This window comes from Crinia signifera, chromosome 4 (assembly GCF_055691185.1).
Source record: "Crinia signifera chromosome 4, ASM5569118v1, whole genome shotgun sequence".
Classification (NCBI taxonomy): domain Eukaryota; kingdom Metazoa; phylum Chordata; class Amphibia; order Anura; family Myobatrachidae; genus Crinia; species Crinia signifera.
This window is the reverse complement of record NC_139220.1, coordinates 156,002,331-156,467,227: the sequence shown is the minus strand read 5'-3', so window position 1 is coordinate 156,467,227 and position 464,897 is coordinate 156,002,331. Positions and strand designations below refer to the sequence as shown.

The window sequence follows — 464,897 nt, the reverse complement described above, 5'->3', positions numbered from 1 at the left end:
ATCATGTCAAAATAAAACAGTCTGAATACATACCTAGTGTATGTACAGATGTCAACACAAAACAAAAACAATAGCAAACAAGGCCTATAGAGATTACATAATGAACCTGCAATGATCCACACTGGGATACATTTATTATACATTGACAATGACAGATCATCCCTCCCAAAATCCTTGCTAGGATGTATTTCTTTGCTTTAATTAGTTCGACGACTTATTTTAATGGCAATTTCATTTGTGACCTTTTATAGGTATATGATAGACCTTTTTATTACAAGGTTCCCCCTAGTGGCACAAATAAGTAGTGTCATGCATCAGTGACATCCATTCACGTTCAGCGAATTGAACTATTAATCCAAATGCATTCATCCTTAAATACAAGTGTGTTTCGTCTAATTTCTTTTAAGTATAGATATATTAGAAATAACTAATTAGAAATAACTTTAATAGCAACTAGACAGTGGGCGATGTAGGTGCTTTTTTGAGCCTTAACAGAAGAAATATACTAAACCAATATAAAGTCTGCCGGGTAGCAGAGTAATAGGGCAATAAGGCACTCTTAATGCAATTAACCCTAAAGCATGTACAAGCCTTGCATAGTATAATGTAGCTCTTTATATACATTTTTAATATTACAAGTCACTAGGTCTTTGTTTTACAGTAGTTCCGAGATCTCCAAGGTGATCTAAAGTTATCTTCCCTAATGTATTAAAAACTACAATATACTTTAAAGGGAGAGTATGCACTGTAATACTAATAAATATACAAAATCTGTCAAGAGGCTTTAAAATACATATTTCACTACAACAAACAAAATTGCACGATCAAACCATTATAGTCTTTCCTTTATTTTACAGTTGCCTGTATTTCTCCTGGGACCAGTCCCCGTTGCTGTCATAGCGAATTTAAACTTTTTGGGTTGGGTAAAGCTATGGACGCACACTTCGTTTTGCTTTAGATTTGATGTTAGATTTGATTTTCTATTAGATCTGGCATTAGATCTTCACATTCAATTTGGTATTAGATCTGTACTTTTGCATTAGATATCGATTTCGATATCGAATTCGATTTACATTCATGGTAAATTGTACACATTCGATTTACTGGATTGAATTCGATATTTCCTTGGCTGCACAGTAGATTTTTCTGTTCAATTTTGAGAAAACAGGAGTGCGCATCGAATCGAATGCAGATCGAAAGTGTCCTAAAAACCATTCAATGTGGATTCGATTTTGCTTCTATAAGCAAAATCGAATCAAAAAAAGCCAAAAATCGATGCATGTGTACACAGCTTCAGTAGTATTTTTATTGTGGATAATACACAGATATGTAAAAAGTCCATCGAATTTGCGGGTGAATGCAACATTTTTTTATTTTTGTATATTTCTTTCTTTATATTTTATTAAATGCATTTTGCAATGTACAGTGGCATTCCTAATTCAAGTGGCCCTCTAAATCTTTTATAATATACATAACCAAGGAGGAGAACTTAGTATTACACTTTCATTACAAGGTGCCATGGTGTAGAGCAGTGTTTTTCAACCACTGTGCCGTGGCACACTAGTGTGCCTTGAGCTGTTCTCAAGTGTGCCCCAAGATCTAGAGATGCCCAAACCAATATACAGCCACCACCAGTTCAACTGTTATTTACTGGTCTCTCTTTTCATGTAAAGGGACAATGTACTTTATTTGTGTTACCTGTGAGGACCAGTGTGATTGTTTTTTATATGGGGGGCAATAGGTTTGTTTTTTTCCTGTGGGGGCCAATGTGTTTTACCCTGTGGCGATCTCATGGTGTGCCTTGGCAATTTTAAAATCAGTTTTACTGTGCCGCAATGTAAAAAGGTTGAAAATCACTGGTGTAGAGGAATGCATTATTTAAAAACTACATTAAATGGAATTTAATGTATTTTGCTCTGTTCAAACACATTTAATAAGGTATACAAATGTGTATACTGTATTAAATGTGTATAAACAGAGCAAAATACATAAAATATGTTTTTAAATTTAGGAATCAGAATAGGTATTGGTAAGAACTCAATATTTTTTTTTAAATTAAGACAGAGTATAACTGTACTGTACTTATTTGTTTTAGTTTCTGTCAAAGGTAATATTTTTATTTTTTGTCGTTTAAGAAAAGTGATGTTTTCTAGCCACACCCATTAAACATCGCACATTTCTGCAATGTGGCTGCTGATTCAATTGGACAATTATATACAATTCATTGCAGTGTAACTATACCTATATAATACACACATAAGGACCCAAGAGCATGTCATCTGTGATAAAAGGACTAATTCAGCATGGATAGCTAATCAGCAAATTTGCCAATTGAGTGCTTATCATATCAGACAACTGGGCATGTGCAAGTAAAAATAGAGACAGAAAATGTGTATGGAACATAAACGCAGTCCCCTCACATAGGCAAACGCAGGGGGGGTTTCTGGTTGCCCGGAAACCCCCCTTCCTCTTGGCAAGTGCCTTAAATTATGACAACAATAGAACTGGTATATAATATTATCAGTAGAGCTGCCACCACATCATGCAGTGTAAGGGACAGGGCAGAGCTGCTGCACATGCCCAGTGTACCTGCTTCTTCTACCGCATTTACTGTACGTGTGTATACTGTATTCCATACTGTATCCAGTGTATAAAAAGACCAATTTTCTAGGCTGTTACCGCTCTCCCAGACTCCCGTACTTACTCCAGTGCGCTGCAGAGTGGGAGATTTTGGATTACATTTGGAAACCCCCCTCATAAAATCCTGCATTTGCCACTGCCTCACAATTTGACTGACAGGACACCATTGTAAGGGGTGGAAACCTGACATTTTCTGGGAGTGTCAGAAAAATCGCAGGCGTGTCCATGTGACTTCAGTGCTGACCACTTTCAGCCTGTCTCAGTTAGTGACTAATGTAATGCTGCCCATACACTTGTGAGATATTGCATGCAATCATTATATTTCGACTACATCTGGCCGATAAATCGAATGATTGTATGTATTTTATAGGGATGTTTTGATGTCGCGTCTATAGATCTTAATTGCTGCACATAATATCTTTCAAATCCCAGGAGCAATCACATCTGGTTTTTAACCACATGCGATGCTCGATTGCAATCCGCAGGTGGGGGGAATGCTTTCAGCTGTCGTGGGGTTTGGGGAGAGGGGGCCGGAGGGGCTGCCGGCGGCATGGAAGAGCGCAGCATTGTAGCGTAGTGCTAGAAGTAGCGCTAGCGGGCAGCAGAGGTCAGCGGTGGCAGCAGAATTGTTTAAAACACTGGGCAGCTCTCTGATTGGCTGAGCTATCTCAGCCAATCAGCCAATCAGAGAGCTGCTCAGTGTTTTAAACACTTCTGCTGCCACCGCTGACCCCGCCTCCCTCTAGCGCTACTTCTAGCGTTATTCTACAATGCCGCCCTCTTCCAGCACCCAATGTACCATCTCAAGATGACATGCGACATCGGGTGCTGTTAGGGGGCACTTTTTGCAACACAATATGCGATCAGGTTCGATGGACATCGCACTTCTATGTCACATCGAATCCGATCGCATAACTCTATGGGCAGCATAAGCCTCAGGTCTACTTAGATTTGCAAAAACGGCAATGTTTTGGGAATTGAATATAGATTTGCAAGTGGATAGCTGAATTAGCCCCAATATACGGCGCCAGCAGCTCATTAAAGTCTACGAGAGATGGATCATAAGAGTTTGTAAAGATCAATAATACAATTGTCCCAGCTAACTTTCTCAGGTCTGACTGGCTTGTTCCAAATGTATTGCAAATGTGCTGAATACCAGTAGATTTGGAAACTTTGCAGACTTTACCCCTTCACAATTGTTTCAGAGAAATAAAAATCTTATGATAAATTGCTGCTCGAATAAAACAACAGCTTTTACAGTATGTCACCGTTTCAGGCCTGTTTATTAAATAGTGGTCTATCTATAAACCAAATCAATCCATTTAAGCAACGGCTATAACAGTGAAAACATTTTATATTCATTAATTAAAGTGAAGCCCTTGCCAGTTATGCTGCAGCTGAGACGGTGTGACAACTTACCAACAGTGGTCTCATTCCAAGGGATCGGCAGATGCAGCCAAGCACCTCACAGGAAACGTCTAATCGTGTTTTATACAACACATGGGCATGAAAAAATGTTTACGTTTGTGTCTGACATGTTGTAAATGTTATAGGAATGTTTTAAATGTTGAATGTAAAGAATGTTCACAGACAACATGTTGACGTCCACATTGACAATGACGACATGCCTAAGGTCGACATGGATGTAAGTATATGCGAATCTAAGGGGTGGTCCGGGGGTGCGCCGGACCACCCATTAAACTGCCAGACCGTTCTATTACTGTACCTTTAAATGCATATTATGAACGCTGCCGCCCGTTTTATCCCCTATTCAAACCATAAAGATGGCCGCGGGAGGAGTGCACGCATGCGCGAGTGCACGCAGCTCCTCCTATGGTCCTTTGCGGAGTTTGAGCAACGGACGCCGGCTCCCTCCATCTGTCTGTTCTGTCCTCCTGCAGTGTACTTGAAGCACGGAGAGTGACGCAGGGCTGTGGCGCCAGCGGGTATTGAAAGCCTGGGCGGCTGGGCGGCTCCCCCTGGCTTAAAAATGTAAGTGTGCAACAACTAATGTCTGTGCAGTGCTGCCAGTTGCAGGGCAGGCAGCCTGTACCCCCTTGCCCTGCTGAAAATATGTGTGCCCCCCTGTCCTGGTTATATATATATATATATATATATATATACACACTATATATATATATATATATATATATATAAAATAAAATATATATATATATATATATTAGATAGATACTGTGTGTGTGTGTGTGTGTGTGTGTGTGCATATATATATATTTAAATAATTATAGTGGATAGAGTACTGGCTTGTGGCACACTAAAAGTGTAAGTGTGCCAGTTGCAGGCAGGCAGCATGCCCCCCCCCCCCCCCCCCCATCCTGCCCTGCCTTTACTTTTTAAAAAACTAAACATATATAAGTCAATGGCAGGCAAGCTGTCCCCCAGGCCCTGGGTATGCACACTTAGGGGGGAGTGACTTGCCCTGTTAAGCCACGCCCCTTTAAATGAGGCCATGCCCTTTTTTGGCACACAGATCCATTCTGTGTTATTGGTCTAATTTGGGACCACCCATTACCATATTTCTAAATTCACCTATGGATGTAAGGTCGACATAAGCATTAGGTCAACAGTCATTTTTTTTTAGCTGACATGTGACAACAGGCAGTATTTCATGCCCTACCATCCTCTAGGGCGTGGAGGGAGAATAGAATAGTGTGACGATCTTAGCAAGGCACTGTGCCCGAAGCATGGCGAGTGCAGCGGTGCAACAATACGGTGTCCATGTCGATGATGTTGACATATATTTTTTTATTCATGCATGGATAGACAATATAGAAGAGGATGGACAATATAGTGGTTGACAAGATTATGGGGATTTATTTATACTTTTAAATGGGGAAGATGTATACTGAATTTAGCAGGTTATCTGCCCAGAGCGGAGTTATAGAAAAAAGGAATAGAAAATAGAAATAGAAAAAAGGACTAGGCACTGGTATAGGTGGCTTCTGTTGAAATTACATTAATAGGGAGAAGGGTGGATGGGATGGGAGGGGGTTAAGCTGCTGCTTGGGTGAGAGATATAGTAGCAATGGAACAACAAATATAGGAGAAGCAGCGCTAGGGATAAGGGAAAATACACGTGCAATTGAGATAATCTATAAAAAGTTTACAATTTATTAAAACACACAATAGTAATGTGAAATGATTTTTAAAAAATGAATAAAAAATCGCAAAAAAGTTCCTTAGAACATGTTAGTGAGTATACCCTTAGGCAGATATACTGTAGTTCTGTGGCAATAATTTTTGTATTCCTTTCCAAAGGATGTCGGCAGTATTGATAAGGCAATTCCTGGGCGTGGGTCCTGGTGTCCTCACTAGGATGCGGCTGAGCTCTGATGGTAAATTGCCGCTGGAGGTAGATTTCAGGCCTTGTGGTACTTTCCCAATGGTGGTGGTCCTTTATTGGTGATTGATTTGAAATGCCAAATGTGTATCCTGCCAGTGAAGGTGATCAGGGAGTGCCACATATGGTTCTGCCGTGTGGGTGGGGGTGTAATGCTCCAACTCATTTCGCTGATGAATACTCAGCTTGTTCGAGGTGAAACGCGTTGGTGCATTGGAACCCCACCCACACAGCAGAACCATCCGTGGCACTCCCTGATCATTTCACATTACTATTGTTGTGTGTTTTAATAAATTGTAAACTTTTTATACATTATCTCAATTGCATGTGTATTTTCCCTTATCCCTAGCGCTGCTTCTCGTATATATTTGTTATCTGCCCCGAGCAACTTTACACTGATTGACCACAGTATCAGTACATGATACATTTAAATGCTCTCAGTATAAAATATCCCAGGTTATATGCATTAGAAAACATTTACTTCCATATATCAGCTGTTTCCAATCAGTGTGCTGCAGCACACTGGAGTGATACGAGGGCCGCCCAAGTGTTGTGCTGCAACCAGGGTTGTAAAGTTGACACGGGATGTTTTCCCCAGCCCACCTGTACTCTGGCTTTCATGTCATGCAGCTAATCTAATAGGCAGTCAAGTAAAGCTCCTGCTGGTCTTAGGGGTTGGAAGGGTCTGGGTCAAGGTCCGGTCCCTAAATTCTCCTCAGTGTCTCCTCAGTGTCTTTATGCTGTAAACGGTATTCAGGGCAACCAAGAGAAATGCCGGGCCCTAGTAAAATTCGGGGTGTGTGGCCCAATTGTGGGAGTGTGGGCATCTCCCGCACTTAGGCCACGCCCCCAAAATGTTTAGAGGAGGATGAAAGAAAACTGTAATCTATGCAGCAGCACACACCTACAGCATGTGCTGTGCTGACAGCAGGATCAGCATGACCTTTCACGCTGTCAATGAGACACTCATGCTGAGCCTGCTGTCATCACATCACATGCTGTAGAAGTGTGTCCTGCTGTTGCTACCCGGGAGGGATGGAGGGGTCATACCAGGGCCCCTGCAGGGCCCCTCCAGCAAGCCTGGGCCCAGGTAATTAGTACCCTCTCCCCCCCCCCCCCCTCTCGGCTGCCCTGACGGTATTAAATATATGTGAATGCTGTTCTGTGATGCCAGTGTGATCTTATTGGACTATCAGACAAGAACAACATTCTGGGTGAAATGTAATAGGATGAGAGATTCAGAAAGTGAGAGATTTTGTAAGAAATCTCCAGGTTTTTTTTCAAAGCGGTGATTATTTACACTACAAAACCAGTTTGATTTTGCAGTGTAAATGATTGCCGCTTTTAAAAAAAATTGAGATTTCTTACCAAATCTCTCAATTTCTGAATCTCTCATCCTATTACATATCATCCAAAATTTAGAAAACGCTCTAGTTGGCACTAGCTCTGGTGATTATTAAACCTCCCTTTACAACCCTCCCCCCCCAAAAAAATAAAATAAACAAAAACACACACAAAACAGGAAAAAAAAACCCCTAATGGCGTGTCTAGGCAATATTAGCAATTCTTGTTCAGTTCAGCCATAAATGAAACGGTAAAAATCGCTGCCATACATATCACTCACATGCAGAATGCTTCATATTCTTTATTGAAGGATAGTATTGTTGGGTAATGCATTGAAAAGAACAAGAACATCTTAAGCTGAAACTTGTCTGGAACATTTGACACTAGTTTATCTCACAGTCCTTCAGTTAATATCACAGCAAGTAGGTTAAGAGACAGATCTACATTTATTCTTTCAATAACAAATATGAAGGGTGTGCAACAAGTTTCCGGTAGCACAAAAAGTATTCTATTTACAAACAAAATGAACATTACATTATTTTTCAAAGTATTTAAGAGAGGAGTCTATTCACAGTTACATGCACTCAAAGCCCTTAGTGAAGCAGCGGGAGCAGTTTGAGGCAAGTACAGTATGTCTTCTTCATGTTTGATGAAGGTCTCCACCACAGCTTCTGGTGACTGAAAACAAGTCCCGTACATCCTACGCCTTGATTTGTGGGAACTTGAACAAGTCCTCGGAGGACAGGTCTGGGTTACACAACAGATAAAGAAGGACAAGGATGTGTTTATGGGCCAGAAAATCCACACACATACATTTTTATTCATTTTAATAAATACAAATAGTAATGTTTCATAAACTGCATACATATCTAATACAATACATATTACAAATAAGACCTTAGCAATTTACATACAGAAACATCCTAACAACAAATATATAGTCATTCATATTCCAGAAGTCAAAATTCTATGTTTCTTGCAGGGAAAATACATGTTTCTTACTATAGAGCAGAGGTGTCCAAACTTTTTGCGACGAGGGCCAGATTTGGTGTGGTGAAAATGTGTGGGGGCCGACCATTCAGCCTGACATTCTTTGAATCATTAATCACATCAGAATGGTCCCCCATTCACTTTATGTCCCCCAGTGTGCCCCCATTCACTTTATATCCCACAGCCTGCCCCTTCACTGTATAGTCCCCTGCCCTCCCCCTCCTCTATATATCCTCCAGCCTGCCCCCATTCACTGTATATCCTCCACTCTGCCCCCTTCACATTATATTCCCCTGCCTGACCATCCTTCTCTGTATGTCCCCCAGCCTGCCCCTCCTTCACCATATGCCCCCCATTCATTGTATGTTCCCCACTCTGCACCCATTCACTCTGTCCCGTAGCTTGCCCCCCCCCCCCCCCCTCTGTGAATGTCCAGTGGTTGGACGCTCACTGTCCCGAAAGCCACCAAACACATCTCACTGTGGCGGCCGGCACCTCCTCACTGCTGCAGACAGCAAGGTAAAGGCACGCTCGCGGGGACCCCACCTTTAGTGTCCTGTGCTGTGCATCCTGCATCTGATGCTCCACCCACTTCTGGCTGGAGGCTTCGGGCCACTTGAAATGACAGCATGGGCCGCAATTGGCCCCCTGGCCGGACTTTGGACATACCTGCTATAGAGCAATACTCTCTTCCCTACCCCTTATATAGAGGCTACTCAGATGCTCAATATGCATTTTCAAGTATACCATTCTTTAATTAGCTTATCCTTATCAGTCAGATCTACTTTCTCCATTTTATGAGCATCATTTATTTTATTCATTATTAATGATATAGATGATATTTGTTCTTGTTTTCATTATTGAGCAATAGCCGTTTTGGCCGCTATAAAGACATGATTTACCATATATACTCGAGTATAAGCCTACTTTTTCAGAACATTTTTTATGCTGAAAAAGCCCCCCTCGGCTTATACTCAAGTGAGGGTCCCACTTGAGTCAATACGTTTTATTAGTTTTTGTTGTAAAATTAGGTCCCTCGGCTTATATTCGGGTCCACTTATACTCGAGTATATACGGTAAAATATATTTAAAATCGGCTTAATCTCTTTCATATAAATATGCAGGAATACCATCTGAGGGGTCTCCTGCATCTTAGCTCTTGTTCCCAATTTATTTGGGGTTTCATTTGTGTTGGTGATTGTTGATTGATATTCTCCAATATGTTTGATTAGTTTTAACTTATCCTCTACTCAGATTGTCTTCATCCATCATCTTTCAAGTCTGTGACCCCTTTTCTTGAGTTTTCTAATGCTGCTGTAAAACTAAGGGGCTTGTCAGTGTGGTTTGTGGGGTTGTATATGCACTGGGGCACTAATATCCATTGCAGCTGTCACATCCCTGTTGACACTATGGGCCTGATTTTGGTTCACTTGCAAAAGCAAATTCTCTCTCTAATGGAAAAAAAATGTGTGCACTGCAGGTGGGACAAATGTAACATGTGCAGAGAGAGTTAGATTTGGGTGGGGTTTGTACTTCAAACTGCAATCTATATTGCAGTGTAAAAATAATGCAGCCAGTATTTACTAGAAACAAAATAACACCCATTAACACCCATATCTAACTCTATCTGCACATGTTACATCTGCCCCACCTGCAGTGCACATGGTTTTGTCCATTAAAGAGAGAATTTGCTTTTGCAAATGAACCAGATTTTTAACCCTATTTGTCAAACTCTTAAGGCAACCCATACACTAGGGTGATTCACATGCAATTTGGGCTCTATTCATTCAAATGCGGCAAGGCCAGATTAAGACTTTGGGGGTCCGGGTCACTTTAGACAGGTGGGCCCTCTCCCACTTGTCATTACTGGCCTCAAACTGCATGGGAGAATATTACACTGTCAAAACACAGAGTAAAGGCAGTATAACTTGGTCAATGAGTAACTGCAGGGGGCAGGATTAATATAAACATATATATATTTATAAAAATACTACATGAAAAGCCTGTGTCTGTCCTCCATGGGCCTGAGAAGCATATGATGAGCTCCACCAAGCAGAGCTCAGCACAAGCCGCTCAGCCTCTGACCTCTTGTGCAAAATCTAATGAGACTTAGGGCGGGATGTATTAAAATACATCGCCGCCCTTCGCCGCCCCCCCGCCGCGATGCTGCCGCATATGTACTAACATATGCGGCTGGCATCGTGGTGCGGTGACGTAGCCCCCCCCGCGATACCTGTACACTGGTGTGCGGGGGGTCTCCGTCACCTCCCTGCCGCCACGCTCTCCCCTCACGCCGGGGACAGCTATGCATGCTGTCTCCGGCGCTTCCTCCTCCCCCCTGCAGCCAGAAGGATGTCCGGCTGCTTCACTAGGGGGAGGCAGGGCTTACCTTCCGGGGTCCAGGAGGACCCTTCAGGAAGGTAAGCCAGAGGGGGGGTCGGCGAGGCGGCGGGTTTGCGTCGGCGGGCTGCGAAAAGAAGCCCATAGGCTTCTATAGGGTATCGCCACCCAAAAGTGGCGATACCCTACACTGCGGTATCATTTTTGATACATTGGAAAATGCGGTAAAACCGGGGTTTTACCGCATTTTCCATTTGATACATCTCGCCCTTAGTCAACTCCCAGTACTGCACTGCACACTTGTGCACTCAGTGTGCCTTGGCTCCCGATACTCAACACCAGTAATCATTTTCACATTGGCATATAGGTGAAGCTGCAGCACTACTCCACTCCCATACACAAAGCCTTTAGCTAAGAAAAAAAAAATATATATATAAAAAAAAAAACATGCCAACCACAGGGGGCCCTAGATAGAGGGGGGACCAGTGGTGTAACTACCGTGGGTGCAGGGGGTGCAGCTGCTATGGGGCCCAAGCTCTTTCCAGGGCCCGCAGCTCCCCCTGCATACACTGTAGTCTCCTCTCGGCTCCCGCAAGCAGCAGCCGCGGAGAACGTAGCGGCGGCGCCCTACCCCGGCCCCCACAAAGTTTTTTCACTAGCCTGTCACTGTCAGGTGGCAGGCCTCGCTTTGGGCTTCTGTCCGAGACGCAATTTGCGGACATTTAGGGGGCGGGGCTTAATGCCGGGAAGGCCCCGCCCCATCAGAGACCTCTCTGGCTGACTGTGCTCAGGGCTGCTGTTATAAGGTGACTTTTTCTCTCAACTCCCTACCTATTTCTTCCTTAACAGTATGTCTCTCTACACCTTTACTCAATTCATCTCTCTAAATCCAAATGAAGCAAGCAGTGGCAGAGGCGTAGTGAGCCCGGAGCCGGCGGAGCACACGCTCCGGGCGCAGGATGCTAGCCTGGCGCCGGAGCTGTGCCAGCACCGCCAGCTCGCTCGCCCGCCTCCGCCGTTGCCCTGCCCGCTCCCCCGCGAGAGACGTGCTGCTGCTGCTGCTATCACAACACGTCTCCCGCACGCTGGACCACTAGCCAATGGGCACTTGCGGGCCAGAAGCCAACTGGTGGCTGCTGGACCGTGAGCGCCAATTGGCTAGCGGTCCAGCGGGAGATATAAATTTTACATAGCAGCAGTGTCTCTCTCCCGGACACAGCGGGGAGCCAGGAGGAGGGGAGGGGTTCACGCGACGCAGCGCAGCGCAGCACAGCAGGGGGGGAGGCAGGGGTAGACGCAGCGCAGCACAGCACAGCAGGGGGAGGGGTGAGGTAAGGTGCACCCTCCCACCCTGCTGCATCCACCCTGCATCACCCGCGCACCCACCCACCCTGCTGCACAAACCCACCCACCCTGCTGCACAAACCCACCCACCCTGCTGCAAGCAGCCACCCACCCACCCTGCTGCACAAACCCACCCACCCTGCTGCAAGCAGCAACCCACCCACCCTGCTGCACAAACCCACCCACCCTGCTGCACAAACCCACCCTGCTGCACAAACCCACCCACTCTGCTGCACCCACCAACCATCCCACCCTGCTGCACCCACTCACCCTGCGGCACCAACCAACCCTCCCAGCCTGCTGCACCCACCCACCGACCCTACCACCCTGCTGCACCCATCCTCCCACCTTGCTGCACAGCGGCCGGGAGCGGGCCGCTGCACAGTTCTGCACCCCTGGGCAATGAGCAAATTCAGTCCCCCTTGGCATTGAGCATGAAGCCCCTTGGCATTGAGCATGAAGCCCCTGGCATTGAGCATTTAGGTAAGTTGCACTTATTTGTCAAATGTGTAAAGGGCATTATGGTGTGTTATATAGTATGTCATGGGTATTGTGGTGTGTTATATAGTATGTCATGGGCATTGCGGAGTGTTATATAGTATGTCATGGGCATTACAGTGTGTTATATAGTATGTCATGGGCATTACGGAGTGTTATATTGTATGTCATGGGCATTGCGGAGTGTTATCTAGTATGTCATGGGCATTGCAGAGTGTTATCTAGTATGTCATGGGCATTGCGGTGTGTTATATAGTATGTCATGGGCATTGCGTAGTGTTATATAGTATGTCATGGGCATTGCGGTGTGTTATATAGTATGTCATGGGCATTGCGGAGTGTTATACACTAGTTTGCAGGAATCTATGATCTGCAAACTCTCTTTGTTCTAGGGAATAGGATTGCCACCTAGCAACAGCTGGTGGGTTATGGTGTAAGCCTCCCGACATACGCTGGAATGGTATAGTGAAATAAAATTTTCACTTACCTTACCACAGCCAGGGGAGTAGGGAGCTTAGCTGCTGATGCATGACATGTGCACAGGCAGTGCACATATACTGCAGGTCATGCAGGTGCACTCTAGTCACATGCACCTGCTGTATATAAGGCTAAGCTCCGCCCCCTGAGGTCAGATTTTACAGAAGCTTACAGATGGCAATCCTAAAGTGGAACAAGAGAGAAATACCATTGTATGCAAAGACCATTGTATGCAAAAATAAATGTTAACTAGAACATTCATAACGAACATAGATCAGATCTGAGAAACTCTACTGGAAGGAGTAAGAATGAAACTGGGTTGGACTAGGAACCAATAACTGAAATAACTGCCATGCTGTATTGTAGCCAGGCATGTTATAAACTGAGGCAAACTTGTGAGTATAGCAGAGAAGAGGAAATAATTAATTTCTGATCTTTAGGTGACTGCACTTGTTGCTTCTTCTAGGCCTTTGGAGTGCCTTGAATCAAAGGATAAGTTAGGTATATAACCGAACCTTAGAGAGAACAAGCAGCAGACCTAGCAAGGTACTGGGTGGGAAGGGTGGGAGCTGTTGCTAGGTGGCAATCCTATTCCCTAGAACAAAGAGAGTATGCTGATCATAGATTCCTGCAAACTAGTGTTTGTTCGTCGGGAGGCTTGCCACCTAGCAACAGCTGGTGGGTAGACTACCACACACCTGGTGGTTGCTCTAAGGAACGCAATTCTTTGAGAACCAGAAGGCCTCCAGCAATGTCTAAAGAAAGTCCAAGCGGATGAACAATGTGCAGCTTGCAATACAGGCTGAAATGGTATGCCTCTAGCAGCCATTGAATTAACTGCGTCACAGTGAAGGGGATGGCCTCTGAAGTGGAGTGTCTATTCCAGAACTCTGTATGGTGGAAACTATACACTCCCTGGTCATAAAAAGGTCTGGCAGGATGAAAAATATTCTGGCATGTGAGAGAGAAGTTTGTTTGATGTCTCTCCTAACAGGTACTGTGAGGGGTAAGTAAGTGGATTGGCAATCAACTATACAAAGATCTGGATCTGACTGGTCTCTGACCAGATCACATTCCACCAGAGGTGTGTGCATGGAACTTGTTTTTGTGTGTCCCCGTAGAATAATAAGGAAACCCATTGGTGTAGGGGTCATCCAGGTTCAGATATGTGGTTTGACGAAAACTCAGCCCCTCTGGCTGCAAAGGCAGGGGCTAACAGTGAAGCTAACTTCTTTGAAAGGCCAAAGATATCTGCAGATGGTGGTATAGTGGCCAAGAAGTACAAAAAGGGATTAATGTCCCACCAGGTAGAATGCCATAGCATGGTGGGCTAGCTAGAAAGATTCCTTTAAGTATTCTTATTCTCTGAGGCCTGGGATAAGGAGAGCTAGAGTCAAGCCATATGAGCATATCTTGGCATAAGCCAAACCTGTTTCGAATGTGGTGGCAAGGAAGTCCAGAGTTATGCTAGGCTCGGAAAATGGGCCTGAAGAAGGAAGGTTAGAGGACTGTAAGGCTAGAAATTCAATTATGGATTGATATCTGGATCTTATTCTAGGCCTAAAACAGGCAAGGCGTGGAAAAGGCAGAGAGGTTGGGAATGGTCTGCAACCTAGTAATGTTGCAATCCACATACAATGTGGAAGATGTTTCAGTAGGTCTGTGCTGCCCTGGAAGCAGTCTGTAGATAAACCTAGAGGAAGCCCGGAACCTTGTGAAAAAGGTTGATAAAGGGAACAAAACTCTGGAGGGCCAAATTTCTGCATGCCCAAAGCGTCAGGAAAACTCCTCCTCCTAGCCCGTCAAGGAGAGGGTAGGCTAGGAGTGATTAAGTCCTCTCCATCAGCAACTGATTGTGTCCTTCCAGTTTCCCTACAAGTTGGTCAGCATTTCAAGACTGTCTCCGCACTTCTTGATTCCGGTGCCGCTGGCAACTTCGTTACTGCAGAATTGGTCCGCAAGTGGGGGTTACCCACTGAAAGTCTTTCCAAGACTGTCTTCCTTACTGCTGTGGATGGCAGTAGGATTCCTGATGCGACAGTCTCCCGCAGAACTTTGCCACTTACAGTAAAAGTGGGAGTCCTGCACACTGAACTTTTGTCCTTCCTGGTTTTACCCCGAGCCACTCATGCTCTGGTTCTGGGTTTACCCTGGCTCCGTCTTCACAATCCTCGTCTTGATTGGAAGACATCGGAAATCCTTTCCTGGGATCCTGCCTGCTCCGGTACCTGTCTCCAAAAGGTACTCCCAGCTCGTCATTCTTCAACCGATGCAGCAGACCTTCCGCCTCTTCCCTACCAAGAGTACTCAGATGTATTCAGCAAGTCTGGCGCTGATGTCCTACCTCCTCACAGACCGTGGGATTGCCCTATCGAACTTATCCCAGGCAAAGAACCACCCAGAGGTAGAACCTATCCTCTCTCTCTTCCAGAGACTCAAGCCATGACCAATTACATCAAGGAAAATCTGGCAAAGGGATTCATCCGTCCTTCGACTTCTCCTGCTGGCGCAGGATTCTTCTTCGTCAAGAAGAAGGATGGAGGCCTACGTCCCTGCATTGATTATCGCGGCCTCAATGACATTACAGTAAAGAACCGATATCCGTTGCCCCTCATCACCGAGCTATTTGACCGTGTCAGCGGTGCAACCATCTTTACGAAACTCGATCTGAGGGGTGCATACAATCTCATCCGCATACGAGAGGGCGACGAGTGGAAGACGGCGTTTAACACCAGAGACGGCCACTATGAGTACCTCGTCATGCCCTTCGGGCTCAGCAATGCCCCAGCCGTGTTCCAGCACTATGTCAATGAGATTTTTCGGGACATTCTGTATCGTCATGTAGTTGTATATCTCGATGACATTTTAATCTACGCCAATAACATCACAGAACATCGTTATTGGGTCAAAGAGGTTCTGTCCCGGCTGCGAGCTAATCATCTATACTGTAAACTGGAGAAGTGTGTCTTCGAGGTGAAGTCTATACCCTTCCTAGGGTACATTGTCTCCGGTTCCGGTCTTCAAATGGATCCAGGAAAACTGCAGGCCATCCAAGATTGGCCAATTCCCTCTTCGCTTAAAGGTATTCAACGTTTCCTGGGTTTTGCCAATTATTACAGAAAATTCATTCGTAATTTCTCGTCTATTGTGGCTCCCATCACTGCCTTAACGAAAAAGGGGTCTAATCCAGCGAAGTGGCCGGCAGAAGCCATCGAAGCCTTCCATCTGTTGAAACAGAGGTTCACTTCCGCTCCTGTCTTAAGACAACCTGATACCACCTTGCCCTTTATTCTCGAGGTTGATGCCTCCTCCGTGGGTGTTGGGGCAGTCCTCTCGCAGAAAGCGCCCGATGGTCGTCTTCATCCCTGTGGGTTCTACTCTCGTAAGTTCCTGCCTGCAGAGCGTAACTATGCCATCGGTGACCAAGAGCTCCTCGCCATCAAGTTGGCATTAGAAGAATGGAGATATCTTCTAGAGGGCGCTGTTCATGAGATCACAATTATCACAGACCATAAGACTCTTCTGTATCTCAAGTCTGCTCAATGTTTAAATCCCCGTCAAGCCAGATGGACACTTTTCTTTTCCAGGTTTCGCTTCAAGCTGTCGTTCTGTCCAGGGACACAAAACCGAAAAGCTTATGCCCTTTCCCGCTCATGGGAGCAAGAAAGTGAGTCTAAGTCCACACATCAACATTTCATTATTGATCCAGTGGCCTTCTCCGCAACGAGAGTTTCAAATCTCACGCCCCCTACAGGGAAAAGATATGTAAAACCAGCTCTAAGAAAGAAGTTGCTCTGTTGGGCGCATTCTTCAAAATTCGCTGGCCATGCAGGCATTCAGAAAACTTACGAGTTTATCACCAGGTCCTACTGGTGGCCGTCCCTCAAACAGGATGTACAGGACTTTGTTTCCTCTTGTGCTAAATGTGCTCAGCACAAGACCAGTCGTCAGTCTCCTCCTGGGCAATTGATGCCACTGTCAGTGCCACATCGTCCTTGGACGCATATTTCTATGGACTTTGTAACTGATCTTCCAGAGTCTGACAAATTCACCACCATCTGGGTGATAGTTGACCGGTTCACCAAGATGGCTCACTTCGTTCCCCTCACCGGTCTTCCGTCAGCTTCCAAGCTGTCCCAGCTCTTCATCAAAGAGATATTCAAGCTTCATGGACTGCCTCTTGAAATCATCTCCGATAGATGAGTCCAATTCGTAGCCAAATTCTGGCGAAGCCTGTGCTCCCTGCTTCAAATCAAGTTAAAGTTTTCCACAGCCTACCACCCTCAAACCAATGGCCAAACGGAGAGGGTGAATCAGGACCTTGAAGCATTTCTCCGCACATATGTCTCTTCTTCCCAAGATGACTGGGCTCAACTCCTTCCATGGGCAGAGTTCTGCCATAATAACCAATATCATTCTTCATCAAATGTCACTCCATTCCTTGCCAACTATGGGTTTCATCCTCGAGTTCCTGACTTCACTCTGCAACCTGTGTCCTCTGTTCCAGCGGTCGACACGACCATCCGGCAATTCGTCAAATCCTGGAAGCTCATTCGTTCTTCACTCCTGAAAGCTTCAAGCAGGTACAAAAAATTTGCCGTCAGGAAACGCAGAGCTGTGCCAGCCCTCCGTCCAGGAGATCGTGTCTGGTTGTCAACCAAGAATCTTCGATTGAGAGTGCCATCGATGAAGTTCGCTTCCCGATATATTGGTCCTTTCCCAGTTGAGCGAGTCGTCAATCCAGTAGCTTACAAGCTCAAGTTGCCGCCCTATTTGAAAGTGCCAGCTACATTCCACATTTCGCTGCTCAAGCCGCTGGTTCTGAATCGCTTTCATTCCAAGCTCCCCAAGGCTCCTAAGGTTTGCACCCAGCGTGGAACAGAATATGAGGTCAGTAAAATCTTGGACTCTCGCATCCGATATGGTCGTCTGCAATATCTGATCGATTGGAAGGGCTACGGCCCCGAAGAGCGATCATGGACCAATGCCATCGATGTCCATGCTCCCAGACTCATCCGGGCGTTCCACTCCAAGTTTCCCCGCAAGCCTAAAAGGTGTCCTGGGGCCACCCTTAAAGGGGGGGGTGCTGTCACGATCCGAGCTGTCAGACAGACTTTCTTACAGGCTAAGTGCCTCCGCAGGTTCAGCTTGCGGTCCAGACGTCATCCCTGCCGGCGCCATCACCGCTGCCATCCTCCAGTCCTCTCAGCGCTGCTGAGTCCGCGGCTGCGCGGCGCACCGCTCTCCTGTCTCCAAGTGACAGTCCCCAGTGCACGGCAATCCACCTGTCCGCCGCCATTGCTCCCAGTATCCAGCATGGCGTGCACAAACACACTTTCCAGCCATAGCAGACATGGGGGCTGCCATGCTCTTCCCAGTCACATGTCTGTACTGTCCAATCCCGTTGGTTCTGATCTCCCTGTCATACCTGCCCGGCCAATCCTGGCCACCCAGTGGGTATAAGTATGCAGGGAGCTCTCAGAACCATTGCTAGTGCTTCAGTTGTCTCCAGTGTATGGTCAGCTGTCCTTGTCTCCGTGCAAGTGTATTTCTCTGCTGGTGTTGTCTTCCATGCTGCAGTGTATTCCAGGTTATTCTATCTCCTGTGAAGTCCAGGTTATTCCATCGCCTGTGATCCTGCCTCTACAGCCCAGCGACCAAGCCTAGCTCCGGGACTCTGGTCCTCCGATGCACCAGCATCATCCACCATCGATGTTCCCACATCATCATCGTTAATCCGATATTCCGGATCTCCTGCTTCCGTCCGTCATTCCGGACCCACAGTCATCTTCCGTCCGTCACTCCGGACCCACAGTCATCTCCATATCCGATATCCGGATCCGATGTTCCACCATCGATACCATTCATCACATCTGTAAAGTATTGCAATCTGCATGAACTGTCATTACTCCTGCATACTTTACTGCCTGTACCGTTACAACCTTCTGCATAATAAATCTGGTTGTACTTTTACCTCTGACTGCTTATTGGCTCTGCGTGCACTGTCGCGCAGTCCATGCGCAAGGGTCCTCTCCAACCTCCCCAATTAAGGTACCGGTCCAGGTCCCCACCAGAGGTCTCAGTCTTGTCGACTAAACCCCCTGGTGTGACACTCATGAGCTGCACCACACTAATTACTGATCTCTTCAGTATTCTCAACAAGTTATAGCTCTCCTGAATTCAATAGCCTTGTTATATGTTCTTATCATAGTTCGGCTGAAAGCTTCACCTGTAAGTATCACCAGAGCCGGCCTTAGGCATAGGCAAACTAGGCATTTGGAATGCTTCTGCTGATTAAAATGATATGCAGCATGCCTATATTATCTGCATATGAAATAGTGTAGTCATGAAAATCATAGCATTCCGTATTCAGGTACAGCCACAGTCGCAAACAGAATATAGGCATGCCACATATCATTTTAATCATCGGAAGCTCCTTGTGTGTGGAGCTTGTGTGTGCTGGTCATAACAATGCAAATAAGACAAATTTTCAGCAAAAAAGGCACCCAACGTTAGCAGAACTGGCCAGGAGCTGCATGGCCTATTGAGGCAAGATGTATGAGGAAAACATCTGTATCCAAGCAGAGGCAGAGGTCACAGTGTTAGCGGCTGTGCGAGTGCTGTCTGCGGGTGGGTTGGTTGTGCAATAGTGTTCGGCATATGTGTAAGGGGCATTATGTGTGTCATGTATAAATGCATTAATAATGTGCGACATATGTGTAACAGCCATTATGTGTGTCATGTGTATAAGAGCATTAATAATGTGCAACATATGTGTAATGGGCATTATGTGTGTCATGTGTATAAGGGAATTAATAATGTGCGACATATGTGTAACAGGCATTATGTGTGTCATGTGTATAAGGGCATTAATAATGTGCAACATATGTGTAATGGGTATTATGTGTGTCATGTGTATAAGGGCATTAATAATGTGCAACATATGTGTAATGGGCATTATGTGTATCTTTATGTGTATGAAGGGTATTAATAAAGGTTGGCATAATGTGTAAGTGGCATTATGGTTATAAGGACATTACTAATGTGTGTTATGTGTAAGGGGCATTACTGTGTGGTATTATCAGGGGTTCCTAGAGAAAGGGGTAGAAGGTACAAATTACCCAGGCCAAAGTCTGATGGAAGGGCCCAGTGGGGGCCCCAGGCCCCCTCCCCTTAAGTGACAGCAGCAGCTGCAGCTCTTCTCCTCTGCCCAGCACACACTGCTTTGTGCTGGGTTGCAGTGTGGCCATGGAGGTGCTTAAAATACAATATTTTCTCAGGATTTTTTTCTAAGGGTATAATGTGAATAATGTGAGGAGTAATGTACATAAGGTAAAGTGGTACTACTGTGTGATGTAACGTGAATAAGGGACACCATCGCATTATTTAATGTGAATAAAGTTGCACTACTGTGTGGCATAATTTGAATTGGGGGTACTATTGGGTGGCCATGCCCCTTTCCAGCAAGAACACACCCGTTTGGGCTGCGCACCGAATGTGTGCACTGTTTCTATTTAAAATATTGCTGGTAGGAGCACCAAAATGATGACTGCTATGATGAGGGTTGATGGTGCTAGGAAAGGGGAGATGGGTCAGAGGTGCAACTAGTGGCGGTGCTAGGGGGCATCAGCCAAAATCTTGCCTAGGGCATTACTTAGGCTAGGGACGGCTCTGAGTATCACCTAATCTCTCTAGAGAGTTTTGCAATTAAAAAAAAATGTGTGTTTCAGCCCTGGAAGGAATTTATATGAAATCAATAAAAATTGGGGGAAGGGGAGGGTTGGTATGGGCAACCAATCAGATACTATTTATACTATTTATTTTCTTCTAGTTGGTGCAAAATAAGTAGATTCTGATTATTTGCCCATAGCAGCTTCCCATGTGGAATAGAGCTCCTATTTAAGTAAATTTCCATCTGAGCAAATTTTCATTTGAGGCCCTTGTCCTGATCCTCCAGCCAACCCTATGGTGAAGCTAGGGGAGGAGGAGGAGGAGAAGGGTGATGTGTGTGACATCTGAAAAATGGTGGAGGGCTGTGTACCTTGGCGGAAGACATGATTAGAGGTGGGCTAGACAGGTTGAAGCTAAAAGGGAAGGAGTCTGGAAGATCCAGTCTAGGATTTAGAACAGCAGAAGCAGTAGGGCTAGGGAGATCCAGTACAGGTTTTTTTTATAAATATGTGTTGTGAATCACGCTCTGCAGATTGACAGCACTTGTTACTTCCACTTATATGTTTTCCAGAGCAGGTGTCATGGCTCCTAACATCTAAAAGAGACTGGGTGATAGGCGGGGAATGTGAAGATTATGTTAGGTGTTCTCTATAGTGTAGCCTTACTGTGGAAAACCTGCTTTGCTGTAAATATGAAGAATTGCCGGTACTTGTTTTGTTTCAAGGCGACAGATCTACGCTATGCTGACAACGTAGCTTAGGCTACATTGTCAGTGTAGCAGGCGCCGCCGTGAAACTACACTGGGACCAAGGTGGTGGGTGGCAGAGGGAGCAGGGTGGGTTTTATGCTTACCGAACCCCGCGGGCGACGGTCACGGGCGACGGGGGGGCAGCTTTCACTCCCCCTCCTCTGGCAGTTACTCCCCTGCGCCAGCAATGTACGTAATTCAGCGCATTGCTGCTGGGGGAGCATCACATGGTTTCCCTGCTTCCCCAGTGGCGAGAGCAGAGAGCCACCGAGCCCGAAGCGTGGCGAAGGGACGGGTATTCGTGTCCCCATGCGGGGCTCGCTGCGCTCGCCACGCTTCGGGCTCGCCACACTTTATAAAATTGACTCCACGCCGACGTGGATAGTGGGGATATTAACCATTGTTTAGTTTCAGGGCTACAGAAGCAGTTACGTAGTTTATGTAGGCAGCATAGTGCTGTTTTGGTATTCTCAATACAGAACTACGTAACTGCCGCCGTGAAACTAAACAAGTACCTGTCACGATCCGAGCTGTCAGACAGACTTTCTTACCGGCTAAGTGCCTCCGCAGGTTCAGCTTGCGGTCCAGACGTCATCTCTGCTGGCCTCCTGTCTCCCAGTGACAGTCCCCAGTGCACGGCAATCCACCTGTTCGCCGCCATTGCTCCCAGTATCCAGCATGGTGTGCACAAACACACTTTCCCGCCATAGCAGACATGGGGGCTGCCATGTTCTTTCCAGTCACATGTCTGTGCTGTCCAATCCTGAAGGTTCTGATCTCCCAGTCATACCTGCCCGGCCAATCCTGGCCACTCAGTGGGTATAAGTATGCTGGGAGCTCTCAGAACCTTTGCTAGTGCTTCAGTTGTCTCCAGTGTATGGTCAGCTGTCCTTGTCTCTGTACAAGTGTATTCTCTGCTGGTGTTGTCTTCCATGCTGCAGTGTGTTCCAGGTTGTTCCATCTCCTGTGAAGTCCAGGTTATTCCACCGCCTGTGATCCTGCCTCTCAGCCCAGCGACCAAGCCTAGCTCCGGGACTCTGGTCCTTCCGATGCTCCAGCATCATCCACCATCGATGTGTCATCGCTAGTCCGATATTCCGGATCTCCTGCTTCCGTCCGTCATTCCGGACCCACAGTCTCATCTCCCGTCCGTCATTCCGGACCCACAGTCTCCTTCCATATCCGATACCCGAATCCGATGTTCCCACATCATCATCGATAGTCCGATATTCCGGATCTCCAAACCAAGCTTCCGTCCGTCATTCCGGACCCACAGTCAAGCTCAAGTCTTCCGTCCGTCATTCCGGACCCACAGTCTTCACATCCGATGTTCCACCATCGATCCCACATATCATCACATCTGTAAAGTATTGCAATTTGCATGAACTCTGTCATTTATCCTGCATGCTTTACTGTCTGTTATACTACAACCATCTGCAAATAAACTCCGGTTGTATTTTACCTCTGACTGCTTATTGGCTCTGGGTGCACTGTCGCGCACTCCATGCGCAAGGGTCCTCTCCAACCTTCCCGGTTCAGGTACCAGTCCAGGTCCCCACCAGAGGTCTCAGTCTTGTCGACTGATACCCCTGGTGTGACAGTAAGCACTAGCCAAATGGATCCAGCCGCAAACCAAGCATCTCCACCCAGCCCTGTACAGCAACTGGCTGTTCGCTTGGATCAGCAAGAGGCTGCGCAGAGCCAAGTGATTCATTGTCTGCAAGATCTGTCTTCCCGGCTGGATAAGCTACAGACCACTCTCAGTGGCCCTGAGCCTGTCGGAGAACTTCCAAGTCCAGTTCATTCTCCTGTAATGGCTGCTGCACCTCGCCTTCATCTGTCTGTCCCCACCAAGTATGATGGGAACCCCAAGACCTGTCGAGGTTTTCTCAATCAGTGTGAGATTCACTTCGAGCTGCAACCCAGCAACTTCCCTACTGAAAGGGTCAAGATCGCCTACATCATCTCCCTCCTGTGTGGAGCAGCGTTAGAATGGGCGTCTCCCTTATGGGAAAGATCTGATGCCATCCTGTCCAATTACAAGGACTTTGTGTCAACATTCCGGCGTATCTTCGATGAGCCTGGGCGATCAGCATCTGCCTCCACTGAACTCCTCCGTCTCAGACAGGGATCCCGCTCCGTCGGGCAATATCTGGTCCAGTTCCAGATTCTGTCGTCTGAACTCTCCTGGTGTGATGGGTCCTTATACGCAGCTTTCTGGCATGGCCTATCCGATCGTATTAAGGATGAACTCGCTACCAGAGACTTACCCTCAGGTCTAAATGACCTTATATCATTGTGTATCAAAGTAGACCTACGCTTCCGAGAAAGGGCTGTAGAACGTCACAAGAGCGCTCCAGTTAAAGTGCCAACTCCTCCACCTTCTTTACCCACTGCTCCCGCAGTCCATTCCAAAGAAGAACCAATGGAGATAAACCGCTTCCGTTTGTCTCCCGGAGAACGTCGACGTCGTCGGTTGGCACAGCTCTGCCTGTATTGTGCCGATCCTGCACATCAAATTTCTGCATGCCCAAAGCGTCAGGAAAACTCCTCCTCCTAGCCCGTCAAGGAGAGGGTAGGCTAGGAGTAATTAAGTCCTCTCCATCAGCAACTGATTGTGTCCTTCCAGTTTCCCTACAAGTTGGTCAGCATTTCAAGACTGTCTCCGCACTTCTTGATTCCGGTGCCGCTGGCAACTTTGTTACTGCAGAACTGGTCCGCAAGTGGGGGTTGCCCACTGAAAGTCTTTCCAAGACTGTCTTCCTTACTGCTGTGGATGGCAGTAGGATTCCTGATGCGACAGTCTCCCGCAGAACTTTGCCACTTACAGTAAAAGTGGGAGTCCTGCACACTGAACTTTTGTCCTTCCTGGTTTTACCCTGAGCCACTCATGCTCTGGTTCTGGGTTTACCCTGGCTCCGTCTTCACAATCCTCGTCTTGATTGGAAGACATCGGAAATCCTTTTCTGGGATCCTTCCTGCTCCGGTACCTGTCTCCAAAAGGTACTCCCAGCTCGTCATTCTTCAGCCGATGCAGCAGACCTTCCGCCTCTTCCCTACCAAGAGTACTCAGATGTATTCAGCAAGTCTGGCGCTGATGTCCTACCTCCTCACAGACCGTGGGATTGCCCTATCGAACTTATCCCAGGCAAAGAACCACCCAGAGGTAGAACCTATCCTCTCTCTCTTCCAGAGACTCAAGCCATGACCAATTACATCAAGGAAAATCTGGCAAAGGGATTCATCCGTCCTTCGACTTCTCCTGCTGGCGCAGGATTCTTCTTCGTCAAGAAGAAGGATGGAGGCCTACGTCCCTGCATTGATTATCGCGGCCTCAATGACATTACAGTAAAGAACCGATATCCGTTGCCCCTCATCACCGAGCTGTTTGACCGTGTCAGCGGTGCAACCAACTTCACGAAACTTGACCTGAGGGGTGCATATAATCTCATCCGCATACGAGAGGGCGACGAGTGGAAGACGGCGTTTAATACCAGAGACGGCCACTATGAGTACCTCGTCATGCCCTTCGGGCTCAGCAATGCCCCAGCCGTGTTCCAGCACTATGTCAATGAGATTTTTCGGGACATTCTGTATCGTCATGTAGTTGTATATCTCGATGACATTTTAATCTATGCCAATAACATCACAGAACATCGTTATTGGGTCAAAGAGGTTCTGTCCTGGCTGCGAGCTAATCATCTATACTGTAAACTGGAGAAGTGTGTCTTCGAGGTGAAGTCTATACCCTTCCTAGGGTACATTGTCTCCGGTTCTGGTCTTCAAATGGATCCAGGAAAACTGCAGGCCATCCAAGATTGGCCAATTCCCTCTTCGCTGAAAGGTATTCAACGTTTCCTGGGTTTTGCCAATTATTACAGAAAATTCATTCGTAATTTCTCATCTATTGTGGCTCCCATCACTGCCTTAACGAAAAAGGGGTCTAATCCAGCGAAGTGGCCGGCAGAAGCCATCAAAGCCTTCCATCTGTTGAAACAGAGGTTCACTTCCGCTCCTGTCTTAAGACAACCTGATACCACCTTGCCCTTTATTCTCGAGGTTGATGCCTCCTCCGTGGGTGTTGGGGCAGTCCTCTCGCAGAAAGCGCCCGATGGTCGTCTTCATCCCTGTGGGTTCTACTCCCGTAAGTTCCTGCCTGCAGAGCGTAACTATGCCATCGGTGACCAAGAGCTTCTCGCCATCAAGTTAGCATTAGAAGAATGGAGATATCTTCTAGAGGGCGCTGTTCATGAGATCACAATTATCACAGACCACAAGAATCTTCTGTATCTCAAGTCTGCTCAATGTTTAAATTCCCGTCAAGCCAGATGGACACTTTTCTTTTCCAGGTTCCGTTTCAAGCTGTCGTTCTGTCCAGGGACACAAAACCGAAAAGCTGATGCCCTTTCCCGCTCATGGGAGCAAGAAAGTGAGTCCAAGTCCACACATCAAAATTTCATTATTGATCCAGTGGCCTTCTCCGCAACGAGAGTTTCAAATCTCACGCCCCCTACAGGGAAAAGATATGTAAAGCCAGCTCTAAGAAAGAAGTTGCTCTGTTGGGCGCATTCTTCAAAATTCGCTGGCCATGCAGGCATTCAGAAAACTTACGAGTTTATCACCAGGTCCTACTGGTGGCCGTCCCTCAAACAGGATGTACAGGACTTTGTTTCCTCTTGTGCTAAATGTGCTCAGCACAAGACCAGTCGTCAGTCTCCTCCTGGGCAATTGATGCCACTGTCAGTGCCACATCGTCCTTGGACGCATATCTCTATGGACTTTGTACTGATCTTCCAGAGTCTGACAAGTTCACCACCATCTGGGTGATTGTTGACTGGTTCACCAAGATGGCTCACTTCGTTCCCCTCACCGGCCTTCCGTCAGCTTCCAAGCTGTCCCAGCTCTTCATCAAAGAGATATTCAAGCTTCATGGGCTGCCTCTTGAAATCATCTCCGATAGAGGAGTCCAATTCGTAGCCAAGTTCTGGCGAAGCCTGTGCTCCTTGCTTCAAATCAAGTTAAAGTTTTCCACAGCCTACCACCCTCAAACCAATGGCCAAACGGAGAGGGTGAATCAGGACCTTGAAGCATTTCTCCGCACATATGTCTCTTCTTCCCAAGATGACTGGGCTCAACTCCTTCCATGGGCAGAGTTCTGCCATAATAACCAATATCATTCTTCATCAAATGTCACTCCATTCCTTGCCAATTATGGGTTTCATCCTCGAGTTCCTGACTTCACTCTGCAACCTGTGTCCTCTGTTCCAGCGGTCGACACGACCATCCGGCAATTCGTCAAATCCTGGAAGCTCATTCGTTCTTCACTTCTGAAGGCTTCAAGCAGGTACAAAAAATTTGCCGACAGGAAACGCAGAGCTGTGCCAGCCCTCCGTCCAGGAGATCGTGTCTGGTTGTCAACCAAGAATCTTCGATTGAGAGTGCCATCGATGAAGTTCGCTCCCCGATATATTGGTCCTTTCCCAGTTGAGCGAGTCGTCAATCCAGTAGCTTACAAGCTCAAGTTGCCACCCTATTTGAAAGTGCCAGCTACATTCCACATTTCGCTGCTCAAGCCGCTGGTTCTGAATCGCTTTCATTCCAAGCTCCCCAAGGCTCCTAAGGTTTGCACCCAGCGTGGAACAGAATATGAGGTCAGTAAAATCTTGGACTCTCGCATCCGATATGGTCGTCTGCAATATCTGATCGATTGGAAGGGCTACGGCCCCGAAGAGCGATCATGGACCAATGCCATCGATGTCCATGCTCCCAGACTCATCCGGGCGTTCCACTCCAAGTTTCCCCGCAAGCCTAAAAGGTGTCCTGGGGCCACCCTTAAAGGGGGGGGTGCTGTCACGATCCGAGCTGTCAGACAGACTTTCTTACCGGCTAAGTGCCTCCGCAGGTTCAGCTTGCGGTCCAGACGTCATCTCTGCCGGCCTCCTGTCTCCCAGTGACAGTCCCCAGTGCACGGCAATCCACCTGTTCGCCGCCATTGCTCCCAGTATCCAGCATGGTGTGCACAAACACACTTTCCCGCCATAGCAGACATGGAGGCTGCCATGTTTTTTCCAGTCACATGTCTGTGCTGTCCAATCCTGAAGGTTCTGATCTCCCAGTCATACCTGCCCGGCCAATCCTGGCCACTCAGTGGGTATAAGTATGCTGGGAGCTCTCAGAACCTTTGCTAGTGCTTCAGTTGTCTCCAGTGTATGGTCAGCTGTCCTTGTCTCTGTACAAGTGTATTCTCTGCTGGTGTTGTCTTCCATGCTGCAGTGTGTTCCAGGTTGTTCCATCTCCTGTGAAGTCCAGGTTATTCCACCGCCTGTGATCCTGCCTCTCAGCCCAGCGACCAAGCCTAGCTCCGGGACTCTGGTCCTTCCGATGCTCCAGCATCATCCGCCATCGATGTTTCATCGCTAGTCCGATATACCGGATCTCCTGCTTCCGTCCGTCATTCCGGACCCACAGTCTCATCTCCCGTCCGTCATTCCGGACCCACAATCTCCTTCCATATCCGATACCCGAATCCGATGTTCCCACATCATCATCGATAGTCCGATATTCCGGATCTCCAAACCAAGCTTCCGTCCGTCATTCCGGACCCACAGTCAAGCTCAAGTCTTCCGTCCGTCATTCCGGACCCACAGTCTTCACATCCGATGTTCCACCATCGATCCCACATATCATCACATCTGTAAAGTATTGCAATCTGCATGAACTCTGTCATTTATCCTGCATGCTTTACTGTCTGTTATACTACAACCATCTGCAAATAAACTCCGGTTGTATTTTACCTCTGACTGCTTATTGGCTCTGGGTGCACTGTCGCGCACTCCATGCGCAAGGGTCCTCTCCAACCTTCCCGGTTCAGGTACCGGTCCAGGTCCCCACCAGAGGTCTCAGTCTTGTCGACTGAGTCCCCTGGTGTGACAGTACCGAATTGCCATTCTGTTACCATATATACTGCTCATAAAAATAAAGGGAACACTAACGTAATACATCCTATATCTGAATGAATGAAATATTAATACTTTGTTCTTTAAATATTTGAATGTGCTGACAACAAAATCACACAAAAATGATAAATGGAAATCAAATTTATTAACCCATGGAGGTCTGGATTTGGATTCATACTCAAAACACACTACAGGCTGATCCAACTTTGATGTAATGTCCTTAAAACAAGTCAAAATGAGTCTCAGTGGTGTGTGTGGCCTCCATGTGCTTGTATGACCTCCCTAAAATGCCTGGGCATGCTCCTGATGAGGTGGCGGATGGTCTCCTGAGGGATCTCCTCCCAGACCTGGACTAAAGCATCCGCCAACTCCTGGACAGTCTGTGGTGCAACGTGGCATTGCTGGATGGAGCAAGACATGATGTCCCAGATGTGCTCAAATGGATTCAGGTCTGGGGAACGGGCGGGCCAGTCCATAGCACCAATGCCTTCATCTTGCAGGAACTGCTGACACACTCCAGCCACATGAGGTCTAGCATTGTCTTGCATTAGGAGGAACCCAGGGCCAACCGCACCAGCATATGGTCTCACAAGGGGTCTGAAGTTCTCATCTCGGTACCTAATGGCAGTCAGTCTACCTCTGGCCAGCACATGGAGGGCTGTGCGCCCCCCCCCCCCAAAAAAAAAAATGGCACCCACACCATTACAGACCCAGTTGCCAAACCGGTCATGCTGGAGGATGTTGCAGGCAGCAGATTGTTCTCCTTGGCATCTCCAGACTTCTGTCACATGCTCAGTGTGAACCTGCTTTTATCTGTGAAGAGCACAGGGCGCCAGTGGCGAATTTGACAATCTTGGTGTTCTCTGGCAAATGCCAAACATTCTGCACGGTGTTGGGCTGTAAGCTCAACCCCTACCTGTGGACGTTGGGCCCTCATACCACCATCTTGGAGCCTGTTTCTGACTGTTTCAGTAGACACATGCACATTTGTGGCCTGCTGGAGGTCATTTTGCAGGGCTCTGGCAGTGCTTCTCCTGTTCCTCTTTGCACAAAGGCTGAGCTAGCGGTCCTGCTGCTGGGTTGTTGCCCTCCTACGGCCTCCTCCACATCTTCTGATGTACTGGCCTATCTCCTGGTAGCACCTCCGTGCTCTGGACACTACGCTCACAGACACAGCAAACCTTCTTGCCACACCTCGCATTGATGTACCGTCCTGGATGAGCTGCACTACCTGAACCACTTTTGTGGGTTGTAGACTCCGTCTCATGCTACCACTACAGTGAAAGCACTGCCAGCTTTCAAAAGTGACCAAAACATCAGCCCGAAAGCATAGGTGGTCATAGTGGTCTGTGGTCACCACCTGCAGAACAACTCCTTATTGAGGGTGTCTTGCTAACTGCTTATAATTTCCACCTGTTGTCTATTCCATTTGCACAACAGCATGTGAAATTGATTGTCAATCAGTGTTGCTTCCTAAGTGGACAGTTGGATTTCACAGAAGTGTGATTAACCTGGAGTTACATTGTGTTGTGTAAGTGTTCCCTTTATTTTTCTGAGCAGTGTGTATATATATATATATATATATATATATATATATATATATATATATATATCTATCACACACCACATCCAGTCTGGAGGAGGCATGTGAGATACTACAGTTCCACTGGTGACTCTCTGGCTAAAGCCCCTTCCACCTGAAAATTATATATCTGAAGCGAATGCTCACTATCCCCTGATGAAGTCGTCAGGACGAAATGCGTTGGGTTATCAAGCATCTATGACATTGGAAAAAACACATGTTTTTTTATCTTTTATCATTTTTATCAATTTTTTATTCTAATGCAAATAAAAAATGCAAATTTCCTCTATGTCTAAGAGGTTTTAACCTAAGAAGGTGGTGGTTTCATCAATTTCTATATTTTCTATATTAGTGCACTCTAATATTTATGTCTAATATTTGTTCAACCAGTGCCCCTTACTAACAGGGGACTCTTTAGAGTTGCTGCTGGAGCTATATAGTGCACTAAAAGGCACCTTGTGTTTTTATATATATATATATATATATATATATATATATCGAATAGCCACCACTCTCACTTTTGCTGGAATATTGCCGGGGTGCTCCACCAGAAGGGACAGGATACAGAAACGATTGTAGGGCTGGCACTCCACGGACTTGGTTTCAAAAAACGACACATGCTCCCGAAGTCCATGACGAAACGCGTTTGGGCGTGCCTCACCAGACGCTTACCTGCACATTGATCACTGTACGGGAGAGGGAGAGCTGCTGTGACCTGGAAAAAATCGTGGCAGCCAGCTACAGATCCAGCGCGTTGTGACCAGCTAAAGTTCCCCAGCCCCACATCATTGACGGTGACGTGTGTCGTTTGGAAATTCTGTATATATATCATGTGGTATTTAAGCCCACACTGATGTATTGTGTGGTACGAGTCTTTGTAATTCTTTTAAACTTTTACAAAGTGGCAGATTGCCTTTTAATAAAACGTTAATACACTAAAAAGCGCTTCCTTCTACATTTTTCTGCAGATTGTCCTAATCCCTACGGATCCAGGGATTCCCCCATTAGTTGGAAAGCAGCGGTCCTAAAGTGTGTAAGGATCTAGTGTGTCCCACGGAGCAGATACCTGAAAAGGACTGTGATTTTATCTTCACCCTAACACTCAGGTGTTACACTCACAAAAAACATTTACAAGCTAAAAAGACTAGCGCATCTCCAGCTGTATCGATATATATATATATATATATATATATATATATATATATATATATGTGTTCAATAAATGAGGATGCGGCGACTAATTGCTATTAAAACGTATAATATAAAATAGTGCAATCTGCACTTATTTAAATAGTGTGTGCTGGTGTTTAGAAAAAAAAAAGGGGGGGGGGACTGGAACCACTATATATGGTTGGATGTATTTGTAAACAGCATTGAAAAAATATATATAAAAAATATAAAAATATAAAAAAATTATGCCAGAAAATCACTATATAAAAATATAAATATTTATTCAAAAGGTAAAAGATAATAAATAAAAACAGACAATTAGAGTAACTCCTATCCTAAAAACAGAGATGAGGCTCTCTGAATAAAAGGATCAAATCAAGGTGCAAAAAAACAAGTAAAGTGCTTATCTTTTAGATGAGGCAGGAGGGCTAGAGTGTCCCAACGCGTTTCGTCCTTCTGACTTTATCAAGGGATGATATATACACACACACACACACACACACACACACACACACACATGATTTTATATATATATATATCTATTTAGCTATCTATCTATCTATAGATAGATATAGATAGATATCTATATAGATAGATATATATCTATATATATCTATATATAGATATATATCTATTTAGCTATCTATCTATCTATCTATAGATAGATATAGATATATATCTATATAGATATATATCTATATATAGATATATATCTATATATATATCTATATATAGATACATATCTATATATATATATATATATGTGTATATATATGTATATATATATAAAATCATGTAACACTCACTATACAAAAGGGCGTGAGTTATCCACTTAGTTTAAAATTAATGGCAAGTTACCGTATATACTCGAGTATAAGCCGAGTTTTTCAGCCCTTTTTATTTGCTGAAAAACCCCCACTCGGCTTATACTCGAGTCAGTGGCTTTAATACTGTAGCCGCGGCTTAGGGAAGATGGCCGCGGCTACAGAAACATGGCCGCCGGCCTCCTGCATTGAGGACATGTATGGTGCAGGAGGCCTGGCCATTACAGAGCAGAGGACGGCGACGGCATCAGCGCGACGAAGTCAGCGGCTGCCGCCGCGCACCCCCCTCCCCACGTGGAGCCTGTCAGCGGCACCCTCTACCTCCCTCTTGAGCACTGCGACCAGGGCAGCGGCAGCGGCGAGCAGGGCAGCGGCGGACACACCAGGAGGACAGCGGCGGCTGTGCACCCTCCTCCCCCCGCCTCTCTGTGGAGCCAGACAGCGCGGCAGCTGCAACCCCCCAGTACAGGGGATGGAGGTCAGTCACACTTTAAGTGAGGCTAAAAGGTCCCTATTGACATTAATGCCAGGTGGTTGCTGTCATGTAATGTGGGTTTGGAGCCAGTGCTTGGAGATGGGATCATCTCTCAGTGCTGGCTATGTCATTGGTGAGAATGGGCCCCGGGTTGCTGTGACCCGGGTCACCCATTTACACTGCACCGTGAGCTGGATTGAACAATGCCTGTGGTGTCCCATGCAGGGGGAGAAACCTGTGGTGTCCCATGCAGAGGGAGAAGCCTGAGGTGTCCTGTTATTATGTAGGGGGAGCAGCCTGTGGTGTCCTGTTATTATGTAGGGGGAGCAGCCTGTGGTGTCCTTGTATTATGTAGGGGGAGCAGCCTGTGGTGTCCTTGTATTATTATACAGGGGACTTTACCAGTAGCTTCTGCATTTTCCACCCTCGGCTTATACTTGGGTCACTAAGTTTTCCCAGTTTTTTTAGGTAAAATTAGGTGCCTCGGCTTATATTCGGGTCGGCTTATACTCGAGTATATACGGTACTTAAAAAAAAAAGCGATCAGTTGTGTATAAAATGGCAGTAAAAATCTATGAATATGTCTAAAACATGGACAATGCAGTAGACAGGGACTGGCTAGATATCTTGTTCCTGCTGAAAGAGTTGGGGGAGGCATTAAAAACCACACCAGCTGGTAATTTTTTTTTTACTGAGGATGTTATCTGCTTTTAATTCCATCTAAAATGTCATGGTTATACATAAGGAGGGTAAGGACCAAGCCCTATGTTCCAGTTATAGGCCTATTTCCCCTTGAACACCATACCTCCCAACTTTGTAGCTGCAGAAATAGGGACACTCGCGCGGCGAAGCGGTGCGAGCATCCAAAATGTAAATGAGGGGCGCAGCTTACGCAAATGAGCCGCGTCCCCGTTTTCGGCCGGGAATAGACGCTGTGCACATGCGCACAGCATCTATTCTGTTAAATTGGGGGGGCACCCAACTGCCCCCCCGCAGCGGGACACCTCCGGCCGCGGGTGGGACAGCGGAACAGGACCCGGTAATCGGGACTGTCCCGCTGAAATCGTGAGTGTTGGGAGGTATGGAACACTGATGTCAAATTATACGCTAAACTCATTGCCCTTCTCCCTGCATTAATACACCAGTTTGACAGGATAAATTCGTTGTTCATGAAGGGGGGACTGGGTCCTACTGCCTTTTTTAGGATCCTGTCATTATACACCACGCCTACAACCTGTACCATGATTAATGGTACCCTTTCAGACCCAGTTAAGATCTGTAATGGCACTCAACAGGGGTGTAACCTACAGTACCCCCCTCATATTTGTCCTATGTATGGAAGCATTGGCTAGGGCAATCCGACTGAATCCCGATCCGCAGGGATATGGGCGGGCAGCTGGCATCCCGCTATGTCATATGTCTGCCCCCCACACGTGTGTCATGGCTGCATTACCATACGTACGCCCAGCGTTTTCATGGGAACGCCCATGAAACGCAGGGCGTACACATATGGTAATGAGCCCAAACAGCCCTTTACTCCCCTCTCCACCCCCTATTTGGATTGTACAGAATTCAGGACGTATTCGGACGTGCGCGGCTTTTGCACATGCGCAGATACACCATTGCACATGCGCAAACACCAACCATCGTCCATTCGTCCGTACGCTTTCGGAGCCATCCAAACCAACCAGTTAAATGTATGTCTTGATAAAAGAGTGACAAAGGGCGAGATGTATCAAATGGAAAATGCGGTAAAACCCCGGTTTTACAGCATTTTCCTATGTATCAAAAATGATACCGCAGTGAAGGGTATCGCCACCTTTGGGTGGCGATACCCTATAGAAGCCTATGGGCTTCTTTTCGCCGCCAGCCGCCCGCCGCCGACGCACACCCGCCGCCTCGCCGACCCCCCCTCTGGCTTACCTTCCTGAAGGGTCCTCCTGGACCCTGGAAGGTAACCTCTCCTCCCCCTAGTGACGCAGCCGGACGTCCTTCTGGCTGCAGGGGGGAGGAGGAGGCGTGGGGGACAGCTTGCTTAGCTGTCCCCAGCGTGACGCCGCGTGAGGGATGCAGGAGCCGGCTGGGAGGTGACGGAGAACCCCAGCACACCACATTCCAGGTATCGCGGGGGGCCTCCGTCACCGCACCGCGATGGCAGCCGCATATGTTAGTACATATGCGGCGGCACCGCGGTGGGGGGGGGGGGGCGCGAAGGGCGACGATGTATTTTAATACATCCCGCCCTTAGAACGTAGACCACCCATTTTGTATTTGGAATGCCTTTATTGCCTTTAAGTCCATTGGAGTGCAATTATTTAGGCTCGTATATATATATATATATATCCTAATTTGGGTTGTGCACCGCTATATTAGCCAGTTCCAGACAGGGGGTAGGCAGTCCGACAGTGGAGGAGGAGCAGAGAAGAGCTGGGAAGCAGCGGCCACGCAAAAGAGCTGAAAAGGCTACTGCCCCGAGGTGAAGAACACAGATGAAGATGCTGAAGCCCTGGGAGGTGGCCATCATGCAAAAGAGCTTGGGAGGGCTGCCACCCCCAGGTGAAGACACTGCAGAAGCCCCCCGGGGGGGGGGGGGGGCTGGGCCCCCCTGGGTGAAGAAAGAGGAACCTGTTTAATAAAATTATTTTTAAACCAGTGTTTGTGTTTTTATTTTAATATTTCCTTTACAGGGGGCTATAGGTACCCGAGGGCCTTTAATGCCCCACATGCTGGTACCTGTGGCTCTCCCAAGTACCAGCATGTGGGGCAGGCTTGCTGGGACCTGTAGTCCTACTGTAAAGGAAAATATTACTGTTGAAACCAGATAAACCAATACAATTATACAACTTCTGCACTGGCTCAATTCTTTTCCCTTATCACTGCTTCATACATCTGCCCCTAAGAAGGAAAAAGTGTGGGAAAATTCTCTTGGGATTACTGTCATATCTATTGCCACCAGGGCCAGATTTAGGGCCACATGAGCCTGTGGCTTAAAATGATCCAGGGCCTAATGTGACAGTAAAGGAGCCGTGACCAATGGCATGTGGGCATGTACACTATCAGTCCCAGAGTCTCCCAAAAGTCGTAAAATCAGAAACATTGTATCATTTTGTAGATAAAAACAAAAAAAAGTTTAAAAATATGATTTTTTTTTAATAGCATGATTTCAGGCCAACCATGTGGTAAGCTGGACAGCTGGTCATCATTTTGCCATCATGACGATAAAAATCCTTGATGTGTCATTATGGGCCTGATTTAGAGTATTATGCAATTTTGAAGAAAAAAATATAGGTTTAAAATACAAGCGACTTTCTCCTGCATGTCCAGACTAGATCTGCCATTCAAGGCACAGGGAAAATGGCTTCTGGAGGAATGCAGCAAAGAAAAGACCCTATATATTAACGTACCGCAAGCGCAAGTTACATGTCAATTGAATTCTGATATTGGGAATTCTGATATTTGACCGAATGAATAAAATGTACTTTATCTTTCTCTTCAAAATACTTGTTATGCTATGCCAAGTGTGTACAGTGTATCCAATATGTGCTTATAGAGTTTATGAAAGTGTGGTAAGTCCACCCAACAGCACATCAAAATTTGCTACACCATATAAGAAAACAGCACATTTATTTTGTAGATATAAAACAAAGTGTGAGTGAGATAACAGCATGAACTCAATCATCTGTGCAACTGGTAACTTTGTTGAGCATAGTAGATAAGGCACACTTTTTCTTCAAACTAATTGGTTTTGACAGGTCCACGCCCCTTTTATACAGGTTGTCCACGCCCCCATTTATACAGGTTGATATCAAACTTGATATGATCGTATCACGTTTGATATCATAGTGGTATAAATAATATTAACCCCCGTATTAAAATATAATTGGTTTGATACTGTAACTTCATACACTGATATTGGTTATGTGAGATAACACATATATAAAGTACGCGATATCTTAATCAGCTGGAAGAATTTCTAAACATAATGCTAAAAAAGTTGTTAGAAAAATATGGTATACAACAGATATATAATTCGTAGAAATGTAGATCTTGTTTTATATCAAATTTGATTTGTGTAGGATGTCGCGCAACGCCGACCATCAAAACAGCCGGCTGAAAGCCAGTTATTATAACGTATTAAAGCCGGGGAGTTTTTGCGGTTTTGATAAATATTATAAAGCTTTGAAAAATAAATTTAAAAGATCCGATGTGAGAAAATGGTTACAAGAGCAAGACGCGTACACATTGCACAAACCGGCTAGAAAAAACTATAAAAGGAATATGATATGCGTATCGGATATAAATCAACAGTGGCAATGTGATTTGGTATCGCTCATAGATCTTTCACAGTGAATAATACAGGCAGATCATTACCAACTATAATAACACTTACCTTAGAACGAGCCAAAAGCGCTACAACGATGTGGCTGACCAACCGCGTATCAAAAATAAATAAAATAAAAATAAAAAGTTATATTCCACACGATAACTTCCACAGCATCTAAGGACCTTCTTGCTTTTAAAATAAATGAAATATCCGCGTACATAACAAAGAGGTCTGGGTATACATATGTTATGCATTTAAAGATACAGGAGCTAAAAAGTTATATTCCACACGATAACTTCCACAGCATCTAAGGAGCTTCTTGCTTTTAAAATAGATGAAATATCCGCGTACATAACAAAGAGGTCTGGGTATACATATGTTATGCATTTAAAGATACAGAGCCATTCAGTCTGGCCCTGACATGTTGTAGGCATTTAAATTTAAAGACACACAGCGTGAGAAGTATAGTGTTACTTTTAGAAAGACATCAGATATGACGGATGATTGTAATTTTCAAAAGTAATTTTAAACACCGGATTCCATAGTCTTTGAAGACGTTGACATTTACGTATGACGCAATTAGCGTAGACAGCACAGCAGGGCTGGTAACAATTATATTCATTAGAAAGCACATAACTCTGAAAAAAACATTTTCACACGGCTAACCGTTTAATTAGTTTAGACAGTACAAAGAAAGGCCATGAAATCTTTGCAACAGTGCATGAGTGGCATCTAGTGGTCATGTATTGCAGTTGCAAGCAAGTTCCAGACGGAGCTAGAGACTACAGAATTAACTTATATATATATACTGTATTATATTTAACTGAACATTATCAATGCTGATAAATAAAGGCTTTATATAAAGTATATATATATATATATATATATATATATATATATATATATATATAGCTATATACAGTATATATATATATATATATATATATATATATATATATACAGTATATATAAATATATATATGTGTAATGTGATGGTATCATTATATTATGTGATGAATAAAATATGGATAAAATGCTATATTATTTAAATCAGATATATATATATATATATATATATATATATCTCAATCAAATTACACAGGGGTGGTGGATAAGGTATATATTTTAAATTAAAAAGCATACACATGTATATATAGATCTTATGTAGTCTGTTGATGTTGAAACATATCTGTCATCTATTTAATAATAAGGATAAGTATTTTATACATCACATTTTTGGTTTTATTTTATCAAGCAATATATCCTGAAAACAGCTGTGTTTCGGGTAATATGCTATATATTTGTTATGCCAGTCTTTAACTTTGGAACACAACTCATGAATATTCAAATGAGACAAATGCAACACAGATGTGTTAACTGACTGAAACGTATAAATATGTTCTCCATGGGACCAGACAACTACCAGGCATCTGCCACACATTGAGGTTGAAGGTCTTCACACACACACACTATTCAAGACAGAGAACTTGAAGTTTTGACTTGAAGTTTTGTTCCTAGGCTGTATAGAGACTTACGCTGGTTTAGTATGTTGTGGAATTACAAACCCCGGCATGGCTGGCCTCAATTTTGTTATTAGGAGTTGTTAATACAATGGCAATGCATGCGGGTGTTTGTAGTTGATAACCGGCCATTTGTATGTGTAGTTCTGTGATTAGTGTGTTGTATATAGCGATTTAAAATGTATTATTTAGCGGCATGGTGGGAGTGTTTAGTACGCTTTTAAACAATCTTAAAATATAGTTTGGTGCTGTATGCTAGTTATTAAGGGCGGCCTAGGCTGTATAGAGACTTACGCTGGTTTAGTATGTTGTGGAATTACAAACCCCGGCATGACTGGCCTCAATTTTGCTATTAGGAGTTGTTAATACAATGGCAATGCATGCGGGTGTTTGTAGTTGATAACCGGCCATTTGTATGTGTAGTTCTGTGATTAGTGTGTTGTATATAGCGATTTAAAATGTATTATTTAGCGGCATGGTGGGAGTGTTTAGTACGCTTTTAAACAACCTTAAAATATAGTTTGGTGCTGTATGCTAGTTATTAAGGGGGGGGGGCCTAGTCTGTATAGAGACTTACGTTGGTTTAGTATGTTGTGGAATTACAAACCCCGGCATGGCGGGACTCAATTTTGCTATTAGGACTTGTTAATACAATGGCTATGCATGCGGTTGTTTGTAGTTGATAACCGGACATTTGTATGTGTAGTTCTGTGATTAGCGTGTTGTGTTGTGTTTGGTATACAGATTTTGTGCACACAAATTCTTTTATGATTGCTGAATGATGTATGTTGTTATCAACAGTGCCATCTAGTGGTTGTTGCAGAAAATACCTTTGAACTTAAGCCATCAACAAAACATCAACATGCAGGTGTGTATATGATATTTACAATAGTTTAACAGTATCTTATTGTATTGTTATTTCAACTTATTATTATTTATTACAGAGAAAGGAATACAAAACCATTAATGCAAATAAAATAAGTCTCAGAGATTTTCAAGATTTACCCAGCTTCCAACAGCCGTCAAATGAGCAGACAAATACGTGTAAGTTTACAGCTCAAAGACACATTATTATTACCAGGCTCAGTTGTGTTATTCACAGGGTCTGTTAAGACAAGCAACCTATTGGTATAAATGTTACACGTGTTGATTGTATTTTTCGTTCTACAAAATTGTTGTGTTAATTTTTATTTTATTTTTTATGTATATATTATTTTAAATCAGTTTCAGATGTCACAAATGACGCATCTGAAGTTGGATCATTTGGTTCGGATTTCACAGTCGGTCCGGATCTGACGACATTCGAAAACCCATACGCCGCATACTCTGATTTGTCCGAATCGCAAAAATGTAGGTGGTCATAAGCCGTCAAAAAATGTGATGTATGTTAAAAAATGTGATATATTATTATTTCCAAAAATATGTCTCTCTCTCTCTCCCTCTCACGCTATCTCGCGCGCACTCTCACGTTCTCACTCATATATATATATATATATATATATATATATATATATATATATATATATATCCTGTTATATTCATTTTTATACCGCCTGTGATATTAATGTGTTATTTGTTCTCTGTTAGTATCGCCGATTATGTCGAAATCTGATGCAGAACACATAATGGATGATCTCTGGAATTTACCATCGGCAAAACACTATAAACAGCTATACCAGACCCCGGCTATACAAGGTGAATTTTGACGATTGGCTAGCGGTGTTTTTATAATGTGTTTTTGTGTTAAATGTTGCATATCGTCGCAAAATCATGAATAGTGTCCACAGGAGTTGTTGTTATCATGACTTAAATGACAGTTTTTTTTTTTTTTTTTTTTTTTCAAGTCAGCGAATGTGTCGTTAATTGATAATATATGTATTACAGATGACATAGCTAGCCGGTATGAACCTACGGTACCTAGGGCCGATACGTGTGAAGCGGGACCATCCGGATACAGAGAACCGACATCGGGTGCTGAATCAAACGCCAAACAACACAACAGCGCTTTGGCTAAAGGCGCAAAAAGAGCCCAGATCAGCGATCAAGCTTTCTGGTCATTGTTTAAAGGAACCATGCCGGCGCAAACATTTGACAAATACCCGGGTATGTTTATTTATTTGGTTTCTTATATAGCACAACATTTACCATTGTTCTTTACAAATGGAAACCACAGGTATTAAACAGCCTGTGTAGACGTAAGCCGACAAGGAAGGTGGGGTGGGGGTGGGGGTGATCCTGAAGGTGTTATAAAGCGACTGTCTTTGTGGCCGCGTATGTGTAACTAAAACGGTGTGATTTTTATTACAGTAGGAACCACGCCGATGGAAAGATCTGGCAAATATTCAGGTGTGTAATGTAATGTTTATTTATTTAGTTTCTTATATAGGACCGCGTTCATCATTGCTCTTTACAAATGGAAACCATCGGTATTAAACAGACTGTGTAGATGCAAACCGACATGGAGGGGTGGGTGTTTTGGGAGGCGGGCCTGAAGGTGTTATAAAGCGTCCGCGAATGTGTAACTAAAACGTTGTTATTTTTTATTTACAGCGGATCCGCGACGATTCGCAAAAATGATAGCAGCGGCCGGGGTTGCTCAACCACTCAATGCTGAAATGGATGGGGGTGAATCAGCTAAAACGGCGATCGACCCACAACGCCAAGAAAATGTATCAAGGGCCGAGATCATGGCAACCGAGCGCGACGATTTCAAGCCAAGCAAGCGGAGAATTTCAAAAAGTCGATCCGCTCAAGAAAACAAGGCCGATTTATCAGACCTTAAAAGAAGATTGAAATATTCGGAAGGTAGACCCGTGAGAAAAAGAATTGCATTACAAACAGTGCCAACCGTGAGTAATGTGGATTACCCGCACGCATTTACAACACCTGCAACACCTACTGAATCCGACATTGACATTGCCGGTAATACAAAGACTGTGAAGACTCGTAAAACTTTACGACTGTCAAGAGAGAGATACACGCCGCTGACGGATGATGATGTCATCGTGATTTCAGACACGCAGGAACATCATACTGCAGAAACGCAAAGCGTGGTCAGTAACACACCTGCAGCTACATTATCCGCTAATGATGAGGACTTAAATGGGCAAACATTTTTTATCACCCCTAGTGAAGAGTCAGTCTCAGATACACCACAGAATGATGATGAGACTGTAACATCTGTAGCCGGAATCCCTGATAAAGTAATGGGTGATGATTACACAAAACTACCCAGTGTTTTTACCACGGTCGGCGAGGCATCCGCATCGGGCGGTGCGGATGCCCCGCCGACCGTGGTATCGACAGACATAGTTGATGGGGTTCAGAATGTGGAACAATTAGGACAAGATGCGGAAATACAATACTACGCGGTCATGGGGAGGATGCGTGAGCATATAGGGTACATGCGTAGAAATGTCAATACCATGTTGAACCGTATAAAAGATGAGCTTTATGGTTCAAAAAAGAAGCCAGAGATCATTAAAGAACTTGTAGAAATGTACATGAATGTAACATCAAATCATATATCAGAGACCGTGAGGACTAGGGATTTTATTAAAGCGAACATGTATCATTTTGCCGAGATAATTGAAACGGATCCGTGACTAGGCATGGTGGGTTATGGATTGAAACATAATTTACATGTGTGTAAAAAAGCCCCAAGAATTAAAGCAAATGTACCGTGCAAAATCTCACACTTATTTCGCCGTTCGAAAATAAAACAGGCTTTAAAATGCATATACAGGCTGAGAAAGCGTAAACAACACAGGGGGCGAGGCACACCCCCAACCCCGTGTGCACAGGCTGACAAATCACCGGACCAACCATTACCGGGTGACGCTGCGTCACCTGACAATGTTGAACACCCCGCAACGCCCATGCATAATGACATAGATGGGGGTTCGCCACCCGGTAATGGTGAAGGTCGGCGAGATGTGTACTTAGAAGCTGTTAACAGGTATGAGCGACACCATCCTAATTTCAGAGCTATTGAGTATCATAATCATTTTCAATTTGTTAATTTGGAAAGAGTTACATCATTTGCAGAGGGTGTTGAAGCCGTACACAACGCTATACAGGTTATGATTGATGAATTCATGGTTGGTGTTGACCCTAATGATCGTGTACAGTTAAGATTGGAGGGGGGTGGTTTACACAACGCCATCTACTCACACCGAAAGCCGCAAGAATCATTAGACGCTGTCAGTTTCTTGAATCAAATTACAAACACTCTTCAAAGTAACGCTGAATTCTTATTAGGCACGGGTTTAAGGTTTGTGATCACTGTTTTTAGAAATAGAGCGGGTGGGGCCCTAACTGGTCGCGGCCTTAGACGCATTCCATACAGCTTAATTATAGAAAGGCGCAGAAGACACCTGTACGATTTCAACAATACGCACAATTATTTGTGCTTTGCGGCATCGATCTGCAAACTTCTGGATAAAGGTAATGCCACAGACGCTGAAATACACGATCGGGCGCTTCAAATTCATAAGGATTTGAACCTACCGATCGATAAAGCAGTCAGCTTTACCGACGTTGTTGTTTTTGAAAAACACTTAAAAACAAAAATTACAATATTATATCATAATAATCGTTCTTGGCATTACTATTCTTCAGATACGCGCTACGGTGATACCCTGTATGTATTATATCACGATTCACACTATTATGGACTGATTAATATCTGCGCATTTCTCGGATCGAGATTTTTCTGTTCCTTATGTAATCGAACTTATGAGCGCAAAAATAGCCACGATTGTCTTTTCTTTTGTAAGGCTTGTCACAGACAAGCGTGCGCTGATGATGGGGCTTTCGCATTAAGATGTTCGGTTTGTAGGGTGTTTTGCAGATCGCGTGAATGTTTAGAGGAGCACAAATCCTTAGCTTTAGATCGCAAAATATCCTGTCTTGAACATGTTTATTGCGACAGGTGTTGTCTCTACCGTCGCAGGTCTCATGAGTGTCAGGGGCTAAAGTGCTCTACTTGCAAGGCATATGTTGATGGGTTTGCGGATCATTTGTGTTACATACAGCCCATCAAAGCGGAAGAACCCACCACCAAATACATCTTTTATGATTTCGAATGCATGCAGGAGACAGGTATACATATACCAAACTACTGTTACGCTCTCACATTAATGGGTGAGAAATCCTGGGAGTTTAAGGGCAAAGGTTGTATCGATGATTTTGTAAAGACGTTCATGAAACCAAAATTTGCGCATTACACATTCATAGCCCATAACGCTGGGCGGTATGATGCGTATTTTGTATTGAACAAGATCATCAAAGAACGGTATACTGTATCCCTCATCTCTAATGGCGGAAACATAATGTGTATCACAATAAAAGATCTGAAGATTAGGTTTATAGACTCTCTCAATTTTCTCCCCATGAAATTGAGCAGATTTCCAAAGGCCATGGGATTTGATGGCGTTAAAGGTCATTTCCCGCATTTTTTTAACACAGCCGATAACCAAAATTACATAGGGGGCATGCCCTCAATAGAATATTTTGGCCTACAACACATGATGCCTGAGGAGGCCGCTGATGTTACAGAGTGGTACGAAAAAAACAAACACAAGGTGTTTAATTTTCAAAAAGAATTAATACGATATTGTAAAGAGGATGTCAGAATATTGCAAAAAGGGTGCGCAGCTTTCAGATCAGCCGTTATAGCCATGACAGAACAGGAGTTTGTAATAGCGGCTGAGAAAAAAGATGTAGCCGTTAAACGTCACGTTGATCCATTCCAACTGACGACTTTAGCGTCGGTTTGTATGGCTATGTATCGTTGTAAATATTTACAGGCAAACACATTGGCTCTTGTACCGGGTGATAACTATCACAAGACCCAGAAGCGTTACTCAACACCAGCCATACAGTGGTTAATGTACATAGAACACAAAGAAGGTGTGAGTATAAGACACGCTTTACAAGGTGGTGAGAAGAAAGTCGGTAGATACAGTCTGGATGGTTACGCCGTGATTAACGGCGTGCCAACAGCTTTTGAATTCCAGGGGTGTTTTTATCACGGTTGTGACAACTGTTACAAAGACGATGATGAAAACAATCTGACTAAAACAACCTACGGTCAACTGCGGCACAAGACACAGTTAAGGATACAATTCCTTAAACGGTGTGGATTTCAGATAAGGGAGATGTGGGGGTGTGAGTGGAAGAAAATGAGGGAGACTGATGAGGAGCTTCAGGTTTTTCTGAAAGGTTTGGAAATCCCTGAACCCTTGGATCCTCGTGATGGTCTTTATGGCGGACGCACTAACGCCATAAAACTTTATCACAAGACAGAGTGCGATGAAAAAATACACTATTTTGACTTTACTAGCCTATACCCATTTGTCAACAAGACCAAAACATATCCTATACGTCACCCACGCATCATTTATAAGGACTTTGATGATGTCACAAAGTATTTCGGTTTTGTTAAATTAAAAATTAATCCTCCGCGAGGCCTTTTCTTTCCAGTTTTACCGGTTAAAATGAATGGTAAGTTAATGTTTCCGCTGTGCCGCACATGCGCCGAATCTGGACAGTGTGAGCCATGTGTTCATGACTCAGAAAACCGCGCCCTAACCGGTACATGGTGCACAGTGGAGATAAATCTTGCTATAGAAAAGGGGTACAAAGTGTGTAAAATCTATGAGGTGTGGCATTTTGATGAGAGATCTGATGATCTGTTTTCAGGTTACATTAAAACACACCTCAGAGATAAACAGGAGGCTTCTGGTTACCCTGATTGGTGTACAGACTCTGTGAAACAACAAGAGTACATAGACGCGTATCAAAAAAATGAGGGCATAGCTTTAAGACACGAACACATAAATGTCAACCCCGCCAAAAGACAAATTTCTAAATTGTTTTTAAACTCATTATGGGGTAAATTTGGTCAACGTAGCAACATGCCCAATACTTGTCTAGTGACAGATCCTGATAAGCTTTTTGAATATGCCTTTCAACCACACTATGAGGTGTCTGCTTTAGACTTCATAGACTCAGAAACTGTTATGGTCAACTGGAAATACGCCAAAGACCATTATACCAGATCTTCAACAACAAATATATTTATAGCAGCATTTACCACAGCGCACGCCCGCGTCGAGTTGTACAACCTATTGGATAGATTACAAGATAGATGTCTGTATCACGATACAGATTCTGTAATTTTTGTCAGCAGGCCCGGTGAGTGGAATCCGCCATTAGGCGATTATCTAGGGGAGTTGACCAGCGAACTACCATCTGGTACGCATATAACAGAGTTTGTTTCAGCCGGCCCCAAGTCATACGGCTATAGACTAAGCAACGGCAAGACGAGCCTCAAGGTCAAAGGTATAACGTTGAATGTTTGTAATGAGCAGCACGTTAACTTTGACAGTCTGAAAGAACTGGTCTTAGATTATCCTTTAAACCCCAAAGGCGAGGATCAGAAAAAAATTGTGACCAGGCAGCCCGGTATAGTACGTGTGAAAAAGTACTGGCAGATTGAAACCCGTATGCTGCAGAAAACGCAAAAGTGCGTTTACACTAAACGTAACCTCACGGATAATTTTACAACCCTACCATTTGGTTATTAAGATGGATATCCGTTTTCAACACCCCTTCTCCTGTATTTTAGCCGGACCCTCCAATTCGGGGAAAAGTTATTTTGTGAAAACGCTAATACAACACGCATCCACACATATGACGCATGTACCTGATAATATTGTTTGGTTTTACACCTGTTGGCAACCGATATACGACCAACTTCTGAGTGCTCACCCTGGTATGCGTTTTATAGAGGGGTTGCCCGAGTCATTTAGCGACGACCAGCTTTTTCCCCCTGATAAGATTAATTTAACGGTGATAGATGACTTGATGGATGCAGCGAGTAATAATTCTGAGGTTGAGAAAGCGTTCACAAAGTATGTGCACCATCGTAATCTCAGTGTCATGTACCTTGTGCAAAACATATTTTGTCAAGGTAGAAAGAGCAGGACTATACATTTAAACACAAAATACATGGTCCTGTTTAAAAACCCCAGGGATAAAATGCAGGTTAGCATTCTGGCTAGACAAATGTACCCATCAAAATATCGTTTTTTTCTTGAAGCCTATGAGTCCGCTACGGAGCCACCATACGGTTATTTACTGGTTGATTTAAGAAACAATGCCCTTGATGATTATCGTTTACGAAGCGGTTTATTTCCCCCCGACACACCAGTAGCTTATGTTGTTAAGAAGCGGGGTTCTAAATAGCTATAACCGCGCATCCTATAGTCATTCATTACCACTTCTAACAGCTGTGAACATGTCGACCAGGATAAGACGTAATTGGGCCCTTTTAAAAACCCTCATTAATGCCAAACCGGCCCAAAGAAACGCTATATTATCCAACGCTTCAAACGATTTGGTGACAGCCATATGTGAGATTGCTCTCAATACGCTTAAAGGTAAAATACCCCTGTCACAGCGCCAGTTGAACTACCTTAAAAAGAAGAGGAGCCTTATAAAATCGCTTTGTAATAAGAAATGCGCCATTGGGAAAAAGAAGAGGTTGGTGAAACAGTCGGGTGGGTTTATCGGATCGTTGCTAGGATTTGCCATTCCATTAATTACCGGACTACTGTCTAATCGTTGATGGAATACGCTGAGAAAATGTATCTGGTCCCCCAGCAACAGATAGACCGTTTAAACAACAAACCAACCGGCGATGATATACGCAAAACAGCCACGCAAAGCCTAGATGCTGAGATCATAAGTATACTACATAATAATGCTTTATCAGAGTATGAAAAGGCAAAACGCTACACAGCTGTGTTACAGAGATACCTGGTGTTGAGTAAACAAACTGATAGAGAAATGTCAACTTTAACGCTTTTATCACCCGGTGCAAATGCTGTTGAGGATACCGCTAACCCTACACAAGATGATGCTACCGACGCTGTTTACCACGATGTCTTGAACAGTGTTAATGCGCGGTATAAAAAGAACTGTGAAATACTAATGAGTAAAATGGTTCGCTCTAAAGACGTTGCGAATTGGGACCGCAAGGGTGTGTTTATGTATAAAGGCGTCACAGTGCCAGGATCCAATGTGTTAGACTTGATAAGGGGTATCACGCAAAATCACAGCGTGACGAGTCATAAAATGCCTAACGGCTGGATTGAATTTATGCGCGCTATGGCTGAGTTGAATATCCCGTCCACTGTAGTTGGTAATGCATCAAACAGATTACAGTTAGATCGCTTAAAAGCTGAAATCTACGATGATGAAATTGGCAATGTAAATATAGCCTCCCCAATACACAACATTAAAAAAAGTCGTATAAATGTTTTAAATTCCCCCGGGTTAACAACGCCACACGGCTACTTACTACCGAGGAAAAGATCCGTAAATCTGTTTCAGGATTCGCAGTGGTTGAACCTTTAACATATAACTAATTTATAATGTTTTTATACAATGTATTTTTGTGCGTTTAATTTGTACAATGACGTTTAATTTGTATTGTATCATGTATTTAGTGTATTGTTTTAACTGTAAAGTTTATCGTGTTATTCGTGATTAACTTGCTGTAAATACATTTTGTCTGTACCAATAAAATAAGATTATGATTTATAAAATGCTGTTTTGTTCTTTGATTCTAATCAGTTTGTCTGCAAAAATGTACAATCACACGGTATAAAGTTCAATAAGCAAGATTTTTTAATAGAAAGTAGCCATAAGCAATGTACATACAGCATTTCAATCACAACATTAGTTACAAGTTACACAAACAATTTTGTATTACACATCAAACACATGTTGGTTACTGGTGACACAGGACTGTATACAGTTACCCGTATATCGACTCAAACAATGACTTCTAGGGAGACGTCTTACAAAGTTTGATACATAGCGATCATTACGTTTTGTATCATAACTAAAACGGGCCAACACATCTGTATATTTGTAATTTTTACACATGAAAAATATAAAGTATATACAATATTGTCCACAAACGGTACTGTTAAAACCTTGCAACTGCTTATTTTGGTGGTAAATTCTTTTTGAATTTGAGTTTAAAAAATTTATTATGGCCTTTGGGAATAGGGGGTTGTCAGGTTCTAATCCGTAAGAGTCCAAAAAGTAACACTCGCTCTGGTTGTTAAAATAAACGGCCAACCAATGCTCCCCCGGTTGGGTGCGGGTATGTGTGTTGATTACAAACGCGCAGGGGTATTGCGATAGTTTACCGCTCGGTAGCATATCGCACGGGAAGGTCCCTTTAAAAAACAGCCGCGTCACCGGATTAGCGTACAGTATACAATTTATCTGTAATGTGTTCATATCGCTGCTTGGTGTGATGAATATTGGTAAATATACGATAAATATAAAAATTATTTATTTCATTTATAGATAATCATACAGCACATCGCGCCTCTGGTTGATCTCGATGATATTATCAAATAATGCGTATATTATTATGTTGACTGTCCGGTCTAGTGCTCCTGCAAACCGGAATTCAGCTCGTAGATTACCGGTTCTGATTAGAGACAGATGCTCCGCGCATTCCTGTTCAGGCGACAGATCAAAAGCAAATAGTGTGTAGCCGTTGAGGTACTCTTCACGGTCAATTAGTATACCCGAATCTGATTTCTGCTTATTTGTGATCTGAATGAGCGACATATACTCGCGAACCGCGTTACCGTGTTCAAAGTCTGGTTGAAATGGTTTGGCCGGATGCGGTGTTCCATCCAGGTATAGGGATGCGAAGTTTACATTTTTATGTTCAAACCGTAGAGGGTTTTTGTCATAGGCTCCTGAAAACGCTTCATTATCTACAAAAGCGGCTATAACGGTTTTTGGTACCTGGCCTAAAAACAGGTTTTCTAAATTAAATACGCGGCTCCCCGTCGGTATACTATAGATCTTCATGCCCACTCTATCGATCGCGTATTTGGCGTTGGTGGCCAGTAAGGCCTGGGCGTGTCCAATCCGGACTGCGGGTGAGACCTGAACTCTTTTCACAAACAGGGACGCTGCAACAATCTGAATTTTAAAGGCCTCCGCTTCAGCAGACATTAAGCAGAAAGCATCTTTGTTTCTGATGAGTTTTATCTTCAAGTCCACGGCGTTCAATATTAGTTTATGTTGATGAAAAAGGTCACAGTGTAGCGGCCCCAATAATTCAACCGTTCGACTTTGTGCCGTTGTTCTTGCCCTTTTTATAAACCCTGTGTTTACACCATCCAGGGTTCTTGTGTTGTGTTCTCCAGCCACATCTTTGTAGAATAATCCAGTTGTGTGTTTTGTGGATAACGCATCTGAGCTATAATTCAGTATGGTCTCTATGTAGGCCCTATAAGCGTAAAGATTATTGGACTGCGATATGAGCCTATCGCCCAAAGTGACATCAACCTGGCTAAATAAAGTTGCTATGGGGTAATTAATAAGAGCGACCTTGGCGTCTTGAGGTATAGCAGTGTTATCAGGCCGTACGATCTTGCAGGTCACGTACAGCAACGTGTTGTTCAGATCGTAGTAGTGTTCCCCGCTGGCCGCTATGTAGAATTCAAGCGGCGCGGTCTCGGATAATGCCGCCAAAGGTTGAACTTCGACGTAGAGGCTTTTCTCTACGCTGGTCTGCGTCGGTGGTACGTCAAAAAGGTCAAGTTCAGATTTTGCGCATTCCATGGATTCATTGTGTATGAAAGACATGCTTAAAAAATATCACCGACCCTTCGCTTCGGTTTCCTTTTTTTAATTAAGCCGCGTCTGCTCCGTTTTTTGTTTAAAAGGGGTCTGCACCATGTCGGAAGTCGTATTGCCCGCTTCCGTTTATTTTTAGCCGCCCCTTTCCTGGCATAGATTAAACCTGATCCATCTTGCTTCGCTTGATTTGCGTCGTGTATTTTGCTCACAACCGCCGCTGTGGCTTGTCCGATGACGTCTTTCGCGATGTTGCGTGCTGCATTCTTCACGTGGGGCTTTGCTATCGCCAGCCCTCTTCGGAAAAGCGGTACCGCTTTTCTGAACAGGCTTCGAAAAATTCCACCTAAACCGCACCCGTACATATACGCGCTGCCGTGAAAACCGGGTAATCCATTACCGGCCTGTGTTTTATAATATTGCGCGTAGAGCCCCGGGTCCCCATAATTTTTAACGGCCACCATTGTCTTTAATAAAATTCGGATTTGCGGCGTCTGAAATGTAGTTTCACGTTCGCTTTCCCAAACTTGAATGACATGTTTTCGTTCTGATCATTCTTTATCTCTATGGCTATAGTGTCAAAATGCGTCTTGCACAACGGAACATAATCGGGCTTCTCATACCGTATAGTGACCATCTCGTTGTTACGGCCCTTTATTTCAACGGTGCGCAACAACGGGACATAACTATCACCGACCCTCTGATGTTCGATAATATCTGTGTACACGAAGAGCGTATATTGCCCTCCGCTGATGTCGGCGCACGGTTTTAAAAACTTAGTTTTCGGGTATAACCCTAGTATTCTCGACAATTTAGGACCGGCTGTGATGTTGTACATCGCCTTGTTGTCGATGATTATCTCTCGTTCAAGCGGATCGTACAATAGTTTTAAACCATCCAGTTTATGTCGGTCAATTTCAGCGTTGAAAGAAAACAGTAACGCCCCGATGGTTTCATAAAACCCCGGTTTAACGCAAACCCTCGTTGATGTACCGCTCGACCCATCCCACTTTGTTATTTTCAACACACAATCACGCACATCGATTGTATTCCAGGTGTGTGGGTATTGTATTTCTGTAAGAGCTACTTCCCAATCTCCACTTAAGTCTATCGGCCTTGCTAACTTTGTGGTATAGTCAGAAATCTTATTTTGTGGAAATGTATCGGCTGAGGCGTTACTCGGCAATGTTATGTAGAAGGGTTTGTCATCCATCTTCCTCTTTGTTTATATATCTTTTATCTCCGATGCAGCGACCCAACTGTTAAATTTTGTGGGGTATCCACGCCACTTGACTAATACGTGTTTCCCCCCTCTAACCGTCTTATTTTTTAAAATCTTCTCCACTTTGTAAATCCTATTATAGTTTTTCGGTATACTTTGAAGTTCTTCGGGGTAAAAACTACCAGTTATAGCCTCCCCGTAGAGATCCTCCAACGTGTAAAGCGGCTTAAGTCCTTTAGTGTTCACGCCGCGTATTACAAATATTTCCTCAGAAAAACTCTGTTCGTAACCTTTCTGAAATATATCCTTATATTTTGAGATACGAACGTGGTCCCCGACCGCTAAACAAGCCTTTGTTTTCTTACTTCTAAAGTAATCGCCATATATCGTCTTGAAGACATCCAGCGCATTAGAGCCATCAACCTCATTCGGAGCTCGCTTAATCGTTCTATGGTATGTGTTATTATAACTGGTAATGAACGCTTGTAAAACGTCTATATATCGGTATGTATTATTCGCCGTGAAATATCGCCACATTCGTGTTTTTAAAGTCCTATTGAAGCGTTCTATAACGGCGGCTTTCACATCATTATTGGTTGTGAAATGTTGTATACCGTATTTTTCTAACAACTTTTTTAGGACTTTGTTTAGAAACTCTTTACCATTATCGGTTTGTAGTTTCCTCGGTACGTCCCCCTGTTGGAATAATTTTTCAAAAGCCTTAGCGACAGTCGTCGCGCTCTTAGCAGTCAGACTTTCAGCCCAGGCCCTCTTACTGAATATATCGATGACGGTTAGTATATATTTTACGCCGTCGTTGTGCTTTGCCAGATCTATGAGTGATACCAAATCACATTGCCACTGTTGATTTATATCCGATACGCATATCATATTCCTTTTATAGTTTTTTCTAGCCGGTTTGTGCAATGTGTACGCGTCTTGCTCTTGTAACCATTTTCTCACATCGGATCTTTTAAATTTATTTTTCAAAGCTTTATAATATTTATCAAAACCGCAAAAACTCCCCGGCTTTAATACGTTATAATAACTGGCTTTCAGCCGGCTGTTTTGATGGTCGGCGTTGCGCGACATCCTACACAAATCAAATTTGATATAAAACAAGATCTACATTTCTACGAATTATATATCTGTTGTATACCATATTTTTCTAACAACTTTTTTAGCATTATGTTTAGAAATTCTTCCAGCTGATTAAGATATCGCGTACTTTATATATGTGTTATCTCACATAACCAATATCAGTGTATGAAGTTACAGTATCAAACCAATTATATTTTAATACGGGGGTTAATATTATTTATACCACTATGATATCAAACGTGATACGATCATATCAAGTTTGATATCAACCTGTATAAATGGGGGCGTGGACAACCTGTATAAAAGGGGCGTGGACCTGTCAAAACCAATTAGTTTGAAGAAAAAGTGTGCCTTATCTACTGAGCATTACACCTGATGTATTATCACATCACATAGTTTACCTCTGACAGCAATGTCAAGACACGCTTTTTTTATTTTGAGCAATGATTTTTTTAGCTGGCATATGTGCTACAAGTGGTGATGCTAGGATAATAGGTTTCATACGGCTTGGTCCTGTTATTGCCCCCTACTGTCCCATCTCAGTTTTGCAGTCAAGAAAGATAAACTTATTTGCAGCATATACAGTCTGAGGTGTTTTAAGCTTCAGATGAACCCCTGAAATCCCTTCAAGTTCATTTTAATGGTATTGTAATAAAATAAACAAACAAATAAATACAAATACTAATGGTGTGTTCACATGGTCAGATGTGCCTTAAGATGCGATCCACGATCCGATCAGATCGGATCGGGATCGGATCGCAAGGCACATCCGATTTGCATACAATCTTGACTATATAGTGCAGATCTGCACTATATAGTCAAGGCAGCCATGATACGTGAACGCGCATTGGGATCAGATCGTGATCGCAAGGGTTAAAACCCTTGCGATCTGCATCCGATTCCGATCCGATGCCGATCCAATGTTGACTATATTGTCAACATCGGAAAGGAAATCAGACCGTGTGTACACACTTTAAGAAGTGTTTGTTTTTTTAGACAGACAGGGGTGAGTAAGGGGAAAAAACAGTACGCAAACCATTATTTGCATATAAATCACCATAAATAGGGTTCTGTTCAGTGGCATATTTATAATGGGTGCAATATGTGCGATGCACAGGGGCCACTGAGTCCCAGGGGGCACACACTGCAGGGGGCACACACTGCACCCATTTTTAATACATACACTCCGGAATCCTGCACTGAAGACAGCGCTGCCGGAATCGCCAAAGAATGGCCAAGACAGATGCGGCAGGAGGTACTGGCCGCACGTGGGGGTTTAACCCTATGGGGGGGGGGGAGGGTTGTTAACACTACTGTTTTTTTTTTTAACCGTATTGGGGGGGAGTGGTGGCGCTGGCAAAATTTTCGGCCGGGGGGCGCAAAATTAATAGTTACACCACTGTAAATAAGCACTGCTTTTTTGTGTATGACCCTTTAGAAAAGGCATACTATTGTTGGATACTGCTCTGTAAATATTGAAGGCAATGTACTTAGTCATATATATGGAACCAGTGGGTATGTTTAGTGGGTGAAATAAAGGAGCACTCACATTGTTACCATGCAGTGCTGTGTCAGTGCTTATCCTCCTCATCTTTTAATCATATACTTGGGTGTTAAAATAAAACTGTCTAACATTTGTGGGCTACACACAAATGCACAGTTTTTACCCTGCACAGAAAAATATAAATGTACAGATATATTTGCTCCCCTAAATGGTTCCAGACACAACTTCCTTGTTTTATTGATTTTCTCACAAATATGAATCAGGCCCAAAGTGCAGTTTATGTAATATAGTACGCCAGACACATGCAGGCTCAATGATCATGGTAATGACTAGATCAGCACTAATACACAGACACACACATAGCAGACTTGGTAGAAGAATCTGCTTCCGCTGAGCATGTCCAGCAATTCTATTATGTCCTTTATACCAGGGATGGACATCGACCATCGATGTTTCATAATCAATGGATTATAGTCAATGTAGAATATGTTTGCTATCAAAGGTGGAGAACAAGGTGGTTTCGTTTCACCAATGGCACAGCATAAACAAATATTTTTTTCCCCCCGAGGTGCCGAGATATGGAGCATGGTTCCACCCCTGACACAGTGAAGGCCCAGGTTTTTATTGCCCAATGGACCAGTTAGCAAAAAAATGGGATAACCATTGATGGCTATTCAATTCATGGTATGCTGCCATCAATGGCCACTTGTACCAATCCCATTAATAGTGACCATCGATGGCAACCAGAAAGATGGCCATCCCTACTTTATCCCTACATTATACTGCATGTAGTGGCTGCTGGAAGGTGAAATAGAAGGTGGTGCCCCTAGTGGTTTGGGCTTGCACACGTGCTGACATCCCAGCAACTTACCAGTGGAACATCTGGAAGACTAAAGATTCCTTATTGCAGCTAAGGAATCTGTCATGGCCGCTGCTAAGACGCGCCGCTAACCTGTTCATCTCCGGCGGCGGGGCCTGCGGGCCATCCATCCGGGTGCAGGACGGGGAGCGTGGCGTTTGGGTCTCCCGGCCGCGACCATCTTCCTGGGGCCTGTAGCGTGCACATCCACTATGATAACCAGCCAAAGTTGTTTGTCTCCAGTCTGGGCGCCGCCATCTTGTGGTAGCCAACCAATGGCCCGGATCCCCAGTTCAGCTCCTCCAATCAAGATCTGCCCTGGGGGATAAAGCAGAGCCCTCTGGGGCATACAATTGCCAGTGCTTTGTTGTCAATCCCTTGGGAGGAAGCTTCTGCCTGTGCTCCTGCCCTTGCTCTGTGAAATCCTTGATTCCAGTGTTCCCTGTCTGCAGTCCACACCTGTATCCTGTATTCATTATCTTCTAATCAGCACCTGTTACCTGGATCCCTGCATTTGCATTCTGCCTCCAGTCCTTACAGTTCAACACCTGTTTCCTGGACATCGCAATTGCATCCTGCTTCCGGCTCTCTCAGGTTTGCTCCAGTCGTCTCCACTCCTGCTGTCGACCAGCTGCACCTGCTGCCAGTCCTCCGTGCCTGTTGACACTTCTCCACTCCTGCTGTCGACCAGCTGCACCTGCTGCCAGCCCTCCGTGCCTGTTGACACTTCTCCACTCCTGCTGTCAACCAGCTGCACCTGCTGCCAGCCCTCTGTGCCTGTTGACACTTCTCCACTCCTGCTGTCGACCAGCTGCACCTGCTGCCAGTCATCCGTGCCTGCTGACGCCTCTCCATTCCAGCTGTCGGCCATCTGCACTTGCTGTTAGTCATCGGTGTCCGTCGACACTCAACCACCGCTGCTCTCTGCCGTCCGCACCCGTGGTCAGTCGTCAGTGTCCCTCTCGGCACTCTGACAGAGACTCTTGGACATTCCTTGTTATTGTGGACATTCCCTTGTTGCCCAAGTATCCACTGGGTTCTTTGTCCTGCCGTTTCCCTAAATGGTCTTACCTTCCAGTGTTGGTACTACAATAAAGTGTTATATTAAACCTGCTGTTCTCCAGTCTCCTTCAAGCCGTGAACCCCTGACCTCCAGGTCTCAGACAGATCCACAAGGTACCCCTAGCGTGACAGAATATATATTTTCAGATGCTGGCTGTAAATAACAAATAATCAAGCCTTGGAGGTTTTTTTTTTAATACAGTCCCTATACAATGAGTGGAGAGAGCTCTGTCCTAGTTCAGCAGGCCCCTTTTTTGAGACTCATTTCAGAGACTGAGCCTGATGGCCACTACTTCCAATATCTCTGGAAGTTACGCCATTGTCTGGTAGCAAATTGTCTACAGTGGTCATGCGTAAAATCCAACTACAGCTGCCTGATCTCCTCAAGTGATCCAGAAACGTTTTACAAATATGGCTTTGTTTGTGGTTGGGAGGGCAAGTTCTACTGGCAGTTCTGTTTGGTATTGTCTCTGCAGGCTCAACTTGAGATAGGCAGCTGAAAATAAATGACAAGGGCATGAAAACACAAGAGTATATATAAGTATTCAAAAACATCAATGAAAGCATGTACATCACAAAACAGTGGCACATACTCTGACCTTAGTATGTCCTTGATATTATTTGTCTGTTTATAAAAGCATTTGACTGTATTTATCTTACAAAAGTGCCCTTTTTTCATTTCTGATTGAAAAAAAAGTTTTTTCATTATTACAATTTGTAAAAAAGATTTATAAAAAAAATAAAATATAAGCCACTGACAAATGCAAACTTTTACGACATAAGTGTTACACTGCTGTTTACAATCCTCAAGTACTGCGGGATATTCTGAACATTACTAGAACTTTCTAAAATCTCTGCTTCTTCAAAACCATTATGGCACGTTTCATACAAATGTTTTCAATTTCTATGCTCTGACTGTATGTTCGCTTTTACTTTATATATGCTAAACTTTTGTAATGTTCTGGGGTATATGTTGCTAACATTACATACGTAGTAACAATTTTCATTTTACATTTTAGAACTGCACACCAGTATTTCCCCACCAATCTGTGAGGGTTGGTGCCATTTTTTTCTGGGTGCTGCAGCTGTGGAAAAACCAGATATAAATCTTATTTGTACTTTGAGGTGCAAACAATAATGGCTTACCTACAGCTGAATCACACTACCTTTATTATTATTATAAGCATTGTATTCGTAAATGATTTTAGTTACACTACAAAATACAAATCATCAATCTCTAGGATGCATAAAAAATGTATACTTTGCTATTGTTTACACTTGACACTTTTTGTTCCTAGTTTTTGCAAGAAAAAATATATATTCTGAAGCAATTTTTTAGGTCTACAGAAAAAATTTAAGTTTCACAATTTTATTTACCAGGTTGAGGCTGAGAGGGAGGCTGATGTGTATTTACCAGGCAGGTATTTCTGGTAGCTTGAGCAGCCCCAACTGTTCCTTTCCCACCAATTGCTCTTGATGTATGCTAGTCCTCCGCAGACTTCTCTTTGAGCTGCCTCAGTCGGCGGTGTACCTAAGCGTCCTGTATTACAACATGCATGTACCAATGCACATTTCTTCTCAAAACTGAACATCGATTCATGATGCACCCAGTTTGAGCTTTGATGACTTTCTCTGCCTCAGCCTCCTTTTCCACTTAATCTCCTCCCAATTCTGCTGAGTGGGTACTCTTACAACCACCTCTTTCTCACTAACTTGTCTCTGATTCCCCCTTTCACTCACCATGCTCCACCAAAAAATAAACACTTAACATTCCCAAAAAATAAATAAAGACAAAACAAACATTACAAAAAACAACTCACATGCTAAAAAAGAGAAGGCAAAATGTCAAAAGACAAGGACAAAAACTCCACACACAAAGTCACAAAAACAAATCTACAATATTCAAATGTAACCAAACAAAATACTCCAAAACATTAGTATGCTTTCTCCTGCACAAACTGCTTTCAGAGATAATTGGGTAAAATCTATGCTTACACAGGGTAAATCCGGCCAAACTCCCTCTACTTTGGGCAACCAGTACCTAAAATGGTTTTCAATGAAACATGCTCTATATTATGAAACTCACTGAGGATACAGCAGTTGCCAATTTAATAGGAGTTACCATTGCATTACATAGACACCTTCACTTCAAGATCAGATCCTTCGTCACAAAGCAGTATCACTGTGGAACTTTACTTTCAGCCCAAGTTGGATTTCAGTACATACTCCTGCATGGTGATGTCACAGCATATGGACCATATGTACAGTAAAGTAACTGATGAAATGTCTGTTCTGGGCAGTCAACATGTCTTCAAGCCCCAGGACCCTTTCTAATGGGTTGTAACCGAGGGTGATTGAAAACACAATATATCAGAAACATTGGGTAAAATGTAATAGGATGAGAGATTCAGAAAGTGAGAGATTTGGTAAGAAATCTCCAGTTTTTTTAACCCCTTCCCGACATTTGACGTACATGTACGTCATGGTCGGGAAGTACTTCCCGACATTTGACGTACATGTACGTCATGGCTTCTAACTGTCACTGCGTCTATAGACGCGGTGACAGTTAGGAGATGTCTGCTGTCCCTGACAGCAGACATCCCCCCTCGCCGCCCAGGGGGGGCAGGGGTGCCCCCCCCGGTCGGCGATCGCTGTGATTGGCTGTTCAAATCTGAACAGCCATTCACAGCGTTTCCTGTGTTACCGGCGGCTAAGCCGCTCGGTAACACAGGGATCGGTGGTGATCGGTGCTGTTAAGTACAACACCGATCACCACCGATGAGCAGCACCCCCCTCCCACCCACCCGGCACTCACCCGGCCCGGCAGCAGGCTCACCTGGCAGGCAGGAGCGCACGCACCCCCCTCCCCCCTCCCCCCCCCTGCCAGCCGCAGCAGCAGCATGAGCTGCATAAAAAGTAAAAAAAAAGAATGATAATGAACTGAATTATATATATATATATATGTGTGTGTGTATATATATATATATATATGTGTGTATATATATATATACACACACATATATATATATATATATATATATATATATGTGTGTGTATATATATATATATATATATATACATACACACATATATATATATATATATATATATATATATACACACACACATACATACATACATATATATATATATATATATATATATATATATATATATATAAAGATATTCCCGACATATGACGTATATATACGTCATGGTCGGGAGGTACTTCCCGACCGAAGACGTATATATACGTCATGGTTTTAAACTGTCACCGCGTCTATAGACACGGTGACAGTTTGGAGATGTCTGCTGTCCCTGACAGCAGACATCCCCCCTCGCGGCGATCGCTGCGATTGGCTGTTCAAATGTGAACAGCCAATTGCAGCGTTTTCTGTGTTACCGGCGGCTAAGCCGCTCGGTAACACAGTGATCGGTAGTGATCGGTGCTGTTAAGTACAGCACCGATCACCACCGATCGCCAGCCCCCCCCCCTCCCACCCGGCAGCCCCCCTCCCTCCCACCCACCCGGCTGCCGCAGCGCCAGCACCCCTCCCACCCCCCCACCAGCCGCAGCGCCAGCCCCCCTCCCAAAGCTGGTGACCAAAATGGGGTCACTTGTGGGGGGTTCCACTGTATTGGTGCTTCGGGGGTCTTGCTAATGCGACATAGCACCCACCATTCATTCCACCACCAAATATCACTCCTTCCCTTCTGAGTCCTGCCATGCACCCAACTGGTATTTTTTGGTCACATGTGAGGCATTGCCGTACTCGGGAGAAATTGGGGCACAGATTTTGGGGTGCTTTGTCTCCTTCATTCCTTGTGAAAATGAAAAATTTTGAGCCAGAACTGCATTTTTCTGTAAAAAATTACATTTTTTTACACAAAAATGCAGATCTGGCTCAAAATTTTTCATTTTCACAAGGAATGAAGGAGACAAAGCACCCCAAAATCTGTGCCCCAATTTCTCCCGAGTACGGCAATGCCTCACATGTGACCAAAAAATACCAGTTGGGTGCATGGCAGGACTCAGAAGGGAAGGAGTGATATTTGGATTTTGCAGCACAGATTCTGGTTTAATGACCCCCGAAACACCCATACAGTGGAACCCCCCCACAAGTGACCCCATTTTGCAAACTACACCCTTCAGGGAATTCATCAAGGGGTATAGTGTACATTTCAAACCCCCAGGGGTTTCACCAATTTTGATACAACTGAGCTGTGAAAATGAAAAATTAATTTTTTTCATTTTCACTGCCCAGTTGTACCACAATTGGTGAAACCCCTGGGGGTTTGAAATGTACACTATACCCCTAGATGAATTCCCTGAAGGGTGTAGTTTGCAAAATGGGGTCACTTGTGGGGGGGTTCCTAACTTTTAGCATCTTATGGTGCCTAGAAACCTACATGGTGCCTAAAAAATAATCTCATAAAAAGGAGGCTCCAAAATCAAGTAGGTGCTCCTTCTATTATGAAGCCTGTGGTTTGGTCACCGTGCACACTAGGGCCACATATAGGATATTTATGAAAACCAAAGAATTGGGGGAATCAATTTTTAGTCACATTTCTCTAGTAAAATCTGCTGTGTTCCTTAGAAAAATGTATTAAAATTGAAAATCTGCAAAAAAAATGAAATTTTGAAATTTCACCTACACTTTGTTTTAATTCCTGTGAAACACCTAAAGGGTTAACAAACTTCCAAAATGCTGTTTTGAATACTGTGAGGGGTTCAGTTTTTGAAATGGCATCATTTATGGGGGTATCTCACATACAAGTCCCTCAAAGTCACATCAGAACTGAACTGGTCCCTAAAAAAATCAGTGTTTGAAATTTTCTTGAAAATTTGAGAATTTGCTATTCATATTTTAAGCCTCCTAGTGTCCAAAAAAATGAAAATGAGGTTGAAATAATGATGGCAACATAAAGTATACATATGGTCTATGTTAGTTATTAACTATTTTGAGTGGTAAGATTATTTGTCTCACAAGCAGAAAATTTAACATTTTGCAAATCGCAAAATTTTCCATTTTTTTACGACATTTTGGTATTTTTCACAAAAAAACACAGACTGTATCGACCAAAATTTACCACTAACTTGAAGTACAATGTGTCACGAGAAAACAATCTCAAAATCACTGGGATAAGTAAAAGCAAAAAAAAGTTATACCCACTTAAGTGATACATGTCAGATTTGAAAAAAAGGGCTCTGTCAGGAACGCAAAAACTGGCTCTGTCAGGAAGGGGTTAAAGCGGCAATCATTTACATTGCAAAACCAGTTTCATTTTGCAGTGTAAATGATTGCCACTTTAAAAAACTGGAGATTTCTTACCAAATCTCTCACTTTCTGAATCTCTCATCCTATTACATTTTACCCATTATATACTTCAAAGTACATCCTGTTCGCAGGACTAAGGACTCTCAGATCCTACAGTTGTGTAGGTGGGGGTATGACTACATCTGCCTTTGACACATCTGGTCATGAAATAAACAAGGCCTTTATTAGAGATTATGAAAGTGGTTATGGAAATGTTCCATAGCCCATTACTCAACTTGTGCTATGGCTAACCCACCCCCCTACAGAAATCTGAAAATGGATGCCCAAGGGAGGTCAGACATCTCTAGTGCTGTAGTTACAGTGAGGATTATGTTTTGGACAGGTTCCAATAAACTGTCCTCAAACATATGAAAAATGTAGACAAGGGCACATTGATAAAGCAATTAGGGGAAGAGTGCCAAGTAGATGCAGATCGTGAGGTTACAGAATGTCAAGCTGACCGCAAACCTCAGAACACCAAGCAGAATGTGAGGCTACAGAACAGCAAGAAGAATGCCAGTACCAGCTAGAGATGGCTACAATCCATGCCCATTATGCAGCCAGAGATTCACAAGTAACTCACCCAGAGCATTTTCCTGTAATGGACTAATATGGAGACTGAGGGGTTTATTTATGAAGCGTTGGGTTGTAAACATTGACCCTTTTAAGCCTGTTTATGCCTTTACTAGATGTGTCCTACTTGGAAAAGCATTGCCATTTTTAAAATGAGGCATAAACATGCACTGACGTGTTTATGCCTGAAACATTTTTCAGGGGATTTAAAATGACTTGCCGACAATATGTACTGGCCCCTGGACAGGGGCGGATTGGGAACTAAAAATGGCCCTGGAAAAAATTGAAGTAATAGCCTCACGTGAGCAGCACCAAAGTAAATCAAGGTGGAGCCAACACATCATTACACCTGGGTGAAAGCTGTTGGTATTAATATGCTTGGCAGTTTAGTGACCCCCAGACTGTTAAAAGCTGTTGTGAAAAACCACAAACCTCAACATTTGAAATCATACTCCAACTCCCCCCACTGAGTCAGAAAACAGACTCCAATACCTCCATCAAGCAAAAAAACTATTACCATAATCCCCTGATAACCATCCCCAATTCTCCCCAGTGGAGCCCAGACACACCACAGAAACTGTTACACCACCAGATAGCACCCACTCCTGTCCCTTTAACAGATGGCACAATGGATATAGATGGGCGCCCGTCTTAGACCAGTATTTGCAGTATTGGGTGCTCTGCTCTGAGCACTGGCAAATGTGGTGTGTGTGGGATATAGAAGTGGGACATGGCCACTACTCTGGGCAGGGCCAAATCATAAAGATAAGTGACTGGCTTATAAGCAGGGCATAAAGTGGTCATGCAGAGGTGGTGGAACTTAATTCTCTATGTCACCTAATTATCCCCCCTCCCTTACCCCCATTAGGCAGAGACAGGGCCAGTGGTAGGGTTTTCGGCATCCCCCCTGCAGACTAGAATGCTTTTCTGTGAGAATTACTGTGCAGGGCCTATGTGGAGGCTAAAATGTTCCACCTCGCCATTAGAGGTGGTGGAACTCAGTTCCACCCTGTTCCCCCTCACTTTAACCCCTCCTTATAAGTGGCATCACAGGTGCATCGGCCTACCAGGAATCTTCCCTGTAAGGTGACTATGGCCAATCCACCCTGTCCCTGGACAATGATAGCCTAAAAGATCTAATTCTAATTCGGGAGCAATTCCTCTTGCTGTGCTCAGCTGCTGTGACAGAGTGGATGTTAGATACTATGACCAGGGATCAGGATGCAAAGAAAACATTTGGAATACCCAGGCCATTTGCTTGGAAAGATTACCAAAATGTCAACAGGGTTTGAATATTGACAGTCAGATGGGAAGTTGACATGTCAAAAAAAAAAAAATGTCGACATTATAAATGTCAATAGTTGGAATTGCAACCATGCGTTTTTGCAGGCAAAGCCAACCTAGTTTTGGCCAATTTTGGAGTAAAAGTGGGTACACACCTATCTGGTGGTAACAAAAATCTGGTAATGTATAAAAGCAAATGACCTTCATCTATTTTCTCCCAAATGCTGGAAAATGAACAAATGCGATTGTTTGGATAAATTTGTTAAAACAAACTATTTGAAACAATTTGACAGAATGACCATGGTCTATTTACCAGCATTTGGGAGCAAATGGTTGATTGTCATTTGTTGCCATATATTACCAGATTTTTGTCCAACCATAAAGAATGGACAGATAATTTGCCTAAAATTAGCTGTCAACATTTTGTTTATGTTGACAATACGAACGCTAACATTCTGAATACATTCCATTATCCTTTAAGAATGTTAAACTAAACTCCTTTTTATTGATGCAAAAAATATAACTATTTTTGTCCATTGTTAAAAAGCATTATTTCTAATAAGGAAAAAGTGGTGAAGGAGAACAGATGGATGTGGATATGTTTCTTGCTTTGTACTAATGTAATTACATTTACGAATGTTTGCTAGTCACTGCAAGTCAGCATGCTAATATTAAATTAGGTTAATACAGTATGTTTCTTATCTTAAAATATATTTGAACAAAATGTAGAAACCTGAAGCAAGGCTATTTTATTGGCTTGTATACAGATATATTTTATATTTTTATACTATATGTTGGAGAACTGCTAATGTTACTGTATATTCATTGCGTTTTTGGTTTTTATTTAAAGAAAAGTAAGACTTTTGGGGTGGCTTCTGAGGCCAAGGTGGCAGATGTTTTCTGCAAATGTTCAGCCAGCATCCACCACTATAACCACAGCAGTTACTACCTGCTGCCCCCTGTGCGGGCACCTGCCCTCTGATCTTCTAGTGACCCAACTGCATCCACAGCAATGGTTTCAGCTTGCTCCTTCCCCAGGACCATGTTGATGTCTGGTGCTCCAGCTTTCCTGGCAATGACTGTTGTCCACTGCCCTGGAGTCACCCGCTTGGGCCTAGTTACAGTTTTCTGGACAGTACATTACCAGTTCAGTAGCTGCAGGTTCACACCCCATACTTTCACACGACTGGTTCAGGAGTAGTAAGTAAGCTAACCACATTTATGTACATTATAGTCATTAAAGCAAGATTGAACTGCCACTACTCAAAATAAATGTTTGAAAATACAAAAACAAAGTTTAATCAGGTATTAAAACATTAATGAACTATACATTTAATAAAAAATAAAAAAAACATTAAAACATGGTAGCAGAAGAAATAATAAAACAATCTTGTATTACTTTAAGCCGGACACACACTGACATCCCCATCATTCCAGAACAGCTGCACGCTGGAGTAATGTTAATGAAAGAAAGGAACTATTACTGTTCCGTCCTGCATTAACATTCATGGTATCACTAGCAGCACAAGTGATATGACAGTCCAAACCGTCCTACCGGAAGACTTATTGCCCACCTTTATCACCTTGATAAAGCTTATAGCGAAACGCGTTGGTGAAGGGGAGCAGGGACACCCCTATCTACAGACACCCCTTTCATCTTCATCCTGAAACCGGACCAACCTCCAGAACTGTCTCCTTCCTTGAATCAAGCGGCAATACCATCAGGCCCACCAGGTTGAGCACCACCTACCATCAGGAGCTCCCTGGTTAGGAGATTAACATCACTCCCATCAAGGAACTCAAGTGGCAACAACATCAAGCCCACCGGGTAGAGCACCCCCCAACATCGGGAGCTCCCTGGTTTGGAGACCAACAGTTCTTCCTTATCCTCATTGCAATTGGCATTCTATAAGATAATTACCTGGAGGTATTATAGGAACGGACACAGGACATTACCTCCATTGGACTGTGGGTGAATATCCCTGCTCTTATTATTTTACTTGTGATACCCCCCAATCTTTTTATTGCATTTTATTGTATTTTTTTTATATTTACATGTACCCATTTTCAAAATAAATGTTTTAAGTACACCTGTTGCACACCTCTTCTAGCTAGCGCGGTCTCAAATCCCCTTTTCTTCCACGTCTTGCCCAGTGTGTACCTGGCTTTAGACTGCCTTTGGACCAAGTGCATATCTAATTTTCACCGGTACCACTGCCTAGAACCAATGTGAAAGAATTAGCTCAGTGTGCTGTATTTTGGTAATTAGGAGGACATCTAAATGCATATTTCAAAAATTCTTAATTTGGCTCCCAATACAGTTTCTCACAAAGGGGACGATTCAGACCCATTCATTATGGGCCCATCCCCAATGGTAGGGGTTTGTGCATGCACGAATAAGAGCTTCTCTCGATAGTGGGAGGAATGGAGGCGGACAGGGGGCGGAAGCAGGGGCACGCCCAGCATATTATAGGAGTGCCCATAAAAACACTGGATGTACTTCTGCATATACAGGCATCTATATGCCTGCTTGGAATGGGCATCTCAGATCACATGACATCAGCACCTGCCCCGAATTCGGCAATCTGTGGCTTTAATAAAAGTCAGTCTAGAACAGGTGAAAAATCATTTGATGGTGAGTGAATGTGTTAGCGTACACATCCCCTCGCATGTTAGAGAGGGGATTTGCGCAGCTTGGGGTGGATGTTCAGCAGGGAGGCAGGCGGCATTTACCTGTTGGCTAGTCTGCAAACATACACAGCCTAGTGAACAGGTCTGAATCAGGCCCAAAGTGTCTGGTTCAGTGTTTTTGGTCTTACAATGTCTACTGTGAAACAAATGGCATGCTATTATGTGACCAGCTACTTTTTTGGACAACCGGTTGTTTAAATGCATTTGTAGATAATCTAGAGTAGTTATTTGTCATCATCTACAGTAGTTATCATGCGTTCAAGATAGGTCCGGATTGAAATATGTAACACAACAGTCTCTTACTGTTTGCTCTATTAGTATCTACATAGGGCAGATGGCAGAGGCAGTAACATTCTGCTCTAAACACAGCATATTATACATCCTTCCTATCTACTAAAGAAAAGGTAGCAAAAATGTAATGCTATCCATGCTGCTTTCTCGTGGATGCAGATAAATGGAAGACAGAAGGAATATTAAGATATAATTGACTAAAAACAAACAACCAACAGACTTCTATGAAAATTACATCTGTAGCATTTGGCATTAGCACCCCCTTACACTAAAAGAGTGAGATAAAAATGGATGATTGCATGCTGGACAGTTATAGGATCAGATTGAACATCGAGCTTCTTTCAGACAAACAAACTGGTATCGTGGTGGGAATTTCTCTTCAGAAAATGTAAGCACAGTAGGGACTGCCAAGAGATGAATTCTTCTGCAGTCCTAGATTGCATTTTATAGATGCTCCAGAACAGGATGTTTAAAACAAACAATTCAAACCACACTAAAAGCAATAAGTAGCTGTTGAGAAACTGTAAAAACAAAGGCTTGTCCTGTCTACATTATAGAGAAGACAGTAGCCCCCCCGATGGGAGAACAACAATACCAAGTGTGTCTTTGTTTAAATTCAAAGAATCAACTTTTCCATTTGGAAAAGCAATTCCAGAAATGTGTTGCTAGAGAAAAGACATGTAGTAAGACTACGGCAGCAAGGTCACCTTTGGTTAAGTAAAAATAAAGTTAATATTCCTGTATATTTTACCTTTGAATATAAAGCTATTTTTTGTACAAAGTCAGTCATGCTCATCGCAGTAATCAAGGTTTGGCCTATCACACTCTCACTCCATAGAGGGCTTCCATAATTAAGGACATCACTGTTTATTAATAACTACACTATAAGCATATGTATGTTGTTTTTTTTTTTTTACTTTTATGGATAAATCAGGGTTGCCGACCCTCCCGGGATTTGCGTGAGTCTCCCGAAAATCGGGTCCTTCCTCCCGGCCCCCGGAAGGGTGGGCAACCCTCCCGGAATCAGGGGGACCCCCACTGAGCCCCCCGATCGCGGCATTTATATGCCGCAATCCGCGGGTCTCAGGGGAGGGGGCGGAGCTAAAACGGCACAATCGTCACTGTTAAGCCCCGCCCCCAAAACTCGTAATGCAAGATTCCTCTCCGGGCTTCTCCCAGAGAGGATTTTTTGAAAGTCGGCAACCCTGGGATAAATGCTTATCTATTCCAATATCCTCAATGTTTATTTATATCTATGTTTCTATGTAGTCATAGCTTATCTGTTAATCCAATGTATGTGATTTATATCGATGGTCTGGAGGCTGTGTGTAGACAAATCCATTATTTAATATTATTTATAATAATTTTATTTATATAGCATTTATGTTTCCAGCAAGACTCAAAGTCCATTTAAGACAGAAAATGCAAACACATTTTATAAAGAAATATGTATCCAACTACCCTGGTGCCCTCCGGATTAAGTATGTAGAAAGGGAAATAAGGCGGCACTCAGACGGGTTTTCTTTCAAAGCGTGTATTCAAAATTGGACCAACGTTTCGGGGTCTTTGTCACCCCTTTGTCAAGGTGCAAGTGTGCAACTTGACAAAGGGATGACAAAGACCCCGAAACGTTGGTCCGTTTTTGAATACACGCTTTGAAAGAAAACCCGTCTGAGTGCCGCCTTATTTACCTTTATATATATATATATATATATATATATATATATATATATATAAAGCTCTCCCTTTAGGCCGCCTCATCCGGGCATGTACCGGAGGAAAAGCACCGCCCGTACCAGACAAGGCGGACAGACGGGCAGGATCTTCAAAACCTCCATCCAACAAAAGCAAAAAGAATCAGTAATTTTTAATTTGTCTTCAGTTCCCTTGTCCCAAGACGAGGAGAAATTATTGAACCGGGGCTTAACGTTTGTGCCATCAAACCGACATCACGAATTCAATTGGCAGGTGGATCTGCATAAATTTGAAAGGTCACTCAGGGTGAAGGAATTTTTTCAACATTCTACTAAAGAGAATAAAGATATTCATGACACCTTCTTAAAGAGGCATGGACACTTCACCTTCGACCCGCCTTCACAGAATCCATCTGTGAAAGTAGTAGATGAGGCGGTGCAGCGATTCGATTCCAATTCCAAAAAACAACATTCAAACATCAGTCAGAAGGAGGTTCAGGCCCTTAAATCTTTGTCCAGCAATTCAAACATTACTATACGTCCAGCAGATAAGGGCGGAGGGATAGTCGTGCAAGACACCTCCGTATACATCCAAAACCTGGACAACCTCCTATCCGATGCCAGTACCTACAAGAAACTGCAGGGAGATCCGACTTCGATATATAAAAAGAAATTGGATGAAATACTCCAAACAGCATTTCAACAACAACTATTCAGCAAAAAGGTAGCCCACGCAGCCACCGCTCCCCCAAGCAGCAGCGGGGGCTGCCTTACACAAGCTACGCCACTGATACAGTGGGGTTTACAGGATGAACATATCAGAAAACAGTAAAACACAGTGGCATAAAAGTCAGTATTAAAATATGGGTAAATTAAATATAAAAGTAATAGAGTTAGATTTCACATTTTTCAGGGAGCATTATATATTTAGAACAGTAAGGGAGCAAGGTGGTCTAGGGGAGTGGAGGAAATACTGGAAGAACCAGTGGCACCAGCGGGGACCTGGGGGAAGCCGCTGGAAGGGGACGCACGCGCATCTCCTGCGCGCGCGTCCCCTTTCGCAGATACAGATGGTGGGTGGTGGGGGATGGCGGCTGGCATTGCCATCCCCTGCAAAGAAGAGACCCGCTCCATCTGTACATTGGATTACACTAACGAATAGCCTATACTGGGCTTACCAACATCATCATTTCTTTTAACGTACTAAAGCAAACGATTTACTCCTTCTAGTGAACCCCTATATTTTCACTTATACTACTAACTAAGGTGTACTATACCTAACCCTATATGGACTAATGGTACCGTTACCCAATTATTGTCCCGGAACCGAGTCTAGGACTCGGCCTGTGCACACGCATGAATGTACAATTTCCCAGTGGAATGTCTCTAATGGACCGTCCGGCCTTCCTATGGATCAGTAGCCTGGGTATCACCTTTGGCATTCCTTCCTATGGATCAATAGCCTGGGTTAACACCAAGTAGGCCTTCCTACGGATCAATAGCCTGAGTTAGTCGGCTGGGGCAGACCTGGGGAAAAGCTCTCCTTACGGGTAGTGGAACGCTGGGACCTAATCCGTCCCAGCTAAGTGATGGTAGTTATATTGTTAGGCAGAAGGGGCCCCTCTGAACAAGGGTCAATGGGAGGGTAGGTGCTCCCTCATCGCCGTAGGGCTGAGACAAGGAGTCACGGGGCCGACTTATTAGGGCCACGCTGAACTGGGCACAAGGGGATCCCTCTTCCAGGGACAGGGGGGGGCTCCTCAGTCTGAGGCGACGGCCACTGGACACCTCTCTCTGCCTGGCTGCCGGCATCTCTGCTTACAGCCTCCTGTCAATCACCACCGGGGTTACTGAAATCCCGGTGTGCGGTGTGATAGTCTGCGGCTCTGCTTCTCCCGGCTGGCGTTCTCTTCGTCTTCTGTCCGGGTCCCACGCCGGCTGCTCCCTAGCCGCCGGGCTCCCCTGTCTCCACGCTGCCGCAGAGCTCACTCTCCCTCCAGCTTCCAGCCTCCGTCCCCTCCAATCCCGCTTTGCTCCTCTCGCTGTCGATCACCTGGGTGAGTCCCGCTTCTTGGCTCTGGGCGCCCGCGGTGATGGGAAATTAACCCCCTCCCCCCTCTGCACTGCGGTCAATGCCACACAGTATTCAACTGACACATTCTCACACAGTATTCAACTGACCCCCTGCACTTCCAGCGAGGTGGAAACGGTGAGTGCGGCCATCGAAGGGGTGGGGGTAGCCGCTATATGTAGCTGGCTTGCTGCATTAGGGGCAAAACTTGCCATTCGGTGGAATAGGCGAGGATTCCCCGGAACATAGGGCAGTATTCAATGGGCGGTATTCAATGAGGCTGATTCGCCATGTTTTTATGGCGATTTTGTGCTGTAAGGCGAATTTTTTTACACAGACCAGCCAGCAGGGGGCCGGGAGCCGAGCCGCTCATTAGATATTCATATATTCACTGCATTACATATGCATGATCGGGTGTAGTGAATATACCCGGTCCCCTGCTGGCACCCCCGGGGGGCAGCCCATGCTGCCTGGCTCCCGGGGAGCCCACCTCCCCCCCACAAACGTTGTGGGGCAGGCAGGGAGACTTCCATCTCCCTGCCTGCCGCCGTCCTCAGGCTCCCTGCGGCATCGCCGCAGGAGTTAAAATTCGCCGGTCAGGGGCAGCGAGCCCCTGACTCGTTGAATACTGGAGCCGGCGAGGCTCCGGAACGCGGCGATCAGTGGCGAATGTGTCAGCTGACTATAATATAAAAGCTCTCCATATTTAGGACTAATAATAGCATTGGTCATAATAATAGCATTGGTCATAATAATTATTTTTAGGCTGTTTTTTTTTTAGATCAGATCAGATTTTTAGATGCAGATCTTCTTGCACTAACAACAAACTTAAAGATTCTTCACACGCAAAGTAACCAATAACATCACATTATACATCATATTGCCTTGAAAAATATCACATGATCAAAATGTGTAAGATTGACAATGCCCGATTGGACATCTGTGGAACTGAGGATGTTTTTGCGAGCCTGGACTTCAATATTTTCAGCCTCTGCTCTGCACAGAGGTGTCCTGATTATTGTATCAGACTATTTTTGTATTGTTTGAGCTTATAATGACCTCATAAAAGAAGGAGGAATCAGTAGATCACAAATAAACTCCTGATCACAAATATAAACAATGTAAAATAACTCTATTACATTTAAAATATAAATATTTTTTAGGATTAATGCAACAACATTGCTAATTGGTGTTTTAAAATGTTTTAATGAAGCAGAATAATTTATTATTTTAGTATTATGTGCACCATTTATATAGCCATGTAATAATAATTGCTTTCTATCATAATTAATAATGCCTATTACAAATACAAATTTGAAATAATATTGCTCTATTAATAAAGTTAAGTAGGCAATTCAGACCTAAATCGCTCAAGTCCGAATTCGCCCCTGGTCCCAATAGTGGGAGTTTGCACATTTGCGAACATGCGCATGTGCACGTCCCCGGAGCGAACGTTTGGGTGGGCAGGGGAGGTCGCTGGCTCACAGCGTTTAATGGGCAGGTCCACAAAAACCGTGGGTGCGCCCATAGAAACGCTAGGCAGGCCCATCAAAACGCAGGTGTGTCCTTGCGTGCTTGGGACGGATGGCTGATGTCAGCACCCACCCCCATCTTGGTGTGCGGGTGCGGATGTCATACTTTGAGTGAAACATGACAAACGAAGCAGGCATGCAAGGGTACACGCTACACTAATTGGGGTTCGCCGGGTGCGCGCTCCTGTTTTCATCCCCGTTCTAATCACTGGTCGCAGGAGCTTGCTCCTGCGACCAGCTGATTACCTCTGCCGCTAGGGTGACCAACTCATCCCTTTAATCAGGGACACATATTAATTACACAGGTTCTGTGGCTGGATTTCCCCTGGTTTTAAATTGCCACACCTCAAGACTCCATTTCACTGGTTTTAAACTGCCACAGAACCTGTGTAATTAATGTGTCCCGGATAAAAGAGATGAGTTGGTCACCCTATCTGCCGCTCCCCCAGCAGAGGTTTCCTTTCATCAGCGACCATCTCTAGTCACTGATGAAAAGTAGAAACTGAGCAATATATCTCCCCCGTGTGTACGGGGCTTTACATATGACGAGAAGCAGAAGTAGCTGGAACACATTTTTCTTTATCCTTCTTAATATTTACTTACAGTATCTGATGTAACACAGGTATATTGTTACACAAAGAGCATTGTTAATCAGTAATAAAGTGACTATTAGTAAAGGAAAACATGTAAATTCCTCAGGTCACTGAGACTTTATTACATTTTCCATACCACACCCTTTATCAATTAATTAGTCTGCTGTCATTTCCAACCAGAGGTCTCTCATCAGCTGTTTAATATCATATAGCAAACAACCGTGACAGCAGAAATAACATTGACTTATACCACTTTTACACTGCACTTTTAAAACGGTATATTGCAGTTTTTTTTTCCATTTTAAAACGTTTAAGGCTGCAGTGTGAAAGTGCCAGAGTTGATTTACCGGTTAAGGTGCGTACACACGGGCGATTTTGTATAATATTGCGGGAAATATGGTCGCTAAGCGACGATATTGCCCACGATGGGAGTGTGCACCGGCGATATATCGCCGGGTGCGCGCTCCCGTTTTTACCCCTGTGGTGATCGCTGGTCGCAGGAACATGCTCCTGCGACCAGCTGATTACCACTGCCAGGCTCCCTTGGCAGTTTCTTTTTCATCAGCGACCATCTCTGGTTGCTGATGAAAAGGAGAAACTGAGCAATATATTGCTCAGCCATATATGGCTGAGCAATATTTCTCCCCCGTGTGTACGGGGTCCTAAAGTTAACTGGTATTTCAACACGTTTAAAAAGCAGAGTCCTACACGTTTCAAAGCCGTTTTTTAGGCAGTGTGAATGGCTCTATTTCTATGGCTTGAAACGTGTCCCTTGGGGGTTAAACGGGTTGAATGTGTGAATGGTATTAAATGCTTTTTAAAACGGTTTTCACTTGCAATGTGAAAGGTCATAAGGTGCGTACACACGGGGCAATATGATCGCTGGCAATATATTGCTCAGCAATCATATTGCCCCGTGTCCCGTTTTCATCTGCGACCAGAGATGGTCGCAGATGAAAATTTAAACACTGCTGGGTGAAGAGGCAGGGGATGTCGCTGGTCGGGGGAGCATGCTCCTCCGACCAGCGACCATTCAGGGGCTGAAAACGAGAATGCGCACCCGGCGATTTATCGCTGGTGCACACTCCAATCACTGGCAATATGGTCGCTCAGCGACCATATTCCCAGCGATTTCGGCCCCTATCGCCCCCGTGTGTACACAGCACTAAGGTTCAGACCCGTTTTAAAGTCCCATTTAAGAATACAGGGTCAATACCCGTTTCTGCAATGTGAAAGCAGTATTATTAAGCTGGGTACAAAAATAAAGACTTAAGTCCCGTACACACGGGGGAGATATATTGCTCAGCAATATATTGCTAGCAATATATTCCTGAGTGATATATTGCTCAGTTTCTCCTTTTCATCAGCGACCAGAGATGGTCGCTGATGAAAGGGAACCTCAGCCGGCGGTGCCGCAGAGGTAATCAGCTGGTCGCAAAAAGGGCAGAAAACGGGAGCACGCACCCGGCGATTTATAGCCGGGGCACACTCCCATCACTGGCAATATGGTCGCATACACAGTGTGTACACAGCATTATCTGTCCAATTTTTCAGGTGAGAACAAAAATCTGGAAATGCATCGGATTAAGGGCCTAATTCAGACTGCTCGATAAGCAGCATTCTTTTGCTGCTTAGCGAGTGGGTAGACGGCACCCCCCGGGTAAGCGAAAGCTCATCCCCCACTGTTGTGCCTGCATGCGAATGGATGTGTACGCTTAGACATCCATTCGAATGCGGCCTAATGGGCAAAAAATTATTTGATGGTCTCACCTACCACAGGGTTCCCACTTCCCAGTAAGGCTGATACACACTGGCAGATACATTTGCAGCTCAACTGATCTGCAGATATATCTCTGGACGGATCGGGCAGCATGTCTCTCATACAAACTGCCCAATCTGCCCTTATTGACATCACAACTGGCTTCTGGTGCAGTTGGTCGTCGGATCATACGGATGCACCATTATATCTTTAGACATGATATTGACAGACATAGGGCCTGATTCTGGTTAACTCGCAAAAGCAAATTCTCTCTCTAATGGACAAAACCATGTGCACTGCAGGTGGGGCAGATGGGGCAGATGTAACGTGCAGAGAGAGTAAAGGTGAGAGAGAGACCATGCTCCTGTGACCAGCTGATTTCCACTGACCATCTCTGGTCGCTGATGAACAGGAGACCGAGAGCAATATATTGCTCAGCAATATATCTCCCCCGTGTGTACGGGGCTTTACATTTGGGTGTTATTTTGTTTATGCGCAGAGGAAATACTGGCTGCTTTATTTTTACACTGCAATATAGAGAGAGAATTTGGTTTTGTGAGTGAACCAGAATCAGGCCCATATCGCTGGTTCATACTGGTCCAGCGATATAGCAGCAATTTAACTAAACGGTTGATATATTAGCTGGTGTGTACTCAGCTTAGAAATAAAAGTGTGAACACTCCCTTCTCTATTTTGCTAATTATATCAATAAATTAAGAAGCTAAAGCAGAAATAGGGTGGGATGTTCTAACATCCGCCAGCTAATGTTACTAATGTTACTAAACATATGCGATTAGTAATGCAAGGGACAGGTCTTTCGATAAGAGCTGTCCCTTGCGATGCAGTGCCATCCCTGGACTTCCGGGTCTGCCCACAGGGCATGCTGGGAAGGATCCGTGATGAATCCCTCACACAGCTCTGCTGAGCGAAGCCCATAGCCTTCTACAGGGAATTGCCAGCTTTTGCTGATGATACACTTCACAGCGCTGACCCGGCAGAGGGGGTTAAGAGCATACAGAAATGCGGTATAAACCCGATAATGTATCCCGCCTATATTTATGTTATTTAAACTTTTATCATTGTAGGACAGCCACCATGCCTCAGTAATTCCAATAAATTCCAATATTTTGTTTTGGTGCATTTTAATAATGGTCTGTAACAATTATAGCTCTTGGCACATTATAGATATCTATTTGTGTATATTTCACTTTTTGGAACACTCTTGGTATTTAATTTGGGTTTGGCACAAAATGTCGACATTTAGAATGCTTATATGAAAAGGTCAAAATGGTCTGAATGTCAACATTAATACTGTACCTCCTTTGCTTTACTACATATTACTCTCTGTACTTTACTGCTAATTCCGTGTGAAGTTGCATTTAACAGGTGCCGGACAGGGTCCCGACAGCCGGGATCCCGACAGTCATTTACCCGATGTCGGGATCCCGACTGTTAAAACACAGACAGACGGCTTCCCGAGGGCCACCGGCTATTCTCCCTCATGGGGGTCCATGACCCCCATATAGGGAGAATAGAATAGGAGTGGGGCGATCGCAGTGAGCCCGCAAGGGGCTTTGTTGCGCTCGCCATGCAATCTGAGTCCGGCCAGTCGGGATCCCGACGTCGGACTAATGACTGTCGGGAACGCTATACCACACCCGCATTTAACTGCAAGAATGATCAACACAGTAACTGGATTTCTTCAGTACACTGTTATTTTGGTTTTTATATATCCGTCTATGTACTATTCATCTAACACATTGCCACTTAAAACTATTGATGGGTGCTGCACCATCTTAACTTTATTTTGACATGTGACATTGACAATTGGCATGTCGAACATATGATTTTAGTGTATTTGAACACTAACGCTACCCTAAGTGCAGTATAACCCTAACCTCTAATATAGACCGTTAACATTTTGTCTATACACCAAGAAAGCTGTAGGTGCACTATTCAATCGTTCCTAATTTTAATACATTTGGCACAATTACTGGCTTACCTATCATGTCCCAGTGACCTCTTATAGAGAAAGTCCCTTACTCCATAACATTCTGGTGGTTGCAAAACATACTCTAGCAAAGGATAGCAAGTCCAGTATTAAGGAGCCATTACATGTAGTTAGGGTGTGCAGTCTAGGCCACTTTCCCAAACATACTGTCCTTTATGACATAATGAGGGAAATGTACTAAGATTGGAGTTCTATTTCACATGAGATGTTGTTTTGGGCAACCAATCAGAATCCACTTCTTATTTATTAAGCACCTTCCAGAAGAAAATAGATAGTATCTGATTGGTTGCCCATAGCAACATCCCAACTGAAATAGAATCTTTGTAAATTTCCTCCAATGACTTTATACCATTAACTTATAGATGTTCCTTCAAACTTTATGTATCAGTTCTTACTATCATCCTTCAGTCTTTATTATATGTCATGAATCCATTCAATTAAAGGTCCATAGACAATGGGCGATTATGCCCAGTGTGTATGGTGCACAATGATGGGAAAAATAGCCCAGCCATTTTCCCTGGGGGTGGACGGCTTTCCATAGCAGGACGCTATGGAAAGCCATCCACTCTGTCACTCATCTGCTGGTAATACCAGCAGATGAGTGGCCGGGGCAGCGATGATGCAGGAGAATGCAGCCCCGCTCACCGCTCATCATTTCAGCATTAAAGTCGCCTAGTGTGTACGGGGCTTAAGTGATCTCCATATGGAAGTAAAATATTTTACATTTTATTATATTTTCTACAATGTTTAATATTTGGTCTTGTGTACCCACCCACAACAAAGAGTATATTTCCTTTGTCTACAAATGCAGTAGTATACCTAATATATCAGATACAGTTAAACATCTTTGATAAAGCTATTTCTTTGTGTATCAAACCAGCTGCTTTGCAATAAACAGTAATTTGTGAAACAGCTGTTACAAGGTATCCAAGTAACTAACAAGAAGGATCAGAAATATTAACATCCAAGACAGATTTCAGTACGAGGAATATAAAGCAAGAGCCTGTATTTTCTTTAGGAATTTAGTGTTTTTTTTTTTTTTTTAATCCGTGCCCCTTAAAATTCACAAACATACTGTATCATACAATGTTTTTTTTTCAGCAAACTTTTAAATTTTTTGATTATTCTCACCACAGACACAATTTGCATCATGCGTAACACTTTGGGCCTATTTATCATTGATTATTTTAGCTATTTACACTAAAATGTATACAGTGAAACCTTCTAATATTAATTCCCCAATATCTGCTGTGATGACGGACTCTTCCTTTTGAACAGCAGCCACAACCATCAGACCAGTTTGATGCCCTAGGCAAAATTTTGGCTGGTCCCCCTAGCACCGAAACTAGTACTACCTCTGGCAAAGCACCCCTCACTTCACTAGCACATCCCCTCGCATACAGCCGCTTGCAGGAGAAATAATTTGATGGTCGCCGAACATTGAATAATTTCTCCTGCCTTTGGAAATAAAAGTCAGTCTAAAGTGACTTATTTCCTACGCAGATCGGCGAGTAAAGGGCTCAGCGAGTGTGAAACTTGCCAAAGCAATTGCCTAGTATGCCTATGCCTAGGGCTGGCTCTGACAACCATTATACAGAGAGAGAGAGAGAGAGAGAGAGAGAGAGAGAGAAGGATTACGGGGGTTATTCTGGTTGACTTGCAAGTGTGCAAATTTTGCCAGTCGCTGCCCGCCACATGCACAGCCACCCCCCCTCGCTTGACGATATTACCTGCAGGCATGTAAATGGATGATTAGCATACTGGTCGCGTACCATCAAATGATTTTTCGGTACTTGTGTATTATAGCGGCGCCCATCGCATCGCATACCATAAGGCATACGATGGTATGCGATGCGATGCGATATCGCGCGATATTGTACAATGTCATACAATTTTAAAATTGTATGACATTGTGTATGGCATACAATGCCATACAATGCGATGTGATTAAAAATTGTATAAGCACCCTAATGGGTGGGTGCCAACCCCCCACTATAAACGTGAACCCGAAGCGTGGCGAGCGCAGCGAGCCTGCGAGGGGCGGCGGTACGCGTCCTCCGACCTTTTCATACCCCCACTATCCACGTCGGCGTGGAGTTGAGAATAGAAAGTGTGGCGAGCGGACGCGGATACCTGTGAAGCCCGCGAGGGGACGCTGATACCTGTGAAGGTATTCACGTCCCCTCGCGGGGCTCGCCACACTTTCTATTCTCAACTCCACGCCGACGTGGATAGTGGGGGTATGAAAAGGTCAGAGGACAGCCACCAACCCCCGTCCTGCCGCCCATGCAAACCCCCCCATCCCCCGCAGTCTTACCTACGTTCAGTACGCGCTGGTCCCGGCTCCCTTCTTCTGCTATGAGGACCACCACAAAATGTCCGCCCCCATACAGCAGACAGTTTCAGAGAACTGTCTGCTAAATGGGGGCGGACATTTTGTGGTGGTCCTCATAGCAGAAGAAGGGAGCCAGGACAAGCACGTACTGAAGACAGGTAAAGACTGCGGGGGTTGGCGGCGGGGTGTAACTATAGCACTGCAGCCCCCGGCGCCCGCACATGCACAGCGCCCCCCCCCCCACCCCCGCGGTCGCGGGGGGCTGCGGTGCTATAGTTACGCCACTGTTAGCACATCGTTCTGTGTGTACGGGCGATCCGTTGACCGCCTGTACAGCCGCTGCAGGAGCCACTGGTGATTGACAGCTCAATGGCTGGCGTATGCAAATGCACTCTCAGTCTTGATGTCGACCACGACAAATAGGCCATTGTGTATGCAGACCACCACGCTGTCTGATCCGTATCTGATCAATTTATCTTCAGATCTATTAGTGTGTACTCAGCTTTATCATTGGAACCTCTTTGTTATTATTCAAGAAGGACTTTCTTAAAGACATTGTTTGTGAATGATCCACAACTTTTTTAAATTTTGTACCAAAGACATTATTTGGGATTTTTCTCTTTTATGTTCTTGTAATCTATGCACAAAAGCAATATTTAACCAGTCCAATTCAACCCATTATCTTCTGCATCAGTGGTGGTTCTTACATCTAATGCAAACCCATTAAAATCTTTGAATCTGACAATAAAGGGATTTTTGTAAGAACTTACCGTTCAAATCCCTTTCTCTGATATGGTCCTGGTGACACAGCTCAACATTGGGATGTAGGAGGGTCCGTAGGAGCCAGGCACCTATCCTAAAGCTTTTGGAGGGTAGGCTCCTCCCTTCTGCATCCCAGACTCCTCAGTTCAATCTTTCAAAGCCACTGGAATACATTAACTCAGTACAAACGCCTGCACATATTATTTGCACAATTTCAAAAATAAATTTTCGACCATATATAACATGAAACATCATGAACACTGGCATACTTACTGAGCGTAAGGGAGGGATCGCTGTGTCACCAGGACCATATCAGAGAAAGGGATTCCAACGGTAAGTTCTTACAAAAATCCCTTTTTCTCTTTCAATGGTCCTGGTGACACAGCTTAACATTGGGACGTTCCAGAGCCGGTCCTTTGGGTGGGTACGCTCAGGTCTGCAGCTCTCATCACTGCTCGCCCGAATAATGCATCCTCCGATGCGAACTCATGGAACCTATAGAATTTGGCAAAAGTGTCAACAGATGATCAAGTGGCGGCCCTGCAAACCTGCTCAGCTGTGGCCCCATGTCGAACCGCCCAAGAGGTGGCGACCGACATGGTGGTATGCGCATTAATCCTGGCCGGCACAGGCCTACCAACCTTAATATATGTAATAGCAATAACAAAACGCAACCACCTAGCAATGGTCTGCTTAGAGGCAGGCCAACCAATCTTGTGCACATCATACAAGACTAGCTAAGTGTCAGTCTTCCTGACACCCTTCACCCTGTCCACATAAATGCGCAAGGTGCGCACAACATCAAAATCCCTGAATTTGTCCCTTTTTCTTGAACCCTCTGAGGGTTGAAACACAGGCAGAACTATCTCCTGATTTAGATGAAAAGCAGAGACTACTTTTGGCAAAAATTGGGGTACTGTTTGAAGAACAGCCCTGTCATCATGAAAAATAAGAAAAGGAGACTTGCATGACAACGCTCCCAACTCTGATACTCTCTTTGCTGACGCAACAGCCAACAAAAGTACAAGCTTCCATGTAAGGAACTTAAGGTCAGCCGACCTCAGCGGCTCAAAAGGCGCTTTTTGAAGACACTCCAGTACCAGCAATAAATCCCATGAAACCACTGGTTGCTTGTAGGGGGGGTTTCAATCGTGAAACCCGTTGCAGGAAAGTTTGCACCTCCGGTAGCAAAGCTATCCTTTTCTGGAAATCAATCGACAAGGCCGATATCTGTACCTTTAGTGACTGAAGGCTTAACCCAGATGAGAAGCCATCCTGCAAAAACTCCAGCAATTTAGAAAGTCGAAATCGCGATGTGTGCGACTTCTGCATTTCACACAACCTAATATAGGTCTTCCAGACCCTATAATAGTTAGCCGAAGACACTGACTTCCTAGCTTTAGCCATGGTGTTAACCACAGCCTCTGAGAACCCCTTATTCTTCAAGATGGCGGTCTCAATAGCAAAGCCGTCAAATTTAGTCGAGCTGAATCCAGGTGTAAGAACGGCCCTTGGCTTAACAGGTCTGACCTCAGAGGTAGACGCCACGAGTCCACAGACAATCTCTGAAGCCTCGAGTACCAGGACCTCCTTGGCCCATCTGGGGCCACTAAAATCACCGGAATTCCTTGGGACTGGACTCTTTTCAATACCCTCGCCAGCATTGGAAATGGCGGGAAGACATAAAGCAAATTCCCCTCCCAGGGGATAGTCAATGCATCCACTGCTTCGGCTCGTGGATCTCTCGTCCTGGCATAGAACCTGGGCACCTGATGATTGAACCTTGATGCCATCAGGTCCACATCCGGAGATCCCCACTTCAATGTAAGCTGAAGAAATACCTGTGGGTTCAGGCACCATTCCCCTTCCAGCAGCTCCTCCCTGCTCAGGAAATCGGCCTCGATATTCTCCACCCCTGGGATGAATATCGCTGACAACGCTGGAACATTCAGTTCCGCCCACAAGAAAATCCTGGAAACCTCCCGCATGGCCAGCTTGCTGCGTGTGCCTCCCTGGTGATTCAGGTATGCCACAGCCGTGGCGTTGTCGGTCTGAATCCTTAAAGGAAGGCCCTGCAATCTTTCTCCTGCCAGAGATATCAATTTCCACACAGCCCGCAGTTCCATGATGTTGATCGACAAAGCAGACTCCTCCAAGGTCCATAAGCCCTGAAGGCGTAGGTCCAAAACCACCGCCCCCCAGCTCCTGAGACTGGCGTCGGTAGTCACTACCAGCCAGTCCCAGGACTGCAGAGACCGACCCCACTGAAGGGAATCCACCTGCATCCACCATTGCAGAGAAGACCGTGTCTCTGGAGACAACACTATGTGCTCTGACTTCATGGTGTGAGTATTTCCTGACCAAGACGTCAGAATGTCCCACTGAAACACTCGAGAGTGGAACCTGGCAAACTGTAGCGTCTCGAAAGTCACCACCATTTTCCCCAACAGTTTGAGACACCTCCAAACCGATGGACTCTGAGGCCCCAGGATCTCCCGCACCAAGGTGGCTATGTCCCTGGCCTTTGTTTCTGGCAGAAATACCCGATGTAGATGGGTATCCAGGAAAACCCCCAGGAACTGGATTCTCTGTGACAACACAAGATGAGACTTTTGTAAGTTTAAAAGCCATCCGTGAGTCTGCAAAAAACTGATGGCCTCTGCCAAGTGACTCTGCAACTTCTCCGCTGACTCTGCTTTGAACAGCAGGTCGTCTAAATATCACCGTGATCCCTTTCAGGCGGAGAGCAGCCGCCATTACAGACATAATTTTGGTGAATACCCTTGGCGCTGTGGCCAGACCGAAGGGCAAATGCCAAATGCAGGTCTCCTATCGCAAACCTCAAGAGAGCCTGATGCTCCGGATGGATAGCGACGTGGAGATATGCGTCCTGAACATCCATGGACGCCAAAAATTCTCCCTGGTCCAAGCTTAGCAGCACAGACCGTAGAGATTCCATCTTGAAATGGTCTACCCACAGATGGAGATTATAGGACTTTAGATTTAAGATTGGTCTGAAAGACCCGTCTGGCTTGGGCACCAAAAACAGTGTGGAATAAAAGCCTTTTTTCCACTCCGCTCTAGGGACTGGGATCACCACACCCTTCTCTAAGAGAGATTGAGCCGCCCCCAAAAGAGCAGCCCGGAGCCGAGACTCCTTTGGTAGTGGTGTAGGAATGAATCTTCTCGGAGGAAGACCTTTGAAGGGAATTCTGTAACCCTGGGATATAATGTCCAACACCCAAGGATCCCGGCCCAACAATGCCCAAGTGTCCCTGAACCATCTCAGACGCCCCCCCACTCTGACCACCGTCGGGATAATTCCCGGGTAGGCATGCTGAGGGCTTGTCCTCACCTTTGGTGCTTGGTTTCTTATTAAAGGAACCAAACTTTGACTTAGGGGCCTTGCCCCTGGAGGACTGAAATTTTCCCCTAAAGGACTGTCCATGAAAGGACGCACCCCCTCTAGGGGAGGGCTGAAAGGACGACCTAAAAGCAGAAAACCTTGAGGCCTGTTTTGCTGCCGGAGCCGGCAGGAAGGTACTTTTGCCTCCCGTGGCCTGCTTAATAATCTCTTCCAGCTCTGAACCAAACAACAGCTTTCCTTTAAAAGCTAAAGCCTCTAAGGCCTTTTTAGATTCATTATCCGCTTCCCAGGCTTTAAGCCAAAGCACTCTCCTGGCATTGACGGACACTGTGGAAACTCTGGAAGCCATTTTGAAAGCTTCCTCCTCAGCCTCAAGCACATACTCCGCAGCTGCTTTAAGCTTCTCAGCAAGCAGAAACACACATGGATCAGCATGTAAAATTGTACACAGGTCATTGGCCCACACAATCATGGGCTTAGAGACCCAGGCTGATGCTATAAGCGGGCGTACAGTGAAGCCTACCCCCTCAAATATTGCCTTGAGGTTACCTTCCAGCTTTTTGTCTACGGGGTCCTTAAATGCTGCCCCCCCCCCGGACAGGAAGCACCGTGGCTTTAGAAAGCCGTGCCACAGAAGCATCCACCACCGGAACTTTTTCCCAGAGGTCTGCATGAACCTCAGGCATGGGGTATAGACTTAAGAATCTCTTAGGCATCTGCAGCCTTTTAACGGGCGTTTTCCAAGCCCCTTCCAATAGATCCTGTAAACCTTCATCCGCAGGGAAGGTAACAGTCTCCTTACGCTGCCGTTTAAAAACACCCTTTGCAGGAGTTTTATCCTCCACAGACAAATTCAAAGCCTGCTTAACAGCAGTAATCAAGTCCTCCGCCGCTGAGGCTGAGGACTCTTCAGAATCATCACCCTGATCCCAGGAGATGTCTGTGTACTCTCCCTCCTCATCAGCAACAAGCAATGGCACTGAATAAGACCTTTTAGGGGTCCCCACAGTGTCACCATCAAATTTGTCTAACAAATCATTAAACCTGCTGATCCCCTTAGCAGTATCCTGCATGACCTGTAAGAAGCCAGGATCTGCCTGGGTCAGAGGCCAGATGACTGCTGAGATGATGACATAGGTCTCGGGGAAGCTACCAACACATCACTCTGCCTGTCCAGCAAGTGCACTAAGGCATTAACAGACCTGCCCAGGGCACTGGCCCACGCAGGTTCCGATTGCTCTACCCTCTGGGGTTCACTCCCCATGGGTCTCACAGCAGCGCAAGTAATACACAAGCCCCCCTTGGCCATCTGCTCAGGGACAAAACTCAGTGTACAAACACTGCAAGCGCTCAATGGATTAAGGGCTCCCTCCCAAAAAGCCACAGACTGTTGCTCAGACATGATGTTCTACAAATAACACAGTCACAGTGCACACTGTACAGGCATTTTATACAGAGGCAATGTACTCAGTCACTTATCTGTCTGAAGCGTTCACAGTGGGGAAAACGATGCCCAGGAAATCCAATCACTCTGCCAGGATCTGTCAGCCAGCTCAGCTCTGCTGCAAGCGTTCCGAATGGCGCCAAAACAGAGTGAGGGAAGAGACCAAGTCCCTGCTGCTGCGGGGTCCGTGGCTTTTGGCGCCAACCACCCCCAGACAGCCACTCCCATTGCAGGATCTCCAAGTTCCAGTGTCTCCCCCTCTGCTGGGGACCACTTGGAACATGCCTGTAACACACTGCTGTCCTCTCATATAGGAGCTCAGTGTGTAAGCTCCGCAGAAAATGGCCGCCGCCATCATGGAGCGCCTGTCCCCCATGATCCCTACCTAGCGTGAAGCCGGTTTCAGAGTGCTCCGGAGCCCAGGCAGCTTCTTAATAGAAGCTGTAATTGCTGCACAGGGAGACCAGACAGCGTCTCCCCCGTGCACAGTGAGCTGACAGGACGCGCTTCTGTCAGCTCCTGCTGCGCTGTCAGTGTGAGGATTCAGTGAGAATCCTCACACTGTGCCTACCTAGCTAGTGTAAAAGTTAATAAAATAAAAAACTCCTAACTAACTCTAATCCTTCGGCTGCTCCAGCAGCCCTTTAGAATAGCACCCACTCCAGTGGGCACCTAACACGAACTGAGGAGTCTGGGATGCAGAAGGGAGGAGCCTACCCTCCAAAAGCTTTAGGATAGGTGCCTGGCTCCTACGGACCCTCCTACATCCCAATGTTGAGCTGTGTCACCAGGACCATTGAAAGAGAAACAGTATTGTGTAGAAGATACAATCATCCCAGAATTGTGTACAATAAGTAAATTTACCACAAAAGTATCAAATCTTTTAACCAATGCTGTTACACCCTTGTGTAAGTACAGCAACAAATATAAAATGACAAAACTGTGTACGTGTGAATGCTTTTACATCCATTTTCATGCCAAAATGCTTGTTGGTTTATACAAGTGGGTGCAAATGTATGTGACCACTCTGTGGTGGTTTCAATTGTAAAATTTCTTGATGGGTGTAAGAGGCACAGGGGTGTGGCCTGCGCCAACGCTCGCTGTGCGTACTCACCTCGCTGTCCTCTGTCTCTCACCTTCGGGCCGATGATGGTCCCGGTACTTCCCTCTTGCTCCACTGGCTTCAGATGCGACGCCATCTGTAGGGGAAATCGGCGGAACACGGTGGCTGTAACGCGGGTGGGGAAACGCTCTGGGAAGGTGAAGGATCACGGACAACACAACAACAGATACAACACAGGTTATACTCACCAGCCGCCTACCGGTCTTCCGACTCACTTAGAATGCTGGTACCGGAGCCTGAAAATGAACACATGTAACCTCCTGCTCTCTAGGGCAGGGCAATACGCCAACGCTCCTGCGGCTCAACGCCCACAAAACCTGCGGCCTGAAGCCGCCTTACGTAACCTGCAACCTAGCGCTGGATCCTTAGATGCCACAGCCTAGCATTGTGCAATCTGGCACCTAACGCCTGCGCAACCTGCAACCTAGCGCCGGATCCTCCGATGCCACAGCCTAACGTCGCGCAGCCTGGTGCCCAGGGCTGGATTTGTGCCTAGGCCCGTGAGGCACCGGCCTCAGGGCGGCACCAATTAAGTGGCGGCAGGCAGGCTGACATTCTGTTAAATGGCACAGCGGGTGGGCAGCGGCGAGTGACGAGCGCCGCAGACATGAATTATCATATGTCGGCGGCAGCGCCGCTCGTCACCCGCCACTGCCCAACCACTCTGCCATGCACATTACATCACCGCTTAGTGGCTGGGTCCGACAGTCCCCCTGCGCGTCCGGAAATGGCTCAGGCTCACTGCTGCCGGATCCCACCCATTGGCTACTCTACACATATACAGTCTATTGGCTGCTGTGTATCCAGCAGCTGAGCTGAGCGGCGCGCAGATCCTCCCTGCACTCAGTCATTCACAGTGTGTGACCCGGAGAGAGACTGACGGAGACACTGTGCTAATCACAGTACTAATAAGTGCCTCCCTCCAGGTCCTCCGTGCAGTGAGCAGTCCAGAGTGCTTAAAAAAATATTAAGGTGGGCTACAGTTAAATTTTTATGAAATATATAAATAACAATGTATATACATATATGATTACATTAAAATAGGGGGAGGGGGGCGCACAAAAATTTTGTGCCTAGGGGCGGCCTGACCCCTAAATTCGCCCCTGCTGGTGCCTAACGCCAGTGCAACCTAGCGCAGGATCCTCAGATGCCACGGCCTAGCGCCACACAACCTGCGACCTAGCGTCGCACAACCTGTAAAGAACACAACTGTGTGGACTCAAGTACAGCATACAATACACAGTGCCAAATAAAACAGTACAATGCAAACAAGACAACACTGCACCAGCACACTGAGGGCTTACCTCCCTCTGTCTGCTCCCAGCCATACCACAGTAGCCACTGTGGCGATACCTGAATCCACTGCCTGCTGCCGCCGGCCTATACTCACTACTAAGAGCCCTCAGCCTAGGAGGGCCTGGGCCTAGTGCACAAGGGCCTGCAGGCCTAACTCACTTGGGTGGGGGGGCCAGGAAGGCCCCAGCGGTCCTTGCCAACGGACCTAAAAGACCTGGCTGCCGCCTATTCAGGCCAAGGGGCCTGAACCTGGCACCCGGGCCTCATGCCCGACTATATGGGCCTAATACCCATCACAACAAACCTAAGGGCCTAATGCCTGGTCCAGCCACGTGGGTGGCCCTATCTTCGCCAGAGGTAAGACATCTCCCACCACCTCCGTGCTTCCTGCAGTCTTCACCGGGGAAGCGGGGGCCAGGGCAAGCGCTTTTGCCTCCTCGCCGACGGGGTCCGGCACTCTGTACTTCGCCTGGCGGGCGGCAGCGTGTAGCAGTACTGCGCACACGGCTGCCGCCTTCTGGGGCTTCCGCAGTCTTCTCCTCTGCTGCGGCAGCTCCCGCTGCTCTCGTCCCGGCCGCCGAACCCCCTTCCTGCTCCCTGCGCTAGTTAGTTCAAATCCCAGAAGATGCAGGCCCACTGCCATTGTCCACGTGAAGCAGCGGTGAAGATTCACCTCTGCCTCCACGCCCGCCGTCGCCTGAGGGCCTGCCTCCAGCTCCATGGGGTGGCGCCAGGCCACCCCAGGTAAGGAGGCAGGCGCCCACCAGCAGCAGGGCCAGTGACCGCACGAGTACACTGGCCCGAGTTGCAGGGGGCGGCACCACCCGACGGTGGCACCTCTCCTTTCCCTCCGGTGCAGGAGAAACCGTCCCTGCACCGGTGCGTATTCCTACATGGGCACTGCTTAACCCTTGTAAAACGGACCTGCCTCTGTAGGTTTCAGGTGTCAAATTTGTTGCCCAAGACTAAACTAAAGCTACTTATTCAAAAAAGTAAATAATAATATGGTGTATGTGCACACTTTGCCAGCATATTTCATGCCCAAACCAGTGTTTGGCACGGCAAAATACATGTGAGTCATTATGCCCTAGCTGTTGATTTCAGGTGTCAAATCTGTTGCCCAAGACTCGTTAACCCTTGTAACTTGTTACATGTTCTAAGAAGCTGGAGCTCGAATACGAAGTTAACTCCAGCCTTGTGGTATTAATGCTATAATGTTTATTTGTGTAAAGAAATGCATCCTCCCATGCTGCTTCTGCCCTGGGAAGGCGACGCCAGCTGCCGCGTAACGTCACACTGTAAGCAGGCTGCACATGTAGTGGGCGGGGCCATGGAGGGCAGACCAGGTGACCGAGATACACCTCACGCTGTCCTACTCAGTTCATTGGGGTGGGCGTTACCCAATGGCCAGCCCCTCACGTTATTGGTATAGACGGAAGGACGTGTCCAACTGTAAGCTCTGATTGGTGCAGACGTTACAGCCCTTGTTCTCCTTTAAAATTGTGAGTGTGTCGTCGCAGCAGCAGCTGTCTGCGTCTTCTTGGTCGTGTCGTGTAAGGGCAGCGACCAATATAACGTTGTCACTGGCTCCCAGCAGGTAGGTGTCTGGCGCCTCCTCTCTGCCTTGTTCCTATATTCCCTAAATCAGGGTTCCAGGCCTGCGGACGGTGTCTGTGTTCTGTGAGCGGCTTAGCATTGCTAAATCATTAGTTATGCTCGCCCTGCTCTGTGGTTCCAGAATCCAGAGCCATACGAGCAGCTAGTTGATAAAATTGAGCTACTGTTCTGCGGGATGTAGAGGCTATAAATCCTGTCTCCTATTTAGGCACTGCTCTGTGACTGATGCAGCTGCTGCTACTCTATGCAAAATACATTTAATTACCATGAAACTGTATGTAGGTGATTTCAAGCTATGACCTTGGCAATTATCTTTACGTGGTTTCAAGGGCCAGATGTATCGAACTTCAAAAAGGGATAAAGTGGAAAGTGATAAACAACCAGCCAATCAGCTCCTTCCTGTCATTTTTCAAACCCAGCATGTAACATGGCAGTTATGAGCTGATTGGCTGGTTGTTTATCACATCTGGCAAATGAGATTACATGGCCATCAATCTTGTAATTCAATTACAACACATTAAAAGAGTGTGAGTACTAGTGTTAGCATCACCTGTCTGTGATCACTTCAGACAGTTCCATAAACAAGACTGGAGGGGTGGAATTCCTAGACTATAAAATGTCCGGGAATAGGCGCCGATGTCCAGAGGGACGGTGTTCCCGCATTATACAGCATTCTGCCTATTCCGGGACACTGTATAGTCCAGGAACACCACCCTCGGGCAGATTTATTAAGATCAGTGAAGTGACTGTTTTTTTTCACCGGCCAATCAGCTCCTACCTGTCATTTTTCAAACAAAGCCCGTAACTTCACAGTTAGGAGCTGATTGGCCGGTGACTAAAAAAAAAAAAAAAAAAGCTCACTTCACCGAGCTTAATAAATTTGCCCCTCAGTCTTAATTACGGACTGTCCGGAGTAATCCCAGATGGATGGTAGCCATAATGAGTACGCTTACCTGACCCCTGTCGGGATTTCCTGGGCAAACTATCTAATGCATACACACCACATGATCTTGTTCAGTGAATTCTCCGTGCCCTCGGCCACAGCATTTAAGAAATTATGAAATAGTGTAAAATTGAGAAATACCATACATCCCTGATGTGGGATAGGCGCTTCCTCTTCTCCCTTACTTCCACCAGTATATGGTAGGTAGAATTGTAGGCTTGTTGTTTAAGTGTATACCAACTCACATCAAGGGTGACATACTATATATACTCCTATATATGGAAATAGTAGACCATGCAGTATATAGTGTAACACAGCATTATTGTGACAATTAGCATGTACATGCTAATTGTCTCATTAAACCCTTGATGTGAGTTGGTATACATGTGAAAAAACAAGCCTACAATTCTACTTACCATATACTGGGGTTAGTAACGGAGAAAAGGAGATGCCAATCCCACACCAGGGATGTATGGTATTTCTCCTTCCTGATATATGTGGTGAAGGGTCTACTTGTATACATGTGAATTTATCCTATTGGAATCTACACGCAACAAGGAATCCATGCATCTGAAAATTGATGTATATATGCATATAAATTAGTAGAATAAATGTGACGTTTAGAAAAAACCTCTTTTTCCTCGACACATTTTTTCAACTTAGTGAAATTTCTGTTCTACTTTTTGCTCATTGTTTCTTCCTCTTATCTGTGGGGACTTTTTCAAGTTACACTCAAAGGTAAAGTGCACCGCTCATCGCCCACCAATACTGAAAAGCAAGTGGGAGAAAGCAGCGTGCACATATACCCAAGAGTGCAACCAATCTGTTCTTAAATCTGCACACCTTCAGGGCAGAAACCTCATTGATGGAGGGTAGACCTCTCTGCAAGGGCATTGCCAACCAGGGAGTCACCCACTCTAACATTGAGATACTTCATACCCTTACTTTTTCACACCCAAATCTGCAACTGTCACACGGATAGACCCGCTCAATTGTAAGGACTGGTTGAGCCAGCCCGGTTAGATCAATCAGCAGCAGTCACCGTGGTAACAAACAAACTGCAGGGGTGTACTGACACTAGTTTGCCTTACACTTTTTTTCTCACAATATATATACTCACATTGGCCCTTATTCTGATCGGTGCGGCCCGATCAGAATATGCGGCCGCAACCGTGCAGGCGAATCCCCGCCTTCCATACGGATCGCCACCTGCCGTCCGTATGCGGATATGTGGCGATCCGCATGAAATTGGACGGGGATACGCCTCCTCCGTCTTGGGAGCAGCCCCTGCATTCGATGGTCGCCGAACATCGAATGCAGGGCCGCACGCTCCACCAGGTCCCGCAACACAAGACCACACGGACACTTGTCCGTGTGAAATCATGTATAGGGGCGGGCAGCTGACATCCGGCGATGTCAGATGCCCGCCCCGTACCCACGCGTCACGGCCTCATTACCATGCATACGCCCCGCGTTTGCATGGGAACGCCCATGAAACGCGGGGCGTATGCATAGGGTAATGAGGCTAAGTAGCCCCTCACGCCCCTCTACGCCCCCTGTGCGGCGTATAAAGAATCCGTGCGGCGAAATCGCCTGCACATGCGCAGAGTGACCTCTGCACATGCACAGACGATCAACATCGGCGGTCCGTCCGCATGCGGGAATTTCCGCACCGATCAGAATAAGGGCCTATGGGCTGTATAGAACAAACTCTCTCAAGAAAAACTGTTTGATTTTTGAATCCTATTTTAGTAGAAGGGACTCTCGCCTTTATCCTTTCCAAATAATAGCAAGAGAATAGGCCTGATAAAGCATCTACAAACCAACTATTATAGGTGTATTTTTAGTAAAAATATTCGCGGTCCACTTCATATACTGTGGTACCTCCTTTTTGTGTGATTGGCAGCTCCCAATCAGAACTCTTTTCTAGATTGGTAAATAAATTTTCTGACCAAGACCAATTCACAATTATCATAGAACTCTCATAAAATAGAGTTCTCAGTAATTTATATGTTTAATGTGTGTTCGTCCTGTCATGTCATTGAATTAACTTTCTTAATGAATTTATAATTAAACGTTAAGTTTTAAAATCAAAGCGTGCCCCCAAAAAAAGAGAGTACTTTTCTTTTCTTCTGTTTGCATCACATATAAAGGTGGCCATACACACGCATATTTATCTGCAGATCTGTCTGGTTGGAACAAAAACATGGTTATGGATGAGAGCAAATGACAGTTGACCATTTGCTTGGAAATGCTGGAAAACTGACAAACTGTCACTCATCCATAACCATGTTTTTGTTCCAACCGGCCAGATCTGAAGATAAATCTTACTAGTGTATGGGCACCTTTACTCTCAGGGGAGCACCTCCACAGCGTCTAATAGTGCAGAGGCACTTGATATATAAAAATAGTGGATCATCATATATATCATATTATTGTACTTCAAACTACATGTGGTACTGGTGCACAGGTTAACAATCCCAATACCCCCTTCCCCATACTGAAACGTTTTGATCTATCCCAACTCTATAAACGAAATGTTGAGGCGGAGAAGAGACGTTCATTGCATATCCGGGATGTACAGTTTATAGTTTATTTTGAGCGCCGCTGGCGAGGACACTACGTTTGTGTCCCTCCCCGCCCAGAACATGTAGTCATTAACACTATAGTCAAAATTTGAGAATATGTTAAGACAACAGAGGACATACTGGTAGTTAACACACATTGATAATCATATAGTGCATACACACTAGATATCGTATATGTGTACGCTCCTTTATAGTTGCAATTGTACGTTTGCTGACAGTATTTGCTTATAGAGACATTGAACTTCGAACATTGGAGTGTACTCAGAGGGATGATCTGCACCTGTAGTTATGGGAAAAATTTCAATGGTGCGACCATGGCAATGTTTAAAGAGCCACAAAGCATGATTGCAGTTTCTGGAAGTGGGCATCTCAGTCCTTACATATTTTGATGGACAGATGTAAACCAGGGAAGGGCATTGTAGAGGTGTTCGCATAAAGTTGCAGAAGATACAAGGAAGGCTGCAACTGCATGCAATTCAGAATTAAAACCCTGTGAGAATGGATCCTGTCTCCCATTAGTGCTGCTTGCAGTCATTTCATTTTCAGGACTGCCAAATCCACCCCTGATAATGACTAAGGGGGAGATTTTCTAAAGCAGAAATGCGGTAAAAACCCTGTTATGGTTTTTACCGCATTTCTGTATGCTCTGTCCCCCCTCCACAGTGTCACTGCTGCGGAGGGAATCGCCGGCAAAAGTTGGTGATTCCCTGCAGAAGCCTATGGGCTTTTTACCACAGCGCTGTGTGAGGGATCAGTGACGGATCCCTCCCAGCATGCCCTGCGGCCGGTGCCATGCTCTACACATGCGCAGATGGACTCCCGGGTCTCAGACCCGGAAGTCCAGCACCGGCACCGCATTGCAAGGGACATCTCATCGCAAGAGTTGTCCCTTGAATTAATGATCGCATATGCGATCATTAAGAATGCGGTGGCCGGAGAAGGGGAGCAATAGAGGGCTGCGGATGTTAGAACATCCCACCCTAACCCTAACTCCCCTCCTTCTCTTTGCTCCTAGCCTCTCACTCTCTCGCTTGCTCCCTCTCCACCTCCAGACTTTTATATAGGATATTGTGAAGACTCGTCCAGTGCTACAATAAGTGTCCACCAAATTAGAGTTTTGCTAGTATCGATCTTGGTGTTTTTTTACTTTTCTGGAACACCAGAACCCCCTCTCTTGTTCTCTCTCACTAACACTCTTTTGCTCCCCTCTTTCTCTGATTTGCACCCCTCCCTTTCTCTGATGCTCCTCCTCCTTTCTCTGACTTCCTCTCTTTCTTTTGTCTCTTTCCCCGACACCCTCTTTGTCTCACCCCCCTTACTTGTTTTTTTGTTCCACTAAGGGGCATTGTATCGACAATGGGTGGGGAGGGGACCCTTTTAAGATTTTGCTATATGGCGCAAAAAGTTCTAGTTACACTCTTGCTGAAGAGATTATTTATTTTGTTTTGGTGACCTGGGCAGAGCAACCAGACATACAAGATGGCATTTGAATGTTAAACCAGGTACACCAAGGAGCCATGTGTACCTGGCTGACCTAGCTAGTGACAGGACCCCGCATTGGCAAGTACATACACACTTGCAGGTGCATGGGGGCAATGGATCGGCAGGAGATGCCATTCTGTGTTTAGCATCATGGCATTGCTAGTGATGTCTTCTGATGGACTCTGCAGCAGGGCCGACTAAAAGACGCTGATGACTGTGGAGGAACATTCACACTTGACGAAATAGCCAATATATCGTTCTGCTTCATGTCGGAATGAGATATAGGACGATCTATTGCCAATGTGTATCCTGCTGGAGTCTCTGAAATGATTTATTTTCTTTCTGTAGTGAGACACTTCGGTGACGGTAGCATATAGAACGTCATAAAGTAGCACATATTTGTGTGGTTTAGTAACTGCTAAATTGTATGGGCTTGCTTTTGTTTATGACGTTTTCCCCCTATGTTGAGCACTGGATCTTTCAAACCAACAACAATAAATTCTAAAATAAATAACTCAAATATGAATTGCAAACATTAAAATATTTTTTAGATTTGTTTCCTTTGAATGTCTACATCCTTGTTTAGAAGCATGAGTGTACATGTGACCTAGTAATGCAAGGTCATGCATGCACAGAATGGATTCCAACTAGCCAGCATTGTTATGTCTCTGCTTACTGCTGCTAGATACCAGCCCAGTGAGAGGGTGACATGAGAGCACCTGTGCTGTGCCACTGGTACACAGAATACGGGGGATGCAGCACCTCTTACTACTTTGTGCAGAGGTGGTGCTGGGAGACACCAGTGGCAGAATCCACAGCAATCGGCACAAAAATAGTTGGTCTTGAGCCTGATGGACAGGATGCTGGCATAGGTGTGCCTCAGGATCTGGGCTGGTGGACAAGTGGCTTTGTGGCTCAGGGCACCGCTGCATTTCAGGGTCTAGGTCTCTGGTCTGCTGCCTGCTGTATCCACCTAGTCACCCTCACCATCTGCTGGTGCTCCCCATGGGTTCTGGAGCTGCTGCAGATGGCCCAGCTGCCTCTGCCGCTTTGTCTCCATTGCCGGTGCTGCCTGGCTAGTGCTCTTCTCCAATAGTTGGCTATGTGTGTATTTTTCCCCGTATATTCTTAGTTAAATAAGTCCACTTATTCCCCCCCCACCCGTCTTTATTCTCTCATACTCCTATATTTCTATTTTACAGGGAATAGCCACAGAAGGAAGCGGTACATCTGTCAGAACAGACTTAGGTCTACAGTCATTAGGTCGACTGTCCCCAAGGTCGACATGGCTCCAGGTCGACATGACTTAAGGTCGACAGGCGCCAAGGTCGACATGGTTTTAGGTCGACAGTCATTAGGTCAACATGAGTTGTTCACTGTTTTTTTGACCCGAATGTCGACACAGTCGACATGGACACAGTTGGAGTCGAACCGCAGCCCCTCGCATCGCTCGCAATGCTTCGGGCACACTATTTTATTCTCCCACCACGCCCCAGTGGATGGTAGGGCATGAAATGCCATCTGTCGGCACATGTCGGCTAAAAAAACAGTTAAAAACTCATGTCGACCTAATGACTGTCGACCTAATGACTGTCGACCTAATGACTGTCGACCTAATGACTGTCGACCTAATGACTGTCGACCTAAAACCATGTCGACCTTAAGTCATGTCGACCTTGAGCCATGTCGACCTTTAACCCTGTCGACCTTGGGGACAGTCGACCTTCCGGGGTCGACCTAATGACTGTCGACCTAAGTCTGGTCTGACAGATGACCGTTTCCCCCACAGAAGGATATGCATAATAGAAAAGGTGGTTGCTCAGTCAGGCATCTATTTTGTGGTGTTTAATTGCAAGTGGACAATGCGTTCTGAATAAAAATATCTTTTGGTACTTATGTAGAGCTTGCCATAAACACAAGATGTGAGCAGGTCAGCATAGGTAGAAGAGTTGACCACCACCTTCTTTTATATTTTTACTTTTGGCAGCTGTACATATAGATATTACCTATTTATTTTTTATTTTACAGGTGCCATAGCTGCTTTCAGTTCTAGAAGTGCCAGCATGTTTTGCAGTCATGGATCTGCTTGTGCCAGTGTACTCTAACACTTTGGACAGAATGGGATTTGATGGGAGCTTTAATTCAGCACAATAATGTATTGTATCAATTTAAAATTGTATACTATTGTATATGGCATACAATGCAATGCGATGCAATTTTAAATTGTAGAAGCACCCTAATGGGTTTTTTCAATGTTAAATGGTCCCCCTATATGATTTTTAATTGTATAAGCACCTTAATAGGTGCTTACAATGTTAAATGCACCCCCACGCCACCGCTACTATCAACGCCAACCTGAAGCATGGCGAGTACAGCGGTGCGCGTCCTCCGACCTTTTCATACCCCCACTATCCACGTCGGCGTGGAGTTGATTTTATATAGTGTGGCGAGCCACCGAGCCCGAAGCGTGGCGAGCGGACGCGCATTGCTTCACATGTATTCCGCGTCCCCTCGCGGGGCTCGCCACGCTTCAGGCTCAGTGGCTCGCTGCACTTGCCACACTATACAAAATCAACTCCACGCCGAGGTGGATAGTGGCGGTATGAAAAGGTCGGAGGATGCGTACTGCCGCCCCTCGCGGGCTTGCTGCGCTCGCCACGCTTCGGGTTTTAACATTGTAAGCACCTATTACGGTGCTTATACAATTATTTATCTTATAGGGGGCACATTTAACATTGAAAACCCATTAGAGTGCTTATAATTTAAAATCGTATACCATTGTATATGCCATACAATGGCATACAATTCGATGGTATACAATTTAAAATTGTATAACATCACATCACATTGCATACCATCGTATGCCTTATGGTATGCGATTCGATGGGCGCCGTGCTAGCAATGTTCCCTCTAATTTTACGAAGGCTGTGTGCGGCAAAAGATTTTGTTTGCAACTTTGGAAGGAAATTTTAATTTTTGTGCGTCACGTATATAACTGGAAAATGACGTTCAGCATTTGTGTTAACTTTACTTCAAAATGGTATTAAACATTTAAAACACAGCCCACAATGTAGTTAATGGGCGAAACACACATTAATTGAGTCCACAACTGCAAAAAGGACCCACTGCTGCTTTGTGCGCTCTGTTGTAATGTCTGTGCCCACGCTCGTCGAGTTGTGTGCGCGCACTGCTTAGAGGGAACACTGCGTGCTAGGAAACAAGTACCAAACTATTTTATCTTCAGGAAAGCGCCATCTTTGAAAAATATTTTGGTTAGAAGTGCCCTTCCTGAGAAGATTACAGGCAGCGAAAGAAATAAAGGGTTCCACAGGTGTGGAACATGCCTTGTGTGAAAGAACACAATCAATATGCCACATGAAAGAAAAACAACTAGTTTTGGGATAAATGGAAAAAGTATAAAATAAAAGCATTTATAAAAATGTGATATATTTATTGGAATGTAAATGTGGCATGCTCTATATAGCCTGAGGAAGGGGATACAGTTCCTGAAACGCGTTGTTTGGACATACTTCTTTGGATGCACGAGCACTTTGTGGAATTGGACCTTTCAAGCTACTGCAGTGGTGCCGAGCAATTCTGGCTCGGACCGCTTTGCTTTTTGAGCATAAACCCACAGCAGTTTACCAGCAGGGTGAGAAACCATCTTTACCTGAAAGTGTTTGATCCACTTGTGCAAAAGCATCACGTGTACTGTGTGTTTTTATATGATTTTATTATGTTTGCTTTTATTTTCATCATATGTCACTGTACCTGTTAATAACATTTTTTTTTTTACCCTATTAAAATAATCTGAACATTTTTGATGGGGCCAAATCAAGTGCATATCTTTTGCAATGTGTATTATTTTAAACAAAATTACAGGGGAAGCACTACATCCCCTGAGTGCACAGAAGGGCCAAAATGTACGATATTGGTAAAAAAATCAACCAGTGTGTATGCACCTTAATTCTGCATATGTTACATTTGTCCCACCTGCAGTGCAGCATGGTTTTTCCCATTTAGAGAAAAATTTTGTTCTGTGATCAGGTCTGAATTTGTCCCATTATTCTGGATTTTCTTAGTTTTATCTAGAAACAAACAAAATTTGTTGTAGCCAGGCGCAACTCTCTCAAAAAGACTTTGTATATACCACCATTAAATATACAGGGGTTTATTGGAATAAAAACATACAAAAATTATACAAACATAATATACTTCTGGACATCAAAATGGGATCGCCAATTTTTATATATTCGGGGGTCAATGCATTAAATTATCTCACCATAAATTGGTGCTGCGGTGGGCTATGCTTCAAGAGACGTTTCTGCGACACCACCGCAGAAGGCTTGGTTCTTGATGAGTCCCCCCAAATGAAGTGCAAGTAAATGACAGTGTGGTCCAAATAAAGTGTCCAGGTGCAGTGCAAACAGATGGATAATTGCACTGTGTAGAATCAATCAAAGTGTGTCCTTTGCAGGGTCAGCAACGCGTTTCGGAGACACACAGGTCTCCTTTTCCAAGCTGGGTATGACTCATACCCAGCTTGTGGTTTATGGTGAAATAATTTAATGCATTGACCCCCGAATATATGAAAATTGACGATCCCATTTTGAGGTCCAGAAGTATATTCTGTTTGTATAATATTTGTATGTTTTTTTTTTTTTATTCCAATAAACCCCTGTATATTTAATGGTTGTATATACAAAGTCTTTTTGAGAGAGTTGCGCCTGGCTACAACAAATTTAGTTTGTTTCTAGTGCCTCCAGGAGGTGGTGTACCTCCTTTGTGTTGTAGTAGGCAGCACCCTCTCAATTAATTGCGCTATTTTATTTCCACAAACCTGTGCATTTCTTAGTTTTATCTTGGCTTTAGAGATGTGCACTGGATCATTTTCACTGAATTTAGATTTTTAGATTTGGCTCTGATTCCTGGCCCTTTTTTTGCATTTGCATTTACCAAACTACCGTGACTGGATTTGTTTTTCCTTGGGGTGTTTCCGGCCACTTCCCGTCAATTACCAAATCTCAGTATTGTTTTCAACTTTTCACCAATATTGGTAAAAGCTGCAGTGAGCTGGCCTGAGACCTGTTTGCATAGGTCCAAATTTGTCCCCAAATCAACGGTGGGGGTCTACACATGTGCAGACCCCCGCAGCATTTTTTTTTCCGTCGGGTCGCTCGCTGCCTGAGTGGCAGGCAGGGGGGGCGTTTTGACAGGCCCACCCACCGTTTCACAGGTTTGCCCACAAAAAAGATGTGAGCACCATAGAAACACTGGGCAGGCCCGTCGGAAATTCGGGCATCACTGTGCAGGATAAAAGTAAGTATAAATTTGCTTTTATCTGCGATGGGAAGGGGAAATCATTCAATTGTGAGTGACCATTTAATGATTTTTATCTTTTTTTTTTTTTTTTCTCTGCGCGAGCGGATGTGTAATGGGGGGGAGTTTGTAGTACCAGTGGTGTCCTCAGGGCTGGCTCCACCACTAGGCAGGTCTAGGCATTTGCATTACCCATACCATAGAGAAACCAGGATGCGCCGTGGGGACTGGGAGCAGGTGAGAAAGGAAGCGTAGCTTCCCTCTTCTCTCCCCCCCCCCCCCACCCTGTGGTGCAGTATAGTCCGCAACCCCCCCCCCCGCCTGTCGTCCGCTGAAATTTCCCCTGCAACGGGGACTGGAAGCAGGTGAGAAAGGAAGCGTAGCTTCCCTCTCTCTCTCACCCCCCCCCCCCCTGGACACGGGGGTTGCGGGCGCACGCCCTAGTGTTGCTCGCACCCCCACCCTGTGGTGCAGTATCGTCTGCTGCCCGCTGAAATCTCCCCAGCAGCGGGCGGGGGATTTGCCTGGGGCGGGGGGGAGGCTTGCAACGGCCCAGGGTGTCCTTGGTGTGGGGATGCAGGCATAATCCATAGTGTGGGGGAGTCGGCAGTGTGGGCAGTGTTGTCTTCTTTGGAAGGGGGCACCATCTTCAACACGCAAGACATATAAGACTGTCCACCAGATCGGGTGAGGGAGAAATTGGATTTGTATACTTGGAAATAGGGATGTGCACCGGCCACTTTTTGGGTTTTGGGCTCTGATTACCTTCAGGTTTTGGGTTCTAATAGGTTTTGCCAAAACACCCCCTCAAGGTTTTGGGTTCTGATTTTTTTATTTTTTTAAAAAGCCTAAAAACCGCACAATTTTTTTTTTTTTGCTCCTACGCTAACTTCAATAACATTCATTTCCACTCATTTGCAGTCTATTCTGAACACCTCATACCTCACAATATTGTTTTTCGGCCAAAAGGTTGCACCAAGGTAGCTGGATGACTATGATAAGCCACACATGTGGGCGGGACAAACACTGCATTGATACGGCACACTTGGCATCATTCCTGGACTAATACGGCACACTTCACATCACCCATGAACTGATACGGCACACTTCCCATCACCCCTGGATTAATACAGCATACTTGGCAGCACCCCATGAATTATACGGTAGACTTAGCTCACCCCATAAATTATGCGGCAGACTTGGCTCACCCCAGGAATTATACGGCACAGATAGTGGCACCCCTGACCTTATACAGCACACATGGAATTATACGGCACAGATGGTGGAACCCCATGACTGATAAAGCACACATGGAATTATACGCCACACATGGTGACACTCCTGCAGTAAAAACAAAAACTTTTTTATTCTTTTAATATAAAAAGGGCAGCACCCCATGAGTTATACGGCACACTTGGCTCACCCCTGGAATGATACTGAACCCCTGGACTGCTCGGGGCAGATGGGGGCACCCCTGGACTGATACTGCACACTTAGCAGCACCCCATGAATTATACAGCATACATGAATTATATGACACACTTGGCTCACACCAGAAAATATGCGTCACACATGCGTGCACCCCTGTCCTGATACGGCACACATGGTGGCTGACATGGAATTATACGGCAGACATGGCAACATTCCTGCAGTAAAAAAAAAGAAAACCTTTTAATTAAAATAAAGGGCAGCACACCTGGAATTATGATATGGGACACATGCGGGCACCCCTGGACTGATATGGGACACATGCAGGCACCCCTGGACTGAGACGGGACACTGGGCAGCACAGCTGGACTGTAACCGGGCAGCACAGCTGGACTGTAACCGGGCAGCCCTGCAGTAAAATTAAAAAACTTTATTTTTTTTCAGAGAGCCCCTTATCCCCAACAGCAGTCCCATATAGAGAAGCTTCCCTAGTAGTGCTACAGAATAGTACATTTCCACAGTATTTCTCCCTGAGGAACTACTGAGCAGCCAGGGAATAGCTACTATCAACTTGTGGGAAAAGGGGAGGGGGATTATTATCCCCACAGGCTTAGTGCTACAGCACCGATTTTAGCCCCAGTCGAGACAGTGCAAATCTGTATTTCTCAGTGGGGGTGCAGCCAAAGACAAAAAATATACAAGCAAAAAGGGATAGAGAAGAATGTCTTTTTTTTCTGGTGCACAGAGATAAATTAAAGTATCATAAAGTTACAATGTTTTTTTATTAGGTATTCGTTAAACTCACATGTGTGAATTCTCTTTATTTTGTACATAAAGCAAACAATTGTGTGTTTTTTTTTTTTTTTTTTATGTCAACGGTGTCCTGGTGTTTTGTTAGTTATGATCTTATTGGAGTGTATTCACATGAATTGTTACAGTTGCCACCTTATTTGTTTTACTGTGATTTATATCCCTTTAATTTGTTACACAGTATATCTACAGTTTTTTTCACTTTCTGTGTGGCAGTAACTGAATCTTTCTATAGGTATTTATTTCCAAGATACTCCAAATAAGTTAGTATTATTTTAAGAAGTACCCCCTTATATCTTAAATATGCCTTGATATCTTTTTACTCAAGCAATACAAGCATATAATTATCTTCATATTGCCTATTTCTTATTCAGCTGATCCCAACCCGCTCATCTCTACTTGGAAATAATCCCTTATTAAAGCCATCTGGGAAACACTGCATTCCCTCTCGGGTGATAATTGTTCTGGGTTTGGTTTATTTCTGGATTACATAACTGTTTGTTATTTCTCCATATGGGTTGATTAGGGTAGGATAAGTTATATGGAGTGAAGGAAGGGTGGAGCTAACTTTTTAGATCCATCCTCCCACTTTTTTTTTTTGGTGCCATCTTTCTGTGCCAGCCCTCCAACGCATGCTCAAGACTAGTGTCCTGCATTTAATTCTGACAAAGGGATGTGTAATTTGAAATTCTTTTTGATAGATTGGCACCTGCAAATTGCACAACAATGCATTGTTCAGCATGCTTGTACCAGACCTTTTTACACTGGCTAGCATCTTCTACCCCTTTTACACCACACAAATAATCTGGGTCTCTGTGCAGTGTGAAAGCATCATTTTGAAAACCTGGGTCTAGCAACATGGCTTTTCGACCAGGGTTAGAAGGGTTTTATGCCAGTTGGACCCAGTTTGCTGGGCAGTGTAAATTAGTAACCTGGGATCTGTTAACACAATAGGGAGGAGGAGCTTCAGGTTCAAGCACTGCCTTCTCCCCTCACCCTCTATGATGCCCTGCCCCTGTCTGACGTCAGCAACCAGGCTTATTGCTGGGTCACTGAGGGGAGCTTTACCTTGCAAATTCCGGGTAGCTCCTGGGACGGATCTGTGTCCAAATCCTGAATATCTTTCTGCAACTTCATCTCCCCACTTCAAATGAAAATAAAGTAAATGGTAAAAAAAATAGTAATATTCTGAATACATACCTCTCAAACATTGAGCAGCCAGAACCAAGGACAAAAGTGCATCTGGAATTAGGGGGTGTTGCCTATGCATGCAGCGTCCCAGCGAGGCCATGCCCCGTCTTCACTGCTTTTGAGGGGCATAGCCAGTACTGTGAGAGCTGCTGGCCGAGCACCCTGTCCCTCTCTTGCACATAGTCTATTTCCTGCTGCCCGCTAAGCAGAGCAGAGGGTTGCAGAGTGGACTTCCAACTGCCGGCCCTGGGTACGAATGCGGGACAGTCCCAAAAAAAGGACGTGGGCTGTTATTTATATGTGGGTAAAATGGAAACCACTTTTCGTGAAATAATGGCTAACCACCGATTTTCTGTTAGGATGACCATACATGCAGGGACAAGTGACCAGCCAGTGGCATGACATTGCGCCCTAGGTGGCCATTCAGTAGCCAATCTACATACTAAACTAATTCTAAAATATTCTTTGTATGTGTTTGTGCGGCTGCACTAAACACCCTGGAAGCACCTTTTTCTCCTGTGATTAGGTGTCCAGTGATGTGCACACTTAACACAGGTGGAATCGACCTGACCCAGTTGAGGCAAGTGTTTTGTGTCCTATATATGTACGAGTTCATTGTTATGATGTTCCCTGAAGACGAGAAACATGTCGGAATAAACTATCCGTTTATGATTGCTAAGAAGTCTTGTGAGTGCCACTTCTTATACCTCTGCCACATTGAACGAAAGTTTGAAGAAGGAAATATATATATTAGTGTCTCTCTGTCTATATACTGTATCTATTTTATTTCATATCTATTTTCATTTCATAGCTTTGAGGTGCATTTCTCCAACAACCTGTATCAGCATTTAATAATGAATGGTAATCCAATCCAAGTGATCAGGGAAGTTCTGCATGTTGCAAAATCCCCAATTTGTCAATCCCCATCACTTAAAGCATATACGGTCAGACTACATATATACATTTATTCTGTGACCAGCTAAGACCATCCAATATATGTCATACGCTGCAAGATATTTCAGTGTATGTCCATGTAAACTGCATTCCTTCAGAGAAGGAAACCTTTTCCTGTTCCTACCCTGTGAAGGTATGTGTTTTTTTTAATTGCTAGCTGGCCACAGCAGCATGTACAGTGTCATATAATGGCTAAATGAATATAGGACATGTTGGCCACATTCCATTTATTAGTTGGTGTTATTAATACTCCATTTTATTTTGTATTTTTTCATGAACGGTTTTGTCATTTTTAGGTGTCGCCATGTGGAAAGTCGTGAAGTGCAGGAGATATAATGCTGGGTTTCACTGTTTGATACGACATCATCATAAGGCTGTATTGGCAATAAGAAGGGAGGACATCAATGCCTGGGAGAGAAGAGCTCCTCTTGCACCAAAACATGTCAAAGAACTTACCAACCTTGGTTACAAAGTCTTGGTGCAGGCATCAAATAGAAGAGCTATCCATGAGCAGGTATTGTTACATTTGGAGCATTCTGAAGCCTATTTTAAAGTGATTGTGCCCAGGGGTGTAGCAACAGTCCCTGCAGACCCCACGGTGGCTTGGAGGCGCTGAGGGTACTTTGGGGCAACTATCCTGTACCACCACACCACTGTCTGTGCAGAAGAGAGTACGCCTTGGGAGCAGGATCGTGGGAAAAGTGTTCCTCCCAAATTGGCCAGCACCACCTCAGATGAGATTAGTTATTAAGGATGCTTGAGGAGGTGGTCATTATGGGAGGGGCATTTTCATTTTTGGGGTGGGGGGTTTTCTGGGGAGAGGTAGATAGTTTTTACAATTATAGACCAATTGAAAATGTGGGAAAAGGCAATCTGAGCGCACACACAGGTAAAAGGCTCATTTCAGGCTATCTAATTCAGCAAAATTGCTCTGTGGAAGTTTCACTAAACCTGTGTGGTTTTGAAGTGAAATGGGTCTTTTAGCAATATTTTATTTTACAATTCACTAAAAGGCTATTCTCATTTTCCATATTGCAGAATGAAGGTCTACCCCTGTAAAATAAATCAGTATTTTTTTTTTTGCCATTTCCCACCAATGTTGGTTTATCTGATTGGATCACTCTAATAAAAAAAACATGAGTAAATATTTTGCACTCTTGTTTTTTGGTGGAAAGTGGCAAACAAATTGGAAATGATATGGAAAATGATAGCAGCCTTTTTGTGAATATTAAAAAATATATATTGATTGCCCTCCAGATCTCCACTAGCCTGGTCATGCCCAATTATTACACCTTATATTCTTGCAATAAGTGTGTGTGTGTGTATATGTGTATATATATATATATATATATATATATATATATATATATATATATATTGCGGCAGTGGTCCGGCACTCCTGCTTCAGGGTTTTGAATGCTCCGGTGCTTGCAGCGTAGTGACGGATAGTAGACAGGTGGGGTGTGCTGCAGCACAATAACGGAGACAACTCAGCAAGGTTAGTAGTAGAAAATTTTACTCAGTGACATCAAGCATCTCAGTGCCGACGTTTCGGGGTCCCGTGCGCCCCGTTTTCAAGGAGGAAAGAGATACAAAAGAACACCCTAAGGTGCTTACCTTAAATAGTGAATATGGAGAGAAATCCTCCACCCCTCGGCGGCTCCGATCGCCTTCCGGGAAGGGCGGGCTCAGGGAGGCTGCGTCAGCACAGCATCCGCCCTCCTCCCGTCGCCCTGCTCTGACTCGCCGCATCTCCATGGAGATAGGCGCGGCGTCCCCTGGGCGTCATCATTTGCCGGCCGAATACACCTACGTGATATAAGAAGAATGACATACAGTTAAAGGACATATTTTGAACACTCGTTCTAGCACACAGTCCAACATGTGTAGATACACGTCCGCAGTCTATGATGTTACGCTGTTGGAGAGCATGTTTAGTACATAGTTCCGTCCATTATTGTATAGATCGGATCTAGCAGCTTTGTGTCGGCATGTCGATTACATAATGATGGAGGTGGGCAAGTCTGTTACATGACTAGCTCACGGGGTGGGTGGATGTTGACACGCTTCTTGTGGATTGGCCGGGGGACTGTTTATCACATTCTATCTGTGTTTTTTATATTAAACCAATGTGTATGTGCTAGTGACTTGTGTAGTGACTACAGTGGGCGATGTGTGTATTGGGATGCGGAGGAACCTGGGTAGGGTCTGTGTGTGAATTAAGCCAAAACAAAACAAACGGTGGATCAACAAACTATGCGTCATAAGACAGCCTCTTCTCACTCTATGGCTGATGTAAGGGATAGGCCTATTGCCTGCTGTGTGGAACAGGACTGGGGGTTTGGGGTGTGTTTGGCCGAGGGGGGAAGGGGGGGGGGGAGGGGCGGGGGGAGAGGAAGAAGGAAAGTGGAGTACAGGATAGAGTGGGAAAGGGAGAGGGGGGGGGGAAGGGGGGCCAGAGGGGGAAGGGAGAATAGGTGGACGGGCTGGGTGAATTGGGTATAGAATGTGTGACTGTGAATGACAGTCCGTTGGTTGTCCTTTGTGTCTCCCTTGGCGGAGTGGTTGTCCGTGTCCTCTCAGAACACACTCCACGTGATTTTCTCGTTGAGGCCCAAGGGGCTCACTGTCTTGAGCTTGAACATCCACCTTGTTTCCATCTGTAGGAGTCGTCCTCCTCTGTCCCCTCCCCTTAGGTTGGGGGGAACATGATCTATAATCTGGTACTGTAGCTGCTCCAACGTATGGCCTGCCTCCTTGTAGTGCTTTGCCACCGGTTGGTCCAGGATCTTGCCTTTTGGTCTTGCCTTCAATATATATATATATATATATATATATATATATATATATATATATATATATATATATATATATATATATATATATATATATATATATATATATATATATATATATATATATATATATATATATATATATATAGCGGCAGTGGTCCGGCACTCCTGCTTTAGGGTTTTGAATGCTCCGGTGCTTGCAGCGTAGTGACGGATAGTAGACAGGTGGGGTGTGCTGCAGCACAATAACGGAGACAACTCAGCAAGGTTAGTAGTAGAAAATTTTACTCAGTGACATCAAGCATCTCAGTGCCGACGTTTCGGGGTCCCGTGCGCCCCGTTTTCAAGGAGGAAAGAGATACAAAAGAACACCCTAAGGTGCTTACCTTAAATAGTGAATATGGAGAGAAATCCTCCACCCCTCGGCGGCTCCGATCGCCTTCCGGGAAGGGCGGGCTCAGGGAGGCTGCGTCAGCACAGCATCCGCCCTCCTCCCGTCGCCCTGCTCTGACTCGCCGCATCTCCATGGAGATAGGCGCGGCGTCCCCTGGGCGTCATCATTTGCCGGCCGAATACACCTACGTGATATAAGAAGAATGACATACAGTTAAAGGACATATTTTGAACACTCGTTCTAGCACACAGTCCAACATGTGTAGATACACGTCCGCAGTCTATGATGTTACGCTGTTGGAGAGCATGTTTAGTACATAGTTCCGTCCATTATTGTATAGATCGGATCTAGCAGCTTTGTGTCGGCATGTCGATTACATAATGATGGAGGTGGGCAAGTCTGTTACATGACTAGCTCACGGGGTGGGTGGATGTTGACACGCTTCTTGTGGATTGGCCGGGGGACTGTTTATCACATTCTATCTGTGTTTTTTATATTAAACCAATGTGTATGTGCTAGTGACTTGTGTAGTGACTACAGTGGGCGATGTGTGTATTGGGATGCGGAGGAACCTGGGTAGGGTCTGTGTGTGAATTAAGCCAAAACAAAACAAACGGTGGATCAACAAACTATGCGTCATAAGACAGCCTCTTCTCACTCTATGGCTGATGTAAGGGATAGGCCTATTGCCTGCTGTGTGGAACAGGACTGGGGGTTTGGGGTGTGTTTGGCCGAGGGGGGAAGGGGGGGGGGGGAGGGGCGGGGGGAGAGGAAGAAGGAAAGTGGAGTACAGGATAGAGTGGGAAAGGGGGAGGGGGGGGGGGGAAGGGGGGCCAGAGGGGGAAGGGAGAATAGGTGGACGGGCTGGGTGAATTGGGTATAGAATGTGTGACTGTGAATGACAGTCCGTTGGTTGTCCTTTGTGTCTCCCTTGGCGGAGTGGTTGTCCGTGTCCTCTCAGAACACACTCCACGTGATTTTCTCGTTGAGGCCCAAGGGGCTCACTGTCTTGAGCTTGAACATCCACCTTGTTTCCATCTGTAGGAGTCGTCCTCCTCTGTCCCCTCCCCTTAGGTTGGGGGGAACATGATCTATAATCTGGTACTGTAGCTGCTCCAACGTATGGCCTGCCTCCTTGTAGTGCTTTGCCACCGGTTGGTCCAGGATCTTGCCTTTGGTCTTGCCTTCAATAGCCGACTTTATGGATGACCGATGCAATGCCATTCTGGTCCTGAGGGTATTGATTGTTTTCCCTATGTACAAATAGTTGCAGGGGCATTTTATCATGTATATGATGTGCGTAGTAGTGCACGTCAGTACATGTCTTATGCGGTATCTGATGTTCGTTGCTGGATTGGTGAAGTGTGTTCCTGTCATCAGGCTGTTGCACGTCGTGCAATGCAGGCACTTGTAGCATCCTGGGCTTTTCTCTAAGAAGTTTTTCTTGTTGGGCTCAGTGCCTCTCCCAGTAATGTCTGCGTGGACCACCCAGTCCTTTATGCTCTTGCCCCTCTTGTGACAGATCATGGGCCTAGTGTTCCTGAAGCATTGTAGTTTTTTATCAGTGCTTACAATGGGCCATAGGGCCCTGGATGGGGGGGGGGGGGGAAAGGGGGGAAGGGGGGCCAGAGGGGGAAGGGAGAATAGGTGGACGGGCTGGGTGAATTGGGTATAGAATGTGTGACTGTGAATGACAGTCCGTTGGTTGTCCTTTGTGTCTCCCTTGGCGGAGTGGTTGTCCGTGTCCTCTCAGAACACACTCCACGTGATTTTCTCGTTGAGGCCCAAGGGGCTCACTGTCTTGAGCTTGAACATCCACCTTGTTTCCATCTGTAGGAGTCGTCCTCCTCTGTCCCCTCCCCTTAGGTTGGGGGGAACATGATCTATAATCTGGTACTGTAGCTGCTCCAACGTATGGCCTGCCTCCTTGTAGTGCTTTGCCACCGGTTGGTCCAGGATCTTGCCTTTGGTCTTGCCTTCAATAGCCGCCTTTATGGATGACCGATGCAATGCCATTCTGGTCCTGAGGGTATTGATTGTTTTCCCTATGTACAAATAGTTGCAGGGGCATTTTATCATGTATATGATGTGCGTAGTAGTGCACGTCAGTACATGTCTTATGCGGTATCTGATGTTCGTCGCTGGATTGGTGAAGTGTGTTCCTGTCATCAGGCTGTTGCACGTCGTGCAATGCAGGCACTTGTAGCATCCTGGGCTTTTCTCTAAGAAGTTTTTCTTGTTGGGCTCAGTGCCTCTCCCAGTAATGTCTGCGTGGACCACCCAGTCCTTTATGCTCTTGCCCCTCTTGTGACAGATCATGGGCCTAGTGTTCCTGAAGCATTGTAGTTTTTTATCAGTGCTTACAATGGGCCATAGGGCCCTGGATGCTCTGGTCAGTACTGGGCTGGCTGTGGTGTGTTTATTGACCCACGGTATGGCACACTTTTCGCTCCTTTTTGTGGCAGTCAGGAGCGCTGTGCGGGGTATCGCCTCAACTTCGGACCTCTGTTGTTCTAATAGCCTGGCATCATATCCCCTCTCTATGAACTTCTCTGTCACCAGATCCAGTTCTTTCTCCAACGTAGCTGTATCGTTGGTGATCCGGGCTGCCCTAATATATTGGGATCTCGGGAGTCCTTCTTTAAGGGCTTTGGGGTGATGGCTGCTTGCTAATAGCAGGGTGTTTTTGTCCGTTGGCTTGTGGTGTACCCCCGTGTGTATTTTGCCGCCTTCTATGGTTATTAGTACGTCCAGGTAATTGATCTGTACTGGATCCAGGTTGTAAGTGATCTTGATTGGTGAGTCCCGCTGGTTGATAGTTGTCAAGTGTTGTTCCAGTGTATCCCGGCTTCCTGTCCATATTATGAACAGGTCGTCTATGTACCTGGAATACCGCAGGATGTGCTGCGCGATGTCTGGGTGGTTGAAGAACATGGCCTCCTCCTCATAGAACATAAAAATGTTAGCGAACGATGGGGAGACATTGCTCCCCATCGCACACCCACTGCGCTGTATATAGTGCTTACCATCAAATAGGAAATAATTCCTTTTGAGCGTCAGGGTGAGGAGTTGGATGAAGAGGTCAATGTCAATGAGTTCAAAGGCTTCTTCAATCAGGAAACGTCTCATAGCACCAATCCCCGCCTCGTGAGGTATGCTGGTGTATAAACTGCAAATGTCTATAGTACATAGGATGGCCCCAGAGGGGACTTCCCCCAGTCCTTCCAGTGTTTGCAGGAAACTTGTAGTATCCTTGATGAAGCGTGTGTTCTTTACTATCAGCGGTTGCAGCATTTGATCCAAGAAGATTGATGCGGGTTGGTATAAAGACCCCCTTGCCGATATTATCGGCCGGCCGGGGGGTTTTTGAAGTCTTTTGTGGATCTTGGGGACCAGGAAGAAGACCGGGGTGATGGGGTATCATCATAGACTGCGGACGTGTATCTACACATGTTGGACTGTGTGCTAGAACGAGTGTTCAAAATATGTCCTTTAACTGTATGTCATTCTTCTTATATCACGTAGGTGTATTCGGCCGGCAAATGATGACGCCCAGGGGACGCCGCGCCTATCTCCATGGAGATGCGGCGAGTCAGAGCAGGGCGACGGGAGGAGGGCGGATGCTGTGCTGACGCAGCCTCCCTGAGCCCGCCCTTCCCGGAAGGCGATCGGAGCCGCCGAGGGGTGGAGGATTTCTCTCCATATTCACTATTTAAGGTAAGCACCTTAGGGTGTTCTTTTGTATCTCTTTCCTCCTTGAAAACGGGGTGCACGGGACCCCGAAACGTCGGCACTGAGATGCTTGATGTCACTGAGTAAAATTTTCTACTACTAACCTTGCTGAGTAGTCTCCGTTATTGTGCTGCAGCACACCCCACCTGTCTACTATATATATATATAATTTTTTTTTTTATTATTATTTACAAATAAGATACCCCTGCTTCTCCTATTTATAACTTAACTCAATTGATAATATTACAGGATTGCTGCTGTCTGCACTGCTTAACCCTGCTGAACTCTGCTTCAGCCGCTGCCCCGCCTCCCACACACACATCACGCCACACACAGCTGGGTTGCCGGGGTCAGGCAGCGGCTGATATAGTGCTCAGACTGGCCCCGGGACATTCAGTGGTGGGGTGTGTGGGGACTCCCTTAAAAAAAATCCTTTTTAAAATGAGTGGGAGTGCTCTGATTGGTAAAAGGAAGCTGCAGTACTCTGTCTAATTAGACCACTCCCATTCACCCATTAGCGATTGTAGAAAGCAAACCTGCTAAATGCACAGACATATAGTGTCCAACTTTTTAATGTGGGTAACACATATAAATATAAAAATAGCATCCTAAAACCCCAACCTCCCCCTGCCCCCTAAATAAAGTGTGAGCTTGAAACAGCAGTAAAATGTAAAACTTCCTATTGCAATTGCATGTATTCAGGTGAGGGTGGTGGAGGGTTAGGGGGGTCATAGTAGTGACCTCTAGAATCCAGGGGTAACTGTGCTCAGGAACAGTATGGCCTTGGATAACTGTGTGCAAGTTGTTACCCAGAAAGCAAGGTTCCAAGTAGCTCTTGGTGTCCCATTTCTGGATTCTGAATGATTGCTGCAGCTCGCTTTCCGCCTCGATGAAACAGAGTTGCCGGGCATCCTCCTATCGCTGCATGTTGTTGTCCATATCGCGCAGTTCTTCACAGAGCACCCTGGTCATTTCCCGTGCTGCAAGCTCTACTTTTGTGCCTTTGTGCTTTCTCTGAGGAACTGTATATATTGCAAGGGGAGTAAAAGAAGGAGAAAAGGCAATGGTGCGATCGTATGTGTTTGTGGCCTCCTCCCACCTACACTTGATACACTCTGTGACACCAAACTTTGCGGCGGCCGGTTATGGTGGCGTATAATGCAGCATTACTGTGTATTGGTATGCCGGAACTTTGGACCTTAATTATGGGAAGCAAAGATAAATACTGTACTTACTATTGGTGCGCATCACAGGGGGATCTGCCTGGGGTGTTGCGGGCACATCCCTCTCCTGGACAGTCACAGCGTGTGCACTGGTACCGGGTATGCTGTCATCAACAGGTTTGGCGGAAGAGTCCAAATCGGAGCTGATAGTCATCTGCGAATAGTATCTGAGATGTTGTGCCACAATGGGTACTTTCAGTGGACTGATTCTCAACATCAACCGCAGGTGAGAGAGTGGATGAGCTTGAGGATGACAGGCTGATGGGGTCACTTAGGGCAGTATTCAACGTGAAAAATTCTCCGTGCATGGTGAGAGATTTTTTCTCTCGCCATGCACTCGCCCTGTTCCGGAGGGCTCGCTGCCTCTCCTGCTCCCACTATTCAATGTGGTTAAGACTCGCTGCCACTCGCGGCGAGTCTTAACCCCTGCAGCGGACGAGCGTCCGCGACGAGTGTCCGCGGCAGGGAGCCGGGGGACGGTGGCAGCCAGGGAGATTAAAGTCTCCCTGGCTGCCCCAGAACATATGTGGAGGGGAGGTGGGCTCCCCGGGACCCAGGCAGCACAAGCTGCCCCCCCCCCCCTATAGCCAGCGGGGGACCCAGTATTCACTGCACCCGATCGTGCATATGTAATGATCGGATGCAGTGAATATATGAATATCTAATGAGCGGCTCGAGAGCTCCGGCTCCCTGCTGGCTGCTCTGTGTAAAACAAAAACAAAAAAAATTTAATAATTTAAATAAAATATATATTAATGTGCTATAAGCACATGAATAAAAATAACATGCCCCTTCACAGAAAAAAAATCCTGATTTTTTTTTTTTTTTTTTTTTTTTTAACACCAAAATTAAAAAAAAAACTTTTAGTTTAAAAGTTCACATTCCAGTTCTCCATGAAAAGATGGAGAATTGCTACATGGAGAGACACGGCGAAAATCACTTAAAAAGACGGCGAAAATATCACATTGAATAGGGTGGTTCACTTTTGGAGAGCAAAATGCTCCTTCCAACGCGAAAAAAGCACAAACTCTCCAAGGCAAATGTTTCTCATTGAATACTGGCCTAAGTGCAGTGTTGCCAAAACATGCTGTGCACAGCTCATAGAAGATCCTATCGCGTCTTGCAGCCCCACTCTTGTTCTGATTGTGGTCGAGTACACGGTTGAACTGTTTCTTCAGCTCCTTGAGCTTGTTCCTCACTTTCTGCTGGCTGCGGACAAAGCCACGTGATGCCAGGATCTTCGCAATGTTGTGGTATATCTGGGCATCCTTGTCTGTGCCTGTAATCTGGCGCTGGATCTCGTCTTCCCCTCTAATGCTTAAAAGTTCCCTCACCTCATCATTTGTCCAAGACATTGTGCACATTGCACTCTGCAAGGGGTTAAAACGCTCTTCTGAGGTCTGTGGTGCCACATAACATGCACAGTGTCTCCCTGCATGTTGAATGCTGCCTCTGGGCGTGTCTGTGAGCATCCACCACAACAGGAAATTGCGCTGCCAGGAAATCAGCATTAGCTGACATCAGCAGAGGCAACACAGGAAGCAGGGACATGTCCTGCACCTTTAACACCAGCCAGTAGTCCGGGAAGGGCCCCGGAGCAACCCTGCTACCTAGCAGGGTTGAATTGCCGGCAAATGTACCCGGGAATTTCCTTAGATCTACAGATACAGATCCCTTAGATCTGCAGATACAGTTTTAAGGCCAAAAAAAACTTTTATATGTAGAGGTGAACAATTTTGTTTGTCTGTAAAGTGGGCTGAAAGGAAGTGACTCTCGACTCTTTTTAATAATTCGTATATGTTCCGCAATGCGGGTGTTTAGTAGCCGTGAAGTTCTAACTACAGTATGTACAATTTACCACAAGAGCATCTGATGGTATAAATTACATTTTGGCTATTACACGTGATAAAATTATTGATTTTGACCGTTTTGCCATTTATATTTAGTTCTTTAGATCTTACTTCTTTCGCTCTTGATTTGTCTACATGGTAGGCAAAGTCCGCACCTATAAAAACCAATGGACCTTAATACTTCCAGGGCATCCTTCCGGTTTTAACCTACTGGATGTAAGCTTGGTCTTTAAATTACCATATATACTTGAGTATAAGCCTACTTTTTCAGACCTTTTTTTTTTATGCTGAAAAAGTCATCCTCTGCTTATACTCGAGTGAGTGTCCCACTTGAGTCAATAAGTTTTTTCCCAGTTTTTTTGTTGTAAAATAAGGTGCCTCGGCTTATATTCAGGTCGATTTATACTCGAGTATATGCGGTAGGTGCTTTCTTATAAATACATACCGGCTTATCTGGAATTAAATCTTTGAGTACAGGATCCTTCTTTAAAAGTGACCAATGTTTTTTAATTGCCTTTTCTATCTCTATATTTGCAATTATACTCTGTAACAAAGGCAAACTCAAAGTTCTTCCCATCTTTCTTTATAGGTTTCATGCTTGGTTTTAAAAAGGCAATGCGATCGATTTTCCTTTAATTCCTTGTATGGTTGAATCTAAATGGTCTGCTTCATAGCCGCAGGCCCGAAATCTTTCCTGCATTTCGTTTGCCTGTATTTCAAAAATGTCTGGCTCTGTGCAGTTTCTCTTTAGTCTTTTTATTTGTCCAATAGGTATCCACTTCAACCAATTTTTATGTTGGCAACTAGTGGCTTGTATATATGTGCCTTTGTTATGATTTGTTAGCTTTCGTATAAATAAAGTTTCTCCTTTTTTAAAAAATTTTTATTTTATTTATTCTTTTATTCTTGACCGACTGATTTGTGGAATTAAACTTCAACAGTCGCCAATAGAACGTAACGAGACTGGTGAACCACTACAAACATAATGGCATGTATTCAATGCTTTTTGCGAGTCAGGCTCACTGTTCGCTCGTGCATGTCACCGTGACCTCACTGAAGCACTCACCACTTTTAATCATCTCCTCCTTTCTGTCTGTCTCCTTATTCAACGCTTCTGCAGCTCACCATCCCTTTTTGCGAACTCTGCATAATTATGCGAGGGGAAAAGGGTGAGCTGTAGCAGGAGAGATCAGGTTTCTCCTGCTCTCCACGTGAGGTGTGCAGACTCTACTTGTGTTTGAGCAGCGTGTTCGGGGGATCTGTGGATCTTGGCTTCTGAACAGGTTTAACCCCTTACCGACGCAGCCTGTTTTTGCCTTCCTGACAGAGCCCTTTTTTTCAAATCTGACATGTATCACTTAAGTGGGGATAACTTTTTTTGCTTTTACTTATCCCAGTGATTTTGAGATTGTTTTCTCGTGACACATTGTACTTCAAGTTAGTGGTAAATTTTGGTCGATACAGTCTGTGTTTTTTTGTGAAAAATACCAAAATGTCGTAAAAAAAATTGAAAATTTTGCAAAATGTTAAATTTTCTGCTTGTGAGACAAATAATCATACCACTCAAAATAGTTAATAACTAACAAAGACCATATGTCTACTTTATGTTGCCATCATTATTTCAACCTCTTTTTAATTTTTTTGGACACTAGGAGGCTTAAAATATGAATAGCAAATTCTAAAATTTTCAAGAAAATTTCAAACACTGATTTTTTTTTAGGGACCAGTTCAGTTCTGATGTGACTTTGAGGGACTTGTATGTGAGACACCCCCATAAATGATGCCATTTCAAAAACTGCACCCCTCACAGTATTCAAAACAGCATTTTGTTAACCCTTTAGGTGTTTCACAGGAATTAAAACAAAGTGTAGGTGAAATTTCAAAATTTCATTTTTTTAGCAGATTTTCAATTTTAATACATTTTTCTAAGGAACACAGTAGATTTTACTAGAGAAATGTGACTAAAAATTGATTCCCCCAATTCTTTTGTTTTCATAAATATCCTATATGTGGCCCTAGTGTGCACGTTGACCAAACCACAGGCTTCATAATAGAAGGAGCACCTACTTGATTTTGGAGCCTCCTTTATATGAGATTATTTTTTAGGCACCATGTAGGTTTCTAGGCACCATAAGATGCTAAAAGTTAGGAACCCTCCCACAAGTGACCCCATTTTGCAAACTACACCCCTCAGGGAATTCATCTGTGCCGCAATTTCTCCCGAGTACGGCAATGCCTCATATGTGACCAAAAAATACCATTTAGGTGCATGGCAGGACTCAGAAGGGAAGGAGTGATATTTGGATTTTGCAGCACACATTCTGGTGGAATGAATGGTGGGTGCTATGTCGCATTAGCAAGACCCCCGAAGCACCAATACAGTGGAACCCCCCCACAAGTGACCCTATTTTGCAAACTACACCCCTCAGGGAATTCATCTAGGGGTATAGTGTACATTTCAAACCCCCAAGGGTTTCACCAATTTTGGTACAACTGGGCTGTGAAAATGAAAAATTACATTTTTTACACAAAAATGCAGTTCAGGTTCAAAATTTTTCATTTTCACAAGGAATGAAGGAGACAAAGCACCCCAAAATCTGTGCCCCAATTTCTCCCGAGTACGGCAATGCCTCATATGTGACCAAAAAATACCATTTGGGTGCATGGCAGGACTCAGAAGGGAAGGAGTGATATTTGGACTTTGCAGCACACATTCTGGTGGAATGAATGGTGGGTGCTATGTCGCATTAGCAAGACCCCCGAAGCACGATGAAATGATGAACCTAATAATCCATAGATGTGTGGTATATTTTAAAGCACTCCTTCATACATAGGCCGGGTTTGTCGGGGCAAGTTTCACAGTGGAAAATAGTTTGCTTTCTTATTCCCTTTTTATAGCAAACTTTGCACCTTTTTTGTGTCCTGCCCTTTTTTCCAGTGGAGGGGATTTCGTTAGGAAAATGCTGCCCTGATACAATACGGGGGCCAGTACTAGAAGTACTGGGGCCAGTACTAGAAGTACTGGGGCCCTCTGCCTGCTGGTTCCCAAATATTAGGCCCTTTATGACTTCCTCTTGAAAGTGCATAAATGTCCCCGTCTGGCTGGTAGAACGGAATAGTACGTAAGCGTTATACAGTGCCATCTGGATGATATACACAGCCAGCTTCTTATACCATATTTTTGTTTTCCGCAGGGCACTGTACGGCTTCAATACCTGATCTGAAAGATCCACTCCGCCCATGTACTTATTGTAATCTAGGATACAAATAGGTTTTGAGGTGTGGGTACTGGTACCTCGTACAGGGACGGAGGTGGTACTGTCTCCGTGAATTGTTGTCAGTATAAGGACATCCCTCTTGTCCTTATATTTGACCAACAACATATTTTCGGTGCATATTCCCCTGCTTTCACCCTTTCTCAGTAATTGGGCAACGTGCGTTTTTGGGAGGCCTCTTTGGTTCTTGCGCACAGTACCGCAAGCTGCTGTACCTCTTGAACCAAGGGCCTTAAACAGGGGGATGCTGGTGTAAAAGTTATCCACATAGAGGTGATAACCCTTATCCAGGAAGGGGTGCACTAAATCCCAGACAATCTTTCCACTAACACCTACGAGGGAGGGGGGGCATTCTGGCGGTTCAATTCTTGGGTCCTTCCCTTCATATAGCCTAAACCTGTGGGTGTACCCTGAGGTACTTTCGCACAGCTTATAAATTTTTATGCCATACCTTGCCCTCTTGTTGGGAAGGTACTGGCGGAATTTAACCCTTCCTTTAAAATGTATAAGTGACTCGTCTACACAAATGAATTTTTGGGGATGTACATCTCAGCAAATTTGGCGCTGAAATGATAAATGACCGGCCTGACTTTGAATAGCCGGTCAAAGGTGGGATCATCTCTGGGTGGGCACTGTGCATTATCGTTGTAATGCAAAAATTTAAGGATCGTCTCAAAACGAGTCTGGGTCATGGCCATACGATGAAGTGGGGTGCTGTACAGAACATCTATACTCCAATATTGCCTAATTTCTGGCTTTTTAACTATGCCCATATGTAACACCAGACCCCAAAACGTCATCATCTCTACTGCATCTACAGGGGTCCACCTAGCAAATGATGACGTGGGGTTTTGGGCAATAAACTGCTGGGCATATAAATTACTTTGGTCCACCATTAAATTTATAAAATCATCAGAGAAAAAGACTTTGAAAAAGTCAATTTCTTTGAGGCCTGTAGTATCAAATTGGATTCCTGGGTTGGCCAAAAACTCAGGAACCTGGGGCTCAAAATTGTCTGGTGGTGGGGTCCATATGAGATCAATCATTGGGGGGGGGTCTCAGCTGCTCTACGGGGGCGTCTTTGAGGGGGTCCCTCATCACTAGAGGAGGAAGAGGAGCTTAAGACGAATGCAAATTCATCGCTTTCTTCACTGGCTATGTCAGTGTCAGAGGCAATAAGGGCATATGCCTCCTCCGCTGAAAACAGTCTTTGCGATGATTGGGACATTTTTATTATTTTTGTGTAGGCGGGTATAGTGTAGGGGGGGGGGGGTACAAACTTTATTTCAACACGGGGGGTATGTAGTGTGTATGTAGTGCTTTAACACGTGTAAGTTATAAAAAAAAAAAGCTCCTGCGCCAAAAATTGAGCACAGATGTTGGTCAGTAACGTCCGTCACTGATCAGCGCTCAGCGGGCACAGGACACTCACAAAAGCACCGTGGGTGTAAAAAAAATAAAAAAAAGACTCCACAGCACCCTCCAAAAAAAAATAATAAAAAAAAAATGCTGATGAGTCAAAGGCAACAGTAATTTGATAAAAAAAAAAAAAAAAATCAACCCTGTGCAAAAAATGCTGATCAGTGATGTACGTCACTGATCAGCGCTCTGCGGCCACAGGACACCCACAAAATCGCCGTGGGTGTAAAAAAAAAAACAAAAAAAAAAACCCCACAGCACCCTCAAAAAAAAAAAAAAATGCTGATCAGTGATGCAACACTGATTAACAGTGAGGGGCAGCAGGCACACAACTGTGGGTGCAACCTGACAGGGTATATATAAAAAAAAAAAACCCTGCACCCCAAAAAAGGTGCTGATCAGTTAGTTTATACTGATCAGCACAAAAGGGGGGCAGCAGATACAAAATTATATCACACAAATTAAATCTCTGACACAATGACGCTGCTGCAGCAGCAGCAGCAGCACCAACAGCACAAGCACCAGGAAGTCACAGCAGGAGCTGGCAGCACGGATGCCACCAACGCTGATCAGGTCAGTATAGGGCACAGATGGGCACGGAGACCGCTCTGCACGCTGTTCCTGACCGGAATGGCGGCTGCAGGGCTGTCTGCGTTATTTCATTTGAGGTGTAATGGCTGTGATTGGTCCGTCCGACGGACCAATCACAGCCTTTGGGGGCAGGTGGGGTGACACCCTTACACCCGGTGGTGATTGGTGCTGCAACAGCACCAATCACCACCGATCCCTGTGTCACCGGCGAACGTTATTCGCCGGTACACAGAAAACGCTGTAATTGGCTGTTCACATTGAACAGCCAATCACAGCGATCGCCGATGGGTGGGGGCATCGCTGCCCCCCCTGGGCAATGAGGGAAGATGTCTGCTGTCAGGGACAGCAGACATCGTCCCTCTGTCACCGCGTCTATAGACGCGGTGACAGTTTGAACTCATGACGTACATTTATGCCATGTGTCGGGAAGTACATCCCGACCATGACGTAAATGTACGTCAAATGTCGGGAAGGGGTTAAGGTTAGTGTTTTGTGCAGTGTTTTTATTACAACACATGGTTGTGTGACCATTTTAATTGGGTTTGTGGCTGCAGACTGGTGCTGTGTATTTTGTCCTCATTTATTCTTATTATTGTGTTGTGCTTTGGCCGTGGTTTCAGTGCCCTGGGTTTTTATTTTATTTATTTTGTAATTGTTAGCGTTTTTAAATGCCTTTTTGGGGGCTTTGGTTTGGTTTTTAGTTTTTTTTAATACACCCCTAAATTGTGGTTTTATGTTAGGGGGGGTCTAACTAGGAGCATTACTGATTTCTTATTGGATACCATTAAAATAACTTATTAAATTCCAAATAAATTAATATAGAAGTACAGCATTATGGCACTTGCAATAAATACGTTAGAGTACATTTTTTTTAATTTATAAACCATAAAAAACAAAAAAAATAACAACTTTAACAAAGATAGCCCTACAGTTCACCTAAATAAGATGCCGAGGGAAAAATGGAGAACTGCTGTAAAAAAAGAAACCAGCAGGACTCGCAATTTGTGCATTGAATACACTTTTGGAGAGAGACACTAAAATCCCCATTGAACAGAAATGGTGAGAAGTGCAGGGTGAACTGAGTTGGCTCCGCAAAATATTTTTGGAGAAGCAACAGAGCTGAATACAGGGAAGCACAAAATAGGAGAGAAAAGTTCACCACTCTCCAAAAAACATGCACACTCACCGTTATTTACAGCGACATAGGAGCATTGAATACATGCCAATGACTCTAACCCTTTTTCTGTTTTACAGTTCAGTATTTAATGAACAATAAGGATCACACTATTCATTTAAAGGTTACCCAAACTGAACAATACATTACATCTGAATGGGAGCCCTAGAATATGCAGTGTTTGATTTTCCAGTGTAATCTCGGAGCTCTGTGTTCAAATCTAGCTTTTATGGTTATAAAATGTCAGTTTCTGAGGACCATTACTCGGACTGAGCGCAGTCACTCATTCATTTGTTTAAGAGTACTATTAATGCCCCAGTGTTTAATTTTGTATTTAGGGCCACCTATCTCAGCATTTATGTGTTTATTGGGCACTGTTGTTTTAGAACATGTTATATTCACAATGTCAGTCTTTTGTTTATTGAATTCAAGGCCACCTTTTTGTTTTCTTGTATCTTGTTTTCATTGTAATGCCTTGAAAGGAAAAAATGAGACTGAGATTATTCTTTCCATTTCAACACTGATTAACCTCCCTTTTAAATTAAACTTTTGATACCAGCACTTAAAATCTGAATCTGCTTTATTGGCCAGGTATACTTGCGTATACTAGGAATTAGATTTGGATTGCGGAACGTATTTACTGAGCTGTACAGCACCTAGGTAGCCATTCAGGGGCGCCGCTTGGTGATTGCAACAGCCAGATAGTTAGACAGTAAACAGTACAGATATAGGACGCCCACAGATATGCACTAGGCATATCCTGATGATGGACACAGACATAGGGAACATATATATATTTACTGGGCTGCACAACGACCAGGCAGCTGTTCATCTGCACCACTTGGTGGTTGCACCAGCCAAATAGGTAGACAATTAGAAACTGTATAGATATCGAATACGTATAGATACTGTATTCACAAGATGTATCCTGATGAGGGACACGGACATGGTGAACATATATTTACTGGGCTGTACAGCACCCAGGCAGCCATTCAGTGGCGCAACTTGGTGATTGCAACAGCCAGATAGGTAGCAAGTAAAAAACAGTACAGATATAGAACACTGTAGGGGAGACATGGGGTACATATTTTGGCTAGCGGCACAGATCCTAGGCAGCCACCAGCAGTGCCATCTTAACATTGCTACTCACAGGCAGCAGTGGAGGGGCTCAACAGCCCATCTCCCCTTCAGCACCCACAGGAGTTAGCTTGGATGGATCTAAAGGCTGTCCTGCTGAGGGGCTTGGGGGGTGGAGAGTCAGTGAGGCTGTGGGAGAGCCCGTTGGGGCTGGTGTTGGGCCCTCTCTGGGCCAATAGATTAGCAGTACCTGCTCTCATGGGGGCCGCTCCCACTGGGTTTGTACAGAGCTGGAGCATCGGGTGGGGGGCAGGCAGGCTCCCGCAGTCTACTGGAGGACAGCAGCTGCGGTCTGCAGGCCAGAAATCCCTTGTTACAGCCAGGTGGCGCAGCCTTGTGACGCCAGTAGATCATCTGGGGAATGGGGGGAGAGTACCGTTCGGTGGTGATCGGGTCATTCCAGGGCCACTGCCTGTCCTGGCCTGGGAGGTTTTTGCATCCTGTGATGGGGGACACTTGGCAGTCCTCCTTGGCGCTTCCATCCTCATATCCTGTCTGCCTTCTCTATCCACCTCCTCCGCCACCATCTAGGCCATGCTTCTGCCTCCACCATCTCTGCCACACTTCTGCTATACGTGCATGCAACCACCTCCGCCCTCCCACCGGGTGTAAATGCTGTGTACCCTGAGTCTGTAGGTTTGAAAAAAATGTTTCAGGTGTAAACAAAACTGTGAATTTATCCCTTTCACACATGGAGGCCACTACAGTGAACAGATAGCTTTTAAGTCAATATTGCTTATAGAAATATTTTTTTCCTACTTCATGGCAGCCCTTACTGTGGATAAATATATTCCTTACATCTCCCCTCCCCCCCAACGTAGACCGTATGTTTTTATTAATGATCTGCCCACTCTGGGTATATGATTGTGCACCTCCCCTTCCTCGCTCATCCTTCTTCTCTTTTTTTTTTTTTCTTTCTTTCCTGTTTCCTAGCGCAGCCTGTGGATGGGGTGGTGCCCTTAGTGAAGGCGGTGTGCAGCAGCATGATACGCCTGTAGCAGTGGTGAGCAGGCACTCTGTGCCCTGTGCTCACTGCTGGAAGCAAGTACAGCAAGTTCTTGTATCAGCTTCCGGAAGCACGGTTTGGGCCCGCTCTGGAAATTCCGGTGACACATAATCCATCCCAGGGAGCATTTTGGGGATTATCTCTGTGCAGGCATCTGACTAGTTAAAAGGGCTTTACTTCTGGGGGGGATCTATATATATACTTAGGCATATCTTGATTTCAACTAAGGCAGCCATAGGCCAACATTGGAAATCTCCAGTTGTACCTTCAATCTTGCATATTGCTAATACTACTCATAAACATTTCTTATTTGAGACAGCTAACGTTAAATACTCATCCTCAGCCTCGTCGATCCATATCAAATGGCTCAAATGGAGCGAACACAGAGAAACACGAGGCCTATCACTCTCCTATACTGAACCCTTAGATTTATCAGCCCTCTCCTCACCTCCACATTCCTCGGCTGAATAGTTCCATAATGGGTGCATGACCCCTCCTGGGGGTCAACGCAGTGTCCTTAATTACACTACAGCACACATTGGGATCCACCCCCTACCTTCCCCCATCCCTCTTGGGCCCCTTCCTATTCCTTCTCTCCTTCTCACCTCTTCTTTAATAAATATTAGTCTTGCTTATTTGACTGAAATTTAGCCAATTTTTCCATAGTGTATACTTTGATGTTAAGAGTTCTCCTTTTATCTGATTACTCGTATTTGTACATTAAGTTTCTACGCAAAATGTTTTCCTTTATTTCGTACTTGTGCAGGACTTAATAAAAATGTATTATTGAAAAAAAAAAAGGGCTTTACAATGGAGCCATGCAGCAGCTTGGATGAGCCTTCTCCCCAAAAGCCTCATAGGGCTGGTTCCTTCTCTTCTTTTTCATATAATTTGGGCTCTTTGTTAGCTCTGTTTCTTATTGCAGTGTGTCTGCTTCTGGAATGAAGACCTACAAGAAGAATAATTTGTATTGAGTTTGCCCTGCATGTGTTAAGTCCATTTGCTGGTGGTTAGGATGACACCTGCTACTAACAATACTAACCAATTGTTGGAATTAATGGAGTGGATGAAAAAAAAAATGTTTCTAAAGAGTACATTTTATGCAAGATTTAAGAGCTCACAGACTAGCTTGGACTGTGAATATGAAATGGTGTCTCCAGGGTATGTGCCAAAAGTGGAACTTGCAGGTCTATCATATGTATTTTTTTTGGGGGGGGGGGGGGGGGGGGGGGTTCTTTCCAGTGCATAACATTATGAAAGATCACTAAGACTACTATGCCCATTAAGGATTGTTCTAAGAGATTCTATGGATAAGAAAATTGAGGGTGCCTTGAATAATTTACACCTTTGCTACTGTTTTACTTAAATCAGGTCTTGGAATTGCCTCGGTTTCCAGAGCACTGAAGCTGTGGAGTTCTAGTTTATACAATTTCTGGAGACTCCATCCTGCAAAAAATCTGTAAAGAAGCGCTCTGTAACTATTCAAAGTGCAGGTTTTATTTTTATTTTTAAATATGTGTTTGTGAGGTCTCTCTAGACGTATTTTTCATCCAAGTCAACAATGTCGGGTCCTAGACAGAAGGGTTGTCTAGTTACGTTCATTGGTGGCAGTTACGCATTCTAAAAGTAGGCTTGTTACTCTTTCTTAGAAAGGATCATTGCTGTTTGGTAATAAATTGTAATCTATTTACTAACGAAGGTGGTACTTCTATTTCAGATGGGATGTTGCTATGGGCAGCCAATAAGATTTTATCTTTTTTTTTTTTTTTTTTTAGAAGTTGCTAAAAAAGTAGATGCTGATTGGTTGCCTATAGCAACATCCCATCTGAAATAGAACTCCCATCTTCATAAATAAACCCCTATGATTAAGAATGACTGGTGGGAAATCGGTTAGATTACCTCAGGATAGGTGTGGCGGTTTCCAAGTTCCATTTACTAAACAACAATTCAGAACTGAATGTAGTGTTCAGAGGTTACCTCCTAAGGAAATTCCTTCAGTTGACGATACCACCTACAGTGTGTATATATAGGGGAATAACATTTGGCTTTGAAGGAGAGTCTAAGAAATTGAATCTGCTCTGGAGCAGTAGAAAAAATATTCCCTTTGAGAGAGAGGTTTTATTCCCACCTATTTCAGGTAGAAAGGCTTTAGGGGGAATTAAGACAATATTAGATTGAAATTGATTCTAATCGGAGTAAGAGAGGGGATTTTTCTGGCCGCCTAAAGGAAGCCTCTTTTCCTATCCTTATCAAAGGGGACAGAATATGTAAGGTTCAGTGTAGGGGGTGACCATTTTCAGTTCACCTGTCATTCTTTTGTTTGGACCCTGGGGGAGTGCCCCCCCCCCCCCTCCAATAAAGCCCCCACACCTCCAGGGCACCCATGCTCAGGCTGAATCCAGTGCCCCTGGGTGGTAGGCACAGAGATTATCGTTATTACTTTTTTTTTTCAACACCTGCTTTTACTCCGTCAGATTGCCGGTTTGCTGGACCCAGGGTATTAAAAATGGCCCTTTCACACCACGCGCTCACCAAGGTGGACTGGGCAAACCCACAGGGTCAACCTGGGAGTACAATGGCCCCATACAGCGGTGTTCTATCAATGGCATAGCCATTCGTAACATCCAAATTTGGCTTACCTGGTCATATATACTTATGGCAGACCAGCTGCATTCGACTGATTTTGTTGTTTCAAATTTGTTTTGACGCTATTATGGCTTGCGCATGTGCAGTCATTTCATAATTTAACAGATCTCAAATTCGCACATCTGGGGTATTGAAAATTCTTCCATTTTGGACCAAAATGTGGAAAAAGCAAAGCACTTTCCGGATGCACTGTACCTCTAGATTCTTATCTTGTTTCCCTTTCACACCAGCCTTAATTCCCGGTTTGGGCCTGGGAACAACCCGCGACTAGCGCTGGTTTGTAAGGTTACCGGGCCAAAATCCCAGGAAAATTTGTCAGGATTTCAACCCTGCTATTTAGAGGGTTGTTCCCTGGTTTAAACCTGTAGTCCTGGTCAGTGTGAAAGGGGTAGGGGTACTCACCTGGGTTGCCGGTCCTCGGTGTGTGCGGTCAGGCCAGGGATCCACACAGGTGGTGGGCACAGATGGTGGATGAAAATTACGCAGCTCTCAGTCTCCCTCACTGCTGCCGGAGAGCTGCTTCATCTGCACCTGCCACCTGTGTGGATCGCTGGCCTACACCGAGGACCAGAAACCGGGGTGAGTTCTGTTCACCGCCTCCGCTGCCATCCAAGCTCCTGGCCGCTTCCTGCCTGCCTCCTCCCCACACCAGAAAATGCAGGGACATTTCTGGTGTGAAAGGGGCCAACCCGGCAATGCCCCGGGATGATCCCAGGTAGGTCCCTGCATTTTCTGGTGTGAAAGGGGTATTCTGCAAATGTAGTGCATGCTCTGCCTGTGCACTGTTATATGTGTTTTCCATTTCTATTTGGAAAGCTATAAAATAAAATGTTTTTTGAGTGTCACAATCAATGCCTATTTGGACAAGAAATATTACAGTGTGACCCATACACGGTGTTCCCTACTTTTATTACACTCACTATCTGTTTTCTATGCACATACCTTTATTTTAAAAGTATCCTAATTTTCATACTGCAATATTTCCCATAATGCCCCTTTTTCCATGGTGATGTTATAATGGAGTACAGCATTTATGTGCATTGCTTGCACCTTGTTGTCTTCATCAAGCCACTGAATCATAGTACTCTGTGGATATGATACAGTAAGTCTTGGGGCAGTATTCAATGAGGCCAATTCGCCATGTTTTATGGCGAATTTGTGCTATTTTCGCGTTGGAAGGTGATTATTTTTTTTTTGTGTCAGAAAGTGAATCACCCTATTCAATGTGCACTTTTTGCCGTCTTTCTAAGTGATTTTCGCCGTGTAGCAAATCGCCATCTTTTCATGGTGAAGTGGAATGTGAACTTTTAAAATAAAATAAAGTTGGTTTTTTTACATTTGGTGTCAAAAAATCAGGAATTTTATTCTGTGAATGGGCATGTTATTTTTATTTATGCGCTTATAGCACATAAATATATTTAATAAAAAAAATTATTATTATTTTTTCTTTTTAAACTTAACAGCCAGCAGGGACCCGAGAGCCGCTCATTAGATATTCATATATTCACTGCTCCCGATCATTACATATGCACGATCAGGAGCAGTGAATACCCGGTCCCCTGCTGGCTCTCCTGAGGTGCAGCTTGTGCTGCCTGGGTCCCTTGTGCCCTCCCTTCCTCCACATACGTTCTGGGGCAGGCAGGGAGACTTCCATTTACCTGCCTGCCGCCGTCCCCTAGCTCCCTGCAGGACGCAGCAGGGGTTAAGATTCGCCGTCAGGGGCAGCGAGTCCCTGCGATGTTGAATATGGGGATAGCAGGGGGACAGCGAGGCTCCGGAACACGGCGACTGTGCAGCGAATCCTAAACAGGATTCGCTGCACGCCACGATAATGTTCATTGAATACTGCCCTTGGAGTGGACCTCCCCATGAATAATTATGTATTATAGGGTCAACAGTGTTAAGGTTGACATGGAAATGGTTAATACAAGCAAAAGATCACGTGAAAAGGGCAATATTAGTCAATGTCGACATGGACCCCAATTAGTGTATACGTACCCTCACACTTTACAGTTCCCAATTGTAGTGCACATGGGTTGTCAGGCTAATGCTGGCCATACATGCGCTCGGTGCTTAACTAGCACGGATCACATTGCATTGCCTGTGCATGCAATGCGATGCCATGTGATGAAAACTATGTGCAAGCACATACTTTTTGTACTGTGCGATGAGGTGCCGCGGGAGCGCGCACCTCAAAGCACATAACGCACAGCCCGCATCGCAGCGTGTATGGGCTTTTATAAGACTGATGTAGGGCATGCTAGGATGTGTGTTTCAACCCCTGAAGGGCCAAAGAATCCTTATCCCTGGTGTGAAGGATGGACTTACTGAATAGGTCTGAGCTGCCAGTTAGCTACGGGGTAACTCTGTGATTAAATGGATATGTCCTTTGTGCTGTAAATTCCTTTGGTGACCTGAATTATGTTTTTGTGACCAGTGTATATTTTTACTTTTAGGAATATATCAAAGCAGGTGGAATTATTCAGGAGGATATCTCAGATGCTTCACTTATTGTGGGTGTGAAGAGACCACCAGAGGAGAAACTCATTCCTGCAAAAACATACGCTTTCTTTTCACACACCATAAAAGCTCAAGAGGCAAATATGTCCTTGCTAGATGAAATTCTGAAACGTGTAAGTAACAACCTCCTTTCTTTGCCATTATAGTAAATAATGCACGTTTTGGGCCTTATTCAGATCTAATCCCTGTATAAATTTATTCTCAAAATGGGCAAAACCATGTGCACTGCAGGTGGGTTAAATGTAACCTGTATAGAGAGAGTTACATTTGGGTGGGGTGTGTTGAAACTGAAATCTAAATTGCAGTGTAAAAATAATGCAGCCAGTTTTTGCCCTGCACAGAAACAAAATAACTCGCCCAAATCTAACTATCTATATACATGTTTCATTTGCACCACCTGCAGTGCCCATGGTTTTGCCCATTTTGAGAACAAATTTGTACTGTGATCAGATCTGAATAAGGGCCTTTATGTATACATTTCCAATGGGTGTCTTACTATGGCTAGGGATAGGGGATCACGTGGCTATCTAAAGTTTCTATTTTCAGTATTAGTGCGTCCTTCAGTTATACAAAAGTTTTTATGGTGCTTCCTCATCTTCCACCGCTTAAGCTACAGATTTTATGGAGTGTATGGCGCACCACCCTGGGTCCATGCACCCTCCTATGTCCACACCACTGTCTATTAACTTTAGTAAAGTTGTGTCAAGCGAAGCGAGCCACCGAGCCTGAAGCGTGGTGAGTGAACATATTCTGAAAGTGGCTAACTTAACTGGCGTAAGTGGTGGCCGCAAAGATGAGGAAGTACCGTTTTTATATGTAATAAACTAGCTGGAGTACCCGGTGTTGCCCGGCATTTTAAGCATGTTTGTTTACAAAAATCATTGTAAATATTAAACACCATATAAATAACATTAGTAGTTTCATTCATTTAGGTTAAAGAGCAGCACATTATGCATCTCCTGATATACTCTGTGCTGCTGGTGGACCCTGCTACTGCCACTATATAACTCTGTGTGTGTGTTCATGCTATCTCCATTCCCCTCCTCACATCATGTCACTGTCCCTGTTACATGCAGCTCTATCATCCCTGACATATCATGCATGTCCTGATAGTCTGTGCTGCTGCCTCACCCTTAGGGGTGCTAGGGGTCTTACCCCCACAATGTTTGTTCACATATTGTGAGTCATATGTGTACCATGTTTTGTGTAAATTGGAGTTATGCTGTCTGCCAGCAGAGTTATTCCAGCAAAGTTATGCTGTCTGCTGGAATACTCTGTGCTGCTGCCCCACCCCTAAGGGTACTAGGGGTGTATTACCCCATATTATTTGTTCACAGATTGTAATTGTTGTGTGTGCCTTTGGTGTAAATTGCTCCAATAATTCCAGAGTTGCTGTCTGCTGAAATACTCTGCTGGTGCCTCTCACCCCTAGAGGTGCTAGGGGTGTCTTACCCCAACAGTGTTTGTTCTCATATTGTAAGTAGTATTTGTACCAAATTTGGTGTAAATTGCTGCAGTCATTCCAGAGTTATGCTGGAACATACATATTTCCAGATAAGTGTAACTTATTTCACTACACAGTGTTCCTCCACTGGTGCTCAAACAAAATACATACTATATATCCCCTTTAGAGGATGAACATCTCCTCTTCTCTGCCTCTCTAGTAAATATGGACGTGTGAGTAGTCAAGCATATATTTCCACGGACAATGAATCCAATATAGTCACCTGGATGTGATCCCTTTACCAGATATTCAGAGAGGGGCAATAGCGTACTTCCCTTGTTAGGGAGAGGTGTCCCCTCTTCTCCGCCTCTCTGATATCGAAATTCATAAATCTGGTCCTACACAGCTATTATACGCTGTGGTTGCTCCAGACCACTAATGGAATGTTCACATGTAAAAAGATTGAGCATAATTAAATGTAACTCTATTCAATATGATAGAAAAGCATACATGAACAAATATACAATATGCCTGGCTCCAGATAAGGGGAGGATTACCAGATTTGGTGGAGAACTTGACAAGACAATATTCTCAAAAGCGTTTGGTATAGGATGGTACACCTGGTTACTGGCATCGAATAAGAGCTAGATAGTCCTGGTAATGGTCTCCTCTAAATGGGTCTGGGTTAGGTACTTAGATGCATTTCAATCCTACTCCGGTCTTTCTCAAAGAGATTTCAGATGTGTGTGCATACAATGCATCAATAGGAGTCTTTATTTATAGGGCTTGTACCCAATCAATAGTCCGTGTTATGCACAAAATAGGATAACGGTCAATGCACTTGTTTTTATTTACGAAGCTGGAGATTGTGATCTGTACCAGCAATTCTGTACACTTTACATTTTATATTCTATGTTTCCATTAAATTGTATTGTACTTCACTATATGTGATCATTTCTTCCCCTATACATGGTATTGAAATTACGCCACCGTTGGGAGGAGCCATACAGCGCCTGTTGGTTATGTATTAATTTTCTTGTACACAGGGAATAGATAAAATGTCTGCTGGGAACATGGCAATTCCGACAAAAGGCCGCATATAATTAAATTGAGTTACACTATATTGTGCTCACTCTCTTTTTACATGTGAACATACCATTTTCGGTCTGGAGCAACCACAGCATATAATATCTGCGTAGGACCATATTTATGAATTTCGATATCCGAAAGTGGAGAGGAAACACCTCTCCTCCTTAACAAGGGAATTATGGTATTGCCCCTCTCTGAATATCTGGTGAAGGGATCACATCCAGCTGATTGTGTTCGATTGATTGTCCTTGAAAATATATGCTTGTCTACCCACACCTCCATGTTTACTAGAGAGGCAGAGAAGAGGGAACGTGCACACATTGTTCTATGCAAATTCAATCTCTAGGGTATCAAAAGAACTACTACAAGGCACAAGCTTTGTCAGCCACCAATATAATTAGCCATTGCTGACTGCCCTTTTTACCCATCAATTGTACATCTGGAAAAAGGCTCCACAGGCATCAGCTTAGTTGCATATTACTGTCATCACCTGAATATGATGTGAAAGTACAAGTGGTTACTCAACGTGGACATAAGTGGTCTCTGAACATCTTGGCCATGTTATTCTATTCTTCTTATACTCTCCCTTTTGAATGTATTGGTTACTACCATATGACAAGCATTGATGTGTTTTTATAGGAAATTCGGCTGATTGATTACGAGAAAATGGTGGATCATCGAGGAATGCGAGTAGTGGCCTTTGGACAATGGGCTGGTGTTGCAGGTAAATTTTATGATCGTTTACCAAATTGTTAACATGATACTGTATGCTACTATGCCCACATTATCCCTCCGCTGCATATTGCACTATTACAGTTAGACCTGATTCCACCCCCCTTTGAAGTCCTCCGGAAGCTTCCCTGGAGGGCTACATACGATTTGGCACTTGATGTGCCATTTTCTACATGTGCTAAATCAGACTAACTGACCTGGATCGATCGATCTATTTATTTATTTTGATTGTATTCGGTCAGTAGGAGATGTCAAAATTGTTGGATTTCCCTGACATCAGCAGAATGGTGGATTGGGGCAGATGTATAGGCCACATAAGGTCCAATACAGTGCTAAAGGAAAATGTAAGATAGTAGCTGCTGTGTAGGTGTCCCGTTTCCAAATAAGAAACAAAAACTATAAAATGTTAGTGTAAGGCAAATAATAGTCTCCAACTGATGCATATTTTTTACTGCCTCCATTCAGGAATAATAAACATGCTTCATGGTTTAGGCCTGAGATTTCTTGCACTGGGACATCACACCCCTTTCATGGTAAGTTTACATCTGACATTTCAAAGTATTTGTTGAACTGCAAACTATTTGCAAGATAAAGTACTTATAATTCAACTCATAGAAGGTTCTATGCAAATGAAAAAGTATCAGACGTGTGTGTGTGTTTACACAAAGGGTTTTTCTGGATTGACAGTGCGCTGGGTCGCTGCCTTAAGTAGTGTTGGAAAGTATGAATCACCTTACATACAAAGCACAAATCCAAACACGAGAAATACCAACACTGTCCTCTAGGCGCTGCTCAACAGGGGTTTTCTCCACAGGTTCATAGGACAAATACCCAAAAATACAAAAGAAACCAAAAACAACAATAGTGTGATATTGTTATGGTAGACTCTCCACAATCCTAGATCAGTATATTCCAATCCTTAATGGACATAGGGGGACTCGTACCCTTTCAGTTGGTCTACTTTTTAGGGTAGACTTAAATAGCTTGCATGGGGGCGGTCAAATCACTGTATGATTCCCACGTGGTCCACTCTTTCACTTGTAGCATATGAAATAAAAAAGCTGGTATAGTGTAATACCGCTTTATTCACATACAATTTAAAATACATACAGCAGTGATTTGAAACATAGGACTCTCACCGAGCAGTATTGTCCACACAGAAAATGTAGACAACAAAGGCAGAAGGTATAACACAGGTGTCCCTGCAGCCTCTTCTGATGTAAAGTCCAAAGTTCCTTGCCCTCCACGGCCAACGCGTTTCCTGACCACAATGGTCTCTTTGTCAAGGCACTTTGGACTTTACATCAGAAGAGGCTGCAGGGACGCCTGTGTTATACCTTCTGCCTTTGTTGTCTACATTTTCTGTGTGGACAATACTGCTCGGTGAGAGTCCTGTGTTTCAAATCCCTGCTGTATGTATTTTAAATTGTATGTGAATAAAGCGGTATTACACTATACCAGCTTTTTTTATTTCATATGCTACAAGTGAAAGAGTGGACCACGTGGGAATCATAAAGTGATTTGACCGCCCCCATGCAAGCTATTTAAGTCTACCCTAAAAAGTAGACCAACTGAAAGGGTACGAGTCCCCCTATGTCCATTAAGGATTGGAATATACTGATCTAGGATTGTGGAGAGTCTACCATAACAATATCACACTATTGTTGTTTTTTTTTTCTTTTGTATTTTTGGGTATTTGTCCTATGAACCTGTGGAGAAAACCCCTGTTCAGCAGCGCCTAGAGGACAGTGTCGGTATTTCTCTTGTTTGGATGTGTGTGTGTGTGTGTGTGTGTATATGTGTATATATATATATATATATATATATATATATATATATATAGTGTTATATTAATAACTATATCATAGTCACAAAGCAATGAGACAAAGGTGTCTCAAGAGACTGATTAATTATATATTCAACACTTCTATGTCTTTGTGTCAATGCAGCGGCCACAGCTTGTTTTGTTTTCACTGACAAATACCGTTGTTCTTTGTATACGGATTTCTTCTCCGTCAAATTAGTCCTACACCTAGCATCTATAAGGCATATGGTTGCACGTCACTGATGAGTGTATTTGTCACAGGTGTATTATTTATTGAAATAGGATGCATATTTTGAGTGCGAGATTCTCAGCATGGCATTTGGCGTGCAGAAAGTCAAAGTGGACACTGATTTTTTGTTAAATTCTTGTAATAATAATTAATTATGTTCTATGTCCTTCTCCCTAGTTTGATTGATCCATTAGCACCGTGTGCATTAATTTTGAGCATGATTTCTAAAATAATTACCCTTTTAATGCTCGATGTACCATTGCCCTTACTTACCATGGTCCCTCAGTCAATAGTGCAGACCTGCAGTTGGAGAGAGACCATGCCACTGTGTTGCATCTCCATACTGCCAGTCCCTTGGCGTTGGTGCTTGTAATGTGTCCTCTTTGGCGTGGTGCCCCATGTGGCTCTTTTGGTAAACGGCCCTTGAGTCCTAGATGCCTACATGAAATTTCTTGTTGAACAGAGAAGGGTCTTGTGTGGTGGCAGTAGTCTAAACATTTTCAATTTTGCATTTGTGTAAAATAATAAAATGTGACTGAAGATCTACTAGTCGTTAAATAGAATACCCTGACATGTTTAATTTCTTAAGGAATAATAGGGACACACAACTAGAGGACGAATGTAAAGGGTTTTAATAAAAATGTCTAATTCCACCAAAGTTCTCCTGTAAGTGTATGCTTTAGCCGCATTCTGATTATGCAATTCTTTTTATTTAGCACATTGGGATGGCCCATAACTACAGAAACAGCAGTCAGGCTGTGCAAGCCGTGAGGGATGCAGGATATGAAATATCTCTTGGTTTGATGCCGAAATCTATTGGGCCCGTGACCTTTGTGTTCACAGGCACTGGCAATGTTTCAAAGGTAAGACCATTAGAAAGGCCATTTATAAAGAGGCACAAGTGCTTAGAAGTATTCAGTTATCTGGTTTACAGTATAGACAACACACAATGAGTTGTCCAATGTTCATGAATCACATTGGCGTTTCATAGGACAATTTCATTATGGAAAATCTGAAAACCTTATTCCAGAAAGCTGGGAAAAAAGCTGTGTAACACACACACAAAAACCAATCCGACAATTGTTTAAAGGTGCCCATACACGGTACAATTATTGTATACAATACCGCATCTCATCGGATTGCATAGGTTTTGCAATAAGATGAGATCTATTACAAAATGTATGTGCTGCACATACTTTTTGTACTAGATCTCCTCTCCTCTCATTGCGATGAGATGCGATATTGTATACAATAATTGTACTGTGTATGGACACCTTTTAGCTTGCAAAGTGTAAGTGAAAAGTGCCAGTAAGTAGGTGATTGGCAGTGTTACAGTACCACATTTTACTGCCACGGTTTCCATGATTTGGGACTATATTGGTGGATATCCATTTATACTTGCCTACTCTCGCAGAATGGCATGGAGGCTCCCAGTTACCTGGAAGAGTGGAAATGTCTACTGGGTGCAGCCCTGACATGCCACCCAGCTGCCCACTTACTGAGCGAAGTGGGCAGGCATGGCTGCTGATGTAATTCGAGCTGAAACACATCATGGTAGTCATGCGCCCCCTGCTGCACAATGCCTGTAATATCTGCACTGTATAATGGTGCTGTTGCCACAACAATGTGTTCCCCATGTAGAGCCTTCAGTGATGAGTCACACACCCACCCTGCCCCCTATGTTATATTGCACTGCCCCCAATGCGCCAACCTGACTGCTGCCTCCCAGAGGTGCAGCCAGAATGTTGGTGATGGCAGCAAAGTATTTTTATTATAATGGCACCCGGCATCATTTAGTCACAATTACAAGCAGTCTTTTTTTCTTCTTTTTTTCCATTTTTATTCCACCTACTGTCACCTGTGTTAGGAAAATGGTGTATGTGCAAAGACTATAAGGGTTATTCCATTTAGATTTTATGCAGAATTAAAGGAAGAAAAGCTAAAAAAAAAATCATGACTTAAAATCCTCAATGTAATTCTCTGTGTGGTGCATTCGATGTAGCATGTTTTTAACATCTCCCAATATAAATTGGATGTCCCTTATAGACAGACAAGCTGTGGGCAATAATTTAGCTGTAACTCTGCAGTGTATTTTATCTTGTTAGGGAGCACAAGAAATGTTTAATGAACTTCCAACTGAGTTTGTTGAACCTCATGAACTGAAAGAAGTTTCCAAGACTGGAGGTACAGTACTGCAAATCTCTTGCCAGACTGTTTTTGTTGGACAGACGATAACTGTTTTAAAGAGCTCATTCTCTCAACTTCCTACTAGATCTCAGGAAAGTGTATGCAACAGTATTAAGCCGTCACCACCACCTTGTAAGGAAAACTGATGGAGTATATGACCCATTAGAGTATGAAAAGAATCCGGAGCTCTACACTTCCCGCTTTAACACTGATGTAAGACTAACTTCCGCTTTCAACATAACATGTTTATTTTGCGTTAAAATCTTCTTGAACATATGTCTGCAGCTCTGAGTTCAATTAGAAACTGTAAGTGTTGCCCAGTGTGCTAATTTCCGTTTACAGTCATTTAACTGCATCCAGCTTAATGTGGCTTATGTGTTGCCCAAAAAATATCACTCGGTGATCTTTCTAACACCCTACCATATTGTGTGGTCTGTTTGTTTTTTTTTTTTTTTTTTCTTAAAAAAGATTGCGCCTTACACAACATGTTTGATTAATGGAATATACTGGGATCCGCATACACCCCGTTTACTAAATAGACAAGATGCGCAGAGGCTGTTGGCTCCCGTGAAGTCGACTTCAATTGCCACAGAGGGATGCCCCCGACTTCCACACAAGTAGGCACTGCTGCTGTTACCTAATCTGATTTTATTTGTTCATTATGTGAGGATTTTGTAGTAGTTTAGCTGATGTTACTGTGAAGGGGTGTACACACACACACACACAGCAGGCAGGCAAAGCTATTTTGGCTAAGCCCATGTGAATTTTGACTAGGCCGATTTGGCCATAGACAAAATACACTGTGTGTGCAGCTTAGTCAAAATTGCCTTGCCTGCACAGTCTACTTGGCCAGGGCATAGCAATGCCGCAGGTCTGCGCATTACTATCACCTGCAGTGTACACATGGTGCGATTCGGTCATACCTTGCTAGGTAATTTTGATTTATCTAGTCAAAATTGCATAGCACATTGTGTAGGCTTAAGCACAAGGATTTATTAAGGGTCCTCTGTAAATGGGATTTGCATCTGTGTTTTTTATGTTGTAATTAGAAAGAGTATCTGACACATAGATTAAGACAGTGGTTCCCAAACATTTTTTTAATCCCAGCACCCAGAAGTATTCAAATTTTCTTTTTTTTTTTAATGGCACCCCTGAGCCAAATGTTTCTGAATGAGAAAGTTAGAAAATATCAAATTAAGTTAATTGTGTTTATTACAGTATGTCATCCTTAGGTTTAACTAAGGACAGGATTCACTTCACATAGTTTATGATATTGGTAGCTACTAGCTCTGGCTTTGCCTATTACAGTGACTATAAAAAATTAGCATTGGTCCTGGGCCACTAACCCAATGCAAACCTGCAAGTGTTCTGAGGCACCCCAGGGTGCTACATCTGCCCCACCTGCAGTGCACATGGTTCTGCCCATTATTAGAACAAATTTGTCTTGTGATCAGGTCTGAATTAGGCCCATATTTTTTAGATTGTCTAATATAGCTTGGATAAGCTTAACCTAGCCTCAGAGTATTTTATTGCTTCTGAGTGACATCCTTACTGGAGATTTGGATTTAATAAATTGGAGTGGCACCAGAGTGGGCTGTGTTGATTCAGTGTGGACTGCTAGACTGTGTGGAGAAATCATCCCAATGCATTTCGTCAACATAACTTCATCAGGGGCAAGATTCTAGAGCCATTTGTACAGTGGCTTACTTTACTGGAATGTGAGCCTTAATTTGAAAAGGTATACATACCCGTACAGTGTGAAGGGGATTGGAATTTTAATGATGAATGGGTCTCGTAATCGAAGCAATAAATGGGTCCCTATGGACTCCTTAATATTGTGAAAGTTCAAATGGTATCTGTAAATATTTCATCATAACTATATATAATACGCATGGAGGGGAGCATGTTTAATAAAAAACTACAATAATGGTAGTACATACCAGATGTTGTGCAAAAAAACAGCATCATTTGCACATTCAAGAAGGAAACTGCAAATATTAGCATTTTTCAAAACGGGGCCAGTCTAAGGAATAAACCAAAAATGATGAGTTGCTCATTAACATAGGTAATATATTATCTGGCAGACGTCAGTCACATGGTATATGACCACATGACCCGGTGTGTGTATATACTGTATGCCCGGTGTATTTATGACCAGATACAAATACAATTGTTAAAACCAGGATGTGAATATGGATTATTAGTAGTATTGGATAAAATAATATCAATAGTATACAAATATTACTACCATGTTATTCCAGCAATATATAAAACCAGCTGGGTACTTGTGTAGTTTCATGGCGCCGTGCTACTTCTGGGTTCTACGCTTACCACATACTATGTTAAAAAAAGTAACTTAACTCCATGCCAATATGGATAGTTTATACCCCCACTATCCATGTTGGCATGGAGTTGATTTTAAATAGCGTAGCGAGCCACCGAGCCCACAGCGTGGGCGAGCGAAGCGAGCCCCGCAAGGGGACTCAGACGCACGGCACCATACTGGCGCTGTGAAACTACACAAGTACCACCAGCTGTTGCATACAGCATATATCCCTCACAAGTCGCATATAAAGCACTTATACAGTTTAGACAGGGAACATCCAGCAGTATGACAATTAATTGAACTGTAAAAGCATCCAGGATCCAACCTACCAGAGCATGTAGATATACTGTAGATTAAATATATGGACAATTCCATTAATATCAGTGTCTGTGATGCATTCTTTCTACATACAAACAAATATAAGTGGAAACCATGCTATGCAGTACTAGCCTTTTTTTGTTGTCTGAACCAATCCTGGAGAGTACAGCCTGTCCGTTTGTCTAAATGTCATAATTTGTGATGACCGATATCTGAATATATTTCTGTGCATGTGTTTTCATCCTTTGAAGACTTTTAGCAATTGGTGACATCTCTGCAGACACTGGAGGATCTATTGAGTTTATGACGGAGTGTACAACAATTGATATGCCATTTTGCATGTATGATGCTGACCAGCATATCATTCATGACAGGTGAGCTATCGGGCTGAGTCTACCTATACTTTAGAATTGATCCTTTAAGTAATTCCTTGAATAAAGTTTGCAACTTTTTTTTTTTTTTTCTTTAGTGTTGAAGGTAATGGTATCCTTATGTGCTCCATCGATAATTTGCCAGCACAACTCCCAATCGAAGCCACAGAGTACTTTGGAGATCTGTTATATCCCTACCTTGGAGAGATGGTAAGACATTTAGAGTAAGGTGGTCACTTGAAGGGCTTATTTCTTGAAAAATAACCTTGTGTGGAATGTAGTTGAATTTTTAATGGATGCAATGCCGTCCATCAGACAGACACTGGAATCCTGACATCTGGGATACTAGGGTTAGCTTAGTTGCTCGTCTGTCAGGATTATTGCAACCGAGATGCCAGTGTCTATATTATGACCACCGGCATTCGACTTGCTGTTCTCCCATACTCATCCCTAAATTGTATAAAACTACAAAGATGTATAAAATTCATCAGTTACTTTTTAAAGGGAATGCAGTCGGCATCTTGGCGATTGGAATGATAGCAGTCAAAAAAGAGCTGCCAGAATCCTCATTTGCAGACATAGGAGACCAGCACCAGAATACAGATATTGCTGGAGATTAAGATGCTGGAATCCTGACTGCTGCCATCCCAATCGTAAGTGTGCTTGGGCAGTTTAGAGTTAATCTGCGGTTAGATTAAGGCAATAGGAGGTGGGTTATAGTGCAGGGAGCAGGGGTAGGTTAGGCTTGGGATTCAGGGAGAGTCAGGTTTAGGCACTAAGAAGGGGGGGGTTGTGGTTAGGCTGCAGTAAGTGAAGGTTATGGGGAGGTAGGGTAGAAAGGAAGTGAATTTACCCGACCCCTGATAGGGTTGTGGGACATGACCCCAATTATTTCTTTGATATGATTTGGTGCACGTTGCCACTTTTTATCAATGTTGGCAAGGAATTCCCTATATGTGTTTTCATTTATTCCACTCTCCCACACAGCTGACGTCAGATGCTAGAAAACCACTCGATCAACAGAATTTTTCTCCTGTTGTGCGCGATGTAAGTTATTGTGTTTTAGAAAAACGTGTTCTTTATAAACAGAGTTTTGATTTTTTTTTTTACGATGTGGTTGTATGTTTTTAATTTTTTTTGGGGTGGGGGGCGGGGGTTGATATAATTTCAGGCAGTGATCGCAAGCAATGGTTCATTAATGCCGAAGTACAAATACATACAGAAACTAAGAGAGAGCAGGTAAAGTAATTCAACTTTTGTTAATCTAATCGGCATTGTTGATTTTTGGAAGGAGAATTTTTATTACGTTAATGGCAATTTTTGACATTTTCATTGACCATAAATTGTAATGAGATTTTTCATATTTATTGTGTGACTAGCTGACCCGCCCGGTGTTGCACAGGAAATCCTTGGGTGTTTTTTAATTTCCAAAATTGCTGTAAAGTTTTGTGCCAAATGCCCAAGTTTTGTAATTTGTTAAAACCTCCACCATAATGTTAGAATGTGTTTGCATTGATACTCAATGACAGCAATGAAATTAGGTGTGGTGGTGTTTCAAACACACCACTCCTGATTTGATAGCTTGTGTGTGTTGATGAATTCCACACCACTTCTGAGATTTAGCACCTACAGACAGAGTGCCTGTCTTTGTTGTGGGTCCTGGTGATTCTCTCGCCAGCTGATGGAAGGGGGCGTGCGCGCACACAACGCTTGCACGCTCCGTTCCATCTGAGCTCCCCTTTTAGTGCCCGCAGCCCCCGCACCCCCTAACCCTGCCTGTCTCCCTGTATATCCCCAAGTATTCCTAATTGTTGAAAGCCTCCACCATAATGTTAGAATGTGTTTGCATTCATACTCAGTGAAATCACCACAACAGCCAGGCAGGCAACAATACAAGCAGAGACAGTACAGTTATTACAGAGGGAACATATACATCAATGAAGGCAATTTGAACCTTGGTATTTTTTTAAATTACTAAGTGAAATTTTAAAAAAATGGCTCCAATGTGCACACCACTGAGTCCAGGGGTACCTTGCCGAATTTCATGGCTCTGAGTGCCATGGTGTCTCTGCAATGCAACAGGAACTTACACACACTCTTCAAGTTATGATATAGATTGCAGTAGGTTATAAATCAATGTTTCTCCTATAGTTAAAATTTACTAGTTTGATTTTGTTTCTCTGCTTTTGAATAGTTTCTATAGTTACATTATACAAACCGTATAGATAGAGAATATGAGGCATTTTTTTGTGCTGGCTATGATCCTCAGATGCTACCATGGCATTACATTCAGTAACTAGGGGGCAGATTTATTGAGCTTGGAGCAGAGATAAACTGGAGAAAAAGTAAAAGGAGATAAAGCACCAGCCAATCAACTCCCAACTGTCTTTTTCAAACAGAGCTGATTGGCTGGTGCTTTATCTCCTTTTACCTTTTCTCCGCTTTATCTCCAGTTTATCTCTTCTCCAAGCTTAATAAATCTGCCCCTAGATCTCATTCCCTCAGAGTACTGGATGAATCATTTGTTATAGGTCATGATGTGTTTTGCAGAAAATTTAGGTAAGCTGCAAACTGTTGTGTATATACCGTACATACTCGAGTATAAGTCGACCCGAATATAAGCCGAGGCACCTAATTTTACAACAATAAAACTGGGAAAACATAGTGACTCAAGTGGGACCCTCACTCGAGTATAAGCCGAGGGGGGCTTTTTCAGTATGTTCTGAAAAAGTAGGCTTATAGTATAAGTATATATGGTATGTATACTGTATGTGTGTGTGTGTGACTGCTCTAGACGTAGCTACCTGCAGTTATAATTATACTCACTATACAGATATCTGAAAAATAAAGTTTATTTGTGTTTGAAATTGCAGTGGCAGCAGGCAGATGTTTTGCCTGTGGAAGTTAAAATATTGGGGAAATTCAGAAAGTGAGAGGTCTGGTAAGAAATCTTTTTTAGAGCGGCAATCATTTACACTGCAAAACCAGTTTGGTTTTGCAGTGCAAATGATTGCTGCTTTAAAAAAGCGTGGCGAGCGCAGCGAGCCCGCGAGGGGCTGCGGTACGCGTCCTCTGACCTTTTCATACCCCCACTATCCATGTCGGCGTGGAGTTGATTTTATATAGTGTGGCGAGCGCAGCAAACCACCGTGCCCGAAGCGTGGCGAGCGGACGCGCAATACATGTAAAGTAAAACGCGGCCCTGTGAAGGTATCCGCGTCCGCTTGCCACGCTTCGGGCTCGGTGGCTCGCCACACTATATAACATCGGTACTTGTGTATTTTGGCGGCGCCCGATTTCTGCATCGTACGATAAACGTATCGCATCGCATGCCATGTACCCGATGGCATGCGATGCAACGCGATTTTGACCCCCTATACGATGAAAAATCGTGTAAGCACCCTAAAGGGTGCTTTTGAGCACCCTAATGGGTGCTTACAATGTTAAACGCACCCCCACGCAACCCCCCCACTATAAACGTGAACCCGAAGCGTGGCGAGCGCAGCGGTACGCGTCCTACGACCTTTTCATACCCCCACTATCCACGTCGGCGTGAAGTTGAGAATAGATTAGTGTGGTGAGCGCAGCGAGCCACCGAGCCCGAAGCGTGGCGAGCGGACACGGATACCTTCACAGGTAAACGCGTCCCTTCGCGGGCTTCACAGGTATCCGCGTCCCCTCGCGGGGCTCGCCACGCTTCGGGCTCGCTGCGCTCGCCAAACTAATCTATTCTCAACTCCACACCGACGTGGATAGTGGGGGTATGAAAATGTGGTAGGACGCGTACCGCCGCCCCTCGCGGGCTCGCTGCGCTCGCCACGTTTCGGGTTCACGTTTATAGTGGGGGGGGTGGCGTGGAGGTGCATTTAACATTGTAAGCACCCATTAGGGTGCTTAACATTGTATAAGCACCCATTAGGGTGCTTATACAATGTTTAATCGCATCGTATGGCATTGTATGCCATGTACAATGGCATACAATTTCAAAATTGTATGCCATCGTACACTAACCACCGAAATCGCATCGCATGCGTTATGGTATGCGATGCGATGGGCGCCGCCAAAATACACAAGTACCTAACATCAACTCCACGCCGACATGGATAGTGGGGGTATGAAAAGGTCGGAGGACGCGTACTGCCGCCCCTCGCTGTGCTCGCCACGCTTCGGGTTGGCATTGATAGTGGGGGTGGCGTGGGGGTGCATTTAACATTGTAAGCACCCATTAGGGTGCTTATACAATTACACATCTTATAGGGGGGCCAATTAACATTGAAAGCACGCATATAAGTGTGCTTATACAATTTAAAATCGTATCTCATCTCATTGTATGCCATATACAATGGTATACAATTTTAAATTGTATAAGATGCCATAAGATGGAAATCGTGGGCACCGTGCGAGGAAACAAGTACCAAATTTGCTTTAGATGTCACCTGTAGATATCAAGTGTTAGTCTTGGTTTTGCTTTTTAATGGTCTATAAACCATTAGGTTTAAAACACAAACCAGTACCAATATGTTTTGTTTCAATTGCAGAGAGTATGCTCAGTCAATTTTAATGGGGACAAAGAAGCGAATTTTGGTGCTGGGATCTGGATATGTTTCTGAACCGGTCATAAGCTACCTTACAAGAGATCCTAACGTTGAAATAACTGCAGGTAATATGCATAACCAGGGGCGTAACTAGAACTTTGCAGTCTGCACATGAAGCAGCTTCACCTCCGTCCTCTCGCCTATTAAGTTACATACTGGTCTCACTATATTATAGAGGGTGCAGGGGATTGCCTTGGGCCCCCCCCCCCAACCCGCCGGGCCCCATAGCAACTGCATCCCCTGCACAATCTATAATGTGCGTAACCCTGGAAAAGTCTGGGAGAATACAGTTGTGCATGAATTGAAGGCAGGAAAGCTACTGACTACTTACACAGGGACAGTGGTGATGGGCAATTTGCTTTAATGGGCAGCTAAGCCAAAAGTTGATGTAAATATGCATCTGGTGCTGATCTGTACTTTAAGCTGTTTTCAGTCTTTAGTAGACTTACAAGTAACTTGTTCTTACATAGTAGATGTTACTATAAACCATTTTCATGTATTTAATTACATTAAAGCTTCAGATGTTTCTAATTGTTAATGCCCATACACACTGGGTGACTTTGAGCTGAAAGCTGCTCCAAACAGCAAGTTTGAGCGGCTTTCAGCTCAAAGCCGCCCAGTGTGTATGGCCTGGCGATGAGTGCTGCTGCGCGCTCCCGCACCATCGCCGGGATAGCCGTTCATCTGCTGGTAATACTAGCAGATGACCGGCTTTGAGGACCAGAGGCGTAGCTAGGGTGGAGCCGGCGGAGCACCAGCTCCGGGCGCAGACATGTCACCTGGCGCCGGAGCTCTGCCGCCGGCTCCCCTGCCCTGCTCGCCTGCTGTCCCCGGCATCAGTCAGTGAGAGAGAGACAGTGAGACTTCCGGCTTGCGTCTGCTGACCTCCGTAGCCTGGGAGACCAAAGAGCAGGAGCAGCGTGTACTCCAGAAGGATGCACAGACTGGCGAGAGCGAGACCAGCAGCCGGGAACATGATTTATGACAACTAGCATAAGTATTATCTTTTTAAAATCTCTATACATTTACACAGCGCTGTTTTGAAATGTCATGTATGGATGGTCAGTTACATCCAGCGTTTATTACTTGGAGAGAGCGTGGTGTGGGTGTTTGTAAGATTTTATGGCTGCAGGATCACATTTCAGAGACTATCTTCAAGGCTGATTTACTAACACACTGCTGCCTAATAATTAACCCATTCTCCACCAGCATAATTGTATTAAAACTTTAACCAAAAGTGCTTCTATTGCTGGAAAAGCACAAAGTTGCTGGGAAACTGAATGGATGTATTAACCCACTACTGACTGAATCTAATTTACTAACCAATATACTGTATGCTATCAGAATGGATTTCTAATTCAGCATTCTTTTCTTAGTTTTCTTTCATAACCATGCTACTGTACATGCCTGAGACTAATAGAGTTTGCGGTCCAGCAGCCAATCGGAAGCAGCATTGGCTGCTGGACTGCGAGCGCCTATTGGTTAGCAGTCCAGCGGGAGACTTGGGCTCAGGCGGGCACAGCGGGGAGCTTGGCAACGAGCAAGGTCAGTCCCCCTTGGCAACGAGCATGAAGCCCCTGGCATAGAGCTTGAAGTTCCTAGCAAGGAGCATTTAGGGAAGTGGCACTTACTGTATGTGACAAATGTGTAATGGGCATTACGGTTTGCTATATAGTATGTAATGGGCATCTGTGTGGCCTTATGTGTAATTGGCATTACGGCATGTGGCTTTATGTGTAATGGGTATTACAAAGTTTGCTAAAAAGTGCAATGGGCATTAGTGTGTGGTATAATGTCAGGCCGTGCCCCCTTTTTGCCGGGCAAGGGTCCCACCTACTACAAATCGGGGGGGGGGGGGGGGGGTGTGTGTGTATCATGACCTTGCTCCGGGCACCGTGGAACCTAGCTACACCACTGTTGAGGACGGCTTTGCATAGCACTGCGCTATGCAAATCCGTCCTCTCCCCTCCATCGGTGCCGGGCAGGGGGAAAGCCGCTCAGTGTGTATGCACTGAGCAGCTTTACCCCCAGCGATGATGGTCATCATCCCTGTCCATACATGATGGGCATAGTCGCCCAGTGTGTATGGACCTTTAGATGTTCCCAGACATTGGCACATTTTTTTTTTAGTTTTACGGAGTATATTGAGAGGAGTGGGTTAGCTTACTATACTTATTACTACTGTTCTTTAAAATAAAAACAAATAAAAAAACATCATTCTGTAAAGTTTTTTTGGGCTGTTTATAAGGTTGTAGATCACTGGTCAGATTATTAAATTACAGCAATACCATGCAATTGTGTGAAAAATAAATCTGTATTTTGGCACTGATGCTATGATGTATAATTGGACTGTTTTCATTTAAGTAAACATATGTTTTTTTTTTCTTCTCCAGTGTCTGTGATCAAAGATCAAGTTGATCATTTAGCTAAGAAATACAATCGCACAACGCCACTTGTGATGGATGTCTTGAAAAGTGAAGATAAATTATCTGCCTTGGTGAAGAAACATGACCTCGTTATTAGGTCTCTATGGGCATTTTATAATATAACATTATAAGGTTACGAGTTCTGGAAATATCCAGTCTATGCTATAAGTGAGCAGTAGCAGAGTGAAGAAATTGCAACCGATACCAAAGTAAATTTCTGTTTTAACCGCTATACTGATGAAGGCATAAAAACCTAATAGGAATACTCATGGGGCACAAAGATAAGTCAGTAAAGAAGGGCATGTATTATAGCTAATGCAATTACACATTGCTACTCCTGTTTCCTGCTATTTCATGTACTGTTTCAGAAAACACAACAAATACAAAGCAATAAATATGTAGGATTTTGTCAAGGGAGGAATTAAAGTGAATGAGAAGGGTTGCTACTTTGCATGGATGAGGACCCGGAGTCTGTGTTGTGCATGCTCACTGTTACATCTTAATGGGTCCTAGACACGTAGAGATTTTGACAGCGATCTGAGCAATGCTAGATCGCTCAGCACACAGCGGTGCACCAGAGATGTGTGCTGAGCGATCTGGCAGGGCCAGTGCTCTCCAGTGAAAACACTGCCAATCTGACTAGATTTACACTGTATGCAGCATCTACATATTCCGGCGATAGCGATGCGTGGTGCCAGTGGTGGAACTTGTGAGTGGTGGGCCCAGGTGCAAAAGTACAATTTGGGCCCCACAACAGTGGGTTACAGAGGTACAAGCTGCTGGTCTAGGCAGTAGTGGGCCCCTTAGTCCTCAGGGGCCCCGGTGCAATGCACCTGCTGCACCAATGGTAGTTCCGCCTCTGCGTGGTGCCGTGCATCACTATCGCTATGGGCCCCGCACACACACACACACAGCAATGTGTGCTTAATTTCTAAGTGATGTAGTCCTATCACTTAGAAAATAGCTCACAATTTCTCCATGATTATGCCCCATTATTAGTAACCAAAGATGCTTCTTGTAGTACAATTGGAGATCTTGCAGGGGACTCTAATTAGCAAACACATTATTGGTACACAAGTGCCCTTATCAGATGTAAAGATGTATGCAGTGGGTGGGCAGATTGAAATGTTCTTGTTGTTAACTCTTATTGTCTGTTTGGTTTCCTGTTATTCAGTTTGCTGCCGTACTCTGCACATCCTTTAGTGGCGCAGAAATGCATCAAAAACAAAGTGAACCTGGTGACAGCCAGTTATTTAACCCCCTCCATGAGAGAACTACAACAAAGGTATACAGTGTATTATAATATATATTATATGAAAGAGAGCACTAGAACTTGCTAAAGTCCGTCGCCACTTTATAGAGGTGTACCTAATATAAGACTGAGATGAGTCACCCTTTAACTCCGTAGCAGCCTTAATTCTTCTTTATGTTAACATTTAGAATCTCAACACAATATAACACATTATATACAATATATGTTACAATATGTTATGATAAGGCTGCAATTTAAGGTTATGCTTAGAGTTAGGCAGGGTGGACTGCTACTGCCCCGGTTGGGAAGATTCCCAGTAGGCTGCTGAACATTCAAGGGCCCCTGTCTGCTATTAGTAGTTCTTCTTTTTTTTTGGGGGGGGGGGGGGGTGGCCTCATCCCCTTCCCTTCCCATTTCTCACACAATCATCCGGTTTTCAGAGCAGAGTACTCAAGCTAGAATTTCTCATTTTGGTGCTGCTTCTACCTACATTTGATTTAGTGCCATCCATTTGAGACCATTTCTAGAAGATAACAATTCTAGGGCCACTTTTAGGTCCTAATCCACCCCTACAGTTAGGTGTAGCTCAAAAATTCATTGTTGACCTTCTGCCAATGTCAACATATAAGTGTCAACATTGTAAATACCTCACCCATTGACATTCTAGTATCAGATAGTTGCTGCAGTGGTTCCCAAACTGTGTGCCTAGGCACCCTGGAGTGCCTCAGGACACTTGCAGGGGTGCCTTGGGTTGGTGGACCAGGATCAACTCATATTATTTATGGTCAATGTACCAGGCAAAACCAGTGCTTGTGGCTGCCAATCATAATATATGTGCACAAACAGAGCAAATCCTGTCCCTCACCAGATAACTGTGACATATACACACAATGCACTTAATTTAATATTTTGTTAGTGAATTTCTTTATAAGAAGCATTTGGCCTAGGGGTACCTTGAAAATATTTTGATGCTCTAGGGCGCCGTGATTCAAAAAAGTTTGGGAACCCCTGCCATATGGTCTTCTGCTACTATGTCCTCTCCACTTGAAGGATCAACATGCTGAGAATGTAAATCTGCTCTCCTGCATTGCGGGGTTATAGAGCTTGCTTATTTCAGTTCATTTCACATTTCTACCCGCTTTAAACAGTCCTGCCATTCGTCCCTGAATTCTATTAAGGAATTTTCACTAACAGAACTGTCACTTATTGGATGGTTTTTTTTTATACTCTATATGCTGTAATGTCTAGAGTTTATTGTACATGAAAAACTGGAGTTGATCAGCTACTTCTTAGCTAGTTGAACCGCCTGGTCTGGCACTAACAATCATTCCAAAATCCGTGTCTCTTGATCCCATTTCTTCACCATTCTGATGTTTTCAGTTGAACCTCTTAACCATGTGTGATTGCTTTAATTCCCTGCTTCCTGCTATTTGTTAGTTCTGGCATAGTAAACTTAACTTAACCTTCATATATAACCTACTGCTTAATCACTTCCTACTTGTCCATAGAAGAATATGGGAGTATATGACAAGTAGTAATAGTTAACCCTACTAAAGGGAGTGAAAGTACAATAACTTTTTGTTGCTTTGATTAACAGTATTGCAAACACTTGGAGACCTTATAAATATTTGTTGTAACCAGACTACATGATTTTGAATACTCAATAGACTTTCAAAGTTGATCATGTATTTTAGCCTGACTATAAGAATATGACATGCGACTACTTGTTGGATACCCAGCAACATTCTTTGCAAACTCCATGAAATAGGCATTGCTTCGTTTCATTTGACTAGTAAAATATTTTGGTACTCTTTACCTAGCACGGCGCCCATCGCGGGCACATTTATGTCTGCCCGCGACGCGACAGACGCGATGACCGCGATTTCCCATTGAAACCCATGTTAAACATGGAAATCGCGTCGGTCGCGTCGCGGCCGGCCATAAATGTGCACACGATGGCCACGACGCGATGCCCACGATTTGCCATAGGAATATATGTTAAAAGGCCCGATGGACACGATTTTCATGGTAAATGGCTCAATGGACCCGATTTTACCATAGCAAACAATGTTAAATGGCCCTTAGAGCCCAAATACTTACCCTGAACTCTGAAATGGCCCCCCCAATTGTTTACGCCACCCCACGATCAACGTCAACCCGAAGCGTGGCGAGCGCAGCGAGCCCGCGAGGGGCGGCGGTACGCGTCCTCCGACCTTTTCATACCCCCACTATCCACGTCGGCGTGGAGTTGAGAATAGAATAGTGTGGCGAGCGCAGAGAGCCACCGAGCCCGAAGCGTGGCGAGCGCACGTGGATACCTTCACAGGTAAACGCGTCCCCTCGCGGGCTTCACAGGTGTCCGCGTCGCCACGGACACCTGTGAAGCCCGCGAGGGGACGCGTATAGCTGTGAAGGTATCCGCGTCCCCTCGCGGGGCTCGCCACGCTTCGGGCTCGGTGGCTCGCTACGCTCGCCACGCTATTCTATTCTCAACTCCACGCCGACGTGGATAGTGGGGGTATGAAAAGGTCGGAGGACGCGTACCGCCGCCCCTCGCGGGCTCGCTGCGCTCGCCACGCTTCGGGTTGACGTTGATCGTGGGGTGGCGTAAACAATTGGGGGGGCCATTTCATAGTTCAGGGTAAGTATTTGGGCTCTAAGGGCCATTTAACATTGTTTCCTATGGTAAAATCGGGTCCATTGAGCCATTTAACATTAAAATCGTGTCCATCGGGCCTTTTAACATTGATTCCTATGGCAAATCGTGGGCATCGCGTCGCGGCCATCGTGTGCACATTTATGGCCGGCCGCGACGCGACCGACACGATGTCCATGTTTAACATGGTTTTCAATGGGAAATCGTGGACATCGCGTCGCGTGCGGGCATCTTTTGCCCGCATACGACGCGACCGACACGATTTTTTACCTCACGATGCCCACGATCAAGATCGTGGGCGCCGTGCTAGGTAAAGAGTACCAATATTTTTATTTACTGTATGTTCGAGGGTCGTCCAATAATCACAGTAAGAAGGTTTCTCGTGTGTAATATTTTCTATTTCATTCTAATTTCCCACCAGAGCATGTAGACCACTGCTTCCTCTTAGACAGTCATACTGTCTACACATCAGCTGTGAGATAGCAGCTCTGGTGGAAACTTGGTCAAATATTGAGGTGCGTAGTGTGATTAGATTTCTGCACCTGAAATTCCTTACCAACTTGTTGATATATATTGTGATCACCTCATGTCACAAAAACCGGTTTGAGTTTGTTGAATTGATGGAACTGCTTAGCTGGCCGAATTGCTGCTTGATTGTCTGTCCTGTCCTGTCATTCAAAAATGTCAGTGCACCAATTCCAAATTAGTTTCTCTGACATGTTATTGCCATACATCTTGTAAAGTTGCCAGTGCATTTCAGCTGCTGGTGTGCTCTATAGATGCAGAGCTCTTCTCAAACTGCGCAACTCAATGTTTCTGCTGGCCCTGCCATCTTACAACTGATGTTGGGACAGAATAACTGAAGGGTGTGGTAAGGGGTTCCGACATACAGTATTCTGACTGCCAGTAAACCATCGGAATCTCGACTGCTGGTACTTAGACAGTGTGGGGAGCGCAACAAAGTCCTTTGTGGGCTTGCTGCGCTCCCCATGCTGCAGGATTGGTTGCTTCCTGCACTCTCTACAGTTTCTATTCTCCCTCCATGGGGGTCGTGGGCACCCATGCGGGAGGATAGCACCTGTAAGTCGTGATCCTGACTGTGAGACTTTTAACAGTTTGTATACTAACTGTCGGGAGGTCTTCCAGCACCCTAACTGATACGTATAAGTTCTAGTCTAATGGCCTTAAGAGGTCTTGATACCGTACTTATTAAATGACCCATGGCATGTTTGGCATGTAAAAAAAAGGCCACCAATATTTCTTTTTTCCAAACCTAGCATTCAGATTCAGAATATAGTGGAAGCTTGCTTCCCTAATTACACTGCATTTTACAGGGAGTTATAGAGTGTGTGTGTGTGTTACATTTTATATATTTCTGAGTATTAACAATACCTGGTTCATCTGTTTTTATGTGTAGTGACCATTTCGGCCAAATCTTTAGACCATGCAATCCAGTTTGATTACTAGAAATGGGCTGTGCATGAGGTCTAAGCTTCTAATATAAACCAAGAAGTATGGTTATCCCTTCAGACACAGATGTATTATAATTTAGTATGGTTATTCCTTTGTTTGTATGTTTACCCCCTTCATACACAAATGTATTATTATATTACTAAGTAGTATGGTTATTCCTTCATACGCCGGTGTGTTCTAACCGCCTTATATACAGTGCTTACTTGTCAACAGCAGATCCTGTGTTATATACAGTATATTGATGTATTGCCTGAATGTGTAATATAGTATGATGGTGCTTTATTGGTAATTTTAGTTTTTTAGGACTATATTAAACTACTTTAGTGAAATTAGCAGAAAATCATACAAATGAGTACACTTACATTGTTTGCAATGTTGCAGTGCAGAAAGTGCTGGAATTACAATTGTTAGTGAAATGGGTTTGGATCCCGGTCTTGACCACATGCTGGCCATGGAATGCTTTGATAAAGCTAAAGATGTGGAAGCTAAGGTGAGTATATATAAAGATGTAAGCCTGCCATTTGTAGCATTGTACAATACCACAGGTGACTATGGTGGAACTGAAACAACCAGTGTTTTCCATTATGTGAGGAAACTTTTCACTGATTTTCATTTCTTAATGACCCACTAACCGCATACAGTTCCATACATCAGTAGTATACTTGGAAAAATGTACTAATATGCTGCATTTAATGGGAGCTCATTCGGAGTTGGAGAGTATTCTAGTTTGTGGGTCCTCTCCATACCCTGATGCGAACCAAATGTCTATAGATCCGCCCATGTCATTTTTTTCATATCTGTGACTTGCAGATAGGGATGCCAATCCCAGGATTGAGCATTTTTCTGTCCCAAATCCCGGGATTGAAAAAATGCCACCGGATTGGCATCCCTAATAACTGGTATGTATACAATTTTAAAAGTGAATATGCTAATATTGCCAATCATGAATGATTGGCAAAAATTGGTAAAAACTTGGTGCTGTGGTGAAGCTGTTAAAGGGTGATTCCCTCTTAAACACAGTGGTTTGGAATTTTTTTACTAAACCGGACACAACAATAAGGTGGATGTGTCCTTCACTATCTATACTGTCAGGGTCGGGTTTGACAATGTTTTGTATCATAAGGTGGGAAGCACAAAATATTTGACTTTTTTTTTTTTTAATTATGGATGTATTTTTTCTGTTTTTCAAGGTGGAGTCCTACATTTCTTTTTGTGGTGGCCTTCCAGCCCCTGAGTACTCAGACAATCCACTAAGATATAAATTCAGCTGGAGTCCTCTGGGTGTCCTCTTTAATACTGTACAGCCTGCCACATATTTGAAGGATGGAGAGGTTAGTGAATAATTATTTTACAATTTGAAGCAGAAATCATTGACTAACATGAGGTTCTTCATATACATTTGCTAAGTGTTATCCCTATTCTTGCATTTAACTGACATAGTACTGCACAAACTTAACTCTTGAGAACTAAATTTACTAGCCTCTTTTTAGAAGTGGTTTGGAAACTGACTGGATTCCCCATGGATTGATTGCCGGTTATATAAATAAAAATAAAGTATTTTCCTTAGGTTAGTTCAGTTTCAAAGGAGAACCAACCAGCTATCCTGGTAGTACAAAATAAGTGGGTTCTCCCTTACTCTTCACTAACCGCCAATGGACTGAACCAGATAAGGCTGGTTTCACTAAAGCATGGAGATACACAGAATGAGGTTCCCCTGGCATAATGTCAAGCAACCATAAATTGGTTAGTCCAGAGCTGAAAACCCTAGAGAAGTGGGGCCCACAAATAATGGGATTTTGGCTCAGAGAGGGCTATGAATTTAAGGCAACTCCCTCGCTTATTTTTACATTGTTTGCCCTTGACTGAATGTGCAGACAGGAAAATTACAGAAAGTGACAAATATAACCCTTTGTCTCACTCACCTCTTGAATTTATGTTGTCCATTATAACAGGTTACAAATACATTTTTAAGTGGTGCCTAGATAGAATCCAATTACTATATCTAACATTTGATCACATATTTTCAAGACAAGCATTACGCTGCTTAACACCTGCTCCTTTTTATAGGAAAGTGACAGTATGCCCCATGCTTACTATTAGAACTCTTTACTGTGTAATAAAACTTGATGCGCCTATCAGAAAATGTGCATTATTTAAAGAACCAACCTTAAAGCCTAGGTTGCATGCAGATTCTGTGCTACATGATTACATACTGAATGATCCCACTGCTGGAATGCTTCACTCGTTAATGACTGCTGTCCAGTGTTTGATATTGGCTTAATCTGCCCATTTTCCTCTTAGGTTGTTAACATTGCAGCTGGTGGTTCCTTACTTGACTCTGTTACAAGCATGGACTGTTTTCCTGGACTTAATTTAGAAGGCTTCCCAAACAGGGATAGTACAAAATATGCTGAGCCCTATGGAATCCAATCAGCTCATACCCTAATGAGAGGAACTCTGAGATACAAGGTATATTCTAGCTGTTCTCTTCAACAGTAAGATTTAATCAGATGCAACCTACACAATAGCAGTTAATGATTTATTTGGTAATATACAGTTGCTATCTACAAGGCAAATATTAAATAAGTTTGGAAGTTTAAGGAAATATAAAAGATCCTTATGAAAGAGTCTTTAGTGGGTACAATTTTAACAAATTCTGCAACCACATGTAACTGTTGGGTTATACAGACAAATTGGAGAATAGTTTCAAAGTGGCCTGTGTGAAAATCCTTACAGGACCATGGAGAGCTGCAGACGTGTATCTTTACTGATTGCAGTCATGCTGAATGATGGTTGCAGAGGCCTTTGACCGAGTACATGGCAATGAAGTAACTTCTGTCCATCCACATACAGCAAGCAGCTACAGTAGTGTATATCTTTGTCATGATGGTTTTCATTTGGGGGAGGTGAACACTACCAGTATAGCATCACAAAACATTCAGTACCTTTTCAAACTTGGTTTTTGCATAATTTTACCCCTAATTAACTACCTTTTTGTTTTATCAATAACATTCAGATTTTTAGTGTTTTAATTCTGTGTTTCTACAGGGATTCTGTAAAGCAATGAGTGGATTTGTGAAATTAGGCTTAATAAATGCAGATCCCTGTCCCCTTCTTGCAATAGATGCTCCAGTAATTACATGGGTAAGTAAGCAGTCCTTACAGTGCACCTTTATTGCCCAGGAATGCATACAGACTGGGGTTATAACGAGGTGTATTTCTATTCTATTATGTCTATATGTATCTGTTTGATCCTTGAGAACCATTTTAGCACATCTATTCAACTGGGAATGGGGCAGGATGATTGGATCAAAAGGCGTGCACATAGAATATAGCCTGCTAGTAATCGTATTTATTAGGTTATTTTGTTTTACAATTGAGCTAAAGGGATCAGGGGCTGGAATATTGGAGGAAATTGGAGCACCCTGAATATACAAACGCCTTATAAAGCCTTGAGGCTACAAAAACTACATGAAGCTACAAAAAGCATAGAAGTGAGCCATGGCAACCAATCAGGTGCTATGTATATTTTTCAAAAATGCACTTTATAAATGTTACTTGAAAGCTGATTGGTTACCATGTGTATCTTCTCCATTAACCTACTTCTCCACTCTCTTCACTGCTTTATGAACAGGCCCCTTGGTCTGAATCAATGCATAAACTGTGAGGCAGCAATGCTAATGCTCGGACTGTCTCACATGATTAATGCTGCTGTTGACACTATTTTTATATTGGAATGTGATAGCGTTTTTGTTGCTAGGGATAATCCTTTTGCTCGGTACATTCTAGGATGACTGATCAGCCGATTAGCTGATCCGCTGAATCTGATGATTGGTAAATGTATACACACTTTCTAATCGTCGACCCGATATGTCCTGCCCGACTTTAGGGCATTTACTTGTTCCTGCACAGTTGAGGTGTCAGTCCGCTGTGGCCTCTACAGCAAGTGTACATGTACACATCACAGACTCTCAGGAAGATCCTGCTCTCTGTACCCTGCAACAGGTTAACCATACAATTTGGTTACACACCTAATTGGACTAAATCCAGTCAGGTCAGTAGATTTGTAATCTTTAAATGGGATGTAAACGGTATGTGGGCTATACCGGGACCATAAAAGCTGCTAGGTAAGTATAAATCTGCAGATAATTTGTAGGAAAAGATAACTGACAGGTGCATGTACTTGTTCCTCAGTAGTTTGCATTGTGTAGAACTGTATACATTTGCACTTATTTAACATGCGCTTGCCCACTTGTATGTAGAGAGAGCTCTTGTGTCATCTGCTGAAGGTTCCAGCCTCAACTAGTCTTGACCACATCAAAGAAGCCGTGTACAACAGGTTGGGGAAGGACGACAGTAATATGGATACTGTCCAGTGGTAAGTATTGCCTCATCATCCAAATCAAATATGCTCATTAGACAAAATCCTAGGCCCGTCTTTCTCCATTATAACCAGGAGCAATATACAATGCTCATAGGGTTAGAGACCAGGATTTGGTCAACAATTGTGCGGTTATTGCTTTAACATATACATGTTTCAATTGGTAATTGAATGCAAAATCTTCACCATCTTTGTGCACTTGTTACTAAACGTTTTGCAAACCATGCTTCTTATTACTGTATTATCACAAGCAGGTGCCCCTGTTCTGGTGATACGTGAGACACCTCACTTCTGCACTTATTCCTTTTACCCCTCATGATATCAGGCTAGTTCATTTTCTGAACCACAGTATTGCCCTAGTTAATATTATGCCCCATATTAGTGCCCTAGATTATATTTTGATCCACATAGATGTGGATGCCGATGCTGGAATCCCGAACAGAAGTATGACGGGCGGGTTAGCATTAGGAATGGGGGGGCTTAGGTTTCGACAAAAGGGAGGGGGGTTAAGGTTAGGCACTAAGAAGGGGGGGTAGGTTAATGCTGTCATGTAGGAAGTATAGGGTTAGTCACTAGCGGGGAGAGTTAAGCTGCGGGAATACCAACCACCGGTCATCCGTATGTATTCCGCCACACTATAGTGTCTCCATTTCATATTGTGCAACATTAAAGTTCCCTAGTTGTTGTTATTATTATGACATTTTAGCAGCCTACCAAGTAGTGCCGGGGAGGGATTACGCAGCACATGTATACATGCATGTAATATACGCGCTGGATCGATTGCATGGGAATCAGCATAAGCTATTAGTTTTAAGCCCGCCCCCTGGCCAATAGGAGTCCACGGGCGGGCATAGCACTACACTAGGGCATGCCGATTCAAAAAGAGCTGGTGATCCCTCGAGGATCGATCCAGCACATATTACATGCATGATAACATGGATGTATGTGCTGTGTGATCTCCCCCTGCACTACTTGGTAGGTGCTGCAGCTGCCTCTGCATTCTAGTGTCCTCCACATTACAATGAACAGACCAGACTGACGCATCACCTTGTCCTCCAGTTCATTTTGTGCAGCATTACAGTGCACCTTACCATTATAACACCCAGTACATTTGGGAAACTGGTATGCAACATTATAATCGGGGTCCAGGCTTCCCCGAGTCTCTAGCCATATAGCAATGGCAACCCATTGATGTTACACCATATCACAAAGCTTTTGTACATTTACTTTTGCTATGTTTGTGAATTCATCTTCGAACCACACTTGACACAACGCTCGCTACCTCATTGTGCTTACTATTAAGCTACATACATTTTCTCATTCATGCTCTGTACCCAATAGCTTTCTCTTTCTCCTAATTAGCATTATCTGTATTTACAACAGCCTTTCCTCTGCCCTGTACTCGCTGATTCGGCAGCACATTATATTTCCGTAATCTTCCCTCTGTCGCATGCCTTTTTTCTTGCCAACTCCTCAATACATATTTTCAACCTTTTTTTTTTCTTTCCCTTTACTAATTTATCTAATATAGCTAACATTACTTCCCTTTGTTATAGCTACAGTACAAGTTCTCTTCTACCTGTATCCTCCCCAGTGTCGAGCCAATATTAAATTAATCTTTCCTCTTGCCACCTCCTCCCTGCACCACACTATGGGGGTGATTCTAATTGACCCGCTAAGCAGCTAAAATTCACTTCTTCGTGAGCTATCTAACGCTAACCGCATTAATGCCCCCTCGCAACCATGGGTGGGGATGTGTTACGCAGACACATCCCCTCACATGCTGACCATCAAATGATTTATCCTGCCTTCACAAATATAAGTCAGTTGAGACTTATTTACGGCCGCCAGGATGAGGACAGGGCAGACAGCTGACGTCATGTGATGTCATCCGCCCTCCCACCTACCCATGGGAATGTCCATCATTGTCGTGGGGATGCCCATAAAATGCTGGGCATTCCCATGGCCCGGTACCACCACCGCCCCTGCCCTTCCCTACCCTCTATGAACTGCCCGGCGAGTGAGCAACTCGCCGCCGCCATTTGCAGTCGGGGTTTGCACGTGCGCAGAATTGCACATGCACAAACCCCGACCATCGGGGCAACTACGTGTGATCCAGAATCGTCCCCTATATCTCAACAACCATGAAACTTCACTGCTCATTAGCTGGACACCTTCTTCAAAGGTGTGATGGATCTTTCAAAGAAAACTGGTATCAATTATGTCACTTACCCACTACCTGTTGCTGAAGATGGGGGTTTCACATTCCTTACGAACACCTCTTTTCTATACCATTCCCCCCGACCCCTCACACTAGGTCTTACTTGCTCTTAGCTCACCTCTTAAACCTACTTCTCCAAAGGCTTCTTTCTTAAATCTTCAAACTCTCCTATCTTCATTAAATCCTCTATTAACTCTACCTTAATTCTCTCTCTCATCTCCCTTCCTTCCAAACTACCGAATGGCTTGTATGAAGTCATCTGATCCACTCAAGGTCTTATGCTTTTCTAGACTCTGCAATCTCCAGGTCATACAGTATACTTAAGATTTTTACTGCTGTCTGTAATCTGGAGGAAAAAAACCTTTCTCTCTCTCTGCATTTTCTGTACTGTTCTCTCCTCATTCACTTCCTACTTCATTTTCCCCTCATCCCCTTACTCTCTGCACCACTTTCTCAGTCTGTTAGGGTTCTTCAAGGCTCTGTTCTTTTTATATCACTTTTATTTATGAACTTATGTAGTGCTTAGGCTTCCACCATCCCCTGCAGATGACACCCAATTTCTGCCAATGTATGGTACAACGAATATGTATATAGGCAACTTATATATTGGGATTTAGTTAAATGCAAGAGTAATAAGTGTGCATCTTTCTGCAATTGAATATACACAACTGTTTGCTATTGCTATAGAATCGTCAGTGATGCAGCGTTATTTTGTCTGAACAGGTTTGGCCTCCTAAGTGAAGAACCGGTGCCTGTAGCAGAGTCTATTGTTGGTGCCCTTGCTAAACATCTGGAAATGATGCTTTCCTTCGGTAAACTATCTTTTACAGTGCACAGTATTTAGCACAATGAAAATGAGAAGTGTTTGTTTCAGTACTATTTACGGGAGGTGCCTCAAGCTATAGTCCCAAATACTATATACATTAAGCTGTATAGCTTGCTGCTGGTAAGGCTGGACCATGTCTCCCTTTCTTTCAGTAAGTACTTCTACAGTATACTAAAGACTAATGTGAGTACTGTAGAATGGGGAGGCACCAATGGTAGGCAGCACTCTGTGTTTAGCACTTCAGAGTAGCAAAAACAAAATCAATCTTGAGTTTGCCATAAGCTTTTTTCATTGTTATAACTTCCTGATGCACTGTAGCCACATGTCTTAAATGCTTATGAATTTCATGGTCTGCGCTATCTTACAGTTCCTGGAGAGCGAGACATGATCGTTATGAGAAATGACGTTGGCATCCGACATCCTTCTGGACATCTGGAATGCAAAAACATAAGCTTGGTTGTATATGGTGATGTTAATGGCTACTCTGCTATGTCGAAAACTGTGGGCTATCCAACAGCTATTGCTGCAAAAATGGTTTTAGATGGTAGGTATTCTGCTTCTTAATGTCATTTACCAACTAAATTTCATACCATAACCATTCCATGCTATTCCCAGATGTCTGCTTTAAGCAGAAATGTACATCTATTTATGTATCCGCAGGAGCTTCTCTTAAATCTGTTTTTGTGTCAACCTGGGTGATCAATGCTGTAGAGTCTTATTGATTAAGGACTTTGGCCCCTATTCTGGTTGATGCAGGCGGACCACGTTCGCATGGTCAGTCTGAGCAAATCCCGCATTCTCTCGGCAGAGCGTGAGTCCGCCCACAGTCCATCCGTGCACGGATGGAGTCAGCAACCGACAATGGGTAGTGGCGTTCATATGAGCGTATGCTCCCGTGCACGGACGGTCCGGTCCACAGCCTCATCGATTGGAGACAGAACGCAGCTCCGATCAGAGGCGGTGGCATACGCCCGAGCACGGGAGCATACGCGTCACTTGTCTGGACCAGCAATTGGTCTGCTAATGTGAAAATTGGTAGAATCCAGCTTCGAAGGGAAATAGAGCTGTGTAAATAATTTTTTTGAATTGTATGTTTGTGTTGCAGTGAAAAAGTTGACACATGTTGACTCCTATGAATTGTGTATCCTGTTTTCCTAACATTAAAAGCACACTTGCATTAAGGGTGTAGATGGTTAAAAAGTTACTAAATGGACACATTGAAACATTTGTATTTGGATTAATTCAACATAAAAATAAACATACCTTGAAATGGTGAGAAGTGTAAAAAGACAACCTTGCAATGTATTTCATGGCTGTGTATGACTTGCAGGTACTGAAATTAGGCATTTCACTAAATAGCCTGCAGCATTGCTTAATATTGCAGTCAGGTGTATGCAATTTACTTGTAATTGGCGTTAATTAGCAGACCAGGGCGTCCGTACTCAGGAGTGGTATTGAGCACTATTTGGCAAAAATACACGGTGCGCTCGCTGAGCGAGGCGGTTGTCCCTCCGTGCATTTTTAGTATACACCCACTCTTGCCCACTTTTCTGGCCTCTCCCCGAAAAACGCCCACTGTGACCTTGCGCTTGCGGATGGGATTTTTTGCTCGGGAAGGTCTGTTCGTGCGCGGTGTGCTGTCGCCGCACATGCGCATTGCGAATGGTACGCATGCACAGTTGAGAAAAGAAATCCATACCGTGCAAACACTGTCCCACCGAACCAACCAGAATAACCCCCATTGTTCTAATATTCAATTTTTACTTTGGTTGAACACACAAAGGTATCTGCAGCTTACCTAGGTGAGGCAGCTATCTATGCAATAATTATCTACTCCAGGATTTTAACCTCAACCATTACTGCACATTGAGCGCTCTGGTTACAAATGTGGTGGGCTTACGCAGGTTCCAAGCGACTCTTAGATGCTTTTGAGTATACAAGAGAGCTTCTGTTTGGCTCAAAAAAGGAGATCATGTTATTTGCCAGTATTAGGTCCATAATGAGGACTTCCTTGCTTTTGTTTCGGCTCCGGATAGACTTAAACCAAAGGAAATTGAGGTCAAACTTGCTTCTCCAGAGGTGAAAAGACCAAATAAAGACTATATTGGCCTTCCTGTCATCCAGATGCAAAGTCATGCTACCTGCCCATCTACTGGATCCTTTGGTAGGGCTGTGGTGGTTTCTATTTTGGTTAATGTGCTCTTAAATCAAGCATTGAATACTTTTAAGTCTAATCTCTCAGTCCGATACAGGAGAATTTTGGGATCACCCCTTTGGAGGTTCATTTCTACAGGCCTTCCTGCCTCTCCCCTAAAAGAGGCAGTAAAGAATTTATTTTGGTGTCTGTCATTTTACTGGTCCCAGCAGGCCAGAGATCAAAAGATTTTCACTCCAATCTCTTTATAGAACCAAAACTGTAAAGTTTGGTATGGCCTTTCCTAAAGCTTAAGGCCTTTGAATTCACTTAAATCTTCCCAAATTCAAGATGGAACTTCTTCAGTTAGTAATAGGTGGGCATAAAAGTAGAACTTTCTATGGACATTTGGGTTCAGTTCTATTTTTGGTCCATGAATCAGGATGCCCACTTCCATTGGATGGCTCTTCCTTTTGGCCTCTTCTCAGCTTGTCATGTTTTGCTTAAATAATGGCGTGATGTAAGCCCAAACTTTTTATTTTTTTTCTGAGCATTTTGATCGTTCCCTATGCTCCTCAAGACCCATCATGTCTAACTCGGGAAACTGTAGGCAGTCTCATTTGGCAGGTTCCACTCCAGGGATCTTGAATTGGAACTGCTCTCCAATTGGGACACCTCTCATCGCCACCTGTATTTTTTCTCAGGCGCTTGGGTGCAGTGATCATTCAGTCTCCATTTTTTAGGGTCTCTGGTCATTACAGAAAGCAAGGCTCCCTGTAAACCTCCTTACATATAGAGCTGTGCTCAGTGCTCTCGAGGTAGTTCAACACCTTCTGCAGGGTCTTCAAGTAAAGATCTAGTTGCAATGCTATGGTGAATGTGTACATTAACAGCCAGGGAGCATAAAACATCTGCCAGGCCATGCAAGAGAAAATTTTCCAGTTGGCAGAAAACCATATTGGATCATTTGTTACCCATATTACTGCTCTTTTATCTCCGGCCTTGTATTCTAAAACTTTTTTCTATCTGGCCTTTCTCTTTTACCACTTTGTCAAGCCTTTCATTGGCTCTTCATTAATTAGGGCAAAGAAATCTAGATCCTCACTCGAACTTACTACCAGCTTCTCTACATTGCTAATCTGCTTTTCCTCCTGGTTACCTCCTGCCCTACCTAATCTGCTGATGACTCCTAAACTCCCCTCCAATTTTCAATATCACGCTCTCACGTACAGCTTCTAATGGGCATCCCCATAGCTATGGAAACAATCCTGGTGTCCATTCAGACTATTAAACCGCCTCCAGGGTTCAAAATATCTTAAAATCTTATATGGTCATCAAAGCCTATTGGCCTTCCACCTAATTCCACTGCCACTGGCCCAGCCTTGCTACATCAAAATTCTTACCTTCCTTACAAATCTCCTCATCATTTCATTGTGAATGTTAATGAGCAGGATTCTCTTTCCTCTTATTTGTTTTTTTTTTCCCTCCTAATCCGCCTGTGCTTATTTATCTTACTTTTTGTCCATATAATGTACCTTTTTAAGGTATTTGGTCACACCTGTTAATTATTGAATGCAGGTGTTTCAATCAGACCCATTGCCACAGGTGTATAAAATCAAGCACTTAGCCATGCAGTCTCCATTTACAAACATTTGTGCTGCTGATTCCATAGCTGAAGAGTTCTAAAATTCCACTGGCATTAATGTAAGCACAAAAACTGTGTGGTGGGAGCTTTGATGGAATAACTTTTCATGGTGTGGAAGCCTCTCATCACCAGGTCCAAAGCCAGCTTTGGGTGGAGTGGAGTGGTGTAATGGACACCAACACTGGACTGAGGAGTAGTAGAAAATGAAGGTGAAAAATCACTCTTCTCTGTCTGGCAGTCAGATGGGATAGTCCTGGGTTTGGCAGATGCTGGCAGAATATTACCTGCCTGACTGCATTATGCTAACTGTGAAGGATAATGGTATGGGGCTGTTTGTAAGGTTTTGGGCCAAGCCCCTTTATCCCCAGTGAAGGGCAATATTGAACAATGCCATGCTTCCAACTTTGAGGAAACCGTTTGGAGAAGACCCTTTTCTATTCCAACATGACTGTGGGCCAGTACACAAAGAAATACATGAGTTGGAGTTCTGTTTGAAATAACTTAATTGGTCTGCATACATTTCAAACATGCTGCATTCATTCCTACTAGATTCTACAGGGTGACTGAAAAACATGAACTGTTGGTAGATTTTGAACAGGTTTTGCCACCCCTGCTCTACAGAATGAATGGGCACAAATTTCCACCAAAATACTCCAAACATATTTTGTAAAGACTTCCAAGAAGAGTTGAAGCTGTTGTAGTTGCAAAATGGGAGCCAACTTCATATTAAAGTATATGTATTTTCAATACAATTTAATTACAAGTACCGGTCGGTGTAATAGTCACGTGTCCAAACTTTTGTCCATATAGTGTATTTATGATACACCCATTTCCCAATTGTAAAGCGCAATGGAATATGCTGATGTTTTGTAAAATAAATGTTTCATAATATTAATGCAACAAGCTATTAATTGGCCTTCAAATTAATGACTTCTTTATTTTGCCTATTGGTTTGTTAATATGCTCTACTTCCAAACTGCAGATTCTGCGGTTGCTTATAAATAGATAATGATTGATAATTAGATACCGGGTGAATTAACCCTTTTAGGTCCAACGTCTTGTCCGGCTCAACAGCCCTAGCGCTAGAAGCAGAGCGAATGGTGAGACACTCTAAATTAAGAACATTATCATCGTTCAACATTCAATGTAGACCATTTATTAACCCCTTCAGTGGTGTGTTTTTTTTGGGGGGGGGAGTGCTCACCACTAGGCGAGTTTTTTATGGGGAGTGCTCCCTTTAAAAAAAAAAAAAACACCACTACCTCCCTGGGTCCGGGCAGTGCCGCTGCACTGTCAATCAGCGGCTGCCTGGACCTGCGCCCCCGCACTGTGTACCTGTCCCCAGCAGCCGGCTTGTCATAAGCCGGCGTTGGGGACTTCAATAAGAAACCCAGAGGGGCGGGAGGAGGAGGCGCCGCGGAGGGGAGGGAGCCGGGCAGCGTGAAGCAGCGCTGCCTGGCTGTAAACAGTGGCAATCCCGAGAATTTTCCGGGCTTGCCAGACTGGGCACTGAGGCACAGTTCGGAAAATTCTCGGGATTGCCACTGAAGGTGTTTATTAAAAAAAAATACAATTTAATTTAAACCAGACTGTTCCAATAAAAAAAAAAAAAGGATTTAGAGTTAATGTCGTTGACATGTTCATTATTAAATGTATAAGAAGGCATAAAAAGCTTTTCCTTTTTAGATATTTTTGGACAGGCTGATAAGTTCTAACAAACTGAAATATATAAATTTGTTTCTACTTGAAAAACAGTCTTAAAACGGTTGTTATTATTATTATTATTATTATTTCTTTCAGGTGAAATTGACAGTAAAGGGTTGGTAATTCCTTTGACTAAGAATATCTATGGACCAGTCTTGGAGAGAGTTAAAGATGAAGGAATTTTGTATAATACAAAAAGCACATTTTCCCTCTAACTGCTGCTGAGGAAGCATCTGCTTTATGCATTGAATTGCATCCATGTATTCATTGTGGATGTTGCATCAAATTGTAAAAGCTGCAATCCGCATTTCCCTGTACAAGGAAATCTATGGAACACAGCAAATATCTTCTTGTGGATGTATTATGAACTTGAAAAATCTTATGCCAGAATCACATTGCTGCCCACTGAAATACCAAAACATATTTTTATACCGTATGCCATACATTTTGAAAGTGACATTTTCTATTGAATGTAAAAAAACTGTTTAGTCTTAATATGATGCTCTCTTGGAAATAAAGTGTGTTGGAGTGTCTTCTCCTTCTCCTCAGAAGTTCATCAAATACAAAAACACCAAACAGTGTAGTGGTAATTTCTGTAACATAAGTTGAGGAGTGTAAGAATTAGAATTATTTCAGTTTGATTATGTAGCTTGAAGTATCTATATTTTTTTTTTTGTTTTTAAAGCTGTAGAAGCTGATTGGGTTAAGAGGATCAGGGGCCATGTTACCAACAAGCAGTCACAAGAACTTTCCAAGACAAACATCTCCATTGTGGAGAAAATGATTTACAAATAGATTACTGATCCCCGAAAATCTGCAATGTAACTAGTGGTAAGAGGAAGACGACTGAGCGCTTCACTACTGAGAATATTGGTAGCCACTCCTACATCTTGGGATCTTGGGTATAAGATAACACATGTCGGTACTTCTGTAGTTTCACGGCGCCAGCATGGCGCCGTGCTACTTCCGGGTTCTACGCTCGCCACAAAATATGTCAAAAAAAGTAACTTAACTCCATGCCAGCATGAATAGTTCATACCCCACTATCCATGTTGGCATGGAGTTGACTTTAAATAGCGTGGCGAGCGTAGCGAGCCACCGAGCCTGCAGCGTGGGCGAGCGGAGCGAGCCCCGCAAGGGGACTCAGACGCATGGCGCCATACAGGCGCCGTGAAACTACAGAAGTACCCACATGTCCACTACACCTACTTTTCTATTCAAAGAATTAAAGGAAACTGATACAGAAACTTTACAATAATTTTTCTAAGACTAAAAAAATTCATAACTAATGAATCTAAATTATGGTAGGACACAGAGAAACGACATTGGTACAAAACACATGGCATAGTATCAAAATGACTACATATAAATATAAGTAACATTCTAAAAAAAAACACAATACTGACAAAACCATTTATGGAAAAAAAGAGGGGGGGTGAACAATCGCACTGGCAGTGTTTATAATGTAACCCCTTGTTTCAATCAATATTCATAGACTTTATTATGTGGGGTGTGCTGTCACTTCAACAGTAATTTGAGCAATAACAAGGGAAGAGAAGAAAGACTGTTATGTACGTGACGCACTGTTAGGACAAGAAAAATTAATAAAATGTAACCTTTAATTGTTTATTTTAAGATTTGCGACATATAAAAACAATTGCCAAGGAGGCAAAGAGGAAGAAACAAAGTGTTTTTTTAAAAAAGGGGATATAGATCCTCTTAAATTGAACCCCAATGTCCTGTTCCCAGTGTAATTGCTAGATTAGGTGTGTGTTGCTGTATAACTTACAGTGTGTACCCACTCATGAAATAAACAAATCTGTTACAATTTTCACTTAATTAAGTTACTTTTGTTTAATATTAGTTTATAACAGATTGCTCCCAAGGACTGTGCAGATAAATTAGGACAGCAAAGTAAATATGTCAGTTTGGTCCTTTTAAACATCAAAAAAAGGGTGCCTGATGAAGCTGGTGGCGACACGCGAGTTGACCAGACACACTTAGTGTGTGAAATATCCCCATGTCCCGTTCCCCATGAAATGTATTTTGATTGATGTATAGGGCGTTACAGTATCCACTCACAGAGGCCGCATCTGATAGGAGCTATGGGGTCAGAACCTGACCACGGTCTCCCAAGACTCAGATGTGATTACAGCATGCCAGTGCTGATACAGCACCCGGCCGGTGCGTCCCTCTGTTAGGCGCAGTGTCAAGTGACTGAGCGCGACGTGGGTCTGCGAGTTGGAAAATCACAGCCTCACCACTAACTGTGATCTCCCCACAGACACCGACGCACTACCAGCACAGCCGGGAACAGAGGCATACGTACAAGCCACTTTCCCTGCGGAGAGGAACCAAACAAACGGCGGAGAACACTAACAGCCGATTTGTGTTCCCAATATCAGATCTAACGGGTACACTTTAGATGTGAAATACGGCACGTAGACTACCAGCCGGCCCCGTAGTCTGTTATTATTTAAGACTGTGCTACACACTGCGCAATATCTGTGCAGATACTAGGCGGCAACCCTTTTTTTGATGTTTAAAAGGACCAAACAGACATATTTACTTTGCTGTCCTAATTTATCTGCACAGTCCTTGGGAGCAATCTGTGTTATAAACTAATATTAAACAAAAGTAACTTAATTAAGTGAAAATTGTAACAGATTTGTTAATTTCATGAGTGGGTACACACTGTAAGATATACAGCAACACGCACCTAATCTAGCAATTACACTGGGAACAGGACATTGGGGTTCAATTTGAGAGGATCTATATCCCCTTTTTTAAAAACACTTTGTTTCTTCCTCTTTGCCTCCTTGGCAATTGTTTTTATATGTCGCAAATCTTAAAATAAACAATTAAAGGTTACATTTTATAAATTTTTCTTGTCCTAATAGTGCGTCACGTACATAACAGTCTTTCTTCTCTTCCCTTGTTAATGCAGCAAAATGATCTATGTACCACATGCAACTCATTGATACATAACAAGCTGAATTGATACAGAAATCACATTATTAAACACTGCACTGAACATGACCAATATTGAAACTATCAAGAATTCACAACACTAGAAACTATGATTCAAAAGAAATTGAAGACCAAAGATGAAATTATAGCTACTAAAAATAATTAGATCTATAATCCAGAAAGAGTAGAAAAGAAACGGATCAAAAGAAAGTAACATTACAAACAAACCAGGTAATAAAAAGAGACAAATGAAACCTACGGTCTACAGGGCACTCTAATTTGCCAATAAAATATAACGAAATTAAACTATACAAGTGTGAAACATTTACACAAAACAAAATACCTGATTGAGTTGACAACTCCTTTGAAATAGAATCAGACATCCTTTTCAACTTACATCAAATCTGAGACACTAGCTAAAACGTCGCTAAAAGGAATCGCCATCAAAATTAATATAGGAGACAAAAACCAGGACAATCCTGAAAGATTAATCATCACATGCTTGCAACCTCATCAGGATACAATGGGCTCCAAGCTGGAGTTAGGTGAATCTGTCTGTGGGCTTATCCATTGGCACACAATGCAGGGGTCTGTAGTGCATGGAGGCAGAGAGGCGCTCTCCCTGATCTGGACCCTGCTGCACCTGTCATACTGTCTGACAGGCATAAGCACGGTTACTCACACTTGAACCGTTTATGTAAGTATTGCTCGTCCCATGAACATAATGTGCGTAAACTGAGCTACTCATGCGGAAATTGACCCACTGAGGCCCAGCAAATGTAACACCAACATCGTGAGATTCAACATGTCTTCAAGAGATCAATTTACCGTATATACTTGAGTATAAGTCGACCCGAATATAAGCCGAGGCACCTAATTTTACCACAAAAAATTGGGAAAACGTATTGACCCGAGTATAAGCCTAGAGTGGGATATGCAGCAGCTACTGGTAGATTTCCCTGTATAATAATACAAGGACACCACAGGCTGCTCCCCTTGCATAATAGCAGGACACCACAGGCTGCTCCCCCTGCATAATAGGACACCACAGGCCGCCTGCATAATAGGTGGACACCACAGGCTGCTCCCCCTGCATAATAGCAGGACACCACAGGCGGCTCCCCCTGCATAATAGCAGGACACCACAGGCGGCTCCCCCTGCTTAATAGCAGGACACCACAGGCTGCTCCCCCTGCATAATAGCAGGACACCACAGGTGGCTCCCCATGCATAATAGCAGGACACCACAGGTGGCTCCCCCTGCAGAGGACACCACAGGCTGCTCCTCCTGCACAATACACCACAGGCTGCTCAGGCTGATCCCCCTGCAAGGGACACCACACATGGAGGGGGAGGGAGCAGCTGCCGCCGCTTACCTCCAGCGTCCGATCCCAGGGGGTTTGGGGTGCGCCGCAGGGGGGGGGGGGTACCCGGCCACTGCCCTGCCGTCCACTTCACTGCCCAGCTCCACTTTGAACAAAGGCGCGGCTACGGCAACATGGCCGCCGGCCTCCTGCACTGAGGACATGTATAGTGCAGGAGGCCGGTGGCCATGTTGCCGTAGCCACACCTATGTTCATATTGTAGCCGGGCAGCGAAGTGAATGACTCGAGTATAAGCCGAGTGGGGGCTTTTTCATCTAAAAAAAATGGCTGAAAAACTTGGCTTATACTCGAGTATATACGGTACTGTACTTGGAATCTCCAAGCCCTAGAGTAACCCTTTACTGACCCCAAATCCTACCTGCTAGTAACTATTTTCCTGAACAATTTAATTCCACCAATAATAAAAGGCAATGTTGAACATCATCTCAAAGAATTGAGTTATCTTCATAGAAATTTGGGGGTCAATCCATTTATTGGTGAAGGGTGCACATTACTATAGCAAGGGCATTGAATTTCCAGCAATGGTACCACCCTTCACAGCCTGAATTTGCACAATTTTGTACACCATCCTATACATGGAGTTGGAACTGTCACATGTGGGAAAATGTATCTTCTGCAATTGGATATACCCATGAAGGCAGGCATTCCCAACCACGGTCCTCAAGGCACACCAACAGTGCAGGTTTTAGTGATATCCAGGCTTGAGCACAGGTGACTTAATTAGTACCTGAGTGATTCTGATTAAACCATCTGTGCTGAAGCCTGGATATCACTGTTGGTGTGCCTTGAGGACCGTGGTTGGGAATGCCTGCCCTAAGGTAACTTTCAGGAGGCACCTGATGGACATAGGTCTATATAGTGACCTGGTGGGGTGTATGATGGAGGGTATCTGGACTGATCATAAGGTGTGTACAGATTTTCTGTCTGATCTATCTGGTGGGAACAAAAACCTGGAAATGTATGGGAGCAACTGACCAAAAAATTGTTCCCAAACGCTTGAAAACAGACAGTGATCAGTCAGACAAATTGTTTAATCGTTCTGATATAACAAATTTATCAAAGCATATATTTTTTTTTTCCTGCATTTGGGTGGAAATTTTTGATTGTCATATGCTACTATACATGTCCAGGTTTTTGTTCTCACCAGATAGATCAGACAGAAAATCTGCACCTATAGATTGACTTTAGGTTGACAGGGTTTAAAGATTGACAGGGTGAAAAGCTCGGCATGCAATTTTTTACTAATTTTGAGCCGACATGTGCCGACAGGCGGTATTTCATGCCCTACCATCCACTACAGCGTGGTGGGAGAATATAATAGTGTGCCGAGCGCACATACACCCAAAAAAATTAAAACCTCATGTCGACCTATTGTCTGTTGACCTTTAAACCCTGTTGACCATATGACTGTAGAGATTGTAGAGCTAATATACCATAACCATGAGGGAGTACTGTTGTTTTAGTCAGTACAGTATATTAAAATAAGTGCGGCTATAAACATGTAAGTATAATATATAGTTCTTGTAGACCTGCATTAAATGCAATACATTCTTTAGAATTGTAAACTGAGGTTAAGGATCTTAGGTGAATGATTTGGCAATGGGTTGGACTATAGTTGCTCACATATACATACACAAATATGGAAAACCATTTTATTTTCGTCACAAAGTGTTAAAATACCATGCAAAACCGTACTATTATTTTATAAGAATACACATGAATAATTCAAGACGTTTAGTTAACATAAAAACAAAAAGTATCATTGTTACAATGCAGATACTAGAAAATGGACTCTGTAATAAAATATAAAAAATCTACATTTATAAATATAAATTTGGTCCATGGAGTTACTAGAACAATATTTACAGTAATTATTAGATTATTACTTCCTTAGGTCGGCATGGGTTCTTATTTTTTTTTTTTCAATGAAGTTTTTTTTTCTAAGAAGAACACTATTTACAGTCCAATAATAAAACATCTACAAAGTGCTAGCCAAACACACTGAAAAAACATACAACTATAAATGAATAATTCAAAGTTTCGAAATTTGCTAGTGATAAACTAATACTGAGTAAATAAAACACAGCTCCATTCATAAAAACACTTGAATAATTGGTTAAGTTAATCATAAAGAATTACAAAATGTCCCAAAAGGCACACATTATTATTTGTGAATATTAGGCAATAGTCATTCAATACAAAAATAGTGCTGGAAGAATATTAAACAGATACATAATATTTGACAAGATCCTTCCACATTGTTAAAATTGTTGAACAATGATATGGTAGCGTTCTCTGAATTATACTAAGGATTCCAGACTTTCTAAAGTATTTCCATCTGGTAAGGTAGATCCATTACTCTCCATATATGCCACTGGGCATGCTTCTTGCCTTGTGCTTACAAGACTTAGAATAGCCTTATACAAGAACTGATACTGCTCCTAGAATTGCAAGAAAATATACAATATTATTATAAATTATTAACTAAAAGAGTTAACCATAACCCTGGGTTGCCTACCATCACGGAATGGCCGGAGGCTTCCTAAAATCGTGTCCTGCCTCCCGGCCCTCCAGAAAGGTGGGCAACCCTCCCGGCTTCTGCCGGACCCCCCACATCTCCCTAGTGGCAGTGTTAAATTACCGCGAGTGAAGGCTTTTTTTTTTTTGGGGGGGGGGGGGGGGCTAAATATGCAAATTGTGCCCTTTTAGCCCTGCCCCCCATTGAAGACCCGCAAATTGCGGGATTTACATTACTGGGGGTGGGGCTTCATGACGTCTACATCAGGCTCAGCTCTCAGAAGTGCTGCTGACAGTCTGCTTTGTTGTTATAAGGCAGGGATGGGGAACCTTCGCCCCTCCAGCTATTGTTGAACTATGCATCTCAACATGCTTTGCAACAGTTTTAGCATGGCCAAATAGCAAAAATGTAGCAGGGCAGTATGGGATCTATAGTTCAACAACAGCTGGAGGGCCAAACCTTCCCCATCCCTGTTATAAGGAGTGAGTGTGTATGTATGTATGTATGTATGTATGTATGTATATATATATATATATATATATATATATATATATATATATATATATATATTACATTACACACACATCGCTAATAGTGGCTCTAACAGAAAATTGGTGAACATTTTAGAATTCTCTGTTTGCTTGTAGTCATTTTATCATCTAAAATGTAACCTAATCATTTATCAGTATGCAAATAGTACACACAAAGAAATATATAAATACATCTGCATTAAAATGACTTACGATAACAAAAGTAGTATTTTGGAATTGCAGACACCATCAAGTACTGAATTAAAATACTAAGGCCTAACCTGAAGAGAAATTATATAGGACAGCTAAAAGAAAATGACCTTATTACAAACAGGGGAGAACTTAAATGCAAGGCCCCCCTGTCTCAATATTACTGCATATGTTGCAATCGCCCATCTGCCTCCCCCTCCCTTACATTCTAATGTGACGCTGCCCCTTTCAGTTGCTTGTTTTTTGTTTTGTTTGTGTGTTCTTTTGCATGCTAACAACCAGCTCTATCTCTCACTCTGGTCCCTAAGATATATCCCATGCTCATGCCTCTTACTGACATTCCTAAATGTTTGACTAGACTCTCCACCATAAATCAATCGTTGAAAACCAACATCTTCATTACAGCCTATCCTGCTTCCACAGTACTTCCTCTGGGGATGCGGTTAATTTCCCGGTGGTCGGGATCCCGGCGGTCGGAATCCCGACACTGGAATCCCGACCGCCGAAATCCCGAAACTTTCTCCCTCCTGGGGTGTCCACGACACCCATAGAGGGAGAATAAAATAGCGTGCCGAGCGTAGCGAGGCACCGGGCCCGCTGCGTGGCGAGCGCAGCGAGCCCGCAAGGGGGGGCGATCCATGTCCCCCCCTTGTCGGGATTTCGGCGATCGGAATTCCAGTGTCGGGATTCCGACCGCCGGGAAATCGTATCGGATCCCTTCCTCTGCACATTACCCGCTACCATCCCCAGCATTCTCTGGAGTGTTAGCTCTGACAAGCAGGGCACTCTCTGCCTTCGTTCTTATGTACAGTATGTGCCTTATGCATCAACTTCAGATGACCTTGTACTTTTTCTATGTAGAATTCATTTCTGGCATGATTTATTATACTGAATGTATGGCACAGAGGAGCTTTGTGGCTCATATATAAAGAGTGATGATTTAATTACTGAATGAAAAGGTTTACCTACTTCACTTAATTTAATTGTGTTCAATAAAAATGAAAAGTTCAGTTTGTGAGTTATTTGTAAATGACAGTATATTTAACTTTGATGAAGATCCGGTCACAGTTTACTTAAACAGGACACATTACATAAAGGCTAATTGTTTCTTATCTCTAAATGAAATGACCCCATTAATGTTGTGCTTACCTAACCAAATGATTGAATTCAATTAATTTGCTTTTGCACTTTACTTACTATATCTGTGAAAATCCCAGGTCGCATCAGATTAATCATCTTGGTAGTTTGATAAACATCAACAGAATTTTCTTTCTCCAGCTGGAGCATGAGGGTGGACAACGCACAGAATGTGCCAGCAGTCACCCCTCCATATCTGAAATCACAGATTCTATGAATTGAAGGTTGTGAATAATTTATATTTTCCCTGTCAACAATGACATCAGAGCAAATGGGTCTAAACTACAAGTCCAAAAGGAAAGCTGAAAGTTGCCATAACCTGACAGGTATTAAGGTGTTTGACGTTTTATTAAACATTGTTAGAAACCTCCCTCATGTCCTCGGGCACTGCCCCATCACCCTCCGCTACTTCAGTAAGGATGTGGGTGGATCATCTTCACCATCAGACTGGAAGTGTTGTTCTACACTATGACCGTATAGTTTAGATCTGCTCATAACCCATCACTGACATGAAAGAGTTGCAGCTGCTAGCTTTAGGCCGGTTTCACACACTCCGGCTCCTGCCGGACGGTGAAATCCTGCACGGCCAGGGAGCCGTGCCGCACACATTAGTTGTGAATGGACACTATTGTGTCCATTCACACGGTACGGCCACGGCCGGCCGTACGGTTGCAGCCGGATCCCGCCACTGGAAGGGATGGCTGCCGGGCTGTGGCCATCCCCTCCATGATAAACTATTGTGTGCGGCACGGCTCCCTGGCCGTGCGGGATTTCACCGTCCGGCAGGAGCCGGAGTGTGTGAAACCGGCCATACTGGTATGTAGCTGACTGCTGTCTTTCCATGAGAATGGTCGCACCTCTTTTCCACTAGCCTAAATATCCTGGGTTTTTGCACGGCAGCACGCAAAACCCGGGATTGAGTTGATATGGCTCTGGTCATATGACCCACATTTCAACCCGGGTAGCAAGCCTGGTTCGATTCGATCCTGTTCCCGTTCAATGCAATTCAATAGCCGGCAGTGGAAGATGCTATTATCTCCCAGTGCTGGCTCAGGACCAGCCTCCGGTGACGTCACCCACCCAGCATTATGCCGGGTGGGGATGCTAATGGAAAAGGGTTTACAAGCCCAGTTGGAACCGGATACAAAATCCCTGGTGCGACTTGGCTTGTAAGTGGAAAAGGGTAATCATTGTTTTAGGCTCCTCCAAAACCTTGGCAGCCAGCGGAAGAACTGGCTGTGACCTCATTCCAATCTATAGCTTCACCTGAGGCATCACTGGAAGACAATATATTCAGTGCCCAGTTGTCAGGGACAGAACCGCCTGAAGTACTGGGGCTTGCCTCCCAGCATCACTGTATGACAATTAGCAGGCTGCAGCATTATTTGTCTCCTGACTTCAAATTACAGGGAAGGTTTTCAGGCACCATTTACTATATGTGGGGCTGGAGGTTAATTGTAGTTGTTCAAAAGTAGACAGCCTTTTACCTTTGGTAATGCAAATACATCACAAGTATGGCCACAATGAAAGGTCTGATATCAAGATACTAAATAAAACACAATACTGATGCCATAAAATTCAATGACATGGGGACGGAGCGCCTTGTCTTCTTCCGACTTACTCATCATGTACAACGATTGGTCCATCTTTATTGGCTGCTTCCTCTTTGATCAGATTTATAAGTTCAAACGTCTTACTCATTCGACTGTCAGGGTTCGGCCACTTTGGACATTGGAAATGTTTCACTTCCAGAACATAATCATCCTATAAAAATCATAATATTCAGCATGGTTTAGGAAATGTCATCAATGGAAATTCTATAGATAGGCATTGTTTTAAATAAACTTATATCTATTAAGTATTGCTAACAGCCAGCTAGATGGTTTTGCATTTTTCATAGTAGATCATAGCGTATTACAGAGATAAAAATGTTGGTCTTTTATTAGGTTGGCTATGCTCACATAAAAAGGCCTAGCAAAGGGGTTGACCACTGTTCATCAACTTCTTGTCCATTGATTTTTTTTATGTGACAGTCTCTCCAGAGAAATCCCTGCTACAGTAACAATCGCACTAGGTCTTATTGGCTTGGTATAGATTTTGAAAGATACAGGGAACCTCTCCTTTATATTTATTTGGCATTGATTAATGCTCTTTTTGAGGGGGTGCAGCCCCAGACATTAATAGGGAATGGATATGAAAACAAGAATGTCTGTTTGTGGCGCAAAAAGTAAACAATTATATAAAATGTAACTTTTATTACGTTTTAAATAAAATACTTTATATACTTCAGCAAAGTATTAAAATGACAGAATGTGCAAAAAAAAAAGTGTGATTACATTTTTTTTTAAATTAGGCTGTGTGCCGCTCCCTTGTTGTGTGTGTTATTTTACATTTTAATTAGTTCATTTTCAGCTTGAAAACAGTTGATAAAACTGAAACGTTGCACTAACATTCGAGTGTAAAGTATTTCTTCCGACTGCCATACCACTGTCCTACTATTGTGTTTCTACTGTGAGGGCACCGGAGCTCATCATATTTTCTTTGTTGGGAGTGCCAGACCTGGGTTCTATATAAATATATATATATATATATATATATATATATATAAACATATGAAACAGAGGCTAAACTTCCAATGTAATTAGAACCAGGCCGCCTGACTTGCGGGTGGCAGCCAGGATGTAGTACTGTACTGCACAGGAAAACAGATATCTTCTCTTCCAAGCAGTAGGCTTGCTGCACGGCACAGGCTGGCTGGAATCCCACCTCCTGCTTTGCTTCCCTGCACAGCCAGCGTGCCCAGCCAGTCACTGAGCCGCAGACTGCTGCCTTCACACTATTGGACACAGAGCTTAGCTGCCCTGCACAACTACCAGGCTCTGGCTCAGCTGTCACTCAGCAGGCCATTGGGGAGACGGACACACAGCGCTGCAGATCGGATCCACAAGAGAGATCTGATCTGTGCCGGCAGGGGGGGCTTTCAGATAGGGGGACCCCCCCCTTGATTCTGGCTCTGGAAAGCACACACACCCCCTGCCCGCCCACTGGATCAGACACTGGCACTCTCCTGTGCAGACTGGCCACAGAGAGACTAATGGTGAAGCTATCTATCTATCTATCTATCTATCTGTCTGTCTACATATTTATGTTATATGTGTGATATGCATTTATTTTCAGTTGCATACATGGATTAATATTGTTATACAGCAATGTACTCACCTGTGTAGCTTCTAAAATAAAATCTTGGATTATCAGTCTTTCCTCATTAGAAAGACACACATGGTCTTCGCCTACCATAGATACTGTAAAATTTCCACAAGTAATAGGTTCATCTTTATTTGGCCAATAGACAAATTCATCTTCAGCCTGGTCAAGTATCAATTTTAAAAGCCAAAAAAAAAGACCAACAATCATTAACAAAATAGTTCTTGACAACAACATGTATTAAAAAACAAGCAAACAAATGACTCAACAAAGAACAATAGTAATATAAAATGGCTTCCAACGCTATCATCTTCAAACATAGTACGCATGTAATAAAACTTTACTTACAACTATAGATGTAATAAAAAAAAAGAGTTGTATTGGTACATACAACAGATACTTAAAAAAAAATACTTATACTGATTTCAGATCGCAAAATACAGGTTCGCACGGGACTTTGAAAAGGTTCAGACCTGGTGTAGCCCTGCCTTTTTCTTACTCTGCAGTATTGACGGTTCGCTGACGTCATGCGAGGGCACGTCAGAGCGTCTTCTGGGGCGGAGGCAGCGCTTAAAGCTGGCATTGCTCCAAACACTGCCTTCTCCATCTGTGTGAACAGGGACCGGGTTACTCGACCCGGTTAAGACATTCACACTGCAAAGCAACCTGACAATGAACTGTTAAGAACCCTGTTTTTTTACCAATTCTTAATGCCGGGCTGCTGGACCCGGTAAGCCCTTTCAGATTGCACCTATAAACGGCCCGAACTGGCAACAAATCAACATGAACATGGTATTTAGGTGCGAAAGGGATATTATAGGGACTGTTTATTAACTAAGGAGATAATTTTTCTTCTGGAATTTTTGTCTGTTTGTTCTAGCATCATGCAAAAACTACTGGATCAATTTGGATTACGCTTTCAATATTGCACAGTATATAGTTTTGCTTAGTAGGTTAGAAACAAAGGTATGTACAGTACTATTTCCATATGACATCAGGAAAGGGAGCAATAAAGGACAAACCAGATGTTTGACCACAAGTGCAAAATGACTATATGTGTACAATAAAAAATATACATCTCAATATTAAATAGCACTACTCTCTTTGTCAAATCAGTTCAGCTGAATAACAGACATCCATGCATGCAAAGCTTCGGACAAATGCTAGTAATAAAGCATCAGAAAGAGGAATATAAATCTTATACCAGTGGATTTACTTACAGTTCTAAACAAAAATGAAACCTTTATTAGATATGAGGTTTACTGACATATATACTGTATATTATGCAAAATGGTGACTACAAAGGGTCAAGTCATTCATGTCACAGTAACTCAAGTGAGTGCGGGATTTGCTTTTTTGATCTTTTCAGATTCAGTCCTCAAGAACCAACAAAAGGCCATGTTTTGTGGATATCTTTAATCATGCATTGGTGCCAGAGGCAGAACTCTGGGAGACAATGGAGTCATCTGCTGCTGGGCTCGTGCTCCCAAGGGGGCACCTCTCCTCCCCTGTGAGTTTGAATAAGTTAATTGAAAGCCATTGATATCACTTCTGTGGCTGACCTCCTCCTAGCAGGACCATAAATGTCACACTCTCGTTATTCTAAACATAATATCCATAACATACATACAGATATTTTTATAAGATGTATGTGTGTGTGTGTTGGGGGGCACCAATTCTTATCTTGCCTCCGGGCAACTGCGACGAACTTACGCCACTGAGTGGTGCTATTTTTTTGCCACTACATCGCATTACAGCCGCAATCATGGGTGAATTTAGTGGTCAGGCCTCCCATACGCACAACATTGTTAGTTGCCCCCTATCATATCAGTTTCCCCTTCACTGCCCTCATGTTGGACCCTTCATAATGTCTCAAAACTGCCAAAGCAGACCCAACCTCAATCCCCTGCACTACTTGCAACACAATTTACTGTCCTTGGTCTGACCCTACCCCCACCAGTTGCAATATAAACTAGGTTGTAATGGTGGTAAAAACTAAATAAAAAATAAAAAAAATCACCAGCCTTATCTGGCTGTGCCTCCCCTCAGAAGTTGCTGCCCCTAGGCACGTGCCTCAGGTGCCTAGTCGGAAATCCACTACTGACCGCAATGCACATGTGCGGCAATTGATTTGTGATAGTGGACACAGTGAGTGTTTACAAAGGGAGTGACAGGTAATGACCATTTGTGGAAGGTAATAGGAGAAAAACACAGACATGTCAGTACTGTTTTCTGGACGATGCCTACGTAGTCACATCACATCACTGGCGCATTAGCATGGGAACGCCCAGCAATTCGCCACACCCACTCGCACGCGTGTAGCTCTGAGTCAGGTCTGAGTTACCTTGTGTAAGGAGCTAAAAATTGTACTAATGGAGATGGAAATTAATATTTTAAAAACTGAACAATGTCTTTTATTCTCATGGTTCAATTCTATATATTTCAAACTTGATGTTTAGCTGTCCTAAAACAATTTATAAAGGGTCATGGGACAGGAACCTTACCATGTTCTGGTTATCAGGAAGCATTACAATTATCTGCGAATTGTGATCCCAGATCATCCTCCAGAAATCTTTAATGGTGTGCAGTAATGGATGCTGTGTAATTATAAATTCATTGCTTTCGTGGTAGCCCTGATAAGCAAGAATTGATTATTTAATTATAAACTCAAACACACAACATAAATTCAATAACATACAATTACAAACATATTGTATACAGACTTTAACTACTAAAGTGATGTAAACATTTAACATCTGTACATGAGTATAGCTTATTGAGCTTCACTAGCTCCTAAAGCTCAGGCATAGCTATCTCCACCCTAAGATGTAAAATGGACTAAAGGCACCTTGCCCACAAAGGTCTATATGGGGATGTGGTAATCGGGTTAAGGCTGATGGAATCACTCCAGCATAACCATGTGCACTGCAGGTGGGGCAGATGTTACTTGTGCAGAGAGAATTAGATTTGGGTGGGGTTTTACTTCAAAATGAGATCTATATTGCTGTGTAAAAATAAAGCATCCAGTATTTACCCTGCACAGAAACAAAATAACTCACCCAAATCTAATTTTCTCTGCACATTTTACATCTGCCCCACCTGCAGTGCACATGGTTTTGTCCATCTAAGAAGGATTTTGTCAGAAAGAGCGAACTAGAATAAAGCCCTATGACACAATCCCTGTATCCAAAAATGTTGGACTTTAGGGACCCCCCCAGTGCCCCAAGTTCCCTTAAAGCCTTAATCCAGCTCTGGGCTGCCTAGGAGGTTAAGGGCATAGTAAAGTAGAGATGCAGTTACTAGGAAGACGCTAAGCCTTCCCATGCACTTTCTGTAGATAATCTACTCACCATTTAAAAATAATATTTACAAGTAATTTGCTGCAATTAGTCCAGGGACCTTTCTGCCAGGACTTGTGCCTAGAAACTGAATAGAAGGAGCAAGAAGCCAGGCGCACTGCAAGTGACATACAGTAGAGCAGGCATCAGGGAAATAGAGACTATGGTGACACCCAGTTCCACCCAAGGTAGAGTTGTGGCCAGGATGGCACCCGTATGGGGCATCTGCTGGGGGGGGGGAGCCCACTGTCAGTGTTGTGGCTAGGGAATAGAATCACATAGTAGTGGGCATGGCAGGGCAGTGACTGATAGCATTATTGAGGAGTTAAAGGAAGCATTAAAGAGGAAAGTAGTGACACTGCGCTAATATGGGGTATCTTCACACCTCCAGTCCGTCCTAACCAGTACCAATCTGGTAAGCAAGTCCTAGTGTGTCTTCAGCCTGATGCTGGCTTTGGCCCCTTATGGCAGACCATCCTATCTGTGAGGTCCTGGACTTGGATCACCCTCCAGCAGCTATTTGCTTTAATGGTTACTATGCTATGCTTTTAAAAAACATCTTTACGTTGTGTTTAGTATAATAAAAACTTGTCTTTTATTCTTTATAAGGCATCATGATGTTTTTTTCTGTGTGAACTCATAATGGATTTCCAAGCCAAAGGGAAATAGGGGTTGATATCTTCTGCATGTTGATAACTAACCATTGAAGATTTTGCAAGCGCTTACAGATCTAAGACACCTCTCTGGTGTCTTAGATCTGCAGGTGCCTGTATGAGAGGCGGGTGGACAGCTGACATCAGCTGATGTAAGTTGCTCGCCCCACATCACTGGCGCATTAGCATGGGAACGCCCAGCAATTCGCCACACCCGCTCGCACCAAGCGGCTGCACATGTACATAAATGCTTATGCGCAGTCGCTAAATATCGCTCCCCTTCGCACTTTAGGGTGTTTGGTTTGTGTGAGGATTACTGAGGGTAGCGCTGTGATTGATGCGCATCTTTCTTGAATGAGAACATGATGCAAGCCTGAAGCAGTATGCATTTTTGCACTCTCTCTGCAATTTATATTGTCATGTTTAAACAAGCCAGCTTCTGCAGAGTGTGTATCTTGTAACAAATAACTCAGGGGCTAAAGTGGGGGGGAACTGGGTGGAACTGAGTTCCACCACCTGGTTTGGTAGGGGGAACTCAGTTCCACCTCCACCACAACCCTGCACAGTAATTCCAACAGAAAAGTCTGTCCCAGCCGTAACCTTGTCTGACACGGTGTATGTGATGTCATACCGTCACTGCCATTGTAGTGAAGAAAAGCCACTAAGAAAAGCAGGCTTTATGTGTGCTGAAGACTATATGTTCTCCTTATACATGAATGTGTGACATAATGTGTGACCTACATGTATAAGGAGTACTACTGTGTAACGTAACTTGAATAAGGGTCACCACATGTGGTCAATAAGATTGTGCTGTGTGGCACAAATTTGCAGTTTGTAGGGGGGGGTGCCGAAAACCACGGCACTGACCTGGTCTCAGTCTAATAGTTGGCAGGGGAAATGAGTTCCACCACCTCTCCAGGACCACTTTAAGCCCTGACATGTTCATATACTTCCGCTCATCTAGATGATATCATACTGCTTTGCTGCTAAGAATAACAATTTGTGACCTTCATTAAACACTACAGCAAGGTGGATGTGTTATTCATTTGCTGCAACACATATATCAATTCCTTCATAACAAGCAGTGACAGATTGAACAACAGATAAGTTGCTGCTTAGTATTAGAGAAAACAAATTTTATGATTTTATCGATATGTAGCAATATTTGTTAAAATTGGTGACTTGCTTTGTATCTCAAGTTTAATTAATCATGAAGAAATGTATTACTCACAAGTATGTATGAAGCATTAATATAATCTGTTCCTTCTCCATTCAGTGAGGATAGACCCACTCTTGATCTCTCCACTGTGACATATTAAGGAATAAATATTGGTTAAAAAGACATTTTTTTCATAGAGAGATTTAATTGAGGTCAATATAAAGTATGAATTCAATTTAAATATTTCTCTTTGCCAAACCTTAATATAAAACATTACTATATTCTAGGTACTGTACATTGATTAAAAAGCCTTTGGCTGCAATTTATGCACCCCATGTGCTCAGGTTGGCAACAGAAATCTTGGGGCCCGGTACACTGATATATCTGCCCCCCACACCTCCCCTTAACTACATCCCCTTGAGCAGAACATTTTTAGTATACTGTATATTAAATGTGTTTTTCGATTGTTACAAAAGAAACATAATTCATAATCATTAAAATTGGAGGGGGGTCCAGGTAAGTACCCTTACAGGAATCCAGGTGGGTACCTTTATAAACCATTGCTAGGCATTGCAATGCTTACAGCCCCTGAGCCACTCAAAACTTTGGGGCCCCTCAGAAGCTTGGGGCCCGGTACAGGTGTCCCCTTTGACCCCCCCTGTCGTCTGCCCTGCATGTGCTTACAGTATGTGCCTGTTACATGGGTCAGGGTTAAAGCATTGTGGGTGCAAAATTTGTATGGTTAGTGGTGGGTAGATTGGAAGCGCACCTTGTTGTGTAGTAGATTGCATCTAGTTCTAATTACCCACATAGAAAAACATTGCATTTAGGGGGGAAAGTCCATTTAGTTGGGGAATAATATGTTTTGCAGGGGTCAGTAAAGCAATTTATATGGTACAGCTCGGTTCTAGGTACAATATGACCTACTGTATTGGCAGAACCTCATCGCAGACACCTGTGGGTTATGGGCCCCATACATCAGCAATCACAATTTATGGATTTCCAGATACAGGGATTTTTTGGCCAGATAAATGGATTTTACAATCCATCTGACTTTGCCCACACATTACAGATTTATTTCAGTGATCGGCAGATTTTTCCATCTAAAGATTGCATCTTCATATCTGGAAATTGCCCAATCGATTGCTGTTCATAATGTAAATAGATGAAGAAGATGAATTGGGAATGCCCACACATATAAAAAAGATCTGCAGATAATACCAGATTATTAAACATGTTTAAAAACCTGATTAAGCAATCGATTGGCGATTTTGATTGGGATTGCCAAAAGGGGGAGCCCACACATCTAAAGTTAATTGTGGCAATCATCTCCATATCTGAAAATTGTCACAATTAATTGCTGATGTATGGGGCCCTTAAGGGCTAGTTCTGGGGGCTCTCCTGCGGATTAACTGACTCATAGTGAAAGTTTGTACATGGACACGGTGGAAAAGGCATCATGCTGTTTCTCTATCACTACAAGTAGTATGCGGCCTAGTACACAAAGACTTGCCATAGCTCCCAGGTGGGAACACTTCCATTGTCTCTGAGGGTTACGCTGCTGCAGTGATTGCAGTAAATACGGGGCATCATGGACGGTGTAATGGTTAATATTATTGCATCACAGCACTGATGTCATGGTTTTGATTCCCACAATAATCCTAACTGAGTGGTGTTTGTTTATTCACTCACTCAATGTTTGTGTAAGTTTCCTATGGGTACTCGGGTTTCCTCCCAGAATCCAACAAATGTACTGGTAGGTTGATGACTAAATGAACTCTAATGTGTACAGTATGCATGTGGTAGAAAATATACACTGTAACTCCACTGGGGAAGGGACTTATACTCTCTGTAAAGTGCTGCAGAATATATAGATGCTATAGAAATAACTGGTAATTAATACAATACAATAATTAATTAATACAATAAATAACAATCCCAATGCCCTCTTACTCGCACAGGAGGCTAAAATGAGCAGTATTTTAGGAAATGGTCTGACATTGTAGGCAAATTCAAGAAAAGATGGAATAAAGCAATGCTGTCAATTAAGCAAGAACTAACAATGTATTTTATTTAATAACGCCTTGCATATTTTTCTTAAATATTGAAAATTTCTAAATATTCCAAAGAAAATAGAACATCATTACAGTGGTGCTACATGTCTATAGCACCAGTCCCTGTGTTTAGCATTGAACTGAATAGTAGGCAGTAGGAAGAGCTGCCTTGGATGCAGGTGTGAGCCCAGCACTGGTGAAAATAATGACTTTGACGTGTCAGCAGGAGAATGGTGTCTTTAATGTGGTACTTCACCTTTTAGCCTAGTGGAATATACAGAAACATGAACTACCGTATAAACCCCAGAGTCCTGCTTAGTGTCAGCCATGCCATTACGCCATGTGTATGTGTAAAGATCTAGTGGGGTAGTTATGGTTCAGCACTGCTGTCACCACTGACCGCTTCCAACAGCTTTTGTCTCTTCTGATGGCTGGTCTAAGCTGTATGTCACACAAGTTTACTAATCTCACAATTGCTGATATTATAGAACTGTGCTCAATACTGTGAGCATACAGTATGCATGTAGAAGAACATGAGACAGGCTGCAGGGATCACTAGATGTTTCTTAAGGTCAATATTCTATACTAGTAAGCCCACTCAAAGCAAAAGCTTTGAAAGGTAGTCTGCTACCGTCTGTGTTTGTGCATGTGTGAGAATGAGATATAGTTTCACTCTTTGCCAACAGATGGCAGTGTTTTGGAGACTCACGGACACTAAACATATATATAGATGATATTAATTTTGCAAGTAGATTCTAAAAAGGCACTACACATATTAATAGATATAAAGCAGAGTCTTTCATTTAACTTTAATAATAATAATTTATATATAAATATAAACCTATAACTAGCAGTAAAGTATATAAACCAACACCTATAGAGCACATACCAGGAATGACGGAAGAGGTCCTATTTTTATCCCTGTTTTGTGCCTTTAATGCTGTAGAGTAGTCACATTGGAGGATATTGGACTCACTCAGCAACTGGAAGAACAAAAGGAAAAAATAAATGTTTTTGATTTAACTACATTGACAAATTTCTATTTTATAGTACAGTGACAGTAGCAAGATAAAATAATACATTCATGACAGATGTTTGCATTGTGCACAACTTTTCATAAATTAAAATATAAAGGCATGAGGTTATTAGGGTTCTCCTAATATGTTCTCCTGTAAACGTACGTTTTTTCTTTTACCTGCTTTTCTTTGTGAAAATTGTTTTATAAACTGTTGGATTCTGTCTCTTGCTCTTAAAATTGGTCACTCAAAGTACATTGTCTGCCTTTACAGGGTTACAACGTACAAGGCTGTTTACATAAAAATAAAAAATTAAATGTTGTTTTTCTTTCCGAACAAATTCCCCTAATAAAAAAAGAAGGAATGTGTTCAGGTTTTCCATTCAAACAGTAAGAATGGCTTCATTTTATGTCTAGTATGTCATTTTGTCAGAATCCTCTGTCAGTAAAATGATTATAGAATTTATAAGAATGTGCAATATTGTATTATAAGGCCTTTTCACAAGACTCAAGGTAAATGCTGTTCTAAAGCTGCAAAATTATATTAGAACATCTATAAATTACCCTAACGTCTCCATAAAATGGACTGTGAAAAAAATACCATTTAATCATACATAGATTATTGAATAGCATATGACTTACCTTGAACTGTGTCTCAAGTTTCGTTTTTCCAGATGGGCCCGCTGTTAGAAGAGCATTAACATAGGCATGAATGCGATTTTCTGGTACCTCCGTTTCTCTGCTTAGAATGGCCTCAACTAAAGCATCATGAATGAAGATGTACTGCTCCTAGATGGATTGATAATAAACATGAGATCTTTGACAAAAAATTGTAAAAACGTGCCCATTTGGCAGAGATAGCAAATGTCTGCAAAATTGTGGCACTTTACATTCTGTGGCTTTTTTATTAGGTACACATGCCTAATAATGCAAATATCTAACCAGCCAATCATGTGGTAGCAACCAAGTGCATAAAATCATACTGTACAGACATGGCCAAGATGTTCAGCTATTCAGACCAAACATCAGAATGGGGAAGAAACCGAAATTATTGGCTGCAGAATTCTTGTCAATGCCAGAAGGGGTTATTAAATATCTTGATATTTTCTTATTGAACATTTCCTACAGTTTACAAAAAAGTCATGAGCCAACATAAAAAAAAAAGAGATTGCTGTAGGTGAAAACCGCTTGTTAATGAGAGACATCAGGGGAGGATTGACAGGAAGGCAACAGTAGAGCAAATAACCATGCATTAAAACAATGGTATGCAGAGAACCATATCTGATTACACAGACCCTTAAATTGGATGAGGCATAGCAACAGAAGAACTCTTCTGGCAGCCATGAACAGGAAACAACAGTGGGCATAGGCTTACCAAAGTGGACACTCAGGGCCAAATGTAATAAGGTGTGAGAATCAAAAAGTGAGAGATTTTGGAAAATGTTCCCATTTTTTTAAAGTGCCAAACATTTACAACCCCCCCCCCCAAAAAAACACAGGTTGATTTTGCCGCGTAATTGATTGCCACTTTAAAAAAAATGGGAAAACTCTTCCAAAATATCACATTTTCTGATTCCCACACCCTATTACATTTGGCCCCCTAGTCTAATTAATCTTATTTATTTCTGCGACACACACATGGTAGGTTCAGAGTTTGTAATGTAGGTGACAGAATTAGTAAAGTAGGCTTCTGTCATTTGAAGGGCTATAAATGAGAGGCAGTAAATGAGTAGGTAATTATGTGGAATAAAAGCAACCCTGCTAGTGGGGTCAGTGGCTGATGTTGTGAGCCATGTGGGGATGAAAATCAATAAAGATTCAGGTTTACTACATCACGGAGTGTGTGGCCATATTAGTAGGATCGTGTTGTGTCCTTCCTTTGATTCTGCTGTCCTGGTGCTCAGTGGGGTGTGAAACTTATGCAACAGAATTCAATAAGTGGACCTCTGAATCCCCCGGTAAATCAAGGAATTCCTCTAATCAGATTGGAGTGAGAGAACGTCACCCCATTGTTTGGCAAAGCAGGGGGAAGCAATAGAAGAGAAGGAGCCCCCTGCAGCAGCACCTATAATGACATTAGTGAAATAAAACCTTCCAGTTCAGCAAGGAGAATCTACTGGAGTATAATAGGTGAAACTCTTGCTGAGGACAGGATAGCACAATGACAGGTCAGTACGAGTCGTCATGGGAGGAGAGAATAGCAGAAAATCCAAGAATGTGATGCTGTGTGCCTCCATGTAATGTGGTTAAGGATCTCAGTTTGACAGTTGCCTAGTATTCCAAAATGACGAGGAGTCATCAGAGATGGCATCATGGCTAGACATAAGTCTAGCAAAGATAGCCCAGAAGTGAGAACTATATCTAACAAAATGCTAGTTGGAAGGTCCCTGGAAATTGGTGTAAATGCATATCTTAGGCAACTCCAGAGACAGGTGCAGGTGTGATTTTAGGAAGGGTTATGGCACACTCATCTTTTTGTGTTTGATGCTAGAGGGCAGCAGAAAGATGTTATCCCAATTATTATGTGAATGGTGTCGACTAACTAATACCTGAACAAAAAAAGGTAGGTCATGCTTTTACCTCTGTTTGAACCAAATAATTTCTTTGAGTCCGAATGTGTTTTAGGAAGCCAAATATGTTTACAGTCCCTTCTTGATGAATTTGTTGCAGCATACTATCCAGGACAATATATGTTCCAGTTCTTCCCACACCAGCACTACCAAACAGAACACAGATAAATTAAGTTCTAAGACTGAAACAAAAAAAAAATAAGCATTTTTTTTTTAAAAGATGAAGTCCGAGGGCATGACTGAATTAGCTGCAAGTGGGACGAGTTGCCAACTGTCCTGCTTTTCCTGGGATTGTCCCTTTCTTTGTGACACTGTTACCACTCGCGGGTAACAGTGTCCAGCAGTAGAGAGGCAGTTTATCTATAAATATAATGTAACAAAATGAGCTCCAAGCACATGATTTTACCCATTTTAATCAATTAAAATAATTCCTAAAGCAAAACATTTCATAGGGGTTAGTAAAAACGGGTGTGGTATGACTGCCCAACAATCCGGATCCCAACAGGCAGTATATCAACATCGGAATCCTGACGATAGGGAGGCGAGTGCAAAGAAGCCCATTGTGTGCTCGTTGGCTCACCACAGGTTCTATTCTCCTTCTATGAGGGTTATGGACCCACACAAGGGAGAATAGCCCCTGTCAGTAGGGATCCCCCCTGTCGGAGCACTGGCAGTCGGGATTCCGATGTCGATATACTGTCGGGATCCCGACTGTTGGGCAGTCATCCGGCACCCAGCCAAAACCAAATGCTGCATACAGTAGATGCATTTATGAAACTTACACGCCAGGTAATTAGATTCCCCCAGCCAGAGACCACACTAAATGTAGCATACCTGCAGTGCACCACAACAGGTCCATTAACTTTACATTTTGCAGCTGAAGCCTTTCTTACAAACGTAAGGACTGGAAGAGAGTATTCAGGAACACCCATATCAGGCCATTGCGTATAATGGTACTGAGTCACTACACGCTCATTCGTTCTCCCTTTCTGGGAGCCCTAAGAAAAGGAAACACACAGTTGCATAATTCTGGTAGACCTATTGATTGTCTATCTCATTACTGTCGACCTCATCCCTTATCTATATGAAGTACATGATTCTGGTATTACTTGTACTTAATGATAACAGCATGTGGTAGTATCTTTGTCATCTGGAAAATATCCTTACAGCACCATGCTATAAAATATTCTGGGTACTTGTGTAGTTTCACGGTGGCAGTCTACACTATGTTTTCAGCATAGGCTAAGCTACATTGCCAGCATAGCCCAACGGCTGCTTAGCATAGTCAGCGTAGTGTCCCCGTGGCAGCTCTGCGTAATCAGCGTAGTCACCGGGAGCTACAGCTCTGTCCCCGGCATCCCTGCCAAGCCTAGTGAGCACCTCTCACACAGCAACGGAAACCGCCAGATCCCCTGCACTGGCGGAGAGGCGATCATGCGGGCGCTGGCGGAGAGGCGATCATGCGGGCGCTGGCAGAGAGGTGCTCCATCTGTCTGAGACACACGAGTGTCTCAGATGCTTGTGCGTCTCAGTAATTCTTGCGGCAGGTAGAGGCGTAGCTTGGGTGGCACCAGCGGAGCTTGTGCTCCGGGCACCAACGGTCTGCAGGGCGCCCCTCCAGTGGCGGGCTGGGCCGGGGGGCAGTGTGTCTGTTACCGAGTCTCTCAGTGTGTCCTGCAGTCCGGATATCTGCGTGCGCTTGCCAGGTCCCTTCTCCCCTAACAGCGGCGGGGAGCCAGTGCCGTAGTCTCTTTCTGCGGTGGCCACTTCAAAGATGGCCGCTGCCATGCATGAGACAGACACTAGAGGTTTGTATGCCCTCTAGTGTCTGTCAGAGCAGCGCAGTGCACCCAGCTCTTCCCAGCTGGAGCGCTGTTTAAAGGAACACGGCAGGGGAGTAGTCAATCTTCTCTCTCAGACTCGCACTATGGGGGAAGCGGCACCTCCTGCTGCTGCACTGTGCATGAAGCAGATCTGTTAATTTGAAGTCCTATTCCTGCGCATAGGGCCGGGTCTCATTTGTACATTTCCCAAGCTGGGCAGCGCTGTGGTCCCTGGATCCTCAAGCCTTTCTGTCACATGGCAGCTTCCCCTCACAGATTGGTGAGTTCCCAAGGATCGCTGTAACCACCAACCCCCTGTGTGTGTAACCCCCTTACTTTGTATATGACCCCCTCTACCCAACCTCATCCCCGGTGTTTGACCCCCTGTACTCCCTTCACCTGTGTGTGACACCTTGTCCCCCACTACCCCCTTCCTCTGTGCCTGTGACCCTGATCAACTCCCTATCCATGTGTACATGTGAGACACCATGCCCCCCTCCCTGCCCTTCTACCCCCTAACCCCCAGGGTGTAACCCCTGTACTCCTCCCTTAATGTCTGTGGCACCCTCTACCCCCAGGGGGGGAGTGGGGGGGGGAGGGAAGGGGCGCAAAACATGCCCTTGCTCCGGGCGCCGTGGCACCTAGCTACATCACTGGCGACAGGGTACGGCAACCCTGCCTGTGTCCGCTTCAGGGAGACGGACAGGGTTAGGAGTTCGGTAGCATGTGCATCTCCTGCACAAAGGGGGGCGGAGGGTACGGTGCGCAAGTGTGTCTCATGCACAATAAAGGACGCATTTGCCAGCAGTCCATGTTACATTCCTCGCGACTTGTCGACCTAAACCCATGTTGACCTAGACACCTGTCGACCTTCAACCATGTTGAACTAGAACCCTGTTGACCTAGTTTCATTTCGACCCAACGGTGTCGACCTAATGACTGTCGACCTAAGTGTGGTCGATAAATTGGTTTAGAATGTAAGAAGATTTGCTAAGCTTGGTTCTTTAGAAAACATGTGTAACTATAGTAGAGACAGACAACTCTCTCATGATGAAATAAAGTGACAATATCACAGACCTTCTTAATCTTGGTGTTCTGAAGTGTAAAGATGCGCACAGTGTAATAGGCTAAGACATGGGTGCTCTTCTGTGTAACCAAAAATGTGTCATATTCCTCACTGCCATCAGATGGCCAATACTGGTCACACTTCCTCTGTAAATCAGCAAAGAAATACAGTTATTAGATTTGTAACATTTGTGACATGAATGACACAATCATTCCAACAAAACCTTTATACATTACTGTATAATTATGTTTTGAACCTGTAAGGATATTAACTCTCACTTTAATTTTACACATATACCCCTTTTATACCTAAGCAATAACCGGGGTTGTTGCCGAGCAACCCAGGTCACTGTTTGGTGTATATGGGGTGAAAAAAATCTTGGGTCCTGTTACCCTGCAATTCAACCCCGGAAATTTTTCGGATAGAACACAGGAGAGACCCAGGTTCAGGGGCAGTGTAGATGGGTAACTCAGGTCATCTACCCGTTTCCACCAATGGGGGAGCCCATACCTCCTCACCGCAGCATCCTGTGGTGAGGTCACCTCTAAACCCCAGCTCAGGACCCACCTCCGCCAATGTCACCCCCGGGTATTATGCCGGTGAGACGCCAGAATAAGAGGGGTCAAATGCTGGGTTGCACCCGAGTTTTAGCGGTGTGACCCAGCGTTTTGGTGTAAAAGTTGTATAAGTCTTTACCATTATAAAATATATATATATATATATATATATATATTTATATATATCTATAGATATATATATCTATAGATATATCTATATATATAGGCTTGAGGATAGCAGGGCAGCACTCCACAAAATGCAATACGTATTCCGGTACCTGGTTCATAAAATACAAGATACAGTACACTTACCCAAGGGAAGGATTCCAGACCGGCACTTGATTGAAGAAAAAATGTAGTTTATTCCATAGGTGCAGATCGGTATAACAGCAGCTGTCCCGAGAGCTGTTTCAACTTGCTACAACCAGACGAAAACTGGTTGTAGCCAGTTGAAACAGCTGTCGGGACAGCTGCTCTTATACCTATCTGCACCTATGGAATAAACTACATTTTTTCTTCAATCGAGTGCGGGTCTGGATTCCTTCCCTTGGGGAGGGGGGGGGGGGGGGTAAGTGTACTGTATATACACACACATATATATATATATATATATATATATATATATATATATATATATATATATATCTCCACACAATAGTCTTATATGGCACCCTTACACAGATAACAAATGGTAATTCCTGTCTTTCCTCATATCATAAATCCATAAACAATAAAGATTCTCTTTATTGTTACAGCATTGAGGTCATGGGTTCGATCCCCACCATGGCCCTAACTGTTCGGAGTTTGTATATTCTCCCCATACTTGCGTGTTTTTTCTCCGGGTACTCTGGTTTCCTCCCACATTCCAAAAATATACTGGTAGGTTATTTGGCTCCTAACAAAATGACCCTAGAATGTCTGTGTGTGTATGTACAAGTGGTAGGGAATATAGATTGTAAGCTCCAATGGGGCAGGGACTGATGTGAATGTTCAAATATTCTCTGTAAAGCGCGGTGGAAGATGTATGCGCTATATAAGAAACTGTTAATAAATAATAAATATATGAGTTGAAGTTAACATAGTAACATAGTAATTAAAGTTGAAGAAAGACGATAATCCATCGAGTTCATCCTAATTGTCTTGTAATTACTTGACTTGAGTAAGTCATTTACAGGATTCCTTTAGTGGCCTAGAATTTATCAAGTTTTGATTTACATTCATTAACAGTAGTTGCCGTAACCACCCCCCATAGTAACTATTCAAAATAAAGAGTTTTGTAATCAAATCAATCAGTCCTCATACTAGATGGAACGGAGATGTCTATTAACTAAGCCTTGGAGATAGATAACGTGGACAGAGATTTTAGGGGTGTATGTACTAAAACCTGTGGACAGAGATAAAATACCAACCAGCTCCTAACTATCATTAGCATATAACATGGAAGTTAGGAGCTGATTGGCTTGTACTTTATCTCCGCCCACTTGATCTTTCTCCAAGGCTTAGTACATAGATGCTGAAATGTCTTACCACTTTATCTGTGTACGATGCTTAGTAAATAGTGAACATTTCACATTTTTTTGGGAGTGCTAACACATATAGCTAATGAGTATATTCAATCCATACATATGGGACCCATTAGCATACCAGTGGTCGGAAAGCTGGAAGTCAGGATCCTGCTCCTAAGTATGATATTTAGGGTAAGGGTTAGACTGCAAGGAGGTGGAGGCATGGGAAGAGCTGCAAGGGGTTAGGGTTAGCCATTAAAAAGAAATGGTTAGGCACTAAGGTGGGAGGGCTAGGGTTAGGCTCCAGGGAATGGCTAGGGTTAGCCTGCAGGTAGAGAGGGTTAGGGTTAGAGGGTTAGCATACATAACTTAAAGGTGTCAGGATCCTTAATATCGATTTGCCTCTGTTAGTCTTTTGACCAACAATATCCCAAGTACCAGGATCCCGATACATCCCAAACATTGATGGGCGCCGACCATCGGATGATTTTGCGAGTGCTCGCAGACCTAAGACACCACTGTGGTGTCTTAGATCTGCAGACGCCCTGTATGGGCAGCGGACGGGCAGCTTACATCCTCTGATGTCAGCTGACCGCCCTCTACATGTGCATCACAGACATTAGCATGGGAACACCCAACGTTTTCATGGGAACGACCATGAAATGCTGGGAGTTCCCATGTGCGCGTCCCTTCACCGCCACCCAATGCCCCCGTCCACACTGCTAGGTGTATACCGGATGGGGAACAAGCAGTTTTCCATGCCCACTTACACAAAGTGGCTGCACATGCACATAAATGTGTATGCGCATGAGCAGTTGCTCACCATCACGCCCCTGCACGAACACCAGAATAAGGTCCTAAAACTGAAATAGGCAGGAGATTATGGTATGGCTGAGACACGTATTATATTGTAGAGAGTGCCAATAGATGATGGTGGACATGCCTGATTGGCAGTGTTAGACACACCCAATGGGCGGTCTTAGACACACCCAATAGGTGGAGCTAGACACACCCCTTTGATGGTGTACCCCCTAATTAAATGTGCTGCACATGTCTATGATTAGCACACAATACTTACCCTTCCTTTCTCAACAAGGTTAGTTATCATGACAATAACTTCCACATTGTGCTCCCAGATCATTCTCCAGAAATCTTCTGCAGTTGACTTCAAGGGACCTTGAGCAGCAATATATGCTTTTGGCCTTTTGTAACCCTTTAAAAAGAACATTATGTGTAAGTTAGACCTTTTCTATCATCCTGCAATTTTAAGAACACATAACCAGCTTGGGTATGATCACATGGAAATAAACACTCCTTCACAGTATTAGTATTAGTTATTCATTATATTTTATTTTATTGCTGAGATATAACTTATTAAACATGTTGCATGCATCATGAGAACTGCAAATTAATGAAAATATGGAAGAGCTGTGTTACATTATAGCGTTGTCACAAGAGCATGGCTGGATTAAAGCTAGTGGGAGCCCCAGGGTAGCTAAGTCCCCCTACATTGACTCTTAATGTCCAATAACATTCTACCAGCTAAACAGTTACATTTTAAAACTCACCTGTCCTAGATGAGATCAAGGGTGGAAATACAGTAGACCAGGCATTCCCAACCACAGTCCTCAAGGCACACCAACAGTGCAGGTTTTCTAGATATCCAAGCTTGAGCACAGGAGACTTAATTAGAATCTCAGCGATTCTGATTAAACCATCTGTGCTGAAGCCTGGATATCACTAAAACCTGCATTGTTGGTGTGCCTTGAGGACCGTGGTTGTGAATGCCTGCAGTAGACAATAGAAGACTGACACACCCTGACCTCCCCCTGCTAAATGCACCCCAGAGAAGGAAAAGATAGGGAGCCTAGGGGATCTGTGCTGTGGTCCCCCCTCTCCCAGTTCCCCCACCCTGGAGTCCAGTCCAAGTCTAGAGAAAGAACTCTAGCAAGGAAACAGCACCAATGTATAGAAAAAGGGTGGGCAGTGGCTGAAGTGCATGGTCCATCCCTCCTCTGTTGGCTTTTCCCCATCACAAGCAGGACCTTCTGAGTCTGCTGTTGCTAGTATATCCATTTTGTAGTATTTTTTTTAAAACAGTATATTTGCAATTCAAACTACATTTATATTTAGGAGTATTTAATCTAAAAAGGTACAAATTTGAACCTGGACAAACTGTGATGCTATGGAATGGGGAGAAATAAGCTTTTATTCTATCATTCAAAGGGGTCAATCCTATTAATTGCAATGTGACAAGGTGCCGTTTAATAGCTGGCAATGGCACCCAATTTCGTACTCTTCACAGGCTAGTTTTAGCCCAAATCCACTCTAAATTGCTTGCTACCCTGTGGGGCAGGGAGTACTTTTATTGCGGAAAGTACAGCCGCTCTTGCGATGATTCACATTGGAAAATTATTTGCAAGTAATAGGATTGTCCAGTGGCGTAACAATAGCCCCGCAGACCCCGCGGTCGCGGGGAGGCGCTGTGTAAGTGCGGGCGCCGGGGGGTCTGCAAGGCTATTGTAACGCTGCCGCTGCTGCATAGTTGTCTGTGCTGTGGCTGGGACCCGCTTTGGAAGCGTCGGCAGCGCCCTCCCCCCAGCCGCCCATGCTCCCCCGTGCCTTACCCCTCCACTTAGCAGCAGGGTCCCGCAGATCTTCTCTGCGGTGCGGTCCCGGCTCCCCTCTTGGCTACTGCTGCTTTAGAAATGGACCATCATAAAATGTCAGCCCCCATACAGCAGACAGTTCTGTGAGGGGAGCCGGGACTGAACTGCAGAGAAGATCTGTGGGTCCCTGCTGAGTGGAGGGGTAAGGCGGCACGAGGGGGGCATGGGCGGCCGGGGGGAGGGTTGCTAACTTTACAGGGGGAGGGGGCGCATAAATTATAGTTACACCACTGGGATTGTCCCCAAATTCTGGGAAGCTTTATTGTTACTCTGTAAAGTGAGCACTGATGCAACCTCCCCAGCTCCCATTTTACATATTTCATCCACTGTAGCCCAACATGGCTATTCTAAAACTGCACACTAAATTTACTCCTAATTTATATTATGTTTAAATATTATCATATTCAAGTTTAAAATGTTAGCATCTTAATCACTTGGAATAATTTTTTTCTGATTACAATTAATCAAGCAAGCAAAAACATGTACTTACATCAACATAATTTGCATTAATATAATCAGTTGCCTTGCCATCCTTCTCTCCTAGTTGTGCAAGCTTAACTCTGCTGTGGTCATCTGTAAGCAAAGGATGGTAATGAAACACCAAGTTGTGGATACTGTCACAATAAAGTCATGCTAGGTCTTATGTTAGTAGCATAATAAGGTAAAGCAAATTATTATTATCATATTATCAACTATTTCTAAACTCTAGCCTTGTTTATTTAGAAGGTAAGCACACCACTTAGCAAAGCTAGTGCCAGCTTACGCTCACACAGGGGAAAAAGCAGCTCCTGGGATGGGCAGGTTTAGACAACATGTGTGCTACAGTATATCTGAATATAGTAACTTGCTGAGTCAGACCAGCCAACATGTAAAATATGGTTCCATAGTTCCATGGAAACTATTAATCAAGGTTGGGAGGCAGTGGAGTCATCTGCTGCCGGGCTCCTGCTCCCAATAGGGAAAGCCATCAATATCACTTCTGTGGCTGGCTCCCCCACCTGACATCATGTTTGCAAGTGGCACATCTTGTATTAGAACCCATGACCTGTCTTACTGGAGACAGACACCTTACTGATTGAGCTATTTGGATGGCACCAATATTTATCTTGTTTCCAGCTAACTGGAACAAACTGATTGATGGGGTGTGTTAAGGAAAGGAGTCATTGAGTCTTCTGTTTGTGGAAATGCTATATTTAATTCACATGAATTGATTCCCCTCCTCTTTCTATCTATCATAGGGTATCACGGGGCATTGTCAACATATGTGGTATATGTCTAGCACTGGGTTTCACACAAAATAGCATTCAGTGTACAATATGAGGCAGGTTTCCATCCCCAATTGCTGGCTTCCTCTATAAGCAATTTCATAGTACGCATGCCTAGTCATTTGATTATCGCTCAATTTGCAAATTCTCTCATTAGAGATCCATGCTGAATTAGACCCTGGCCAGATTGAGGAGGTGAGACAAGGGTCTAGCATAAGGTTCCCCATACACGCTGCGATTTTGCTGTGCGATGCGATGCAGGCTCCCGCAGGCATCCCATCACACAGTTCAAAAAGTATGTGCTGCCCATTCTTTTTGAACTAGGTCCCGATTGCATCGCATTGCATGCAAATCGCATTTGATGCGATATAGCCCAAAATGCATGCGATAATCGCAGCGGGTATGGGCACCTATACAGGATAACTAATCTCATCTGCTTCAGGAATATATAAGTAATGACAGATCACATTCTTCTCGTGTTAAATATTTACTGGATACTTACATGCAACAATGTTTATGTATCTGTTCTTATTTTTGTTTTCTGGGTGATTTGAACTATCACATGTTATGCCTAAATCAACGGTGCAGTTTTGGATCTCCTGCAAATAAATAAAAAAAGCAACACTTACTGTACATACAGTACATAGTGTGATTCACTAACGTGTTCTATGGGGTCTCACATACTGTAAAGGCCCATACAGACTGGGTGATTCTCAGCTGAAAGCCGCCCGGCGATGAGCGGTGATGCTTGCTCCCGCATCATTGCCCGGAAAGCTGTTCATCTGCTGGTAATACCAGCAGATGAGCGGCTTTGTGGACTGCTCTCTGCATATCACTGCGCTATGCAAAGCCGTGCGCCCCCTGCTGACAGCACCGGGCAGGGGGGAAAGCCACTCAGTGTGAATGCACTGAGCGGCTTCCCCCCCAGCAATGACAGTGGTCATCGCTGTCCATACACGCTGGGCATAGCCGCCCAGTGTGTATGGACCTTATATCTTTTCTCAAGATATAGCTATTCTAGTAAATTGCAATGAAACATTCTTACCTGGTAAAACTCTTTCAGTGTCTAATGAGGGAGTGAATAAAAAAAAACGATATAAATTTCACAATGTAAACACATGAGGGAATGTTAAACAAAACCAAAATGCAATTGATTAGTGATTTCACTTAATGTTTAATTTTTTGGGAGATGGCACGGGAGTGTTAGCGCCTTCCCATACAAATTAAGCACAGTTCATGACCATGTTAAAACATAAAAGAAAAAGAAAAAAACTTAAATATGTATATACTTAAAAATAATGTGCAAAATATAGTTGACAATGTTATAGTTATAGGTTTGATAAGTCCTGCACTGTACACTAAGGAAAACTTCTGTTTTCCATGTCCATAGTTGGCAATATGGGCTAATCATTTCCCAGCATGCATTGCGAGTACAGTGAAGTACACTGTAGTAATCAAACAAGCTGATAATGTACTTCTTACATTTTTAATACCCATCTTCAATACCAACATACATTATCACTGTAATACAATTAGACAATGAGATGTGTATCATGTATACAGAATAAATCCCCATACATATTTGACGATGCCCCCCACCACTGATATTGGTGGTGTTGGGGAACCTATGGTGGGGCAGGCATCCGAGGTGATCAACAGCGGGGAGGGAAACGACGGCCATGCTGCCGCTACAGTATGGCCATCATTAACGAGGGCCTAACACATCCGGACCTGCTGGACAAGGGAGGAGGTTGTTAACGGTACATGTGAGTGTGCATCATTAACGACAGGGAGAAAAAAGAGTGTGTCCCTAGGGGCACCTAGGAGCGCGGGGGGTACTGTGTCAGGTGATGTGTAACACAAATTTAAAGATAAGGCAAGGCTGCTGCTTCTTTATTAAAGAGGATGTGTGGCCTCTTAGAAGTGGAAAAAACAGACAGGGAGTGACTTAATCCCAGAATATGGGACGCTGTCACTTTAAGAAGCGCAGGTCTGCCCTATTTTTCAATATTAATATACACAATGGTTATAATAATAAATTTGTATTTATTAAAAAATATACATGTTAATATGAAGTGCACTTCAACATATCAATCAATATTACCAGGACTGGTAACTATACCAAGAATTACAGTAATATTGATTGATATGTTGAAGTGCACTTCATATTAACATGTATATTTTTTAATAAATACAAATTTATTATTATAACCATTGTGTATATTAATATTGAAAAATAGGGCAGACCTGCGCTTCTTAAAGTGACAGCGTCCCATATTCTGGGATTAAGTCACTCCCTGTCTGTTTTAACGACAGGGAGTGTACACACTAGGCGATATTATCCACAATATTGCTCAGATAGCCCTTTCTGAGCGATAATGTGAACAATATTGCCTAGTGTGTATGGTGCTTTTGATTGATAATACAGTGTATTTCATTGTATTGATATACAGTTGGAGCCCCTGTAAACTTTGTTCCTTAGGTTGTGGCTCACCATGGCTATCCTAATGTTTTCAGCAGCAATATAATACATAGAACAATACAGTAGGGGATTAGCCTAGTAATCCTATTACTCACTTAATTCGATTAACAGGCTAAATGAGGAGGGCTCTATCTGTAGATCTGGACAGTTGGCAAGTAATTCCTAATATTAATGGTGCAGCCCATGGATGCTTTTTTTTAAAATATTAAATTCTCTGTAGCCAGCATATTCCTTTACATTTCTCCACTGTAGATAATAACCAGATGCTGAACTAAAGGCCCCCATACACTAGTCCAATTTGGGCCGATTACACCCGATTCCAATGGGCAAAATCGGATGTGTTTGAAATCCCATCGGGTCCGATGCACGGTTCCGTGAGCATTGGACGAGAGTAGGAGGTTGGAACTGCATGCAGGTCTGACCTTAAACTCTGGCCCCCTTCCAGCAAGCGGGGAACGGGGTTGCATGAAAACATTGCATGTGAAAGGACCGCATTTGATGCATCGCATGCGATTCTGCTGACCGGGAGGGTCCTGGGTGGCTCAAGGCTACTGCAATGTCTCCTTGAGTTATTATTTAGTTTTTAAACAGATTGAGCATTCTTGTTAAATAAAACTGTTCAGTATAATACAAACCTTTATCAAAGACACAGCTGATGCTACTGTATTTCATTATAGAAATGTATGCTGTGTGTATACTCACTGAATCACAGGTAGTAAATACAAATGATACTTCTCACATCTCGCTGACATTGAAAAGTGTACCTCAAACTCTTCAGTAAATCCATTTCTTGCATGTAGTTCTGCCACATGTTTCGGAAACTGTTTCAAAGGTATTGCTCCAATATCATCTTAAGTGAAAATAAAAAATATATGTACAGTATGAACAGTGTCAACAAAATATTTTATCTTTTTTTATGTGAATCTTGAAAACAATTCAAAAGTAATAATAATATATATGTCTAGTGCCCATGTGGCTCCCAAACAATGACATCTGCGGACAGCAAGTGAAACTACATCTACTAGCTTTGGAAGAATTTGCTTTGAGCAGGCTTACACTGCCATCTGTTGACAGCAAGTGTAACTACATTTACTAGTTTTCTAAGCATTTGGTTCAAGTGGGTTTACTAGTCATCTATATATAGGTCTAGTGTCCATTTGTGTGTCTTCAAAACACTGCCATCTGTTGTCAGCAAGTGAACTACATCTCTTTCTCTCTCACACATGCACAAACACAGAGGCAATCACAAGGTAGCAGACTAGCTTTCGAAGCATTTGCTTTGAGCGGGCTTACTAGTAATATAATTTCTGGGAGCAGCTTTATTTGCTAACATTAACAGTTCCATAGCCTAGACATCGCATTTGCAACTGCATTTTCATACACACATGAATAGGTCCATATGTTTATCTATAGATATATTGGGCCAGATTCTAAGCCATGCGCAAAAAGTGCATGCAGCGCAAACATTGGTGGTTGTTCATGTGCGGCTTTATGCAAATGCAGCTACAAACTCCATACATTGTGTACATCCGTGTGGCCAAATGTGCAAGGACTGAAATGCTTAATTTCAGCACTACAGGACTAGCATTGACAAGTTCAGCGTCATGTAGGGTTACCAACTCATCCCTTTAATCCGGGACACAAATTAATTATACAGGGTCTGTGGCTGATTAAAACCAGGTGAAATGGAGGGTCTGTGGCTGATTAAAACCAGGTGAAATGGAGTCTTGAAGTCAGACAGCCACAGAACCTGTGTAATTAATATGTGTCCCAAATCAAAGGGATGAGTTGGTAACCCTAGCGTCATGGACCCTCCCAAGAAACGCAAATTTCCGGGACAGGGCATCTGAATTTTTGTAAGATAATTGGGCTATGCTCCATTGGAAACTGAAAAGGTTTTAGTGCTAGCAACTACCAGGTAACCTTGGCATTCACCAGGTAAATCCACTGTAGGAATCTGTAGGGAGCATGGTCTGTGATTAAAGAGAACTCTCTTCCCAGCAAATACTAACGAAGTGCATCTATGCCCACTTTATAGCCATTACAGCTTTCTCTACTGTAGCATACTTTTGTTTCCTGAGCAGTAACTTTCTGCTCATGCACAATGTAGGATGTTCTAGCTCCCTGATTTCCCGGTACATTGCTGCACCTAAGCCACAATAAGAAGCATCTGCCTGTAGGAAAAAGCTGTTGCAGCGGAGTGGTACAAAGGTCCAGCCGAAGATCTGCCCATGCTGTTGCAGCAAGACTGGTCCATTACAGACAATCGGGACAGCATTTACAAGTCTGCCAATGGAGCCCTTTTAGTCGCAGACTGGCTGATAATCTGCCTATAGTAACCTATCAAACTGAGTAAGGTTCTCAACTGTGACTTGGTCTTAGACTTTGACCAGTCTTAAATGGCCTCAACTTTTCCCATTTAGGGTTATGCCTAACCTTTTTTGTTGGTAAGCTGCTCAATCAGAGGTGTGTCACTCAGGTGCCAAAAGGGAGGGGCAATTCTGACTAGGAAAACACATTTGGTATCCCAATTGCACACTGAGTGAAACATAACTATGTACGTCAAGGCATCTCTGTCACTGGGGACCCCCAGTGACAGAGATGCCTTGACGTACCGCCTGGGGGCTTAGCCCTATATCTGCAGATATACGCAACCAAAATCTCTGTGTTATCTGATTAATATGTAGTTATGTTTCACTCAGTGTGCAATTGGGATACCAAATGTGTTTTCCTAGACAGAATTGCCCCTCCCTTTTGGCACCTGAGTGACACACCTCTGATTGAGCAGCTTACCAACAAAAGTGTTGTGCAGTTGAGAGTCATAGATGGGTCAGCATTAGGAGGGATTGCTGACACCTGAGTGCCATTGGAGAAGCCAGGGGTAGCTCCAGGTAAGATGGCTCTCAGATGTTATATTCCATTATCATGTGGCCTTATACTGGGCTATTAAGCCCAGACATATATGTTACTGCTAATGGGATGGGTTTGGGAGTGTGGTCCCCCTCATGTTGATATGGCTGGTCTGCTCCAGGTTAGCACACCCTAACACTTATTTTTTCCTATCACATTGTATATATTTTGTAATTTAATCACACCTTCACTTCCCTACATAGCACCTATGTGCTTTCTATTAACCCCTACTAATTTTCATTTGTGTGCTGCCCTGGAGTACTCAGCCTGTGTCGGCATGTTGGGGGCCCACACCCCAGACCCATACCCAGTATTAGGGACCCCCAGTGACAGAGATGCCTTGACATACGGCCTGGGGGCTTAGCCCTATATCTGCAGATATACACAACCAAAATCTCTGTGTTATCTGATTAATATGTAGTTATGTTTCACTCAGTGTGCAATTGGGATACCAAATGTGTTTTCTTATGCCTAACCTTCCCCACCTATGTAACCTAAATATTTGGCTTCTCTCAGGGCCACTGCAAATTTCTCATCCTTATATGTAAATCCTTTGGATCTTAATAAGGCCAATTCTGACTCAACCTTATAAAGATGTGATTCCCATTCCCAATATAAATGATAGACTTGTTTGTTTCTATTTGCTAAGTGGCTGGCTCTCCATGCAAATGGCAAATGGCAGGACCTTGTACTGGGTAAAAAAAAACTGTATTTTCCTTGGCTTCTGGTGTAAGTGGCTATAGCTATTACTGAGACCAAGGTGGTCAAAGACTTGCTGCCAGCCAAAGTTTCCACCAGTTCGTCCATCCATAGCATTTAGTAGGCATCACATTTAGACATGATGTTTACATTTTTAAAGTCATTGCAGAATCATAAGCTGCTTTGTAACCAGCATAATTGGGCTACACTGGTAGACTCCTCAGTTACCCCCAGTTGGACCATACTCTCCACTTCTTTCCTAACTGCACTTCGTATAACCACAGGGATTTGCTAGAGCTTTTTTTCACCACTACCCACAGGGATGTGATAAAATCATGTACAAACATAATTTTTCTGTTGTACAATCTCTTCTACCTTCCACTTTTGCTCAGCAGACAATGTAGGCTTTATGTTAACAAAGGAAATGTCCACTATTGTACTCAACAACAATGGTTTCAATAATTTTCCTTAATGTAGCTGCTGTGACTTCCTCCTGGCCTACCAGACCTTATAGTTGACAGGGCCAACCACCTTTACCACCTCATAGGTCCCTACCAATCAGCAAAGAGGTTGGGTTGGCATTGGAATCAAGATATTATACCCAGGACAGAAGGGCATGGTTATTGCAGCGTTGTCATAATTTCTCTTCTGTCGACTTTTGCTTCCTCAAAATGTTGGTACACCAACCTATCGTACATTTGAGAGACAAACTGTGTTGTCTAGGTCCCTGTTGTTCCCAAACTTCCTTTAACACATCCAAAATGCCCCTATACAGTAGCTCAAAATGGGCTAAACTCATTTGAGGCTTAGGGTACCTTTCCGGCAGCAAATAGAGGTTTGTCCCAATCCTTCTTTTCATTTACCTCTGCCTTTCTGATCATATGCTTTAAGGTCCAATGTAACCTCTATGCTAGCCTGTAAATTTGTGAATGGAAATATAGAGGTACGCCAAAGGCAGATACCTGTCCTAAACTAATAAAGATAGGAGACAACTGTCAAGTTTCTTGTCCAGTGGTTCCCAAAAGACACAGAGTCCTGATCCAGAAGTTTCATGTGCTTTGCAAACTGTACCATTAGACATCCATTTATTTGCCATCTTGATTTATTTCAGCTAACATGTGTTGTCGCGCATGCAATATTATGTAATATTTCAGGACTGAAGGTTCTGTATGAATGAAACTATTGAAACTGTTGTATGCATTCTTACATAAATAATTATCAAATATATGTATGACATACCTAGAACTAGAAGGGTATATCGTCAACCCTGACTCTTATTCACTAGTAATATATCGGCTGAATGTCACACCATTTTACACATATTACAAAGATGTTTGTTATGTGCTTTGGATGTTTGTCATGTTAGTTTTGAATTATTCTCAGCGGAGCACCTCCAAAAGCTTAGGAATATACTGTTTCACCTATAGGAGTTACTTGCCTACATTTTCCTCCTAACACCTAGTTACTGCATCTGTGCCTGGTCCCCCCATTCCCTTTTCCTTTGATAATTTTTAGGCCAATTGTCCTCAGACATGCTTTAATTTCTGTTGGGGTAAGCTGTATCTTGCCAAGTTATGGGACACCTCACAATGCATTGCACATCTGAACATATTGCTTAATAGTTAAGAATATTTCCGTATGTGTCCAGTTTATAAATATTATATATATATATATATATATATATATATATATATATATATATATATGCTCAGTTGCCCTCTGTACTGGTCTTGAGCCTGAAATGCACAGTCCTTATAATACACAGCGGCACTCTGAGACTTCAAACGGTGGAATACAAGTGAATCTTTACTGATCAACAGTTTCATATCCTAAGAAGTTTAACACATCTTGAAGTTGGATCTGTTGTCATTCACTTGAACAAAATTTTATCTGAATTTGTAATCTGTATCGAATTTTGTACAAACTCATTTTTTATTGATACTTTGTCAGTGTAAAGAAAATTAGAATAAACGCATATCTTATGTACCAATGTATGATTATTAATGTACAAAAGTGGTGAAATAGACAGAGCGCACATCTATCTCTCCTTCCTTCCATATATATATATATATATATATATATATATATATATATATATATATATATATATATACATATACATATATAGCAAGGAAGAAAGACTAGCACTCCTGGGTCTGGGTGAAATACTTGTATTCAAAAAGTGGAAAAAACCAACCAACGTTTCGGGGCAGCGCCCCTTTGTCAAGGTGTAGGTGAGAACCCTTTGTCAAGGTGTAGGTGAGAACCCTTTGTCAAGGTGTAGGTGAGAACTGCAAGTATGTAATAAATTGTTATCTTGGAGAAATGACGCATGGACTATCAATTGAGTAAAGGGCGCTGAACCACATTTGGGAAGTGTATGTTGTATGTAAGTTACCCGGCCCTCGGGTAACATTGTGGTATAGCAGCCTCAGTACATATTGTTAAAAGAAAGTTCTTCTGTTTGATATTGTTAAGCGCGTCGTGGAGTATTGTGTTATCTATTTGTGTGGAGGGTTACTCTATAACGCAGCTGAACACCATGCCCTTATTCAAGGACAGGACCAGTCGGTCTCAAAAGTATAAAATTATGGGGGGGCGTGGCTACGGCGGCGAGCGGGTAGGACGCGTTTGTACGGAGCTCCCTGGCTAACTATCCGTTATCCCATCCTGAGCCGTCGGAGACACCTGATTTCACCGCCAGCGGGTACTTGGAGATACAGCCCTACCCCGCACCAGCCGCCCGCCCGTCAGATCTGGTCCCGGCGTAGCAGCCAGCCCGCCGGACCGAGGAGAGAACTGCGGCCTACCCCCCTTGCCGTACAGCGTGCAGCACACAGCGCACGGCGCACTCACTCCCGCCCAGACGCCTGCCGCCGCTGAAGCTGAGATCGCGCTGGGAAGGTGATCCACGCGAGCGGCTTACCAGCTGACACCCCGCGCCCGCTGTGAGGGAAGCATCCATCATCTCCCTGCCTGGTTCTTGGTGAGTCCTGCGCTCCGGGCGCCATCTTGGGCACACACTTATACAAGCCCACAAGCCTGAACCGGCCCCCCCTGTAGGGCCTCACATCTCCTGTTAACTGCACCTACCCTGAAGGGTCCTCACAGGACCACTATTGCCCAGAACTACCAGCAGTAAGGGCAGCCTAGTGTAGCCTACATCACATTAATAGATCCAGCACTGCAACCTTATACTGAAAAGAGACTGACATAGTGAAGGAGGGGGTGTATCTTAACCCAGAGCCATTCATTATGGTGAAGCAGAATCAAAGCACCTCTGCAGCAAAGCTGGCCAAATTTGCAAGGGGACAGGAGGCACCAGGCCCGTCGGCACAGCCGGGGGACTCCGGGCAGGGCTCTGGGGATCCAGCTAGCCCTGATGCCCCCCCGGGCGACACTCTGCCTGCACCCCCATCTCTCCAACAAATCCTGGAGGCCATTGCTGGCACTGAGAAACGTTTATCTGATAAAATGGAGAAGGTGCAGTGCGATCTATCCCTCCTTAGACAGGATGTGCAGCGCATTAGGGAGCGTGTGGGGGAGGTGGAGACCCGGGTGTCGATTGTGGAGGACGTAATGGATCCTATGAAAACCACAGTCTCTACCCTGACACAGCAGGTCACAACCATTCAGAATAAATTAATGGATATGGAGGGCCGTTTGAGGAGAAACAATGTTCGCTTCGTCGGCCTGCCGGAAAAGGAGGAGGGCACGGCGCCAGAGGCTTTTTTGGAGGCCTGGCTGATCGAGACATTTGGCAGAGAATCCTTCACTCCTCAATTCGCTGTCGAGAGAGCTCACAGAATTCCTACCCGTCCACTCCCTCCGGGGGCCCCACCCAGAACTTTTATTGCCAAACTCCTACATTATAAGGACCGGGATACGATCCTGCGACTGAACCGCACCAAAGGCCCTATGGCCAGAAACGGCGTCACCGTCTCCACTTTTCCTGATTTCGCCATAGAGGTGCAGAAAGAGAGGGCCTCTTTCTTCCCTGTGAAACGCAGGTTGCGAGACTTGGGCCTTCCCTATTCCATGCTCTTCCCGGCCCGGTTGCGGGTGGTGGCGGAGGGAGAGACCAAATTCTTCAGTAGCCCGCGTGAGGCGGCGGCCTGGCTTGATAGATATGCGCCTGGAGCTCGTCAGTTGGCTCCGGCCTGATTCTCCATGATCGCGAGTCGAAGGACTTGATTTACATTTATATGGACATCTTACTCCACTCTCTTCTACATTCTCCAAGAGACCCCAAGACGCCTGAGTGGTATTGATGCTGTCTGATTAACGGGAATATTGCTAGAGATGTATTACAATAGATCTAAACCACTGTGCCTTAGCGGGAGGGGGGGGGAGGGGGGGTGGCGGGGGGGAATGCTACTTAATGTTGTGAACCCTTTGCATAGGTGTCGTGTTAGACAAATTAAGGCCAATATATAGCCAGGGGGCCCCGATGCTTGCATTGGTAGTTATTAACTGACTGCTCCCACAGTTCGCAGACATTGCTGACCTTTCTTGGTCTCTATAGTTGGTAGGTTAGGGTTACAAGTATGCCTAGGTTGGGGGAGGTATACAGGGAGGGGGTGTATTTTGTTGGGACTGTTATCTCTTTGTTTTCTTATCTTTCTTCTTTCTTCTTTTCTATTAGTCATGCAAGATATACTGATTTGATATGCACACAATTGGAGGGTATGATGTGTTTTGTAATAAGGATGGCGGTATACTCAGGTCTACAAGGCGGCAGCACTTATATGACACTCTTCTTTGGCCCCCGCCCTATAACTCAATATGACGCAACTTAACATTTTAACCTGGAATGTCCGGGGGATAAACGATAGAATTAAGCGCTCCCTAGTTCTTAAAATGGTTAGGCAATACGGTTCGGACATCACATGCCTACTTGAGACCCACTTAGAGGGAAATAGACTAATGTCCCTACGCAGGCCATGGGTGGGATGGGCATACCATAGCTCCCATACGACTCACTCTAGAGGGGTTTCTGTGTTAATTAACAAATCAGTACAATTTGTGCTGCTAGACGTTAAGACAGACCCACTGGGCAGATATGTCTTTCTCCAGTGTAAACTATACTCCCAGCCCTTTTTTATCCTGGCGATCTATGTCCCCCCTCCTTTCAACTACGATGTCTTAAAACAAGTGGCTGCTTATGTGGCCCAATCTCCTGACACACCAGTAATATGCCTCGGGGATTTCAATAAATTAATGAATCTGCGGCTGGACAGATGGTGGCCCCCTGGTTCCGTCCCTACGGACGACCGCCCCACGGGTTTTGCAAAATATGTGGAGTCAATTGGCTTGAGGGATGCCTGGCGACAAAAACACCCTGTGGTCGCTCAATACTCCTGCTTCTCTAAAACTCATAACTCCTTCTCGCGCATTGATCTGGCCCTTGTCTCCCCCCCGGTGCTGCCCAGACTCCGAAACATCTGCTACAGGGCGAGGGGTGTTTCGGACCACTCTCCTTTGATGCTGACGTTGGGGATGGAATGCCAGAGGGGACAGTCATTCTGGAAACTACACCCCTCTTGGTTACTACAAATTGGAGAGTCCTCGGACCTCCAGACTTTGTGGGATGGGTACTTTGACACCAATACAGGTACAGCCCCTGCCCCGGTAGTGTGGGAAGCATTCAAGGCATATCTGAGGGGCACCCTCATATCTAAAATTGTCTCCAATAAACGAACAAACAAAGCTAAGGGTATCGAATTGGAAGACGAATGTAGACTTACAGAGACCACACATTTGGAGGAGGGCTCGGAGGAGTCTAGGGCAAGATGGGAGGCAGCACAAACTACCTGGGTCTCCCATTTGGAGGAACGTAACGCCCGTAGCCTGTTATTTAAATCCCACAAGCTTTACATGAACGCGGACAAGACAGGCAGCCTTATGGCTCACCTGGTACACTTGGACCGCCCTGCTAACACTGTGGCCCAAATCTTTGGCTCCGACGGAACACTGAGGACATCCCCCCGGGAAATAGCGGACGTGTTTCATAATTTTTACCAGGAGCTATACAGCTCACGTCTAAGATGTTCGCGGGGGGAACTTACCGACTATGTAGACCGCATAGACCTACCCGCACTGCCTGAGGAGGCTAGATCCTCCCTTGAGGCACCGCTTACAATCATTGAAATAGAGGCTGCGATCCGATCCTTCCCCGGTGGGAAGGCTCCGGGCGTAGACGGGGTCCCGGTGGAGCTATACAGGTCGCATTTGGACCTATTCGCCCCTAGGCTGTTGAAGCTATTTAACGATCTCCTAGACCTGAACGCCATACCGGACTCTATGTCCGAGGCTGTTATAGTCGTCATACCCAAGCCGGGTAAGGACCCCGAATATCCCGACTCATACAGACCTATCTCCCTGATTACTACTGACATCAAAATATTGGCGAAGGTCCTGGCCATTCGATTAAATAGTGTGATACTGACCATTATTCATCCGGACCAAACTGGCTTCATGCCAGGTATGTCCACTAGTATAAATTTAAGACGACTGTATACACATATCCAGGCCACTCATGAGGAGGAAATGCACTCAGCCATTGTCTCGTTCGATGCCAATAAGGCCTTCGACTCAGTCGAGTGGCCTTATCTATGGCAGGTAATGAGACGCATGGGCTTTGGCCCACAATACTTAAAATGGGTCCAGTTGTTGTATCTTCACCCGATGGCCAGGGTCTCTGTTAATAGCCATGTCTCGCCCCCCTTCGCGCTGGGAAGGGGCACCAGACAGGGATGCCCCCTTTCTCCTGGTCTTTTTGCTTTGGCTATCGAACCACTTGCCTGCATCCTTAGGACACACCGAGGCATAGTCGGGCTCCAACTGGGCCAGAGGACGGACACGGTGGCACTCTATGCCGATGACTTACTTCTCTTCTTAAAAGACTATAGATTATCAGTACCGATTGCCCTGCAGTTGATGGAGGAGTTTGGCGGTTTCTCAGGCCTTACAGTGAACTGGTCTAAATCCTCTATGATGCCCTTAAGAGGCTCACCGCCGCTGACCCTGGGCACCCCTCTTCCACTCAGATGGGTCCCCCAATTCAAATATTTGGGGATTAACATCACCAACAACAGTCAGGATTTTATACCTAGGAACCTACACCCACTGCTGTCCGTCGTTAAAGATAAACTGTCGGTGTGGACCAAGTTGCCCCTAAATGTCATTGGCAGGGTCAACTTGGTTAAAATGATACTGCAACCCAAAATAACGTATGTCTTGAATCAATCCCCGGTTTACATACCCGCCTCCTTTTTCAGACACCTAAACAGCTTACTATCCTCACTGATATGGGCTAATAAGCGTCCCAGAATCAGCATCAGCACTCTCACTAGATCACGGACTGATGGGGGCTTGGCTCTACCACAATTCAGACTCTACTATTATGCTGGCCAGTTCTCGCACCTTAGGCACTGGACGCAGGACACTGACCAAAGCTCGCTCCCTACCACTTTTTTGCACCAAATATGTCCTGACATCACGCCCACGCAGCTATTGTTGGGTGGGAGGATACCTAGGGGGGCCCCTCCACTAGTGGTCCAGGCCATCAAGATATGGCAGGAGGCCCAATCCTTGATGGGGTACACGGCTATAGATCCTGGAACTCCCCTCTGGCATTCCACCAAATTGTCCGAACTCGCTTGCTTGTCGGGCAGGAGTCTGTGGTCGTCTGGGGGGGTGGTAACGATTGGACAAATATATGAGGCATCTCTGCTAAAAACCTTTCAGCAGCTAAGAGAGGAGTATGGGCTATCTCGGGTATTCTTCTTTAGATACCTGCAGTTGCGCCACGCCCTCAACACCCAGTTCAATAGCGGTCCTCCTGTGCTTCTATCCTCCCCGGCAAAAATATTCCTGGCCAACCTCGGACAGGTTAAAACCATCTCTCTAGCCTATTCATTCCTGCTATCCTTTCTACATAAAGACTCGCTGCCCGCCTTAAAGGCCAAGTGGGAGGTAGATGTGGGCGCTTTTGAAGAGGAGGAATGGGAGGAGGCTCTGGCATCACCTCGGTATGCCACGGTCTCAGCAAGATTCCAACAAGTCCAACTATTTATCATACACAGAACATACCTAACACCGTGCACTATGGTTAAATTTGGTGGACGGGCCTCCCCGGCCTGCCCAAAGTGTGGCTTTACACAGGGGAACCTGTGGCATCTCCTCTGGGAGTGTCCCCTGGTTAACTCTTTCTGGGGGGCGGTTAAATCAGCTACTATATCTACTGGCATATCTGGGCAAGCTCTGACGCCCAAAATGTGTATCTTGGGAAGCAAAGAAAGTACATCATTGAACAATGCAGAGGGGCAATATGTGACCAATTTGTGCTCTTTAGCTAAAGTTGTCATAGCCAGACATTGGATGGCTACCTCGGGACCCACGATGGCGGAATGGAAGGCTCTGGTTAACACCACGGTACAGCATGAAAAATATGTATACATGTCTCGGGGTACCTTGCCCAAATTTGATAAGATATGGGGCAGATGGCTGGAGTCTCCGCATTCAGCACATCCCCGATGATACAAAACTGGGCTGTGGTGTTGACTGTAGACGCGGATAACTATACCGCTCACATGCATATAAGAACTGACCGACCCAAGATTGTGTATTGACATATTACCCTAAATGGGATTGAACCCTCTAAGTATATACATTAATTATTGACTAACGCTCTCTCTCTTTCTCTTTCTCTTATCTCTTTTTCTTTCTATTGTTCTTCTTTAATATAAATAAATAAAATTGAGCTTTAGTTACTCAGTCAGAGTAGGACGGCAATACCATCCCTCTCTATCAATCGACTCTTTATTACATTTTCCAATATATGGCAGGGTGATGACAATGTATGTGAATACTATGTACATTTCAATGTTCAACGCTTGATTGTGATTGTCTGTTTCTCATGCACAATGCTTGATTTGCCGTTCTGATCTGTATCAATAACCTGTGAAATAAAAATACTTTATTTAAAAAAAAGTATAAAATTATTTTTAGTGAAGAGTCAGAACAAATGGAAGCTAGTGGTGGTGGTGAAGTAGACTATTATAATTTCTTGAATAATATGGAAAGACTAACTGTAAAGGAGTTGAAATGTTGGTACGACTTAGTGACACTCGAAAAATACATAGAGGTAGGCAGAGTACCTAGGGGATTAAGGTTGAGTAAAACACCTACCCTCATGTCCCAAAATGAAGACTTCCTATCAAATTGGAATAAGGTTTTGGAAGACTGTAGTCTTAAATTAATTAATCTAATTATTATTGAGAGGAAAAAAGAATTATCCGTACTAGAGGATCAGATCAATTCATTGGAAAAATCCTTGATCAAATTTGAAAATAACGATGAATATAGGAGAGATGTAGAAGATCTACAAAGTAAATTGGACAAACTAGAGGATGAAATTGTTATGAGGAAACAAAAGAAGTTTCTTCGGGACAAAATTGATTACCAGACAGGAAAGATCCATGATTGGACCTCTACCAACCCACAGAGGTTTGAACATAGGGAAAGGAAGTATTCATATCGCAAGGAAAGGAACATGAGAAGATATGATAATGACGTGTTCACTAGGGCACAGCAGCCAGTCTATAGAAATGAAAGGTATTATTCCCACTCAAGGAATTATCACCGCAAACAATCCCCCAATTACAGAGAAAGAAGAAATGTATCCAGTGGAAACTATTCCCCCCCCTATAATAGGGATTATCAACAACCTCGCCATAGGCAGTATAGGTCACCCTCACCTAATCAAGGACATCCTTCCTCTTCTTCTTTTTTAGGGGATCGAAGAAAAGTAGGCTTCAGGAGCATACAGGAGAAAGAACAATTACAAGTGAGATTAGATTCTCCTCAAGGTACAAAACGATTCCTAAGAGAAGAGGCTGCAGAGGAGGGAGAAAATTCTCCCAACAAGAAAAAAAGAAACAGCCAATCACAGAAAGAGAGAACGGAAGCAACTACATCAATATTTCCCAGAAGAACCTTTCTGAGCACGAAGCAGCACTACTGAATAAAGGATTAAAGTTCGCTCCAAATCAACATCTGGAAAAATTTGATTTATTCGTGGACCTCAACAAATATGTTAGAGGTTTAACACTAAAAAGACACTTCTTAAAAAACCCTCCTAACACCAATCAAGATAATTTGACTCTAAAGAAACCAATTGTAGCCCCTCCCTCTAAATATTATCCTATTGAGTCCAGAGGAAGCCACATAGAATTGTTCTATGAATCTGTACGCGATGACTTTAGGAAGATAAAACCTAAAAATTCATATAGATCAAACTTGGACCCCCAAGAACAAAACGCACTAAAACAACTAAAAAAGGACAACGAGGTGGTCATTAGGATGGCGGATAAAGGAGGCGCGGTTGTCATCCAAGATAAATCTAAATATTTGGAGGAAGCTTACAGGCTTATAGACGATGAAAGGACATACACTAAATTAGACTCAGATCCTACAGTACTGTATAATAACCAACTCCTGACCCTGTTGAAGGAAGCTAATGCCAGGAACATAATCTGTAAAGAAGAGTTTCTGTATATGTATACAGCAAAACCCAAAATTCCTGTGTTCTATCACCTCCCAAAGGTGCACAAGAAAAGAGAAAGTCCACCAGGGAGACCAATTGTTGCGGGAGTAAACTCCCTTTCTTCAAACCTATCACACTTTTTGGACTTAAAACTCCAAAAATATGTGAAATATCAAAGGTCACATCTAAAGGATTCGACACAATTGTTACGAGAAATAGAAGGAATGGGATGGAACCCCTCCTACAGATGGGTCACCATCGATGTCCAGTCGCTTTACACTTGTATACCACATGAGAAGGGTGTAAATGCAGCAGAAAAAGTCTTGGGAAAGGATGAAGACATCTCAGAAGATGAAAGTAAGTTCATCCTGGAAGGCATTAGGTTCATATTGAACAACAATTATTTTGAGTTCAATGACACCTTCTATGTACAACAGTGTGGAACCGCGATGGGGACTAAATTTGCCCCATCGTATGCAAACATTTACATGAACGATTGGGAGACACAACATCTGTACCAGGATATCGGCTACAAATTTCCAAATATAGTGTATTATAAACGGTACATAGATGATTTAATTATGATCTGGAATGGCGATGCGGAGAGTATAGAAAAGTTCATGGAGGAATTACAGAAGAATGAATACAACTTGAAGTTCACCTATAAACAAAATGAGGAAGAGATTGAATATTTGGACCTTATAGTAAGAGCAGAGAAGGAAGGGAATATTTCCTCCAGAACTTTCTTTAAGCCCACGGACGCCAATAGTTTCATTCCTATGAATAGCTGTCATCAGAAGAAGTGGAAAACAGCTGTCCCTTTCTCCCAATTCGTGCGCATACGGAAAAACTGTAATTCACTGGACAACTACTGGGAGCAATCCTCCCAATTGAAAGAAAAATTCCTGGAGAAGGGATATGAGAGTGTCCAGTTAGAACAAGATCAAGTTAGAGCAGCAGAACTACCAAGAGCACCACTGCTACAGGAAAAGATAAAGAAGGACAATTCCATCTTCCTCAACTCGAAACCCTTCATAACCAAGTTTAACCAGGAGCACCAAAGCATACGGAAGGTTTTGGATACCAATTGGCATTTGTTATTAAAAGATCCTATCCTAGGCCCCCATCTACCAAAAAAACCACCAGTAGTCTTTAGGAGGGCCAATACTTTGAAGAATATGCTGGCCCCGAGCAAATTAAAATCACAGAAGGAGAGAATTGTCCCCCCTACACAGCAACTCTTAGGGAAGCGATCAGGGTTATATCCATGCAACCATTGCATCTGTTGCAAACATGTAGAACGAAAAGATTATAAATGGCTAAACACCAACTTCGAAAAACTACCACAATGTAATGACATTCTGACCTGTGAGTCTACATATATAGTGTATATGTTGAAATGCACTTGTAATATGATCTATGTGGGAAGAACAAAAAGGAGCCTAAAAATGCGTATACAAGAACATCTACGTAACATAAAAAATAAGATACAAAATCACAGTGTCCCACGTCATTTTCAGAAGGAGCACAATTCCAATATCAAAGACTTAAACTTCTTAGCTCTGGAACATGTTAAAACAGACCCAAGAGGGGGAGATAGAGATCTAACTTTGGCCAGACGAGAGGCTTTTTGGATTTTTGCTTTAGACTGCCAGGTACCCAAAGGATTAAATGAAACGATAGAGATCACCCCCTTCCTATAAAGATTTTTTGGTTCAGTTTATATTTTATAATAATAAGGATAGGTGAGGTGACGTAGTGCATCATTAGGAGACTTTTTTAGTTATATTCTACATTTGGCCCAATAATGTATTCATACATATGAAATCTAATTATAAGATATAAGGGATAAATTATGTATATAGTATAAGTCAAGTGGTTAACCCTGTATGATTCCCACTTTTCATTGTAATAGCAAAAGATAAACATTGTTGCAATATTGATGTAAAGTCTTACGGCATCATTTTGGTGTATAAATTAATAGGTAATATTTGGCTGGTGATATTATTGTATAAATCAGTAGAATACTATATATATATATATATATATATATAGCCAGGAGGTATAGAAGTATACACAAACAGCGGCACTCAATGGGTTTTTTAAAGTTAATATAAGTTTAAATTACACTATATTCTTTTTACACTACATATTTATATATAATTTTTCAAATGTACTTATTTTTTATTTTTTATAAAAAAAAAAAAAAAAAAAAATGTATATAGAGTAAAACTTAACAGGGACAAGGTGGGTCTCGAACCTGTGACGCCCTGCTTCCCAGGCACAGGCATTAGCACTGTGCCACAGTGCCTGCCCAAACAACACTTTATTCTTAAACAGAGCAACTAGAGTTTTATAGCCCAGTAGCATTGACAGGAGAAAGGAAGAAAAAAAAAAAAAAAAATAGACCTATCAGGTCACACAAGGAAATGAGGTCACTCCTACTTCCCCTATATAAAGGGATCAGGCAATACATTCATTCATTCTACTATCCTTCCTTGCAAGAGATAGAGGTCCCTGAGAGAGGTGAGAATATACACTAAAATGATGTGTGTTAGACTAAATTATGATTTGTCTGTACAGTTTCTTATATGGACCAATGATTTGTATATGTTGTTTTTTATTTTTTATTTTTTTACCTTTTTAATTCTGCTTATTATGTACATAAATATGGGTATACTATACCATACTGTATTTTTTATTGTTTAGACTGTAACAGGCCGAGCTCTTTTCAGAACAAACTAATCTCTACCAGTGCAATTGGTAGGTTATTATTTTTTAATTGTTCCACCTCACTTGTAGCAGATAATTTTTGTCTCGATGTTAAATTATTTAACTAAATTGTTTTTGTGTATATTGTATTATCTATTGAGTGTTTTAGAATAGTTACTTCACTATAATAGATACATGCTCTTAAATTATTCCCACTTCATCTTAGAATATCACATTAAATAATTTCACTATAAATTCACCTTCACTTTCATAGGTTAGCCTCATAGGGCTTACAAGAGAAGGACAGGAGACATATCATATATTCTTTTTGGTGTAATAATTGTTCACCGACATCGCATCTCCTAGTCGTTTCAATAAGAAATTTAGGTACTTATGTAATATCTGGGCTCCCGTTTTTCTTATGAGACAGCGTCCCCTCGCGGGGCTCGCTGCGCTCGCCACGCTTCGGGCACGGTGGCTCGCTGCGATCGCCACACTATATAAAATCAACTCCATGCGTAGTTGGATTGTAGGGGTATGAAAAAATGGGGTGCATTTAACATGGGAGCCCAGATAATACATAAGTACCGAAATTTAATATTCGGGTATGTTATTTATCCTTTCAATCACTGAATATTCTTTTTAATTAAGGACAACCCACTATGGGCGAATTCATCTTCTTTGTTTCTTTCAAACCACCGTCACCACTTCTTCCCTTTTTTCAGTTTTTCTCTGTTTTCTCTTCTACAAGTATTTTTAATCATTAGATCACATATCCATATGTCATACTTATGTTTTAAAATATTGTTTATTGTAGACTGTATACAATCCCCTGATGAAGTCTTAGGACGAAACGCGTTGGGATTCTGTTGTACGGCCAGACGGTCAATCAAACTTTGAAGATTTTAATAAATTGTTATCTTGGAGAAATGACGTATGGACTATCAATTGAGTAAAGGGCGCTGAACCACATTTGGGAAGTGTATGTTGTATGTAAGTTACCCGGCCCTCGGGTAACATTGTGGTATAGCAGCCTCAGTACATATTGTTAAAAGAAAGTTCTTCTGTTTGATATTGTTAAGCGCGTCGTGGAGTATTGTGTTATATATATATATATATATATATATATATATGCTCAGTTGCCCTCTGTACTGGTCTTGAGCCTGAAATGCACAGTCCTTATAAAACACAGCGGCACTCTGAGACTTCAAACGGTGGAATACAAGTGAATCTTTACTGATCAACAGTTTCATATCCTAAGAAGTTTAACACATCTTGAAGTTGGATCTGTTGTCATTCACTTGAACAAAATGTTATCTGAATTTGTAATCTGTATCGAATTTTGTACAAACTCATTTTTTATTGATACTTTGTCATTGTAAAGAAAATTAGAATAAACGCATATCTTATGTACCAATGTATGATTATTAATGTACAAAAGTGGTGAAATAGACAGAGCGCACATCTATCTCTCCTTCCTTCCATATATATATATATATATATTTGGTGGGGTTGCGGCCTGGCACTCTCCTCACAATGGCAGCTGCCCCGGTGCCTTCACACAATATTGATAACAGAACAAAGTACAGGCGGCACTCGGAGGTCTTGACAAATAGTGTATTTGGGTGATCAAAAGCTGACGTTTCGGAGCAGCGCTCCTTCTTCAAAAGCTAGTAGGTGAGACCTACTAGCTTTTGAAGAAGGAGCGCTGCTCCGAAACGTCAGCTTTTGATCACCCAAATACACTATTTGTCAAGACCTCCGAGTGCCGCCTGTACTTTGTTCTGTTATATATATATATATATATATATATATATATATATATATATATACATATACATATATAGCAAGGAAGAAAGACTAGCACTCCTGGGTCTGGGTGAAATACTTGTATTCAAAAAGTGGAAAAAAACAACCAACGTTTCGGGGAAGCGCCCCTTTGTCAAGGTGTAGGTGAGAACCCTTTGTCAAGGTGTAGGTGAGAACCCTTTGTCAAGGTGTAGGTGAGAACCCTTTGTCAAGGTGTAGGTGAGAACTGCAAGTATGCAGTCATGAGTGCCGCCACCTCGACGACCTAACTTCAGTAGGTGTCACTGGACACCTTTTGGAGGGCACCAGGACCAGTATCTTTTGCACTGTGTGGAGTGCCGGCCTGGCTTGCCTTTATATATATATATATATATATATATATATATATATATATATATATATATATATATATATATATATATATAAAGAGTTTAGAAAATCAGTAGCTAGAATATCATGTCACAGTATGTGCAATAATAACAGATTTCTTTGACAAAGACACATCAGCGTATTGATGCAGAGCCGTTATTTACATCAACAGATGTTCACCATTTAGACCACCTAATAACTTCATCTTAAGATAACAAGAATTTGTTGATATGATATTAGCGCCCATCTGTTCTATTTCAAAGATGAGTGGAAATGAATACTAAAATTGAATTATCTTGAAAGCCTAAAAGAAAAAAACCACATATGTGTAAATGCACCTTCACACTTATGAGGCAGCATCTGGCAGCAGGTGTGTGTTTTATAATTAGTTTCAAATACAGTAACAAGCAATAACAGCTAACCGAAAGCATTGTTAGATACACTCAGAAATGTAGCTCAAATAAATAAATAGTATCCAGTAGTGGTTATTAAACCATAGTAGTGGTTATTAAATATATTTCAAGAATTTTAGGAATACATATTCCATGAAAATGCTCTCTGTGAAGTAAGTATAACACTTTCAAAATGCCAAACATTTCTATATAAAGTTACAGGTATTAAATCAGTTTAAAGTACTGCAACTGTAACATCTACTGCTGTTGCCTGAATATACACATGTAACAAATGCCATTTTGGAGATCATAGTTGTTTAGGTTATGAATATACTATACATACATACATACATACATACATACATACATACATACATCTATGTGTTGTCTGACTTCAACACTTGCTGAATTAGCAAAATAATATCAGCATATATCTATTCATTTGTGTCGTGATATATTTTTATATAATTATGTATTCTTTATACTTATGTGTGCGAAACCCCCTGTCTTTTAAATAAACTATTAAGAGTTAAGTATTTATTTAACTCATGGAGGGTACACATCCCTTCATCAAATAATCACAATTGGGGTCTCTGGATGTGTATAATGGTGCACACTAGAACTTATCCCAACATTGAAAAAATTAAAAAATTACTACTACAATTTATTAGAGTGCCCCGAGTTCTTTCTTCTGCCCCTTCTATTATTTAACACAGTAAAAAAAAATGCCAGTTCAAAATGTATCAACAATATGGGTATAACACCTCTATACTGTTGCCCCAAGTGTTTTCATTGAATTGCACTGCACGTCTCACACAGACTATGAAAAAGCAGTATAATAAACAATAGACGAGAAGGACACAGGATGAGATGAAGGTTTCTCACGTAGCAAAACAAATGGGTTTTATAGGAAGAGACTTTTAAAGCACAATTCTTTAAATCGTTTGAAATTTTAACCTTCCAGATCCTAACCATTAGATCATTAACATCATTCCAACATTCCTGTATATACAGTACTGTACTAAAATGAACAATGATATATATATTAAAAAGAAACAATGAAAGATAACATATAATTTAGCACATTTAGGAGTATATTTACTAAAGGTTGATTCTAAATTATTATTATTTATATATTATGGATTAAAAACTTCCTATATCTATGTTGTTTCTGGGGATAAAACACATATGAACTATCAAATAAAAATGAATATAAGAAATCACCTGTTAGGACATGTGCGTTTTAATAGCTACTATAACTCAATATAATTTTAAAATTGTATTTTCAATCATTTAAAATCATTTATTTTAAATTGATGAAAATTGACCTTTTGTAAATAAACCCCATTATTATCACACCATTCTACTAGAAACCGACTAGTAATACTACAACCCAAATTCAATAATCATTTATTTTCTGAAGGGTGATAAATGTAGCAAATGTACAAGTTCATTTTCTATTATGCTTATTGTTTTCCAGAGACAGAATATAGTGGCTAAATTGAGAATACTTAAAAAAAAAAAACCTCAGCTTTTTTTTCAACTTTAATCAAAAATTGTACTGTAAGCAAATCAATGCTGGGATGTCAATGTCCAATAATGTCATTACACCTTTGTTTCCCCAAATAAAATATTTTTCTAATGACCACTCAGGAAGTCTAGATAACAGCAAAAAGAGCCCGATTCTGGCCGGTTACAATTTTTTTTTTCTTTCTAAAATAACTCTCCTTTTTGCACTGTATACTAAAAAGAGGATGTGTAATCTTAAAATAGTCATTTTAAATGGAAGAGACACAGAAGGGACTTATGTTAATGTTATTTTCTGTAAAATAAATCAAGCAATTTTATGCACCTTACAGTATGTCTGCAATCCAACTTGGTCGACCTCTTAGATGATCTTCTCTAGGTATATAATACCCACCTTTTTTCATCCTCTCAGGATCTCTGACTATCAGCATTGGAGAGCGATACTGACTATCTTTCTGCTATTCCATCTTAAGTTTCATCTTAATACCACAGATTCAATCATTCAAAAATGAAATGAATAACTTTCTGCAAGTCAACAGAAGCTAGATACCCAACATATCTATCTCAATACAACTGAAAGAACCCCTACGTTGACCCTTGTGTTGACCAATTTACAGCAACTGTTTTAACCTCCAGTGTTCAAACTAATGGCTGCCATTTTTTCTTCCATACAGTATGTTTTTAAACTTAAAAATTCAACTGTAAATCTCTGTTTTCTGTTGAGTTGAAGACACCACAGGGCTGGCACAAAGTGTGAGATTGCAGACTTGCAAAATGTTACCAATTGGGAGGGGGCGAGCTAACATAGGATGAGTATCGTAAAAAGACGTGTTTATATGTATGCATCTCATGCAGACCTGAAGAGGCATTCCTTATCCACCTGCTGCAGGGCAGGTGCCGATGATGACTTGTTACAAGCCAAAGGCTGCTGCAATGGAGGTTTATGCATCTTAAGATGGATATCTGCTGAAAAATGCAATCTGTCTATGCACTTTTTTTTTTTTACAGTAAATTAGGCCCATTTTACCAGCAATTATGCATCAGTCTTTATGGGGAATATGCAATAGCATTCACTGGATGTGTGGGATGCTGGCCGAAAAATCAGCAATCATTTACAATCATTGTTCGAGTTTGGCCGGCATCCGGCACTTCTGGCAAACTCGGGTTCTTTTACATACGCCTCTTTATCTCTACACACCACTACCAATATAGACAGCTCATACTGCACCCAAATAAAAACACAAGCATAACAGAAAATAAAGTATATTCCTTACCTGAAACTGGAAACACTGGTGCTGGGGGGCTGGAAATAACCCTTGGGGATGTATTATCCTCTAAATAAAAGTGTGCAGTCTGAAAACATTTCCTGTAATAGCATAAGAAGCTTATATTAGTTATATTAGTTGTACAGATTCTGTTTTCAACCAAAACCCTAATCTATTAAACTAAATTACTAAAGTTTTTTTTTTTTGTCTTTTTAATGTGTGGAACTCTCGAGATAAACTACAACCAATTTGGCTAAAGAGTGTTAAAATATAAATTTTAATATTTTTCCCTTTTTGTTATATGCATTTTTGCTATTACAGTGTCCTTTAATAGATGTAAATGATCAATCTGACTCCCCATTTAGAGTTAAACTAAATGTTACAGAGGAAACCTGGTACAATTTTAAGAAAAATGTTTATATAAGATGCAACAAATCCTGGTTTTTAGCACATACATTTGATCATTTCATGCAGAGAGTGAATGGTTATTTTTTTACATTTATATTTTTAAATACATCCCCAGTAGTAGTATTTAGAATCAGTTGCCGTGCAGTGCAGCAGCTGGATTTACGTTGTAAGCACCCTGAACTGGAGGCTCCCTCAATAACTGAGATGCACATCGGCGGTACCAGTCAATGTTGGATTAACAAAAGGGAGGCAAAGGCAGTTGTAGAAAGAAGGGCCCCCATACACATAAGGGGGTATACATTAGGTACATAACCAGCATTGGGGCATGGAAGATTTGTGCATTGGGGGCAGTGGTACTGAGAGTATTTACACACTATACTTTTTAATACAATGCCTGCACATTATATTGAAAATTATGGATTAGCAGCAGCCCCCACAAGTTAGTTGCTCTGGCGCATTTCTGGAGGAACACCATTGCTGGAGGCCATTTGAAAAATGTATTATTTAGGAGCTGTTTTTTGAACCAAGTTTCTGGCCAGGCAGATGGGCACACTAACATTTCTGCATTCTTCACATTAGGGAACTGCAGCCTTTGCATGACCCCCAGATACAGGAATTCCACAGCATCTTCTTAGCTCTTCATCTGGTTGGCAGTGGCCTTTAAGCTCTTTTGCATGGTCACCGCCCATCCATGACTTCTACAGCATCTTCTAAGCTCTTTACCTGGTGGGCAGTGGCCTTTAAGGTCTTTGGCATGGCCGTCGCACATCCAGGACTTCCATGGGGTCTTCTATGTTCCAACTTGAGGACAGAGGTCTGTAAGCTCTTTTTCAAGTCCGCGCCCATCCAGGAGTCTTGTATCTTAAGGCGCTATATATCACTCCTCCTCTACCATCAAACTGCCTCCCTGGCCCTGCGCTGGCTAATATTACCACCGTGGCCATCTAGGATTTTCAAAAATGGTGCTGGAAAAAGTCAATCAAGGCTTGTCACATCATCACCCCACCTGCTTGCGGCCTCCTACCCTGCACGTTTATGGCACCATACAGTGTAAAGTTGGACAGAATGAGTTGACCATTTTCAAAATTACTGGTCAGTGCTTTCCAAACTTTCATGAATCATGGCACCCTAGAGTACCAGCATGGCCTATGATTACAACACTATTGAGAGCTGATGGCCATGCCCCCAGGCCCATCTGTCTTAGTGAATATATGCTGTGCACATGCGTGCAGCATCAATTTCTTGCTGCTCTGCTAATCAAAGCAGTGACAGGCATGGGGTACTCCCAATTGCCCCCTCCCCAACATGAGACACTGCCAGCTGTGGGTGGAGCATGAAAATTGGAAAAGTTGGGAGGTATACAAAATTCCATGCTTTCCTTTTAATTTATGATTGCCTTTCTTGTCAATTATATAGTACAACACAGGTGATGCCAATGAATTATTAAGAAGGAAGTCCAGATATAGAGCATTTTGACCCTCCTATTATGAGTCATGTTGGAAATTATGCACAATCTAATATACGTCCTCTCTTCCCCTGGGCTCCCCTGTTTAAAGTGTTGTAATTGTACAATGAGGCCAATAACTGGTGGTTTTAACTAACAAATTGGTAGATTTACTATTCAATGGTTTGGAAAGTGATTGTTAAACCACTAGCATTGTGCAATGGTTTCGAAATTGCAAAACCTGGAAAAAGACAATCAAGGCTTGTCACATCCTAGTGTATCAGAGTTTTTTCTATGGCACATCCTAGGTAAAAATGTTCTTGTTGTAAAATTATAAAGAAACATTGTTTGTATAACATCGTTACTCCCCAGATACATGGGACAATGCTGGCCTCCATGCTGCTAAGCACAGATAGTTTAGCACACATCGCGGCACACAAGACATGCACCCATGGTGTATGCTGAGCGATCTGTGCTGAGCGGGGTTTTGCCTATCGTTTATAGGCAAAACCACGTGATATAGCAAAATAGCATGCACTATCTCTGCAGGTGATAGCAATGCGCTGGACTGCACATCGTCATCACCCGAGGCTATACACATGGAGCGATCCATGATTAATTTCCAAGTGATCTAGTCAGATTGCTTAGAAATGGGGTTAAAATCCCCCTGTGTGTGAGTTCCTTTAGGTTCAGTTATGTGTTGATAGGTAGGATTTGCTTCTGCTTGTCCTCAAATTTTATGATGGGAAGTCATGAGATGGCAAGCATTAGTTTGCCTATTACATTGACCATAAATAATTTGAATTGATCCTGGACCACCAACCCAAGGCACTCCTGCATGTGTGTGCCTCAGCACCCAGTTTGGAAACCACTGGTCTAAATATCATCTATATATATATATATGTCTAGTGCCTGTGTAACTCCGAAACACTGCCATCTGTTGGCAGCAAGTGAAACTACATCTACAAGCTTTCAAAGCATTTGCTTCCAGCGAGCTTATTAGTATTATGCAATGTCCTTAGTAACAATGTAATTTCTTATCTAGAGTAGTATGCATTTTGTTCCTTGTATCAAGTTCTATGAATCAATTTTGTTATTCTGCATTAATAACATTGTGTTGCTGTAACAAAACAAATGTTTAGTATATTCTTACTATTATTAGCATTTTATTCTTTGTTAAAATACCTGAGGCTAAACACTAACATTTCACTGCTTCAATTAAATAATTCAAATGTTGAGATTAAGCAGTGTGCACATGCTTCCTTTAACAAACAGAAAGTTACAAAAAACAAAAATACATTATACATTGAACAAATATTAATGTACAACATCTGGTTCTGTAACTCCTTTAAGTAGATATTTCCATCTGTTTGATGTAAGAGGTGAACAACATCACGATGATGTGTTAAGTGTGAATGACTAATTGTCACTTGATAAAAAAGAAACAAGAGATGATTGACATGTTACCCACACATGTACAGTAGATCCCATCAATCAACAATACAGAAAAATTCTACAATAGAAAACTCTGATAACAGGTAAAAAAGCCAGCATTATAGATGCATATAAACATTCTAGTGTATCTAGCAAAACACAAAACCTTTATGTTTGCAAACGTACTGTAGATCAACTGAAGCATACGCCTCAACGTTTGTAATGACCAGAGTGGAACCCAGTAGTTTCTGTAAAGCCCTAACTTTCTAGCATAAAGCTGGGAACACGCTATACGATATTATGGGCAATTTATTTTTACGAAGTGATTTGTAATGAAAAATCGTTCACAGTGTATATAATGTGTATGTGCTATATATTTGCTTCGGCGGGTCGACCGAAGACATCCTCTATTGTCCATACATGCAGCTCAATCTGAGGATATGGTAAACAACATTATACTTCTGGATGTGGCCACTGAAGATATATAGGTGGGTATTAAATTCGGTCCTTTTTTTTCCCCCAAAAAAACCCCGGACTTTCCGATTTAATTGCGGATGGTTTTCAGTCATGTTTCGACAATGCAGTTTCAATTTTCTAAAATTCTAAACAGCATTGGCATAGCATGACTAAAAAAAAAAGGTGAAAAAAGCATGCAATTTTGACAAAAAAACTTGTGGATTGGCAATTAATTCCTCAATCCATGTTTTTTTTGACCGTGCCGGATTTTTCAATAGTTGAAAAATCGACACTTTAATCGAATAAATCGAAGGTCTGCAGATTTTGTATTGAAATCATTATGTAACATACAGATCTAGCTTCTTTCTTCTTAGCCTTTAATAGGATAAGGGCCTTATTCTGGTCGATGCGTAAATTTCCGAATTCTTTCGGATGGCGTTTTTTAGCCGTCTGCGCATGCGTTGGCAACGCTATGCGCATGTGCCACGCACGGTCTCCGTACGCGTTCTCACTAATACCGTACAGAAATGTGCACCGCATTCACTCGGGAAATATGGGCGTAATATGGGCGTCATTCGGACCTACACGGGGCGTAGTTTCAAAGTGAGCTAAACTGGGCATAAACATGGGCGTACACGAGGGAGTGCACTAATTCTGGTAGGCGTGCATTCGGACAGAACACAGACTGCAAAAGAACCAAAAGGCAGAAAATATGCGGTCTTCATAAGCAAGTATTGCTTTGCGGACACCACTCGGTCATGCGCTAGGCATTCGGAACTCCCAATTAGTACAGCCGCACCTGAACCAATGTCAGCTGAACACAATACAATCCACTCCTCTACTCATTACTAATTAATTACACTCTTGTCATCCCTTCAATTGGAACCATTGCAGCTTAAATGGTAGTAATGTGTTTAATGATCAATTCGAAAAATAATAGATGACCATTAAAAACAATCCCTTTTTATTGAGGTAGCCTAATTGCATAAGTGTGTCATGTGTGTGATGTATGAGTTCCGATGATAGTAGTATGTTTTGCGGAAAAACACTGCATCGGTGCGTATGGGCAGGTTCCCGTCCGTTCTGACACTGTAAGACCGTGCAGACACTGTAAGACCGTGCAGAATATGTGTGTGTCCACTGCACACGCCAGGTTTGGATGTCGTCTGTAAACACGCCCTCTTCTTAAAGAGTGAGTCCGTCCGAATGCGGAGGACCGGTGGGCGTTTCTTCGTACGATGTCTGCACAGCGTGACGTGCGGTCCGCTCCGAAAGAATTCGGAAATTTACGCACCAACCAGAATAACCTCCTAACTGAGAAAGATCAGTCACACTAATCCCCTGTTAATCACCTTGCTGTATTGTTCTCTCTATTGTATTGCAGCTGAGAACAATAAATGAAGGGAAGCATTTTCTGCACCTAGGTGCAGAAACTTAGTCAAGATGAGCCTGGCTCTATCTGTAACTATACTCAACTACAAACAACCTAGAACACATAAAATAAATAGTGCTGGGTCATAAGTTTGATTTATGGCCACAGTCATATCTGTGTTGATATTAATTTTGATATTTTGATTGATATTAAACATTTTCTGACACTTCAAAAGTATACTGGTATGGATTTTCTCATGCAAGTTCAGTATCATATACAGTATTTGCTTTTTAACATTCCCTGTTCAGGCCTGAAAACAGGTTTCAAAATCATTAATTTATTAGAAACCAAAATAGCTAAATAGTGTGTGCCTGCATTTTCTCAAACTATTGATACTTTCTTTACATCTACATTTTGGTCTGTTCTTCAAATTAAACTAGTTACTGCCTCTGAAAGGAGATTTCTTTTTTGATGTCTATTTACTACAGAAAATTGTTCGATTCAGCCAGGAAGTCAGACTCCCAGGTTCTCTACCAACTAACAACATGACATATATCCCTGTGGGAACCACCAGTTTCCATGATCAACAAGAGAATATCTAGGCTAGACCTACTTCAATTAGGCTTTTTACTATTAATGAATTGGGAAATTAAGAGTGCAAGCTGTAAATTAGGGTGTCTGGATGACTGACAGACAGGTTGACACCATTTTATCATATATGTAATATATGTGCTGGATGGTTCCCCAGGGATCGGCAGCACTCAGGTAATTAGCTTATTGCTTCATATACTCCTTATAAACCCACCCCCGGACTTCCATTGGCTAGTTTCACAAAAGTCTAGGGGCCGATGTATGCAGCATTGACGATCTCCAGGGAAGCCATCCAGTATGTATAGTACATACATGATTAAGCACATATATTAAATTCATAACATGCATGTTTATATGTGCTACGCAGTCAAACCCTACACTACATGGTTGGCTCTGCAGCCCGGGGGGGGGGGGGGGGGGGGGCGTACCTGCCTCACATGACTAAATGTTGAGGTCACTGGCCTCATTACCTATAGCAGCATGAGAAAATTTACATTTAAGTTGAAAGTTCAGCTGATTCCACAAATTATCTGTACTCCAAAAGCAGAGAGCGGGACATTTGAGGGAACTTACGTTAAACCAACTGATAGGTACTCGCTTTCATTTAATAACAATATTGTTTAACACAAAATACAAAAAACTACGTCTTTTAAAAAATATTAAATCATGAAACTTACCGCCAATATATAAGAATACCCACAAGTACCACCAGACAGATAAAGGTCAGTGATGAGACTACCACAAGTGGTATAATCGTCTTCTCCTGTGATTCCAGACCTTCTGCTAGGCCAACACGAGACTCGTGGCTACTATTACTTGCCTCTGTAGTCAGAGAAAATGCAAATCATCCATATTTATGTAGCAGCAGAAATATATCATACAACATTCTACATAGAAGTAGATTTATCAAGCAGTGGAAATGGCTGACTGATTATCCTTATCTCTGAATAAAATAAAGACTTATAGACTCACACACCTCAGTAAGGTTAGTAGTGTGGGCTATAGTAACTGTTATAATGTAAAAATGTTTACTTTGTATATCTTGTGGCCCTTTAAGGTCACTATTTCCCAAGTGCGTATATTAAGGCTACCAACGCATTCTACAGTAAGCCTAGCCCTTGTGTTTCCTTGGCTCACTTACCTTAATTTATCCACCAGGACCTTTATATCATATATTTGTAAAAGTAATACATGAATAACATATATAATAGTATGATTAGAATAACACTTTGGGTAACACTAGCTAGCAAAAATGATTAGTTAACGATGAGCACTGATGACACTTCTATATTAAAAAGTATAACACAACTATGCTATGTTATTTACAGATAATATTGATATAGGGTGGGGAAGATAACAATATATTATGAATCATGCAGTTTCCTGTAGGATTGTTAGGGTATGGAGAGACAAGAAACCTAAAATACAAGTTACATTAATGTGATATAATAGATCTTTTGTTGTTGGTTCTCTGTAATCCACCATTTCAGATTTAAAAAAAAGCTGTTGTCAGCTTTATCTAAGACATCTTCCTGTAAAGCTCCTGCCAATATTATATTACATACTTGCATTTTAGGTTTACTGGTCTAAAGGATGGAATGGGGGACACATATATTTACTGGGTCGTTACCATGAATAACTGTATCTAAAGATTTTTTTTTATAGATTAGGTGTTAGAAAGATGTTTATGTGTTATTGTGTTTTCATAAGTTGTAAGCACATTTATACAAAAAAGGTGCCATGATAATTGCCCAAAGATGAAGTGATCAGTCCTGCTCATATATCGGGGCCGTAGTGGTTTAGTCTTGCCCATATATCAGGACCGTAGTAGTTAGTCCTACCCATATATTGGTCATTCAGGAACTTGTTACCAAAGGGAAATACTTTATGCTGTAAATTTAGTTATTTAGCACCAATGCTGAATATCAAGCTTGCTAATGATCACAAATTGCCTAAGAACCGATGTAAAAATGCAGAAGCAAAAAGTATGTCTGTATATTACCAAGAACATCAACTGCAACTTATATTTATCAAGGCCTGTAAAGGCCCATACACACTGGGCGACTTTGAGCTGAAAGCCGCTCAAAACAGCCTGTTTGAGTGGCTTCAGCTCAAAGCCCCAGCAATGAGCGGTGAGCACTGCTGCGCGCTCCCGCAACATTGCTGGGAAAGCCACTCATCTGCTGTTAATACCAGCAGATGAGCGGCTTTGGGGACGGATTTGTATAGCTCTGCGCTATGCAAAGCCGTCCTCCCCCCTCCTTTGGCGCCGGGCAGGGGGAAAGCCGCTCAGTGTGTATGCACCGAGCGGCTTTCCCCGCAGCGGTAATTGTCATCATCGCTGTCCATACATGCTGGGCATAGTCGCCTAGTGTGTATGGACCTTTAGTCTAACTTATCTTCCCATGTATATTTGTGTAGAGCATTCTGTACAGAAAGTGATTATACAAACATACATATTCAGAAAAATGATACACATCTAATAACAATACTGTGAATATGTCAGTTATTTTATACTGAATAAAAAAAACAAATCTGACCTAATTTAGGGGTAGATTTATTAAGCTCGGTGAAGTGATAAAGTGTCTGTTTTTTATCTCCAGCCAATCAACTCCTACCTGTCCTTTTTTCAAACCAAACCTGTAACTTCACAGTTAGGAGCTGATTGGCCGGTGATAAAAAACAGACACTTTATCACTTCACCGAGCTTAATAAATCTGCCTCTCAGACACAGATCTCTGAAAATAGCAGATAACAATTTTCGGAGATTTGAGCATGTGCGCACATGAGCATGAACACTTAAACTGGGATCAGCTTGTGTTGGATGGGGGCCGGCGACTGACTGTATGTGTGTGTGTGAGGGGGTTTAATTTTTCTGGGAGGGGCCTGAAAAACATCTGGACCGCTCCGGGGGAGAGTCACAGCAGCTGCATGACATCACACGCAGCCTCTGCAACCGTAAACATGACCGACCTGTGCCTGACTTCGCAGCCAGGTAGCTGCCGGCAATGTGCAAGCACTTCACTGTGGAGCAAAGCACTTTAGCAGTGTGCCCGCAAGTTTTTGGTTGCACATTGGATAGCGGGGAGGCCATGCCCTGTACTGGGCGCCCCCCTTCAGACTACCGCCCCATTTGTACTTTTGTGAAGATACCTAGAGTAACGTTCTGCATTAATATTTACTTTATGTTTTAAGAAAACTACAGCAACATTATGTAGAGCAGATACATAACAAAGACTGTTTTAGAACATGCATGCAACGCAAGCTTCACTCTTGTGTATAAATATCATACTTATGTATGATATTTATTTATTAGTCCATGCAGCACATGCTTCTACCCCACCTCCAAGTTTATATATAAATATATATATATATATACATCGGTGGGGTGGCGCGGCACTCACAGCAGAAGAAGGACGCAGTACACTTGAATCGAGTGCAACGTTTCAATGTCCTTTATTGTCCTTTATTGTCCAATAAAGGACATTGAAACGTTGCACTCGATTCAAGTGTACTGCGTCCTTCTTCTGCTGTGAGTGCCGCGCCACCCCACCGATGTATCTACTCCTCCAGTGAGGGCACCCAGCCAAGTATTGTCACTACAAGCGCTACGGCGCACTCGTGAGTGCCGGTCTCCTACTACCTATATATATATATATATATATATATATATATATATACAGCATATACATACAGCTGAGAAAAATATAGAAAAAATGATTGCCTTTGTATGATTTTTATCACACTATTACTAGAAGTAAATCTTGCTTGGTTCTGTAATACATTTTTATTGTACACAGGTGCAATATATTATGTTACAGAAGCGATAACTTTTACTGGCAAATTCACCCAGAATGTAAATTGCCTATGTCACCGCATGCTGAGCTACATTGCTCACTGCTCAATTCACATGGAGAATACAGCCAGACCCCAGTGTGCAGCCTTTTGCTTATGACTCCATTAGTATAGTTGCCAACTGCGGCTAATTTCCAGGGACAGCCATAATTTTGTAAAAATGTCTCTGTCTTTAAAAATATCCATTTTTTCAGTATTGGCAGACTCTATCAGTTCCGTAATTCTGTATATTGATTTCAGTTTTTTGGTATTTATTCTGATTCTGTGGATAAATATTTATTAAAACAGAATATTTAAAACTGCAGTGCCATTTTTTTTTTGCTAACAGCTCATACCAGTAGGCAGCTGCCTATGGTGCTGGGATCTGGGGGGTGGGGGGCACCAAGTCTGCCTATCAAAAAAATCAATGGTTGTTGTCTGTTGTGGGTGGCAAAGGGGGCCTACAGGAGGGCAGGGGACATGCCCACCTTCCCGGGGGGGCTTGGAGGAGCATCCAATTTTGGGGAACCTCCCTGCCATTCCAGAATGTTATGCAAGTATATCTTAAGGGGTTGAAAAGTGGGCATTGGTGGCAGTATGGGGGGGGGGGGGAGCAGTAGGTTGAACTTTTGCCTAGGGTGCTGAGAAGCCTTGCACTGGCCCTGGGTCTTTACTTTCTTGTGCAAGGTGCTATTGGTGGTTTTACAATTTCTGTAAGTGTCATGTAACTGCCATGGCTACCAGTCATGTGACATGTGAGCAGAGGTGCTTTGAAATGTCTCTGTTCCCATCATGCTGCTCTTTTACAGCACAAGTCGCTGCACCCTAGAATTCTCCAGCTGCCATAAGGAGAGCTCTGACTCATAGATCAGGTGACCATCTCCTCGGTAATGAGCTTGAGTGATGAAACATATGTATTCCAGCTGAGAGAGACTAAGTTATAGCAATGATTTCTCTTGCTTAAAGGGGGCATGTCGGATTGCAGTTGTACTATTCAAAAAATTGTATTAGTTACATGATCAGTAAGCATATTATATTATGGATGGATACTGTACTACAAAGGCAAAATTACTTGTAGAAACACAGTATCTTTGGAAATGCATTTTGCATTTGCATGTTGGGAAGCATACAATAGGAGTTTAGGCATGTGACATTGCAGGTCAACAAGAATTCTCAGTTTATAATATGGAGGTTTTTTTTTGTAATCAATCATAATCAGAGCAGTATTTGAACTAGATGGAGAATAATAATAATAATAATATTATATTTGTGGTGACACAGTACTGTACATTCTGTAGACCAGTAAACAGCAGTAGCAGTTGGAAAGAGCAGCATCATGTGTTATTCTGTGTACAGCAAATCTTACAGAAGCCATCACAAGTGATACTGACATGCGTATGACATCTTAGCATGGAGCATACTATGCACCATTTACATGTGATGATTAGGACGCACCTTGGTTAAAAAACTCTTCATGCCATCAGAAATTAGGATGTGGGCCATGGGGCATTTGTGGGTTGGGAGAAAAAGGAGATCATAACTGTTCTTATTTTACAATGTAAGCTCTCATATCCCGCATGCAGCTTATCTTTGTACATCGTGATCAGCTGACCCATGCAGTGCAGCTTAAGTGACATCAAATAAAACAGCAGGGTAACACAGTTATACATCCCTAACTTTACACTGTACATTATAATCTTTGTCTGCCCCATCTTATTATAACAACTCTCTTTATAGTCAGTGGTGCAAGTAGAATTTTTTTTCTTGGTGGTACTGATAGCCTCCACCAAAAATGGGTATGGCCATGTGTCATGAGGGGGCGTGGTCACACAAAGCTAGAGGAGTGACTAAATGACAATAGTGGCGTGGCATCAGGAGACAGGGAATGAGAAACAGGGAATGACTGGGGGTGGGTTGGCTCTTGCTTGGGGGAGAGCCGGGCAGCTTGTGCTTACAATTGTGGAGCCTGCTCTTCATGCTGTCGGCGCCACTGATGCCTGTCAGTGTGACTATATCAGCAGTAGCCAGTAGCTGCATACAGCACCAATCATAACGCTGGGTGGGCGGGCTGTGCATACAGCACCAATCATAAGGCTCGGTGGGCGGGCTGCGGGTGATTATATTTAGACTTAAAATAAAAATAGAATTGACAGTGGGTAAGTGGTACTGCGTACCTGCAACATATTTCTTACAGGTACTCCGTACCACGCCGTACCCCCTTACTTGCAACACTGTTTATAGTTCAGATCTTCTCTGCACTGGGCTGTAGTGCTCTCATTAGAGCATGAGAAGTGCAAATCTTTTATAGGAAAGAATGTCTGTAATCATTAATTACCTATATTTGCCAGGATAACGTTTGGGGTAAATAACCAATGATTGAACCTCTATACCAGTGATGCCTAACCTTGACACCCCAGCTGTTGTTGAACTACACATCCCAGCATGCCCTGCTACAGTTTTACTAGTTGGTCATGCTAAAACTGATGCGGTGCATGCTGGGATGTGTAGTTCAACAACAGCTGGAGCGTCAAGGTTAGCCATCACTGCTCTATACATTGTTACATAGTGCAGTGAGGTGTAGCCTCCACTGTCATACTCCGGTATGTATACCCCAGAGTTTTGACTATAAAAAATACTAGAATAATACAAAGAAAATATCTATAACTTTTAAATATCATCTTTGTATAATTCTAATCATTTTTATAGTCAAGTGTCTTTAAATTTTTTGTGCTCCAATGAAACTACAGGGACAGTCAGGGAGAGACCGGAGGTGAGGCAGCTATTCCTAGTAAGTGCCTCCCCAGGCATTCACCTCACTGACATACAATAACGTAGAATTACATGTATAACTGTAAACCATGCACTTATTGTGCTCTGTGATAGAAAACTTTTTTTTTTTCTCCTTTATCGCGGTGGTGTCAGTGTTGCTCACAGGGAGGGTGGCGTAGACACATGCTGAAAATACATGCACATAAACTGAAACCCAATATAAAAATGTTGCTCTGCTAGTTCAGATAACAAATAGCCTGCTGTATAGAGAGACAGAGCACAGTATAGTTGACCTTACCACTCCCTACCCTATTTATGCAATGATGATAATCTTTGTAGGAAAGAGGTGACTGATAGATATGGGGTGATACCTGGAGAAAGAGATCTCTATCAGAGATGGGCCTGGTCAGGGGCAAACGCAGAATTTTCAGAAGGGGGTTTCGAGAGAGGGGCGGAGCAAAGCACAGAGATGGGCACTTAGGTGACCCAGTATATGCCAGGTCAGTTAAAGTATTATAGATAGACCAAATGTATATAAATAATATATATATATAACAGCAGTGTAGACCCCTGGGCATAGCAATGTATTGGGGCCCCTACCTATCCTCCTGTGGTAAGGGTGGGGGGTTCTATGAGCGGAAGCTTTGATGTCCCGCGGGTGGTAGGGGGTATTATATCAACCTCTCAGCATGTAGGGCCTGGATCAGTAATTATCACTAATTTCCCCTTTACTGGACAGATGGTGGGAGATGAGGTGGGAGAAGGGGGCATTGGGCTGAATGAAGGGCCCCTGATACATAACTTCCAGGGTGGTAGAGGATGTTTAATACGCAGAGGAGGGGTGTATAGTGGACTGGGCTTATTATTCATAATTTTCTGGTGGGAGGACAGCTTGCTTGACTGCAGATATCTCCAGTTCCCGGAACTAGATTTCTTAGCTTTTAATGGAATTAAAAACTAGAGAATCCCACCTACCAAATGGTATCGTGGAAATTACTGATCCAGGCCCTACATGCTGAGCGGTTGATATAATACCCCCTACCACCTGCCGGACATCAAAGATTCCCCCACCCCTACCGCTGGAGGATCGGTAGGGGCCCCAATACATTGCTATGCCCAGGGGTCTACACTGCTGTTATTTATATATATATATATATATATATATATATATATATATATATATATATATGTGTGTGTGTGTGTGTGTATGTATATAATTATTATTTTTATAACTTTGGTCTATCTATAACACTTTAACTGACCCGGCATATACTGGGTCACCTAACTGTGCATCACCGTGCTTTGCTCCGCCCCTCTGGAAACCCCCTTCTGAAAATCCTGAGTTTGCCCCTGCCCTTGGTAACTGTCCAGGGCACTGACCTAGAACCCTGAGTCAAGGTAATTATTTATTTTGTTATTAAGTATATTCTCCAGTATACAACAATTCTCTAGCACAGTGTACTGAAGTGTCCTAACACACATTTCTACAGGTTCTCGTAATATATATCAACAATATTAGAGTTGTTTCAAGTTGGCACTACAACCGGAAACATGAACTGCTAATTGTGATTCTTAAGCCCCGTACACACGGGGCGATTCGGGGCGATTCTAGCCTATATCGCCGGGGATATGGTCGCTAAGTGACCATATCCCTGTGTGGGTCGCTGGTCGGAGGAGCATGCTCCTGCAATCAGCTGTTTCCCCGGCAGAGAGTCTACTTTTTATCAGCGACCATCTCTGGTCGCTGATGAAAATGGGAAACTGAGCAATATATTGTTCAGCAATATATTGCTCCGTGTGTATGGAGCTATACTTTCTCACATCAAGTTTGATATAATATGTATTATAACAACATTAAAAGGCTGTTCAGTGATTGTGTTCCATTGTGCAAACTTGTGTAAACTATGCAACTTATATACTGATGTATTTTCTTATATTAAACAAAGTTTGCTTCAAATAAAAAGCATCAAAACATCTATACTGTACTTTCTGATACAGTCATTAGGCGATTCCTATGAACATATCGCCATCTGGTGGTTACATTTATTCATTGCACATATGTGCTTTTTTTTCACATTTTTTATATTGCAGAATTAACACATAGCAAAAATTAGCTTTTTTTCAAGAGCTGCAAATGTATTTTAAATACCAGTTCTAGAATCAGCTTTTTCTGGAGGTTTCTGTATGAGTATGTTCATATGCCCACTTAGTCCCCTGGCTAACCAATATTTTCTGTTACATATGAATAAGTGGATTTATCAGATGTTTTTTTGTAGCAAACAAAATGTTTCAAGTTTTCACATTTTTTAAATATATATTGTTAAAAAATTCCTCTAGTAAAATATAAAAGTCCCTGCTTTCTAAAGTAATAATATTTCATAGGAATAAAAAACTATTGTAGTACTAACTGGTTGCATTTAAATGTACGTATGTAATTTAAAACATAATATATTATATATATATATATATATATATATATATATGTGAGTTAGAATTACAAATATTTTCTACTGTAAACTTGTAATAGACACACACACACACACACACACACACACACACACACACACACACACACACTCTAAATAGTAAAAAGGGAGCTTATTTATGCTGCAGCTCAATACATAATACATAAATACAACCAAGAACTTGCTAAAACTTAATAAACTTATTTAGCCATTCACTTATATCACTTATATGTTCTTAATAAATGATTTTTATATATATATATATATATATATATATATATATATATACACATATATACATACACACACACACACATACACACATATATATGTGTGCAAAGTCACCGAAGAAGTTGCAAAATGGCCATGGGTTTCCCACGAATCCAGGCCTGTCTGAAGGTCACAATCACCTTTAGATATTCTGTGCAGTCATTGTATAGGCTGGATATATTCCTGCCTAAATAATCATAAATAATAATAATACATTTTTTTTAGAACTATTGTGATTGATCATGGTTTTCATAAATATTAATTTAAATCTTTGTCAGATGCTGTCAGAGACGGTGGATGACACCTTTAAGTTACAAAAAGGTTCTAAGTATCTTTAGAACATGTTGCAGACAATCCAGAATTGAATCAAAGCATGCTGCATGCATTCATATGTACTGTAACAATTGGTTGCATTGCTGTTACATTGTTTAACGCATTTATTTGATTAGAATCCAAAGCATAGGAAAGCAAAGCAGCAGAAGAACCCAGTTTCAAGAACACACAAAAGTTTTGCGAGCCAGAGTGATTAAAAGAAGCGCAAGCTATGTTAGGAATCATCATAGTTGCTCAGGTTTAATATTTCTGTTTATTTTAAGACGTCACTTACATTGCAAAAGTACTAACTATCTCAAAACAATACTGTATCTAAAATACTGCATTCATCAGAATAAAGAAAAACAGACTTACCATGGATATGTCTAGATTGCTGGCTTGAAAGGCCTAACTTTACTTAATTGAATGTTTCTAGAAACTTGGATGACATGAAATCTGCCACTTGTTCCTTTCACACTCTTTTTTCTCTAATTTCCATAACACTGTTTTCAAACTACATTATAGATAAGAATATTGCCGATGTTTCACAAAAACATAATAAATTTCAGAATGTACGAGACAATATTTTAGCCCTCTATTATCTCCACCACTAACCTGCCTCAGACACGTTGACTACTGTTGAACGGTCACTAGTTACAGATGGTGGTGATGTCATTTCAGATCCAGGAGTTAAATCTGCTTTACCTGGTTCAACTGCAACCTCAGAGTCTTTGTCTCTGTCATTAAGGTCAGAGAAGTTAAAATCTGTAGAAGTCTCATTATCACTAAGACTATCTGAGGTACTTTGACCAGAACCACTTTCTTCATCACCAGTCAGTACTGCCCATGAATTTGTCTCAGATGTAGTTTTCAAAGCAGTATTATCAGTCTGTAGGTATGTTTCCAGTACAGCCGTGTCACTGTGCTTCTTAAGTTCAGTGCTTGTGGATATGGTCTGGCTTCTCTCTTCTATACCAGGGCTTGTTTGACTCTCAAATGCAGGTGCTGATGGCGTGCTTCCATCTTCAGGTGGCCCGTTGGGTTCACTCATACTTAAATTACTGTTCTCCATCACTCTTTGTACATATCTACCAGTACCAGCTACTACATTCTCCTGGGTTTCTGTATGTGAAATGGAATCTGTTCTAGCTACAAGATAACCATCATCCACTACAGAAGCACCCGTTTTGGTATCAAAGCTGACAGTAGGCAACACATCAGTTGGTGTTTGAGATGTAGCTGTTAACATTGATAATGTGCTAGGACTCTCACTGTTTGGAGAATCAGCTGTAACAAAAACATATACATTTGGTAAAATATCAGGATGGTGAACAGATTCTCTAGCTTCAGTATCAAGTGCAGAGGTGGGTAACACACTGCCTTCAGTATATGGCAAAGACACAACAGGAATGCCATGCGTAGGAAAAGCATATGGCGGCGTTTGGTGATATACTGTAGATTCTTGCTGTGTTAACGTACTGACAGGCAACACTGGAGTAGAAACTGTATGAGAAAATGCAGACAAATAGGAAGGCACAATATCTAAAGGGGGAACAGTGATGCCATTACCATATGAAACTGATACAACTTCATTAGAATTTACATTAGTGATCAAATGAGGTGCAACAACATTTTCATGCAAGACTGACATTGTTTGCTCTTGATATGAAGCCTGAGCAGAACTTGGGGACAAAAAGCTCCCAACAGGTGGAACATATGAAGAATGCAGCAAGGACTTAGCATTAGCACCAACAGAAGAATGCAGCAGCAGAGAACCAGCGTTAGAGCCTATGTGATGGGAATTGGATGTTTTATTCAGCACTTCAACACTGAGCACAGCTGAAGCAATGCTAGTATTAGGCAACTGTGACATTGTTTCTGTAAATGCTTCATTAGTGGCTTTGTCTGGTGTCTCATACAAGAATTCCTGAGTTGGCAAAAGAAGCATATCTGGAGAAGCAGAAACAGTTTTTGAGGCTGCAGCAAGCTTAGCATTAACCAATATGTCACCAGAGGTTGTAGATACAGCATTCAGTGGCTGCACAGGTAGCAGATTTTCTGACATTGCATTAATGTCAGCCTCAAAATTCCTGGTAGTGGGAAGAATCGCTGGATGGATTTCAGGTGAAGACTGACTTTCCCTAAATACATCAGATGAAGATAGATTTTTTAAAATTTCATGTTCTGTATGTGAAGTTACTTCACTATAAGTAGAGGTAGTCTGCAGAACAGTATCAAAGTTGTCTATTTCATGACCTGTGGGCATTGGGTTACTTTGATTAAGCTTAGTGGTTGTATACTTAACTTCAACTACTGCAGAACCTGAGGCCTCCTTATGGGTTTTCAAATCCTTTATCACATCAATAAAATCCCCACTACCAGAGAATGTTCCTGAATAATCTCCATCACTAAGTGCGGAGTGTGTAGGCTGAAGTAAAACATCTTGTATCATTACAGTACTTGGGTTAAGATACAGTTCATTGTTAAGCATTGTAATTAAGGTACCCTGGTGAAATAAGCCAAGAGAATCATGCACAAAGGCCGAAGAGTCAGGAGAAACAGCAACAGTTTCTGTGGAAGCCAAATGATTAGACAAAGCAAAGGCAAGTTCAGACACCGCAGAAAGTGCATGCAGCTTTAAATCAGTGCTTGGAGTTTCAAGTTGAGAAATCAATTGAACATTATTAAAGGTGTCACCCTCATTAGCAAATGTTAACATCTCAGAAGCAGCATGAACAGTCTGATGCGGTTTCACATCAGAATAATGTGTTTGGCTTGGCTGATCTAATGCATTGATTTCAGGCAAGGCCAAAGAAACATGCACAGAAAGTGTATCAGTTGCAACAGTCTGAGTGACTTTTGAAAACGTTTCTGAAACTGCATGATGATAAAACATTTTACTAGCGGAAGAAGTGGAGGAAAATGTAAGCATGGAGACGTCATCATAGGCAGACAGGGAAGGTTCAAATGACAAATCAACACTGGGAAATACAGGTGTGGCATGCAGGATTGGACCAATATCTGAAGCGGCAGGGGTAGCTTTCAGGAACTGAGTGCCAGACAACAAGGAAGTAACGAGAGGAAAAGCTTCACTACTGTATGAGGGTTGAAGAGGTATCTCACCATTAGATATTGGCTGGGTTGTCTGAGAGAGTACCTCAGTCGCAGAAGAAGCAGAATCATGTTGTCCCAAGCCTGGAGAGACAGACTGAAATCTTTCAACAGGGGAAAAAGTAGAAGTTGAAAAGTATGCCTTCTCTAAATCAGGTATAAAAGCAGATGGTGCCAGCTCTGCATTGCTGGAAGATGAAGGCGGTGGTGGTATGGTTCCACTTGCATTAACCAGACTAATCACGCGCTTCATTTCTTCTGGAGAAATAGTAGGTCTTGAGGTAGACTTCAAAACATCAAACTTCTCATCAGACGTTGAGTTTAAAAATACTTCATCTGTGTCAGGGGATAAATCTTCAGTGATATGTGATGATGGAGACTGCAAGGAAATGTTACCTTCTTGAGATGTCTTTTCTGGAATAGTTGTACTAGTGAATGAGGTGTCATTGAAAACTTGGAGAGGTTTCTCAGTAGGATATAAAACCCTTCTTTTCCAGGATGTAGTAGTCATTGGAAGAGCATTAATAGCATCAGTCTGAGTATTGTTTTCAACAGATGATTTGGTAGTGTCTGAGATGTTTAGCACCCTCAACTCAATCTTACTTTTCAGCTCTTTACTCTTATGGTCTTGTGCTTCTTCATCATCTTCATTAACTCTCACTCCATCCTTATGTTGATTTGGACTTATCTCATCTTCAGTTTTGATTGTAGACTTTAAAGTAGCATACAACAAATTTTTAAGTCGGTCCTGTTGCACATGTGATTGCTCTGTCCAAGGTTCTAGTGTAGCTTTGGATGGCTGAGAACCCTGCTTTTGTGTGTACGGTGATGTTGTAGCTTGGTCTCCTTGTCCCTGAATTTGGTTTTTAGTACTTTTAGTACTCAAAGGTATTTCAGAGTTGCTTTCCTTTTCTTGTGTGTCTCCTTCACTGTCCTGTAGAAAAAAATAGCTATTACTAGAGATATTACATTCAGATAAATATACTATATGTAACAAAACTGGAGGACTTGCACTCCCTAAAAAAAATACAGATACATTAGGTATTGCTGGCACTTATACTGGACTGCTTACATATGCTATCACCCCTATGGGGTAATTAATCTGCAACTATGGGGAATCACACTTCCTGTGTTCTTCCACTGAGATAAGGATTGCTTTAGAATTGAAGCAATCCTCAATTAGACCTAATTTATCTATAGCATCTAATTTGGGGCCTGATTGTGATATGTACTATGCTGCACAGCTGGATGGAACTGATATTCTTATACTGCAGGGGGCATATGTAGGAAAAATGCCTCCTGCCGAAGATGTAGCATCAAATCACAAGCCCTCGGACGGTCTGAATAAGATGAAGCTTACTCAGACTGGTCATCCAAACTGGTCAGCCAAGTCCAGGAAGTCAGTCCAATGACAGAGACCCAACGCTTGGCATGTCTACTAAATGGGGGCCCCCATTTTGCAGAACAGTTATGGTTGCTGTCCCCTTCCGCTCCCTAGATTTTACAGCGTGTCAGTCATGTTGTGGCTAAGGGGCATTGAAAGTGCTTCCTTAGGGGCTTTCTTTTTGTACCACATACATTCCTCTTCGCAAATCTACCATTTCCACCGTTGCAAAATTTCTAGAATAAGTACCTTCCTCACCCGGAAAGCTAGTTAACGTCCCATGCATGTCTTCATTAATTCAAACTACAATTACTATAATCTGCGCCTCTCTGATGTTCCCAAATGATTTAAGTATCAGGGTTATATAAAACTCTTCCTATTCAGCACTTCCTGTATATTTATTTACAGTTTCTTATATAGCGCAGCATATTCCGTTGCTTGGAGACAACAGTGATTAAACAAACTGGGTAGATACAAACCGACATGGAGGTAGGAGGGCCCTGCTCGCAAACTTACAATCTATAGGATTTACAAAATAACCTATTGCAAAATATATCAAGTATATAGCCTGCAAAAGAATAATTAGCACTGCAGATGTGGACGGCAGTCTGGCCGCCATTTACCAAGTTCTGAAAAGTGGCTAAGCTGCTTTATGCCTATGGTGGAATTTTTGCAGGAGAAGGACCTTGCGTCCTCTTCAGTGCTTAGTTAAGAAAAATTTTAGTGCGCATGCAAGACAGTGACATCACTACCATGCCCATTTCACCAATGGCCATATCTGTGACCCTTTGATTTCTTCTACTGTAGATTGTATTTTCTTAAAATATGCTGCAGAAAGAGCATGATAATTGTAATTGTTTTATAGCTTAATATATAAATCTGTGAAACTTTAGACAAAGACAGTCCTGATATTCATTACTTTTATGTCTATCAGGATTGTTTTGTTTGATCCAGTGAAGAAACTGTATTGGTATTTTATCTAAAAAAGAAAAGAAAAACTAATTTGTATTATTACAAAACAAACAAACAAACAAACAAAAATATTTGGGGGTATTCAATTAGTTGCAGGGTTTACCCTGCGACTAATTGCCGGAATCAATTTCTGTACTTTTTCCCCAAACAGAGAAATCTGGATTTAAGTGCAGAACCCACTGATTGAGCCTAAATTGCACAATCAATGTTTTTTTTTTTGAGCTGCGAGATTGAGGGGGTGATTCTGGTTGACCCGCAAAGCTGTGAAATTCGCGGCTTTGCGGGTCATTTAAAGGTCGCCTGCAAAAACACCAGCATAAAATGTATTACTGAGTCTCAGGGGTATAATTCAGAATTATACATAATATGTTTCATACATCGGCACACACTTCCCATGCCTGCATTTTGACTTGAAATCATCTTACATTATGTGAATCATGTAAGCTAATGTATAGATGTGTTTGGAGCAGTATCTACAGTGGGCAACAAAGATACATGTATCCAAAAGTATGACGCATCTCAAAGGGATAATCATAACTTGACCCACATCTCAAAGCACAAGGATCTACAGTACAAATGCCTTCAGTGTTAAAGGTAAGCTATCAGTGAGAGATATTACCTCTATTTCCTCTTCTGTCTCTGTCACATCAATAAACAGGTCATTTCCTAAAGGAAAAGAAAGTAGTAGGTTAATCAATGCTAATTTAGATGAATCATAAATTATCAGATCAGGTGTTAAAAGATACTAAAAAGTATTATTGAATTGAATTATTTTAATACAATCCTGAGAATGTGCTTGCACCTGCAAATGACTTCAAGGAAAGACTATAATACTCCTTTCACATTGCAAATGCCAGGTCAAGCACGAGATGTGGACACAGATCCGTCCCGGGAGCAACCCAGCATTTGCGATTCTTAGCCCCCACAGCAATATGGCAATAAGTTGGGTCGCTGACGTCAGAAAGGGGGAGGGGCGGAGAGCCATTGGGTGGTGGAGGAGGAGGCAGCACTTGAAACTGCAGCTGCCTCATCCCTAGAATGTGTACAGGACCTGGGTAACTCGACCTGTTTACCCGTGTAAACAGTTACCCATTTACACTGCCCAGCAACCCGGGATCAACTCTTCTTTTAACCCAGGTCAGAATGCCGGATTCCACACCGCACAGTGACCAGGGTTGACCTGGCCACAAAGGGTCAGACCCAGGTTATTTGTGCAGTGTGAAAGGGGTATAAAGATGACCAGAGTAACCCCTATGCATAATAATTGTTAGCACTTTGATCATTTTATATTAATTTTGTATATTTAAAGAGGCAAGTAAATGTAGGTGTTATATTAATGTTAGGAGATAATGAGATATTTAAATATAAATCATTAGAACTTTTAGAAAATAAATAAGTAAATAGATAACCAACATTTAAAATAACATTATTACTGTGATTCTTTGGTCATCCATTCACCTCTTCATACAGTATATAATAATTCCAGGTTGAAAAGCTTTAACCCAGTAATTTGCTGATGGTGTGAATTGAGTTCAGAAAGCTTTTCAACCTGGAAATTTGCTGAAAAACCCAGGTTTTTATGTTGTGCAAAAGGGTCAACCCGGGTCATACATCCATGCACACCGACCCTGGTCAAGAGCAGGGTTAGCGATCTGGAATTTAAATCCGGGTTGACCCTTCCACACCAAAGAAAAACCCAGGTTTTTCAGCAACTTACCAGGTTAAAAAGCTTTACCCCGGTAATTTGCTTCTTGGTGTGCAAGGGGTATTATTTGCTGGAAAAGCAGGGGAAGGCTGATTTCCATGCAAATTACACCTCCCCCTGTGTTGACCTATGGGGTGGAGGGGAGAGTAAAGTCTTGGAAACTTACGTACTAAAGGTTTTGGTCAAATAGTGGGAAATAAATGAAAGCAAAATTCATACCGGTATTTACTTCATACTGTAGTGTTGCTTAACCAATAACAATTAATAAACTGAAGCACGCAGAACTGCACAGTGATTACATCATACAATGCTTATATGCTATACCTCCTGCATTAAAACTCCACAGTGTAGAGTTGGTACAGTATGGGGAAGGATGGAAGGGAAATAATGGTATAGAAGTGACACTAATCAGAAGCCCACTTTATTTGGCTTGTGTAGCAGTGCAGGATTTGGGGTGGTGGGGAAAGTCTGCTTCTATCATGTTCAGATGTTCAATACAAACCCTGTTTAATTTTGAAATCACAGTTTACGATAATAGTTTAATGGTTTTGAATAGGTGGTAGCGTTCTTCACTACCTACTAAAATATCTCCACAAGTACCCCCTTCTGTAGCTGGATCCGCTGGTGATTTCTCCCAGGACTCCCAACAGCCCCTCTGGGCGTTTTATTTAGTAGCATAGTAGGCTGGGGTTATTAGTGTTCTCTCACACATGCTCTACTTGTTGAGTATTTTGGTTAGGATGAAGTAAAATATTTTCCCAGGATATTACAGCTTTAGGGCCAGGTGCATCAAGCTTCAAAAAGTGATAAAGTGCAGAGTGATAAACAACCAGCCAATCAGCTCCTACCTGTTATTTTTCAAACCCAGCTTGTAACATGGCAGGTAGGAGCTGATTGACTGGCTGTTTATCACTCTCCATTATATCACTTTTGAAGCTTGATACATCTGGCCCTTAACATCTTAACCATGCTACTTACATTTTTGCAACATTATTTATATGAGATTATAACAGCATTATTGGATCATTGAAACGTCAGGACTACAATTGTCAATTTACTGCAATATACAGTATAGTTTGATGAGAGGATTTTATGCAGTGCTTTGATTATTATTTATGTGTATTGTGTATGCTAATATCCACAAATGAAGAGCCCTGACCCTTATGTTATACTTTATAGTACATTTTTATAATTACACAATAAAAAAAGGAAGAATTGTTCTTACCTTTTATATAACATGTAGAGGAGAGTTCCACAAATTCAGAATGATTTTTTTTTTTAATTTGTAGAATGTTTTTTTTTTTCTGCAAACATACATATCGCTGCATTTCTTGCACATCACTAAAGAATTGCTTGAGCCCAATGTAGTAACAACATAGGAAAATGTACAGCATTCAAGACCTTATTCTTTATGTGCATTTTATTAACTATGCCTACATTAAACTTTTTTGTACTATTTATGACAATAATCATAAAATTCATAAAAAAAGACAATAAACAGTAAACAACATGGATGAATAAAAAAAACACAAAAAAATGAACAAACACAATGCTCTGTATTATTCATTATTATTATCTTGATGATGATTATTATTATTATTATTATTATTAATAATAAGTTTGTAAATATTATTAAGTACAAGCATGTGGCTACATAGACAAGATACAATGATATCAATGCTACATGTTTAAATAAAAGGCACATTAAAAAAAAATATATAAGACAAAGTACACAAGTTTTGATTAAGACATTGTTTACATTTGTGGACATGATATATAAGTGCGCATGCAGTTTTGGTGAGAGATTAATTTTGAAGAAAAATCCTATGCAATAATTATGTACTGCAAGTGCTTTTAGATGACAGAAACTGCTCAATGTTTAATAGTGTATACAATATTTTCCACTATTTCATTCATTTTGATGTACCAATATTTGCAATGTACGTAAAATAAACAGGGAATTATAAATATCCCACATTAATTACATTTGTAAACCAGTATGCACCTGAAATTTATGAGCACATATATATTGCATAGTACTTTTTGCACTGCCAGAGTGATTTAGAAGAAGCCGAAAGGTGATAAAGGAAGTGCTGCAAATGAAATGATTCTCAAAGACTAAATGAGAAATGTATGCAACCAATTATGACATAACACAAATCCCTCAGACATATCCAAATGAATAATTTAGTAGGTCTCACAAAACTTTATTAAGATGACCAATGTAGCTTATTACTACTAGCGGTAGTATATTTATTAAATGCATGAAATGATTTAGTAATATGAAACACAAATATTATTACACTGAGTGGTGTATATGTGAAAAAAAGGTTTATAATTTTCATATATTTAATGTTTGTTTAATATATATTATTGTAATCCTCTGTGATTCAATTGCAGGTATGTATTAGTATATTAACATTTAAAATATATTATGTGAAATCTGTAAGTTAAGGATCTATCAGAACTACTGTAGTTTGCCTACCTAGCTATGCAAGTTAGCACTACCATATACCCTGAACTTATTCAGTATAATGTAGTCCAGAGGAGGCCAAAGCATCAATCTTGATCGACTGGTCTGCGATGGACACTTGACCAGTCGATCGTGGTGGATGTTCCGCAAAGGATGATTCTTATTGGCAAGCTGCCCCAAACCGAAGCCCCTATGGTTATCTGAAGCCACAACTGTCTCTGTAGGCTATCACTTTACAGCAATAATGAATCAAAATCAGGCAGATTCCTACTGGCTCCATTCCACTGGTGCTACAGCCAGAGAGTTGGGATAATGGTAGAAGGGCTGGCTAGGGTCACAGTACTGCTAATGCCTGTATCCTGAACCAATCAAGACTGGCAGGCATGGTGGCAAGTGCAGTTGTCTTCCATCCTGCCCACCTGCATAGTGCTTTTGGTGTCTGCACTAAGGCTGCTGCTGGACTGCCATGGCTGAGGGCAAGGAAGGACTTAGAGCTCATTTCTCTGACATGACATGTCACTCTTTATGTGGGGGCCAATAGATTGTTTTCCTTTTCTCTGGGGGACAATATATTTGGGTTATTCCTGAGGAGAAAATATGTGTCTTTTACTGTTGGAGCCAATGTATACATTTTTCCTGTAAAGGCAAATGTGTGATTTGGGCAAAACAGTCCCCACACTCTATACAGTGAGGTTACACCCCATTTTTGTTATGTCACAGGTTTCTGTAGAACACGCAAATGTGCCACCTTTGTAGATCACAATTGCTTTTCAGATTTCAGAGTAAAAAACACATTTCAAAAATACAAGCCACTCCTGCTGTATCCTGTATTTACCACCAAAGATCTTAAGGTGATAATGCTTTTTAACCTAAAACTCAGACTCTTAGATCAACAAAATTATTAATGATTATTTGTTTCATAGTTTTGCTGTTTGACATGTACTTATTAATAATCATACCTTAATTAAAAAAGGTGTAAAAATGGTATATAATTCTAATAGGATCAAAAGTAAACTACGTATCTGATCACCTATCAGGTAATAAGGTCTATCTACTAAAGAAATCCTACATGCTGAAGAAGTACATTACCATGTATGAAACTGGGGCCATGGCTGCTTGCCTCGGGACCCAAGGATATTGCGACATTGGTTTATAGTATAAGCCACTTCTGCCAATCTACTCGCTGTCTCAAAAAAACCCAGTGCTCACAATTGTGAAAAGAGTTACTACTCCAAAATACAAGTCCTTCATTAGAGAATTCATTTTTCTGAAATCAACTTCCAATATTGAATCATTGAATCAACTTCCAATATTAATTTATAATACAGAAATATTGAATTTCCATACACTTTTTTTCATATATTAAACTATTATATTTATATTTTTCTGTGACCGTGGAACATACAGTGTATTTAATATTTGTAGAGTAAGTATAATCATAAAACTAACAAGGTAAAGAAGTATTAGCAAACAAGCCATCCTTGAATATTCTTAACAAAATAGCTATTTATACTTTGTTTAAATGATTTATTTACCCAGTGCTTTAAAACAGGTCACAATGGCATTTTGTGTTAAGCACATATTGGTGGCATGTGACTGTCCCATTACATCACACTTACTGTACATGTCCTGCATTCATATTCCACATAGCAGCTGTTAAAGGCATTGGGTGGAAAAGCTTTTATGTCAAGCAGCCTTAAATAGTAAAATCATATATTGTATGTAAAAAATAAAAATCCCTCTGCTAATTAAATAAATAATTTAAGTAGGGAAATGTCCAATAATGGATAAAGTGAATCTGTGTAGTTTAGAAGAAACAGAAGATATTATAAAACCTTTTATTTTTGCCCATTAGTAATGTTCTATTCTGTAGTATCCTTTGGAATAGTAATGTATACTAATTTAGGAACATTTATATAATAACAAAAATAACTATAGAGAACAAATAACAGAAAACATAACATTCTGATGCTAATCCTGCTTTTCTGAAAATAAGAAGCTGGCAGTATCTATTATACACTGTTCACAATATCATACCTTGGTCATCCACTGTCAAGTCAAGAACTACTTGGTCACTGCGTTTTCCATAGAGACCGTTGCTGCACAATGCCACAACTTGAAGAACATAACTTGCATTGGGCACTAAGTTATACAAAATTGCACCCTAAAAATGAAAAATAAGTACAACAGCAAATTCACAAGCAATAATGTAAGCAAGTATACATCATCCTGAAGATTCTTATATATAAAATCCTATGCACTGAAAAAACTTTATTAAGTATCAAACATGTCCACCCCTTTGCACAATTATGAGCCATGGGTAGACATATATAACCATGTACAAAAACTTGATGCTGGACACCCCTTGTGCCTTTTCAAGCAGCCAAGCTGCTCATGGTACATGATAAATGCATAAACCAATGCCTTCTACATCAGCCTTCCTTTGTGGGAAGAGTCACCAGTCGCTCTGCTTTCAGTATTTAGTATTGGACCAAGGAGATCCCAGGTTAGACTGGAGAAGATCAGAAGCTGAGAACCACTTGCAGTATCTGGCAGTTATAAGTTGAGATTTCTCGGAATTACCTCAAGTGATGACTAGTTGTAGACATGTCTGGTGAATACACTGAATGTGAAAATATTTATTTGTGGAGATAACAGGTTAGGTAGGAGTGTGCAGGGAGCTATGGTCAGATAGTAGCATTCAAGGAGGACTGTGAGAGATGCTGAATGTGTGGTTTGAAGAAGAGGAAGGAATCAAGGATAACTTCAAGACAGCATACTTGAGGGCTAGAGGAGATAGTTGTGCTGTCAATAGATAGTGAAATTGTGGGAGGTTAGGTTATGCAGGAGATTTGGAAGATGATCCACTCAGTCTAAGACATGTTAAGTTTAAGAGAGCACTGGGATAACCAAGAACAAGTTAGAGATATGAGTGAGGAGAGAGGATAGATGATCATCAGCATAGACGTGAAACTGGAAGCTCACCTAAAGAGTATATATACACAGTGAGAAAAAGAGAAGTCCAAGAAATACTGGGCCTGGGGGACACCTACTCTTAGTGAAAGTGCAGGGACGGTGGAGTCATGAGAAGTGACAGGGAAGGAGTAGTCAGAGAAGTTGGAGGATAATCAGTAGAGGACAGTATCATGCAGACCAATGGAGTGAAGGATTTGCAGGAGAGGGTGGTACATGGTGTAAAAAGTAAGGTCAAGGAGAATAAGCAGGATAATAGGGTGTGACACTTAGATTTGGCAGCATGGAGGTCATTGCAGACTTTTCTGTTGGCAATTTCAGTGTGAATGAATAAAACAAGGAGGGGAGGAAAGTAAGGCAGTAAGGTGGTTCTAAACCAGGGTTGGCCATTACGTAGATTGCGGACCATCTGCCTGTAGATCGCGATCATTTTCTAAAGTATAGAGGCCAGTTTACGTGCTGAACGCTCTTCTGGCTTCAGTGGTCCCACCACGCACCCGCACACTGAAGTGAGGAGGACTTAGGACCTTGGTTTTTTTAAATATGTTTTTAATGGATTGGGAGGGGGGAGGGTCTGTTAGTTCATCACAATTGAATGGGATAGTTTTGTGTACCTCCCCCCCTTTAAACAATATATAATTAGGATGAACTAAAACTTGTAAAGAGACCCCTCCCACTGCATAACAGCATTGTTGCACGCCGCCGTCCGGGTATCCCTGCACCCGGACGGACGGCGAGTGCAGCGTCATCTGACGCTGCGGACGCAGCGTCATCTGACGCGGCGGGGGACGTTGCCGGGCAGCGTCCCAAGCCTCACTCTGAGGCTAAGCGTCGGGGCGTTGCTAGGCAACGTCCCCGAGCTTCCGCCCGGCGGCCAGGGACGCGCGCGCCTGACGTCAGTCAGGCGGCGCGAAATTTAAATAAATAGCCGGCGTCTGCTGGGCACAGACGCCGGTTATAGCTTTATGCACTTATTGCTATTGGCTTCTATTCTCCGGTCCCCTGGGTCCTTGGTCCCAGTTTTCCTGGCTGCAGATCTCCATTGCAGCCCGCCTGGTTTCCCAGCCTGTCAGCTGTGTTTGCCTGTGGATCCCTTGATACCAGTACTTCACCGGACTCCTCTGCTGTATTCCATCCTCAGCCTGTGAGCCTGCAGCGGACCCACTGTCTCCATCTTCCGTGGGTCACGTAAGTGCTCCAGTGGAGCTCTGGTCTTTTTCTTCTTTGGTTCTCTGGCCCTCCGTGGCTAAGCCCCTCCGTGGGACTATCCTTGGTAATCTTCTTTGGTATTCTTGTCCCCGTCTTTTTGTATGTGTTCCCTGGCCCCCGTCTGTCATTAGTGTTCTGTTTAGGCAGGAGTGTCACCGTTCTTCCATATCCTTGCTTTGGGAGTCACGGTCCCTTTGGAGTATTCTTGGGGACTCCCTTCTATCCGCTGGTGTCTGCGACTAGGTCGCACTCCCCGTCTTGGCCAGGTGCCGGCAGTTAGGGGCCAGTTTCCAGTTAGGTTCTTTAGTCAGCTTATCCTCTTGAGTGTTCCCCGTGGCGATCGCTTACCCCTTGTCACCACATAAGACCTGGCTGCATCGGGGTCGGAGCGGGCTTAACTCGCTCCTTCGAACGCGGCGGCCACAGGTGAAGCCTAGCTCCGCAGGGGTTTGCCATCTGCCTCGGGGACTCAACAGAGAGAGTGTAGGACTCGCTGTGGCTGTCCTAACCGGCGGTCCCGGCTGTGGGCTCACGCCTTATCAACTTGCCGTCTGGAACCCGTATTGTCCCTGGTGCCCAGGCCAGGGCAACGTAACAAGCATATTAAAAATATTATATATTATATGTGGTGGCAGGGGGGAAGGGGGTTTATTTACAAGTGTAAGTACATCCTAGTTGCTGGTTGTAATGGAGCTTTATATATAATATTTTTTATATGCTGTGATGTGGTGTGGTCACTCTCCCTGTCCCTGCTGTTACTCCCTATGTCCCTGAATTTTGTCTCATATTGTGTGGCATTATGTGAAATTTGTCTCATATTGTGTAGTATAATGTGAATTTTGTCTCATATTGTGTGGCATTATGTGAATTTTGTCTCATACTGCGTGGCATTATGTGAATTTTGTCTCATACTGTGTGGCATTATGTAAATTTTGTTAGGACACAAGCTTAAAGGAGAAATAGACTGTTTCTCCTTTAAGCTTGTGTCCTAACACCTAACCCTCAACACATCGCAGACACGCCAGGAACATCCCGACAGATGTTCAAATAGATTACTGAATGTAATCACAATTCAAGAGTGCCCCTAAAAAAGAGAGAGTCTTTCCTTCTTTGTGCTTCTACATACAATTTACTCTCCAGGGTGCACCTCCACGCCATTTATTCCGGGAGACTCTGTATAACAGACCTCCTACACCTCTATGTATTGTGGACTTCTCGAATTAATTTGTCAATACCTAAACTAATTGTTATCAACCTGTGCACTGATCTATGTCCCTCTTTCCCCTTTCCCCCAAAAACTAACATTATGTAAATTTTGTCTTATATTTTGTGGCATTATGTGAATTTTGACTCCTATTGTGTAGCATTATGTGCATTTTGTCTCATATTATGTGGCATAATGTGAATTTTGGCTAATTTTGGACCTTATTCCAGTCCACACACAATGCTACAAAGTTCGCAGCGTTGCGTTTGGACTAAATGCCGTCCGCCGCTCGCAGGTCTGGCTCATATTGTGTGGCATAGGGGGTTATTTTGGTTCACTCTTTCTGACAAAATCCTTTTTAGATAGACAAAACCATGTGCACTGTGGGTGGGGCAGATATAACATGGGGCACAACTGGGACAGGGTACTGACTAACACCAGGAGCAGAGGCGCAGAGTCTAACCCCACCGATGGTGTTCACCTGGGACCAGTGTCATATGAACTGCCAATAGGGAGTATGGACTTTGCTGCACCAGTGAGCAGGTCGAGGCCCTATGTCAGAGTCCCTCACCCACTGTGCCACTACTGAGGAATGCGTACTGAGAGATCAGCAATGGTTCAAGACACGATGGTGTGCAGTATCGGATGGTGTGCAGTATCGGACTGGGAACTGATGGTGTGCAGTATCAAACTGGGAACTGCCTGAGAGCTGAGGGTCTGGGTCATCCTGGATGCCGATGGGTTGTAGTAGTTTGAAAGCAGATAACTGTATCGGCCTGGGAGCCAGGTACTATGTCGGCCTGGGAGCCAGGGATTGTGTTGGCCTGGGGGTGGGTGACTGTGTTGGCCTGGGAGCCGGGTGACTGTGTTGGTGTCGACCTGAGAGTCAATGAAGGTGTCGACCTGGGAGTCAATGACGGTGTCGACCTAGGAGTCAATGACAGCATTGACCTAGGAGTCAATGACAGCGTCGACTTAGGAGTCAATGACAGCGTTGACCTGGGAGTCAATGACAGTGTTGACCTGGGAGTCAATGAGTCAATGACAGTGTCAACCTGGGAGTCCAGGAACAGAGCCTTGTGTTGATCTGGATAGGGTCATGTTAGGAGGTCAGTCAGAGAACCGATGGTCCTGTGCTGCTGACTATTCTCTGGATGCTGGAGATGATATAACAGCAGCTATCGGAGGTTGAGTCAACCAGGCAAGTAACAACAGCAGCAGGATGAGGTTCACTGTAGCAGGTAACCTGGAGCCTTAGAATTAGCATCTGGGGAATTCTCAGGAGAAGTAAAATTTGCTCAAGGCCCTGAACCATTCCAAAGTCACTCCTTATATCCCCCAAGGTAGCTGGGGATTGACTAGTGGCCGCAGCAGCAATTAAGTCAGAACCAGGAAGTAGAACTACCGGTACTTGTGTATTATCACGGCTCCCACGATGTTGGTCGTAGTGCATCGCATGCATCGCATCGCATGCAATATAGCGGCATGCAATGCAATGTGATTTTAATTGTACAAGCACCCTGATAGGTGCTTACAATATTAAATGCACCTCCATTGTCAACGCCACCCTCACTATCAACGTCAACCCGAAGCGTGGCGAGTGCGGCGGTACGCATCCTCCGACCTTTTCATACCCCCACTATGCACGTCGGCACAGAGTTGATTTTAGATAGTGTGGTGAGCACAGCTCGCCACCGAGCCTGAAGCGTGGCGAGCGCAGCGAGCCCCGCGAGGGGACGCGGATTACTTTACATGTATTCCGCATGCGCTCGCCACGCTTCGGGCTCGGTGGCGAGCTGCGCTCGCCACACTATCTAACATCAACTCCAAGCCGATGTGGATAGTGGGGGTATGAAAAGGTCGGAGGAAGCATACCGCCACCCCACGCGGGCTCGCTGCGCTCGCCACGCTTCGGGTTGCCGTTGAGAGTGGGGGTCGCGTTGACAATGGGGGAGAATTTCACATTATGGGGGCATTTAACATTGTAAGCACCCATCGCATGCGATCGCATGCCATTTGCTGGCATGCGATGCGATATTTAATTGTACATTTTGACATTTTCACGTGAAAATCGCATCACATCGCATACCATTGCATACTCTATTTAGTGTTATGCAATGCGATGGGCGCCGTGATAATACACAAGTACCGAACTACCTCGGTAAACCTAGATCATGTGACCTGTGCTGGAGTCAGAGGGTCAGGAATCCTCACAGGTGTTAATCAGCCAGAAATGCAAACTGCTGCAGCAGCATGGACACAAACAAGCCTGGAAACACTGGGAAACTAGAAAACAAACGTAAACCAAGTCAGGTTCGTGACACTAAGTCTCTTATTAATAATATATCAATATAGTTTCTTATATTATAATTAAAATAAAGGTACTTATATGTTAGTTGGGCACCCACTATAGTTAGTATGCTCATACCCCCACTATCCATGTCGGCATGGAGTTAATTTTATATAGTGTGGCGAGCGTAGCGAGCCACAAGCCTGAAGTGTGGCGAGCGGATGCGGAAAACTAAGCTTAGTGGGCGCCCAACTAACATATAAGTACCAAAATAACATATGCTGGAAAAGATATGAAAGTGTCCAAATGGATTAAAATATATATATGATTACCAAGTCCTGGTAGCCATCTGTCATATATTCATGTTTTGATTGGTCTTCGCCTTGAAGAAGTTGGTAATAAACGACATATCTCTCAATCACTGCATCATACACAACTCGAGGTCTCTTCCATGTAATTAGGAGGCTTGTGCTGTTCTGTGATTCAGCCTGGACATCATCTGGGTCTGAACTGCAAACTAGAAAAGAAGAAATAAATAATCATCTGTACTTGCACAATTATTATTATAAAAAAAAAAAGTAGATGGAAAAACACACACCGAGGGATATTAACCCCTTGAGTGGTGGGTTTAGCTGGGGCAGGACAAACCTACCAGGGCAGGTTTGTCCTGCCCCAGCAAAACCCACCACAGAACTTAGGGCCCCACCCCCTCACCGGCCCCTGCCGCTGCCCCAGCTGCCAGTCACAGCAGTGATGTGATCACAGACAGGAGGCTCAGGGATGTTCGTGGCGGCTCGGGAGGACTCGGGCGCCTGAACTCCTGAGCGCTCCCGAGCTGCACCGAACATCCCGAGTCTGCAGCCTTCGTCACTGCTGTGAAGTGAATGGCGGCTGGAGAAGCAGCAGGGGAGCTCCAGGGTACGATTGCCGGAGCAGAGGTGATGGCGGGGGGACGACAGAAGGGGGGGAGCGGTGGGGGAGGGGGGAGCCTAGAGGTGGTGCACCAGTGGTGCACAGCTGGAGGCACCACTGTCACGCACCTACTGCATAGTGGTATGCCCAGAAATTTTCCAAGATAGCCCGCTGCAGCTGCACAGCTTAGCCCGCAAGGTTTGCAGGCATGCCACCCAAACGGTTAACTAACATTGTTCAAGTACAAATTTGTACTAAGCCTAATGTAACCAAACAGCAACCAGATTTTATGTAGTGCACATTAACCATAGAACATGTTTGAGTGGTTGACATGGTTTAAGATGAACAGTTCACGTGATGATGGCAGGATCTAGAGGACATCCAGAGTGCTTTTAATCAACACAACAATGGCTGTAGTCTAGTTAATGCTTGAGAGACTATTTTGGAACTCTGTGTCTTAAGGTGCCATTGTATAGCCTATTTTTGTTGTGACAGTGTACTCTCTTTACTAGACTTTCTCTAAGCTTTGTTACAAAGTTTTACATGTACTGTACTAAGCCATTGTACAGTTTTATACAACCTCCACAGCCTCTCAGTCATTTACCATTCCCTAAAAATCCCCCTTATCCCTGTAACCTACTATCTATCCAATTGAAAGTTTAATTATCTGATCCCCACTGCTCTTCTTCTAAAGTTTCATACACACTGGGCAACTTTGAGCTGAAAGACGCTCAAAATAGCAAGTTTGATCGTCTTTCAGCTCAAAGCCACCCAGTGTGTATGCCCCAGTGATGATCGGTGATGCGCGCTCCCACATCATCACCGGGAAAGCCGATCATCTGCTGGTAATACCAGCAGATGAGAGGCTTTGAGGACGGCTTTGCATAGCGCTACGCTATGCAAAGCCATCCTCCCCCCGCTGACAGCACCAGGCAGGGGGAAAGTCGCTCAGTGTGTATGCACTGAGCGGATCCCCCCCCCAGCGATGATAGCGATCAACGCTGCCCATACACGCTGGGCATAATCGCCCAGTGTGTATGGACCTTTACTCTCTTTTAGTGTCTGCCCATTTCTCTGTAGAATGTAAGATCTTCTGTATTTGAGGTTTTCACCATGGAATTATGCATATCCCTGACAATGTGCTTATCAAATATTCTGCATGTTTTAGAAAATCAAGAAGTCTTGTCTGCCAACAGCTTACTCGTTCTTCGATACATTTTTGTACATATTGTATGTGCCGTTGTCCGTTGTCCAGCCTGTAGAGATCACTTTTGTGTTACTGATATATGTCTACTTTTTAGACACATGATGGCGCTATAAACCAAGAGATCAATTACTGCAATTTGTTCATGTGCTACAACACACAATGTTAAACATGCATTACACAATAACAGACATTAAGGGCCTGATTTCTGAGGCAGAGTCAAAAACGACAACATCTGCACATTTCTGTGGTCGTCTGTCTGCTACGTTATGCAAATACCTTTGTGTACATCCATGCATATGAAAGTGGATGTCGCCATCCTTGCACAGTCAGTGTCCCTACATACTGCACACACTGTAATTCTAATCGATGCATCCTTAAACAATTACATTGGAAGCATCATTAATATCTGCACAAGCCCTATGGCAGGTGCAGTTTCTCTGACTGAGTATGGCTTTCTATATGTGAGTCGAGTACCTGTGTATGCAGCCAGGGGCGGATCCAGGATAAAATGACAGGGGGGGCACCATGATAAAAGAGGGTTTGGGTGGGGGAGGGGCGGTGTTAGTGGTGCCAGTGTACATGCTAAGAGTGCGGCAGAGAGAGGGTGGGAATGGGATTAAAAATAGGCCCTGGCATTTAAAGTGCGCAGGCCCACCATGGCGACAAAAGTGAAGGACGTAGTTGTGTGCACGCCGAAGGCGCGCTCTGGAAAAGGGGTGTGGCCACTCAACAGGGGGAGTGTCCTTGAGTGTAGTGTACAACACCATATACAACTTCTACACATTATGCAACAAAATACTAGACCCCATTATACTTGCCCCTTACACATGATGCCAAATGGAATGAGACAAAATTCACATAATGCCACATGGATTGAGCCAAAATTCAAATAATGCCACATGGATTGAGCCAAAATTCAAATAATGCCACATGGATTGTGTCAAAATTCACATAATGCCACACCATAATGTCCATTACATGTTAAATTACACGCCATTATGTCCATTATGTATTATGCCAAACACCATAATGCCTATTAAAAATTATGCTACATAAGTGCTGCTTATCTACATGCTCATTGTCAAGGGTTCCATGCTCATTGCCAGAGGTTTCATGCTCGTTGCCATGTGGGATTACATGCTCATTGCCAAGGGGGAATACATGCTCGCGGTAAATGGGGGACAGCCGCCGCCAGGCAGAAGTGATAGCCACTTTTACAGTGGCAGAGCCTGGCTGTATGCAGGTCTCGGCTATTTGAAATAATACCCCTTTCACACCAGAAAATGCATTCCCAGGTTGGCCCCTTTTACACCAGCCTAGTCCCTGCATTTTCTGGTGTGAGGGGGAGAGAAAACCACCCCTACCCCCTTTAACCAGTTATCTCATTTAACCGGCTATATCTTCGGAACCAACTGACCCATTAATACCCCTTTCAGACAGAAAAATCCCAAAAACCCAGGTATTTCCCGGATACAAAAACCCGGGTAGAACTAGACAGCAAGGGGCTGACCCCCTTTCACACAGGAGCAAAAACCCGGGTATTTCCTGTGTCGACCCCTTTCACACAGAAGCCGGATTTTTCCTGCAAAACTCTGTGTGTCATAAGAAAAGGACAGTTTTAAAGGCACACAGAGATGAGATCATGAAAAGTGGGAGGTGTCTGCTCACTGCATTGCATTAAACATTAAACATTGCATTAAACGGATCTTCTCATCTTTCCAATGTGCCATAAAGGGGGTTTTTGCACTTGCGCTGCTAGGTCTAATGGGATAACCTGTGAACCATGCTGAACAAAAAAGTATCCAGACACATTTGAAGTTTCAGTATTAAATTTTATAAAGAATACACAATAAAAAATGAATTACATACAATTTAGACAACAGTTTAGTCTAAAAACAAGTATGATACAATATAAAAACAGGTAAGCAATTAAATTGATAATATTTGAGTATCTCACTCCAATGAGGTCGCAAGCTGAAAAGATATATTGTAACTGGATATATCCACAAAGCAGGTAAATGCAATAGTCAAGCAGCCAGTAATTGGTTAGTAGCAAAAAGCCAGTGGGTTAGCTTGTAAGGAGTCAGGGGGGGAAGAGGTAAATGGCGTAGGTCAAAGCAGGTAAGTTAGAGCAGTGGACAAGCTGTGTGAAGCCTGTTAGCGCATAAACGCAAGATGTTGTCAGTCAGGGAACACACTTGGTCCAGTTGTATAATGCTCACCCTCCTTGTAGAATTTGACCGGAGGGCACGGGGAGCCTAATGGTAGGAAGGGCTCAACCCAGTGGCACGCGGTGATGTAGTATCCGCAAACAGATATCCTGCTGTAGACGACCTGTATAGGCGGGGAGCCTCGATGTAATTACGGCTCAACCCGATTGGCTGGGAGATGCAGTGACCCCAAATGGGGCGTCTGGCTCGTGGCTGGCAATCCGGAGCAGCGTTTTGCGGTGGAAGCGCTGTAGGTAGCAAAAGGTAGCCTGTTGTAAGTGCCGGGCGCACGTTAGCTCCGGAACAATAATCGCGACCTCAGGGGTGAGAAGACTCAGGGCGGAAGTGCTTCGCTCAGGGCGGAAGTGCGTCAACGCGTTTCGTTCCCCAGGAAACCGGGAACTTTCCTGTCTTGAGAAAGTTCCCGGTTTCCTGGGGAACGAAACGCGTTGACGCACTTCCGCCCTGAGCGAAGCACTTCCGCCCTGAGTCTTCTCACCCCTGAGGTCGCGATTATTGTTCCGGAGCTAACATGCGCCCGGCACTTACAACAGGCTACCTTTTGCTACCTACAGCGCTTCCACCGCAAAACGCTGCTCCGGATTGCCAGCCACGAGCCAGACGCCCCATTTGGGGTCACTGCATCTCCCAGCCAATCGGGTTGAGCCGTAATTACATCGAGGCTCCCCGCCTATACAGGTCGTCTACAGCAGGATATCTGTTTGCGGATACTACATCACCGCGTGCCACTGGGTTGAGCCCTTCCTACCATTAGGCTCCCCGTGCCCTCCGGTCAAATTCTACAAGGAGGGTGAGCATTATACAACTGGACCAAGTGTGTTCCCTGACTGACAACATCTTGCGTTTATGCGCTAACAGGCTTCACACAGCTTGTCCACTGCTCTAACTTACCTGCTTTGACCTACGCCATTTACCTCTTCCCCCCCTGACTCCTTACAAGCTAACCCACTGGCTTTTTGCTACTAACCAATTACTGGCTGCTTGACTATTGCATTTACCTGCTTTGTGGATATATCCAGTTACAATATATCTTTTCAGCTTGCGACCTCATTGGAGTGAGATACTCAAATATTATCAATTTAATTGCTTACCTGTTTTTATATTGTATCATACTTGTTTTTAGACTAAACTGTTGTCTAAATTGTATGTAATTCATTTTTTATTGTGTATTCTTTATAAAATTTAATACTGAAACTTCAAATGTGTCTGGATACTTTTTTGTTCAGCATGGTTCACAGGTTATCCCATTAGACCCAGCAGCGCAAGTGCAAAAACCCCCTTTCTGTACTTCTGTGAGACGTAGCAGTCTCATCTGCATCTGCTGCAGTTGGCAATCTAAAAATTAAAACAAATTATTGGTATTCCACCAAATATATATAGAACTACCTTTATAGTTCATTTAGCGCCAGGATCTGTGAACAGGGGTGGACTCCTTTTGGAACCCTCCCCCATTCATAGTTTTTCCCTTTGTTCTTTTTCCAATGTGCCATGGCCATTTAGTGCTGCGCTGCACGCCACTGCCACTCCCGCTCAGCCAATCAGGGAAGCTGTAAAGATCAGCCAATCACGCAGCGCCATGCTGCACAGCCAATCTGCATGATTTTTCAATAGTCGGGAGAAAAACACGGGTCGGACCCTTTCACACAGCCGCAAACACGTGTCTGACACGGGAAAAACTCAGGTAAATACCTGGGTCGAAGTTCCGGAACTTTAGACGTGTTTCAGACAGAAGAAAAACCCGGGTCGACACGGCAAGAGCAGGGAAATTCCCGGGTCTTTTTTTCTGCCTTAAAGGGGTATTACATGAGACAAGTATCATATTGAAGAACTTTTGAGTGGGCTTTGAATGATTTTGGTCCAGTGAAACTGGAACATTTGGTCACAGAGTAATCTGCCCTCAAAGAACATGAACAGCCATGAAATTACATTTCAAAAATAAAAAAATTTGGTTTACACGCAATATCTCTGGAACCAAATGACCGATATGGACCAGCCTGGTATCATATTGAAGGCCCAGCGATTGACGGGTAGGAATTGACGGGTCCCATATTATCCTATGGGGAAAAAACATTACAGCTTTGCCAGGCGATATCTCTGGTTCCTGGGGGGTTAGAGACAAGGGGCTGGGCTCATTGGAAAGCCCTGGTCCTCAGCTAATGAATGAAATGATAGGGGGGGGGGCACGTGCCTGGGTGCCCCCCCCCGAATCCGCCACTGTATGCAGCCACTTTTACCGACATGCCTGTGGCACTCCCATAAGATGGACAATCTCCAGGCACTAAGACGCCTCCCTGTCACCACTCAGGAACACCCCCTACATTTTCAATAAACTTCTCCCTACGTACATCTGAATGACAACTGTGACTTTGCAGAGATACAATCTAGACGCATGTGTGAATTAATCCCCCATACATCTAAGGGCACGATTCCCCAATCCCGATACTGTCATTCAGCTGTCCACATATGCCTACTGGCGGTCAGTGATGATTGTCGATCCATCAGGGGTTACGGAAAATCAAGCATGCCAAATTCCCTGATCCCCACCAAGATTTTTAAACATGTTTAATATCTATGAGCCCCCGATTGGTCCAATACATTTCAGATAACCAAATAAATCTCTATTATATCCGACATCTGCAGTACACCCACCTCTGAATAGTGTCATTTGCAGTAGTGCTGTTTAAATTTACACCTCATGATTAATGTATTTGCATCTGCAATTGATGCTTTGTGCTTTCTCAGTCGTGTCTACTGAGCATGACATTTTCTATGTTATAATGCTCGTTTTGTAGGCTTAACGCATTTTGTGGAACATATAAAAAAATTTAATTTGGTTATACTGATACTTGTTTTGATTAACACACTGCAATGCTTACCCCACTATGGTATAACATTACTCATAGAAGAAAATATTATTTAGGTGGTTTTGTTTATGCTTTTGATGCTTGTTGTCTCATTGGTATATTAATATTATATACTGTACTAGCAGACTAGGCGGTACTTGTGTACTAGCACGGCTCCCACGATAATTAGTCGCCCTATTTTTTATCGCATCGCATGCCATACACCCGATGGCATGCGATGCGATTTTGACCCATATACGATATTAAATTGTATAAGCAATGGGTGCTTTTAAGCACCCTAATGGGTGCTTACAATGCTTAAATGCACCCCCACGCCACCCCCCAAGTATAAACGTGAAGCTTGTCGAGCGCAGCGAGCCCGCAAGGGGCGGCGGTACGCATCCTACGACCTTTTCATACCCCCACTATCCACGTCGGCGTGGAGTCGATTTTATAAAGTGTGGCGAGCGCAGCGAGCCACCGAGCCTGAAGGGTGGCAAGTGCAGCGAGCCCCGCGAGGGGACGCGGATACCTGTGAAGCCCACGAGGGGACGCGGATACCTGTGAAGGTATACGCGTTCCCTCACCACGCTTCGGGCTCGGTGGCTCACTGCGCTCGCCACACTTTATAAAATCAACTCCACGCCGACGTGGATAGTGGGGGTATGAAAAGGTCGTAGGACGCGTACCGCCGCCCCTCGCGGGCTCGCTGCACTCGCCACGCTTTGGGTTCACGTTTATACTTGGGGGGAGGGCGTGGGGGTGCATTTAAGCATTGTAAGCACCCATTAGGGTGCTTATACAATTTATAATCACATCCCATCACATTGTATGGCATTGTATGCCATATACAATGGCATACAATTTTTAAATTGTATGCCACTGTAGAACATCGGCCGATATCGCGTCGCATCGCATCGCATGTGATATGGTCTGCGATGCGATGGGCGCCGTAATAGTACACAAGTACTGACTAGGCTCATATAGACTTCAGAATTCCATGCATCAGTTATTACAGATACCATTTACATACAGTAGTAGAGATGTGTACAGACCCCTTTGTTTTTAGTTCTAACTCATCATCTTACTTTGGTTTTTGAAAACCATATCTACTCTTAAGGTGCCCAAACTCTATGTGACTTCTCACCTTGGGAGAAGTCCGATACAATCCCCAGCCTTACAAATTCCAGCCTGGGAACCAACCCGGGTGGCAGAATCCCATGTGATACATTATATGTGGCCCTTCTGCATGTGATGTGTCGCATGCAATCCCAGATCGCTGTTGGCAGGAAGGGGTCCGACACAGAGATTATGCATGCAGCACGTATGATCTAAGGGTCCGATCCAATGCAGATGGAACCACGCATCGGATCAGATATCAGACACATCCAATCTCTGTCCAATCTGTCGGAATCAGGGGAAATCGGGCCCAAATCAGACAAGCCCTGTCTCCTTAGCTCAGGAATGTACAGGAACATACAATGAGGGCAGTACGGATGTGAATGGATGTCTATGCAAAACAGTAATTCGCATGCATGCGGATGCATTCTGTGTGTGGGCGGCTAGCAGACCTTCATACTGGCAGCGGGTGGCATTTAGTTGTCTCACAAAGCTGCAGACCAGAAAGACCTCTTTAGGTCATGTCTACTGAGCAGGTCAGCGATGCGGAGGGAAACGCCATCTTTTAGCTTCTTACCGCAGCATTGCATGAGGGATCCATCACGAATCCCTCCCAGCATGCCCCGCGGCCACTGCATCGCAAAGTACACTGCAAGTACAGCTCTTGGCTGCTCATTGTCCTTTGCATTAATAATCGCATATTTTAGAGCATATAAGATTATTAAGAATGCGGTACCCAGTGGAGGAGGGTGATGTAGGGTGGCGGATGTTAGAACATCCCGCCCTCAGAGCGGTGTTTAGCAGCATCAGAGGGGACACTAGGCTAACTGTGTTATCCTAGGGGATCCAAAACTCCTAATCACGCCATGAATGAGTACACCCATGTAAAAGTGCTTTTTATCATGCATACTCAGGGGTATGATAAAGTGTCTGGTTTTCATCACCGGCCAATCAGCTCCTACCTGTCATTTTTCAAACCAAGCCTGTAAGTTCACAGTTAGGAGCTGATTGGCCGGTGATAAAAAACAGACACTTTATCACTTCATCGAGCTTAATAAATCTACCCCTAAGTATGAAGATCACCTTAACATATAGTACTATTTAATATGCTAACAGCATATAAAAAAGGTTTATAATAATAATTATAAAGTCTGAATAGGATTTTTAAAATAGAATAGCATAAAAAATACAAAAGCAAATCAATTGACTGATAAAATAGTGTAAGTGATATTTCCAATTATTAAAATATAATAGAAGCCAATGTCATGATCTGCTACAAACACAACTTTCTCCTGTTTAATCTAAAAAGCAGATTACTGCATTGTGGTGTATAACTTTCTATATAAAACCATTTAATCTCTTTATCTAGGATTATGGTTCTGAAAGACTCATAAATAATGTATGATTAGAACCAAGAAAGGACGAAAGCAGCATGTAAAAAAGTCTCTTCAAAACATTGTAATATATACCATTTGCGATTACAAGCCAATCACCAGAGCCGTAACTACCTCTGTGCCAGTGGTGCCTTGCCTACAGCGCACTTGCACTGTGGGCGTACCATCTGGCAGCACAGCTCTACAGCCACCCACCACTGCCCTGTACGTGGTGTGTGGCGGCATTATGTAAGGGGGTCCTGTCGTCTACACTAACCTAGCCGAAGCCAGATATGGCTGCTACTGGTAGCACTCCACAAACATCAGCTACCTGCTGCTAGGCTAGGGGCATCCCCACTTCAAGCAGGAGCCACAGGGGGGTGCTGGATGCCGGCACAGCACCCCCCCTCTCCCCCATGAACATATAGGAACACATCAAGCCTGAGTGCCACCGCTGGTACCCTGCTGGAGTATGAGGAGCAGTTTAAGGGCAAGGTGCGGGACCATGCCAAGCAAGGCTACAGAGGGAAGGGACACCCAATCTTCTGAGGGCCCCAACACAGATTGTAGCGGGTGTCTACCAACACACCCCTCTAGTGGCCTCATCCTCCAGACTGACCGCCAAACCCTCAGGGGGTAGAAGAGGGCATTACAGTGTGTGTCACATGTGTAAATGGCATTACGGTGTGTGTCATCATGTGGAATGGGCATTACTGCTTGGCATTATGTGTAATGGCCATTACGGTGTGAGGTATAATGTGAAACGAGCACTATGGTGTGTGGCCTTATGTGTAACAAGCATTATGATGTGTGGCATTATGTGTGAGGGGCATTACAGTGTATGGCATTCTGGCGGGCATTACGGTTAGGGAAGCCAATCCCAGAGCATTTTTTCAATCCCGGAATTCGGGATTGAAAAATGCCCAATCCCGGGATTCCCGGGATCCCGGGATTGGCTTCCCTAATTTAAAAAAACCCGCCCGCATATTTACTTACATGTGCAGTGCGGCCGGGCGGGTGTTCGGTGAAGCTGGGAGGGTGGGCGGTCCATTGCTGGAGCCGGGCGGGAGCCGGCCACTTCAGTTCCGGAGCCGGGCAGGGAGGTGTGCGGGCGGCCGGGCAGGCGGCCGGGCGATGACAGGACAGGACTGCGCAGCTTCTTGGCCTGCGCAGCGTGACCTCTGGCCTCGTCACGCTGCGCAGAGCCACAACGCCGGGACGGGAGTAGCCGGGCAGCGTCTGAGCACTTGCTCAGACGCTGCCGGCATTAGACTGCGCAGTCTAATCCCGAAATCCCGGGACTGAAATCCCGGCGTTTTAGGGGCCAAATCCCGGGATCCCGCCGATCCCGATCCCGGGATTGGCCACCCTAATTACGGTGTATGCATAATGTGTAAAAGGCATTATGATGTGTGGCATTATGTATAACGGGCATTACAATGTGTGGCATTATGTCTAATGGGCATTCTGATGTGTGGAATAATGTGCAAGGAGCACTACAGTGTGTGGCATAATGTGTAATTGACACCACAATGGGTACACTTTTAGTGAAGCAGGGCTGCCTGACACAGCTGAACTCCACATATATTTGGCTTAGGTTCTCTTCCAGGTATAAAATGTCCGGGGTGTGGCCACCATTTGCTCTCAATTGAGGCACTACTGTGGGGTGTAATGTGAATAACGGAAACTATTGTATGGTGTAATATGAACTGGTATGGTTATGTGGCCACAGCCATTCCCCATGAAGTCTTGCCCCTAACTGGAAGTTATTTAGTGACAGCAGCTAAATAATTCAAAAGTGCAGGACTCTTAGCTGACTGTAGCAATAAATAGTGAAGTGAGACTCCTGTAACCTTGAAGAGATTGAGTCTATTGGAATTCTGAGACTCCCAGGCAAAACATAAGGAAAATGACACAGATTGGCATTATCAATAAGGATTTTAGACAAGACACATAAGCACCTGTTTCATGTATTTCCTCTGTACCAGTATAGGATGAATACACTTGTCCAGAGAACTTGTTCTGCTGCTGCCTGAAGTTGTTCTGCAAATAATCCATCACCATAACGTAACCAGACTGCTGCATCGTAAGAATTTCACAGAAATATTCCAGCTGCCAGAAAAGAATTCAAAATACATTAAACACAAGAGTAATATAGTTGAACTAAACAGATTATATTATTACTAAGTAAAAGCCTGTAAAAATGACGGCTTCAATCTCTGTCTTTACAGCTCCCTCTCTCCATATACAGCAAGTTGGAAATAGATCATCTTGCTTTCAGTTTCTGTTAAGGAGTAATTTGGCCCGTCGAGTGGCTGCTCCTGGTCACTGGCAGTACTTCCCCTCAGAAGTGAGGAGTATACAGATATATATATAAACTGGACCCAGGAGTGCTGCTCCACATTCTAGTGCCAGACCATCGACATACTACTATATATATATATGGTACTCTTTACCTAGATGGGCGCCCGCGATTGAAATCGCGGGCGTCGGGGGTAAAAATCGCGGTCATCGCGGGTAAATCGCGGGTACATAAAAGTCTGCTACCCGCGATGACCGCGATTTTCCCATAGGGAACAATGTTAAAAAGGCTGATTGAGCGCGATTTTCATGTAAAATGCCTCAATGCCCGCGATTTGGCCATAGGAATCAATGTTAAATGGGCCACAGAGCCCAAATAGGCACAATTAACCCTTAAAATGTCCCCCCAAATTTTTAACGCCACCCCACGATCCACGCCAACCCGAAGCGTGGCGAGCGCAGCGAGCCCGCGAGGGGCAGCGGTACGCGTCCTCCGACCTTTTCATGCCCTACTATCCACTAGGGCGTGGAGTGAGAATAGAATAGTGTGGCGAGCGCAGCGAGCCACCGAGCCCGAAGCGTGGCGAGCGCAGCGAGCCCCGCGGATACCTTCACAGGTAAACGCGTCCCCTCGCGGGCTTCACAGGTGTCCGCGTCGCCACCAACACCTGTGAAGCCCGCGAGGGGACGCGTATAACTGTGAAGGTATCCGCGTCCGCTCGCCACGCTTCGGGCTCGGTGGCTCGCTGCGCTCGCCACACTATTCTATTCTCACTCCACGCCCTAGTGGATAGTAGGGCATGAAAAGGTCGGAGGACGCGTACCGCCGCCCCTCGCGGGCTCGCTGCGCTCGCCACGCTTCGGGTTGGCGTGGATCGTGGGGTGGCGTTAAAAATTTGGGGGGACATTTTAAGGGTTAATTGTGCCTATTTGGGCTCTGTGGCCCATTTAACATTGATTCCTATGGCCAAATCGGGTCCATTGAGGCATTGAACAGTAAAATCGTGTCCATCGGGCCTTTTAACATTGATTCCTATGGCAAATCGGGAGCATCGCGTCGCGGGCATCGCGCCTACATTTATGGCCAGCCGCGACGCGACCGACGCGATTTCCATGTTTAACATGGGTTTCAATGGGAAATCGCGGGCATCGCGTCGGTCGCGTCGCGGGCAGACATAAATGTACCCGCGATCACCACGACGGGCGCCCATCTAAGTAAAGAGTACCATATAGATATATATATATATATATATATATATATATATATATATACATACATACATACATACATACATACATACAGAGAGAGAGAGAGCGAGAGAGATCAATGTAAGGGATTCTGATGTAAGGGTGACAGCAGGGGCGAATTTAGGGGTCAGGTCGCCCCTAGGCACAACATGTTTGTCCCCCCCCCCCCTCCCTATTTAGCCCACCTCAATATTTTTTTAAGCACTCTGGACTGCTCACTGTACGGAGGATCCGGAGGGAGGGAGGCACTTATTAGTACAGTGATTAGCAGCACAGTGTCTCCATCAGTCTCTCTCACACTGGGCCTTATTCTGATCGGTGCGGCCCGATCAGAAATATGCGGTCATGTCCGTGCAGGCGAATCCCCGCCTTCCATACAGATCGCCACCTCCGTCCGTACGCGGATATGTGGCGATCCGCATGAAATTGGACGGGGATACGCCTCCTCCGTCTTGGGAGCAGCCCCTGCATTCGATGGTCGCCGAACATCGAATGCAGGGCCGCACGCTCCACCAGGTCCCACCACACAAGACCACACGGATACTTGTCCGTGTGAAATCATGTATGGGGGCGGGCAGCTGACATCCGGCGATGTCAGATGCCCGCCCCCTACACACGCGTCACGGCCTCATTACCATGCATACGCCCCGCGTTTGCATGGGAACGCCCATGAAACGCGGGGCGTATGCATAGGGTAATGAGGCTAAGTAGCCCCTCACGCCCCTCTACGCCCCCTGTGCGGCGTATAAAGAATACGTGCGGCGAAATCGCCTGCACATGCACAGAGTGATCTCTGCACATGCGCAGACAATCAACATCGGCGGGACGTCCGCATGCGGTAAAATCCGCACCGATCAGAATAAGGGCCACTGTGACTGACTGAGCGCAGGAAGAATCTGCGCACCGCTCAGCTGCTGGATACAAAGCTGCCAATAGACTGTGTGTGTGTGTGTAGAGTAGCCAGTGGGCGGGCGCCGGCAGAAGTGAGTCTGAGCCATTTCCGGACGCGCAGGGGGACCGTCGGACCCAGCCACTAAGCGGTGATGTATTTTGCATGGCACAGCGGGTGGGCAGTGGCGGGTGACGAGTGGCGCTGCCGCCTACACATGATAATTCATGTCTGCGGTGCTCGTCACTCGCCGCTGCCCACCCGCTGTGCCATGCTGCTATTTAACAGAATGTCAGCCTGCCTGCCGCCCTTAATTGGTGCCGCCCTGAGGCCGGTGCCTCACGGGCCTAGGCACAAATCCGGCCCTGGGTGACAGGCTGTGTTGTTATATCTCAAGAAGGATCACTTCACTTCTCTCTGTACACGCAGGTCATTCAAGATCATGGTATACGGATGGTTCACAGACAATGTCTATGTAGACAGTCATTCAGTCATTAGGTTGACACCAAAAGGTCAATATGCACAATAAATCGACATTTACAAAAGGTTGACATGAGCAACATTTCAACATGACACTGGTGGACACTTGGAAAGGTTGACATGAGTTTCCAATTTCTTTGGACTTTTCATACTTTACCATCCACGTGGCCTCCAACTGGGAACAGTAAATATGCCAAGTGCTGCAGTAGCAGAGCGAGGCACCTGGCCGGAGCATGTCTATCAAATCAACTCACATGAGCATTTGCTCTACACCAGGGGTAGCCAACTCCAGGCCTCGAGAGCTACCAACAGTTATTGTTTTCCAGATCTCCTCACAGAATCACAAGTGAAGTAATTAGCTCCACCTGTGGATCATTTATAATGTGTCAGTCACTAATGAGCAGCAGCTAGGTGATCTAGAAAACATGAACTGTTATTAGCTCTCAAGGACTGAAGTTGGCCACCCCTGCTCTAAACTAATTGGGGGTCCACGTGCTCAGATGTCAACATTGACACAAAGAAAGTCCTGACAAAGTCACATCCTTTTCATGTGTCAATCTTTTGTCACTGTCGACCTAGTGAATGTTGACCTTTTGTCCATATTGACCTAGTGTATGTCAACCTTTTGTCAATGTTGACCTATATACACATAGGGCCATCATTGCACTGGATCTGGTGGCTAGCGCACAAGAGTCTCCCACGCTCGTGCGTCCATTGCCGGGAATGAAGCTTGGGAGCATATTCTGTGGTGGGGGTGGCGCTTACCGTGCCAGGAACCCCTCTGATGAGAGCTTACCGTGCCAGGAGGTTAAATCAAACAATGCGTATTGGCATAGATTTATATATATATATATAATAAAACACAAAATGCTTAGCATGCCATGGTGGGGACTCAAATTCCCAATGCCCCAACACTGACGTCATGACAGTACATGGTTCTTCACAACAAGTAATGCTGAAATGCTGTAATTCCATTCTAATTTTTTATTTTGTTCCATAGATGAACAATTCTTTTTTTACCTGGCTCTCAGATATAGTTACTGTGTCCTTAAATACAATCCATTCTACGGTCTCTGAGCATGGAGGAGTTGATAGAGAGCCATTGTATGTATAAAATTTGTCTCTGTAGCTTGGCAGAAGATCCAACAAAACAAAAGGCTCTAATTCAGCCTTTTTTCCTGTACAAGAGAGATCAAACAGTTTTATATGTTAACCTTTCCAAAGACTGTGGTCTAGATGAATTATTTCTACATTTGGACATGTGATATGTGATCTGCAAGGGCTTTTCACATAAAATCAGGCAAAATAATGTAAGTGTACAGTATGTTAGCTTTCATCAGTCTGTGTTCTTTTGGGGTTATTCAGACCTGATCGCACGGCTGTGAATTTGCAGGCCAGGTCATAATTGATTGCACATGCGTACGGATCATAGCGCGCATGCGCAAGGCAGTCCTATCGATGGCTATATGCAAATTTAAAAAAACTGTTTAATGGTTTGGTCTGGGTGTCTTTCTGCTCGCAGTCCATGGCAAATTCTCTGATTAGCGATCCATGCTGAATTAGGCCCAACATGAGAAATGGGATCTTATCGGGATAGAGGTCTGCTGCATAAATATTCATGCTTATGCTATTAATAAAAGCCAATATGCATGCGATCAGTGTGTCCTTCAGTCCTGTTAGTAGAACCTACTAGGTTGGTTTTAGGATACAGAGTGGCAGCCAAACACCAATCATAGGTATGTGTAAAGTTCTAGCTTTTAGAACTGAAAGACACTAGGTAACCATAGAAATATAAAATGATAGTATTTCAGTGGCTGCACAGTCAGTGGCAGGGACCACATGGTGAATGCAGCCTGTGACTTTGTTTATTCCTAAGTCATGTTTTTTGCACGCCCATGTTGAATTTCCAGTGATTTTGATATAAGTTGCAAAATAATATATATATATATATATAAACTCCAGGAAATTCCTCACCTATCACAAACGAGTCACCACGGTGGTGCTCACTCCAAGGATAAAATATCCAATTAACAGAGAACAAAAAAGAGGGCACTCACCAATCGCTGAATAAATGTGAAGAGAAACGATTTATTGTTGCTTACATGACAGGGCTAACGTTTCGGTCTCAACAAAGACCTTTGTCAAAGCCAAGCAGTATCAAGAACAGGTCCTTCCACCATGAACAAGGGTGTTCATGGTGTTCTTGATACTGCTTGGCTTTGACAAAGGTCTTTGTTGAGACCGAAACGTTAGCCCTGACATGTAAGCAACAATAAATCGTTTCTCTTCACATTTATTCAGCGATTGGTGAGTGCCCTCTTTTTTGTTCTCTCTCTATATATATATACACATACAGAGTACCACAACACTCGCCATCCCTGCGAATGGGGTGCAAGCAGCACTCGCCATTCCCAGGTTAGGGTGAAGTGGCCTGTGACCACATGCTCTAATAAATACAAATACAGGGACTCAACACTCTCCATAATGAACTAACTCACCTTAGTATATAATTAATCAAATAAATAATGGGGTTTTAGTTCATGAATTGATCAATGCATTTAAGCTTGCAGCCCATCGCCAAGGGACCCCATTTCACTGCAAGTCCTACACTAAAAATTGTCTCTCAAGAGCCTGCCAACTGCTGACACATCATAGCTAAAGTGGACATGTGTTTTTTCCTGGTTTATATATATACATACAATCTGAATCGCCCCCCAAGTCGCCAAACATCTGGTTTGAACTATTAAAGTGCAAAAACTATTGCGCCACAAACCTTTTATTCCCCCAATTTTCCAATAGGTCTCTAAGAATAGCATACATAATAAACAATAAAGCTACAGCTGGCTGGAAGGCCCTATCGTTAGGAAAACACGCTTTATTTTTTTGTCTGTAAACTTCTCATTGATTTCTGTGGAGGGCCGAGAGGCAAATTTGAGTTTAATATACTTTTAACATAATACAGGATAGTTTGGTCTATGTACTAAGCATTGAAGAGGGATAAAGTGGACAGAGATAAAGTACCAACCAATCAGCCCCTAAATGTTATTTTTCAAGCACAGGGGGCTATGTACTAAAAGGAGGAAAGGGGGGGGGGGAGACAATAAAGGCAGAGAAAACCACAGTACATACAGCTTCTCAGTATGTAATAAAGGGTACTCTGCAGCCTGCCAGCGTTAATTGAAGGTTGCCATATGGCACAGCACCTGGGTCACTTAGCACTGCTATAGTCACCTATGGCAGCGCTCAGTGTCTTAGGTGTTACTAGGATGAGAGGTCACTTACTGACTATTGTCTCCTGCCGTGCTGATATCGCTTCCTGTAGCTGCAGGTATCAACTTCTCCTCATGGGAGTAACAGGAAGTGAGCTCTGTAACTTTGTCCCTGTGTCAGTAAAGTTTGATGAAAAAAAAAAAAAAAACCTCTCTGCTTCTTCTGCACATGACGGGGCTCAGGAGACCTGGGACGTTGAGTCCCTGCTTTTTGGCTACACTGCCGTGGGGGTGACTTAACGTTCACCCTTCTTGGAAGGACTGTTGATCATAAACAATTGCGATAGATGGCTCCTGCTTTGCAGCGGTATACCTTGAAGCAGGGGTTGCTTTTACACCACAATGCTGTAAGTTGCCCCTTAGTACAAGACCCTACCTACACCCTGTTAGGAGCTGGTTTGCTGGTACTTTATCTCCCTCCACTGTATCTCTCTCCAAGGCTTAGTACATAGACAACAGTTTCTCAACTTTCACTATAATAAATCAGAATTTAGCCAAAACTGAAGTAGCAAACACATAAACATTTAGGATTGCTGAAACAAAAGGGGTTACTTCCTCGTGCGGAAAACATGAACGGAATACAAACTCACCAAACCGATGAACTGTATCAACTCCATGGATAATTGCATCATAGTTCTTGTTTTCTTGACCAATCTGCAATAAAGCAATATTATTGTACATGCTGTTTTTCAGGGAGTCACAGATATTGGTGACAACACATTGAAATCACATGCTTTATATTGATGGACACCCCCCCCCCCCCCATTCATATACACGTGTCATCCAGAATAAGCTTAGAAATTGAAGAAAAAGTCATTAATTCTAGGTTTAATTGAAGTGTGTGGATTTATTGTATGTGGAACATGCTACAGTACTTATACATGATGTTGTTCCTTTGGAGAGCAGCTGTGCTTGGTATGAAGTGCTTGTAAAAACTCCACATGTTCTCTCAAATTCTGATATACAGTAACAATCCCCTGTCTGACTTGTCCAATGTTTGACAATGAGAACCCAGGGCTTTCATTCAGCAAGGAATTTGCATATCCAACATGTTACATACACTCCTAAGGGGATTGAATAAAGTCTGATAGCAGTGTATGTATGAATAGCAGTTGTATAAAAACAGCTGGAGCAGTACATTTGGCTGCTATCAGCACTGATGATATAGAGGCCCACTGGGATACAGGAGCAGTGGACTGTACAGTGTGGCATCACATGACAGCTCATTTCGCCTTTCCTTGTTGGCTCACAACTTCCCAAGGGATCTCATCAACCATGTTCTGACACCAATTGTATCGCCTGAGTGACAGTGACACTTTGAAATATTCAGTAATTATAGAACACTAGAACAAATATATAGTCAACACCATTACCCCCATTCCCACAATAAAATAAAAATAAAACAAATAAATCAGGAGAAAACATACTTATGCATTGAAAGGACCTGTGTATTACAAGGAGCGTGAAGCTGTGTATTATTAGGAGCTTGGAGGTGTCATTAACCCTGAAGTCAGCTATTTAGATATTAATGTTATTATGACACTGTTTAGTCATTGACATTGACAGTTCATAACACGGAATGTGTCCCTTACCTTAAATAACACAGATAAAGCTTTCAGTTTTCCATTTCCTTTTATTGCATCATCCAAACTGTCAAACTTCTTATCATCAAAGCAGAAGATTTGCATCTGTAACATATGTGAAATGAAACACGTCAATCATGGATGGTGTAATGGTTAGCATTACTGCCTCACAGTGCGGAGGTCATGGGTTCAGTCCCCACCATGGCCCTAACTGTGTGGAGTTTGTATATTCTCCCTGTATTTGCGTTGGGTTTACTCTGGGTACTCCGGTTTCCTCCCACATTCCAAAATATACTGGTAGGTAAATTGGTTCCAACAAAATTAACCCTAGAAGGTCTGTGTGTGCGTGTACAAGTGGTATGGAATATACAGAAGATTGTAAGCACCCCTGGGGCAGGGACTGACGTGAACTATACTTTGTTAAGTGCTGCAGAATATGTATGCGCTATATAAGAAACTGTAAATAAATAAATACATAGTACAGTAAACAAAGTAGCATGTTACAATAACAGCAGAGATCCTGTTTGCAATAGGCGTACTGCACAATCTTGTGCCTGCTAAGGTCATCTATTAACTTTTAATGTGTGGTTCTTGTAGCATTTATAAGGCATCTTATGCCCTACACTGGTGTGACTTGGTGGCATTCTAACGGCACATTAGGATGCAATCTGTCCACACACACTGTGACAGAAACAATTGCCAGTATTCAGACAAATACTGAATTAGTTGTAGCATTGTAACTTTCCCTGAGTGCCACCTATGCTCTTCCTCCCATTCATTGGATCCTTGGGCAAAGAAGAAAACTGCCATAATTAAAACTGACATTACTGAGATGTAATTATTATCTTTAACAATAAATTTGAAAAAATTAACGGGCTTGGAGGCGGGGCCTGGGGCATCACGCAGGGAAGTGTTATACACAAGGATCTGATGCACTGCACTGCATCAAGTCCTTGTACACTACAGTACTGTAACACACACAGCCGGACATGCTTATAAAATATATATATATATATAGATTCTATATGCAACTAAATTAAATTCCCGGGGGTAATGGATGGTCGCACTACTGAGACACAGCCAGGCATGTAAATAGATATGCATGCCCAGCTGTGTCTCGCCATCGCGATCATCCATTACCACCAGGAATTTCATTTTTACCCAATTTGGGGTAATTTACCCCTGTTCCCTGACCGCTGTGTTAGAGTTTATCAGTTAATAATCTGGAAAACAGCAAACAATCAGTAGAATGCTTGTGTTGTCAAATAATTTTTCAGAAATGTAAATTATACTGTAGGTTATTCCCATTATGTATTCTATAATTAATAATAATGCTTCCTCAGGGATTGGTCTTACAATTCCATCATTGGGGAAGGTTGTAATTGTTGAAGAACACAATAAAACATGCTGTGCGGACACCTGATATCTGGATGGCTAAAAGACAATGTTTAGGTCAACAGCCAATAGGCTAACACCGTATTTTCGACATACATGCGGTTGACATGGTTACAAGAAAGTATTTTTTGAACACTATAACACTTTACCATCCACGCGGACTCCAATGGGGACAGTAAAGTGGCTAAAGCATGGTAACGAAGCATTTCATGCCAGGAAACGTGCTGCATTATAGAGGGCCCATGTGCTCAGGTGTTGACACTGTCCCCAAAAAACGTGAAAAGCTTATAACAACCTTTTTCCACGTCTCCTTTTTTACAGTGTCGACCTTGTGCACATCGATCTTTGAGTTTGACCTAGACATTGTCGACCTAATATACAACACCCCCCTGACACCCATGGTTCCAGGAAGCTACAGCAGGGTGAGAGTCCAGCAAAGTTTCTTTGTTATACACTTGCGTGTCAGAATGTATAGTCTCATAGGAATGGTGGAAAGATGAAGCTCCTCCCCTTCTCCTATGCATAATGTCATAGCTAAAATTGAGGTAAGGGGTCAATTATTTTTAATAACAATGAAATTTACATTTTGCAAATGTTAACTAAATCAATGGTAAAAACAGCAATAGTTACCTCCAAAGGGAATTTCTGGCCTTCCAAACTGTGCTCCGAGCCATCTGAAGTAGAATTGCATTTTCCCCAGTGAAATGTTATCCTGCTAGCTTTGTGTGCTGCATCTAAGGCACCTCCACTCAGGTAATATTCTCCTGTCAAATTAATTTCCACTATAGAGACAACAAAAAGAAAGAAAGATGATTTAAACCAACTTGTGAATTATTAACATTTGCATTTCTGTAAGAATATAACATAAAACTACTATACAGTAAGTGCGGTGGTCTGTGGTAGTCAGAGGTGGTTGGGATCGTTTTGTCTACAGCATGTTGGTCAACAAGCATTAGGTCGACACCGTTAGGTCGACATGGTTCTATGTTGACATGGAACAAGGTCGACATGGGACAAGGTCGACATGGGTCTAGGTTGACAGGTCATTAGGTCGACACAAGCATCAGGTCGTTAGTGCCTAGGTCGACAGTCAAAAGGTCGACATGGGTTTAGGTTGACAGGTCATTAGGTCGACACAAGCATCAGGTCGTTAGTGCCTAGGTCGACAGTCAAAAGGTCAACATGGTTTTTTTTTTAGTTTTTTTTACCCAAATGTCAACACAGTCGACATGGACACCATTTCAAGCGCACCGCATTCCCTCACTTCACGGGCACGGTACCTCGCTGCGCTCAGCACACTATTTTATTCTCCCACCACACCCTAATGGATGGTAGGGCATAAAATACCACCTGTCAGCACATGTCGGCTCAAAAAACTGTGAAAAACCCCATGTCGTCCTTTTGACTGTCGACCTAGACACTCTCGACCTAATAACCTGTTGACCTAAACCCATGTCGACATTGTCCCATGTCGACTTAACAGTGTCGACCCAATGCTTGTCGACCATCATGCTGTAGACCAAATGACCGTATCCCTTCAGAGGTGTAAAAAATAAATGTAACTTTCATACCTTATTACGGTACTGAAAGCAATAATATATGATTAAGCTATAACATCTAAACCACCTATCTTTATATTGCAGAGGTCCCAAACAGCTCTGACACATTGAGGCATTGACACCACCCCTGAAGATATCCTTTGGTATCTGGCCCAATATGAAATTCAAGGTGGTGCTGCCATGGCACAGACTTGTTTTTCTAGTGCATTCCACTGATCGTATTGAGGTCTGGGGTATTTGGAGGCCAATTCAGCATCTGGAACTGTATGTGCTACTCAAACCATTCCTGAACAATGTTTGGTCCGTTACCCTGCTGATCGAGATCACTTCCATCATGGCATACTGTTAGAGTACTTGGTCTGCAACAATGTTTAGGTATATGATATGCATGTGGAATCACAGTAACATTCATATGAAGTTTCCCTGCAGAATATTGCCTCCACCGACTTGCCTTCTTCCCATAATGCAACCTTGTCTCATCTTTTCCCAAAGCAACCAGTCCATGCACTTGATTTAAAAGAAAATGTGATTTATCAGACAGGCCACTTTTTTCTATTGCTCCATGGTCCAGTTCTGACACTCACATGTCCATTAACACTTTTGTTGGTGAACAGTGGTCAGTATGGGTATTAGTCTGTGCCTGCATAGCCCCATACCCAGCAAGTTGTGATGAACATGTGTCCTCCTATCATAGCCAGCTTTAACTTTTTAAATAATTTGTGCTACAGTATCTCTTCTGTGGGATCGCATCAGATGGGCTAGCCTTCACTCCCCATGTGCATCAATGAGCCTTCGGTGCCCATGACCATGTCACTGGTTCATGTTTCCCTTCCTTGGATTACTTTTGGTATTTACTAACCAGTGGATACCAGAAACACCCCGGGCCCACATGACCTGCTGTTTCTGTCCATGTCAAAGTTGCTCAGATCCATACACTTTCCCATTATTCCCCGGTCGGCCTCATTTACCCCTGCTACTGCCCCCTGCACACCCCCGACACTCCTCTCCCCGCAGCGAATGGTTTGGTCATGCTGCTCATCTACTTCAGTTCTACAATGTTACATGCTCTCCTCCATGAACCATTATAGCACCAAAAAGCCAGGACCAACTAAAAATTTTGAACATGGTGCAAACCTGTGTCAGACCCTGTTTAATCTGCGGATTCAAACAGGGTTATTCCCCAGTCGGCCTCATTTACACTGCACATGGGTGCAGCATTAACTGTTCTGCTGGGGTTTGAGGGTAACATTTTCAAGGAGAACAAAAAGAAATAACCCTGCCCGATAGACAAGAAGGACTTGGTGAAAAACCTAGAATGAAGTCAGACACAGAAAATAAAATTTTCACTAAGAATAGCACAATAGCATATACAAACCAATATAACATTGCCTAAAGACAGAACCCCTTTTTAAGTTTTTTTTTATGTTAACATTTTGTTTCCTTTTACAAAAATATGTTCAATTAGTTAATCCTGCTATAATGCATGCTATGACCACACATCAAAATAATGTATGTATACAGTAGATGTCATACAAGACAGCTATTCATGCAAATTTTCTATAGAACGCACTAAAATCGGTCTTTGTAATCTTTCCAAACAATTTAAAAAAAATACATTATTATGTATTTATAAAAGGAAATCAGAAGCCTAGGAGAACCTTTAACCGTGTCACTCATCAATATCTTTCTGAAAATGTTTAACAGAAATAGTCCTACAAAAATAAATGTCATTTACTCATCATTTAGAAAAGAGCACCTTTCAATTAGTTATAATCCATCACAATGCAACAATAATATGTAACTAAAAATGTAAAACCAACATGCACAAATCCTCTTTAAAATGTTTAAAAATTCCCAAGAGAGGATTTTAAGGTCAGTCATTGTATTACAGTTAATTACAAATTGATCACTACATTGTTGTATTATTCTGTGAGATATCCAGACAACTAGGTTACAGGGAATCAATTACAACATTCCACTTAATATAGGATTGAATAACCTTCAATGTATTGTATATTTCACTATAGTTATTGAAAACTCCAATGGCATAACACAACTGATTTACAGATAAATTAAAGGTGTATCTGGACATATTGCACTCGTATCAAATGCTAATATAAATAAATATATATTTAAAAATTTCTGCAGCAATTTATCAACACTTTTTCTCAATGGAAGGTTTCTGCCTTCTCTTGACTCCTTTTAACCCTTTGAGTGCCAAATTAGGGATGCTAATCTCGTTGCATATTTTCAATCCCAGGAGTTGGGATTGAAAAATACTCAATCCCGGGATTCCCGGGATCTCAAGATTGGCTACCCTAATAAAAGTTGAACAGAAGAGGAAGTCCCTCACTTTGCTGGATGGACAGTCTGAGGGCAGGTGGTGCAGCCAGGAACGATGCGGTGTGGACAGGTAGTGCATGTGTGGTGCAGCCGGGAAACGCGACAGGCGATGCGGCCAGGCAGTGTGGCGTGCAGTGTGGCCAGGCAGTGTGGGGGTCAAGCAGCCGGGAGCTCAGACGCTGACCAGCATTAGACTGCGCATGAGCCGTCTAATCCCAAAACCCTGGAATTGGAAACTCCAATCCCAGGATTGAAAAATCCTGTAAATTTTGAGACCACCCTTGTACCAAGTGTCAAAAAAGTTGTGAAAATTGGCAAGCAAACATTTTATTCATCATAATGACCTGTAATGTTTAGCTTATATTGGAAATATAATCTTTTTTTACACATTTGTTATTTGAATTTACATAACAAATGTGAGTGACTCTGGCATTTTTAACAGATATTTTGAACATCTCTCAAAGATATGTTGGCACTCAAAGGGTTAAGGTGATGAATTTACTATGGTGAGTGTTGAGCACTGTTTTCTTTATTTATTTGAACATTGGGTCACAGGCCACTGCACCCCAACCTAGGAATGGTGAGTGCAGTTTGCACCCCATTCCTAGGAATGGTGTGTAAGGTGGAATCCTGTATGTGTGTATGTATGCATAGTGTACACACATACAGATTACTTCCATGCATAGCGGTAAAGTACGCACAGCGATGCTTAGCTCTGCTGAGTTGTTTGCATCACAGAAACAGCATAAGTAGGCACACCTGTAGTTGGTCTATATCAGTGGTTCTCAAACTAGGCCCTCAGGACCCCAAACAGCTCCCAGGTCACTCATCAGGTGCACAGGTGCACTCATTACTCACAAACACATTTTAAAAGATCCTCAGGTGGAGCTAATAATGGGGCAGATGTATTAAGCCTTAACAAGAGATAAATGTAAGGGTGATAAGGAGAGATAAATGTCCAGCCAATCAGCTCCTTACTGACTTTTTTCAAACACAGCCTGTAACATGGCAGTTGGCAGGTGATTGGCTGGATATTTATCTCTCTGTATCACCCTTGCATTTATCTCTTGTTAAGGCTTAATACATCTGCCCCAGTGTCACTAAGACCTGAAAACATGAACTGTTCAGGTCCTGAGAAATGAGTTTTAGAACCTATGGGGTGGGATGTAATAGCGTGATGCTGTCCGAACCTAGACTTTCTTTTAAAGGGGCATATGCCCCTTTAAAAGAAAGTCTGAGTTTGGATGGCATCCTGCATGGCTTCTGGTCTTGGATGCTATTACATCCTGCCGTTGGTCTATAGTATTTGTAAAATGATGATAAAACATTACTAGTATGTTTAACTTTTTGGGTCGGCCTGACTGTAATTTTGGAAAGGTTTGGAATACATTTGGGATCTGATGGTGGTCTGAAGGCATGAGGGGCATTTTGGAGTATGTGGTAGCAGTGGGGAGCAATCCCTATTACTGAACGGCACAATTACTGAAGGCAGCAGGGGCAAATGCAGGATTTTCAGAAGGGGGTTTCCAGAGGGGTGGAGCATAGCACGGAGATGGACACATAGGTGACCCAGTATATGCCGGGTCAGTTAAAGTATTATAGATAGACCAAATGTATATAAATAATAATAATAATAATTATTATTATTATTATTATTATTATTATTATTATTATTATTATTATTATTATTATTATTATATATATATATATATATATATATATATATATATATATATATATATATATATATATATAAACAACAGCTTGGAGGTGCGGCACTCCCCGCAAATTAACAGGACATGAAGCGGTTTAAAGGCGGTTTAAAGTCGCCTTTAAACCGCTTCATGTCCTGTTAATTTGCGGGGAGTGCCGCACCTCCAAGCTGTTGTTTATTCCATGATTCCAGTGGGGGCACCCAGCAAAGCAGAATCCTAGCGTCTGAGCCAGTGAGTGTGCCGGTCTGCTGCTCTTTCTATATATATATATATATATATATATATACATACATAACAGCAGTGTAGACCCAAAGGGGGAAAGTCCCAGCTTTTGGAATATACCCTCATAAAAACTCTAAGTCAGAAAGAAACTGAAATATCTGACTGGGGATAGCAATTAACAGGCTTGGATGGGGACCACTGCTTTGAAGTCATATATCTCCGGTTCCCCAGGGCCGATTTTTTAAATTCTTGTACCCATGGAAAGAGGGGACCCTCAGCTTTCTGGGGGGTGGGGGGGGGGTTCTGGGTACTCAGAAACCACCCCCTGCGTGCGCTACTGGGCAGTCCTGTTTAGTAGACACCAAGGTGGAGCTCTGCTGTGTATATTGGTTCTCTAGTAGAGTAGTAAACATAGGGCTAGCTCTATGTTTACCTGTCACTGCTTTGTTAATGAGCAGCACACAATTCTTCCTTTGCCATCCTTTTTTTTTGTCCTTATTATTTGAATGTACTACAGAACTAGTAAACTGCGGTACTTGTGGATAATCACGGCTCCCACGATGTGCATCGCATAGGAAAAAATCGCATTGCATCGCATGCGATCGTATTGCATGCGGTCGCATGCGATTTTTAACAGAAAAGCATCCAAATGCATTGAAATTACTATCAAACATGTTCAATGGCCCCGAACCCGAAGCGTGGCGAGCGCAGCAAGCCCGCGTGGGGCAGCGGTACGCGTCCTACGACCTTTTCATACCCCCACTATCCACGTCGGCGTGGAGTTGAGAATATAAAGTGTGGCGAGCGCAGCGAGCCACCGAGCCCGAAGCGCGGCGAGCGCAGCGAGCCCCGCAAGGGGACACGGATACCTTCACAGGTATACGCGTCCCCTCGCGGGCTTCACAGGTGTCCGCGTGCGCTCACCATGCTTCGGGCTCGGTGGCTCGCTGCGCTCGCCACACTTTCTATTCTCTACTCCACGCCGACGTGGATAGTGGGGGTATGAAAAGGTCGTAGGACGCATACAGCCGCCGCTCGCCACGCTTCGGGTTCGCGTGGTACAGCCTCAAAAATGACATTTGGGGGCCATTGAACATGTTTCATACTAATTTCAATGCATTTGGATGCTTTTCTGTTAAAAAAACGCATGCGATCGCATTCGATTTTGTAAAAAAAATGGCTAAAAACAGCAAAAATCATATCCAATCACATGCCATCGCATGCCACTATATATGGCATGCGATGGCATGCGATGGCATGCGATGGGAGCCGTGATAATCCATAAGTACCAAACCCTCCTTTATATTGTTCTTTTCAGACACAGAATCAGCAATGTGAAAAACACGCTAAAAGGATAGCTGCTTTGCAAAGGTCATTTCTTTCTGAGTTAACTCCATAAAAGGGCAATCTCTCCAAAGCACCTTAGGCCAAATAAAATAAATTATTATGTGAATTTACAACTGCAGACTGTTCACATTCCTTTGAGATAATAACTGTAATCTTCATAGTTCTTTACAATATAACAAAAAAAGACTCGATCTCACCTGTTTTTCCTGTATTGCGTATGAAAGTATGAGTAGACACTTGCTCCCATCCTTCAAATGTTAGTTTCTTCAGATTTATGTTCAGCTGTGTGAGATTCTCGTCAATGTTGATGGGAGACTGTTTGGCACCACTGCAAGCTGGATATTTTTTCACCCAATTTGTTTGGTTTAAGCTTTCTGTAGAAATATAATCAGAAGGTTTTATAGATTAAAGCTCATTTTTCTCATACTATTCAATGCAAAATTCCATATATATATATATATATATATATATATATATATATATATATATATATATATATATATATATATAAAAATATATATATATCTAAATAGATGTAAGCCATTATTAATCATGTATGAAGTTATAGCACACTTTCTAATGTTTTCTCAAAGTCCTAAGGGTCACCCCAGAGGGCAGGTGCAGTTGGCAGGTACATGTGTGTGGTGTTATGAATAGTACCTTCATGTCCCTGTTTCTTAATGTTCTATATTGTTGCATTGAGCATTAGGGGGCAGGTTCATAATGATGCAATTCACAGCAATAAAGCCCTTGACCACTCACTTCACTGGGGAAGGCAGCTCACTGATATACAGTTAAGCCGAGAATATAGCCTAAGTAAGGAAGGAAAAGCACATGAGGAAAGAGGTGTCATGCTCATGATATTTTACATTCTAATGGGGAGGGGCACACAAACAAGGCTGACCGAGAAGAGGCAGACAGTAAGCTTAGGATGAGAGGCAGCTAGATTTGATAAAGACAAGGGAGATGTTGTAGGGATTTGGAAAGTCAGAAGGGGAGAGGTAGAGAATTCCAGAGATTGGGAGCAGAACATGGAGGCAGAAATGGTTGCTTTCATCCTTGTATTGGATTGTTTTGGATGATGATGACATGGGCGGGTGATAAAAATTATACACAACGGTCGTCCCTATATGTTACAATAGATATGAAACCCTGTTTATGCTCCTAATCTTTTGTTGCTTCTGTTTTGTAATTTCTTTTAATAATTAAAACACAAACATTACTTCCCAAGCACACAAAGACTATTGAGCAGGGTTTCTGAACATGCATGGCCAGCAGCTCAATGAGCACTGGCCAGGCCCTCCTGATTTCAGGGGAATCCTCACTTCGCTGATTCTGACCAATCGCCGAGATACAGATTTCTAATATGCATTTTTTTTACTGATTCCCAGATGGATCACCGATCATTAAATGTCTATCAATAAGCATTTTGATTACTGATCAGTTTTTTCCTTTTCCTTTTCTAGGCCACTGAAACGAACTTGAACACATGTGGTATTTGCTGGTCTTGAAAGTCTTGAAAGTTTATCAGAAATAGATTCATTATTTATAGTTTCCAGTTGCTACACAGTTTAACATTCAGAAAAAAATGGGGGGTAAATATAAGGTGTGTGCAATGTGTCCATGTTCTGAGCTGGAATAAGTGTGAATATAAAAAGGTAACTAAATTATTGGTGAACAGTATAAATTTGTAAAAAGAGCAAAAAGGGTTATATACTTTTAGCGTTGGAGGAAATATTCAAACAACTAATCAGACAGGTCTCTGCTGCTCTCTAAATGAAATTAATGCTGATTGAAAAAAATAAAACATTATGAAAAATACAAGAAAAAACAACGCAGTCATGGATGATGGACAAATATTTAATATTTAGGGGCATATTCAATCTCCCGCCGCTATTCCTGACGGGGGAAATAGCAGCGGGGCCCTATTAAATGCTGTATTCCCCGACGGCTGGGAATTGACGAGCTCCCGGCTGCAGCTCGACAATTTCCGTCCGCTTCTCGCTGCCACGCCCCCTTCTCGGCGCTCGCCAGGCGAGACATTGAATCCCGCATGCCAAATCAGTGTCGAGCCGGCCCAGAAAGGGACAGGGTCACGGCTGTTGGGCCAGGCCAACAGTCGTGACCCTGCATAGAATATCCCCCTAAGAGTGATAATTAAAAATTAATAAGCAATTGGAATATGACCAAACCAAATAATGGTCAAGTTAAAACACAGTAACTCAGTATATAACAATAGATAAAAAAAATGATATATATATATATAAATATATGTGTATCTCTAGAGTATAAAATATATGTTGCATAGAAACTTCTGTTTAACGATTAAATAGTACAATATAACCGGCTTGCAACATGAATTAGTGTGTACCCAATGATTGAGAGATAACCGAGCATCCTCGGTTCTCTTGTTCGAATACCTGAATATTAGGCTGCAATCAATCCCCTTAGTCAATAAAGTGCAGTTGTCAGGCACCAATTTGAGTGCAATGGTTAAAATCACTGACTTATAGTTGTTAGGTGCTGTATGGTGAAAGTACTTGCACAAATTAAGCCAACATTAGGACAGCAAGTCACAGCTTCCCATTAAACACATGTGGTGGCTGCCAGCTAGCACAAGCCGACAAGTGGCATCTGGTTGCATACATCAGGCGGTTTTCTCCTCTGATGGTTCCTGGATAACTTGTCAATGGGTTGAGAATAACTTGAGAATATTAGGAAATGTTAATCTACTGTAGTTCCTTTAAACTGTCCTCTCGTTTTCTTAGTTTAAAGCAAAAAGCGAGTGAATTTGTGCAGCCTATGCTAAAATATCAATTTGCAAAACTAAAGGCATTGCAGAGCCATACACATTTCAAATGCATCTATTGTACACTCACAAAGAAGTGGAACTAGGATGTAATGTTCTCCTATAGGCAAGTTGTCAAAGATCAAATACTCATGTGGGCTAAGAAGACCGGGAAATAGTGAAAATAGGCCTGCTGGAACCAGTGGCGTAACTATAGTGCTGCAGACCCCGTGGTGCCTTGGGAGAGCCAGTGCTATCAGGGACTGCGGGGAACAAAAAAGAAGTGCTGCTGCAGGGACACCATATGCAGAGGAAGTGTCCCCCTCCCTAACTCCTCTCCCTACACCCAATGATTGCTTTCCCTTAAAGCTCCCTAGTGCAGCTCCCTCAGTGGTTGCTAAGGATAGCAGCTGCTATAGCAATCGGCCAATCTCCCCCTGCACAGGACCGACCCATTAGGCAAAGTACGTTTCTGCGTACCATACAGTGGCACACCAAGGGCCCAATCTTTCCGGACGAACCATCCTCAGTCACAACACACAGTGACTGTTTTTTGGGGGGGTTTGCATTATTTAACTACGCTTCAATTAAATGACTTTAGATCATTTGATGGCAATAACTAAAGTGATTCATATTCCACAATATGGCCCTGGCATGTTTTGCGGATATTTTGCACATCTCTCACAGCAACAATGGCACTCAAAAGGTTAATATAAGTTAGGAGAAACAGCAAAGTCTGATAATTGCTTTATGTGTTGTGTCAAGCATCAAAATGTTTCAGCAGAAATTCTCAGGCTTGTAGTGGTGGAAGCATATCCTTAGGGCTTTTCTCATGATCATTGCTGTTTACTTCAAAACTCTGTCACATTGGACTGTGAGTATAACAAAAATATATTAAAACAGAACAAGAACATACAATGTTGATGAAAATGGTACAGGTGGCAGGCAGAGGGTTGGGAGGCTCCTGCTCAGAGGTGCCAAGGTTAGACACTGGAGTGATTCATTGGACTTCCAAGTTGCACCGAGCATTGCTCCTCTGCCTGAATCACAGTAGGGGTTTGAGATGCACTACCGAGTAGTGTATTAAAAATAAAGTGTGCGTTGTATATACTGTCTGCTCCTGGGTGGTGAGAGGGAAGAGCTTTAGGGGGTGATTCTGGTTGGCTCGGTAAGCTGTGAGAAACGCAGCTTACCGAGCATCAGAGACACCGCCTGCTGCCTGTCCGAGCGCCCGCCGCCGATTTCCCTCTTTAACATGCGAGGGGATGTGTAACAATAACACATCCCCTCGCATGTCTCTGCAGCAGGAGAAATCATTTAATGGTCGCCGACCATCAAATGATTTCTCCTGCCTTCGCAAATATGTAAACTGACTTTAATTTACAGCCGCCATGATGAAGACGGGGTGGGAGGCTGACGTCATAGGAAGTCAGTCACACGCCCCCAGCAGGCATCAGCACGCCCGCATACCCATGGGAACGCCCAACATTTTTCCATAGACGACTCTGGTCCCTGCCGCTGTCCTCCCCCGAACCTTGCTTACGGCTCGGTGACTATGAAAGTTGCCGAAGCCGTTCGCAAAGGAGACCTGCACATCTATATATATACCATAATATACCATACGCAAAACCCCAAACATCAGAACAGGGATGAATGTGGCCCTTCTGAATGAATCAAAATCACCCCCTTACTGCATGCACTCATATCGGTGAAAGCAGCTGTGTACAGAGATGCTCTGTAGCTCACATAGGAGGCCATATTCAGATGGAGAAACTGGACTTATCTTAAGGATGGGGCAAGTTTCAAAAGTGTCCCTAGATATAAAGCACAGTAGCTAATTTCCTTAATTCATTGTATGGTTTGAGAACATAAATAATAGGGGGCAAGCGTGCACAAGTACAGGCAATGCAGTCATGCACACATCTCCACTTGTGTCGGAACTGGGCTATAGTGGGTTGTCCTCATCTAGGCAAAGTTTGGACAGAGCATTTTAAAGGAACTGCAAGCTGTTCAGAATTGGGCAGAAGCACAAACATGCCTATTTCCAGGGGTATCAGCAGCAATTATAAGCTGGTGTATGTTCACCATGATGTATACTTGCCTACCTGACCCTCTCCATGAGGGAGAAAATGCTCTGTTCCTGGACTTCCCTGGCAATGTATGATTGACATCAGCTGTAGGGAGCTAGTTAATTGATAAGAAAGCTGTTTCACCACAGGTGATGGCAATCATACATTACCAGGGAAGTCCAGGGACAGAGCATTTTCTCCCTCATGGAGAGGGTCAGGTAGGCAAGTACGCCATGATGTAAAAGGGGCTGCCACAGCTACATCTTTATGCTAATGCTGCTATAGACCCTTCACTGGTGTACATCCATGAGTCTGATATATGAAAGGACTGAAGTGCCCACTGCCAGAATTTGTAGCCGTTGACCTAACATTTACTGCAGCTATTGTATAGATGCATTACCGGTCACACCATGGACACTTGCGCCAGCCCTTTGTCATCTGCACTTTCTCCATGTGAGTGTGGCTTCCTCTGTGAGCGGGTCAGCGGGTATGTACAATACCACTGTCATTGACACACCTGCAAAACTCCCACAAGAAACAACATCTCTGCATCTTTTCAGCCACTCTGTCACCAGCAGGTCACCGCGCAAGAACAGCCTTTGCATTTCTGCTAGCCCACATCCAAATCTTTATTGCTACCTCTGTACACCAAAAATGGGACCCATGCTCAGACAAATAAACGTCACCCATTTAACCCTCAGAAGAAAGTCTGAATAAGACCCTAAATGTACATGCATGGATCATACTGCACACAGTGTATATTTACTGTGTACTTTTAGGGCCTGATTCTGGTTCACTTTCAAAAACAAATTCTCTCTCTAATGGATGAATCCATGCTGCACTGCCGGTGGGGGCAGATGTAATATGTGCAGAGAGAGTTACATTTGGGTGTTATTTTGTTTCTTTGCAGAGTAAATTCTGGCTGCTCAATTTTTAATATAGATATCAGTTTGAAGTACACACCCTACCCAAATCTAACTCTCTCTCTCTCTGCACATGTTACATCTGCCCCACCTGCAGTGCATATGGTTTTGTCCATTAAAGAGAGAATTTGCATTTGCAAGTGAACCAGAATCAGACCCTTAGTTCCATGCACGCAATACAGGGTTGGTTAAAACGGACTTGTGCGCAACTCTAAATCTCTAAATGAGGACCTTGACATTTTATGAGATAAAAATGATAGAACAATGTTTTTACTGATTGAGCGATTGTTTTAAGTAGCAGCATATGTGCCTAATTCAGCAGAGGATGCGGCTGTGACTATGTCTATTTGGTGTTCGCTCACTGCAAACTTATTCAAATGCCACCACAAAGCCATTCCCCGATGTACTTCCATGTACAGGGACTGAGATGCCTACAGTCAGTGTTTGTAGATTCTGTAATACTGCCTGGTTCATGTATAGGCCCCACCATCAGTTGCATCATCTAAACTTGTATTAGCCCTATGGCAGGTGCAGCTCTCCGAGTATGGACTCCACTGTGAATGACTGCTTGTATACAAACACTTTATAACACACCCATAGGATGGACCATTTCTCCACACTTTTCCAAAACATCCCTGAAACAGTGTCTCAAGAATTCATGTTGACTTTTTCATGCGTCAGCCATGATATTGTGTCGATCTTTCACTGGTGTTGATCTAATGCGTTTTCACCAGTAGTGGTTCACCTAATGACTGTCGATCTAATGCATGTTGACCCAAAGTCCAGAATCCCACACTACAGCCACTAGCTAGATTCTAGCCGCTTTCACCTATTCAGCAGCTTAACTTTTACACATAAGACCATATTCAGGTCCATTCGCAGCAGGGCTGCGTTTGCACAGGGACCGATGTCATTTTACTGTGCATGCGCATTTCTGCGCATGTGCATACGCAGGGTGTGTGCACCCACGGAGACAGCGGGCGGGGCGTGTAAAGGTGCGTGGGGCGGTGGGCAGCCCTATTAGCATATGGGAACGCTGGGCGTTCTCATGCTCATGAGGCCATGACGCGGGTGCCAGCTGCTCGCCCAGCGTGCAAATTGTACTTGAGAATGGGTGGCGGCAGCCAACCATTCACAAGGCGGGATTTGGTGGACTCGCAAGGCTGTGAATTTTCAGCCTTGTGATTCAACAACAACAGCCCCCTTACTGTATACACAGTATGATGTGTATACAGTTAAACACCTCACCACCACCTACAAGGCTCTGTCCTCCTCCACTGCTCCTTACCTCTCTTCACTGATCTCTATCCACACTACATCCCGTTGTCTTCTCTCTGCCACCGACTGACCTCTCACCTAATCACCTCCTCCCACTCCCGTGTCCAAGATTTCTCTCGCGCAGCCCCCCTGCACTGGAACAACCTCCCGCCACCCAGGCTTTCTGATTCCCTTACCTCCTTCAAGCGCTCCCTCGAAACCCACTTCTTCCGTTTAGCCTATCCCTCCTCCTAACCTCTTTTGCTCCTCCTATCCTGCCTACCTTACCCCTCCATCCATTCCTACTTATCCTATTGTTTTTCGTTCGTCCACCCACCTCCTTTTAGTCTGTTATCTCTTATGAGTAAGGCCCTCCTTCCTCACGTACTCACCCTACCTCTTTACCTCACCTGTGCTCCTGCCCTATTCTTCCCTTCCTCTACTTCATCTTCAGTCTCCTCGACAATTTCCACACCTACATCAGAACTGATGCTGATTTTAGTTCTGCCAGCTATACCCCTATTTATGTTGTATTTTATCAACACAACCCTTACGTTACCTTGTAATTTGTGTTTTTGTTTGCTATGTACGGCGCTGCGGACACTTTGTGGCGCCTTATAAATAAAAGTACTACTACTACTATGATCACCTCCTAAGTTAAAGAAAATGGTACATTGTGATTTTTATAACCAATTTGTTAAAAGTGTCATTGTGGATGAGAGTATCATAGAATTCATAACATAAGAGGAGGAGGTTGTCATTAACAGAGAATGAACTGGGCTTGCTGTATTCATGGCACATACAGTAGCTTATTGTGTGTCCCATAGAAAACTATCTCCTGTGCTATACAATAACTGTGTTTGAATGTGTTTTGAAACCATATTCAGGGTTACTGTAAATAGATACAGTCTGTGATATATATCTACCCTATACCTAAAAGAGAAATAAAGTAGCTCTGTAAGGCTGATCATCTTTACAGTAATGCCTACATTCAATCTCAGAAGCATCATTATGTGGTAATATTGATATGAACAATACATCAGGCTATATAAAGAAATATGATATCCTTCCTTCCGCTTGATCCCTCCTTACCACTTTTTGCAGCTCGACAGGGAGGTGATTGGCGTGGATCTATAGTAAGAACCTGTGGTTTCTATGATTAAGCTCCTTTTAATTAGTTTGAGATTTATTAAGGTCATTAGACGTCATAAGAAGTTGGAGATATTTTTCTACATATTTTTTCAGATTACATTTACTAATACAAGTTTTAGTTTATGTACAATAAAGAAAATTAAAAGTGAAACATTCTATTCATACTGCAGGTCGAAATGTATTCATTTTATTTTCTTTAAACTACATTTCCATTTATTAAGGGGACCTGCCTTTGCCTTGCTGTCCATATTCCCCAACAGATGTTAAATCCAGAATCAGCCATAATCTCAAATGATAGCACACTTAACATGTGTGATTTGGTTCTTTAGAAACTTAAATCCGTTCGTTTTGAATCTCCTAATTTCCATTTTGTATATTCCTACAGTTTGGAATTTGGAAGTTAAATCCACATTTCAGGCTTTGGATTTATAAAAACTACATGATTTGTGCTGTTTTACTGTATATTTGTTTTCATGAAATCCAAAACTCATGATTTTGATTTTAAATCAAAATTTCAAGAGTGGTTTCGCAAAACCGAAACTAATACACGACACTGAAATTATAACTAAAACCAAAACATGAGATTCTATGTTTAAAAGTCACATTGGGCCAGATGCACTAAGCTTCAAATGTGATAAAATGGAGAGTGATAACCAACCAATCAATCAATCAATCAGCTCCTGCCTTTTTCAAACACAGTCTGGGACATGGCAGGTAGGAGCTGATTGGTTGGCTGTTTATCACTCTCCATTTTATAACTTTTGAAGCTTAGTGCATCTGGCCCACTATGCTTATAGTCTTTGCTATTTGGTTGACTTCACCAAGTAATAAACTATCAACAGATCAGTGAGGCATTCATTTTCTCCAAGAACAGCTCTATTATCATGAATGAAGACTCTGTAGCCAGGAGAGGTGACTCATAGGTGACATTTTGCCTCAGGTATTGTTTAAGAACGTTCAGCTATCATTTCAGCATGTTGTATAGTGCATAAAGAAATAGGCAGCTGACATTTATAGGGGCCTTTTTTAATTTGGTAATAAAATGATTAAATTAAGGTATATTCCAAGATAATCTCATAAATGAACAGACTGGGTAGAGGGGCAAGTGAAAATCTCTCTTCCATGGCCAGCAACATAATGGGGTAAGTAAGCAGGCTTCCAGTGACCATTTATTTATGTTTTTACATGCTTCATATATACAGTATATATATATATATATATATATATATATATATATATATATATATATTTAGCCACACTATGCCTATTACTATACTGTATAGGAAGCATACAGTCAGTCTATTTACATAGATGGCACTGTCACTTCCTGTGAATAATGTGCAATCAGAACCACTGACCCAGTCGCGGTTCCTAGACAGCTTTTTTCCATCTGCTGCTCTTTCACATACTATATATACTTAATTGTTCTGCACCTTGCATCCATCCAGCTTTAGTACTGTCTGTTTTCTCTAACCATCCCTTTGTCTGTATCTGGCTCACCCGAGGACAAACATTTCCACCCAGATCATGATATAATTTAGTGCATAAATATTATATATATATCAATTCACTGCTGGGAATTATCGACCAGCCCAGGCAAAAATGTTATGTACAAAATGAGATGATTATATAACATACAGGTTCTATAATTTTACAGACCATTGCAAGTCACTCATGGTAATAATGCCTGACACTACTTGTATCCGTGTAGCAGAAGATTGTTTCATAAGACCTATTATAGCTAGCTACCAGTCTAGAGGGCAGGTTGCGTCTTGCAGTCCTCCTGGAACTACACATACTGTAGTTTTCCGCTAAATAAATCTTGTCTCCATTGATTCTAAAGATGTACAACACTTTCAGTTATGATGTCAAGTTATCACTCAGTATTGGAGAATGTGTAGTTTAACAATGACGCTAATGTATGATAACAAACAGTCCAAAATTATTAGGATTATTATCAGACAATTTTGCAAAAGAAGATTTATGCTATTGCCTTGTATTATTTTGTCTCCTGAATTTACATGCATGTCCTAGAGAAGTGAAAATAAATATGTCTTCTTGGCACAAGTGCCTATTGATTAGAACTCAATAATTCTGACAGCTAATTGTGTGTCCAAATGGGAGAGTTGTCTTATAAATCAGCATCAATCAATGGGGACATTTTTACTTTTAACTGGTCTATCTCTGTTCGTATATGTCTCAGGCCCCTTTCACACCACACAAACCTTATAACCTGGGTCGACCAACCTAGCAATTCTACCCAGGTTATAAGAAGAGTTAAACCCGAGTTGCCCTCTGTATAATGGTTAACCAGGGTTTAATGTGAATGCGCCAGACCCGAGTTTGCAATATAAAAGGGGTATCAGTGTCCTTTGAGACAAGTGGACACATCCAATGGTTTCATTATAGAACATTACTAAATTAGCAACAGGTAAGCAGAAAAAATGTACTGAGAGTGGGATGTGTTTATAAAGTTTTTATAGCAAATGTCATTCCCTGAGAGTTTATCCTCCATTTTTAACTTTCTTTATCTTTCGTTATCATTGTATTGTGTTTCATGCAATGTTTACTGCTTTTATAGCTATGTGACATTATTATACTTGTGAGACTTGGCATAAGTACTTGAGTGTTCAAGTTTATTCTTGTTTGTGCATTCCTTGGTTTCTCAAACCCTCAAGTAATCTTTTGCAGTGCAATTTCTTATTTTAGCATCGATCAAACAAAAGAAATCCAAAGTAGATTATATAAAAAAATTCAAAAAAGAATTTCCTGCAAAACATCTTGGATTGTATTCCTGCAGTTTTAGATGAGTGCATGTACTGTACTATAAAATTCCAAAACACTCAAACATTTCTATGAGTAGAATAACTGTGACAAGTGGACATACAATATTGGCACAAGTTAACATGTTCTAAATGCCAAAAAGACAATAAAAAACAGTGTTTTAGCGGCAATTTATTGTTGCCCTAAATACAACCAATTAAAGAAATTAAATATGTAGTATTTTTTTTAAATGTAAGATATGTACATACAAATGACAATCCAATTAACCAATAAATGGCTTTTTGTCCTGATAACTGTTTAATGTGTATGCAGAAGCATTACAACATTTTCAGCTTATAAATGATCCAGGTTGTTCCATCCTGATCTATTGATCCCACTGTAAAGATCACAAATTGGAATAAAAGAAAAATGAACTTTTCTGTGAGGCACATAATGGGGTGTATTCAATGCCGGTAGCGAGCTGTGACAGCGGGCAGGGTCAGTATTCAACTGATTCCCTGCATACGCCCATTCCCCCTCGCTCTGTTTTTGGAGCGAGGGGAATCGGCGTATACGGCCGCTAAAACAGCGAGACTCACGGCCAAATGCAGCAGTTTCCCTGCATTAGCCGCGAGCAGAGGCGTAACTAGATATTCGTAGGCCCCATAGCAAAAGTTTGTAAGGGCCCCCTATATAGCAACTGATGGTGATACATGTACTGTATGTAAAACATATTAGTTTGACAGCAAAGATGGGCCCCCTTCAGCTCTGGGCCCCATAGCAGCTGCACCCCTTGAACCTATGGTAGTTACGCCCCTGGCAGCAAAACCTTCCTGTTTGGGGGAATCCTCGCCGTCTTCTGACAGCGAGGATTCCCCCAGAACACTGAAAAGCGTGAGTGGCCAGCGCGGGGGTTAAACAGCAAGGATCTCTTGTTTTCGGCGATCCCTGCTGTTTAACCCCCCTTGCCGGCCGCATTGCATACGGGTCTATGCGGCAATGCAAAAAAACGTAAAAGATTTTTTAAATAAAGCTGGGTACACATTGAGCGATACCTGGCACCTCTGATATTGATAACTATATTGGAAGTGCCATGGGAGAATACACACTGACTAATATTGTTAATGTCAGTGACATTACCAGGACCTCGACCCTTACATGCAGTCACTGACGATATTGTCAGATTAAGCTGCATGTACAGGCGACAGGCAGGTCCGTGGGAGCACGCATCAGTAGCAATATTAAGAGTACACACTGACCGATGCTAGCGATATATTGTTAACAATATTGGTATTGTGCATATCATTAATGATATTTAATGGTATCCCGGCCAGTGTATACCCTGCTTAAGACTCACCTAAATATTACTTACATAAGAAATATATAGGCCAGTATTGGATAAATGGACTCCTCAATGTAAGTATAATTATACAGTATTTATTAATATAATACCTCAGTTGCGCAGTAGGTAAAAAAACTAAATAGTGAAAAAAGAAAGGAGAGAGATGATGGTGGAAGTAAGAAATGGCAGTGTAGGACTAATTACATACAATTATTACATAACTCCGATGTCAAAATTCCAGTAATTTAGGATAATTTCTACTAATGTATGTGATCCTGATATTAAGTATCCATTAGTAACACAAGGATCTGGTAGGTAGAAATAGCTATTCACACAAATAGGAAACAGCAGCAGCTTAACAAATAATTTAATGGTAAGAAATACTAATTTGCACATACACAATTTGGAAATCAATCAGGTACTGGGTGAGAGAAATATTACCCAGTCAAACTTTTTCTAGCTGGTTGTAATGTTTTGTAACAATTACAGTAAGTGATAATTAGAAAACAAAGTTGAAAATTGAACTGTATGAGGTTTTTGTAACAATGAGGCAGATGTATTAAGCCCGACACAGTGATAAAGTGGAAGATGATAATGCACCAGCCAATCAACTCCTAACTCTCAAACCTGCTGATGTATCACCTTCTACTTTACCACTTTACCAGGCATAAGACATCAGAATCGGTACATCTGTCAGACCAGACTTAGGTCTACAGTCATTAGGTCGACCCCGGAAGGTCGACTGGCCCCAAGGTCGACAGGGTTAAAGGTCGACATGTGTCAATGTCGACCTGACTTAAGGTCGACATGGGCCAATGTCGACGTGGGTTTAGGTCGACAGTCATTAGGTCGACATGCGGTTTTCACTGGTTTTTTTTACCCGAATGTCGACACAGTCGACATGGACACAGTTGGAGTTGAACCGCAGCCCCTCGCATTGCTCACTTCGCTCACGATGCTCGGCACACTATTTTATTCTCCCACCACGCCCTAGTGGATGGTAGGGCATGAAATACTGCCTGTCGGCACGTCGGCTCAAAAAAAAAAACGTCAAAAACTCATGTCGACCTAATGACTGTCGACCTAAACCCATGTCGACCTTAAGTCATGTCGACCTTGACCCATGTTGACCTTTAACCCTGTCGACCTTGGGGCCAGTGGACCTTCCAGGGTCGACCTAATGACTGTCGACCTAAGTGTAGTCTGACAGATGACCGTTTCCCAAGACATCTACCCCATTCTTAAGGTGTAGAAACTCTGTGTTTAGCAGAGGGCTGTATTTGCTGTTCGGTACGGGGTAATCAGTTGAAAGACAGAAAAAAAACCTTGTGGGCACACCTGATCAGTTGGTGTGCGGTTTGTGGGGTTCAACCTGAGACCAAACTTGTGTATTTCCAATGGGGCTTGTCCAGAGGAGACTTAAGAGAGGAGGAGGCTAGTGTGCAGCCTCCTCCATTCGGGCCCGCTCCTCTCTCCCAGCCGCCGGTGCAGCGTTGCACTAGTGCACAGCACAGTAGTCTGATCCCTAGAGGGCTCAGACTCTACTGCGCATGTGCAGAACTTTTCGTTGATTCAGGCAGAGCTTCTGCCTTCACTGTGGGACTGCAGAGGGATAATAATTAAAAAATGAGACTATGGGGCCCATGTGCACCGCGCAACTTATAAATACGCCACTGGGCTTGTCCAATGATGAAGCCCCATCACTGTAATAATGCAATGTAACAACTGTACTAATGCAGGATGGAAAAGGCTAAGCTAGACACAGGTCTTTCACAAGACAGTATGGATTTTTGCTAAACCTAAAAGAGTTCTTCAACTCAGTTAACTAACTACACCCTCCAGGTTACAGCACATGTATAATGACCATCATTTGTTTTTATTTATACTTGCACAACAGGCAATTCCAGTACAGAAATAAATGGACCACTGAAGCTGCAGTGCTCCCACTCACTGTGCCCTGTCCTTTTCTGTAAGGGCCGTCCGTCCAACTGTGGTGAGCAGCTATTTGAGTAAGATTTGAGTCACCTACTTCTCTTAGCGCCATGAATATAATTTAGGGCCTTATTTTGGTTCATTCTTCCTGACAAAATCCTTCTTAGATGGGCAAAACCATGTGCATTGCAGGTGGGGCAGATGTAACATGTGCAGAGATAACTAGATTTGGGTGGGGTTTTACTTCAAAGTGAGATCTATATTGCAGTGTAAAAATAAAGCAGTCAGTATTTTCCCTGCACAGAAACAAAATTACTCACCCAAATCTAATTCTCTCTGCACATGTTACATCTGCCCCCCTGCAGTGCACATGGTTTTGTCCATCTAAGAAGGATTTTGTCAGAAAGAATGAACCAAAATAAGGCCCTTAATTTCAGTACAGCACACATCTTGGCTAAATAGAGTTAATTGAGTTAACCAGATTTAATAGCTCTATCATACTATTTTGCATCAAAATGCATATGGGGACTAAATCGGATGTGGTTGCTATTTTTGCCATTTGCAGTTGGAATTATATGGTTATATGGGGAGAATTTAACCTGAGCATAGGGATGCCCACTGCTATTGCATCATTTCCATCTGACTGCTGATACATTGGCGCCATTGTCACAAATTGGGTCATGCTGGAGATACAGAGTGCCTCTGAGACATACAGGCTGAGCCAATATATATATATAACACAAAGAATGACCCTAAGTGTGCCCCAAAACGGTCAAGCACGTCTGATCATTCTAATCCAGATGAAAGTGGATAAGTTGATCTATGAGTTATCCTACTTCAGTGTAGATCATTGGATATTTTGAAAAAATCCGTCTTTGTGCATCATGTTTCTGATTCATTGCCCATATGCCTGAGCCCCTGATGAAGTCTTTTTAAAGACAAAATGCGTAGGGTTAGAACTTTCATCTGGATAAGAATAATCAGACGTGAATTACGAGTTTTTAAAGAAGAATTTTAATAAAATACAAATTGTATTGTACTCAGTTTATCTTTCTGCATATCAGGTGATGGATAACATCAGCACTCTCTATATATTATATATAATATATATTATACTATATAATATATATATATATATATATATATATATATATATATATATAAAATATATATGTATATTTGTTGTGCACTTGTTGCCAGAGGCAGAACTAGCGAGTTGTGGGCCCAGGTGCAAAAATATGCTTCAGGCCCCCCCACTGCAGAGCCAATTACACATTATGCTGTACACTGTAGGGGCCATTACACATTTTCCTGCATACCGTAATGTCCATTACACATTGCAGCACACTGTTATGCCAATTAAACATTGCTGCACACTGTATTGCATATTAACATTATGCCACACACCGTAATGCCCATTACATTATGCCACACACCATAATGTCCATTACACATTATGCGACACACGTAATTCCCATTACATATTATGCCCCCAGTAATGTTTACACATAATTCCCCCCAGTAGTGCCCTTTAAACATTGCTTATATTAGTGCCATATAAGATGGGAGGAGAGAGCTCATCTGTGTGGTGTGTGCTCAGCTCCTATTCAACTGGGCGGCTCATACAATCGCTGATGGTCATTTGAAATATGGCACAGCCAATTGGAGCTGGCGGTTCGGCAGAGGTCTGCTAACTGCGGCTTCTGGGCTGGTGGGCAGGAGCCATATTTTAAATGTCCGTCGGTGCTGGCTTGAGCACCCCACACAGAGCCATGGCAATGGGCAGTGAGTGTCAATGTGCTGCTCCCCCCCCCCCCCAGGACCCAGCGCTCTAGGCTGCAGCCTGCCTGATCATCGTAATGGTTTATCAAGATGCAGTTACAATCCCGGCGGTCGGAGTCCCGGCGTTCAAAATCCCGACTGCCGAAATCCTGACACTTTCTCCCTCTGTGCGTGTCCACGACACCCATAGAGGGAGAACAAATTAGTGTGGCGAGCGTAGCGAGGCAGCGGGCCCACTGCGTGGCGAGCGCAGCGAGCCCACAAAAGGGGGTGGGCGATCCACATCCCCCCCCTTGTCGGGATTTCGGCGGTCGGGATTTTGAACGCCGGTATTCCGACCACCGGGATTTAGAACCACTCCCGGTTTATCAGGCCCTGGCCCCCTCCCTGTAGTATAATTATTATATATCAGCCCCCTTCCTGTAGTTGTATTATTATTATTATTATTAACAGCCCCCTCCCCCATAGTATTATTATTAACAGCCCCCTGTCCTCTAATTAAATTGTCTGCCACCCCCCTTATATACTTTATAAGTTGCGATCCCGATAGTCATTACCCCAACATCTGGATCCCGACAGTCAAAACCCTGACACTCGGGGTCCCGACAGCCACCGGCTATTCTCCCTCATGGGGGTCCACGACACCCATAGAGGGAGAGCAGAATAGGTGGCGAGCGTAGTCCCCCAGTGTGGCGAGCCCGCAAGGGGCTTTGTTGCGCTTGCCCCACTGTCTCAGTCTGGCCAGTCAGGATCCCGATGTCGGGCTAATGACTGTCGGGATCCCGACTGTTGGGACCATATACCGAACCCCCTTCACACTGCAGCTGGCGCCTGCTGATGCTAGGAGATGAGCATCCCCCACCCTGTCAACGGGCTTGGTGCTGCGGATCGGATCCACAACAAAGATCCGATCCTTCACACCTCCCCTGCCCGCACAACATTGTATCCGTTTGCCGCCACATTTCCCCCTGTGGGCACCCACGCTGCTGAAAAAAAAGGAAATGACAGCATGCGGTGCAGGCGGCACGGGCCTCATGAACTCCTTGGGCCCCGGTGCACTGCACCGTCTGTACCGGCAGTAGTTCCGCCTCTGCTTGTTGCTATACTGGCTGTTGATCAAACTTTTACTGTTGAGGGAGTGAATTGAGTTCTACAGGTCCTCTTCCTCAGCACTGGGTCTCACCAGGTTTTTCACATATTGGGAGTATATATTATATCCTCATATTTTAATTGATATTAAGGAATCCAGTTACATTTATCGTTTAAAAACATCTGCCTGAGTGTTGAAAATGTCTCCAATTCTATGTAAATTTAAAGTTGTAGCGCACCAAAAGGTATTCACTTTTATATTGGGGGCTACAAAGTTCTGGCTATGCCCCTGAATGAAACAATGTATTACATTTTCTTAAATATTTTAAAGGACTACTATTGATAATCATAAAGCTTTTCTCGGTATTGCGGCTCGGCGATATATGACCAGCCTCCTAGGCATACATGGCCCGTTAGTCACCCCTGCCACATTGCCAGCCCACGGCTAGCATTGTCCTATCCCCACTGATGGGATAACGCTAGCCCTGCTGCTGGGTCCAAACTTAAGCATTTTTGAATATATATATATATGTATATATATATATATATATATATATATACACACATACAGAGTACCACAACACTCGTCATCCCTGCGAATGGGGTGCAAACAGCACTCGCCATTCCCAGGTTGGGGTGAAAGTGGCCTGTGACCACATGCTCTAATAAATACAAATACAGGGACTCAACACTCTCCATAATGAACTAACTCACCTTAGTAGACAATTAATCAAATAAATAATGGGGTTTTAGTTCATGAATTGATCAATGCATTTAAGCTTGCAGCCCATCGCCAAGGGACCCCATTTCACTGCAAGTCCTACACTAGCATTTGTTTCTCAAATGCTAGTGTAGGACTTGCAGTGAAATGGGGTCCCTTGGCGATGGGCTGCAAGCTTAAATGCATTGATCAATTCATGAACTAAAACCCCATTATTTATTTGATTAATTGTATACTAAGGTGAGTTAGTTCATTATGGAGAGTGTTGAGTCCCTGTATATATATATATATATATATATATATATATATATATATATATATATATATATATACACACACATATATATATATATATATATATATATATATATATATATATATATATATATATATATATATATATACACACACACATACTGTACATACACGTTTTTGTTTCATCTTCATTTTGGTTTACTTTACACCATAAATTCACAGATCCCCTAGCTTTGCTCTTGTCCAAAAGTGTAAATGCTGTTTTACACATCACACCTACTTTTTTGTACAAATGCAACCCTACTGTGTGACAAAACTAAATTTTTTCATGCCAAGATGGTGAACACTGTAGGGGTGCATACGTTTGCATTGTCTGACAGCAGGGTTTAGGGAAATTCTCCTTTTTGCAAGTGGGTCTACACAATGGTAGGTATTGCACTACTCGCGCCTGTAAAGTTAAGTCCCCTGGTGTGACATTTAGGGGGCGTAACAGTATGACTTTCCACTTCTCATCATGCTAAGGGCTTTCCCAGTACCTCTCCCCTTTCTACTATAACAGTGTGGCTGCTCAATGGCACCATCCATGTTATTTTGATGTCACCCCTCAGATGGTTTCACCTGGTGAGATCCGCACCCACCAAGTTATGCCATTGGGTCCACAGCCTTTTCTTCCCTCAATTTTCTGGCAGGCCTGAAATCCACCCTCTTTCCTGTACTTATAAAGGGAAGTTTTGCACCTTTCTACAAAGTATTGTAATCTGCAAACCTGTAAATGTACGTGCAACACCTTGTAGACTGGAAGATGTGGGTACAGTATGGAGGACTCATATACCTTTCACTGCAACTTACCACTGCATGACCTAACCCTCTTCTGTACTATTGTTTCACTGCAATATTTGTATGTATTAGTTGTCCTCTTAACTGTTGTGCATTGTACGACACTTATGCTGCAAATTTGCATATTCTCCCCTTGCTTGCATGGGTTTACTCCGGGTATTCCGTTTCCTCCCACAATCTAAAAATATACTGGTAGGTTAATTGGCTCCCAACAAAAATTAACCCTAGAAATAATGTGTCTGCGTGTACATGTGGTAGGGAATACAGATTGTAAGCTCCACTGGGGCAGGGACTGATGTGAGTGTTCAAATATTTTCTGTAAAGTGCTGCAGAATATGTGTGCGCTATATAAGATTCTGCTAATAAATAATAATAAATAAATATTATACTAATTGTTATGTTACCTCTTGAAAAGCACTGTGTACAATTGGTGGCGCCAAGTAAAACATACTAATTAAAATAGCATATCAAATTATAAAGGGATGCAGTTAAAATCCCGGCGGTCGGGATCCCGGCGTTCAGAATCCCGACGCCGGAATCACGACCGCCGAAATCCCGACACATTCTCCCTCCGTGGGTGTCCACGACACCCCTGGAGGGAGAATAAATTAGTGTGCCGAGCGTAGCGAGGCACCGGGCCCGCTGCGTGGCGAGCACAGCGAGCCCGCAAGGGGGGGCGATCCACGTCACCCCCTTGTCGGCATTTCGGCTGTCGGGATTCCGGCGTCGGGATTCTGAACGCCGGGATCCCGACCGCCGGGATTCAGTACTGAATCCATTATACAGTGTAGCATACTATTATGTTAAAACAAAAAATAAAGTAGCAATACCTGTATAGGACCAATCTATATCTTCAATTAATTTCCGCTGCTGTCTGTATCCAAAAATCAAACCTGTAAGAGAAAAACAAACACAAACTGAGAAGAGTATACATAGATCAATGATGATTCTATATTGTTTAAACCTCATTCATAAACCACAGATTAGATACATTTGTAGTCATAGGCGTGCTGTGCCCGCCCTTATAAGCACCTCCCTGCCGCTAGCAACCAGCAATACCTTCTACCAAAGACTTTTGCTTTTTAGAACTGTATTCTATTAAAAGAAGAGCCCATCATTCAATTATGTGTGTTTGCATTGTTACTGTACTAGACCATTGTCATATCACCACATACCTGTGTCATCCATTTATGTTTTTGACTTTATTTGCATGAACTGTTACACAGAGCAATAAGAAGATTAAAAACTGACTGAAATAGGCAGGAAATTATGTTGTGGCTGAGAGACTGTTATATTGTAGTGAGTGCCAATAGATGATGGTAGACACGTCTAATTGGTGGTGTTAGACGCACCCAATGGGTGTTGTTAGACATACACAATTGGTGGTGCACCCCCTAATAAAATGTGCTGCGCACGCCTATGTTTGTAGTATATTCTTTAACAAAAGGAAAGACAAGTAGTGATTAAAGACTACTGAAATAATTGTCTCTAAATATAGGAGGAACTGCTCAGGTCCACCTGCAAACTTTATGTTATTAAGAAATTTCGATTTATTAGAAATATTAATATGCTAATAGATATATTAGCTTATAAGGCTATAAATTATCGGATGGTAAGGTTAGAATACCCAAGTTTGATTACTTCCCACTTTCATACATTTACCCTGGTTTAGTGGCCTGGTTCTGCAACCCTAGTAATGGCCAGGGTTTATTTTCCTGTGCCTGAGTCAGGTGGTCTGTGATTTGAAAGGGTGTTTCTGTGATTTTTTTCAATGGAGCTCAATTAGCTTCTTTTGTTACCCCTTTCACAAGCCATGGATCCTTTTAAAACCCTGGTCATGATTAGAGGTTCCAGGTGTCCTAGGCTATTACCCATGTAGCTTGCCTTTTAATGCTGCAAAACACAAATATATGGGCGCTCTGGAACTCACCCTTCATACTGCCCATGTGAAGGAAACAACTGGCATGGAGGATCTAATGCTTGTGGCATGTGAAGGATACTTTGGCACAGTGGGGTAAGTTCGTCCCCGTTGCCCAGAGGCAAGATAAATATTGGTGCCCCTCCACACACACACATAGCACCATATATAAATATATGTATGAATGTACCATATATATGTATGTTATGTACATTATGTTTAAAATTAAAGAGAGTGTGACATCTATGGTCCTGCTAGGAGTGGGAGACAACCACAGAAGTGATATTAAAGGTTTTCAATGAACTGGTTCAAACTTGCAGAGGTGCCCCTTGGGAGCAGGAGCCCAGCCGCAGATTACTCCACTGCCTCCCAGAGTTACGCCTCTGCTTTGGCATTAGCCTGCACAGCTGGCATTATAGCACAATGTACATAAAACAGTTGTTCCATCAATAAGTTACACTGGCACATCCATCTGGCAGTCACCGTAATAACTTTACCCCCACAGTACATAATGATTGCTGATAGTTAAGATTCATGGAATAAATTAGGCTTTCATTTTGTCCCCCCCCTCCCCCTCCAGAGTTGGTGCCCTAGACTGCAGCCTAATCGGCTTATTTGTTAATCAGGCACTGATTCAAACCCGGGTGACATAACCAAGGTAGGTCTGATTCACACCGACACGCAACCCGGGTTTTTTCTGGGCCCTGGTGTGAAAGGGGGTAGCAATACAAATTTAAAGTGTATTCATTATCCTGGATCAGACTCAGGGATTTCTGTTTGAAAGGGGCATTAATGAGTGTTGCTATTCTCCACATTATCCTCAAGCAAAGGATGAAAAAGAAATGCATTATGTAAAGTAACCATAATCCTTTAATTGCCTTCAGAGACACACCAAAATAATGATAGGTTTAACATTTATGGTGCACATCCAGACCTATATATAAAATTTAAATATACATTTTATTTATAACATACATACAGTGCTGTTGCCAGGCACTGGAGCGCCCCACACGGTGGGAGGGGGGTCGCCCCGACACTCACCAGCTTCACGGGTGGGGGGGGAGGAATACGGCCGCTTCCGGGATTGGGGGGGGGGGGGGGGCGGAGCTCGGGTCTAGCTCAGGTCTAGCTCAGTGGGCAGGTGAGCTGGCTCAGCGGGTGGGAGTGAGAGCTGGAGGTCTGGCTTACCGGGCAGGAGGGAGGGCTCGCTGCACTGTGTGCAGTTCAGTCCCAGCGCAGTGTGACTGACTGACATCTTCCTCCCCCCATTGCCACGTACAGCCGCTCAGCCGGGCAGCGTCTGAGGGTGAGCCAAGTGCTCAGCGCTGCCCAGCATTAACATAGGGGGGTTTAGTGAACCTCCATCCGGGGGTCCCTGCTCCCAACTACAGCCCCCCAGTGGCCGGCGCACTAGGCAAATGCCTAGCACTGCCTAGTGGTGGCGCTGGCCCTATATATATAGGGAGAGAGATAATTTTGTGCAAACACACTGCAGAATCCCCTTCTGTGCAATTATGTCACTGTACCTGCCTTTTCCTCTGAAGATTTGCACACGCACAACAGTTTTATGTTTTTTGTTTTCATAAGCAAAAGTAAGACACATGTTTTTATAGTAAAAATGAAAACTTTTTCAGTCTGTAAATGTAGCACAGAAAACAATATAGAACACTTGTTGAATCACTCAGATAGAATGTAATTACTAGAACTTAAGGAACATGCAATGACTTATTTCAAAACACCTCTTTAAAGCTTTAGCAGTACGATGTAATCATCTATAAATGTTGTCACTAAATTATATACTCCCAGAATAGATTAGTAAAAGGAAAGTCACACAAGCCCAGAAATAGGGCTGTAGAATTGCTGAGGTGGCATTTTTTTTATCATTTTATATTACCTTGCCTGTTATTAAAAGTAGCAAAAAACATAATTTTTTGTTACTTGCAGAAGAAATGCTGTTAGTGAAAAAGTTGAAATAAAAACAGCATTTATTAGTCAAGTATAAAAAATTGGCAAATAATGCGTCTAGAAACGTATGTATAAATTGTATTAAATAAGTGACCTTAATCATTATTAATACTTATATATTGATTAATACCAATAAAAATTGACTGAACAATAAGAAATGTTATCATATAAGGATGTGGTTCTTCTAATCATTAAATCAAGTGTCTTGGAGCCACATTAGACATTAGACATAATGATGCACTGGTTTGATACATGAGGTTTGCAACTGTGCTTTATATTGTAGCATTCAAGTTAATATTTATGAGCCCAGATGACGAAAATGTACTTATTGAGCAGCGCAGCTGTCAGATTCTTGAAAACTCATTTTAACCTGCAAACTATTTTGTACTGTCAGAACTGTTAGAAAACATGATAGATGGTATATAGATGGTATGTCAGTATAGCTGTCCTAAGTCAAATCATTATGGAGCTTGAAGTTTATCAAAGATGCATTATTTCATTTATGAAGCCATATTATACTGCTTTCATATTGCCTAAACCAGTCATTCCCAACCACGGTCCCCAAGGCACACCAACAGTTCAGGTTTTAGTGATATCCAGGCTTCAGCACAGATGATTTAATCAGAATCCCTCAGATACTAATTAAGTCACCTGTGCTCAAGCCTGGATATCTACAAAACCTGCACTGTTGGTGTGTCTGGCCTAAACGTTTAAAACCCGGTATTTAGAAATGGTATTTAAAATGGGTCTGAGCCACTAAACCCCTTTCACATTGCAGGTGAAACCCGTTTTAAAAAGCGTTTAAGTACCATTCACATTCAACTCGTTTAACCCCCAAAGAACACGTTTCAAGCCATGGAAAATAGAGCCGGTCACACTGCATAAAAAATGGGTCTGAACCGTGTAGGACTCTGCTTTTTAAAACGCTTAGAAATACCGGTTATCTGTAACCGGTAAATCCAGACTGGCGCTTTCACACTACAGCTCTAACCGTTTTAAAAGGTTAAAAAATATACTGTTTTAGAGCTGCAGTGTGAAAGGGGTATTAGATTTATACATGAATTCATCAGAGGGGTTGCTTGATGATATGAGTATAACCTACATTTTATTTGATGACCACATATTACCACATAATACTATCACATATAACAAAATGATTATTGAATTTTAAAATTGTGACAAGGATCCCATAGACCGGCTTTAAGTTCAAACAGCACCTTTATTTCTCTGACAGCAGTTAGGACATTCACATGGATATCAGCAGTTGTAGGTTACAGCATTGCATTCCATTCCTTTTAACAGTCTATTGCCTGTCCAGCTAGTCCAGCATCGGGAGTATCTTACATGACTTCAGAAACCAATCCTGAAGGCAGCTAAAATGTACAAATACTAATCAACATGGTTGCAGTTGATTCCTGAGCTCAAACCAAAAGCTGCTGTTCTGTGCTTAAACAAGGAAATCCTATTAACCCTGTCACATTATATATTCTCAAGAATTAAAGGTCATTCTAAGTTTATGACCAGGATGCTCTCCTGACTTTTGCAAATGCTACAGTATCATAATTGTTCACTCTCAAGCAAGTTTGAAAGCTAAAAGCAAATTCCAGTAGGTCTCACTGATGAATTATTTAATATTGTTGTACACAAATTAGATTCATTATTTTGAGATCATTTTCAAGAAAGAGGTTTGGGCATGCGCATTTCTGCACATGTGCAAACCCCAGCACCGAACGGCGTTGACTAGTTTGCCGGGCTGTTCACTGCAGGGAGGGAGGCCTGCGGGTGGGCAAGGGAACTGCCAGTGTTTAATGGGCGTCCCCATGAAACACTGGGCGTTCCCCTGGGAGCACAGACGGGCCGATGCCAGCTGGGGGCGGGCGGCTGACTTCACATGATGTCAGCCCCCTCTTCGATGGATTCTGATGGAAATAAAAGTCAGTTTACAGTAGACTGACTTTTATTTCCGAAGGGGAAAGAAGTCATTCAATGGTCGATGACCATCAAATGGTTTCTTTCACCTTCAGCCGCATGCGATGGGATGTGTTCCTGTACATCCCCCCACATGTTACCGAGGGGATTCAGTGATGTTCGACTGGGCAGCATTAAGCCGCTCGCTATGCAGCAAATGACCGCTGCTAAGAGGGAGGTACTGTATTAGGCCATTCATTGGAATAATTACATTTAGAAACTCCACTTTATCTCTGTGCATTAATTGATACGAATGTTTGCTATTTTAAAAACATTAGATGAGTAAAATGTAATCCTGGTATGAAATTTGCATACAGGCTGTGTGTTCGACAGGTTTGGCAATCAAATTCGGCCATAATCATCATCATCTGCTTTCATCTTGCACTAGTGTTCCCCTGTTTGGTCACATTTCACTTTGACATGCCCATACTGCACTTTGGCTAGTTGTGCATACTGACCCCAACCACCATCATGGCCCCCTTGGCAAAGGAGTAGAGATTCAGAAAGTGAGAGATTTGGTAAGAAATCCAGTTTGACGTGTAAATGATTGCCGCTTTAAAAAAAACCTTGAGATTTCTTGCCAAATCTCTCACTTTCTGAATCTCTTCTTATCCTATTAAATTTCACCTTTCTGTTCTAATGTCAAATTAGCAGCTTTTATAGTTCAGCAATTTCTGAATGGTCTATTTACCTTGTTTTCACAAAGGACATAAGAATCTGAACCTATCATGCGTCATTACCTTGTTACATGCTATAATTTCCAACAAACATTATTGAGGTGTGGACAGTATGACTGTACAGGACACTGTAATCTCAGAGCGCATGTGTGTGTGTGTGTGTGGGGGGGGGGGGGGGGGGGGAACTTGGGTGAAATTACACCTATCTAGGTATTAGGAAACTATACAAATAATGAAGGAAACAATTCTTTTCAGATGACTAACTATGATACTTCTCTAATTATTATAGGGGAAAGTCATATCCTCCAATAACTTTACTGTGTGTCCTCACTGAATTAATATCTGTACCTGCCTTTGCTTCCAGGCACTTCATTGTCATGCTTTTTTGAGTACCTTGTAAAAGTTATTAACAGCCATGTGTGTACACAGTCTTTGTCTTGCATAGTCATGCCTGAAATAATTAATCCCGTTGGCTTAAAAAAGCAATGCCAATAGGTCCTCCACTCTGCCAGCAAACAAACATTACTTAACATCTAAGAACATCAGCAATGTATGTACTCAGAGCAAGCCCACACTCATTGGTACATGCATGTTATCACTGATTCATTCATCCATGTTTTTTGAAGATTCTCAAATAATGGAAACAGAAAATATTGTAATCAAATATAAAATAAGTGTTCAATCCAAGTTTAAATGTTGCCCTGTGTTTCAGCTGCAATGCAGGTACTTTATCCATACCAAAAAATGAGTGTGACAAAGTTATTACAAGCATATATCCATAATACAAGTTAGCTTGTAGTTAGAGTAACCATTTTAATTTAAACAACTTTAAATTTTTGAAGATTTAGTTTGCAAGTGCCATGCTATAAATGGCTGTATATAATATCCATTGAGAAGACATGCTCCTGATAGTGATGTTACTTTAGGTCTAAGCCATCACTAATAGCCTGGGGTTGTAACAAAGCTGGCAGATACCAAGTGAGAACCTTGGAGAACCGTTATGGAAACTAGTGCAGAGACTCATGAGTTGTTAACCTTCAGATTCTAAATTGTTCTACAGCTGATATGCACCCACTGGTGTATGTAACTTGAAATGTAAAGAGTTAATTAGAAGAACTACACATGAAAACTAATTGTAATGATACTACCTTGGTAGTGATCACCCAATGTACTCATTGATTTGCAAAGCTCCTAGGTTGGAGATCTGCATTTCCATGACTATTATATCAAACCAGTTAAAATCTTGTCACAATAACAGACACCAGGACTGGCGTATAGGAAGATGGGAGTAGTTGGTACTCACATAGGAGCTGACGGGTTTCAGGGAACTCCTGATGCTAGGAGCCTCACCAATTTCCAAACAGCTCCCGGCCAGTAGCCAACAGAATTTGGCTGGAGGGGTCTAGGCATGGATTGTACAGGGTATGGAAGGGGGGTACACAGGACCTTGCCCCCCCCCCCCCCCCCCACTGGCACACAGTATAAATAAAGCAGCTGACCCGGTTATCTACCTCCTCCTCATCTACAGCACTGACCCTTCATCCGCCCGGTTATTGCACTGCTCACCTAACACAGGGTCTCACCCCTTCCTACCGGACTGTTTCACCTTCTCCCCCACATGTGCCTGGTGCCTCCACTCTGTGCACCGTGGGACCTTGTGGTTGTTCCTGCATCTGTTTACTGGATATTGCATCTACTGGTTGCTGAGTCCCAGGATGGAAATTAACCTGGGGTTGCAATATAGTATATGGAGGAAGGGGTTCAGAATATGCAGTATATGGTGGGATCAGTATATGGAGGTGGGTACCCTGTATATAGGGTGCACTATGTGGAGGAGAATGTGGGTTAAGTGTGTACATATAGACAGTATATGGTGGGGGTGAAGAATATGGAAGAGGATGGGGGGACAGTGTACATAGGGGCGGTATATATTTGAAGTGCCGTATATATAGGGTTGGCGCATGATTGGAGATCTGTTGGGCACCCTCCAGGGGGCACTGGTGGCACCACAGAGGGGAGGAGCAGCGTTGGCCTTCTATATATATTGTTGTTGCCCAACTGGCTCTCCACTTTATCTCTCTCCGAGCTTTGATAAACCCAAAACATAATATGTCGCACACCTATTTTGAATGGTATTACCAGCAGATGTGCGATGGGGTAGATGGCTTTCCATAAAGTCCTGCTATGGAAAATCATCCACCCCTGGGAAAATTGCTCAGATGGGTTAAAATCGCTCAGTGTGTAAGCACTGAGTGATTTTCAGAGCAGCGAATTTCCCCATCATAGCTGTCCATACACGCTGGGTAAAATCGCCCAGTGTATATGGACGTTTACTTGCATGGAAATCTGCCAAACTGTGCCTCTAACGAAAGATGCACGAAAATAAGGGTATTTGTACACTAATCTCACTGAGAATCAGATAATCCCTCACACAGCGGCTGTCCCTTGCGGGAACAGGCAGCCGGAGACAGATGAGGCGAGCTGCTGGGGTGGTGCTGCGTTTCTGTGCATTTTGGGAAATCATTGGTACTCTTAGGGTGCATGTAACTGTGAATATTGCTGGGACTGTCAGATTAGTCTGTGTGGGGGCACCCTGTGAGTGGAGGCCTAGGTACGACCTACCCTGTTGCCCCTCCCTTAATCTGGCTCTTATCCCAGGTAGCGTGAAATAGGCCCTAAGTTTAGCAGATATTTTAATGGTGAAATTAGTCAGGTATTTTCAATCTAAGCAATGTCAATTAGGTGTGTTTCAAAGAATAGTGGTCACAATGCTCTGTTCCTGGACTTCTGTCTTAATATATGATTGCCATCACCTGTTTCACACATGTTTATCGATAAGAAAGGTGCTTCAACACAGGTGATGGCAATCATAAATTAAGGGAGAAGGCCAGGAAAAGTAATGTGTCCCTCCTGGAGAGAGTCATGTTGGGAGGTATGATTAAAGGCCCTTTTTCTGGTTCACTTGCAAAAGCAAATTCCTTTTCAAATGGACAAAATCATGTGCACTGCAGGGGGGCAGATGTAACATGTGCAGAGAGATTTAGGTGAGTTATTTTGTTTTATGTGCAGGGAAAATACTGACTGCTTTATTTTTACACTGCGATATAGATCTCACTTTTAAGTGAAACCCCACCCAAATCTAACTCTCTCTGCACAAGTTACATCTGCCCCACCTGCAATGCAAGTGGTTTTGTCCATTTGAGAAGGATTTTGCCTTTGCAAATGAACCAGAATAAGGGCCAAAGTCTGATGCTCACAACATGATTGTGTGAAGGTGCCCATACATGGTGCGATAAACTCCGTGCTTTTAGTACTTGCATTGTATCTAGTACAAAAAGCAAACAATGTGCTACAGCAGCATACTTTATGTACTAGATACCATCATAGGCGAATCTAGAATTATGGTAATGGGTGGTCCCAGATCTAGACACAATAGTAGAGGGACCTTTGCGCGGCGTAGCCGCGCGGCAAAAAGGGGGTGTGGCCTCATGGGAAGGAGGCGTGGCATCACAAAAAGGGGTGTGGTATTACACTTTAGACCATACACAGTAATGCCCATTACACATTTTAGCAAACTCCGTAATACCCATTACACATAAAGCCACACGCCGTAATGTCAATTACACATAAGGCCACACACCATAATGCCCATTACACATTGTGCCACATATCATGATGCCCATTACATACTATATAACAAACCGTAATGCCCATTACATATTTGCCACATAAGTGCTACTTACCTACGTGCTCATTGCTAGGGGGTTCTTGCTTGATGGCACCATAGTACCCATTACACATGATGCCGCACACCATAGTACCCATTACACATGATGCTGCACACCATAGTACCCATTAGACATGATGCCGCACACCATAGTACCCATTACACATGATGCCGTGCACCATAGTACCCATCACACATGATGCTGCACACATAATGTCCCTTACACATGATGCTGCACACATAATGTCCCTTACACATGATGCTGCACACATAATGCCGCTTACACATGATGCTGCACACCGTAATGCCCCTTTGAAATAATACCCCTTTCACAACAGAAAATGCTGGGATTTACCCAGGAATATGGTCCCAGGATCATGCAGGAACATTCCCAGGCTGACCCTTTATACACCAGCCTAGTCCCTGCATTTTCTGGTGTGAGGGGGAGAGACAACCACTCTCCTCTCCCTACCCCCCTTTAACAAACCAGCTATATCTTTGGAACCAACTGACCCATTTACATGAGACCAGTATCATATTGAAGAACTTTTGAGTTGACTTCAAATGATTTTGGTCCCGTGAAACTGGGCTGTTTGGTTCCAGAGAAATCTGCCCTCAAAGAACATAAACAGTCATGAAATTACATTTAAGAAATGAAAAAAAAAACGGTTTAACCTCAATATCCCTGGAACCAATTAATCCATATAGATCCAGCCTGGTATCAGATTGAAGACCCAGCGATTTGGGTTCGACTGAGATCAACCTTGAGCTTCAGTGATGCCGAAGGGGGAACTGGCAGCCGTTGAACTGGGTGGGGGTCCCATGTTATCCTATAGGGAAAACGTTCCAGCTTTGCCTGGCCGTATCTCCGGTTCCCAGAGGGCTAGAGACACAGGGCTGGGCTCGTTGGAAAGCCCCATCCCTCAGCTACAAAATGGGCTAATGGGTGGTCCTGTGCACCCCCGGACCACCCCCTAGATTCGCCTATGGATACCATGCAATCTAGTACTAAAAGTACAAGCTGCACAGACTTTCTGTGCTGTGCGATGTGATGTGCACAGGAGCACGCATCGCAATGCACCCAAAAATGCACTGTGTATGGGCACCTTAAGTGTATCGTGCCATGAACAAAGTAGATTTGTGAGGGGAAATTTTTATTGTAGTTACTTCAAATTGCATTGGTTTGAGCGCCTGCAGCCTTGTACCGAGCAAGGTGCTCACACACGGATCGCTCAGCACACATTGCTGCACACTGGACCTATTTCTAGTTCACGCGCAGTGCTGCGAATTTCGCTGCATGTGGATTTAACTCCGCTCACACAGCCGCCCCCCTCGCCATTCGAGTTCCCCGCAGGGCTGCGAATGGATGTTTTGCATAAACATCCATTCGCAGATTGGGGTGCGGGGGGACAAATCATTCGATGGTCACCGACCATCAAATGATTTGTAACGTACATGCAAAATTAAGACACTCTCTGGCGTCTTCGTATTGTGTGTTCCCTGTACGGGAACAGGGTGGGAAACTCACATCCGGTGATGCCTCGCTGCGGCCCCACGCCCGCACTGGTGGGTTCGAACGGAACGATGAACTAGCAGTTTGCCGTGCCTGCTCGCACCCAGCGTATGCACATGCGCATGTGCATTAGCAAAACATTGCTTCCTCCGTGCGAACGTGCAGTGGAGCGAGTGATACAGAATAAGGCCTACAGTGTGATGCACATGCAATGTGTGCTGAGCAGTGTCTTGCCTATGCCTATGGGTGAAATCCTGTGATCTAAGCAGAATAGACTGTGCATGCACAGCCTATTTCTGCGGGCAATGGCGATGTGCGGGAATGCTCATCGCCATCGCTAGGGGAGCATACAAATGGAGAAATCTGTGCTTTATTTCTAAGTGATCTAGTCAGATCACAGAGTGTGTATGCTCCATTAGGAGAAGAGTTTGCATAGGTGCTGAATTTATAACCCCCCCAAAAAATATTGCATTACTTTTGTACCACATTCACAATCCCCCTGACATTCTTTTTTAACTGTAGGAAAGTATGGTTAGTTTGCCATTTGATTTTCCTCCCCTCAAGATACTACTGTGACAAGAAACTTTATTTTTTTGTGCTAGAAGTTTTTTAAGTCTTAAATATACAGTGGAAACAGGATGTTGTGATTTCTGCACAGATGTATGCAGGCTCCTACTTGATTGAATGAAACACCTGTACATTTTCATGTCTATTCTTTCGAAAGACCCACAAATTACACTCATTTTCTCTGGATTGCATTGACGTAGAGTGTACTACTGTCAGGTGTTTAAATGATATTAATCTGAGTATACGCATTCACTCATTGTGTAAAGGTTATTGAATAACATATTTTACGTTAAAACAGGGCTGGGCAATTGCGGCCCTCCAGATGTTGGTGAACTACACATCCCAGCATGCCTTGCATCAGTTTCAGCATGGCCACATAGCAAAAATAATGCAAAGCATCCTGGGATGTGTAGTTCATCAACATCTGGAGGGCCGCAATTGCCCAGCCCTGCGTTAAAAGATAAATCCGTATTTTTTTGGGGGGGGGGGGTTTGGCTGTGGGTAATAAGGGTGTGATAAGATAAGTGATAAGATCAGATAAGTGCACTAATGCATTCGCAGCTGTGATCATGTACGCAGTGGATATGCCTACGGCAGCTTTTCAGATTCAAGCAACTGTACAAATATGCAGCAGCAGTCGCGGATCCTTGGAGCCTATGATCACTGTGTGGCGCACCTACAGGAACAACTTCTGCAGCTTGCTCAAAGAAACACGTAAGTTGTTCCTGTAGGTTGCCACATAGTTTTTTTTCCGGATCGCTGACCCATCTTTTCCACCTGAGGATTTCCTAACATTCAGAAATACCCTTATTGGAATCCCTATTGTTGCTGTTCCTCCACCACCAAGGACTCCATCCTTCCCAGTGCAGGCAAGAAACAAATTTGGCCCTGTTTTTGATGGTGGGGGTCTGAGCATGCGCAAATATGCACATGTGCAGATCCCCAGTGCGTATCACCCTCGCCAAGGCATTCGCACATGCAGGTGGCGGTAGCTGTGGAACACCCAGCCTTTTATGGTGTTCTCATGAAAAAGCTTGGCGTTCCCCTGGGAATGCAGGTGGATCCATGCCTGCTCGAGGCAGGCGGCTGACGTCACATAACTTCAGCGCCCGCCCCTTTTTTCGTCCATCTCCGTCCACGTCTGCCTTTGCGGTGCTGCTCCTCCCCACAATAAAAACATTTACCTCCCCCTGGGCAATGAGAATTTACTTCCCCTGGGCAATGAGCATTTACCTACCCCTGGGCAATGAGCATTTACCTCTCCCATGGCAACAAGCATTTAACTCCTCCTGGGCAACGAGCATGTAAACTCATTTTGGCAATGAGCATGGAACCCCTGGCAACAAGCATGTAATTTCCCCTGGCAATGAGCATGGAACCCCTATGGCAAGGAGCATGTAATTCCCCTTGGCAACAAGCATGTACTTCCCCTGGCAAAGAGCATGGAATCCCTGGCAACAAGCATGTAGGTAAGTGGCACCAACAATGCGATTAATCGCATAACAATGATGCTACTAGTCGCATTTAAAAATTGTATTTATTGCCCAGCAAGGGGCTTTTTTGTGATTGGCCCTCTGTCGGAGTACCGATGCTCTATTCTCTCTTGTTTATTTGATTCCAAATGTTCGGATTTCATCACTTTTTATTGCATGTTTAACCTGAAATACCTTTACATAAGCCAAGATGAAATGATTTAGCTGACTGAATTGTATGCCTTATGGTCAGGTTATGACTAGAACACTAGGCAGATGCTAGCACTACACTAATTACTCTGTACTCCATAGAAATGGCTAAAACAACATAGCTAGGATTTCTTATTTGAAAATGTCTGCTATAGTCTTGTGCTATTTAGGTTTTATATGTCAATCATTTTTTGTTTGATCTTCTAACTGTGTTATTGAAGTCCCAATACTTGGCATGTTGAGCAGAGCTTAGCAAGTAGAGACATGATGCTAGAGACAAACCTGACAAATACCGTACACTACAGAAAGGATTCTCTGCTCTGATGGTAATTGAATAAAAATCAAGGCCAGGCTATCACAGCCTATTGGACGTGTGTCTCAGATACATTGCAGGGCTGTCTCATTCTCTATGTACAGTAGCTCAAAATAGAAATCCACTGCATATGTAAGCAGTACAATATTTGCAAGTTACAATTATTTTAAATGAAGTAATCCTTATTAAAAGTCCAGGTTTATGTAAAATAAATAAATGTAAATGTATTTATTTATTACAGGTTCTTATATAGCGCAGCATATTTTGTTTACAATTTACAGTTTCAATTTACAATTGGAAACAACAGTGATAAAACAAAATGGGTAGTAACAAACCGACAGAGGTAGGAGGGCCTTGCTCGCAAGCTTACAATAGGGATAAATATGCTAGTTTTCATTTTTAACAGCTTCCCCTGATTGTTTTTCCTGCTGGAACCCAATAAGGAAGGGTATTGCAAGGTTTGAAACCTGACAGTTAAACGTCACTCTCAGTAAGCTCTCCTTGCTAGAATATTTACAGTATGTCTGCAGAAAAGCTGCAATGCTACAGTATACTGTATTTGTCATATACATCCAACCGGAGCCAGATTAAGGGAGGAGTGATAGGGGCATCTGTCCAGGGTCCCCCACACATTAGGGGCCCCCACATACTGTAGAGTCACAAAATCCAACCAGGTGGCAGGAGGGGGAGGAATGATGGAGGCAGTGCTGGACCGCAGCACCGCCAAAGCTGTATCTACTGCACCAGGAGCAGCAATGTACAAATGAGGACAGTAGCATTTCAAATATGTCACCGGCTGTGAGCCAATCCGGGCTCGTGGACTGGTCAGCCAATCAGGAGCTCTTATTGGCTCACGGATGGTGCCATATTTGAAATGCCACTCTCCTAGTCTTTACATGGCTGCTGTCCCTCTGCCACCAGAGGCGTCACTATGAGGTGCGGGGGGAGCCGACTGCACCCAGGTGTCACCCTCCGAGGGATTGACATCAAGTGATGCATTCAATTACTACCTTTCATGCACCCCCCATGACATACAGTCTCTGGTGGCTGAATCAGCATTGCAGCTAGCTTCCCTGCTAGGAATAATTTAATTTTCAAATGTGGCACTGGCCCCCAGCCAATTAGAGCTCACAGGCCAGCAGCCTTGGTCAGTGATTGGCTGCCAAGCTGTGAGATATAAAGAAGTGGGAGTAGCATGATCTGCACTCTCCTCACAGACAGAAGGACGGAGTGAGCAGCAGCAGCCCAGCAGAAGAACAAGAGGCAGAGACAGTGGGGGAAATTACTAAGATGTGTATTCTATTTCACATGTGATGTTGCTATGGGCAACCAATCAGATCCTGTCTACTATCTTCTAGAGGGTGCTAAATAAATAAGAAATAGATTCTAATTGGTTGCCCATAGCAAAATCCCGTGTGAAGTAGAATACACATCTTAGTAAATTTCCCCCAGTGAGTATTACCATTCTGTATATAGCACGGTACTTGTGTAGTTTCACGGCGCCAGCATGGCGCCGTGCGTCTGAGTCCCCTTGCGGGGCTCGCTTCGCTCGCCCACGCTGCGAACTCGGTGGCTCGCTACGCTCGCCATGCTATTTAAAGTCAACTCCATGCCAACATGGATAGTGGAGGCATGAACTATCCATGTTTGCATGGAGTTAAGTTACTTTATTTGACATATTTAGTGGCGAGCGTCACACCCGCCGTGAAACTATACAAGTACCTATAGCACTATAGGAGGGAGCATTATGTATATGGCACTATGGGAGGGCATTATGTATATAGAAGTATTGGGGGGCATTATATATGTGGCGCTACTGGGGGGACACTGTGCATATGGCACTACAGGGGGTAACATGTATGCGGCGCTATTGGGGGGGAATTATGTATATGACCGTTTTGGGGGGCAGCTGTATGTAGCACTCTGGGGCATTATGTATAGGGCACTATGTGGGGTTATTATGTATATGGTACGATGGGGGCATTATGTATATGGCACTATTGGGGGGCATTATGTATATTGCAGTATTGGGGGCATTTTGTATATGGCACTAGTGTGGGGCATTTTGTATATGGAATTATTGGGGGACATATTATATGTGGAGCTACTGGGGGGCACTATGTAAATGGCGCCAAGGGGGAATTATGTATCTGGCACTACAGGGGGTATTATGTATGTTGAGCTATGGGGGGCATAATATATATGGCGCTACGGTACTAACCAATTTTATATCACTTTTTTATTGATGGGGGCCCCCACAAGTTTTTTGTCCAGGACCCCCACAGACCTTAATCCGAACCTGCATCCAATTTAAAACTGTAGTATTTCAATATCGTGTGCACAAACATAATACATATACCCACATATAGCGTGCTGCAAGTAACAATGACTACAGTTAAGGTGCATGCACACAGTGAGATTTTGGCTATGCACACTATGCTGGTCAAAATCGGAAGCTCAAATTGCTCAGTGTGTATGCACCTTTAGAATGCATCATAAAATAATCCAGTTAGATAGCTTTGCAAGGTCATCTATAACTCATATTGAATTTTGGGATATAGTTAGTGTAGGACTGTCCAAAAATGTTGGATTCAGTTAAATATGTAAATATATTACAGAATACCAGAATAACAGAAAGGCAAAACCTAAGCTTACTGATCCCTCTGCCATCCACACACCAATACTGACTTTTCAGGACCTCAGGAAAACATGCGAAGGTGGCATCTTAGAAGTTTAACACCTGCATTTGCAATTAATTCAAAAAGGATGCCTCTCTCTGGGCCTTATTCTAGTTCACTCTTTCTGACAAAATCCTTCTTAGGTGGACAAAACCATGTGCACTGCAGGTGGGGCAGATGTAACTTGTGCAGAGAGAATTAGATTTCGGCAGGGTTCTACTTCAAAGTGAGTTCTATATTGCAGTGTAAAAAATAAAGCAGCCAGTATTTAGCCTGCACAGAAACAAAATAACTCACCCAAATCTACTTCTCTCTGCACATTTTACATCTGCCCCACCTGCAGTGCACATGGTTTTGTCGATCTAAGAAGGATTTTGTCAGAAAAAGTGAACTAGAATAAGGCCCTCTGTGTCATACTTCATTTTGTGATAGACTCACCAAGCACAATTATAAAATAAGTATAAAATGCACTCCCATTGATTGATTAATAGACTTTTGTAGTGACAGTCTTTTAACACATTAACTGAGCAAGCTGTAATGAAGAAACCTTCTATTACTGGACAGCATTAACTATAAGCCATTCATTTCTTTACCCATTTCATTTTAATGGAGTTTCTACATCTAGTAGACAACTCAGTTGAAATTAATGAGCTATAGGAATGAATGGACCAAACACATCAGTAAGAAAATGTAGTACACTGCTGGACTTTTCCAAATCCAGTGATATGCTTTGAGCAGACTGAAATGGAACAAGCACTGGTGAATAAATCACCATACCTCCCAACATGACCCTCTCCAGGAGGGACAGAATGTTCTGTTTCTGGACTTCCCTCTAAATTAATGATTGCCATCACCTGTTTTAAACAGGTTAATTGATAAGAAAGTTGTGTCACTACAGGTGATGGTAATCATACATTACCAGGAAAGTCCAGGAACAGAGCATTGTGTCCCTCCTGGAGAGGGTCATGGTGGGAGGTATGAATCACACAAGCAAGCTGCAAAGCAAACACATGTATTTATTTATTTATTTACAGGTTCTTATATAGCGCAGCATATTCCGTTGCACTTTACAATTGGAAACAACAGTGATTAAACAAACTGGGTAGATACAAACCGACATGGGGGTAGGAGGGCCCTGCTCACAAGTTTACAATCTATAGAGATAATAGGATCGAATTCTATGGCATGGCAGTCCCATCAGATTGCTAGACGGTCCCGGTGGGGTGCAATTAGATATGAATGCTACTGGAGGTTGTGTGGGGGTCCACATGTGCACATTAATAGGACTGGGATAGATTGGGTTTTGTCTGCATGTATTGCAATTGCTTTAAAATGCTATAGCCTTTACATGTTTTTTTTTATTTTTTTTATTTAACAATAGCCTTTGGGTATGAGCAAAATATATGCCCTTATTAATGTTATCTGGAGATGTAGAAAATGTAATCTGACCACATCACAAGAGAGCAAATGCATTTATGTGTACATCAAATGCAAATGCATTAGATGTACATTTATGCACATCTATTCCAGGGGTCTAAAATTGAAAAGTACTTTACCTAAATGTTACCAGATTATTTTTTTTATACAGTAAGACAAAGCACTATATAATATATATATATATATATATATATATATATATATATATATATATGGATGTGTTGTTTTATTAAAGAAGAATGGTTTTATTTTTTGTAAAAAAAAAAAGAAAGCCCATTAAAATGATGTATGATTCTTCGGAATAGCACTGACATTGAATTAATTTATTTTATTTTAGAAATAAGAGTCACGCAACCAAGAATTACCATGGAGACCAATTCAAAAAGTCTTTGAATCAAACACAGGAGCTGAGATTTATTTATCTGAAGTATGTAGAGGTTATTCGCCTATTCTATGTGACTTTTCAAAGGCACTGAGAAAATTCTGAAACCTTCTAGTATCCTGAAAAGAAAATCCATCCATAAGAAAAGAAAAATGCTTTTATTATTAAACTTAAATATATTTGACAAAAAATGCAGAAAAGATAGACTACGTCCCAAAACTTCAGCACAAGTGGCATAAGGGGAACTACCGTATTTGCTGGCGTATAACACGACTGGGCGAATTCAATAACCTGGAGAAAACACAAATTTTCACCAGAGAATAGATATGTTTAAACCTCCGTCCTTATTCTACTTTCCACTATTTAATCCCATACCCCCCAGACCTTTATAGGGGTGGTACATTTTCTTTCTTTATCTAGTGTTGAAAAGCTTTGCTCATGCTGGTGCATACTGTAGTTGCCAATTCCCAAATTCAGGGTGGCTGTTCCAGCCTCCCTATAGAGTTTTTCAGTATTCTGGTTCCCATTGAATTGCCATTAGTAGTAAGTATTTACAGTGCAGGTCCTATAAACTGAAGGGTCCCAATCGCTTTTTTTACTTGAACTCATTAAATTGTATCATATTGTAATACGAATAGCCGAACATCAGGCAGACATCAGTTCACATCGGCTCATCTGAAAAAGGAGTCCATACATTTTTGTGATGAATTTCATGAGATAACTTCCTCAGACTGTATTTTTTTTGCAACAAACTCTACCACTTGATAAGTTTCCCAAATGATAAGGCAAGAATCAACTCCTTCCCATTTCCAACCTAACCACACCCCCACCTTAAATATTTGCCTTTGAGCAGACGGGGAGTGTGTGTGTGTAGAGGGGGGGGGGTGCTCAAATGTAGCCCCTCCCTCAATGAAAAATGCCACAAAAGTATAAAATGAGGTGTGTGTGTGTGTGTGTGTGTGGGGGGGGGGGGTCATGATTATGAAAATGCAGTGCTATGCACCCCTTGCTTATTAGAGAGTGTTGACACCTCCTGGACTCTGCTAAAGAGTAAAGTATAGAAGATGCCTAGTATGGGATAGTGCTATATCCTCCAAACATGGGATCCAGCTTACCAGGGAGTCTTCACTGGACCTGTTACCAAGCTATGTGCATGGCTTGACTCGGTAGCTCAGAGCTTCTTTGTATGTGACTACTTCCTCTATAATGGGTCTTATTTGTAAAACAAATAAAATGATATGCAGCATGCCTATATTCTCTGGGAACCCAAGGCTGTATCTGCATACGAAAACTAGAAACCAAAAGACTCAAATGGTCTTCAACACCTAATAATGATACAATATGTGGGTTGGCTATATAAATAGCTTTAGAATTCTATTACTACAGTATCTACAAGGTATAGTAACGTTAAACTGAACTACTGCTGATAGTCACCCATATTTGAGTTTTTTTGTTACTAGCAATAAACATCTGTTATTGTAACATGTCACACGAGAACCTCATTACTTTTTAATGCTTCAAAACCTCAGTGACATATTGTGTTGTTTAAGATATCACATTTTACTTCTTGCTAAATATTTAATGAACTATTAAAGATCAATAACACAACCAAGTCTTTAAGCTTTCCTAAATAATCTCAATGTGTAAATTCCAAACTAGACCCATGGGACAGAACGTTTCTTAACCAGCAAAACTAGGTCTTCTTAGAAAAGAATGAACACTATACCCTGCATTGTGTGAGGTCTATTATCTGCAGTCACTGGGGAAAGCAAATCTTCTCCTACTAAGCCTGATATAGATTTCATCTCACTCTAGTACTGTACATGTAAAAACATCACTAACAATCATAATGGATGTCATAAATGTTAGCAGCACTTCCCAGACAGTTTTATAAGGAAATGAGGAAATAAAACATAAGGAATTAGGAATTACATTTAACAAAAATGGGTGTCTGCTGCTATTTCACTAAGCGGTGTGCTTTAACGAAAGCTTACTTAAACAATCCCAAATTAACCTAGAAAAATAATTACTTAGAACCTAGAGTCTGAAAATGAAGCAGGTATTTGACGCTTTAGCAGTATGTATAGTATAATGTTCAGCATTACTGCCTCACAGCACAGGTTATTCTGGGTACTCCAGTTTCCTCCCACAATCCAAAATTATACTGGTAGGTTAATTGGATCCCTATGAAACGTAACCCTAGTGTGTAAGTGTGGGTGACTAGATGGTTCTTAACAGCCATCAAATTCTATGTTCCTAGCCTCTGGACTACATATCATAAAACTTGGCCTCTGCACTGCAGTCAGTGTCAGACTGGAGCATGAAGGGCCCACCAGGGGAATGCAATGGTAGGGTATGATGGTAGGGTATGATTAGTGGCCAGTTTCCATAGAGGCTTGGCTAAGAACTACGGAGTGCATGGTCTGAGCCTCTTTAAAAATATATATTGTAAATACTGCCAGTCCATGCATGATCATTTACCAGATTAATAACAGCAATGCACAATAGTCTTGTGCAATATAATGTAGCAACTGTATAATGTATAACTTAATTGCATAGTCAATACACATAGGTCAATCCCGGTGGCAGAAAGGTGCAAATTAGCCAGCCCGGGGTACCTTACGGCTGCGTGCAGTCAGATGTCCATAGTGGAAAGGCACAGAACAGGCAAAGGTTGTAGACGGAGATCAAATAAATGAGCAGGTGAATGACAGTCTCCTGGTGAAGGTGGCAAGTTTGTCCAAAACTGGGTCCAATGGCACAAACACGTTTCGCTGTGCTACCTCACAGCTTTATCAAGACCTTTGGAAGTCCAGTGCCTTTCCACTATGGACATCTGACTGCACGCAGCAGTAAAGTACCCCGGGCTGGCTAATTTGCACCTTTATGCCACCAGGATTGACCTAAGTGACAGCCAAGACACTTCAAGTGGTATAAAAAGGACTCCCTCCATTTTTAGACTACAGCCTTGATCAGTGCAAGTTTAATCAGCTTCTCAGTGGTGACTATATTAATTACATGGGTCCAATGTCTATATTAAGTATTGATCTTATGTGATTTTTTAATGTGTATTTTATGTATTAAATAATAACCTATTTTATTGATGCAATTGGTTTTGCAATTTTTATTAGCGCTTTTTTTTCTCGCTATCTGTTGTTCACTAAGGGAGCAGACTACTCCCATAAGCAGCTGCTTTTAAGGGGACAGTAGATAACAGGTGCTCTCAATTAACCACGGTTAATTTTCTTCATTAATTTCTTGATATAAATGTAGATATTACAGTGTTTAGAACCAGTTAAAAATGTAATTCAGATTTTAGTTTACTTGTAAAATATGGCACAATGAACTTCATTTAGAGATGAGCATCACAGCTGCTATTTACTATGCAGCACCTGTGTGAAAATATGTATATGTTTATACAATATGTATATGTCACAGCTGCTGAGATCCGCATTGGGACACCCATGGTGGTGTCTCATATCTGCCATTTATGTACAAAGAAGCTAAAATCTGATGACACATCAATCAATAATCGACCCTTCGGAGTAATTCCATGGTTAAGCGGCATGGCCGTCGGAAGTCAGACGCCGAAGCCATCACAATTGCCATCAAAAGAACCATCACAATTGCTTCCATCTCTGAATCAGAGACTTACAATATGTAGCATTTTATAAATGGCAAACTGAGAAGGACAAATGCAACAACAGAATACACAAATTAAATACTTGTAACAAAGGTCTAAGAATCATAATACAACTTTGCAGAATAATTAATTAGCTATGACTCATTATTTAAAAATATTTAGGGCATAGTGAAATAGGCACTGTTTTTGTACTACACAGATCCTCTTCTGACCATTGTAGAGAGATAATTCCTATGTTAAGTAAATTCTCATCTCTACTTGACTAATGCTCACTAATCTCTGTTTGAAATGGTAGGCCATAAAATACCGGATTCAGCTTATGTCTTATACAAACAGATGTGTACTTAGAAATGTTACTTAAGTCTAAAAAGCGAATACACTTAAACAGCTCTAACACTTATACTACTACTGAATGCATTTTACTAGTGTATATTACGTAATCTATAATAGATAAAAGGTTTACAGGAATGAAGAAATAAATATGTTCAATTTCAATGTAAAATGGCCAAATATTTCTATTTATATCGTTTCTATTTATTTTAGCCCAGATATTCTATATAAAACTACAAAGTATATACAGAGTATAATAAGAATAATGAATTAGGAAATATGCTTCTCAGTTGAACTTCTGTTTGAGGAACACACTTCTTAGCATACAGGTAGTCTTCTACAGTGTAATAAAGCACCCATTCACTTATTCTCAATTTAGCGGGCTGGAATGTTTGGGCCTCATTTAGACCTTGTTTCAATGTATTGTACTGTGTACATACAATTTTCATAGTTGTACATATGTACAGATGTGTTCTCATACATCTGTGCAGTTGCGCCAGGTCTGTTAGACTCTCTAACAGTAGCAGAGTTGCATTTGACCTGTCAGTCACTCACACCAGGCATCTCCCTCTGCATGGCGTATTAAGGTTGGATGTATGAGGACACATCTGTATGTTGAGTTGTACCTTTGGTGTCAAATAAAAAAAAACAGCAGTATTTCAAGCACAGTAAAGGGCTCCCCCATCAAAGAATATGGTATGAGACACACCCCCTTTTTAGGGATGGAGCCCTCCTCCACCCAATTCCCTCAATGTGGCTGCTTCTCAATCAAGCAGCAGCAGAGGGGAACTACAGGTGTCCTTGAACAGTCTTTATGAGTCTCATGCAATGCCAGTGTGAGGTCAGATATTTCTAAATGAAGCTTATTTATTTTTGTTTTTGGTGAATTGTTTCGAGGGATTCTTCAGATTTTCTGAATTTGATAGGCTTGTCTCATAAGGTGAGCTGTCAAGGATGATAGGAACAAGTTCTGTGTCAGGGAAGGCATACCATAAAATGGATGCAGTCCAAAAATTGTCCTGTTACCATGAACTGGTAATGAGTGTGCATGAGACATGCAAATCCTACGTAGAACAAACAAGTTGAGTTAGTAGATATGTTGAGAGAGGTAAAGAGAAGTACTGTATGCCTATGCAGTCAGGAGAGAAGACAACTGGAAGTGTGAAGGGAAGATCAGCAAGGAGGGAATTGCAATAGCTAATGTGTGAGATACTGAGTGCATTAAAGTTTGTGTGCAATATGGACATACTGTACACTGGAAATGTTCTTAGATGTATCTAACATGAATTTTACACAGAATAGATGTATGGAACAAAGGACAATTCTGAACAATTATGAGGACATCTATGCAGGGATTTAGAAGGGTAGAGTTGTCATGCTGAAGTATCTTATGATGATTGAAAGGAAGATGAGCAGCTTTTTTGTTCTTTGAATTATTGAGTTTGAGTCAGTGATTGGACATGCAAGATGAAATGAGTAGTAAGACTTTCAGCAACGTTGGTCAATACTGTCAGTGACTAAAGAAGGCTGTATGATGAAAGAAAGCATGAGGACAATGTAGGCAAGCCTCTTAAAGCTTGGGTGGACTTGGTGGCTGACAGATTTATTAACTATTACATGCTATATTCACTTTCAAATAAACATATACGTAAATGAGCAATACATGTACACATACACTTCACGGTCCATTTTTGCTGGTAGCCAATTAGCCTATTAGTATATTTTTGGAGTGTGGGCCGAAACTGGAGTTCCTGAGGAAACCCTACAACCACAGGGAGAATATAACTTCACACAGATAGTGCCATGGCGGGAATCAAAACATGACCATAGAGATGTAATACACTAATGTTAACCATTACACTGTTCATGCTGCCCCTGACATATGGGACAGTAAGCTGAGAAATGGCTTTCATAAGAGAGAGAGGGAGAGAGAGATATTGAAGGTGGTTTTATTTCATTCTGGGATGAATACCTAAGACAAGGACTGAATGTATGAGGTTATGGGGCCAAGTGGACTGATAATGAAGTATGAGGATCAGTGGCGGCTCCTACCTTCTTGGGGAAAAAACATTAACGGGCACCATGATAATACACAAGTACTGAAACCACTAAATGAGATGTCAGGCCTAACATAGCATGGATGATTCAAGTGTTAGTATTGGTTTCTTGATTCAAAAAGTATGAAAACGTATTCAAACTTGTGCTAAAAGTGCTATATAGTAAAGTGACCCCCCCCCCCCCCCCATCCACTACGCAGACATATCTGAAGCTGTACATCTCTTTCAGATTTCACTTGAACTCTCCCAGATATCTGATCTGACACCCTGGACTAATTTTTCACTCTATTCACTTCAGATACATCTGATTAATTCTATGTTAAACCCCTCACAGCTTCAGATCAGATGGATCTTTGGTGCAGCAAATAAGATTTTTTTGTTAGACGGATCTGAGGGAGCTCAGATTTAGCCATTTTTCTTCAGATTGGTCTGTCAAATCCATCTGAATATGACGAAAACTTGGCAAATCTGACACGTTTCTGATGGGGCCTTGAGTCTCACCTGCTGCTCTACATACAAGCTGCAAAGTAAAACCCCTATCACACGGCAGCTCTTAAACGGTAAATTGCTATTTTTTTAGCCTTTTAAAACAGGTAGAGCTGCAGTGTGAAAGCTCCAGGGTGCTTTAACCGTTTAACAAATACCGGTATTTGTTAAACTGTTAAAAAGCAGGATCCTACCCATTTCAGAGCCGTTTTTTTGGCAGTGAGAACGGCTATATTTCCATGGCTTGAAACATGTTCCTTGGGGGTTAAAGGGGTTGAATGTGTAAATGGTATTACATGCTATTTAAAACAGTTTTCACCTACAATGTGAAAGGGGTTTAGTGGCTGAGACCCATTTTAAACAATCGGGTCTTAAAAGTTTAGGCAATGTGAAAGCAGCATAAATATTGGGGTAATTATCACAGCATTATAGAATGTGGTTTGCAAAACTGTGATCAGTTTAACATATAAAAGACACGTAGGCTCATTCACACGTTGTGCTTCTCACACATTAGCAAATGGATGGAAGTGCATGAAAGCAGCTGAAATAGTGGTGCTGCACAGAATAATATTCTATCTACAAAAACTCTTGTTATGTATATCATTTTTTTTTTAAGTTCCATATGTATTTATCAGAATTACTGAGAAACGAGTAATAGAAACAAGCCCAAACTCGGGTGCCCAGAGGTGTTTACATCCTTGGAATGTAACTCTAGAACAAAAAGTATGATTTTCTCTTGCCTGATTCTCATTACTGTTCCATGAATAATAAATAAAGCCATAGAACAAAGTATACAAACATGATATAACAAAATGTTTCTCTTTGTAATAAAATATTATACAAACATCTTCACTGCATCACAAAAACTACCGTATATACTCGAGTATAAGTCGACCCGAATATAAGCCGAGGCACCTAATTTTACAACAAAAAACTGGGAAAACTTATTGACTCAAGTGGGACCCTCACTCGAGTATAAGCCGAGGGGGGCTTTTTCAGCATAAAAAATGTTCTGAAAAAGTAGGCTTATACTCGAGTATATATGGTATGTCTATTTGTAAGAGATGTGGGCTAGATTTATTAAGCTCCGTGAAGTGATAAACTGTCTGGTTTTCATCACCCGCCAATCAGCCCCTAACTGACATTTTTTTGTTCAAATCAAGCCTGTAACTTAACAGTTAGGAGCTGATTGGCCGGTGATCAAAACAGACACTTTATTACTTCACTGAGCTTACTAAATCTGCCCCATAGTAACTTCCATAAGCATAACAAGAACAAATAGTACATCTTGTAGCATATTAAGGTTACTTAGTATACTAATTTGTGCTCATCTTCAATGCAGCGTTACCCTATTCTGGCGGATACCTCAAACAGTCCTGCGCTCCTCTTTTCTGCTAAGGATGGTTTGTTCAAAATATACCAAGTTATAGAAGAAGATACAAAGTTTACCACAAGTACATCTTGTACTGTATGAATTTAGACAGTGCCTGCTCCATAGCTTTCAGCGTAAACATCTATGGGTCAAAATCATATGATGATCACAGCATTGTATATCAGGGGGTGAGGGTATATTAAGAAACCTTAAACTAACAAGTGAGTGTAGAAAAGAGGGCAAAGACAGCTACATTGTGGAGGAAGCAAGGGGAAGGGAGGAAGAAGGGAACAAGGTACTGTATACGAAAGGTGTATGAGAGACACACAGCCAAATACAAATATTGTCCATGATACTAATTTATCATTTCTGGAACCTTCTGCATAGGGAAGCCAATCCCAGAGCATTTTTTCAATCCCGGGATTCGGGATTGAAAAATGCCCAATCCCGGGATTCCCGGGATCGGCTTCCCTAATTAAAAAACCCGCCCCGGCCGCCCCGCATATTTACTTACATGTGCGGTGCGGTGCAGCCGGGCGGGTGGTTGGTGAAGCTGGGAGGGTGGGCGGTCCATTGCTGATGCCGGGAGACGGGCGGGAGGCGGCCACTTCACTTCAGGAGCCGGGCAGGGAGGTGTGCGGGCGGCCGGGCAGGCATCCGGGCGATGACAGAACGGGGCTGCGCAGCTGCTTGGCCTCCGCAGCGTGACCTCTGGCCTTGTCACGCTGCGCAGAGCCACAATGCCGGGACGGGAGTAGCCAGGCAGCGTCTGAGCACTTGCTCAGATGCTGCCCGGTATTAGACTGCGCATGCGCAGTCTAATCCCGAAATCCCGGGATTGGAAACTCCAATCCCGGGATTGAAATCCCGGCGTTTTAGGGGCCAAATCCCGGGATCCCGCCGATCCCGATCCCGGGATTGGCCACCCTACTTCTGCAACTGTAACAGGTAATACAGCAATGGCAAAGGTAAAACAAGATCTGAAATGCCTTTATCTGAATGCTAGGAGTTTAACTGGTTAAATGGGGGAAGTTTTGGAGGAAGATTTTGATCTCATAGATATTACAAAAACTTGGTGGTATGAATCACATGAGTGGGAGGCTAACATAGACGGTTATAGTCTGTTTAGAAAAATAGATTAGGTAGAAGGGATGGGGGAGTAGATTTATATGTTAAACCATCTTTAATACCATACATAAGAGAAGACACATACGAGAGCACAATGGAGTCAGTAGAATCGGTATGGGTAGAAATCACAGGTAATATTAAATGGGCTAAACAATTTATAGTAGGAACATGTTATAAACCACCCCACAAAAATATGGAGGAGGAAAAAGACCTCTTGCTAAAGGTGGAAAAAGTGGCCAGCCTAGGGGACATTATTATTATCGGTAACTCTAACTAAAATAAATTAGAAAGATAGGTCTACTAGTACCGCTAAGGGAAATGTTTTATTGGATGCCCTGAATAACCACTATTTGTATCAATTTATTGAAAGTCCAACCAGAAATAACAATATCCTGGATCTCTTGATAAGCAACAACGGTGACATTCTTAGTAACTTAACCATAAGGGAGACATTAGGGAACAGGAATCACAATATGATATTTGATTTAAATTTTAACAAAGATCCTTACATTTCAGAAAAGCAAACGTTAGTTAGTTTGGGGAGTCCTAAAGGATATAAACTGGAAATAATTATTTAGAGGTATGAATACTACTAAAGGGTGGCAAACTTTAAAAATAATACTGCAGGAGGGCACTGATAAATGTATTCCTAGGGTAAATAAAGGAACAAATGTCAAAAGGAAACCGATGTGGCTTAATTTGAAATAGCTAAAAAAAGGAGGGTATTCAAAGCTTTTAAACAAGATGGGACACCCGAATCATTTGCCGCATATAAAGAATGTAATAACAAATTTAAGAATACAATCAAGATGGCTAAATTAAAGACTAAACGTAAAATAGCTGCAAATAGCAAATCTAATCCCAAAAAATTCTACAGTTGTATAAACAGGAAACGATTAAGGAAGGAAAATGTTGGCCAACTAAAAAATAAGCAGGGTACCCTGGTAATAGAAAGAAAAGAGAAAGCAGAATTATTTAATGATTTTTTTGCTTCTGTATTTACATGGGAAGAATCTTCAGAGGATCTCTCACAGATTAAATGCTTGGCTCTTGATTACTCCCAAACTGTATGTTTGAGTGAGGAAATAGTCAAAACTAGATTACAGAACCTAAATAGTAACAAATCCCCTGGCCCGGATGAAATACACCCTAGGACACTAAAATAATTAAGTTCTGTCATTGCACTACCGTTATATCTGAAATTTGATGAATCAATAAACTTGGGGACGGTACCATGGGACTGGCGCATAGCTATCGTAGCACCAATATGGAAGAAAGGTAGCAAAACTAACCCAGAAAATTATAGACTGGTCAGCCTTAATTGTGGGGAAAATATTTGAAGGAATAATAAGAGGTAGTATCCAAAATTTCTTAGAACAGGAGAAGGTGATAAGTAAGGCTCAGCATGGGTTCATCAAAATAGCTCATGTCAGACTAATTTAATTAGCTTCTATGAGGAAATCAGTTGATGTAATACTTCTTGATTTCGCTAAAACTTTTGACACGGTGCCTAATAAAAGGTCATTAATAAAACAAGGAAATTTAGGGTAGGAAGATAAATTTTGTAATTGAATTAAAAACTGGTTGCACAATCGAGGACAGAGTGTGGAGGTAAATGGCATACCTTCCAGCTGGGGTAAGGTCCAAAGTGGAGTCCCACAAGGTTCAGTATTGGGAACCACCTTGTTAAATATATTCATTAATGATATATGAAGTGACATATTGAGTAAAATTGGAATATTTGCGGATGAAACAAAATTGAGTATGTGGATACACTACAAAGTGCCTTAATCAAACTGGAAAGGTGGGTGGGTCGAAAGGTGGAAAATGCAGTTTAACGTTGATAAATGAAAAGTAATTAATTATGGGAACACAATTAAACAAGCTACTTATAGGCTAAATGGATATATTATAGGGAATTCTGCTGTAGAGAAGGACTTGGGGGTCATCATAGATGGAAAATTGGGTAATAGTGCACACTGCTCAAGTGCAGAAGCAAAAGCAAACAGAACACTGGCATGCATTAAAAAGGGATGCCAATGTGATAGTGCCTCTTTACAAGGCATTGGTGAGACCACACTTGAAATATTGTGTTCAGTTCTGGGCACTGCACCTTAAAAAGGACATAAATAAATTGGAACAGGTACAGAGAAGGGTGACTAAGCTAGTAAAAGTTCTCGAATCATTAGAATACAAATATAGGCTAACCAGGCTGAATATGTTTTCACTGGAAAAATGGAGGTTGAGAGGTGATATGATTAGCATGTTCAAATACAGGATTGGGAATCATATGGAACTGGGAAATTATTTGTTCACTAACAGGTCTATATTTAGGATATGCGGGCATGTATTGAGGCTTGAGGAAAATAAATTCCGTACTGAATAAATTAGAGGATTCTTCACCATTAGAGAAGTAAAATTCTGGAACTCATTGCCGGTGGGGGTAGTAGAGCAACTACTGTTAATGATTTTAAATCAAAACCGGATATATTTTTGTCCACTAAGCGAATCCTATAGATATGACTTACTCAAGTCAGTAGTTACAAGTCAAATAGGTTGAACTTGGTGAACTAATGTCTTTTTTTAACCTTAATTACTATGTTACTATGGCCCTTATTCTGGTTGGTGCGGATATATCCGCGTGCGTACGGCCCGCCGATGTTTTGTGTCTGCGCATGTGCAGAGGCGTCTCTGCGCATGTGCGAGCGGGGCGTACGGCAAAATCCCGCATGATATGTGAACACTCCGAACAGGGGGTGGAGAGGGGCGTGAAGGGCTATTTGGGCTCATTACCATATGCATACGCCCCGCGTTTCTTGGGCGTTCCCATGCAAACGCTGGGCGTACGTATGGTAATGCGGCCGTGACGCACGTGTAGTGGGCGGACATATGACATCGCCGGATGTCAGCTGCCCGCCCAGATCCCTGCTTTTGCACGGAAAAATGTCCGTGTGGTCTGAGGTTGCGGGAGCTGGTGGAGCACTCGGTCCTGCATTCGATGGTCTGCGACCATCGAATGATGGGGGAGGTTCCCTTAGATGGAGGAGGCGTATTCCGTGAAAAATACATGTGCGGTCCGTTCGGCCAGCTTCTTACTGCGTACGGACGGAGTTGGCGATCCGTATGGAAGGCGGGGTTTCGCACGCACGGTCCTGGCCGCATATTCGGATCCGGCCGCACCGATCAGAATAAGGGCCTATGTTACCTTCATGCCCCACCCATTTGGCTGCAAAATGCCCTCGTCCCCTCCTAGTTCCAACTTCACTGCCCACTTCCAGGGAGACCCAAAAGTCAGCAATTATGTTTCTGATGGATGTCTTGTGCCAAGGATAGGAGTATAGGTTTTCTTAACATGCTCACTGATAATGATGAAGGCTACCTAACCACATATGGATTGGGGCAGTGTGATCACATGGATGCGTGCGATCACATGGATGCGTGCATATTTCTCCATGTACGCAAAGCAAATGTAATTACAACTACTGTAACTTGCGTACAATGCACAATCTGACCTGGAAAGAGAAGCACAGTGCTGTTGAATTTGACCCTCTGAGCTACTTCAGGAACATACTGTAGATATAGATGCAAGCATGCAGTATAAATCTAGTCAGGTGATAGGGACGCACGAGAATGCGCATCGCTGTTGCTGGGGGCCCAACACACACAGCAATTTGTGTTTCATGTCTAAGTGCTCTAGTCAAATCGCTTATAAAATAGGCCAAACTCGCTACATGTGTAGGCCCTATAAGAAATATTGCAAGAAGCAGTTTATCATTCTTGAAAAATAGCAACATTTCTGTGAATAAACATTTATAGGATACCTTAAAAAACATTTTAGGGTCAATCTAAATTATCAGCAATTTGAAAATCCCTAACTTGATTTTTTTTTATAGCATTAGCTCTCTGCATGCTTATTTATATTTAAATATTTTTTAACCTAAATGAGACCCTGGTATCTCTGTTATAATATGTTCTATGGAATCATTTGTCATTAGCACAAATGGACACTTATTCCTAAGAGAGAGCTCATTGTCTGATTTACTATCCTTCATTTAAAAGACGAATACAAAGCTTCAAGACACAATATGGAAGAATTCCATCAGGGTTGCCTAGACACTGCACTGGTAAATGTGTTGCAGAAACAGCCTGTGTGGTTACTATGGAAGTATTGGAAATTATTCACAGAAAATGCCACAACTTCCATCAAACATATTCATTATGTAAGATTTCTTTTATGCACATACAGTTCTAAAGCTGTACTCAGAGGCAGGTACAGCTGATGACTCATACCTTTTATCCTAAATCAGGCAACTAAAAGAGCATCAACATTAGAAATGCTGCTGAAATAGAATATTATGTGGCATGCTAATACCCCTTTTACACCTAAAAGCCGGGTCGCACCTAGGTTTTTGGACCCGGCTCCAGCCCAGGTGAAACTTATGTATTGACCCCTTTCACATGGCGTCCCCACTCGGCATAATGCTGGGCGGGTGAGGTCACCAGAGGCGGAGCCTGAGCCAGCACTGGGAAATCTCCCAGGGCCGGCTTTTCAATTGCAGTGAACGGGTTACTTGTTTACACTGCACTACAAACCCGGTTGAACCCGTGTTCAACCTGGACCATTTGCCGGGTTGAAATCCGAGTGTTTACAACGCCTGCAAACCTGGGATTTTGCTCATTCCCATGCAAAATCCCAGGTAATAAGTGCTGGTGTAAAAGGGGTATAAATAATATTGGGAAGTAAATACTTTAAAAAAATTGAACAAATTAGGTAAACAATCCTTGTTTCATTGAATCTCAACAAAACTCTAGGGAACTTATGATTGGTTGGAATGGATGTGGCATCTCATTTTGTAGAGAACACTGGTACAATTAGTAACCTTTTCCTTGTCCTGCTACTTTGAATGCAACAGCATGCTGTCCAATAAGTAGGATAATCTGTCGGTGAAGGAAGATTTGTCATGTTTTTAAACCTTGCATTCATTATTTGACATATTTTATATATGTGCACAAGTGACCAAACACTTAATCTTCAAGTTCAAAGACTGTAATGAATGGTCCTATGCTGGACTAGATAATGGGGCTTTCTTATGGAAAATATAATGATTTCCTCAACGAGTTAGCATTTATCTGGAAAGCTTTATGTTACAGCACCAGCAAAGTATTAGAAAGGACTTTCACAAAGAAGCGCCAGATTAAATGATTTCCCTTTAATACAATGATGGTGTAACTTAATGTGCAGCACAGAAACCTGGTATTATCCCTGTAACTAAGAGCACAATAGGCCTGTATCGTATGAATCAAATACTGCGCAGTAAGAACACACTGGGCCAGCATTTACTAGTGGGAGGTTGTACTTTTATATTAAAATGAATGCATTCTATCCTAGAACTACATTTAGTTTTGCTTTAATAACTTATACAATGTGTTCTAAATGTACAGCTTATTCTAAATAAAATAGTCATTTTTTATGTAACTAGGATTTTTATTACATACGTGCCAAGTTACCAACCTACTATAATATAAAAGAAAGCGAACATACTTTCATATTTATAATCTACAAAAGGAAGACTGTACTCTATTAGATGGGAATTCTCTATTCTCCAGATTTCAAAATAGTCTATATGCCAGTTTGATGTTTGTACAAGGTGCTTCAAAAATATCTCAGCACATCACCCAGACAGTAACAGACACAGTGGGATAAAAGTAATTGCTTGCAACCCATGTACAATAGGAAGTTCAATTGGTTTACCAAAAAATGAATTAGAATTTATTAGAATTATGGACATGACAAGTCCACTTGAAGTAGTCCTAAGCAGCAGGGTTTTATAAACTATTACTGACACACTCATAGAAAATATTCATCTAGCCTAGTTACACTACCTACAGACAGAGCAGCTCTCATTAGATCGCCATCCGCCACCATTCGACCAGCCTGTAAAAATGGGTCAGTGCGCACGAGACGCTCGCACACCCCGTTCTGGTGCAGCCCGCCGGCCCGCACCCCCTTAACCCTGCCCATCTCCCTGAAGATGCAGTGGCTCTCCGCCAGCGATCGCCAGCTCAGGGAATCTGGCGAATCCTTAGGCTGGCTAAGTGACCCCAACACGTATTGTAAACTTCCTGCAGATCCCACCGCAGAGTACAAAAAGGAGCTAGACCGAGTTCTAGATGATGCACACAAGGATGGCAAAATTTCTATCAAATTATCTGGAGCCCTCAAACAGAACTTCCCCATTTGCCCGGTTTTCTTTACTGTGCCAAAAATGCATAAGAATAGTGAACATCCGCCCGGCAGGCCAATAATATCCGCTAGGAATGGCCTCTACCACCCAATCTCAGCATTCTTAGATGGCATTCTGCAACCGCTCATTTTGAAACAGCCCAATCATATCAAAGACACCACCAGCTTTTTGAAGCGTCTGCAACAAAACAATGGGTACTCTTTACCTAGCACGGCGCCCATCGCGACCATCGCGACCATCGCATGCACTAAAAAACGGGTGCGATGCGATGCCCGCGATGCCCGCGATTTTCCCATAGGGATCAATGTTAAAAGTCAGATTGGTCGCGATTTTAGCGTTAATTGGCTCAATGCCCGCGATTTTTACATAGGAATCAATGTTAAATGGGCCACAGAGCCCTAATAGTCCCCCTGAAGTGTGAAATGGCCCCCACAATTTTTAACGCCACCCCACGATCAACGTGAACCCGAAGCGTGGCGAGCGCAGCGAGCCCGCGAGGGGCGGCGGTACGCGTCCTCCGACCTTTTCATACCCCCACTATCCACGTCGGCGTGGAGTTGAGAATAGAATAGTGTGGCGAGCGCAGCGAGCCACCGAGCCCGAAGCGTGGCGAGCGCAGCGAGCCCCGCGAGGGGACGCGGATACCTTCACAGGTAAACGTGTCCCCTCGCGGGCTTCACAGGTGTCCGCGTCGCCACCCATCGCCATGGCCCTGTCTGGTGCCTGCACTGAGCTGCTCACACTGGCACTGATGCACATCTCTGCACTAATCTCTGCACAAGATGACCCATGGCACATCCAGGGGAAGAAGCCGCTCAGCCACCGACCAAGGACCACGGACTCAGCGCTCGCTACTCACAGGAAACAGCCGCACGTGCAGGATTCACCGGTGGACAGAAGACGTCACCACGTCGGACCAAGTAAGCCACGCCCAACGCGTTTCGTGGCTTACTTGGTCCGACGTGGTGACGTCTTCTGTCCACCGGTGAATCCTGCACGTGCGGCTGTGTCCTGTGAGTAGTGAGCGCTGAGTCCGTGGTCCTTGGTCGGCGGCTGAGCGGCTTCTTCCCCTGGATGTGTCGTGGGTCATCTTGTGCAAAGTTCGGTATTCTGATGTGGCTGGCAAGTATATGATTTTAAACCCCCATGTATGTGAGCACAAAAACAAGAAAAAGTGTTGTTTATATTTGGCTCATTGGTGCGTTTCTCTCTCAATTCTTTTGCATATATATATATATATATATATATATATATATATATATATATATATTTATTTATTATTTATTTATTTATTAACAGTTTCTTATATAGCGCATACAAATTCCGCAGCGCTGTACAGAGCATAGTTATGAGCAAACACAAAACAAAATTACATTACAAGACAGTTTAGGACAAGTACATGGTTAATACAGATAGTTACATCAGGGGACAGGACACTGAAGCAATTATCAGGGTGGCAGTGGTTTATATATTCTAAGAAAGGCACATGAGGAGAGAGGGCCCTGCCCGTGAGAGCTTACATTCTAAAGGGGAGGCTTAGACAGACAGGTATAACACAGAAGGGGGAGAGGTGGGCATAAACAGGTTAGGATGAGAGATGGTCAGGTTTTATGCAGGAGGGTCGGAAGAGGTCAGCTTAGTGTTTGATATTTTAAGTCTAAAAAAGCGATGGGTCATCCAAGAGTAGACAGCAGAGAGACAGTTGGAGATATGAGTTAGGATGGAAGGAGAGCGATCAGGAAACGAGGGGTAGATTTTAGTATTTTCGGCATAGTGGAAGTCAAGTGAACAAATAAGTTCACCCAGAGAGGACATGTAGAGATAGAGAAGAGGGCCAAGAATAAAATAATCAGGGACACCTACTCTCAATGGAACAGCAAGAGAGGTAAAGTCATAAGAGGTACAGCTGGGCATTTTCAAAACGGACAGTGCAAGTACAAGCATAAAGAGTGATATTCAAAAAGTTTTAGCAGATGGAGAAATGGTGATATCACAGCTGAATAGGCAGATTAAGCAGCCAGGAGTAGTGTGATGTGAGAATGAAGTGAGCTCACTCAAAGCAGTCTTGGTTTTCTGGGTTGCTGGTGTCTTTCTGATTCACTTTGATACGAAGATGTTAAGTTGGTTGGCAGTTTCTGTCCAGTTTAAGTCCAGAATAAGTCCAAGCTTTAATCTATGTAACTGTTTTCGCCCTACTTAAAAATATTCCTACTTTAAAATATGACAAACTAACAATAGTCAGCTTGCAATGGTCAGCCAGGCTGTGGTCAGCCTTGTGCTCACAATATATACTAAAAGCTGTTTCTAAGTTAATTGATTGAGACCCCACCCAGCCAGAGCCCCTCTTCCACTAGCAATAAAACTAAGATAACAAATGGTAAGAGGTTACATACCATCCCAGCCACTAATAAATTCTCACTCACTTTCAAATCTTATAAAAATATTTGCACAATTACCTAAATATAGCAGTTTGCAAGCAGATACTACAATACTGGTGTAACAGATGATATGAGTTACCTAAATATAGCAGTTTGCAAGCAGATACTACAATACTGGTGTAACAGATGATATGAGTTACCTAAATATAGCAGTTTGCAAGCAGATACTACAATACTGGTGTAACAGATGATATGAGTTACCTAAATATAGCAGTTTGCAAGCAGATACTACAATACTGGTGTAACAGATGATATGAGTTACCTAAATATAGCAGTTTGCAAGCAGATACTACAATACTGGTGTAACAGATGATATGAGTTACCTAAATATAGCAGTTTGCAAGCAGATACTACAATACTGGTGTAACAGATGATATGAGTTACCTAAATATAGCAGTTTGCAAGCAGATACTACAATACTGGTGTAACAGATGATATGAGTTACCTAAATATAGCAGTTTGCAAGCAGATACTACAATACTGGTGTAACAGATGATATGAGTTACCTAAATATAGCAGTTTGCAAGCAGATACTACAATACTGGTGTAACAGATGATATGAGTTACCTAAATATAGCAGTTTGCAAGCAGATACTACAATACTGGTGTAACAGATGATATGAGTTACCTAAATATAGCAGTTTGCAAGCAGATACTACAATACTGGTGTAACAGATGATATGAGTTACCTAAATATAGCAGTTTTCAAGCAGATACTACAATACTGGTGTAACAGATGATATGAGTTACCTAAATATAGCAGTTTGCAAGCAGATACTACAATACTGGTGTAACAGATGATATGAGTTACCTAAATATAGCAGTTTGCAAGCAGATACTACAATACTGGTGTAACAGATGATATGAGTTACCTAAATATAGCAGTTTGCAAGCAGATACTACAATACTGGTGTAACAGATGATATGAGTTACCTGTAATGAGAAGGAGACAGGAGTTACATCACAGTTGGTCCAGAATAAGTCCAAGCTTTAATCTATGTAACTGTTTTCGCCCTACTTAAAAATATTCCTACTTTAAAATATGACAAACTAACAATAGTCAGCTTGCAATGGTCAGCCAGGCTGTGGTCAGCCTTGTGCTCACAATATATATATATATATATATATATATATGAAAACTGTGTATCCAGAGATACATAGAAGACAGCACTCCTTGATCCTTTTAAAGTCCAGTGTAGCACAATTTATTCAATCCATAAAATTGAGCATCAGACCTTTATGCAAAACATGGCAATCTTATGCCTTTACTAGTAGTGAGGGTCACAAGCATATTCACCCATCCTTGCAGTATGACACAAGCAGTCGGCAGTCGACGGATCCGTTTCGGCTAGAAGCCTTTCTCACAGCCGAAACGGATCAGTCGACTGCCGACTGCTTGTGTCATAATCTCTTCAAGGTGTGTGGATTCCTCAAGTTCTCTTATATATATATATTTCCAATTCTTAGGGCGGCACTCACTTCAATAAAGTCGACTAAGACAAGTGGTAATTATCAACGTTTCGGAGTCTGTTTATTTTCACTCCGTCATCAGGTGTCCTGATGACGGAGTGAAAATAAACAGACTCCGAAACGTTGACAATTACCTCTTGTCTGAGTCGACTTTATTGAAGTGAGTGCCGCCCTAAGAATTGGAAATATTTGGAATCCTGTGAATCGGGTGACCAGGGGAAAGCAACACTGAGTTTGTATATGTGGAGGTGTGCTGGACTTACAAGTGACTATATATATATATATATGTATAGCACTCAGAAATAAAGTACACAGCAGGGACATTATTTGCCCGCCCATTTTGTCAAGATATCAGCTATTTAGGAAAAGCACTTTTTTCTCAACAGCCTATATCCTGATGAAATGGCCGTCAGGGCTATGAAATGTTGATGGCATCCTGGCAAATAATGTAATGTATATTTGATTGATCCAATACACTGTTTTATTTCAGCATGGCATAATGTGAATTTTCTCTCATTCTGTGTGGCATAATGTGAATTTTGGGCCTAATGCATTGGGAGGGGAATATTTTGCACAGAGTGAGATGCCGGTAGATCAACAGAATACTGTTTTTATAGGGGATGTGTTGTAGGGGTGAGGGCAATTCTGTAGGCATCTGGGGATGAAGGCTGAATGTGTCAGTCTTTTGTATATTTTTTGCGCCAATCTTGATTTTAATTTAAAATATCAACAGGCTGAAAAATTAGTTTTACAAAGAAAAGAAAGGTAGACAGTGAATGCAGAAAATTCAACAAAGAATGGACACCTAAATATTTATTTTACTCTGTGGGTGAAAAAGCTGTGTGTTTCATTTGTAAGGAATGTGTGGCAGTAATTACAGAATATAATTTAAATCTACATTTTGAGACAAAACATGCTTTGAAGTATAAAAATGTATTTGCTGAAGACAAATCAGAGAAAGCCAATGAGATGGTTGCACAAATACAAAAAGAGCAAAAAATGTTTACAAATTCATCATCTGCTCAGGATGGTATAACAAGGGTGAGCTATTTAATAGCATACAAAATCGCCAAAAAACAGTAAACCGTTCAATGAAGGAGAATTTATAAAGGAATATATGGTTGACTCTGCCGCAATATTGTGCCCAGACAAGAAAAAACTATTTGAAAACCTTAGCTTGTCACGGCAAACTGTTGTGAGGCATATCAAGGACATATCTGAGAATATTGAAGTGCAATTAAAAAATAAAGTCATAAATCAATGAAAAAATTGACATTACAGAAGAATTGGCAACAATGCAGCCCATGAAAGATACAACAACTGGAAAGGATTTATTGGAGGCTGTAAATCAATTTATGTCCAAAATTGAAGTGACAACAGATGGAAGCCCCAATCTAACATGAAAAAATGTTGGATTGCTAAAACGAATTCAAGACCAAGTCAGAGAAAAGAAGCCAGAACACAAAATGGTCTTTCTACATTGCATTATACATCAAGAGGTCCTTTCTAAAAGCATTTTTAAATTAAGCAATGTTGTGGACACTGTTACAAAGGAGGTCAACTATATTTGTGCAAGAGGATTAAATCACAAGCATTTCACTCATTTCAACACTTTGCAGCAGGTTGCTGTTTCAGATGCAAATCTGGTTAAAAAAATATGCATCATCAATACTCGATTTACATGGTCAATTTTCGCAGAGATTCAATGATTTGAAAACAATTGAAATTTTTTTTATCTTTGGTCTCCTCACCTTTCACATTTGATGTCAATAACGCTCCTTGTGATCTTAAACTTGAGCTTATTGACCTGAAGTGTGATGCTTTGCTTAAAGAGCAATTCAAATCAGAGCCTCTTCCCAGATTTTATGCCTCTCTCAATGGAAAAAGCTTTCCAAAGATCAAGGCTCATGCACGGAAGATGCTTGTCCTATTTGTCTCAACCTACATATGCTTATATGCTTACTTTGATTCTACGAAGGCACGATTGTTTATTATTTTAATGCCCCTGGTTTCTCTCTTCCCCTTCTCCTCCTCCATTCCGGTTCCTTTTACTCCTGTTTTTTTTTTTAATCAGTATTAATTTTCTTATACTGTTTGTCTTGTAATATATTTAGTAAAAATATTCTTGATAAAAATATTACAGCATTTTTGGTGATGAGTATTGTAAATAAAACATATTTTGTGTGCGGCCCTCAAATATTGACTGCAGGTGTTAAGTGGCCCCCCAGCCAAAATAATTGGCCACCCCTGCACTAGAGCGATGTGTACCCTCCCGATACCAAGACATGTAGCTTTGTGTGGCTAGCGGTCCATGCTATTTTAAGTTGTGCATATGGAGAAGGGAAGGTGGTTTCAGATGAATCCCTGATGGCTAGCATGGGTCAGGAGCAAGTGCAGATGCCAATGCCCCATGCTGGAAGCCAAATAGACGCTCATATTAGCCAAATGACAACAGGCATTAGAATAAGGTTCTGTAGTAAAACAGGTGTCTGCAGTATCACACAAACACAGCAACTTTACCTCCAACTCAGAATCAGACCAACTCTGTGCACGTCACGTGGATTCCACATTTTTTTCTACGGAAGCAAATGTCTTTATTCTACTCATTGTATTTACATAACAAAGTGTGTTTTAGGAAATTTTTTATTATATTTATTTATAGTTTCAAAAAATGAACTACACATTATTAACCTTCCTCAGCATATTTAGCAGTTTACAATATTCATCTATAAAGGACTATTTTACTAAATAACAATTCTTCCATCCCTTATCAACCAAAAAGAATTGGAGAGTTCAAACTGCAACATTAAAATGCAGAGGATTTGTCCTAAGAGACCACCCAGAATCCATCTGTAAATTACTTCCCAGTAGACATGTTTAAAACCACATGGTATAAAAAAAATATTTGCAGTTTAAAAAAAAAAAAATCAGCTGTAGTTAACAAATAAGGCAATTATCTTATATACTTTTATAATTTTCTGTAAAATTTTAGACAACTAGTGGATTTTTTTATATCCAATATCAAAACAGATACAACGACGAATTTGGAAACATCTCCTTGACTTGCAGAAGGTATGAGATCTATTAAACAACTCATTACAGTGATCTAGTGATAACCAGATGATGGGTAAAATGGTGGGGAATATTTTGTTTTTGTAAAATGAACTGTATCGGTGCCATATTATTGGCACCCAGTGAACACATTTAATCCCAGCATGCATCTAATCCAAGTGATGCCAGACAAAAGAATAATACAAGAAATTTATCAATAAAGCCTTGCACTGAAAGGACACAAAGTAGTGTGAGGAGAACAAAGAACAAGAGCTGAGAGCAGCATTCATCAAGCCATTGTTTATGACCCCCTGGAAACCTTCCTCTCACAATTGAAACACCAGTGCCTGCTATCATCGGCTGAAATCAAACGTGGCCTTCCGAAATGTTATTTTATTGATAACATCTAGTCCTCAGTATGTAGCTATGAAAGAAACAGCAGTTTATCAGGAGTAAAACTGAGGAAAGAGAGAACACAAAATAAAATCATACAGAACATTGCTCTATTTAGTCATGAACCAAATACTGTATTTGCAATACTCCCAATTTTATTGTTAAATTTCTGCATGTATTTTCTGTATTTATAGAGTAATTGAGGAAACTGCAACATGAGCCCCCAACAGGGAAAATGCCATCTGTGACTATTATGGAAATTTGCCCATTTTCTGCCTGGATATTATTAAAAGTGATAACTGCGGTACCTGCAGCAGTCATATGTTGGGCCTTTTATTATTTTTTAGGAGCAGACTTGATCATTTTGAAAATGTATTTATGGTAGTGGTGGTGGAAACAAAGCCAGAGGTTATACCCTCTGTATGGTTATACTTATACCATTAATATGGCGCCTTCTGCTACATCCAGCTGCACTTCTTAAGGTGCATACACACGGTTCGCTTCCATTTTCAATTCGATTTCTATTTCTATTAGAGATGGACTATTTGACTTGCTCTGATGTTTTTTCTACTCCTTTTCAATTTTTACTATTTTATATTCGATCTTCCATTGGATGTGCATTCGAATTGCTATTAGATTTGCAATTAGATCAATACTGGCTTCAGGCAGGAGATGGACATCGAATTGAATGCTCCAGTGAACACGTTAGATTTGCATTATCCACTATTAGATTTCCACTATATAGTCATGGCTGCCTATTCGATTTCCACTACACGGACTTCGCATTGGGATCGAATCTGCATCGAATGTAGAAAAAGCATTCGATGGCCATTTGATTTTCTATTCGATTTTGCTTCTGTAAGCAAAATAGAACCAATATCTCCTCAATCTCATGATCATTTTAAGGCGCAATTGAGGGTAAACAATGCAGCATTTTAATAGAAACATTGATGACACTGATGGTGAAGGTAATTGTTGGCAAGGGGAATTCTACAAATTGGAATGAAGGCTTGCTGTAGGTGTGCTCATTTTTGCACAGGGAAGGCTGCATGCTAGGTTGAACTTACACCAATTTGAGTTGTTCAAATTCACACTATGTATGTGAGTTTCCACAAATAGAATGCAGCTATGCAGTTAGTATCTAGTATCTAGTATTTGCATCTTCTTACAATTAGAGCAATGGACACATTTTCATCTATATTGTCTAGTGTGTATGGGCTTTATCAACAATGATGCATGCTCCCATTAGCAATGTCCTCTCTCATCTGTACATGCAGCTCGACCTAAAGATATCGTCAAGGACAGCATACTTTTGGCCACTGACAATGTCTTTTGTCAAATCACTCAGTCTGTTTTCACTATATCATTTGTCCAGGAGTTCAAGGGAAATCATGAATGACATTATATTGTTTGTAGTGTGGTCTATTGTGAACCCAGCTAAAGAGATCAGTGTCTCTTGCATTAATGTAGTATTTAGTTAGACCCATAGATATTCATTAGGGATGTAAGGTGTAAATAAAACATTGGTAAAAACATACATAAAAAATACACTTTGTGAGTTGCCTACCGTACATCTGACCTCAATTTACTCACATTTTTGCCCACAGCTTTAGCTAATTGTGACCTGATCTCATAAATGAGATTAAAGTGCATTACAGGGATGCAGGTTCATTTTAACTGCATTATTCTATGTAATTGTTAGCAAGCAGCTGGTGGTGGTCCTCTGTTCTAAATAGCTAGTTCAATCTCATTTCACAGATGCTGAAATGGAATGTTTCCTATCCATGTGACACAGAGCCTTATACCCATAGGATAAACCATTTGTGGGTGAGTAAATTGCGCTATAAAGGAATGACACCAGCAAAACTGATATATCCTGTGGCTGTGGCATTCATCTGTCCCTCTACTCATGTTAGTGGACCCAATATGTACATTAAAACAACTTTACCACCAGCAGCAGTCTACATGTTTGACAACTGACAGAGTACATCTATGAACCTGTAAGGTCTCTGCCATATCTAGGTTTTCAGGACAGTTTTAAATGCATTATAATCCAGTAAGTAGCTATTACTTGACTGATACTTCTCATATTGGGGCACAAGGTAGAAAGGTAAGGCATTATGGCCAGGAGGAGATGTATCAAAACTTCTAGAGAGATCAAGTAGAAAGACAAAATTCCAACCAATAATTCTGATATTTATTAAGCATAGCCTGTACAATGTCAGTTAGAAGCTGATTGGTTAGTACTTTATCTCTCTCTAAGGATATATAAGGCCCCCACTCGCTCTATTATATCACATTTATTTCCCAAAAAAAGGGACTTGTTATCCAAGTAAAGAAACATTCTCGTTCTTCATTATATACCCTTGTATCAATTGTGTTTACATAGGTGTTATGAATAAAGAATATGTAGGAGCAGATTCAATTAAATGATGGTATGCTGATTCTGCTTACACCTGCCTAAGCTGTAATAGGAGGTAACCCGATGGAGGAGAGGAAGTGATATGGGGCGAGATGGGCTGCGGGTGGAAATGATAGTGGAGCTATACCGTAGGGAAGAGAGGAGTGAAAAAGGGCTTTTGGGAGGGTGAGAGGTTTGAAATGGATCTTGAGTAGGAAGCCTATGAAACAGGTTATACAGGGGAAAGGCCAATGCTGAGAGGCGAGTGAGGAAATTATGAGATAAACAGCAGGACAGACTAAAGAGGGTAAAGGCTGAAATGGGAGAAGCTTGCGGGCAGGAAGTTACAGTAGGTGAGGCAGAGAATAATAGATGAAACCAAGGCAGTGGAATTAAGAAGACAATGTTATTAACAGAAAGAGAGTAGGGATAATGATGGGTTCCTGGTAGCAAAGAAAAGTCAGATGATATTGTTTCATTAATAAAAAACACTTAAAACATTTATAAAAGTGACACATCTCAGCTGAATGTAACACACCTACCACAAACAGATTATTAAAAGGGTGGCTTTTTAAAATTTGTTTATAATTGTTACATTTGAAAAAACAGTTTTCTATCTATCTATCTATCTATCTATCTATCTATCTATCTATCTATCTATCTATCTATCTATCTATCTATATATATATATATTTACTTATACTGTAATTACTAGTAACACTTAATTCCCTAGCCGGGGCAAATGCAGGATTTTCAGGGGGGTTTCCAGATATATATATACTTGTGTGTATGTAGACAGTATAATGCTGGGCGCATTAAAGCGTTATTATCACGTTAACGTAATGTACCATTAACAAGGAGGCAACGTGGCGGGGAGGGGGGGGAGAAGTGCTGCAGAGGCACAGAGCCTCTGACAGCATTACACAGACCCTGCACCCCTCCAAAAATAGCTGCAGGGTGTGGAAGGCCGTTGGTGTGATACAACACAGGGTGAGGGAGGGCATCAGTGTGATAGAGGCCAAGCTGTAGAATGAGGGAGCGTGTCAGTGTGATAGAGGCCAAGCCGTAGAATGAGGGAGCGTGTCAGTGTGATAGAACACAGTGTGAGAGAGCGTGATGGAGGGGGCATGTCCGTGTGATAGAATGCAGGCCACAGTGCATCTGGTTTATGTTTCAGCATGGGGGGAGGGGTTGATAGCTCTTGAGGGGGTGGGAGCCCCAAAATTTCAGTGCCTTCGCAGTGATGTTGGCTGGACGTTTCGGTGGTGTACCGCCCTTCTGCGGTAGCGGAAACATGTTTGCACCCCCCCCCCCACTGCATCAAGCCAGGGTTGGGTTACCACATGATGGCGTCTGCGTGGTGAATGCTGGGCTTCTCTGCACTACAATGCATGTTAAATGAGTACAGGGAGCCAATCACACTGAAAGGAAGCTGCTGACATTGGATGGCTGAAAGCAGCTCACACTGACAGCCAACAACAGCACGGAGCCTAATGGCTGCTATCCCACCCTACAGACAGTTGGCCGCTAGGTAGTACAGTACCTGCATGCAGCTCCCCTCTGTCCCCCTCCCCAGACCCTTAACTGTGGGGAAGGGAGCACCTCCGCCGGCCGCTGTTTCCTCCTCCTCTTCCCTCCATTCCCCTGACCCCAAAGCCTGGCGGAATGGGGCACCTCTGCAGGCAGCCGCCTCCTCCTGCTCTCCCCTCCGTGCCCCTACCCGCGCCCCTTAAGTTGGGAAGGGAGCACCGCCGCCTCCTCCTCCGCTCTCCTCCGTCCCCCGACCCCTAAGCCCGGCGGAAGGGTGCACCTCTGCAGGCAGCTGTCTCCTCCTGCTCTCCCCTCCATGCCCCTACTCTCACCCCTTAAGCCAGGGAAGGGAGCACCGCTGCCTCCTCCTCCTCTCTCCTCCACCGCTGCTGCCTCCAGCTCATGGAGGTTTCATCTGCCAGCAACTCCGATTGTAGTGCCCACTGTACGGACTGTCTCCGTCTCACCCCCCCCCCCCAAAAAAAAAAATTTGGCCTGTCAGCGGGGTTTCCAGTTACTCAGAACCCCCCCCCTGTGTGCGCCAGTACCTAGCACTGATTGTTAGTTTTATTTAAGTAAGATTTACCAAAAGGTCATTGAGAAATAAACACTTTTTACCATATAATGTAAAGCAAATGATTTGTCTACACTAGTGTGCAGAATTAGCTGAAGAGTTGAACATCTAGATTTTTTTCAAAGTTGAATAAATTCTACAAACCCATCTGTCACCCCTTATGGTTCTATAACTATAATCCTGTAGCCGCACAATTAAATTGCTGTGTTTGAGTTTGTTCACCTGATTGGTTTTGTATATACTGTATATATAGAACACAATGAATACTGCACAACCAGTAATGTTTTCTTGTCTTCTTCTTATAAATATTTAATAACTAAGAGTATGAATGAATTACAGTTGAATAATATATATCGCTTTGTCTTCATATACCTATACAATGCATCCTGCTGGAGAAATGAGCAGGACTTCATTGCTAACTGGACATTAGCACAATGCTAAATCTTTCTTGCATAGGTTTCCACTACAGCCCGGAGGTTTACAGCGTAAGGTGCTGCGGTTTGCAGACAAGACTTTTCACCAGCGGATTGGTGGAGTTGGGTTCTTTCACATGTATTTGTATAAAATTGGTGTAAAAGAAAACTAACAAATGCCTTTCTTTGCTGATTTTGCTTATTATTTAATAGTTAAAACTGACTACATGTATCCTCACAAATCTATTTATTACCAATACACATTTCTGCCAATTCATTTATATTTTATGAATATAAATGGCTTGATTTTTGTTATTTGCTTGGTAAAATGATAAATAACCATGGAATTAAATTGTATTTACTGTAACTGCTGGTTTAAATATCTGATTGAACTGTACTTGGTTCTCAATTTCTGTATCTTCATAAAATGTGAAGAAAAATACTCAATTTAAATATCTCATTTCATTTTGGTGCTATTTAATTACACGTGGCAGGCTTACTGTGCTGATAACATTGCTGTGTCATTCACATTATACAAGTCTATTATCTCACTGCTTCTAACCAGTTATGATAACTCTACTTTGTGGTCCACATTATCCATTTAAAGTGGGGTATGTAATATCTTTTCTATAGGTCTAAGTAGGTAACACCATCTAGTTGTTGTTGTTGTAGATCTACACATTTTAGTAAATTATGCAAGCCACCCATTTTATAATCTCATTTTGATGAAAGGCTCGATGACTGGCAGTGAATAACGTAGGCAGCATTGGACATGTATTGGCATAAAATATGTTCAAGTTTTTAGGGGTAATAATAGATTCCCTAGGCTTCAAGATTCACCTGTCAGACGAGAGATGTACCAAGATCAGGGCTCTCTCAAAATCACTTATGAAGAAGGGACAGACTCCATTGAAAGATTGCTTGCAGCTACTGGGCTTGATGTCCACCACCATTGGAGTCATACTGCAATGGTGCAGTATGACAATGCAAATACTCACCTAAGGCAGGCTCCCATCTATAGACATTGTGACATCTGTTACAGGGACATGAATGGGTGCTATCTGGGGGTGGTACAATTCCTGGTGTGTTTCTGGGCTCCATTGGGGTGGGGTGGGATACTGCATTTGTGATATTCAGGGGACTATCACAGATAATAAGCTGTTGTTTAATGGAGTTTTTTGTAAAGGTCTGGGGCAATGGTGTAACGATAGTGAGGCAGACCCCGCGGTGTCTTGGGGGAGCCAGCGCCGTCAGAGTCTGAGGGGAGCACTGACAACAAAAGATGCACTGCTGCAGTGACAGCAGATGTGGAGGAGGTGCCCCCATCCCACGCTCCTCCCCCTGTACCCAGTGACTGCTTGTTTTCCAGGCTCAAAGCCCACCAGCACCGCTCCCTCTCTCCACAGAGGATAGCTGCTGCTATAGCAATCCGCCCACCTCTCCCCTGCACAGGACCGGCCCATGATGGAAAGTACTCGTCTGCGTACAGAACAGCAGCAAACCAAGGGCCCCATCTCCCCAGATGGACCATCCACAGGGCAGTGCTGCAAGTACAGGGGGAGAATGGGCAAGTGACCCTGCCCCATCACACAGCACTCACCCTGCTCTTCTGGCAGCATGCTGGCAGCTACATAGGCTGGTTCTGAGCGTGTGCTACTGATCTGACATGAAGCTCCTCCAGTCACCAGTCCCCGGAGGCATGTCCAGCACCTCAGAACAGCAGAGCCGAAACAATTAACATATCAGGGTAGTTTCTGTATGCAGAGAGTCTTTTTTATTGCAGTGTCTTGCTTTCACTTTCTCTTCTCCTTATCTGCTGCACCCCCATCCTCCCCCACATACATATGTTTCCCTCTGCTGCTCACTCTCTTCTCACACCTCCATCTCCTGATTACTCTCTCCTTACATACCCCTATCTCTTACTCCTTCTCTATGTCGATGACACCGTCTCTCTCACTCCCTTTTCTCTTCCCTCTCTTGTCCCCTCTTTATTCCTGACACCATCTCTCCCCCCTTCTTTACTTGGTACATTCTCTATGTAAATGGAACTACTGGGGACATTCTATATGTAAATGATACTGGGGGCATTCTATATGTAAATGGCACTACTGGGGACATTCGCTATGTAAATGACACTACTGGGGGCATTCTCCATGTAAATGGCACTACTGGGGAGCATTCTCTATGTAAATGACACTACTGGGGGCATTCTCCATGTAAATGGCACTACTGGGGAGCATTCTCCATGTAAATGGCACTACTGGGGACATTCACTATGTAAATGACACTACTGGGGGCAGTGGCGTAACTATGGGGCCGTGGCGCAGAGGGGTCTGTCTGTGGCGGGCGTACAGTGCGCACTGAAGGGACCTCCCTGCCAGTCACCACTCACCAGGTAAAGTTTCACACTAGCAGCCACAGCATTCCCCACTGTAACAGCCGCCAGCGCTATAGTGCCGTGCTGGGCTGAGTCTGGCAGTGAATCTGCAGCTGGTGCACAGGCTGCAGAATGAAAGGGTCCCAGTCACGGCTGCTAGCACGGAACTTCCCCTCACTCGTCTCCCCCCCCCCACACTGCCCGTCAATGACTGCTGTTTGCCTGCTATCTGCCACCTGCCGCATCTCCCACCTACTGCCTTCTGTTAAGTTAGAAAAGGCTCTGAAGCTGCAAATGTTGTTGGTAGTTTTTAATGGAACTTTATGCATTTTTTACTTAAGTATGACACAGTGGTGCAGGAGGAGGCAAGGGGACCCAGAGGTGCATGGAAGACATAGAATTGCAGGATGGACAGGGGGATTGGTATGGAAAGTTGAAAAGGGAAGGATAGGTGCAGGGGGGACACAGGGACGCAGAGGTGACAAGGGGACCGAGAGGTTGAGATAAGTGAGAGATAACGGGGCAGAGATATACAGGAAAGTAGGAAGTGAGAGGTGGAAGTGGGATGGAAAGGTGCGTAGCATTTTGAAGGAGCCGCCACCTTGCAGTGTCTGTGGCAGACTCACTGCAAATACAGAGGATGAGGAGCTGCTGCTTTTGCAGCGGGTGTGGTATGCGACTCCGACAGTCGGGATCCCAAAGTCATTATCCCGATGTCGGGATCCCGACTGCCCGGAGTCAGACAGCGTGGTCAGCGCAAAAAAGCCCCTTGCGGGCTCGCCGCGCTCGCCATGCTACGGGCACGATGGCTTGCCACACGAGCCACCTATTCTAGTCTCCCTCTTTGGGGGTCGTAGACCCCCACGAGGGAAAATAGCAGGTGGCCGTCGGGCACCCGGCTGTCATCGTTTTGAAAGTCGGGATCCCGACGACGGGTAAATGACTGTCGGGAACCCATCCGGCACCCTTTGCAGCAGCAGGGAGAGACTGGCATCTATAGGAGAAAATGCCCATAATGCAGACAGTGAATAAAGGTAGCACTTCAGGATCTACGTTTTTTCACCCGTACTCAAGTGCTGAAGTGTCACCTTTATTCACCGTATATATACATATATGCTGTATATACTGTATACATACAAACATGTATGTGGTATATGTCTATATCATGGGTCCTCAAACTGCGGCCCTCCAGATGTTGTGAAACTACAAATCCCAGCATGCCTAGCCACAGTTTTGCTATAAGGGAGTGTTAAAACTGTGGCAAGGCATGCTGGGATTTGTAGTTTCACAACATCTGGAGGGCCGCAGTTTGAGGACCCATGGTCTATATTATATGTATCTTTTTTTTTCCCGCTCTTGTCATGGGGGGGGGGGGGTGGGGGGGCGCCTCGAACATTTTTGGCATGGGGAGCAAAATTTATAGTTACACCACTGAGTGGGGGCATTCTCTATGTAAATTACACTACTGGGGGCCTTACGTATAAACAAGACTAAAATGTCATGGGAGTGTAGGTGGAATTAAGGTGTGTGGCATATAGTGCAAGTGGCATTACGGTGTGTGGTGTATAGTGCATGTGACATTACGGTGTGTGTGGTGTATAGTGCAAGTGATTACGGTGTGGTGTAATGCATATGGGGCATTATTTTGGCTTGGGGGAGCAAAATTTATAGTTACACCACTGGTCTGGGGGCCACTAGACTTGCAAGTGTATTTATTAACAGTTTCTTTTATAGCGCATACATATTCTGCAGTGCTTTACAGAGAGAATATTTAAACATTCACATCAATCCCTGCCCCAGGGGAGCTTACAATCTATATTCCTACCACATGTACACGCACACACAGACATTCTAGGGTTAATTTGGAAACCAGAGTACCCGGAGTAAACCAACGCAAGTACGGGGAGAATATACAAACTCTGCACAGTTAGAGCCATGGTGGGAATTGAACCCATGACCTCAGCACTGTGAGGCAGTAATGCTAACCATTACACCATCCGTACTGTATTGAAACCAACTGCTTCCAGACAGGTGTAGTAATGTATTAATCTTCTGTTTAAAGTCTATTTTGGTGTTGGCTCCGCCTATGTTTGATTTGGGGCCACCCATATAAGGCCACTTGTAGAATTTTTTACAGGGCCACTATTAGTTACCAATCTGCCCCTGATGAGGATAGAATCTCAGCCATCCTTCTCTTTTCCTTTTAGCAGTAGGAGCATAACAAAAGTTTTACAACCAATGATACGGTGCGCAAGAATGAGGGAACAGCCTGTTAGCTACCCTGATTTCACCCAATACATAGACAAGTGCACAGCTCAGCACCCATCTTCCTGCTCCCAGTGCTTGTTCTGTGACATCATGACATCATGTGCACCAGCGCATACAGAGATGTGTTGGGGGGGGGTTGTTGGTGCTGCCTTGCACTTCAGAACCACTAGGAAACCTCCATTGTGACATGAGTCTACTGTATGTCCTGATCCAAAACGTGCTTTTATGTACAGTACTGTATGTGTTACAATGTTTTGCTTTGAATTATGTCTATGTATTTCATTAGGAAGCTCTTTAAAATTATATTATGGTATAGTATAGCCCAGTGGTTCCCAAACTGTGCGCCTAGGCTCCCTGGGGTGCCTCGGAGCACTTGCAGGGGTGCCTCGGTTTGGTGGTCCAGAACCGATTCAAATTATTAATGGTCAATGTAATAGGCAAAACCAGAGCTTGTGGCTTCCAGTTTTAAAATATGTGGATAAACAGAAGTGAATCCTGTCCCTCACCACATAACTGGACCTAAGGATGAAATATAAGCACAACTTATTTAATTTAATATTGTTTTCTGAAATTCTCGGTAGCAAACTTTGCACCTAGGGGTGCCCTGACAAATATTCTGATAATCTAGGGTGCCGTGGTGCAAAAAAGTTTGGGAACCACTGGTATAGCCTATTGTAAAGAAAAGAACATATTACATTATATATTAAAACATAAAAACACATTTGTTCAATTCTCAAACCTCCTTTTTTCATTTTGGTGATTAACTAGTTTGAACCACAGTTGATTTTACCAAACATATTATAAATGATGTCCGGATGTGCATAGTTTCTCTGCACTTAGTGCACAGCTGCCAACTGACTCTGACCTTAAGCTATAAGTAACAGCTTTTAACCAATTTATCATGGACTCTTTTGTACCTGCCGTTTTAAATACTTATTCTGTATTTATAAATGAGGGAATTATTACTTTATGACCAGCCAGGGGTCTAATTAAAAAGGAGTGAAAAAAAAATGGAAAAATTCTGCTTCGAAATTACCTAATATCTACCTTATGCTTCATTAAATAAAGAAACATTTCCATGTGACTTGTATCATTGGAGGGATTTTCACACATTGTATGACCTCCCCAAAGCATACAGTACATTTTTCTTTGCATACAGCAAGACCAGGACTAGCAAGTCAGGCCCCAATACACCCCCATACACCAGAATGAGCTTGTACCCAAGCATACAATCTCGCAGGGTTGTATGACGGATAGTGTGCACATCATGTGCACACAATATTGCAATATGCGGTCCCATGGGGTAAAGGGTTGGTCCTCTAATCAGACGTGCTGCACATCTGATCAGTCATGATTGGGAGCAGATTTCATGTGCATTAAAGCACATGCAATCGGTCATTCATCGAAATATCGACGTCTCATACGACCGTCGTTATATGAGTGGCAGTTTTCAGGCAGTTTAGGTGCATACAAACAATCCTGAGAAAGTAACCAAAAGTAGCCAATGTATTGACAAAAATAACAACCATATGATTGGAAACTCTTATTTTTGCTATGACGGCTATTGCTCTACTGATTCAGTGACAGTAGGTCCCATGCTTTTTTAATTTATAGTAATACATTCATTGTATTATTATGGTAGTCTGCCCACACAAGGTAATTCACCCACTGACATCAATGATACTATTTTACCAAGGAAATAAATAAGCTGCACCTGTCCTGTGCAATAGGCCATATTTCATGCTACATGAACCTTCCTAGCAATTAAACTTGGTACACACTTGTCTAGTTCTACGGGGATCAAACTCAATCCAACTGGAGACCTACTGTAGGTCACAGATACAGTACAAAACCCAATCTATGTGCACACACCTTTACAATTTCTCTGTAGATCTCCAATCTGTTTCTGCTGAAACCATCTGACTAAAGAAGTGTGTCACAGTACACACTTTTCAAAGTTTTAGCAGACAGGCTGCCATGCACAAGGTTGAAATGGAAGAAGAACTCAACAAACCAGTGTCAAGAGCATACACACTTCTAATTTGGTCTGGTGATGGCGGATAGATCCACTGATATTTCAGCAGTTATAAACCTTTTGACAAGACCAGAACACCAGGAATGGATGAAACTAGAAGATTTGTGAACTTACACACTCTATAAATGTCTGACCAACTGGTAGGTGAAAGGTTGGCTTGATTTAGAACTGGGCAAGTGTGTGCAAAGTTTTAGATATCTTCCAAAACTGTAATTAAATATTGTTAACACGTTTGCTAATGATTCACTGAAAGATAGGATGTCGCTGTACTAAAAAGACTATATAATAATGGGAGCACAATTGTTTAACTATCCATGTGATTGGCAGGTGAATGTACAGAGATACAAAAACAGTAAAGTCTGGTTCAGTTTAGTTCTCCTGAAAACAAACTATGGGCCAAATGTAATAGTGTGTGAGAATCAGAAAGTGAGAGATTTTGGGAGAGTTTTCCCATTTTCTTAAGCTACAATCCTTTATGGTCCATACACACTGGGTGATTATGCCCAGCGTGTATGGACAGCGATGACGGCTCAGTGCATACACACCGAGCGGCTTTCCCCCTGCCCGGCGCTGTCAGTGAGGGGCAGACGGCTTTCCATAGCGCAGCGCTAAATAAAGCCGTCCAGAAAGCAGTTCACCTGCTGGTAATACAAGCAGATGAACGGCTTTCCCGGCCCATCACCGCTCATTGCCGGGCCGTACACACTGGGCGGCTTTGAGCTGAAAGCCGCTAAAAACACCAAGTTTGAGCGGCTTTCAGCTCAAAATCACCCAGTGTGTATGGGCCTTTACACTGCAAAACCACGTTGACTTTGCCATGTAATGGATTGCCGCTTTAAAATAATGGGAATACTCTCCCAAAATCTCTCACTTTCTTATTCTCACACCCTACATTTGGCCCTATATTCCTATTCTGCAATCCAGACTAATATTAACTGGTGTTTTGTATGTTCTCTGGGTATTACCAAAAATTATAACTTGCCAATGCCTTTTGGACCAGTTTTCAAGCTTCCAGGGGCGCGAAGTTGTTTTCCTTGGCCAAATGGGAATCCTGAGATGCATCCCATCAGAAGTAACACTGGCAAAAGCTGATTCTATAACCCAGATCCCCTCTTGGCAAGATTAATATTCTACAAATGTGTTTGTTCATGAAATTAAATGTGTAGTATTTAAGCTGATTTGAAAGTATATGATGGTAAACTATGCAGAAATAATGTCTGGCAAACAACACACAGTAGGTTCCCCCCCCCCCCCCCCCTTTTTTAAATCAATTTAAACTTTTGTGAAATCAGGTACAGAATTTAGAATGGAGATATTAAGAAGAATGCAGATACTGTACTTAATATAATGATGAGGGACTTTAGGCTTGGCTCAGCCATTTCATTTCAATTGTTCTGCTTTTCACTACTTGGGATAGCCACTGATTATATGGATAGCACAGTTGTACAATATACTGGGGCATTACAAAGGTCAATTTGGACATGGACATTAGAAAATATATAGAAGACACCTTAATGAGCACTGATTGCAGCCAACTAAAGTTGATGTTGCACATTCCAACAGAATGACCTGAAATAGTGTACAATATAAAATGTGACAGTAAGATTAAGATATACAGGTATTTTTCTCACATATGTCTTTCAGTATATTGGGACAAAGACAATTAAGAATGCTACAATGCTACTGGTAGTAATGATATATTAACATTACATCCAATTTATATATTATTCGAAGGTTAAATACAATTGCTAATTTTCTTAATGATTTATATTGTATTTATTTGATTTAAAAATACTATTCTCTGCCCATTTAGTATAAAATGTTTAATGCCACAGTGTATAAGGCAACAAACTCAGCATCCCCCAGCTCTTTGTCTGAACATGATCTTCAGAATGAAGAGCCCAGACTGTCTGTGGCCAGTAAATTATGTCAATGGAGGAATAATTAAATGGTAGGCAATGCACTGGAGGAGAATAGCAATACACTGGATTCTACAAAACCTAATTAACTCCCTGTTACAGTACTAAAATTATCCCATAAATACATAGCAGTACAGGTTTACAAATTAAGATTTGATCATCTTAGGAAATGTAAGCAAATGTAATTTAGCCATAAAGAGCTACATTATGTTTTATAAAACAGCTGCAATGCTGTTGGGAATAATTATTCTTGCCAAATATTCATTATACCCACAAGCTTCCGTTCTCGGTCTTGAAATTGGTCTATAGCAAACTTGAATTAATTGAAATGACTATATAATGGGGAGCTGGCTTACTGGTGTACACCATCTGGCTAACAGACAATGCTCACTGAATGGCATTAGTTCAAGCAGCTTTCGTTGCCATTAGTAACCATGTACCTGATTCATCCTTTGAACACAGGAGGGGTAGGCAGCACGTAGCAGTATACTGGGAAAGATCAGACAGCAGGTGAGCTGTGCTTACATACAGTACATACTGTACACAGGCTCAGGTTTGGGATGGTATAGGCTGCATTTTACAGACAACAGCAGAGCTCATGGGCTAATGAAGGGCTGCATATACTCGGTTCCTTTACCCTTTTTAGGCTGTAACAATAGAGTGCAAACATGTTGCACCCCAGAGATCACCTTTCCCATCTGCTTCACAATTATAGTCACCAAATGGATTATATGCCAGCTATGTTGACCCTAAAACATTAGATGCAATGAATACTGTAGGTGCTGCCCTGCTGCAAACCTCTTTCTTAACCATTTAAAAGTGCATTAGAGATAATACCAATGAACACACAATGTAGCCCCTTATTTTCAACACAAAGGCCAAATAATCGTTAAAATGGCAACATCAAAGCACACCGCGCATTAGGCATCTGCAAAGGGGAATATTTATGGGAAGTCTCCATTTAAAGCAAACATGCCCTGTAATAAAGCATTAGGAGAAGGCAGCTATTGTATCTCCCGTGCACTGGGCAATGTACAGTGCACAGCATCACCTCTGACCAGCCAAACATACATGTGCATTGGCCAATGCATAATGCACAGTATCACCTCTGACCACAAGACATACATGTGCACTGGCCAATGCATAATGCACAGTATCACCTCTGACCAGCCAGGCATACATGTTCACTGGCCAATGTATATAATGCACAGTATAACCTCTGACCAGCCAGACATACATGTGCACTGGGCAATGCATTATGCACAGCATCACCTCTGATCAGCCAGACATACATGTGCACTGGCCAATGCATAATGCACAGTACCACCTCTGACCAGACACATATTTCCACTGGGCAATACTTAATATAGTATCACCTCTGAAGTGAAGGCTTGTTCCCCACATGAGGCTACCTATGAGAGGCAGAATATGAGAGGTATGCGGGGAGCTCAGCATCTAAAGCACAGGAATATGGGTTCCATCCTCCTATGTACTAATCAGCAGCATTTCATCCTTCCATCACTTACCCATCTGGCAGAGGAGGAGAAGCTGCAGACAAGCCACGGAGCAGCGTACATGTACCATCTCTGGCTCTGTGTCGGGGTCTCAGTGCAGGGGGCAGTGGTGTAGGAATGGGATAAAATGTAGGTCCGGGCTTCTGCTATATTCCTTAGTAATGTGCCACCTCTAGCAGTGCTCCGCAGCCATGCCCGTCTCCCCGCTCCGACCCGCTGTCAAGAGGGAAAAGCAGCAATGAGCACGGCCTGCCCATGAAAGAGCCGCCTCACAGGCAGCAGCAGCAGATCAGACCCTCACGCAGATAGGGTTAATTGTGGCCAGGAGGACACGCCCCCAGCACACGATTGGCTCACCTTGGGATCCCGTCTGCTGCAGATTTGGGGTAAAAGGGATCCTGAGTAATCTACACAGAGAAGGTGACCAGGGTAAAAGGCTGCAGCGCCAGTCAGATCACCTGTAACACCAACACAGATTACCCTAATGCCCCCTCTCCCCCCTCCGCTGCAGCTGTCATCTGCTGAGATCAATGAGCACATTAAGCAGCATTAGCATTACAGCCTGCATATTATAATATTGCTTTCTTCTCCATGGAAGTGGGATTATGTGTACACACGCAGTGTGACTGGCAGGCCTCCTGAATGGAGGATTATACGATATAGTGTGTACATAAGGGAGACATTGCTGTGCAGAGACAAGAGGAGGTGTGTCAGGTGCTGCAAACTGGTGAGACCGCTTCTCTGAAATGTCATTGCAGCTATGTACAGTGCAGAGCCCCAGGCTGCCTGGGTGACCTGTGACGTGCAGGTGGCGAAAGGAGCTCACTATCATTATATTGCAGTGATCTTTGTCCAAAATTGTATACACAGTTAAGCGATTCTTTGCCACGATGCATGTATATAAGTCTCACTGGGTGTGCGCAGTGATGGTCTTGCCATAGTAAACCCACTGACAATTTATGAACATGGGACCTTATTCTGATTGACTCACAAGGCTTCGAATTTCATAGCCTTGTGAGTCCATCAGATGCCGCCTACCGCCCCATATGCCTTATACCTTAAACACAATTTAATCCTTTATATGCTGCTGTCTGCTGGATTAGAAACATGATTGTGTTATATGGGGATCTGACTCCTTCAGCTACAATTATTGTTATCATCTTTACAATGTGTTGTAAGTGCTTACAAGTACCAAACCACAAACATTTACCACATAAACAAACTAGGAACATGCCTAAGGCAAAGTTGTTGAAGGGTTAACATTAGAACATGTTTGGGATAAGTACAGGGGCGGATTTAGGGGTGATGGCACCCCTAGGCAAACCAATAATGTTCGCCCCCCCCCCCCCCCACATAATTGTCTTATTTTTATTGATTACTTATAAGCTCTCATTTGATAACAGCCAATATAATGGATTTATAAAAAAAGCCACTTACTGTGACATGTTCTTCTATTATGTATACATAGTTACTAAGTAGGACAGTTACAGGGGCAGTATCTGCTTGTCCTATACATTTACACTCTATTTAAGATGGAATGTAGTACATTACAGTGGATATTTTGCAGTTATTGGTATATTTTGGGCTGACCGTACTATCACATTCATCCAAGTGCCGCCCCCAAACATGTGCCGCCCCTAGGCACGTGCCTCACGTGCCTAATGGGAAATTCGGCTCGGGATAAGTATATTTACGTTTTGCTGTTATTTAGTGTAGGCGATTTCCCGGTGTCTAGATTGCCCATACAGAGCCCATACACACGCAGAAATGTGTGCTAAGCAGTTTTGCTAATTGATTAACTATCAGGCTATAGTGACTTGCTGAGGGGCATACACATGGAGCAATCTGTGCTTTCTAAGTGATCTCGTCAGATCGCTTAAGGAGCATAAGCAGGGGGTGATTTCAGACCCATTTCTAAGCGATCTGACTAGACTGCTCCAAAATAGAACACGGATCGCTCCATGTGTATGTCCCCCGGTGAGAGCGATGGGTGGTCCCACTAGTCACTATCACATGACTAGATTTTGACTGCATGTAGTGACAGATCACTCAGCACACATCACTGGTGGAGCGCTGTGTGATGAGCAGTCTGTGCTGAGCGATGCTAGATCGTACACCCGTAAACCTGGGGCTTTAGAAAACGTAACATTTGCCATCCCCCCCAGGCAAAATCCGACACAGTGCTCAGCCCTAGTGAAGCCAGATGCAGTCCATGAAACTGCACTGGCTTCACTGTGATTGGCAGTGACTTCCGACCTGCCAGTCTCCCACCATAAAGGCAGTCAATTGGGAGGTGTTTCCTCTCTCCGGGACTGCCAGTCCAAGCTGTTATAGGCAGAGAGCTGGCTTTCTGTAGAAAGCCACTCTCTGCCTCGCAGTGCAGCCCTAGCTGGTTTCTATAGGCTGTACCCAGTGCCTGACCTCGCACCTGTCACTGCATTCTACAGGCACCAGGGAGCAGGACCCGGCGACTCGGCCAGTGGCAGCCCCCTCCTACAGAAAGGTAGGAGCTGCCACTGATAACTAATTGTCACACCTGGGGTCTGAGTCTGGGTGACTTGATTTTGTTGATTTTGACCGATGTATAAAGCGGGGAGATTTAATGAAGCATGAAACCAGAATATGGTACGTAAACCCAGTGGCTTAACCAGTATGGAGGAAGCAGGTAGTTAAAATCTATTATTAATCATGCAAGGAGATGCTAACAGCAGTGAATAAGACTTGTAACTTGGCAACTTGGATACACAGTAACGTTTACGCACAGAATCAGGTATTGATGAGGCATTGGCTGCATGAACTGGTATGGTCAAGATAACAGGTGCAGTGTAAACACTGATGCAGTTCTTTAATGCAGCAGCAGCCGCTAAGTACAATATGCAGAGGGGTATGTTACTGTGGATGTGAGATTAATGCAGGAACAATGGTAGAACAGCGATAACCCAGGAGCGATGGCAGAACATCGGTAATTCGGGAACGATGGCAGTACATCAGTAATTTAGGAATGACTGGGGAACATCGATAGCTCAGGAAGGATGGAAGAACATCGATAGCTCAGGAATGATGATGGAACATCGATAGATCAGGAACGATGGCAGAACATTGATAGCTCAGGAGCAATGGTAGAACATCGACAGTCAGGCAGGATTGTGCTGAGGTAAGTATCCTTCTTTGGGCAGAGGGTCACAGGAGCTGGAATACCTGGAAATAAGCACTTTTCAGCAGAGAAACACAACCTCACCAGCAGGTAGGGTGACCAACTCATCCCTTTAATCTGGGACACATATTAATTACACAGGTTCTGTGGCTGGCTTTCACCTGGTTTTAAACTGCCACAGAACCTGTGTAATTGATATGTGATAAGTGATGTGATAAGATATGTGATAAGTTGACCAACTACTAGAAACCCATCATTGTCTGACTACATATTAGCACCATTAGCAGCCTGGGTTGGAGTTTGTCACTCCTAACAATGAGCAACACAATTGAAATCAGCCCAACACAAAAATAAATGCTGTTCCCATAGCAACCAATCCGATTTTTCTCTTTCTAACTAGTATAAGTTAGAAAAGTAAACAGCATGAGAAGTGTACGCTTTGTGCTTCATTTGCTTTTGGTAGATATTATATTTTCTGGCAACTGTCTTCTAGCTGCTTATACAATGTACTGTAGATTTTGTGCACCATGATGCCCAACATACAATGATATGATTATACAAAAATTAAATTGTTAGTCATCAGCCTTGATTTCCCAAACAGTTGAACAGGGGCTCCTGTATTAGCGACAGGGATAAGTGGAGAAACACACACAGGACTGTGCTTTAAGTTGGCCATATATTAGATCAGGGGTTCTCAAACTCGATCCCCAGGACACTCACAGTTCACATTTTCCAGGTCACTCAGCAGGTGCACAGGTGCATACATTACTCACTGACACATTTTATAAGATCCACAGGTGGAACAAATTATTCACTTGTGATGCTGTGAGGAGACCTGCAAAACATGCACTGTGTGGGGTCCTGAGGACCGAGTTTGAGAACTTGTGCAATCGATGATATGTGCATCAGCTTACACATGACTAAAATAATATATTGGGTGTGCTGTACACACACTAAATGATATCTCGCACAATATATAGTTCATGGACACATTAGAATGTATTTCTTGCCAGGACCAGCCCAATGGGTCAATGCCTCAAATGCTTTGTGGGAATGTGCAGATACATTCTACATGATATGGCCAAACCGCATCAAAGCGATATAGCGGAAAACTTGTTATCTAATATGTACCCAGCTTTAAGGGGTGTACACACAGGCTGGGCGATATTCAATATGTTGCGTCCTTATTCAAGATGTAGTTAGCTGTCAGAGATAAGATGCAATGGAAAAAAGAGTGAACCCGGATCACGCTGGGTGATTCGGGGTCAGGTGCGCCTGACCTGAGTTGTCTTCCTAAGCAGCTGCCCTGGGACAGGGTAGTTAGTCATGTACAAAATGAATAAATAAAAAGACAAAAAAGGGGGGTGGGCAGCGCTGATTGAGGTGCTAGTGGTATGCAATATTTAGCAATAAAATAAAAAATGGGAGATTGGTTAGATCTATCACAATTTTAATACATTTTCTAAAAATATTAAGCCAAAAGATGCAGGCTAAAAACAAGTGACAATAGTATAATTGAACGATAAAATCATCATCTCACCAAACCGAACCACATGGGGGTATGACCCAGGAAGTCCCAAACATCCAGGGGATGTGCACTGGTATCACCCACTGGGTGGTGGGGAAAGTCCGGAGTGTCCAGTGATGGTAATGGTACAGTCCCCAAACTGCAATATGGAGGGAGGGCACAAAGATGTAGATGCCAGGAGTGGCCCAAGATGGCACGAATCACCAACTCCTATCGCCAGATGTTGTAGGCGGGATAGTGTCCTCAACCTCTACTATAGTTGCAGAGATATTTGTAATCCAATGGATGGGGTAACGGGGTGCCAGTGAAGCTGGTGATGGTCCTTCCGGGTAATGAATTGGATCTGTTTCCTCAGGGTGGTTCACCTGTAAATGTGGTGGGGTGGGTGAGGCAGAAATCCTAGCAGTGTGAAAGGGTAAACACCGGACACGTTTTGATACTGGCTGTAGTATACAAGTATACTCACTGCAGGATAGTCCTCTGTCAGATGTATCCGCCAGATCTGAAATTCTTATGACTGCAGCCGTCAGGAGCAGGTAAGCAAGATGATATGTTGACATTAAATCAGTATCTACATGAAGAAAGTCGACATGGTCAATGTTGAAATTAAGGTCTTGTCAACGTTTTAATGCTGACAGTGGGCGGGATTCACTAATAACCCCCGCTGTACATCGCCGGTATTCGCATTGTTAATAATCGCATATGCATTAACATATGCGATTATTAACGCCAAGGCGAAGGCTGGTGATGTGCAGTGGGTCCCCCCTCCCTCCCTCCCTGCACCCTTACCCACTGTGTGGGTGCTCCGTTTCCTCCTCCCTGCACCCGGAAGCTGTGCAGGGAGGAGGAGGTCACTGGTCCGGGCAGCACAGCAGGAGGATGCCCGGACACAGGTGAGGGGGGTGCGGCGCTGATCGGCGGGGGGCTCGCGGGGCAGCGAGGGACGCGAAGGGAAGCCCATAGGCTTCCATGGGGTTACGCCATCTAGAATTGGCGTAACCCCCCCCAGTGAAGCCCCGGCGGTGGGGCTTTGCTGCATATGGAAATGCCGTAAAATCCCCGAAAACTGGGTTTTTACGGCATTTTCAGTTTGGTGAATCTCGCCCATTATGTTGACATATAATACCACATGACCCTTAAATTAGTTCTGAAATTCTCTATGGAAATGCAGTTATTTGCTAACGCCAAAGTATTTGGAATAGTGTTAGGGGCAAGGTCGACAGTCAAAAGGTCGACATGAGTTTTTCACGTCTTTTGAGCCGACATGTGCCGACAGGTGGTATTTCATACCCTACCATTGTAGCAATGGTAGGGCATGAAATACCACCTGTCGGCTCATGTTGGCGTAGCGCTTGGCACCACACTCGAATTTTGGCGAGTGCAGCGAGCCATGCAAGGGGACATGGTGCACCAATACGGTGTCCATATCAACTGTGTCAATATCCGGGGCAAAAACGAGTGTCGACCTAATGCTTGTGTTGACCTAATGACCATGTTGACCTAAGCCCATGTCGACCATTTCAGGTGTAAACCTAAGGCCATTTCAACCTTCAGTGGTCGACCGAATGCATGTTGATCTTCCTGTGGTCGACCCGATGATCCATAGGCTTATCACACAGCCTGCAGTCCATTGCCAAACACTATGGCTAGCTTGGTGATGTTGTTAGAAGTGGCAGATTCATGAGAAATACATTTGTACTCCAGATCAATAACACAACACCAGAAGTCATTTTATGAATGAGCAACATGCTTACATGAGCTGAAACCAAACATTGTACATATGACTTTGATTTAAAACTTTGCATGCCATGATTTATAGAAAAGACACCACTCATATAATTATAACATACGTCATTTAAAAATAAACAGACTTTCTATTATAAGCTAAATCCATATCACTGTGCTTAAAGCTTTGCATTGCTCATACATCTTCTACTTCAAAAGAGAGATATGGCCACCATATGAGATACAGTATCTCCCAAATCTTATGCTAAGAACAGACATGGATAGGGGTAACACAGATATTGGGGGTGCTCAAGCTTTACAGAATCCACAGGGGTACTGTAGCTCCAGTGTTTGTATAGAATACCTAACACAAAAATAATTTTTAAACCAGTTTACAAGAATATTTAAAGTATATAATGTATATCTACTAGTAAGCACGCACGAAGCAAATGCTTCGAAAGCTAGTCTGCTACCTTGTGATTGCCTCTGTGTTTGTGCATGTGTGAGAGAAAGAGATATAGTTTCACTCGCTGAAACGGGCACTAGACATTTATATAGATGATAAAGTTAATTCTGTCACATACATTCCAAGCTTTTTGACTTCTAAAATTGCCAAAATTCAGCATCTCCCCTATGTATCCTGAAGAGCTTTCCCCTCTTCCCCGTACGCACTTTTATTTAAAACCAAAAATAAAAGCATATTGGCAGCAGTAAGAATAGGCCAGCTACCAGGTGTTTAAAAAAAGGTAACTGAAACCTTTTCCATCACACGCCCAATATTGCTATTGCATGAGTGGTGCTGCGGGGTCTGCCACAGTGTCCTTTATTATGATTAGCCAAAGAGCATGGTTGCCGGAACATTTCCACCCAAGACAAGTTAGTTTTGTTTGGTGGTGAAGGTTTTTGCAAACTGTCCTGAAATCCAGTTGTTACAGATGTCAGGGAATTCCCGCCATTCCATCCTGCGGCTTAACTTAAGAAATAATGTTCCACTCAACTTACACGTTTCTGGATGGCATACTGTGGCATTCCAGCTGTCACTTAACGTCTACAATAAAGCTGTGTGTGCAGACAACACTACAAATGTGTCAGGGCTCGGGTCTCTGGTGTTCCCAGCTATGGCAGCAGTGGGCCAGTGGTGGATGCTGGGAACTGGAACATGTGAAGCTTCAGATAAGGACAGTTCATAGGAGGCTAACTGGCACTGGGGGCACAGCTAGGTGGGGGGAGTTGACAACACTGGTCAGAGGCGCAGAGTCTAACACCAACGACGGTTTTCACCAGGGACCCCCGCAAGGAGGTTTGGACTCCGCTGTGTATGGTGGCGAGGTTGCGGCCCTCTGACCTGAGTTTCCCACAGCTAACTGGCCAGTCACGGGAGATGGGCAGTGACTAGTGGCAGTTAGCTTGGAACTTGGAGCTTTGATCTGCGGAGGCCGGAGAGATGACAGTGGCTTGGGAGCCGGTGGGTAGTCGACAGCCTGGGAGCCAAAACAGAGTGTTGACAGCCTGGAAGCCGGAGGGAGTGTTTACCTGGGAGTCGACATGGTACTGTAGATGGCCTGGGAGGCGGAGGGAGCGTTGATGACCTGGGAGTTGACACAGGACTTGTTGACAACCTAGGAGTCGACATGGGAGTTGACGGCCTGGGAGCAGACACAGCTGTTGACGACCTGGGAGTTGACAGGGGCTTGTTGATGACCTGGGAGTTGACACGGGAGTTGAGGGCCTAGGAGCCAACACTGCTTTTGATGACCTGGGAGTGGACAGGAGCTTGTTTATGACCTGGGAGTCGACACGGGGAGTACAGGAACTGCAGAGTAGACACCTGTGATGACTTGGGAGTCGCAGATGGTATGACCCTTTAAGGGCAGCAGCAAACTCTGCTGAGAGATGCTGTAGTGCTCTATCCTCTTCCCTTGGGAGCTGGAGATGGTAGACAGCGAGGAAGATAACCTGGCAGGTGAGGAGAGCCAGGGAGTTTGATTATCGGCAGCAGATTGCACAGAGTTTTGCACAGGGTAACCACAGGGACTCTGAACAGGATCCTGTAGTCTTGGAACGCTGAGGACTGGATATACACAGGAATCAGACAAGTTGTTCAAGGCAGGGAATATGGGCCAGAGGCCTCAGCTATAACCCCCTGCTGGTCTGTGATTGGCTGCAAGCCGCAGCAGCAATTAAGTCCAGAAAGTACCTGTGCACACATGGATTTTGGTCACATGAAGATTTTGGTCACATTCATTTGGTAGGGTCTGAATTCGGATTCTTCCCCTCTGTTGCGAATATCACACTTGCCAAGCCGTTCGCTCCAGGAGAGGCGGAATGGGTGCGGCAGCCATCATTACAGGCTCACCATTGGTGCGTCACCCATCATTACAGGCTCACCATCTAATGGTTTTACACTGGGCACAAGTCATCGCAGGCTCATAGTCGCCAGAGACAGCAGAGTATAACCGCAGTACGGCGAACACCCCTCCCCCCCGTGCAAATCCCCACATTTGCATGCAAGGGGATGTGTACGCTTACACATCCCCTCGCATTTGGGGATAAAGAAATTGCTGAACAATGATTTCTGTAGCCTTCAGTCCGAAAAGTCAATACTTACTTTTCAGATGGTCGCTGAACTGAACTGAATTTGGGGTGAGTGTCTGATGTCAGGGTAAATGCCCATAAAACACTGGATGTTCCCCTGCTGCCGCACCCATTCTGCCTCTCCTGGAGCGAACGGCTTGGCAAGTGTGATATTCGCAACACAGGGGAAGGGTCCGAATTCAGACCCTACCAAATGAATTGGCCCTTTGCTGACATCACACACCCTCCACTAAAAAGATTAGGCATGCCTGTGTTTTCCCTGACATTTCCAGCGTTTTCCCTGACACACGCAGTGGTTTCCCTGACACTCCAAGCATTTTCCTTGCCATGCCCAGTGTTTTCCCTGGCATTTTCCCTGACACTCTCAGCCTTTTCCCTGACACTCCCAGCGTTTTCCCTGACACTCCCAGCATTTTCCCTGACACTCCCAGCGTTTTCCCTGACACTCCCAGCGTTTTCCCTGACACTCCCAGCGTTTTCCCTGGCATGCCCAGTGTTTTCCCTGACACTCCCAGCGTTTTCCCTGACACGTGCAGTGTTTTCACTGGCATGCCCAGTGTTTTCCCTGACACTCCAAGCGTTTTCCCTGACACGTGCAGTGTTTTCCTAGACAATCCCAGCATTTTCCCTGACACGCCCAGCGTTTTTCCTGACACGCGCAGCGTTTTTCCTGACACGCGCATTGTTTTCCCTGACACACGCAGCGTTTTCCCTGACACTCCCAGCGCTTTTTCCTGAGCCTTTTCTGCCTAGCCTTTTTCTTAGCACATCCACTAAACGGACAGTTTTACTTCCTGCCAATCACCTTGCGAACAGCGTGCAAATAGATTTTATCTACACAAGTTACATCTGCCCCCCTGCAGTGTACATGGCTTTGTCCATTTGCGAAGGAATTTGCCTTTGCAAGTGAACAAAATAAGGGCCACTCTCTACTGCCCTGTCCTTGCTTTTTAAATCACATGTATACAGCTATGTTATACTTGTGAGGCTTCATTGCCGATTTTTGTTTGTACAATCAGAAAATGCCTTCATGCAAAGGCTGCTATTTCCAGTGGGTTTAATCATAATGCTGAATTCTCCTAAAAGCCATTTGTATTATTAATGTTTTCTGAAAAGAAGTGGGATCACTGTGAGTCAGTGTGAAAATAAAACAAAAGTATAAAACAGTAGCATATGAGATTAAAAGAGTGAATATACAATGCTAGAGAAGCATAATTACATGATTTCTCTACATTTTCAGCTGTTTAATATTTCTTGAAACCCCAGGTGGTACAAAAATCAACGGGAGTATGTAGATGATCTAGAGTGTTTTGTAAATACCTACTGTCATCAGGATGCACATGGGGAAGTAATGTTGGCAGTAACATTTTGTCCATAACAATAGCTTCAATGGAATGAAAATTGGCCAGTAATTAGCCGATATTATTAACTTTTATTACATTATACATAAATTTCATCTAATTAATTTTTCCTCATTTATTGAACTATTGTTATACATTATTATATACACGAATACAAAATAATAATGCAAAGAATAATAAGGAAATACAGTATATTAAATGCAATACATTGCATTTTATATAAAATAACAGTTTTTAAGAAAAGATACAAAAAAATGTATAGTTATCTTCTCAATGAATTGGGGAAGAATTACCTATCATAGCTTTTATGTGTTCTTTTGGGTGTGTCAACCATTGTAATTAATTAAAGGTGAAACCACACAAAATGCTACAAATGACCATCTTGATTTTTAACATGTTAATGATTAAAACAGGTTTGGGGAACCTTTGGCTTTCAGCTGTTGTTGAACTACGCATCCCAGCATGCCCTGTAACAGTTTTAGCATGGACAAATTGAAAAACTGTAGCAGTGCATGCTGGGATGTGTAGTTCAACAACAGCTGGAGTGCTAAAGGTTTCCCATACCTGCTTTTAACAAACAAAGACTGTCAGAAAAATAGAGATGACTGTGACAGATGAGTCAATTCACAGGCAAATGAAGCTATCTTGCCAGGCACCATATATTAAGAAGAAAATGAGCACTGTTATGGTTTTTAATAATAAGCACTGTTGGTTCACATTAATAAGTACAAACAAATATTCATCTACATTGCCCGGACCAGTGCAAAATTGGATTGGGCCCCCCTGGTAGTCCTGTATGGCATGCAAAAATACAGTACTTGCCTCCCCTACTGGTTCGGCTGAGAGGCTCCCAAAAATTGAGTGCCACTTCTGCCCCCTGAAAGCTGTGTTATCTCCAAAGGCCCCCTGCACCTTCCCCGCCTCCGAGAATAGAGTACAAGTGGGCAATTGAAGGGGGTCAGCAAACTAGGTAAGTATGCATAAAAATAAACAGTGACCCCTTATCACTAATCTGGCAAAATGGTAATAATATTAATACATTTCTAATAAGAAATAGTAAATACAAATTACTAGTGCTTACCACAATTCATTCACATGTAAAATAAAGGTGCGTACACACGGGGCAATATGATCGCTGGCAATATATTGCTCAGCAATCATATTGCTCAGTGTTCCGTTTTAATCTGCGACCAGAGATGGTCGCAGATGAAAATGTCACACTGCCGGGAGAAGAGGCAGTGGAAGTCGCTGGTCGGAGGAGCATACTCCTTCGACCAGCGATCATTCAGGGGCTGAAAACAGGAGCGCGCACCCGGCGATTTATCGCTGGTGCACACTCCAATCACTGGCAATATGGTCGCAAAAAATAAGGCTAAAAAGAAAGCTGGCAAGAGACATAAGTGTTTTTTTGTTGTGATACAAGCCACTGCTAACAATTCATCTTTCTGCATTACTTATTTGCTGGTACAAAGACAATACAGCCCCATACACAAGGAGAGATTTTAGCTGAAATCGCTGGGGATACAGCGCGATGGTCTCCTGGAGCATGCCCCTGCGACCAGCTGCTTCCCCTGGCAGAGTGTCTCATTTTCTCGATGGTCGCTGAGTGATATATCGCTGAGTGACCAATCGCTCTGTGTATACAGAGCATAACTTGTGACTGATCATCATCTGTTTATATTATTTTTATTATTTATACTGTATATATTACATCCCTCTCACTTTTGTTTTATCAAGACTTGAGGGGAACTTACAATTAAAGTCGGAACTGGAGAATACAGAACTGGTCTACTGGCATTGGACATTTTCTCCTCTCGTAGGAGAGCACAGAAACAGCAGTAGGCAGTCGTCCTCCCTCCTCCACCAGCCCATGCATTGCAGTACAGGGGGCCTGGTGGGAGAGAGGGCGGGCGCAATGACATATGTGCGGGATGACGTAATTGCCTCACATCACATGGACTCCCATCCATCCCATTAGCGTGGCTGACAGCAGCAGGAAATGGTGGGAGGTGTGGTGATATTGTGGGTGGCGCTGGGACTTTGCATTAGGGTGTGCCTATGCATCCTTGGCACACCCTGTGCACATGCCTATGATTATGACATCAATTAATTACAGGTCTTTCACAACTTGTTTTCCTCAAACAAGCAGTCCTTTTAAGGCTGCGTCTCAGTGGGAACCACTGCAGCGGGTCCGGTTCAGCGGGAACCACTGCACCGCAAGGAGCCTACAAACAGGCTCCTATGTGGCAGTCTACACATATGTGGTGGCGCCGCAGACTCCGGATCCTACCGCAGTATGCTGCAGTTGGACCAGATGGCGGGATGACTGCATTTTAGTGTGAACACATACATATTAGGGTATCTGTTCACACAGTGCAGCACCACCACATTGTGTGCTCTTCTGCTGTCCTCTCCTCCCTTGGGAACCTGAGCAGTGGGGGTCTTGTGGAGTTGTCTTGGTTGGCAGCGGTCCAGGTCCCCCTCATTGGCATCAGCGGTGGGTGGTTCGGCTCCCTCTCATCCATCAGCGACAGCAGCAGAGAAAGAAATCTTAAATTTCATAATAGCTGTCACCAGCCAATCATAGCCCCACCCCCTTGAACTGGCTAGATTAGCCAGCTTGAGACAGGAGGCAAGCAGTCCATCCGCGGAGGAGTAGCAGAGAAGAGCTCCTGTAGACGCTGAAGCCCTGGGAGGCGGTGGCCATACAAAATTGCTTAAAAGGCAGCCGCCCCAGGTGAAGAACACATATAGAGGAATAGACTAAAGCCCTGAGCCCCCAGGTGAAGACCCCGCAGAAAAAAGAAGATGCAGGTTCATAAAAAATATTTTTAACCCAATTTGTGTTTTGTTATTTTTTATTTCCTTTACAGGGGCTATAGGTACCAGTGGGCCTTTAATGCCCCACATGCTGGTACCTGTGGTTCTCCCAAGTATCAGCATGTGGGGAAGGCTTGCTGTGACCTGTAGTCCTACTGTAAAGAACTATATTACAGTTTAAAACCAGTTATCAACCTAGGGTGCGGCAGATAGGCAGATAGCAACGGGCTTCAGCCCAGGCCTGGGGTGTTCTGGAGGGGGGGACCCCTTCAGGGGGGTCCCCACCTCCTCTAAAATTCCCAGCCTGGGCTGACTAGTTAGGGTGGTTATTGCTTTGGCCACGGGACCACGTCAAGTATGTCCCCTGGATATGGCATTACACCCCCTGGTGTTGGTCCCTAAAATACAGCGGACCCACACTCATTTTGTACCCCGTACTTTGTTATCCAGGGACGACTCCAAAATCCTGGTGCTGGTTCTAAAATATGGGGAACCCGTACTCAATTTATCCTTGCCAAAAACTGCATCCTGCTAAACAGGTCCGTTTCAACTGTGTCCTGCCAAAAGTCAATGTGTAGACGCAGCCTAACACAAAAAAATGCTCTTCATTTAGAAAAAGAAAACATATAAAAAATACTACATAATATATATATATATTTTATTTTTTTATATATACAATAGTGCTCTTTCTCCGACTTCAGGCCATTTACAGACATCAAAAACAATGCACATTGTACAGAGGATTTAAGTAACACAGCAGTAGACAAAAAAGAAAACCTTGAGCACACAGTAAGCATAATGCAGGATTGGTGTATGCATTTTGGATAATTACTTCCATGACTTGTGTATTGCACTCAAAGAGATTGGAATTTGCTTATAATGAATTTGATCATTTTAGTCTTTAACCCTTCAAAAACATTTGTGAAATATTATGTTGAAAATGTTTTGAGAAAAAACAGAGCTGACAGTTTAAAAGGACAGTACTTATACTTAATTTAATCTTGATTTATAAATAGGTTAAATACAGTTTACACCAACTTTTGTTTCACTTTATGGTGAATTATGTCAAGCATTTGAAAGATAGTCTGAGAAGAGATTGGAATTAATTAAAATCTATTAAAAAAAGGCAATAGATATCAAAGTGATTTGTAAATATAATAATTTAGAAATATGTTATCTACTTAATTAATTATTAATGAGGTGAATAATGAAGGTATTGTATTATAGTACAGATCAGATGGAGTCATTCTAACCAATACATACTGGAATTAAACAATATATTGCCTACAGCATTATTAGCAGTTAAAATTAATTTAATTAATAATTCTAAATATGATTACATATTATAGGGTTGGTACCCTGTCATTTGCCCATGATTCCTAAATATCTGGCAATCACTACTTTCCAACAGTTTCTACTATGTGACCATTATTGTCCTATCCACCACTTATTTTGTCACTAGTGATGCTCCATCTCTTTACTTAGTTATCCCCCATCGAAGTGGTTTTCTTCAATGTAACCCAAGACACAAAGGATGCATCCAATACTAACAATACATGCCAAATAGAATTCTTTTTATAAACCTTCTACTGTCTGAGCGGTGTCATGTGTGAACATCATATAACATTACTATAACTAATACTAATAACCATAAATAAAGGCAGACAAAAACAGATTTGCCAGAAAAAAGGTTTGCTATTTATTTAAATATAATTAAATTAGCAAAAGCTTTGGTAGCAAAGGAAGGGCGTTCATCATCAGCACAATCCAACAATGTACATACAATCAAATCAGTGCATTAAAGGGGAAATCAACATAAAGTTTGCCCGTGCTGCACCCCTTCAGTGGAACGCACTCCCTCGCTCCATTAGACTCTCCCCGACCTTGCAAAGCTTCAAACGGGCACTGAAAACTCACCTATTCATCAAAGCGTACCCTTCCACTGCATAAACCAGCTGGTTCTCTGACCCCTTGCCTGTTTACATCCTGCTATCTAACCACCACCCACTCGCTTGCACCTCTTGTAATCTGTCTGTCTCCCCTTCCTACTAGATTGTAAGTTTCTCCGAGTAGGGCCCTCTTCCCTCCTGTTGTCAAAGCCCACTTCTCTTCACATTTCACTCACAGCTCTCCTATACTCCAACACTCAGTGACCATCTTCGTCTGCATACTCATCTCCATCATTAGCCTCAAGCCTCTAGTTGTATGTTGATTGAGTCCTCACTACTTACATTTAAGCTGTAATGTGTATTGATCTGTGGCGCTCTTTATTTGTACTGTATTTTTGTTATTTATTTAATGTTATGCCAAGCTTTGTCTCCCTGTATTGTTCCTTTGTACAGCGCTGCGAAACACTTGTGGTGCCTTATAAATAAAATTATAATAATAATAATAATAATAATAATAATAATAAAGTGCATAAACAGAAATCATAACAATCTGATCAACCTTTTACCATAACTACATAATCAGAAGGGTGTTGACATGGCCCCCATTATTGTGGTACAACCATATGAACAAGCCAACAATGAAGATGAGCACACCAAAACACTAAACATAAAGCAATGGGACTGGTGACCTGCTGATGTTTTCCACCACAGCAAGGTTCTGATGATAGGACTGCCACACTTCCACCATACCATACTAAACCACCAAAGCAACCTGAAACAGATCCTCAAGGAAAACAACAGCCCCTCCTCAGTCAAATTAACACTATCTTGCCTCTTCAAACAAGAAAAGCTAATTCTAATATTCTAGTAAGGCACCACCAAACCTTCTCTGTCCAAAACAAATGCACCCTAGCCACATTAACCTTCTTACTAGCCTTATAGATTGTAAGCTTGCGAGCAGGGCCCTTCCAACTTTTTACCGGTCTGGAAGATACCCAGTTTGTTCTATCACTGTTTCCAATTGTAAAGGGCTATGGGTTTTGCTGCGCTATATAATAAACTGTAAATAAATCAAATGTACAAAACACCAAACAAGTCTGGGTATGATGAAAGAAAAAAATGGTCTTATCTTATAGTTAGGTAACGCTGATAAAACAAAAGCAATATCATCTGTCTCAAACACTATGCTATCCTCTTTGCAAAGTCATTGCCATAAAGATGAGAGACCAACACTTCAGTAACACCAAACAAATTGCAAACTTGAAAAGCTTCAGCCAGAAATTATGCCAATACCCCGAATGCAAATCCATTGCACACCAGCTGACCCTATAAAAACAAAAGCGCCATTAGCTGACCAAAATATGTAGGAGTGGCCAATCACCCTCCAACCTATAAAGAATACAAAACAGAAGTAATTTTTTAAAGTGATGCAATATGAATACTACATTTAAAGGAATTTAAAAAATAAAATCACATTGAATCAATGCTTTAATGAGAACAACAAAAACAAAAGAGAACAGAAGGAAACATTGAAGGAAATACGTAAAGAAAAGTAAGGGAAAAAAAAGAAAAACTCGGCAAGAGGTAATAAACAAGAAACCTGTTGAGGGACTGCAATATGCATAGAATTATATTGATTAGCCAATTATGTCTATCATATCCCTCAAGACTCTCACTGACAATAATGGCAAAGGGCAGCGAGATAAAACGGACAAGACAATTGCATACGGTAAAATAAAAACAAGAACATAAAACAATAAGTAACCACAAAAGACTTATGCTGCTTTCCCACTGCAGACGAGTTTAAAGTACTGGTAATCTTAAATGGTATTTAAAACGGTATTAGCATTCCCACTGCAGCAGATTACCGTTTTAAATACCATTTAAGTACCATTCCCATTGCAGTGAACAGTGTAAAATGAAGAGTGCCTAACCCCCCCCAAGTGTAAAGAGTGCCTAATTCCTCCCCCCCCCCAAGTGTAAAGAGTGCCTAACCCCCCATACCTGCCCTGTGCCCCCACCTCCCCTCCCCTTGTACTTACCTGCACGGGGATGCAGGGCAGTGGGGAGGCAGCGGGGGTCCATGCAGGGTACAGGCAGTCCCAGTGCCTGATGAGAACTAGTAGTTCTCACTTTGCGCATATGTAACGAGTGCACATGCATACTAATGAGCCGCTCATTACATATGCGCATATGTAAAGAGCGTCTCTTTATTATGCACGTGCACTCATTACACATGCACAAAGTGAGAACTACTAGGTCTCATCAGGCACTGGGACTGCCTGGAGGCTAAATAACGTTTAAGAGGCATTCCCACTGCCTCTTAAATGTTATTTTAACGTGTAGGACTCTGCTTTAAAAATGGGTTGAAATACCATTTAACTTTAAACGGTATTTCAACTCTGTCACTTTCCCACTGCAGCCTTAAAATGGTAAATTGCGCTGAAAATCGTCAATTTACCGATTTTTAGCTGCAGTGGGAAAGGGGCATTAAATAGGTGTAATATAACTGTCTGATTGCAGTCAGCTCAAGACCTGAATCTTCTAACCCGATTCACCCACGGTATTTGAGTCAAAATCCCAGATTCCAAAATTCTGCAGTGAGAGGCCGACATCAGCAACACTTCACATAGAAAAATATTTGCATGGATATTAGAATATCATTTTCTTAAAGTATTGTTCAAAAAGTTATTTTCATTTTTTTTTATAATTTTTCAACCTGTTTCGTTGCCTCAAGCTGGAAATGTATGGGAGAAAATAATAATCAACTATTTGCTCCCAAAGGCTGGAAAACAAATATAAACAATTGTTCAGATATATTTGTTTAAATCAAATGGTTTTAACCAATTTGTCGGAACTGCCTGTTTTCGGGTGTTTAAGAGCAAATGGTCAATTGTCAGTTGTTCCCAGAAATTAACAGATTTTTGTTCCCATCAGACAGATTGGACAGATAATCCTAAACTGGGTACACACTAGTACGTGTTCTCCATAAACGCTGCCCAATCTGTTAGGACTGACATCACAAATGCTGGGAACTGCAAGTGATTGATAGCTTAGTGGGCGGGAGCATGCAAATGCACTCGCCCACTAAGCTATCAATCACTTGCAGCTCCCGGCACACAGCACAATGTACAATGCACCGTTATTTATTTAGATATATCGTGAATCGGCTGTGTTGCACAGCCGACACGATATATATCTGTGAACAACACCTTTCACAGATACAGGTATATTGCTCATACACACTGGGCAATGATGCATCGATATATTGGCCAGTATGTACACAACTTTTGACACCTATGATTTACACAGGTTCTGTGGCTGATTAATACCAGGTGAAAAGCAAGCATCATTTTAGCAGGCCACAGAACATGTGTTCCATATGAAAGAGATATTATAGAAAGCCTACTTATGGGCTGTTATAATTGATTTTATTGAAAGGAATGTACAATAATTATATAATGAAGAATACTCTTGTGAGGATGTGCCACATTACCAGCTACAAACTACAGGTGGCAGTGCACTGTCAACACTGACAACTGCACAATCTTTTCCACATAATGCAATGAACATTGTTGCCAAATAATTAAAGACTGGGAGAATCTACTTGTATATAGGCCCTTATCCTTATCAGGCAAAGTTTAGAATTGCACTTCACTGTTGGATCTTGCCTGTGTATAGACTGTGGTTTTATCCCACATGATTCCACATTAACAGAGACATCAAATTCATAAAGGTAAAACCACACTTTTAATGTACAAATATATGTCTGTCTTGAAGACAAGTAGTAGTATTGGGCACAGTCTGCTCATGTGCTCTGATACAAACATGAACAACCTGGCAGCAGGCCTGGCATCCGGGCAAACTAGGGGGGCACCTGTACAGAACTCTCAGGTTCCAGGGGTCCTTGAGGTTCGGATGGGTTCTAACCGCTGATAAATACCATAGCTACCTGTCCCATTAGCAGATCAGCAGTGTGTAGAGGCGGTCAAGGTTTCTAGTTTGCAACCGCAATGGAACAACAATAGGAAGAGATGTAAGGAACTGCAGAAATGTTAGTATGCCCCCTATAGCCCCTTGTATGGTTACCCCTTGTATGGTAGATGGGAGGGACTACAGAATGAGCATGTACAATATGATGTGTGATGGCGGATGTGATGATGTATCAATCCTGTAGAAGACAGCAGCCAAACTCATTCAGGAAGGAAATGTACAGTTTTTATATTCTGCCACTATTACATCCAAATGCAATATTGATTAAGCCAGGTTCGCAGGTTATCAGTGGAAGGCTCAAAGACAAAAAGTGTACTGGGTCCCAATATCTGTGTTTCCAGCTCTACCTGGCTGCTATAGTATAGGATATGATGTATATTTCAAGCTTGGAATTTGGACAGTTCTCTGTAAGGCATATGATGGCTAAAGGTCTGACAATAAAATTCTGAAATGACAAGTGCATTATTATCCTGACTGGAAGAATGCGACAGCCAGAGAAAAAGTAGAGGAATACCTGTATCTTTACAGCACTGCAGGGAAATTTGTGATTCTAAGCACATACAGACATATCTGGCACATTCTGTATGTCTACTGCAAGGACACCCATAGGGTACACAGAAACTACAAAGGCAGTATCTGACAAAGGCTCTCAAAACTGTCATCAAAACTGCCATTTTGGAAGTTTGACCTGATCCCCCATGTACCTAGTAAAATAAAAATAAAACTTTTCAGAGCTTGTTCCTGATATCCAGTGCATCAATATACACAGTGGTGGGTTGACAGTACTGTAGCTTGGGGAGCTGTGGCATTACTACACAGTCACCCCACCAGCACTGGTTGTACAAGGCATGCTTTGCGCTACCTATGTGTGCTGTCAGCCATCAGGGTGCAATTCACCACTGCATCTTTCTTCCATTTTGTACCATTGAAGAGATAAGGAGCGCAAAGAGGAACATGCAGACTGCTAAATTGAGGGGGGCAAAGGAGAGAGTTGGCTCTTGAGGTGACACATGTAGCCTAAAAGACAGGAGGTTCTAGTGACATGGAGAAATAGGCTTGCAAAATAGGGCTGGACTGTCTGGGTGCTGGAAGCTGGAAAAGGCCAGAGACTGGAGAGATCTGTGGGAGGAGGTGGGGGAGATGAAAGGAGGCTTGAGAAGCACAGGGAGCAGAAGGATGTAGGTGACACGGGGCACAAGTATTGAATCCTCACTGAAGACGCTGTCGTCCCAGGGATGATCACGAAACAGATAAGGTGTATTTTTATTAACTACACATAAAAATAGTATAGTTTTTGCATTTGGTTTTTAATGGACTCTACTTGGTCTGGAACTTGACATAAACAGATAAACAGGACCTTATGTTATGGCCTACCAGATGCAAGGGTGGGTGTGACTGTGTTGAATTAGTTAAAAAAAAATTGCAGTCATTTTAAAATCTAAACAACCATTATTATTAAAAATACCAATTTCTTATATAGTGAAGCATATTCCACTGCCTTTACAATTGGAAAAAACAGTGAAATAACAAAACTGGGTAATAACAGGCAGACATAGGGGTAGGAAGTCCCTGCTCACAAGATTAGAGGCTATAGACACTGTCCATCTAATAATCCCGCTGCCAGCATACAGTAGTTGCCTGAGGTTTCTTCACTGCAATCCCTGCATGAAGCATACTGTAACATTAAGCCTATTCCTCAAGGGCTGTTTCCTTACAAAGATTGTAAAGAAGGTATAGCAAAAAAAATAAATAATAAGAGTCATACTTTGTTGTAAAGTGTTTTTTGTTTCTGTCCTGTAGGGAGCTCACTCACAAAAACAAAAAAAATTGAAGGAGAAAAACTGGTCCTGTTATTTGTGAATGCCACTGTCATTCCTTTACAAAACAAGAAAATACCAGTACTTTTGCAAATGCAATATTATGTTCAAGTACTGTAAGTCATACTTGCCTACCCTCCCGCAAATCGGGTCCCCCTCCCGGTCCCCCGGGAAGGGGGGCAAGTCTTCCGCATTTCCCTACAGCCCCGGCTCCCCCTCTCCCCGCGGTCTAAAAACTATGACTTTCGCGGGTCCGCGGGGAGGGGGCGGGGCTAAATGACGCAATTTGCGGCATTTCGCGGCATTTTTTGCCCCTCCCCCCACCCACGGACCCGCAAATTGAGGCTTCAGCCCGCCATGGGGGCGGGGCTTGATGACATCACCCGTGCCCCGCCCCCAAACGAAGCCTCTACCAGCCCCCTTTCACTCCTCTCCAGGCTTCTCCCGGAAAGGAGTATGCCAAAGTCGGCAAGTTTGAAATGACAATAAAATTAATAATGGATATTACAAAGAAAACATTGGTGTCAGATATTTACATTTATCCTACGTTCATTGAAAAACAAATCCAGGGTGTCCTACTTTCTGGCTTCCCCATCCAGGAGAGGGCAGCCAAATCAGTGAGGCAGGGGTGGGCGGGGCCGCTGATGGGGCAGGAAGGGTCCGCTTGAGCCGACATGTGCCGACAGGGTATTTCATGCCCTACCATCCACTAGGGCGTGGTGGGAGAATAAAATAGTGTACCTCAAACTGTCCATGTCCACTGTGTGGACATTTGGGTTAAAAAACAGTGAAATGCCCATGTCGACTTAATGCTTGTGTCGACCTAATGTCCTGTCGACCTAGACCCATGTTGACATTGCTGCATGTCGACCTAGTGGTGTCGACCCACTGCTTGTCAACCTAATTGGTGTAGACCTAACAACCCATACCCTTTCAGGCATTGCACAGCGGGAGGCAGGGCTACAAAGACGCAATTTGTGTAATTTGCTCCCAAGGACCGCCCTGCCAAGGGAGGGTAATGGGAGACTGGCCACATTCTGGGAGGCTTGCCCCCCTTTCTGGGGGGGGGGGGCAGGAGGGGGACCTGATTTTCAGGACCCCCTGAAAACCTTGCTGAGTTGTATTAATTAATTTACACTGACCTATAGCCAATGGTGACTGCAGCCCCAGGGCTCCAGCTCACACCACATAGTGTAGGGGGGGGACCAGTCAACACATACAAACATACATGCAGAGATGTATGTAACACACAGTGGCCCTTATTCTAATCACCTCTCTCCCCTGCGCGTTCGCACAGGGAAGTGATAGCGAGCAAGTGCGTATGCGCATATACCGTTATGATGTCAACTGTCCCCCCACTTCCTGCACAGGGCGCTCGTAGATGTAAGACACCAGAGAGGTGCCTTACATCTGCAAGTGCTGTAGAAATCATTCGCTTGGTTAGCAACCATCGAATGATTTCCTCCCCGCACGCAATCTGTGAATGGATGTGTATGCTAAACATTCATCTGCATGCGTGAGGGGGAAGGGGGTGGGCAGCACTAAAATGACATGCAAAGCTGTGTAGGTCAGGCAGTAGGTTAACACATGAAAAAGGTCGACATGGTCAACAGGTTGACATGGAAAAGGTTGAAATTAGTTTTTCGCTATTTTTTCTTGAAAAAAAGAAAAGGACTTGCTCATACTTTACCACCCCAGTGGACGTAGGGGAATATAATAGAGTGCCAAGTGCAGCAAGGCAACGTGCCCGAGCGTGGAGAGCCATGCAAGGGGATGCGTTACACTTATACATTGTCCATGTCGACCTACGTCGAAACAGACACAAAACCCCTCAAAACTCATGTCGATCCTTTCATATAGACTTTTGCTTGTGTCGACCTAATGTGCGTTTACACTTTTCATGTGTTGCCCTACTGCCTGTTGACCTAAAACTTGTCGACCTAACAATCCATACCAGTTGGGGGGATATTGCTCCTTTTTTACAGTACAAAAATATTAATGATATCAAAAAAAGATTAAATAAATAAAAAATAATTATCACCATACTTGAAAAAACTATCAGATGTCTCTTATATGCCATTAACGATCAGTCAGGGCCAGTGTCTCTGCTGAGAACACTGCCCTGACCCCGGCGACCAACTTGATTTTTCCAGCATGCTATCGCTACCAGAGCCGGCCCTAGCCTAAATGATGCCCTAGGCAAGATTTTGACTGGTGCCCCCTAGCACCGCCATTAGTTCCGCCTCTGACCCTGCTCCCCTTTCTCAGCACCATCAACCCTCATCATAGCAGTCATCATTTTGATGCTCTTACCCGCAATATTTTAAATAGGTGCATTTGGTGCGCAGCCCAAACAGGGGTGTGTTCTTGCTTGGAAGGGGCATGGCCACCCAATAGTACCCCCAATTCAAATTATGCCACACAGTAGTGCAACTTTATTCACATTATATCATGCGATGGTGTCCATTATTCACGTTACATCACACAGAAGTACCACTTTACCTTATGTACATTACTCCTCACATTATTCACATTATACCCTTAGAAAAAAATCCTGAGAAAATATTTTATTTTAAGCACCTCCATGGCCACACTGCAACCCAGCACAAAGCAGTGCATGCTGGGCAGAGGAGAAGAGCTGCAGCTGCTGCTATCACTTAAGGGGAGGGGGCCCGGGGCTCCCACTGGGCCCTTCCATCAGACTTTGGCCTGGGTAAATTGTACCCCCTACCCCTTTCTCTCGGCACCCCTGATAATACCACATGACACACATTATTAATGTCCCTATAAACATAATGCCCCTTACACATTATGCCAACCTTTATTAATGCCTTTCATACACATAATGACACACATAATACCCCTTACACATACAGATGGAGCGGGTCTCTTCTTTGCAGGGGATGGCGACGCCATCCCCCGCCATCCGCCATCTGTACCTGCGAAAGGGGACGTGCGCGCACGAGATGCGCGCGCGTCCCCTTTCGCACGGGTCCCCACCGCCTCCCCGCACCCCCCAACCCTGTCCGTCTCCCTGAAGTGGAGACGGACAGGGTTCCTGTCACCCCACCGCCCGGAAACTGAGACGCACGCGCGTGAGTTTTAAATGCCATACTCCAGGGCAAACAACTACCCTTATATTTTAACTCAGCAGTGGTAAAAGTGCTTCCGAAACCGGGTAGAGACCTAGAAGACCTAGGTTCCTATAGGCCCATATCGCTTTTAATCAGGTTATAAGCTGCTGACAAAAATATTATCTGAAAGAATGAAATATATTTTGCCTACAGTTGTCTCTGATGATCAGACAGGATTCATTTATGGTCGTCATTTGGTAGTAAATGTACGCAAACTACTGGTGGTTATCCAGCAACTGGGGGAGATAGGGGGCTCAGGTGACCGGGTTATATTATCTATGGATGGTGAGAAGGCATTTGACCTGGTCACCTGGGACCATTTGTATGCTACATTGGCGAGGTTTGGTTTTCCCCCGAACTTCGTTAACCCCATATGGTCTCTTTATTACCAACCCTATACACAGGTGGTATGCAATGTATATACATTTTCATAAATTGGAGATCCTCCAAGTATTGGGGCCACACATAGTTGAACAACCCACACAACTTACATACCCCTTCAAACTAAATACAAAATCTATTAAATATCTCGGCATACATGTCCCCAGTAAGATCACAGAGCTCTATCAGTCTAATTACTCCCCTATTGTTGTAGAGATTATGAGGTTGCTGGATGTGTGGAGGTCTCTGCCACTATCATTGCTGGGAAGGGCTACGTACTGCAGTCGATAGCATTCCCAAAACTGTCTTACTGCATTCAATACTCCCAATAAGAATGTCAAGGAAAGATTTACAAAAAATTACCAGGGCCTTCTTTTGTTTTCTATGGCAGGGTAAAAAAAACACACATCTGTTATGGAGGTATCAGTGGCCTCGCTCCCTAACTCTGTTGCTTTGGCCTAGCGTCCACGGATATGTGCAGAACTAGGCTTCGCCTGTACCCGGCTGTAAGGACGAATTAGGTCTGCCCAGACCCCGTTACAGGCAGGAGTTATGATTGGACAACGTAACCGTGGAGATGGACCAAGAGCAAGAGGACAGACTACCTGAACACGGACAATAGCGGGCCACTGATCCCCCTATGGGTTGAAGAGCCGAACGGGGCCCCAGGAGGCGACAGTAGCTTCGGTGGTACAGGTGTAAAAATACACAAGGATATAATTAACAACACCAGCGAAACAATATACTGAGGTATAGGTGTAATATACACAGGGATGTAATAAGCGACAATGATGTAACAATACACAGGAATGTAATAAGCAACAATGGTGTAACAATACACAGGAATGTACTGGAGGGTAAGTCCCCAACTTATCTGAGAGATGTTGTACAGCTGCAGCGGGGACACCGCAGGACTGGATACCCTCAGAACAGGGACACTGGAATGCAGGGGTGAAACCTCTGGGTCAGCAGCACCAAACAGGGAAGACTGGCAAGGGTTAACCACCGGGGACCGGGAACACTCTGGACATGCTAGTCAGAACTATAACCGGCGTGGAATGGCCCTTCCGGAGGGTTTAAATACGTGAGCCGCCCACTGACAGATTGCAGGCTCAGCCCCTCATTAGTTGCAGCTGTATGCTGCCCCACTTCCTCCCCGCGGCCGCCTGGCATCCTGCGTCACCTAGGCAACCACTGTGGGAGAGGAGGAAGTATGCTGCGTCCCGGCTGCCTGACACCGCCCACCGGTGCCATGTTAGAGTGACGTCCCGGCTGCTTAGCAACAGGCAGGACGCATTGTAAAGAGGACACCGCACGCTGGGGGAGCCAGACATGCGATGACAACATCTCTCACCATAAACTATATATTAAAAAAGCAGATGGGGGGTTGTCGGTGCCCAATGTTATGGCCTTCATTCAGGCGGTATTTATGAGATATATCCTAGACTGGCTCCAGGGCACTAATTCATATACACATAAGTCTCTGGAGGGAGATTTAGTGAAGCCATTCTCTCTGGCAGGCCTACTCCATGTTCCAAAAGCTAAATTGCTGCAGCAGGTTCGGAATAATATCCTATTCATAGATACATATTCTGTGTGGATAAGCATTAATAAGAGGCTGGGTCATGATTAACAGAACACTAAGTATGATACTTTTTGGGGAAACCCTGACTTCGCCCCTGGATTGTCGGAACTAGGTTACGACAGGTGCAAGAAACAGGGCATTATGGCAGTCAAGGATGTGTTTGACCCTGGGGGTCAATTACTCTCTTTTCATAACTTGTCGGTCAAATATTCCCTACCCAACAGGGACTTCTTTATGTATCTCCAGGTCAGACACTTTATACAATCAAAGTGGGGCCCCATGTTGGACCCTGGGAAGCAGGACGTTTTGCAACAGGTGTTTAGTCTGAGTACCACTGGGCCCTTTAGATTGCAATACTTGTATGCTGACATTCTTCCGTCTAATCCAGAAGCAGTTTGGACTGCAATGATACCTAAATGGCAAGCGGACATCCCAAGTGTGACCTAGGTGGAGATGTTACATAAACACATGGGGGATTGTGGGAAAATCAGAAGTTTTGGGACACGGTAATGATGTTTATAAACAACACATGTGGGGTTCGCCTCACTAAAGATCCTCTAGCCAAGCTGTGTGCAAATTTCTCCAATTGGAATATACATGGCCGGAAAACTGAATTGTTTCCTTACTCTAACTGTAACAGTTGCAAAAAAAATGATTCTATGTAATTGGACCACCTCAACCCCACCCTTCGTACAGGAGGTGAGATCAGCCCTGATGCAGTTGATGTATTTAGATAGAAGAGCCACCTTGTCCTTGCCCATGGTGGAGAAGGGTGTTAAAAAGTTCCATGCAGAATGGGGAATTTCTGTAAGCTCAGGAAGATGCACAGAAGCATGTCATGAGAATATATGAAGGCACCACCTGGTACCTGCTTATATCACTATCTAATGGCTAGCACGCACCGAGTCTTGGAAGGGGGAGGGGGGGGGGGGTAAAGTTTTAGGGTTAGAGAAGATAATTGTGAGCGACATGATTTAGTAAATTAGATATGCATATTAAAAAGGATGTTTGGTGAAATGTGTAATTTTTTTACTTTTATTACTGTTCTATAAAAAATAAATGCAATTATCTGACTCAGAACCCACTTTACTGCTTGAAAAATGAGCTGCATGATAATGAGACATTTCAGAGATGGTTTGTCTGAACCCTAGAGGCCCAGTACCCTTCCCTTTCCACTGAGTTCAATACCATGACAACAGACAGAATTCTTGGTTTTGAAAAGACACTTTTTGTACAAAAAAAAGGAGAAATCTATGGAAATAATTCAAAGTTATTGCAAATAAGCATCCATATTTTTACATTCTGTACCATATGAAATCATTAATTCCCTGATTGTTTTGGGTTTTGCATTTTCTTACACATTATATTTTTTTGTAATTTATTTCATTATGAAACAATTAAAAGGGGTTTTAAAATAATTTATATCTCCCTTGTGTTCTCATCTTGGTCACAATGATACAATATTTGAATGGTTGCATAAGGACATGTACTCATGAATACAGACACTTGCTCAGCAAATTGAATGAAGGAGTGTGCACACAGACATGCTTTCTATGAAAAAAGGCTCAGCAAGGAATCAGCAAGTTCAATCCTATTATCTTCCTTACTGTGAATTTTTGGCATAGACGCAGCAAAGGGGCACAGTTGGATCATACCAAGAAATACATATACTGCCCCGCATTTTAGGCAGTCTCGAGGTACCTATAACCCTGATTTAAAGTTCACATTTCAAAATTTGGAGGACATAGAACATTTCAGGCTTTACTTCTCTTAGGTAGGAGGTACATAATGCACTTGTTTCACAAAAGTGAACAATATTTTGGTCCTGTGGTTCCCAAACTTTTTGAATCACGGCACCCTAAAGTATCAGAATATTTTTCACGGCACCCCTAGGCCAAAGTTGGTTACTAATTTCAGGAAAAATATTAAATTAGTTGTGATTTAAATGTTTTCATTATCTCCACTTATGTGGTGAGAAACATGACTCACTTCTGTTTACCCACATATTCTTAATTGGAAGCCGCAAGCACTGATTTTGCCTATTTCATTGGCCATAAATAACTTGAATTGGTTCTGGACCACCAACCTGAGGCACTCCTGCAAGTGCTCCAAGGCACTCCAGTGAGCTTAGGTGCATAGTTTGGGAACCACTGTATTAGTCAAGCATGCAGTGTTAGCTCTTCTCATAATACCAGGGAAATCAACTGCTCTTCTTCATTTTGTGAGGGTACCTAGGAAGTTATGGATGTGCACTGCTTATCCCTAAGAAGCAGAACCATTAGCTCTGGGGGAGACTCAGAATTATAGAAATCCTGGTATTGATGGAATACCCTGCTAAATGCACAATAGATTAATTGGATTAAGAAAAGACCAAGGTATCTGAAGGCCCTATATCAACCTACTGTACAGTACAGTGCTCTTTCATGCCAGGCATTGTGCCCAGTGGAACTCTTGGTCAGTGGAACTATGGAGGGTGCAGAGTATGCAACTGCTATGGGGCCCGGACCTTTGGAGGGCCCGAGGGCTCAGCAGGCAATCCCCTGCACCCTTAAGAATGTTTTATTAAGTAGTGCATTGGCACTGCAGTGCAGCCGTCTCATACCTCATCTGTTCCCCTGCTCGAAGCGCCCCATATGGCTCCTCCTTGCCTGCCCGCGGCCATGTTTTGGTTTATGAAGGGGGAGGAGCTGGTCTGGCTAATTCAGCCTCTGCTCTCCCTTCTCTCTGACACTGCCGGGGCTCAAAATCACTATTTGGTGACCTGCCCCAGCGCGGGGCTGCCGCTGTTTCTATGTGGGAGCTCTGATTACAGAGACTGCGACCCACACTGATTTGTAGACCAGCGCCGCTGAGGAGACACGGCGATGATGTATGGAGCTGGTGCTGCAGAGGGAACCCATGCTGCTGAAGAGACACGGAGAGACTGTATAGAGACATGAAGATGATGGTATCTGGTGCCGTGCCACTGCTGGAGGTACCAAGCAGTTTATATTGAAGGAGGGGAAGGGGCACACTGGTATCTGTAATGGGGGGTTAAATTCCTGCTTACTCTCCCTTTCTCTCTTGCTCAGCTCCCTCTCTATCTGACACCCGCTCTCTCTCTTTTTCACATTCCCTCTCTTTCCCTGACAACCCCCCTCTCACCACTCTGTCCCAAACACCACCTTTGTCTCTCACTCCCCTTTTTATGACCCCTAAGGGTACAAGGGTAGGGGCCTTTATAAAATGTTGCTATGGGGCCCCAAAAGTTCTAGTTACGCCTCTGCTCTTGGTTAGCATTAAGCTTTCACCAAATAGAGCAGGATGATGATCAACTTCTAGATCCGCGGTGAGGAACCTTTTTTGTGCCAAGGGCCGTTTGTGTGGGGAAAAAATCCTTCGGGGGCCATATGTAAAAATTTCTCTTACAAATTGTGCTGCTGCAGCCGTCCCACGCACCGATGGCTGCCGCTGATTAGGACTGACAGTCTCCAACGGCTGTTGATTAAGAGGAATCTCGCGAGAGCTACTGTACTGACTTCATGTGAGAATTCCCCTGTACTTGACTACCAGCAAAGCTGCCGGGCGGGTGGGCCGCATATGGCCCCCAGGCCTGAGGTTCCCCACCCCTGTTCTAGATTCATACAAATGACAGAGCTTGATTAATTCTACTGATTATGTTTCAATGTTCATGTTTGCAAAGTGTTATAGTATTTTACATTTTACTTTCAAAGCCGACACTCTGGAGACTTACAGGGTTCAGGAAATGCAGCTGTTATGTGGCTTGGCAGCTTGGGGAGCCCTCAAAGGCAATCTCACTGCACTCTCTAAAATCTATTATTATTTCTTTCTTTACATTTTTTATTATTGCTCGCTGCTGCGTCGGGTTCAGGGCCCGGCAGTGTACTAACTGGGAGGGAGACAGAAGCAGGAAGTGTGCAGTAGGCCAGTGAGGCACGGCTGGTGGACATTATACTGTCCAAGCACAATCAGTGCCTGTCCATCTGTGCGCAGCCTCAGCGCTACTACTGCAGCCATACTTTCGGATTCTCTAGCACAAGAGGATTCGACTCCCTCCTCCTGGCATGACAGCAGTAATTAAACATATATATATTTTTTACAGGATTTTCTTACTGGTTGCTGTATTTAGAGTCCATGGAATTGGTTCTTTTTGACAGGTTGTTTCATTGAGAACAGATTAGCTATATTTATACAATCTCTTCCTGTATATAGCATTATAATAACCGTGACAGTTATTCTATATTGATAAAATGCCTGTTGACATTTTTATAGCAATTTGCTCCCTTGTTTTCAGATCACCTCTGGGGGGTTAAATCGCTCCATCATCAGGTGCCCAGCAGTTCGAGCTGCCGCAGGGCCGGAGCTACCACTAGGCAGCATTAGGCAGCTGCCTAGGGCGCTGGCCGCTGGAGGGCGCCACTTAACCTTCATACACTAGGTGTGCGCCAGTGGTGTCCAGGTGTGCACCACTGGCGCAGCACCTCTAGTTCCCACCCCCCGCCACAAACCTTGTCCCCGTCCCCTCCCCGTCCTCGCCATCACCTTTTTGTCTGGCGATCCCCTGCCGCCCGCCCCGCTAGCCGCCCGTCCCGCTAGCCGCCTGTCACTCATATTACAGTGACGTCGGCGGCAGGCTCGGGGATGGTCGGCGCGGCTCGGGGGGACTCGGGAGCGCTCAGGCACCCGAGTCCTTCCGAGCCACCGCAATCATCCCCCAGCCTGCAGCCGACGTCACTGCTGAAAGTGACAGGCGCCGGCAAAGGCAAGGGGGACAGCGCAGCGGCGGCATGGAAGCTCCGGCGTACTAACGCCGGAGCAGAGGTGAGGGGGGAAGCCTACAAATTCCTGTGGTGGGTTTTGCTGGGGCAGGACAAACCTGCCCTGGTAGGTTTGTCCTGCCCCAGCAAAACTCACCACTCAAGGGGTTAACTGCCTGGGGGAGTGGGTTAAAATGTGTGTGCGCGTGTGCGCGCGCCCCCCCCCCCCCCCCCTCACGGAATAAATAAATAATTGGGGGGGGGGGGGCGGCTGGCAGAGGTTTTGCCTAGGGTGCCATGGACCCTTGCACCGGCCCTGAGCTGCCCACATTAGCAACTGAATCTCGTCCATAGAGTCCTTTGCTTTCACCTTTATGTCCAGTTCATTTAGATGGTGGTTAATGGCCTGATTCCATGTTGCACACACAAAAGCTTTATTTGTCCTATCTAAAAATGTAGAAATCTAATGTAAGAAGCCATTCAATTCATTGTATGCCAGCTGCCCAAACTGTCATCATTAGTATTAGCATTTGCTCTTGCCCTATGCTAGGATATCTGCCAGAGACAGGATTCCCTTCCCTATACACATCACTCACACAGTGCACAATGCTTTAGATCAGGCATGTCCAAACTATGGCCCTCCAGCTGTAGTTTTAGCATTCCCTAATAGCAAAACTGTGGCAAGCATGATGGGACTTGTAGTTTCACAACAGCCGGAGGGCCATAGTTTGGACATGCCTGCTTTAGATGCAAGGCCATAACACTCCCATTGCACTCCCATTATACTTCCATAGCACTCCCACAAATCAGGGTGGTTCCATTATATTGCATTGTCACCACTCAGTTCTCCACTGGGCCTACTATCCCTTCATCTGGAACATTAGGACTGCCCCATGTCCTATCCCTCAAGGTGAGTAGAGAGCTGTGGGGAAAAAGCACTACAGCAGGGACATATCCTTCAGGTGTGCTCCACACATTCACCAGGAGACACAGGACCAGAATAACTAAGCTTCAAACGTGATATTGGAATGTGATAAGCAGCCAACCAATAAGCTCCTACCTGCCATGTCACAGGCTGTGTTTGAAAAATGTCAGACAGGAGCTGATTGGTTTTTTTTTTTTTATCACTCTCCATTTTATCACTTTTGAAGCTTAGTGCATTTGGCCCAAAGACATTTATAATTTTATCAAAATGTTATCCCAGTTTCCCTGCTTCTGTTGGTTACCTGCATATGTGCTCTAACATGTGCTTTTTAAATTTCTTACACCCAGGGCCGGTGCTAGGGTGTCCGGTGCCCTCCTACAAACCATACATTTTGTGCCATTTCACATTGCCATTGCAACAAGCTGCAGCCTGATTGTGGGAGCGTATGCAACATGCGATCCTATGGAGGATCTCACCATCTCAGTGCTGTGTCCGCAAAATGTTGCAGGCACTAAAGGTGCCCATACACGCTGCGAGAATTGCATACATTATGGGCTAGATCGCATCGCACGGCATGCATGCAATGTGTGTGCGATGCGATCCGAAAGCAGTACAAAAAGTATGTGCAGCACATTGTACATTTGTACTGTGCGATGCGATGCCCGCAAGAGCGCACATCGCATCGCACGCTGCTATTGCAGCATGTATGGCAACCTTTAGGCACATAACCCAGCCCATTATTTTAAAAGTGTCTAAAATTAATATAATTTTTTTTACAATTATAAAAACATTTTTATAAACATGTATAATAAAAGACTCACTGTTCTTTTGCTGTTTAACTCTTGTGCAGTCCCTCCTCTTCTATCTGCGTAGGCAGGACGCTGAGGATGCCATTACACCCCTCTCGTGACTGAGGGGGAAAGGAGGGGAGAAAAGGAGGAGATCGAAGAAGAGGAGAGGAGATAGAGGGGGCGGAGTATTGAGGACTGGCAGTGGCAGTGGCACAGCACACTGAGAAGAGGGAAGGAAGGGGAGGCGGCGCTACTGCCTGTTTGTCATTTGTTTGACAGCTGACAGGCGCGGGGAGCAATGGGTAGGGGGCGGATCCGGACATGACATGTCATCCAGGCATTCACAGACAGCGCTACATGCCTCAGCGCAAGTGACCGTGAGGAAGAGGCGGCAGGTCGCAGGAGGAGGACAGTGTGTGCGCGGTGCACACACTGCACAGGACAGTGTGTGCCGCCCCCCTGCTGTCAGACAGTGAGGGCGAAGGCAGCTTTAGCAGAGCAGGGAGGGAGACAGCGCCTTTTCAGCATGGCGCCTACCTGCTTTGCAGGAGCTGTTGAGTGGGTAGCGCCGGCCCTGCTTACACCATACTTCAGCCCCACTTTGTGCTATTCAGGTAAAGGGCACCTCCACTTATTATAAACCCTGCCAGCGGCAATACAGTCCAGATGGTTGCCTCAGATAGTTACCCCACAGGCAGGATGTGCTTTACGTGGATCTTTCCATATAGGGTATATCTTTCTACTACACAAGTGTCAATGTTCACATATATGAATTGGGTCCTTGTATGGCTCACCTCCAGCAGTGTAACCCCCGTAGTGCAACCAACATGGCTGCCTCATCTGGTACACTTGTGGATAGGATGAAAAGCACATGGCCCTGATGGTTTTGTTGAGACCCTACTCTGAGCAGAGCCGAATTTCCCATTAGGCACGTGAGGCACCGGCCTAGGGGCGGCACATGTTTGGGGGCGGCACTTGGATGCCTGTGATAGTACTGTCAGCTCAAAATGTACCAATAACTGCAAAATATCCACTGTACTGTACTATATTCCATCTTAAATAGAGTGTAAATGGATAGGACATGCAGATACTGCCCCTATAAACTGTCCTACTTAGTAAACATTATTGTTGTGCCTAGGGGCGCCCTCATCCCTAAATCCGCCCCTGACTCTGAGCATTAGAATGCTGCAAACACTCATTTTGTGTCATATGTTCTGATGTAAACTATTACACCTAGAGTGCTCCAATCCTGCATTATGTTTACTCTACGCTATAGGTTTTCTTTTTTATGTCAGTGGGACTTGACTACTGCTGTATTACAGTATAATTTAAGTCTTCTGTATTACGTGCATTATTTGTCTGTGAAGAGCCTTGAACACTGTTTAAATCAATAAAATGATTAATAGTGACAACAATAATAATAATAATAATAATAATAATAATAATAATAATAAGAAAAATAGATAATACTGATTGACATTATCCTCTTCACTTTGGCATTAAACATGCAAAAACCAGCACCTGGGGCACCCTGAAGACTTCTCATTACAGATTTGGTCAGGACCAATTCATATCAATAAATTGGTCTGTAGAAGTTACCATAATGCTAGAAGTATGAGTACCAGTATTACAAAAGCTTTTTAAGTTCAGCCATCAAAGCCTGAACAGTAAAGTTGAAACAGTTCTTAATCTGTAATCCTTTAATCATCACTTACTGCTCTGACCTTCTATATTCCTCTGGGCCCAATTCTTAACATAATCCAAAGTGATGGGCAAAATAGGCATGTACATTTCCAACACAGGAGAAACCTAGTGTCTTTTGGGGCTAGTAAGTACAGATGAGCATAGACAGTACATTCAATTTGACTTTGGGACCCTGCACCCCTCATAGATTGTAGCTAATGCAACAAGAAGAGCTAAAATCAGTGTAAATAAAAAGTGTTATAGAAAAGGTTGAACCATCCAAATAATGATCCTAACTCTGGTTCACCCGCAAAGGCAAATTCCTTCTCAAATGGACAATAAAACCATGTGCACTGCAAGGGGGGGGGGGGGGGGGGAGGGCGAAAGATGTAAAATGTACAGTGAGAATTTGATTTATTTTGTTTCTGTACAAAGAAAATACTGACTGCTTTATTAGATCTCACTTTGAAGTAAATCCCCACCCAAATCTAATTCTCTCTGCACAAGTAACATCTACCCCACCTGCAGTGCACATGGTTTTGTCCATTTGAGAAGGAATTTGCATTTACGAGTGAACCAGAACAAGGACCAATATGTACAGTTTGGTGTTTTGCCCTTTATGCTTTCTGCCTATTATAAATTAATCATACAGTTCATACCCATATATTGTCATTTAGTTTATAAACTTTATATGAGTATATTTTGAACAAAACAAACAAAACATTGCTGGCTTTCATTTTAGTTTATGTGTATTTATTGTGTTAGGAAATCATCATTATGACTGTGTATGATTCATGGATCTAATGGTTTTCACAGCGCTCAGATAACTATTATTAGTCAAATGGAGTCACGAAGAAATGAAATACAGTTGCAAACAAGCATTTCCATATTAAGGAAAATGATTATCTGCCTCTGCATGTAAAGGGTAGTATAACAAGCACAGAGTTCTGAAGTTCTATTATCTGATTTAGGAGGTATTTTGTACAATAGATTCATTTCACTGACTCACCTTATCCCTACCTATAAAATGAGCTGCATTGCGTCTTGTACATAACACCCACTAATCCCTATGAAGGAATCTGAATGTAAGATACTTGCCTAATCACTCAAGAGGAATCCAAGCAGAGCACACCCAGCAACGTCACTGTTGTAGCCCATAAGCCGGGATACTATCCCACCCTGTTTAGAAAATACACCATAAAAAGATTTAACATTTAATTAATGAAGACACATTGCCACACAAAAGCATTAGGGGCTCATTAAGGTGTAGATTTATAAAGCTCGGTGAAGTGATAAAGTGTCTGGTTTTTATCACCAGCCAATAAGCTCCTAACTGTGAAGTTACAGGCTTGGCCGGTGATAAAAAACAGACACTTTATCACTTCACCGGGCTTAATATATCTACCCCTGAGTATGCATGATAAAAAGCACTTTTACATGGGTTTACTAATTCAGAATAATGGGGCAGATGTATTAAGCCTGGTGAAGAGATAAACTGGAGATAAAGTGGAAGGAGATAACGCACCAGCCAATCAGATCCCAACTGTCATATTTCAAACACAGCTGATTGGCTGGTGCGTTAACTCTTCCAAGTTATCTCCACTTTATCTCCAGTTTATCTCTTCTCCAGGCTTAATACATATGCCCCAGAATACTTTATTGTCATTAACAATACACTACAACAATGCACTGTCAACGAAAATTACATTCAGGGCCTGATTAAGTGTTTTGGATCCCCTAGGATAACACAATATGCCTAGTGTCCCCTGATGCTGCTAAACACCGCTCTGAGGGCGGGATGTTCTAACATCCGCCACCCTACATTGCCCCCTCCTCCGGGTACCGCATTCTTAATCTTATATGCTATTATTAATGCAAGGGACAGCCAAGAGCTGTCTTTTGCGATGCAGCGGCTGCGGGGCAAGCTGGCGTTTCCCTCAACATCGCTGACCTGGCGGAGAGGCTTTTTTCTGTTTTAGAGCTTCCCGCCCTGAGTGCAGTGCCAGATTAAGGTTCACATGGTCCTGGATCGTACTGCATCCTATTCACGATATGCTACACAGTAGTGCCCCTTGCACACAATTCCCAGGGTAGCAGTGCCACTTATACACATAATTATACACATATTGATACCTGAGGTAGCAATGACTCTTACATGCATTATTATGTCTGTGGTAGCCATGCTGCTGACACTATAATAATGGCCACAGTAGCAGTGCCGCTAACACAAAAATGCCCACAGTAGCTGTACCACTTATACACATAATCAATGCCCATGGTCCGCTTATATACATAATAATGCACACCTGGGAATTTGCCTTAGCAGTGAGAACGTGGGTCTGTCGGTGCAGTCCCCGGCACTAAAATGCTGGGTAAAAGCTGGGTATTTTACATGAGCAGTGTGAACACTGCATTACTGGTGTTTCCTATAAGCATCCACATTGGTCCTGTCTCTTCTCTGCACTGCCGTTTCCTCTCCTTTTGGTTCCATGCCTGACGCAGCACAGTGCCATCAGGAAGGACCGCCCCATCTATTATTATGGGAGCCACAGCTTACTGAGAGCAGACAGCACTGCCTGTAAAAATAGTCCCATGGATGGGAAAGGTGAGCTGGCAAAGGAGGAACCAAATACAACAGACGCAACTGTTTGCTCTGGCTCATTTTAACCCCTGCCTACTATACTACCACATATACAAACACAGTACACACTTAAAGCAGACAGTGCACACACACCACCACATTTAGCAGTACACACTACGTACAAACTTGAAACTACATATATATAGAGACACACATGGTACACACACATCCACTGCTTGCTGTCACATATACACAAACACAGTACACACTACACATATATATATATATATATATACACCACCACATACTCACAGTACACACCCCACCTCATATACCCCACCACATATATACACACACATACATTATACACACACACCGTCAGAACATATACTATATATAGATATATATATATATACACACACACACGTCACCACATATATAAACACACACCACCACATATATACACACCACATATACTGTATACACACACACACCACATTACAGTACACATATATATACATGGGTGCCGGGCGCGGTCCCGACAGTCATTTACCCGAAGCCGGGATCCTGACTGTCAAAACGCAGACAGACGGGTGCCCGATAGCCACCCACTATTTTCCCTCGTGGGAGTCCACGACTGTGCCCGCAGCATGGCGAGCGCAGTGAGCCTGCAAGGGGCTTTGTTGCGCTCACCATGCTGTCTGAGTCCAGACATTTGGGATACCGACGTCGGGCTAATGACTGTCGGGATCCCGGCTGTAGGAACCGTATACCACACCCATACACACACACACACACACACACACCAGAGTACACATATACATACACACATACAAACATACATACACACATTTAAACACACAGTACACTCTACACACATACAGTTCATATACTGTACATGTATCACACAGTCCAGTCCTGTCCAGTCTACACACACATACAGTACACACATACCACATATACAACAATACAGTATATACACACTTATCAGGTGCTACAAGTAGCCATTATAGAATTACAGTACTTACATTGTCCCAAACCTCATGCAGCAGCAGCTCCTCATGTGGCCCAGGGGTGGAGCATGTAACTGAGTGGCAGACCCAGGACCCCGGAGAAGGAGAGATCTGAACGGAGGGGTGGCATCCACATTGCCTGCACGGGTCTTCAACGATTCTCAGATGAGAGTGACATGGGCTTTGCATGTCACGGCTGGCATGGGACTCGGAGTGCTGGAGCCGGAGGAGCTGGAGCTGCTGGCAGTCTCTAGCAGGAAAGTTTTTCTTTCCTGTCAAATCTGCAGCTCCATCCGCCTCATTGTTAATCTGGCCCTGCCTGAGTGAGTGCAGTGTGTATGCATGTTCAATGCAGTTGACAACTGCCGGGTCTGGCTCATGCACAGTACTGACGATGGCACTGTTTGGTCTTTGCATCTAATGATGCTTGTGTAAATGAGACATTGGCTTCTGGGGAATGTGAAGAACACTATAAAGATAATTAAATGCAGTTCTTCTGGCTACTCTGATTGGGTGGTAGAAGAATTGGTCTGACTGGTAATGCACAGCTAAAGGGAAATGACTATACAATACCATACAACTAACATGCTAATGCAGCAGAAGGCGTCTGTGGTAAAAAGGTGCCTTTGGATCACCTTGCGTGTGACAAGGCAAACTGGGCTCAGGATGCCTACAAAGCTGTGGCAACACAGCTCATTTTGAAAAATGGGCCCTGTTCTACACATATGCAACATGAATGGTGATGTCCTAAGCATGCTCTGCCCCACAAATGCTGCAGCATATCAAGGAGGGACTGCTAGAGATCACGCAGGACTTGATATTAATACCCAGAATAGGTCATGTGAGTCCCCCCACTATTCGGTTAGTATGTGAACCATTGGGTTCAGTGGCAGCCACTGGGGGGGGTACCGCAATGCAGGCACCCCCCAATGTCACCGCCACCGCCTCTCCTCCCGGTCCCCGCAGAGTTCCCGGTGCGTGTACTATGATGACAGGCACCGGGACTGGTGCATGCGCAGTACAAACATCTGTACTGAGCATGCGGCCAGCTTCTATGGGCTGCTTTGGCAACAGCCCATAGAAGGGAATCATGCTCCCACGCCTGTACAATACAGATGACAGGCTCCAGGACCGGCGCGTGCACAATCTTGGAATTTGCTCGGCAGCCCACAGAAAGGCGTCTCGGAGGGAAGGAACACCTCCCAATGGGACTGCCTTGGTGACTGGCAGGTCGGACTTCCAATAAGAAGTCACTGCCAGTCATAGTGAAGCCAGTGCAATCTCACAGCCTGCATCTGGTTTCACTACAGTGGCGTATTTGACCTGCAGCCCATAGGTAAAAACCGCCACTGATTGGGTTTATGTACTAAACTGAATCAGGCCTAATGTCATAAAGTTTTAGCAGTAAGTTACAAAGGTTAAATCAATATTAACCATATTAACATCCCTCAACACTGATTAAGCTGTGCTTCCCCTCCCCCAAAGTCTAGGTGCCCTAGGTTGCAGCCTAATCAGCCTAATCAGCCTAATCATTGTTCAGGCACTGTACTCAGAAGGGTTCATCTCAATCTGTGTCCAGCTCTGCAACACTAGCAATGTTTATGCCAGGAGAAACAGATGTATACAGATCTGTTCTTGTCGTTTTTGGTTGCAGTCACACCAAACAGCCCCTCTTTGGCACCCAGGTCATGTGAGAATCTTCTAGCATCAGGCATATTTTTGCTGAAAATGCACCATAGTCGCAACACTTTCAGTAGGACACACAAAGAGACTATGCTGATAAATGTGACATATAAAGGGACCCATACACTACAACGATATGTCTGACCCTGATGTCAGATGTAATTTCCCTTGAACTCCCCCTGGACCTTCCCGGGAGTGATTCCATCCAATTTGGTACTTTGGTGTCATTTTTGCATAAGATATAGCTCATGTGATTTATCAAGCTGAGATAAATTGCATGAGATATATCTTATGGTATACAATTGTACCATAAGATATATCTGATGGGCTGGATTAGGGGGCTAGATGGACTGGGAATGCCAGTCAAACTTTCTGCGATATATATTGTATGCACAAGAATCACTCAATTCTCCATACAATTTCAAACTATTTGATAAATCAATTGTGCAGTACAAGTGATCTAGGGGCTCCTATCCAATACTCAAGAGACCGTGCATTGGATTGAATTGGATGGAAAACACACGATTTGACACTATACAAATGATACAGTATATCTGCAGAAAGGTAGGAAATGCCTGAAAGCGTGCAAAATTGTTGTGGTGTATGGGGGCCTTAACACTTGTGTATCTGTGTGTGTGGTTGAGTCTCTAAATCTGTAAACCAAAATTCTACAATGTAACAGCTTTTGATCTGCTCTGTATACAGACAGGGGGTCAGATGTACTAAGCCTTCAAAAGTGATAAAATTGAGAGTGAGAAATCATCAACCAATCAGCTCCAAACTTCTTGCGAGGTGGAAACAGCAAGTGTGTCCATTAAAACGGCGGGCTCACCACAAAATGTAGCGGACTAGCTGCATTTGCGGCTAACCTTGCTGTCTGATGGCGAGGATTTCTCCCAAACATTAAATATGGCAAGGATGGCTTTTCCTCGCTGAAAATAAGCCATCCTCGCCATTCAACCCCCCCTTGCCGAGACATTGAATACACCTCATAAAGGTTCCAGCCCTAATCAAAAGTTTTGAAGCGGCATGCAATGCAGTTATGTTGCTCTTATCATACTGACTCTTTACCATACTCTTATAGTTTATTTTAATACCTGGTTACTTTGAAGTGACCCTAGTATGCATGAAGAGATGCTTTAATGCTCGTGGTTCATCTAATTAATATAAATCTAATTAAGTTTATACTTTTCCTTTAAATGTTCTGGTACACTGAGCATTTATGTAAATATTTTTCAGATTCTAGCTTATGATCATTAGAATCATGACTCAGCTGCAATCTGCAGACACAGTATTATGAAGACAGATGGCACCGGGGAAAATAAATGTATCATTGCATGCATCCCACACAAACACCAATCATTTATTGCTCTAAAATCTATATTATTTAGACATATATACCAATATTTCTCAAACCCTTGTAATATTTAAAAAAGTGAATTGTGATTATTAAATAGATTCTCATAATATGCAAAAAGAGTGCATCATTTACAAATAATTAGTTAAAATTAAACATTCAGAAGCTTATGCATATTAATAAAACTTTTTTAATAATGCAGTCTTAACCAAACTTTAGATGGATTTGTCCTATTGAAGAAAGAGCCTAATATAAATAAAATTCTTATTTTTATTATAATGTTGTGTTCAGCTACTTTTCTTAATTATATATTTTTATATTATATTTATATTATTATAATGTTTGCATAAGGAAAGACAGCTTTTAGAGATGCTCAGTACACGAGTGGATCATTAAATTAAATAATTAAAATACAGTATTTTATCAAGTGCTTCTGTCTTTACCTATCAGTTTCAATGTGTTACCCTCAAAGTCATCATTATCATTGTATGATCAAATGTCATGCACCTGTGGAAAATATAAAATATTACACTGTGCACAAATATTTGGGAATATTCTGATGTATTTCAAAGATAATATATTCAGTGAAATGGAATCAATAAATATGTGACTGCATAAGCCTATAATAGTTCATTTATCTATAGTTATATGTTTCTAGCTCTCTGATTTCTGCTATATTCTGATTACTGCCTCTAGCACACTACCTTATGTATAGAGTATGCTGGCATAATGCATGGATGAAGCTAGGCTTTAAGTCACCTGGGGCAAATCCTCAGCTTGGCCTCTCCATCTGCTCCAACTAGCCCAGTTGTGTCCCTGTATCATGGACCAGTATTTCACGAGAACCTGCCAGTACAGATTTGCTAGATTATATGTAATTACTCTTATTTATGTATGGGTTTAGATTTACTGACTGGATACAAGCACTGGCCATCAGATTTTGTGCATGGGGTGGTTTGCAGATCACAGTATATTCTATCTTTATAAATGCTGTAATTAGATCAACGTGAGCGGTACAGAGAAATCCGAAATATAGAAATGGTTTTGCTCACCAAATACACCTTGAATTGCATATAAACCACACCTTCCTACCTGCTACGTACAGTAGAAAGCCTGAGGGGAAGTGCTGTGATTGTAAGAAGTTCAGATTTGGGAGACAGGATGTCACAGTGTGAGTAATCAGTGTGTACTGAACTAGCTGAGTGTAGTGCCATCTCCTAAGCTGGCACATGTGTGCCATATGTACAGAGCTGCGAACTACTTATGGCGCCTTTTGAAATAAAATGTAATGGTAATAATAATTATAAGGAAACTTAAGATGAAGCAAATCCTATTACAATCATTTTGTCTAGGGGGTCAATGAATGTATGTTGAGTCTGATATTTCAGATTTTGATACTGTAATAGATCAACCTTTCACTCTAGATCTAGAAACGTGTGGGGAGATGTTTTATATGGGTGCATATCTTGCCACTATCGTGCGGTGTCCTGTTCTCAGCCGGCTCTACTGGCAATCCACAGGCGGGATTCTATGTCCCGCATACGAATGCTGAAAAGGGGGCGTGGCCATGAGATACCGCCGTGGATTGTGGAGCTGCACGGCTGTTCTCTGCAGAATGGGCCCAACTGCCGAGATCCCTGTTCAATGCTGTCAGAAAAAGACAGCATTGAATAGGGACCCGCTGCTATTTCCCCTGTCAGGAATAGCGGTGGCACATTGAATACCCCCCAAAATCATTTCGTTAACCTCTGAAATCGATTTCATGAGTGAGTTGATGAGTGAAAAACATATTTATTTGATTACATTTTAAGACAAACTTAGAATCAAATAAGTAAAAATGAGTATCAGTTAATATACTGTACTCCCTAAAATCTTAGGCTAAGGAGATGGATCACATGTACTGTTTTTGGGGTTGCTGACACACACTCTATTACCTACTACTCTAGGTGGTCACTTAATTACCTACTTAATCACCTTGGAATCACTTAATTACCATTAATTAGATAGAATGGCCATTGATAGTTATTAAAAACTTGTTGGAAAGAATGTTAGCTAGTTAAATGTTTATGTCCTGACAGACAATAAGCAATCCTTACTAACCCTGGAAATCTGTCATTGGCACCTTCATAAGGTTGTATGCTTGACAATAGATCAGAGTTAGTTACACTGAAGCAGTGATTACACTTTGTGCACAGAGGCTGAAATCTTCTCACAGTAGGGCATGAGAGGGGCACATGAGGACAGAGCTCAAGTGAGCTGCTCGCAAAAATAACAAATGAACATTTATAGTTCAACCATTGCGAAAATAATGTACAGTATCTGAAACTTAGTACTACTGATATATTTATTTTATTGCTGTTACAATATATACAGCACACACACACACACACACACACACACACACAAATATTAAAAGTACATAAGTATAATGTTGCAAAGCTGTAAGCAAGGCAGTTGCTTCTCCACTTGTGAATGAAGAGATAAAAAGTGGGCCCACTCACCTGTATGCTAGGCAGAGTTGTGTGCACAAATAATCACACCAATGTTCACACTTATAATTGTACCAGGGCTGTCATTGATAATAATGATGGCTTTGAAACCAATGGCAGGATGTAATGCAGTTCCAGTTTGCCGGAGGCGAGGGATGCAGGCTGAGGTAGTCAGCATATATGTCTTATTCACATAGTGCAATATCAGCGCTGATCAAGACTCATCGGAGTTGGTGACTCTCATGCGCCCTGGAAGTGACAGTGGCATCATTGACTGGGACTGTTTTGAATGGCTTTGACATCATAGTCAAGGGCCACACAACCAATGAATGCATTCTACATACCAGTGTTTTTTGGCTGAGCTTTTGGGCCTTATTCTAGTTCACTCTTAGAGGCAAATTCCTTCTCAAATGGACAAAGCCATGTGCACTGCAGGTGGGGCAGATGTAACATGTGAAGAGAGAATTAGATTTGGGTGGGGTTTTTCTTCAAAGTGAGATCTATATTGCAGTGTAGAAATAAAGCAGTCAGTTAGTATCCCTGTACCGAAACAAAATAACTCACCCAAATTTAATTCTATCTGCACCTGTTACATCTGCACCCCTGCAGTGCACATGGTTTTGTCCATCTGAGAAGGAATTTGCTTCTTTGAGTGAACTAGAATGAGGCCCATAGCCACCCTACTGTAAATGTGTTTTTATTCTATGTAGAAGCAGGGAGCCATTATGTTGTGTTGTGTTGAATGTTGGCCTCACACTGGGTTCCCTAAAACCTTTCCTATTTGTTTGTTGATATATGAATGGGAAAATAAGTAGTGTTAGAAATATGTGTGTACAGACTGGAGGATTAGTGTCAGTACACATACAGGTACACACTCTAAGCACTAAGAATACTGATAGTCAAAATAATTGTAAATACCAGTATCCTTAGTACACCGGCATATTTATATTTTCTGTATGGTACTGGAAGCCTTAAGGCCCCCTTACACTTGTTCAACTTATTGTTCAAAATATTGAAACTACTGTCAAAGCGGTATCAAATTTATTATAAAAGTATCAATTTTTCTGTTGACAACATGAGTGGATGTACCCTAACTAAAGAACCAAAAGTAAGACAACATAAACTAAAAAGGTGTTTTTCACTTCAAATGCCTTGTGAAACATTTTACATAAATACGTGTTGCAAAATGCATTTCTAAAATGTATATTTGGGTTGTTTTTCATTAAAACAATAGAAATAAGTGATCAAATATCAAACAAATATAATGTTTGCATTTTATTTACTTTAAAGGTAGTAGTTTCAGCCATTGCCGTACAATTTTATTTATTATGAGATTTGTACTCCGTCGACTTATTTTCCAACTCCTCTCCACAATATTACAGTAGGTTTAAAACATATACATTTTTAGCTCTCTCCTCACATCTACCCTCTGAGCTTTTGAGGGATAGTCATTGTACTGGAACACAACAGCGTCTCCTGAAAAGGGGGTTACCATAGAGGAGTGAAGCAGGGGCCATTTTCAGTGCATCATTGAGGGGGCGATCTAATCCTCTTTGCCGGTGCATCTGCTCTGGCAGTTTTGCTGTAGAAATAAAAAGGCATCACATTAATTAAAGTTCTCTTTTTTTTACTTCTTTTATGCTACCCCCTGAAATGTGGCCAGTATGCACAAAGAGGTTTCAGCCCACTTTAGTCACAAAATATCCCGCAATAGGGTATTCGCTTTGATTTGTTGTCTGGTTTCCACTAGCTGCTCCCCTTCCCCCACCTCACTTTTTAATTCTTTGGAGCAAGACCTCCTCCTTTAGCAAAGTGCAGTACATTCAGGCATCCTTACAAAACAAAGCATTCAGCTCTCGGTCAGCAACAAGCTCATCTTTGTTCATGTAGCTCTATTAAGGAAAGAAGGGCAATTTTATGCAGGTTTCTAGGCCTTGTATTACACATTTATCTGTATGCAAGCTATTTGGCAGACTTACACTGAACCATGAGATCATCTTTTCTTAAAATAAGCATATTCAGTTATAGCCCTCAAACTCATCAACTGTTTAATATAAGAATTGTGTTCTATCAGCCAGATGTTTACATATCTTTCATGCTGCGTAGATCAGGGCAACCCAAAAAAATCTGCATTTCCTTTAACAGAAACATACCTCAGCTTTGTGCTTTGTGAAACTATGCAGGCTGGAAACTAAGCTATATCATTCATCTTGTCAGGAGGACGTGATGCTTTACTGGTCACTCTTAGGATTCCTAGATCTAATTGATCCTTTTATGTGTCTGAATCAAGTAGTAATATGATGCATATTACTGCTCGTTGCCTTTCACTGTTATACCAATGAAAGTAAGTAAAAGAAGGAAAATACAGATTCTAAATTAAGTTTTTGATTAATTAGTGGTGTGGGCTAATCGGTCCAGAACATGGTCCATAGGAGACTATGGTATTGCAGTGTTAGTTGTCCTGACCTGTGTTTTGTTGCTGGTGTGTCTTCATGATTAGGGTTTAACTGTAATGCCTGGTGCACACCAGGACGACTAGGGCCCGATCCCCTCAATCTAGATCCAATTCCGACCAATTGGATGTAGATTGTGTGGTGATTGGGCCCTTTTCTGTCTTGGTGTGGACCGATACCCATTCGATGCGCGGTCCCGCGGGTCATTATTCAGATCCTACGTGCTGCAGGTAGGATCTGAATAACGACCATACTGCCGGGTGCGGGTCGCCATTGGATCGGACCCGCTCACGGTGCACATCGTGAGCGGGTCGTGCCCCCCCGCATCATCGTGAGCGGGTCTGAAGAAACACTGACGACCCGCTCACAATGTGCATCGTGAGCGGGTCGTTGTGGTGTGTACCCTACATAACTGAGACTGTTTGCTACAACTTAACTATCGAGGGAGAACAGAAAAGGTGATATTGAACTAAAAGTGTGCTGGAAAGAGGAGAAATATTGTACAGTACTTTATCATCCGTTGTTGTTTTTATCCACAAGGCAACACATAATTATGCAGCCACATAAAGATATTTATATGTTAAGAGGTCCCATGTTAGTTGACAGATAATAAAGTCGACAGTGTCCAGGTTCACTAGATAAACACCACATGGTAGACATGGACAAAATATTTACATGGTAAAGTGGTCAACATGGCATTTTCACATGAAAAGGGCAACATGAGATTTTTGCATTTTTCTTTTAACTTTTTTATATTTTACCATCACCTGGATTCTTCCTACCATGTTTGTGGAGACCCTTTGCTTGTGCAACGTTTTGGCTAATGTCAACCTTGTGCACATCCAGCTTTGGAATTGACCTAGAAACTGTAGACTGTATACCCTGTTAACCCTATTATGCACACACATTAGTGTTCATGGGTGACTTGGCAATGCTGGGTGCTGTATATGCAGAAACTTTGTGCACCAAGCCAGACAGTATTGTCATTGATTATCACTTTACTGCCCAAGTGATATTTTATTGATGAATTTGTCCTTGACTGGGTCAGTCCAGGGGTGAGCCAAGTCTGCCAAATAATTCCTTTGGTGAGCCAAGTCTGCCGTATAATTCATGGGGTGCTGCCAAGTGTGCTGTTTTAGTCCAGGGGTGATACTAAGTGTGCCATATCAGTCCAGGGGTGATGCTAAGTGTGCCATATCAGTCCAGGGGTGCTATTAAGTGAGCCATATCAGTCTAGTGTTTGTGCCTCCTACCAGCTACTTCGGTGCAACCTTTTGGCCTAAAAACAATAGTAAGGTGTTCAGAATAGACTGGAAATGAGTGGATAATGAATGCTATTGAGGTTAGTAATAGCTTAGGAGCAAAAAAAAAAACCTAAATTCTGTGATTTTAATGTTTTTTATGCTTTTTTTAAAGAAAAATCTGAAACCAAAACCCAAAAACCAAAATGTTGAGGGGGTGTTTTGGCAAAACCCAGTAGAACCCAAAACCTGAAGGTAATCAGAACTCAAAACCCAAAACGCGAAAAGTGGCCGGTGCACATCCCTAATTTTAATTCAAATCCCTCTTTAGCTCTTTGGAGACCAAGACAATATTAACTCAAGGGGCCAGATGTACTAAGCCTTGAAAAGTGATAAAATGGAGAGTGAGTCTGTAACATGGCAATGATCAGCCGATTAGCTGGTGGTTTATCACTCTCCATTTTATCACTATTGAAACTTAGTACATTTGACCCAAGATCTGTTCTTCTTTCGTAATTTGCAATATGCTAGATTTGATCATATCTATATATACACACACACACACACACCACAAAAAAATGCACTTTACATATACTAGAGTATCCATGTTAACACTAGCCAGTGCATAAAACGTAGTAAGAACTGCATTACATCTAGTTAGGGACAAACATGCCATTATACGAAACCAAAAACCTATCCTAAATATATTGCCAGTAATAGACATTCTTTCGAACCCAAACTACTGCTAGAGAAAAAAGGTGAATCATCGTACTGTAAAGACAATGTTCTGTACTGTACATTACTATGAAGATGGAGTATTCTTGCCTACTCTCCCAGAAGTTGTGGGAGGCTTCAGATTTTACATGGAGCCCCACGCAACTCCAGAAGACTAAGCTTATCTCCGGCATCCTGCCCGCACCCTAGTAAAGCAGGCAGAATTGAGAGATAATCACATGCATTTGTGGGTCCACGGGTGAAAATTACATGAAACGTGTCATTTTAGAACCGCCCCCACCGGTGGACCCAAGCATCGTGACGTAGTGGGGATTGATATGTCAGTGGTCTGTCTCCACACACGTGACGTTCACTGCAGGTCACCTGACTGTGCTTTTCTCCGTGGGGAGAACTCAAAAATAGGTAAATATGAGATGGGCTTCACTCCAGTGATCAAGTACCTGCAAGAGATATGCCTCCAGGAACATATTCTTGAAGCTGTGTCTGCCTCTAATAGTGTTACAATTATATGAACTCTAAAGGGGTCATTTAACTAAAGCTTAAAAAATGAAAGGAGATGATGTTGCCGATAGCAACCAACCAGATTCTAACATTTTCTAGGATGCAATATAGAAACGATAGACAGAATGGGATTGGTTGCAATAGGCAACATCACCTCTTTTCATTTTTAGAAGCTGTAGTAATTATACCCTTTACTATATATGACCCCTGCTTCCTACCCATTAACTCTGTAAGTAAAACTTAAGAGAAGTTGTTACCCCCACCCCTACATGAGCCCCAAGTTCTTCTTTTGGAGACATATTTTGAAAAACTTCCCCTTTACATAAATACTGTGAATGTACTATATACGCTTGTTACAGCTAAAATGCAGGACTTCTTCTATTATAATAGTGTTATTTTCTTCAGGATACTGAGATGATTGATTCCAGCCACACTGGAAGAAGCAAATACTGAGTTACTGCACACTTGTTTCTACTGTCATCTCTATAAGGGCCAGATGTACTAAGCTTGAAACATGATAAAATGGAGAGTGATAAACAGAGAGCCAATCAGCTCCTACCTGCCATGTCACAGGCTGGGTTTGAAAAATGACAGAAGGGAGCTGATTGGTTGGTTGTTTATCACTCTCCATTTTATCACTTTTCAAGGCTTTGTACATCTCGCCTTAACTGTGTTGACTGACCATTTCATGGCTTTATCCATAACATGTATGACTGACCATGTCAAGGCTTGTTCCATTATCAACAAGATGACATCATTATTGGATAATGCTTCACACCCGCTCAAAAACGTTTTGACGGACCTGTGTAGCACTTTCAGTGAGAGGTTGCTTCACCCTAGATGCTCAACGGAGAGATATCACAGATCTTTCCTTCCGGCTGCAATTAGAATGTACAACTGTCATGTTCTGAAGAAGACCTGCATGTTCCTAGATTCTTGAGTTATATTGTTTGGATCTTATCTTATTATGTGTGTTCTTATTATTATGCTACTACTCTTATCTGTACTTGAACCTTGCTGTAACACTGAAATTTCTCCATTGTAAGACGAATAAAGGGATTCTATCTATTCTGTCTTCTATCTATTACATGTATGGAGGGGGGATTAGAGCTACAGATGTGTCCCTCCACATCTAGCCTCTATACATACTGAGTTGCGGCACATAGGGTGCATGAGAGCCAGCAGCTCCCTTGTGAATCAGCAAGCAATGATTCTATCTTATTTGCATTCACATCGCATCACTACTACTATTGTAGTCACAATAGTCAGTCAAATGGAATATACACATACCTCAAATCATTTTAATCAGCGAAGTGTAACTTATTTGTATAGCAATGCATATAAAATGCATTTTTCGGGGATGAAGATACAAGAAAAGACACTGACAGCCGCGACTAGAATGGGCTGCTTAACGTGACTGAAGGAACAATGAGGGAGGTGAAACAGATACAGAATATTAGGGAAAAATTGTACTGTTCATGTTCTTTGAACATATTGTCATTGCACCATCCATCTTTGGTCAGGTTCTGTGAGTTATGAAGTAATTTAGAATTTTTAGAAAAATATTTGTGTCAGAAATGTGTATTTCTCAGTAAAGTGGTGATGTGTTGCTAACAGGGAGGTGGTGTTGTGCTGCTGTAAGATGCAGGGTCGGCGCCACCACTAGGCAGGACTAGGCATTTGCCTAGGGCGCCGGCCACTGGAGAGCGGTACTGAGCCGCCGAGGAGAGGTACCATAGAGAGGTACCAGAAAGCAGGGAGCGGGAAGCAAATGAGTCCGTGAATCAACACTGCCCTCCCCCCTGGACACGGGGGGTGCAGGCGCCCGCTGCAGTATCGCCCGCACCCCCCCGTGCCGCCGTATCGTTTGCACCCTCCCCCCCCCCCAGTTGGGAACAGGAGGCGTGGGCGGATTTGCCTGGGGCGGGCAGAGGACTTGCACCGGCCCTTGTAAGATGATGATGAGTTGCTGCCCTTAAAATGGTCATCTGCAGCTGTCAGAGAGTCAGGGATGTGCTGCTTTTAGGGAGTCTACAAAGTGCTGTTGTCAGCAAGTGCTGCCATCAGTGAGGCAAGGATGTGCTGCTGAAAATGAGGCAATGATGTGCTGCTGTCAGTGATATAGTAATGTGCTCTATCAGGGAGGCAGGAATGTGAGCTGTCAAGAAGGCAAATATGTGCTGCTGTCAGTGAGACAGTGATTTGCTGCTGTCAGCAAGGCATTGATGTACTGCTGTTAGCAAGGAAGGGATGTGCAGCTATCAGTGAAGTTCCAATGTGCTGCTGTCAGGGAATATTCCTATTTGGGAGGTGATGATGTGCTGCTGTCAGCGAGTCAGGATTGTACATGATGTGCTTCTCTCAGTTGGGCAGTGAAGTGATGTGCTACATCCTGATTTCATATATACTAATGTGGTTTTGGAGCCTTTTTGCCACTGAGTCAGGGATTTGTTGCTGTCAGCGAGATGGTTAAGGTGGTCATGTGCTACTATCAGTGAGGAAGTGGTATGCTGCTGTCAACGAAGCAGTGATGTGATGCTGTCAATTGCCGCTACTGTCAGTGTGCTATATCCTGATTTTAACTATTAATATGTACAGAGGTGTGCGCATGGGGGGGTTCAGGCACCCCCTAATGTTGAACACACCCCCTTGCTGCCGCATCTGACCTGCAAACCACAGTGGGCTACAGTGCCGCATGCACATTCTGTTGCCGGCGGCACCTCTAAAATGGCCGCCGCCTTAGAAGAGACAGACAGTAGAGGTCCAAGCAGACATTTTGGGAGGGGCCAACACCGACAGAATGTGTGTGTGGCCTGCTGTGGGTTGGAGGCCGCTGCTTGATGCATAGTAGAGGAGCATGGCGTGCTGTTAGGAACTCCCCGGGCAACGAGAATTTAAGTCCACTCCCAACCCTGGCAACGATCATGCAAGTCCCCTTGACAACAAGCATGCAAGCCCCCTTGGCAACAAACATGCACCATTTCCCCCGACAACAAGCATATAACTCCCCTCTGGCAAAGAACATATAACTGCCCCTAGCAACAAGCATGTAACCCCCTCTCCTGGCAATGAGCATGTAACTCCCCATATCAATGAACATTTAACTCTCCCTAGCAATGAACATGTAACTTCCCCCCTGGCAACAAGCAATGATCATGGAGGTTAGCTTCACTTATGTGGCATAATATGTAATAGGCATCACCATGTGTGGTATAATGTGTAACAGGCATTATGTTATGTGGTAAAATTTGTAATGGGCATTATGTTGGGTGGCATTATGTGTAATGCGCATTATATTGGGTGGCATTATGGGCCTGATTTTGGTTCACTCGCAAAAGCAAATTCTCTCTCTTAAGGACAAAAACATGTGCACTGAAGGTGGGAAAGATGTAACATGTGTGTAATTGGTGTTATCCTTGCTGCATACTAAAGGTGGGGTTGGCGAAATGGCAGTAGTAGTGGTGGTCCACTTGCTTGTGTTCCCCCCTGGGCTGACAGTTGCCAGTCAGCCTCTGTATGAGCTAATGCTTACTTTCTTAACCATCCAGCAAAACAAAGCACAGTTTCTTTGTATGTATATATTTCTCTGAAGTTGCTACATTGCTCTGAAGTTTTTAAAGTGGGGTTCATATATTCTTTTTCATCTACAACAGGGTCTAAAGGAAAATCTTAGCATATGTAATCCTGTACACTCAGTATGGAAAATGTATATGAACTGTCACAACTTGTACAGGAGAGTTTTTCCAGCATGGGGGGAATTCCAGATGTGAGCATGCAGACAAGTTTCACCCATGGAGTCAACTTCCCAAGGTGGGATTGAAATACAGAAATGTTTAATACAGTATATACAGTATGATAGACAACAGAACAATGAAAGAACAGAACACATGGTAGAAAAAAACAATAGAAACAATCTTAATATAGAGTATGGGACTAACATTGACAGACACAAGAATTCCAGATAGGATCCAGGACAGTCCGGGGTAAAAGGTGGATGAAAAAAGGCCCATGAATACAAGTAGGATAAAGAAATTGCATGCGGTTTGTGAGGCAAACCATCGATCATGAGGCGATCCATTGTACTGGGCAGCTGTATAGAACATTACATCGTAAGTACATCGTTAGCACATCATGTGTCACAATGCACCAAATCGTGAGTCCGGGACTGCCAGGGAGCTGCAGGGGACTTCAAGGGAAATTGTGCCACGATCTGGATCAGATTATGGTTGTCCAGATTATGGCTAGCATAAGAATATGGCCAAATTGACTAAGCAGGTTTATACCATAGAAGACAATGAGCTTGCAGGAAGCAAAGAATATATACATCTAGTATGCCTATGGCGTTTGTCCTGCCAACTTGCCACAAAGCGCCTAGTCACACGGCAGCGCAACATATCGCACAGCATGGCGTATGGCATATGGCATTACTTTATGAGTCCAATACCAGTGATCATTCACCAGATGACACTTTTTAAAATCATCACTGTGCACTGTGCATGCATCAGATGTCTAATGCAATGCTATAGCGAAAGAAGCCGTATTGCATGTGCATGAAGTGTCCATTGACATGCACAATAGTACAAGAACTTCTTTACTGTACAATACTGTACTGTACAGTATGTTAAATAGATATTCTCAGAAAATACTATAGACGTGCATCTCATTACGCAATTTATATCGGCTATAAGTGAGCGAGTATACAGTATGGTCAAAGTGCGTACTGTAGCAGGCAAAACTCGGGTTAACTCAACCAGGGCTTCATGGGAGCCCACATCTATGGAGATAATTGCCGCATAGTTGACCCTTGTGTTCGTGCACTGCTGTCTGTGCGTCTCATTAGGCTACACTGGCTAAACACAGAATTACTCTACAGTATGAATGACATACAGTACGAGCAGGCCAGAGTTGAGCACAGAGCAGGTTTTAACACATATACAACACACTGATACACAGACACCTACTTCTACCTGGGGAGATGGCAGAATGTTATATGGCTCAAGATGCCCAATGCAGCAAATGAGTTGCAGATGGTATATTTCTTTAAAGTTTACATTTAGTGGCATCTGAGTGTATAGGAGGCACTGGGCTGCATTAACTGAATGTACAAATCCGATTCATGCCCTTTGTTAAAATATGAATAATTTGGGGTTATTTAGATTCAAGAAGTCAGAAGCTTGGAGTCTGAAATTTGAAGAGTATGAGGTAGTTTCTAGTAATAAAAAAAAAGGGGAAAAGCTCCCGGGCTTCATGAATTTTTATTCACCTACTAAAAAATGTGAAAATATTTAACTCTTGAACCTCTAACAAATTCAATATAATTCAGAAGAATACTAATTGATGTGATAGTTACAACCTTTTGCCATTGCTCAATAATGGTGTTAAACTTATTTCAAAATAATTAGCAACTAGATTGATTAGGGTGCATCCAAAGAGTTTTCAATACGCCATGAGGGTCTTGTTCCTGTATGGGACAATATCCAAAGAACAATAGGAGGCAAATGTAGTAGGGTGTGAGAATCAAAGTGAGAGATTTTAGGAGCTGTTTCCCATGTTTTAAAGCAACAATTGTTTACACTGAAAAACCAGGTTGATTCTGCCTTGTACTTGATTGCCGATAAAAAAAAAAAAATGGGAAAGCTGTCCCAAAATCTCTCACTTTCTGCTTCTCACACCCTATTACATTTGGCGCTAGATCTATAACATAAAATTAACAAGACATACTGTAGGGTGAAATTTATTAGGATGCGATTTTAGCGCATCTTCAGAAATTGCATATTATAGCACTTTTTAAAATTGCCTTTTTTGCTCCAAATTCACATATTTAATGAGATGCGAATTCCTGGCAAAAAAATTGTTTTTTTTTGTCATGAAAATGTGCGATTTTTAGTCATGAAAATGTGCTCATTGTGCCGGACCTGGTTCCAAAAATACGGGGGGACAAAAAGCATAGGGGTCCCCCGTATTTCTGAAACCAGCCCGGACTCTTGTACTGGTCCTGGTTCCCAAAATAGGGGGGACAAAATGAATAGGGGTCCCCCGTGTTTTGTGAACCAGCACCAGGCCCAACCAGTCAGCAGGGTAATACACAGCCAGGGGGAAACTTTTTATACAAGTCACCCTGGCCAAAGCATTAACCGACTGGTCAGCATGGTAGGGATCCTGGGGAAGAGGGGACCCCCCAATGAAGGCTGATGGTAGTGTAAAAATAGAAAGAAACTATTATGTATTGTTGTTGAACTACAAGTCCCAGCAAGCGTGCACTGCATGCAGGGACTTGTAGAACCAAAAGTCCTAGCATGCATAGCATTAAAGGGTAATACTTGTACTGAGTGTGGTATAGGGCTCAGACAGTGGGGATCCCGACAGTCAGTATCCCATTGGGTTCCCGAGCGCCGGTGCTCTGACAGGGGGGGCGAGCAAAAAGAAGCCACTTGCTGTGCTCACCACTTTGCATGCCCGGTGTCTCGCTACGCTTGCCACGGCTTATATTCTCCCTCTATGGGGTCGTGAACCCCCACAAGGGAGAATAGCCCATGTGAGTCAGGATCCCCCCTGTTGGAGCCCCGGCAGTTGGGATCCCAACGTCGGGATACTGACTGTTGGGATCCCCACTGTCGGACCGTCATCCGGCACCCCTTGTACTACCACAACAGTACAAATAGTTAAATAAAAACGCACACACACACCATTGAAGCAAAAGTTTATTACATACTGAGCCCATTCATACTGATATTTACCTATCTTGACACGTAGGTAGGCCTCCTCCATCTGCTGGTCCTGAAGAAAATCCATCTGGGTACTTATGGAAGGAATACGTACTCACCAGGGTCTTCCGGCATAACTCTCGTCCTCTTGGTTCCAAGTAGGCATCCAGGGAATTTGCCAAAAAAAAATGCTGAACGCGAAGGCAGTATGAATTGCGAAGCCACAGAATGTCTGTTTACATCCTGCAGTAATTAGGTCACAGTCAATAGGTCGACCACTATTGGTTGACACATGAAAAGGGTCGACATACATTAGGTAGGCATGGTCAAAAGGTTGACACAAGCAATAGGTTGACATGAAAATGGTCAATATGAAAAAGGTTGACATACATTTTTCACATTTATCCAAAAAAGGAGGTTTTTCATACTTTACTATTCAAGTGGGCATAGAGGGAGATTATAATAGTGCCCGACGCCTGGTAAGCAAACTGAGCTATGCGAGGGGATGTGGTACACTAATAAGGTGTCCATGACGACTTATGTCAACATAGACATAAAAAAAACATAAAAATCTCATGTCGGACCTTTTTCATGTCGACCTTTCCCCCCCAATGTCGATCTATTGCTTGTGTCGACCTTTTCACCATGTCGACCTAATGTGCATTGACCGTTCCATGTTTCAACCTTTTGACTGTTGACCAATAGTGGCCAACCTAATGACAGGGGGGCGAGCGAAAAGAAATCCCTTGCTGCTCTAACTTCTATATGACATAATATAACATCCCCAACCCAACCCGAAAAGTATTAGCAACCATAACACATTCATGGACGTGTCTAGCACATAATCCAAAATACTGCATGCTTTTTTACACTACGAATGTACCTTAGGCCACCCAGATGTAGTTACATATTACTGCAGGTATACAAGCCATTTGCAGTAGTTTAGAAGTAAGCCAGGTCTCTGGTAGTATTTATCAAGGATAGGTCCAGGCTTCTCAGCATATATATAAATATTATATTAAACTAATTTCTGTCACACTCCCTCTAGTGGTAAACCCAGAATTAGCTTGATTTTGAATCTCATGAGCTACCAGTAAGTTTCTTGTGTGCATTCTGGGTAGGAGACAGTGAAGTCATCCATTTAAATTAAACATGTTAATAAAAAAAATGCTCTCAGCTCAAAACAGCCAGAGAATGGATATATAGTTGTAAAAATTGAAAAAACAAAGGGATTGGGGACTCGCACTAGTGGAAACACTTTTGTTATTATTGTAGCATTATATAAGGAGTCAAAACTGGCCTTTCGGAGACTAGCTTCTTATTGGTCACCCTTCACGTGGGGGTCAATTACCCCGTGTTTGTTTTTTATGTGACGGACAGTGGTGCACCGCCGAGTTATACCTGGTTACATTTATACAACAAACAAGAGAAAAGAAATTTGGGTGGGGGGCATGCTAGACTCCCTCAAAAATTGATGTGCCTTGATGCAATTTAAAACATTTTATTATAGAGGTTTTATTGGATGTGTATAATCCCACACAGCATTACCAGAAAAGGAGGGGAAAAAAGGGGGAATATTGATGATTCCTAAGTATGTGCCTTAATTTGTAAAAGTTATTATGTAACCGGCTGGGTTATGTATATATATTAAGGCTCGTGGCTATCAAGAGGTATCTGAAAAAAATGTGTGACCATCATACTTCCTTACACCCGGTTGTATACCAGTGTTCGTATTTTCCACTTATCAAATAGTGTTAAGGATTTAATCATTGGTCACCATGATGTCTCCGATGTTTTTGTTTTATTTAGAAGTTAGGACTTCCATGCCCACAGGACTTCTGCTGCTCACTCGTCTTGCTTAATGTATAGGACGAGGAGTGATATGGTAGTTAGAGTGTACTAGCAGATTATTCAAGCAAGAAGATGTTTTATAAAATAAAATGCCTTCAATAATACCCTTAGTCTCAAGGGCCCTTATTCTGATCGGTGCGGCCGGAGCCGATTATGCGGCCAGGACCGTGCGTGCGAAACCCCGCCTTCCATACGGATCGCCAACTCCGTCCGTATGCGGTAAGAAGCTGGCCGAACGGACCGCACGTGTATTTTTCACGGAATACGCCTCCTCCATCTAAGGGAACCTCCCCCATCATTCGATGGTCGCAGACCATCGAATGCAGGACCGAGTGCTCCACCAGCTCCCGCAACCTCAGATCACACGGACATTTTTCCGTGCAAAAGCAGGGATCTGGGCGGGCAGCTGACATCCGGTGATGTCATATGTCTGCCCCCTACACGTGCGTCACGACTGCATTACCATACGTACGCCCAGCGTTTGCATGGGAACGCCCATGAAACGCGGGGCGTATGCATATGGTAATGAGCCCAAATAGCCCTTCACGCCCCTCTCCACCCCCTGTTCGGAGTGTTCACATATCATGCGGGATTTGGCCGTACGCCCCGCTCGCACATGCGCAGAGACGCCTCTGCACATGCGCAGACACAAAACATCGGCGGGCCGAACGCACGCGGATATATCCGCACCGATCAGAATAAGGGCCAAGGTGCCCATACACGGTGCGATGAACTCCATGCTTTTAGTACTAAATACGATGCAATTTAGTACCAAAAGCATGTGCAGCACATACTTTATGTGCTGTGCGATGGTATGTGCATGGGAGCGCGCACCTCATCACACTGCCCTGTCGCACTGAGTATGAACACTTTCACTCTCAACTGAAGGTAATGGGAACATACAGTATACAAAATGTTCAGAAGTCGGATGTGATACAATCTTCAAGATGGTCAAGAGGGTCCAGTGCTCACAAACTAGTGCTTAGAGGGGTCATTTTATTGAGTTTGATCGCATTAATCCAACCCCTGCTCCTTAAATATATCCAGGGGAATAAATGCATCCAGGTGGCTCATTTGAAAAACTCCCTAGATGCTCAGTTTTGGAGTGATTCAGGTTGGTTTGCAAAGCACATTTGGTTTGCAAATGGACAAAACCATGTACACTGCAGGTGGGGCTGATGTAATATGTGCAGTCCCACAGGGACTTCATACTGGAGAGGAGCTGCTCCTTCGCTGGAACCTGGAAGGGTGAGTATGTGAAGTGACGGTATGGGTGTGTATATTAAAGTTTTACTGTACTATGCGTGGGTGTCTTTTTTTTACTTTGTTCTCACATTAGAACTACAAGAACCAGTGGGCCCATTAATGCCCCTCATGCTGGGACTTGCAGTTTGCCAAGTCCTGGCACTTTGTTTTTACACTTTCCATTGTTTTACACAAAAGTATCAGCCCACCACCCACAGCCCAGGGGTGGTGGGGACAGGTCTGGGCTTCAGCTCTGGAAGGGTGAAGCTTTGGGGTGGACACCTCTTTATTTGGGGTCCCCCCATTCCCACTGGTACTCCTTCTAGTGCTAACCAGCCAGGTGATCTTGGTTCAGCTGGGGGACCTTTCATAAAAAGTGTCCCCCGCCTGTGGCATGACACCTCTTGCTGTTGGAGCCTGGTTCTAAAATATGGGGACCTCCAGTCTTTTGTCCCCCATATTTTTGGAACCAGGGCTGATCCAAGAGCTCTTTGCTGGTTTCTTAAATATGGAGGATCCCCCACAATTTTTTCCACCCGTATTTGGGGAACCAGGACGAGCTTAATGAGCCCAGGGCTGGTTATGCTCGTGGGGGGACCCCCATGCCTTTCCTTTTTTACATTTTACACTTTAATCCGCACACTGTACCTATAAATCGCAGTAAAAACCTGCACGTCTTAAAAAAGCACTTTTTCATTACTAAAAATCACCATACATTGCATCCATATTCGGACATTGTCTAAAAAAAATCGCACCCTATTACATTTGCGATTTTTGGCTGAAAACCGCAAATGTGACAGCATTAATCCCCTTTCACATCGTATGTTGAGCACTGCTACTGATGTCCCGCTCTGTGCATATCTAATGAGCAGGACCCAACACAGTGAATATTTAATGAGCGGGTCCCGCCCCTGCATATGGAATGAACGGATCCGCTCATTCCATATGCAGGGGACCGGGATCCGCTCATTAAATAGTCACTGCACAGAGTGGGTCCCTCTCATTCCATATGCAGAAGGCGGTGACCCGCTCATTAAATATTCACTGTGCTGGGTCCCGCTCATTAGATATGCCTATAGCGGCAGCTTGTGCTCACTATTGGCTGGGTCCTAAATACTGTGGGTCTGAAACGGGTAGGACCCTGCTTTTTTACCGTTTCCAAATACCGTTTTTTTGGAAACGGTAAATTCACTGTGGACCTTTCAGACTGCACATGTTACTGTTTTGAAACGGTAAAAAAAGGCAAAATACCGGATAATATGTGTGGTCTGAAAGGGGCATTAGTTATAAATTTCCCCTGTTGTGTTTCAGTGCTTTAAAAGGTCTTAAGGTGCCCATACACGGTACAATTATTGTATACAATATCGCATTGCATCTCATCTTATATTAGGTTTTGCAATGCAATGAGATGAGATGAGATCAGCACTTAAGAAATAATTTGTTTACTTCTTACTGAGGATAGCAGCAGCAAGTTGCATGTAGGACATTTTCAGATTTTTGTATTTGTTTTTTTGTACCAGTTTTCCATAATAGAAAAAAAAAATTATACCTGTGTGCATATAGATTACTCTTCATAAACTTCATGTTATAATTTCTTAAAGCCCATATCTGCACTATATAGTCTTGCCTGCCTTCTTGATTTGGCTGCCGATTTGCGCTAACAAAGGGATTGCGCATCGGCAGCGCATCGGGCTCGCAAGCCCTACAAAAACACACAATCAGCATGCGATATGTTCACTATATCGGCAACATCGGAAGCCATATCGCACCGTGTGTACACACTATTACGCTTGGATAAGTAGGACACCAGAGGGAAAGGGCTTGCAAACTCACATGTTTGTACCTGTCAGTATCCGCAGCAATAGTTTCAGAATTTATTGTCTAATACTTAGGGAATCCTTGCTGTCCTCTGACAGTAAGGATTCCCCCGGAACGTTGAATAGGGTGAGCGGCTGGCTCAGGGGTTAAACAACGAGGATCATTATTTCATGCACAAATAAAATATATTTGTGCATGAAACAGGGAAAAAGTCCAAAAGAAGAGCAACAAAGCAACTAATAAAAGGGTTGGAGAAATTGAATTATGAAGACAGATTGGACAATTTGGCATTGTTTACGCTAGAAAAGAGACTTTTAAGGGGAAACATGCTTAACTTTTATCAATATATCAGGTGCCGATATAATGAACTGTCAGGCACCCTCTTTGCTTTGAGGAAGGACTCTAGGACACATGGGCATTTGTTTAGACTAGAGGAAAGAAGATTTCATACCCTTAAAAGAAGAGACTTTTTTACAGTCAGGGCAGTAAAATTGAGGAACTCTCTTCCTGGAGAAATGGTGTCGGAAGAGACAATAAATTTTAAAATAAGGTTGGACAATCATCTATTGGGCAAAAACATCCAGGGGTACAAAGACCAATTAAAATCTGTATATAATTCAATCATATTTCTGTTATTTAAGGGATGAAGCAAATAGAACATGCACTTTAATAACAAAGGTTGAACTTGATGGACGCAAGTCTTTATTAAGCCTTAACTACTAGGTAACTATGTATTTCATGTGTTTGATGTGCTTATACAACATAAATGCAAGATGCTTCATTCAAATATAAAAATATTCCCGAGCATTTTGGATAAGGGATACTCAACCTGTATAACGTCCATATAAGAGTAAAATTTAAATCTTATAATTGTGCTATGTACTATGGCCAAAATTGCACAGTGCAAGTGTAGAACATGGGACTAGCCAGTAGATAGCACACACATTTTGGACCAAATATCTGCTGTGTTCAAATAGATCTAAACTTTTTATATGTAGTTGATCTCCCTTTTGCACATATAACAGCTTCCACAATCTTTCCACAATATTTTGGAATGTTTCTGTGGGATTGTGTGCCCATTCATTCTGTAGAGCATTTATGAGGTCACGTGCTGCTGTTGGCTGTCTGGCTCGCAATCTCCGTTCCAGTTCATCCCAAAGATGCTTGGATGGGGTTGAGGTCAGGGCTCTGTGTGAGCCAGTCTATTTCTTCCACATCAAACTCATTAAACCATGTCTTTATAGCCCTTTCTCTGTGCACTGGAAGCATGGCATTGTTTAAAATGTCTTGGCATGCTGAAGCAATAAAATTGCCCTTCACTGGAGAAAAGGGGCCTAGTCCAAACCCTGAATAACATCCTTATGCCATTATCCCTCCTCCACCAAACTTTCACATTTAGCAAAATGCAGTTAGGTAGGTAACGTTTTCTTGGTATCCCTCAAACCCAATCACACAGAACAGAACATGTTTCCACTGGTCCACAGTACAGTCCCAATGTGCCATACACCACTCCTTCTGATGCTTAGCATTGGACTTTGTGATGTGAGGTTTGCATGCAGCTGCTTACCCATGGAAACCCCAATACATTTATGGAAGTTGGGTTTATGGAACTCTTCAGCTAAGAAATCAGCAGAGCATTGGTGACGTGCGCCTAAGCAATTGTTGACCATGCTCTGAGATTTTACTAGGGATGAGCAGGTTTGGATCTCCAAAATCCAAGCCTTCTGAACTTCGTTATCCGAGGTGGGATCTGAGCCCAGCTTGTGTGTTCACATCAGACTCGGATCCCAGATCGAGGAAAAACATCATCACCTCGCTATCGGACTCTTGCGGATTTTGGATCCTATAGAAGTCTTTACCGATCAGAGCCATCTTCACTCCAGCATTGGAGAGGGTAGTCAAAGGAGCTGTACTAGTGTATCTGCAAACTGCTGTATATAGGTCCAGTGGTTCTGCTGTATACAGGTAAGTCCAGCTGTGGTGTCCTGTGCTGTGCTGCCCTGTGCTGCTGTATTAGTGCAGTGGTGGTATCCTGTGCTGCCCAGTGCTGCTGTATTAGTCCAACGGTGGTGCCCTATGCTGCTGTATAAGTCCAGCTGTGGTGTCCTGTGCTGTGCTGCCCTATAAGTCCATACCCTTCAACATCTGCAGGGCCAAAATCAGTACACATGGAGAAAGGGGGCATGGCCATAAGTAAAGGGGGCGTGACCATTAGTAAAGGGGGTTTGCTCACCCACTTTCCGGGCATTTCAAATTAAAAGTGAGCGCTTACAATATAAATATTTAAATATTACATCTCCACACTTCTCTTGACTCTTATCCATCGTGACGCACCTGCTGCAGCATGCAGCTCATGTCACATGGTGGCTTGGTGGGCTGCTGGCATATTAAAATAATTATATTTAATATACTTATTTAATAAATAAGTATATTAAATATACTTATTTAATATACCAGCAGCCACCATGTGACATGAGCTGCAGCCGGTGCGTCACAATGGATAAGAGTCAAGAGAAGTGTGGAGATGTAATATTTAAAGTCCTAGTACAGCCAGTCCTGAGTTGCTGCCATGCACTTACAGTGTGCTGTGGCAGGCTCCTCCGATGTGACTGTCCCAGCCCAGTCAGTGTCACACGCGCCGGGGCTACGAGTCCCGGCTGGCCACCGCAAGCAGTGGTGAACACTGTCAGCAGATAAGATTGGCGCCAAGAGGGAGACTGAACAGGACGAGTCCTACTCCTCCCATGATTGGTGCTGCAGTGCAAAGTACTCTTGGGAACGCAGGGGGGGGGGGGGGGGGAGCCGGCGGCGTAGCACAGGGGCCCGGGAGCCAGGAGGAGCATGCGGCGCACATAAGTGAGGCTGACGCCGGCTGAAATAAAAAAATAAAGAAATCAGTACAATCATAATTTGCCGGTACAGACTGTTAAAAAACGGTACTGTACCGGCAAATTCGGTACAGTTGGAGTTGGTATGTAAGTCCAGCGGGGGTGTCCTATGCTGGGCTGCTGTATAAATCTAGCTGTGGTGTCCTGTACTGTGCTGCCATATAAGTCCAGGGGTGGTGTCACATCTGTTTGCCTATTACATTGGTAGAACATAAAAAATTTGAATTTGTCATGGACCACAAACCCAGGGCACCCCTGCAAGTCTCCCAAGGCACCCCAGGGTGCCACGGCACACAGTTTGGGAACCACTGCCCTAGGCATTTGCTTTGTTTTCTTATGTCTAGGGCCAGATCTGCAAAAGCAGATGGTTCTTTCAGACCAGATCTAAATTGCACGGTTTTAAGTCATTAATCATACACAACAAATGAATCAATAGGATTGGCTTCTTAGACTTGCGATAGATTGTAACTGCATGAATGGTGTTAAAGGATGATTTCATTCAATCTCAATATAGCCAATGCTTGTGTCGACCTTTGGATCTTATCAACCTTAGCCATGTCAATCTATTTCAGGTGTCAACCTTCAGTGGTCGACCCAGTGCATGTCCACCTAAATTGGAACCCTTAATAGATCTAAGCTGAAAGGCAAATTAGGATAAGGACAATAATAGTAAAATACAGACAGGGGTATATTAAACAGAATATGTACAAGCAATGAGTGGAATCAATAGCAAATAATGCTTAAAATAAAAAAAAAAGAACCCAAACAATCTCCAATTTCACATGTTTTACTGTAAGAATTCCATTATTGTACATTTTCAAATTAGTTTATTTCGTATGTAGTCAGAAAATAATAAATTTAATGAAAACCTTCTCTAGGTGCCTCAAATACTGTAACTTCTTTATTAAGATGAAGGAGAGCCAGTTTCGATGCAGAACAATAATGAGAATCTATAGGAACATATAAGAGCAGTGACTGAACCTTCCTTTTAGTCTATAAACATAAAAGTGGGGCCACCAAATGTTAGCATCTGCACAAATTCTAAAGTATATGGGGAAAACAGTGCTTTGAATTGGTTTCTATGTGAATAACTCATCAATCATGGAGACATTTACATATTGAATAATGTGTGAGTCCATGACCTGAATCTTAATGAAGAGATTAAAAAATGTATTGTGTATATCAATCAGTCGAGTAGAGGTGGTTTAATAAATCCATACCTCTAGTTGGCTGGCTAGTACCTAAAGTGATGTGCATAATTATTTTATTTCTCTTGTCACAATAACATATTTTACATTTGTCTTAAAAAGAACCAACATCTTCTATAGGTGATAGGACAAATAGGAGACATTACTCTAAATCAGGGCTGGGCAACACCGGCCCTCCAGATGTTGATAAACTACACATCCCAGGATGCTTTGCATTAGTTTTGCTATGTGGCCATGCTGAAACTGATGCGAGGCATGCTGGGATGTGTAGTTCATCAACATCTGGAGGGCCGGTGTTGCCCAGCCCTGCTCTAAATGGATCTTGGGGCTGGAATTCGGGAAGTTGAGGGCTTATGAAAGGTACTTTTAAAATAAATAAGGGAGGTATTTATCAAAGCTCTGAAAATTGTGAGCAATAAAGTACTAATCAATCAGCTTCTGCCTTAAATTTTACTGTTTGTGTTTTAAAAGTGACATTTAGGGGGAAATTTACTAAAGGAAATTTGAAAAAAAAAATAGGTGTATTTGTATCCAGAAATGCACTAATTTTTGACATTTACTATCCCAAAAATACGGCAATTTGTAGTCGTATTGATGTGCTATCAATTCGAATACGAATTGCCGTATTTTTGGGATAGTAAATGTCAAAAATAAGTGTATTTCTGGATACAAATACACCTTTTTTTACAAATTTCCTTAATAGCTGATTGGCTAATACTGTATCTCCCACTGAGCTTTGATAGATACCATGCTTAATATGTAGAGCTTAAATATTTCTGTATACTAATTGTTGGGGACAGAAAAGAGTGTCTTTTGCTGGTGCACCAAAGAAAAAAAACTACACTAATAAAACATGACATTTAATATTTCATTTAAAATAGTTGTGAAATAAAACCAAACAAACACACATGTGAGAACATATAGTGAATTAAAAAGGATGAAATCCTCACCTAGTGGGACCCCACTACACAATATCCCTGTATTGATGCTAATTGTAAGGTGTGGCGCGATTAATTCAACTAATGTACAATGGGCGAATTATCACCTCAAATTGTCAGGGGAAAGGTACCCCTTTGAACTGCTGCTGATTGATGTTCACAGTATTAAATGTATAGGCAGGATGTGTTCCTATTACATTTTAAATAAATGTTTTAATATATTGTGAATTAAGGGGAAATAACCCTGGCGCTCCCTAAGCAGATGCTAGCGCCGAATGCGGGTGATAGTCCAGCTTCAGTGCTGGAGCTGCTAGTTTCGCTTTCTGTGTACCACCCATGGTCTGAGTAAGAGGTGTGCCAGCGTGCACCGCCTCGCTTGTCTGGGTTGGTAGCAGCAGAGAGGACCCTGGGTCTGGCGCCAGAGCCACGTCACTTAAGCTACAGGAATCCGTGTCCAACGTATATCCGGGATCGCGCCACTTTCCTATTACAGATCAAAATGCATTGGTATGTGGGGAGGGGGCAGTGGGGTTCACACACTAGGTGTGTGGTCAGCGTACGCTTCGCAAAAAAGCTTCGTCAGGGCCCTATATATGGATATATTCCCTGTTTGTCCTTGGGTTTACCTAGGGAAATTTGGATAGTCTTCATTAATCAGTTATTAGAATGAGTAATATGTTACTACAGTATCTGTAAAATTGTTTATATTCATTGCATGTTTCTATTTTGCTATGTGTCTCTTCCCTCCAAAGCTTAAATCCATATGGTAATTGTCACCCACCCTTCTTGTTTAACATTTATAAGAATAAAAGTAAACAAATTAAAAAAAATTTGATCATAACAAAAAAAATATATATTTTCAAAACACCAGAAATAAATTGCAACTATATCTTAACAGTAAAGTGCTGCACTTTCTAAGAAGATAACTGTTTCAGGGTGTAATGATTAGAGCTTGGTAATAGCATTTGGAAGAAAAAACACAAGGGTGTCAGGGTCTTGGGGGTCCCAATCTCTTCCACTATTGGCCCCACCCTCCGTTACTGATGTTAATAAAATGTTTTAGTGAATTTCAATCTCACACTGTTTGGCACTGTCAATTATACGACGTTCTATTCTACCCGGATGGATTCTCCACTCACCTTGTTCTTGTTTATATGGTGGCTTGATTTCTTTAGAATATTTGGTTATTTTCCCAAAATCCATCTGGACTAACAGGGATGGATTAGTGATACCAAAGAGAAGCAATGTTAGCCTTTGTATAATTTGTACATTGTACCTAGTCAAACCATGTTTACTGACTTAATTTTTCAGCTCTGATACCATTCTCAGGGGGGAAATGCAGTCGTGCTTTGTTTCATTAGGCCAACATGATGCAAATCTCAGAGAGTTGGCAGAAAGGAGCACAATGTGTGTGTGTTTGTGTGTCTGTGTCTGTGCGTGTGTGGTGGTGGTGGTGGTGGATGGGGGGGGGGGGGGTTGCCTACTACTCAATGGTTCAGTAGGGGCTCTGTGAAATTTAGGAGCCGAACAGGATTTCCAGATGTATTGGCACATATCGTTTAGACATGTGCACTTGCACCAGACTTATACTAGTTGCAAAAGATAAACAAGCTTAGGTCCAACTCTACATAGTCTGCAATGAGGCCCTCGCTGACCTTTGCCTGTGTGAGAACACCAGTTATACCACTTCAGTCATAAGGCTAGATGCATTCTCAATGACTCAGCATCATCCACAGTTGAGTATTCTCATTCCCCAAGCATGCCCAAGAAACACATGATATGCTCCACCAATATGTGCGTCCAGCTCACCAGCAGCCCCTAGTGACTAAAATAGGGAAAGATCATTTCTCATCTGCATTGTGCTTCTTATAAATGAAGTTGCTGCTAACACCTATTACACAGTATGGCTATTTGGCTATGATTTAAATCATACAAGTTATGATTTATGGAAATATAGATAATTTATTTAGTGCGCTCAAGTTATGCAGAGTTCTGCTAAATGTAAGGACACAAATAATCATAAATTCAAGTTTAAAAATGCCCCATTCTGTATGTAAAGAGCTATATCTGATGAGGAAGGAATACAGATGAAGAGGACACAAAGGCCATTGAAACCTGGATTAGAAATTCAAATGAGAGAGCACAACCTTTTAAAGCATGTTCTACGATGTCCACAAAACTCTAAAAACATTTTGGCCAATATTGCTGTAATTGTAGATACGGAACACATCTACTGTACTAGCATACAGACAAAGCAAAGGGTATGCATCTGAAACAACAACTTCAGGAAAAGACTGGGTTTCTTTTTTTTTCTTTTTTGCAGAAGCCTGATATTAGGGATTTAAACAGAAGGCTTCACGCTGTGGGGAGTGGCACTGAGTTTTCTATCAGGTTCATTAAGTGCACGGCTTTGACACTCTTTTCATAAAACAGAAAAGCTCAAACGCTGAGAAATCCCAAAACATAGATTTCCCAGTATTTCATTAGGCCAATTTATGCTGTTCTGCTGATCAGAAGACTATACTTATTGTTTTTGATGTTTTTTTTAATTCCATAAATAAAACTGAAAGCGGAACAGTTATACTGGTTTGTCTGCAGATGACAAAACAGAGTGGCTAAAACACACATATTTTAATGGACGTTAAATCAATTACAGTAGCTTATTTGGTAAGAACCATAGCAATATTTGGGAATATTGATTATGGTTCAATACACAAAGACCCTTATTCTGTGTCACTCGCAAAGGCAAATTCCTTCTCAAATGGACAAAACCATATGCACTGCAGGTGGGGCAGATGTAACATGTGCAGAGAGAATTAGATTTGGGTGAGCTATTTTGTTTCTGTGCAGGGAAAATACTGACTGCTTTATTTTTACACTGCAATATAGATCTCACTTTGAAGTAAAACCCCAACCAAATCTAATTCTCTCGGCACGAGTGAACCAGAATAAGGGCCAAAGTTGCAATATTTCCTTCTAATTTCCAGCCATACAACTGCTTCCCCTCATGGCCATTAGCCTGCACCTTATATTAGTCATACTCTCCCAACATCAGATGTAAGATTGTGGGTGGGCAGAAACATGGTCAATCATTGAGGTGTCTAAAGGGCACACCACCATCTGAAAATAATTAAATTTTACGGTATAGTAAGTATACAGGGATAATAACGTCTTGGAGGACTGGCTGTGAGAATGGCATGACAGACGTTCAAGATGAGCAGTGATCCAGCCAGCCAAGTATTCCCATCCCATACAGTGCACCTCCATGACCTGACATTATTACTGTAAACCTCAATAAGTTGTCAATGAATTACAGTTGCTGATGTGCCCTTTAGATGCAGAAATCTGATTACACTATGCACCTTGGCTAATATTTATTAACAGTCGATTTGGTAAATTGACCAAATTTTGGTAGACAAAAGCGACAAACAACAGACTAAAAATGACAGGCGGTTTTTAGTTGTAAAGCACATTATGGGGTGATTGGGCTGAATTTGGTACCCCGGCCGATGGTGGGGGTCTGCGCATGCGCAAATATGCACATGTGCAAACCTCTGGAGCACATCAGTGCCCGCCTTAATTTGGCCATCTGTGGCCAGGAAAAATGTCAGTTTAGACTTTTATCTACGATCAGGAGAAAAATCATTCGATGGTGAGCGACCATCTAATGATTTTTTGCCTGTGCAGCTGCATAGCGTACACATCCACTCTCATGCAAATGTGGGGAATCGCTCAGTGGGGGCGTTAGCGAATATATGCTGCCTAGCAAACAGGTCTGAATCAGGCCCTGTATTCTATAAACCTTCATTATGATGCCTATAAAAAGTAGAGAGGACGGTTACTATGCCTATACAATTGAGCGATTTTTGGTAATTGTACAGGTATACGCTGCTTCGCACTGCGCATGCACAAAAGTCTAATAGTGATGCCGCTTACAGCACGTATCTGAAGTAATTGACGGTCATACACCATTTGTGGGCATTGAAAGGGTATTGATGGCAAAAGCTGCTCCACCGGGCTGGTGTCAACAGTGGGAAAGCACTTCCTCCTGGATGTTGAGGTAAGGAGGAGAGTTTGTCTCCGTCCTCCTCAACACTATAGTAGTCCTGCTTGTCATCACTGGGACCCTGCTGCCTCTAGGGCACAACACAGCTCCGTCCCACGTGGCCATCAGAGGCTAACGGAGCTTTCGGGGAAATGGATAATACATTTGTTCCTTCACTATAAGGGGTATACCGGCCAAAATAGGAGCCTGTCAGCCCAGCCCCGTCACAAAGCTCAGCTCCTTCCCTCCTCACTGTTGGGTGTTGATCAAAAGGTTGACAGTCAATAGGTCGACATTGAAAGAAGGTCAACATGCACTAGATCGACATTGACAAACAGTTGCAATACACAAGGCTGACATTTATATGGGTGACATTGACAAAAGCTCAATATAATAAAAAGGTCAACATGAAAAGGTTGACATATGAAAGGGTCAACATGAGTATTTCCAATATTTGTTTGAATGTCAGCACCTGAGCATGCAGACCCCCAATTAGTTGAGCATATACGCTCGTCATACTTAGTGCCAGGTTCCTTACGCCGCTGAACTGGGCACACTATACTAGTCCCAATCAGAGTCGACGTGAATGTATGGAAAAATCCAAACAAATTCATGAAAACTCATGTCAAACTTTTCATATGTGTACCGTTGCCAAATCGATCTTTTGCTTTTGTGACCTTTTTCAGTGTTGACCTAGGGCATGTCAATATTTTGTCAATGCTAACCTTTTTGTGTTGACCTATTGGCTGTTTTGTGTTGACCTATTAACTTTTGACCTAGACACTTGACCTATTATCTGGATACCCTCACTGTTCCTTAGGCTCACCAACATTGTCTAGGTCCCCCTTTTGTCACCTCCTGTGGAGTCCTGGATGTGTCCCGCCAAATGTACAAGCTCTTCCTCCCTGCTAGGGACCTCATGCTGCCTGTAGCTCCACAGCGACTATTAACCTTGCAGGTTACCAGTGATAGTCACAGCAGGAACAGTGGTATGTGGGATAAGGAGCAGCATAGAAGAACACCATCCTGTGGGATGCCCCGTGTGTCTATATTTTCAGGGCTACTGGAGTTTATTTTAAATAATTTTGCACATACCACATATTCTGAACAAAATCCAGACATATAGGGGGAAATTTACTAAAGGAAATTTGTAAAAAATAGGTGTATTTGTATCCAGAAATACACTTATTTTTGACATTTACTATCCCGAAAATACGGCAATTCGTATTGGTATTGATAGCACATCAATACGACTACAAATTGCCGTATTTTCGGGATAGTAAATAATAAGTGTATTTCTGGATACAAATACACCTATTTTTTTTACAAATTTCCTTTAGTAAATTTCCCCCGTAGGGGTACATTCACTAAGATCCCTTGTTTCTAACATGTGTTGCCGAGTTCAATCTCAGTTAATATTGACCATTTTAATGTGTATTGAATTGGGTCAAATTCTATAATTTACTAAGCTCCCTTGTTTGGCTCATTCCTATATTCCGAATAAGTCATTCCTTAAGTGGCGGATATGCCAAACTCTGCTGAACATGGCTGGATTTTACTCCACACTTTATATGTGCAGCCACAGTCATAGAAATATGGTTGACCCCAGAAGTAACTTCAGATGGTGTGGGATTGGTAGAATTCTGACATGGGTAGTGTCATGTAACGGCAATGTAAATACACCCAAAACCCTCCAAACCTCAAGGGTTTAGTTAGAGGCATGTGGAGAGGTGGTGCTTTAGAGTTTGTGGGTAGTTGGAGGGTTTTTTTGTGCTGCATTGTGCCTGAAAGTTGTCTTGTTTCAAATATTGTCTTGTTCATTAATAGTTTGTCCCAATTTACTGTCAGTGTATTTTTTCTCTATAGTCTCTGTTTGTGTGGGGTGCTAGATGACCTCCTGGGACTCATTACACTGACGCCAGAAACCCCATCAGTCAGGATCCCGTCTGACAGGGGCTATTCTACCTCATGGGGGTCCACAACCCCCATAGAGGGAGAATAGAGTAGATGGCGAGTGCAGCGAGCCACAAAGCCTGCAAATTGCCATCTACTCTTGATAAAGGACATTAAGTTGGAAACGCATTGGTTGAGAGACTTTATATCAGTGGACAGAACCTGGTGGGACACGAAGCAGCTTCCAGGGACACCTGCATTATTAAGTTCAAAGGCTGTTGTAGTCTGAAATGTACTTGTAGACTCATCCAATCGGAGTGGATTTGGGACTGAATCACTTAATTGAGGATTTCAAACCGGAGGTCGAACCTCCGCCCACTAATACGAGAAATTTCTGCTATAAATTAGTAGACTATGCCACAGGATATGGTTTTATTATATTCACAAATACATGCAGTATGATTGCTGAATGGTATTATATTATTTTAGTTCTCTTTTTTCTTACGTTCGGAGTGGAATCAAGATCAGATATAGAGAAGAGGAATACATTTGATTCATTCATCTGTGAAGCGCCTGTTGACCATGTCAGTATTTTTTCTTTGTGGGTATCAATATTATATCTAAGGGATATAATTATTCAAATCAAATAATTATAGAGAGCGCACTGAATTAAGCACAAATATTTATTAAAAAACAATGGATGAAAATCTCATATAAACGATCACAATTATTTAATAAAATATAACAATAAAATCAATATGATATAAAATAGTTATAGACCACTGGGCAATCACTGATGCCCCACACAATGCTATATGAATAATGTCCAGTTGCTCTTACCCACTAAAGGAAGATGTTATGTCCAGTAGAGGGGAACTTGTAATTGAATTTGATGAGATATGAGAAAACAAAGTCCATCCAGTAAGTTTATGGAAATATGTGATATTTGATTGGGGGGAAAACGGCGGGGGATTTGCAGATGAAAGGTGACTCGCAGAGCAGCCTCGCTGTTGGAAATAGATGTATCTGGGCTACAACCGGCAAATGATGGTGATAAGCCGGGCGCACTCCATATTAAACCAGCGGCGCGGCTAGGTGTATGTTGGAGAGATCTGTCTCATCTACCACCGTGACGCTCCAGGGAAGAGAGCCAACGGTGGGAGTGACGGAGTACCTGCCGCACTTGGTCTCGGGGTCTGGAGCGAGTCACACCTCTCGGGGGAGCCTGTTGATGGTAAAGTCCGGGATCGCCGCAGGTCACCCTTCCGCTTCACAGGTATCGGCCCCGAGGATAAGAAGTATAATCTGGTGGTTTGAAGCAAAGTGGTGGGTAAGGTGAGTGCCGGGTGGTCCTCCCGGTCTTAACGCGTTTCTCCGTCGTGGGATCAGACGGTTTCCGGTTTCCATCTTCTGAGGAAATATGACATAACATCTTCCTTTAGTGGGTAAGAGCAACTGGAACATTATTCATATAGCATTGTTTGGGGCATCAGTGATTGCCCAGTGGTCTATAACTATTTTATATCATATTGATTTTATTGTTATATTTTATTAAATAATTGTGATAGTTTATATGAGCTTTTCATCTATTGTTTTTTAATAAATATTTGTGCTTAATTCAGTGCGCTCTCTATAATTATTTGATTTGAATAATTATACCCCTTAGATTTCGTTTCATTGGATCCCCTGGTGGGAATCCATTGGGAGCTGCCATCTAATATTTTGTTTCTTATATTAATTATTTAATTAACCGTTTGCGCCCGATTATATATTATATATATTTTCCCTTGTATCAATGTAATATGTTTGGTGACATACTGTATACAGTATTTGAGAGTTCGGGCTGCTTCCAGCGCACTGATATATATATTCCATTTACCTTTCTGTAAAGTTGGGAGGTATCATCAAACACCCTAGCATCCGCCCTTGCAAGTATTACATGCACACATGGGGCCTAATTCAGAAAAAGCAGTTGCTGCAATCAAAAAGTTGCTACCAAGAAAGAAAGAATAATTGCATAAATTGCATTCACATTGCAAAGCATGCATTCTTCGCAGAACCAATTTCAAAACCCAGAACAATGAAGAGTACCTTCCATCTATGCCAGTCAGAGATGTTCACAATTCTGCTAAAACAACAGACTTGAAGTGGTCATCAGTGACGTCCAACCCATATTAAAATCACCTGTATTTGAACAACACACACCCACAAACGTGGGTTTCCCTCCCTAAAATTTGGTTATGAGAATGTCATGAGTGTTTAAAAGCAAACAGCTGCATTTATAAGTGCAGAGTCACAGGCATAGGAGGTCAGATGAAAACAGCACACCTGCCATAGGGCTGGTGCAACGTTTGCTGCTGCAGTGGGCATCACAGCCCTTGATCTTTCTAACAAGTAACTGCTAATGGACGCACTTTTGCGTAGGACTCAGAATCAGTCCCATTAAGTGTTAATGCATTTTACTGATTTTTTTTGTATCACATAAGCAATCCAACCTGAAGTTCCCAATTATCAGGAAGGGTAAAACGGATGCTGCAAACTCATCTCTGACATGTGATTGACAGGCAAAGGTGTTCACGAAGAGGGAAGTTGGTCACATTGTTCATCCTGAACTACGATCGCATCACAGTATTAGCAATCGCAATACAGGAAGGAGTTGGTATTTACCTCATATTAAATTAGCGGGATTGGTATGAAATCCCGGCGGTCGGAATCCCGGCGTTCAAAATCCCGACACCGGAATCTCGACCGCCGAAATCGGCACACTAATTTATTCTCCCTCTATGGGTGTCGTGAACACCCACAGAGTGAGAAGTTGTTGGGATTTCGGCGGTCAAGATTCCATTGCTTTGGACTGCATATGCTAAACTGCTGCAACAGGTTAGAATATATCATCCCTGCTGAATGAGGGCCAAAGTCTGATATTATTAACTAAAACAAAACACATTTAAGGATGCACCCAATAACGTTAAAGTTGAACTTAATCAATTTGGTCAGTAGGTGGAGCCTTTACACTGCAAACTGCATTCATTAAAAAAAAAATATTTGCAAAAAATAAAACAAATACATTTTATTTTGAATTTGAGTTACATGTATAATAACCTGCTGAGTAAAACCTGCCAATGGTGTTTAGAACTAATATATAAATATTCTGTTGTATGGACTGCAAACGTGCTGTAAGTCTGAAAGGGCATGAGATATAACAGGTTTTTCAGACAGCTTCAACATGATTTATTTTAAATTAAGAACAATTATCTTAAAAAAAAAAAAATATAACACAGTAGATATGGAATATATCAGTGGCAAATGCATAATTTTTAGAGGGGGGTTTCCAAATGTAATCCACAATCTCCCTCTCTGCAGCACATTGGAGTAAGTGAGGGAGTCTGGGGGAGTGGTAACAGCCCTGAAAATTAATCTAATTATACACTGGATACCATAAACAAAATAGAACCAGTGCTGCACTTCCTAAGCTCATAATCTCCCACTTCATGGTAAGGGTCCTGTCTCTTCATCCTGGCAGCTGGTCCATTGCAATGTTTGAGGGCCCATATCTACACATACAGTAAATGTGGTAGAAGAAGCTGGTACACTGGGCATGTGCAGCAGCTCTGCTCTGTCCCTTAAACTGCATGATGTGGTGGCAGCTCTACTGATAATATTATATACCAATTCTATTGTTGTCATAATTTAAGGCACTTGCCAATAGGATAGGGGTTTCCAGGCAACCAGAACCCCCCATGCATTTGCCCATGTAAATATGTCCGGTTTTAAAAGCAGAAATGGAGCATACCACAACCCCTGAAAACTGGAAAAAAATCTTGACTTTGATAGTTAATGCCATCTTCGGTACTTGTGTATTATCATGGCGCCAACGTTTCTTACATACGACAGCGTAGGAAAATCGGATCGCATCGCATGGGCCATTGTAACGGCCGTGCGAAGCAATCCGATTTTCCTATGTAATTTCTTAACTGCTCTCTTAGCCCCGGGGGATCGCATCGCATCTCCCGCATATATAGGGTGTATGATGCCATTACATTACCTATACAATTATATAATTGTATGACATACAATGAGGTTTTAGGCAACCCCCCGCTATCCACACCACCCCGAAGTGTGGCGAGCGCATTGAGCCCCACGAGGGGACGCAGATTACTTTACATGTATTCCACGTCTGCTCGCCACGCTTTGGGCTCGGTGGCTCGCTGCGCTCGCCACACTATATAAAATCGCCTCCACGCTGATGTGGATAGTGGGGGTATGAAAAGGTCGTAGGACGCGTTCCGCCACCGCCGCTCGCCACGCTTCGGGGTGGCGTGGATAGTGGGGGTGTGCCTAAAACCTCATTGTATGTCATTATTGTATACCTAATGGCATTGTACACCCTATACATTATAAATAAAAGAGCACTGAATACATTACATAGGAAAATTGGATCGCATGGAATCGGCACTTACAATGGCCCATGCGATGCAATGCGATTTTCCTACGCAGAATAGCCCACTAAGGAAATGGCTTAGTGGGTGCCGTGATAATACACAAGTACCCCATCTTCAGATGGCTTTATCATGCTCTTTGGAGAGAGCTTTAGGATCTTTATATTACACATATGTGCTTTATATTACACCTTCTGTTGCTTAGGTCACTTACAGTACCTGAAAATGTTTGCAGCTGCCATCACTGGCAAATAATCGAGCAACTGTCCTGGAAGGAGGACATGATGCATTTCCCTGAAACTAATACCCAAATTGCAGTAAATAGACACATCAGGTTCTGGGGCATATCTGCAGTTGGTTGTGGTATCGTCTGTCAACATTCTTAATGTTAAAATTCAGAATGTCAACATGATTAATAAGGAATGTAGTGCGCTAAGCATTTTAGGTATTGCAATGTCTTGAGGTGCTCGTATCCTATCATACTGGCATGTGAGCACCTTAAGGCATCTCAATACCTAAAAGGCTGAACGCATTGCATTTCTTATGTTTCAAAGGTTGGGTCACCTTTAAGTGCTTCACCTTGCAGAATTCACTAGAACTATTAGCACAACACACAGGTAAAACACCCATTGTTTATAATGTCAACATGCAAATGTTTTTATCAGAATACTTGGAATCTCAACATTCACCATGTCAACACTGATGAAATGGTGACTTGATTAGAATGTCTACAAAACAACCCTGGTTGTCATATGGTGACTTATCAGGTGCCGCAGGTCTGGAGGGTCCAGCGCCATCTTCCGGTTATGTGCATTTCCAGTACTGAGCATTGCCATCCCTTACCTCTAACTCTAATGTGGGGTACACAGCAGAACGACCATGATTGTCCACGACCAATAGACAACCATGGAACGATTTCCCAGCAAACGATTTGCAAAAAGTGTGGTTTTTGCAAAACGATCTTGATCCGATCTCGATGCGACCGTGATGGTCGTAAAGATGGTCAGATTGCTGGTTATTGTTTTTTACAAGAACCCCCTAGCACACAGAGCATAAAAATCAGCAATTGTGGGCAATGGTATATATATATATATATATATATATATATATATATATATATATATCGATAGGGAAGAGCCGGCACTCACAACTCACGAATCCAACTGCTGGGGTGCCATATCCCAGGCTATAGTCCAACTGAAGAAGGGTTACAGCCAATATAGCAAAATGTTCAAAGTAGAGAGCACTCACCAGACTGTTGCTTGTAGATGCAATATAAAAAGTTTTAATACATCACCAGGGATTACAGGTACAGATTGTCGACGTTTCGAGCCTCTCTGGGCCCTTTGTCAAGACCAAAACACAAGATGGTTCACAGCTCCCAAAGCGTCTAACACACTGACAGTCTAATCCCTCTTAAGTACCATGCTGGCAGGAAGTGGCCCTCCCTCTGCAATTAGCAGCCAAAAACGATCACACAAGTCAATCAAGCCAAAGTCTCCCCTACACTGTAATAGTGGATGTATAGTAATACCTCATCCACCGCAGCCAATATATGTAAGGGCAAATAAACATAAGATATACAAAAAGTACCTCAGAATCAGTTGCATCAAAGACGGCATATGGTTCCTAACCCGGCGTGCGTTCCACTGATTTGGAACGCAAACCCCGGAAGTGACACCAGTGCGCGTCATAAGCAAAAGAGACACAGGCATACAACAGTAATTTAATCTTACGTTACACCCACCGTGGCCAATATACACAACCGCAAATAAGCATAAGTTATAGAGAAAGCACCTCAGAATAAGCTGCATCACTGACGGCATATGGCGTCTAACCCGGCGTGCGCTCCACCGATTTGGAACGCAAACCCCGGAACTGGCACCAGTGCGCGTCATTAGCAGACGAGACCCGGAAGTGCGGCACATAATCTTGCGTTCCACTCACGCGAAATGGAACGCATAGCGTCACTCACAGTTTCCTGGTTACCAGGACAAAAAACAACAGCGCATCTGCCAAGACTAATCAGGATTGAGTAAGCACTCCCTTACAGCGTACAGCAAGTTAGTGACTAAAGGTCTATAAGACAATTTATGTTAACACAACTAATGCTAGTCCTGTGAGTTAAATAAAATATCATATAGTGGGCAAACCAGACCGTGCATTTCCCTAAAATACTGGGGACCACTTTACCTGACTGCATGGTACACAAAGGGGCAAAATCATTAATAAACAGACCAAGCCTAATACATACAAAACATCTAAATATTAAAAAGCATGCCAACCACTCACTGCACAGGTATAGACCCAAACATAGGCCCACCTGATCAAGCGAGATGGATAGGACACACCTCAAGTCCTGGGTAGCGCTAACTAACTAAAGATCAAAAGAAAGAAAAAAACGTGAAAAGAAGTCAAAAATGAATTTAAAGAGTACATAGTCATATGGTAGTGACTCCGGGTTAGCAGGAAAACTCCTTGTTTTCTGCTCAAACAAAATATATATTGAGTTACAGAAAAATACTCATGTGGGTTTTTTCGTTCAAGCCCCTAGGGCTCACCGTGTCCAATTGATGGATCCATCTTGCCTCTCGTTTTAGCAATAACAGTCCCCTATCGCCCCCTCGGGGGAGTGGTGGGATCCAGTCAATCGCCATATATCTTAAAGTAGATAGCTGGTGTCCTTCTTTCATGAAATGGGCCGCCACTGGTTTGTCCGTGGTCCCAGTAGAGTAAGCCAATCGAATAGATGATCTATGTTGATTGATCCTTTCTCTCAACGTCCGTACTGTCTTCCCCACATACATTAAGCCACAAGGGCAGATCAAGTAATAAACAACATGATCAAGTTGACAATAAAGAGATCCTTAATCACTGGTTCTTTCTTCTGTCACCCCCACAAAGGGACTAAAATCTATCTGAAACATCGTCTTTATTGTCAACTTGATCATGTTGTTTATTACTTGATCTGCCCTTGTGGCTTAATGTATGTGGGGAAGACAGTACGGACGTTGAGAGAAAGGATCAATCAACATAGATCATCTATTCGATTGGCTTACTCTGTGAGTGACGCTATGCGTTCCATTTCGCGTGAGTGTGCCGCACTTCCGGGTCTCGTCTGCTAATGACGCGCACTGGTGCCAGTTCCGGGGTTTGCGTTCCAAATCGGTGGAGCGCACGCCGGGTTAGACGCCATATGCCGTCAGTGATGCAGCTTATTCTGAGGTGCTTTCTCTATAACTTATGCTTATTTGCGGTTGTGTATATTGGCCACGGTGGGTGTAACGTAAGATTAAATTACTGTTGTATGCCTGTGTCTCTTTTGCTTATGACGCGCACTGGTGTCACTTCCGGGGTTTGCGTTCCAAATCAGTGGAACGCACGCCGGGTTAGGAACCATATGCCGTCTTTGATGCAACTGATTCTGAGGTACTTTTTGTATATCTTATGTTTATTTGCCCTTACATATATTGGCTGCGGTGGATGAGGTATTACTATACATCCACTATTACAGTGTAGGGGAGACTTTGGCTTGATTGACTTGTGTGATCGTTTTTGGCTGCTAATTGCAGAGGGAGGGCCACTTCCTGCCAGCATGGTACTTAAGAGGGATTAGACTGTCAGTGTGTTAGACGCTTTGGGAGCTGTGAACCATCTTGTGTTTTGGTCTTGACAAAGGGCCCAGAGAGGCTTGAAACGTCGACAATCTGTACCTGTAATCCCTGGTGATGTATTAAAACTTTTTATATTGCATCTACAAGCAACAGTCTGGTGAGTGCTCTCTACTTTGAACATTTTGCTATATATATATATATATATATATCTTGCAGAGATGGACCGGCACTCTCAGCTTGATTTGCAGGTTACTAGCGCAGGTGCCCTCACAGTTTCAAAATAAGCAGAGTATTCAGGAACAAAGGTGCGGCACTCAGGACATTCAATTTGAATAACGACAGTGCAATGTCATAATGTCAACATTTCAATGCTCCTTTTATTGGCACTATCGTCAGGATGCAAATATGTAAGTGAAACAACTTTAAATAGCATTACAGGTGATCAGGAGGAGGGAGCAGCAGGTGACGCCCGCCAATCGCCTAGACCTGACGTCAGCCAACTGCCCACTCCACATTGTGCATACATCACACTAATAAAGTTACAAGAAAAAATACAAGAAAAAATAGAACCAGTAGAAAAAATTAAACAGCTGAACATTATGACAGGAGTATATATATGAACATGTACTTGCTATTATTTGTTGATCATACAATGTATATTTTGTAACAAATTGCCCCATTGGTAACGTTATACTCCTGTCATAATGTTCAGCTGTTTTTAATTTTTTCTACTGGTTGTATTTTTTCTTGTATTTTTTCTTGTATTTTTTCTTGTAACTTTATTAGTGTGATGTATGCACAATGTGGAGTGGGCAGTCGGCTGACGTCAGGTCTAGGCGATTGGCGGGCGTCACCTGCTGCTCCCTCCTCCTGATCACCTGTAATGCTATTTAAAGTTGTTTCACTTACATATTTGCATCCTGACGATAGTGCCAATAAAAGGAGCACTGAAATGTTGACATTATGACATTGTACGGACGTTATTCAAATTGAAAGTCCTGAGTGCCGCACCTTTGTTCCTGTATATATATATATATATATATATATATATATATATATATATATATAGATAGATAGATAGCAGTTGTAAGTTGGCGCCCTTGTTTGAACCTTCAAGAATTGGTTCTATAATAGCCTTTAGTTATATTCAGAGTAAGTCAAAGTAAAGTCCAATAATTAATAAACATTTATTAAAAAAGTCTATTTTTTCATTCAATAGAGGTGCTTTTTCCAGACCATAAAACTTCAATGTTGTATTTCAGATATTTTTCAGAATAGCAAACAAACGTTCTCAACGCGTTTCGTCCCTGCAAAGGACTTCTTCAGGGGTTCGCTACAAACATAAAAGTGTGAACTTTAAAAGTACATAATAGTAATTTGTACAATCATCTTTTTAACAATAATAAAACATTCGAAGGACTTTACTATTGAATAATCACGACTAAAATTTAGTTGGCTAAATCATCTTAGTATATCAACTTCACAATTGAACAAAGTTGAAAATAAGTTGCACGGAAACGGACAAACAGGTGAAGGTGAGAACAAATTTCCACAAAGGTTAATAAAGGACCATTCCAACCATACAGGTAACATACCAGATGTTATTGACACAACTTTCGCAATTCTTTCGCATAGGGTGTATCCCAACAAGACGTTTCAACGTCTTGTTGGGATACACCCTATGCGAAAGAATCGCGAAAATTGTATATATATATATATATATATATATATATAATTCTGGACAACGGTGCGGCACTCAGGGCGGCATGTAAATAAATCACAACGTAGCCAAACTATTGAAGTTGACGTTTCAGCCTTGCGGCTTTTATCAAAACAGCTAACAAAAAAAAGCAGCAAGGTTGAAATGTCAACTTCAATAGTTTGGCTACGTTGTGATTTATTTACATGCCGCCCTGAGTGCCGCACCGTTGTCCAGAATTGTATACCGCGTCGAGCCCCGACTGCCCGCCCTGTGAAGGCACCAGGCACTAAGAATAAGAGGATTGGAGTGCCAGCATCTCCGCACACACACACACACACACACACACACACACACACACACACACACATACATACATACATACATACATACATTGTAGGGGCTCTGCACACACTAAATTACTGATAATAAATAGTGGAGATTTGGTTAATGAATTGATCAATGCATTTAAGCCTAACACTATCGCTGAAAATGGCTACAATACACATAGCTATCACATCAATGTTTGATTCCAGGCATGCTATCTGGTCTGAAGCTCACAGCACACTTTGCTTTTATAGGTGAGCAGCTACCAACACACCTGTCACTAATCATCTAGGGAAATGGTTAACATAAGCTATGGAATCTTAGTTAAAAACAGGGTGCATGAGAGAATGTGACCACATTAAGACTAATTAAAAAAAATAATCTAATAAACAATATATACACTTAACATCGGCACTCACCTTTCCTAGTTTTGGGGTGCCCTATGGCTTGTGACCACATTGTTTAAACAGACATTGTAGGGGCTCTGCACACACTAAATTAACTGATAATAAATAGTGGAGATTTGGTTCATGAATTGATCAATGCATTTAAGCCTACAGCCCCCTTCATGGGACCCCACTTTTCTGCAGGTCCTAACACTATCGCTGAAAATGGCTACAATACACATAGCTATCACCTCAAAGTTTGATTCCAGGCATGCTATCTGGTCTGAAGCTCACAGCACACTTTGCTTTTATAGGTGAGCAGCTACCAACACACCTGTCACTAATCATCTAGGGAAATGGTTAACATAAGCTATGTGTATTGTAGCCATTTTCAGCGATAGTGTTAGGACCTGCAGAAAAGTGGGGTCCCGTGAAGGGGGCTGCAGGCTTAAATGCAATGTCTGTTTAAACAATGTGGTCACAAGCCATAGGGCACCCCAAAACTAGGAAAGGTAAGTGCCGATGTTAAGTGTATATATGTATATATATATATATATATATATATATATATATATATATATATATATATATATATATATAGCATTTTCATAAAGAAGTAGGCACTCACCAGCACTGAGAATTGCGCAAAACGCAGATAAAGTTTTATTTCATTTCATCATCAGGTCATCAATAATGGTCAACGTTTCGGCCCACCACAGGGGCCTTTGTCAAGACACCAACACCTGGATACAGCAGCAGACAGAGTACATACTCTGTCTGCTGCTGTATCCAGGTGTTGGTGTCTTGACAAAGGCCCCTGTGGTGGGCCGAAACGTCGACCATTATTGATGACCTGATGATGAAATGAAATAAAACTTTATCTGCGTTTTGCACAATTCTCAGTGCTGGTGAGTGCCTACTTCTTTATGAAAATGCTATGATTGGGATGGAAATCCTTTAAAGTGGATCACCACCCTGTTTCTCCTTACTGGACTGAGTGCGGTTCCCTTACAAGTGTGTATATATATATATATATATATATATATATATATATCCACAAATAGGTGAACCAATTAGCGCTTATTTTGTGTTTGTTTAAAACCAGCAGAATGTCCAGCAAAGACTTAAATCTGAAATGGCAATGTCACTAAGTCCAATATATATGGTGGACTGCAGCTGCCTCCAAGAAGATTCCCAGGACTCTCAGGGAAGATGGATCTGTTAAAATACAAAACAGAGGAGTGCTCCATAGTGTAAAACCACACATTTATTGCAGAATAAACCAAAGTAGGTAGGGCCAGGTCAGACTCTGTCAGACGCCGGTAGGGAAGCTGGGCACTGTAGCATGCCCTCTGATGAAGTTGTTGACGAAACGCAATAGGGTGGAGCCTTGTGACGCTAGCTGCTACAGTGCCCAGCTCCCCTACCGACATCTGTTCCTGATGAAGCCTCTGACACGCTGCTTGCAGCGGGGGATCGTTGTTCCGACCAGTGCCCCGGATGGTGGTAGGAATGTGCATGGGAATACATGTTGTATCTTGTGGTAACCAGCCCACAGCTGTTTTATACTGTGTACGAGTCTGAGCGGGCCCTACCTACTTGGTTAATTTTGCAATAAATGTGTGGTTTTACACTATGGAGCGCTCCTCTCTTTTTGTATTTTAACATAGATATAAATCTATGGGGCATATGTATTAAGCTTTAACAAGAGATAAATTCAAGGGTGATATGGAGAGATAAACGCCCAGCAAAACACCTGCTAACTGCCATGTTACAGGCTGTTTTTGAAAAAAGTCAGTAAGGAGCTGATTGGCTGGACGTTTATCTCTCCTTATCACTCTTACATTTATATCTTGTTAAGGCTTAATACATCTGCTCCACTCTATCTATCTTTACACACACACACACGTGAATGGGGCCTAGCCTAGCACACAGTGACATGGTCAGGTGCCCGGGTGATGGTACAAACTAGTGCTGAAATAGCAGACTATACATTGGTGGCATCAGTGTGCATGGGAGAGCAAACATACCAGGTTGTTGTTCTGGGAGATGAGCCAAGAAGGAGAGTCCAACTGCTGTGCCAGCACTGTTTGCAATGTGGAAACACATGGTGCCGGGGGTAGTGTTTAGGAAATGCCACTCAAATATTCTAAGTCGCACGATGGTCGCCCTGATGGACGGCAGCAATAACCACTCACGACCGGCTCGACCGGCAAAGCAATAGACGGTCGGCCTGGTTTTGACGGATCCTACCTGCAGCACGTAGGGCCCACGTAACCAAACGAGCGGCGGTTACTCGCATCGGATCGGAATTGGATCAACGAAATCACAAAAGTACATACAATCGGTCAGTGTTGTATCAGGATTGATGGGATTGAGGGAAAATCGTCCTGGTGTGTACCCAGCATAACCATCCACTCTTGCAACTTCACCCTAAACCTCCAGTCTCTTCACAATGCCAACATGTTTTATATCTAAATTTAAAAAAGCAGATATCAAAACTGGTGGCACTATATTATGGACATTATGACATTTCCAGCCTTTCTTAATAAATGCAATAGACCCCATTTCACTATATCCTTCATTAAACTGCAGGGCGCTGCATGCACAATAATCTGGTTGGCCATGAAGTGCTGCCAATTAGACCATATTGCATACACACCTGTAGGTTCAAGTCGGATCAAAAAAAGTGTGAAAAACTCATGTCGACCTTTTAACTGTCAACCTTCCCATTGTCGATCTAATGCTTGTGTTGACCTTCTGACCCTGTAAACCTTAGCCATGTCGACCAATTTTATATGTCGACTTAAACCCTGTCAACATTTAGTGGTTGACCTAATGTACAATGACCTTCATAGTGTCCACCTAGCGACCGTATCCCCCGTACAGTAACTGCTATAGTCCTTTAGTGCAGTGGTTCCCAACCCTGGTCCTCAAGTACCCCCAACAGTGCACGTTTTCCAGGTCACCCAGCAGGTGCAATCATTATTCAGACACATTTTAAAAGATCACAGGTGGAGCTAATTATGTCACCTGTGATTCTGTGCGGAGACCTGGAAAACGTGCACTGTTGGGGGTAATTGAGGACCAGGGTTGGGAACCACTGCTTTAGTGTGTTGGAAATTGCTAGACATTATTATTTATGGTAATACTTAAGAAGCATCTGTCTTTCAGGAGTGATTTTTTTTTTTTATTGAACTACAGTACTTTGATATTACATATAATCGTAAAGTTTATTACATATGTTTACAGTATCTTTATCATAAAATAATTGAGTTGCACTGGTTTTACAGACATCCTGATTGCAGAATAAATACCACAATTTGTTAGAATATCACCTAAACCAGTGGTTCTCAACCTCGGTCCTCAAGTACCCCCAAAAATGCAAGTTTTTCCAGGTGCACTCATTACTCACTGACACGTTTTAAAAGATCACAGGCGGACCTAATTATGTTACCTGTGATTCTGTGTGGAGACCTGAAAAACGTGAACTGTTGGGGGTACTTAAGGTCCAAGGTTGAGAACCACTGACTTACATCATACCTCTTTACTAATCAGAGTATATGGGTTGTGGGAATTCTGCACACACAAATTAAATAACACCCTTATTCTGTGGGTGAAAGGTCCACTTAGTGTTTGTACACACTAGTGGGGGTGCTATCCCAAATTTGGAGAATAAGAACAACAAGAAAAAAAGAATTTGATATGGATGCACTCCTTCAAGGACAATAAGATCAAGAATTAATTGGAAAGATTCCTTTTTATACTTTAAAAAGGTGGCAGCTCCTCTTATCTTTATTGGTCTAGGTTGGATAAGGAGACAGCCACTGTTAGCGAAATAAGAGGTTAAAAATTACGATAACATACATACATTTAGTGACAATTGAAAAGAAAGGTGTGTTTTCAGATTTTAAAAATGTAGGTAGGGATGACTGTTGGTTGTAGTGTTTAGTAATATTGGGGGTAAATTCCCCACCAGGATATTGCAGTGTACTCCTTTTTAAACAGTATAATTACCACTCTGATACATTTATTAAACAGAAAATAAAGATGTGCCTAAATAGGCTTTCTGTGATGTGGTGGTTAATTTCTTTGTTGCAAGGAGGACTGTTCGGATAAAGGCAGGTAAGTATGCTTACATGGGGTACTTTACATTGACCAAATGATTGATTTGTAACTATCTCAAATCTGGCTTAGTGCCCAGAAATCTGAGACAGTGTTGAAGTCTGTATATTATCTCCTATAAAGACATACAGCAGCAGCGCCACCTGCTGGATGTCTCTAATGTCGGTGCTATTACACTGGATATTTAATGCACCACTTTGATATATGTGTCTCAGACTGTAGAAATATGACACAACAGTGCCATCTACTGGACAAAAATATTAATGGTACTGGTTCAATGGAGATATATAGCACCCCACTAGTGCCCTTATACTTAATAGTATAGGGAGAATTTTAAGCAGTGTTTGCTTTTCAGACCCTCTATATAGAGATGTAAACCTGCCAACAGTCTCTTCCTAGTAGGAGACACTGACACCCTGATTTAACGATAAAGCATGAGGACAATAAATTTCCTACACTAACATCACACAGTCATTGTTTCCCTAGCGCTACACAGACAGGACACGTGTTTCGCTATATATTGCTTCTTCAAGCTGACCACCAGAGTGTTTGTGGGCAGAAATATTTATTAAAAGCGTCCAGCCAATGGCTGGGTCCGCTATGATCAAGTGGTGTGTTTCCGCCTATCACAGGGCGCATGTACTTCCGCCCTGAGCTGTTTCATTAGCTCCAATGCGTCTTTCGTGACGTCATTGCGTAGGTCACGTGATGCGGACGCCGCATCACGTGACGGACCATGTGGTTTGACTGGCCAATCACGCGGCTGCGAGCGCCGAACCCGGAAGTGAGTAAGAGGGATGTATAGCCCCGGAATCTGCATACATTATAACCCTGTATTTACAAAGTTCGATTATTGCGGTACAGGTTACACTTATATGCCTGTCATTTATTGTACTGGCATAACGGTGTAGAGGTTACACATGTTGTTGTTTTACAGGTGCCCATCCTAGCCTGTATCTCTTTTTTCAAACCTCATTTGCTTCGTATACATGTTACCTACTAGGGCCCCATAACCTGTATACATGGTATATTACGTTGTGGAGACCCAATCTAAAGTATATTATTAATGCTGTGTTTGGGCTTCATGGTTAGTATTCCTATATGGACAGATATATAATGTTTTAATCTGTCTTATTGTGGGAATTGTATGATTTTATCTAAGTTTTATTATTTTGTACCTTATCAGACCTTTTAATAAAGTATCAACTTGTCCACCTCTACTAGTGATATTTTGAAATTACCATACTAGACATGCATAAGAGAAAGGGGGATAAAGCGAGTAAAAAGATTTATTAATAATTAATGCATATTAAAGAATTTATGAACCCATTTAACGGATATATATATGTTCCTTATCCATGGATGAGGATGAAATTTGTCTCCTTATGATATTGTGACAAATGGTGGATGATGGTGTGTGGGAAGTGATAACCACAAAAAAGTGAAAAAATACAAAACACATAACTCGAAAGACGTGCTCATACGTGAAGAAGGGATGGGGCTATTTATATGCTGTGAAAAGGGGCATGTAGATATCACTGTGTTAAACCATGACCATGGTTTGTATTGTGCGGTCTTGTGATGTGAGGTCGATCGGGAGTATCAGTAATAATCTGGTACATTGTAAATTACAGTGTTAAGTGAGTGATGGGGGAGATAGGCAAATTGGTTCTGTGATTGGGTTGGGTTGAAAAGAAGTGGGATTGGTGTCAAGATATCCCATGAAATATAAGGTCATGGGATCTGTAGTCCATTCAGGGTACTAGGTAAACCTCAGATCTGATCGGGTTAAATAGGGTTCCGTTGTCTTAGCTTGAGGCTAACTTAATGGGAGAGGATAGAGTTGATCATTGGGCGTCTTTTCTAATAAAATTGCCACAGTTTATGTGTAGATATATTAAAAAGAAAAGAAAGACGGGGAGGGGGATACAATTATAATTCTTTAGGCTGGTGGTAAATCAAGATGGGTGGTTAGTATTCCACCTATAGGGCCTGTGAGGCTGTTATGGGATACATGAAGCCTATTCAGCAGGAATGGATGGTTCATTTTTTCTAATGCGGTAAGTATGTATCTCGATTTCTGTTATTATGTTTGAGGCATCCGGGGTTAGGATTTTGTCTGTTTGATTTCTTTTTTACAGGAAAGGTAAGTAACTATTATATTCATTTAAACCGTTGGGTTGTAGACAGTCCATTAGAAATATCATTTTGGTTTCAACTTTCAACAGTTCTCTGTCTACATCTCCTCCTCTAATTCCGAGTTGAATGTGTCTCATTCCGAATACTTTGAGGCCTGTCGGATCATTGTTATGAGTCCTCATAAAATGTCTGGCCACAGGGGTAAGTTTTTTGAAGTTGGCTGAATCTTTCATGGCATTTCTTATGGACCCTATGTGTTCCAATACCCGTACTTTAAGGGGCCTTTTAGTTTTGCCCACGTAGATCTTACCACACGGGCACTGTAGATGATATATCACCCCGATGGTTGTACAGGTAATAAAATTTTGGATTTTCCAGATTTTGTCGAATTTATCCACAAAAGTTTTTGTGGGTACCATATAAACACAGGCTTTGCAGCGGCCACATTTTTCAGACCCTTGCTTTTTGGCGATAGATTTTGTTGGTTCTGCCAGATGGCTCTGAACCAATTGATCTTTTATATTTCTGGCGCGCCGCCAGCTGGTCTGTACTCTCATTGGGAGAATATTTTTCAAGTCTTCATCCGTTTGTAAAACATGCCAATGTCGTTGTAGAATGTTGTTGACATCCTTCCAGTTCTTATTAAAGGTGCCAATGAACCGTACTGATTCTTCTTCATTGGTGGTACGTGTCTGAGGGGATAGTAATGTCTCTCTTGGAATTTGTTTCACAGCATTGCGGGATTTTTTGATAAGTGTCTGGCTGTACCCCCTTTCCCGCAATCTTTCGGACAGTTCCTGCTCTCTTTTTTCAAAGGTAATGGAATTGGAGCAGTTCCGTTTGGTCCTGATCATCTCGCCTTTGGGAATGGCTCTGATTGTGCTTGGTAAGTGTGCACTGGTGGCATGAAGGACACTATTGGTAGCTGTTTCCTTCCTGTATAAATCAGTGCAAATGTTACCTGTTCCATCTATACTGATGGTCAGGTCTAAAAAATGTATACATTGTTGGCTAGCTTCATATGACAGTTTCAGATTTAAATCATTGTCATTCAGCACCTTGATCAGCTCCTCCAGTTCACTCTTTTCTCCATCCCAGAGCATCAGGATGTCATCTATATAGCGTAGATACAGGGGTATTTTGTCTGTAAATCTCGCATTGGCATCCTGAAATACTATTTCTCTTTCCCACCACCCCAGGTACAGATTGGCATACGTCGGGGCACATGCCGTCCCCATAGCTGTGCCCCGTACCTGGAGGTAGTGGGAGCCTTGACAGACAAAATAGTTTTTAGTCAGGATAAACCTGATTGCTTCAATGAGGAAGTTGTTAAAATCATAGTTGGAATCCATTCTGAGGAAATATTGGACTGCTTCTATCCCTTTTTCGTGGTTTATACTTGTATATAGACTTTCAACGTCTAAAGATACAAGCCACGTGTTGTTACTAACTGATAGGTTCTCCAATTTATTTAAGACGTCCATCGTGTCACGAAGATATGATGGCAATGCTGTGACATGTTTCCTCAGAAATTGGTCCACATATATACTCAGCTTTTCTGTTAGGCTACCTTTCCCCGACACGATGGGCCTGCCAGGGGGTGTTTTGGAGTTTTTGTGGATTTTAGGGAGGAGATATAGTGTTGGTGTTTTGGGTTTGTCTGTTTGTAAGAATTTGTAGTCGCTGTTGGAGATGATCTTGTTGTCATTTGCTGATTTTATGAGCTTGTGATATTGTCTAGAAAAGTCTGTGCTGGGGCTGAAGATTAATTTGGAGTAGCAATTGCCATCACCGAGTTGCTTCTGTAATTCCTGGGTGTAGAGGGTACGTGGCCACAGCACCACATTCCCCCCTTTATCTGAGGGTTTCACTACAGTGTCTTGCCATCCAGATATTTCTTTCAGTGCCTTTTGTTCCCCTTGACTGATGTTGTATTGATGGGATGAGTGTCTGGTTAGGAGTGTGTCTAAATCCCTTGACACCAATGTCTGGAAGACCTGGACTTGTGGACATATCTTTGTGTCCGGAAAAAATGTTGATTTTTTCTTTATTTTGGATTGGTCCAGGGGTTCTGGTTTTGAGGATGGTGTCGTCATTAGACTTGATTGCGAACTATCATTACCCTCAGACGCCAGTTCATTCAACATCTGTATCGCAGACCGATCTTCATTGTCAAAGACATAGGGATAATAGGGGTCTGACAGGTCTCTTGTTGGTTGAAAAAAGAGATACAGGCTAGGATGGGCACCTGTAAAACAACAACATGTGTAACCTCTACACCGTTATGCCAGTACAATAAATGACAGGCATATAAGTGTAACCTGTACCGCAATAATCGAACTTTGTAAATACAGGGTTATAATGTATGCAGATTCCGGGGCTATACATCCCTCTTACTCACTTCCGGGTTCGGCGCTCGCAGCCGCGTGATTGGCCAGTCAAACCACATGGTCCGTCACGTGATGCGGCGTCCGCATCACGTGACCTACGCAATGACGTCACGAAAGACGCATTGGAGCTAATGAAACAGCTCAGGGCGGAAGTACATGCGCCCTGTGATAGGCGGAAACACACCACTTGATCATAGCGGACCCAGCCATTGGCTGGACGCTTTTAATAAATATTTCTGCCCACAAACACTCTGGTGGTCAGCTTGAAGAAGCAATATATAGCGAAACACGTGTCCTGTCTGTGTAGCGCTAGGGAAACAATGACTGTGTGATGTTAGTGTAGGAAATTTATTGTCCTCATGCTTTATCGTTAAATCAGGGTGTCAGTGTCTCCTACTAGGAAGAGACTGTTGGCAGGTTTACATCTCTATATAGAGGGTCTGAAAAGCAAACACTGCTTAAAATTCTCCCTATACTATTAAGTATAAGGGCACTAGTGGGGTGCTATATATCTCCATTGAACCAGTACCATTAATATTTTTGTCCAGTAGATGGCACTGTTGTGTCATATTTCTACAGTCTGAGACACATATATCAAAGTGGTGCATTAAATATCCAGTGTAATAGCACCGACATTAGAGACATCCAGCAGGTGGCGCTGCTGCTGTATGTCTTTATAGGAGATAATATACAGACTTCAACACTGTCTCAGATTTCTGGGCACTAAGCCAGATTTGAGATAGTTACAAATCAATCATTTGGTCAATGTAAAGTACCCCATGTAAGCATACTTACCTGCCTTTATCCGAACAGTCCTCCTTGCAACAAAGAAATTAACCACCACATCACAGAAAGCCTATTTAGGCACATCTTTATTTTCTGTTTAATAAATGTATCAGAGTGGTAATTATACTGTTTAAAAAGGAGTACACTGCAATATCCTGGTGGGGAATTTACCCCCAATATTACTAAACACTACAACCAACAGTCATCCCTACCTACATTTTTAAAATCTGAAAACACACCTTTCTTTTCAATTGTCACTAAATGTATGTATGTTATCGTAATTTTTAACCTCTTATTTCGCTAACAGTGGCTGTCTCCTTATCCAACCTAGACCAATAAAGATAAGAGGAGCTGCCACCTTTTTAAAGTATAAAAAGGAATCTTTCCAATTAATTCTTGATCTTATTGTCCTTGAAGGAGTGCATCCATATCAAATTCTTTTTTTCTTGTTGTTCCTCTTTACTAATCATCAAGTTCTAAAACCAGGTGCATTTGTTTATGGATGAAATTTAAAAGGGCAAAGCTTTTACTGCCTTTGTTTTGACAGTTATATTTCTGTCCTTTTAAATTTTGGGAATACACACGATTGGAAGCACTGGGTGTTAGAAGTAAATAAACCCTAAATTGTAATCCTGGTTAGAAATAATTAATTGTCATTCCTTGTACACTATTCTTTCAACATCAGAGTAATGTTTCCAGTCTCTTTTTTAATATATGCTGTGTGAAGACACCTACTTCTCTTGTAATTAATTACTTAATTAATTAGCTAATTAGCTTATTACATGTTGAAACACTTTAAAAGGCGTTTAATGTGCTGTAACACCTCTGTAAGTAGTAATGACACCAGAGCAAACTAGAGACTTTATGGATGCACTAAGGTTTCTACCCACCCATTCTCATGAATAACCCATCCCACCCAATCTCTAAGCATGCGTCCATACAGTAAATGTCTGTCTGTCATTAACTGTCTGGATGCAGACATAGATGTGCGCAGACCATTTTATTAGGGGTTTCACCATCAAAGGGGCATGTCTATCACTGCCTACTGGGCATCAATGCAAACTACTAAATAGAACATGATTTATTTATGTATATGGGCTTTAGAATAAGTCTTTCCCCCATACACACATACACCAGAAATGAAGACAGTGCGCACCAAAGGTTCGCTGCAAAAATGTACACTATAATGCCCATTACACATAATGCCACACACAGTAATGCTCATTACACACAATGCTACACACCGTAATGCCCATTACATATAATGCCCATACCATAATGCCTATTACATATTATGCCACATAAGTGGCGCTTACCTACATGCTTGTTGTCAGAGGTTTATTGCTCAATGCCAGGGGATACATGCTTCTTGCCAGTGGTTTAATTCTCATTGCCATGAGGGATCACATGCTCGTTACCCAGGGGGTATGTTACATGCTCATTGCTATGGGAAATTACATGCACGTTGCTATGAGAGGTTAAATGCTTGTTGCCAGGGGGATTTACTGTATATGCTTGTTTTCCGAGCAAGGGGGGTTTGCATGCTTGTTGCCAAGGGGACTAACATGCTTGTTGCCAAGGGGTCTTACTTGTTTGCTGCCATGGGGTCTTACTTGCTTGTTACCAAGGGGTCTTACATGTTCATTGCCAGGGTGGGGAGGGTGTAAATGCTCGTTGCCAAGGGGGTTCCTTTCAACCAGCACGTCAGCACCATCAGATTCCGCACTTCCAGGTAGCGCTTGGCATGCTGCACTCCTCTGACAGACACTAGAGGTATGGCAGTACCTCTAGTGTCTGTCTCCTCCAAGGTGGTGGCCATTTTGGGAGGGGCCATCACCTTACAGAAATTGCTGGTGGCCAGAAAGATGTGTGTTGCAGGAAGTAGTTGGCGGCAGCGGTGGGGGGTGCACATGGGCACACCCGTGCTCCCTTCCCATGTGCATGCCTATGGTTGCAGACTGGGAGGCAGGTGGAGAGTGCTGCCTGGCCACTCGGTGTCATTCACAAACAGGGCAGTCTACCTGCCTCCCAATGAGCTCCAGAGACACTGTCCCAGGGCAAATTCATCGCCCCAGAATACCTCTGCTCAAAGGCTTCTAGATTCAAGGGCCCCATGGCAGCTGCCCAGTGAGCCCATAAGTTAAGATGATTCTGAACCTACGTATTGGAGGCCTTAAATGTATGTACTGACACATTTATTTTGCACCAGCATATTCCATTAAGCTTCACAATTGGGAATTAGAATAAAACTAGACATGAGGTGCTCACAATTTCATAATCTCCTATACCATTATTATACACCTGTTGTGTGACACTGGAGGTCAACGAACACAGTCATTTTATGTCTGGAATTGAATATATATAAAAGCATCAAGTTAAAATACAAATATGACATATATAATAACAAAGATAATGTCATCTGAGGATCCTGAATCTGGAAAAATCATGCACACAAAATTAAGCAGGTAGTACAGTATATACAATATAGGATACATACAAAATGGCAATCATGTTGGTTAAAGTCACTAAAGGTATAACCTGTGTAATGTCTCAAATGTTACCTGCATTAAACCAATTGACACACATAATGCTAATAATAATAATAATAATAATAAAACAAGCCTAAGACAATACTATTGGTGCTTTAAATAAAGTCAAATTTTATTGATAAATTGATAAAATGGGTGAAGCTAAATCCCTAAAAAGCCACCAATTGCATTAGCTTTTCAGAGACAAAAGGATAGCCCCCCGATGATACATCCTCTGGCTGCCGCCCCCGCCTGCATTGGTGGCCCATTCGCACCCAGCGTATGCACATGCACAGAAATGTGCATGTGCTGTAGTAAAACATTTACAATAATCTCCTTGGTCCATATCGCTTCTTTATCTACACCTCTTGGCTCAGTCATCAACATCTATTCCAATGCTATACAAATTTCTACCTATCCCCCCTGACCTATTTTCTTCTGTCCCCCTGAATATTGCCCATCTCACCCTGGATGCCTCAATGCGTCCTCTCTTATTCTTCTCCTTCTCTGTTGATAACACATTATTATCCACTGTTCCCCAAATCTGATGTATGTGTGCCAACCTTGATTCTACCCTTTTGTTAATCTCCCACATATAGGGCCTGATTCAGACCTGAACCCTGGGCTGAGAGATTTTGGAGCCAAGCAATCAGGTACAGGGGCAAACGCAGGATTTTCAGAAGGGGGTTTCCAGAGGGGCGGAGCAAAGCACAGAGATAGACACTTAGGTGACCCAGTATATGCCGGGTCAGTTAAAGTATTATAGATAGACCAAATGTATATAAATAATAATAATAATTATATATATATATATATATATATATACACAAACACACACACATACACACACACACACACACACACACACAGACACACACATTTATATATAACAGCAGTGTAGACCCCTGGGCATAGCAATGTATTGGGGCCCCTACCTATCCTCCAGTGGTAGGGGTGGGGGAAGCTTTGTAACAAGGTACAGGTGGGAGACATTCTTCACAGGAAGAGGAGCAACAGAACACGAGGACATGCACTGAAACTAGAGGGAGGAAGATTCAGGGGAAATGTGAGGAAGAATTTTTTCACAGAAAGAGTAGTAGATAAGTGGAATAGCCTCCCATCAGAGGTGGTAGAGGCAAATACAGTAGTACAATTTAAACATGCTTGGGATAAGCATATTGATATCCTTACAAAAAAATAAGGATCAAATATGGTTTGAGGTAACATGTTTAAAAAAGGGGCAGACTAGATGGGCCAAGTGGTTCTTATCTGCCGTCAAATTCTATGTTTCTATGTTTCTATGTCCCGCGGGTGGTAGGGGGTATTATATCAACCGCTCAGCATGTAGGGCATGGATCAGTAATTTCCACTAATTACCCCTTTACTGTACAGATGGTGGGAGATGGGGTGGGAGAAGGGGCAATTGGGCTGAATGAAGGGGCCCTGATACATAACTTCCAGGGTTGTACAGGATGTTTAATATGCAGAGGAGGGGTGTATAGTGGAGTGGGCTTTTTATTCATAATTTTCTGGTAGGAGGACAGCTAGCTTGACTGCAGATATCTCCAGTTCCTGGAAATAGATTTCTTAGATTGTAATGGAATTAAAAACAAGAGAATCCCAACTACCAAATGCTATTGGGCACTATGGGATCAGAGTTCAGGAGGCAGAGCAATCTGCCAACGAGAATATAAAACGGCATACCAGGTGTGTGGAGCTGGAGCAGTAACCAGCTGCTGGAAGGCTGATATCTCTGGTTCTGGGAACAGTAGAGACAAGCTACTAGTGTCCATCAAAGGGGGAGAGTCCCAGCTTTTGGAATATACCCTCAGACAGAACCTGAAATATCTGACTGGGAAGAGCAATTAACAGGCTTGGATGGGGGACCACTAATTTGAAGTCAGATATCTCTGGTTCCCAAGGGCCGATTTTTTTAATTCTTATACCCATGGAAAGAGGGCACCCTCAGCTTTCAGCCTAGAGTCCTTACACTCCTGGGGGGGGTGTTTCTAGGTACTTAGAAACACCACCCTGCGTGCACTACTGAGGTAAACCCTGCCGCTGCATAGACTGCACAGCCCTTGTTTATGTGCACAGCTGCAAATGCAATCGCAGCCATGCAAATGAGGGGTAAACAATCAAATTCACTCACCATCTTATGGTTTTCCCCTCTGGACACAGGGGACTTACTTGGACACGTCCAGAAAATGCAAGTTCAATCAGCCAGTGTACGAACTGCGATCACTGGCCAATGCTCGCTGTAATTGCATGAAGGACTAGCACATGCATGCGCGGTCCTCCGATAATCACCCATGCTGAGAATTCGCAGGTGTGCAAATGGACCTGAATCAGGCTCGTAGTCCATACCCTCCAACATCTTCAACTCAAAAGCAGGTACAAGAGGGTCAAGGATAAAGGCCCATTCTTTGATTCCTGCAGTGGCCTCCGCTTGTTCTGTAGCAGCTGGCTGCGGCATAGCGGAGGTGGGGACCAATCTACAGTCAGACTCCGATTAGCCACACACAGCATGCTGGTACTTGTAGTCCCCACAGCCGCAGTCTATCCCTGAGCAGGGGGAGGCGGACCCACCACATTCCCCACTATGCTCCCTGGTGGATGTAGTCCTGGCTGGCCTCTCCACCATGCTCACTGGGGTTCAGTCGGTGGTGTAAACTACAACTCCCAGAGTCCCTCAGTCAGCCAGAGCTTTCCCCCCCCAAAAAAAAACAGTACATTCAGTACACTTTATTTTAGCTGGTACAGGCTGTTAAAAGACAGTACTGTACCAGCTAAATCGGAACAGTTGGAGGGTATGATAGTCCCTGCCCTGAACCTATCATTTTTACTTTTATCAGGACCTTTTTCACCCTGTATGGTCTTAATCAGGAATTTTTTTACATCTTATTTAAGCTATACCTTGGCTCCAGCATAGTGATGCTTCCTAACCCCTGGAATATAAGGGCTATAGGGACTTTGAGGTACACTAAAAGGCATGAGCTGGCCCTGGCCTATTAAGTGCAATTTTGGCCATGCTCCCTGCCTGAATATGAAAATGAACACTGTAATGATGTATCTTTGCAAAGTCATACAATTGTTTGTATTAGTATATACTTATGTAACTTGTTATTGGTACTAGAGAAACAACAAATGTAGCTGTGCGCTTATAGATCGCTGTGCAGAATACAAGTGCAGAATGTACTTCCAATATTGATTCACAATCAATAATGTATGTTTTTGTGTGTGTGTGTGTGTGTGAGTGTGTGGGGGGGGGGGGTCTTACATTCAAGCAGCAATCTTATAAACAGTAGGTATTCTTACCATATCCGAAACAAAACAACATCAATAGAAAAGACTGCTCTAAAATGAATACAGTTTTACTGAATATAGATATATAAAAAATAATAACCCACCCCGATACACGCGACCCCCCTCCCGCGATTCACGGGGCCCCCACCCCCCCTTCCATGATTCGTGGGCCCCCCGCAACTCACCCCCCTCCCGTGATTCACGGGAACCCCCCCACCCGTGATTCACGGCACCCCCGCGACCCCCCCTCCCGCGATTCGCGGCACCCCAGCGACCCCCCTCCCGCGATTCGCGGGACCCCCGCGACCCCCCTACCGCGTTTCGCGTCACTCCCCGCCCCCCCTCCCGTGATTCACGGCACCCCCGCACCCCCCTCCCGCGATTTGCGCCCCCCCGCAATTTGCGGACCCACTCGATTCACGGCACACCCGTGGACCAACTCCCGCGATGTGCGACCCCCCCGTGATCCCCCCTCCCACGATTTGCGGGCCCCCTGCGCCACCCTCCCGCGATTCGAGAACCCCAGAACCCTCCAGCGTTTCACGGCACCCTCCTGCGATTTTCGGCCACCGCTACCCCCCCTCCCACGATTCGCAGCCCCCCTCGCGCGATTTGCGCCCCCCCTCCACGCAATTTGCGGACCCAAGCCCACTCCCGCGATTCATGGCACCCGCACGGACCCACTCCCATGATTTGCGGCCCCCCCGTGATCCCCCCTCCCATGATTCGCGGGCCCCCCGCGCCCCCCCCCGCGATTCGCGAACCCCAGCCCCCTCCAGATATTTACGGCACCCTTCTGCGATTTGCGGCCTTCCGCTACCCCCTCCCGCGATTCGCAGCCCCCCCTCACGCAATTCTAGCCCCCCTGAGATTCGCGCCCCTCGGATTTGCGGACCCCCACCCCCTCCTGCGATTCACGGCACCCACCACTCCACCCTCCCGCGATTTGCGGACCCCCTCCCGCGATTCGGAGAACCGATCAAGTTTCAAATCTTTTAAGGTGCCGGGACACAGAGCATAGCTCCGCCCCCCCACACCCGCCACGGCCTATTCGGCCTGATTGACCCACGGCCTATTCAGTCGGATATAATGGATGACCATTGATAGCTACAACAATCGATGGTTATCCAAGTAATATGTTACTACTATCGATGGCAGGGTGCAAAATCGCCATCAATGCCAACCATCGATGGCGTCTACACCAATGCCCATCGCTACTCTGCAACAGCCAAAAACCTTTACTACCCCTCATGCCCACACACCTCTATCACTGCCCTGCCTCCTATTCTCCTGCCCCGTAACTTCCGCCAGTAGGGACCCGCTCACCCTGTGTTGCCCAAATTCCCCTATCATGCTTTACCACCCAATCTCCTGCTCTCATGCACCCTAACTCCCACCCAGTAGGAAGAGACACTGACTCAGGGCCACCGTCCTGTACTCCTGTGCTGCCACGCTGGACCCTCACCCACTGGCAGAAGCTGCACAGTGTCCCCCACCCTCCTCTTTAGTCCCCCGTATGCCCACACACCCCTATCACTACCCAGCTTCCTGCTCTCCTGAACCGTAACTTCCACCACTGGGGAGTCACTGACGCTGTGTTGCCTACATACCCCTATCATGCCTCATAGCCCAGCCTCCTGCTCTCATGCACCCTAACTCCCACCTTGTAGTTTTTGTTGCTGTAACATGTTGATATCGTATCCACGTGTTTTAAATTTTTCTATCATGTCGTCCAAACTTGACTCAGAAGTCAGACCGATTACTTGTGATGCGGGCTGCCCTAATCATTTGAGATTTGGGCAAGCCCCTCTTTAATGATGGAGGGTGGAAACTGCTGTGCTCTAGAGGGGTGTTTCTGTCCCTATCTTTATTGTATACAGTAGTGTTGATCTTGCCTTCATTTATGGATATTGTCACATTGAGATAATTGATGGATTGCATCTCTATGCAATATGTTAGTTTGATGGGGCAATCCCATTGGTTGATGGTTTTTAGTACGGATTCCAAATGGGTGGCTGTACCGGCCCAAATTAACAGTAAATCATCGATGAACTGTGTGTACAAAATAATGTTTGAACTGATGGTATAATCAAAAAAAACTTGTTTTCTTGTTCAAACATAAAAATGTTGGCAAGTGACAGAGAGACATTTGAACCCATAGAGCATCCAGTCAACTGTAAATAATGACACCCATTGTGCAAAAAATAATTTCTAGTTAAAGTGAGTTCCAGTAAATCAAGAAAAAGTGGAATGTCCAGGGCACTGAAATTCACTTTGTGCAAAAAGTTCCTCATGGCACTGATCGCCTGCGAGTGTGGAATGACGGTGTAAAGGTTTTTTACATCCATAGTACATAAAACAGGGTTGGCAGGGAGGTTTTTGATGATGGATAATTTTATCAGTAACTGGGTTGTATCCTTTAAGTGAGATTTTTGCGCCATTATGTATGGCTGTACCAGTGTGTCCAAAAACTGCAAAATGGGTTGAAATAAGGATCCCCTGGCAGATATGATAGGTCTGCCAGGGGGGTTTTGTACATCCTTATGAATTTTTGGTATGGTATATATAGGGCTATTTTTCTGCAGACTCCAGCAGGAACTGAGGCCCTTATTCTAGTTCACTCTTTTGACAAAATATTTCTTAGATGGACAAAACCATGTGCACTGCAGGTGAGGCAGGTGTTACTTGTGCATAACACCTGCCTCACCTGCAGTGCACATGGTTTTGTCCATCTAAGAAATATTTTGTCAGAAAGAGTGAACAAGAATAAGGGCCTCAGTTCCTGCTGGAGCCTGCTGAAAAATAGCCCTGGGTATATATGACCGGGGTAACTGGGTGATCTTGAGTTAAAGTTTGATATACCTTTCTACTGAATAATTGTTGTTGGAATGCTGTTTTGAGTACCGCATCGAATTCTTTTTTGTACATTACATGTTAAGATCTTTTAGTCTAAACTTACCTGGATAGATTAAAAGATCTTAACATGTATAGTTTGGAGCAGAGAAGGGAAAGGGGGGACATGATAGAAATCTTCAAATATATCAAGGGTTTTATCATAGTACAGGAGGTAAATTTTCTTCAAAGGAAAAGAAGTAATAAAACACGAGCACATGCACTGAAACTGGAGGGAGGTAGGTTCAGGGGAAATGTTAAAAATAATTACTTCACAGAAAGGGTAGTGGATAAGTGGAATAGCCTCCCATCAGAGGTGGTAGAGGCTAAGACAGTAGAACAATTTAAACTTGCTTGGGATAGGCATATGAATATCCTTACAAAGAAATAAGGATTAAGAAGGGTTGAGATTACCTGAAGGGTAAAAAAAAGGGTCAGACTAGATGGGCCAAATGGTTCTTATCTGCCGTCAAATTCTATGTTTCTATTATAGTAGGATCTCCCTGTAATTTCCTGTAAGTATTGGCGTCAGAAAGGAGGATGTCCAGATTATGGATGTATGTGGTGGTGTCTTGCACCACTATACCACCGCCCTTATCCGCTGGGCGTATGGTGATAGCAGGATTATTGGACAAGGATTTTAAAGCCTGCGCTTCCTTCTTGCTGATTTGAATGTTTTTTATTGGAGTTTGAATCGAACCTTTGTACTGCCTCGTCAACCACTCTCACAAAAGTTTTCATGGATAGATTATGCGATTGTGGGTCGAATGACGAATGTCCATGTTTCTTTAAGAAGGTGTTGTGTATATCTTTATTTTCATTAGTTGAATGTTGAAAAAATTCTTTGACCCCAAGTGATCTCTCAAATCTATGCAAATCCACCTGCCAGTTGAATTCGTGATGACTATTTGTCGAAACAAATTATAAGCCCCGGCTCAGTAATTTCTCCTCTTCATGAGTTAGGGGAACAGACGATAAATTAAATATTACGCTCTCTTTTTGTTTTTGTTTGCTGGTGGTTTTGAAGATCCTGCCCACCTGCCCACCTCATCTGGTACGGGCGGCGCTTTTCCTCAGGCACGTGCCCAGGTGAGTCGGCCTAAAGGGAGAGCTGCTCCTCCTTGGTTGTCATCGGAGTCATCAATGGCAAAATCACTGTCACTGGTATATCTGTAGGTTTCCATATTTTGGCGGCCTCTCCACTTTGGTTTTTGATAAGGGCGGTCTCTATTGCGGGCTGGTTCTGTTCCACTTAACCAAAGGTAAACTCTACAGTCCTCATAGTCAGTTTGTACTGCATCCTTTTTTTTTTCAAAATTTTTGTAATTCCTTTTTATGCTGGTCTACTTGTAGTTCAAGTTTTCCCATAGCGTCTGGTTTTTTTTTACCTTTGGGAGCTGTGCTTGTTCAGAGCGTGCTTCAGCAATTTTATTCCTGGTTGCCTCCAGGATCTGTCTTGACTCATTTATGACCAGGACCATCAGATCCTGGCTACATTTATTTAAAATGGAGATCCATTTGAGACAAAATTGCGGGTTGTTCCTCCCTATTGCTTATGCGGAAGCCGCGGGGTATTCTTTAAATTATGTAGTAATCTGAGAGGGTACTCCCATGTAACTGGAAGTCCACCTCTTTCTTTTGTAATATAAACAAAATATTGTAAATATCTTCTGCTGACTTTGAGGAATGTAAAGGGCTTTGGTCCTCCTTAAAAAGGATAGCATCGAGATGTTCAGGTGTGTATGAAAAGGTCTAATTTAAATGCTTTTGGATTTCTGCAAACAAAATATCCTCCTTATGGGCTTGATCCATACTGAAAAAGTGCTGGTGCAGAAGTGCAAGTGCCTGATAAAGTGCAGAGTGTAGCTGGTGAGGAAATCACACAATCTGATGGAAATCTGTCCAATCAAAAGATATGTTGATCATAGGCAATGATGCAGGTGTCTTAACTCTTGCAGGGAGGGAGAACCTCTCTACTAACATGCAGGTATCATAGTTCGGCACTGCTGCTGATTCAGAGTAAATCCCGTGGTGCCTTCCTCAAAAGTATAATATATAATACAAATTACTGGGTGTAGCAGTTCTACCTGGTAATTTGTTCAGTGTCAAAGGGTCAAACGGGGGCTTTAGGTAAGTAACAAGAAAGACACTTTTCTTTAATATTTTACATTCTTGAAATAACATAACATTACTACTGTGCCTACATTCCCAACTGTCACATTTGTGAATGTTGCTGAATCTACATTAGGTGACACAAAAGAAGCTGCATCTTAAATCGTAAATGATCATGCATCCAGGGACCACTGGACTTGTTGACACAGTGCCCCAACACCTCCTAAAACCATCAGGTGATCACCACTAAGTCAGAAAAAAAGCCTCCTTTTGGACAGTGTCAATTCAAGAAATCATTTCCTAACCCTCTATCAGTGGCGTAACTACTGTATGGCAGCCCCAGCAGCCGCTTGGGGGAGCAAGCAGCAGCAGGGTCTGTGTGGGAGCCGGCACCCGCACGACGCTCGGACACTCTGCTGTCTGCCGCTGCCCACTGAATGAGCACTAGAAGCGAGTCAGCCGTTGCGCGGGTGGGGCTATGGCAGAGATGACAAATTCACCCACTTATTCAATTGATTGTACACAGAGCCGGCAATTGGCTACTGTGTACAGGATGGGCGTGCTAGGACGGCTTGGGATGCATCGGAGCCAAGGGAAGCAGCAGTGTATGCTGATCTCTCTTCCTTCCTCCTGCTTCAGCTTCTCCGTTATGCATGTGAAATCATCACATCACACTCACTCATCATCTAAATACATATATATATATATATATATATATATATATAAAAGAAAACTTAAGGAATCCGCACACTTTGTAGTGGTTATTTTGGGTGCCAGGTCAATACAAAATCATATGAAAACTGTATATCCAAAGATATATAGAAGACAGCACTCATTGATCATTTTTGAAGTCCAATATAGCACAATTTATTCAATCCAAAAAATGAGCATCAGACTTTTATGCAATTAGCGGTAATCTTTTGCCTTTACTAGTAGTGGGGGTCACAAGCATATTCACCCATCCTCGCAGTATGACGGATCCGTTTCGGCTGGAAGCCTTTCTCACAGACTGACCCTGGGTCAGTCTGTGAGAAAGGCTTCCAGCCGAAACGGATCCGTTGACTGCCGACTGCTTGTGCCATACTGCAAGGATGGGTGAATATGCTTGTGACCCCCACTACTAGTAAAGGCAAAAGATTGCCACTAATTGCATAAAAGTCTGATGCTCATTTTTTGGATTGAATTAATTGTGCTATATTGGACTGTCTTCTATATATCTTTGGATATACAGTTTTCATATGATTTTGTATTGACCTGGCACCCATATATATATATATATATATATATATATATATATATATATATATATGTCACAGGTTTCAGGTAAATTAGCTTATCTAGAGTGCATGAGAAAGGGACCCCATCGCCAAGGGACCCCATTTCACTGCAAGTCATACACTAACAGCAACGGCTTACACATCATAGCTAAAATGAACATGTGTTTTTTCTTGGGTTAAAGCTCACCTGTCAAGTACAGCTTTTAAAGGTGAGACAATCCCAAACACAGCACCTGAATTAGTATTAAAGGGGCAGCTGTCACAGGTTTCAGGTAAATGAGCTTATCTAGGGTGCATGAGAAAACTATGACCACTTTTTTCGACTAGCCTATCCCGCCTCCTAACCTCTTTTGATCCTCCTATCCTGCCTCCGTTCCCATCCGTTCCTACTTTCCTATTGTTTTTCGTTCATCCACCCACCTCCTTTTAGTATGTTAACTCTTATGAGTAGGGTCCTCCTTCCTCATGTACTCACTCTACCTCTTTACCTCACCAGTGCTCCTGTCCTGTTCTTCCCTTCCGCTACTTTATCCTCAGTCTCCTCGACAAGTTTGACACCTACTTCTGAACTGATGCTGATTTTAGTTCTACCAGCTATACCCCTATTTATACTGTATTTTTCAACACACCCTGTACGTTACCTTGTAATTTGTTTTTTGTTTGCTTTGTACGGCGCTGCGGACACTTTGTGGCGCCTTATAAATAAACGTACTACTACTACTACTAAGGTGCCCATACACTCTGCGATTATCGCAAGCGTTTTTTACTTTTAAAGTACCTGCGGGGATACAATGCGATGCTCGTCCCCGCAGGTACAATATTGTAAAGCACAAAAAGTATCTGCAGCCAGTACTTTTTGTGCTTCATTGCATTGCATTGCATTGGTACAGGAGTACATGCGATGCGATGTCCATTAGTACCTATTACCTTTAAAGAAAAAAAAAGTTGCTAAAATCGTATCTCATCGCATCGCACCCGCAAAGTACAGTATATCGCATCGCATCCCCCAACAAGTGCCAAAATCACACGACACAAATAAAGTACAAAACGCACAGCACACATATCGGTGCAAGTATGGGCACCTTATCAGACGTTAATTAAAAATCAACCCAAATATATAGATAAGCTCATTTACCTGAAACCTGTGACAGCTGCCCCTTTAATACTAATTCAGGTGCTGTGTTTGGGATTGTCTCACCTTTAAAAGCCATAAGGTACTTGGCAGGTGAGCTTTAACCCAGGAAAATAACACATGTTCATTTTAGCTATGATGTGTCAGTAGTTGCCAGGTTCCTAAGAAAACCAGTTGTTAGTTTAGGACTTGCAGTGAAATGAATCACTTGGCGATGGTATGCAAGCTTAAATGCATTGATCAATTCATGAACTAAAACCCCATTATTTATTTAATTGATTATTTGAATGTTAAGGTGAGTTAGTTTGTTGTAGTAAGTGCTGTGCCCCCTGTATTTGTGTGTGTATGTATATATATATATATATATATATATATATATATATATATATATATATATATATATATATAGTAATCATGAATATCCCCCAAAATTATGGGTCCCTGGGACCCCTCACTTACAAAAATCGGAGTCCTACGTGACCTTTTCTGGGTCCCAACGGAAGAAAAGCCGCCTCTCCCCTTCCCTAGCATGGCACATACAGAAACCTCCTCCTCCCTTCCATATGGAATATACCCTGAGCCAAGGGCCAGCCTGAGCCAATTTTTTTTTTGGTAAGCAAACATAGATTTGGGCACCCCAAAACTGTGGCTATTGTGGGTTGGGGGGGGGGGGGGGGGTATCAATTGGCAATTTGCCCACTCACATAAAGCAAGATACACATACACTAGAAAAAGGCATAATGTCGGAATAGGGACACCTGTGCTGCACCAATCTGGATTCTGCCCCTGCCTTGTTTCTAGAACAAAATTAAAAGTAATGGCAGCAGGAACAGGAGGGATAGGGTGAGTGAAATCCCAGCAGAGTCTATAGGCTCCTCTCCTACAGGCAGCTCTGCCTGTTAAGAGTTAATTGGAGCGGGATGCTATATAGCAGAAATGCGGTAAAAACCCCGTTTTCGGGGTTTCTACCGCATTTCTATATGCTATATGCCCCCTCCGCAGTGTCAGCGCTGCGGAGGGAATCGCCAGCTAAAGCTGGCGAATCCCTGCAGAAGCCTATGGGCTTCTTACCGCAGCGCTGTTTGAGGGATCCGTCACGGATCCCTCCCAGCGTGCCCTGCGGCCGGCGCGTCAGTCTGCGCATGCGCAGACGGACTCCCGGGTCATAGACCCGGAAGTCCAGCAACGGCGCCGCATCGCAAGGGACAGCTCTTACCGCAAGAGCTGTCCCTTGCATGAATAACGGCATATGTTATAGCATATGCCGTTATTAATAATGCGGTAGCCGGCGAAGGGGGCCGCGGATGTTACAACATCCCGCCCTTGGTGAGCTGCAACCTCTCTGCCAGCCGTGCAGTGAGGGGAGGAGGGGACAAGTGGGCCAATAACAGCCAGCACTCAGAGCCTGGAGGAGGTGACAGTGACACACAAGAGAGGTAGGAGAGGAGGAGGGAAGACTGCAGCCCGAGTCCTGCTAGCAATAAATCCCCTTACATGACACAGCCAAGCAGCCTTCTAAATGGAACACGCACCGCTCTTACCTCTACTTCCTGCCCGGGTCTGCTCCGTCCTCACTGTCACACCTCTCTGGTTCTGGCCCCCAATGCTGGTTTCAGTTCCTCGTGCTCTGTCCTCACACCAGCCGCAGCTCTGTTCCCCTGCTGAGCAGCTGCTTCTGGTGTTGGCTCCAGCCATCTGTTGTTGAGGCGCAGTGCAGGAGCCATCTTACGCGGCTTCCGTGCACTGATGCCTATGACTCTGCGGTGACAGGGACCCTTTCATTTTCGTGCCCAGCAGATGTGTGAAGCGGCCGTCACGCTGTGTCTTCTCCACGGTCGCATCACAACTGAGGGGGAAACAGATCCCTCTGCCCTTGTCACACATTAACACGGCGTGTTAAATGGGCGGAGCGAGTCCCAGGGGACCCAGCCATTCATAAAAAATGAGTCCCTGGTGCCCAAAAGTGGGTAAAATACTCGCTATAGCGAGTATTTGCGAACCCTGGATATATATAGATCCTGAGGCTAAGCGGCACACACAAAAAACATATATATATAACCGGAGTGCGCAGGCTCAAATTATGTTGCAATACACTGAAGTATTAGAAGCCCGCAGCATCCATTTTATGAAAGTGCAAAAAAGTTTTATTTATAATGGCATATCAAAAAATAGTGCAAAATCAGACACATTTTAAAAGTAGCAACATGGAAGGATAAAGTACTTGCAAAATAGTCATGACCAGCAGCATTTACGGTCCATAGCACCGTGAATGCTGCTGGTCATGACTATTTTGCAAGTTGAAAAAGTTGTCAGAGCACAACGAAACGCGAAACAGCTCATTTACCTGTTTATGTACAATTTTATTAATTTACTTTATGTGTATATGTGATTGTTTAGAATAAACCATTTTTATGTGATACCAAATTGATCATAACTTTATATTATTGCTGATATACAGCATTATTAAGCGCTCCACCACAAACTTTCTGCAGACCCTGGGCTTAGTAAGCCTACAAAAATGGATGCAACATGTCTCTTTTCTAGAACGGTCCCTATCGCTGCCCCCATTCCGTCCATTAAACCTACTGTGAACAATCCTTACCTCCCAACATGACACAATGCTCTGTTTCTGGGCTTCCCTCTTAATTGATGATTACCATCAGCTGTATTGATACACCTTTCTTATCAATTAACCTGTTCAAAGAGGGGATATCAAACAAAAATTAAGATGGAAATCCAGGAACAGAGCCTTGTGTCCCTCGTGGAGAGGGTCATGTTGGGAGGTATGAACAATCCCACAGGCTCCATTCTGCACGATGTGTACTTACTAAAGGTGCGTACACACGGGACGATTTTGTGTAATATCTTGGGAAATATGGTCGCTGAGCGACCATATTGCCCGCAATGGGAGTGTGCACCGGCGATATATCGCCGGGTGCGCGCTCACGTTTCTACCCCTGTAGTGATTGCTGGACGGAGGAACATGCTCCTGCGACCAGCTGATTTCCACTGCCGGGCTCCCCCCGGCAGTTTCTTTTTTATCAGTGACCATCTCTGGTCACTGATGAACAGGAGACACAGAGCAATATATTATATAGTTCCAAGACCATCTGATTTGTAAGTAAACCATTACCTTTGTATGGTAGGCAACCCTGATGTACCATTATCAAAGAAAACCCCTATCTGTAGGGGCAGACAATATTATGATCAGAAACCATGTTGATTGCTTTCAGAATGCAAAATTGGATCATACTTGCCTACCTGACCCTCTCCATGAGGGAGAAAATGCTCTGTTCCTGGACATCCCTGGTAATGTATGATTGCCATCACCTGTGGTGAGCTAGGTAACTGATAAGAAAGGTGTTTCACCACAGGTGATGGCAATCATACATTACCAGGGAAGTCCAGGAACAGAGCATTTTCTCCCTCATGGAGAGCGTCAGGTAGGCAAGTATGCTTCAGACTGTATAATACACAAAAGCATACTTGCCTACCTGACCCTCTCCATGCGGGAGGAAATGCTCTGTTACTGGACTTCCGTGGTAATGTATGATTGCCATCACCTGTGGTGAAACACCTTTACCTAGCTCCCCACAGGTGATGGCAACCATACATTACCAGGGAAGTCGAGGAACAGAGCATTTTCTCCCGCATGGAGAGGGTCAGGTAGGCAAGTATGCACAAAAGCAGGCTTGCCTACCTGACCCTCTCCTTCAGGGAGAAAATGCTCTGTTCCTGGACTTCCCTGGTAATGTATGATTTGCCATCACCTGTGGTGAAACACCTTTCTTATCAATTACCTAGCTCCCCACAGGTGATGGCAATCATACATTACCAGGGAAGCCCAGGAACAGAGCATTTTCTCCCTGAAGGAGAGGGTCAGGTAGGCAACCATGCACAAACAAACGTTAACAACAATGAATCTGCAACTGGCCTTTTTTTCTTTCAAGTCTTATCAATGTAATTAGTAGTTTCAGAAAGCCCTGGTAACAATCACCACCTCATTGTTACTTTCTCCTTCGACCACCTCTTCTCAAACATGCTTCAGGGACTTCTAATGCGGGGCACATGTACTTTGAAACTCCTCAACAGATCACCTATGATAAAGCACTGATTAGGCATCAGATCAGATTTTACTCATCAATCAATTATGGCAAATAACAAATATCACAGAAAATAATCTGTTTGATATGTTTGCATCAATCAGTTAAAAGACTTCTTATGTGGCCACTTTAAATGTAAAGCTGGGTACAAATTTACTAAATTATGCAGCCAATCACCTGATATTTGCAGATTGAACTAGTAATTGCAGATATGAGCCTGCAGGAGTATTAATATGGATACACACACAAAGATGTATGTGTCCAATCTGTATGGTGGGAACAAAAATATGTCAATGTATGGATAGGGCTATTTCACACGCTCCGGCTCCTGCCGGACGGCGAAATACCGCACGGCGAAAAGCCATGCCACACACTGTAGTTAGTAATGGACACAATTGTGTCCATTCACACGGGACGGCCATGGCCCGGCCGCCCCGGTTGCAGCCGGATCCCACCACTGGAAATGACGGCTGCCGGGCTGTGGCCATCCCCACCATTGTAAACTGCTGTGTGCGGCACGGCTTCCTGGCCGTGCGGGGTTTCGCCGCCCGGCAGGAGCCGGAGCATGTGAAATAGCCCATAGGCTTGCGTACATTGAGTGTTAGGGGGGCACAGGCACAACCTAATGCTGTGCACACCTTATGAACACCTCCCTGCCGCTAGCAATACCAGAACTACCTTTTACCAAAGACTTTTGCTTTTTAAAACTGTATTCCAATAAAAGAAAGCGCCCATCAATCAATTATGTGTGTTTTGCATTGTTAATATATGTTTTTGACTTTATTTGCATGTACTGTTACACAGAGTAATTAGAAGATTAAAACTGAAATAGGCAAGAGATTATAGTGTGGCTGAAAAAAGTTTTATATTGTAGCGAATGCCAATAGATGATGGTAGACACGCCTGATTGGCAGTGGGCGGTGTTAGACACACCCAGTGGGTGGTGTTAGACACACCAATAGATGGTGCTAGACACACCCCTTTGACAGAGCACCCCATAATGAAATGTGCTACGCACTCCTATGAATGTATGGGAGAAAATGACAATTAATAATTTGCTCCCAAACACTACAAAATTTATAAAAACGATTGTTCAGATTATTTTGATAAATCGAACGGCTTTAACCAAATTATCTGAATTACTATTGTTTGTTTTCCAACATTTGGGAGCAAATGGTTTATTCAATATTCTCAAGATAGCGCAGATAGAACTTTAGGTGTGTAGTGTACCTTAATCTGCAAATGGCTGAAAAATGTCCTATAATAGCCGGATAAGGATGTTGTATGTTATGAGTGGCGAAAGTACATACTAAGCCAGTGGTTCTCAAACTGTGTGCTGTGGCTCCCTGGGGTGCCTCGGGACACAGGTTGTCACAGGGGTGTCACAGGTTGGTGGTCCAGGACCAATTAAAAATATTTATGGTGGTACTTGTTTCCTAGCACGGCCACACCGATTTGCATTGGGGTGATCGTGTCGGAAAAATCGCGACCGACGCGATGCCCCCGATTTTGCCTTTGCCGGCAAAATGGACCTGATTTCAAAGGAAATCGGGTCCATCGCGTCCATCGTGTACCTTAACTTTAAGGTACACGATGGCCGCGATTGTGGCCGTACTAGGAAACAAGTACCTTTATGGTCAATGTAATAGACAAAACCAGTGCTTGTGGCTTCCAATTATGAAATATTTGAACAAACAGAAGTGAATCCTGTCCCTCACCACATCACTGACCCTAAAGTTGCGAATTTTCTATTCAATCCTGATTTGATGGGGAACAAATCGGGATCGAATTGCACAGCTCTGTGTACACATTAGATTTGGACTATATAGTACATATCTGTACTATATAGTCTTACATTCACAGTATTTTTTTCTATACGATTTGGATGCCATGGGGCCATGCATCGGGTTCGAATCGGGAACAAATGCGGACGAAAACCATTAGATTTCGATTTCAACTCAATTTTGCTTATATAAGCAAAATCGAATAGAAAAATATACCTGATCAAACCATGTGTACAGTTCCGTAGAGGGGGGGGGTTTGGGGGCGGTTAATTTTTTTCTGGGCCTGTTGTCTGATGGAGGGGTCCGGGGAGAGGAGGCGTCGGCATTCAGTGGGTATGACACATGCTCTGGCAGAGAGAAGACAGACTGGGGCTGCAGTACAACCTCTCTCCCCTGTTCAGCGCACACTGCTCAGTGCCGTGTGCTGAGCGGGGGAAAGAAGCAGCTGCAGAGACAGCCTGTCTTCTCTCTGCCAGAGCATTAATATTCACTGCCATCTGGGTCCCCGCTCTGACCAGAGGCTTACCTACTGTAGATATTATTAGGCCCCATAGCAAAAGTTTGTAAGGGCCCCCTATGTTGTACTATGTTGAACATCTGTGCATGCGCAGGCGAGCAGGGGGGCGGAGAAGTTGCGAGGAGCACCGGGCAGCCCCATTACCATATGGAAACGTCCAGTGTTCCATGGGCATTCCTATGAGAATGCTGGGTGTTCTCATGGTAATGAAGCCGTGACGCGGGGGCGGGCAGCTGACATCACCGACCATTTCCATCCCAGCGTGCACGCATATGTAAGTGACTTGAAAGTCACTTTTATATGCATGCACCTTCCACATCTTTGGATGGTCGGCGACCATTGAAAGATGTGGGTGT

At 43.1% G+C, this 464,897-nt stretch overlaps 3 protein-coding genes and 1 long non-coding RNA gene across 9 annotated transcripts; 3 read left to right on the top strand and 1 right to left on the bottom strand.

Moving 5' to 3' along the window:
- Window positions 1-39,536: 39,536 nt before the first annotated feature.
- LOC146072445 (uncharacterized) lies at window positions 39,537-40,339 on the top strand. The gene is made up of 3 exons (XR_014473133.1): window positions 39,537-39,614; window positions 39,852-39,959; window positions 40,149-40,339. It is a non-coding gene; the product is annotated as an uncharacterized LOC146072445 (long non-coding RNA).
- Window positions 40,340-40,540: 201 nt separating this feature from the next.
- On the top strand, window positions 40,541-43,095 carry LOC146074567 (uncharacterized). Its single transcript, XM_083182835.1, has 2 exons — window positions 40,541-40,610; window positions 40,815-43,095. The coding sequence occupies exons 1-2, from the start codon at window positions 40,586-40,588 to the stop codon at window positions 41,867-41,869; spliced, it is 1,080 nt and encodes a 359-aa protein (XP_083038961.1). The 5' UTR covers window positions 40,541-40,585; the 3' UTR covers window positions 41,870-43,095.
- A 44,185-nt stretch (window positions 43,096-87,280) lies between these two features.
- On the top strand, window positions 87,281-162,302 carry AASS (aminoadipate-semialdehyde synthase). The gene is made up of 24 exons (XM_083182833.1): window positions 87,281-87,438; window positions 102,470-102,687; window positions 125,872-126,048; window positions 129,108-129,192; window positions 129,666-129,733; window positions 131,971-132,117; window positions 133,360-133,438; window positions 133,527-133,654; window positions 133,910-134,058; window positions 136,337-136,459; window positions 136,555-136,666; window positions 137,444-137,503; window positions 137,628-137,695; window positions 140,995-141,116; window positions 143,445-143,574; window positions 144,652-144,762; window positions 149,240-149,348; window positions 150,049-150,189; window positions 151,160-151,327; window positions 151,907-152,002; window positions 153,121-153,236; window positions 156,184-156,272; window positions 156,654-156,830; window positions 161,866-162,302. Exons 2-24 carry the CDS (start codon window positions 102,478-102,480, stop codon window positions 161,982-161,984), a joined length of 2,784 nt encoding a protein of 927 aa, XP_083038959.1. The 5' UTR covers window positions 87,281-87,438; window positions 102,470-102,477; the 3' UTR covers window positions 161,985-162,302.
- Window positions 162,303-167,780: 5,478 nt separating this feature from the next.
- On the bottom strand, window positions 167,781-354,666 carry PTPRZ1 (protein tyrosine phosphatase receptor type Z1). Of its 6 annotated transcripts, XM_083182828.1 has the most exons (32): window positions 354,217-354,634; window positions 298,564-298,626; window positions 279,021-279,197; window positions 272,268-272,419; window positions 270,252-270,347; window positions 269,250-269,313; window positions 266,411-266,568; window positions 262,434-262,584; window positions 251,120-251,304; window positions 245,149-245,275; window positions 239,553-239,599; window positions 236,590-237,511; window positions 234,082-234,753; window positions 229,106-229,120; window positions 224,494-224,638; window positions 218,121-218,212; window positions 196,644-196,729; window positions 194,443-194,463; window positions 193,900-193,996; window positions 192,623-192,705; window positions 190,542-190,676; window positions 187,413-187,547; window positions 185,347-185,510; window positions 184,523-184,658; window positions 182,585-182,731; window positions 181,817-181,910; window positions 178,946-179,019; window positions 176,228-176,356; window positions 173,739-173,885; window positions 172,141-172,283; window positions 170,580-170,715; window positions 167,787-168,565 (listed from the first exon to the last, which is right to left on the bottom strand). In XM_083182828.1, the coding sequence occupies exons 1-32, from the start codon at window positions 354,272-354,274 to the stop codon at window positions 168,425-168,427; spliced, it is 4,992 nt and encodes a 1,663-aa protein (XP_083038954.1). In that variant the 5' UTR covers window positions 354,275-354,634; the 3' UTR covers window positions 167,787-168,424. The 6 variants fall into 6 exon arrangements, with proteins under 6 accessions (XP_083038953.1, XP_083038954.1, XP_083038955.1 ...); XM_083182829.1 differs by lacking the exon at window positions 229,106-229,120; XM_083182827.1 differs by lacking the exon at window positions 194,443-194,463 and having other exon boundaries at window positions 167,781-168,565; window positions 234,082-237,511; window positions 354,217-354,666.
- Window positions 354,667-464,897: the final 110,231 nt, after the last annotated feature.

Bases quoted from the DNA above. Each gene is read 5' to 3' on its own strand.
- LOC146074567 (XM_083182835.1), top strand. From the start codon at position 40,586: ATGGAAAGATCTGGCAAATATTCAG. The intron at 40,611-40,814 runs GTGTGTAATGTA...TTTTATTTACAG, and splicing joins AAGATCTGGCAAATATTCAG to CGGATCCGCGACGATTCGCA.
- AASS (XM_083182833.1), top strand. From the start codon at position 102,478: ATGTGGAAAGTCGTGAAGTGCAGGAGATATAATGCTGGGTTTCACTGT. The intron at 150,190-151,159 runs GTTAGTGAATAA...TTTTCCTCTTAG, and splicing joins CATATTTGAAGGATGGAGAG to GTTGTTAACATTGCAGCTGG. The intron at 151,328-151,906 runs GTATATTCTAGC...GTGTTTCTACAG, and splicing joins GAGGAACTCTGAGATACAAG to GGATTCTGTAAAGCAATGAG.
- PTPRZ1 (XM_083182827.1), bottom strand. From the start codon at position 354,274: ATGGTACATGTACGCTGCTCCGTGGCTTGTCTGCAGCTTCTCCTCCTC. The intron at 298,627-354,216 runs GTAAGTGATGGA...TTTCTCTTACAG, and splicing joins TCTCCTCCTCTGCCAGATGG to GTTTGATTTTTGGATACAGA. The intron at 193,997-196,643 runs GTACACTTTTCA...ATTTATTTGCAG, and splicing joins GATTTACTGAAGAGTTTGAG to GAGATCCAAAACTGCACCGT.